This window comes from Drosophila biarmipes, chromosome 2L, assembly GCF_025231255.1.
Source record: "Drosophila biarmipes strain raj3 chromosome 2L, RU_DBia_V1.1, whole genome shotgun sequence".
NCBI classification, from domain to species: Eukaryota; Metazoa; Arthropoda; class Insecta; order Diptera; family Drosophilidae; genus Drosophila; species Drosophila biarmipes.
The window spans coordinates 3013359-3563739 of record NC_066612.1 but is presented as its reverse complement, the minus strand read 5'-3'; the positions used below and the strand labels follow the sequence as shown (position 1 = coordinate 3563739).

Below are 550381 nucleotides of genomic sequence, written 5' to 3'. Positions count from 1 at the left end.
AAAGAGTTATTTCAAGCACTGTTAAATATTTTGAATGAATATATACCCTTTTAAACGAATATTTTCCATTTAGAATTGATGACCTTCTCTTCCTTAAAATGATCTTCTCGTAAATAAATCCTCCACAAATGTAAAATAAACATTTGTGGCATACTGCGATTTACCATCGAATATCCAGTCTATCAGAAGTAAATACCCTCCAGTTGGAAAACTCACAGGAAACTCAATGCGGTAAAAATCGCTAACCACTTGTAAGCCCTGCAAGTGCACTACATTAAGACGGTCTATCGGGTTTCGAAAGGCCATACTACCACATAAGGACAGGTGTGGTTCACCGTCGAAACATTCCTGATCAAGTTCCAAATCATCTTGGCAAAGGGCTGGTTTCGTCTCCTCATAAACTCGCAGGCATCGAAAGTATAATCAAATAAGAACGGCTTGTAACCATTGGCCTTCTTCATCATCTTTGAATGAATGAATATATTATTGGCTGGCTCTAGGAACGTGGCATTGATATGCAGGCTGGTCTTGTTCCGGGAATAGGCCTTCAGGCGGCAATAATGGATATCAACCCACGATTTGTTGTAGGTCTTGCAAACGGCATTTGTCATTTTAACAGATGCAGCCTCCTGAGAGAAGAAATACCTAATTAGTATGCATTTAAATTCTCCTTTCTCCTCTTACACTACAGACTAGAAAAGCAACTAGCAACGATCCCACAAAAATGGTAGTTCTATGATCCATGGCTGAGTGCCATTATTAAACTGTCCACAAACATACTTTTCGGTTGACTTTACGTATAAATAAAATCTCTAAGCTTCGATTAAGCTGCCATCAATCATAATAAGCAAAAATGCTTAAATGTTTTTATACAAAAAGCAGTCAAACGGAAAATTATATAATTTTGGCTACGCTGGCAGCTTCAAGAATATTTCCCATAATAATACAACAAAAAAGCATGATATAGACGGCTCCGACTATTGGATACCCATTATTACGGTAAAGTGCGAGGGAGATAATTCATACCCATTTTATTCCGATAAAGCACACTATCTATTTTTAGAATTCGTACATTTTCAGTGTACAATTGTGGGTATTCGATTGGTTACCCACCTTTTCACCACGGGCCACAATCGTCACAAACTTCGCCTGGCGGGGATTACTGTCCTCGGTGGCCTTATCATGGCACCACACACCCAGGCCAGCAGACACACAGAAAGGGGTCAGGATGGCCAAAACCAAACTGGTGGCCATTAATTGCCGCCTTTCGATTATCCTTGCGACAAATATCCATTTGGCAGGCGGCCAGACAGGAATGCTGTTGGCCCAAAGCTCTGTTTACTGATATTTTATGCGCCATCCTGCACTGCAATTGCACTAATTGCAATTTTAGGCACGTTCCCCGGCCATTTGCATAACACGAATTCGCCATTTAATTGTTCAAAAAATGGATTCAAAATTTCCCCATGCACATGTCGTCGAACGTGGTGTCAAAAACCAGGAGAGATGTGAGGATGAACGAAAAAATAGAATTGAATTATAAATCTGTTGGCTGGCTGGCGATTTAATTGCGCCATGTAGGTTACAAATCGAAAATCCGGTCCAATGGATTTTTGTTGTTCGGCCAAAGTGCAATTTGTTGTCAAGTTTTGAATGAATTCCTTAAGAGAGCATAAATTCTACAGGCACATGGTATGAGAGGCGGGTGAGGGAGTGGCCTTGGGAATATGGGGTGTCAAGTTTATTGCGAACTGGGGGTGGGGACTCCCAGAGCCACTTGACTTGGCCCAGGCTAAAGGTTCCAAATGGCAGCGCAGCTAAAAATTTGTGCAAATTTTTCAATTTCCAGGACCCGGATCCTGGCGAGTGTCGGTAAATCCTGGCGACTGTGCGTTTGTCAAGCTGGCAGCAACAACAATTGCAGTTCACATACCAGGAGGCGAAGTCAGTCGAAAACCAAAGCCAAAGTTCAAACACAATATCTCAAATATGCACAGGCATGTGCAGGGGCTGTGTGTGTGGTGGTAGGAAGGCTTAGAAATACACTAGAAAGTGTTTAAAAAAATAACAAATTGGGGGAAAAACAGAAATTAAATCCAAAAATCTGCTTGGCTCTACATTTAAGAATACAATTTGAGGATCTTATCAAAAACCTTAGAAAATTAGACTTATAAGAATTATTTTCTCTTTGACACGGTTTGCTTAGAATTTTAACTAATTCAAATCAAGGTTTCAACATTTTGTTTTCTCAAAATAGGAAATGTAATGTTATGTAATATCCATAAAAATACATTATAATTTAGATACAATTTACAATTATAGTTCAACATTTTAATCTTAATAATCAGTTACAATTAAAACTTCCTTATTAATAGTTTAAGCCGTCATATGAAAAATCTCTGCTAAGCCTCTGCCGGCACTCGCACAGCGTACAACAGCAGTCGTTAAGCCTTTGTTTTTTTTTATAAAACAAATTTTTGTAATACAGTAGCTCTTAGAATACTTCTCAATCGGTCTCATAAACATTTTTAACTTGAATAGGTTTTTATATTTTTGTGTAATGCACAGACGATCTATTCTATATTTTTGCCTAGTGTAAGAATGCTCTTCGCAGTACACGCGTTCCCCATGCGTTGCTCAGAAGCCGCCTTGCACCTCTGGAATTGAATGGTCGAGTGCCACGCCCCTGCGAGCCGTAAAAGAAGATAAATGACAGAAGTGAGCCATATCAGACACAGTCAGCAGTTGGCAGCATGGAACCAAAGAGCCAGCAGCCTGCGGCTCTAACTGCTTTGCATTTGGTCCTGCAGGTCGGCACAATTTGCCATCTTGAGGCTGCAGACGTCGGCCATCATCAAAAGGGTGGCCCTGTGACGCCGTGTTCCTGTGTCCCCGAACCCTGGTCAACTTTGCATTTGATTAAAAGCGGATAGCCGCCTCTGATGAATTGCACATGTGGCAGCTCCTTTCGTTGCTCGCCTTTGTGCCCCTATGCCATTATCAGGCGGAGTCAAGGCCCACTCTACGTATACGTGATGCGTATTACGTATACGTACCTCCCATTGCCATTTCCCCAGCTCACCTTCACCTTTCGCCGCTGGCCTAGAGCACACTCGCAATCTCAATGGCCGGGTGGGGGAAAAATTTAATTTAATATTCATATGACTGTAAAACGCTACAAAAGTCGCAAAAAATGAAACGGACAGAAAATGCTCGTTAAATAAAGCAGAAAAAAATTCCAGAAAATAACTGCGAATGTCTGTATGATATAAAAAGGAAAGTAAAATGGAATAAGGGCGTTTGTCACCAAAGCGAAACATAAATACTCTTCGTTTTTATCTAGTTAAAAATTTTATTGTGTTATTTTATGTTATCAATAAATTATGAGCATTTTAAAGGTCTCTCTTGCATTTAAATAAACAACAAAATATTATATTTAAGGGTTCCAATATGATATTGTTTGACCATTATCATAAGGCATATAGAGGCCCTGAAAGCACTGTTTATTTCCTGCCCAAGAGCAATATACCACCGCTATCCAGTCAAAATTCGCTCGGTAAGATCTGTCGTCCAGAAATATGACACTGAGCTGCCGAGTGGGCGGTTCTTCGTGGGGTATTGCCGCCCCCCGAACGTCACACAAAGTAAACACGCTCCGCACTCGGCAATGACAGTGGGCATGGAAATTTATGGCTCTCGCCCCCGAAATGCCAGACTCTAGACTCCCTGGCCAGACTGCCAGGCGTTGGAGTTCCGAATCGGATCCCTGCATCCCCGTATCCGAATCCGAGTCCGAGTCCGCGGCGCATTAAATTTCGGCGGCAGGAGGATGTCTGCCATGCAACATGGCAAACTATGGCACTGACAAAAGTTGCAAAGTTGGAAATGTTGGCCATGGCCGAGCTCGACATGCGGGTAAAAAGAATTACGGACGCAAATGGAAATACGCGGGAAATAAATTCCAGCACAAGGAAATGCTGTGAAGGACCTCCTCATATAGCAAGACTTTGGTGGCTCGAAATGTACATTTTTTAATATGCATAAATTGCTCACCTATTTTATTTGATTTTATTTTCGGGCAACCAACCGGAAGTCAAAATGACTTATGTCGAATACACTTTACAGATACATTTCAGCTTTTATTAAAAACTTAATTCAAAAAACATTTTTTGAGAGCTCCTTCATTAAAATAAATATGTATTCAGCTTCGAGCTAAATATTTGAAAAAGCTTTTTATACTTAAAACCATTATCCAATTTTTCTTTTGCTTTGTTTCCATTAATGAATAATATTAAACAGTTTATTTTTTATGCAATGCATCGAAACGGATTAAAAATAAAAAACCATTAATCGCAAGCATGCGTGTACACTTCATATTAAAATAACGAGTATATGTAGCTATACGTATTTGTGATTTTTTCGCAACAGTTGATAATGAAAAAAGGCGAAAAAAGTTAAGAAGTAAAGCGGCTTGGGCCTTCAGTGCTGACAGCGAATTTCACAGTGGCCCACAGTAATTGCACTTCCTGTTTGTGTGTGTGTGTGTTTGATGGCTGTCAGTTTGCCCGTCCTCTTGACAACGAGTGTGTTTGTGTGTGTGCCTGGGTGCGAAGTGCGAGAGTGTGTGTTTGCCTGAGACAGGTCCTGCCGCGAAGCCGTTGACAGTTGTCAATGTTATTAGGGATATTAGGGAAGCACCGGAAGTTGGACGAGCATGTGACAAGTATCTCACGCACGCTGGCAAAAAGCGGATTTAAATTATAAACACAACGGACATCTTATCTATAAACATCAATATTTATTTTGGCCAATTAGATTTTAATATTCCCAGTATCTGCATTTACCGTGAAAGTTAAAACTTTGGGATTCAAATTAAAGAACATTTTTGCTATCAATAGCGATTAGGGGTCTAAAAACTTTATTGAGGAAAGTCTTTGGCCTCAATTAAATAAAAATATTATTAGTTCTTGTACTCTTTAGTTCCAAATTTTAAACTTGGAAAAAAACTGTAGGTATATAAATTGAATTATTAAGCTTGTAGACACTCATAACACTTTACTTTTATATAGATTGAAGTTCCGAAGCTATTTCAGTCATATGACCAAAGCAATAACATCATGCACCAATCCCTATCAGCTGCCTTTGGGCAGCATATCAACTTTACAAGTTATAGGTAAGAAAAAAAGCAAACATAAGGTAACTTTTAATCCAGGCAACCTCCTCTATTTCCACTCTAATTGAGTTCTAACCCCTGACCAGTTACAAGCTTACTCTTCGGCTCCATGTTTCATTCGTATCTAATATCTTGTGGCTGATTCTCTTAAAGTCAAACAGCATTTTCGTTATCTACGCCTTTCCAAGGACTTCATCCACGCTCCCTAAGCTGGATATATCCCACACCACTCACTGCACACGTATTATTTGCGGATTGCGAAACAAATATTGACAAGGCCGTAGATCCTTGGCCTTTTTCTCAGTTCTCTCTAGCAACCATTGTTGGCCAGTTAGCCACTTTAAAGGTACGAATTTAGTTGAAATTGTAATATTAAAGGAAAGAAAATATCTTAAAAATACATGCATAAAAAATGTACTTTTTAAAATTCAAATACAACAATTAAAGTGTATAGAACTACAAAAGAAAGAAGAAAAGATCGTGACATTTTTTCAAAAATAAGTTGGCAAGGGTTTCTTTTACACACAGTCGATATCGTTTATCTCATAAACCCGCATTCTCTTTAACAATTATTATCATGGCTTATTTTATTGATTTGGTCACCCTAATTTTCACCTTGTTGTGCAGAGATACTCTAAGCATTTAAAATTAAAACAAAATTCTGCCTAAATAAGTTTATTCTTTTTTTAAGCTTTCTGTGTTTAAGTTGTTATACACTTTTATATTTTACTTTTTGCCACATATTTTCCCGTCTGGCCTGGGCACCACTGGTCGAAGCCCAAAGAGACGATTCTCTTATTTTTTCGGTCTGCCATATCATGTTCCATGTTGACGCACTAGCACAAAAGCTGAAATTATATTTAAAACTTCTCTTTCTCGCTTCCTGTCTTCCTCTGTGGCTATTTCATTTCTCTTTACTTTTTTTTACTTCTTTCTCGGCTTGTGGATGGCATGTTATTTACTTTTGTGGTCATTGTGGGCCATCCTCGGGGGCCCCCAAAAGCCCCAAAGTTATAATTCTTTAAGTTTTTATCTGCCGCACACATACTTGGCTGCTTAAGTGGGCGTATTCGCAATATCTGGGCTATATGTATTTAAGAGGGGACGCCACTCCAGCCATAATTTTAGCATATTAATGATTTATGACTTGTGAGGGGAGGCAGAAAAGCGCACGAATTAACAGCAACAAGGGCAGCAACAACGGCCCTAAAGTTCCTGTCTATTTTCATTTAGAATTCGCTTAATTTTCATTCGCCGCCCCTAATGAAAATGTCGGACAACAGCCTGCTACGCGGAAAAGTGAAAATTCTCTCCCTGACTCGTTGGGCCACTTTCAATTTTAATTAAGAGTTGAACCTTTGACTCGGCTCATTTAAGGCTCTTCCATTCGGGTTGGTTCTGGGCGCTTTACTTTCAGGCGATTTATGGGCATACAGCAAATTTGTTAAGCTAATGATGCCATTTTTCTGCCCAAATTACCTGGCCAGGCCCACGGGGCGGTTGATCCAAGCCATCTCATCCCATCTCGCCCAGAAACGCACAAATAAAATCAGGCCAAAAATGGGAGAAGGTCGAATGCCCAGAGTCATGTGTGGTTCTTATTCCGTATAAATTGCTCGGAGATGCTGTGAGCTGCTTTTGGAGCTAGTTCGCTTGGGAAGGAAATAAATTGAAAAACATTGGAGAGAAATGAATACTTATGGTCGACATTAAAAGAATATCATTCGAAAGGCTTACAAATTATTTAATCTTGCTTACAAAAGCCTAGCTTTAATTTTCGAATCAACATAGATAAAAAGCCTGGGTAAATCTAAGGTCTTAATTAATCGATGGTTGATCTTTTGACCAATTTTCGCAAATCAGATCAGAGCAAAATATTATCATACCAATATTCTTATTTATTTTCCCCAAATCTCAAATTTTCTAGCTAGTTTCCGCTTCGTCAACTTGATTTTCCATCTCCGCCTTGCATATCAACTATTGGAACTACAGCGCATCGTTTGTCCAGCAAGTTGTGCCAACTCAGCAGAAATATTTGCTGTGGCTTACCGACAAATAAGTACCTGCCATAAAGGCGGAAGATACTTAACCTGAGCCGTTCCTTATCCACCATTTCCGGGAAAATGGCAAACAAGCAGTGGGCAAGACGGATAGTAAAGCTGCTCGTTGATGGCCCAAGAGAACTCGGTCGAATTTCCATTTAATTAGCGGCCACGTTTGTCCAGGCAAAATCACGGCAAATCAGGGCGATTCAGGGCGGCAAGACCAACGGCAGAAATGCAATGAAAGCAAACCAAAGTCTATTAAGCAGGCAAGGCCAAAATGGCAACATAGCGATCCGATTTAATGCCAATAAACCGCGTGAGGCATCGGCATCCGAGCCAGACAACCGGGTTCCTGTAACCGAGTTAACCAGCCAGAACCCAGGCGAAACCCCAGACCAAATAGGGGATCCAAACAATGCTCCGTCGGGGGAAAACTGGGGAAAGGTGGGGAAAGGTGGGGAAAAGTGGAAAGCGGGGAGACAAAGGGCCGGAGGAAAAGAGTAATCTACCAACTGAATGTGCAACATGCCAATGCACATGATGTGTTTAATGGTTAAATTGTTGCTAATTCCATTAGCCGTTTGCTGACCTGCATTAAGCCCACTTGTACGTGTGGTGCACTGGGAAAAATGTCCTAAGGATCTTTCAGTTGGACTAAATCACAAAAATCTGTATATTTTAAAAATCACCTTAATTGCAAATTTGTATCTAAGTGAAGAAAACAAAAACAATATGTTTTAGTAACATTTGCTTATTCTTAAACTGTCATAAGATCCAGCTAAGTTTTATTCTAAATAAGAATTAAACCTTGTGTTAAATACACATAGGCTTAATACAATTCCTATTCTTTATATTAAGAAAAGTATTTATTACGTAAAAAAGCGTAAGTACGCGAATTCTTTAGAAATCTGAAATATTGAACTAATTTAATTTATAAAAAAGAGCTCTTGAATTTTCCTCAGTGTCCCGTTCCCGTGTCCCGTGTGAAAGGATCTACTTGTGGTGGTGTGGGTGTCCGTGTTGGTGTGTTTGTTGTTGCTTCTGTGGCCAAAGTGTTGCAATGCCCCCAACTCCACCGAGGCAAGCAGAAGACCCGGCCAGAACCGAAAGGCGACCCGCTGGCAAATGGAACGTGCACAAATTAATGTTACGTTGACGCAATGTTGGCAAGGCTCGAGTACCGTGACCCCTCGGCCTGCTCCTGCCCCTCCTCGGCCAGCCCACTCCCACCTCGCCCACTTAGCCGCCCACTAAGCCAACCCGCCCGCCTCAAATTTGGCACATTGTTTGCCAGGGTGTGCAGATTTGTCAAACGTGCTTCGGGGTGACGGAGGCGGAGATGTTTGAGCACCGGAGCTGATTGGAAATGCCATACATTTTGGGGCACTCGCAAACGGCCAAGGGCAGCACTCCGGTGGGGATCCTCCGAATTTACAGCCGGAAGAAATTAGCCTGCTGAAATTTTCATTGATTCCAAGGGGTCCTGCATAAGGTTGTTAACTACGGTAATGTGGGCGAAGATTTATGCCACTTTAAAAGCTGTAATCCGACTTGAAGTGTTCTTAATATAATTTATTATAAGTAAAGAATTCTCTGAAAGTATGTAATAGTTATACCTCTTAATCTGATCTTTTATATTAGCTCTCTCCAAATTATTAACAAAATTTCGAAAAAATTTAGATAATAATATGTCATTTAAAGTGGATATCCTTGTTTAAATCTGATCACCATTATTTGTATTCATAAATACCTTATACCTATATAGTTCATATCAAGAAATTAAAAAAAATATACAAATAGAAAGCACTTTATTATCACAAATATGTAATAATTCTGATTAATTCGTTAAAAATTTAAAAATTGTCATACACTTTCAATTGAATTTCCCTGTCTTAATCCCATCTCCATTACTTAACTCCAAAAGCCTGGCCCAAAAGCCAACCCTTTTATCCCTATACGGCCCCTTTCAAGGATTTAAATTTCTGCATCAAAGGTTTTTAGCACCTGAGCCCCCGAAATTAAAAGCCACCCGGCCAAATGATTTAGCCCACAAAAAACCCTAAAACCTGGGGGCGCATTAAATTTGTTTAGTATGTGCACTAAAGTAAACGCGACAGGGCATCAAGCCGCACAAATGGTTATGGGAATGGGAGCCCGGGTTGGGGGCAGGGATCCCCCGTCCCCTGCACCCTGCCGATCCCCCTTTTCGCTACGCTCCGCCAGCTTCATTCAGTTAACGCGTCGCAGTGGCGTAGTTGGCACTTTTCTATTTATTTGCCCATTAACGCTCATTTGCGGTTATCAGGTAAATTGGATAAAAGCCAACGTAGCATGAAGCCTGAGCTGTGTGCCTGTGCCTGTGCCAGGGCCTCCTCCTGCGCCGCCTCCTGTGCCAAATCCCGTCGAAAGTCCTGTTTTCCCAGGCCACCTCCCGTTTCGACCTCTCTGGCACTGCTTATCTTCGAGTGTTGTTGCATCACGAAATGAAGGCTTCGGCTTTGGCTCTGCCCCCGCCACACTGGGCATAAAAAATAGTAATGAGCTTATGAAATTCAGATGAAAAACTGATGAAATAAGCTTATAGATTAATCCAATTAGAGAGGAAAACTGTGGGACCCATTAAAAATGGGCATCATTAAGGGGAAGGTTTCAAATGGGCAGCCATTAATATTAATTATAGGTAAAAATATAAAAAAAAATAAAAATATTTAGCTACAAAGATAAAAATATTTGTATTTATTTAATTAGGATTAAAAATGTGTAAATAAAATACTAAACAATACAATACTAAATTAATTTGTTGTACCATTTTTTTCTCTGTGTGAAAAGGAAATGAAATCTTCCTCCAAGTGCCCTCTGAATTCCTCGCCAAAACGTATTTATTTCGCTTTCGCGTTAACTGCGCGAGTCATTAACTTTTTACGACTGTTTGATCCCGGTCTATCAATCCGCACGCAAATACATATCAAAATTCAAATTGAATCCAAATATTTGCGGTGACAGAGAGCAAACCTTAATTTTGGCAGCAATCCGCAATTCGTTCTGGCCTAATAGAACGACTTAGGGGGGCCACATAGATTTCATATTCCCTTTGTGGCAAATATTTTGGTCCTTCGACGGGCGGGAGAAGAGGCGAAATTTAAATGCGCCATATTGCAAGCTCAAATGAAATTTTGTGGCTTGTTGCGAAACAAAAAGCAGCAAAAAATGTGTGTACATAACACAGAAAGAAAAAAAACGGGCTGCATCACAATGCTCAGGCACACGCGGTGGCATTGTGGCCGGGGATCGGTGCTGTCCTTTGTCCTTCGACGCCGTCCACTGCATGCGGTCGCTCAATATGGAAGTGCATAGAGTGAAGGCTCAGCCAGGCACTCGAAAAAAATGCCAGGTGAGTCCAGGGAAATATATTTCCTTTATATTTACATTTTCAAATTTTAGAAGTGGTTTGGTTGTATAAAAATAAAAGGCGTTTTTATTATATATTTTTAAACTTGATATAAAATTATAAATTACATATTTTTGTAACCCAAATAAAATAATAATTTATATATCTGTATAAATACTACATTTTCTAGAAGGTTTGAATGTGTTTTATTGATATTCAGTGGCTTGTTAGTTTTACAATAAAAAGAATTTAGGGTATTATTTTTTGAAATCCTTTAAAAAATTAAATAAAGTTTAGGGTTCAAAATAATAAAAAAAAAGTTTCATATAGATATAAAAAAGTATAAAATTGTTATATATATAAAATTAAGCATTATGGCTTTCGGCAAAATTAAAAAAAATAATAAAACTGTTTTCAAAATATTTTTCATTTGTGGATTGTATTTTTCTGAATGAGCTGGAACCCAAGCTGCATAGAAGAAAGGCGGTTCGGGTGAAGGGGGCGTGTCAGTGGGTCTGCGGTCGGTTTGCGCTAAATTAAATTTCGCCGCGGTTGCCCCCAAAAGTCCAACACTCTTGCACACCCCTCTACAAATTACTATTGCGCCAAAATATAAAAAGCAAAAACCCAGCAGCAATCCTCATACAAAGCAATATCTGCCCGCTGCACTTATGCAATATAAAACTAGAAAAGAATTAAACAAAAGGTCCCTGCATTTAATTTTGCAATTTTGTATATTTCAGTTCGACATCGCCGTTGAGGAAGATCCCCAGGCCGGTGTCCGCGCCCATGGGCACCTTTTTGGTCTGCTCCACGAGATAATTGGACAGGATGTGCACGATGGCGGTCTTGACGCTCAGCTGGCCCACTCGCATACCTGGGATTCAAGGATCAAAGAAGCGAAAAGGTTATAAATAATATTTCAGGATTTTTAAAAGGTATATTATAGTTATAGTTCTAGGAAAAAGAAAATAAACTTGTTTATTTAGTGTTTCTCTTAACTTGGCTGGTTAAGTTGGGAGACTTACCCAAGCAAATACGAGGACCATCACCGAAGGGCAGGAAACACCCACGTTTGTTGAAGACACTCGCTGCTCCATTCTCAAACCGATCCGGCCTAAATTCACTGGCCTCCGGATAGATGTCATCGTCGTGATGGTACTGAAAGGCAGGGACCATCACTGTAATGCCTGGTTCCAAGTCCACGGTTTTCTCATTGCCCAGATCAAGCTGCACGGGCTTTGTGCATATCCGCATGAAGAAACCAATGGGAGTAGTCAGACGGAGAGATTCTGGAATTATGGTATATTCTATATTAGCATATACGTATCATAGAAATTCCTTTTCTAAATACTATATGAAATATAAGAAAAACCATAAATGGTTTTTTATTTTTCTGATGCACCACCACCTACCATTCAAGCATTGATCCAGATAGGGCAGGGCGTTGAGCTTTTCGAAGCTGATATTCCCATCGGAGGCCAAGGCATCTAGTATTTCCGATCGCAACTTTTCCTGCTCTTCTCGGTGCTCGCTCAGCTGATAAGATATAGAGTTATTTATTAAGAATTGATAGGCAAATATATATAAAAGTTGTGAAATTGCCTTACCGAATAGAGCATGTGGTAGAGGACAGCGCCAGAGGTTTCGTATCCTTCCAAGTGAACGGTGAGGGCATGACCCACGGTGTCGTGAATGGAGTTTCCCCGCTCCTGCAGCTGGATGAGATGGGTTAGATAGTCCGCGCGACCCTCGGTACTTCCACCTTGGCGGAGTTTCAATGCATCCTGGGTCAACTGCAGGAAGAACTCCTCCGATGCCTTGGTGAAAAACCGCATGCCGAACAGCTTGCGCACAAAGGTGGCCACCAGACTCTTGTTGTATCGGATCATCGAGCTAAAGGCGTAGACGGTCCAATCCGTGGAGGTCTTTTGGAAGGCCCCCACCTCTCCTACCTTGCCGCTAAGTGCACCCACATCAATGCCCCATATGAAGTCCGCCATCGTGTCGGCCGTAAAGCGATAGGATAGCTGCGAAATAGAATATGCTTCAATGTCAGGCTAAGATTCTTGTTTGTTATCTGTCGGATGGAGTTATCATGAATTTATACTGTTCGGAAGAACTTTGGGTCAGGTAAATACTACGTATATTGAGAAAGCTTATTAACATGACATTGAGAAATCGGTCGCTTCTGAATGTATCTTCCGGTTTGAGTACTCACATCCCTGGTTTCGATGACATCGCCCTTTTCCCGCCGCGCCCGCTCAATGTATGCCACCAGCTTCCGGCCACTCTGCTCCCAAATGGTGAAGGCCTGTTTCAGGCGATTGGGCGTCAGACCGCCCGCATTCTCGGTGCGCCTTCGCTTCCACTCCTCGCCTGCGCTGAAAAAGGGCGACCTCTCCACGTACTTCTCATCCGGATTGTGGCCCACAAAACTGCTGGTAATGGTGTCCCGAAAATGGCTGAACTTGTCCACCAAAACCTCGTGGGCCAGTTTGGGGTCCAGAATGAGCAGTTGCGGCTGTCGGGTGATGAAAGTTCCAACGGCCCTGCACTTATTCTTGTATTTGCTGGTGTAAATAATGTTATTTAATGCTAGAAACAATTCCCTCACATAGATTTTAGCACTTACTCATAGACATCCTGAACATCGAGTATGAAACTGCGGCTCTTGTTGACCAGAATACCCGGATAGGTTCCCAAAATGGTCAGTGGTTCGGCGGTGACCACTCCCCGCTTTTCCCAGTACTTGTGGTACCAGGTGAGGTAGAAGTATATCCCAGCGAAGGACACATGCACGAAGGTCAGAAACAAAGCCACTAGGGTCAACATGATCACCGCCCAACAAACCGACCTGATTACCACCAAGTTCACTTGAAAACTGCCTGTTGGTCTGGCTCGTTAAGGCGTTTAATAGGAATGGAAACATACTATATACGTAGAGCACTTTGCTGACAAGACCCTATCAAATTTTAATCAGTACTTAACAATCACCTCTCACCATTTCATAAGTATGTGCTTGGCACACATTTTGATAACAATATGGCATCTGGTAGATACGATTTTGTTGGATAGGTAAGTTAGGTTTTTTGAAAAACCACAACAAAGCCATAAGTTGATTACCAAAGTGTGGCAATCCAATTAGGGCATCGCAAAAAAATTATTCTTTAATTTCACAAGGTTTTGAAACGTATAAACAACAAGAATAGCAATGAGTGCCTAATCACCATGATTTGTCTTAAAATTGTTTGGTTGAAGGAAAAGTAAACAAAACTAATCACTTTAATGATAGCACATGCATGTACTAAATAAACTGGCTATAATACAAATCTATCTCTCAAATCGACGGTACTCAAGATGCACATCTCCGTGCAGAACGACTCCAAATCCCGAGTCTCCCTTGGGTGTGAGGCGCTCCTTACCACGCACCACCTGAAAATCGCTGAGAATGTGAACTATAGCTGATTTCAGGGTCAGTAAAGCCAGGGGAATGCCTGCCAGAAACATTTTAAATTAACATAGATCCTTGATTCACAATTTTTAGGACTTACCCATGCAAATACGCGGACCGTCGCTGAACGGAATAAATATCCCCTTTCGCATTAGTTCCTGATATGCGCCATTATCAAAGCGTTCTGGTTTGAAAGCCTCGGGTTCGGGGAAATATTGCTTATCGTGATGGAACTGATAATTCGGTATCATAATGGTCATTCCGTCCTCAACATCCAGCCGTTTAAATTCATTCAGCTGAATAATCGTGGGAAAAGTACACACTTTGGTATACTGCGGTATCAAGCTGCTGAGGCGAAGGGATTCTGTTGGGTTTCGACTTGGGACTTATAGCAACGATAAATATAGAAGATTTATAACTAACCATAAACACACTGCTCCAAATAGGGCAGTGAACTCAGCCTGTCAAAGTCAAGACACTTTTCGAACTCCACGCTGTTGAGGATTTCCATTCGCAGCTTCTGCTGAACCGTAGGATTCTCAGCCAACTTAAAATAATACATAAGATCAGAAAGAACTTTTGGCACTACCTAGTAACACCCACATAGTACAGAGCATGGAGGAGGGCCGTGCCCGTGGTATCGTAACCATCCAACATCACGGTGAGCGCATGGCCCACTAGGTCATCGTGGGTGGCCTGTTTTTGATCACGAAGCTGGAGCAGATGCGAGAGATAATCCGTTCTAGTGGAATCACCACCGCCTTTCAACCGCAACTCAATGGACTCCTTCGTAAGGTTAGAGAAAAACTCATCGGTTTCCTTGGGATAGAAGCGGAATCGCAGCAACAGACGACTGCAGGGTGCCACAATGGAGGCCATGAAGATGGATATCATGTAGAAGCAGTAACTGGTCCACTTGCTGGCCATCTCCTGCACCTTGTTGGGCTGCTCCAGGGGTCGGGTCAAGGTCCCAGCATCGATGCCCCAGATGAAATCCGCCATCACATGGGCCGTATAACGGAAACAGAGCTATAATAATGAGTTGTAGAGGGTAATATATTTTTTAAATGCATTATAGGTAGTATAACTTACATCCCTGGTCTCCAGGATATTGTTCTTCTCCGTCACCTGCTGGGTCATGTAGTTCGTTAACATTTTGCCACCCTGCTCCCAGATGATGTAGGCCTGCTTGAGGCGATTGCCCGTGATGCCTGCTTGTGCGTCCGAGCGGAGATGCCTCCAGGACCGCCCGGATGCCCAGAACGGATTGAGCTTGGCGTACTTGTCCCACTTGGCATGCCTGATGTAGGAGCTGGTCAGCGAGTCCTTGTAGCAGCGGAAGTTACCCACCAGCACTTCGTGGGCCAGTTCCGGGTCGAGAACCAGGATCTGCGGCTGACGGGTCACAAAAACGCCCACAGCTCGATGTTTTCCCTTGTATTTGCTGTGGAAACGCAGGAAATATTAATTATACAGCTGTCTATAGGGGATTTTCCCATACTTACTCGTAGATCTTCTGCACATCCTCCACCAGATTGCTCTTCCTGGTGAGCAAGCCCGGGTATGTGCCCAGCAGGGTCAAAGGCCGCGCTGTGATCAGACCGCGCTTGCGCCAGTACTTGTGGTGCCAGGTGAGGTACAGGTAGATGGGCAGCACCAGCAGGTGCAGGAGGATCAGGGCCAACGATACCAGGATGTACATATTGCCGCGCTCCCTGTTTCTGCAGCTTCTACCGCCTCCCGACCAATACTGATCGAACTGGCGAAAGCCGAAGCTGCGATTCTCTGGCAGCATTACAATCCGATTCGGATGGAGCGTCTGTAGATAAGGAGCCCAGTGGTGTAACACTGATAACAGGAACTCATGTACCTACGCATCTATGAATTTAAACAATTATTTATAGCTGACTTATCGGCTAGACTACTGTATGACTGACTGTTATGAACACATGACACCTGCTTAAAATTAATTTACTAATTTAATTGATTTGTCCAAGTCTCAGCAACCAAGGGAAAAATTAATAACCAGCTTAAATAATTTTTTTACTTACACCCCATATGTATTATATAATATCAACTTTTTTAAAGTTGTAAAGCAGTAAAGGAGTAATTGCAAATTTAAATAAGTGTCATATGACCGTAATGATTATAAAAGTATTAAAAGCTTTTTGAAGAATTAACACGTGCTGAGAATCGGCTGATTAGGGATCGTCAAGGGTTCGATGGCCTCTGTTTTGTTTACTAATATTTAAATTTGTACTATACTTATGTTTATTAAAGGATAATGATTTCAGTTTGTTTAAAAACTTTTGCGTTGCTATGGTTTTTAGTTTAAAGTAACGCACAAAAACAATACCATAAATTTTTAACGATTTTTTAGTGGATGGTTATCGTTGACAGTTATATATACCACTAGAGATTAAACAATATTTATGTTTATAATCAGTTTAAATTAAAACCACGACAGCGTCCATAAAAAAAACTGGAAAAATACCGAAAAACGAGAGTTCTTTTTATTTCAATTTTTATTTTTAAATCAACTGTAATTCTTTTTTGTGTCATATTTTATACAAACATTTTTGTTTACAATCATTTTTTCAATAAAGATGATAAGAACTCATAATTTTGCAAACATCAAATTGTTTTATGTATTTATTTATTAATATGTATATACTTGTACTGATAACAAAAAAAATTTTCAATGAACATTATAAGAACTCATGAATTTGCAAACACAAAACTGTTGTGTGTATTTATTTATTGAAATATATCAGTAGTGATAACAATAATAACAAATAAAATTATTATTTTTTTCAAAAAAGAGACTTTACACTTGGAAAGAAATCATTCTTATTGTTGATTTAATTGAACATTTCGTTACATTAGTTAAGGCATCAATTTGTTAGATTTCTGTATCTTTCTGGCAAATAAATGTATATTTGTTAGAGCAGGGCGCCACCATAAGGCCTTCGTCATCGGGGTTGAAATTTAGAATCGAAACGCAGTTCTGGTCATGGTAAACGTAGTCGGGTTCGCCCTTGCTCCACTTTAAAAAGGCAGGCTTGCCAGAAGCCAAGGACACAAAGCTTCTCCTTTTTTCGTGATCGTTGATGCCCATGTAGTAGTACTTAAATGGAGTGAGTCTAGCGATGATGGCCTTCGCCTCCTCTTCGTCCTTCATCGCGGCCAGATATCCGCCCAGTTGACGACAGGTACTGGCAGCAGTGGTCCAATTTTGCTTGATATTTTGTTCGATATGGAAGTACCTGGAGCCGATCAGCTGAAAATTTGGCTGCGGGGTTGCCATTCTTAAGGGTATTCTTCCCAGTAAGTCTGTTAAGTTGTCCCAAGGATTCTGGAACTCTCCATTTTCGGATTCTGCCAGAGAACCATAATGACCAGCAGCCAATAAAACGAGGATCGGCACGGCTCCGTACTTAACCATCTTTACTTCAACAACTGCTAACGCGTGTAGGATAAGTTTGGCGAGGAAACTGCAGTACTAAAGCCCACTCGGTCTGTTTATATACCTGACTGAGGACTATATTATTTTACTTTTCACCCTAGATAACCTTTAAATTTGGAGCTCATATTGCCGAGAAGCTTGCATTTAGAAAGTATTTTTGCATCACATCTATACCCTTCCAAGATGTATGCACAAAACTTAAATACATTCCTTCTGTTTAAAGGATTTAACAATACATTAAAACTATACTTTGTCAACTACCTGTTGATATAATCAGGCTTAATCTGTGTGAAGTAAGGGAATAATAAAGAACTGAACAAAGATCTCCTCCTGGCCCTCGCCCTGCATCACCAGGTGCAGCTCCAGCAGGCCAATGGAGTTCGTTTTGATGGCCACCTTGGTGGCCGACTGCATCGCCTTGTTGGTCATCCGGATCTGCTGGCTCTTGTAGCGAGCGACTACCGTCTGCTTACAGTTGAACATCATCATCATGGGACTGGTCTTGGCCACCTCGACGCTGAACACCGCCTGCATGATGCCCACGGTGGTGATCTTGAAGTGCGGTCGATCTGGTGATGTTACGAACTCGAATTCCTCCGCCGATTTTTCAAGTTCATTGAAAACTTTCGATAGATTCGGTCCACGAACGAATATCACATTAACATCCGCATCCTTCAGGTTCTTATCGTAGTCAATGGGCTCCTCACAGTCCATAGTTTTGATGGCGCACTCGGTGCTCACGTCCTCGTCCTCGTAGGGGTACAGGGTGATCCTCAGTGGGTCGCCCTGATCCCTGAACATCATCCTCAGGCTGCAGTCGGCGGATCCGAAGAGATTTAGGCATTCGGACAGCACATTCATCTTCAGGCCGAAGCTCTGGAAGTCATGCACAAAGAACTCCTTGAAGGCGCCCGGCGGCATGAAGAGCGTGGCCTGGATGGACTTGCCCTGCTCCACGGTGATGCGCAGTCCATCTTCGGAAACCTGCAGCATACCGTACTGTGGATTAAACAAATAATATTATTTAAAAGGAGACCTTGAAAGATATAGCACCTAGACCTTACATCATTGAAGCAAATAGACTTTATGGCCTGGTTAAAGGTCTTAATGTGATCCAAACGAGCGACGAACTTGTATTCGCCGTAGGGCGACTGTGTCTCTTCGGCCATCCTAGTCCCGGTAGATTTGCCTCTGCAGTTCCTTGAGCTCGTCCTTTTTGAGGATCTGTTCGGATGTCTTCCTGCCTGTGAGCTTTAGCAATTGGTGGAGTCGCAATGCGAGGACGTGCGGGCAGGTGTAGGACACCCTGCTCTCCTCGCTCCAATCCTCCAGAATACCCACTAGTCCGCGGGGAAGGTCGTGGTAGAGCAGTCCCTTGGGCAGCTGTAGCACGTGGCACTTGAAGAACTCGCACTTGCAGTAGTTTACCTTCGGAAGCAGCCGGAAATACTCAGATCCTTTGGAAAGCTCCACCACGCAAATATTGCGGTTGAGTTTGGAGTAGAAGAAGACGAAGCTATACTCATCCAAGAGGTGGAGGGATCGTAAGACCAGCTCCTCGCCCAATAAAGTGGATAAATCGTAAAACAACTGCCCGCGTTGTTCTAAAATTAAACAAAATAGTAATTTACGATAGAAATTTTAAACTTCCTCTAAACTCACCTTTTGTTAGGCTGTTGGTCGCCGCTTGATTTCGATATATCTCAAAGATCTGATCGACCAATTGTGGTAGAAAGCAATTTGTAATGTTTTCAATTTTGAGCGCCATTCAGGACATGTTTATTTCAAGTTTAATTGGTAAAACAAATTTTATTTGTAAACATGACCGCCAAAAAGCCGGCTGAGCGTCGTCAGCTGTTCAGACAAAAGTCCGGCAACTCTGTACGCCATCCGCATATTTTTTGGTCACCCTACATGTTATCGATTAATTTTAAATTAGTTAATTTTGGCGCCAAATTTGATATTTAAATATTGCTATTTTAATATTTAAACTTATAATTAAGAATTGCATTTGCTTGTAGAGCCAAACTAAGAAGTCTCAAGAAGAATTTCAATTTTCAAATTGGACTTTAGGGAATAAAATAATTTTCTGGTTCACAAAACATGGTTAAATGTCAAGGAATCCCAACCCAAAAATCATAAATAAAACAAAAATATTTCTTGGTCGGATTGGTAAAATCATCTTCGAGATCTTCAAAAATATTCTACACGTAAGTTCAATGTAGACTCTATGTCTATGGGCTGTGTTTTTATAATCTGTGAGAGTTTGAGCGGTATAAACCGCCTGATTTTTGGTGCTAGTCTACAATATTTAGCTCTAATAATACTATTACTTGGACCTAGATAATGTTCTCCTTCTCCCGCTTGATGCCACTGCTGCGCCGCTTGACGTTCTGGATCTTCATCATCTTGTTCTCATCGGCGCACTTGGTGGTGATGGCATTGCGCACCTCCTTTTCGCTGGCATTGCACTTGTGCGTCACCGCAAAGATGATGTCCTGGATCTTCTGCGGGTCGAGCATACGCTTCAGTGGCTTGTCCTGGTCCTTGAAGGCAGGCGATGGCTTCCCCGTCATCGAATGGGTGGCCAGGGTTTCCCTGTCGAAGATGGACACCAATAGTTTCCGGGTGGCCAACGAGGAAACCGACCAGTTGATGTTCTCAAAGACACTGGCTGGCACACAGGTGTTATTGGGGCCAATGGACACCATCACGTTGTCCATGGTTTGTTGCTGATTCTTGCTGAGATCGCTGAGACTGCCGTTGCGGATTTTGACTTGGGATTTGGCCGGAAGTTTGATGTTCTGCCGCTGGACATCTTCGGTTAACTGAATCTCCTGCAATTTGCGGCGTTTGATGAAGTGAACGGGAGTGCCGGAGGATTCTTCATCCTCCATTTTAATGCCACCGCTGATTCTGTACTGCTGATGATGATTCTGCTGCGGCTGCTGATTCTCATCGCCCAGGCAAATCTCCAGGCGATCCGAGTCCGCCGAGGTACTCAGGCTGTTTAGACTCTCCGCCGCCAGTCGAATCTCAATGGCATCCGCATCATCGGGTGCCGAGATGATCTTATAATCCACAATCTGGGTATTCTGAACGGGAGCACATATCACCGAACTGGGAGGAGTCAGGATCTGATGGCTCTGGACGGTAGGCGGGGTGGGTGGTCCTCTGTCCGCCAGCAAGGACGATGCCTGCTGCATCCTGGCGGAAGTGGCATGAATCTGGGAGAGCAAGTCGGTGTGCTGCTGCAGCTTGGCCTCCAAGTAGCGAACCTTGTCTCGCAGCGCCCGGTTCTCAGCCTCCACCTGGGGATCCGGCGTAGAGATGCTGCGGAGCAGCTCGAAGTCCTCGCTAGAAGTCTGTGACCAGGCATTAAGCACCAAAGGCCTGCTCCTCTGGAACTGGGAATCCTCGCAAGGATTGGCGTTGACTATGCGCTGATATTGCTGGAATTTCAAGGGGCAAACGCATAAGCTACATGTTGATGGTCGGCTCCTTGGCGCTACTCACGTTGTCCATGTTGAATCCTCAAAGGATCTGCGTCAACTGAAAATTGGCGGCACAATGCGAAAAGCGGTTGCATTCCAGGGGTGGTTTTTCGTTTTCTACCGATTGCTTTGCCTTTCCTTTCCAATTCCCCGCGAGGCAAAACAATGGTTTCCAATCACACGGACGCTACCTGCACGCACACATGGACGCCAAAACTGCATGCATGTGCAGGGAAGAGAGCGCCTGTGTGAGTGCGCTGATCTGTCACTCTCTCTTTGTTTCTCACAGGCTTTCCAGGTAGGCAATATCCTGTTCGCTTCCAGGTTCCTTGTTCCAGGAGAGAGCACCACTCTATTTCCCAACTAGTCCAGCTGTCCTTCTTTCTTTCCCACTTTTCGCATGGGTTTTGCGCGGGAAGCAAAGTTGTTGTTGTGGGCATGCCGTGACAGGGTTGTCGAGCAGCACTTAAAACTTCAACACTTAAACTATCGACTGGGCTCACGAAGTTTTTTAATAACCTTACCAGCTTTTTAATAAAACACGGCAGCATTTAAATTAATCCGGCTTTTGCTAAGTGGTTTAGCTTTCGAGGTATACTGCCGAACATGATAGCAAATACCGCATTGATTGATAAATGTGCGTTTTTCCAAAAATGTAAAAATTTACCCACTATCCAATGCATATATTTAAAGTTTACCAAAAATCTCTGATATGGCAGTCCTTAATTCAATCTAATTAGTTAGAGAGTTACATTTTGTATTAGATTTAAAATGTTTAAATATAAGCAGTTATGTTAAAAAAATACAATTAAAAAAGCCTGACTAATGGCTAAATTCCTTTCAGATTTTGCAATGCATTTTGTATTTTAGTGAAGATCTGGTAATAAGAGAACAAGACTATAGGTAATAGAACAATATAAGAATTCTTTCTTTAATTCCCAGAACCCAAGAAGACAATAGTCGGGTTTGTAAGTAACCGGTTTTCAGGACTCGGACTGCATGTAATCCATTGGAATTTAAATGTATTGGGAACTCCTCGTACACGCACGATCCTTTTGGAATGGAACTCCTCACTCATATACCTCTGATCGGAAAACACACCCCTAGATTCCGATTTGGTAAGGGTACCTTTTCAAGGGTAGTCTACTGGAATTCCGTCAGGTAGGTCGTCCATTGTAATGCATTTTGAATGTGCAGAAAATATGTTCTTGTAGCGTACGTGTTCTTCAATAATTTCTTATTTTTTAAAAGGGTTTTTCAAACGCAATTTAGGGTCCGATCGATGATAATTCTCCAATATGATGAAAGAATGAAACTATTCATGGATATCAAACGAAAGTCTAGAATTCTTTTGACTCGGAGTCAGGAATTTATCAAAGATCACTGAAAGATTCGGTATTCGTAAAAGCCAGACAACTTTATAAGTATAAATATGAACCTTCTTTTTGATATCACTGGACTGGTGTTTTGTATCAAGAATTAAAACAAATCATAACCTTTTTTTAAAACCATTTTTTGGGACAAAACAGCCTTCTTTAGAACTTAAACTTCTTAAACTCACTTCCAAAAATATGGTAATGATCTCGATTTGGTGACCTTGGCAGCCCTGCACCATCAGTACCTTCAGGTAGGACTGCCATCTGGCGCAAGGAATAATAACCGTTAATCCGGCCATAAAAACACGATTCCGAAAGAGATTTACCCAAGGAACTATTCGCAAAACTAACTAAGGAACCCCCTCACAGCTGCACTTTTTGCAACAGAATTTAACCTTTTTCCGCTACCTGTTGCCGAGGTCCGCGTGAAACAATGGCCGCCGGATTTCGCCCGTACGACCCGGACTGCTCCTCTAACCTTACAAATAGCGAGGCTCCGGGAATTAGCATGTCAGTCGTTCAGAGAACGGAGCCGCTGTACTTTCATCCGCAGACTGCGATCCTGCCCACCGTCCAGTACTCCCATCCGTATCACCACTATCTGAGTCAATTTGCCCCGACCTTTGTGCCCTACTACTACCGCCTGCTCTCGCGGCCCATAATGAAGCAGGAGGAGATGGACATCGAGAACTACATCAACTACGAGGTGGCCTCCCAACAGAACATGATGCGCCAGAGGACCATGAAGCCCCTGGGTCAGCTGCAGATCCAAATGCCGCCGCCCATAAAGGTTAACCACCTGGTGAAGCCAGTTCCAGTGAAGCCAGTCCCTGTCCGCCGCAGCTCGCCACCCAAACGTCGCATCATCAATGCTCAGCTGGTGGCCATAGCCACCCCATCCGGGGGCATCAAGAACATAGAACCCAAGGCGGAGCCCCTGCCTCCAGTGGAGGAGTCCTTCAAGCAACAGGTGGCCAAAATCCAGAGAAGTCAGCACCACTATGACCAGCTCTTTGGCCGCCTCACCTCCATGCTGAAGACGCTGAATCAACGGTACGACAACGATGCCGAAGATGTGCCCGCCCCGCCGTCTAAGAGACCGCGCCACATGTCCACCAGCTCCTCGGAGTCGCATCTCCAGGACACCGCCTCCGAAAAGGACGAGAAGGACACCCTGGTCCAGTATCCGCAGCGTGTGCAAAAGGATGATGGTAGCGCCGTCTACGTGCTGGGTCCCAACGGCACTCAGATCACGGCCCATCAGTACGGCGAGGTCTTCTGGACGAACGCGCCGGTGGCCACGAGGTGCCTCCTCTGCGTGGTCTTCAGCAGCGATGAGTTGGCCACCCACACGCTGACCGGCAAGCCCTCTCCCGCTTTCTACGGCCGGGAAAGACCGCCAAAGCTTCAGCTGGACCAGCGCAAGGTGGACGACATTGTGGTGTGCGTTAGGAACCGGACGGGAGGCAAGGAGCGGGTGATCCGGGCCACCATAACCACCAAGTGCGCCGATACGGCGAAGAAGTACAAGCGACGGGCCAAGAAAGCCCAGAAGGTGACCATTAAGGAGGAATATTAGTGGCTAGATATAATCCAGCTATGATAGAACCTTAAAACTTTTAAACGACGCGCCAAAAAGGCGCAGAAAGGCATTGTAAATACTCATAATATATAGGTCCTGCTAAAAGTAGCTGTGTCGATTGTCATATGATCTAGCTGTGATTCAATAAACAAACAAAAGGAGTTAAGTACTTATGATTCCTTTAAGCGGAATAATAGGAAAAGGGCGTTGGAATATATTTAGGTACATTCTATCCAATTTCGAGAGGACTAAGATGGTTTACCTGAAAGCTTTTTCGAGTGCCAAGTTAACGAAATTGAATTTATTAACACCTTTGAGTGCTCTCTTCAATCGCATCCATTTGCACTTGCATTTTAAAAGTAACTATAAGCTATGCCACACTCTATTGCTTCTTCGCCTTGGGATCCCAGGCCTCCACTTTGTTGGGTGTTGTGGTGTAGGGGTAGTAGGCCTCTGTAAAAGAAGGTTTAACTTAAATAAGGGGTTCAGAGACTGCTTTAATATACGATTACCCTTGGTGCCGGACAGGTTCTCGCTGTGGTCCGCGATCCACTTGTGCTTGGGACGGCAGCCATCGCGAATGGGAGGCAGATCGGTCTAAAGGAAAAGAAAAGATTGGGGATATTATAAAATAATCCAGTAAGCGATTTGGTAAATCTCAATAAGTATGTATTTATAGTGGGTTCTTATAATTATCCTCTGAAGAGAAGAAATATCTTGACCAGGGCTATGTTTTGAGTTTTGATAGTCCCTCGTAAGGAACCCTAATGTTGTTCCTAACTAGATTTCTATATCCATTTTACCCACCTTGTAGTGCATCCAGCCGTACCACTCGGCGGGGATCATGGATCCATCGTAGTCCATGTTGACATGGGGGGCGAACTCGATCCAGCGGTTGCGGCCGTAGAAGTAGTAGGGGTTCTCGAAGTACTTGTTGCCGTACTTGTCGATGCCCACCAGAGTTCCGATCTTCAGATCATCGTTCCTGGAAAATAGTAAATAGTTATTTGGGGATTGGAGCAATCTTATATAAGACCGGGGCTCACCTATAGAGCTTTAGGTAGGCGTTCTTCAGGCCCCCGGCTTCCCGGACGATCTGGAACAGCTTGGTCAGCCGGTTGATGCCCAGAAACTTTGCCATGCTGCCGGTGAAACCCAAATTGTTATTAAACGTAAATAATTTCGATTTTCTTGCACTCACTTGAAACAAAAACAAAGTCAATGTGCAGTGTGACCATGGGTGTCTAAAAAACCCACATTAAAGCACTAACGCCACATTAAATACTTAAAGTCAATTAATGACGAATTCGAAAGAATGGGGCTGAACACCCCATATACATATGTTAAAATTATATTTCATTTGAAATTTTTAAACAATTTTATAATTTAAATGTAATTTCAAAAGACTGTGCATTACGTTATACGTAAAAGTAAATACAACGAATCAACATTTGGTGAGCTCCACTAGCCTAGCTGAACCAGCCCTTTTTGTTGAGCGAGTTCCACTTGGCTATGTTCACCAGAATGGAGGCCACACACTGGTCCTTGTCCCGATTCTGGCCGTAGTAGTCCACAAACTCGCCATCCGGATTGACCAGGTACATGATGATGGTGTGATCCACGATATAATCGTTGTCCTCATCCCGCGGTCCGGCGCTGAAGTACACCCGGAAGGCCTTGCACACTTTGCGGATCTGTTCGACGGTTCCGGTGAGTCCCAGGAGCTTGGGCGAGAACTCCTTCACGTATTTGGCCACCACCTCTTTGGAGTCACGTTCGGGGTCCACGGTAATGAAGATGGGCTGCACCGCCGGCGTCTGGGGGGACTTTTCTGTGCGGAATTAGGAGACATGTGTTAAGCCAGAACGAAAGGGCACTGCCGGCTTTACTTACCCACTTCATCCACCACGGCAGCCATCTTCTCCAGCTCATCGGGACAAATGTCCGGACAGTGGGTGAAGCCGAAGTAGATGAGCAGCCACTTGCCCAGGAAGTCCTCCGATTTGCGAACCGCTCCCTCGGAGTCCACCAGTTCCCACCGGCCGCCGATGGCCGCCTTTCCCAGTTGCCGCTGTCGCTCCTTTAGCCTCGCCTCGTCCTTCTCGCTCTTCACGTACAGCATGAAGCCCAGGCCGCCGGCTCCAAGGGCTCCAATGACGGCCAGACTTCTCCAGGAGATCGGGCCCTTGCCTTTGGTGGCATCTGCGGGGGCGGCAAAGTGACGCACGGCGGGCTGTTGTGCCCAGCGACGGCAGCTGCCCATCAAGCGTTGCAGGGAGCGGGACATCTTATGTCCTGGTTTCAGGAATTTTCAAGTTTTACGTAAATCTTCTGGAGAAATAAAAATCTCGCCGGTGCCCCTGCTGCTTCTTCTTCGTTTGCCAGTCACAGGGGATGATTTGCCAAAATGCTGGTATTTATAACGCGGTATATTTAAAAGGTTTGGTATATTTTGGTATTCCCAGAACGGTCTTTTTAGTTCCAACACGTGCTGATAGTTTTAGTTAAAATTATTAACTAAAAACACCGGAAAATGGCAACCTCGAAGCGCCAGCAGCCGCTGCTGTACATGGAGGAGTACCGGGTCAAACAGGATCCACAGGACTACGGACTGGCGGACGATGTGTTTTCCATTGATTCGTTCAAGGAGAATCTGCAAATAAGCATCGTAAAGTGGGTTTTGTTTTCTTAAAAATAATGATTTCTGGAGAGGATTAACGGGGCTGCTCTTGCAGGAACGATGAGGAGGGCCTGGAGTTCGATCTGATTGGTGTTTATCCGGCCATTGCCAATGCCTTCCGCCGACTGATGCTCAGCGATGTGCCCAGCATGGCCATCGAAAAGGTGTACATATACAACAACACTTCTATCATTCAGGACGAGGTGCTGGCCCATCGGATGGGCCTGCTGCCGCTGCGAGCTGATCCCCGGCTTTTTGCCTATCGCACGGAGGAGAGCACCGAGGCTGGCACCGAGCAGGATACCCTGGAATACGAGCTGAAGGTGAAGTGCACGCGGCGTCGCGATGCTGGCAAGGATCAGTCGAACTTCGATGACATCTACAAGAACCACAAGGTCTACTCGGGTCATCTGAAGTGGCTGCCGAAGGGAAAGCAGGCGCAGATCTACAGCGAGAGCGCGGTGAACTGCATCCACGACGACATACTGATTGCCCAACTCCGGCCGGGTCACGAGCTGGATCTGCGCCTCGTGGCGGTCAAGGGTCTCGGCCGGGATCACGCCAAGTTCTCGCCTGTGGCCACGGCAACTTATCGACTGCTGCCGCAAATCACGCTGAATCGCGAGGTTACCGGCAAGGATGCGTACCTCCTGCAGAGCTGCTTCTCGCCGGGAGTCATTGGCATCGATGAGAACGAGACCGCCTATGTGAAGGATGCTCGCTACGACACCTGCAGCCGGAACGTCTATCGCTATCCCCAGCTGAACGGTGCGGTGACCTTGGCCCGCGTCCGAGATCACTACATCTTCTCGATCGAGTCGGTGGGGGCACTGAAGCCCGATGTCATCTTCCTGGAGGCTGTCAAGGTGCTGAAGAAGAAGTGCCGGGCGCTTATAGACGAAATAGAGTCGGAATAGTAATTTATTTAGTTGTTAAAAAGATTATTCTATGTACATAAGACAACGTAAATTGATATAAAATCTAAGCCTAATGATTGCGTTTGAACTCCTTCTTGCGCTTGATCAGCTTCAGGCGGAACTCGGTGAGCACCACCTGCAGCCGCTCTTGGCACAGGAGCGCGTCCTCCAGTTCCATGTTGTTCAGCTGCAGGGCCAGGCTCTTGCCGAACAGGTCAAATTCGCTCAGCACGCCCTCCTCGGACAAGCCGTCATCTTGAAAGGAGTCGTGTATCTCCGGGTCGGTGTCCTTAAGGCCAATAAGCTCCTCCTCGTAGACCACCTCGTGTACTTCGTCATCCTCGCGCGGTTGCTCATCGACGAGCTCGTTTTCAACCACAAACTCCTGTTCCTCCTCCTGGTAGTGTCCCTGGTCGGTCCTCAGCAGATCATCCAGGATTGAGTCGTTGGAGCCAATTTCCTCATCCTCCTCCTCCGTCTCCATTTTCTCCATCTTTGGCTCGGCTTTGACCTTTGTGAGACCCTTCTTCCTAAACTTGGGAATGGGCTTGGGCTTCGGTTTGACTAGTGGTTTGTTTTTTTGATCGGGTGGAACAATAGAAGCCTCCAGATCCGGATCGTGCTCCCTCTTGCAGAGCTCACCCTTTACCATGTTCTGTGGGTTGAGAAGGGGAATAATTTAGTGGATTTGGAGTTATGGATATGCAGTTGTGGTATTGATATTGGATAAATTCCATTCAGTTTGGCGGAAAATTATGTGTATAAAAAAAGCATTCCCGATGTCATATACCAGGGTTTCCCAGAAATTGTATAGGGTTTGACATAGTTATAAGAAAACCTACCAAAAAATGTATCTGAAGAGTTAAGTTCAACGGTTTTTAAAGACTTTTCCGAAAGTGAAAATGTTACTATAAATATATACATATATGTATGTACTATGGTTAAGAAACCTTGAGGAGATAACTGTAGTTTTCGCGAAAAACAAACGATAAGATTTTCATTTCTGTGAAAATCCTGTTCGATCTTTTTGAAAAGTAGTGTTCGAAGTACGAAATACTAGATTATAGGGCGGACATCCCTATTGCTCAAGGATAATCCCGGCTGGTTCAAACTGCCGTGGCACTCGGAACTCACCTGGTGCTTGCGCGTGACCAGATGCTGCTTGATGGAGGCCAACCTGGCCAGGACATTGGTGTCGCAGATCCTGCAGTGCGCCGAGTAGCCGTCGTTGCTGGAGCCAAGCCAGCTGGAGAACGCCGGGTACTTTTCCCATTCGGTGCGATATCGTTGGTGGTACAGTCGCTTCACCTTCTTGTCCTCCTCTTGCTTAATGACCTTCATCATGGAGCCCTGCTTTCGGCGCTGCAGTTTGTCGGAGTTGCTCAAAAATACTTCTTTGAAACAAGAGCGCCAAAAAAACAGTCTTTAATAACTGCTCGCGGTAATTATTTTGGTATATTCTAAATATTTTGTCAAAAAATCTGAAAGTCAACGCAGTGTGACTGTAATTCGATAGGTTAGAATACCAAGAATTAGTGCAAGGGCTGCAGCCTGTGCAGTGGACAAGGCAAAACGGTCACATTAAGTGCTAAACGGCTCTGTTTGTATTAACAAACTAGTTTTACTAGTTGTCAAATCAAATGGTTTCCTTAATTTATCTTTTATTAATATACTGCATTATTATTTTGTACTTCTGTTAGAAAAACATCAAAAACATAATTTTTAATTTGAAAATGTGGGACCCGACTGGTTTGTGTCTCCAATCATAGAAAGACAACCCAAAATACGGTCATACTGAAATACGATGACTAAATAAATAGGCACGAAAAACTGAAAAAGCAGTAAATAATAAGTTTTCTCGAAATTTGAGACAACTTTGTCTTACCCCGGCATCATGGTCATTCCCAAGGAGATCCTGAGCGACTACAAGGAGCTGTACGAGAAGGCCAACCGCCTGGTGGAGGAGGAGAGTCGCAGTGATCCGGAAACGGATCCCTTTCGCTCCCACTACAAAGCCCGCGATGTGCTGATCGACTTAAAGGCCCAGCTGGAGGACCAGCTGGTCTCCGTCCAGGCCAGCGAGGACGATGGCGGCCAGGACGACAACTGCTACCGATCGCTGCTGGCCTTCGTCTGCCGGGATCTGGGCAGGATCTATATCTACACCGAGGAGCCGGCGGAGGGCGAGAAGCTACTCAATCGCTGCCTGGAACTAGTCACGCCGCTCAAGCAGCTGCCCGAGGGCATCATTCCCTACATTGGGGCCATCAACGAGCTGAGCATTGTGCTGGCCACCAAGGAGGAGTACAAAAAGGGCCTGGACATTCTCATCCAGGCGGAAACCAGTTACGAGGAGTTCAAGGCCAGTGGTTTGCAGCCCCTGGCCATTCAGGATATCTTTAATCCCCCCGAGGAGGGACAGGAATCAGCAGCGGAGGCGGCGGGACCCAAAGAGCTGGAATCTCTCTACACCCTCGTCTCTTTTTACATGGCCCAGATGTACGGCCATCTTGGGGAGCCGGAGAAGTCGGCGAAGTGCTGTCACCGCACCCTCCACCGCCAGTTGGAGTCCAAGACGTATGATGCCATCGATTTCGCCCTCAACACCGCCACCTTGTCGCAGTTCTACATCGGAGAAGAGCGCTTCCAGGAGGCGCGCCACCACCTGGCCGCCGCCACACTTATCATGGCCGAGTACGAGGTGCACATGCTGGAGCCCGAGATGAGCGAGAAGCAGCGCCAGGATGTGGCAGAGACCTTCAAGCATCGCTACGCCGATGTGGCTCGCTGTTGGGCCAAGTACGGATTGTATTTGATGCACACGTCCAAGCTGCGTCTGATGAGAGACGAGGATGACGAGGCCAAGAACCTGGAGAAGGTGATGCGCAACCTACGGATGGCCGACGCTCAGCAGTCCCGCTTTCCGGGTCTCGATCTCACCGCCTGCGAAAATCGAATCAGCTGCGAGTATTGCCTGACTTTCGACGATGCCAAGTTGGTGTTCCATTTCGTTAACGAGTGGCTGGACATAGCCAAGGACTATTACAAGGCCGAGAACGAGGCCACGGAGTACTCCAAAATCGTGCAGGACTACGCCGAGGCGTACGAGCACATTGCCTTCTTCGAGGAGAACCCCGAAAACCAGGCCAAGATGCAAAAGCGTCGTGCCAAGTATCTGGAGGATCTGCTGGATCTGCTCGACCCTATATTTTATATGAAAATCTGCCGGGAATGCTGGTATGGTGCCGGCACAGCCCATGCTGCAGTGCTGGATGTGCGCCTGGATATCATTCGGGCCACGAGCACTCCGTCACCGGAGGAAATCAAGAAGGTCAACCAGAGTTGCATGAAGGCCATCAAGCACTTCGAGAGCTATGTCAAATCCTATATGTCCAAGCCGCCCAGCGAGGATTGGCGTCCCAACATGGACGTGGAGGAGCAGCGCCACATGCTCTATGCCCACTTCCACATCGGCCGCCTCTACTACAAGCTGATCAGCGCCCATCCGCTCCAGCAGCTGGAGCATCTGGCCAATTGTCACGCCTATTACAAGAAGTTTGATGCCGGCTGTCAGCTGTACAAGGAGGCTGCGGAGCCGCTGCAGGGAGAGATTGGGGTGGTACGCGAAATGCTCCAGCTGCTGCCCCTCAAGATAAACACTGTCAAGGCGAGATTGGGTTAGAACATACCAGCCTCTATCTGACTTAACAATTTCCAAAAACAAAAGAGTTGCATTTGCCGAAAGCTTTATATTTATTCAAAATAAAACGCTAACGTTAAAAGAATATTTACTGTATTAAACGAGATTTGACTTTTCGTAGGCCCAAATGTTGTATGCTAAGTAACAAAATAGTGATTTTGATATGTAGTAGTCAAATAAAAAGTGGAAATGTCAATTTGACTTTATAAATTTAAAATTCCTTTCTGTGTGTTAAGGGGGAATTTTAAATTTCCATGTGGCTATTTTATTTAGCCTTTTTTATTTTCCAAGCTAAACTTACTAAACGTCGGCTTGCCATTCACATGCGAACAGCTGTTTTTTCCAAACAGGAAGAGGAAGAGCGCCGAGAGAACTTGTTGGCCTGGCCAAAATCAGGGAAAATATAGTTTAATTGCCGAATTCTAGACTGCCACCATAGTTTTTAGTCAATAACAAAGATACACTACTAGTTGGTTCCTCGAAAAATGGCCCACGCCACACCGCAGGTGAGTAAATGAAAAGAAAATACAAAAGCAACTGACAGCGCGCCGCGTTTCTGTGACGCAATAGCTGCGTTAACTTTCGTAAAGCCCATGGAATAACAAATCGTTTTGGTGCTCCGACAGGGCGTCAAGCTACTCAACGGATGGAAGCGTCCGGGTCGCTTTGACAAGGGTCTGGGCGCCCAGCTGCCCGAGGCGTACCGCAAGTTTTGGCGCGAGTGGAAGCTGACGACCCCAGCGGCTGTCCACTACATCCCCAAGGAGCGCGAATGGGAACGCGACGAGGTGACCCATGCCATCAAGCCGGTGCAGAACATCCCACTGCCGCTGATCGACACCCCCGAATCCCACCAGGGCATCTGGGGCGGAGAGGCGGTGATCAAGGGTTTCCAGAAGCGCCAGCAGACCAAGCGTCGCGTCCCCCACTTCTGGGTGCCCAATCTGCGACGTTCGGTGGTGCACAGCCATGTGCTGGACTCCTACATGTCCGTCGTGGTGACGGAGCGCACGCTGGAGCAGATCCACGAATGCCATGGCTTCGATCACTACCTCCTCAAGAATCGTGCCTGCGATCTGCGCTCCGCTCTGGCCCTGAAACTCAAGCGTGAGGTGCTGCAGGCCCTGCAGAAAGGCGTTCCCGCCCTGGCCGACGAGCCCGAGCGCCAGCAAGAGGTACTCAAGGAGTACAGCCGCTATTTGGCGCCCTATACGCCCGAGGAAATCGACTGGTACGGCCATACCTACCTGGAGGCCATACGCAAGCTGCAGAAGCAACTGCTCGAGGCGGAAAAGGTGCTGCCGCACAAGCTGGAGTTCCGCAGCAAGCTGATCGAACAGCTGCGCCAGGCTGGGATCAGCGAGGCGGGAAAGCTTGAGAAGCCGGAAGCACTGGCGGGATCTTCAGCCGAGCACAAGGATTCGGACATCGAGGCGCTGACAAAGCTGTAAGACATTTTTTCCTTTGTATACATGCATTTTCTAATCACTGATTTCTTGCAGGGAATCCTCGCCCTCCTCCAGTTGGCTGTCTAAGATCAATCCTTTCGGCAAGAAAGAAACCTAGACCAGTTATCCTCGTTTGTTTTTGATTTATGTGTTTAGCCTCGAAAGAATAAACATAGTTTCGGAAACAATTCGTTATAATTCGATCGATTCAAAGCTTGTGGTTTAAACGTATTTATTGCAAATATTCGTTAGATTTGGTAAAGTGTATAAAAACATTTAGAATCACACACAGAACGTGAACGTACGCGACAAGTAGAAAAAGGAATGATTGCAAATCCCCAAGAGAATACAGAAATACATGCACAGCGGTGACAAATCAAATACAGTGATCACTATTCGCGCTTAGGACTATGGTTAGTGGATTGCTCCGCGAGCGGGCAGAGAGCTTTGTGCCGTATCAACTCCCAATGCGGGCATCCAGGCCCTAGGCAATGGGGTTCTTCCTCATCAACTCGATGTCGGCCTTCATCATGTCGCTGACCAGCTCCACGAAGCTGACTTTGGGCGTCCAGTTGAGCTCCCGCTTGGCCTTGGAGGCGTCGCCCTGCAGCAGGTCCACCTCCGTGGGCCGGAAGTACTTCTTATTGATGCGGACGCGCACTATGCCCGTGCCGCTCTCCACGCCCACCTCGTTCACACCCTCGCCCTGCCACGTTATCTCGCGATCGATGTGCTTGAACGCGGCTTCCACGAACTCGCGCACACTGTGCGTTTCTCCCGTGGCAATGACGTAGTCGGAGGGAGAGTCGCGCTGCAGCATCATCCACATGGCCTCCACGTAATCGCTGGCGTGTCCCCAGTCGCGTTTCGAGTCCAGATTGCCCAGCTCGAAGTACTCCATTTGCTTGTGATAGATCTTGGCCACGCTGCGGGTGATTTTCCTGGTCACAAAGTTCTCGCCACGTCGTGGGCTCTCGTGGTTGAACAGGATGCCATTGCAAGCGTACATGTTGTAGGCCTCGCGGTAGTTGATGACGATCCAGAAGCCGTACATCTTGGCGCAGGCTGAAGGAGAATGATAACATTAAGTTTTATAACCAAAGGGATTTAGATAGCTGCCTTACCATATGGCGACCTGGGATAGAAGGGTGTCTGTTCGTTCTGTGGCGTCTCCACCACTTTCCCATACAGCTCCGAAGTGGAGGCTTGGTAGAACTTCACCGTCTTTTCCATGCCACAAGTGCGAATGGCGTCCAGGATGCGCAACGTACCCACGGCATCCACCTCGGCCGTGTATTCGCTAAGGTCGAAGGAGACCTTGACATGGGATTGCGCCGCCAGATTGTAGATCTCCGTGGGCTTGACCATATTGATGATCTTCACCAGGCTGCTGCTGTCCGTCATGTCGCCGTAGTGCAGCTTCATTCGGCCGCCCTTGTGCGCCTTGGGATCGGCATAAAGATGCTCGATGCGTGTGGTATTGAAGGTGCTGGCCCGCCGGATGATGCCGTGCACCGCGTAGTCCTTCTTCAGCAGGAACTCGGCCAAATAGGAGCCATCCTAGGGGAGAGGCGATGAGTAATAGTACACGTCAGCGTATCAGCGCATGGGCTTGGAGGGATGCCCCTGAAACCGCAGTGACTAATCCATCATTTACACACCTGCCCTGTTATGCCTGTTATCAGTGCCACTTTATCACGGGAATCGCCTCCGGCGCCGGTCGCCGTTCCATTTTGGTCCTTGCTGCCGTTGCTGCTGCTCTCGGGACGTGGCTTTTTGCTATCCGGAGCCCCATCGGAGGACGACATGGTTGGGTATGCGGTTTTTTAATAAATACTTATTCTAGTTCCTATTTTCACGTCGCCGCAGACCGGAGAGTAAACAACTTTTATTTTCAGCGCACAGGTAGAGGTGGAGGAATAATCGATTTGTCATCGAGACATCGATATCTTTGTAAATGTAAGCGACAGTGGGGCAAATTGTGTAAACAAATTTTAACAGGTTAAATAGTTTATGTTTTAATAAAATATAGTTTTTTATGGAATTAATGTAATATATAATATAAATAATAATATAAATGTTTAAAGTTGTAAGGAAATTATTAAAAATTTTAATCCAACAAAACAAGCCTAGGAAAACTATTCAAAGTTTCCTATTGGTCTCCAACACTTTCAGCTAACGCCTCACTGTGCGGCAGTGTTGCACAACGTGAAAACCCACGTACCGATTTTTACCGCATACCTTGTAGCGAAAGTCGGACGAAAATAAACGTTGGCACAACCACAACCACCTATCTTATCATTCCACCTCCACTCCCAAGACGATCTCGGTCCCATTCGCCACCGGGCAGCAATATCTTCTTCGGACTCCGAATCCGCGTTACGTGTGCGCAACCGTCGGCTTTCCATTTCATTCTTGGATCGACCGGCCAGCTTGATAACACCGGTGCATAGCGAATCGGATCCAGAGGGCACTTACTAATTAAGTACGACATCCACCAAGTGATAAAAGAGCCAACTAATAGCTGCACAAAAATGACGGATCTTATCAGGCAGGGAGCTCTTTTCCTGATGAGCGAAAAGTGCTATGATAACTACTTCCTGGAGCTGAACTTCCTGGACAGTGAGTGCTGGTAATCCGCATGGATTTCGTACCAATTAACTAGCAATTACGTTTCCCCCAGTTCCCTGCTTCAAGGCCTTGTTGAGCAAGTGCCTGGGACTGGCCATTATCGCCGGATCCGTGCTGGTCAAGGTGCCCCAGGTGCTGAAGATCCTCAACAGCAAGTCCGGCGAGGGCATCAACATAGTGGGCGTGGTGCTGGACCTGCTGGCCATCTCCTTCCACCTGTCCTACAACTTTATGAATGGCTATCCGTTCAGCGCCTGGGGCGACAGTACCTTCCTGGCCGTCCAGACCGTGGCCATCGCCGTCCTGGTTCTGTTCTTCAACGGGCGCAAGGCTCAGTCGGGACTCTTCCTCCTGGGCTATATCCTCTTGATGTACGTCCTTAACTCTGGTCTGACCCCTATGTCGGCCCTGTTCACCATCCAGAGCTGCAACATTCCCATCCTGCTGGTGGGCAAGTTGTCGCAGGCGTACACCAACTACCAGGCTGGATCCACTGGTCAGTTGTCTGCCGCCACGGTGATCATGATGTTCGCCGGCTCCGTGGCGCGCATCTTCACCTCCATCCAGGAGACGGGCGATGCCATGATCATCCTGACCTTCATTGCCTCGACCTTTGCCAACTCGGTCATCCTGGGCCAGTTGATCTACTACTGGAACAAGCCTGCTGGCGCCGTCAAGGATGCCAAGGCCAAGAAGCCCAAGAGCAAGAAGGATGATTAGGCAGTAGTTAAAGGCAGATTTGAACTCGAAACATAGGTTGCAACAACTTCTCGATATTGTAGAACAAATATGCAAGGTTTAAATAAATCAATTATTAGTTTATTTGCTTGTCCAGCTTTTCAAAGTGTTGCTGGAGCAGCGCCAAGGCGCGATAGCGATGGGAAATGGTGTTCTTTTCCGATTTGGGCAGTTCGGCGTATGTCTTATCGTAGCCCTTCGGCTGGAATACCGGATCCCTGCGATAAAAGAATACGATTTAATTAGCGAAAACCATTCTATCGGGCTGGTTGCGCAAGTTACTCACCATCCAAAGTCCCGCGGACCGCGAGGTTCTACGATTACGCCGTCTGTGATGCCCTTGAAGATTAAGGGCTCTGCATCCACGCCATCGCAGTAGCCAAAGGTGCAGATAGCCTGGGCGGACTTGTCCTCCCAGCCAGCCAGAAGGCGGTGCAATCCCTCCGGCTGCAGCTTCTCCAAGAACCACTTGATGTACGGACCGGGCAGTCCTTCGAGAGCATTGAAGCATAGGCTGGTGTCCTCCACCAGGACGGGACCATTCACCTGCCTGGCTGCCTCCTTGCACTTCTTGACTGCAATCTCATCGATGTCACCTGGGGATTGCTAGTTTTATAAGTACTTAGGTACTAAACCATAAAGTAGTATCCTACTCACCCTGCAACTCAGGAAGATCTATCTTCTTGGACACTATTGTGCGCGGAAAACTGGGGCCCAGGATGGCAACCAGTTCCTCCAGCTTCTTGGCGTTGCCGGTGACAAAGGTAATTGGTTTCGACATGGAGAACCAGACTCAATTGTCCTCCAATTTAAAAAATTAGTGACTATTTTTAAAGTGGTTCTAGACTGAAGCTGAAGCATGCGGGCGAAGTCAGCTGTTTTCTGTTTAGCTTGGGCGCCAAAACAAAAGCAGGGTGGTTATCACTCAAAAGTTGGTTTGAATTTGCCACAGAAGCGGGCAATAAAATAGTTATAATTTAGGATAGTGCACATCAAAATAAACAAGGAACCATACATTTTAATTAAGAGCCTTGACAGTAGCTAGTGGATTTTATTCAATACGTTTTAACTTAATTTAAAGACAATTTCAATTCATATGGAGTTTTATCTTTCTTTTTTGGAACGACAATGGGTTGCTTGGGATGACAAACTTGTGAATAAATAAAACATACACATGAAAACTTTTTCAGCTGGACAACATTCGACCCTGCGGCCTAGTCGTCCAGTGTGAGATGCAGATTGGCCGACGGATGCAGGCCGAGTTCCTTCAGGGAGCTGTCATTGTGCTCCGCCTCGAGGGACTTGCGCGGGAAGGCGCATATCAGCTTGTAGCCCTCCTGGGGGATGTGCTTGTGCGTTTGCCTGATGTACATCCTCAAGGTCTGCAGCTTGGTGTCCGATGGCCAGCGCAGCTGGACCATCTCTTCCTTGCCGGCCACATTAAACAGGCGCAGCCTTAGGGCAGTCAGTTCACTCTTGGCCTCGCCCAGGTGATTCTCGTAGGAAGCGGCCGCCACGCCCTTGAGCTCCTCGTCGTCGAACTCCTCAAGGCTTTCGTTATCGCTGGCTTCCTCGGGATTATCATCTTTTTTCGTGCCCCCACCGCCGGCTCCTCCGCCGTTCTCGTTTATGGAATTCTTGATTGCCAACTCTAGCTGCTCCTCCTCGGTAAGCTCCAGGACCTTGGCCCGCTTTTTGGGGGTGCCTTTGGAGCTGGCTGTCGAGGAGCAGGAGGCCTCCGGATCCGCATCCTCGTCATCATCGATGTATGTGGCCGAGCGCTTTGAGGTGCTGGGTGCATCCTCCTGGATAAAATCGCGGTGCTCCTTTAAAAACTTCCTCAAATCGGGTAGAATGTTCTCCAGCTTGGGCTCCACACTGCGCCACACTTCCTCGCCTGTACGCGGATCGATCACGCACAGGTAGGGCAGAGTGGCGCAGTGGTAGAAGGCCACGAAGCGGCGTCCCTCCGAGGTGTCGTTGTCCACCTGCCAGAAGGTGAACTGGCGACGAATGAGTTTCTTCAGCTCCTTATCTGACCAGACATCGCGATTTAAGGTCTGCGACTGGAAATTGTCGTCCTGCACGTTGACCAGCAGCCAGCGCTGCCGCTTGGTGGCGAACTCCCTGGCGGCAGTCAGTGATCCGGAGTAGAGTATGTCTGTGGGCGGGCGGAACAGGTCTCCGAGGCGGGATGTGCTGGTGGCCGTGCCTGTGGTGGACCGGCTGTTAAGTGCCATAGCCTGGCCGGCCACCACCATCTGGGCGGCTCGTCCGCGACGCAAACGATGGGCATTGGGATCGGCATAGACGCCGGTGGCCTGCAGCTGCTCCTCCATCAGGGCACCCTCGCGGGCAAAGTCCCGCAGAGGATAGACCTTGACGCGCTGCGAAACGCGCGATAACCGGCTGCTGCTCCCGGACGCAAAGAAGTTGTCGTCCTCGGGCAGGATCAGTTGCTCCCGCACCGGAGCAATGGGCGCCCTCACCTCGTCCTCGTCGTCCAGAATGGGCAGCGATCCGGAGGCAGCTCCGGAGCCCGCCGCCGACGAGGATGTGGATGCGGCCTGCTCGAAGAACAGGGCCACGGCAGCGGACACATCGTTTTCACAGGCTCCCAGATAGTGCCTGGCCTCCTCCGCCGTGCAGGCGGTCACCTCGACGACCTGCTCCACCAGCGCTTCCGGCGCCTCGCTACTGGACATGACTCTGCTCTGGAGGATTGCTGCTTGGAGCGCTTTTAAGATGCGAGGTCAGAAAAATGCGAGTAAACGGGCAAACAGAGCGATTTTCCAGGGACAGATAAATGCGTCCGCACAGCTGAGAAAATGAATGTAATCGATTACAGTCGATAACTCAATTTGGCGATAAATGTTTTAGGCAGTTTAAGCTGTGTTTTTGTTTTATATTTATTTATAATACCTTTAGCATATGTAATATAAGGAATAAGTTCACGATACAATGATATGTTAAGAAACAAATAATTTGGAAAACTTACAAAATCTTAGCTTACTTCGATGGAATATAAAACAGCTAGAATAAAGAAGATAATTAAGAGGTAAGAACACTTCCCATTGTTATTAATAATAATTAATAATAATTATTTTAATTATTTATATTTTGGTTGCCTTCTTAAATTGTTAATTGTGACGTCACTTGGGTCACCCTACTCACAGAAAGCTGCTCTCCAATTGCGGCTGGCCATCACTGCCTCCGCCAGTCGTTGTGCAACACTGGTCTGGTCAGCAAAGCAAAAAGGCAAAGGCAGAAGCAGAAAGAGTTTGCGTCTCTTACGCGAAAATCAAGATAAGATTCGGACTCGAAGGGGTTCCAAAATATGACTAATCCGCGCCCGCTTGATCGGAAGTCATCAGCCCACCCACCCGCGACTATGTGAGCGCCGTGAACCGGAGCAAAGCCAGCAGCCAGCAGTTTCCAATCAGAATCGCGTCGAGTGCGATACAAGTGCAACAGAGAGAAAAATCGAGGGTGAATTTCGAGTTGCGGAAGACCCAGTGCCATTTGCGTGCAATAAATGTGTATCAATGATTTCTGAAGGAGCTATGTGGCGCGGCACCAGCTGAACTACTCAACCCGGCAGATACTCCCAGTGGCTGCTCACTTGTTTCCCTTTCTGTTTGTTGTTTATTGTTGCTGCCCGCTGCCCGCTGCTGACGTCGCAAGATGGTCTCGCTGATAAAGAACCAACTACTCAAGCACCTGTCCATGTAAGTTCGCCACCAAGCCACTAAGTCCACTCGGCGCCCAGCCAATCGAGTTACGAAACTTGATTAAAACAGCTTGCACGGTGCAGAGCTTGGACTCGGAATTGATTTTTCCCACTTTTCCGCATTCTGAGTGATTTCCTCCGTGCGCCGTGTGTGTGAGTGCTGCTCGCAGCCTCCCACCCACCCCAGGGCACCGTTAGTCGCTATTCCACCTGTGCACTGCCCGCTTTTATGCCCTTTTTATCGTCTACCGTTCCCGTGACCCCCCATGCTAATTCGCCCCACGCCCAGACCGCCCAGCCCGCCCCCTTCCTTTTTAAAGTAACAAGTGGATTGGCCTGGCCAATTCCAACCCACCCTTGCTGTTTCTTTTCCCTCCTCATCTGTTGTTTTTCTTTCGTTCTGGCGCCGCATCGTCGTCTGCGAAATCGAATTGCCATTCCCCTGAACTCGTTTTCCAGCATTTGCATGCAGAATTCAATTTTCCGCCTTGTCCTCGCCGCAATATGGTTTACTTATGACGGTTACCCGATATGACCCTGATGTAACCCGGAAAATAGGGGGTCTTTCGGGGCGGAGCAGCGAAGTCCCATGCTTACTTGCTTACCTGGGGCTCTAAACAAAGGTCTTCAAAAGGGGGATCCCCAATTGCCTACTATTCGGTTATTCGATTTGCATACAGAATAAAAAATTACTTCAACCAGGGAAGTTTATGATAATGATCAAAAATCCAGTCTTTTTTTATAACTCTCCATTAATTATTTTTAGATAACAAAAGCTTTAAACGCAAAATGTATTTATTTATTTATAAGCTTAGTGTTATAAGTACTAGATATATTTTATTTTTTGATTAGGACAAAATTGTATAGTTTTCCTTCTAATTCGCCATCTAATTGATATTATTTTCAATTAAAAGGAGTGTTTTTGGGAATATCAATCAATGTTGGATTTTCATATAAATAATTCTAAAGCTATTAACATTTTTAGCAAAGTAATACCAAGTAAACAGATAACCCAATAAAGATAAGCTCTATAGGGTTTATAACCATAGCAATAAGGTAATTAATTTCCTGCGAAATCTGCATAATAAAAGGGGAAAACATAATAAAATACACACATAAGCATGTATTTATAACTTCTAAATACTGAAAAGGTCAACTTGCTATAAGCACGGTTAATAAGCTTTGAAGTGCCCTTCCCAGGAAAGTAATAATAACGTTTTCATGGTAGGTTCCGAGCATTTATTTCTATATATTCGCCGCCCCCGCAAGAATTTAATATGTCAAGTCCTGCCACCTGCTTAAACAAAGGCACATTTACGCGTAAACACATTGCCATTGTCTTGGCCCCTCGGCGGATATATCTTTTGTGCCCCATTCGGCACTTTCCCTTCGCTTCTCGAGTTCCCTTCCACGCAATTAGGCTGCAAACAAGCCGAGTTTATAACATAACGCGGCCCAAATGTGTAAATGCAAAGCAAACTTGTTGCCCAAGTCCGGGGGTGAAAAGTTGGGGATAAAAGAAAGCTTTTTATAACCCCATAGAGGGGTTGCCTTTCCTTCAAGTTGAAAAGGTATGATCAGCATTTACAATCGCCAAGGGTTGGGGACGAAGTTGCTTTAGTGCTTGGGAAAAAGTTCTTAAGTAGCAAGTTGGGGAATTCCGCTCCCGTGGACTCTCGCCACTTTGACCCAATCAATGTCTTCATTTCGATTTCAATTATGCCCGGCCATTAGCGGGAAATGGGTCAATTGGGTGGCGAGCGTCTGGCGTCGACAGTTCCGAACGCCTTCTTGTGTATGTGCTTCCCAACCCCTTTCCACACTTGTAGCTCCTGACCCCCCATCATTTTCCAGAGTAAGAAATGCAATGTGACGTGTGCGATGAAGCTGATATAATTGCCGGGACAGCCTGGCGACCCAAGTTGTTTCTGCCTCAACTCTATTATCCCCACTCTAATTATAGCTACACGAAGAACCTCTCCTCGGACAAAATCAACCTGAGCACCTTCCGCGGCGAGGGCGAGCTCTCGAACCTGGAGCTGGACGAGCGGGTGCTCACCGAGCTGCTGGAGCTGCCCAGCTGGCTGCGCCTCACCTCCGCCTGGTGCAACCATGTCTCCTTCCGGATTAGCTGGACCAAGCTCAAGAGCGTGCCCATCACGCTGGTGAGTAATCCCGGGGATTGGGGTCAATTATTGAGGGAAATATATCATAATCCCCCGTACAGACCCTGGATGAGGTGCGCATCACCATCGAGACCTGCAATCCAACGACTCGGGATGCAGGCGGGGGATCGGGAGCAGGCTCTCCCACCGCTGCTGCCGCAGCCCTGCCGCAAGTGCCACAGGGGAAATACAGCTTCATTCACAAGGTGGTCGACGGCATCACCATTGTGGTCAACACGGTGAACGTGAACTTCGTGAGCGCCGCCTTCACCGCCTCTGTTCAGATGTCGCGCATCCGTGTGGAGTCCAAGACGCCGAAATGGGCGAACGCCGATCTCCGGCTGACGCGGCTCAAGGACGCCCAGAAGGGCATCATACTGATCTTCAAGGAGCTCTCCTGGCAGACGGTGCGCATCGAGGCGAGCTCCACGCAGGACAAGTCGCTGACCCCACTGCGCCTGCTGACCAACCACGCCAGGTGCCGCATCACCATCCGGAAACGGCTCTCCGACTGTTCGCTGCTCGCTTCCCGCCTGGTCCTCATCCTGGACGACCTGCTGTGGGTGCTTACGGACTCGCAGCTAAAGGCGGCTCTGCATTTTGTGGACTCCCTGTCCGGATTGATCAAGGCGGCCACTCATGCAACCCAGAAGACGAAGGCGGCTCGCAAAATGCAGGTCAGTAAATGGTTTTAAGATCACCTTGGAATGCTTATTGAAGTGTAATCCCCTCCAGACTCTGCCCGAGTACAAGGCCCAGGTGGAGCAGCAGCAGAATCGTCTCTCCGAATCCGCCCACACGACGAATGCGCAACGCATGTTCAACGCCTTCGATGTGCGGGAGACCTCGTATCATTTCTTTAGCCAGCGGATTGATCTCCATCTGTGCGACGACGAGGGAGACGGCCGCTCCAGCTACCCGGATCTGGACAAGGGCGGTGCCCTTCAGGTCTCGGTGACCGCCTTCCAGGTGGACTACTATCCCTATCACCTGGCCAAATCGGATCGCTCGCACTGGGCCAAGTACAAGGAGGCGTCGGTGGCACCCGCTCTGTGGCTCAAGGAATCCCTGAATGCCTTTCGCGAGGCCGTGCTTAATCTGAGTCAGCCCAATCGACCGGCCACCCATGCGCCGCTGGAACGGAGCACTCCCGCCTCGCCGATTATGCTCAGTGCCAGCATGCTGGGCTCACAGCATGGAACCGGTAGCTTCTCCAATGGCAGCAGTACGCCCACGGCAGCCGGATTGGCTGGCGGATCGGGAGGAGGATCCGTTGGTTCCGGCACTGCCTCCGTGAACAGTCAACTCTCCCAGGCAGCGCAGCAAAGGAGCACGCTGGAGAACCTGGCCAAGCTGATGAGCTCATGTGTGATCCTGCGTATCGAGGACTTCACCCTGTACAGGGTGACCACGTCGGGGAAAAAGGCCATGCCTAAGGAGTTTGTTTCGGGTATGGATTCAGCTTGAAATGGATTAGAATTCACAAACAAGCCACGCCCACATAACAGCCCACAAACACTAATTGTTATCAATAGGCCTTACTTTTATGAACTGATTTTGAGGAGAGTACCTTCCTTGTGGAAAACTGCTTCGTCAAAAACTTGTTAATCTTTAATGAAAATGTCTTATCTCACCTGATAACTCAGTTCGTAAAAGCGGGTCTTGAGCAACTCCAACTAATGTAACATTTTGGCCTCTCTTTCTCTCGTTGCTTTTAACTAACTCAACCATTCCATCACTCCATGAATCATCTAAAACGCTTTTGTTGTTGTACTGTTGTTATCGTTGCAATTGTAGCGCAACATAAAAGGAAGAGCAAATCCTCAGGTGAATATCACAAAGATTCCAACTCTGCTGATGTCATGTTGCATTTGAACTTAACTCTAGTTAACCGAAGTTATATATGGGAGTATTATTAAATATCCAAACCCTTTGCAGGTGACAAGGACCGGTATTCCTTTCCTGCCGAGATGCCCATCATACATGCGGAGTATACCTACTTCTACTATCCCGGGGACTTTGTCTTTCCATGTGAGTTTATTCTCTCTAAACCCTTATGTTATGATACTTATCTAAGTTTTGAACCCCTCAAACAGTGCCTCCTTCAAAAATCTTTGTGCATGTGAATCCCATTCAGGTTCACTTTGATCTCAGCTCAATCCTGTGGCTCAACTCCTTCGGCCTCAATCTGCACGAGAGCCTGCTCCGCACCAGCGTGGGATCCCAGAGCGCACTGCCGCGCGGCTCGATTGCCTCCAATGGCTCCAATGGCACACAGAAGGCAGCCGCCGTCAATGTTGACCAGGAGCCGAATCTGATGTACATGGATGTCAAGGTGGAAGCGATTATGCCGCGTGTCGTCATGGAGGCGGCGGTGGATGCGCCGAGTCAAAAGGATCGGCCCAAGACCATGCAGATTCAGGTGTCGCGCTTTGCGTTGACCAACATCCGGGAGATGGGCAGCTCAAGGGCGGATCTAGCCCAGGCGCTGCACTCCCTGCAGGAGGGCTCCCTGGTCTTTGGCTCTGGCTTTCCCTCCGTAGAGGGTGACATGTGCATCGTTACGGATCGCATTCTGTCGCACGTGGCCGCCTCGGATGTTAGCATGATGTCGCCCGGAACGCCGACGACGACGGCGGGTCAGCAACTGCCCCGATCCGCATCCACGCAGTACCTATCCCGTTATGTCATGTGGTTGGAGCCGCGGGATGTGTGGTGCATTAAGCTGGACCCGGTTTGGGTGGATTTCCTGGGCGCCCGCTCGCTGGGTCCCAACAAATCCATTCCGTTCGTGGACGCGGTCCCGATCACACTGTGGCTGCACTCCGGCTCCGGCCAGGCACAACTGGATGTGGGAAAGAGCGGCGGGAAGGCGGCCAGCATGGAGAGCATGGGCCTAGCCCCCCTGCCCACGCTGCCGCCGCTCCAGCCGTGCAATCCCTTCCTAAGCGATGAGGATGTGCGTCTAGCTGGCGTTACCACGGGAATCTCTCCGCCAGCTCCTGCTCCGGATCGCACGGCGGATATTCATGCCATTGCACACATCTCCAACCTAGTCAGCCTGCAGATCGATCACTATCAGCTGCTCTTCCTGCTGCGCCTCGCCGAGGAATTGAATGAGATGTCCACCTTCCTAAACCTGGACGCCGAGCGCATATTGCAAAAGGTAGAAGGATTGATTGGAGTAACGATTGTGATCATATTTAATCCAAAACCCCCTTTGTAATTCCCAGCAAAACGAACAAAAGTCTATCATTTTTGGGTGCGTTGTGCCGCAGATCGAGGTGACGCTCGTGATGCCATCGCCAACACCTGGTAAGGAATCAAGTGGTGGTGATGCTGAAAGTGTCGTACCCGATTCAGCTAGTTTGGGTGATGATTTACACATGAATAGTAAGAATTTATTTATCTTTTGTTGTCTCTTCTTCAACTCTCTTTAGTTTTATGGTTAAGTGACTCCTCACAAAACTAACCAAACTGCGATCTAACACACAATCTAGTTAATGTCTAACCCACACGTAGTTGTCACCGATATCGTGTTGTTCTTAGTCCTAACCCAGATACTACAAATCAATCCTCCCATCACTCAGATCACCAGACTAACTAGAATCCTGCTAGGAGCCAGTTTACTCATTCCGCTGTAATTGTCGCTTACGAATCGTACCTCAACTTTTACAATTGTTATGCGTTTAGGCTGGGCACCTAGGACCTTAGACACTCCATCTAGGTGATGTTCCTCCGAAGCCAATTGTAAATGGCTTTAATTTAAACATGAGTAAATACCCTTACTAAAGTCATGTTGCTTCCACTTGGCTTCGGATAAACACTCCTTATAAATATCTCGCATGTCTTTTTGTACTAAATTACTAAACCAATCAGCAATTCTAGTGCATATATAATATTGTAAACTGATCGTAAACCTCGAATTGTAATCAAAATCTTTAAATAAAACTGACAAATCCCAACCAGGCGGTAACATCACCTGGCCCACACCACCGCCATTGGACCAGCTGAAGAGCAATACCTTCGGCAGCGTAGAGACACCTTCCCCGGTGACCAATGACCCGCCTTTCGATAGTGGCATCCACATATCCAATCCCAATACGCATGGGTGAGTATATTTCCAGTGTAATGAAAGGTTTTTAGCTAACTGCCTTTCCTGTTGCAGCTACAACGTTCAGATACAAAGTACGCCCACGTTGGCCTCGTCCACGCCCAGCCAGGGATCTCGTCCGGACACAGGCATCTCCACGCAACCGCAGTCCCAAACGCAATCGATCTCGTCCGCCTCGAAGAGTGGCCGGAGTGCAGCTAATCGAACTGGTGGAGGCGACACCGTGCCCAGTCTTACCAAAGAGATCAACTCGGGACTGCTGTCCATGAAGAAGGGCTTCTCGAGCTTCATGACCTCCATTGACTCGGCCATTAAGTCGGGCACACCGAACGACGATGCCAGTGATACCTTCTCCATACAGAGCGACATAAGCTCCGATTCGGAGAACTTTGCCATTGTGATGGGCGATGACAAGACCATGGACTGCATGGATGTCATGTTCCGGCTGAATCCTTTTACCAACGACAACAACATGAAGGCCTCGCCGGTGGAGGTGGCCAGTGAGGTGTACGAGGAGCAGCCGAGCAGCTATAAAACCAACATGTCCTCGCCCTCGGAACCCTCGGAGGGCAGCACCTGGCGGCGACGCGATCTGGTGTCCATGGCCACCTTTAGGTTGCTTTAGTGATCGATGCTCTTGGAAAGTTTGTTATAAACTTGCATATCTATTCAAGGTTGACCACCGTGGAGCTGATTCGTCAGCAGGAGGGTCCTAAATCCTCGGTTCGCCTGCAGGTGGCTGCCGTTTCCTGTGACGAGTGTGGCGCCATTCCCTGGGATGAGTTGCAGGTACACTTTTCCTACGGTTTCCATTTGCTTTTGCTGGAATCTCTTTAGTTCCTTGTCCCTCAGTTGTTTTCTGTTTGATTTGTAAATATGAAAACAAACTTAATTCAATTGTTATTCTTTAGTTCCTCTAAAGACTTTGCTCAATTCAATGTTTTGCGCTTAACTTTCTGCATGTTTCGATATCTCTTATCTGAACATTTTCTTATATACGAATCACTGTTAAAGTTTCTATATTTTCCAATCTGTTGGGGAATCCCCCGAAGCGTTTATTCAAAGCAAATTTCTGTAAGATAACTTATCATATAATCATTTTCTCATTATATTTTCTCTCTTCTCTCTTAAAACAAATATTAAATATACTCCAAATCAATCTCAATGTGTGCTAATCGAAACCAAAAACAAATTCAAAACCAATTATTGTGCTCAACTCTCTATAATCAACATGAAACGAACACTTGTAAATTGATAAATGACAATCCCTACATGACACAACTCTCAACAACTACAACCAACAATCACCAACTACATCAACAACAACCGAACAACACTCCAACAAAAAATAGATCGCGCATCAAGCAAACAAGGTATAAAATGTACAAAATTGAAATTTTTTACTTAATTGCTTAAGATTATTACTATTATTTAACGCTTTGTATATACTATCGAAGTTATGATTTATTAACCTAATTTAATGGTTTTTGGTGCGACCTTTTTCCTTTCATTGTAGTGGACTTTTGGCTTGTTCGCAAACGCATTTTGGCGTTCTTGGCCTCTAGTTGAGTAGTTAATATATAGCTTGTCGAGGGTCGTTCATAGCTGGTAGCCACTGTGAACACCCCCCGGAATTACTTTGATCAAGCATTCTGCCTTTGTAGCAAGAGAGAGGCTCTTGCGGAACTCGTTTGGAAATGGTTACTCGTTCGAATGTTATTTTTGAGCATGTCGTGCCGGTTAGACGAAGCTATCTCCAAATACTTGCTAGATCCTCCCACACAATAAGTACATGTCTAGATCCCCCACCGGAATTCCATTTTGGTTTATAATTTCCTTGGTATTTGCTTTGTTGATGACTTATGATTTGCAACGAATTGGTTACTCCAGACATAGAAGTTTTTTTTTCAAAAAGCCCACACACTGCATAGGTAAATGCGGCCGAAAGAAGTACAGTAGAACCATAAGTACAGCACCACTGACCTAGAACATTGGCGTCGAATACCACCGACTAACTACTGTACTGGTTAAACTAACAAGATAACTAAAAACACCCGCTTCTTTAACAAAAAGGAACATTTCCCCATCTTTCCCATAACACCCATAACATCATAACACTGTCAAAATCACTCAAACCACATTGCACGGTGTGTTGCCTTAGCTTAGCATGTTGTTCTCTAGCTGTTTTCAAAAGTAGCTAATCATGATCACGGAATTATTTAAATTAAATTTAAAATGTATCATGATCTCTACCCCTTGACTCAGACCAAGTTTGGAGCGCGTTGCAAAGCCTGGAATCTGGCGCCATATAATCCAGAGGCTCCGCCTTGCATCCGTATGCGCTTGGACGAAACTTTGAATATGCCGAAGGAAATTGAGGGCATCATTGATCGCAAACGCATTCAGAGGTAAGCCTGTTTAATCTGTTTAATCAAAAGTTTAAAGAATCGATAAGAGTACTCTTTATCGTTTGATGATGGACCAACAAAGTTTAGATTCAATTCAAAAAGTTCACCATCCTTTTTGCCCACATTAAGTATACATTTTGATCAATATTTCTCTTTACATTTCAGCTGGATCACTCACCATGCCGAGATTCGTGTGAAAGACATCAACATGGACCTGTCCATGAGCACCGTGATTGGCCTGGGTGATCTCGCCGAGGATGAGGTCATCTCCCCGCCCATGCCTGTAACAGTAAGATATACTCTACAAATATGTCTCAATTACAGCTACTTAAGACCTGCTAATTTCTTAGGTAAACCTGGAGAATGTACGCATCAATTTGCTCGAGGACCGTCCACCCGTAAACATTACCTCACCGGGTCCAGTGCCCATAAATCTGTGCATAGGTCGCATGCGCCTGGAGCGTGATCAGAGTGGCCTGTTAACCATACAGCCCATAGGTGGGTTGTGGCTATAAACCAAATTTACGATCTGTATTTATATATCTTTTATATGGCAGATACCAACATGAGTGCCACGCAGCACCAGGCGCTGGGCTGTGCCTTGTTTGGAGCACCTCGTGAGCGGGATCGGGAGCTGCTGTCCATGCAGCTGGTGATGCAGCAGATGAAGCTGGACAACGACCAGCTGCGCAGGCAACTTGTGGACTCGAAGGTCAACACGGATAGCTATAGGTATAGGCTTAAATGTAAATTATTAAGGGAGTTACTAATCCTACTGGGTAATACTCAACAGGCAAAAGACCAAGCAGGAGTCGGATGTGCTGCGCTCCTATTTGAAGGCCGCCCAGGATGATATCAGCATACTGCTGGAGGAGAAGAAGGCCTTGCTGGACACCATACGTTCCTTGCAGGTAATTCTAATAGTGAAGAGCTCGTATTTGAAAGACCTTCTCACCGTTACACTATCTCTAACTCTGTTGATCGTAATGTTCACCCAAACTTTCTTGCTGTTGTTGTTGTGCGTAAAGTTGAAACACGTTAAGCTTAAGAACACCACAAATAATAATGCAAGGATTGAAGGTCAGTTAAAGCCCAGCACGCTTGAGCCTTGCCTGCACGCCCCCAACTTTGCACACGCGCTAATGCTTTTGTTTCCAATTTATCTCTCCATCTATGAGAAAACTAAGAGTATGCTCCCATTTCTTACAGGTTCAACTGACCTCATCGAATATGAGCCGCAAGAGTGATGGCAACAGGTAGCACAACTGCATGGACTGCATACAATGCTGCGGCGAGAACAACAATGCCTAGCACTAAGCTGCTCCCCAGCCAGTATGCCGTGTGGTCGGAAGACAGCCCAATAGCCCATGACGTCCTCAACATCATCGCCGTTCGATTTTGAGTTTAGCAGAAGACTGAGCCGTGCCCGAGAGCGGGCCCTTTTCACGTTGCCGTTCGTCATTCTACTTATACACCGGAGTATCTATATAACTCTAACTATACTTACCCATTGTTTTTATCGGTTTTAAGCTGCCACAAGCTTTTGCTATCGTTCCAAAGAATGCTTTATTTTTATTCGTACTTTTTGGAAGGACTTTGTGTTGACCTATTGCGTAGCCTTTTAGAAGCAGACTTTTAACTAACCACCATTGTTAATTATTTTACAAGAAGATAATCAAAGCGGAAGCTCGAACTATGTACAGTCGTGTCATTGATATTGCGCCTACTCAACACTTTGTATATTATACTAAATCCACGAGGATTGGATAGGACATATATAGTTGTGATTCATGATCATATCAAAAACCGAACTCTAGTAACTGTATGCATTGCTGTTGTAACCGTGCGCTAGCAAAACATTTGGCCAAATTTATTATATCGAACTTTATAGTATTCTCTCGGGTGGGATAGACCCGGCCCGAGGGCTATTGAAATTTGTATTCACGTTCTTATTGCATTCCAATCGACTCGATCATCATGTTTGCCACAACTACTAATCAAGCTAAATATACAATGCATTACAATAATCAAAAGTGTTATGGACATCCTACACGTACGCCTACTAGTAAACAAACTTAAATCAAATGTACCATGTTGAACGAATCAAAACTAAAACTCAAGTCGGTAGCGCAACGCGTATACAAATTTTAAATTACAATTTTTAACATTTCGAATTGTAAATGAACAAATGTTTGTATTTGTATTATAAAGATTAATATTAAACCAAAACGATTATCGATTGTTATACATTATACGAAAGTTTTCATCTGTAGCTAGGCGAAATAAACATAAAAAATTGAAGTCATTAAATATTACAAATATATTCAAATGTAAATGTTGGTGAAGTGTTTTATTTTGGTTTTCAGAACGATACATAAAAATATTCATAAAATTTTCCATGTTTTGAGATTTTTCAGGCCCTCAGTCTTATCAACAAATTCCAATGGTCCCAATTTATGTTGAATTTTCAGGGTCGTGATGATGATTCATAATTTGTTGAACTGGGATATTAGATATTTTTTGTTACTTCCCTAATCACATTAAAACAAGGGGTTTACTTTTATAAGAGTTTATTTTTATTGAAACTTTACGATCATAGCCAACTGCAGTTGCTGTTGTGCCTCATTCATAGAATTAATTACTTCTTAGAGCGCTTCTCGCCGCCTCGACCTCGGTCTCTATTCGTAGCAAACCCACTGCACATTCGTGGTACTTCTCCTGCTCTTTTCTTGCGATTACATATGTAAAGTTGCACTAAACTAAAAGATAAACCCTCGAAAAGTTGCACTTAAAAATTTCGATCTCTCCAGGCGATGTCTTGTTTATCTCACTTACAAGTTGTATACATATATATATTTCGAGTGTATTAATTTGCAAAAATATCTATTGGTATATAGTCTGGTTTAGAAGAACGCCTAAAATGCAGTTGGGATACACTGCACATGCACATGTGTATGTTAGTACGTCTTGAGAGTGGGGACTCCATCGAAATAGGCAATTCAAACGCAAAGTTTCTCAACAATCAAGCAACAAAGTGTTAATAGTAATGAACATTTAGGCTACAATTGTGATGACACTCGCCTCAAACAAATTTGCGTTAAATATTTGATTTAATTTCATGTAAAATGCTTACAAATTAATTGTACAATGTGAAACAAGGCCATTTATGTGTGTAAATGAAGCGGTAAAGCTGCTCGAAATTCTCGTTTTCTTTCGTTATGATCTACGATTAATGTTTTGCATTCTCCTCCGGCAACAGGCGCGTGCTTAATGACTTACGGATCAGCTTACTTATAGTATATATATATTTGTTGTTCTTTATTAAAAATGCTAGAAAACACAAAAATCGTTAGTTGTGGATTTTTACTTCATTTTTTATTTGATTTTTTCTTGTTTGTTTTTAGAGTAATCTTAGTTCTTCTTGTTGTTTTATACAAAAAATCAACAAAATAGTAAAACTAAAACTAAAGCAAAGAATTAATTTAAAAAGGTTTACACGAAATCTAAGAAAGTTGCGTAATCGAAATGATGATATTGATTTGAATCGAAAATAGCTGGAAAACTCATAAAAACTTGTAATTGCATTGCTGCGTCTAGATAATCGTTTACTTCTTAATCTCCCTCACTTTGATGTTTTTGTTTGTTTGTTTGTTGCTTCGTTCGTTAAAAACTTAAAGACACTTGGACAATGTTGGAAACTGCTACGAGTTGTTGGTTGATAAGTTCTCTTTGTTTGTTTTGGGTTTCTTTAAATTTGATTTACAATTATCGATTGATGTAGATTGCAATTATACAATTAATATGTAAACATTGCTAGATTTGTTATTTATTTAATGCCTGGATGAATATTGAACCATTCAAAATAATGCTTAGTAAATAAATAAACATGTTTTTGTTGTGGTTGTGGTTGTTTCTGTAGCTAGTGCGGGTTCTTTACTTGTCCTTGTCAGACTCGGCAGCGGCCACGGGCTTCTTGTTGCCAATGGGGATGGCCACTCGGATCCTGAAGGAAAAGTGGGATTAGTACGACATCCTTGAGGATTTTAGAGGGAGAGCTGGGCTTACTTGTCGGTGATCTCTGTCAATTTGCTGCGCACCAGGTCCAAGTAGGTGTCGATCGATTGCTTGTTGTTCTCGTAGACCTTGGGCAAGGTAAACAGCGAGACGAAGGCTAGACAAGCAGAGAGATATGAGTTATGGGTCCGCGGGGATTAGGTTATCTTCCACTCACCCAGGATGACCAGAGTCATGCCGTTGAACCAGGCACCCACGTAGGTGAAGACCCACAGGATGACGCCGAACTTGATCGAATCGATGATGTCCTCAACCAGGAACAGGCGCCTCAGCTCCGAGACGAAGCCGTTGATATGTGCCACAGCCACGCCGGCAATGTTCTGCACCTTGTCCTGCGACAGCGTCAGGTCCAGCTCCAGGTATTCCCTGATTTAAAACAGGTTTATTAGTTAAATGGCTTTTAAGATCTCTAATTAGTTATCAGCTCACTTGAAGGGGTGTCCCTCGTTTGTCTTTTGCACGGCCTGTGTGACCGATTTGTAGATTCTGAAGGCCACGGTGCCGAAGAGGGCCAGCAGCGACAAGTAGGCGAACACACTGATCACCGAGAAGCTGGAGATGGCCACCAGTGTGATCAGGCCGGCGCCGAAGACAATGCCGGACTTCTTCACATCGCGCCAGTAGATCAGGGATTCCACTGGAACGAAGAGCAAATGGTTCATTTAGTACCCGATTTTCAGGCATCAAGTTATATCTTTCGTTCCCCATTTATACCCCTCATAAACTGCGAAAAGAGATGCGATAGAGCGGACTGAAAATACGAAAATATACACACGCCAAGTCGCTGGCACGCACTTACATATACATCTTTTTGGGATGGCGGCACTTATGCAACCTATGAGATAAATAGATGAAATGGACTCGAGCAGCGCGGGCGCATCTGCTGGGCTGGCAATTACCACAGGCATTTGTTCAGAGCAGCATGCAGCTAATCTTTGCATTTTATTGAAGGCCCTAGCACCCCCTCCTCGTGGGTTTTCCTCCCCATTCACCACTCACACAATTCGCTCGACATTTCGGGTTTTTCCTGCGGATCGCTCGCCGTGCTACGTACGCCTTTCGTTGCCAAGTTCTAGACACTAGAGAAATATTATTTAGCGTCTGCTGGCCGGGGGCAGGCAGCACATATGAGAACACGGCTAGAGGAAGAGTTCAGATTTTCCGGACCCAGCCGGAAAACCAAAGAGAGCCAGTACTCTTCGTGCATGCTGAATGGGAAGAGAAGTGTGCTCGAGGGGCGAACGGAAATGGAAATGTTGGCAATCGATTGTCCAGCTCGTGCCGGAATGTATCTCTTGGATTCGGCCGGTGACGTAAACACCTCCGGCCTATCCGGCCAATCTCCTCGGCTTCTCACTCGCTTTCAGTGGACTCGAACGATAAGAAGTCACTGCCCCTCGCCGGCTGGGTTAACCCAATTAAGATACTAAACCAAACAGTAGTTCTATAAATAAATCTCGGGGCTTGAGTCCATTGGATTTGCTGGCTAATTGAGGGGTCATTAATGCGAACTGATTTATAGGTGTTCTCAGGTGGGAAACTGTTAGGACAAGTTCAGTAAGGTGCTGCTGTTGAGGAATGATATATGGGCCATACTGATAAGGGGTAATTATTTTATGGTACCTCGGGATTGGGCTATATAAACCAGGGCTATAAATAGTTATCCTATTAAAGGGTAGGTTGTTGCTTAAAGATTTTCAGATCTAAAATGCGTAAATTAACTTTGAATTGTTACATAAATTAGTCATAAGACTAGCATATAGTCAACAATGCCATCGGTACCACTCTCCAGAAGACACCTAAACAAACAAGAGATAGATTAGAGCAAAGCCCGCTGGGTAAACTAGTTTTGGAATGGTACACGGATTCACATTTGTCCCAAGTTGCCAGGCCAGGCACGATCCGAAGGGGTATTATGTAAATATGGGGAAATAAATTAGAAAGGAGACAATGGAGATGGGATGGCGGCGTCTGGCACCCTAAACTGGGTTAAAAACTCTCTCGCGGGAGAAAGTTTCCGCGGTATCAATTGAATCGAAGAGCTCGTCACAATTGCAGCTCGAATCCCGCCCAAGAGATTCGGCGGAGGAGGAGGAGGAACTGGTTTGGTTTGGTTCGCCTTGAAACCCGTTTTGGTCGAAAGTGAAGTGCATCGCCACCGGGACAGAGGAATACGAAGGCGTAGTAGTGGCAAATCGTTGCAGAAAGAAAATCAGAAACAGATAAGACCGACTGGGGCTGATAACACCCTTGGTACCTGCTAGGTCTACACTTGTCCAATCAAATTTGAAACTGCCAATGCAAGCGGGAATTATGATGATGAGCGAAATCGTTGTTTTTGCTGGTTGCCAGGGCCCACAGCTCACCACAACGTGGCAGAAAATGAATATACACCCGAAACTAGCACGCTCCAGAAAGGTGGAGCGAAAAAATTGGATGGTAAGACTGGACACGCTGGGGTTTCTTTTTGGCCACACGAATTTCGGCTAGATATTTCGGCCACGTTGATGATATTCTGCTGCTGACGTTGGCAGCAATCACTGCCGCTCGCCGTATGCTCCATAAATAAATCTTATTCCACGACCCCGCGAAGATAAGAAGCCCGTCAGCTCTGTTCGCGGGTCCAAGACCCCAAAGTGGACAACGTGGACCAGGTGATAAGGCCCCTGAGTTCTGCTCCCTCCTGGAGGGCACCTATAGCACTGGGTATTACCTGGTCCGCGCTCGGGAAGCGGCTGGAAGTTGCCGTTGGAATTGTTGCGTGAGTAGCGCTTGCTGCCGCCTGCCATTTTTGAAGTGTGTGTTTTATATTCGATTTAATGCCGTTAGCTTGGCGCCAAAATGTATGCAAGGCGGGTGGTGGTTTCGCGTGTCTGGGCTTAATTACTGCTCTAAAGTTAGTCAGTTGGCTGGTGGCTACACAAGCACGCACGACGATTCGGCCGACCGTCTGACTCGAGCGCAGCAAAAGAACTGGAAGAAGTTTGAGCACAAATTAAACCAACAAGCCTCCAATTTGCCCTCGCATATGGGGAACTCGATGGAACGACTGCTTGCTGGGGGAGAGCGAGCGGGACGGCGAGTGGCGGAATGGGGGTGCTGGCGGGTGCGAAGGAGAAGGAAGAGGGCGCGAGAGTGGCGGCAAACAAGTTTTATGGATTGAAAAGCAGTGGGAGCCACGCCAAGCAGTGCACAGTGGGCGAGCTATCAATCGAATCAATTAATCATCAAAGCCTTGTTTTAATGAATCTAATCACCACCATTGATGTGAGCCACTTCCCGTTTACAAGCCAGAACCCTAAATGTATAGGAAATTGTTGAAAAAATAAGAACCAGAATTTATTTTAATAAGTAAATAGATTTATAGTTAAGAAATACAGTTAATCAAATAAAACCGTATGATTCCTTTATAAAAGTAATCTATTGCAATAACTTCTTTGGGGTTATCCGACTATACTTACATTGTAAGCAATTAAAAACTTGAAAAATTCCTACCTTAAGTAGTCATTGCTTATCTCACCAACACAGCCCACTGTGCGGCGGGAGAGCTCCATTGGAGAGTGGAGAGAGCAGTGCGTCGCGTCGACGATCCGCATTGAAAGTAAAAGATAACGCGCAATAACAACAACAAATGCGGCACAGTGGGGAGGGGGCGTTGGACACTACGTACAGATGTCAGCAAACGTGTCAGCCCCAACCACGAACCTGGATTCGCGACTCGGCCCTCAGAGCCGAAGATTGGAGATTGGTGACGTAGTGGGTGGGGTTTTGCGGTTGAATCATGGACCCGAAGCGTGACCAACAATGGCGAAATGCGGGAGGTGCTAGCAGACACCAAGGGTTTTGCTGCTGCTTAAATCAATAAATTAAATCTGCACTCGAACCGCTGGAGATTGGCACTGCTTGTCCAGGCTAGGTTCAAGGGACTGCTTGCGGCAGTTTGACAGTCACTGCCATTTTCCAGGCCCCGCTTAGTTGAAAACGCAATAAGCCGGAAAACTGCGTTTTGGCGAAATGCGAGAAAGCGTTTATAGCGTGACATCATCGGCAAACACTCCAATCCAACCCCAATCCCCTGTCACGCTTTTGCGTTGCTTTTCCTTTTTGGCGCGTTCGAATGAGTAAGCTCCGCTTCAAGTGATATCATGGCGATGTTCGCCGCTGACATAATTCCCAAATGTTCGCCGAGCAGCAAATAATTGTGTGCACCTGACATTGTCAGAAATGCAGAACCCTGAATTGCATAAGGCCACCGTGTTATTAAACAATTAAATGCAATGCTGCCAGAAAAGAGAGAAAAGAATAAAACATTCCCGCACAACATTCGTGGCATCTCGGTTTTTAGTATAAATATCTGCTACATTTCGTTTTCGAGAATTCCTGTCATCACATATAGTTTCACCGTGACTCGGGCAAAAATCCACTCACGCACCCACACCCCATTGAGACGCCAAGAAAGTTCCACGAGTGACAAATCACTCGAGACTCTGGCTTATCAGCAAGAATTTCCAGGGGGAAGTGCCGATAGGAGTGCGAAATTGGTACCCCTTCCAGATTAGAAATAGTTTAAAGGCAACAAAATCAATCACAACTCGCGTTTTTTATTTGGTGACAAAGCTTTTTATAGCGAGTATCTGAAATGAAGCGGCAAGAATGGGTTATCCCTATCTAATCAATGTACTCAAGAAGGAGACTTATCGGCCTGCCAGGCCCTACAACTTTTTCCACTTTTCCTCTAGTTCTCAACACCAAAAAGAATATTTATAAATAAATTACAGCTGCAATTAGAAGGAACTCGCAGAGAGTGAGACGAAGAGAGTGGCAGAAAGAGCGCGGGGAAATAAAAGAAATTTCCCCAAGGGAAATTCTTGCTTTCAGCTGGCCATGCGGTCGGCCCTCATAGTTCGTACTCCCCGAATTGCCCATAAGTACCACCTGATTCTACTTACGCGACTCGCGGTTCAGGGGCAGGTCTTTCAGCTCGCCCAGCGCCTGCAGCAGGCCCTGCAGTGTCTCCAGACCAGCAGCCATCGTGGGGCGTGTGTTTGGGCTGACTAAGTGCGCGCGGTTCTATGCTATCTCTAAAGCTTTCGCTGCAAGAGAGGACCAAGAGGAAAGTTGGCGAAAGTTCTTTCGGCTGCTGTTCGCGGTTCGCGGTTCACGGATCGAGGAAATGCGAGTAATGCAACCGCGGGCATTAACACTAACCGCTGGCGTAGAACTGAGCGATCGCGAGCCAGCCCGACGGCAGCCGACCTAGACGACAAGATATAGAATAGAACACGACCGAGTTCCTCGCACTCGGGGCGGCTGGCGGCACTGATATGGAAAGTGCCAGCCGACGGGCCAGATAATGGGATAGGATTAAAATTATTAAATTATTTCATTCACTGCTGGTTTATTGGCTTTAGAACGATAGCCGCAGGGCTAGGTGCACGTCTTGATATTGAGTATGGTACAGGGATCGCTGGCTAGGGGAAATTACTTCACTTTACTACAAATCTCTCAGGTGATTTCAAATCTCTTTTGAAAACTCCTAAAAGTAGGCAATGATTTTTGAGATTTTGCTTATGGAATGTTTATAGAATATCATATCGCCTGGAATTTCTCACTTTCTAGCGACCACTGTATCCACATTTACACACACCGCCAGCGCTAGGGCACCTATCCAAGTTATATAATTAGAAAAGTATCCGCACAGAAAAACACGAGAAATTCCGCGATTTCTGGGGTCGGGGGAATCGGAATGCCGCGACGACAATGACAGAGTCGCGGATCCGTGTTTTCTGTCAGCTGCAAGAGCAGGTCATCCGCGCGGTTCAACAGCTGACTCAACCCGTATCTGTGGCGCCCGCGAGGAGGAGGCGGAGGCACTGCAGCGAGTGCCACTTAGCACCACACGGACACGCCAGGTGCGGAGGGAAGGGAAGGAACCTTTACCAATCTCGTTTTCGTGGTCGCGTTCTCGTTTCTCGATCTCGATCTCGATCCCGTCTCTGGGGCAATGTGACGTTGTCAAAGTCCGTACACCAACTAAACTACAATTAATTTCAGATGCGCTCAGCTCGTCGCAGGGCGAAGCGAGCACACTCGCACACACTATACAAACACACACGCGTTCTGAAACACTCGTACACACGCAGGTACCCAACTCAGGAACACAGTGGCGGACAACGAAATAGGCCTTCGTTTCATTACATGCGATTTAAAAAAATTGTTTTACAAAATTGGTTTTACAAAAATTGATGATCATCAATATTCTGCAAAATTCTTGCTGTTTGTATAATCTTAACACATAAAATGTATATTTTATTATTTAAAATTTATTTTTTTCCAATCTTGGTATTTGTTTTTTAGTCCTAAGATATTGGTCATGAAAATTCTGCAAATTTCTTATACTTTTGGTAACTCTTTTTAATCCAACTTTTGGTGGAATTTCTGTTTAGCTTGAGATTAAAATTCCTGCCCCACATATTTATTAGAAAACAAATTGTTATTGGTAAACAGTAAAACAGTAAGGACCTTCGAGTACGATATATGGACTATAGATATGAACTAAAACAAACGCCTTTAGGTATGCAACGTATATATACCTCTCTTAGGCATGCTAGTTGATCAAGGAAACACTTTATCTTGGAAATTTATTCCCAAATTTGGGGGTCACTATTGTCAGGACCCTTGCTGTTCGCAAAAAAGGGAAAACGAAAGGGCCCCTCCACCTCTCATGGCCAATTTCCTATAGAATACCCCGAGAGAATCATTCGGAGAAAGAGAGTCTGCCCGTAAAGAGAGGGGGTGGTTCAATGTTCAAGCAGCACGCATTTGTAGCCGTTAATGTAGTTGTCGCCTGCCAACAAACACACATGTGGGAAAATGCAAAAAAAAGTAGGTACCCCAATGCTCTTCTCCCGAACACGTCTTTGCACGCAGCGGAGCGGGAACAGGTAAAAGAGTCGCAGAGAGCGAGGGTCCAGGCGTGAAAAGTGAGAGCAAGCAAGGAAGCTGATCCGAAACGGTACAACCGATCAGGTACACGAAAAAGGGCACCTAAGGTCCTGAGCAAACTGGTTTGGGTTTTAAGGGTACAGCAAAGAGGTCTAAACTGCGAAGCAGATTTAAGAGACTTATTCAGAGCCCAAAGGTGATAAAATGTTTTATACAGGTTTACACAATAAAATGGAAATTTTAGAGATACATAACGACTAAGAAGATCAAACAGTTTTTACAAATCATAAAGAGAATCTAGTCTATGAAAAGAAAACCATCATTTTCTTTTAATTAATTTTTCGAAATGGTTTTAGCATTTCGAGTCTCCACTGTTGTAGTATGTTGTCGCTCCTTAGATCAACTGCTTGACCGCCCAGTGCAGCCTGTGTACGACCGAATCTTTAAATGTTAAGACCGCGCGACAACAACAGCAACCAGAAGATAGTGCCAGCCGCAACAACAATGTCAGCGCATGGCTGAGATACTTAGCTAAAAGGCTAAAATTAGCAGGCAACTGCGAATTTCAGAGCCAACGCCGGCCGGGCAGACAGCAGCTGGGGACAGAGGGTCAGAACGAGAGATGGCGAGAGCAGTAATGAATGGGATGGAGAAGCCTTTCGTTTGGAGAGCTCATAAACAATGACAATTGCGGGGGCTCTTTCTCCTCTCGAGGCGGCTCTCAAGTTCGCTCTCACGCGGCAGATTCAAGGTTAACGGTTTCTCACCTTGGGGGCTAGAGAATCGCCACTGCTTGGCCAAACCCGCAAAGCAGTTAACTGCTTCAATGGAAAGCGCTCGAAATTTAAAAACCCAATTTCTAATCTATTTTATTTTTGGCGTTCTGACGTCAAACGTAGATAAAAACTAAGGCTCTGGGTTCTCATGACTTGCCAACTGCCTTATCTTGGACTCCCATTGCCGGCAAGTTATCGCTAGCCAGGGAATTAACTCATTTCTACCGGCTTATCATTGCTGTTCTGTGCGTCTTTCTATTTCAGCTTTTTGCACTTGAATGCAAATTTTTCGCATATATGAATGAATAATATTTTCTTTGGCGCAGAACTAGCAGAGACCAGAAAAATGCCGTCGATGATCTAATCGATTCCGGCTGGAGATATAGAAACGTATATATAGACAGCTTGTGGAGCAGAGCACGTAGGGCTTCTCTTCTGACCGCTAGGAAGACCCAAAGACTGTGGATTTAGATAGTTTATCTTTAAATATAATATCAATGTGGTCACTGCTAAACATTGAAGTGATTCCATTCTGATATTAGCTCCAAATATACAGGCTATTATGAGCATTTAAACGTTAAGTATTGAGTAGAAATCCAAACTGGCACAATGGGTGATTAATCATCGTTCTCAACGCTAGACTGGCTGCGAACTCATAAATCTCTAATTAACAGTTTTACATTCACCGTACGAACGCCGCTTGGTTGGCTTTTCACTGGGGCCCGGTGCGGCGGCAGGAGAATGCTAATGTGGGCTGGCTTCCCGACTGACTGACTCGATGGCCCAGGTACTCGAGTGCCGCAGTGGGCAGTCCACGGCGAGCAGCACTCGGGCTCTTGGCCACGTCCGAATTGGGCGCCGCACTCAGTGGAAGCCCGGAGAAAGCCATCAGAGCCACAGGTATTGTATTTTGGCCAACGGAGGAGAATACTGTGGGAAGGAAGGCGGGGAAAGCATATTTTCGCCAACTTGGGAGTGGCAGAGCAGTGAAAAATTGATTTTTGGAGTTGGTACTTTTAGGTTTACAAGCGGAATTAACAAAATCTAATTCCAGGGGTACATATCCATTAAAAATGTTTCGTCTTTGGGTTGTTAAATATGGTTATTGAATGGTCATAGATATTGAACCTTATAGACTCAAGCTATAAATATTTTATGACATTTAGTTATAAAACAGATAGTACAGTCCCCCACAATATACAATTATACGATTTTATGGATTGTGATCAGTAATTCTAGGCATCGCAGTGAAACAAAAAGCGATTTCGAAGCCAAAGTCCGACGTTTAGTATAACTAAATAAGTGCATGATTAGCGAGTGCCTTAGCAATAAATGCAAACCTTAAGCGGAGGCTAAATTTAATGCGAGTTAGTCATAGCAAAAGCAAACAATTTTTACAGTCAGAAGCTGATTAAATACGGGGTACTAAGTGGGTATACCCACACAGGTTCGTACAGACATACGAGCACCTATGGAAAGTGCACGGAGCGTCGCTTAGACTGAGCTCAGATTGCATGCGAGGCCTTTGGCCCCTCTTCCCGGGAAAACGGGGAAAACGGGGGAAATGGCAGACGCCCGTATCAGTTTGCAATTTGCAGTTGTAAAACGCTTTTCGTGAGTATACATAAACAGTGGAGCCTCCCAAAACTAAAATATTCAAATTTATAAATAGATTTTAACATTTTTTTATATTTTCTTGTCTAACATTAAATGATCTAAAGTAAATATGGTAAATAAAAGTTCTTTAAAGTCAACATTTATTTTTGAAAATATAATATCTTTGGTTTTGAATATATTTATGTGACAGTTTCAAATCACCTGTTTAGACCTAATTATTTTGTTGTTCAAGTGGCAGTTAGCTAGGTAATACTGTACTGGTGGCGTTTGGCGGCTAAAGTTTGGTTGGCTTAGCATGCGATCCGATTACGGTCACCGCTCGCCGCTTCAGTGCGAATCGTATGCCTGGCGGGTAACTGAACTATATGAAAACGGCGGCTAATTGCATAGCGACTGGACGTGCCACTAAACTTAAGAGGGGTAGCAAGGGGGCGTGGCAGCCAGCCCGCGAGCATTGTAAAAATGCAAATTATTTTTAAGGCACCCCCAGGAGAAAGCAGTGCTCGAGTTCTAGCCTCAAATATGCTCAATAGAAACAAGAAGTGCGCAAAAGTCTCCAATAGGTGGAAGCTACTACATTACAGTTACTTATAGATTAAGGGAATTGGAAAAATCTTGGAATAATTCATTAAACTAAAAAAAATCAAATCAATGGTTCTCCCTTCTTTAAATAAGCAAACGAAAGAGTTTTGAATCATCTCAATACAACATACTTATCAAACTCCCCCCGACATGTATAACACTGCCCTAAAAAGTCGGGCAGATAAGCGCACACAGAGACAATGCAGAACGAGCCCTCGAAAGGATATGCGGAATAATGTGGCATACTTTCTGGGGCACTGCTTGCAGAATGGACAACGACAACAGCAACAGCAACACAAAGCTTGTGCTCGCAGGCTCTCAACCAAAACAAAAAGGACAGCGGGGGTGGCGCGATGACATCACCGCCATCGCCATAACGCGTATTGACAATCGTTCGGTGCCACTTGTACAGTTGCTGTTTAAAGGCCTAATGGCACACCGCGGTCAAGCAGCGCACCGCGGGCACAGTTTCGGCAGCACTGGACTTACCTTGCGGGTGCAAACGTTCGGGCTTGAACCAGGCATCTGTAAATAGGCGATTGATATATTGATTTTCGTTAGTTAGCGGTTAGTCGAGGTGCGAAGAGATAATGGACACAGGAAGGGAAGAATGGAAGGAAGATGGGCGTGCAGAGGCGGTTAGTCGAAAAGTAAGAGCGTCGCAAGCAGGTTCAGAGCAAAGCGGTTTAGGGCACTTTTAAAAGCAGGAATCCCCTAAAAACCACTTGTACAACATGCACACTACACTACATGCTACATAGACAATTATACAATCCTTAAGTGTACAACTACCACCCAGCCCATCATTGTCAGAGGTTAGTTTTGTTGTTTTCCATCTTATTTCCCGATTTCGGGGTGAGTTTCGTTGCGGGGTTCTTTTTCTGGGTATTTTCAAGCGTGAGTGCCACTTACTGGGATCCAGGATGGAGCAAATCAGGGGGCGATGCTTGCACACGCCGTTCTGACCGGTTTCGCCCAATGCAGACATTGTTCGATTGTTCGGGTTTCGATTGAGGCTTGCTTCCTATTTAGCACACTTTTGGTTAGCACTACGAGTTATCCTTTCCTCTGGATAGTAACTTTTCGGTTTTCCGTTTGTTCGATTGTTTTCGTTGACAAAAGCACGGCGCAGCAGAGAGAGCGGAGAGAACGGGCAAAGCGGCGTTAAGGTATTTCGCTACAAGAATTTTCCACTTCCGTGTGGCGGCCTCACGACGCGTATAGAGACTGAAACGTGTCGGGAAAAGCTCCGGCCCGAAAGGCAGGCCGGGCAGAGTCGCTGCCCCCCGGAAAAGGACAACCCAAGCCCAGAGCGGCGGCGCCGAGAGAGAAAGAGATTCAGCAACTGCAGAAGAGGCTAATGGGAGATGCCCCCTACTGTGCCCATTCACGCCTACAGTGGAGCTCCCCTAACTCAAGTGACAGAGTGTCCTTGAAACCGATTATTTCATACTGGAGATTTCAAATCTTTAATGAATGCGCCTGAAAGCATGCAGTACAAATGGTACTTCACCTAAAAGTATGCAATGAAAAGGGTAACAACCTTTGGAAATATATGTTTGTTTGAAATTTAACTGGTTTCTAAAAAATAATGTTTTTGAGGATGTATTATGATGTATTATGAAACATCATCTTCTATAGAAGTGTGGAATCCCAGTTCGAGTGTTCCTCCTAGCGATGCTTCACTGTGAGTGCACCGCAGGGCTGAACGCGATGAAGGCGAAATCGATGAGAGGGCAACCGCACGTCTCGCCAAGTTGAGCAACCGCGCTTAGCCCTGAACTCGGCTGCCTCGGCGCTTGCCGCCAAGTTTGGGAAAAGCTCTCCGGCTCGGGGCCATCGATTTCACCGTTTGCAGCTGACCCGCCTGGAGACCGGAGAGTTTTTCCGCGAGTGGAGAGTTTTTCCGATTTTCCCCACCAGGCGCATGCGTTGCCCCTGCAGGAGTCTTGCTTTTATATTCCGTCCACTGAGGGGGCCGGAAATTACCAGGCGATGGCAACTTTTGGGTGCGGTGGGTGCAACCGAGCTGCAGATGCTGTTGCTATTGGTAATGCCATCCGGCCACTCCGCCATCCATCCCCATGCCCCTTGACCCCGCCCAGCAATTGCGTGCGGCGTGAAAATTAGATGGGAAATCAATCAACTGACACTCGGACCTATTTCCCATTTTTCTGCCCGGTTCTTTGTCTTTAAAGTCATTGATCCACTTTGCGAAACGGATGCTTTTGGCCATCGACCAAGTTATGACACAAATTCCTGAGGCATTCCACCATGTGCGATGCCAAAACTTCGGGTTAGCACATTTTCGCACAGATGAAATCGATTTTTAGCGGGAGGATTTTCTTAAGGCATGTTTTCCGCTTGGGTTTCAAATGGAAAATCATAACGAAGAGCTTGTGAAATATTATTTGGGGTAGGGATAAAGTTGACCTATTTAAGTGCTCTAGTTAATATTGAAAAATGATACAACTAAAATAAGAACATTTTATAAAAAGGTTTTTAGAAAAGACAATAATAAAAGGAGCATACTTTTAGGCTGTTTTTAATGCGAGTTCAAGAAGATAGAAGTAAAGAAAATTAAAAGAATCACAAGAACCTTAAATATGTTAAAAAAAAATAATATACGGGTGAGATATACGCTATATTTTTTCTCAGGGTAATAAAAAATCAAATATCCAAAAATATTCCTCATTATAAAAGTTTAACACATTGTTTTGGGGTTAGCTTGACCCTCACGCAATAAAACTTTCTTTATATAGAGCCACTCGCCGGGTTTCCCACTCAGTGCCATGTGTTCGCCTGTTCAGAGGCCCAAGGCGATTTCCCCCACCTAATCGATCTGCGCGGCGTGGGAGATGCAATTGACCGAAAATAATCTCAGGAAAAGGTTGTTTACTCGGTGCCAATTCTCTCCTTCTCCTCTTCGCCACCGCACAGCACAGTAAAAAATAAAACTAATGTTTTCCTCGGTCTGGAGGTTATTATTTTGGTCGAAATACACGAGTGTGTAAGGTTAAAACGCGACTGGTTGATATCGGGCGCTGTCAGCGAACTGCAGTTGGGCAGAAGCAGAGTGCGCCGGAGGGCGATAATGGGGGCGCGATAAGGTGGATGCTAAAGCGGGAGGAGATGCAATGGAAAAACCCAAAGCGGATCGCATCGAAATCAATGGCAAATCGGGGGACAAAAGCGCAGCGAAGACAAAAGAACTCAGCTGGTAGAAGTGTAAAAATAGCCGCATAATCGCACAAAGGCGTCGATGAAAATCACTAATTGGAAAGTGCTTTTCCGCCTGGCGAGGGGCCATCCCCCAGCGGCGAAAATTAGCCCCCCGAGGGGCTGTCGAAAGGTAAATACCACTGACTGCCGCCGGAAAATGGTAAAAAACGTGAGCTGGCCAAACAGCAGCAGACCCTACTACGCAACAATAAATTACTCTGCCGCAAATTGCTTTAATGGAAGCGAAAAGTAACAAAAAGTAAAACAGAAAGAGAATCGTAATGAAATAATGCGAAATATGAACGGACATGTGTGCGTCAATAGAGGCAGTGGGCACGAAAAGTGCCCGTACATTATATGCCCCATATAAGGGAGAGCTTTCGGAACGGGGAGGGGTTGCAGTGCGGAGCAGCTGATTCACGCCGGCAAAGTATCTCGGCAGTGGTGAAACCAGCCTCGAGAACGTGGTGATGAGTTGCCCGGCCCGGATTAGTTATGCACTTTACCTTCTTACTGCCTCTGCCTGCTCCTCCCAGGTCTACTTATTTCCTCTTTCTTGGCAACTCATTGGGTAACGTGCTCTAAGATTTGGCCCCCACCCGTTTAATTGCCTTTGTTTGCTTTGGTAAAAAACAGTTGGCATAAAGGTCATCAAACACTTGAGCGGATTGTATATAACTCACAATTTAAGTTCTTTTCGTTCTTGAATGATATGGTAAAATATTTGGAATAAAGGCTGACATTTACCTATGAATTTCCTTTTCCTTGATAACTCATTCTGTACTTTATTTCCCCACCTATCAGACATTTAAGAGGATAATACACAACCCATTTATATAAGACAGGCCACATTTTAAGTTATTTTTGTTCTTGATGAGAATTTACTAAGCCGTATTAGTGGTTAAGTTATTGTTTTTAATATTTCTAGATCTCAAAAATACGTTCTAATAATTTTAAAAATACTATTTACTAAAACCTTTTATCAGTCAAGATTCTAGTCAAGTTTCCTAACTTATGGATTTATATTTTCTTAGGTTTTTCATGAGGTTCTAAAGTATAATGACTATATTTTGTATATATTTATATTTACTTTAACTATGTATTAGAAAAGTTAACAATAAGGTTAAATATAATCTGAAACCCCTCTTAAAAGACGTGGTTCTTATAACCAAATTTACCTAACAGCTGGACGTTGCTCATAGCGAATGAGCCCTGTGTTCACCGGCCATATTTCTGTTCGCGGCATTCAAATGAGTGTGAATCACGCGGTGACGATCGATTTGCGAAAAGTCTATGGAAGCTATGAGAGCGCCGGCCCAACGGCTGCTGTCCAGCAGGCGGAGAATGATTAATTGGGCCAGGGAAGGAGAAGCGGTGTCGGCACAAGAGAGTTCCGGAATCTTCTCCAGAGCCATGCGAATTTCTCCGCCCTGCGATACGAAACGTATTTATTAAGAGAACCCCGCCAAAGCCGATGACATCATGAGAAGAGTTGGGTTGGAGGAAAAAACCGCAGAGAAGAGAGAGGCGAGTGACTAACGCACAAATAAAACATAACAGGGGGCGGCAGGCTGGGGAAAGGGCGTGGGATGCAAGGTGCGCCGCAAGGACACTACAAACAAACATCACAATAATACTCGAGTGACGACAGTGCAATGCGATACTCTAATGACGACGGGGCACAACAAATTAATTAGAAACGCAATGATAACGATTCGAAAGTGAACATGAAACTTACCCAGTCCGTATTTGTAGAAGATCTCCTCGACGGACACGATCTTGGGCTGCGGCGGTGATGACGATTCCACGGCCACGGGGACCGGAACCGCCTTTGGCTTCGCTGGCTCCTCCTTGGGCTTGGGCGGCTCCGGTTTCGGCTCGGGTGCAGGTGCCGGGGCCTTGGGCGCCTCTTGGACACTGGGCTTGAACACCACCTCGTCGTCATCCAGGTCGGTTACCAGAGCGGTTGTCACTGGGACAGCCACTGGAACCGGCTGGGGTTTGGCAACTGGGGCAACTGGCGCCACTGCAGCAGGAGCAGGAGCAGTGGCAGCGGGAGCGGGAGCTGGCGCTGAGCGTGGCTCCTCCTTAAAGTCACTGACCAGATCCTCCGACGAGATGAACTTCTCGTTGTCCTGGTCCTTGAGGGCGTCCACAATGGGTTTCTTGGCCGGCGATGGAGTGTACGAGACGGACGGCGATTCGGTGTCCGAATCCTGGTTGGCTTTGGTCAGTGCAGCGGCTGGGACAGCTGGGGCGGCGTTGATTGGCTTGCCCAGGAAGTCCTCCTCCTCATCATCCTCGTCATCATAGAAATTGGCCTTGGACGGTGCCGTGGGCTGGAAGGCCTGAAGTGGAGCCGATGGCTGGTCACTGAAGCTGCCCAGGAGGTCCTCCTCCACGGGAGCTGGGACAGAAGGGACAGAAGGGGCTGGAGCAGCAGGAGCTGGAACAGAAGGAGCAGCAGCTGGAACAACAGGAGCTGGAGCTGCCACAGCAGGAGGAGCAGCTGGCACCGCCGGAGCAGCAGTCTCTGAGAAGGGAGCCAGGGGCGCGGAGAAGCCCCGCTCGGCGTTCATGAAGTCGGTGGTCAGCCCACTGATGCCCTGCTTCACCTCCTTGCCAGCGCTGCGCAGAAAGTCGTCGAAGTCGTCCGTTTTCTGGGCAATCTTGGCGTCCAGGTCCAGGGCCGCCTCCTTGGCGCCGTCGGACAGGCGCTGCACGAACTTCTGCGGGTCGCCGAAGTCCAGGTTCTTCTGCTCGTTGGCGAAGTAGTGCTCCGTATGGGCATTGTCGTCCTGGGCGCCACCGCTCACGTTGCCAGCATCGCCGCCCAGGCCCGAGTCCTCGTAGGCCTTCTGTGCCCGCTGGAAGATGTCCTCGTTGGTGGCGGCCGCCTCCTTTTTCAGTTCGGCAAAGTTTAGATCCATTTTCTCTACTTCCAGTGCGATTTGCTCAGTTCGAATTTTTCACACAGATGTTTTTTGGATATCCTGGCTTTCTGATTGGAATTACACACACACTGACGAGACGTCTCTCCCGCTCACACGCACACGACGCACCCACACACACACTCGGGGGCGGAGGGCTACAGCTGATTTCGCCGGTTGGGTTTAATTATTTCTGGTTGTATTCTTTTAGCGAAGAGGCCGCTTTTCGCAGTGCTTTGTGCTCGGGAACGTTTGGTTTTCGATGCAGTCGTTTTGATTTGAAAATTGTTACTGGACCTGCGCTGGGGAACTGAGAAAACCGCCCCTGAGACGCGCGAAAAAGACAGACCAGGGTGTTGGTATTTTCTGCATTTCTCAGCGTTTGGCGGATGGTCACACTGTCAGCTGATTTCGAACTTTAACATTGTTTACATCGATAAATGCGGTAATCGATAAAAACTTTTTAAGCAAAATTAAATTAATAATATTTAAGGATACATTTACCGCACAAGGTTTAGAAACTGAGAACTTGTAATTATTAAATGTTTACTGGTCAGAATAATCTTACCAACCTCGCAATGGCCCTTACAGAAATTCAAATTTCAATATTGTTAAGTTAAATAATTATAGTTGAAAGTTAAAAATAAATGGTTGCGGTGAAACAGAGAATAGTTAATACATAAAGCACAAGCACACAGTATTTGTAACCTAAAATAAAACATAAGTGCTTCTAGAAAATTCATATATTTCGGTTACTTCAAGGCGTTGATTTACAACCATGTTCAGGCGGTCCACTTGAGGCATCGCGTGTCCTGGTGCGTCTGGAGGCACCTGACGCGGCAGTACCGCGTTCCGCAGGCGGTGCACGAGTACAGCGAGAAGTTGCCGCAGACGGCGCAGAAGTGCCGGACGGGCTTCTGGGGAGGCGGGGCCGAGGCGCTCTCGTAGTTGGGCCGCTTGTCCTTGTCCTCCTCGAGGAGCTGCTGGAAGTTCTTGCGGTACTTGGCCCGGAAGTACTCGGCGCCCTTGCGCTTGCCCTTCTTATCCTTGACGGTCTTCAGGTTGTCCTGGAATTTGGGCAGCTTCTTCGACATGACCAGGTCGGCGTGCGGGTCGTCGTGGAAGTTGTCCTGCTCCAGGGCCTCCAGAGCCTTGCGGGCACGCCTCTGCCGTGCGGTGGCATCCAGAACACGCTTCTTCTCGGCGTCCTTGATGCGATTCGATTCGCGACCCGTCATGGCTGCCTATTGTTTATGGTTTTGTGGGGGGTTTTGAAGAGGTGATTGCTTTAAGCGTCCTTGTCGTGCAGCGGGAAGCTTATCCGATCCATCAAATCATCCACTCGCGCTTGCAGCACTTCCACAATGTCCGTGGAGATGAACAAATGGTTCTCGTCCAGATCCTGGATGATGAATTTGCGACCCAGAGCCAGCTTTTCGTCCAAGTGCAGCAGGAATTGTTTCATAGCAGGATCACTGTGTGATGCAGTTTTTTAGAAACTCACTAAGTTAGAAGCCACCACTTACCACTCCACCAGCACGCCTTTCATAACATTTACCATGTTGCAAGCATTTGTTCGCCGAAATTAATAAACAACTTGGCAAATTTCAGACCTGCACTTCTACAATCACCGCGAAACGCAGACAAGGAGATGGGAGAAATGAGGAGGTGTTGGTATCGATTATATCGGTGATGCACAAGCTATCGATGAGTATTTATATTTCAACCACATTGAATTCTTTATGATTTCTTGATAACATTAATATATACAAGGTGAGTTCCAAAGTAAACAGGACTTTTTTAATCTAGCGCCCTCTAGTGGCTCCATCTAAATGTCAACTGGTGCGTTAGAATCTTTCGACGTTTAAGTAACGTTTATCGACGTCCAGTAAAAATACCCTGACATTTCATCTATTGGATGTGAGGTTATTGCGTTTTTGTCATCGGTGCGAAAATGAGCTTCGAACAAAGAGCCAACATTAAATTTTTTTTTTTTAAATTGGTAAAACTTTTACCAAAACGTTTAAATTGATGAAACAAGTTTATGGCAAGGATTGGCTTTGGAACTCACCTTGTACAAAAATTGTAAATCATTTAAAAAAAATTCCGAAAAATTAAAGTACTGAATCCACAAAAGAACTTGGCGTTTTGCCAGCCCTATCAGTGTCATTCACAACGAGACGTAGACAGGGCTTAGGGGCAGGGGTGTTGCCATTCACACCGACGCACACTGTAGCAAAAGTGTGAGCAAATATTGAATTCCAAATTCGAGCTAGGAAAATCGGGCCAAACAACGTGATGGAAGCTCTGAACGGAAGGAATGTGGCCCTGCTGGTGCTCTGCCTGTGTGCCGCCTACGCCCTGGTGGTCGCCGAGGGCGAGAAGGAGATACCGGCCACGAAACTCGGCCAGAACATAGCGCCGACAATGACTTTTCTTTACTGGTGAGTAAATATGCGGGGCAATTAACATAATTGATAAGGGAATGACGTCGAATCTACCTTCTCCCGCGGTACAGCTACTCCTGCGGCTACCGCAAGGCCTTCGAGGACTATGTGGGCCTGCTGGGCGACAAGTATCCGCAGATCCAGGTCAACGGCGGCAACTACGATCCGCCGGGTCTCAACTATTACCTCTCGAAGATAATATTCGCCCTCAAGATCATCATCATTGTGTCGGTGGTCAGTGCGGTCAGTCCGTTCGGCTTCCTCGGCCTGGAGACGCCCAGCTGGTGGAGCCACCTGCAGGCGAACAAGATCTACGCCTGCATGATGATCTTCTTCCTGGGCAACATGCTCGAGGGCCAGCTCATCTCGTCGGGCGCCTTCGAGATCACCCTCAACGATGTGCCCGTCTGGTCGAAACTGCAAACGGGCCGCTTTCCCTCGCCGGAGGTGCTCTTCCAGATCATCGACAATCATCTGCAGTTCACCGAAAAGGTCCAGGAGAACCCGGACTTTGTTAAATAATAGCAGCGGCGGGATCGGAAGGCGAGGCGGGAACAGCAGCCGGATAACACCAAAACAGCCGCGGGCAAGGATTCCCATTCCCGGCTCTGAACCTATCTTAAACTTAAGCTCTTGTCCTGATATTACCTACTTAGCTGTATCTCTGTTTCCACCCCAACTTTAGCCTACTGTACGCCACCACCTGTTTCCTTGTATTCCTCGTACTCAAATGCTTAGTGATCTGTATGTGTTCCCTGTTCTCAGTGACAGGATGAAGAAATCGGACAAAGAAGCCGGGGTACATCTCGAGATTAGAAGCAAACACACACTCTAGTAGAAGCCTGCCTCCATAAAGATGTACCTTGTCCATAGCCTTTACGGGATTGTGTATGTGTATCATTACTTGTTAGTGGGGGAGCAACTAATTATATGCGGATATGTGAAACCTTTTTCAAATTGTAATAAAGATAAATTCGCTCGACGTTTCAAAACCGAAACCGGACCGCAAGCTTGCTTTCTTTGGTCAGAAGGGGTTCAAGGTTTCGGGGTGTCACTAATAGGTGATTTAGGTTCCAATTCAATTAAATATGCTAAGGAGAATAGAGAAGCGAATAGATTGCATAGATATCATATATCCCAAATCGTAATAAAACAAAATATCGTGTGCATTGGTTTTATGTGTTGTAGATTTTATTTATCAAAAAACTGGGTTTTGTTTTTGGTTTTGTTACGTTTACAATAATCCCAACAGAGGCAAAAGATTACTTTCTTTGCGGCGGAGGCAGTGGTTACTCTTCTCGTCCCCTTTCTCTCGTTTGTAATTTTTGGCATGTGCTATAGGCTCTAGGTGTCCACGTAGTCCGATTCGTCTTCGATCTCCACGGAAAATGGCACTGTTCAGTGGGCTTTGGAGTTTGCTTGCTTCTTCGGTTGATGGATTTGGGTTGGGTTTTAGTTTTGGTTTTGTTCTGGATCGTTATCGTTTCCGTGATAGGATAGCAATAGACTTAAGACAAAATTTAACTGCTACTTAGTGCGAATTCTGCATTCTATGGGGCGGTGGTGTCCTCGCGCGGGCGTCGGTTGTACTGCCGGGTATCGCCCCCATAGCGACCGTAATCGTTGTAGGTCTGCAGGTTGCTCGGGCGCGGTCGCTGCTGGTACCTTCCGTTCAAGTAGTTGGATGGGGCCGGCGAGTACGGCTGACGTTGTGCGGTCGAGGAGGGGTTCCGCGACGCGGCGGTATTGCGGGGATATGTGCTCCAGCTGGAGCCGGAAGACCAGCCGCCGTCGGAGTCCGAGCCCGGATTTGATCCTGAGGACCAGCTAGATCCAGGATTGGAGCGTCCAGTGGAGCCGGAGGACCAGCTTGAGCTAGCTCCCGGAGAGGAGCCGGAGGACCAGCCCGAGTTAGAACCCGGATTCGATACACCAGGGGAGCCGGAAGACCAGCTAGATCCAGGACTGGCGCGTCCAGCGGAGCCCGAAGACCAGCTAGAGCCAGATCCCGGATAGGAAGCGCCCGGGGAACCGGAAGACCAGCTAGATCCAGGACTGGCACGTCCAGGGGAGCCCGAGGACCAGCTAGAGCTGGATCCCGGATTGGAACCTCCAGCAGAAGAGCCGGAAGACCAGCTAGATCCCGATGGCGAACCTGCACTGCTGCCAGATGACCAGCCAGATCTACCTGATGATGATCCAGTTCCGGACTGCGAGCTGGGTCTTGCAGCACTCTCAGAGGACCAGGCTGCCCTGTAGTCATAGGAGCCAGTACTGCGGGGAACAAGGGTCTCACCACGACGACGGCAAACAGTGCACCTGGAAAACAATACAAGACACATGGTATAGGGGTAGGGCTTTAACTAACTCATCTGGGGACCCACCTGCTGATCTTGCTGGTCTGATCGGCCTTGAGCGTCCTCTGGACGGGCTGCACGAACTGATCCTGCTCCTCGATGACGGTCAACCAGAAGGAGGCGATAGCATCGTAGTAGTTGCAGCGTCCGTGGCCGTGGCACTCGATCACCGGCTGGGCGCGGAACTCCTCTAGACAGGAGCCCGGGGAGACGAGGTTCTGTCCAACGCCTCCAACGTTGTCCAAGGTGGTCTGCAAATGGAATTATGGCGGGATTAGGGAAAAGGTTTCAGGTTTCAGGTATCTCAAAAAAGAGTTTACTATAGGAAATGACTTTACTAAACTACTTTAAAACTAAGTAAGACTACACCAAATTTTGGTGACCCCGATTTTCACTAAATTATTAAAATGTTTTCTAAAAAACCTTATTCTAAAAGTAATAGCTGTGTTATGTTTCTCAGTATGTCTCCTTGTATTCTTTACTTTAAAAGATGTCACAGTATTACAGATAAAAACTCTAAAGCTTAGGTGACCCCAACGTTATATTTCTTTGCTACGTTTTTCTAACCGACATGGAAAAACTTAAAGTTGTTGTTAAAGTAGTTTTCTTAGCCGACAACCACAATATTGTATCTTTGTAATTTAGGAAATACGAATTTCAAAAGTGTTTTAAAAATTTTCTGATCATGAAAGACCTTGGTGACCCCGACCTTCCTTCTCCTTAAGCGTTTCTAACTAAGAAAACACGCAAAGATTTTTTAAAAATCGATGGTTGAAAGATGAAACCCAAAAAACGTACCATGAAGTAACTGAATCCGTTCCACATCTCCTCCCAGCCGCCGGGGCAGTCCGGAATGGACATGGATTGCGAGTGCAGGGCAATGACCCTGGTGGTGGTCTCGCACACCGCGCAACTGAAAAGGAGAGAGGATAATAGTCAGGACTGGGAGCCCAAGTCGGAGTAAACTCCCAGATGTTCCTTACCGCGAGATGTACTTCTCGACGTCCCTGCCCTCGATGGGAGTCATGGTCATCGGCATGGGCTCGGCGGTGGAGAGCCACAGACTGTCGTCGTTGTTCTGGGCATAGTGGCACACGTTCAGCAGATCGCACATCATGTAGGGCATGGTGGTGAACCTCTGCATGCAGGAGCCTGACTGACCCAGGTCCTGACCCACAGCCCGGGCGGAGCCAATGTTGCCGGACAGGGAGTAGCCCTCCCACAGCAGATTCGTGTTGGCCGGGCACTGGGGCACCTGGACGGACTGCGAGTGGCGGGCGAAGATGAAGCCGCGGCTCTTGGGCGCCGGCGGAGCGGGCGCCGCATCACCCTGGGGTCCGGGAAGACCCTGCAGACCAGGAAGTCCGGTCAAACCGATGTAACCCTTGTCACCGCGCGGTCCCTTCTGTCCATCGGCTCCAGTGTAGCCCACTTCGCCCTGGTCACCACGATATCCGGTCACTCCGCGCAGTCCCACCAATCCCTGGTATCCTGGCTCTCCCATATCGCCGGGTTCGCCACGGAAACCAGGCAGTCCAGGCTCACCGCGATCTCCCGGACGAACGGAGGAGTAGGGGTATGTCACACCCGGCTGGCCCTTGGGGCCGATGAGACCGTCCATACCATCGATACCGCTCCAACCAGCCTCGCCAGTGGGTCCCCGTGGTCCAGGCGGACCCACCCTTCCGTTTTGTCCCGGACGTCCGGGGAGGCCTTGCTCGCCCTTGGCTCCAGTCCAACCTGTCTCACCCTGGAAGCCGATATCTCCGATGTCTCCCTGCCTGCCCACAATGGCATATCCAGACTCTCCACGCTCTCCCTGGCGACCAATGTCTCCCTGCTCTCCCTTGGCTCCAACCAATCCGTGTCGTCCACTGTGTCCAGGTGCTCCGGGGTAGCCAACATCACCATGAGGTCCAGGTGGGCCCACGATCTCGGGTCCACGGTGTCCAATCAAGCCGTGCGCACCATTCTGTCCCGGCGGTCCGGGTGCTCCCTTCTGGCCCTGTCGTCCTGGACGACCCACGCGTCCATCGAGTCCAGCATCGCCTTCGTCTCCCTTCTCGGCCAGTCCGGTGTAGCCCGTTGGTCCACGGGGTCCCTGGTCGCCCTGGAAGCCCTTGACTCCAGCAGCTCCATCGAAGCCAGCCAATCCTGGGTAGCCAATGTCGCCCTGTTCGCCCTTGGCTCCCACAGCTCCGATGAAACCAATTTGGCCTCGTTCACCCTTGGCACCGCGTTCACCCTGGAATCCTCGATCACCGGGGAGACCACGATAGAGTTGACGATCCTCCACATTCAGAATGCGACCTGGGAATCCAACTTCTCCTTCGTCGCCCTGCAGACCCTGTTCTCCTTGCAGTCCAACAGCTCCACGGGGTCCCTGGTCACCGATCTCACCAGGTCGTCCATCGAAGCCAACTACGCCCGCTTCACCCTGGACACCCTTGGGTCCATCGGGTCCCACTTCGCCAGTGGCGCCCTTCAGGCCATGAGCTCCATTGCGTCCGCGATAGCCGGCAGCTCCCTGGGCTCCAGTCTCACCTTGCAGACCCTTTTGGCCAGCCAGACCGCGATCACCGCGCTGGCCCTTCAGTCCGTAGCGACCGTTGAGTCCATCGAGTCCAGGGCTGCCTGGCTCTCCCTTGCGGCCAGGTGCTCCGTCGAAGGCCACGGGCGAATCGCCAGTGGGTCCACGCTGACCCTTCTGTCCAGGGGCTCCACGGTAACCAATGGGTCCTGTCAGTCCGGGCTCTCCGTATTCGCCCTTGATGCCGCTGTAGGCGGCCACGCCCTTGGGTCCCACACGACCGGGTAAACCCGGAGATCCCGGCTCGCCCTTGCGTCCCGGGAAGCCGTGAGCTCCGGGATAGCCATCGGGTCCATCATCACCGGAGAGACCTGAAATCAAGTGCAACCGTAGTGGTTAAATCAATCAGAGGTCAAGGGAACTGGAATATAACTATGGGTTGAAATGCTCTAACCGACAGACATTGAAGAAGACGGGTACAACTTTGCTAGTACCAGTTGGGAATTGTAAGCGCAGAAGTTAAAATACCCATATTTTTGATTTATATTGTTCGTGCTAAGATGATAGTCAGTAATATTAATTTGATATTGCATAATATCAACTACATCTCACTACGCATCTGCTAAAAAATCAATTAGTTTTGATTCAGATCTTATTTTTTGTTGTCTATTGTCTCTTCTTTACTTAATCACTTCCTAAAGGAAGGGCTGTTAGGAGGAAGGATGTTAGGTAACCTCACCTTTAGGTCCGAACTCGCCGTTGGGTCCGCGAGGACCGATGTCTCCCTGCCGTCCGTCGAAGCCGATGTCTCCTTGGTCTCCGATTTCGCCGGTCATGCCGGGCAGTCCGCTGATGCCAGGGCTGCCAGGGTAACCCTGGAGACCCGCGCTGCCGAGGAGACCGCGACGACCCGAGAAGCCGATGTTGCCCTTGACGCCGTTATGGCCATCCTGTCCCTGCTGGCCCACCTCACCCTTCTGGCCCTTGATGCCGTGGGGAGCCAGGCGTCCATTGCGTCCGGGCTCACCCTTGGGTCCGATAGGTCCAACTCGGTAGTCACCGCGCTGACCCTTGTTGCCAGGCAGGCCGGATTGACCTGGTGCGCCGTAGGGTCCCTGTTCGCCCTTCACTCCCTTAGGTCCTGGACGACCGGAGGGTCCATAAGGTCCTGGTCCGCCGACATCACCGGGGAGACCCTTGATGCCCGGGAGACCGGGCTGACCAATCTCTCCCGGGATCACCGCTTGACCGGGCACACCACGCAGACCCTTGGGTCCCTTCCTGCCATCCAAACCGGGCTCACCATCCAAGCCGGGCAAGCCGGCAGCTCCCTGTGGTCCATAATCGCCGGTGGGGCCGGGATAACCCTTGGCACCAACGGGGCCGGCAAAGGACTGGCCAATTGGTCCACGGTCACCCACATCTCCCTTGCGTCCATCATCGCCGCGCTCGCCCTTTGCTCCCTGGTCACCGGGCAGGCCGGGGTAGCCATCCTCGCCCACGTCTCCGCGGTTGTCGTAGATCTCGCCGGGATGCGGCTCACCCTTGACGCCCTTGAAGCCAGTGTCTCCATCGTCACCGCGCTCTCCCTTGCGTCCATTGAAGCCCGGCTCACCGGTCAAGTAGATCTTGGGCTTGGAGGCGTTGATACCAGCAACGCCGTTCTTTCCATCGCGTCCGGCTAGGCCATCGCGACCCGGGAATCCAGTATCACCGTAGTCGCCGCGCTGTCCAGGCTCTCCACGTTCACCCTGATCGCCAACACGACCATCTAGTCCCTTGTCACCCTCCAATCCCTGTTCTCCACGACGTCCGGTATCACCATCGTCACCTCTCTCCCCCTTGACGAGTGTGCCCACGGTGAGCACTTGTCCCGGGGCACCGGGTGCTCCAATCTTACCCGGCTCACCGGGAATACCTGCCGTACCGGGGAGACCGCGGTGGCCAGCCCTTCCGGGGTTTCCAGGCAATCCCTTCACGCCTCGAGGTCCCAGGAGGCCGCGCTCGCCGCGGCTGCCATGTCGTCCAGGATAGCCGGTGTCACCCTCCTGACCACGCGGGCCTCGGGGTCCAGCATTGCAGATGGGGCAGTCGTCTCCGCGCAGACCCTTGTCACCGGGCAGGCCCCTCAAGCCGTTGCGACCATCGTCACCGGGACGTCCGCGGGATCCGGGTGGTCCCTGGGAGCCAGGGGGACCAACGATGTTGTAGCCCTCGCCGGGCAGACCCTTGTCACCGGGCAGACCGACCTCGCCGCGCTCACCGCGATAGCCATCCTTGCCGGGCAAGCCGTTGAGACCAGCCTCGCCCTTGGCGCCCACAAGATTCAGGCCGGGTTCTCCGTGTAGTCCATATCGCCCGGGGAGGCCTACCTCGCCCGTGGGTCCCTGGAGACCCAGTGGTCCCATTCGGCCGTAGTCGCCGATGTCACCGCGCTGACTGCTTCCGGGTCGACCATGATTGCCGGGCAAGCCGGGATCTCCTGACTGACCGGCCAGACCGATGGGTCCGCGACGTCCTGGTTTGCCCGGCAGACCGGGTGGTCCTTGATCTCCTGGCGGACCAATGTCTCCCTGGGGTCCAATGGGTCCCGGCAGCGATTCGCTCAGACTGGGATCGTAGATACCGGGCGGTCCAGCGTTTCCCTGCACACCGGGCATGCCATCGAAGCCATCTTCTCCGCGCTCTCCCTTGCTGCCATCCAATCCATCCCGGCCACTCCAGCCGGGTGCTCCTTTCACGCCCTTCTCGCCATCCGGACCGGCCACGCCGTCCTTGCCGGGCTTACCGCGCTCTCCGGGTGATCCCTGCTCGCCAAAGGTACCGGGCAGTCCGTTGCGTCCCACGGGGCCCTGCTCGCCGGTGGGTCCATCTGGTCCCGGATCGCCGGTGGGTCCAGCGTATCCCTTGTAGCCCTTCATGCCCTCATCGGTGGCCTTCAGGGCCGGCGTCAAGCTGTCTCCGGGCTCACCCTTCTGTCCAGGCGGACCCTCCAGGATGTAGGGCAGGGTGTTAATGTTGCCAGTGTCTCCCTTGGGTCCCTGGAATCCCGGGTCTCCCTTCTCGCCCGTCTGGCCGGCGAAGCCGGTGTCACCCTTGCTGCCGCGATCGCCATCGAATCCGGGCGGTCCCCTGGAGCCGGGTGCTCCGGGCTCACCCCGATTGCCCTTGGTGCCCTTGGAGTTGATGCCGCCCTCGCCAGCCTCTCCGGGAGGACCCTGTTGGCCGGGCTTTCCGTTGTCACCACGCTTTCCGTTCGGACCAGGCGCTCCGATTGAGCCCTGCTCGCCAGGCCTTCCGTCGCAGCCATCGATTCCGCGGGGTCCTGGGGTGCCCGGCTCGCCGCTCGGACCCTGGATGGTGGGGATAATATTTTATAATAATAGTAGCTTACAGATAAATATTATACTACATAATTTTCAATTCTTTAAGCATGGTTGGGAGAATGCCAAAATAACCCCTTTTTCCGCCATATTTACAAAAGCAGTTTTCAAATATTTTAATAATAATGTCTAAAAATTAGATATTTTCAACTCACCATCACGCCAGGGAAGCCCATTTCACCTTTGATTCCAATGTCGCCCTGCAAGAGTATTGGGAGTCAATAAGAGATCCTTAGGGATTATTAAGAACATGGATGTCTTACGCGATGTCCCTTCTCGCCTTGCTCGCCGTACTCGCCGACATCTCCCTTCTCGCCGATGGGGCCGGGGGGTCCGAAGGGTCCGTCATCTCCGGCAGGACCTTCCAGGCCGGCCCTGCCTATGGGTCCCGGGGCACCTTGGCGTCCCTTGATGCCCTTGCAGTCGCACACCGTCGTGTTGCAGATCTGCAAAGTAGAATGTGCCATTTCCCGTCAGTTCGAGGAACTAATAAAATGTGCCAAGGAGTGTGCGAGTCTTGATTGCCCCTGATTGGAACCCGTTTGGGCAATCGAAGATGTCAGAACCAATTCGTTTTATGATCGTTGTGCCAATCGTTTCTATGTACTCTTCTTCAAACGCACTAGGAACAATTAGTTTCTAAATTTTAGGTTTGTATGATAGTTAGGGGGGAGTTCTCGCCCCTCAAGGTGTTGTATACCAATAATTATAGGTTTTAAGGTAATTTAAAAACATTTTTGGAAGCTTTCTTCTAATATTCCTCTCTAATTAATAAACATCGGTAAAATATGATAAATATATATAAATATATCATGTACAGATCTTTAATGACATAAAAATCACAAAGAAGAAATCTATAAGACCAACATTACTATACTTTAGGTACTAGGTAAAGCTAATAATACAATTTCCATAATATTTTTATTAACTTATTAACCTAAAATTTAGTAATGTTGGCTTTGTGATTACTGTATTTTAGGCACTAGGTAAAGCTAATAATACAATTTCCATAATATTTTTATTAACTTATTAACCTAAAGTATAGTAATGTTGGCTTTGTGATTACTGTATTTTAGGCACTAGGTAAAGCTAATAATATAATTTCCATAATATTTTAGTAATGTTGGCTTTGTGATTACTATGTTTTAGCTACTAGGTAAGGCTAATAACATAATTTTCCTAATATTTCGTATTATCTCTTTACCGAACGACACGATCTTCCTTCCTACGCAATGACCTTCGCCTCAGGAGCTCCACGCTCGATGGTCTTTGAGCAATTCCCTGCGAAAACATAGGGCCTCCGAGGTCCCGGCCCGGCGGGATTAGCCAGAAAATCAACAATAACAAGTAGAGCTGCAACATTTCTCAGCCGCTGCCCGCAGCCCGCAGCTTTAATTGCCCAGCTTCCGCTTGCAATGAGATAATCCTCTATATGGGCTCGTTTGCTTCTGCCCAGGCAATTGGGCGAGTGCATAGAGCACGCTCACTGAAGTTGAAACGCGAGCAATCCGAGGGATACGTGCGAAATTCTAGAGCATCGCTAACCCATTTAGTGCACTTATTTATAAACAACAAGTGCAGTGCGGTAAAAAGCGATTATCTGGAATGTTTCAAGTTGGGAAATCGCTTTGAAATCGCCTTGGGCTAGACTGAAGCTGGAGCGGCACACCTATTTATTGGCGCACTCCCGCGGCTGGCCCATTGATGTCAGCAGATAAACATCCTTAGTTGCGCCCCGTATTTATAGAATTGACATAATTTCAGGCTGGTTAAACGGAATTTCACTGCTCCGGCAGTTCCTCCAAAAAACCAAATTTAAAAATAAAATAAAAGGAAAACTGCACACATGTGGCACGCATGTTCCGAGATCTCTAGTTTTTTGCATATGAAATTCGGTGCGTTTTATTGTTTGCCGCCCGGAGGAATTAGTGTCAAATGTTTGGCAAATTCTGGCTCGGATTTACAGGCATCTATGGACGCGGTGGACGCTGACTAATGGAGGAGGTGCAGCGACATCGGGCGGAGTTCAAAGCCCCGGCACATCCTCGGCAGATGAGTTCCCAGAAGTGGGAGATCAAACCATCTGCTAACCAAATATTCACATCACCGAATCTCGAAAGGTAAACAAGAAGAAGGCCAACGAAAAACTGGGGAAATTAAAATAAGACTACTGAATTGCGGTGAACCGAAAGATGCTGTGCTGCTGGCTCTTTTTGTAGTTTTTCCATCTTCCCCGCCGCCAGCGAACAAATGGAAAATCCGAGAAAATGCAGATACCAAAATAAAGTCGAGCAGTCGGGGGCGCAGGTGCGCGGCAGCAATTGCACTCGATTTCTGGAAGCGAGCAGCAATCTGTGAGAAGCCTTCGAACATCCCACCCAGTTCAATGGGAACTCTCGATCGGTTCTCGGATCCATTCAAGTCTTTCGTTTCACACCGCGCATTCCTTCAATCGAAAAGGCTGCAAAAGAAACCCAAAGAAACCCAGAAGGGGGGAAAGGTGCATGTCCAGGGGACACCATCGAATTTCATTCAATCAATTGCCAAATCTGAAACTTAAGGAATCCTCCTCGGATAACAGAAGACCTGTGTGCTCGCCAAACTGTGCAAATCGGTGCGGTAACACGTTCAAAAGTGACAGCACTGCAATTTCCTTGAACTTGACACTGCCGCTGCCCATATGCTGTGTGTGTGCCGTGCACCCCGTCCATATATGGGCCACTTTGGCTCGGTCCTCTTTTTGTTTCTCGGACGGCACGGCACCCAGACGGACGGCCCCCAAACGCACCACTAAGTGGCGTCGTCGAGGGGGAGCCTCTCGAAGTGGGCCCTCGACGGCTGTTGCACTGCGCCTCTTTCGCATACGAGTGGTATAACGAAATCACTCGATTCCGCGATGTCAGCAAAGGAGGGACGGGGCTGGGCTGGGAATATTCGCGAAATTAATAATAAAATTCCTGAATGGGTACGCGTGTCTGGGGAAAACAGTTCGCAGGTGTTGGGTATCCCCATCGCTATGTCTATCCCCCTTGTGGAACCAACTGTTATGAGCAACCGTTATAAAACCCCCTTAGAACTAAGATAGTTCTAATAGGAATAATATTCGAAACCTCAGATAATTTAAGGTCATTTCATATAAAGTTCGTAGAATTTTGGATATTATCAGATCCATTGTACCCAAATACTATCTATAAAATGTAACAACCAAAAAACTTCAAAAATATTATCAGATCATTTCTAAGTCCTTGAGTTCTACCAAAAATAGGTAAGACCTATAAGACCTATTCCACAATTTAGAATAAAATCTTTTATATTTTAGAAAGTACCAGATTCATTCTTTACATTTAAAACTTCCTTAAAACTTCGAAAGCTCTGTAATCCCTAGTTTATTCTCTGCATTAAGCTATAAGACCCTAAAAATACCAGGTACAATTAAAAACAAAGTGTTGGAAATATTTTAAAGTAATATCAGAGCCATTCCTAACCTAGAGCATTAAAACTTTAAAGCAAATTTATTATCGTGGAAGGACTTTAAACAAAATCTATAAAATGTCAGAAAATACCAGATTCATTCCTAATATCTTATGTACTATAAAGGAAAGTACTAGGAAAAGATGAGTTCTTTAAAAAATCAAAACATTTTAGGTTCTTAAAGGTCATGTGTAATCCCAAGTAAATTCCTAATATAAAGTTATAAAACCTTTAAAATACCACATAAAAATAAGAACAAAGTATTGAACATACTTCAAAAAGGTACTCTTCGGCCTTGACCCCCTAGGAACTCGACCCGCTGCGCCACTGCAAATGCAACTTGGCGAAAGTCTGACCGAATCGGTGGACTATATACACATGTGTGCAAGTGCAGATAGTGTGTCAGTGGCGCGCACTTAAGCGCATTTACACATGTTAGAGCCAATTGTCCCAGTTGCCCATATTCCGTCCCGCTCGCCTGGTTTAAGGTCAGCGCGAGGCCTCCGCCGCGGGTCCAGAGCCGGGCCAGAGCCGGGCCAGAGCCGGGCCAGAGCTGCGAGATCTCTGCGACAATTGGGCACACCCACCCACGCTAATCGCCGCCGGGCGGAAAGCTGTGCCACTGATGAGCGGGCACTCGGCGCCCGAGTGCTGTGCCTCTGGGAAAGCAAGTTTATTGGCCCGACACGTTCTGGATATCTGGATGCCTTGGCTCTGGGGTCCCCAGTGTCTGGTGACGGTCCTCGGGTGCCAACTTTTCGTCTTTCCGCCGAACTGTAAGCGATACTGCCCAACACCCTGGACGACCCGCAGGACGGACTGCAGTTATTCAGGGAATGCAAAGCGCAGCGAAATGTCTTCGAAAGAGACGGCACCACTCGGCGGAAAGAGATGGCCTCACTAGCAGAGAGAGAGAGAGAGAGCGCGGGATCGTCTGGTAATCTGGGTCTCAAGTTGGTGGCCTGGTGCGCCCGGATGTGGCATACAAAAAAATAATTTTAATTATCAGAATGTCGCATATAAATCACGCTGATAAGACGGCTCTCGAGTCGAGAGAGCGGCATCAATTAATACACTTAAATTTGGCATTAAATTGTATGTCACAGATGCGAATGCTTTACAATAATCAAATGCCACTTTTTCGTATGCCTTCTTGAAGTCCAGGCAGTGGACAAAGGGGTTATCTGTTGCAGACACCAAGCCATCAAAGTGAGTTCTTTGTTGCCAGGCGACAGGGGAATGTGCAGAGATTGGCACTCTGAAACAAGGAGTTCTTTTAACTAATCCAGGGGGTTTTCTGTTGGGCCGAAATATATTATTGAAGTAGATTTGTATTAGAAATTGTATAGGTTCTTTGAGCTATTCGGCATAAGTATCTACTGGTTTATCAACAGTCTTTATACACTAAGATCCTAAGGAAACTAAAATAAATATCAGTTTTTTCATCGTCTTTATAAGCGAAGATACTTCTTTTATAATCCAGCTGATAGATCATATGGAACTTATACAACTTTTATACTTTCTTTTGTATTTAACAAGAAGTGAGCCTCATTCTTTTCTTTAGTAACTATAAACAATACTTAAATGTAATCTACAAAGCTTTGAAAATAAGAAAAATTAATGTTACTTTCAAGACGAATCTAGAAAACATTTTTCAAGCCTGAGCTAACTTGCAGATACAATCATCGAGGATCCTTTAGTGCGTCACAAGTGACCCAATTCGCCATGTCGGGCAACACGCGCCATCAATCAGCCGCATTTTCATTTTCATATTTATGTGCCCCACGAAATGGAGTGGGAATTTTGCACCAGCAGCAGCCACAACTACAATCCGTTGTAAAATGTGCATCATAAACGTTTAGGAAACTACAGGCAACAATGAAAGGTTGGCATACAAGCATGGGTATGGACCCGGACTTACTGAGTATTATCGTGGCACCAACAAAAAGCAAATTAACAAAAATCAAAAAATGTATTAGCATTGTTAAATCAATATAGATCAATTATTTCCTGTATCTTAAGCATTCCCAAAGTTCAATCTTTGTTATTTGCACTAAGAACATCACTGGAAACTAATGTTCCTCCACAGTAATAGTCCCCTTTATGGACAGCCAATCACTTCAGACCATAAAAGCCTTTGATTGCCCAGACAACCTAGTTGGGATCACAAAGTGGCATATTCATGGCAACACATGTGTCGGAGCAGCCCCCCGTCCGGGGCACGACTACAGGGTAGCAGTATAAAATCATATATGGGCCAACATATGAGCAGCGTGTGATTGACACGAAAAGCACAGCACAAACCCACTCACACTCGCTCGGAGCATGGTATAATGGATGCACATCTGGACGGGCGCACTTGCAGCATGACATCATTTGGCTCCGGCTTGACATCACAACATGTAGCAAAAGTATGAGCAGGAGGAGATGCAGGGAATCTGCACTGCCACTGCCACATGGAGAACACCCACGCACTCGGCTGGCCAGTGGGCAAGAAAGCTGAAAAAGTAATGAGGAGCGCAGTTGGGCCGGGTTAAGTGCCCGGTTACGGCATCGTCGCACATGAGTGTTTGGACACAAGCCTGACAGATGATAACTAATTGCCGTGCACTCGAATTAACATTGAAATTGATGGACAGCGGGCTGTCACTCGCAGCGATCGCCAATGGGGCGGCGATAAGGAAGCGCCAAGTGAGTGCGTTCCCCCAGCACCTGTCCTGGCGCACTGACTTCTCAATTAATCAATGAAGGGTACTGATTTATGGGGGCATTTATATGCATTTCATGGTGATCTTGTATCAAGGGGGATCGGCTATCATCTAATTCTTGTATATGTACACATATTTCATAAAGGTTTTTATATAAGTATGATCTTTTTGTATATCTAAGCCTACTCAACATACCTTTAAATACAGTTTTAATGGGTCCCAGATTTAATAGTGATCTAGTGTCTAAGGATCATAGCTCTGGCACGTAATTCATAAGATACTTATATTATTTTGAATATGATACAGTTCTAGGTAGCCCTTGTCCAGGTACTGACAACATACTCATACTTGTATATACCAGTCCAGATACATATCCCTCCTTAGGCATAAAATACCTCTGCTTATAAATCACTTCCCCTTACAAATACCCATCCTTTACAGCTTATTTCCCCCTTTGAGGCAGCAGCCAATCAAAGTTAACCAGTTATAAATCGTTTTAAAATCAGCAACCTATTGTTTAACCCTCCAAATGGGCCGCAAATAATTCAGACAATCAAAACTTTCGAAAGTTAACCAAGCAAATTAAGGCGAATTTATTTTTAACCATGACGCTAGATGGTTGCCGCCCGAAATGGAATCTCGGAGGCGGACATCTATAGCGTACATGCTGTCTAAATATATGTATAGAATTCGAGATGCTCTGATGAATATCAATTTCACAAGCCGGTCCGAGCTGATAAGGTCCGAAAAAGAGAACAACGAGCTGCAGTTATGAGACAGATGACTGATAACCCAATTTCACGAGCTCCTGCCACACAGTCGCTCATAAGTAATCGCTTCAATTTACGAAATTCATTACACAGAGGCGGCTACTAAGTGGCCCCTGCCCATGGGCACATATCGCGCATACGACATGCTGTCCATATCGCAGGCTGTCGCACTCACACCAAGACTCCGCATAATTTCCGCATTCAGTTGCAGATAAATAAATAATTGAGTCAAATTGAAATGCAACTCGCCAAACAATTCCACTCAAGCACGCAAATAAACTTCCCCAAGGAGCCCAACAATGAGATGATGATCATTGTTGGCCGACTGGTTGCTTTTCCTGGGCGGTCTTCGCCAGTCGGATCCCCGGATCCCCATCTCCATCCCCGTCCGCACTGCGATACCCAGTTCATTTCCATCTCCAGTTGGCCCCGCTCTGTCTGGCCGGCGGTGGTCAGTGATTTATGGCAGCAGCGGGTCAGCTCGGACCAGGATCGGGGCGTAAACAAAAACCCCAGGGAATGGAAGCACTTCAAAAAATACAACCCTCTTTTGGAAATTAAAAAAAAGTGGATGTGCTCAACAAGTAAATGAACCTTTCAAGATGAATTCATTTTTGGAATGAATTTCATTGAATTCATTCATCGTATTCAAAAACTAAATGAATTCACAGATATATTTCACTTTAAGACTGTAATGTAATATGATTATAATTTATAATCTTGAAATTGAATTCATTTTTGAAATGAATTAATTCATTCATCATATTCAAAAATTAAATGAATTCACAGATATACATATTTCACTTTAAGACTATAATGTAAAATGATTATACTTTATAATCTTGAAATTTGGTTTGTGTTCATTTTTAAAGTAGTTCTAAAAGTAAAAAAATACAAAATTTGTAACAAATTTTACAACAAAATTTATGTTCTTAAAGTGCTAAAATCATTTTGATTTTTTTTTCAAATTGAAATAGTTTTTCCCAAGTGTACAATTGGAGTTTCTAAGACTTTATGCAGCAGAAGCAGCCGCCTCAGAAGCAACAACAAACAGCAAGAACTTTCAATTCCAATTTGAAATGGTGCAGAACGTCAAAAGATCGCCGCCTGCCTCTATAGGCCCCCCTCAGGCCCCCTCGTAACCCCCTGGAATCCCATCATTCCAGTGATTCTCTAAGAGAACCCTTCACCGATCACTTGAGCTGCTAATTGTCGGAATCGAACACACACACATATGTGTATTTATAGCAAAGCAAGTGCAGGGGAAAAGAGAAAGGGGCAAGAGCGCGCCAGGGCGGGGGAGTGGGGCAGCTACTGATAAAGACCATTTATCAAAATTCATTCATGGAAAGCCGCGGCTGCATTCGATGAGTTCATCTCTCATCCCGCTGGGGCTCTCTCTTCAGTGGAAGCTGCTCTTAAGTGATCGACTCGACTCGACCCGACTCTCTTGCGGCTAACGGAAAAGGAAATCATTTGCACGGTTAGTTTAACGTAGCGCCAAACTGGTTGCAAAACCCATTGGCTGAACAGTTTGAGGGGCACTGCTTGAATGCAGTTAACTGCTTAGAAAGGTTTCAAAACCTTAGGTACTAGAATGAACACCCTTTAAAATAGTGATAACGTATCTAAAGAAAATTAGGGAAAAATAAAGAAAACCTGAATTTTTAAAGCAACTAAAAATTGTAATATATAAGGCATGCTATTGCATGTTTTAAATCTAATTCTATGAGCAAGAGGAAGTACGAATAAGTCACTACTAATCACAAGCGCACTCTGCCTTGCAGGAACTCTAGTGATTTCATTCAAATATTGAAGGAAAGAAAACTTTGTTGACAACGCAGTTTGATAATTTGCTTACATAGTACGTTTAAAATGCAATGATAACACACAATGTATGATTTGACTCATTTCCCTATCGCCAGGCCAATTTTCGCGAGAAAAGTAATTCCCCCTTTATTTCGGATCAACTATATACGATTTGGGCTTTTGAATCTTTAGGAAAAGGGGAACTTCCCTCTCGGTGAGGGTAACTCGAACAACGGTAGCAAAACGAAGTCAAGTCTTTCAGCGCTTTGCGGTCTGCGGATCTTCCAGATCTGCAGGCCACAAGACCTGGCAGCTCTCACTCGGAGTCGGGGAGTTGGGTCGGGTCCCAAGCCCATGGCATTGACCACGTAACCGAGTGCGAAAAGCGCTGGGAGTCGAATTACCAAAGTCGTCAAACGAGCTGCACACTTATGATGCCAAACACGTGAGCGACGAGGGACAGATCCCAGCGAATCGAGTGCAAAATCCGACGAGTGCGGCACAGAAATTGTGCTCGAATATAGCTACGAAGTCAGGCCAAGCCGATAGCCTCTGAGCCTGCTGGCGACACTGGCTTCGGCTCTATTTTTCTAAATTCTAAATTCGAGTCTAGGAATCCATGTCGCAATCAGCGAAACATGCTATCAATGGCGTCAATGCCGCCAACATAGCAATAGGTCTAATTAAATCCAGTCGCAGGCTGATAAGCCCCGAGTGCCATCAAAAACCAGATGCCGGCGCAATGTGCTCCACTTTCAGCCACCCTTTCGAAATGTTTTCGAACCAAAATCAAGGAAAACCCTTTGAATATAATTAAAGCAATGCCTTTAGCTGGGAAATTCGGTGTTTCAAAAAGTGGTGCATAGTTTTTGGGGCATTCAGAAGCAGCGTTTAGTGCAGTCAAAATAATATTGTTGATTAAAGCGCACATGATACTACCTACTTTCAAATGTAACATATTCCATTATAAGAATCACTATAAGAATTTCATTTGCCAAGTCCTATAAAACTGCCACAAACGCTCTCTTAATATTCCTAATCAAAGTTACTATCTATAAAAAATGCAAAGTGTCATTGTCTTATTTTAGGAATTGGTTTCAAAGCGTCTCAGCAGTTGGATTTTACGACTAATCTCAAGCTAATTAAGTGAAATTGTAATTGCCAGCCGGAAACGTTCAGGGGCGAGTCCTAATGGGTATGCCAAAAGAGCCGTGTCCTCCAAATTAGAAGATTGGGAGGTTATCAATCGGCCCCATCGATAACCTCTTCACCTCCTGCCAAAATAATTCTATGACATAATGCGGCGCTGCTGGCTTCTGGGTTCCATTGAACCCCGAGAACCAGGGACTGGCTCGGACCCATAGGATTATCGCTCGGAGCCAAAGAGTTGCAACTGCGCCGGAAGCGTGGATGAATCAAAAAGAGTGCAACACTGCAGAATAACAATAACAATAGCTGCGGTGATTAAGAGCTGACCTAGTTTCCAGTGTTTATGGTTGATACCAAGTGCAGGCAAAGTCGGTGAAGACAGTTTGAAAAGCATTGGCGGGGCTGGCGTCTTTATTTTATAATTGATTAACAAAATAGTACCTAAGGATGTGTTGTTAAAAAAACAGATTTACGAAAATTAGCTTATACAGTTTGGGAATCACTGTGAATGTGAAACCACAATTTACAGTTTGATATCCACTTTTTATAACCTAAGCTTTGCTTAATTTTGAAAGCATATTTCAGCTACATATGAATTACTTTTAGTAATTTTAAAAGCATCTCCCTTTAGTTCTATGGCCAACAGTTCATTTCCAACTTTATATCAAAATATGAAAACATTAACCCTAATTCGTATGATGCTAACTCTTTAAAGGATTTTGGGTGCAACCCCTTGGCTTCCACTTACCTTTCCATCCGCTGCGGTCAGGGACACAAGGCTGCCCACGAGGAACACGGCGCACAGCAGACCCGAGAGATGCCGTAGATCTCTGGGTAACATCTTCGACGGGTCCTTTGGTCCTATCCGCAAACCGTTTAAGTCTCACTGGGCGATCTGCCTATCGACTCGTCCCTCTCTCCCACTCTCTCTCTCTCGGTCAAAACACACACGAAACTGCCAACGAAATAAACATAAAGTTAGGACCTTGCCAGCAAAGTTCGATTTCAGAGAACCGACATCGACGGACTAAGTGCTAGAGGATTGATCTACGAACTCATGTGGGAAACTAACAGAAAACGCTGGTTCGCTGCGATCGTCGGGCGCAGCACTCTCCCCACATGTGGCGATCGTCAAGCGTTCGAAGTATTACTAAACACGAGCCCCGCCAAGAACTCGAATTCTTCGCCCGCTCGCTCGGCACGAGCGTCGCCGCTCGGCGCAGCTCGGCGGAGCTCGGCTACCCACACCACGGCAAGTGGGGCCTGCCATGGTATGGGTGCAGTGCTCGCCGCAGCAGTCGCAGGCACAGGCCAGGGACAGCGGGCCCGGATGGACGTGGGTTCGGGTGTGGATGTGCCCGCGGCTGTGGCTCTGCCTCCATGGAGTGGCTCTGAATTTAGCACTTTGACGCCTTGAAACGAGGAAATGAGGAGCAGAGCCCCTAGCCGAATCAAAGCCGCCTGCTTTAGAGCATAAGAATCTATTTCCCATGTTGGTTCCCTGTCTCCGAAAGGGGTATACTGTCTCTGCTTCCCATAATAACTCATTATAATGTTTACACTGTTATCGACCCTCACTTTCGTATAAACCTTTAAGTACCCTGTGTTTTATGATGACTTATATGTTGTGATAACCTCCCCAATAAACCCCCAATCTAACCCGCAATCTAACCCATTTTCTCAACTTCCACACCCCTTGTAAAAGATCTACACATCTACTGGGTATGCTATAGTCGCAACACCCAACTCCATCCGTGCTAGTGGCTCGAATACCATTCGATGCTCGCTTGTTTGTCGCGCTTTGATTAGGTTAAGGCTTTTTCACTTAGTATATAGCATATGTGTAACTGATAAGACGGATATGGCTGATGATTTCCTGTTAGAACTACTGAACAAGAGTCCAAGCTCGTCGTGCCTAGCGTTCTATTAGTTCCAACGCAGAAACACCACAGCATAACCTTTCGAAATTCGTGCTTCGTTCTGGGTTTTGAGGCCAGGGCATTTTGAAATGCGTGTTGATAGGACCACTATCAAGGCCTCGCTCTAGTTGGGAAAGTGGTCTATTGTCCCAGGGTGCGCGCAAGTCGGATATGACCCAATGGCCGCAATATATCCCTTTTAGGAAGCTGCAGAGATTAAAGGGGTTCGGCTTTGTAGGCTCTAACTAACTAATCGGAAGTGCTCAACTTCCTCGAACTCAAAGATTTGGTCACAGAAACATTAAAAAACAAACTTAAATTTCAAAAGTTTCAAAAATGCATCTTTTGTAGTTTTGAAAATGGTAACCTTATTATTATAATAAATGTTGGAACTAATAATCCTTTTAAATAGCATACAAGTTTATACCCCTTTCTTTAAAATGAGGTAATGTTCAAGTTTATTTTTTCTTCTGACCTGATTACTTAAAAGAGTGTTCAAAAATAGAACAAATAGGTTATAGACCATAAAGTACCGAGTTCTTAGTCAATAGAAAGTGTTGCATACTTTTAGAAAAAAACGAGTTGCTTTTATTATTATAAGATCAATTTAAACATACTGTTTAAATGCTTTTCTTTAAGTTTATGATGCAGTTTGAACTTAAAAACTTAAGGGAGAATACTAAAATTTAAAAAATAATAATAATATATATAATAATAGGATAAAACCACTCTCCCATTCTTCCGAGTTATCTTTTTCCTTAATGTTAATAAGTTTTAATAATGTCAATATACTATAAAAAGCTTTGTGCTGATTTTAGATTGCTTCAATTAGTAATCTTTTAATTATAAAACGTATATAGATGAACCTATAAATCAATGTCATGATGTCAGCATCCAAGAAAGAAGCGGATTAGATTGACTAGGGCACGGTTACATTTTTTGAAAGTCACTACCTAATGTTAGGAAATTAAAGAAGATTTTATTAGTGTATTTCAAAGCAAAGGAATTGTGAACTTATGCATGAAATGTTAACCCTTAAATGTTAGACTCTGTTATAAACAAGGCTATATTTCCTGAAAAAACGTGATTAGAATACTTGGTGTGAAAACAAATCACATTTTGGTGCGGCTATAATTATAACATGGACCAAAAAAACAGGGCTTGATAATGAAGCCTTGGAATTTCCCAGTCTGGGAGCCGAAATATTAGTGCCCCAAAGGCAGGAGCCGCGGCCAAACGGAAGCCATGTGCCCGATCTCGGGACGGGGGCTATCAGCTAAGAGCTGAGGCTGGGAGCCGGGAGCCGCGGCTTGAGGAAGGTGCTCCCGGGGAGGTGATCCGGCGGAGCGAAGCGACTTGTGGCATATCAGCAGCGGCGACTTAGTTTCGGACTTATCACCAACTTTTCATTCATTCCGCGGCGACAATGTTAGCCGCTGGGATTAGTGTTGCTATTGCTACATACGACCCGTCGCCCATCCGTTCCATATGCCGTATGCGACGGGGCCTCCCACTCCCGCCCCCAGTCCCACCCATCCACCCATCGCCATCACCCCCATCGCCACCGCCATCCCAACCCATCCGATCACACGGACAGTGTACGTGAGCCCAAGAGCCGAGCCGAGATCGTGCCCGGCCGAGCGATCGACGAGCTGAGATCGGGGCGTCGGGTCCGGAATCGGCGCTGGCGTTTGGCTTTTGGATCGCTCGAACTTATACTATAATTAGTCGTGTTCCGTCTCCCTGAGTAAGTAGTAGACTGGGCTCGGTCCGGAGCTGATCTGGCCAGTTGCCTCTGGTCTTTCCTTAGTCTGTTCTGTGGCGCAGACTGGTGTGCTGTGCGTTCGCATCGCGTTGCTCGGTTGTTGTTGTGTGTTCCTGGTAGGCTCTCATGTCCCGACGATGCCAAGTCCCACAAGGGACTTGACTTTGAGCAATTAAGCAACACAAAAATATATATTTTACAAAAATACTTAAAGTAAAACGGGGAAAAAGGCACCCGCATCGCTTGTCAAACACTTGTGCGAGTTTAGTGCCAGCTCCAGTGCTTCCCAAACTGTAGCGCGAAAAGCTGTTCCTTTTCGCTCGAACCTTAGGAATTGAGAAAATGTAAAAAACACTTAGGCGTTTCCCACAAATATTTAATGTCGCAAGAACACCGGTCAAGTTCTGTAGTTTTAAAATGTATTTTGCCAATGCTGCGAAATTAAAGTGCCCAATTTTCTGGCTCATCTTTCCAGGCCCAACGACGGCAACATATAAATTAATATTCGACGAGAACCGAGAAAATTATTGTGCAGGCTTAAGCGCATAGGGCATCATGTTGCCCTTCTGGAAGCGGTAAGTAATTTTGTAATACTATTAGATGTAAAGGGGGTGAAATGAAAAATATTTAAAATAAGAAATAGTAAAAAAAAGTTTACACTGAATGAATAAATTTAAAATTATATTTTTTTATGGGAATATATAATTATTTTTAAGAAAATATGTAAATTAACTATAATATTTTAATGAGTAGTAATTCCTAACTTTCTACAAAAGTAATGCTAATTTACGATTTGAGTTCCATATTGGAGTCTATCAAGAACAAGTCTTCTCCTAATTGCTGCGAGTAAAAATATACCAAAATATTAATATAAAAAATAATTTCCTTACTATTATAATACTAAAAACATAAAATGCACTTTGAAATATCTCCCCAAATCCCGGACCCATAGATCCCTTCTGTAGGCCCATTTGCCAAGTCAATATTGACTTCTCTTGAAAGCACCTAAGAGAGGGCTCTCTCTCTCTTAGCTATTTCTCTTCCACCAACAGCCTAAGAGAGCGAGATGCCAGCTTAAGAGAGCCGAGAGCTCCGAGAACCAGAAAGTAGACTGATAAGACAGATCCCCTATGCGGAGCACAGTTCCTAACCCCGCTGATCCCCGGTTTCCGATTTCCGATTTCTTTGCAGGCTGCTGTACGCCGCTGTCATCGCGGGAGCGTTAGTCGGTGCCGACGCTGTAAGATAACCCCACCTCGGACACCTCGTCCTAGCCATTCGGGTAGTTACCATCCTAACGCTTATGTTTTCCTCTCCCCCAGCAATTTTGGAAGCAGTCTGGTACGTCCGGTTCGATCCAGGATGCCGCTAGAACCCAAACCCGATACCCCATCGATCAAAGAAACCCCATTGACCCCAGCTACGAGATCGTGCCCTCCGCCGGACAGCAGCGCGGCGAGCCGTTGCCCAAGAACTGCACGGCCGGATATGCGGGCTGTGTGCCCAAGTGCATTGCGGAGAAGGGCAACCGGGGTCTGCCGGGCCCCCTGGGACCCACTGGACTGAAGGGCGAGACGGGTTACCCCGGCTTGGAGGGACCGCTGGGCGACAAGGGCCAGAAGGGTGACCCCGGTCCGTATGGCGTGCGTGGCGACAAGGGCGAGCGCGGATCGCCGGGACTTCACGGACAGGCTGGTGTACCCGGTGTCCAGGGCCCTGCTGGCAACCCCGGCGCCCCCGGTCTGAATGGCAAGGACGGATGCGACGGCGAAAGGGGTTTGGCCGGTGTGGATGGTCTCTCAGGAATGCCGGGACTCCGTGGCTTCCCCGGAGTGCCGGGCGGCAAGGGCGAGAAGGGTGAGCCGGCCAAGGAGAACGGTGACTATGCCAAGGGCGAGAAGGGTGAGCCCGGTTGGAGGGGCACACCTGGTCTGGCCGGAGAGCAGGGATTCCCGGGCGAGAAGGGCGAACGCGGTGACAGCGGACCCTATGGAGCCAAAGGACCTCGAGGTGAACACGGCATTAAGGGAGAGAAGGGTGCCTCGTGCTACGGACCCATGAAGCCCGGCAACCCGGGTGAGAAGGGCGCCAAGGGAGAGCCCGCCACATCGGCGCCAAGCAACACGGAGGTCACCGTCCAGGGACCACGTGGCGACCAGGGACAGAAGGGAGAGCCAGGACCAGTGGGCCGCAAGGGAGAAGCCGGACCGGAGGGTGAGACTGGACTCGATGGACAGAAGGGAGAGAAGGGTCTGCTCGGTCACCCAGGAGACCGCGTGAGTACACATGTCACGGGGACTAACTAGCATCCGGAATCCTTACATCACCTCATCGTTTCTTCCCCACAGGGTCGTCCCGGTAACTTTGGACCCCCAGGACCTCCCGGACAAAAGGGAGATCGCGGAGAGCCCGGACTGAACGGTCTGCCCGGAAATGTGGGACAAAAGGGAGAGGCAGGACGACCAGGACAGACTGGTAAACAGGGACTTCTGGGACCTCCTGGACCACCGGGCGGTGGACGTGGAACCCCAGGACCTTCCGGTCCGAAAGGACCTCGCGGTTATGTTGGCGCACCCGGACCTCAGGGATTGAACGGAGTCGATGGACAACCAGGTCCGCAAGGATACACGGGACAGAAGGGAGGCACCGGTCTGCCCGGACGACCAGGCAATGAGGGACCAGCTGGCAGGAAGGGCGAAAAGGGAAACGCAGGATTCGATGGACCACCGGGACCGATTGGCCCCATTGGACACCAAGGACCACCAGGACCCGAGGGAGAGAAGGGTGAAGCCGGTTTGCCCGGCATTGGCATTCCTGGAGCCAAGGGAGACGAAGGAGTTCCTGGGTAAGTACCCCTGGGTTGTTAGCCAAGTCTTAGGAAGGGGTTTCCAAAGCATGCTAAAAATATTTTGGGTATTTCAACTTGAATTTATTTTATCGCACGCACACCGAAAGTGTTCGTGTCTAAAAGTATGCAACAATATATTTGAAGTCCGTAAGAACGATCAGTTCATTCAGAAGGACGACTATCATTTTTTGCTGCCTACTTTTAGACACCTAAAATTATTTTATTATTTATTTATTATTGTTTTATTATTTATTTATTTATTATTAATTTATTTATTTATTTATCATATTTAAAACTCAATATCTTTGGTTTAGAATAGTAACAAAACGAAGCAGATTTCTATTATGGTTTTTTTTTCGAATTCCTTCAATTCCTTATTCGATGTGCGATGTATACTTTAATAGCAATAGATTATCAGATTGGCATTTAACCTACTAGTTCTGCATTGAGATCTTCGTTTCAATAACGTGCCCCTGTTACCCCCAGATATCCCGGACAGAAGGGCAGCAAGGGAGAGCGCGGCTTCAAGGGCAACGTGGGTGTTCCCGGTGATTCCAAGCTTGGCCGTCCTGGTGCCCCTGGTTTGGTCGGTGCTCCTGGGCCAAAGGGTGATGCAGGACGTCCCGGTACTCCCGGCCAGAAGGGAGACATGGGCATCAAGGGAGACGTCGGCGGCAAGTGCTCCTCGTGCAGGGCAGGAGCCAAGGGAGACAAGGGTGCGATCGGTCTGCCCGGCATTCCCGGCAAGGATGGCGCACGCGGTCTACCCGGCGAGCGAGGATATCCCGGAGAGCGTGGACACGATGGTATCAACGGCCAAACTGGATTGCCCGGTGAGAAGGGAGAGGACGGTCAGACGGGAGTTCCCGGTGCCGATGGAGCACCCGGTCTTCCGGCCATTGCGGACCTGAGCCTTATCGAACCCATCAAGGGCGAAAAGGGTAATCCTGGCTGGAATGGAGCCCCCGGAGTGAAGGGAGAGCGTGGACCTGACGGTTTGCAAGGAGCTCCTGGACGCAAGGGAGAGTTTGGTTTGAAGGGAGAGAAGGGTCTTTCCGGTGCTCCCGGTATTGATGGAAGACCCGGACGCGCTGGACGAGACGGCTACCCTGGAATCCCCGGTGTGTCCATCAAGGGAGAGCCTGGATTCCATGGCCTCAACGGACCCAAGGGTGACAAGGGTACTTTGGGCAGGTCCGGAGAGAAGGGAGAACCTGGCAGCTGTGCCGCCGATGCACTGATTGTGCCCGCCAAGGGCAACAAGGGTGAGCCCGGCCAGACGGGCATGCCAGGACCTGTGGGATTGACCGGCGAGAAGGGAGACACCGGCTACGATGGCCCCAAGGGCGACACTGGACCCCAGGGTCCGGCTGGCTTGGAAGGACCTCGCGGCTTGACTGGACCACGCGGCGAGAAGGGCAACCAGGGAGCGGTTGGTGCCCCTGGTAATCCCGGCAAGGATGGCTTCCGCGGCGTTCCCGGACGCAATGGTGAAGCCGGCCCGAGGGGAGAGCCTGGCATCTCAGTGGCCGGACCTACCGGACCACCTGGTCTGAGTGGTCTGCAGGGCGAGAAGGGTGAACGTGGTCTAACTGGAGTCCAAGGCTTCCCCGGACCCGATGGCAGCGTGGGATATCCTGGCGACCGAGGCGACGCCGGTTTGCCCGGAGTGGCTGGACGTCCCGGAGCTGTTGGAGAGAAGGGAGACGTGGGTCCCTTGGGTCCTCAAGGTGCCCCCGGACCTCCGGGTATTCCTGGTATCGACGGCGTGCGTGGTCGTGATGGCGCCAAGGGTGAGCCCGGCAATCCTGGACTCGTCGGCATGCCCGGCAACAAGGGAGATCGTGGTGAGCCTGGCAACGATGGACCCAAGGGCTTCGCTGGCGTCACTGGTGCCCCCGGAAAGCGCGGACCCGCTGGTATTCCCGGTCTTCCTGGTAAGTTCTTCTGGGCTTTAGCCTTTAACAAGTTGATTTAACTCAGAACATACCTTTTTCGATGATCTCATTACTTCTTTACTTAAAGTTATACATCTCAATATATTATTCCAGTTCCAAGCTCTGGAAAACGCACTTCATTTGATATCTTTCCTTCTATCTTTCCACTCCCAGGTGCCAAGGGTGACAAGGGAGCTGCTGGCTTGACTGGAAACGATGGACCTGTGGGCGGACGCGGTCCCCAAGGTGCTCCTGGCCTAATGGGCGTGAAGGGTGACCAGGGCGTGGCCGGTGCCCCCGGACAGCCTGGCCTGGACGGCTTGCCTGGCGAGAAGGGTGTCCAAGGATTCCCAGGTCTGGATGGAGCTCCTGGTCTGCCTGGCGATGCCTCCGAGAAGGGACAGAAGGGTGAGCCCGGCCTTTCCGGACTTCGTGGTGATACAGGTCCAGCTGGAGAGCCCGGTTGGCCCGGTGACAAGGGTCTGCCCGGTCTGCCCGTGCATGGACGTCCTGGTCCTCAGGGCGAGAAGGGTGATGCTGGACGCAATGGCCTCGATGGACTCGACGGAAAGAATGGCGAGAAAGGTGACCAAGGTCTGCAGGGGGTTTGGGGCCAGACTGGAGAGAAGGGATCGGTGGGAGCTCCCGGTGCTCCCGGTCTCCCTGGCATCGATGGTCTGCCCGGTGCAGCTGGTGCTCCTGGCCCTGCTGGCTATCCCGGCGTTCGCGGCGACAAGGGAGAGCCTGGTCTAACTGGTCTGGATGGACTCAAGGGTGCCACTGGACCCGCTGGTCTTCAAGGTTTCACCGGAGCTCCTGGCCCCAAGGGTGAGCGCGGTCTCCGTGGTCAACCGGGTGCCCCGGCCTCCGTTCTGGTGGAGCGCGGCGAGAAGGGAGCTCAGGGCGAGCAAGGATACGCTGGCGAGAAGGGCGAACGTGGTGACCAAGGAGAAACCGGTCTAACTGGACGCGAAGGAGCGAAGGGTGATCGCGGCTTGACGGGACCACCTGGTGCCAATGGCTTGAACGGTTTCCCTGGTGCCAAGGGTGACATCGGGCCTCAAGGAGAGGCTGGCTATCCTGGAGTCACCATCAAGGGAGAGAAGGGTTTGCCCGGTCGCCCCGGCAGGAATGGACGTCAAGGTATGTTTATAAACCTTAGAGATCTGTAACATCTCACGATCCTAATCACTTTCCTTTCTTCAGGTATCATTGGAGCCCCGGGTTTGATTGGCGAACGTGGTTTGCCCGGTTTGGATGGAGAGCCAGGACTTGTGGGTCTGCCTGGACCCATTGGACCGGCTGGCATCAAGGGAGAGCGCGGCTTGGCCGGCACCCCCGGACAACCTGGACAGGATGGCTTCCCCGGCGCCCCCGGACAGAAGGGAGATGCTGGACCGCAGGGCTTCAAGGGTGAACGTGGTCTGAACGGCTTCGAAGGACAGAAGGGAGACAAGGGTGAGCAGGGACTCCAGGGACCACCTGGTCTGGTCGGTTTGACCGGAGCCAAGGGTGACATTGGCTACCCGGGATTGGATGGCAACGATGGACCTCCTGGCCCTGTTGGGGAACGCGGCTTCACCGGACCCAAGGGACTCGATGGACGTGACGGACTACCTGGCCAGCCTGGACAGAAGGGTGAACCCGGAATGGTGCCCCCACCGGGACCCAAGGGTGAGCCTGGTCAGCCCGGACGCAATGGACAAAAGGGCGAGGTGGGACCACCAGGACCAGTTGGCCTCAGCGGCATCCAGGGCGAGCGCGGTGAGAAGGGTGAGCGTGGATTGATCGGTGTGACCGGAAACGTGGGTCGTCCGGGAGCCAAGGGAGATCGCGGTGAGCAGGGCGAACGCGGTTTCGACGGTGCTGTTGGTCTGATCGGTGTGAAGGGCGAACCCGGAGCACCGTGCTCCGCTGCCCTGGACTACCTCACCGGCATCCTGGTCACCCGTCACAGTCAGTCGGAAACGGTGCCCCGGTGCGCTGCCGGACACACGGAACTCTGGACGGGCTACTCGCTGCTGTACGTCGATGGCAATGACTACGCCCACAACCAGGACCTCGGTTCCCCCGGCTCCTGTGTGCCCAGGTTCTCCACCCTGCCAGTGCTCTCCTGCGGTCAGAACAACGTCTGCAACTACGCCTCGCGCAACGACAGGACCTTCTGGCTGACCACCAACGCCGCCATGCCGATGATGCCCGTGGAGAACGAGGCCATCCGGCAGTACATCTCGCGTTGCGTCGTCTGTGAGGCGCCGGCCAATGTGATCGCCGTGCACAGCCAGACGATAGAGGTGCCCGACTGTCCGAACGGCTGGGAGGGTCTCTGGATCGGCTACAGCTTCGTCATGGTGAGTACACCCGCCCGAAAGCATCTTAGGCTGTCTTAAAATAATTGATTTAATACATAGAGATATTTTGATTGCATAATCAAATTTCTCAAGTGTAGTAATTAAGTATGATTTGAAAATATTTTTTCGAAAATTTCCGACAGGTGGCGTACGTGCAACATCCATCCAACGAGTTGCATAAGCACCACCTACTGGAAAATTTGAGAAAATATAATACAGTATTTATGCCCAAGAACTTCTTTAATATTTGTTCGATTTTCATAATTCTTGAAACCTTAACCTAATCGAACCCCCTAACACCTAACACCCATCTCTTTCCTCAGCACACGGCCGTGGGCAACGGAGGCGGTGGACAGGCGCTGCAATCGCCTGGCTCCTGCTTGGAGGACTTCCGCTCCACGCCCTTCATCGAGTGCAACGGCGCCAAGGGCTGGTGCCACTTCTACGAGTCGATGACCAGCTTCTGGATGTTCAACCTGGACACCACACAGCCGTTCGCCAAGCCCGAGCAGCAGACGATCAAGGCCGGCGATCGGCAGTCGCGTGTCTCCAGGTGCCAGGTGTGCATGAAGAACTCGTCGTAGGACCTCCACGCAGTAGCCCCCACAGACACCCACACAGCACACACAGCATAAGTTTAATCTAAATGTAAAGCCTTAAATTTACCAACGAGCCGTGTGTGTGCCCCGCCCACACACGCACAACACCAACAAGAAACAAAAACCAACAAACACACACCGACGAACCAACACTGCTACAAATTCCTTAAACTAACCAAAAATGAAAGAACGGATCCCCGGTCGAAGTGCTATTTACTGACCCGGACCACAATGCCATTTTTTATCTGCCAATTAATGTTCTAAACAAATGTAAACTGCTTCTAAGTTACGCTACGTAAGTTAAGTAAATCAAACAAATAAATAAACTAGCCTCGGTCGTATGTCGAAAAATATTAAAGCCACCACGTGTGCGTGCGATCATGTTCCGGTTTTATTCTCCAACCCGATCAAATGCGAATGATGCGCCATGTACAACGATGATACGACGAGTATCGAACGAATCCTTCGACATTGATCACCGCCTCAACTGCTGTACACAACTTTGTCGCCCGTTGTTTACGTTTACGAAACAAACAAAAAATGGTAAAATAAAGAAAATTTATAAATACATTTTACATTTCATAGATTTAGCATTATTAAGGGAACTAAGCTGTGGTTATAGCCTAACGATAGGGATTTCTTTGTTTTTATTATAGTTGTGAGGGATGATATTTGTAAATGTATATCCTTCTTATGAAAGCATTTCTGCTTCCTTTATCTATCAGTTTCCATTAAAAGGGTTGCATCATTTTTCAGGTTGGGGTGTGCTTTCGTAATAGATACTTCGAGGAGAGGAACCTATAAGTTTATAAAGATCTTGAAAGTCTAGAGTTCTCAGATGATTAGCTCAATGGCCCAGGCAAAGATCAGACATCTTTTATGCTAACCCTTTAGGGCTAACGTCTATAGATGATATGATCTTAAGACAGAAGACGTGGAGAAAATCCTTAAAAATTACTATTATTTTCCAGGACGGGGTATTCTTTTTTAAAAGATACTTTTAAGAAAGGAATCTGTAAGACCATAAAGTCCTTAGAAATCTGTAGTTTCGAGAAATTTGACTGATATTCCAGACAACGATTAAAAATCCTTTGTCCTTACGATAAGATCTTCTTCGAGGGTTCGGCGGGGTTGACGAGGTGGAAAACCCTCTGAGGAGTGGAGAGCCCTCAAAGTGAGGTGAGAAGAACTCACCACGTGCACTTGTGCGCATGCCTCTCTCCATCCGGGTTCCGCGTGGGGGTTGGGTTCTCGAGGGGGTGGCGATTGGGGTCGCAGGGTGGCGCGGAGAGCGGGCTAACTGGGCCAGGGGGTTGGCAGGCGAGACCATATGATAATGATGTGCGGACACACAGGCGCACACACATAGTCCAATTGGTGGTTGGAAGCAGCTCGGCGCGATTCCAGCTGAGCAAAATAAGGGTAGGCCTGTGTGGCTTCAGGTTGGGAAAGTGAGTTGGAAAAAAAGTGCCAGAAGCCAGTGAGACTTGGACGCAAGCGGTGGCGCTCGTCGGCGGGAGTTGAACCTTCAGGCAGATAAGCGGAGCAGCCTTTGGGAGCCCAAAAGAGGTGGAGGAGCTGAAAAAATGTGTGTACCCCGAAAAAAAGAGTGAAAATTACGTGGTCGCCTGTCGAGACGTGGAGAACTCAATTTAGTATAACTAAGGAACCGCAAAGCTAACCGGAAGTGCAGCCACAAAGGCCGATCCCCTCAAGGCACAGCAGAAGAAGCAGCAGCAGCGGTAGCAGCCACCCCCCAAAGGCCAGGACTCAACTCCAACCCCTATTTATGATTATCGTCCTGCTGCTGCTGTTCCACTCGCTGTGCGTCTACTGCCAACGCATCGTGCTCTACATCCACGACCGATGCTTCCCCAGGAACGTGCGCCTGCTCCAGGAGGTGGCCGAGACGGTGGGCGATCGTAAGGCCCCGCAGCGCCTGGCGGAGCAGCAGTTGGAGCAACAGAAGCGCAGCCAGAAGCGTCGCATCCTCGAGCCCATCCTGCCGCTGGTCGGTGGCGCCAACTCCGAGGCCTGCCGCTTTTGTGCCCACAGCCCGCAGGGCTATTGTCGCCATCACTTCCATCTGCAGGAGCTGCAGCTGCACAAGCAGAGGGGTTCCGGTGGCGAGCAGGGCTTCCGGCAGATCAGACGGATCAAGCGGGAGCTGAAGAGGACCATTGGTCAGCAGCAGCAGCACCTGCAGCCGGTGAGGAGCTATCGACCTGCCAGACTCAGTGCCAGCTGGAGCAGCAGCTCCCTGAGCAGTGGCTACGCTTCGTTGACCAGCCTGGGATCACAGGAGGAGGAGTTGGGCTCATTGGATCAGGAGATTCTAGAGGATATACCACAGGAGGAGGCGGAGGATCCACAGCAGTTGCAAGCAGAGATTGAGCAGCAGCTTTTGACAGAGGAGGGAATTCTAGAACCCCTGCTAACCACCCACTTGTGAACCAACTGCTTTGGGCCTTACCTCCCACAGAAGGGTTAACCTTCAGTTAACCAGTGGTTAAGACACAAAGTCAGTGGGGTCATCTACTAGAGCAAAATAACCCTTATAGCAGTCCTAGTCACTTAAGGAACCTTGAAGGTGGATTTGAAAGAAAGAGGAGGCGTCTAGTTAACCACTTGGTAAACCGCAGAACGAGCTATCCCTGAGTTCTTTGCAAAAGAGGACCTCACGAGGTAAAGACGCCACCCCTGAAGCCGCTCCTTAATCAATTTCAAACAACTTGAGAGCTCTGGCGAACGACAACAACCCCCAGCAGGCTCAACCTTTTGACACTCCCATCCCCAAATCATTTTGAAGTGCGCCCTTTGTCTAAATTCTTTGAGTTCGTCAAGCAAAAATTTCTAGTCACACAATGTCTGATGTGGAAGTGGATCCACAGCCGTCCCTGCCCGTGGTGGCCATAGCCCCGAGGAGGCGTCGCCACAGCGGTCGCCGCGGAGGAGGTGGCTGCCAGGCCCTGCAGGAGGCCGGGTCCTCGTCCTCAGCCTCGTTGCCCCCAACGCGCTTTTGTCCCCTGCCCGAGGGCGTCGAGGACAACTGGACGTGGAGCAAGCGGCACCGCTCCAAGGAGGTGGTGCTCAGCGGTCCCAATTCCCGAACCGTGCACTTTCATCCCAACTGGAGCAAGGGCACCGCCGGCGTCCAGGGCAAGCGTTCCCTGAACAATGGTCGCTACTACTGGGAGCTGCATGTGTCGCAGCGCGTCTTTGGCACCTCGATTATGTTCGGGATCGGGACCAAGTCCGCCCGGCTCCATGCCAACGCCTTCCGGAACATGCTGGGCGAGAACGAGCACGGCTGGGGACTGTCCCACAAGGGCGTGCTCTGGCACAAGGGAGTGGCCCTGCTGTACACGAAGCGGTTCCGCGAGAACCATCCCACCCAGATCGGCGTGCTCTTCGACGGCATCGAGGGCACACTCACGTATTACAAGGATGGCAAGTGCCTGGGCGTTGCCTTCAGAGGATTGGATCAGGTGAGTCGCAGGGATGAGTCAGAATTGGGGCAATGCAGATAGTACAAATGTATTGTTATTGTTATTTTTAAAATTGCTCTGACATGGAGTACTTATATTCACACTAAAATCTTCCTTAATCCCTTCCAGATCGATGAGCCCCTGTACCCCATTGTGTGTTCCACGGCCGCCAAGACGGAGATGACCCTGAAGTGCACGCGGCGGGAGTTCGTCAACCTGCAGGATCGCTGCCGGGCGGTAATAATGCGGCGGGTGCGCAGCGCCTCGCAGCTGGAGAAGCTGAAGCTGCCGCTGCCCATAAGCGATTATCTGGGGGAGGTGATTGACGAGATGGAGCCCCTGCGCCAGGTAGACAACTACGATATACTGTGTGATTTGTAGGGCTCCGCAGCATCCTCGGTCCCAGTTAGCTTAAGTTTAAGGAGTACGTCCTCGCCCCCAGGTCAATGAGCTGGAGATGTGCATCATGAATTATGATTTGTAAGCGGCGGCCCGTGAATCTGTTTTGTGCCATCACAATGGAGTGCACTCCGCATCCGCGACGATGCAGTGCCTCTGGGACATGTAAATTTCTCGTAGTAGTTGTATAGAGTGATTGGTGTACCGTATTTGTTAAGCAATGGCATTATCAAAATGTGGATAATCCGATTTTCGGTTTTGTTTTTAGCTTTTTGTTGAAAATGTTCTAGCAAAAATGTGGGGAAATAGGCCAATTCGGTGCAATATTTGTGATATAAGGAAAAGAGAGTAAATTAAATCGTATTTTGGGGCTTCAAGAGCTTGCTAGAGAACCGCAAAATATTTTAGAGCTAAGCATATTTTCCAGTACAGACGAGTGTGAAATCTAGTCAAAAAGAACACGCTGCTAACTAATTTTGTATAATCGCAGTCAGCAATTAAAGCTTAAGTATTGTAATTTAACAAAACGACAACGTTTCTAGTCATATATTGCGAGTAAAGCAAATTAAAAATGTAAAGAATGTAAGCACATGTAAAAGTACAGCACGTAAATTATTTAGTAAAAATTATTTATTATGCTTTTTGTAGATTCTTTTCTTGTGTCTATATAAATTACTACTCATAATGTAATTGGTACATGACAAACCAGACATAAGACATGAAAATTTAAATGAAATTCGTGGGAAGCGCTCAAACAATTTAGCGATATTGATTTGGATTTACATAAATAAAACATAAATTTACTAACTATATAAATGAAATACAATACTAAGCACAGGTTCACTATAGCACGATGGAGTTTTGGCTGGGATCTACAGCTCGTCGGAGAGGTGGTTGATGTTCTGCAGGTGGTCACCGTAATCGGTGGCCTCGCTGCCCACAAAGGTGTCGTAGTTGTTGAGTATTTCCAGGTAGGACAGCCTGTCGTCGTGATCCTCATCGGTGGAGACAAACAGGTGGTCCACCTCGTCGTTGGCAATCGCCGTGTTGCTTGGCACAATCCAGGACAGCACCTCATCGCCCGTGAGCACGCCATCGCCGTTGGTGTCGTGATCCTTGTCGAATCGCTCCTTCTCCGTGATCAGCCACTCCTTGTCGTGCTGCGAGGCTGAGTCGCCGACGAACTCCTGGAAGTTGATCTTGCCGTCGTGATCCAGGTCCTTCTCCTGCATCGTGTGCTCCAGCAGTATGGGCAACATCTGTGGATGCTCTTCGGGATTTTGGAAGTAAATAAACTCCTCCAGCGTCAGGACTCCATCCTTGTTCGCGTCGGCCGCATTGAACATCTCCTTGTCCTGCTTGATCATCTTCTGCTCATCCTCGTAGCTGTCATAGTCGATGGTCTCCTTTTTGAAGTCCTCATCCTCCATGGCATAGGTGTCCAGCAAATACTCCCTCCACGTTATCTTCTCGTCCGCATCCTGATCTATTTCCTCGAACCTGTCGGCGGCTTCCTCCTCAGACAGTTTTCTACAAGGTTATTGTTTATTTTAGTAGGGTCTTAACACGGTTTTCTTTTAGTTGAGCAAGAGCAAAGCATTAAGTTGCCGAGGATATTATTGGCTTGGCTAACATCGATGCAGTATTAATCAACAGACAACACTCACTTAAAGGACCTTAGTATCCAGGCTTTCAACTCATGCCGGTCGATGAATTCGTCCTTATTCAGATCCATCATTTTGACCAGTATCAGCAGGCGTCTCTTTGATTCCTCCGGCGACAGTGTGTCGAATTCCTGGGCCTCTTTCGTATTGCCTAATGTTATTTATTAATTAATAAAAATTAATAATAGAACACAAGCGTGAACAGTTGAATGGAACATAAAGCAGGAGCAATGCCCATTGACGTGTTGCTTTTGGAAAACAATTTTAATGGATTTGCGATGGAAGCACTGCGCGGAAAACTCGGTAAAAGCGGGAAAAGTTTTGTGTTTGAAGTAAATATATAAGAAATATGACTTTATTAAATACGAGTTTTTTGTTTTCGAAAATACGGACTACATAAATACGCCTATTTGTGGACATTCCAATATATACATATGACTGAACCACATTCTCTTCTTGTTAGAATGATTCTTTCCATGTGCAGACCCACAAAAATAAACCGAAGGAAAGTAAACAAACACATCGCCAAAGCGTACACTTTAACAAATTTAACAACTTTTATGCTTGCAGTATAATATGAAAATCACCATTAAAAATGATAACATTGGTAAAGTAGGAAAGAATAATATGATATTTTAGAAATTAAAATAGATAAGGATAAAAAGTATATTTTGTTTGTATACCCACAAATCGTTAGAATTTGTACTGACATATGTATGGTTCAAGACCCACAAAAGATCTTTTGGAGAACCAGCATCTATGAATTTAAAAATGTGTTTTTATTCAACACAATTGAAGTTCCCATTCCTTTCTTTAAATGGTCATGTAAAGTATCCTTAAAATATTTTTATGTGTGAATAATAGTAACTAAAAAGAATGTATAAAATCTAGTCTTTTTTCACAGTGCACCCCCTTTTTGGTTTTATGAGTTCACCAAATAAATGAATGATTTAGGCTGAAGATGATCTGTTTTCCCGGCGATGACTCACCGATGATGGCCTCGTGGTCGAACTCCACGTTGTGCTCCCCATCCTCGCCGTGGTGGTGGGCGTCCCGGGGGGCGTAGATGCCGTCCTTGACCCGCTCCTTGCTGAGGTGCTTCTCGTGCTTGTGGCTGTTGGCCACCGCCCCGTAGGCGGGCATGGGACCCACGGCGGCCAGGAAGGCGATGGCGCACAGGGCCAACGGGAAAAGCGGCAGATTCCTAGGCATTTTAATTGATTATGCCGCGCGGCGTGTTTCTCTTCTTTTTGATTATTTTTTTGGCAGCCTCCCGAACACTTGAGTGGATGTTGATCCCTAAGAGGAGGGGGAGTGTGAGGGGGAGAAAGAACGGATGGACGCACACGTAATGCCCAACAACACAATGAACTCAGTTCACCTTTCGCCAGCTTCTGAAATATGCAAATGTCAGTTCAGCCCAAAAAAATCTGTCTTTCGAATTTAAATACCCACCAAGCAGACCGACAGCTGTTGCCTTTGAAATTCACTCTAATATTTGTTTAACCACCAACATTCAACATTGGACCTTTGCTCTCAGCTGCGGGGCTTCTGTATTTGCATTTAGTTTAATTTACGATTCTGTAGCTATGTCTCATTTTAAACAAATATTAGTTTATTTATCTCCGCCGAAAAAAACGAAGAGGCAAAAAGTGTAATCCTCAGCGATAGACAGGTGTTTACTATCGCTTATCGATTTATCGTTGTAGCCCTGGCTTTCTGCCTGCTTACCAACACTGCACAGCTGGCTTATTCTTAGTAGAGGTGAGAAAAAATAAATATTAATATTTTCGTACCTAAATTTGCCAGTATGGTTGTTAAATTAAAAAAATAAAACATGAATTAAAAATTAAAACTTAATCAGAGATTAAAGTAATGTCATAATGGTGATTCCTTTACTTGATCTGTAGACTCAAAAACTATCGAAACTAAAACGTCGATATATCGATATAATTGGGAGCTTAGCCCATCGCTACTTTGCGAGTTGCGAATTTGTTGGAATTTTGTTTTTCTCTCCACAATTAACAAAACATTAAGCAATTACAAACTAAGCTACAGCTCAGACAAGGAATCTCCAGGCTAGTTACAGGTCTACCCCAAGAAGAGGACCAGGTAAGCCATCACATCGAAAAGCGTGAGGAAAGTATTGCTGCTCAGGGTAAAAAACATCCAGAAAAGAAAGGCAACGCAGATGATTAAATTCAAATGACATCATTTTGCGACAGCTGTGTGGCATAAAGCTCGTTTGGAGCCGCGCGTTTATTTATTTCGAAATTTGATCATAATTCCCGTTCATTTTGTGAGCCCCAAACACGCAAAGGACACTCGAGCGCAATAGGTGTGCGTGTGTTTTCGCAGGACTTCAGGTTCGGTTGTGTGTGTGGCAGTCCCTTTGCTGGTGTGCACATGTGTTTGTGTAGGAGTTGTTGACCGGCTCGGGCGGCCTTTTATTTTGGTTTTATCATTATTTTCACCTGGCGCCGAGCGACAGAAATACTTACTCATTAGTCGACCGGTCAGCTCCGTAATTATAGTCCCTGACTAAAGCTTGGCATGCAACTGGTCGCGGGGAACGACTTTGCGAGGGAGAAAGATAAGCGCTCAGGGGTGTCGTCAGTCGAATTCCAGGGGGGTTTGCAGGAACGGTATTTGGAGAATATTCATGATTTTTTTTCTGTTGGAGAGTTGGACTTTCCATTAGAGATTACGAATATGTAAATTTTTTTATTTTATGAATTTAGAGTCATGCTACTATCAATTGTGGCTTACAAATTTATGTTTGTATAATTGAAAAACCGATTACTAATGTGATTCACTGTATATGTTTAATTTTTTAGTTGTTTAAAAAGCAAGATGATTATAAAATACAAACATGTATACAAATTTTAAGAAACAATTTGAGATTTACAACCTTTATACTTTTTGTATTTTAAAAATGTTGGCGTAAAAATGTAGCATAGCTGCTTTTCGATTTTTAAGCTCAAAATTGTATAAGAAAGTTACCCCTTATTAAAATTGATAAAACATTTAATTTTTTTTTTTTTTTACTGTAAAAAGGCAATTTAAAAATCCATTAGACTAACATCTGGAGTTTCTATTAAGTTAAAAAAAATTAGGGAATATTTTGATTAGCTCCAAACCCTAAGCTACAAACAACGCCCCTTCATATCCCTTCGCCCACACCGCTGGCTAGACCATATCGTATATCACGCGGATGATTATCCTGGCCGAATGCGTCACTTTGTCATTTGGGTATCTGCCACCTTACACCGTAGGCTAATCCAATAAAAAGCTGCTAACCATTTCAGAGAGCCACGCTGCGCGACGCCTATATAAAAAAGAAACCACAACAGTTGAGCTAACGCTGGGAAAACCTCTTGGTCGAAACGTGGAACCCGATTTCGGTTTCAGTCGAGAGTCAACCTTCAGCGGCGCAACAGCGAGCTTTTTCCTTGCCCCCCAGATTCGTTTTTGCCCGCATAACTCATTTGTTTTTCACTTACGTTTTACGGTTTTCGTTGGCACGCCCGCGCTAATTAATCCGAAGATAACCAGCAGCAATCAGGCCAAATGCCGTACATTATCATACGGGGGAACTTAGCCTCCTACAGCCACAAATATCCATGGCGAGTGCTCGTCTCCGGATTGAAAGGTAACGACCGTTCAGTCCCGTAGATACAATATCTCATTTTCGTTTCGCTTTTACTTTGTCGTCTGTTTACCATTGCGACACAATTAATTTCGAGAGCTTGGCAAACAGATACGAACACACAGAAACACCTCCCCACGCATACGAGCACATCACGCTAGCTTTTTGAGCGTTAGTTTCGGTTTTTCCACTTGGCAATACGAAATAAACACTTTTTGAATGGCTTGGTAACACAGTGACGGCAAAGTTAGCTTGCCGGTAATTGTAATTTTCTCAAATTTTCTTCAGTTTATTCTGTTAAGTTTTAGCTGCGTTTTTGTTGCATGCCCTTTGCTGAAGCTCAGGAACACTCTTCCTTTTTTACGGCCTTTACTGTTTGACACTACCAAAAATGTTTGAATGGACGCACAATGTTGGTCAAAATATTATGCATGTTTGTCGAACTCTTAGGATTAGAAAAAATATTTTTTACAATTACACGATAGTCCCACAAATACATTCATTTATTATTATTATCGTCCGGTAACCCAAAAATATACGTGGATTTAAAATTAAATATAAAAAAAAAAAAATTGTTTGACTCTTAATATAAGCAAGACCCTGTTCATAAGATGGAAGAGTAATAATATTTAATATCTGATCTTTTCGGTTAGCATATAACCATTGTGCAATATTTTTGTACCGTACCGCAATATATTTTTCCATAAAATCCACAGCTGCCCTATAATTGCACGCCATTCGGCCCCAAAAGCCCGCCTCCCCGCACCTTGCCGCTTTTTACGACCGGCACTGTGCGAAGTTTTGCTCCCTCATACGAGCTCTTCGTCAGTTTGGGTTTGTTTTTCGCTGCGTGCAGTTCGCTTGGCAGACCGGGTCTGCAGTTTATATATACAGAGACCCGTACGTACACCCCTATATCGACTTAATTCCGGTGCATATTTATGGAACATTTATCAGTGCCGGGCAGAAGTCAATGCACCGGGGTCTAGACACAAAGAATACACGAGAAACTCCCATTTTTCTTTATTATGAAACAGCAGTCAATAATTGTTTGCCATTTCGCTTAATTAGCACACTCCTCACACAGAAAGACAATGGCCCTGGGCTGACGTCATTGTCGACCGACCCCAGCCGTGTTATCTATCTTTTGTTTGCCCTGTTTAAACATTTTAGCCACACCATAAACGAAAGGGAAAGCCATTTCCCAAGAAACAGCACCCGTGATAACCATTGCCCATTCCAACGTAAATTCTTTCAGCTGACGACATCGAGCAGTTGAACAAGTTCTCTTGCGGCGGCTACAGTGACGAGTCCACCATTGTCTACCTAGTGCACCCTTGTCGGATTCTATCGGCGCTGGAAGTGAGTAGTCCTAGCAAGTGCATAAGGTTGTCCTACCTATGAGTAGTTGTGAATATCTAGGGATACTTTAAATATAGGTCTTCCGATCGAAGTGTTTCTTTTAGTATTCCTTGTATCCAATAGTTAACTATTACTATTAACTATGCTTCACATAAGAAACTAGTCTAAAAATCCTTTGCAGGTCAAAGGTTAAACTAATTATATACACCTCTTATTAAAATCAGTTTTTGAGTTAGGTATAGTAGTATTCCGATGTATAACGTTTATTTAATTAAAAGATAAATGAGGAATGTTCCTTAGATTATAGAGCACTATCTACTAAAATGAACTTTATCAATTCGACATGTTTTTGCCAGATAGAAAATACCATTAGCTCAGTAAAAGCACAAGTAGTTCCAGCCCTGAACAAGAAGTACCTTCAACCTTACCAATAACTAAGGGTCCTTCCCTGTAATTACCTCCAATGACTCAATGACTCATGGTTTTCCGCATTTCCCTTTCAGATCCTGGGATTTCGCGTGGTGGCCAGCTCTTCGACGGCCGTGAAGCAGGACTACAACGAGTATATGTGGACGATGCGCAAGGAGTTCGACGAGCCGGAACCCCTGGAAGCTGAGTCCGTGGTGCGAGAGAACCTATCGAATATTGGCCGCGAGGCAGCCAGTTTAGGCAACTATCACAAGGTGGACTCGCCCGAATAGGCGGAGTCAGGCCGAAAAAAGCCAGCAAAGCAACCAAGAACTCTACTCTAATTGTATAATTTTGTGTGTGTATGAATTGTGTGCGCGGCGTGTGCGTGTTTCAGTGTGAAAAACTATATAGTAACCTAGGGAATACTGTTCCAAAACATATACTCTGAGCGAAGGAGGCGACCGACCGAGTCCCAGAAGACGAACGAACTATGAGTGAGGGCGTGGCCGGGCTGAAGGAAACTCAGAATCTCATCAGCAGCGAGCTACCTGCGGCGGTGGTGACCGCGGCTTCGGCTGTATCCCTGAACGCCCCCGCCGTTCCGGCCAATGTGGTGACCATTCCGGTGCCCATTCTGCAGTCGGAGGGCAATTTTGCATACATCACCGTCAAGGGATCCCTCCACGATTACACTTGCACCATCTTTGGCCTGAACCAGGCGGAAGTTCAAGCCCTGTCCAAGCGCTTCGAGAGCGGAGTGAAGGCCTGCGTCAATGGTATTATGGTGGCAGTGCCGCCCATGGTTATGCTAAACACTCTGGCCCAGCTAAGCTACAAGGTTGTCTGCAGTTGCGGCGAGGCCGAGATCTGTTGGACCATGCAGCGTGAGGTCTAATTTAGTCGACCGGAATCACACTGTCACATCGTCAAGCGTCAGACAACTGGAAACGAAGCACAAGGAAAGGCAAGGAATTCGGAATTGTAACGAAACTCTCGAAATTATCAGAAGGCTAAGATGGATCCCCACAGCGCGGACAACTGCAAGTGCCACAAGCAGACGCAGCCGGCCCAGCAGACACTTAGCGACATGGACTTCGATCGCGGCATCTGGAATGCTGGTAAGGATTGGCTTCAAAAGTCATTTGGATTAACTTACAGCTTTCCCTTTATTAAAGCTATCTACAACGAAGTGGAGCGCGTCAGGGAGTTCATTAAGAAGGGCCAGTCCATGGCTCGGGATGACTGCGACTATACGGCTCTGCACTATGCAGCCCGCAATGGCAATGAGCCCATCTGCAAGCTGCTCCTCGAAGAGGGCAAGGCAGATGTGAATGCTGTGACCAAGGCAGGAGCCACCTCCCTGCATCGCGCCGCCATGATGGGTTAGTCCACACCCTTCTAGATTTCCTCTTTATTAATTACTAATGGAAGTTTTTAAAAATGCCAGGCCACTTGGAGATCGTCAAGCTGCTGGCCGAGCACAAGGCGAATCTTCTGCTGCAGGACGAGTGCGGGCAGACTGCTTTGCACCGGGCAGCAATGCGGGGCCACCTCGAGGTGTGCCGCTTTCTGCTGCAGAAGGAACCGACACTCAAGCTGGTCCAGGATAAAAAGGAAAAAATTGCATTTGAGTACATCACGGAGAACGCCAATGACGACTTTAAGCTACTGCTGAAGCCCTGAAAGGGCTTGTGCTCGTCGTACCCCTATCGTTCGGCATAAATGTATTCTTCATAGTTTAAGCACTAAAATGTTTTCTTTTAAAACTTTATTTTGTTTATTAAGTCTGTTAACACGTTTTCTATAAAATTGCACCCGATATCGTTGTAAAATCCTACTTTAAAAACTACATACTTTTCAGTTTTCATTGTGTGAGAGATCGATTGTATATGGAAAAGTAATCTTAACGTTGGCTTAGTCAAATAACCTAGTGGATACATCATCTAAATAGACTAGAAAACATGCCTAGTAAACATGAAATGTGCAAGTAAATTAGGCAAGGGATAAAGAAGGATGTACACACAGAAAGGGCTTTTAAAAGTTCGAACTTCGTGTGGAAATTCTATTAAAATTTGAAGTACATGCTAAACAAAATTAATATCACAGAGTCGTGTGACGAAGGTGTTGCAGAATTAGGGAAAATAATCTAAAGTCCTAACATATTTTACACAACCCTCCTACACACTCGACGCCAATATACAAAAACTATATGCTACGTACCATATAACCATAAATATAAAACATATATAATCTGAATAAATTCCTAAAGCGCAATCAATCCCAAGACTCTGTGCATCTGGTAACAGGTAACTGGGCCGCTTCTCTGCTCCTTACGAGGGGAAGCTCGGCAAAGTCGCTGAGGTAGAGCTTCAGTGTGGCGGGTATATCGAACTCATCTACGATCCTACCCAGCGATGACCGCTCCTGGGTAGGAAGATACTTTTGCTGCAACTCTGGCCGCGTTCGGAGGGTTTTCAGCATAGTCTCGCGAATCTCCAGGCGAGCGAGGGATTGCTGGGAGCGTGGTTGGCTGCCGTACAAAGACATTTCCTGCTCGAATTCCTGGCGGGCTGGTGGCCAATCCTTGGGCAGAGCTCGGTGCTTGTGCGGGAACTGGAAGCCAGAGTTGCCTGAAAATCAAGTAGAAATAAATGTTCATTATAAAACAGATTTAAAATCTTAATTCATTCCTAACTCACATAGTAATCTCGCAAAGGCCAGACTGCTAGGTGAGCAGTTGGATCTCAGCTCATTGACCACATGTTCCCGGCAAATCTGCGCCAGATTGCAGCCCTCGTGGATTAGGAGCTCGGCTAGTTCCAGGCGATGCAGGTTAATGGCCCTCGACAATGGAGTTTGGCAGTAGATCAAACCGCAAACAATGGTTGGAGCACAAGAGCCATACAGATCCTTGCGAGCGCTTGCTAGTTTAGCGAGCAATACACGCAGGATGCGGCTGAACTCCTTAAAACTATCGATCTGCTGCACGGCGAATAAAACCAGGCCCTCGTCCTGGACATCCGAGTAGAGACCCAGCTTTCGTTGCTCCTCGGCTGCGCTTAGAAGGTACTCGAGCATTTCGGGGCGCTGCAGATGGATGGCCAGCATGATGGGAGTGAAGTTATCGCTGTCCCGCACCGACAAACTCTCCCCATACTGCAGCAGGAGTTGCACAATCTCCAGATCGTTGTACTCCACGGCGAGGTGCAGAAGATGTTGGGAAGCCAATCGGCGGGCTCCGCGCTCCAGCAGCAGCTTGACCATCTGGACATGGCGACCCCTCACCGCATACTGCAAAGCCGTGTGGTTCTCCTTGTCCTGGAGGTTGATACGCGCTCCTCGTTCCACCAGTTCCTGAGCCAAATCCACCAGACTGCAGGCAATGGCCGTCATCAATGGGGTCTCGCCCTCATCGTCCGTGTCATTGATATTGATATTCGTTTGGAGCAACAGGCGGGCGGATTCCGGGGACTTGCTCTCGATGGCCACATGAAGAGCTGTCTTGCCGTCACTCAAGGTCTTGGCGTTCACCAATGCTCCGTGCTTGATCAGTAGCTTGGTGACCCCGGCGAAACCGGCTCCCACATGAAGCGGCGCATAGCCCTCGCTGTTGACCACGTTGATGGGAGCACTGTGTTCCAGCAGGATTCGCACACACTCCTCGTGCCCCCAGCAGGCGGCGTAGTGCAAGGGGGTGGCCAGGTCCGCATCGTAAAGGTGGGGATCCTGCTCCCGGCAGGAGACACAGCACTGGGATATGAACTCTCCGGTATTCTCGAAGGTTTTCGCGTAATACTGATACAATTGGCTCTCTTCTCCGCCGCTTCCTCCTCCATTTTCGGAGCAACTTTCGAACTCATCCACCCACTCCAGTTTCTCCATGCCTTCGGGGGTCCGCTCGATCTCCAGGCTATCCGTGTGAGCTGGAATTTCAAATAAATTTGTATTAAATTTGAAAAGAAATGATTTGTTTCTTAGATTTTGTTGAATTGGTTACTTTATCCGGAAAGTTATCGATCTTCGTTCATGCCACATAGAACTCACAAGGTCTACTGCAGTTGGAACTAAACTCTCATCGTCAAGTTCCCCGTGTTATCAGCTGGAGAACAGACACCGACAACCGGTTTCCGCTCTCGGTTTGCTCAACTGGCTTTTGCTCTGAGCTTGCATCAAGTTGGACAGCCGAAAAGAGGCGAGTTCGGGTCAATCTAGGTCAATGACTACACTAAACAAAATTATAATAATTTGTTGCATAAAATAAAAAGTCTTAAAATATAAAATATTTGCTAGGTAAAATAATAAACAAAAATTGGTTGGTGATTTACACTAAACTTGAAAATATATGTGTTAAACTAATACATTTTTTTAAACTTGTACGCCGGAGACGAGTCTCTTTCTCATCGATTTTCTGCCAGCCAGCTGTTGTTCACCTGATGAAAAGCTTTCTTTGATATATGAAAAAACATATTTTTTAACTTTAAATAACATTCTAGTTAATGACCTAAATGTGTGTACACATTTCATTATCATAACATTTGCACTTAATTTTGGAAAATCTGTTCTCCGGAAGCGGAACTCATTTAATTTATTTTCGCAGATGTGTCACTAATGAGCCAGCGGGAAACTCACACTGATGAAAGACGTCCAGCTCGGGCTCCTCGCAGGACTGCACCAAGAGCTCCAGCAGCTCGGCGTCGCCCAGGATGGCCGCCGTGCCCACCGCTGTGCGGCCGCATGTGGGCGATACATACGAGGCCTGGGCACCTTGCATGATGCATCCCAGCGCCTGCTCGAAGTCCCCACTCTGCACCGCTGTCAGCAGGCGTTCGTTGAGGTCGTAGGACAGCATTTTGCCATTGGGTTAGTATGTTGCTAACTAATTGAAGCGGGTTAGCAAATCGCGAAGCAAAAAAGAACAAACCAAGGTAAAAGCAGCTGCCCGACGTGCGTGAAAAGTGCGTTGATGTCGTCAGCGGCTGCAACACTCCCCCGGAAAATGTGGCGGAGAACTAAACCCAAACAAGCGGTGTGCGCAAATGCAAGGCTGCCGCTACAATGGGGGGTGGTTTTTCTTTTTGGGGGCGCCTTATATAGAAACACTGCTTTCAGCCCACGGAGAGACCAATAAAGAGAACAGTCAGCTGGTCTTTCGCTTCCAAACACACTCAATGCTGTTTCGGTTTATTTTCGCCATCAGTGTGCGCAGATGCTATGGTTGTGAAGTTTGTATGTTGTTGCCTCAGATTAAAAAACGTTTAACATTAGCTAGTCTACTTGATTTCCTTGGCTTCCTTGGCTTTCTGCAACGATTCGGTGATGAAGAGCTTGGCCAGCGACTGGGAGCAGAATTGGGCGATGTGCTGGGCGTGGGTGTTGATCTGGCCGGACGTGATGGTGGCCGTCAGGCGGGCGGGCACGGGCATGGGGCGGAACTGCTTGATCACCTCCTCCTCGGGCACTGTGGGCTCGCCCTTCGAGGTGCGAACGGCGTTCTCGGCGGCCAACTTGGCCAGAGCTCGGTGCTTCTCCTGGAAAACAGAAGAAAGAAATAAGGGATATTAATATGATGATGCCTAAAATAAACCATTTCCTAATAACATGAATTTATATTTAGATTAGACCTGAGTTGCCTATGATGCCGGCAACCGTAGCTTTAGAAAGAGAATCTATTTTAAATAATAAACATTGTTGAATGTGTACCTTTGCTTATATTAAACCCAATTGAATACAATCTATTTTTGACAAATACACCACATAAGACTCCATTACTTTAATTGCTCCCTTAACTCAGATATCTCCTATATAAACTCTACCTAGGTCCTTACAAAATAAGTACGAAAGTAATCCTTATGTGTTCAGTCTATAAGTGGCCAGTTAGGTATTGAAACAAATACTATGGAATCTATAAGATTTACTATTTTGGTCCTATTTCTTCTACAATTATTTTCAAATAACGAATCTTTCTTAGAACCCTTCCAGTCAACCCTAAATTCGAACATTTGATCTTTAATAATAGTATGGAAATAAGTTTTCTTACCGTATCCTGCTTGAAGACCACCTGCTGGTACTTGTTGTAGCGCACGGCCTCCTGGTACAGCTCGTCCACGCGCTCGATCAGGCTGCGCATTTGGTTCTCCAGCACGGAGGCAGTGCCCAGATCCAGGAAGTTGTGTCCCTTGTCCTCGGGCAGCAGCTCGTTCAGCTCGCTCATCATGATGTTGGTCAGGGGCGAGTTCTTGATCACGATGGGGATCTCGGCGAAGAGGCTCTCATAGCCCACCTTCAGAGTGCGGAATGCCTCGGGCGTAAAGTCGCCATCCTTGTACATCTGGATGGCCTGGGGAGTCAGGCGGTAGGCCTTCAGGCAGAGGAATCCGCGAGAGGACTTCTGGGTATCGTAAACCACCACGACGGACTCCTCAATGCTGGTCTGGTAGTGGTACTGCGATTCCAGCAGGGCCAGCGACAGGCTGTTGCCCACATCGGAGCTCTGGTACCAGCCCACATGGAGATGATCGACGTTGACGCGGCGCAGACGACGCATCACGGTCAGCTGGTACATCTCCTCGTCCATGGTCTCATCGCCGCTCTTGGGGAACGGGAAGCAGTTGGTGATCTCCAGGCACTTGTCCACCACCAGACCGAGCAGGGCACCCTGGGCGAGGTCCATGTTGCTGGACTCCTCGTGGCAGTGCTTCACCATTTTCATGACGGCCTGCAAGAGAAAATGTTATTACTTTATGCAAAGTGATTAAGGTTGAACTGCCTTTGTCATGCGATGGTACAGGGACGTGAGAAAACTTTTCATTGGGGAAAGTTTCTGGTACATTCAAAATAAAATTCGAATTTTTATTATCTGTTACCATATTTTATATATATATTTTTTAATATCCCCCCTAATTTAGCAAGCCGGTAAGCCGAACCCCCTTCGTCCACGCCCATGCCCCTCACACACACACAAGCGAAGCAGGCAAATTTTTGAGCCAGCGCGTGGCATCATCTTCGGCCGCCTCCGTACCGGCTTCTACAGGCACATCCCGGCCAGCTCCTTTGCCCAGGGGCAGTACTCACCAGTCCGTCGCACTGCACATAGTTTATGGTGTTGTCCGACTCCTCGGTGCGGGCAGCATGACGATTAGCGCGATTGGCCATGTTGACGAATTTTTAGCGAAAAGGGGCTGCCCTGGCGACGTGAAGTGGGCTGCGGTAGAGTGCGGCGCTTCCCAACACTGGGTCTGGCAACACTGCTCTGCGTCAGCTGTTCGGGCGAGCGATAAAAAAGGGCCCAAAATACACTTTTGTTTATCTGATAAAAGCGACTGAAAGAAATTCCATTTCCTGGTAAACCGAAAAGCGGGTCTCTTGTCACGAACAAGCGGAACGGAACTGATAGCCGTTGCCAAGGGGCTAGAGCTCCGTTTGAAGTGGGCGAAGTTGGTCTTGCTTCTGTGTTTCTCATTCGCAACGCAACGCTGGCAAATCGAAGACCGCTGAAATGTCGACTAATTGGCGTGAATTGTTCCCCACCAAGCTCACATTCGTGATCTTTCTGCTGTACATGTCCCTGTTTATAGGGCAGGGTATGTAGTGCCCGCCTTGGAGCCCCCAACTAGGTCAGAGCCGCACCCTAATCTCGGTCTTTTGCAGGCATCTTTGTCACAGCTTCCCAGGAATCCAACAACTCGTATGGTTACAACACCGTCACGGTGGTGCTGCTCACCGAGGTCTTTAAGCTGATAGTTTCCACCTGCCTGTACTGCCGGGAGTTAGTAGAAATATTGAAGTGTATCCCTTTGTTGACCACTAATCCTTTGCTCATCCCTGCAGCCACAGTCTACGCTCCTTGGTGCGAGATGTCCACAAGGACCGCAACGTCCTGGCTCTGTACATGGTGCCCGCCTTTCTGTACTGCCTGTACAACAACCTGGCCTTCGTCAACTTGGCCACATTCGACCCCACCACCTACTATCTGCTACTACAGCTACGTGTCGTTGTCACCGGCATACTGTTCCAAATTATCTTCAAGAAGTACCTGTCGCAGAGGCAATGGATCTCCCTGATACTGCTCACCCTGGGGTGTATGATGAAGCAGATCGATTTCGGCAGTTTCTACAGCGACGCCAATGATGATAGCGAGTCGGCAGCCATCCAGCAACAGCATTCACTCAACCGAACCGCCATTAACAAGGCGGAGGTTCATGGAAAGAACATGTCCGGCTTCGATTTCAGCCTGAGCGCCGTCTTCATTCTGGCCCAGACGATTTGTTCTTGCCTGGCGGGCGTTTACAACGAGTATCTGCTCAAGGACAAGGGCGCCGACGTTAATATCTTTGTGCAGAATGTCTTCATGTACCTGGACTCTATTGTCTGCAATGCTGCCATCCTCCTGCTGCGCGGCGAGCTGCTGGATGCCTTCAGCCCACAGAATCTGGGCAGCATCATGCGTTTCAGCGTGCTGATCATCATTGTGAACAATGCCGCCATTGGCATTGTCACCAGTTTCTTCCTGAAGTACATGAACTCCATACTGAAGACCTTTGCCAGCGCCTTGGAGCTGCTCTTCACGGCGGTGCTGTGCTATTTCCTCTTCTCCATACCCATCTACATGAACACCGCGCTGGCCATCGCGGTGGTCTCCTACGCCATCTATCTCTACACCCAGAGTCCGGTGGTTAATCTCGGCAAGGTGCGTCCGCTGGCCAATTTGAGCGATGCCAGCGCCAAGTCCACGGACAAGCGAAAACTGCTCGACGAGGAGGCGGCCGAATCGGACCTCGATATGGTGTAATGCTGTAGCTAGTCGTAGACCTATTCTTAGTCTGTACATATGTAGTTGTGGAAAAGTGCCTGCAAATGTTTTAAACGCCAGACGAAAGTATTTGACCCCAGGCTTTGTGCAATGCGATAGCATCAGGCTTGTAAATACCAAAACTTTTGCTTTTCTAATTTAAGATTCTCAACGTAAATGTATTTTAATCGTAACATGATTGCAATCAAACGAAAATATGGTTTACACATGGTGTAAGGGGCTTCTTCAAGAAGCTTCTCGTGGGGTCATATGCATGGCATACGAACTGGGTGTCTGGATATTCCTAATCTAGAGTGGAGTGCTGACATCATGACCATCTTCCTGCATGGGCGGAATGCGGGTGGTGAGGGCTATCTGCACGTTCTGGTTGTTGACGTAGCGTCGGTAGTAGGCACACTCCTTGAGGTGCTCCTCCATGTCGAGAACGCGGTGGGTGGCGTTGTACTTGCAGATCTTCAGCGGCGGGCCGCGGTAGTTCTTCTCGCACTTGACGATGTGCTTGGGCATCCGGAACAGCATGATGCGGTGGTCAGCGTTGTACGGGCAAATTCCAAACTCGTAGTCGGACATCGTAGGATCAAGGTGTTTTCTGTCGAAATTCGAGCTTTAACAAGATATTTTTTGTCAGTATGGAAAGTCCCGCTATGTTTTGAACTTTCGTCTAGAGGTGGGCGAGGCCCGCGTTTTTGATTGTATTATCGGTAATTTGGGACAATCGAATGTTATTATACCTAAACAAAACCGATAGCTACTATAACAAAAATAAACTTAAAAAGTAATTAAGACAAAAAAGTGACTATTAATCACTGTTTTTTGTAAATATTTTGAGCCGATTCCTGTTATTTTTTTGCAATCTACCGAATAACAAAAAGGTATTGCATAACTTAAGATTCAAGAAGTGAAAGCAAATGAAAAGCAGAAAGACTTGACAACATTTATTGTACCCACTGCTGTACAATAATAACTCTTTGATTAAGATCACTTGTCACTTCGTGCGCTGAAAATCTTTGAAACGTTTTGATTTATTCGATACTTTCTGGGCTGTTCTTGAACTCTCTCCCAGCTGGCAAACAGTTGACCCAAAGAACACCCCTCACGCATTTCCAGAGTACGGTCACACCAGCAAGCCCCGCGCTTGCCCGTCCCTCCCTTTCACCCATCATTCGACGTGAAAATTTCGTACAGTTCGGTCAACTGTCAATTCTATTGTAAACCAGCCCAACTACTTGGAGAACGTGTAAGCGAGTGAACTATGGCCCGTACCAAGCAAACTGCCCGTAAGTCGACCGGAGGCAAGGCGCCTCGCAAGCAGCTGGCCACCAAGGCGGCCCGCAAGTCGGCGCCCTCCACCGGAGGCGTCAAGAAGCCCCATCGCTATCGCCCTGGAACCGTGGCCCTGCGCGAGATCCGTCGCTACCAGAAGTCCACCGAGCTGCTCATCCGCAAGCTGCCCTTCCAGCGCCTGGTGCGTGAGATCGCCCAGGACTTCAAGACCGATCTGCGCTTCCAGTCGGCGGCCATCGGAGCCCTGCAGGTAATGTGTTGGTTCGCCGAAGGGGGGGTGCTCCTCCCCGTCCGCATTTCACATGGTCATGTAATAATCGGTCTCGTTTCTAATGCGCAATTCGCAGGAGGCCAGCGAGGCGTACCTGGTCGGCCTCTTCGAGGACACCAATCTGTGCGCCATCCACGCCAAGCGCGTCACCATCATGCCCAAGGACATCCAGCTGGCCAGACGCATCCGAGGCGAGCGCGCCTAAGTGCCCAGGTCCGCCATCTTGGATTGGGAAAGCAGTGGCGGCAAAAACACCAACCCACAGCTGTCGCTCGGAGGAGGGGGAATCGAAATGGAATCGGAGGTGGGGAGGCGGATTCCCTCAGCAGCAGCAGCAGCCGCCGCTTAGTTCTAAGCTCTATCTATACCTACCGATAAGTAACAAATAAACAATGTTCTAATAAATCGAATCATTTCTGTTTTGTAAGCGTTCTCTATCAAGAAAAGGCCTTTCATTTGTTATCAAGGGAAACTCGGTTGAGGTTTTGTCAAAGGAAATGTATTGATTTATGGTCATTGCAACAGTCTGCATTGAAATATCCTCACAGTATATCCTTTTATTAAAAGGAAGTCGAGTTTTATATATTAGTACATTGATTTTATCAATATATCCTGCAGTATCACTTTTGCATGAGGTAGAGACGAAATGTATGTATCAACTTTTGCTTATCTCCACGTTTAATTTTTCTGGGTGAGTAACTCTCCCTTATCCGGGCAGTTAAAGGTCTGAACAAAAGCGGGCAGCATGGTCACAGAGTTGATGGGTGGACCGCCCTTAACGAAATCGCTTCGGGAGTACAAATGCTTGCCGAAGGTGCTCTGGCCAAACCTGAAGAAGAACAACTCCCTGAGGGACATTGTGGTGAAGTTGGGTTGCCTCTGACTGAACTTGGAGCCCTCTGCGAAGTAGGCTTCGTGGGCCAAATTGAGGACCAGGAGGTACTCTTCGCGCAAGTTCTGCTCCCATTTCTTATCCCACAAGTTAGCACATATGTGTTTGCCGGTAATAATCTGGTTATCATCGAACAGGTTGAGTAGATTGACGTCTTGCCGCTCGCATTTTTCTTGCATATTTAAACCTCCCAACATGCTCCTTCCAAAGAGCAAGCTCAGGGGAATCATCTTGAATATGTCATGGGCGTCTGGATCGAAGGAAGAATCCGCTAGAATGTCGTAGGACAGGTAGAGAGTGTTGCCATCTTCCTCAATGGCAGATTCAAAAAAATTATTTGATATGGGATAGGAGTGGATCACGTATCGCCTGTCTTGGGCTACAGGGTGGTCCAGCAGGCTTAACTCAATGCTCGTTCGAAACTCCAAAATCTTGAGTTGGGCAGTCTCGAGATCCTCGTCGCCTTCAAACTCCAGATCCTTGTAGTAGTCAGCCACAAATCGCCGGTGTCCGCCCTTCCCTGGCAGGTTCCCTACGCTCAGGGACAAGCTCTTCAAGCGATTCCGCATGGAGTTTATCTCGGGCAGCGTCAGGTTCAGGGAGTTTCTCTCCAGCCTGACGAGCAGCTGGTTGCGCATGGCTTTAAACACCTTTCCCGCCTGGTTCATGTGGCTCCGGAACTTTCTGCGTCCCAAAATCCGCTCCTCGTACAGCAAATTGCTGGCGAACTCCAGGCAGAAGCGCATGACGTTCACACAGGAGTCAGTGTCACCATGCTTTGACTTTGCTAGAGTAAACATCGAATAGAAGAGGAAGCGTGCCGAGAGTTAATGGGCCACCACCTGGCTATCGACGGCGGGCATTAGTTCCTGGAGCCTCATCATGTAGAACTTATTCTCCATCTGCACTTCAAAGTCCTGCGAAAAGGTGCGCCCAAAGACGATCTCGAGATATTCGCTTAGGAACACTCCATGCAGCTCCAGTTCCCCTAGACTGATCCGCCGTCTTGGGGAGTTTCTTCCCTCGTGTTCCCACTGCTTATCCGATGTATACATATCCCGAAGGGCATGATCCAGTGGCGCTATTTCCTTAACCATTTCTTGGGGCAGGCCAAGGCGGAGTAGGGATTCGAGGAAACGGAATTGGAAATTGTACTTTCTTACAATAACCACTATGGGCTGGCCCCTGTCCGGATCTAGTCTTACATTCATTCCAAACATGACGTCATTTAGGCCATACCGCCGAAGTCGTGCCAATGTCTCCATCCACTTGAACTTTTCCCGGGGCCACACACTTCCCTTGGGTGTAAGATGAGGCCAGGGCAGGTTCTCGCCCGGCGGCACCAGCTTAAAGTACTTTATAGGACCTGGGGCCTTTGACGATGCCTGACATATTTGGTAGAAGCGTCGCACTTTCTCCTCCAAGCTGTGCTCCTTGAAGGATTGGTTCTTCAGTCCCTCGAATAGGTCTTCAAACTGGGCATTCACCGTCGGAGATTCGGCCCATTCAAGATTCTTTTGGGAGGAATTGTAGAAGTTCTGGCAAGGCTGGGCTCTCTCATCCATGTCACTGAGCATGCGGTTGAAGATCTCGAGATTTGGGTTTATAGAGGCTGATACAGTGCCCATTAACAGGAGGCAGATAAAAGCAAAGGCTCTTCTTCCTGTCATCTTTCTCACGCAACTGATAAGACCCTCAAGACAGCTGTGGTTGTTTAATGAAATTCGCACTAAAAACGCCGGTCAGCTTACATTAAAGAATTAAATTAAATTATTTTTTTTGGTTTGTTTTTTAGGAATTGGCAGTGTGACCATTTCATTGACCCAACATTCTTCATCATAGGATTTTGTCGAGTCACGACTCGGGCACGCTTTCATGGTTCAAAAAAGAGTTTTCAAAACGAATTCGATTTACAATCCACTACAATACAACATTCCTTTGTGTAAAACGTTGCTCTAAACAAAAGCTGTTTTTATCTTTTAATTCGATTAGCTTAGGGGTTTTGTGGGACGAGGGGAAGTTGTTTGAGGACAGCAAATGCAAAACTTTACTTAAAGACTATGGTGTCCAGCATGGCGCCCAGGCACTGCACAATGTTGTTCTGCATAACCTTGTCCACCTTCTCCTCCAAATGCCGCTTGGGGTCCTGTTTGCCCACGTTCTTGATCGCCAGCTGCTCGGGCGTCATTTTCTCCTCGTCCTCCAGAGACTGCAAGGAAAGAAGGGTAAGTTCTTTGAATAGGATACAAAATACCAATATTTCTTCAGGGAATATTAGAGATTGATGTCGTTATGCTCTGGACAGGCCGAATATGCCCGTTTTGATACAAAATCATATCATCATCATGAATCATCATCCGCCTGTCTGACACCCACCTTGTTGTAGTTCTTGGCCAGGTCGAGCATCTCGGCCACGGTGTCCTCGTTGATGGAACAGTGCTCGTTGTAGTCGGACAACGTGAGGCCGTCCTTCCACGACTTTTTGTGCAGATTGAGGAGCATCTTCTGCTCCAGCTCGTTCTTGCGGTAGTTGATGCTGATCGAGTAGTAGTGGCGATTCAAGCCGTGGATCAGGGCCTGCACGGAGGGCTTCTGCAGGTGACCCAGGTTGGAGGTGGTCTGCCGCGGCTCCTGGCCCAGCACCAGCATGTTGGGGTTGATCAGGCGGAAGGCATCGATGACCACCTTGCCCTTGACGGACTGAATGGGGTCCACAACGACGGCAACGGCTCGCTCCGACAGGGCCTCGAAGGACTGCTGCGTATTGATGTCCACACCGGACAGCCAGCAGCCGAAACCAGGATGCGAGTGGTACCAGCCGACGACCATCTCGGGCCGCCCCGTCTGCTTCAGCATGTCCAACATCTTGGCCTGGAAGACGGGGTCCACGGCCTCCACGGAGACTCCCGTGCCCGTCTGGGGCATGGCGAACACGTCGATGACCTGCACCGTGTAGTCGTCCACGAACTCGCCCAGCATCAGGCCCATCACCTCCATGGGCACGCCGGCCCGGCCGTGCTTCAGCATCTTCAGCAGGGCCAAGGACGAGATGTACACCTGCTCGGCGGTGTCCACGACGGGCGCATCTGTGGGCGGGGCGGCCTGTGGCATGGCGCCTCCAAGACGTAGCAGACGATCCATTCTAAGCGGCTACCCAGGGCAAGATTGGTGTGTTGGAATTAGAAGCAACAGAAAAGCGCCGAATAACTGCTCACCTCTGGGGTTCTTCACTCTGTGTTCGACTATCACCTATTTCCTACGGTTTCACGTGTAATTTCAGTTCCTCGCCGAAATCCGAAAGCAGCACAAAAAACACAAAGCCGTCTGGTTGATTTCTTTTCTTTTTTTTGATTTGCAGAATTGCAAGTAATGGACTAGGGTTGTCGCCAGGGCTGTCGCCAGGGCTATCGCAAACGTAAGCAAACGTAATGGAACGTAGGGAAACGTAAGTGCCGACTGGTTTCCCGCCAAATCTAGCTTTTTTAATCTTTCAATGTTTCTTAACTTTTGAATTCAATGCTCTTTTTCAGTTATTTTGTTATAAATTTAATACAAACCATGATTTGGAATTTGAGTCCCCTATTATTCTGCTAAATACCTTATTCTAGCTTAGAATGCCTTGTGGTTAGTAGCTGTGAAATCTACATATTAAGCTATTTGTTTTATAACTTGCACAAATAAGTTAAATTTGGTTTTTAAAAGCAATAATATAATAATGTAATAATAAAGTTATAGTTTATTTCTTATATAGCTATTAATTTGTATGTTCCTAATTGGATTTATGGTTTACAAATAGCTTGTTGTCAACTCTATCGATACATTAAAATATCGATATCAATAGATGGCGCGAAATTCAAGTCCTATGAAATCTGTGCTGTTGGTAAACTAATTCAAAGGATGCAGAAATGCCAGCAAAAGTGCATTCCACTGGCTTATTGTTTTGTTGCAAAAAAAACTACCGACTGCGGCTGCCAGTTGGGTGAGTCGAGGAAGACTTGGGCTTTCCGCAAGACCGAACACCGCAAAATTTATAATGCACCATCCGCCCGTCAAATGCCATGGAAATGGGGTCTTCGCCGGCAAGGCGAAACGATTTGGGCAAGTACAATGCATATAGCCGCCTTTTTATAGTGCCAATTAATTGCACAAGAAACCTTTTGCCTTTGGATGCGGTCGCTCTTTTTGCCTTTCACCTCGCTCTTGGCGCCGCAGACTCAGACTCACAGCTTCCCAGGCGCCCCGAAATTCGTTTAAAATGCCATCAAAAGGTGGAACGACGACACACCGGCTAGAAAGACCAAAAAATGCAGACGATTGCCACACTCGGACTTCGGCTACTCCATTTTCCGACCCGCTTTGTTAATTGAACAATAGTTTTTCCATCTGCCGGCAGACTTTTCCATTCGCCGCTCGGCTTTTCAGCTTTTCAGCGTTTCAGCTTCAGTTGCATTTTGTCGCTCGCCTCCAGCACGCGCACCACAATTGTTGTTAAGCTAAATATTTTTATACTTTTCGCGCTTGGCTTAGCACTTCGCCGCTCGGAGTTCTGCAATAGGTCTAAGACTCTGCAATTATTTGCATACTAATTGCCCGTAAATAGTGCACTCGCCGCAAGCGTAGCTAACTCAGGTATTTAAACAGAATTGTTAGTATTTCCAGCTGAAGAGGTGGCGAATTTCAGCCGAGACCGACATATTTGTGTCGATTTGTGCCCTCTTATCACGAAAACCAGCCACAAAATTGTTTTTGTTGATAAGTGGGAGAGGGGAATGGTTCGAGAGCTTTTTACAGGGGGAGTGTTCTATGGGTACACCCTAAAAAATACAAGTAAAAAATGAAAACTGTTCGCTGGGAAAATAAATATTCGAATATTGTGTTATATAAAAAAATGAACATTTAAATTTGTGCTTAAAATTAACATTTATTTCATTGAGTTCTCATAATTACACATATTCTTTCGATAGGCTCGTGAACTCCCTAAGTATTGTGCTCCGTGTACCTTACAAAACCGTCACATTTAATTACTTAAACAGCTGCTTGGTATTTACTGGGGCCGAAAACAAAAGAGCGTGCTCATTTAGCCATTGACCAAATATTTTCACATATGTATCTGGTATCTGAGTATCTTAAGCGCTATCATTGACCTTGTCAGCGCTTAAATCAATCCCGTTCGAAGAAAATGCCGCGAATGCACTCAATCTGGTTACAAAAAACGTGGCAAAAATGTAAAGACGCTTTTAAAGTGGCAGCAACAGGGAGAGAAAAACACGTTTGTTCAGCTGTGAAATTGACCTTTTATGGCCCAAAGTCAGCCCAAAACCAAACCGCCCAAAGCTGAGCACTTCGTTGGAGCTGTTTGAGTTTAAAAGAAATGAGCGGAAATACTTTACAGTGATAGTTGCTCTAATTGCCACCAAAAGCGGCGGGGAATCCGAGGCAGAGCAGGGAAGATAATAGGGGTCAGACGAGTGAAACAATTATTTTGGTTTCAGTCATTTGTTATTCTGGCATAGGGGAAATGTTTTCGGGGGCTCTTGGCAAAGAGCCAAGAAAGTTAACAGAAACTAAAGGTATAAAATGGGATTTAACTTGGAAACACAATAGGTGTTTTAGTATCTCTAAAAGAAAATCAAAGCGGAGTACAAAACTTTAACTATAATTTTCTTGTATTTAAATAATTCATATATGTTTTGCTCCTAAGCTTAATTTGCCTCTACATTTTAGAAAATAATCTAAATATTTTTCATATATAATACAAAGTTAGAATATAAATATTCTGCACTTTTTAATATTCTGAATTTATTATAATAATAAATATATATAAATAATATTTATAATAGATAACAAATTAAACTTAACAAGTTAATTCCCATCGACACCTTATCAAAGATGCCGCTGCTGATATCATATTTAATTGCTGATATCGGCGTAATATTTTAAACAGAAATTGCCCTTAGCCCCTCAAAGTGTCAAATAAATGGTCGCCGGTGCTCCAGCTCACCTAACCCGAAGACCTTTAAGATCGCGTTGGCTTTGGTAACAAGAACAGCCAGATCCAACGACACCGCGGCCAAAACCGCAAACGAAAAAGATCTCAAAAACAAATTTCGTAATTATCGCAGGGAAAAAGAGGAGAAAAAGATAAAAAACTGCGCGTTGCATGTCTGGGAAACTGCTTTAATTTCACTTTTCATTTTGGATTTGCCCAGCAAATCAGTGCAGCTATTGGCGAGCGGGAAGGAGTGCACAATCATAATTACTAATTGCGGGCTGAAGAAAGTTTTAATTACCCCGCGGGCGTTTAAGATAATGAAGTCGTTTATCTGAGGCATTCAATTATAAAATTGCTCACATTTTGAAAGTGCAACCAGTGATTAGAAATTGATTTCAGCTCAATTTGCATTCAGCTCATTTTCTTGGGCATAATTTAGCATTTCACTTTCCTACCGAGCACACTGAAGAAAACGTAAATTAGTAATTAAGGAATTATTGAATGAATGAGTGAATTTTTACCTGTGTAGCAACTTAAGGAAGTATTTTCATTTTTAACAACATTTTGGAGGAAGTAGATTGATAAAAAGTGTATTCATGTGTATATTTTAATTAAATATTTGCAGAGAAATATAAATAAAATATGTATGAATAAAAGATTATTTTGTATACAAAAAGCATCACCAAGAAAAATTTACAAAAAGAATTTTTTTCTAAAATGAAAAAAAATTGTCATAAACCTTACATTTATAAAATTCAGGGCGAATAATTTTCGGAGTGTATCTAAGAAATTTACATTTATTTAGGATAAAATAAATTATAAATAATGTGCAATAGTCTCACCCTTTTATTTTTCTCTGTGCAGAGATGATGACGTCGCTGCAGCTGGAGACGTCACTGCCGGCGGTGGAGGAGCAAGGGCGGCAGAGGGAAAAGGACACTGAGCCCGCGGAGGACACGGACACCCACACGGCGTCCACGACGCCCACTCGCATTCCACATCCTTCGGTGGCCCACTTCCGGCGTTCCGCCTCCCTGCGCCTGCGCGGGAACCCGCCTCCGGAGCTGGGTCTACGGCCTGAGCACTGCCCAGCCGGCGGAGGCGGATTCAGTTCGCGCGCCAAGCTCTCGGCGATCCCATCCAGCCTCAAGTCGCGCTCGCACCCGGTCCACTTGAGGCGTAATCGCAGCTGGAGCAATTTAGGCCACAAGACGGAGCAGGAACCGGAAGTGAGGGCTTCCACGGAGGCGGCACCGCAGTCCGAGTCCCCGGGCCATGCACTGTGCAACGCCACCCAGAGCCTGTCCCTGGCCGAGGACAGGCAGTTGGATGCCCCGAAAGTGACGCACTGCAACATGGCCAACGGAAAACCGCGAAATCTGGTAAGTTGTGGGAGGTGTGGGTGCGGGTGTATAGTATCGCGTATTGATTTTCACTTGCCGCTGCTGACCCATGTAACTCGTAGTCGAGTCGTAGGCAACCGCCCTCGCCAAGAGGGCGAAAGGTTGCGAGGGGGCACGCACTCGTAGTTTAAAGTACGAGGCGTATTACGAAACTATCTGGGGAGCGCTGGAGGCGTTCTCCCGGAATTCAGGAGCGGTCTTTAGGAGTCAAATGTGTGCTTACCTCATAGGATTAAGTTTGAGGGAAGGTAGTCCATTATAGAAGTGTTTATATCTCTATTATAGCTAGTTTTGATGATCCTAAATAACTAGTTATATCTCTTAGCACTATGATAGTAAGAAAGACACTACCTAATTTCACTGTTATCAAAGACCCCAAGGTTTGTAGTTTATTCATTTCTAAACTATTTATTATCAAAAGGAGTGTCTCTTCCGGAAATCTAATCTATGGTTCTTTTGCCTAGGTACTATTGGTTCTTGTATTTTTATAACATATGAATTTAACAAAATGATTGTTTACAGCCTATAGACCTGGACTTACGTCTTTTGTCATGTAAGGAATTTAAAACTTTAGTTTAATAATTTTCCCGATATATTATCATTTAAATTTTAATGCAAATTACAATATTTATTTTTAAGTGTTTGATGAATTGGTATCTTGGTATCTGTAAGGAATTTAAAATTTTAGTTTTACAATTTTCCGCATGTATTAAATTTTAATGAAAAATTATTAAATTTCATAATCTTTTTAAATTTTTGGAGTGTATGATGAATTGGTATCTTGGTAATATGTATTCCTAAAAATTGTAAAGGAATTTTATTACATTTCATAATATCTTTATATTTTTTCTTCGCCTTCGCCTTTTTTTCACTCCTAAAAAAGTATTGCATGGCCAATATGGACTTCAGTTTCCTGGAAAGTTGTAATTGATTTAGCTGGGTAATGCCATTTTGTCACTTGCACTTTTGCCTTGTCCATGTCGTGATGACACGCAGCTTACGGTTCGTACACTTCCCACCGACGGCGATCATTAAACCAGATGTACCATACGGGGTGTACCGTACAAAGGGAACAAAAAATAAGCCCGAGCTGAGTTTGCATAATACTCGGCGAAAGAGAGGGAGAGGGAGAAAAGAAAGAAGAAAGGTGAGAGGCAAGACAAACACGGCTTACACACGCTCCACCTTCTGAACCCACGCCCCCTAACCCCCCCCCCCCCCCCCCATTCCCCCTATTTCTTACCAGCTGTTTCGTTCCCACTTCCGCTTGTTCCGCTTGCCAAATTGTACCTGGGAAACAGCTGATTTTGGGTTTGTTTGGGTTTTCTGCGCCTCGCGGGGGTTGAGAGAACAGGAAATGCAAGTGCGCAGCTTTGGCAGCCCCCTGCCCCTGTCTGCTCTCCGCCCCTGCCTTTAACCACCTTTTCGGTGTCTTCTCCGTCTCTCGCACTCTCTTCGCTTCTTGGCCAAGTGATTTGCCTGTCAGTCGATTTCTTCTACTCAGCGCGTTCAGCAGACTCGCGGCTCGGCTCTCTGATATTGTTTAAAACCCAAACCTTCTGGCCCAAGCAATTGAAGCGTGCATTTTGCTTTTCGTTCGCTTTTTAAGACAGGTACAATACAAGTACCTAGACTAAGTACGGTGCGAGCGAGTTTAATTGAAGACCGCAACTGGGGGCCATGGCTCATAGATGGTAATTACGCGCCTTGGACCCACCACTTACTTGGGCTTTTAAGCCTTCAATAAAGGCGAAGTTCGTTGGCCCTTTGGCATTATTTATTCATAATTGGTATTGATTTTCAACGCCCTACGTTCTAATTATGTCGGAAATGCTCAGTGAAAATTTGTGGTTTTTGGGGGTAGAAAGGAAGTGGCACGTGTGAGTACGTAATTTATGTACATCGAATAGAAGAAATGTGGGAAGAAAGCCTTTAAAGTATGTGAAATATATTCATTTTTCAAAAACAAAACAGCTTTAAATCATTTAAAAAGTCAGTTTGATTTTGTTTCTCTTATTTTATAAAAGTATTTCGGCGTTTGAGACTCATTTCTTGTCGTGAAATTACAGCATTTAGGGATGATTTATGGACACTCTTATGACGAAGTACAGACGAGTTTATATAAAGACAACAAGATTTTGATACACAAAGATATTTAAGGTACATAAAAGTGGTCGATATAGAAAGTATTTAAACGAATAAAGTGTGAACCCATTTTCTATTATCTAAAGCGAGCTTTAAATTCCGAAAAATAACTATTTGTTTAAATTAAAAATTCTTCCAAAGTGACTACATTATTATTTTGCTGGGCCTTGGCTTAGTTTATTGCCCTATTGTTTTTAACAGTCACTATATTATATAAAAATCTATAATCCATTACCATCCATCCATTCTGTTGCCCTCCCTCCCCATCGACCCTGAAAAGTATGCAAAATATCTGGTGTCCTTTGTCATTTTGGGCCAGCAACTCGGCAAAACAAACATTCCCACAACGGCGAAAAGTGATTGCCAACACGTGACCAGAGCAGTGCGACTTGGCTCTTGGCCAAGTGGGCTGAGTCGGCCATTACGTGAGTTTCGGTCTGCCGTTTTCACCTGCATTGTGTCTGCTGCCCATCTCTTCCGCTCGGAATCAAAGTCATTGATTTTTCTCAGTCAGCAGCTTAATTGATGGCACCTGAGCGCCGTACAAGCCAAGTTAGATGCTCGGAACGTGACTCTTCGACGGCCCTGAGACGGGCTCAAGTGCGTAATGCAAGCGCTTTCCTCTGCGGCGGTTGGCTATTACGTGGCAAGTGTGTTGGCCCTGTTTACAAGCCCTCGCTCCTAGCCCCTTGCCCCTGTGCCTTGTTTATTACTACCTTTGCAAGTCGGGTTTTAGCCATTGTTTAGCCGTGCGTAAACAGTTTCTTTGGGCCCGCCATTCCAGAAATGTTCCCCAGAACCTGGGCAATTAAATAGAGCAAGAAACTCATTACTGATTATGAAATAAACGGGTATACAATACTTACTCTGTGCACAGAGAATGGGGGAATGCAAAGGCAGTTAAACAGATTTGTGTACACACCATGTCCCACTTGGGTTGCCATTCAAACAAATCACTCGCCGCGGATCGTTTTCAGCCAACCAACTGATGACTTGGTCGCCGGGTTGGTCAGTGTGGCAGAAAAGGGGTCACAAGTGGGCCAGTGGTTCCTAAATCACTTCACATCGGGGACAACCGAAGACTCAAAGCAGTGCCAGTCAATGAACTTTGGCTGGGGCTGCCTTTCTGCTGTAAGGGTTAGTTTAACTAGCAGGTTAATACAGATTTAATGGATGATAGATTTGTACTGTGAATATCTGCATAATTATAAAATATATTAATTAAAAAACATTCAATCCAAGGAAGAAAATCAATAATTCAATAATCTTTTAATTTAATAAAATTAGGTTCATATTCAGCTCATAATTTAAAGCCCATAAACTGAATATAAATGCTTATTTCAATAACTTCTTTAATGGATTTACTACATTTTCTAACAGTGTACTTCAATCAGGATTTATTTGCATTTCCTCTCAGATGCTAAACCCTTTTTCAGTTATTTCTAGTTTATAGGTCTACAATGTGTTCTAGTGGCGTCATGGCAAGTGTATTTTTAAGAATTCTGAGACTTTATACCAGGTGTTGGCGTTATAACCATGACGATTTGACCAATCAGGACTACCTCTCTTCCCAAACAGCTGAGTACAACATCTTCCTGCTAGATGTATCAATTAGTAAGATAAGCCTATTAGCTTTCGTAGAAAGAGTTGAAAAAGATGATGCTCTAGTTTTAGAAATTCTTTGTTAATTTTCCCCCAGAAAATTAGAGAAATTTATGCATAATTTGCGGAATCTAATGGTTTAATCGACGCAGCCGCGATTTAAGTCAGTCGGCTAGCCTGCTTTTGCTAAACGCTAGACGCTGATACTAAATGCCCCCTTGGAGCCCAGACTAATGGCCAGCTAATTGACCACAAAAATGCTGCCCAAGGGAGGGGATCTTAGCGAGAGATCGCCGCAATGAAAGTAACCCTGGCGAATGCGAATACAAACCGAAAATGTTTTGTTAAATGTACGGCAACAAATTGCTTTTAGGGGCGTTGCAAATGCGAATTGGTTTACCCTGCATTTCACGCGGCTTCGTCTTGTGTATCTTTTTTCCCCCTTTTTTGCAAATATCTCACGAATAAACCATGCACGACTGAGCAGCGACCACGCAACAAAATTAGAAAATAGCTAAAGAGTGAAACAAGAGTGTAAAAAAGAAATGATTAAGTGATCGAGGGGCAGCCACCACAACGACGATAGAGACTGTTACTAATCCCAGTCTCCGGCCTTTCGTCTTCCATCTCCCATCTTGCAGTCTCTCAAGTTGAACGGCGGCAGTGACATCAGCAGCAGTGGCACCTCCTGCACCAAGGAGTCCTCGCCCAGGACCAGGCCGACCCAAACGCCTCAGACGCCCCAAGCGCCGGCAACCGGAGCAGGAGGACTAGGAGTGGCAGCCACGGAGGAGACGCCGCCAGCACCGCACAGCTGCATCCGCCAGGGCAACTGCGTCAAGGCTGCGAAGGGGAAACTGTCCACCCTCCACGAGTCCAAGATTTCGCCCAGAACGCCGCCAGTCACCCCGGATTCACCCAGTACCTATCTGGACGATGATCTAGACTCGATGTACTCGTTCGCCACCACCACCTCGGGCCGCTCCACCATGTCCTGCGAGCATCCCTATGTGGCCAGGTAATGTACTCCCCAACTGAGAGCCAGGGATTCAATTAACTTCCGAGTTTCCTTCATTTTCAAGCAGTGGGTGGTCCATTCGTTACTCTATAAAAAGGGGCTTTTATTAAAATATACATGGGACAATAATGTGCAAATTTCCTAAATTAATCTAGAAATAGAAGGTTTACCCTGGTAGCTAAATATTTTTCTAAGTAAAAAATGAATTCAGTTTGTATCTTTGCTTAGGTGATATATTAAAGCACACAAAAGCAAGGAACTTTATAATTTCGTACCTAGATAATATAACCTTTTAAACCTAGTTAATTCTTAAAATTACAATGAGAAACCTACTTTATAGGGTTTTATTACAATTATTTCAATTCATGCTCTCATTTCAAGAGAAACTTAAAAACTATAAGTCAGTAAATAAACGTTTGGTAATTTTGTTAACTTTATTTATTAATATTAAGATTAGAAACTAAGATTTAAGTATTTAGTTAATTTAATAAATTATTTCCCATTTCCAGAAACGGCACCACCTTCAGTGGTCGCAAGATGAAGTACGTGGTGCACTGCTCCAACTACGCGGGCCAGGTGGGTCCCGACTATCTCACGCCCACGCAGCGGGCGCAGCGCCAGATCCGGCGGCTCAAGGAGCTGCTCTGCATCGCCCGGCAGGATCTGGAGCAGAAGGACACGGAGCTACTGCGTCTAACGCGCGAGGTGGTGGAGCTGCGCCTGTTCAAGGCATCGCTCAGTTCGCCGGAGGAGCGATCCGCCTCCTCGGATGCGGTCACGGTGCGCGAGGCGGAGCTGAAGACCTCGCAGGATGTGTCGCCCATCGTGGACATGGTGGACGAGGGCGACTCGAAGGGCAGTCCCAGGCACCTCAGCCGGCAGCCGAATCCCTCCCTGCAGCATCAGCAGTTGCAGGCCATGCAGATGTCGGCGGAGATGCAGAGCTCGTACGCGGACTCCGGCCACTTCGAGGATCTGACCATGTCATCGGTGCACTCGAAGGACTCGCAGACGCAGAGCGAGGCATGTGGCACCGCCACCCCGGATGGCGAGCAGGAGGGACTGGCTTGCGGTGGCGGGGATGTGGCCAGCAATCTGGAGAACTACGAGCTGCAGCGTCAGGAGCTGATCCGCATGTACGAGCACCGCATCGAGGAGCTCATCCGGAGTCAGGACAGCGCCACCAGCGATCTGAAGAGGTCGCACAACGACAAGGTGGAGGCACTGCTGCAGAAGCTCGCCGAATGCAACACCCGCTACTCGGACATGGTGCCGGACTACGAGCAGGCCAAGCAGCGCATCCGGGAGCTGGAGAAGCAGCTGGAGGACCTGCAGCGGAAGCTGGTCGAGCACGAGGAGAAGCAGAACAAGATGTACCTGCACATGTACCAGCAGGGTCAGGAGGCGGAGCGCATTTCTAGAGCGGATCAGGTGGGGACTTTTGTATATCAAGACTACTTTCATCTCTAATTCAAACCCGCTTTATCTTATAATGCTGAATTCGAGAGCACTTTCGTCTTGCTTTCAAGAATGCCTTTTCTCGTATAAGGAAAAGAACATTTTTAACTCCAAAAACAAAATAGATCCTATTTTCATATCCATTCTGAAATCGCCTCCTCTCAAAAAACAAATATTGAGTGCACTTTCGTTATGATTTCAAGAACATTATTTTCTTAAATAAGTAAGAAAAAGTAGAAATTACAAATTCAGAATATTTGATGGTGTCTCTTTATTTTTTATTTGTATTATTATACATTCATCCTTTTTTAAAAAAAATTCAATAACCCTTTTTTTTAGGCCCTGGACTTGGCCCAGCGTCAGCCGGAGAGCAAGGTGTCCATCAATGAGCTGCTCCACCAGCTGCAGAGCACCCAGGACGAACTGGAGAACATACGCGTAAGATTCTTCAATATATTCCTCATCCTATTTTCGGTTTTGTTTTGTGTGTTGCATTTTGTTGCATCGTGAGGCATCTCAGCATCTCGACACCTTCACAAGAACAACAAGAACACAACGCGACAAGAACAAGAACAAGAACAAGAAGAACACGCATTCGCTTCGCCTACATTTATTCAACCATTGTGCTTGTGGGCGTGGCACTTCAATTGGGCTGACTTTGCCTGGCTGGAAAAGCGGCACCTAATTGAAATGCCCGCCAATCAGTTGATGACAGTGATCGACACAAGCGACATTTTCTGTTTTATTCCGTTTCTAGCTGTTAAGATCATTTTGCATATAATTATTTTCTAGCAAGATACAACACATTTAAACTTAAACATTAAATGCAACATCGTTTACTTTCAATGCGTTTAATTTGTTTCATTTCCATTCCGTTGCGAGTTCGAGTAGCCAATCAGTACAGTCACGTAGTGCGGAGTGTGGCGCGCAAGCAAGTGCATGCAAGTAACCAAGTACAGTTGACTCACTTTCGTTCATATTTCAATTCCGAAACGTTCCAATTGCATGCTGGTCTTTAACTTTAGATCTCGTTCTCTGTATTTACTTTCGGTTAAATTGTATACTTTTTAGTTTTTTTAGTTCACTTTACGTTACCAAGAAAAGCAAAACAACTCTTTCTAAATTTTAAATATTTCTGTCGTAAAACAACCAAAAACCAACTATTTTTGTAGGCATCAGAGTGCAGAATGAGAGAGTGCGGCAGTAATCATGCTCTCCTTACTGCAAAAGAGGCGATTTCTTTGTGGGTACTTGGCGCGCGTAAGGTTTGTAACATCCCTAACAAAACTTCCCAAAAAATATCTACCCAACTAACTAACTCTTGAGTTTTTACGGCAAAATTACTAAAAAAGAAACGAAAAACGTATCCTTAGTTGCATTTTATGATTTGATCATGCACATTGGCTGTATCGAACATTGGGTCTTAGTCCTACCATCCAGAAATCCCACACCTCACCTCACCCTCGAGACTAACCAGCATTTCATCCGCATTCAGGGTAAGGTTATTGGGTTCCTTAACGAAGCTACAACTTCGATCTAATAATTTCCATTTCAACATATCGTATTTATTCTGTTTTGTAAGTACTTGTTGTTTCGCAACAATACTGTTTGGTAGAGGTAACAACTAGAGGTATGTTCGACATCAACATCACACATGACACACTTCCGGCTAGATGAGCTCCCGGTTCGGGGGCCCCAGACACACACTAAAGCTAATCCCTATCTAAGATCCATTTAGCATGTGGTTCATCTCAAGTTAACTTCCGATTAAAGCCCAAGAAAAACCGTAACCATAACCGTTCCCGACAATATTCGGTGTTGCATACATAACATTATAACCTAAATGTTCATATGGCATAGCACTATACCAACGATTAAAGCGAACCTTGTGTAAATACATTTGATTTCGACGACTAACCACACTTTCGATAGTGCGTCTTCGAGTATTTGACTAATCTTCTCCACTTCTTCTTGCACTTTTTCTCCTTTCCCACCGTACTAACCCGATTAAAATGTAAAAATGTACGCAAATTAACAACCGCCATTTAGACCATATACCGTCGCCTGCTCGAGGCCCAGAAGAATCGCACCCATGTGGATCCCGAGGTGACGCTGCAGTTCCTGAAGAGCGCTATCTTCTACTTCCTGACGGACAAGGAGAACTCCCAGGGCCACCTGCAGGCCATCGAGAGCATCCTCGAGTTCACGGACGCCGAGAAGCAGAAGATCAGCGCCGCCACCCGAACGCCAAAGTGAGGTCCCCGATCAGCGTTAGCCACTGCGTATACTTATTATTAACACCTAGATTGAAAGCGAAAGTCAGCAGAACGATGTCTCAGATTTTGGTTCGCGCCAAAGTCCATTGTTCTCACTACTGGTCTAGCCGGCGGTTTTAATTGCAATTTTATTTTTGTCCCGGAATAATTTTGTTAAATTACGGAGGCGCCCTGTTCTCTTTCTTTGGCAACGAAATGTATAAATTTTCCTATAAGTTAACTTCGATTTACGTATTCTTTCGGTCTAAGGCTTAAGGCATAATGGTACGTCCTTTATAATAATACGAAAACCATAAGAGAAATACAATTTTACAAAGTCTACGTAGTTTTTGTAGATCTAGCTAATCAAGTGAGAACAACACCAGCAAGTTTGGGTCGTTTCTGTGGAGTTTTAATGGCAAATAAATAAAAAGGAAAACAAATTGTGTCTTTTGCGTTTTTGGGAGGGTAGTTTTTTATTGAAGCAATTTTTGGCAAAATTAAGGAAAACATTATATATATGTCAGCCTCGAAATTGAACATTGTATTTCAATCTTTATTCGAAATGCATTTTTAATAATGAAAGAAATAGGATTTCTTAAATGAACTGAAAGTGAATTCAGTTTTCGTCAAAGCTAAATGATCAGCAAAGTTTCCCCCTATAAAATATTCAAAAATGTAAGTAATCGAGATTTAGAAAATCGATCCCAAATCTCGATAAGTTTGGGTAGGAGTACTGGCTAAAGGTGCATCCAAGCTCCCCACCTTGCCGCGTCTGTGTTTTGCTGTATTACTGCACTGCACGGTCACACTTTCCCTCTTTTCGATTTTTCGTTTCCGGCGAGTAAGTGTACAAAATTTCTGCTCCACGTTTTTTATAATAATTTATCTTTAATTCCCTTGCACGTGCACAGATTACTGCTGGCGAATCTTTCCCGTGTCTAACACACCGTCTAAAACAGCAAAATGGTACGAGGCCCGTGAAACGCCGACCCAACTAAGAACTAACCACATTCGTAACCCTCTATTATTGACAGGCCAAGCGCACCAAGAAGGTTGGAATCGTCGGTAAATATGGTACCCGCTATGGTGCCTCCCTGCGTAAGATGGTCAAGAAGATGGAAATCACCCAGCACAGCAAGTACACTTGCTCCTTCTGCGGAAAGGTGAGTAGGAGTGGTCCGGTGCGACGGCGATGTGGATGTGGATTAGGGTGGCCCAACGAAGGGAAGTCCAAAAGTGGATAAGGATTGTTGGTTTACAATTGCAAAATAGAGCCAAGAATGTCCATGTTCCGGAAAAATATGTTGTATCAGGAAGTTAAGATCTATAAAGTTCACCATTTTAATTCCCCTAAAATATGGAAGCTTTTGCTATAAACGATGAATAGCCAATCAGATTTTAATATTTTTAGTTTTTAGTGCCAAACATCTATATCTAAAGAAATTTAAGAACTATATAAGGCTCTATCTAAGTTCCTCCAAAAAGACGACAGATTAAAATATTTTTAATAAGAATTTAGCTCTGAACTTGCATTTCTTTTAAATAGATCCACCATTCTATTTATTTAACTATGTTAAAGTAGTTAGACACTACGTCGTGATCATTGGCATTATTGCTCGGAATTGTCCATTCTTTTCCCTCCGATTTTTTGGGGTTTAAGTTGGTCCACTCTAATGTCCCACATAGCTCTCCTCCATGAAGAGCAGTCTTCTAGCTGACTTATCATTTTTAACTAATATCAATCCATCTTATTCACAGGACTCCATGAAGCGCGCCGTCGTTGGCATCTGGTCCTGCAAGCGATGCAAGAGGACCGTCGCCGGTGGCGCCTGGGTGTACTCCACCACCGCCGCCGCCTCCGTGCGCTCCGCCGTCCGTCGTCTGCGCGAAACCAAGGAACAGTAAACATCAACGGATCGCCAATGGACACATCTAATCCAATGCTCCGCTATGTTAGTTCCCGTAGTTTTAATCTGACAACGCGATTTTCCTGTGGTTTGCGCCGTGCCGGTCATGTGAAAATAAAAAATGCTTTTTACTTTTATCAGTATGCGAAAGTGATGTTTATTGACGTTGAGCCATGGAAATACTCTTAGAAAGTTCCTTATGAATGAGTAAACTGCAAGGCGCCTTCAGTGCGGTTATGATTGCTGGACGTCTAACATTTTGACATTTATGTCGAATGTAAGTGCGTATTTGGCTGATTGTCAACTGTGCAACTGGTGTGATGTTCTTATAAGATGATTAGTTCAGTTTCCACAAGAAATGCGAAATATTTAAAAAGCAAGCAGGCTTCAGGTGATTGAAGAGCAACAAGTGCATCAGGATTGTGCTACCAACTCAACCGTATCTTCAGTTTCTCCATTTGTATTAACTTCATTTGATCGAAACATCTTCCCGTAAGATGGATCCAATCTCACAATAAAACACCTCGAAGGTCTTCTCTTAATTTGTCATTCTTTTATTTATAAAATTTAAAAAGTCTCTAAACAAACAAGAATAATATTCAAACGAAAAATTCATAGAAAAGGTTGGCTTACATTCAGTTTTGCGTTATCATTCAGTTATTCCTTCGCTTTGTGTTGTGAGAGATTTTACAATTGAGAAATGGGAAACCTATACTTAGCTAAACATATAAATCAACAATTTAAAACATATAGGCAGCTATTGTGTTGTGGTAGGCCAGGTGAACCGGTTGCACAACACACATAAACTCTAATCATATAGGATTGTTGCCGGGATAGGGTCTTGACCTGCCTGTGTTTGTAGCTTGATTGGATTCGTTCTCCTGTTTGTTATGTTAAAGGGTAATTAAAAATTGCACCGTCACCAGTTAAAATAGTTGCTATTTTGCCATATGTATATATCGTTTCTCTATAACTATGGGTTCTCCACATAATCGTTTTTAAAAATAAATTTAGCTAAAAAGTTTTACTTGGCCTGTGTCTCGTCGGTATGCTGTCGTCGCGGGTCTGTGGAACTTCCGTCTGCACTCAGGTTATGCTTCATTCTTTTGATTGGAATACTTTCGAAATATTTACACAATAGCTGAGAGAGTAAGGTTCTTCGATTTTGAGCAATATTTAGTCAATAGCTATTGTTGATGTTATGCCGAAGTTGGACTAAATCTACATTTAATTTAGAACTTAAGGTTAAACCTAAAACTAAATGCAATTTATAGTACAGTTTTGCTTGCTTCGCATATGTGTATATCGTATAGGTACTACATAAATATTTTATTTAAATGTATATTTTTAATAGCTACTTTAATCGTATTTACATTGTTTTCGTTTACTTCTCTTGCGAATGCAGTTTATAAATATTTTTACACTGTATTTATGATATGCGTGCAATTTTTAGAGATTTTACTTTTCCATTGTATAATGATTATGGTTTAGAAGCATTTTCGTGTAATTTCCATTTGTGATATGAGGAGCGCGTTATTTTGGTACAAAGCAACAGATTCTCTGTCAATTTTAAAGCCCAAAACGGGGGAGGTGCACGGAAAGAACAACCCATAAAGTGACATAGTCTAAATACAAAAAACAAGAGTAACCCTAGATTTTCTCCAGTACATTGCTAGCTAGGAATGTCGTGTGTGCTTGGATTTTCGGTGAGGAGGGATTAGAACCTTCTTCATCATCGTATATATAGGTTATTTATGTTCTGCTATGACACACTTGTGGCAATTGCTTGGCCTGCACTTGCTTGGGTTCAATTTATGTACTTTTCAAATCATATTCTGTGAAGCACAAACGTCGGTTAAATGCCAATTTATTGGTACTTGGTCGAAGCTAATGTAAATTACTTTACAATTACGTATACCTAGATAAATCGTAAATCGTAGAACTGCCTGCCTATATAAACACATATACATGCATATCATGTAAACGGATAATCTAAATTGTAGTACTGACTCTCACGCAGTCACACACGCGCATCTAGTTACTTTTTGGGAAGACATCCTGCCGCCAGAAGAATTCTTCGTCGGCAAACACATTCACGCACACAGAGAGAGATATTTGCATAGAGAGAACTTAGGATCTGAACAAACTTAGGCTACGGGGTAACGTCAAAAACAAGGGCCAGCGCGGGGATTAAACGTAGGTTGGAAGTTTTCAGTATAGTTAGTAGGATCCGTTGAGTTTAGTTGTAGTCTGGTGGTGGTGGTGGTGGACCGGTGCGCCAGCCAGCTAGTGGGCCTGCCACTTGAACTTGGACTCCATCAGCCACTGCTGGCCCTTGCCGTAGCTGCAGGGCCGCAGCAGCGGCGTGTTGGCATCGTCCCGAGTGGCGCGCTGCAAGCACTGCCCAGTGTTCGTGTGGCGGATCCACTTCTCCTGCAAAATATAAAGGGATTTAGCAAGTTTCACCTATAAAAAGTAAGTAGAGTGGGCACCCACCTCCGCATCGTAGACCCACTCCTGGTTGCCGCCCATGTTGTGGCATCGCACCATGTTGACGGGTCCGTTGGAGCTGGATGCGTCCAGGCAGAGATCGTCGGACATGATCTGCTGCCGCTTGGTGTAGGCGAACACCTGGTTGCCACCCAGGCCATGGCAATAGCTAATGCCCACCTTCTCGTTGTACTTCCTGCCCATCGTGTCCAGGCAGGTCTCCGTTTCCGCATTGCGGATCTGAGGATGGAATAATTATTAGTAAAATATATATTAATATCTTAAATCTAAGACTCTCACCTCTCCAAGATAGTAGTAATCCAGAGGCATTAAGCTCTCGGGGTAGACATTCTCCAAGTACCAGCGGAAACTCTTGCACTTGAGGCGATCGCGCAGAGCCTTACGATCGCTAACATCGCCAGCCGAAGCTTTGCGAGCTCCTAGGGTTAAGGAATAGTAAATAAAATACATAGGTTAATCGGGATGTTAGGATATTATAAAATAAAACACATATGCTGGCGAGTGTCTCGTGTATTAAGAACTAGGTGTATGTGTTGTTAGAAAGGCAAGTTAAAATGCTTTTGTGATCGGGTATAACTACAAAAGAGTTTGTGCGGGTATGGAAGATAAGTGCTATATATGATACCACAAAAATCATGCTAATACCAGAAAATTTATGCCTTTAAAAGTACCAATTATGTTATTTACAAGCGTTTGCTACATAAAACATATATTATAATATACGCAGTTTATACTTTTAGTAAACAAACAAAAGCTAAAACAAAAATCCATTACCAATATAAAAGTACATTTAGCTTGATTAGTTGTAGTTATCTATAAGGAATACAGTAAATGGGTTCCGAGGAAGGGGACCTTTATAAATAAGTCTCTAATAACCACTCCCACTAAATTTGAATGTTTTTAAACCCATTTTGTGAATATTTATCCCCAAAAATATAAATTATTTGGGGTAGAGAATGGGGACGCTTGGGGACAAAGACAAAAGACAGCAGGTGAGTGTGCTTTTTGGTGGGTGGAGGAAACGAGACCAGAACGTAACTAAAATGGCACAAAAACACAGGGAAAACGAATGGGCATCGGGGGAACCAGTAAAACAAAAACTTTTTGCAAATCAAAGATAAAAAGGTGAGGAGAGAAGATATTTCGTGGTTGGATTCAGTTGATTGATCGGTGGGTTGCTATTTTTTGCGGTTGGATTTCGGTCACGGCCATGCCATAAATCATAAATATTGATATGCATATTCATTGTGTGTGTGGATATAGACATTGCATAATGCAGGGCGTGCCGCTTGCTCGGGATAAGTATTGTAGTTTATGAATGCAGAGATATATTTAAGGAACAAAACACTATTTAGGGGGACAGACAATAGAAATTAGAGAGTGGCGAAAAGAACGTGAGCATGAGAGAAAGTGGAGGAGCATTCTGTTGTGGGTTTGTTTGGTAGGTTTTGAATATATTTGCTTTTTGGTTTGTTTTTGGTTTTTGGTTTTTGTTTTTTGTAGTTTGTTAACCTGGGTAAAAGCTGTAGTAGAACTCTTTCCAGTCGTCCAGCCACACCTCGACCAGACGGGCATTATTGTGATTGACTATCTCCGTGGTGCCGCCGGGGAAGGTGTACGGCGTAGACTTGCGGAACACGTGACCCACTCGGGAGCAGGGGGCGATCTCTAGGACGCCGCCGCACATCCACACCTGGTTTCGGGTTGGTTTGGCATGTGTGGTATCGGGTTTTCATTGGGGATTTGAATGTGTGTGGTGGTTGGTTGTTATTTTGACAATCGAGCAGTACAATCGAGCAGTTTGGTGGTCAAAGAGTGGACGAGAAAGATATACACAAAGATATATAATATGTAGAGAGTAGTTGGTAAAGAGCGGTTTCAGCCAAGCCTAGCTTTCTGTACTCCCAGTCCTAATACCTTTATGCGATTTCAAGGAAAATGGCTTTTGAATTGAGCTTTATCCAGGGGAAACAAGAAAGAGCGGCCCCTAAAAGTTGGTACTATGTTTTTTAAGGGATTATAAGCACTTTGCACTAAGGAAGGGCAAAAAATATTTAAATATTTAAATTTAGAGGCAGAACTTTATAAATATCCAGATTACTAGTTATTATGGTCTACGAATCATCTTCAAAGTGCTTATCAAACCACACCCCACCCTCAGGGCAACCAGAACACAAAAGATCTCAACTAAGGATTAAATATTAGTCACAACTTAGGGTAATAAACGAGGCATTAAATTAATTACCAATTCTTCGGATACTTAAAGCATAATTAATAAGCAACAAGTTAGGTGTATGTAGGTTACGTTTAGCTTAGGGTTTTAACTCGTTATTACTGGATACGTTAATACCTAGGCCTATGAAGTATTCAACATTAGTGTTAAGTGTCGGGAGCATGATACTATGCTTAGTTAGCTGATCTTGATGAGCGAGAGCATGAGCATGAGCTTAGGAAGAACTGAGAAACTGAGGGGAATTGAAAGAACATCGAGAAGAATTTGACTTATATGTGGAAATCATAAGAGAACATACTAAATAGATTATGCCAGTGCGGTTATAGGAAGGAAAGTTGATGTGTTCGGCCATCGATTCGGGAGCTCTCTGAGTAACATGGCATATTTAGGGATAGCTAACTATAAGTATAATTCTTTTTTGGGTATGGTATGTTTATATAGTAGGTGGTTACACGAAATCATTAGCTATAGATTAGTTTTATGCTCAAAAACATATCAGCTTGATCGAAAGTTACTGTGTGTTAGTGTTTTAGTGGGGGACCTTTTCGAAATGTGTTTTGTCTGTCTGTTAGCGTTTCGAAGCCAATTACAAATAGATAACGAGTAATTCTTAAGGCTAGGAGTTAGATGCACGCAATTTAAAATCGACTTGTGGTTGTAGGAATGTTATTTGACTGTTTAATTTGTTGATTGGTTGTTGTAGTTGTTGGTTGGTTGTTGTTTTGCGAACCTGTGCTCATCGAATAATAGAAATCACGCCACTCGTCCAGCCAAACTTCGGCCACTCGGGCCGCATTGTGGAGCACTATTTTGGCCACGCCGCCGGGGAAGGTGTACGGCGATTTGTCACGGAACACGTGGCCCACGTGGGAGCAGGGTATTATTTCTAAAATGCCTCCGCACTGCCAAATCTGCGGGTTATCATCGATGATTGGTTGTAATGGTTTGTGTTCGTGAGTAGAAATAGATTTGTTTCGTTGTTTTAGGTCGAATTTAAAGTCTTAAATTATCAAATAATGTTATAATAGAATAATAGAACAAACAAAAAAAAACGGAATCTTAATTTAAAGCAAGGCCTGAATTTGTTTCGCGGCTTGGCTTGGCAGCTAAGAAAAAAAGTTGAAACAAAACAAAAGAGAAAACGCGAAGAGCTATCTGCAAAATGCTTTGATATTGCCTTACACGGAACGACATCTCCAGATTCTCGCCGCCCCAGATGTCCATGCCCTCGTCGTAGGAGCCAATCTCGTAGAAGTAATCCTTATCGATGGAGAACAGACCGCCGGCCATCGTCGGCGTGCGCAGTGGGGCAGTCCTGTCGTTATTCCGGCGGGCCATTTCCCGCGATGGCACTCGGTACCTAGGAAAGGCGGATTAAAGAGGTGTTTCTAAAGGATTACGCCGCCCCACTCACCATCTGAAGTTGAGCTTCCAGTTGAATCCACCCCACGTGGAATCCGAGGCCGTGATGTACTCGAACGTCTCGTCGGAAATCACATCAATGATGGGGCACACAACCGTTCGACGGTTCTGCACAATCCGCGCCAGCAGCGGCTCCAGCCATCCCTCCGTGCACTCGCAATGGGCATCCAGGAAGGTGATTACCTCACCGCTTACATGCTCGGCTCCCAGAAGGCGGGCCCGAATCAATCCGGAACGCTTCTCTGTGCGCAGGACGAACGTCTTTACGGGCAGCTTGGCCACATACTCCTCCAACTGCTTGCCCAGGAAGTCTATGGGTTCAGATTGAATGGGATTAGTAAGTACGAATGAGAGAGGAAAGTACCATCATGTAATGGCTCCCTTGATGAAAACCACTTAGCAGTCATCCCCGTTAATCCCCCAACTCACCCCTTTCACTGGCATCGTCCACCAGAATGATTTCCTTGAGCAGGGCACGCGGCGACCTATTGATAACACTCCATACGGTGCGCAGCAGGGTTGTCCAGGCCTCATTATGGAAAACTATCACAATGGAAGTGGTGGGCAGCTTAGAGGCATAGTGTTTGCGACGGCAACTGAAAGGGGATGGCACATTAAAACCAGTTCGAAACCTGTTCAAGGACCAGAGTCTCACCCCTCGTGCCGCACATCAGTCAGCGAGCGATTCAACGAGATCATGTCACTGGCCAACAGATTGAACTGGTTCTCCTTGAACTTCTCCTTCATGAGATCCTTCATGTCAGCGGGTATTTTCACCGGCTTGCCCATCTCGCCCGGCTTGCCCTTGGCCTCCTGGACGGTGGGCGCGAGGAACCACTTCTTTAGCACCACGCTGGGATAGGTCATGGAAATGCCGCCCGGCGCAAAGCCCTGGCCCATGATGAGAGCTCCGCCCGCCTCGCCGTCTAGGGATTTCTCCGTGTTGATCTCATTATCGTCCACCAGCTGGTTATCATCCACCAGGCGTTCAGCGTTGGGTAACTAAGGGGAAAAGAACAAAAAAAAGATAATTAATTTTTTGACCAAATGGTACTACTGTGGAAATAGAATTTGAAATGCTACACCCACCTCCACGTCGTACTCCCCGGATCTCTTGCAGCGCCATCCGTCCTTGCCAATGCAATCCGAGTAGCGGGCAATGAGCACAAAGTCGAAGATCACCCAGACGAGCGAGGTGAGCAGGACGATACGGCAGGTGTTGGAGCGCATGCGCCCGCGCATCTTGCGTGTGAAGGTCGAGAAGGTCATGATTGTTTCTAATCTCTGTTAACTACCGTTGCTGCCTGGGCTGTAGTCCTGGGTTAACTGCGGATTTTTGGCGATTTGGGATTCTATTTTGACGATCTGATACTAATGTCTTGTTTTAGTAGGGGGCGATCATGTTAGTACCCTGTTTCAGCTTTTAGTTGAAGATATGTTGATGTGGGGATTGGGTTATCCTATGTTTATAACGTGTACGTTGCTGTTGTTGTGGTTTATCAATCGTTGTCAGACTTTTATCGCTCCCTCAAGCGTGAAATGTTGTTAGCTTTCTTGCAGTTGGTTCGGTTGTTGGCACATATGGGAGCTCCTCTCGTCTCGTCTCCCTCGCTCTGGCTGTCTGTCTATGTGGCTCCCTGGCACTCTCGCTCATGCTAGCCCGCGGTTTGACCTTTGACCTCGGTTTCCAGAGTCTCTATTGCCGCATCCTCTTAGGAAAGATCCCCAGTCCGGGGCGATTGTGAGTACCAGGTCCAGTTTCGCCTCGGAAAACACATTCCCGGACCACTTTCAGATATTTTCCTATAACAGTTTCCTCTGGTTTTTGAAAAACAGCGACCTTCGTTATTATTATTGAGCTGCAAAAGAGAGGAAAAGAAAACAATTAACATCATGATAAATCACTTTGCCGTAATGAATAGCGGTAGAGAAAAATGAAAGTTATGATTTCATATCGCTGGCGTGATTTATTTTCATACGCAAATAACCAAATAAACGCTTTTTGTTACCAAATAGATATTCAGATAATGAGGTCAATTTATTTTCGAGCTGTGTATTCGTTTCGTCTGATATTTGTTGAGCTATTTATTACCAATTTAATCAGGCGCATGCTATGTTTGCAATTAGGTTTGAAATAAATAATCACATCTATATGACATCATATTTATAAGAGTAATCTCGGGGTTGAAGCTGAGTGAATATTTCTTTTGGTAACTCTGAGATAAGTCTGAGTGATGGGCGGCTACCTGGGAAAAAGCTAACAATAAAAGATACATATAATATTTATTCCCTTGTCTAAGAAGGGGAAATCAAAGGTTTCTCTTAGAAATTGAAATATTTTTTTGAGCCAAACAAGAAATGGAATAATAAGTGAAGCAAGCAGCTTTGTAAATTTGATTTCTATTGATATTTTTGTTTGGGTCCCCTGTTTGATTCCACATGAGACTAAAAGGCAAACATTTTCCATGCAAATGGCGAAGCCTCCGCACCGATAAATCGCATCAAAGCTTAACATTCAATACCTCTTTTCCGGCTTGAATCTCGGCTTTTCTGCGAGTCCCGCCGCGGAATCTCTGGCGCTTGGCACACCAAATGCCAAAGGCAAGTTTATAAGCGGGAAAAAGAGAAAAAGCGGTTTTTTCATCTGTCCAAATGCCGTTTGGCCAAAAATTCCATTGACAAAGGTCATAGTCGCAGAGAAAAACAACGGCAAGACAAGCAGCATCGGTTCCACCAACAACTCACGCCGAGCGAGCTGTCGGAGGGAGTGAGACGGGGAGCTGGGGTGACAGAGACGGGGACAGGCAGCGGCAGAGCTGGCCAAAAGCGCAACAACTTTTAACGGTATTCGGCCAGGGCTTTTCTGGCTTAGATCGCACTCTTTCGGGGGGTATTGCCAACTTTTGGGGTCCCATTGAGCACATAAAAAGTTATCAATACTTAAGATTTTAAAATATCTTTTAAAAAAAGGTTATAATTTCTTAGTTATTCGAGGTCTATGTACTACTATTGCTAATATTGTTGATCTTAGTAAACTTATCTTCAGATCACTAGGATAGGTAATTCCAAAGATTATAATAAATGTCTTATTTTATAGAAACACTTTTAAAAAGTCCGTATAGTTTCAAGATTCCAAAAAATTGCATAAATCTTCCATAAGTCTTATCTATAAATCAATGGGATAGTTAGTATCGAACATGAAATTCTAATAAAAAGTATTTTTATCACGTATAACTTTGTAATAGCGTTTAAATTTAATAATAATATATACTGTATTGTACTTTTGCCACTTTCATCCTTTAGTTGTACTTTTCTGGTGATATTATATACCATACAAAGTAAGGGGTTTTCATAATATTCACAAACAATTACTATAATTTGTTTGAGTGAGGTTACTAAACTTTGCCGATTTGTTTTTTATGAACTTCAACACCAAGTTAGGGATTCCCCTTAGTAGGGTAGGGTGTATCAAACTTCGATTCCCTTTTCACACGACTTTTTGCATCTTCCATTTTTTGCACACATAACGTGCCTTTGAATCATTCATAAGGCATGCGACGTCAACCTCGTTGAGCGGCAAACTAGACAAGACTACGGGTCTGGGAGCTCGCAGTCGGAAAAACCAGTTTCCCACCATCCGTCCGACATCGCGTTACGGGCGCACACACACACGCTCGGCAAGGCTGCCCGGGGGCAGATGGTGCTGCAGATGCAGATGCAGGAGAGGGTGGGTCCGGGGCTGGATTTCGAGTGGGTGTGGGGGCTGGGGCCGGGGCCGGGGCAGCACTCTGCTTAAATATGCAATTGCATGTGCAAGACCCCAAAAGAGGCAAACTTCAGTGGCGCTCGCTGGAGAGCCCTTTCAGCCCTGTCAGGCCATCAATAATAAATTTGATAACAAGAAATGTGAAATATAAATTCCACTTTTTATAATTATCCAGGCAGTTTCTTGACAGGCCACGGCTAAAAGGTTAAATTAAAACCGCGCTCTGAAAAAATGCCCAAATAATTAATAATTCAGGACAGATTTCCACAGGAAAAAATATTGAAATGTCATCTCATGAAGCTTTCAATGCCCCCTGACAACTTTGTGATTTCCATACATATTTGATAAATGGAACCGGGAAAAAATGAAAACTTCTCCCATTAATTACGTGTCTCCAAAGCTGACCTAAAAAAGTTTAGAACAACAAACTACCGCGATGGCAGCGTATTGAAAAGGCATCTTTAGCCACCTGTCAAGGGGACTTTCGCCCCGATTCGCTCTGTTTTTGTCGCATTAAAATTAATCAAATTGAAACAGCTCCGTTTCACGGTTGTTTGTGCTGCCGCCATTCATTTGCATGAATATTCCACTGCAGACAATTCAATTACAATTATGTCAAATGAATACATTTTACAGTTTCGGAGTTCTGCTCGAAAAGAGCATAATTGGTTTGGTAAAATGTTGAAATTCAATTACGCCCATGGTGGGGGGTCCATGGTACCTACCCATATGTATAAAGAGGGGTTCGGCTGTCGAAGTCACGCTTTGTGAACTGCTAATTGACAGGTAATCAGTTTAACTGCTGAAAACAGCAGCGAAGGCAAACAATTATTTTTCATAAATTGCGCAGGGTGGCAAAAAACCAGAGTGAATTCCAATGGGAATTAATCACAGATAATGGGCACTCGCTGCCCAAGAATTAATTGAATTACCATCCTATAAGCATATTTATTAAATCCGCATTATAACTTAATAACACTGATAGTCAAAGAGCAATTGAGCCTTCAAGAGGCAGACAAATAGTGGGGAAAATAGACAAGGGCTGGGCGGCAAAATAAAATCACAGCATTTTCCCACTTTGTGGGACATGCAATAGATTAATTAACCCCTGACACATTGTGGGCTTTAAATTTTCCAAAAATAGTTGTGTCCTTAATTAAGAAGTCTGATTGGAATTTGGTATTTTAGACATGACAGGGTTAATTAAGCTTTGGTTATTGGGCTGGTTGTTTTAGTTATTAGGTAGATACATTTGTTTTATTGGTTTGAAATGTTGCTACACAGAAAACAATAATGCAACAATAAAGTAAACAATAAGAAAAATAAATAAATAAAATAAAATAGTTGTATATGCATTTGTTCTTGCTCTGCTTTCCATTTAAAGAAATCAGTGTATTTTTTATTGGTATAGTTAGTATAGTATTTATTGCAAATAACTATAGTTGCCCTAATGTAAAATCTTACTATACTTTATGGAATGAATAATTATAAAAAATAATCATTTACCTATACTTCAAGCACATTTCCTTAAATTGAGAATTTTTTGATAAATTCAAGTTCCTCTTCTTAAAATAAGTTCTAATGTTCTCAATATATAAACTCATATTGAGAACATTTGTACCAAAATTCAGTGCATCCTCTAATTGAGAACACAAATACTCAATTTGAGAACGTCATCATTTTCTCTGCATACTCTTTTTTGTAGTATATATAAATTGGTAAATTTTACCAGCAATTTTTTTTAGTGTAGTTATCCTTATTAAAAACTTTAGGAAGACGCTTTCCACCGCCCGCTCTCAAAATCAATAAACAGCAATTATTGCTTATTGAATTCCACAGTTCTCGGCAGTAGTTTGCTGAAACTCTCGACTCAATAGTGTTCAGTCGCAGTGCCGACAGCAATTGATGATTTATGTACGACCGTCGACTTCAATTGTTGCCGACTTCTGTGAACTTGGGCGCTGATTTCTGTCTCCTGCTCGGATTTCCGCGACGTGGGTGGGCACTTTGATGACAGGAACTCAAGTTTTGCCTTTCACCCTATGCTGCAGCACTGCGCCAGCTCTGTAATTTTTTTGTCGTTATTTAATTTTCCGGGATTTTAATTAAAATAGAGCGCGACGCGAGCTCAGCAGTGCGCAAAAATTCACAGCACGTAACATTGAAAAAGTGTCAAACTGCCATAAATTGAAATATTCCAGTGTCAGTGAAAGAGAAGCCCCTGCACCCCCTTTCTCCGCTTTCTTCTTGGCCCCTTTGGACTCCATCTTGGCCGGGTCCACAAAGCGGAAGCTAACATTTTTTACCAGGGCCCAAAGAGTGGGCGGTGGCGAGGGGAGGCGCCCGCTGAAAGCTTTTCAAGCTGCGCTGTGTTTATTGCCACTGATAAGGCGGTCGTGGGCGGGCCAGCGAGGGGCGTGGCAGGCCCCTCCTATGTACAGTAGATGCTCGGAAATTTGCACAACTTTTGGCCTTCTGAGGCGTTGTCAGTTTGCACTTTATGATAGTGAGTTCGTATAACTCAGTTATAACTATGCTTCCAAAAAAGGAATATATATGGTCTACATTTTTAATAATATCAGTCATATTGAAGAGGAATTTCAAAATGTATCTTTAATATAATTAAATAAAATATATACATTTTTTTCCCCAGAACCCTTAGTGATTAAATATAAACATAATCTCATATAAAACGCGTTTTTTAAGCAAATAACTTAAACATTTAAACTGCTGTTTTTTATGAGGTTACCTTTACCTTTTCGAGCAAAAATAAATTGAACACCATGATTTCAGAGCGCTATAAAAGAAGTTCATCTCCTTAAACTTAGTCAAATATTATATTATATTTTATAGGTAATTCCTCGAAACTGGTTAATGTTTGTACCCTTTCTTGGCAGCCACTGTAGATGAGCTTGTGAGCGCGTTTCAACTGCACTTGTGCCCCAGAACACTTAGCACGCTTGTTGAGTGTGTGGCGCGCACTCAAAAAAGCGCACAGCAATTAATTTGATGAAAATCTGTGTCAGCCCCGACAAGAAGTTCTCAAACACGAGGCGGAAGCGATGTGAGGCGGAGATAGCCGCATAATGTTAACAGATCGAAACTGTGACGTGTCCAGGAAGACACAATGATGAAAAACCACCAGTCGAATGCAACAATTTGTTTATTAGCTATGGCCGTATGACACGGGCTTCCACTTCAGGCTAAAAGAAATCATTACAATACCATCGGATATAAATTCATCAAATGTTATTAAGCTATAGTACTTTTTCCCCTACATTTCACTGACTTTTCAAATAATCCACATAGCTATTTTAAATGTAAGCTAGTGTCAAAGGGCCACCAGTGGTGGGGATACAATCTGTGCATGTTGTCAATCAGTTCGAAGTAATTTATTGATGAATAGGCGTCTGTGTTGACAAAGGTCGCGTCCCGGCGGTGACAAAAATAAAGACCACAATCGGAAAGAGCAGCAAAGCCAATAAACGAGGCCAGCCACTATTGTGACAACGCTTACAAAATGAAATTGTGACACAAAATGCAATTAAGAGTGCAAAAAACGGCAGGCAAACCAGTAACAGGAAAATAAAAACAAAGGAGCACCAGAGCACAGTGAAAACAATTTGGAAAACGTAGGCAATTAAATGCAATTAATGAAATTGTACAATTAAGAGAGTAGTTTGCTGACCCGCCGATGACCATTAGGCGACGGACTGGTTTAAGTGGGCTCCCATCTGGCCGCGATTTTCGTACATTTGCAAGCAGTCCAGATACAACTTGGGACCAACTTGTGATTTCTTCACACATAAAAGAAAATATGGTGTAGGAAGTCTGAATGAAATATCTGGTAAGGGTTTCACTCTTAACTTATGAAAATTGATCATTTTTCGATCGTTTTCTCGACCGAAGGTTAAACTAACTGTTACTTTACACTAACAAACATCTTCAATGTCAAGAACTTATGTTTAATTTAACACGCGGAAGAGAAGATGGTTAATATATAGTAATTTCAGATCAAGATGGACTATAAAATAATAAAAATAAAGAGATTTCAAGAAAATTTGCCTAAATTAACATGCTAATAATATGCTGACAATTGATCAGACATTAAAATGTAACCGCTACCACTTGACTTCCAAATACAACATAGTACCAATTTTCGATTTGTTCAGACGTACTATACCATATAATGTAGGAGATCTTGAATCGTTTTCATTTTTCACTTATGAAAACCATTTTTATGACCGTTTTCTCGACTGCATGTTAGACTAACCGTAGGTTTATAGGTAATAATAAACGATTTCCATGTTCTAAGTTACGCGGAAGACAATATTATCCCTAACATATTAGTTTTCCATTGAGACGGAGTAGAAAATATAAAAATCTCTTGAAATTATTTACATTCCTGAGAAATCTACCTAATTTAACCTGCACAACATGTTGACAAATAGACAGACATTAAATAAAACCGCTACCACTTGACTTCCAGACATTACTTTGCATACCCCAAAACAGCACAGGTTCCACACATAAATTCATCATCTGAATGCCCCAGCATGCGCCCCGCGTATAAATCATCCTACTTGGTCGGGCCCTGAAAATATTTGGTACAATTAAGAGCACTCGTCTGGCGGCCCACACTTCAACAACAAGTCGCGCCGAACTGAAATAAAAAAGTTCTCATAAATATCAAGACTGTTCCCTGTTTTCCCCCTGGTTTCTCTGGGGATAATGCTTGTTGTAGGTGTCCGGGGCCCTGCACTCGGACCGGGGCACTTTCATGATCTGTGGCCAACTGCCAGAAATGTCGGGGGCTTCGCGTTCGGGAGTTCGGGAGTTCTGGAACTCCGCCGACTGCCTGATGTGAAAGGCGCGTAATTTATATTGCACACAAATAAAATTTATTTCGGTTTCATGTCGGCATGCAGAGCAGCCGGTAAGCCCGGGAATGAAATGATACAAATTAGCGCTATAAATACGCCCCACACAGCAGCGAACGGGTTCCACAATCCACACAGGGCTGGCTTTTGGAGTCATAAAAACAAATGCGAGCCAAGTCCGTCCGGCAGGTTAATGAACTAAGACGTCGTCGTCAGCGACGATGACAACGCCTCGCAATTTCAGCTAATAAAATGCTAATTTCCCCCCCTCACCAGACCCTGCTCTCAGCGCAGTCGTACTTTCCTATGACGATATATCAGCCAGTTCTGGGAATCATCAGAACCATGAGTTATGAGGGAGCTTATGATGATAACATGAGAGTTCCTTATAGTTATCAGTTCCTTTCTTTCCTCTAATGGCAAATATTAGCACTTAGGTTATAAAGAAGACCCTCGTATTAATGATATATCAATATACTTTATAACATACCAGTTTTGTATCTTTAAGTGTTGGTATCAAAGCCAATTCTTGGAATTCTTAGAACTATTATTATCATAATATATATTTCCAAGTAAGATTATCATTATAAGGAATACTGCTATCTTTAATATATTTTACATTAATATACTTAATTAAACTCCCTTAAGACACCAAGTTACTAAGTGGTCTTACTTAAAGAAGCTCTACTGTTCCCACCGATAAAATCCAGTCGTGTTCAGAGATATGGGAATAGCAATTAACAGAGTCCCCCAGAGGGGCGCGACAAAGGGTAACGTCTGGGGAACGCTCCTAACTAAGTGAAACACAACAGGTTCTTAACATTCGGCACACATATTTCAATTTAAATAACGCCGTGTGCTTAACCAAAGAAACTCCTCTTATGCAGCTGCTTAAATACATTATTTGCTTACAGTTGTTGCCAGTAATGTGAGCTTTATATAATTTAAATTTAACCCAGTTAATAAACCAAATAAACGCAAGCCGAGCTAAGTAAATAAACACATTTTAAAAAACCACAAAAGTAATTCATTTGATTGCGCTGTGGTTGGGCATCAATCAACATAAATGGACAAAGCCATAAAAATTGCTTTGAAGATGAGATTTTTCCGCCGAACATGGAGAAAATAAATGACAACGAATTAAATAGGAATTTTCGAGAGGAAAAACGAGAAAATAGGAGGGGAAAACCTGTCACCAAACCAAGAAAAATGTGTCGAAATACGAAAATTGACAACTGAATAATGTATATGGATATGGGGACATATTATCATCATCATTATCATTTGCAATCAACTGTTCCAGGCTCATAAAGCGGATTTTGCGCTAATTTTTGTCTTTTCTTCTTGTGGAATCTTTTGGCAGAAGAAAGAAAAAATTTCATGACTCGCATTTTAATTAAAAGTAAATAGAAAGAGAGACGAAATGGGCAACTGAGGAGGACAGAGAATCGGAGCTTAATGTTCGGCATGTGTACACAGGGAGAAATTTCTATTGTAAACATATATATTAAATGGTATTAAGTGTGAGCATGCTGGTATATTATGCAATGCATTCTAGTGTGTACTTTCTATAATTGAATTTTGAGCATCGATATACAATAGATATCGATGACACGAAAATTTCGGTTGTTGAAGCGCAGCCAACTTCACTTCACTTCAAAAAAGATAAGGAAAGAAGCTGAATAAATGATTGTTTAAAAAAATTATACAAATGTTCTCAGAACATAGTTCTGTGTATCGAGGGGAAAGGAAAGTAATATGGGGGAGAAGAAAAGATTCCGCTGTGTTAAATGTAGCAGAAGAGGATAAGTAAGAGGCGGGGGCGTTTAGAAAGCAGAAATATGCTAAGCGACCCAGCGTTTGCATAGCAATTGCTCATTTACAGTACTCGAGTTCTTTTTCTGCGGCGTTTTTTATTTAAAACAAACTTTGTTTTTTTTTTTGCTATACCACTTTCCTGCAATTTGTAAAACTTTGCACGAAAACGAGGCGGGCAAAATAAAAAAAGAATGAAAAAGGAACCCTGCGCGTAAAGGGCAGACAAATAAGTGGAACAAACGAAAAGTTTTTCGAGGTTTGACATTTGGCACAATGGTTATTCTATTTGGACCATCATTGGGTGGGCCTGAACCCGGACCCTCGGAAGCCCCCTCCTGGCCCTCTACCCGCATCATTAACTTGCCTTTGTTTCGCTTTGTTCTGCCTCTAATTATGCCCGGCAGCTTCGTTTATGCGATTAAGCCAATTATGCATTGAGAAAGGTTGACTTAATTAAATGGGATTATAATTACTGTTTTGGAAAATTTGAAAATTCGGGTGCTTTGCTGGTACGCGATGGTTACCAGATGCAATGTGAACTAAATTTAGGGAAATAATTGGCTTTTAAAAGGCATTTGTTTTGTCTTTATGATGTTGGAAGTTTATTACTTTATTTAAATGTTTTCTACAATTTTAAGCTTTGAACAGTATAAAAATGAGTTTTCTGAATAGCACGCTTCTCATTCGTTTGTATTTTATCTTACAAACTCAATTCAATCAGCTAAACTAGTTTTACCAAATCGAATCAAACCAGGTCAGTGGGTTTTCGAATAAAATACCCAGTCCCCACTCTTATCACAAAAACCAATCACGCATGAACGAACTCGGAAGTAACACAGATGCCATGGGCGGCGGATGAAAAGGGGGCGTGGACGTGATTCGACTGTTTTTGCGGTTTTTCAATCCGCCGGCACACCCTACCCTCCCCTCTCTCTTTTCGGCGGACTTCTTCCTTCCCCTTCTGGCAAGCACACACACACAGCATCTCCTCTTTGTCCCATTAAAATGTTATTTCCTTATTATTGCCTTGACTTAATCGCCTTCCTTGCCAGCAGGCTGTGGCCCCCATCTCCCCCGCCGACTTCTTATTTTTTCCCCACTGTCCTACTTTTATTGCACTCTCCTCTCAGTTTTCAGACTCATGTAGGGGACAATTGTCTCCCCACAGCCGCCCATATCCACATTTGGGGCCATAATAATAGCTACCCACTTTTGGTGTCTTCATTTTCAGTTACTCTTTAATAATATTTGCTTAGGGTAATTTTGTTTATTATTTTACACCCATCATATTGTGGATATTTGACTAATAAAGCACCACAAACATTTAACTGTAGGTGTAACAGGTAAATTACTAGATAAGATTGGGAGATTTCTTTGAATTGCTCACAATTATTTTTTTTCCAGGTTTAAGAATGTACTATATGAGTGATTGCTAGACCTTATCAACGAGGCTCCGGTTTTCACTTTCAATTTTTTTTTTTTTCGTTTTACTTCTTAAAATATGTTGGTATATTTTAACTACTTTCTGACCCTAAATATATTTCCAAGCAACAAAACAAAACAAATTGGCAAATAATTTTTTTCCATTTCTCATATCCTCACTTCAGAGCTATAATCTTACCCTCGGCTGTAGGAACATATGAGTGACTGCCGGACTTATTCCCCCATTTCCATTTGGCTCCTCGTTTTCATGTGATGCGTGTCCATGACAATGGAATACAAATTTCTATGGCACACATTTGCTTATTTCTGCTCCCTTGGATTTTTTATTATTTTTTCGTTTGCTGTTTGGAAAGGCAGGCTTACACAACCTCATAATCTTCGGCCGGGCGCCGCCACAACAAACTAACGCAAAGTGCCAGACCCCGACACTATGCCAAAGAATTTCTGAGTCATCGTTGCGCATTGTGATTATAATGGGACATCATCTGCAGATTTAAATTTCAATTTACACAAGGGATTTTAAATTGTAGCTGTAGAGAGAACATCCAACAATGTGCAGGTTGTATGTGTGAATGCAAGAGGAGAATCGAGACTTGTTAGCCATAGAACATTTCGACATCTATCACTATCAATTGTGTCAAAGATACTTGGAATTCATCAAGCTCTGGCCCAAACTTATTTGCGAAGGGGGGGCAAAGGAGGAGAAAACTCTTTGCCAACAGTCTAGGAAAGTTTCTGAGCAAATGTAAGCAAATAATAAAGTTATTTGGCAAGCATTTACCCACAAATACATTTTTTGGGTCGGGGAAAACAGACAAAGCAGCTTATAAGTGCAAACGATATTTTAAAAGTATATATATAACCTGAAGCCAGGAGATTAAGCATTAAAAGTATTTACATTTTCGGCAGATGATTCTATTTACTGTTCGTTCGAGACTCCCAATACAAATGGTTTTTGGAACCATTGAGTGATTAATTTCCCGGATGGGTTTAACGAGAGGCTGCATTGTTCCGCCTCTGTTCATCATTGGATGTTACCATTGTCAGCTTATCGGCTATGCAAATGGCATTGGGCTGCCTTCCCGACACACAAATTGATTGGCAACACGCGGCAGGGGAAAGGCAAGTGCCATTGAACTAATTAAAGTACCTTGCGTAACGTTCGACGCTGCTTAACCGTAGTAATTAGCTGGAAGAGGTGACTCTCTGCCCGGGGGCAACACGTGAATCGGAAAACCTCGACTGTGAGAGTGCCAAATTATGTTAGGTAAATGTTATTTCAATGTTCCCCTATCGCTTTTCTGCCAGTGCCTCAGATAGCAGAACATTCTTTCCGGCTTCTTTTCATGCACTAATAGCTGATCAGAATTTATGGGGCCACCAAGCCGCCAGCCCAGTGCAAGCCCACCCGTCCACCCACTGCTTTGCATTGCAGCCAGCGGAGCTGCGTTGCCAGCCTTGGTAAATATGCTGTGCTGGCTGCTGCACTGGACCTTTGTGGCTAATGCAGCCATTGTTGCCGGCGCGTTTGGTGGCTCAGCGCTGTCAACTTGGCTGCTTTCCGGGCCCATCTGGTTATTCCCGGAGGTTGGAACCCAGCATACTTGGCGGGCAACCACAAATCAGGTAAGTGTACTTGGCAAAGTGCTTGGTTTTCAATTATTTGAATTATTTTCCCGTTTTTACATCGATAACTTTCATAAAGTAAGGTAAATATTTAACAATTTTAAATGCTTTGCTAATTATTAAAGAAATTCTTTTTTGTTTTGAGATTTGTACTCTTAAAATAAACTTCTGAGTGTTAATTAATAATAATTAAATGCCTTTTTTATAATAAAAACTGAAATAATGACTACAATTTTTTTTCTTCTATTTATTATTTTTTTATTTCAGAATAGAGGCGCTACTCACTTAGTAAGATTGCTATTTAATGACAATAAAGGCCTTTCAATTCAGAAAAATAGATACAACACATCAGTAAGGTTCCTGGATGGTTGAGTTTCAATTAACTCGTATTACTTCAAGCCTCATCACTGGATAATAAACCAATTACGTGGTGAAAATAGAAACTGGACAGATTTCACAGCCCGTTGTTTTAATTTGGCATTACTGGCGGTGCTGCTTGGCTGGCTGGTTCGCTCCAGTACGACTCGGCTGGGCCTTCAGCGGACCGGGCTTGCGTTTGAGATGGGGTCTGGGCTCGGGTCCCGCTTTCGGACGGGCTTTGTCAAGCTCGACCCTGGGGGCATGGCTCATAAATTTCCGCTGCCATTGCAATATGAAATATATGCAACATAATTGAATTGCGCCCGTGTGGGTGCAGTGGGCGGCGCACTGTTAATTTTTAATTTACGCTCATAAATAATCAAGGCATTTTCATTAGACTACAGTTTAGGGCGAACGAAAGGAGAAAAATCCGAGGGGAAAAACTGCCAACTCATGGGAGAACCAACGAAAACCAAACATAGGTTGTAGGGAAATGGGAAAAACAAGGGAGGGAGGTAGCAAGTATTGCACTCAATGGCACCCACAAGCAGTTCTTACTTTACAGAAAATATGTTTTAAAGGAAAAGTGAAATACAAAGGATTCCTGTTCAAATAACCCCGATTTCTCCTCCACATCCTTATCCTGGACAAAAAATGTAATTTATACCTTTTCAGAAGCGTCTCGAGCTGGGAAAATAGCAGGGAAATGCAGCTTATAAACACCTTTTAGCCCGCTTAAGTGCCAAGAATAGAACTAAAAGTGCTACATTTGCGGAATAGATTCCGCTTCTGGTGCTAAATGCCGCGTAATCACTTTCGGAAGCCCGTAAAAGCGCAACCAAGAGACCCGAAATTCCGGAGACTGGGGGTACGACAAAAAAGCGAGGCAGTCAGGTGGGGGAGTGCGAAAGCTGTGCAAATATACCAAGTCAGCTACGTCAGCTGGGGCTCTTTTCTTTTTCAACGTGTACCTTGTGACACTCGAAACAGCAGCTCCGAAAACGGGTATGAAAAAACAAAAGAAATAAGGCCAATGATGCTTGTAATTGTAGCTCCAGTTGGCTCCGACTCTGTTGGTTTTGCAACTGCTGTGCCGTCGCCGTATTTTCTACCCATTTTCGCTGCCCCCACCCCCGCTCCGACTGCTTTTGGCCATGACGGCCAATTGCAGTTTCAAGGCTGCGACTCCAGCGCTCCAGCGCTCGAGCACTCCATCTTCTTCACTATCACCGTCGGCACAGCCATCGCCATCGCCATCGCCATCGCCGTCGCCATCATCGCATCGCGTCGCATTGCATCGCCCACATGGCAAACAAGTCTTAAAAACTCATTAACGTTTAATAATGTGAAAAGCGAGATGCCGCCGGCGGAGCACTTGGCCACTGAGTGTCACCAGTTGGCGGTGCAGAGGAAGACATTGGAGCACTTTCCGACATTTCAGGGGAGTTGGTATATGATTCACCACCGAATTAGCAAGATGGACTGGTTGAAAATGTGAAGTTTTATAAAAAAACCTCCCCTATTCGGTTTTATTATTTCAGTTTCAAGATGATCTAAGTTTATTTCTTATCTAAACCCTTGAATATGGCTTAAATATTTCATATTTCCATTAATTATTTGAGATTCCAAGATGATCTTAGTTTTATCCTCATCAGGAACCCTGAATAATTCTTATATATTCCATAACTCCATTTATCATTTGGGATCTTAACATATATCATATGTTTCATATATTTCTTGATTCCATTTGATATTTCTGATTCTAAAAAAATCGTATTATTTTTTTCATTGACAAGTTATCTAAACCTTTTATGTATAAAGATGAATCAACTAAGTGATATATGACTTGCTCTATACTTCACATTTCCTACTCATAATACCAGTTTCTAGACAGTCTTACTATTAGCCTCATCAAAAATATATGAAAACTTTGAAAAAGGATTATATATTTTAGTATATCACTTCAAAAAGGTGATTGTTTTAAAACCATATTCATCTAAATGATATAAAATTACACATATTTCCTCTTTATGAAACCAGTTGCTAATTTTTCCCTGTGCAGCTACCCAGCACGCCTTGTTTACTGCCCCCGATGGACACTTGCTGCACTCAATCAAGCTCGGAAAAGCAAAGAGGGTTGATATGAGAGGTTGGCGTACGGCAGGGGGCTAAAACCCGGGATGAGTTTTCTTCATTTGGCCACGAGTGGCAGCAGGCAACTGCAACACGACCATAAAAGATGACACAGCCAGCGTGTTTTTTCAACGAGAAAGTGACCACAGAAAAGAAGAAGCTCAACATTACCTAATAGACCTCTGTATAACCCCTTAGTAAAGTTAGGAAATCTACAAAACAATTCAGAAGAATTATAAAGCATCTTTTTAAAGACAAAGTAGTTGTATTTTCTAAACCAATAGCAAGAACCTGCTTCAGAAAAAGATAAGTCAGACATTCTCCCCTCCAAAAATAAGAGTTCCAATTAACAGCTTCGTCAACGCAGACAGTTCTCTAACCCAGATATCTCGCCTATTTATAGAGCCGCATGCCTTGCCATCACAAACTCGATCATGAGCAGGAAACTGTGTTTAAGCCACGGCATTTTGTCGTCTCACCTGGGCCAGCTTTATCACTTCTTGCCGTCCGTCTGCGGACCAAAGAAAACCCAACAAAACCGCATGACAGTGCTATAAAACCCCAGCTCCATCCTAGACAATTACGACGCAGCAAAACCCGCTTTGCTGCGGGGAAATCTCTCCTGGCCCAGCATCTATCTATCCATCTGCAGCCTCTTCTTTGCACGCTGCCAGCCATAACTGTAGTTGCAGGTGTGTGGGTATGTACTCGCACTCGTTGTTATTGTAGTTTCGGTGTTTGCTCGGGGGAATTTACGGAGCGTTGATGGCTTTCTCCTCCAAGAGTTGGATTTGTAGAGGAGAGCGGGAGTCGGAGGCAGGGGCACGGATAACACGGTGCTCCAAACTGGGCAGCCTGGGTGGAGGAGCAGGTGGAGGTGATCTCTAGGCCATTAAGAGTGGCCAGTGGCCAGTGGCCAGCAAAAAGTTTTCGTTTATTGGCGGCATGGGCCAGTTTTATAGCTTCATTTGCACACAACAACGGCTGCAGAGGCCGAGGTCAGGTGGCCGTGTCATAGGGGGCGGCTGGGCGCGCAGTGGGCGTGGCTAATTAGCAAAGTGCAAGGTGGATCGCAGGGCTCAAGCGGAACGGTAGCCAGAAGACCTCAGGGTCTTCCGGCTAATCGAAAGCTTAAGCTGGACCTATAACATGAGAAGCAGCTTATTTTGGTTAGTATTTAAGAAATCTTATCATTTATATTAGGTATATTAAAGTATGGCAAGAGCTGGTCTAATTTTGGTCTATGCGCCAAATTTAAATATATTTTGAGATAAGGTTAGCTAACTAAACAATTCCACCGAAAAGCCAACCCAGTAACTTGCCTAAACATATTTATGGCGATAAGACTTTCCGGAAAATGATAGGGGTACCTTTCTCCTTCAACTATGAAACATCAAAATATGCTCTTAATTATATGTATATAACTAAATGCAAAAATAATCACGGCTCATTTGCTTATCTGAACACCAAAACGTTCAGTTTTAACATTTTAAAAGCAATGTGGCCCAGCCGAATGAGTAATACCTCCGAAAATTCAACCGAAAAAGCACCCAATAGCACTTTGAGCAATCAGTCGGAAATGTTCCCGCGAAATCTTTCCCACAATCAGGGTTTCTTCTCTGTGTGTCGCCCTGCCATTGGCTCCATAGCCAGCCACCCGGCGAAAAGTCACGACCCAAGTGAGGCATTATATTCCGCCGATCCGGCGGTCACTATCATCATTACAGTGCGGCCGATAAGTACGTGGCCCATTGTCATTAGCTCTGGGCATTAATTGCAGGTGGAAAGCGGCGACCTTAATGCACTCGGTTCCACGGTGGGCTGATAAAAGAAATGCATTGGCAATGCCACGAGATAGGAGCAGGAAAAGGGGGGAAACTAGTACCTCGACTAGGAGATATCCACTGATTAGTATTCTGTTTCATAAAATATTATTTTCGGATGTGGAGAATGTAATGAACGAACAACGAAAGAGGTTTCTTAAAAAGTTCAATGTAGATATTTTGTACATTTTTCAGAAATGTATTCCAAATTTGCGATCTTAAAAATTATGAAAAACGTATTGCTCAGCCTCTGCCGGAACACGTACAGCATAGAACAGCTGCTGTCTCACACAAGGTATAGTACCTCGACTTAGAGATATCCATTATTTACTATACTGTAAATAAAGATTATAAAAACCAAAATATTTTTTTTAATAAAATTATAGGTATATATTTTATAACAAATGAATGAAAAAAAATTTTAAGTCTTCAGTCTCTGTACTTCTATAAGAACGCAACTCTTGATCGCTATGAAGAATGTATGTATTTATAAGATCAGAACCGGCAAGTACTATATAGAATATATCCCTCTTAACAGAAAATGTTACGGATACTATCTTCGAGGTCTTAAGAACCTTAGGTCCATGGACTAAACTGTTGATCCCGATAAGGAATATATTTGTAAGATCAGAACTGGCCAGTACTATGTAGTACCAACTCAAGAAAGCAATGAATATTAACCAGGAAAACTGCATTTAGTCAGTGAATCGGAAAGGCATCTTCGGGATCTTAATCATCTCAGGTCCATTGAATCAACTGTTGATCCCGATAATCTATCTACCTGTAAGATCAGAACTGGCAAGTACCAAGCAGAATGCACCCCTGCAACTAAAAAAGTAGCGGGTACTAAGCGGGAAAACTGCATTTAGCCAGAAAAACGAGAATAGGCATCTTCAGCTCGGCGGATTGTATTTACACGAACCGGTTTAATTGGCTCGACCTCCAATCGAAATCAAGTTCACGAACGCACTGTGATTAAGAGTCCAATAGGTGCACGAGTGCACGGGGAAAACACATGAAGAGTCTCGTTGGAAATCGCTTACCCGAAGGGAAAATCTCTGGAAGCCGCAGGCTGTAAGGATGAAGGCGGAGAACAACAAAAACGCTGCAGGATTAAGGCGATTTTTTATTTTTTTTCGAGAGTGTGTGTATGTGGCGAATTAAAGTGACCAACAAAAACAGACACACACACACACACACGCAGGCCGCTCACTAACTAACACACACAGCCGCACGCACGGCGAGAGAGAGGTGGAGATGGAGTGGGAGAGCGAGCGAGGGGAGATTCGGGACTTGAACACGTTTGCCGCGATTGCGAGTCCGGCGGAGGGCGTAGCACCGCCCCTAGATGGTGGGCGACCCGGTTTATTTACACGTCCGTATGCCCGAATTACCGATATGTACGTGTGTACGTATATCGCGTGGACCGCGCCTGCTGCACTTTCCACTTCCACTACCACAGCCACAACTCTCTGTTGCGTACGCCCGTGTGCGTGTGTGCCGCGAGTGCGTATCAAGTGCACACGTATGCGTCCGCTGCTGATTTCCCCGACTTCAGGCGACTTTATCCCGGAGTACCAGCACTCACACTGCACTGCACTGTCAGATCCCTTGATTAGCAATTAACTCGCGCGACGCGACATAGCCCACTCGAAGCAAAAAAATTTCGACTGCCAACAAACACGCCGCCAACACTGCATTTATACGGCAACACAGAAATCGACTTGCCCGAACACGACGACGGTTTTCGTTCAGTTGAGCGCCGATTCACCAACACTGCGAACGAGTGCGAGTGCGAAGAGAGTTGGCGAGTGCTCTCGGGGTGGCCGGACGCAAGGGAATCGCTCTCCCGCTCTCCGACGTATCACTGCAAGCAATGGCACGAGAGAACTATCGTGGGGCTGTATATTCTCACCAACTTAAGAAAGACTGATACAAATACTGATAGATAGAGCAAATTTAAGAAACAAAAATTCTTCCATCTTCTGAGAAATGTAGTAAGGTTTCCCAACTGTCCAATTGGAACAACGCAATTGGGGCACCGGCAAACGTAAGGTTCAGGGAACGTAAGCAAACGTAAGCCACCGTAAGGGTCGGTAAAACGCATTTCGGTGAGAGAGAGCGGACAGCAGATGTTTCGGGTGACCAGCTCGGGGTCATCGGTATCGATGTGGCGCAACACAGAGGTTCTCTGCTTGAGCGTACAGGAGAGCTATCGATAGTTGAATAGTGGTGCCGATGGTCAACCATTGTAATCGATAGGTAGAATAGGTTTTATAAGGAAAATCTAGTATTTGTTAAGTTATACGATCCCGATGGATTTCTGGGCACTTGGAGTGTGGGAGGAAATGTATGAGGCTGATTTGAATTGTAACCCCCTCTTCGGACCTACGCGTGTGGGGTAGTCGTTAAAGGCAGCTCCATATGATGCAAGACAAGTGGTTTGTCTTACCCAAAAGTTTGATTCTTATCATGCCGCTGTTAGATTTCGATGCATCTTAACAGACCTGTTAAAATCTAACAGTGACACTTACGTTCGCCTACGTTCGCTTACGACTTCCGTCTACGTTACAAGTTAATTTTAAAATGGTCACACCTGGCCTTTTTTTAACTCGGCGACTAATTAAAAAACAAAACACTGACAAACTAAAAGCCACTCGCTTCGCGTCTTCCCGCGTCCCCATCGCCATGCACAGCCGCAGTTTGCTGCCGGACCCGGCTGTCTACCAGCCGGACACCCTGGACCTCAACTCGGACGCCAAGGCGGCCGACTACTGGTTCCAGTGCTTCAGGGATCTGGTCGCCAAGCTCGCCAAGGTGGCGGCAAGCTCCCAGGAGGAGGACCCCACGGCCGCCCAGCGGGCGGAGCAGTTCCGCGCGGCCTACCTGCAGCAGCTGGAGGAGCACCAGCGCAATGTGCCGCTCAACAGGGCCAAGGTGGTCCTGGGCACCAGTGAGCTACTCCAGCTCAACGAGACCATGTTGCGGCGCTTCGGCTTCGCCGACCCCTGGCTGAGGCAGAAGAGGCTGGAGAACGCCTCGGCGGTGGCGCGACTGAAGCAGCGCCTGCAGGAGCTCGATGCCCTGGCGGACGAGGACGCCCGGTGGACGGAGCTGGTGCGCGGAGTGCTCGCCGGCAATATGTTCGACTGGGGCGCCCAGGCCATATCCAACATCCTGGAGCAGGACAGCAACTTCGGCCTTCATTCGGCCTTGGAGCGCATCGAGCGGCGGCCCTGGCTGCTGGACAACCTGGACAGCTGGCTGAGCAGGCTCAAGGGCGAGCCCCACAAGTGCGCCGTGGTCTTTGTGGACAACAGCGGCGTGGACGTGGTCCTGGGCGTGCTGCCCTTCGTGCGCGGACTCCTGAAACGCGGCACCAAGGTGCTGCTCTGCGCGAACAGTGAACCCGCTCTGAATGACGTGACCAGCGAGGAGCTGAAGTCCCTCCTAGACGAATGCTCGCGGGAATGTGAGGTGCTGGCGAGGGCCTGGTCGCAGGGACAGCTGCTGGTCTACGCCAATGGACAGAGTGGGCCCTGCCTGGATATGCGCACCTTGCCGCAGGAACTGTGCGAGGCCATCGCCGCCAATGAGACTGATCTGCTCGTTATCGAGGGCATGGGACGGGCGGTGCACACCAATCTGAATGCCCGCTTCGCCTGCGAGACCCTCAAGCTGGCCGTGATCAAGAACACCTGGCTGGCCAAGTACCTGGGCGGCGAGGCCATGTTCGCCGTCATCTGCAAGTTCGAATCGGCCGCGCCCAGCTAGTCCAGGAGCCACTGCGTCGTCGTCGTCGTCGCTGTCGTCGTCCGTTGTTATCCCCTGTCCAAGAGTGTGCGCACCGGCCAGGAGAGGTCCTTGTTGAGTTCGAAATTATTGTTATGGTCCACTGCACCCACACCCACGCCCGCAACCCAATCCCATGCCTCGATCTACGATATGAGATTCATAATTGTATAGACCTAATCTTAATGCAAGTGCTTTTGTGGTCACCACCTCATCCATATAACCGCTAAACTTTTAATAATTAAAAACAAGAATATATGATAACAAAGCCCTTGTTTATCGCGACGGCGGTGTGCTATCGGTCATGGTTATATGGACTGCAATTGCGATAAGCGCGGATGGGCCTGAGGTCTCGTGGTCGCTGCCCACTGACATTTCATCAGACATTTCCCACCATAAACTCCGGTGTCTGTTTGTATTTACATACGGTCTCATCTGGTGTGTGTTTATTGTGCCTGCGTGCCAATTCTCGGCGCTGGCTATCCCACTTATCTGCGATTCGCGGTCGAAATAAACCAGCCACAAAGCAGGCAGTCACCACAATAACTGGTTGATAAGCGGCCCACTAGATAATGTTCGGTGTGCGAAGCCAAGAGCAGGAAGTGCATGGCCCAAGCCGAATTTAAAATCGAGTTCGACTCGCAGCACTAGGCATGACAAGGCAGAAGGGGTGCTGAAAAACATGCCATTAAAGTCTGAAAATAACAATAAACAACGTTTCGCGGACTGCAAACTGTGGCCTTTAGCATGAGGGGGACATGGAGTAGTGTGTCAGTTTATTGATACGACACAACGAAAAAGGGTTGAGCTAATCAGTTAAACTTAAATGGAGACCTTAGATTAATTCTAATAATATAAGTGGAATAAGGTTTAGACCATCAATGAAGAATGGCTATACTTAGAGCCTCCAACCTCTATTGATTCACTAAGATACTGACAGAAAGTATGCAAAACATTCTCATCACGTACATAAAATGCTAAATATAATAATTGGTATAACCAAGAGAACTTTGAGGTTTTTCAAATTATAAGTTCTTTGAATTCACATTAACATGTCGATATCTTACTTTTCCGAATATTAAATCAAGTAAGTTTGTTTACACTCAAGTAATACATTACTATTTGGTCTTATTTATGAAGTAACTGAAGAATTTAAAAAAATAACTTAGTTTGTTAAATTAACAATGTAAAATATGCAAATCATTTGCCTTTTTGGTCAGATTAAAAACTATTATATTATTTATTATTATATATACTAATATTTTGTTCTATTTATGAAATAACTAACATTTAAAGTGAAGAATTTAAAATAATAACCTAATTTGTTTAATTAAAAAGTTAAAAAATGTAAGGATTTTGCCCTTTTGGTCAGACTAAAATAAATAAATTTAAATACCAAGTGTTCAGGGCTACAAACAAGAACACAAAAAGTTCAAAACCATAGAAAAACACCACTTCGTTTTATAAATCAATTTGTAATTGATAAATAACTTGGAAAATTTAATCAGAAAATCTAAATTATTTGAATTACATGGTGTAACGGTCTGCCCCATCAAACAGGGTGCCCCGCCGTAACAGCGAGCTAACAGCGATAGCATTAACAGCGGCCACCCACCGCCGCCGAGGCTCGTGTCACGACTTCACCCCTGTCAGTTGTCAGCTGTTTATCAGTCGTGTGAAAATCTTTTCCTTTAAAAATTTAAAAAGTGCCAAACCCGGGACAAACAATTACAATTAATTGGAGAGCGGAAAAGGGCAGGCCAGCAAACAAACTCGCGTCGTTTTGGTTCTTTTAGTTTTCCTTCCACCACTCTGCTTTGCGCTCCGTCAGGCACCTCAGCTGCGTTTTCCACTCGTGGCCCCAGCGACTATCAGCAGGCGATTATGGATATTCTGAGGAAAATGTTCAAGACCGAGGCGGAAAAGGAGCCGGAGTGAGTACTGGATGGTGGGCACTGCGGCACCAGGGGCATTATGCAAGTTTTGGGGGGCCGCCCGCGAGGGCAGCGGCCGCCAAAGTCTATAAATATTGGGGGGCAGCGGCGTTTTGCAGGCGACAATGGATCGATAACCAGGCACCTGCCGTGATAGATACATTTTCACCAGGATATACACACGCACGCGGAAAAGCGCCTGCCCCCCGCCCTCTCTCGCGGCGAGCGAAGCGGAGGCTGCGTACTGCAGCACCCGGGGGTTGCAAGTCCGCATTCCTGCTCAGCCATCCCCCAGCCTAAGCTCTGCAACTCTCTTTCTGGCTCTCCCCGACAGCTCCTCGGTTTCCGCATCCAACAAGGACGAGTTCCGCAAGCCCCAGTGGTTCGAGGAGGCCGAGACCGACGACGAGCTCTTCGACGACGATCGCAAGTTCGCCTTCCAGGTCTTCACCAGCCCGCTGGAGATGCAGAAGCACTTCGAGAGCCAGCTGCAGCGGCTCCTGGAGTCCCTGAACGATAGCGAAGGTATGTGGTGTGGTCCCGGGGCTTATTACCCCTTACTTGTTGAAATACAAGCCCTTAGAATCAGGAGAACACTCTAAAATCATGTTTCTCAGTAGCTCTTCCTCAGGATCTTGTGTCTGTTTAGGCATTTTGATCCATTTTAAGATGTTTTTTTAGGATGTAAGGATGTACCTCCTCGTTGTAAGGAGCTTAGTTATTCAGTCCAAGGAAATCGATGTGCACCAAAGTAATTGGTCGTTTGATAGGTCATTATCCAGGTGACACATAATCCATAGGCTAATAGGTGGTACTATTATAGCAAAAGGAAACAGTACCCAAGGATAACTTCTTGCCTCCCACTTTATTATTAATATTATCGATTTACTTCTCCCAAATCCAGATGGCTTCGAGCGGGACTTGAAGGAGGACTTCCTGAAGCCGGGCTTCGAGAGCAAGATTCTGAAGAAGTTTGAGCAGCAGAAGGACCTCTCCCTGGATACCGATCTGGATGGCGAGTGAGTAGTCCTAAAGTCTCCCAGCCAGAGCAGATTTAACCCTTTATTCTTCCCAGGATCTATGCCGATCAGCTGCACTCGCTCATCCAGCGGCTGAATCCCGAGGAGAAGTTCGAGCTGGGCGACCAGGAGATAGGCAACATCTTACCATCCAATCAGCATGGCTACCGCAAGGGCTTGCAGCGAGCCAAGCTCTCGGACGAGGAGATCATCATGGGGCGCATCCATGGCACCATAGCCGATGGCGAGAGCCAGTCCAGTGCTCCTCCGCCACGTCCGCCGATGAACAACAAGCCGGACATCATGACGCCCATGACCCCGATGCTGCCGCGCAGCGGAATGTCTCCCTTCGGCGGGGTATTCGATGGCAACTATCAGGTGGGGAAGAGTTAACGAACTCGCCCATGGCAAAACCTATAATTTGGTGTGTTCCTCGACAGGGTCCCAAGCTGTTCAGCCAGAGCGTGATGACCAAGACGGTGCGCAAGCCGGACGGCAGCTATGAGACCACCAAGGTGACCCAGGACTCGTCCGGTCACAAGACCACCACCATAACCAGGATGATAGACGGTCGCAAGGAGACCACCGTCACCCACGAAGGCGGGGACCCCTCCCCCGGACTGGGTGGCAGGCAGCAGCTGAAGCAGCCGCAGCCGCAGCTGCAGCAGAAGGAGAAGGAGTCGGCGGTGGCCCGCAGCGAACGCAACATATTCGTGACAAAAGAAGGCTACGCCATGCCACGGAACCTCTGGTGACCAGTGGTGAACAACTATTGCCCCAATCAAGACAAGCGATCTCTGCTGCAGCAACAGAAACACCAGCAACAGTATGATGATAGGCTAAAGCGATTCGTCGGCAACATAGTCCCGCATCCACACAACATCCAAATTAGAACCTACTACATTTTAGTTTACATTCTCCTTAGTGTTTGGTGTTTTAGATGAAACGCACTTGAGACAACAGATGACGACGACGATTATTGACCATGATTTTATTGACCAGCGATCGCGCGAGATCCGCTGGGCATATATATTATGTGAGACAGGCGCACCACCCGGCGGCGCCGCACTCTTTCAGTTCCCAGATCCAGGGCTCCTCTCTGCAGGCCAAGGCCGGACTCCTCCGTTTCGCCGGAGATGGACACGGCGCTGTGGCTGCCGGAGATGATGGCTCGTGTTGAGCGGTGCGAACGTGGGATTTTCAGTTTTGCGAGCAGCAAGGAGCAGGCCAGCCGGAGGGGATCGCAGTCCCCCAGAGCGCTGGCATCCAAAACGAACGGAACAACCGACCGAGAAACGATCGCCGAAACGGCGGCAGTTATTGTATTATTGTATTGATTCTTCGTGTTACTATCTGTGTCTCAATGCTGCGATCGTCAGCATCTAAAGTGCCCGTAGTGATTTAACAGCGCGAAAAGAAAAAGCAAGCCACTATACAATACATTACCGCTTACCAGGCAACAAATCAAGTTTACACACTGTCTATCTTAGTTACACTCTACGTTTTATACGCTACACACACCCGCGTGGTGAATTGATCTGGCTTCTGCCCGAGCAGTCGAGTTCAACTCACAGTATTTTCAATTACAATTCGGTTTTTTGTTTGATAGTTTTACTAATCTTTAACGCCTAAGTTGATTTTGATCAGAACTAACTTTAAAGAGGACACAATGCATACACGCATTAGTTACCATTCAAGAAACTTGCAAATAAAGTGTTGTGCAATAAAAGGCTTGGCTTTGATGTTGGGGAAAGGGATCAGGAAACAAGATTTCTTGTTCTTTTTTTTTTTAATGACTAACTATTATCATTATAGGTTGATTTTTAGTGATAAAACCAGAAAGCTTTAAATCTCGATTATAGTAAGGATCGCTAAAAAGGGTTTTATTATACCAACTTTCACTTAATTTCGGGAAGACTTTGGTAAGTTTAGAAAGAAGTAAACTGAGTTCTGGGAACCTATTTTTAAACTTTCTGTAAATTTTTAGTAGAGTTTACTGGTTATAATGAAGACATACTCCCCTACTGACTGCCTTGTCCACGTGCGCTGACCATTTGTTTGACAGTTTTATTCAGTTTAGTTGGGTTTAAACTAGAGCAACAGGATAGACAGGTTTTCAAGATGCTTAGCAAGCTATTGGCTGTGGGCCATCATGGATTCCGAATCCTCAATGATGGTGGTCGTCTTTCTTGACGAAGCGCAGGCCGCAGTAGCCGCAGATGTGGTTGCCGGGCTTGTCCTGCATGTGAGCCAAGATACAATGAGTGATATGGATAGGCTAGTCAACGGCAGATCTCACCAGGTTGATGTACACCTTGGGATGGCCCAGGGGACCGTCGCCGCCGTCGCAGAAGACGACGCGCTCGGTGCACTCCTTGGGCGGCACCTCCTCGATGAGCTTGATGCCCCAGTTCTCGTTCACGTACCGCTTGGCGTTCACGAAGCGCGCGTTGCGGTAGTCGTCCTTGTCGAACACCTGAAATCCACATCGGTTTACCACATATCTTTCTATATATTCCGCAGAATGTTTGCGTAATCGCAGGATGGCTGGGCTTGGGTTCGGGAAATCTCCCATATGCCTACCTGTCCGGTGTGCGTGACCTTCTCGATGTCGCTGCGGGTGCTGGACTGGCGGGCGCCGGCCAGTGGGGACACCCAGTTCTGGCGGGGACGGCCCAGTTTGGCCAAATTGTTTACCAATTGCTTGCTGGCCATTTTTTACCACAAATTTGTTCGCACAATGTATTGTGACGGGAATCACCCTGTGGCCGTCAGCTGGCCTAACAGCGGGCTAACAGCACATATGTTAGTTGACATTCGGTGTGTTACTCAACACTGCCATTTTCAAATTTTGAAACTTTCCCATCCCTGACGTTTTCTACTGTCATAAAATGAACTCACTTCCATTTTTAGTTTGTTATAAATTAATTGAGGTTTTACAGAAATCTTTTCCGGCGAAATTTGAGGGAACTTGTATTGACGTTCCCGCAGGTTTGCTGTCAATCTCCCCCGCAACCTTTAAATTTAACCAAAATGGTTTAAAACTTGTTCCTAATTTAAGTTTAAAAAAATTCAGAAAAGAATTGCCTTACATGGAGAAATCTTTAAAGATATAAATTTAAATATTAAATTTCTAAAACACTTTTACATCATTTAAATGGTAATTACAAGAGACATTTTGAATTAAAAGCTTACATTCACCTTGACAAATATTTTAAATATGATTTCGTTATTTTTTTATGCCATCCAAGTTCTCTAAGATTCATATGATTCAAGGGTGCATATTCTGTATAGCATGCCAAAGTTTTTCGCTCGTTCTCTGCTCCCCGAAATATTGTTTAGAACCAGGGGATGTAAACAAAGACCGAAGAAAGAGCACTACTTTCCGCTGTGGAAAGCGCCACAAAAAGAAAAGCCGGCAGGCAATGCCGAGAGCGGATTCTTCGTGCGTATTTCCCGAGCGCTCACCTCTTTCTGCGATTCGAAAATTTTCGAAATCTTCCCCCAAAGATCGGCGTGCCGCCTCCTGGCGCCGGGGGAGCCCATTCAGTTAGTGTTTCGTGCTCGTCGAGTGTTGTTCTCGGTTCTTCCTCTGCAACATCTAAAGTTCTTCATCGAAAAGTCTTCTTTCCTGCCATCCACGCATATATACACGCCTCTATATATACGCATATATAGAAGTTGAAATTGGAATTGTTCGCGCAAAGAATTCTGGTGTAAAATCAAAGCGAATTTACGGTGTGTAATGCTACAAATTAATTGGCGCTGACCATGTGTGCTATTAAGATCCCATTGCAAGAGCCCAAAGAAATGCCCAATTTTCCAAGGATTACATAATCGGCAGTGAAGTGCTTTTTGGAAGAGGGAAAAACGTGTTTTTCCACGTTTTCCGGTGCGAGAAAAATGAACGCAAAGAGTTTGGAATAGTGCTCCATGGTCGATGGCCTGGATATCAAAGAGGGATACATCCCGTAAAGCGGATGGCAATTAAAAGTGGTCCCATACCAGACCCCAGAACAAGTGAAGCACGCGGGGCTGCATCTCTGCCCGCGGCGTGGTCTCCTCCGACCACACCGAACAGCCGAAAGTTTAACGAACTGAGTTCATTTCTATTTTTGAATAATTCGAAAGCAACCAACAACCGACGGCCGCCGCCGCAAAGTGAAAAGTCTGAAAAGTCTGCATGAGTTTTCCCCGTCGCGGTGGTGCGATCGGGATTGGGGGACGTGTGCTTTTAAGTGGTGCCGATGGTGGACTGATCCACCGATATACACAACTACACCACCCAACCGCCTACACTGTGCAGTTTTCGGGTTGTTTTTTTGGAGAATCCATAAAGGAACTGAAATATTGAAAGCAGATGACGAACATTTCTTGGCTACAGAGCTGTGCGAAATTCGGGAAGAATTTAAGATGAATTCTAGAAGATATGAGAACAGTGGTGGCGGGATATGAGTAACCAGCTGCATTTGCTTTGAAAAACATTCTTCAATTTCTAAAAATATTAATAATTAATAATTAAAAAAAAGTAATTTATTTATCAATTATAAATTCAGTTTATAAATATTAAATCAAAGAGGGATATATTCTTTTTAGAATCAGTTTAATAATTATAAGGTATTTAAAATAATTTAAAAAATTATGCAAAATTATTTTAAATACTAGAAAATATTTCGCATGATGATATTATTTTCAAAATTAATCTAAATATGTTAGTTTTTTCTGGCAATGGTTTAAAATCCAATGCGGTTTAAAACTTTTAATTTTTGATTTAGAAATCTCTACGATTATTTGTCGTACAAAATCTGTGTTAAATTAAATTCTCTATTTTTCTAACACAGCTTTGAATTATTTATTTAAAACACATTTATTCTGCCATCTCAATGCCTGTTTATTTTGTCAGTTTCAATTTATTTACCAAACGAACGAAACTATTTGCTCAACACAATTCACTTGGAAAACAATTATTTAAATTTCCTTTCGGTACAGAATGTTTTCGAAATTCAGCTAATTTCACTTTCACGCAGCATCCAATTCGAAATCAATGATTTCTGAGACGTTTCCAAGGCCTCCGCACACACTCTGCGCGGCATATATCATAGACTTTGAGGCCTTCAAACAATTTTGACAGCACTAATCCCCAACTGCCCACTTTCCTCCTGGCCGCCCCTCTCGATCGGCAGCATAATGGTGGTATGAACCCATGAATTGTAGTTTATCATATATATATTTCCACTAATATGTGTGACAACCAGCTGAAATAGATGTTTGTGCGCCGAAAAGCGCTCTTCGGAGACGTGGCACTCACGTCAGCCCCATTTATAAAGATGGTCCAAATGCCCCGACACTTCCGTCGGAACCTATATCTGGCCACCGCATCTATATCTCACTGTGTGCGTAGTCTGGTGAAATAGTCGGCTACCCGTTTTCGAGAATAGGTCATGACTTATTTGTGTCTATTATTATTTTTATTCTTCTGGCCACTTGACATAATTGGGTTGGCTGTTCAGGTGATTGTTTTGGCTAATGAAGAAGGATGATTTATGATTCTGGGGGAGAGTATGCCAAGAAATGTTACGTTCAAATGTTTATATATGCCTTGAGTGTGTAAAATAGTTCATGGTTTTGTATATTAAATTTTAAAGTATTTAAATATGGCCTGCTTTTGAAAGTTACTTATGGATTTAGTTCCTTGAAATCAAACCAAGCTAATAACTTAAGAACTAAGTTCCTTAAAATCAAACCAAATTCTGTATAGCCGACAAAAATATAAAAAAACCTAAAACTCATTATCTTATAACCTTAAATAAGTCATAAAAAGAAGTGTTAATATTTTCAAATTCCTCCTCCGCCAGTGTAATATGTTAAATTAAGCCCCACAACCCCGTCCAAAAGTCTTTGTGAAACAGTAGCCACCCCGCTCGTAGATTCGAAGTAACCAAGCCCCAAGATCTCGACCGTCTGACCCCAGTGCCGCGAAGATGTCCGGGCAGCAACCGCCGCCGTACGGGAATGGACCGCGAGGCTGGAATCCGCGCGCCCACAACCCCGCCTCGCCGTCGCCCTCGTCCTTCCTGTACCGTCCGCCCTCGCCGTGGACGACGGCGCCCAGTCCGCCGCCCATAATCTCGGGACCGCGTCCCTACGGCCACGCCATGTCGCCGGCGCCACTCAACCAGGTGCGCGGCCAGCGCGGGAGCAACAATATACCCCATCCGCGGCCCCAGTGGCCAGGTGGCAACCAATCACCGGCGCCCTACCAGCCGGCACCTGCTCCTGGGGGCTACTACGGCGCTGGGGGCGGACCCTCGCCGGCTCCACGCCCCTTCCGACCGGCTCCCCTGCAGCACCAGAACTCGTACGGGGCCCAGCCGACCAGCTCCTTCCAGCTGTCGCCCACGCCCTCGCCCATCGTCTGCCAGACGCCGAGCTCGGACTTCAACTACAGCAACCGGCAGACGCCGCTGTCGCACCACCAGTACCAGCCGCTGGGCGCCACGCCGCCGCAGTTCTACCACCAGCAGCAGCAGGGGGCGCCGGTGATCCCACCACAACCGAGACAACACGGCGCAGGACACGGACTGGCCCAGGATCAGATCGACTTCGTGGGCGTGCCGCTGGAGCCTCCGCAGCCTAAGTCCTACGTGATTTACGATGACGAGGAGGAGTTCGGTCCCTCGACAGCCGAGATCATTGCGAACCAGTCGCAGGACTACGTCGACGAGAAGCTTGCCGAGTATCAGATGACGATATTGCAGTTGCAAGGTGAGTGGGGGACGACATCCTTTATAAGGTGCTGATTTGGGGAAAAAATTAACCGGTACAATTACTAGTTGTTCCACTTTTCTGGGTATTTTTAATATAATTTATTGTTAAAAAAGTTATTTTTTTAATCTAAGAAATAAAGTTTGACAAGAAACTATTGGGCGAAAATAATAGTTTTCCCAATTTTATAAGTACTGAATATTTTATTTGGTTTTGTTATCTTATAAATCTTAAATATGGTTCACAAACTAGAATTATAAAATGTAATTTGAGTTAACATAAAGAATAGACCAAGAACATTGGATTTTTTACCATTTAATCATTTTTAAACTTCATTTTTTTCATTATTAATATAGTAGCTTTCACTTTTATTAGGAAAACTTTGATTATTGCTCCTTTAGCTAAATTAAAAAAATAAAATTTTAGTATATTTAGGATGTTGCACTACGATATCTCCCAGTGCAGCTGAGTCAGCGGGATGCTAGAATTTTTTAAGGTGACAACTTGGACGCCCCTTCAACACACACATAACGTGTAAAATATTTGATTTTCTCTTGGCAAAGCATTGAACTTTGTTGAATCAGAGTGTTTTCTTTGTGTTTTCCGAGTGCCACTGGGGAAAGCGAATGTAAATGTCAACCGAACTTGACCCAGACAGCCGCGTCCCACGTTCCCCATCGTCCGTATCACCCAGGCGATCCGCATCGCACTCCTGACATCATCGCTCGAAAGTAGACTATGGCCCAGATTCCTTGGCCATTTTTCACCTTTCGCCGGTTCGAAGTGCCTTTCGAGCATTATTTGCGCTATTTTGGTGCCTTTACCAAAGGTAATGACATAATGTAGTCGCCAAAATGGAAGCGGAAAATACAATTTTTGGCAATCGTGCAAATTGCAATCGCCAATAGGGAGCAAACACGCCGAATGCCAAATGAATCGATGAATTGTTGTGCACACACACAGATTGTACTTGTACTTATGTGTGCCTTCTAACGATTCACAAGTGCTGAGCATGAGATAATCTGTTATTTAATATTTTGCACTTTTGAGGGTTGGACCCACCAAAATGTTTGCCAAGTCAATTTAATTCTTTACTTTGGTAATTTGTATAGCCTAACACTTTCGGTATCACTAGAGGTTTGCTTTGGTAGGTAAGAGTGGTTTCCAAAATGTTTTAGGTCCCATAAAAATTTATAAATTTAACAGATTTAATAGGGGTTCACAAATTATTTTATTGTTTATTTACTGGAAAATAATTGTATGTGAAAGGTAAAAGGAATTTGTGTTTTAAAATATATTATAACATTTATTAATATAAAATGATAAGCGGGCTTTTATTCTCCTAGTTTTATTTGATTTAAAAATAACATAATATCTTTTTTAATCTTTTTTTTAACAATTATTATTATAATTATATCTGACAAAATAAAACCTTTCCTGATATAACTGTGATATTTTAAATGCTTGTAATGCTTTAATAAAGGAACCAGTTTTATATGATTTTAATATTATATTTAAATATATTTGGCTCTTTTAAGGTAGCATATTAGTGTTCGTATTTTTGTAGATCTTTTGCTGTAGCATTTTTCTAATTAAAGGGGATGGATGATAATTTTGTACCAAAAATTGATACTCTTTTCGTTAGGTTCCGAACCTTGTCGGCCTTAAAGTACATATCTAAATTGAATATCTGGCCATACACCCAAGGAAAATCGGATTTCCTTTTGGCCACAATGGCCGGCACAAGTCGAGTGTAATTAATTGACTGGCGTGCGATCACACTTTGTGTGGAGCTGATAGGCGAGGTTTTCCGATTCCGAGCCTTTTGTTAGGCGTACTTAGCTGATGAGTGGAACGGCCAATGAGATCACTTTTTGTAGACTATAGACCCGACTATGAGGTTATTCGGAAAAGTTGTTCATAGACTGAAGCACAACGCAGTGCTTTGAATGCGAATGCGAATGCGATTGCCTTTTCATGTTCCAATGGTGGCGATGATGCCAGCTCCGTGCTGATGTCACAGAGGAAATGGCTTCGCTGTTTTACTTTATTTATATCTGCACTGCATTGGGCCCGTCTGATTGTATTCCCATTGTCTTGTTGGGCCCACAGTTGTCCCCCACCCGAAAGGAAACGAAAACTTGGCTGCATCTTGGTTCAGTTTTGGGCTAAGCTATTTTTGGGCGCTTGTTTGGCATGAAATAGGTATCTCAAGGGACGGTCTGTGCTATTTTCGTCCAATTTTCTCGCCCTGCTTTCTGGTTTATTTTCAAATTTAGCAGCGTTTTTCTTGTTAGTTATTTCCTTTCCTATTTTTTTTTGCTCGCTCTACTCGAACTTGTCTTGTCACGGCGAGAAATGCGTTTAAAAATAGAGTTTTTAGAGTTTTCTGGGATTTTCAGCTGTTGCGTTTGGCTTCGTTTTTCTGGGATTGCATTTGTATATTTTCAAAATACACGAAAAGTTTACAAGAAAACGAATTATGGGCATTGTGGTTTTAATTATGAGGAAATATTTGTATTTCGTAAATGTTTGGGAAAACTTTCGGATCCGGCTAAACAAAATGGTCATTATTTATTTAAGTTAAACTGAAAAACGTGTATTGATGTTCTCCCACAATAAAAATGATTAATTACCTCCAATAAATCTTTGCAACTATACGCAAGGCATGTTTTAAGGTTACTTTAACTTGATTTCATTGAGTAGCAGAATATATCTGCAATAAAAATATAATCATAAACTGTGAAGTAAAACTTGTAATCCCCTGTCATGTTTTAATGCTATTATCTGTGATCTATTTGACAGCCTTAATTTACCTATATTATATAATAAAACAAATCTCTAGACAATAAAATCCGAAGAAAAGGAATATCGAAATGCTGATCAGAGTGTCTGTTAATTTATTCTTCTCTGTTGCAAATATATATTTTACAATAAACGTTTCGGCGGACTCCCACGCGCCTTCGCAAAATGGGAAACATATGAGAAGTTTACATATATCTGGTTCTGTACGCAGATGTATAATAGCTATAAATACGGCATTCTCGAAACTAATTTTATCATTTTTCGCACGTAGAAATCGGGCATGGATGATGATATCTAGACATATGCAAATGCCTCAATTCAAACAAATCAAAATTGTTGACAGTTGCCGAGTTCTCTTTTATTTTTTTTGGTTTTTAATTGCTTTTTGCCTTTTGCGAGCCTCGTCATTTCTTAAAAGTATGTGCACTCAAATATTTATGGCTAATAGTTTATATCGTTTACGTAGCTTAATTTTTGAGCAAATAAACTTTCTTGGCTGATCCTGAAAGGCATTCATAGTCTCTTAATTGCCCCTCGAAATGACTAATGTCCCGAAGCTAAAAAATATCTATTTAGCTTCTTCTCATAGATGAATTTCTGTTTAGAGAATCGATTGGGCTGCCTTGAAGTCTTGAAGTCAATATTTGAAGACCAAGAAGCTCTGTGCGTTTGCCTTGCCATTAAGCAGGGCAACTTTATGGCTAGGTGTGAAATAAATGAGGAAACATCAAATATAAATGGGGAAAAGAGAAATAGCACTGAAAGTGCCGAAAGTCGAGTCTTCCGAGAGCGGAAACCAATGTTTATGCGAAATAATGTTTGCCCGAAAGTCCAATTGGCTGCTGGAGATCTATATAAATATAGAAGGTCTAAAATTAGGAACTGCTGTTCATATAGATACATGCGCAACTGGATCAGGAGACTATATTCAAGGCAATCAAAACGAGAATGATTTGTGTATATACTCGGAAATCTTCAACAAATGATGCTTAGTTCGTTATTAAATCTTAACGAATTATGTGATGATTAAAGTAGACTTACACCATCATCTGTTGCAAGTCAAAGCCACTTCCTCCCTTTGTAATTTCTTGTTTCTTTAATGGGAATCCATGTCTTCACATATCCAAGTTACAACCGAGTTACTCATGGCCTTTCGAGTGGCCGCCACTCAACAATTTTACAGCCCGCACAGTGGCTCACAGCCAGGGAAGCTCGTAAACAAAATTATGCTATGAAGTAAAATTGAACATGTGGATTCTCTCGAGAAGGCGCCACTTTGTTGCCTTTTCGGAGACCAGTGTTTACTTGGGGTTTATGGATGTGCCTCACATATTCCAATCTTACATGATATTTCAAGTGGTGGTCTAGTGTGTGGATCATTACCATGAGATTCGGGCTAAGAATAAAGAGATGGTAAGGGGGCTTATTAGGAACAGATCATTTTAAGGGGTATTACCATTTATAAAAAGAAAGAAAGATATATATATACCTTTTTATTTTTGAAAAAGGAATTCGAATTTAGCTTACTCACCTTTTACCTTCAGTTGATAGATACATATTGGGGTTTTAATTGATATCTCAAGTAGTGGTATAGTGGTTCTTTACTTTTGATCAGTACATGGTATGGTATGGTATGGTATGGTGACTTCTTATCAACAGAACATTTTAAGGAGTAATACCATTTATAAATCTTAAAAAGTTTTTTTTATTCAAGAAACAATATGAAGTTGGGGAATTCATTAATCATTACTTTTGGTATATATGTACATAGATGGTTCCTAGCTTTTCCAATATAACATGATATTTCATGTGACATTCCATAGGATCTGCAGTTTCTTATTAATCTTTTTTAGTTATTCATGAAGTCTTAGAACAAAATGAAATTTTAAAGGGTAGTACAACTTAAAAAACTGAAGAAAACAATTCTAAAAAGAAATTGTGGAATTCGAAGTATCTTAAAGATGCAAAAATATTTATAGCAGATCTAATGGGATCTATGAAAATATCATTCCATTGGACCCCTTTCGATTTAATTAAAATCCGCCGACCTTTGTCCAGTTCGGCATTAGAATTTGTCTATGCATAACAAATTGAATTGCGTTGCCAGCAAATTGCTTTAGGCCATTTGAAGTGCAACTTTATATCTCAGGGCCAACTTCTCGGCGTGACAACAATAAAACATAGAGAAATATCAGATGCAATGCAATCACCGCACCGTGACGTCATTAGGCTAGTCTGGTTTTGAAAAACAAACCTCGGCAAACTTGTTTCTTTCTTTGTTGTGATTATGTAAGCTATGAGATACATTTGTTTGGGCTTGAATTTATGAATGGCTTTCACTAGGCCGCTGCAAGTTGAGCTTTGCCCTGCGCTGACCCATATTTTGGGTCTCTCTCGATTCCAGATTTTCAGTAGTAAGTGTTTGTAAAACGATCCAGTGCCCCAGGGTGGCTGTTTACAATAATCCGTACTTAGAGGCATAAACAACCACCGGCCAAGGGCTGTGTAATTGATATTTTCTCACGCTCCATGAGGTCAGGCCGTAGTAAAGGTGTAAGGTAAGGGGTTTACGATTACAGGCCAAGTGCTTAAGTGCCACCCATTCATGCGGAGAAGGGCGAATCTCCGGAGAGAGCTTGGGAGAAATGCGGAGAACTGGGTTTCTCAGAGAGACCGCGAGGGACTCTCAATAGAGGTACGCTTATCACTCTAAATTTTACCACCCCAAGGGGTTGAGCTTTTTGCGTCGTTAAAAAATGCAATTTGTATTTAATTTTTATGGGTTAATTATAAAGGAAATACTTAGAAATACAAGATAAAAAGATGTTCCTTTATAATATGGAAAATAATGTTAGTTAACTTTGAAATATGTTAAATACTTAGGACCTACCATCTACATATGGATGTACAATGTGCTTATGACAAAGCATGCTTTTGATCTACTGTCTTTTTGTATGAAAACCAATTGGTACATATAAAACTTATATGATATAAGATCCAAAATAAAAAAATAATAAGATATAGGAGTATTTAAGCCCTAAGAAGTAGTTAAGTAAAGTTAAGCTAGCCCACCTTCTAGAATTGCATTGTACTACTTGGAACCCCAAACTGTTCATCCAAGACACACTCACCCCCCTTGGAAAAAGCCGGCTACTGCGCCACTGACCCCAAATAATAACAACCAGTCGGTTCAAACTCGGTGAGTACGTGCCGGAGTGGTAAACAACATCCATCAAAAGCAAGTACGAAAGCACTGCGTGCGCCCGCTCTTCGGCTCCGGTTCTCTCGGGGATTTCGGTATGGGTCTGCGAGGCACACTCTCCATTTGAAAAATACCAGCACACATCGAGTCGGCGAGCACAGACTCTGGAAACATGAGCTTTACTACGATTACCATGTGCGAAGAGCCGAGCCACCTCTGCTCTCGCGTTTTTTGGACTGGACAAGGTGTAGCGCATTGAACGCCTTTGGGTCTGGGCTCAGTATCGAACCGGCTTTCTACGACAGCGGATTGGAATCGCGGAGCGACACAGTCGCCGGGCAAGTGATGTGATACAGCCGGCTGCCCACCAGGCCGAGCAGAAACCAAGTTAAGAAACCCCGAAACCGAAAGACACACACAATTCTCGAATCTTTGTTCGCGGGCAGTGAGAAGAATTGCGAGGAGTACCAATTTTCTGGCCCAACCGCGTGAGATTATCTCAGGCTGGGCATTGTGTCTCCTCGTGAAATCCCAAAACCCGAAAGCTTCGAGTGTTAAATACACCTCATAAAAAGAAGAAGCGTGTGTATTTGCTTTTAGGCAAATTAAAGTTGAATTACGTGGGCCGAAAATCAAAAGACTGAAGGCCATTCAAGGGTTGTTCGAAGGAAAATCCGGTGAAAAGTCACCGAGTGTGTGTGTGTGTGAGTGCGTTGCGTGAGAAAAATCAATTCTGCATTTGGTGGAAAATCCAAGGAAGGGAGAGGAGTGGAAGGGGAGCAGAAGGGACAAACCTACAGGCTGGTTTTTGGGCTGCGAAAAACTCGTAACCGATGACAATTTGGCTTGACGAGGGTCTATTAGCGAAATCAAAGCCATTATGGCTGATAGTGGAGGACCAGGATCCATAGATGCCGGCGGGGGAGGAGGTGGAGCAGGAGCAGGAGCAGGCGATGACGTGCCTCCAGTTCCAGCTGTTCGCCGGCGCCGTGCGCATGAGCAGAAGTCCTCGAGAGAGCGAGTGCAGGAGGAGGAGAGCCAACAGCTGGAGACGTCGACGGTGACGAGGACGTACATGAAGACCATCACCACCTCCCTGACCACCTCGAGTAGCTCCAATGTGGAGGAGTTTGTCCTGCAGGAGCCTGCTTCGGAGGCAGCTGCTCCTTCGCCCAATCACCAGAGGTTGCGCCAGAAGGTGGCCCAGTACGAAAAGGTTTGGTCGGATGGCTCCAATCCCGGGAAGCGGCCCGCCGAGCAGAGCTCCGATGAGCTGCGCTTGGGCGACGACCAGGACGAGTACGATGCCGAGAATCCCTTCGAGATAGATGTCCACGAGATCGAGCGGCGACTGCGCCAGGAGCGACAACGCGGCCTGGCCGAGGCGGAGGCAGCCAAGCTGGCCTTCCAGCAGGTGCAGCTGAGGCACACGACTCCGCCGCGGCGAGTGGAGGTCACCAGTGACCAGGTGCCGAGTCCCTTCAACGTCACCCTTCGCACCACCAGTCGCATGAGTCCAGGAGCCGAGCAGGGCAATGTGGAGGAGCACCTGGCGCCGTTCAATGTGACCCTTCGCACCACCCGAAGGACCAAGAAGAAGGAGCTCAGGGAGCTGGAGAGCTTCCTCGAGGGGGAGCGAACCGTGCGAGAGGTGCCCTCTGCGGATGGCGTGAGGACCATCATCACCTCCTCGATGACCAGCGATGGCGGCTATGCCGAGGAGAAGATCTACCGCCATGGCGAGGGCTATGTTTCGCCAAGGGACTCCCCGTCCTGGTCGCGTTCCAGCTACTCCAGCGAGCGGTCCAGTGTGACGCCGCCGAGGAGCGTGGACCTGACCGCCGGCGGACGAAGGATACTGATCAAACTGGAGCAGGAAAGTGAACTAACCGAGGCGGACCTCGCCCGGCAGAGGGACGAGACCGACTCGTTTGGCAGGGAGGCAGCCATGGCAGCCATGGCAACCGGCAACATTGACATTACCGTCGGCGGTAGCAACCCCCGCCGGCGTTTGTACCAGCAAACAACTGTCCAGGTGGGCGGTGGCAACCACACACCTGCCACCCCCGAGGAGCTGACACCCCAAAGGCCCAGGCCGAGGGACTTAGACCTGGCCAGGAGCACCACCACGAAGACAATGCTAACATCCACGCCAATTGGCACGAAGGAGCAACCGCAAGCGGGTCCGAAAACTCAAGTTAGTCCAGCTGCAACGTGCCAATTGCGCGGTTCTTCGACGGAAGAGCCCCGGAAAATTGTAAGCCACAAAACGATAACCAGCACAACGACCAAGTCCACCTCGTCCTCGCACTCCTCGTCCACGTCGCGTAAACTGATTGAAACGTCGCCGGTTCTCGCCGGGAATAGGGATATCTCGTCGCAAATTCGTGCCGGGAACAACGATTTAGATATCGACAACGATTCGGACACCGAGGGCCGACCGGCCAGCAGCATAGTGATTGTGTCCACGCCCACGCGACCCACCACCCCGGCATCCCAATCCGTATCTGTGACCCCATCCGCATCCACATCCGCATCCGCTGCCCACGCCCTCAGCGGCGTCGGCACTTTCAGCAAGAGTCTGCGCCAGGATAATCAGACTCTGGCGACGCAAAGTGGCCGCAGCAACGAATCACCCAGCGACCAGGAGTACCACGAGTTCCAGTCCACCATGGCGTCCATCAACTACGCCAGGAGCAACTCCCAGTACGACAGCCATATCAAGGAGAAACGAGGTAAAAGTCGGGATGAGATTTAGTGTATATTATATATATATATAGAAAATACCTATGCAGTACTCAGGATTAGATAAGTTTAGGAATACCTAGGAATGGATAGGTTTAGGGATAGGATAACAGCTGATTAGGTTTTGTTTAAGAAAAGTGAAAGAAAATGCTAAAAGGTCGTCAGATTTTCCAATATTTTTGTATTTTTAGGAGATAAAAATTTCGGAATCTTCATAATTTTGAAAATCAGCTTATACATTTTTTTTAAATTTGTTCTTATTATAAGAAAAGGTTATTTTCTATAACACTGTGTGTGATATTATATAGAATATGCTGGAAAACCTTCTTAAAAAGTCTGTGTTTAAACAGCAATGTATTTAATTCTTAAATAAAAAATATGTTTGGGACTCCTGGTCTTTAAATAAAATTTAAAATACCTGAAATTCTAAACTTCGAACTCGTATTATTTTTCACTTGCAATTGAAAAGCCCCTTATTCCAGGTCTTAATTATTAAGACCGCATTCCTTGTGCCCTTATCTTCCCCAATTAAACCAAGGTAATCCCCCATTTTACCCACTTTGAGGTAGATCTTATCTGGAACAAGTTTATACTCCCTGAGACCTGAGGTAACCAGATAACGGAAATAGAAAAGCCTAGTAATTTCCCGTTGAGAAAACGATACCCTATATATAAGGGGCAAAGGTATTCTTAGAAGATTCTCTGGGTTCCCAAGGTCAGTCGGCGGCACTTTGTGGTTACACCTGGTGCCGAGAGACATTTGTATGCTTAATTAATTATTACACAAAAGCAATCGATAAAAAACGGCCAAAATGACATCATCCGACGGTTTGAGACGCAGAAATTCGAACTTTAACTTGTTTCGCTGGCAGGCTTTCCTATGGGTGTCGCTATAAGTCAGTCGGTCGGTTGGTCGCACCCCGAACTCCCCGACTATCTGGCGATTTGTATTATTTATATACTGGCGCACAGTGCGTTTGTTATGTATTCGCCCCGTCGGCTGTTGGCAAGCAGTTTGTTACCTCTTTCCTTGGGCCGGGTCGAAACGGGAATTTATTGGCAGCCAAAAGCACTCGAACTACCCCCCGAGCAGGTCGAGGATGACGGTGACGGGGGGCTGGTGCTATTATGTGACCTCCTCGGCTGTTATTATGTTAAGCACAACAACCAATTAAGTGTCTGGCGGGCTGTCTGTCTCCTGCCTCCTCGCAAATGTTGATCTGAGTGGATCGAACAGCTTGTCCCCCGAATGACTGGCGCAATTTTCGGCTTGCACTTGACGGTACACAGTGTAAATAGGCATGGGCAAATATTTTCAGGTTGGGCGTACTATTAATATGTGAGCATTTTGCGTGCATTATCTTTAATATATGTACGATGATTAGCGGGGGAAAGTCCTATTCGCATGAAGAATATTTTATGGAAATTGATTTTTCATGTTAGCTGAGAGGTTTCTGTGGGTTGTTTTATTTATGGGTGATTAATAGGTTTCTATAGGATAGGACGGTTGGAATATGTTGAAGGATCATTAGTAGATATGATGGCTTATGTAATATTAAATCGCTTTCTATTGTATTTGTATTAGTCTTAGTCACCAACTTTCGAAGGGTATCTCCGAGATACTATCTCAAAAAAACCGTAAATAGTTGGATGTCTTCATCTGACAATTAGTGAGCATAGATACAGTTTGCGTGAGCTGAAGTATTATTTCTCCTCTTCTCGGATCATCGTCAGTGTCAGCATAACGGCTCGCTGTCAAATATTTTGATGTTGCGTGTTTCCTGCAAGCTTTTCGACTGCCTCGATAAGTTTGTTTGACAAAGCAGCTAAAATGCGCCCCAAATGTGTGCCATATAACTATATTGGCGGCCCATCCACACACTCTATGTACATCACATCATATCATATCATACATACCGACACGGGGACAGCACTTTATAAATTTATAAACCAGCTAAAAGTACGTCAAGCGTTCACTAATTGATGACAGTCACATGGATACATAGTATAGGGCAAACTATTGATTGCTGGCTTTTGACTTGGTTTCAATACGTGTCCTCACTTTCACGGCAATTATCATTAATGATATTTTAAAGGGTGAGCAAAAAGCAAAACCTGCAACTCTTTCAATATTCATGATGTAGCTTGCGGTATACCAGCCATTGAGCCTCATCAAGCCGCATTTCAAAGACGAATTTGGCTTTTAATATGATTTATGGGAGATATTTGATCAATGGAATTGGAAATGTTTTCGAAACAAAGTGCTATCCCATCAGTCCGTCATTGTATCCGAACAGCAGCCGTACAACTGAGATCATCGCTGGGTTATTTACTGATTCTACCGTTGTCACTGACTGTCAGTTGTAATACTTATAGGGCATGTAGTTGAGCGGCTTTTAATTGATGCCCGAAATGCGGTCCAGAGAGTTGGCGCCTCCCAATGAAACTCGAGCTGTGGCTTGTAAATTGAGAAGCGAATCAAGTTTACAATACGAAGACGAACTTGAAGTATGCTCTGAACCCACAAAGTAGACACATTTTGGCATTTCTTCTCATGTGGGAGGGGATTTCTCTACAGATGTGGCTCATGTGGCCAAAGAAATTAAAAATTCTTAATTTCGTGGCTGCCTTCTCCTCAGTTTTCAGCTCTGCTCGTGGGCAGTTCTTTTGAAGATCTCTTCTATAGCTTCTTTGGGAGAAACGAACTATCTTTTTTGGCTTTCAAGTTTTCTCTGCGTTTTTAGGTGCTCAATCATTGAGATTTGGCTATCGCTATCTGCTGGTTTACTAAACGCTTTTAATGACAAAAATAAACAATCACACATTATGGTAAACATACAGAGTACATACACTTAGTTATGACGCAATCCAACCACTTGACTCTGAATATGTATGAGTACTCGTATCGTATTTGCATCTAATATTTTCGAGTAGCTGTGAAATGCCCAATGGGTTGGGGGTGGCTGCTTGGGATGGCTTGGGCTGGCAGCCCGTCAGATTCAATGGAGCGTAAAGTTAGGTAATGCCATTTAAGACTCTTCCACATGTTGACTACAGGCAATTTATGCGGGCCTCCTCCGACACATTCGCTGCTCACTTGTCGCCGCAGGTGACACCGACAAGTGCAGCTCGACACACCTCACTGGCTTCCCCGGGCTGCGTGCTGAAATCTAAATTTAAATTAATCGAAATCCAAACAGTTGATACAATAATCATAAAGTCTATGCTGGAGGGATCATCACATGGTCGATTGCCCGCGGGGAAGGTCAGCTGTATGAGTAGTTTGCTTTATTATAATATCAAAAACCTTATCGAGTGGCACGAACTTTTTAGTATAATCGAGGTAGAGTGAGTCAAGATACTGATTTGGGGGTTTTGGAAGGAATGTGCGATTGAAATGGCTCTTGGGATGAGATAACAGTTCTTCAGAGGGTTTATAATAGGTTTTTCCTAGTTCTAACGCTCCCAATTGGAATTTTCTGTTTTCCATATTAACCAAGAGGTCGTGCCCCAAATAATTAGGCCAATAAACATCGGTTTTTACATTACGGAAATCCCCTGCCGTACCACCCAGAACATTTGATTCCACGCACTTCCGTTGAAAAGCCCAACATATGCTCTATATCGTCGGGACTGAAACACACTCCCCTCCAACGATTCGATTGCCTTTTGTTTATGCAAATGTATAGCTACATTTATCGTATTTGGTGAGGTTCTTCTTTTGTTTTTCTGGTAGGGAAACCCAAACAACCAGCTATGCGTGAAAGTACATAAAGTGTTTTTACCAAACACTTCTTCTTGTGCTACTTGTGTTCTGTAACTGGGCCAAATCAGACGAACGGCCGACTGAATACTGACTGACCTTTAGTACTTTTGGTAATTGGTGATCATTCTTAACGGGGAGAAAAGCTCATAGGTTTCATTCAAAGCCGCAAAAGTATTTTCTGAGAAATACGCTTAAGACGCGCTCATTAACCCGCAAAGCTAGCGAAATACACATAAATAACCATCACCCGACTTATCACTATAATCACCATCATTAACTCACTGACTGACTGAACCATTCATAAGAAAAAGTAAAAAAGAACCGTCAGCCGAAACTGGAAAAGAAGAGGAGAAACAATTTACCGCTGTTGAACCTCTCTGTTTTCGATTCTGAAGATTCTATAATGTCCACTGCCTCGGGGATCTGGCCATCATTTCATGCATCATTATTGAAATGGAAATTGAAATTAACGAACCTGAGAAGTCATTCAACTTGAACGCTACTCCCTGGCCCGATTTTACCCCTGGTAATTGTTTTACGCATAATGCGGTGTAAAATCAAACTCGTTTCGCTATGCTTTTACTTTTGATATTGCTGTTCGATTTCGTCAACGGGTAAAGCACTTAGAGTATGGGAATTATAATTGCCCTCCGTTTAATTGGGGCCTATGAGTTTAGTTTTGGAAAGGTTTTTAAATAGGTTACTCTATAATCATACCAAAAATAAAACAATTTCTTTTTTTAAGTGATAAAAAACTTAAAAAAACACAATACTTTAAAAATATTAGTAGTAAAGTTGTCGAGCAATCTTCCGAAATAAAAATATTATTTTAACATCATTTGATGTTTTCTAATTATTATTTTAAAAATATACAAATAAATTAATAGTTATAAAATTTGCTGAATAATAATTTTGTTGCTATTATTATTTTGAAATTTAAATTGCGTAGTCTCCCTGGTTCAGAAAGTGTTCTACAAAGTTTGATTAGCTTGACCCGTATTATACACACCACATTGTTGAACAGGCCTTATCAGATCCCACAACTTCAAGTGCACTTTTTCCTTATCTTTGCAGTTATTGGCAAATGTTTTTGCTATCAGCAATCAATTTAACAAACATTCACAAGATTTATAGCAGTCTAAAATTTTAAGTAATCAACATTTATTTTTGGTCAGTCCAAGACCAACAAACTAGTTTTATAAAGAAAATTTATTCAGTTTGCCAAGTGCGGTAGTTGAGTTAATATATTCGCAAAAATTTAGAGATTCGTTACCAAAAATATCAGGTTTATTTTAAACGAGTCTTTGAAGAGGCGTCTTACGTTTTCGGCCAAAACAACTTTATTATTTTGGGATAACAACAATAGATTATATATCTAAAGGAAACTATAGTGAAATTACAATTTTAACTTTGCTTATGTGTTGTTCAAAATTAAAATTTTTAAATCATGATAAAATTAATTTAAACGAGTTATTTTTAAATTAAGAACAGCTTGATTTTAGTAGTTATATACGATCCTAACAGGTTATGTAAATTATTAACTAATACTGGGCAATTTCTAATTATTTATTATTTAATTTAAATGTAATCACCCTACTTGCTGTTTATTTTCCCAAAGCATTTACAAAATTTCCTTGCCAACGAGTGATTTAAAGGTGCCACATTTGTGTTAATTTATTGTGGGACCCTGCAACATCGAATCTTTACAAGCCATTAGAGCATTTTAAAAGTGTCTGAAGGAACCATAAAAATGGCCATTAGGTTGGAATCGGTATTTTACCTTGCCTCAAGTTCAGCCAATTGCACAAATTCGTGGGTTCTGCCTTTGCCGAGTGTTGGCTAAATTATTTATTTCGCTTTAGAAAGATTATCATATATTATGTACACACGACTTTCGGTTGCTTTGCAAATTGCGCAACCTTGAACTAATTTCTATTTAAATAATCTTTTGTCAACATTTCAAAAATTGCGTCACTCGGCCCGCGCAATAAATGAATGAAAACTCAATTCTAGAAAATATAGGAGAAAGGCATTGAGGGGACCATTTGAAATTAATTATTGCAATTTGGTGGTGTGTTCTTACTTTGTAAATGGCCTGATAATTGGCTGGCGTTTGACGGCCTCATGGCTCCGTCAATCTACTTTATGTAATAATTCTTATTCCAAGCATTCCTCGTGTCCAACTGTAGAAGTTTTCCATTTTCGAGAAATGAGTATTTCTTATTTATTGCGGGAAATCTATTTTAGCCTCATGTTGCTGGCATGCCTTTGGCCCAGAGCCAGAAGGCGGATAGACCACGCACTGGGCCAAGTATTCTGGGAGCTCAGCTCCCGAGGGGCTGGATTTTCGGGCTGGTGGGGAGCGGTGTGGGGATTTTCCCCAGACAGCTGCTGGCCACCATTTTCCATTTTCCGTTTCCATTTCGACTGCACTTTTCCATAATGACTCTGCTTAATGCGTTCCTCGTTCGCTCTCTTGTGTATATTTTGATAATTGTTTACAAATTGATGTTTCTAACGCTTTGTTTATTATTTCGATTTGTCGGCTAAAGAATGAAATTGAGGTAATTAAGGCACACAAAAAACGGACCGAATATTTGGCTTGGCCGATCCGAGAATTTGTGTTTACAATTTGAGGTCTACCTTTTGACGCAAGGAAAGGGTCAATGAAATTGCAGGATTTTGCGGTGTTTTGTTTATGAGCTTTGGATTTTAAACTTTATTATTAAAGTGATTCATCAGAGAGAATTCTTAGAAAATGAATATACAAATGAAAAATTAATTATATTTTCGGGTAGCTAAAAAATGAAATGGAAGTCATATGGACTTTATAGAGCCCATTTAATTTTTTACTCCATTTGGTTTCTTCAAAGAAAAGTCCCATAAACTTTTTGCGATATTATCGCGAAAACAAACATGATGTCATCGCGTTCATTTCGGCTTATACACCAGCTTAACTGATAATTCAATTAAGGCAAACAACAGTTTTAAAGGCAGTCGCAACCGAAATGAAAACGAAAAACTGGTATAAAAGTTTGACTATACACCCTGCGCATACCAAGAAATGTATCTTATCGGTTGCTTTCGGTATCTTTGGTAGTATCGTCATGTATCTCTTTCGCCTTCTATGTCTCTGTCGTCTCGGCTGCCGACACTTGTCCAGCAATTAATTGCAAATGAACGAAATGTCTTCCCCATTTACTGACTTTTACCTGTTTTTCTCTTTTTTCAATTTCAGAGGAGCAAGAACGTGTGCAGAAGAAGACATTCACTAATTGGATTAATTCATACCTACTGAAGGTGAGTCTATCTTGTGTCTAAGCCCCTGAACGTCTTAATCGATTGGCCATTCGTCTTGGGAGCGCGGTGCCAATGAATTTTGTCTACACCGAGTGGCATTGGAATTTGCATATAGATTTGCATGCGATAACCCAAGCGTGAGAGGTTTTTGGGCTGCCAAAAACTAGACAAAAAGTACCCGAAAACCTAAATGGGTTAGGGGGCGTGACATGTCCATCACTCTGCATACAAAATCGGAAATTAAGCGTGATAAGCGTATTTAAGCTTTTATTTGTCGAGTAGTTATGATGGAATAATAAGCGAAAAGCGTTTGCTCAGAGATATTGTGATATAACAGATTTGAAATGCGTGAAATTTGAAGGTTGTTTTGGGTTGGGTCGTTGTCAAGTGAGGCAGTGAATACAGTTTAAAACCTGATCTATGACGGTTGCAGTTTGAATGTTATACTTTTTTTTGTTAAATATTTTAATTACACATTTTTGTGTTAAATATAATAAGGAATGAACTGATTTTCTAGGGAGTCGTAACTTTCTTAAATCACTTGTGTTGTGGTTGTGTGATCTTTTAAATACAATAAAAAATTGTTATAACACATTGTACTGATGTGGTAAAGATCCCTAACCTTCGGAATTCATTAACTTTTCCTCTGGTTTTCTGCTCTTCTATGACCACCTTATGGCCTCGCCAGAATGTTAAAAGCCCACAACTTCTGTCATTAGCATAAATGTGCGTAAATATGTGCCTTCAGGTTCTGCACAAACATTTGTCATGTCTGAGCATATTCCTCGCTGGATAGCTTCCAAGAATATCTTATAAGCTGCCCATGCTGGAAATTCCTCCAGCTTTCTAGCCTTTTAACAATGCAAAAAGATCGCAAAGAAAAGTGGTTGGTGGAAGTCCAAAGAGAGCCAGAAGTTAACGGCTGTCTAACCAAACAGCCCGAGAAGAGAGTTGCATTAATAGCAGTTCCGTTTCTGTTTCTGGCGGGGATCGGCTGTGGCTTCAATTGCATTGCCATTAGCCCGCAAGAAGCCCACGCGACGCCTACTGACTTACTTTCTTGTCCCGAACGGAGGTGATTTAATGCACTTTTCTGACTTTTCAGACTTCTCAGACCCCGGTCCGCCGGCCAAAGTCGCGGGTTGGGTGAGCCATGCTTCGCTTGGTGTCTCAAATGCGTTATCTTTTAATACCAACGGCAATCTGCAGACATGAGCCGGCAATTTTTTACGTCCCACACTACTGTGGGAAAAATATTAGTAGTAATTGGAAATTTGAAAAAAAGATAATCATTTTCGAGCCATAAAACATATGAAAAGGTTGTTAGAGGGTTTATCTAAGAAATGGTTTAAAATAATTTATAAATTAGCTGTTCCATTTTAATAGTATTATTGAGGGTTACAAGGTCTTGTAAAGGATTTAACTAACCCCTAAATATATGAAAAAAAAGTTTAACGTTTCAGATATTACAACTGAAAACATATCTTTGTCTTTTATAAATAAAAAAATATATATATATCGATTTTAAATACAAAGAGAAAATCTAGCAAGTTTTTGAAGAAAACTCTTCTAAATATCTCTTAGTTAAGAATTATAACCAAGATTTTATATGATTTATGATGTCAGGTATAATATAATAATTTCTCCTAAAGATATATTTTATTTAGCAAGTTTGCTTCAACCTAGTAAATAGATAAATATTAAAATGTTACAACTTCGTTAGTTTTATTTTTAGTTCCTCCGGATTGTTTCTTGCTTATTAACCTTACTTATATCATAAGTTTTGTATTTTATTTATTTCTATTTTATTTTATTTTAATATTGGAAGGCTATAACTTTTTTTCCATACTGTGCATGGAGTGCCGAGAAGTAAGAAATACTGTTGCCGGCCGGCCGGCAATTATTCCATACAATCCAATCCGGGCAGCCATTGAAAACCAGTTCCCCGACTCGGAGAGTGCAGCTCGATAAGGCTGCCGGTTGAAGTCGTGTGGCACACAAAAGGAGCAGCAGACATGCAAGGGACTCCGAGTCCGTCTCCGTCTGCGAGGCCGAATTGATTTTGAAGAATGCGTGGGCTCGGCTCTCCTGATGGAAGTCACATTTCAGCCGTCCCAGGAGCCGGCGGAGGAGATGCGACATCTACATCGCGGTTATGCAACATGCAAATGAGTCACTTAATGTGCATAATGACGGGGCAAACTTGCTGGCGCTGCCATTGCAATTGCACAACGATTGGCTTGACACGTCTCACTGTGGTCATAAATACTCACAGCTGCCTTTGCTAATAAAAAGTGATTTATTTAATTTGTTTTTACCTATTGAAGCTTCGTTAGACCCGTCAATTAGCAGGCATCTTCCATTTCCCCACACTGTATCCAGCAGATACATACCCGCAGTGAGAAAAGGCATTAGATGGGGGCAGCCCAAAATTGTTGGATTGGTATTCGTTTTGTTTTTCAAGCTCAGTTCAAGGTGAACGAGGTTTTTATATTTGAATCGCTGGTTGCGCTGGCGACCCAAAAACCTGCTCTGGACGCTCGCTTTTCATAGAATTTGATTAAAATTTATGAATTAATTTAAGCGCTTCGCAACCAGCGCGGTGGGTCTCCACTGACATACATCTCGTTGGATGTTCAATTTTTGAATGGCCCCACATGCCCCATCCACAGCCCGAGTTCGCTTTCATTTCTTTATGACATAATTGATGGCAACGCCCCGGCACGAGTCGTGCCCTCCAGTTCGTAACTCCCCCACGGAACACTATGTCTTGGGGACCATGAAACCAGAGTGAAAGGATCAAGCTATTAGAGGTTATTAAATTAGAAAGGATTTCGTGGCGGGAAAGTGGGCTGCGATAGCTGTGGCTGGAAGCATTTGTCAGGTGCTCGTCTAATTGTGTTGGACAGGCGACAAGTGAGAAGATTGGCGAAGATTTACAATCCTCCCAGTCACTGAATCACGGAGAGTAACGGATTATGGTTATGACCGACTTATATAGTTTGTGGAGAAATTACCTGCCATAAATAAATTTAATTTTAAAACTAGTTGTTGGCTTTTTTATGGAAGAATATTTCCTATTCTGCCGAATAAAATAAATACCAAAGAGAAAGATTGTTCCTCATAAATATAATTGATATAGAAAGCAGGCACAATCGTAGAATCATATAACTTATAAACTTATTTATTTAACTGTAGGTTATTTTGCCAAAAACAATTTATGTCGAGCAACAGGATCTTAGAACTTAAACCAGTTAAATATGTAAGACTACGTCACCTTTTACACTGGTTGGAAAGTTGGTTTTAGGGCTCTTAAATATGGTTCCAACTTATCTTTTTATCAACTTAAGTAAGGGTTATTATAATAGTTTTCATAAATATTTAAGTCTTTGTCACCTGTAAGACTTGTTAGGACATTTTAGGCACTTAAGTATGGTTGCAACCCACTTTTATATCAACCTAACTGGGGGTTAGTATAATACTCAGCGGTCTGATCAAGGCAAGTTACCCCTTTGACGATTAGCCGGCAAGACCCAGTTTTTTTGATGTCATGTTCGGGGAGAATTAAGTTCCTAAGGGACGCCCAGGCAACGGCTGTAATGACATATGTCAGCCCGAAATAAACAGCGGAAAGACAGAAACTTTTTTTGTATAAAGCACTATGACACCATAAAGTCCGGAACTTAATGGAAAAAGAAGATAGGCGTATCCAGTGGAACAGGAAACGGAAGCACTGAAATTGATTTCGCTATGTCTGTTCTGAAGGAGAATTCACACAAAAATGAAAAGTTTTTGCTGTGAAAAGTTTGCCGAGCATTGTCATTGTCTTTGCATGTTGGCAACAGTTGAATAAAGTTGTGCAGAAACCACAAGAAAGCTCAATTAAATGCTACACTCAATTACAATGAATTTTCGCCGCTCTGTTGGTTTGCCTACCTGTTTGTTTGTTTGTTTGCCTGGTGCCACTTCCGTTGCCGCGGCCCTAATGGCATTACCTTAAAATTGTAATCTTTTGCGGTGGCTTCAAGCTAAATGCCTGCTCGTGCCATTTGTCAATTTGTCTTGGCTCGCACTGGAGTATCGGCGCAAATTATCGCAATAGCAAACAGCAATTTAAACTATTTTAATTGATTTAATGCGCCTTAATTTTGAGCGATTCCGTGAGTTGCATTTAATTGATTGCCCAAAAATAAACTTATGCAAAACCTGAGTGAGCATTCAAAGGCGAAACATTAAATCTGCTCGCTGCAGCCCATTAAGTTTGTATATTTTCTTAGCCATGAGTGTAAAATGCTGGCATAATATGCTCATAAAAATGCTGCTAAAAGTCCACCAAATAGCACTTAGGGCAAGTCTGGGTTACTTTGACCTCTTTAAGAGAGAGAACTGATACCGAGTTAAAACAATTAAGGGAAATAAGTGGAGAAACTTTGGTTAGTGATAATACTTGAATTGGGTATTTTGATGGTGCTTTTTGGGTTAGCATAGAAAGCGTTATAAAAAAACCTCTAAAATAAAATACCCTTTCCTTTTACACTCAAGATAAGGTGGTGCTTTTGTGGGTTAAGATTAAAACCATAATATATTTTCACCTCCATTTTATAACTTTGGAGAACCTGGTATCGAAATACCACTTCCATCTACTTTAAAAAGGTATGATATTATACCTATTTGTTGAATATTTTGTAGAAAATATATTAACGTATCTATTATCCATTACAACCCATTCTAATCCATACATCTACTCATCCCTTCCAGCGTGTTCCACCGCTTCGTATTGATGACTTAATCAACGACTTACGCGATGGTACTAAACTAATCGCATTGCTGGAGGTCCTGTCTGGAGAACGCCTGCCCGTGGAGAAGGGCCGCGTTCTGAGACGTCCCCATTTCCTCAGCAATGCCAACACCGCCCTGCAATTCTTGGCCAGCAAACGGATCAAGTTGGTTAATATTAATCCCGCAGATCTGGTGGACGGGAGACCACCAGTTGTGCTGGGCTTGATATGGACAATCATCTTGTACTTCCAGGTAAGGAGGCTTATCTACTTAAATTCTAGAATAACACACACCGAGTGCACCAGTTCACGAATTGAGAGCACCACCAAGAATTGGTCGCTAGTTGTACACCTTCTCACGAGGCTACCACCAGTAGAGATGTACACTCCAAGTCCAAAATGCCACAAACTCTGTTGAAACTTTGAACCTAATTAACCCCATGAACCTTCTTTTCTATATACTTCTTATTGATATCATAATCTTAAAACGTACACAAGCTTCGTAAAAAGAGGCGGAAAAACTTAGTAGTAGTTATAAATTATGCGCCACAGGTGGGTCCAAGTCGAACGTAATTGTTGTTTTGTCGTGTGTACCTCATACATATATCTTTTTATGGGTAGAAAATCGTTTTTAGTTGGTAGCCAAAACCTTTTAAGGCACTTCCATATCTTAAGTTTAACCATTAAACATTGCATTGCATGCGGGAAGTCTTGGATTTCTTATTAATACGATTGTGTATTCGCCATAGATCGAGGAGAACAGCCGCAACCTAGAGTATTTGGGTCATGGTATTGGCGGTTCGGTGAGTTCCCTCGACAGTGTTGGCAACCAGAAGCACGGCGATCTAAAGGCTGAGAAATGGAAGCAGGGTGCCAGGAAGACCCTGCTCAACTGGGTGACCAACGCCTTGCCAAAGTGAGTACAAAAAGCTATAAATATTTAACTATAATAATGTACATCCCTCTGTTTCATAGGGAGAGTGGTGTGGAGGTGAAGGATTTCGGCGCCAGCTGGAGAGATGGCGTCGCCTTCCTGGCCCTCATCGATGCCATCAAGGCGAACCTGGTCAACTTGGCTGAGCTGAAGAAGACCAGCAACCGTCAGCGCTTGGAGACTGCTTTCGATGTGGCCGAAAGCAAACTGGGCATTGCCAAGCTCCTGGACGCTGAGGATGTGGACGTACCCAAGCCGGACGAGAAGAGTATCATGACATATGTGGCGCAATTCTTGCACAAGTATCCTGAACCTAAGGTATATATTTTATTATTATTTATAGATCTTTTAGTTAAAAAATACTATTATTTTTCCAGGGTGCTTCCCGCGACCAATCGCATGTGCAGCAGGAGGCGGACGAGCTGCGTCGCTTCCTGGTGGAGAAGACCACCGAGTACGAGCCCATGGTCATGACGAGCTCGTTCCCACGCGATTTCAGTGAATACCTACTGGCACGTTCTGAAGTCGACGCCCATTTGGCGGCCTACAACCGCCTGAAACAGCTCATCGAGAGCCAGAGCGGATTCCTGCAGGTCTCCCGCCAGTCTTGGGAGGAGATCAACGAGCTGTGGCAGCGCCTCCAGTACCAGATGATGTACTGGCTCTGGCTGCTGGACTCCGAGCTGCCCGGCGACTTCGGCACCATTGGCAAATGGTTGGCCGAAGCAGAGAAACTTTTGATGGACAACGACATACCCAATGCCATGAACGAGGAGACGGCCGCTGTGATAAGCAGGAAGCTGGAGGAGCACAAGCTCTTCTTCGCCGATCTGCCTCGCATATTGGCCATGTTCGACAATGCCAAGCGGTCACCATTGGCCCAGCAGATTCCCCTGGAGCAGCTGCGCAACATGGAGCGCCGCCTTCAGGAGGTCGGACCCAAGGCGGCGGAGCGCAGGATTCGACTGAAGTTCCTGGAGCACAAGTGCTGCCTGATTGCCTTCCTCAATCTGGTGGAGAACAAGATGCGCGGCTGGACTGGAAAGTATGGGCAGGAGGAGAAGGTGGCCCAGCAGCTGGAGCAGTACAAGAACTTTGTGTCGCGCAACAAGATCTTCCAGGAGTTCCAGAAGGCCTTTGTCGACATGCAACAGGTGGTGGAGGAGTACAAGCGCGACGGTAATGTGCCGCGCAAGGAGATCAACGACATCGATCGCTTTATGTACGAAACCGAGGAGCGTTGGAAGCGCGTCTCCATGGAGCTCAAGTGCTGTCAGAACTCCCTGGAGGAAGTGGTCAACTGCTGGCGCAGCTGGAACCAATTGGCCCCCAGCTGCGAGGAGTGGCTCCTGCTGGCCGAGCAGAAGGTGAACCAGAGCGAGGACGAGCGTCTAGACTTCTTCCAGGACATACCCGTGTGGAAGGACAAGTTCGATGCCCTGGCCAACTCTGCCAACTATTTGATTGCCTCCTGCGAGGAGCCCATTGCCCAGCAGTTGCGCCAGCGGCATGGAGCTCTCTCTGAGCGCTTCGAGCGCTTGTTCGCCAACACCAAGCAGTATATGCATGCTGGAGACATTATCCGATCCCGCCAGGAGTACAAATCGGGCATAGAACAGCTCTCCAGGTGGCTGCGAGGAGCCGAAAGCGTTCTGGACCAGAGGCAGGTGCTCGGAAACAGTGAGCAGATCAAGCAATATGGCCAGCAGCTGCAGCAGCTGGCCAGCGAAATCGATGACAACGAGGAGCTGTTCAAGACCATCAGCAGGAACTTCCAATCGCTGATCCAAGACCTGTCCCGCGACGAGGTGGACAAGATGATGAAGCTGCTGAAGCAGGAGAAGGAATCCCTGGTGCGCATACGCGCCCAGTTGCCTGCCAAGCTGCATCTCTTCCACCAACTGCAGATTCAACAAGAATCCCTGGAGGCGGGTCAAAAGGAGATCCATCAGTGGTTGAGCGAGGCCGAACAGCTTCTGGGAACCCACAATCTTACCGGAGGACGTGAGGCCATCAATGAGCAACTGCAAAAGCACAAGACCTACTTCTCGCGCACCGTCTACTATCGTTCCATGCTGGAGAGCAAGAACAAGGTGTTCCAGAACCTGCTGAAAGCCGTGTCCGCGGATGACAAGATCGACACTGCTCCAGCTTCGCAGCAAATGCAGCAGCTGAACGAGCGCTTCAACTATGTGATCCAGAATGCCCAGCAGTGGGAACAGCGCTTGGACGCGGCATCCGGTGGATGGAGCAACTTCAAGGACAACGAACGTGTGGTCAGCGAATGGCTCACCCAGGCCGAATCCATGCTGGTGGAGAAGCACATCGAGTCTAAGACCACAATCGAGACCCAGAAGTACTTCTTTGAGCAGGTCAACGATCGCTGGATGAACGACCTGGTCCAGTCGGCTCAGCAACTTCTGACCACTCTGCCCGCCCAGGAGCAACCTGCTGTGGTGCAAAGTGTGGAGCAATTGCAATCCCGCTGGAAGAACGTGCTTTCCCAGGCTCCGTTGCATCTATTGAAACTGGAATTCAGACTGGATGAGAATGCCTTCTATCAGTCCCTGAAGGATGTGGAGAAGGAGTTGCAGCTGGAGCAGCAGGCCCTCAACCGCAACGAGGACGTGGACTCCATTTTGCAGCGCAACCAGCAGTTCCTCCTGCAACAGGATGTGGTTCCTCGCCTAGAGCGTTGCCTTCAGAACATGCAACGTCTGGCCCAGGCCCACAGGCAACAACAGCCCGGTGACATTAGCCTGGATCAGGCCTACGACAATGCCAAGTCGCAGTGGCAACTGCTGTCCAATAAACTGGGCGACATGCGCCAGACCCTCCAGCAAATCCCTGCCCAATGGGAGGGCTACCATTTGAAATTCAACGATATGGTCAACTGGATGAACGGCGTGGACCAGAGCCTTAAAAATATCGTCAATGAAGTCAATACCATGGAGGAATTCGAGAAGGAGAAGGTCGTCTTCCAGGTGAGATTTATAGAATAGCTTTGCTTAAGCTGCCCATCTGAATCATTCCTAAATAATCTTCTCATTACCCCATCATGCATGCCTAAAGCTAAGGGAGCTAGTGGTAACTAATCTGCTTTTATTATTTAATATCACGATGATGCCCTTGCCTTTCTTTAAAAGTTCACTAAATACCTATTAAGAGAGAGCACATAGGCATCTGGCATCACATAACTATTCGGTAACCCCTTACTTATAAAATTTATTTTATTTATAACAGAAAATCTGCCAGGATGCTGACAACAAGCGCGAGGATATGAAATGGCTGGTCAAGACATTGGACTCTCTTCTCAGCTACGCTACCGAAGATGAGGCCAATCTGGAGCAGAAGAAACTGGAGGACCTGATCGCTCGCTACAAGAACCTCATCCCCACGATTGAGATCACCATGGTCAAGACGGAAGTGTTCTCCAAGTGCTATACCTACCGCCGCGAAGTTCACGAGGTTGTGTGTCTGCTGAGCAAGGTCAAGGATCAGACGGCCAACATACCAGCTCCCGACAGTCTGGAGCGTGTGAATCGCCTGATTGAAGAGCAGCAGTATGCCATCAATCAGCTGGATCACCAGCGTCCTCACATCATGTCCATGCTACAGAGAGGACGTGATCTTATCAAGGACGTGCATGCCCCAGCGTTTGTTAATGCCGAGGTCAAGAACCTGGAGACTGGATGGAACCAGGCCTACACCGAAACCTCTGACAAACTGCAGGCCCTCAAGGGCACCCAGGCCGTGTGGAGCGACTTCGTGGACCAGAAGAATGACATCTTCTCCATGTTGCAAACTGCCGAGACTGAGCTCCGTTCCCTGACTCCATTGCAAACCGATCCGAAGAATGTCAGCCAGGATCTGAAGTCCAAGAGGGATCTCAATGTGCAACTGCAGCAGGCTTCCCATCAACTTTTGCCCAAGTTGCATGCTCTCAAATCAGAACTGGCTCCTCTGGCTGCTCCCGACAAGCGCCCCATCCTGGAGAAGGAAGTGACCGAGGTGGAGAAGATGTTCTTCAACACCATGGAGCATGTGAAGGATCGCGTCGGCTATCTGGAGGACTACAGTGCCAAGTGGAACAACTACAAGACACGTCTCGCCGAACTGCAGGAATGGGCCAACAAGGTTGCGCCCAAGAACATCGAGGCCCTTCAGTCCGAGGATCTCACACCGGAGGAGCGTGTGGTCAAGGTGCAGGCCTTCAAGCGTATCCTTGGGGATCGCATGAAGCAACTGGATCTTCTGGCCGCCGATGCCTCCGAGTTGGCCCCCAAGGAGGGCAACATTGCCGAGGCCAAGCGACTCAAGGGCGAGATCACCAAGCTGCAGGAGGTTCTCAGCGCCATCAACCGCAACGTGGACCACCAGGCACAGGCTGTGCAGGAGGATCTGGTCAACTGGCAGCAGTTCCAGGCCGGTCTGCAGCAAATCAAGCCAGCCGTGGAGCAAAGCGAAGTCAAGGTAAATAATGTAGTTTCTAAGCCCATCTCCCTCGAAGAAGCCGTTGCCATGCAACAGAATGCCCAACAATTCGAGACACAGTGCCAGGAGCAATTGGACAAGCTCCATGGCATTTCAAACATCAGTCATAAAATGTTATGTAAGACCAATGCCCCCGACGAACTGGACGCCATGCATTCGCGTTGGACGGCTGTCCATGAGAACGCGAAGCAGGCGAGCGCCAAGCTGGAGAAGTTGGTGGCCAATTGGAAGTCGTTTGACGCCGATGCCGCCAAGCTCGAGGATTGGGTTGACCAGGGTGAGCAGCTGATGTCTCGCCGTCCAGCCGTTCTCAACACCCCACACATTGACAAGCTCGAAAAAGAGCTGGTCAAACTGAAGTCCTTCAACAACGAGATCTCGCAGCAGCAGGCCAAGCTCGTGACCTTGGGTCAGAATGCCGACCAGATTAGTTTGCACTTGGCTCCTGAGGGGGCAGCAGCTTTGAAGGATCGCGTGAACCAAATGAAGGGCAAGTTGCAGAAACTTTCGGAAGCCACTCGCGGACACATCAACGAAGTTTCCGATGCCATTATCTCGCGGCAGGACTTCAATGCCAAACTGGTTAACTTCTCCAACTGGATGGAGCAGCTTCGCAACCAGGTCACCCAAGTGGAGGAAATCAACCCAGAGCGTGTTGAGACCAGTCTGCATGTCATCCATGCCTTACTGCAGGAACATGCCGATAAGAAGCCAAGCTTTAATGCCATTTACGATGAGGTTAAGCAATTGGCCTTGGGAGCCACTCCCGAAGAGTCGAATGCCCTGAACGATGCCTACACCGCTTTGGTGGTGAACTACCAAAATCTGGAGACTAACATGCTGCAGAAGAAGGCGGCTCTGGAGAAGTGGACTGAGCTGCTGGGCTGGAAGAACGACACGGAATCGCATTTGAACTACCTGAAACACCAGCTTGACAAGCCCGAAGGACCCGCTGCCGAGGAGCTGTCCAAGGTAATCGATGAGATCGACAATTTAGGTCAGGGTATTTCCTACTGGAAGGGTCAGGCCAAGGAGATCGATGAAAACCCAGCCATCCAGTTGAGGGATGCTTTGTCCCGCCGCCCACTGATTGCCACTCAAATTGTAAACGATGTTGAGAATAAACTGGAGAACTTGAAGCTCCGCTCGCAGAACCAACAGCAGCAACTCCAACAGATGACCGTACGCAAGGACAAGTTCCATGCCCTGGAGCACAACTTTGGACAGGCTCTGCAAGAGAATCGCGCCAAGCTCGACGAGATTCTCAGACAGCATCCCACCTTGAACAACATCGATCAGATCATCGCCGATCTGGTTGCTCTGAATGAGGCTTTGAAATACCAGGCGGATCTGAAGAATCGCATTCATGACGAAGGTTCTCTGCTGATGCGTGAGGATATTGCCAGCATGCCTGCCATTCAGGAGAGCCTTCTTGTCATGGATAAGAACTACGATTCTCTGCAGAACGAGATTGCCGATCGCATTCAGAAGTACAACCTTATCAGCCAGGCCTTGAGGGAATATGCTGACTCCAAGGACAAGTTCTCCAAGGAGCTAAAGAAGGCAGAAGATTTGTTTAACGCCATACCTCAACAGCCACGAGATGAAACCGAACTGCATCAGGCTTCCGAGAAGACTAGGAAGACCATGGAGCAGTTGCGCAAATCCAAGCTTAGTTTGGATGAACTGGAGCGTCGTGGCAATAATGTGGGCAAACTTTTCAGTGCCATCGGAGAGCCAATTCCCCAGGAAGTGCCGCAGGAGGTAACAGCTGCTAAACAACACTGGCAGGATCTGCATGACAAGACAGCCAAGAACGCCCATGTCTACGAGACAGAAGCGGTTATTTGGTCACAGATCGAGGATGCCAAGAAGGACCTTCTCCCCTGGTTGTCCGAAACGAACCAGGGACTCTGCGATGCTGCGGATAACTCAATCGAAATTGAGTTTGGACCCATGCGTCTGAGCAAGTATCGCACGGAGTTGCCTTCCTACCAGGCCCTGAAGGATTCGATTGTGGAGAAAACAAATGATTTGGTGAAGATCAACAAGGGCGCAGAGATCCCCGCTCTGTCTGCACTCAATCAACTCTTGACCGAGCAGTTTGCTGAGGTGAGCAACAATGCTGATCGCTTGAGTGCCGTTACCACTTCGTTTAACGATCAGGAACAAGAGTTGCGCAAACGCTCCAAGGAAGCCGGCGAGAAGGTGAGCAAACTCCGTGAGCAATTGATCAAGTGCGACGACATGTCCGGGGATAACAACAAGATCATGGAACGTCTTCTGCAATGCCGTGCTCTGCGTGGCGAACTCGACAACAGTGGAAACGAAATTGACAATATCAAGCAAAAGGTCGATGAGTTGCGCAACCTGTATCCCACTTTCAGTGAGTCCATCATACCCAAGGAGCTGAACAACGTGCAGAAACGCTATGAGAACGTGGATCTGTATGCTAAAAAGATCGAGAGTTCCCTGCTGCAGTTCCTCAAGAAATTCCACGCAGACAAAGTGGGCATGCTGAAGCGCATCATTGCTACTCAGCGCGAAAAGGTGGCCTGGTGTCAGCCGGAGTCTTCCAGTGACAAATACAACCTTGACGTGAAAAAGTCTTCGTTGCAGGAGGTCAGCAAGAGCATTGATGATTGCAAGGCGCGACATGCCGAGACACTGAAGTCACTGGAGATGTTGAAGGCTGTGGAGTCGCCACAAAACCTGGCCGAGCTTACCAAGGATGCTGAGCTTCTACGTAAGGACATGCAGGCTCTGCAAGATAGCTTTGACAAAATCAAGGGCATCCTCGATGAGAACGTCGATTTGTGGTCGCAGTACGAGCAATCCAATGAACAGATTTCCAACTGGTTGCGTGACGTCGAAGGACGCGTTAAGGCAGAGACTAGCAGTCAAGTCAATCTCCCCGAGGTACCGCAAAAGCTTCAGGAATTGTCTATCCTCCAACAGGATGTCTTGGCCCATGAGCCCATAATCAACAACCTTGAGCAGACATCCCAACAGCTTATTGAGAAGAACCCAGAGGCGAGAATCGGACAGTTTGTCACTCATCTGGTGCAGCGTTATCAGGCTGTGTATAAGGCACTGACTGGCTACATCGATAAGATCCGTAGTGCCCAGTTGTCGAACGCCAACTTCGCTAAGGCAGCCAAGGATTTCAATGAGTGGTTCGGGGACGCTAAGATCGAGTTCCAGGAGCTGGCCCGCATGGGATCTCCTGGATCTTCTTCTGCCACAGCTCAACAGCTTCAGACCGTCAAGAACTACATCAAGACCTTTGATAATGGACAGGTTCTGCTGAATAATGCCGTTGATATTGGTGAGGCCCTGTATCCGGTGGTTTCCCCTGATAATCGCGAACGTATACGCTCTGACCTTCGCCAAATGCGTGAGAAGTTCGACTATCTGCGAGATGAGGCCAATGCATTCATGCAGCAAGTTGAGGGTGTTTTGATTCAAAAGACTTCCATCGAGGAAAGCTACACTCAGGTTTCGCACTACCTTAACGAATCGAAGGCTAAGGTTCCCGCCGGTGACGAATTGTACCCAACCTTGGCCACCAAAAAGGCTGCTCTTCAAAACTACAAAACCCAGCTGCAGGAGATTACCCTTCACAAGAATGCCCTGAAGCAATTGCACGACAAGGCTGTGACCCTTTGCGACGATGAATCGGAGAGAAAGACCGACGAGTCCATTCAAGAGTACAACACACTCTCCAAGAAGATTTCCGATAGGATTACAACCGTGGGTAATCATGTGGTAAAGCATGAGGCTTACGATCAGGTTTTAGAAAAAGCACAAGATTGGCTTAATACCATTAAATCCGAAGCCATTGACATCCTCAACGAGACCACCTTTGAAAAGGAGGGCGCCGAGGAGAAGCTTCTTGTAGTGGAAAACCTATTGCAGCACAAGCCGGAGGGTGATTCCATTTTCGATACCTGTCACAAGCTATTGGAAACGGTGCTCACACAGACCCATCCCAGTGGTCATCCAGCTCTGCTCAAGGGCTTTGAGGAACCTAAGCAGTCTTGGGAAGATTTCATGACTCTGTGCCAGGACTCCTTGGTAAAACTGAAGCAGCTGTGCTCTAAATGGGATGAGTTTGACACGATCATTGAAGAGCTTGACAACTGGATGAAGAATGTGGAGGCGGTGGTTAAGAACCAGAACCTTAAGAGTACTGCGGAAGCCAAGAATGCGCATTTGAAGCAGCTCCAGGAGATTGCAAAGGACATTGAACGCCGTGGTGCGGCTATCAATGAGCTAATGGACCAAGGTCGTGAAATTGAGGGCGAAACCGATTTGAACCTTAAGTTGTCCCGCCTGAACACTCGCTATCAGACTCTGAAAAATCTGTGCAAGGAATCGATAGCCAAGTATGTGAACTATGTGAAGGACCACGAAAGCTTCGACAACGATTTCGATGCATTCAAGCAGAGCCTTCAGGCTTCGGTCGACGATTTAGCTAAGGCCACTGACATCGTCGGTGATCAGAGCGTGCTGCAGGAACAGCAGAACAAGCTCCGTGAGATGTCCGACAAGCGCTTATCCGACTCCACTCTCTTCGAGGGTCTCATCGATCGCGGAGAGAAGCTCTATGGTCACACCAGTCCGGAAGGCCGTGAAATCATCCGTCAGCAGTTGCGTTCGCTGCGCACCCTGTGGGACAACTACACCGATGACTTGAACTCGGCCACACAAAAGATAGATCAGTGTCTGCTGCAGTTCAACGAGTTTAGCATTGCCCAGGATCAGCTCACCAAGTGGCTGAAGGATGTGGACAAGGCCATGCAGAGCCACACCGAACCGAAGACGACTCTGCAGGAGAAACGTGCCCAACTGCAGAATCACAAGCTGCTCCATCAGGAAATAACCACGCACAATGTTCTTGTCGATAATGTCTGTGATAAGGCTCAGATCCTAGTGGATCAGATCAAGGATAACTCGTTGAATGTGTACCTGGCCTCGATCAAGCAGCTGTTCCAGAACATTGTCCAAAAGTCCGATGAGATATTGCACAACCTGGAGGATTGTGTCCAGAAGCATAATGAATTGAACAATGCCTTATCCTCGGCCAAGACCTGGATCTCGAATGAGAAGGCTAAGTTGCTGGAGTGCGATGATGCCTATGGCGAGAAGGCTGACATTAAGCGCAAGATTGAAACCTTGGGACAGTTGGCTCAGAACAAACCACAGGCCTTGAAGTTGATCAGCGATATACGTGATCTCTTTGAGAAGGTAAAGGCCACGACCTCCGAGAAGGGCAACGAAGTGCTGGACAAGGAGATCGAGGAGCTGGAGACCACCATGAAGAGTCACTTTGATGACATCGAGGGCATTGAGGGCAAGCAGAAGGATGTTCTTGCCCAGTGGGACAAATTTGAGAAGGCATTGGAAGAACTTACCAAGTGGTGCCGCAATGCAGAGGCTGTTTTCCGTGAGCAGCAGTTGAAATCAACGCTCCACGAGAAAGTGGAACAGCTGGAGAAGTATAAGATCCAAAGGGAACTGATTCTTCAAAAGGAGAAAGAGATCGATGCCTTTGGAGATGCTGCCCATGCTCTGCTGAACAACTGTGGAGCCGATCGTCTGAAGACACTAACCACCCAGATCACCAATCGCTATCAGCTGCTTCAGGTTCTTAGCAAGGAAGTGGTCAACCGCTGGTCCAACCTGGTCGATGATCACCAGTTCTACCAAGACAAGTACAACGAGGTGGACTTGTGGTTGCAACCCATTGAAGCGCAGATGGAGAAGGTCCTTTTGGATGAGCCTACCCAGAGTTCGAACATTCTTCAAATCCTGCTCTCTGAAAAAGAGCAAGCTGAGAGCTTGTTCGCTGCTTTGAATGCAGCTGGAGAGAAGGCTCTGCCGGAGACTTCAACTCAGGGCAGGGAGAAGATTCGCAAGGACCTGCGTGATATCCGTGATCGTTGGGACAAACTGGACGAGGGCATCCGTAACCTAGAGAAACGTCAGGAGGCCCAGGGTGTTCAGCTCTCCAGCTATCAGGATATTCTCAATCAAACAGTCAACTGGTTGGATCAAGTGGAGAAACTTCTTCACAATGAAAGCCCAGCTACCTGGACCAGCGCCCAGGAAATCCGCTCGAAGTTGTACAAGTACAAGGCCACCAATCAGGATATCAACTCCCATAAACGCATCGTTGAGGCAGTGAACGAAAAGGCAGCAGCCCTTCTGGGAAGTGCAGCTCCTGCTAATGCAGATGAAATCTCCAAGGCGGTTGCCGAGGTGAACAAGCGCTATGAGCAAGTGGGTCAAGACTGTGCCAAATTAGTTGCCGATCTAGACGGAGCTTTCGATGTCTACCAGCAGTTCAGTGAGCTGCAGAAGGCCCAACAGGACTACCAGAAGAATCTTTGGGATCGTCTCACCGGTTACTCTGACTACTCAGGTAACAAAGCAGCCCTGCAAGCCCGTCTTCAAAAGATCAACGAAATTCAGGATGCCTTGCCGGAAGGAGTTGCCAAACTTAAATCCCTCGAGGATCACATTGAGCAACAGGCTAGTAATATTCCCGCCCGGTCCAAGGAGGCTATGGCCCGTGATCTGGCCAACTTGCATGCTGACTTTGAGAAATTCGGTGCTTCTTTGAGCGACGTTAAGAGTGGACTGGAGAATCGCCTTCAACAATGGAATGATTACGAGGTCAACTTGGATCGCCTGATCAATTGGTTGGGTGAGGCGGAGAATGCTCTGAAGAACTACAATCTGAAATCTTCGTTTGAGGAGAAGGAAGAGCAGCTGAATCGCTTCCAGTCGTTGGCTCAGAATTTGCGTCAAAACGAAGCTGACTTTGACAAGATGAAGGACGATACCTCGGAACTGGTGCAAAGTTCTGGTGAAACCAGGATTGCTGTAAATGTGCAACAGGTCTCCTCCCGATTCCAATCGATACAGGCCACCGCCAAGGAGATCCTTAAGAAGTGCGAGCAGGCTGTCCAAGATCATGCCCACTTCAATGACAAGTACAAGCAGTGTGCCGATTGGTTGGCTAATGCCCAGGCACGCTACGATGATTGCTGCGATTTGTCCACAGTAGCATCTCGTGACGATCTTCTGAAGAAACAACTGGTTATCCAGGAGCTTCTGGCTCAGCAGCCCACTGCTACTCAGCTTCTGAATAGCACCGTTGAACTGGGTGAAAAGTGCTACGGATCCACCGCAACGGAAGGCCGTGAGGCCATTCGCAGTCAACTGGATGATCTGACATTCGACCAGTTGTTTGACAACATTGCCATCACAGCGAGAAAGATTCAGGACAAAATCGCCAAATGGTCTGGCTTTGATGAGATCGCTGACACCCTCAAGAGCTGGTTGGAAGAAACAGAGAATGCTCTTCCTGCTGATATTGAGCTGAAAACAACGTTGGATGAGAAACGCACTAAACTGCAGACCTATCGTGACATCCTCAATGACATCAACAACCACCAGGTGGAGTTGGGTAATCTTCAAGAGATTGCCGCCAATCTGCCAGAGAAGACGGACCTTGTAGATCAAATACTTAAGGACATTTCTGATCGATTTGGAAAACTTCAGAAGCGAGCACAGAACTACGTGGAACGCTATGAAGGAATTGTGAGTGCCCATCAGCAGTACTCCAAGGCTGTGATGGATGCTCAAGAGTTCATCGATGCCACCCTCAATACGGTTCACTATTGGGGAGATCTGGATCTGGAACAGATCTCACTGCACACTAATCTTGATCGTCTAAAGAATCTGAAGGCCAGCTTGGCCGATGAATTCCCTCGAGTCGATCAAGTTAGGGCTTTGGGCGAGAAGGTCATTCCGGGAACAGTGGATGTGGGACAGGTAAACATCAAGTCACAGATCGATACCACCCAGCAGGAATGGGAGAGTCTACTGACCGCCATCAGCTCGACCATCGAGGCCATTGAAGCGCGCCTACAGCACTGGTCAGAGTACGAGCAATTGCGCGACCAATGTTTGGCTTGGATTCGTGATACGGACAACAACCTTCACGCCATCGATCTCAAGGAGGATCTGCCAAAGAAGCGTGCTCAGTTGGATGCACTGAAGGCACTTCAAGGAGACGTACGTGCCAAGGAATTGGAGGTGGACAATGTCACAGAAAAGGCTCAGACCCTGCTGAAGGGACCAACCAGCAATCGCGCTTCGGGTCCCGAGCTGGTTACCAAGTACCAACAAATCTTCCACAAGGTCAAGGAGCTGAACAACCGTTGGCAGCAGTATGTTGCTTCTCATGAAGATTTCGACAACGCCATCTCCGATTGCTCCTCTTGGATCAATGATATCAAAGAGAAATTGGACTACTGCTCTGACATGTCATCCATGAGTCCCAAGGAACTCGACAAGAAACTAGCCACTATTCAAGACGTTATCTTGCTAAAGGACGAAGGTTCGGCTCGTGTCTTGAAGATCCTCGAGCAGGCTCAGCACGTGTTGGCCAACACAGCTCCCGGAGGACATGAAGCCATAAATAAGGAACTCACAGATCTCCAGGATCTCTGGTCAGGAATTGCTTTGCGTATCATGGATGTGAAATCAAACCTGGATGACTCTATTACTCAATGGTCTGGTTTCCTGGATCAAGTGCAAAATGTGCGCAAGTTCAATGAGTGGCTAGATGGTCTGGTCAAGGAGTTGAGTGAGCATCAGACAACCATGACAGAGAAGAGAGCTCAGTTGGATCGTGTTAAATCTACGGAGGAGAAGGTTCGCGTAGAGAAGATCGATGTGGATGCCCTTAAGGTCCAGGCCAAGGAGATGATTGCCAGCGGTCAACAAAGTCAGGCTGCCTTCCAAGCTCAAAAGGTGCTAGATACCTTCGATGAACTCTTCGCCAAGACCCAGAAACTGCTGTCAGATCGTCAGGATCAGTATAGGGATCATCGTTTGTTCAAGGAGGCCTACGACGATTTGGTTAGCTGGATTGGTCGTGCCCGCGAGAAGTTCCCTTCGTTGAAACAGAGCAGCTTAAGTGATAAATTGGCCATCGAAAATGCTGTCCAAGCTACGGAAGCTCTTCTTAACAAACAAGCTCAGGGTGAACTTCTGGTCGAACACTTGGTCCACACCGGAGAAGTGGTGCTAGCCAGTACCTCTTCTCAAGGGCAAGAGATCATCAGGAATGATATCCGTGCCCTGCGCGACAGCTTCGAGGGTTTGTTCCGTGAAATCAACCAACAGAAGGAGAACCTCGAGGTCACCATGGTGCAGTGGCGGGCCTATAAGGAGGAGTATGAACGGCTGATAGAATGGTTGCAGCAGATCGATATTCTTGTGAAGAATCACAAGCTGAACCTGTGCCCCAATCTTCCAGATAAGGAGAAGCAGGTGGCTGATATGAAGGAAGTGATGTCACGTCTTGAGAAAGGCAAGGATGATATCGATAAGTTCAATGCTTCGGCTGCCAGTTTGCTTAAGTCCCACCTGGATACCTATGTGAACAATCAACTGAGGCACTTGGGTTCCGTCTATCAAGTTCAGGTCAACCTGGCCAAGGATGTCCTTAAGAAAGTAGAAACCAACCGCGATCAGCATCGTGAATACGATGCTAATATGAAGTCTGCCAAGGATTGGATAGCCAATGCGAAGTCCGTGATTCAGTCGGCAGGCGAGGGAGCTGGTTCCAAGGAGGCTCTGCAGCGTCGCCTGGAGCAAATCCAGGATTTGATTCGCAACCGTGAGGTCGGCCAAAATTTGGTTCACACCGCAATCAATAATGGTGAGAAGATAATCCGAAACACTCGCTCCGATGGTCGTGATGCCATTAATAGCGAGATGAAGGAACTCCAGACGGAATGGGATCGCCTGGTAAAGAAAATGTCCACAGCCAAGGTGCAGCTGGAGACGAACCTGCTGCAATGGGCTGACTACAGTTCCAGCTACTCACAGTTACAGCAATGGATCACCGATAGGGAGGCCAAGTTGCAGCAGGCCTGCGAACAGAAGATCGTTAAATCCAAGAGGGGTCAACCTGGTCTCAGCAGTGGCTTGAGCGAACGCAAGGCCAATCTCCGCCAGACGAACAACATTGTCCAGGACATCGTGTCCTTCGAACCCATGATTCAATCGGTTACCTCCAAGGCTTCGGTTCTGCAGCAAGGCGCTCCGGGCACTGAGATCTCCGATAAGTACGAGAATCTCACCAAGCAGGCCAAGGATCTGTATGAAAAGCAGAAGAACACCATCGAAAGCTATCAGTCTTTGATTGATGCGGGCAATGAGTTTGCCACGTGGCTGAGGAATGCCAAGGAACGTTTGAGCAAGTGCTCTGAGCCCACGGGAGATAAACAAGCTCTGGCCGAGAAGACACACCAACTGAAGATTCTGCAGGGTGAGCTGCCCGAAGGTGCCCAGAAACTGAAGAATGCTCTGGAGCAGGGTGAAATCGCTTGTCGCAGTGCAGAGCCTGAGGATTGTGAAATCATCGAACAGGAGGTGGCCCTGCTTCAGGAGGAATTCGATGCTTACAGGGAAGCCCTTAATAAGGCCAAGGATTATCTGGAGGTGGGCATTGTCAAGTGGTCAGACTACCAGGATCAGTACACCGAAGCTCTGGAGTGGTTAAGCAAGACCGAAGCTCTGGTGCAATCCTACAACAAGCTGCAGGATAGCTTGATCCAGAAGAAGGTGGTCCTTGAGCAATTCCAGGGACATCTGCAGACCCTGTTCGACTGGCAGAAGACTCTGGACGATCTGAACATGAAGGCTCAGGTTCTGCTGGAGACTTGCTCCGACACAAGGATCAGTAATGCCATCATGCAGTTGACCACCAAATACAATGCTCTACTGACCCTGGCCAAGGAAGTGATGCGTCGTCTGGAGATGCACTACCAAGAGCATCAGCAGCATCACAGTCTGTACGAGGAGTGTCAATCTTGGATTGAGAAGACCCGCGAGAAGCTTTCCGAGTGCGAGCAAATTCCCGGAACTCTTAACGAAGTTCAAATCAAATTGAACACCGTGAAGAATCTCCGTCAAGGCTTTGAAACCGGTCAGAACAAGCTGCGTTACCTTTTGGAGTTGAAGGAAAAGGTCATAATGAACACAGAACAGAATGGAGCAGCCAAGATCCAGGAGGACACCGAATCCCTCAAACAGGACTTCGACAAACTTTTGGTGGACCTCAACGATGTGCGCCAGAAATTGGCCAACCGCCTGGCCCAGCTGGAGGAGATCTTCAAGCTTTACAAGATCTTGGTCGAATGGCTGGAGGATGTGGAGCCTAGTGTCAAGGCCAGTGATGAGTTCCTCAATGATTTGAGTGAGAAGCGCGCTGCGCTGGAGAAATTCCGCGTCATTCAGCGTGACATAAATGGCCACAATGATATTGTGGAGAAGATCAATCAGCGTCTCAAGGAGGACAACAGCTTGGATGTGAATGACTTCCAACCGGGTCTGGGCAAATTCGATGAGCTGCAGACGCAGGTCAACAAGATCATTGAGTCGCTGGAGAACCAAGTGAATAGCCATGAGAAATACAAGCAGGCTTACAATGAGCTGCAGGATTGGCTGCGTCGCACTCGCATCGAGGTGGAGCAGTGTGCCGACTGCCATGGCGAGAAGGATCAAGTGGAGAGCCGTCTCAATAGACTGGGAGACCTGCAGTCCGCCTCCTTGGAGGGCAAGTCTCTGCTGGAAGCCTGCGAAGAACTAAGTCAGGCGGTGATTGCCACCAGCGGAAGCGAAGGCCAGGACAATGTGGCCCAGGAGATCAAGCATCTCACCTCGGAGTGGGAAACGCTCCAGGCTCTGTCCCGCGATGCTCGCAGCAGCCTGGAATCTTGCCTGGCCGCCTGGCAGACCTTCCTGCAGAAGTTTAACAAGATCAACCTTTGGATCGAAACGATGGGCAAGCGCGTTACCAAATCCCAGGAAGGCGAAAACAAGACTCCCGAAGATTTGGTTAATGCCAAGGTAAGAAATCTTCGTCAAGTCGAGCTCTCGCAACTGTCGCACGCACCTCTAACCAAAAAATAAAAAATACTAAAAATGTAATCGAATATATTATATATGTATAGCCAAAGCGCGCACGTAAAGTATAACTCACCGACCAACAAAATTTGTATCTAAATACCTCCGTACCGTGAGAAATTAAATCATTAACTTAACCCACACTAATCACTACTGCTAACTTTTCAGTTAATCACTTTGTAATCTCAATTGCAGCTAATCATTTACACAGACACTTGTCTAATGCCTAATTGCTTTATGTGCTTTCAATAATTAGTGTTGGATGTCGAAACTAAAGTATTTCATTTCCCACAGAAACTGCTTGAGGAAGTGCTGGCCGAAAAGGACAATGTGGAGGACCTGAACGATAACTGCGAGTTGCTCATGGAACAGAGTGCCTGCACTCGCATTCGGGATCAGACCATCGAAACTCAGGCCAACTATACCAAGCTGTTGACTTCCGCTCAGGGATTGGTGGCCAAGATCGAGAAGAACCTATCCGATCACACTGAGTTCCTCAACTACAAGAAGGAAATGGATGCCTGGATAGAGAAGGCTCAACAGGTCCTTGATGATTGCTCCACGGATGGTGATGCTGCTATCATTGCCCAGAAACTGGATACCGTCAATGTGAGTTATCTTTTTATTTAACAATATATTATATAATTTTTCAGTGATCCTAAGTTAATAAACAAACAAATGGTAATATAAATTCCGTATATTCTCCAGTCCTTGGCTTCTCGTCTGCCCGAGGGTCAGCATCTGTTGGCCTTGGTGCAGGACGCCTACTCCAAGGCTTCAAACATCACTCCTGAGGATAAGCAGGAGAAGCTGCGGGAACTGATGACCAAGGTCCGTGAGGACTGGGATGCCCTGGGTCTGGCGGTCAAGCAGAAGTTGACCGATCTGAAGCAGGCTCAAAATCGTTGGAACGACTTTGCTGCCAACAAGGATAAGCTGGAGAAGTGGCTGAATGAAACGGAGAAGACTCTAAAGGTGGCTCCGGAAACCAAGGGCGAACTGAGCGAGATGAAGACCCTGCTAGAGCGCTACAAGACCCTTTCGAATGAACTGAAACAGAAGGGCAACGACCTGGAGCAGCTGCAGTCAGAGGCTCGTGATTTGGGCACCGAAGTGGATGCAGTGAATCGCCTGCAGTCCCGTTGCGACAAGCTCAAGAACGATTGCTCCGCTCACATTGCCTCGCTGGAACAGGAGATGTTCGACTACAATGCCTACCACCAGAGTCTCCAGGATGTGGAGAAGTGGCTGCTGCAGATCTCCTTCCAGCTGATGGCCCACAATTCGTTGTTCATCTCGAACCGCGAGCAAACGCAGGAGCAGATCAAGCAGCACGAGGCCTTGTTGGGTGAAATTCAGAAGTATCAGACCAACTTGGATGACTTGAATGCCAAGGGTCAGGCGCAGATTAAGCGCTACGAGACCTCCACTCCGGCCATTCGTCCCACAGTCGAATCCCAGCTGAAGAATATCCAGGACAGCTACAACTCCCTGCTGCAGACCTCTGTGCAGATCAAGAACCGCCTGCTCGAATCGCTGGCCAAGTTCCAGGAGTACGAGGACACTTTGGACAGCATTATGCGTAACCTGGAGACATACGAGCCCATTATCCAGACCGAACTTGATGCCCCGGCTACAAGTCTGGAGTTGGCCCAAAACCAACTGAGATGTGCCCAGGAAATGCAGAACAAGTTGAACAATGAGAAGTCCCGACTGGCAGCCGCCGTTCAGGCTTGTGAGGCAGCCACTGCCTCCATAAGTCGTCCCAGTTCTCCACTGGAGACTGCCATGCAGGCCATTCCCGAAAGGGAGCTCATTGTGCGCGCCAAGTTGGAGGATCTGCTGGATCAGGTAGGACCCGTTTAATCCTTATTGCGATGCATTTGTAGTATCCCCTTTAATACTCAAAATTTATGTACTTATCGATTTTCAAAACGAATGGAAATATTTCGTAGCAGTAGCTTGAAAACATAGTAATGCTAGTCTTCCACTCTATTTTATTTTATTGTTTCCTTATTTTCTAACCAACGTCTTGTTTTTTTTATTAATCCCTTAACCAACACAAAACCCAACACTGCCCTAACTTTTGTTGATTTGCCACACTCCCCGTAAAATGTTGTAAAACGCACTACCCACCAAAACCATTCGCTATGCCTTGCGCTATGCTGCTATAAAGAAACCGCCTCCAAAGACTCGGAGCTCAACCGAAGGTGTCAACACAGATGATGATGAAGACGAGGATGATGTTGAGATTCAGGTTGAGCTCAGCGATGTGAATGAGGCGCTTTTGGATCCGATTGCCCACGAGCGTGTCAGCAACTATCGTAAGATAGTTCGCCTGAATAGCGCCCATGTGGGCAAGCTGAATGAACTAGTTGCTAAGGTAAGATGATCCTTACCATACCTAGTTTGGATCGAACAGGTGGCGGACTGCATGGCTATAATATTATCAATGACTTGTTCTTATTGGTTAAAAAATACTACTAAATACTACTAGCTAACTCTTTGGTTTTGATTCCTCTGATTCAGGTGCAATCCCACTTGGGTGGCTTGACTGCGTCCGTTAGCGAACTGGAGCAACAGCAGAAGCAGCGCGCCGAGCTGCAGGATTGGGTGAAGAAGCAGCAGAGCTCTGTCTCGGACTGGATGATGCGTCCTTGCAAACTGCGTCCCGAGGCAGCCCAGCAGGAGCTGGTGTCCATGAACGACTTGTTGAACTCCATCGGTGACAAGCGATCTCAGCTGATGCTGGAAATGACAGGATCATGTAAGTGTTAGCCATAGGATTGTGACTCATTTTCAGGTGCCATAAAAACCTTCATCCCTGGAGACTCCCTAACTTTCCCTAACTATATATCTTCCCTAACATCAGTGGGCGACGAAGACACCGATCTGGATGACAACATTGACAAACTGGAGTCGGAACTCATGGACGCCATTGCCAAGAAGCAGGCTGGCCAGAATGTCATCGATGGCTATCGCCAGGGAATGGCTGATGTCCAGAACTGGTTCGATACCCTCATCAAACGCATGGACGTTCTGGATCGCGGCTCTGGCCTGAACTGTGCCCAGAAGACGGCGGCCATTAATGAGATCAAGAACGAGTACGAGCTGCAGGGTCACCCCAAGATTCAAGAGCTCAAGGGCAAGGCCTCGCAGGTGGCGGAGGTCATCAGCAATCTGGATGGCCAGCAGGTGGAGGAGCAAATGAAGTCTCTGGATCGTCGTTTTGCCGATCTGGGCAAGCGCATCGATCGCAAGGCCCAACTCCTGGATGTGACCAACAAGGGAGTGGAGGGAGCCAAGGGCGAGATTGACCAGCTCCAGAATTGGGTGAAGCAGCAGATCGAGGAGCTGCAGGCCCCCACTCCCTTGGGCTACACGCCCAAGGATGCCGAGGCGCGCCAACAGAAGATCAAGAGCCTGATGAAGGACGCCGAGGCCAAGCAATCCCTGGCCGATGTCCTGGAGAAGCGCGTGGCCAACATGCAGCAGGAGTTGGAGCCCGTTGAGTACTCCCAGCTGGAGTCCGCATTGCGTAATCTCAACTCTGAGAACCGCAATCTATCGGGAGTCCTCAAGGCGGAGCTGGAACGTGCTCTGGAGGCCAGCAAGGCTCGCAAATCCCTGGAGAACGATCTGGACAAGGCCCGCCAGTGGCTGAAGACCAAGATCTCCGAGGTGCGCAAGCTGCCGGTGTATCACCCACTCACCTCCACTGAGATCGAGAAGAAGATCCAGGAGAACCGGAAGTACGATGACGACGCCAAACAGTTCAACGACAGTGTTTTGACCGATGTTCAGCGTCAAGCAGCCAACATAATGAAGGATTGCGATGATGCCGATAAGGCTGCACTGCAGCAGATCCTGGATGAGATCGCCGCCGATTACCAGACCCTGAAGGATGAGAGCAGCAAGCGAGGCAAGTCCCTGGATGATCTCCTGCAGGGTCGCAAGGCTTTCGAGGATTCGATGAAGAACATGGGCGATTGGTTGAACGAAATGGAAACCGCCACCGAGGGTGAGCTGCGTACCACCAGTCTTCCTGTTCTGGAGGAGCAGTTGGCCCACTACAAGAAGCTCCTGAATGATGCCGAGAACAAGGGCGGACTCATCAACGACGTGTCCGAGCAAGGAAAGAGCATCCTGCCCACTTTGAGCAATGCGGATAAGCTGAAGCTCAACGATGACATCAAGAACATGAAGGATCGTTATGGCAGGATCAAGAACACCATCGATGATCGTGTGAATGCCCTGGGCGATCACATCAAGAAGTACAAGGATGCCAAGAGCAGGTTGGCCGATTGCAGCCAGTTCTTGGGCACCATTCAGCAGAAGCTCAGGGAACTGAATCGCCCCATTGGCTCGAGGATTGAAGATGTCCAGGATCTGTTGGGCGCCTACGAGGGCATACTCAAGGAGCTCAAGGACAGCAAGAGCAAGATGGGCGACATGCAAATGGACGACTTGCCAGAGCTGCAGAGCATTTTGGCCCAGCAGGATGACATGATTAAGCTGATTGAAGACCAGTTGGCCCATCTGCGCCAGCTCCTCCTGCTCCGCGAGCAGTTTATTGCCTTGATCAACGAGATCATTGCCTTTATCATGAAGTACACCGATGTTATCATTGACATTGAGAACTCGCCCGACAGTCTGGAGGATAAGATCAACAAGTACGACGATGTCATTGTGAAGATTCAGGAGTGCGAGGGTGTCCTGGCCTCGGCCAATGACAAGGGCCAGAAGATCGCCTCCGAGGGCAATGCTGCCGACAAGAACAGCATTACCGAGCAACTGCAGTCCCTAAAGAATCAGCTGCAGAATCTCCGCAAGGCGGTGGAATCGCAGCGCCAGAAGCATCAGCTGCAGCTGGAATCCCACAAGAAGATGGCCGCCGAGCTGAGCGAGATCCTCGATTGGCTGCACAGCCATGAGGGAGCTGCCAAGTCGCGTCCTCTGCTGGATCGGGATCCCGAATCCGTGGAGCGGGAGCTGCAAAAGCACCAGGCTCTCAGCCAGGACATTGAAGCGTACCTCAACAAGTTCAACAAGATCAATGATGGCGTCAAGACCGAAGTTGGCATGCCCAGTTCCCTGTTGGAAATGCTCTCCGAGGGCAGATCCCTGGTTGCCTCCCTGCCCCACGAGCTCGAGGAGCGCGAGAAGTACCTGAAGAACAACCGCGACTCGCGTTTGGAGTACATGCAGCTGGTGGCCAAGTTCAATGACTGGGTCCACGAGGCGGAGTTGCGCCTGCAGAACAGCCAGCACGGCATCGACTACGAGCACCTGGTCCAGGATCTCGACGAGCACAAGATCTTCTTCGGCAACGAGGCGCCCATCCGTAACCTGGTGCACAAGCAGATCCAAGAGGCCGCCGACAAGATCTGGTCCTCGCTGAACAACTACGAGCAGTCGGAGCTCTCGGCGGAGCTGGCTCAGTTCCAGACCAAGTTGACCAACACCCTGGCCAATGCCAAGACCCAGCAGAGCGAGCTGGAGAAGGAGGCGGAGCGCTGGCGGGAGTACCAGCAGTCCATCGATCGCGTCAAGGCCACCATCGAACGCACCCAGTTCAGCGATGAGCCTGTCCAGAACCTGGCCGGTCTGCACTTCAACATCCAGAAGCTGTCTCATGCTATTGGCAATGTGCAGGTGAGTTTTGGGAATGTTACATTCTTGAGTTACTTTTTTAGAGAATTTTTTAAAACGGTGTTTATATATTTGGTATACCAAATTTATCAATTCGTTATCTTCTAATTTTTGGGTTACAGCTGAATTTAAGTGATTTTATAAGCAGAAAAATAGTTTCTTATAATAAAAGTTTACACATAAAGATATTTGCGCTAGACTAGAAAGTGTATAGAATTTAAGAGATTCTTAATAATGATAGGAGAGTTAAACATTTTTTTAGATAATTATTAAGTCCAATATAAATATTTTTCAAAATAAAAATCAACCTTACGGATACGGTGGATACTTTTGTTTAGTTATTCAGGCCGTGTTTAAACTTAAATTTTAAAGTAGCCATGAATATTCAGCTGTTCGCCCGCATGCCTTGCTCTTATAAGTGTGTGGCCGAAAGACCTGTTTTCCAAAAAATGACACATTGCACAAGGATGTGGCATAAACATACATATGCGGCGTATCCACTCGAGAGCGACTTATGGAGAACCAAAGTGCATTCGTTGGCGTTTTTGCATTTGGTAGTCATGGTTTTGCCGGCCGGCAAAGGCAGAGAGCGCTCTCTCACCGCACTCACTTTCGATTGCACTTGAGTGCCGCTTCTCTTCGGGAGCTCTCCGCTCTTACTGCCCCTGGGGTAATCCCTCTTTGTATCTTTTTATTTTGCGGTGCTAGTTTATTGTTGTTTATTGAACACGTTGAGTGCCATTTGTTTACTTTCGTAAGCTTTTACCTTGGGCACTCATTAAACTTTTAACCCACTGGTTCGCCGCTTGTCGGTGTGTCGGCCCCATCGGGCTTATCGTTCAGTCGTCCGCTGTCAGACTTCCAGTTCGATTATAATTCAAGGCACTGGCTCGACTTTTATGCTCAGCGACTGGAAAAAACAGCTGTTGTTGTTGCTGCCTCTGCCGCCGCGAAATAAATTAAGCCCATGACATCACCAGCAGCAGCAACACTGTGTCAGGCAACCAGTTTTGAGCCAGGGATGTAGCACGCCGCAGTTTGGGGGGATCTTTGGAGCTAAGATGCACATTAAAGATATCGGAAATTATATATCAATCTTTCTTGCAGTTTCCCTAAATAGAACCTGGAATAAAAATAGTTACAACTACAATTCGATTTTAAGAGTATTCTGTTCCGAATAATGATTTGACTTTTAGGATTTTCAAATAATATTTGATTTTAGGAGTATATTTCTTTTAAACATAAGGGTTATTAACAAAAAAGGATGTTTATTAAGTTTTCAAAAGGCTTTTTTTACAAATGGAACCTTTTAAAAAAGTATTTAACTTCTTGTTTTTAAAAGAATGAAATGAAAATGAAATGAAAAGTAACAAAAGTAAAAAATGGTTTTGTAACTCTGGTTTAGAAAGAGTAAACCAATTTTGCAATACTTAATGGTCTTACCATCATTCCAGAAGTAATAAAATTGAAATATGTAATAATATAAACATCCTTAAAACGAATTACTTTTAAAATACAAAAGTTTACATTCACATTTCAAAACAAAATGGTTTCGTAACTCTCGCTTAGAAAGAATAATTTAATTTTATTTAAAGTATCTCAAGGTCTTAAAAACTTTGTTTTTGTTTTAGCCCTGGTTTCTCTTTCGAATATTGAGCTGCAACAACAATACGAGCACATGTTAAGTGACTTTTGTTGGTGTTCGTAGAGCGCGCTTTAAGAGCACCGGCCCTTTGGGGCTTCCTCTCCCCTCTCCGTATGCTCTTAGGCACACAGCTGTTTGGTTGTTGTTATTGGTTTATAGGGCATGCCGGCCGTTGTTGTTGTGAGAGAGAGTGACGTGTGCACGGTGGCGTATGCGTGATGTACATAGCGTATGCGTGATATACATATGCGAAGCCCAACTTTTGCCGCCCACGCCCACCCAAAAATCGGTTATACAGCGACATACATAGAGTAGGAAAAACGTGTTTGCCCGGCTTTTTGCCCGCTCTTTCGCCACGCTCTTCCGCGAGCTAAGAGCGCTGCGATTCTAACTCGTGCTTATTTGCTTTTTGGGCCTGATGGGTTTTTTTCGAGTATCGCCGAGTTCACTTCAAGTTGAGACGTTTATCTGTGCGGTTGGCAGCGTGTTTTTGTTTTGTATTCGCGATTCGTACTATATATATGTGTATAGGCAGAGAGAGCAGCAGCAGCAGCAAAGAGGAGAATCGCCGCATTTGTTAAATTTGAATTACCCGTTTCGTTATAAAACAAAAAACAAAGGAAACTAAATGCCATGTGCTTGCGGCCAGGCGCAAATTGAACAGAAATAAAACGCAACAAAGTGCCAGCCAGATAGACATCAATACCGCAAAGCTAACGTCATCGGGCGTTTGAAATCCATAAAAGACCCATAAGAAATCAAACAAAATAAGGCCCACGAAAAGAGGCCACACTCGAGGTGTGTTTGCTTGTGTTTTCCAGTGCGTTTGTGTCTGTGTGTAAAAAATCCATAAAATGTTATAAGAATTAAGCAGCGTTTGCCTTTCAACTCCCTGGGTCAGACATATGTCAAAGTTGAGCCCGGGGGCACACTCAGTGGAAGCGACCTACACATCTGCTCTTATAGCGAAACTACCAGACCAATAGGGATACTCCCAATCTATATATTTTTGTACAGACCGCGATTCCGGACTTCGCGGCGCGTTACGTCAGAAAGACCTGTAATAATTCACACACCGCTCTTGTTCTTGTCCCCCGCACATTCCAGAGCCAGAACAGCGATCTGACGCTAGTCAACCAGCAGGCCCAGTCCCTCATCCGCCAGGCCGACGCCCGGAACCGCCAGCTGATCGAGCAGGACAACGCCGCCTTGAACCGAGCGTGGCAGGACCTGGTGCGCAGCTTGGAGCAGCGACGCGACAACCTGCAACAGTTGGCCGAGCATTGGGACGGCTTCGAGAACAGCCTGCACGCCTGGGAGAAGGCTCTTGGTCGACTGGAGGACAAGTTCCGCAATGTCGATCCGACTGTAAGATCCCGACGTCACTTGGAAGATACGAAGAATGCCATTCAGGTGAGTTAGCACGTCTGCTGATTAAGGTCAACCAAGATACATTTACATGCTGGCCACATTTCGGGTTTACACTGAGAAATAGTTAGCTATTCTTGTTACATCAATAATGTTGTATTCTTAGATTCACATACCATATTTCATTTAGTTATATGTCGAATATTTTAAAGCCAGAGCTTACTGTGGTACAAAAAGATACATTCTTAAGTCTTTCAAGCCGGATATATGACTGAATTTTTTATTTTTAAAGATTTAATAAAGTTCTCAGAGGGGTTTCCATTATATAGATACCCTTAAATGTAGATTCTTAAAGTTTTTTGTAGCATGTCAAATATTTTCAAGAAAGACCTTACTAAGATACATTTCATTCGACGGCACTCTTTAATTTGAGGATTTAAAGTTCTCAGCTTACTCTAAGTAATAGTCTGATATTTTCCTAAGATTCTCTTACCATTTAAATATTTATTTTTAAAGATATGACATGTTCTGAGTCAAATATTTCTAGGCATGAGCTTACTTTGTACCAAAAGATACATTTTTATTAAGAGGTATATGACCGGATTACTTTATTTTGAAAGTTGTAACACCATAATATCTTAATCGACACAAGTTCTTGAAGTTCCCAGAAATGTAATTTAACATATCACTTCTTCCACCATTTTTAAAGCCCTCCGATAAACCGAATTTTGTATTTTTAACTCGCTTTCGTATCTCAGTGTGTATACATTGTGCGGCCCCATTCATTCATTTAGTTTCGTTGTGGCAATCCGCCCTCCCTTGGGGGCTTTTATGTTTGTCAAATATTTTTACCAATATCCATGCATTAACACAAACCGTGTCGGATATATATAGGTATATGTGTAGATACAGATACATCCGTGAACACCATGCCGACATCAAGTTCATGGTCACGTTGTGGACCGGAGCTTGCGCTCTCGTAGCTTCCGCCGCTCTTCGAGCGCTCCTCTCCTCTCTTGAGCTTGGCGAAAGCTACGCCACACAGCAGCTGCTTCTCTGAGGCGGGTCCAAAATTAATCTAATGATGTGTCTAGAATGTTTTGAATGGCTAACACGGAAAGCCAGTAAATCACAGTAGTCTACTGTGGCTACCAAAACAACTCTAACTTTCGGTTTCTTTAAACGCTTGATTTGAGTTCGCCCAGAGAGCGTGAGCCAGCTAATGATGGATGGCCCATAAGCAACACATAGCTTTTGTTTATATTTGCATATTAATTGCGTTTATTTATTGTTAATTTATGTGCCCAAGGTAGTAGCACTCGCCACATGTTTAACTAAGTAAAGTAATAATTGCTTGTTGTACTTATCAGCGATGATTTGAATGATTTGTTGTCGAGTGAGATCATTGTTTTGGTGCGATAGCAGCTCTGGCTGTTTGTTTTCAGTTTGACAACTAAAAATAGTGCTGGAACAGCCAGTCCCACCTCAACTTCAATGGCAGGCTTTCGAGTCACATTTCAATTGAAGCAATTTTCAGCCATAAAAGCTAGCCCCCCCCCCCCCCCCCCCCCCCATATCGAACTAACGATGCTGTCATACATGGGCCTTATAGAGCTGAATTCGGCGATAACGCAGTAGAAACAAAAACCTCAAACTTAGCGATGATAAACAAACGCAAACACACAGTTGAGGTTTCAATGTTGTCTCTCCAAATGGGACGATAAATTTTATTTATTTGTTGTAGCTCGCAGCTTAGATCACACTTCTTCTCCATCGAATAACCTCAAGTTTTTCTTTGACTCAATGGTGACCTTCCAAAATTAAAAACTGGAAATGGGGGAGATACCAGTTCTAGAAAAAATAGAGCTGTTGCACCGTTGGCCATTAATGATATTTACTCATCCATTACACGAACGCGCCAAATTAAACTTAATTGAACTAACCATGTAATTAATAAACCCTGCACTCTTCTAGGAACTGCGTGAAGAATCAAATCAACTTAAATCATCACATAAAGAAATCGAGGCGCTCTCTAAATCCATCCTCACATTCCTTGGGGAAGTACACCAACCCTCGGCGGAGGCCATACAGGCCAAAGTGGATAAGTTAGTCGACCTGCAGGCCAAGTGAGTACTGAAACTGAAGCCCCAATTACCAGTCCTATCAGTGCCTTATACAATGTGTTTAACAACGCGTGACTGGGGGCCCGAAAAGAAAAGCAAACCCAAACAAAACACAAACAAAGGTTCCGATCGAAGCGTTTAATTCCGGAAATTGAATCGGCTTGCATACATTATATCGAGCTGCCAAACTTGTTGCCCAATGAAAACGAATGGCAACTTATGGAAGCCAACTGGTTACAGATGAGTATCTCAGAGGTTTTCGTGTCCATATCATAGTCACAGATGATGAAATGAAACCTTTTATGACTTAACTTCGTAGTTGTGTTTTTAATTGTGGCTATAAAGAGAAATTTTGTTCTCGTCTTTTAGACCTTTGCTAAGTCGCTTGACTTGTTCGGCCCTCGAAATGCCATCTTGTTGTTATAGTGAGTCAAAAACTGACGTCAGACCAACTGTTACGCTTCGTGGTCGGCGTTTCGATGTGTGCGCCTTACGTAAGACGGGGCTTATAGAGTGCTTCCGCCCCTCTTAACCCTTCATTTCCCCAAAAACATTAAGTTTAATTGCAATTTCTGGGAAACTCTTGCCGGGCACTAGCTTTATTTTCTTTTTTCCGGGGCTATCCCGTTCTTCGAAGAACTGTGCCAAAGCTTCGGTCTTATCAAACGCGATAGGGGCCTCAGTCGGAGCAAACATATATACTATTTATACGCTCTTTTGATAAGACGAATTCTTTTGCCGTGCCTTTACGGAAATGTGTGACATATGTGTGTGATTCTGCTGCTGCCTGGCGCTAGAAACACTCAGAAACCGTGCCAATATGCCAATTCATTTTGCTCTTCTCGTTGTTAATTGTTTCGGTTGAATTTGTTCGTATTTTCATTTGCTAATTTATCTATCACGTGCCATGGTCTGGCAACATGTTGCCAGCAACATTTGGCCATGTTGCCAGACCTCGAAACTCACCACACCCGCAGATCACGTAAACACTTTCGAATTTTCCGACTTTTTCGTTGACAGCGGCCCACTTTTCTCCCTTTTGGCCTTTCACACTGACACAATTTCTGGGGCATCCCCCGCCGCCCCTTCTTTGCCCCCGCCCGCTTATTTTGTTTTATTTTTACACACAATTTGTTGGTTTTCCGACAGCAGTCTGCTTGAAAAACGAGAGCAGCAGCTGTGGCCATAATTTGCCTCCAATTTTCCCCACCTTTCCCCCAAAAACCAGCCGCAATGTGCGTAAGTTTTCGAGAGGCTTAGAGCGAGTGAAATGACAAATGTTTTGACTGCTGCCAGGCGACGACAGCATCGATATTTCAAACGCAAATTCTATGGAGGATCACGTTTGCCTGTTGATCGAGTAAATAACAACCAGCGAAACGTGCTATTATCAGTATTAATATTTAAAATACAAGTAAAGCAAGGAATATAGAGCTAAGCAATCCAAATTAACATTTCTTTTATCTACCAATTTACCAATGACAAATTGGCTCTATTAATAGTAAAATCTATTTCATTACTCAGTGAATTTGCCAAAGATACACACTAAATAGCGAAATGAACCATGAAATATTCCGCATTCTTCCCAGAATAATCTCTCCAGTTAATTCCCCAAGGCATTTGCCGAAACATTTATTCCTTTAATTGTTTTCAATCCCGAACGCGGCTGTCCCAAGCAGAACAAACAAACTATGCCATCACCACGCCGAAAAGAATGATATAATATACCTCCAAGCGGGATGTCATCGATAATTATACAGTCACAACCGAGATATGTGTATTGTATATCCCGAAATGCGACGCAAAATTCTAATGCATTTACACACTTGAGATATTAATAACACTGTTTCGACATGCAAAAATCTAATCAGCGAAAAGGCATTAAACATTGCGTAAGCCCCCTGCACTTTGGGGGATTCTATAATTTATTTTTAACAAGTTCAGTGGCGTACGTGTTTATCTAGCAGGCGACAATTAGCGCCATTAGCAGGTAAATTTGATTTTGCGCAAATCTTGTATAGAGGTTCGCTGCCCAAGTGAGTTTGTATGCCATTGATGAAGCGCCGGTGAGGGAATACGTGATAAAGCGCTGTGAGCGAAATGTAAACAAAGTGCCGAAGAAATCATAAAAAATTGAGTAAATAATAGAGCACAAGTGAAATTATACATTTCGCTTGAGTTGGGTGACTTCATCACCGCGGAACACGAGAAACCATGTGTGCCATTTATTCAAAGTGAAATGCTTGTTGAAATACTGCTGAATCACACGAGTATGTCGTAGATTTGACAATCTTATCAGGCTTATAGCAATTCATTAGGCAGCCAAACAAAAGCAAACTTAATCTGCGACTTGCATATGCATTTGCATTAGCAATTTGTCATTGGGGTAGCGCAAAAAGGAAGGGAAAATCGGAAACCGACAACAACAGAAGCGAGTAATAATAAAAACCTTGCCCAAATGAGGTAATCGGGTAATAATAAGTTTGCTTTGCCACTGTTAGCGGTTAACAGGGCGATGTTACCGTTGTGCTGTGCACTCTCTCTTTTCAACTCTCTCCGGTGGTGGGTTTACTGCCGGCTTTCTTATCTAAACCGGCAAACTTTCAACCGGCTTTATCAATCAGCCCTGCACTCGAGGTACTCTTTTACCATAGAGAGATGGTGTTACTACGCGAAATCCCCTCTATTTAGCCGGTTTCTTCAATGGCAAACTCTTTGCTTGCCCCAATATCTGGTATTCCCAACAGTAATGCCCCCCCCTGCTCATAAATTTTGGTGTGGTGAGTTTCTGGGGATGAGTTGCCAGCTTTCGTTCTTTTATTTCCGTGGCGCCTTCGGGCGCTGCGCACGATCGCCTGCCGACGGGAGCCGAAGCACGGTTTTTGGCAATTTTGCGTGCGCCGCGAGCGCCGAGATTCTTTTCGGGCTAGTTTTTATTTAGAGTTAGTTGCAAGCGGACGTGTTTCTCAAACTGGATGGCTGGAAACTAAATGAAAGAGCAAACGAACGAAGCGACCGCAATACATATACGCATATTTTTAAATCAAATTAATTAACTAAGAAGTAGTAAAACCAGAGAAGCAGCAAAGCACAAGAAATACCGGCGCCCCTTGCGAGAAGAAAAAAAGAAATGTATGACAATGGCTTTTCTTCTGGGCCAATGGCTCCTAATCGGAATATTTCTTTCTGTTTCCCCGCCCGATTTCCTCCATTTTCATGTTGAAGTTCCGAACGCCGCTTTGTGGATTACCAGGCGTATACGCAACGAGCACGAAGGAACAGCAGATTCTCCCCCTTGAGCAGCGTCTGCTTGGTTTTCACCGAAATTCCGTGGCCGGAATTGAGGCTCTGGAAGTCAAGCAGAGAGCTCGGAAGTTGCCAAACGCTGAGCACACTTCTGCCTCCCCGCCGACGAGGAGGTCCGAAAGTTGTCGCCAAATCGCAGACCGAAGACTGAGCAGCAATTAAAAACTGTAGCTAATTGCCGGCCACTTACGCACTTGTAGTCAGAGTCGTGAAAAGCAAAAGGTGATTGTTTGGGCACAGCAAAGAAGCACGAAAGAAGTGCTTAAACGAGACTTCAAGACTTGATTAAGTCATCGCAGAGTAAACCCCTCGAAAAGCACACCGTGTATGCAAAGCAACACCGGGTTCTGGCACTCGTACATTCGTTTATTCGCATACCTGCCAGGGTCGTCAGGTGTGAGTGTTTTGTTATTCGCAGGGCGAGAGAATGAATATGATTCGCACGCGTTTCTACTTTAAACGATGACGTAGCCGGGCGACAGAAATAGCCAGTCCCAATGGCTTATCGACGTCGAGGGCCTGATTACATTCCTCCTGCCGCCATAATTGATCAAACTATGTTGCCACAAACGTTTCGCCGCATTTATTTATTTTTTTATTATTTTTTTGTCTTGTCTTGGGGCAACACACGCCGCCATTTAGCTGCCTTTCACTTTCACTCGTGCCCGCCACGGCATTTCTGGCATATTTTGCCATTTAAATTAGAGCCATGCACTAAATTTAAATCGTTAATTTGTACAAAATGGCAGCCGCAGTGAAAATAGCTGTGAGGAAAAATCATTTTTCTTCTTTTGTCGGCCATTCACAGCCAAACAACACTGAGAACTCACTGGTTCGATATTTGTTGGCTGCGAAAAATGACGCCGAAATGATTCTGGCTAGTTTATAATAGAGTATCGTCTGTTTCCGCAGCCCAAGAAAATCCGTTCTTTTCGGCGGCGCGCATTTAACAATTAAATTTGAAAATGTTTTCGCCCAACTTGTCGGCCAATTGGCCGCGGGCCAAATGTGTGTTGACTTGGCCTCATCTTGGGCCGCATTTCGCCTCGCTGCTCGGCGGCTGTAAAGGGCAATAAACGTTCCATTAACAAATCGCTCATTCCATGCCAAGTGCAATCGCAGATCACGAACACTTGTCGGCGCACAGAACATCGTTTTTCCAATACACTTCAATCGCTTTTGCCTGGGGCCACCGGGGCGTATGAGCAATATGCGTCATGTGCTGGAAATACGGAGCGGAAATAAATGCGGATTTTAAGTACGATCGGTGGTTCTCATTGATTCATCTGGTGTACTGCAACGCCCCAATGACGTCAGCTTGTCTACGGCCGAAAAATGCAAAATACCTCAATTCAGAAAAGAAAAAAGAAAAAATAAAACATAAATAAATGGGCAGTATATAAATTTAAACATGCGCCGCTTTTAAAAATACACACAAGCTAAAACTACAGAAAGAACAAGAAATCCTAAAAGTGGTGCGTGTCCAAGTAGCAGTAGAGAATATTTTGTATTTCTTTTATCCGCGGCTTTTAAGTGAAAAGTTTTCGCTCTTGCCGCTCAATGGGATCAAGGCAATTTCGAATTATGAGCAATGTAGGAAAATGGTTTTCGAAAGTTTTCGAAAAATTGCTCAGGCCCGAGCAAATGTGCGCCGGGCATTTCATTTAGAAAACTCTCTTGTAGCCACACGGCAGCATTCATTTTTCACGGAAATCTTCGCAGCCTCGAGGCCAGAGCCCAGTGGATCTTACATATATATAGCCACATATATATACACAAGCAGCCAAAGAACATTGAAAACTTCAGAATTTTTCAGCCTTTTGCGCCGCCAGAGGAATAACTTTTCGCCCCCCCCCATATATCTTTAAAGAGCTAGCGTATAGAAATCTATCTATACCAGCGGGAACCGCGTGGTCTTCACACTGTCTTCACAAATACACACACTGCCATTGGATAACGTGCCCCTGAAAAACACTAACCCCGTCCCTTCTTTCAGATTGAACGACACTCTGCGCGATAAGGAGCAGCAGGTTAGCAAGGATCTCGAGGAGATCGAGCAAGTCTTCCGTCGCATCTCGCAGCTGCAGGATAAGCTGAACGCCCTCCACGACCAACTGCAATCGGTCCACGTGTACGACGAGCACATCTCGCAAACGGAACAGCTCCTGATCACCTTGAACAGCCAGGTGCAGCAGGCCGCCGAGGAGAGCAGGTCACTGGTGGCCCAGACGACGGCCTACTACCAGGCCAAGCAGAACCAGCTGCCCAGCGACATTGCCCAGGAGTTCACGGCCCTCGAGCTGCTGGCCGAGCGCGTCCAGGTGACGATGGAGACCAAAGAGAAGGATTTCAAGCGGGCCAAGACCGTGCGCACCGAGTATGTGGCCGGCGTGGACGAGATCCAGCGCTGGCTGCTGCAGGCCGAGGTGCAGGTGCAGGAGCGCAGCCTCACGCCCACACAGATGAAGGAGCTGCTGCAGCGCATCAACCACGAGATCACCGCCATCTACGAGCGCTTCACCCTGGTCAAGACCAACGGCCAGCTGATCATCGAGAACTGTCGCAACAGCGAGGAGAAGACGCTGGTGCAGACGACCATCGATCAGCTGGCCGCCTCGCTGGCCCAGGTGCGCGGCTGGCTGGACGAGAAGAAGCAGGCGGTGGGCGACAGCCTGGACGCGTGGACGAGGTTCATGAACCTCTACCAGATCGTGATGTCGTGGGCTGCCGAGAAGCGCACCTTCATCGACCAGACCATCGAGCTGCGCACCCTGCCCGAGGCGAGGAACAAACTGAACGACTATGTGACGGCTGTGAAGAGTATTAAACCGATTGTGAAGCATCTGAGCGAAATGGACAAGGAGCTGGAGCACATTGGCCAGGTGACCACGGTGGGCGATCTCAAGGACAAACTGCAGGAGGCCGAGGATGCGAAGATATCCGTGGAAGCGGTGCTGCTAGAGAGGGTAAAGTGGTGGCTCTAACCACTGGGATCCGCTAATATAACTTTCTTTTCTCCCCCATCTTCTATCCCCGATCCCCCAGAACTCCCTGCTGCAAGAGGCCTGCGAGGAATGGGACCAATGCGAACGCAAGATCAAGGATATACGCTCCTGGCACGAGAAGACGAAGCAGAGCCTGGACTCCTCGCAGCAGCAGAAGAAGCCGCTGCGCGACCAGCTCGGCTTCTGCGAGAAGACCCTGGCCGACATTAATGTGCAGAAAACGAAGCTGAGGCTGTCCATCGAGAAACTGGAGGTGAGTACCTGGCCCCCCCGCCATGCTAATACCTGCTTACCAACTCATCCGCAGGTGCACTTCCGCAACGGCATGGGCGGAGATCCCCGGCTGAGCGAGAATGTCGATGAGCTGGTGCGCGTGCTCGACGGCCTGGGCGAGCTGGTCAAGACCAAGTCGCAGAGCCTCGAGCAGACGCTGGCCCAGATCGACGTGTACCAGCAGCAGATGCAGACCCTGCGCCAGCGCATCATCCAGGAGGAGCAGCAGCTCCGCCTGGTGATGGCGCCCACGTACTTGCCGCACGATCGCGAGCGCGCATTAGCCGAGCAACAGGTACGTACCGCCCGGTCTTTCGAAGCATTTAGTAGACCCGTTTAGCGAAAACCAGCTAGCAGTTCAGTTCAGACATAGCAGACATTGCCAGGAGATCTCTCTAGTAAACGTGAAGTCGGTTATCCCATTTGAAGACCCCCTTTCTATAAATATCTATATATCATTTCGTCATCGCTGTGAACGATCCTTCATCGCTATGAAAACAGTTGACAGAACAACCCAACCAAAGTTATTAACCCCTTACCCGAATATATAATACTATATATTATACTGATTAATATTTTGAAATCGTTTTTGTCCCTACGCTTAAGTGTGTGCGGGAAGGTCTGAAGAAAAACAGTTGCACGGTGGCTGCGTATTTAATTTATTCTATTTAGTTTGTCAAAGGAAAGAAAACAACGCGCTTTTTATTTCTTCATGTTTTTATTTTACTCTTTTTTGTTCCGCAAAATCCTATTACGTTTTTATTTTCGAATTGGTTTTATGTCATTATCTCGCACACAAGTCCACGTTTATCATACACATTTCATCTTTATGTTCCTTACGTTTAGACATTTCTCATCTCATCTACCAACCGTGCAGCTCTCATCCTCAAAACTCAATGCTATCGAACCGCTCTCATCGGTAAAATACCCACAAAATTATACCCCTCATCATTACCATGTGTCACGTGCTGCGGCCCGAAAGTATTTTTGATGCCCAGAAGCAAAAAGTTCTTGTTGTCAGGGTTAGGCCACCCAGAAATAAAGGCGAATTCCTCCTCCAGATAATCACTTGGACTATTTTTAGAGGCAAAACGTTTTCATTGCTGGCCATAAACAAAGTGATTATTTTTAGAAGCAGGTGGCCTAGCAATAGGTTTAAATCAAGACATTCCCAGTATTTTAAATAGCCTTTAATATTACTACTAAATTTTAACTTTACATTGCGAACTGCAATGTTGGCGGTAAGTGGCAGAATTCAAATCGATTTCGAACAGTAGCTAAATTTGTTAATACTCAATGGGGACAGCTCTTGCTATGAGAACTTTTGACTCCCCTCACCTGGCCTCACACACTCGAAAAAAAAGTACAGTCATCACATCGCATTAAATCGTCACATTTAACGGCACAATTACACATTAAGCTTTGGCCTAGACACTTTTAAAGGTTTTTATTTTGTTTAATTTTTATTTGATTCAGTTATTTAGTCAGCTTAGCCAAGCAATCATTTCCGTCACCAAGCAGCTCTCTTTCTCTTCCCTACAAACCTTTTCTATATCTTTCTGGTATTGTATTAGCGAGAGTCGGTTATCTATTAATTATGGTTACGGTTTATAATTTGATTTGGTATTTTATTTTGACAATTGTATTTCTCTTTATCTTTTCTCTACATAACTTTGGTTGAATATAATCAAAAATCCTGGTGTCGTTGCGCTGAAAACAATCGAAAAACAACATGCAAATTATTAAACACACTCCATAAACATTGTTCTCTACTAATAATATATTTTAAACCGATTAAACTTGTCTTTGGGCTTTGCTCGCTTGCCTGTTGCGCTACTTACAAACCTGTGACTAATCCGCTACACATCCGATGGAACACCTGCTAACCCCTCGAATAAACCACCCTGATCTCACCCATAAACAAACGCTCATGGGTACTGCTTACTTCTTCTAAATCGAAATATCGAACATGGTTAATGGTCGCTTTTCCTGTATCTATCCCATGGCGCGTACTGTGCTCGCTGTCTTTAAACCATAAACGAATCCAAAATACGCTGACATCTTTTGTATTTCTTCTCTATATATATAAATCTGCTCTCACACCAACCATTCGAACTCTTTCAAAAACATGCACCATATATACCCTATATACGAACAATAGGCATGTCGGGAACGTGTCAAGAATCTGCATTCGAAAATAACCGCACGTAATGAACGCATCAAGTTGTTAATACATCGCGGCACGCCGGACGATGCCAAGCTAGAGATTTAGGATGCCGTACCCCTAGCCATAGGTTAAAGCCAATCTAGGACTAGATCAAGCCAAAGCAGCCACCCGGCGTCTTCCGTTTGCCCCTGCCACCGCTCCCCATCTCCCAGGGTCGGTGGCCCCGGCCAAACCGTCAACTGCCGTCACTACCCCAATCAGCAGAACATGACCCGTGTTTAAGAACCTACAATTATACATATATGCTATATTTAAAAGAGAAATAAATTAAATTATCGAATATATTTTTAAAACGCAAGCCCCTGTCGAGTGTAATTGTTGAGGGATGTTAGGTAGCTCAGCCTTGTGTCCCCCCCTTGAAACCCCTGCAATCATATCAAAGCTAACGTTTTTGGCAAATCTTCCCCCTATCTCTCCCACTCTCTCTCTCTCTATCACTCTGAAACGTGAACCATGACGATCGTTTAGGCAATGCGGGAATCTATCGATGGCATGCAGCAAGTCTACGATGCGACCGCTCGAAAGTCCTATGTGCTGGACCCCCATTCAGTAGTGAGCACTTCGTCGACTGTCTCGTTGCTTATGAAGCCAACGGCGGCAGTGGGTCTGACCTATGCTGAAGTGCTGTCAGGACATGCGAGTCCGGTAAGCGGCGCCAATGAACCGGTAACGAATCCCCGACCAGAAAGAGACCCCTCCACAACGACGACGACCTCATCGACGACCCGGCAGCAACAAACGAACGATACTCAGAACCGGACCACTGTCACAACTGTTACGACAACCACAACCAAGACTTCGAGACGTACGCACGGGGATGGGGCCCAGAGCCAGGAGCGATACGAGCTCAATGGCGGCGGCAGCACCATTTCCACGGCGGTCTATGAGCGCCACCAACAGGTTACACCACCCAGCAGCGACAACACCCCAACCTCAGTTCCTAGCACAACGACAACGACCACGACAACCAGCAACCCCAACACTCAGTTCATCGAAAGCGAGCAGAAGCACCAGCCTCAGGCGAAACCGGGTAAGAAACTCCAACCTCCGCGGCCGGAGCGAAGAGGTCGCTCGCCCAGACGACGACCTCAGACCCATCCCGAGCCCCAAGCGCCACCACAACCCGCCATCGAGATTCAATTGGAGCAGCAACCCCAGCAACGGGAACAACTCTTCTTGTCCATCGACGACCGGACTAGATCTCGTAGCCCCATGTGGGTGCCCGGCTCCACTTCCTATGCCGAAGTCCTGCGCGGCCTGGAACTGGAGCGCCTCAAGGCCGAACAGCTGGCCGCCCAGGCAGTTCAGGGCCGCACGGATCTTACCATTCAGGATGTGGTGGATGCCAGCGCAGCCGTGGCTTCAGGCGGTATATACGTACCCGAGCCCGAACCGGAGCCCATCAAGGAAGTGCAGCAGCAACCACAACTGGAACAGTACATCAGCGAAACCAACACACAACTTGATTACTCCTCCCCGCAGCAACAGCAGTTGCAGCAACAGCAACAGCAACCACTAATTCAACAGCCACCCAAGACCCTCAGTAACTACGAAGTGCCCATGACAGCGGAAGAGATTGCAGCCACCTACTTGCAGCCCGATCCGCAGTTGTACCAGACCATGTACGAGAACGTGGCCGACAGCGGTCAATGGGGCTATGTGACAGGATCTGCCACAGAACCGCAGCAGCAGCAGCAGCAGTCGCAACAGAACTACTACGAGCAGATCATGCAGATGCAGTATCCCATACAGTACCAGCAGGTGGCTGTGCCGCCAGCGACAACGCAGTATCAGCTCCTGACCGGTTACTATCAGCCGGTGGCTCAGAACGAAGCCTACTCCACGGTTTACCCCGCTGATCCAAATCAGGTTTACTATACCCAGCAAACGACCGAGTACACGCAGGAATACCCCCAGCAACAGCAGCAACCCGAACCTTTGCAGGACTACCCGCAGGAAACGGTAGAGCAGACCTATCTGCTTGACCCCTACTCGACCACGGGCAACAGCGTGCTGGATCGCGTTGTTACCACGCTGGCCTCTATGGTTCAGCAGAGTGCCACAGAGCCCCTGACCACCAGCAGCCAGCAAATCCAACCGGAGGTAGTCCCCAGCGAGCCGTACTACATTGAAGAGCATGTTCACATGCTGCGACCTGTGGAACCGCAGGAGTTTGAGCTGGACGAGCCGCGACCGGATATTACCTTTGGTCAGTTCGATGTCGATGCCATCGAAACCATACCGTTGGATGAGCCACAAGCTACTCAGTCCCTGGTCGAGCCCCGGCCTCAAGTTCAATCTCAGCCTGATATTACGACAACCAGCTATGTAACAGAGACGACAGTTGTCTCCGAACAGATACAGCCCACTGTGATATTGCAACAGACTCAGGAAGTCGTCGCAGTCCCCGAAGCCCCGCAAATTCCGGAAGTTCCCACAACGGTGACGGTCCACCCCCAGCCTCAGAGGCGAAGCCACAAGCAGGTCCGGCCCCAGGACATCAGTACAGGCAGCACTTACGCCGAAGTCCTTTTCGGTCTCCAGCACGCAGAGCATCCAGTTTTCCAGCCATCCAGTCAGCAACCGACCCCAGTGCGCCTTACGTCCTCGCCGCCCTTGCAGCGCAAGCCAGAGCAGGCTACAATCAGTACTGCTACCTTTACCAACAGAACCAATCAGCAACCTAGACATGCCGAGAAATCGCCAACATGGGAACGCAAGATTGAAAATGCTGAGTCGCGCACATCGCGCACCAAGAGAGTCAGACACGAACCTCAGCCAGAACCATTGCCTATTAGACAGAGTACTAGGAAAGATGGTAGGGGTAAGAAGTCCCAGTCGCCCGATAGAAATGGTGTGGCTCCGGTAGAGAGCAAACCAGTTGTTGATGCACCCATTCCCACTCCGGTGGTTGAAGAGGCTTCCAAGCCAGAGCCAAAGCCAAGGAAATCAAAGAAGCCGAAGAAGTCAACCGATAGTGAGGTCATCCCGATTGCTCAGCCAAAGGAGGAACCGGCTACCACTATTTCAGTGCCATCTAAGAAGGATAAGAAGCAACCCCAGCCTTTTTTGGAGAAGAAGGAAACGGTGGTGGAGACAATTGTGATAAAGGAAGTAATTGAACCTGCTGTTGAGATCAGTCAGCCAACAGAAACAGCTCCAGTTCCCTCAAAGAGAGATAAGAAACAGAAACCGGTCAAGGAAAAGGAAGTTCCGGTTGTTGAAGTGGCACCAGTGGCCCCAACCAGAAAGGAGAAAAAGCAAGCTAAGCCGATTATTCAGGAGCTTGAAAACACCAAGTCCAATGAGCCTATCGTTGAAGCAGTAGTTTCGAAGCCAGCTGTGATTGAACAAAGCTCAGTTGACGTAAAGCAGGAAAAGAAGCAAACGAAAACTGTTGTTGAGAAGGTTGTGGAAAAGGAGATTGTCCAGCCTGCTGACAAGAAACCTCTGACTCCAGCTGGACCTGTAAGGAAGGACAAGAAAAAGTCCAAGCCAGTTGTGGAGCAAGAAGTCAGCAAGAAGCCTGTTGAGCCTGTTGAGCCTGTTGCTGAGAAGGAAATTCCTCAACCAGCTGTTATTGAGATAAAGGAAGTTACTCAGACTAAGGAACCTCAAGTTACTACCACTACATCCGAAAAGGAAAACAAACAGTCAAATACAGTTGTGGAAACCTCTGTTACCATCACAGAAAACGTAGAGCCAGTTGTTCAACCAGATGTTACTCCTGCAGTGCCCACCAAGAAGGACAAAAAGCGTTCTAGGAAAGAAACTAAACAAGACAATGTTCAACAGCCTTCAGAGCCAGTGGAATCTACTTCTACGAAGACAACGAAAACAACAGAAACCATTATTGTTGAGCAACCAGTAGTAACTGAGCCGCTAATTTCTGTACAGGATTCAGTTGAAATTGCCGAGCCGTCAAAACCAATTTCTGAACAAACACCAGAACCTAAAAAGCACGTAATTCAATCTGAAAATGTTTCCTCAGATTTCGTAATAACTGCTACGGAAACTGTTGAGATAACGCCAAAGGACAGTGTAGCTCCTATTGAGTTTGCCCCAGAAGATGTTATTGAGACCATTATCGAAGGCGAGCCCACGGTAACTACATCAACTAACACAATCTCAACGGAAAGTGGAACCACAACCATCACAACGCGAACAATAACTAAACACATTACCAAGCGCATAGTAAAGCGTATCGTAGATGGCAAGGAGGAGATTGTCGAGGAAGATGTCATTGATGATTTGCCTGAAGAGAACATCTCAGTTGAGCAATACAACTTACCAACGATCGAAACTACCACTAATGCGGTGCCCATTGATGTGACTGGATTCTCCACAACACAGGACACAATCGTGCAGCAGGGATCGATAACCAAGACTGTTATCACCAAAACAAAGCGAATCCTAAAACGCATTACCGAAGACGGTGAGGAAATAGTTGAGGAGGTCTTCGAAGATGAACCTGAGGTGGAACAAGATGTAACAGTTCTACCTACCACAGTGGTGACATCGTTGGAAGTTATAAAGGACGCTGCCCAAAATGTGGTGGAGGAAGTCATCAAACAAGCAGAGGAAATAACGCAACCCGAATCGCAGGAATTGATCCAGGAGAAAACAGTTGAGGTGGAAGGAGTTTCTGTACCTAAAGGAAACAAGCAGGAAGTGACTGTGATTGAAACTGAGAAGGAGCCCAACAAACCGCAAAAGCCTTCGAGAAAGGAGAAAAAGAAGCAAAAGAAACTGGAGAGCCAGCCGGAAACTTCCATTGAGGAAAAGGTAGTCGAAATTGTCGACCCACAACTAGAAACCACAGAGCCCCTGAACATAACAAGTGCAACTACAACAGATAATGATGAAAAGCTTTCGTCTGAGCAGACTATTGTCAGCGATGACAGCGGTCTAATTAAAACCACGGTTATCCGTACCACCAAAATCGTTAAGAAAATCTGCAACAGTCAGCAGGAGAGCCAGGAGATGTCCTCTTCGACATATTCCGATGCACCCTCATCTCTGGGTTCTTACGATTTGGCAGAAGAAGCTATCGAACCACCCAAGATTGAAAAATCGGAGACGAATAGCCGCGAAATAAGCGATGAGGGCGTGGTTAGAACAACTAAAACTACAACTACCAAAACCATAAAATCTCCGAAGGTAGAAGAGGCCCCAGTGGAACCATCGTTGAACGATGAAGCCCCAGTAGTTGCTGATGAGCCTGAGGAGGGTGGTGTGATAAAAACAACTATTGTGCGTACTACCAAAATCGTTAAGAAAATTTCACAAGAAAGCGAAAATATCAGCGAGACAAGCAGTGAAGCCGAGATTTCTCTGCCCATTGTCGACACAGTTATGCAAGACGCTCCGATAGTGGCCGAATCTGTTACAACCGAGTCAAACAGCGAGGGCATAACTAAGACCACAACTACTCGAACAACCAAAGCTGTGACCAAGATTGTGAGCGAAACAGAAGATGAAACTCCAAATCTACCGGATGTTCCCGTGGCCCCGATTCTGAAGGAAACCGTCGAACTCCCAGAAGTTCCTAACGTCCCAATTGGCGTGGAAGATAAGCTTATAATCACAGCTACATCTATTGAAGTTCCGAAGGCTAGTAATGTGAGGTCTACAGTTGTAGACTTTATTACTGCCGAACAGAATGCAGCTGAAAAATATACAAAGCCACATAATATTGTTGCTGAGATTCCGGTTATCGAGGAGCCTTCTAATTCGGTTCCAACTGAAGAAATTACGGTCCCTGAGTCGGAAACTTCAGAGGTTGGGGATGTTGTCAAAACTACAATTGTTCGAACAACGAAAATTGTCAAGAAGGTGTCACAAAACTCGGAGCAAAGTGTTAGCACTAACCTCCCCGATGCGGACGTCGATAAAACAGAACCGGTAGAGCCTGTTGAGGAGACAGCCAGTGGTGGTGTAACCAAGACAACTACCGTGCGTACTACTAAGATTGTGAAAAAACTAAATGAAGATGGTGACACGACCACGGAGGAGACCAGCACCGCCAGTGAACCAGTGACAGTACGTGAGGCTTCGCCAACAATTTCCGAGATCCCGAGCGAAACTTCAACTACATCCAGCCAAATCGACGGTGCAATTATCAAAACGACGACTATTCGAACGATGCGAATCACAAAGAGGATATCCAATGACGGACGCATACTTTTAACAGAGAGCGAGACACCGGGAGATGTGATCGTGACCTCAAGCATTGAGATGCCTGATCAGAGACCATTTAGCCCGGCACTTTCCTCGCGCTCAACCTCCCCTGCTTTAACGCCTAGTACCGAACTTAAGCAAGATAGCCTGGGTTCAAACATACAGTTAGGATTGAAGGACAGTCCGACTGGGGTCAAGGTTATTGGCATCGAAACAAGCACTGTCGAGCTGCCGAGGCTTGGTGAGCGGCAATACGCTGCAAACAAGGCTAACGGGGCCGTTAACGAGACGGATAGTATTACCACTACTACGACGACTACCAAGAACACGATACTCACGACTACACAACGACGAAGCTTCGAAACCGAAGATGGCACAAATGTTCTTTTCGTGGGAGAAGGCATTGACGGTGCATATCCACCGGGCACAGTTCAAAAAATATCCCTGATTACCCATGAAGAGAAACTGAAGACACCTATTGTGAAAATGCATCTTGATTTTCCGGAGGTTAGTCTTCGTGTGACCGAGACTGTGACTGAAAATGTGGAATCCCTGCAAAGAACTGCCGAAACTAGGGAGAATACTGTGACTGAAGTTGTCGAGTTGTCTAAATCTGAAGTCCCAGAAGCAGTAGAAACCAAACCAGATCCTATTCCGCATACACCCGTAACATCTACCCAATCAGATGAACTAGTCAAGATCCCAGAAGCGACCCAATCAGATATCCCTGAGAGGAGCTCTGCAGAATTGAGCCCCGAAGAGCAAAAGCTTTTCGAGGACATTCAGAAAAAACTGTCCAAAAAAGACAAAAAGAAACGTCCCGCTATTCCAGAAGAGTTTATAAAACAAGAAACAGTTCAGGTTATCGTAGAGCAAAGTAAAGGTAACGATCTTATTTATGTACCCTCTGTAGTTGAAGAAATAACCAATGCAGCTGAACCCTTAGTTAAGCAGAACGCAATTGCAAAATCAACTGAACGTAATAAGGCAGACGTTATTTATCAAGAGTCCGTAGTAGAAGTTGCGCCAGTTTCCGAAACTCCTTTTGTTCCAACCAAAGAAGAAATACAGGGTGATATTCAGCCAAGTCCTACTCCAGAACCTGAGAAATTGCTTTGCAATATTTCTCAAGACTCGTCTCTAATTTCCACTATCAAGACAATCGAGCAAACCAAGTCAGACATTCTTTATCATGAGTCTATAATTGAAGTTGTCCCTGTTCCTCCCCAAGAAGAAGTGCCAGTAGAAATTCCATGCGAAATTCAGTCAACTCCTGCTCCTACTAATATTGCTAATCCAATTGTTCCTGCCCAACCAAGCGCATTACTTGCTGAAGCATTTGTGGCTAACACGGTAAGCACTTTAAGTACAATCACTAATATTGAGAAACTTGCTCCCATCGAAAAAGTATTTGAAATTCCTAAATTTGATGTATCTACATTTAATATTGCTGAGGGTAATTATCACATACTCAATTCTAAAGTTAAAGAAATTGAACCATTAAATCCTATCGAATGTGAAACAAAATCTTCACCAAAGACGGTAAGCTTTGGCGATGAAACGGAAACTAACAAGGAAACTGTTGCCACCGACATGGGTTCAACAACAACACTGGTTTCTGTAGCAGCTCAACAGACAGAAAATATCCCTGCTGTATATAACTTTGAGGTTCCCAAATTTGACTTACTTTCCCTTAATAAAGCTGAAACCATACAGAAAATACTTGAAGCCACACAGGTTCAAGGAGAAGAATCCAAGCCTGAATCACTTGCTGATGAATCAGAGCCCGTTGTGGAAACTTCGGTTGTGGATGAAACCAGGACGATTACAATAGTCACCACCACAACAGTCACTACTGAGTCCACCACTGAAACTGCTTTTCCCGAGGAGACCAAGCCAAATGTTGAACCAGAAAAGGTACCTGAGCAGCCAAAGAAACCAGCTTATGCCGGTCTGCCCGTTGATGACTCTTCCAGTTCGTGGATGGATGTTTTGGACGAACCCATGAACTTCTCTGATGATGAGGAAGAACCAGTTCCTGAGACACAAAAGGAAACTACGATCACCGAAGAAGTTTCTGAGCGTGAGCCAATTGTTGAACAAGCTCCTGAGCTACCAGAGATAGTTACACTTGTCGAAGAAATTGCCAAGCCTGAGCCCGTTGTGGAAACTTCGGTTGTGGATGAAACCAAGACGATTACGACAGTCACCACTACAGCAGTCACTACTGAGTCCACCACTGAAACTGATTTTGCCGAGGAGACCAAGCCAACTGTTGAACCAGAAAAGGTACCTGAGCAGCCAAAAAAACCAGCTTATGCCGGTCTGCCCGTGGATGACTCTTCCAGCTCGTGGATGGATGTTTTGGACGAACCCATGAACTTCTCAGATGATGAGGAAGAACCAGTTCCTGAGACACAAAAGGAAACTACGATCACCGAAGAAGTTTCTGAGCGTGAGCCAATTGTTGAACAAGCTCCTGAGCTACCAGAGATAGTTACACTTGTCGAAGAAATTGCCAACCCTGAGCCCGTTGTGGAAACTTCGGTTGTGGATGAAACCAAGACGATTACGACAGTCACCACTACAGCAGTCACTACTGAGTCCACCACTGAAACTGATTTTGCCGAGGAGACCAAGCCAACTGTTGAACCAGAAAAGGTACCTGAGCAGCCAAAAAAACCAGCTTATGCCGGTCTGCCCGTGGATGACTCTTCCAGCTCGTGGATGGATGTTTTGGACGAACCCATGAACTTCTCAGATGATGAGGAAGAACCAGTTCCTAAGACACAAAAGGAAACTACGATCACCGATTCTAAGCCTGAGCCAATTGTTGAACAAGCTCTTGAGCTACCAGAGATAGTTACACTTGTCGAAGAAATTGCCAAGCCTGAGCCCGTTGTGGAAACTTCGGTTGTGGATGAAACCAAGACGATTACAACAGTCACCACCACAACAGTCACTACTGAGTCCACCACTGAATCTGATTTTGCCGAGGAGACCAAGCCAACTGTTGAACCAGAAAAGGTACCTGAGCAGCCAAAGAAACCAGCTTATGCCGGTCTGCCCGTGGATGACTCTTCCAGCTCGTGGATGGATGTTTTGGACGAACCCATGAACTTCTCAGATGATGAGGAAGAACCAGTTCCTGAGCCACAAAAGGAAACTACGATCACCGACGAAGTTTCTAAGCCTGAGCCAATTGTTGAACAAGCTCCTGAGCTACCAGCTATAGTTACACTTGTCGAAGAAATTGCCAAGCCTGAGCCCGTTGTGGAAACTTCGGTTGTGGATGAAACCAGGACGATTACAACAGTCACCACCACAACAGTCACTACTGAGTCCACCACTGAAACTGCTTTTACCGAGGAGACCAAGCCAACTGTTGAACCAGAAAAGGTACCTGAGCAGCCAAAGAAACCAGCTTATGCCGGTCTGCCCGTGGATGACTCTTCCAGCTCGTGGATGAATGTTTTGGACGAACCCATGAACTTCTCTGATGATGAGGAAGAACCAGTTCCTGAGACACAAAAGGAAACTACGATCACCGAAGAAGTTTCTGAGCGTGAGGCAATTGTTGAACAAGCTCCTGAGCTACCAGAGATAGTTACACTTGTCGAAGAAATTGCCAAGCCTGAGCCCGTTGTGGAAACTTCGGTTGTGGATGAAACCAAGACCATCACAACAATCACCACAACAGTGACTTCTGAGTCTACGACCCTCAACACTCTTCCCGAGGATTCCATTCCTGTCACGGAAGATTCTAGGCCAGCGGAAACTTTGGCAATAAACACTCTGGTAGGTGACGTTAGTCAACCGGAGAAACCTCTTGAGGGTCCCATTGATACTTGGTCCAGCGTTTTGGAGGACACAATTCCTAACACTGGAAACATCGGCTTCACTTCAACTCTATCAGCGGATGCTCCGGAGTTTACTCCATCTTATTTGAGACACACTTACTCCGATCAAACGCATACCTTCCTAGCAAATGAAAGAGTTTACAACGAATTTATTCCAAGGAATAGGCAAGAGCAAACGGCTGTGTCCCAATCAAAGGCGAAAAAGGCGAAGCCATCAAAGCGGCAGAACAAAAAGGTGGAAGTACAGGAAGAAATCTCCATTGTACAGCCTGCCCCGGAAGCATACGTTCCAGAACCGATACAAATAGTCGAAGAGGTGGAGAATGTATGGACCAAGAACAGAGATGGGAAATCATATGCTGACGTGTTACTTAACTCTGGCGTTACTGACGATGTTGTTACGACAACTGAACAACAGCCTCAGAAGGAAGTGCCGTCCATACCAGATACCAAAACCCAGGAGCGCAAGAAAAAGACGAAGCCCGAAAAACGCCAGGCAATTGAAAAGAGTATTGAACTGTCTGCACCAAGCACTGAAAGTGACAAGTCTAAGCCAACTAGCGATAGCGAGCATACTAAGCCTACTGCAGAAAGCGAACTGTCTAAGCCAACAACAGAAAGTTCTAAGGAACCATCCTCCGACGAAAAGGATGTCCCAAGCACGTCCGAACTGACGTGGTCAGCTCTTGTAAGACGGCCTGGCGAATGGTCAGACACAACAATTACTAAGAAAGAAGTTACTCGCACGGCTGTCCTTGTTGAGGAAAAACATCGTAAGAAAGACAAGGAGGAATCCAAGAAGGCCACAAAAGCAAAGAAAACTAAGAAATCAAAGAAACCTATTGTTGAACCAGTCTCGACCACATCTGAAGACGAGCAACCAGAAACTGTGCCCGTACCGATTGCGGCCGTACCACAAACAGTTGAGACGAAACTTGAACAAGAAAGAATTGAGAAGGTAGAGGGCAGTAGCGCATTTTCCTGGGCTTCTCTTGTCAAGAGGCCAGGCGAATGGATAGACAACACTGTTACGCAAATCAAGACTGCTGTCACAACTCCAACTGACTTAAAAGAGCCAACCAAAAAAGACAATGATAAACCACAAAAGCCGAAAAAGCAGAAGCCCAAGAAGAAACCTACGCCAGTCCTACAACCAGAGTCTGAAATTAGCAGTGAGCCAACGGAAGAAATGGTTGTTCACCGCGAAATAGAGGTGAAGAAGGCAAAGCCTACTGAAAACACAGGAAACGCCTTCTCATGGGCATCATTGGTAAAGAAGCCGGGCGAGTGGGTTGATGACATAGCGGCCCGTAAGAAGCCAGTTGAAGCTCTTAAAGAGGAGCGCAAGGAGGAAGCGCAACGACGAAAAGAACGGAAATTTGCGAAACCTGAGGGCAAGCCTCAGAATGATAAGGTCATCACAAGTAAAATTAAAGAGGAAACTCCTGAATCTAAAATCGTTCAGTCGACATCAGACGACAGTGATGTGGTTGAGGTATCACAAACTCAAGATGAGAATACAATTACTTGGGCAAAAATCGCTCGCCAAATTGATCACATGAGCGATTTGTCACCAATGACTACCAAGGAGGTGAAGCCGAACCAAAAAGATACATTAAAACAAAAGGTAAAATCCGATCGACATGAAAAGCAGGCCAAGACAAGAGTTGGTGCTGTATCTCTCGGTGTCATGGAAGGTCAGAAAGAAAGTATTCATTCCTGGTCTTCAGTGGTTAGTCATCAAGTCACTGATTTTATTGAAAGTGAAAGTGTTAGGCCAGCTCCGAAAATAATTACGGAGAAGAAAAAGCCGATGTCTGAAACTCTAACAATAAGCCCGAAATTGGAGGAGCCTTTGCGAGACCTAGAATTCCAACCAGTTTCCGAATTCCAGGAAAATAAGCCGCAAAGATCATGGGCTGAAATGATGGACGACGGGTCAGAAGACATCGTGGTTGGACGGAAATCTTGGAAGGAACTCATAGAAGACGAAGTGGAGATTCCACTTCTTCCTGAGAATGGAGAAGAGGCAAATATAAACAAGATTATTGAAACCATCCAGGAAATGAAATCAGCCAACGACGAAACCAAGACAGTGACAGCTTTTAAGCCTCAAAAGGACAGCTTGCCTGTCGAAAATGTTAACGTATCTGTGCCAATTGTCCAATCTTCAACTGTTGATAAAACGAAGACAGTAACAACCGTTACCACCACAACTGTCACTACTGAGTCTACCAGTAAAACTGATTTTGCCGAGGAGACCAAGCCAACTGTTGAACCAGAAAAGGTACCTGAGCAGCCAAAGAAACCAGCTTATGCCGGTCTGCCCGTGGATGACTCTTCCAGCTCGTGGATGGATGTTTTGGACGAACCCATGAACTTCTCTGATGATGAGGAAGAATCAGTTCCTGAGACACAAAAGGAAACTACGATCACCGAAGAAGTTTCTGAGTGTGAGCCTATTGTTGAACAAGCTCCTGAGCTACCAGAGATAGTTACACTTGTCGAAGAAATTGCCAAGCCTGAGCCCGTTGTGGAAACTTCGGTTGTGGATGAAACCAAGACCATTACAACAGTCACCACCACAACAGTCACTACTGAGTCCACCACCGAAACTGCTCCTGCCGAGAAGCCCAAGCAAACTTTTAAACCAGAAAAGGTACCTGAGCAGCCTAAGAAACCAGCTTATGCCGGTCTGCCCGTGGATGAGTCTTCTAGCTCGTGGATGGATGTTTTGGACGAACCTATGAACTTCTCAGATGATGAGGAAGAACCAGTTCCTGAGACACAAAAGGAAACTACGATCACCGAAGAAGTTTCTGAGCCTAAGCCAATTGTCCAACAAGAGCTACCAGAGATAGTTACACTCGTGGAAGAAGTAGCCAAGCCTGAGTCTATTTTGGAAACTTCGGTTGTGGATGAAACCAAGACCATTACAACAGTCACCACCACGACAGTTACTGCTGAGTCCACCACCGAAACTGCTCTTGCCGAGAAGCCCAAGCCAACTGTTGAACCAGAAAAGGTACCTGAGCAGCCAAAGAAACCAGCTTATGCCGGTCTGCCCGTGGATGACTCTTCCAGTTCGTGGATGGATGTTTTGGACGAACCCATGAACTTCTCTGATGATGAGGAAGAACCAGTTCCTGAGACACAAAAGGAAACTACGATCACCGAAGAAGTTTCTGAGCCTAAGCCAATTGTCCAACAAGAGCTACCAGAGATAGTTACACTTGTCGAAGAAATTGCCAAGCCTGAGCCCGTTGTGGAAACTTCGGTTGTGGATGAAACCAGGACGATTACAACAGTCACCACCACAACAGTCACTACTGAGTCCACCACTGAAACTGCTTTTACCGAGGAGACCAAGCCAACTGTTGAACCAGAAAAGGTACCTGAGCAGCCAAAGAAACCAGCTTATGCCGGTCTGCCCGTGGATGACTCTTCCAGCTCGTGGATGGATGTTTTGGACGAACCCATGAACTTCTCTGATGATGAGGAAGAACCAGTTCCTGAGACACAAAAGGAAACTACGATCACCGAAGAAGTTTCTGAGCCTAAGCCAATTGTCCAACTAGAGCTACCAGAGATAGTTACACTCGTGGAAGAAGTAGCCAAGCCTGAGCCTATTTTGGAAACTTCGGTTGTGGATGAAACCAAGACGATTACAACAGTCACCACCACAACAGTCACTACTGAGTCCACCACTGAAACTGCTCCTGCCGAGAAGCCCAAGCAAACTGTTGATCCAGAAAAGGTACCTGAGCAGCCTAAGAAACCAGCTTATGCCGGTCTGCCCGTGGATGACTCTTCCAGTTCGTGGATGGATGTTTTGGACGAACCCATGAACTTCTCTGATGATGAGGAAGAACCAGTTCCTGAGCCACAAAAGGAAACTACGATCACCGAAGAAGTTTCTGAGCCTAAGCCAATTGTCCAACAAGAGCTACCAGAGATAGTTACACTCGTGGAAGAAGTAGCCAAGCCTGAGCCTATTTTGGAAACTTCGGTTGTGGATGAAAGCAAGGCCATTACAACAGTCACCACCACGACAGTTACTGCTGAGTCCACCACCGAAACTGCTCTTGCCGAGAAGCCCAAGCCAACTGTTGAACCAGAAAAGGTACCTGAGCAGCCTAAGAAACCAGCTTATGCCGGTCTGCCCGTGGATGACTCCTCCAGCTCGTGGATGGATGTTTTGGATGAACCTATGAACTTTTCTGACGATGAAGAAGTTGAGCAAAAGACACCTTTGGCTCCATTCAAGAACGTAGTAGATGATGGGGATGAACCAATTTCTGAGCCGCAAAAGGATGTAGTGGAGTCTGAGCCAATTTTGGCCGCTCCGATTGTAGATGAAACCAAAACAGTTACATCAGTTACAACCACAATTGTCACCACCGAAACCACCAGCGAAACTACTCTTCCTGAGAAACCAAAGGAAACGGATAAGCCAGAGAAGAAATCCGAGGAGCCAAAGAAACCAGCTTATGCCGGTCTGCCTGTGGACGACTCATCAAGCTCCTGGATGGATGTTTTGGATGAACCCATGAACTTCTCAGACGATGAAGAAGTTGAACAAAAGACACCTTTGGCTCCATTCAAGAACGAAGTTGAGGATGGGCAAGAATCAGTTTCTGAGCCGCAGAAGGATGTTGCGGAGTCTGACTCAATTGTGGCCACTCCGATTATGGATAAAACTAAGACCATTACAACAATTACTACCACAACAGTCACTACTGAGTCTTCTAATGAAACTGCTTTCCCTGGGGACCTCAAGAAAACTTTTGAGCGGGAAAAAGTACCTGAGCAGCCAAAGAAACCAGCTTATGCCGGTCTGCCCGTGGATGACTCTTCCAGTTCGTGGATGGATGTTTTGGATGAACCCATGAACTTTTCTGATGATGAAGCAGAATCAGTTACCGAACCACAAAAGAATGTCACCTTCGTCGAAAAAGTTGTGGAGACTAAGCCAATTGTTGAAGATAAAACCAATAGCATTGAAACAGTTACCGCCACAGTTGTTACTACGAAGTCTACTATAGAAACTGTTCCTTCTGAGGAGCCCAGGCAAATGGATTTCAAGCCCTCGGAAGTAAATGATGCTAAAAACCGAAAACCTGCCAATATGTGGGAATTGCATTCTTCATATGCCGATGTTTTGAGGCACACTGTTGATTTCATAAATTTGGAACAGAAAAATGTAGAAATCCCAACTGAGCCAAAAGCAGTAAAAGGTCAACCAGCAAAAGAACCAGTCAAAACTCCAGAAGTTTCGAAGCAGATAAAACCCAAGAAAGAAAAGCCGCCGAAAAAGCCTGCAGACATAACGAATTTGACTTCTAAAGATGAATTAGAGGCAATTAAAGCGGAATCGCCAAAGGATGAAACTCCAACCTCTTGGTCAGCAATGGTCGATGAAGATTTGAGTGACAACGTTGAAGCAAATCGACCTTTTATCGGCAGCACTTCATGGTCTTCGATTGTCCGGCAAGGTGTTCAGGAACCTATAACAAAAATAACTCTCTCTGATGACCACGAGCAACCGCAATCGCGAGACAAACAAGAGTGTATTTCTCACGAAAAATCTTCCATAGTGATTGAAAAGATAAAAAAACAAAAATCAAAGAAGGAAAAGAAATCCACTAAACCGGAATCAGATATTGTAGTGGTTACAAATGAACTGCAGCCGGTTCCTAAGACAATTGGTATTGGAAAAGATCTTAAGGCAGAGCAAAAACCAGAATTGCAGCATGATGCTGAAAATTTGGCATTTACTCCCTTGTCATGGTCATCCATCGTGTCCCATACAGTAGAGAAAACTTCAATAACCGGAGTGTTTGGTAAACCAGATGAGTCAGTTAAGTCTACCATAGTGCAAGACTTTATCAGTCAAGAACAATCTTTTTCAAATGCTGTAAATGGCAAACTTGGCAAACACGTAACCGAAACTCACATCGCCGACGAACCTAAATATAAGAAGCCCATAGAAGAAAAATCTAAAAAACAAAAGACTAAGAAGGAAAAGAAACCGAAGGAGGTTTCAGAGCCCGTCGCTGAGTCGGTCATCCCGGAACCTGCTGTCGAAGAACCTGTGGCTGAGGTGACTACTGTAGTGAAAGAAGTATCTACTAAGCTGCAGCCAGAAACTGCTGATCCCGTACCACTAAAACAGTTGTCCTGGTCATCGATCGTTTCTCAAACAACGGAAGTCAGTACATGCTCAAGTGAGACTCACATCGCCGACGAACCTAAGGATCAGAAACCTAATGAAGAAAAACCTAAAAAGCAAAAGGCTAAGAAGGAAAAGAAGCCTAAGGTAGATCCTGTTCAAGAACCCGTTGCTGAGGCATTAATTGCGGAACCTGTTGTTGAACCCATTGTTGAAGAACCTGTGGCTGAGGTGACCTCTATTGTAAAAGAAGTCATTCCTGAGCTACAGGCGGAACCAGCTGAAGTAAACCCATCACAACCTTTGTCCTGGTCGTCGATCGTTTCTCAAACAACGGAAGTCACTACAAACGTAACCGAAATCCGCGTCGGCGATGAGCCTAAGGATCAGAAACCTGACGAAGAAAAACCTAAAAAGCAAAAGGTTAAGAAGGAAAAGAAGCCTAAGGTAGATCCTGTTCCAGAACCCGTCGTTGGAGCATTCATTCCGGAACCTGTAGTTGAACCCATTGAAGAAGTGACCATTGTTGAAGAACCTGTGGTTGAGATGACCACTATCGTAAAAGAAGTCATCTCCCAGCCACAACCGGAACAAACTGAAATCGCCCCATCAGAACCTTTGTCATGGTCGTCGATCGTTTCTCAAACAACTGAAGTCATTGTAAACGTAACCGAAACCCACGTCGGGGACCAACCTGAGGATCAGAAACCTGAAGAACAAAAATCTAAAAAGCAAAAGGCTAAGAAGGAAAAGAAGCCTTTGGTGGATCCTGTTCAGGAACCCGTCGCTGAGGCATTACTTGCGGAACCTGTTGTTGAACCCATTGTTGAATTGACCCTTGTTGAAGAACCTGTGGTCCTTCCTGAGCCACAGCCTGAACCAGCTGAAGTCGCCCCATCAGAACCTTTGTCATGGTCGTCGATCGTTTCTCAAACAACGGAAGTCACTACAAACGTGACCGAAACCCGCGTCGGCGACGAACCTAAGGATCAGAAACCTGACGAAGAAAAACCTAAAAAGCAAAAGGCTAAGAAGGAAAAGAAACCGAAGGTGGATCCTGTTCCAGAACCCATCGTTAAGTCATTCATCCCGGAACCTGTAGTTGAACCCATTGTTGAAGTGCCCACTGTTGCAGAACCTGTGGTTGAGATGACTACTATTGTAAAAGAAGTCATTCCTGAGCCACGGCTGGAACCAGCTGAAGTCACCCCATCAGAACCTATGTCATGGTCGTCGATCGTTTCTCAAACAACGGAAGTCACTACAAACGTAACCGAAACCCGCGTCGGCGACGAACCTAAGGATCAGAAACCTGAAGAAGAAAGACCTAAAAAGCAAAAGGCTAAGAAGGAAAAGAAACCCAAGGAGGATCCTATTCCAGAACCCATCGTTGAGTCATTCATCCCGGAACCTGTAGTTGAACCCATTGTTGAAGTGCCCATTGTTGAAGAGCCTGTGGTGGAGGTGACCACTATTGTAAAAGAAGTCATTCCTGAGCCACAGCCGGAACCAAATGAAGTCGCCCCATCAAAACCTCTGTCATGGTCGTCGATCGTTTCTCAAACAACGGAAGTCACTACAAACGTGACCGAAACCCGCGTCGGCGACGAACCTAAGGATCAGAAACCTGACGAAGAAAAACCTAAAAAGCAAAAGGCTAAGAAGGAAAAGAAACCGAAGGTGGATCCTGTTCCAGAACCCATCGTTAAGTCATTCATCCCGGAACCTGTAGTTGAACCCATTGTTGAAGTGCCCACTGTTGCAGAACCTGTGGTTGAGATGACTACTATTGTAAAAGAAGTCATTCCTGAGCCACGGCTGGAACCAGCTGAAGTCACCCCATCAGAACCTCTGTCATGGTCGTCGATCGTTTCTCAAACAACGGAAGTCACTACAAACGTAACCGAAACCCGCGTCGGCGACGAACCTAAGGATCAGAAACCTGAAGAAGAAAGACCTAAAAAGCAAAAGGCTAAGAAGGAAAAGAAACCCAAGGAGGATCCTATTCCAGAACCCATCGTTGAGTCATTCATCCCGGAACCTGTAGTTGAACCCATTGTTGAAGTGCCCATTGTTGAAGAGCCTGTAGTGGAGGTGACCACTATTGTAAAAGAAGTCATTCCTGAGCCACAGCCGGAACCAACTGAAGTCGCCCCATCAAAACCTCTGTCATGGTCGTCGATCGTTTCTCAAACAACGGAAGTCACTACAAACGTAACCGAAACCCGCGTCGGCGACGAACCTAAGGATCAGAAACCTGAAGAAGAAAAACCTAAAAAGCAAAAGGCTAAGAAGGAAAAGAAACCCAAGGAGGATCCTGTTCCAGAACCCATCGCTGAGGCATTCCTTCCGGAACCTCTTGTAGAACCCATTGTTGAAGTGACCATTGTTGAAGAGCCTGTGGTGGAGGTGACCACTATTGTAAAAGAAGTCATTCCTGAGCCACGGCTGGAACCAGCTGAAGTCACCCCATCAAAACCTTTGTCATGGTCGTCGATCGTTTCTCAAACAACGGAAGTCACTACAAACGTGACCGAAACCCGCGTCAGCGACGAACCTAAGGATCAGAAACCTGACGAAGAAAAACCTAAAAAGCAAAAGGCTAAGAAGGAAAAGAAACCGAAGGTGGATCCTGTTCCAGAACCCATCGTTAAGTCATTCATCCCGGAACCTGTAGTTGAACCCATTGTTGAAGTGCCCACTGTTGCAGAACCTGTGGTTGAGATGACTACTATTGTAAAAGAAGTCATTCCTGAGCCACGGCTGGAACCAGCTGAAGTCACCCCATCAGAACCTCTGTCATGGTCGTCGATCGTTTCTCAAACAACGGAAGTCACTACAAACGTAACCGAAACCCGCGTCGGCGACGAACCTAAGGATCAGAAACCTGAAGAAGAAAGACCTAAAAAGCAAAAGGCTAAGAAGGAAAAGAAACCCAAGGAGGATCCTGTTCCAGAACCCATCGTTGAGTCATTCATCCCGGAACCTGTAGTTGAACCCATTGTTGAAGTGCCCATTGTTGAAGAGCCTGTAGTGGAGGTGACTACTATTGTAAAAGAAGTCATTCCTGACCCACAGCCGGAACCAACTGAAGTCGCCCCATCAAAACCTCTGTCATGGTCGTCGATCGTTTCTCAAACAACGGAAGTCACTACAAACGTAACCGAAACCCGCGTCGGCGACGAACCTAAGGATCAGAAACCTGAAGAAGAAAAACCTAAAAAGCAAAAGGCTAAGAAGGAAAAGAAGCCTAAGGTGGATCCTGTTCAGGAACCCGTCGCTGAGGCATTACTTGCGGAACCTGTTGTTGAACCCATTGTTGAATTGACCCTTGTTGAAGAACCTGTGGTCCTTCCTGAGCCACAGCCTGAACCAGCTGAAGTCGCCCCATCAGAACCTTTGTCATGGTCGTCGATCGTTTCTCAAACAACGGAAGTCACTACAACCGTAACCGAAACCCGCGTCGGCGACGAACCTAAGGATCAGAAACCTGAAGAAGAAAAACCTAAAAAGCAAAAGGCTAAGAAGGAAAAGAAACCCAAGGAGGATCCTATTCCAGAACCCATCGCTGAGGCATTCATTCCGGAACCTCTTGTAGAACCCATTGTTGAAGTGACCATTGTTGAAGAGCCTGTGGTGGAGGTGACCACTTTTGTAAAAGAAGTCATTCCTGAGCCACAGCCGGAACCAACTGAAGTCGCCCCATCAAAACCTCTGTCATGGTCGTTGATCGTTTCTCAAACAACGGAAGTCACTACAAATGTAACCGAAACCCGGGTCGGTGACGATCCTGAGGATCAGATACATGAAAAAGAAAAACCTAAAAAGCAAAAGGCTAAGAAGGAAAAGAAGCCTAAGGTAGATCCTGTTCAGGAACCCGTCGCTGAGGCATTACTTGCGGAACCTGTTGTAGAACCCATTGTTGAAGTGACCATTGTTGAAGAACCTGTGGTGGAGGTGACCACCATCGTGAAAGAAGTCCTTCCTGAGCCACAGCCGGAACTAGCTGAAGTCGCCCCATCAGAACCTTTGTCATGGTCTTCGATCGTTTCTCAAACAACGGAAGTCTCTACAAACGTAACCGAAACCCATGTCGGGGACCAACCTGAGGATCAGAAACCTGAAGAAGAAAAACCTAAAAAGCAAAAGGCTAAGAAGGAAAAGAAGCCTAAGGTGTATCCTGTTCAGGAACCAGTCGCTGTGCCACTCATATCGGAACCTGCTGTTAAGCCCATAGTTGAAGCGACCATTGTTGAAGATCCTGTAGTTGAGGTTACCACTATTGTCAAAGAAGTCATTACTGAGCCACAGCCGAAACCAGCTGAAGTCACCCCATCACAACCTTTGTCCTGGTCGTCCATCGTATCTCAAACAACGGAAGTCACTTCACGCGTAAGTGAGTCTCACATCGCCGATGAACCTAAGGATCAGAAACCTGATGAAGAATACCCTAAAAAACAAAAGGCTAAGAAGGAAAAGAAGCCTAAGGTGGATCCTGTTTTGGAACCCATCGCTGGGGCATTTATTCCGGAACCTGTTGTAGAACCCATTGAAGAAGTGACCATTGTAGAAGAACCTGTGGTTGAGGTGACCACTATCGTAAAAGAAGTCCTTCCTGAGCCACAGCCGGAACCAGCTGAAGTCGCCCCCTCACAACCTTTGTCCTGGTCGTCCATCGTTTCGCAATCAACGGATGTCATTACACACATGTCCGAGACTGACATTGCCGACGAAAATAAGGTTCACAATCTTTCAACAGAAAAACCTAAAAAGCAAAAGACAAAGATTGAAAAGAAACCTAAGGTGATTCCTGTTCAAGAGCCCCCCACTGTGGTAGTAGATAATACTTTGGAAATTCTACCCGAAAAAGTAGCTCAAAATCCATTAAACGATCCAGTTTCATCCGAAATCCTATCTTGGTCATCAATTGTCTCCAAAGAAATTAACGAAGCACTAACGTCAACTGAAACGTCACAGAAAACTCAAAAAACTCAGGATATTCATGACTTCATCGCTCAGGAGCAAATTTTCTCAAAGGCTGTAAATGATAAAACTAAAAAACATAAGCCTAAGAAGGAGAAGATATTAGTGCAACCTATCCAACAGCCAGTAGTAGAAACAGTTTCTCTGACAAAAGAAAAAGATGCTAAATCAGTTTCTGAGCCGTTGCCAACGCAAACTCTGTCATGGTCGTCAATAGTTTCTCATAATATCGATTTGACTCCAACGTTTACCGAAAGCCGTGTTACTGAATCTGTCGATGTGATTTCGAGACCTCAAGATGTTCAGGACTTCACATCTCAAGAGCGGGAGCTGCCTGTTCACGTTGCTGAAAAGAAACAAAAGCCAAAGAAGGAGAAGAAATCACCTCAAACTAAAGATCCTGCTGAAAAACAAATTATAGAAACTGCCATTGCTAACGAAGCGGTTTCTCAAACTGAGGTTACTTCTGGGTCTTCAACGCCCGAGTTTAACATCCAATTGCCGGCACCGTTAATACCATCTGTATGGTCATCATCAGAGACCTATGCCGAAGTTGTTAAGAAGTCTGGTTACTCCAACAACACAAACATAAAGTATCAGAATGAAGCGAGCGAACAAAACGTACGTGGTCAAAGTCAGCTGGGCCCAGAAGTGCAGCCACAGAAAGTTCTTTTGGAGTTCCCCGATCCCATCATTCCCCCGATTGAAGAACCGAGAACAGACAACTATCTTGGGAAACCCACCCAGTTGTCTTGGAAAGACCTAATGGATGAGGATGAAGACGATTCAGCACAGACTTGGTATCAGGAAGAAACAATTGCCGTACAAACGAAGCCACAGGAACCAATACAAGAGAGACCATCACGAATCGATAAACCAACAATAAAAATCACTGAGACAATTACTGAAACTCAACTGCAGACAGATACTGATAAAGGATTCTTGGAAATTACTTCAAAAAAGAGAAATCGTTCACGTTCTCGCTCGCAAATGTCGCAGATTTCCAATGTTGACGAAAAACCACAAAAGAAGAAATCGAAAAAACCAAAGGATAAGTCACATGCAACACCGATTCATAAGCCAGCGGAACCACTTCAGGATATTGAGCCTGCCAAGGAAACCGAGCTATTTGTAGAAGAAAGAAATGCTACAGTACCGGTTAGGGAACTGTCTCCGTCCCCATCTCCTGCTCCATCACCCTACACCTCTGGAATGTCATGGGCTGCTATAGCCGCACACAACGTACCAGAACCAGCTCAACAAATTCGACCCCTCCAAGTTGAATCCAAGGCCCCTGTAATTGAAAATCCGAGAAAGTTGACAACAGAGCACACAGTAAGCATTCCAATCAATTTGGGAACAACGGAACCGAGGACTAAAAAATCAAAGCAAAAGTCGAAGCGTAAATCACCGACTGATGTTGTTGATTTCATAAACGCTGAAAAGTCTAATCATCAAGTGATTGCTCCCCTGCCTGTTCAAAAGGAGGAAAAACAAGAGACTCACGAAGTGGAAAGTGAGAAGCAGACTCCTTTGGCTCCAAAAACTAGTTCAATTGCAGCTGAAGAAGTTGCCGTTTCTCAAACTTCAGCTGAAGTTAAGACCCCTCTTGCTCCATTTGAAGCTGTTGAAGAATCTGAAACTTTTGAAGAGCCAGTTGAAGAATCGAAAATTTCTAAAGCCCCAACAGTAATAGAATCACTTATCGTTTCTGAGCCGCAAAAGGAAATAACTATTGCCGAAGTAGTAACCAAAACTGAACCAATTGAGAAAGCTAATGTTGTAGATGAAACTAAGTCGATCAGGACTCTTATAACTACAACAATTTCCACTGAGAGTACCAGCGAAACTTCCACTCTAAAGGAGTCCAAGAAACTTGAAGAGCCAAAGAAGCCAGCATACGCTGGTCTGCCCGTTGATGACTCTTCCAGCTCGTGGATGGATGTTTTGGACGAACCTATGAACTTATCTGATGATGAAGATGAATCAGCTCCCGAGCCGCAAAAGAAAGTAACGTTCGTCGAAAAAGTTGTGGAGTCTGAGCCAATTGTTGAAAATGAGACTAAGACCACTACAACAATTACCACCACAGTTGTTACTACTGAGTCTACCAGCGAAACTTCTCTTCCCGAGGAACCCAAGAAAACTGATGAACCTGCGACGAAGCCCGAAGAGCCGAAGAAACCAGCATATGCAGGACTACCCGTAGATGACTCTTCCAGTTCGTGGATGGATGTTTTGGACGAACCCATGAACTTCTCAGATGATGAGGAAGAACCAGTTCCTGAGCCACAAATAGAAACTAAGATCACCGAAGAAGTTTCTAAGCCTGAGCCAATTGTTGAGCAAGTTCCTGAGCTGACAGAATCAGTTACACTTGTCGAAGAAGTTGCCAAACCTGAGCCTATTGTGGAAACTTCGGTTGTGGATGAAACCAAGGCCATTACAACAGTCGCCACCACGACAGTCACTGCTGAGTCCACCACCGAAACTGCTCTTGCCGAGAAGCCGAAGCCAACTGTTGAACCAGAAAAGGTACTTGAGCAGCCTAAGAAACCAGCTTATGCCGGTCTGCCCGTGGATGACTCTTCCAGTTCGTGGATGGATGTTTTGGATGAACCTATGAACTTCTCTGACGATGAAGAAATTGAGCAAGAGACACCTTTGGTTCCATTCAAGAACATAGTAGTTGATGAGGAAGAACCAAGTTCTGAGCCGCAAAAAGAAGTTGTGGAGCCTGAGCCAATTGTGGCCGCTCCATTTGTGGATGAAACCAAAACAATTACATCAGTTACAGCTACAATCGTCACTACTGAGACCACCAGCGAGACTACTCTTCCTGGAACACCCAACAAAACAGATGAACCGGTGAAGATACCTGAGGAGCCCAAGAAACCAGCATATGCCGGTCTGCCCGTGGACGACTCATCGAACTCCTGGATGGATGTTTTGGATGAACCTATGAACTTCTCTGAAGACGAAGAAATTGAGCAAAAGACACCTTTAGCTCCATTCGAGAACGTAGTAGATATTGAAGAGGTTCTGGAGCCACTCAAAACTATTCGTGTAGTAACTGAAACTGTGAATACTACAACAGGAAATACTCCTTTAGCTCCATTCCAAATTCTACCGGACTCTCCAGCAACTTCGGGTGCGGATGATGCGTTCATATGTGAAACGTCATACTGGTCAGCGACACTCAAACCGGGTCAGAAGCCCACAACAACAACAATTGAGACAACCGAAACGGAACAAGAAGAAAGTCAACCCATTAAAATAACTATTCCCATCGATGAAGGTATTGAGGAAGTCGCCGTAAAGTCACCAACTGATCAGCCTACAACATGGTCAGCAATTGTTCAAACCGAGACAACTGTCTTCCCAGCAACAGAAGAAAAGGAGGTAACTGAAAAGACGCCTGGTTGGTCTACTCTTGTTGTGAGCAAAACTACCGACTTCCAGGAGCCAAAGGCCCTGGATAATGTGGTAGAATCGGAGAACATAACAACGACGACCACGACTTATGTGACAACAACAGTGACCACACATAAGGATGCTCCCATTGTGGAGGATAACTCCCAAGCCACATCCTATGTGTCCACTGTGGTAACCAGCCATAAAAATGAATTGGCTTTGGCTACAGAACCGATCGCACCAACTGAATCAATCAAACCTGAAAACCTGTTTGAGAATCTATATCGCGAAGGATTCAAATTACATCCGCAATACGATTTGTTGCAGGGACAATACCAACAATTACAGGAAGTCAACTTAACGGAGGAACCTGCGGCAGTAGAACCGATAGACGAAGTTCCTTCCATAGAAGATTATGTGATAATAGAACCCGAAGCGATACCCCAAATTAGATCCGAAATCCTTGCTTTCAATCTTTATCTTGATCAGACCAAGACTCGTATAGATGTTGACACAATTAGCCATTTGCTCACACTTGAAAAACCAGCTGAGGTTATTGTAGAAAAATACCCTGTAGAGGATGAAGTCGAGGTAGTAGAAATTCTTGTTGAAAAACCACTTGTAGAATCTTCTTTTGAACCCCTTGCTGAAGAACCGATTGCCCCTGAACAAACTCAACCCCCGACCCAGCCCAGTGAACTGCTCTGGCACCTCAGCCAGGACGATTTCGTCAAACTTATCAATCACTACAGACAAACGGCAGGCGATGCTTATGCATTGCTGCCCAGGACAACCACGGACAAGACGAAAGCTCAGGAAACCCAAGACGATAAGCAAAAGACTGACAGCATTACAGAAACTGTAGTGACAACCACGATTACGGATCGCGTTGTAGAAAAGACTGAACCAGAAGCATCGTCAGTACCAATCATTCCTACCGCCCAACCACTTGCGGCACCAGCATCTGGCAATCTCGACCAGTTGCGTCTGAATCTGCACCTGGACGACTGGCAGACAGCCAGTGTCGATGCAGATTTGACCGACGACTTGTTCGACAGACTGAAACGTGCTGATGCTACCAGTAGCGAAGCGGAACTCGACAAAGACAAGAAGCAGGATCAACCCGATGGTGATGTCAAGAAACCAGAAGGGGCTCCTCAGCTATCAGACAAAGGCGACCATGACAGTGACGATGATGATGACGACGACGACGACGATGACGACGATGACGACGAGGGGGGAAAACCGACTGTGCCAGAAATTCGCAAGCCGAACGACGACGATGATAAACCGAACGACAAGGATCCTGGTAGCGGTAGTAGTGGTAATGTGACCCCCACACCCGAGCGCGATGCCCAGTATGGTCAGAACCGTAGCTGCTCGTCGGAGTACAGGTCCACCGATCTGCCGGGTGGTGTGGGTCATTGGCGTGACGAGAGTACTTATCTGGCTCTAGAAGCCGAACAGCCTCAGGTTAAAGTAGGAAGTGAATCACCACCGGGTGTTGTTGAATCTGTACTAACCGAAACTAAAACCACAAGTCCAGCCCCCGTCCCCGAACCCGTCTCTGCCCCTGAAACCAGTCCCAGTACAAGTACTAGTCCCCTTAACGTTGCCAACGCACTAATCCAATTGGCAAGCGCCACAACTCACACGCTGTCCGCCAAGGCGAACGCAGCAGCAACAGCAACACATGCAGCAGCGCTGGCAGCAACCAGTGCTCTATTGCCGGTTGCATCGGCCGTAGTAGATAAGCTAACGACGACAACACCAGCGGAGACAACATCAGATCTTGCTGCCGCCGAGCCTGTGGTTGCACATGCAACACCGGCAGCAACAGCAGAGGCAGCAACACCACCAGCAGCAGCAGCAACACCACCAGCAGCAACACTCACCGAAACGACAACAAGCAGCAGCAGGGCGGAAAATGTGGGTGCTATTAGGCGCACCACGACAACAACCACAACCGTAACGACAACAACCACAGTTGAAACGCCAGAGACAACTAGCACCACAACGACAACAGCAACCACAAGCAGCAACGATCTGCAACAACAACGCCAGAAGGTGAACATCACATTGAGCCTTCGTTTACTCATAATTCTAATTTTTGCAGCTTTTCTGTGTGGTTTCGGTATTTGTTCATGGCTTGTATACGGCAATCGTTCGTGTTGTTGCTGTTGTGGTCAGGTTCCGGCCAACACATGCTGCTGCAGCAATGTGTTGCAAGGTGCTGCAGCAGCAACAGACCCGGGAAATTGCCTGCCCTAAGTTGGTCTGGGCCTCGTCCACAATGGCGATCCAATTACTAACGTAACTTTAATTTTCGAAAACATGTATGATTTTTTATGTTCTAAAGTTTCTCATTTTTATTATTTCTGTATTGTATGTGTTGTTTTGCTAAACGCATCCAGTAGGCTTATGTTTTGAGTTTGTATAACTAAGAAAGCAAGTTACCATATACCTTTATAAAAGCAACTAACTTAGACGTAAAGAAACATGTAGATTTGATGTACCCTAGTTCCTTCTACTAATTGATATTAACCTTTGTAAAAGCCCAGTAATCAGAGACTACTAATGGTAGTGCCTAATAATAATAAAATCTATATTAACCAACTTGCACGTTTTAATATTGAGCTGATTTATATCCATATCCCCCAGCGTATGCGTAGTTTTCCTCGCAGATTTTTCGCACACCAGAGCACAAGACACAAGCACACACGATCACGCATATCGAGCACTTTTCCTGCCCCACACACAGTGCCGCACAAAAGTGTGTGTGCACGCAATTACCGAGTTCCCAAATGCAGAAAAACTGTCCATTATGTGTACCGCACGTATATATACGAGTTCATTGCCTTGCCTACCGCCCTGCTATCAAGAATTCGCGCGCAGAGCATATTCCTCCCTGCCATTGCTATAAATACCCAACCCAACGGATCCGATACGATCCAATCCATGCGGTGCAGGCCGTCTACTTGCTCGAAAATAGTCTCCCGTTTATTTTACAATTCTTAGTCTGCAATGTGCAATGTTCGCGTTGGGTTTGACTGCGAATCCCGAAGAAGTATTTCAAGTATCTAAGTGTTTGCTAGTGCCGATGTGTGTGTAGTTCAATAGGAATAGATAAAAAAAAAACAAAGTATTATCAAGGATTTTTAATATCTGTAAATATAATATCGAAAAAAAAGTAAGTTTGATGATCACCCAAGCATTGCCTTTAATTTTCCTACCCTATACCTAAAGACAGACATTAAGAATCGCGGCTTTGGTACTTTTGTCTATCCGCTAAACGCCTACCTCATGAAAGCCCCCATTTAAAATAAGATTACCTTTTATGCCAAATGCATGTATTACGTTACGTTAAAAGAAGTTATACCTAAGAGGTAGCGTTATTTTTAAAAGCATTTATTAGCATTCCCTAAAAAAAAAAACAAAGAGATTCCATCTGTTGTATGGCTGTGCATTGCATCCATTTGAGTTTTACAAATATCCATATATATAATTATGCTACGCCATGTACATATGTTGTATGTGTATAGAAGCCGGCCACAAATATATACATCAACTTCGTTCCTTAGCAATAATCTCTCAAAATTTGCAATCTTTATTAATATTAACCCACTTTTTACACCATCTCCCCCACAACAAAAATCAATTTAAAAACTACAGGAACTAATTACGCAAGAACTCGACGAACTGCTACAATCGCTTTCGAGCGTCGAGGATGGCATCGCCAATATGAACCAGAGCAGCCTGGAGGGCATGCTACAGGGATTGAAGGTAATGATAGCCTAAGGCCCGAATAACAACCACCTTTTTGGATGCTTGACTCGGCATGTACTCAACGTAGCTAGATTAATATTGAATTAAAATGTACTCACACCTTGTATATAACTTTTGTAAACGATTATTGGATGCTGGCGTGTTACAGAGAATTTTAATAACTCCATCGCATCACTCCATACAGAATCGTAAATTTTTTGTCAGGCTATTTTTTGGTGGAACAGAATACCTACCTTTTATTTGTTGTTAGTGCTGTCCAGTTAGTAGTCGTACCTCTTGCTGTCTAAGTATTAAATATTTGTAGGGCCTAGAACCCAAGACAATGATTACAATTTGTACTTGCATTTGCTACAAACACATTTCTGAAACCTATACTTTACCCGCCCGATGTGCAGCTAATCCAAAGCAATCTCGAAGTACATGAAAGGGACGCCATCGCGCTGAAGGCCCAGGCGAAGAAGTTACCCACGGACCCGGCCACCGAGCGTTTGCTCAACGAGACCGTGGATCGCATCGATTTGCTACTCCGCCGCACACAGCAAGGCATCACCATGATAGCGGTGAGTGGCTAAGATCTACATATATCTATAACTTCCAGTTCTTATTTCTCTGCATCCCATCTAGAATGCTATGCATGGTCAGAAGAAGCGTCAGCAGGAGATTGACGAGTACCAGCAGCATCTGCTGGAACTGGAGCGATGGATCATCGAGGTTTCCGCGGAGCTGGCTTCCTTCGAAACCACCTCGGACAGCAGCACGGATGAGCAGGTGCTCAAGTCGCAGGTGGAGAGGAGCCAGCAGCTGCTGCGCACTCTCAAGGATCGCCAGCAGTCCATGGAGGATCTGGTGGATCAGACGCGGCACCTGCAATCCCAGCCCGATGTGGCTCCCTTGGCCGACACCCTGATGGAGCAGCTGCAGAGCATCATTACGATACTGCGGGAACAGGTCACAGTGGCCACCAAGCGCATCTTCACTATCGAGAAGCGCATCGTGGACTTGCGAAAGGCCAAGAGCGAGGAGGTGCAAAGGCAGCGTGTGCTGGCCGATTCCCTCATCAAGCCACCAACGGAAGTTCCAGCGGCGAGCCCAGAGCCACATGAATCCATCGAGTCCAACGAGAACACCATCGACTCCAGTTCCATGCCCGAGGAGGAGATCAAGCCAAGTGGTGTGTATGTGGAGACACAGACATCGCTTAGCCTGCAGCAGCCCCCGGTTCAGGTGGTTAGCACCACCACTGTGGAGGCGCAGACCAGCTTCAAGGAGCCCGCTGTGGAAACCGCTGAGGTAGCTCTGCAAACCCAAAAAGAGCGCCCGCCCACCGAAAACATCATGGTTACCCAGACAGTGCAGCAAGGCCAGGAGACCATCCAGATCGACACCACTCGCAATAAGGATGTGCCTGAAGTACCTGAAGATGTCCAGATTGAGGCTCGCTATCATCAGCGACCCCAGGGCGATGTGGACCGCGCCACCGAGCTGATCCTCAAGAACGTGCCTCAGGCGTTCGAAACCACTTTTGTGGAGCCAGATGAGACTACGACTGAAGTAATTGTGGGACCCGATGGCACCAAGCACATTGTGCTGAAGAAAGTCACCAGAACCCGCCAACAAATTGTGCAGCAGCAGCAGATCAGCTCAATTGAAACGATCAGCGATTCGGATGGCAACATTGAGGTGCACTCGACGGGACAGATCAACCTGGAGAATGTGCACACCACGGACACCAATGCCGATCCCGAGGAGGGCAGTGTCCACACCGTAATCACGCAGCAAATGCGTGGAGCAGTTGTGGATTCATCCCAACCCGAAGGTGTAATCCTGCAGGAATTCGAAACAGAACCCACCATTGAGACTTACGAGGAAGTGATTGCCCCAGGATCCCAGGCGCAAGTGATACCCATGCAGCCGTGCGATGTGCAGACCCAAGGAACCATCCGAGCCGTTGTGCAGCAGGTGACCCGCAAGGTGATCCGTAAGACGCGCAAGATCATAAAGCGCGTTGTAATCATTGACGGAAAGGAGCACATCACCGAGGAGGTGGTCGAGGAGCCAGAGGAGATCGAGATCACCGAGGAGGAGACAGCCCCGCATATCAACGTGAATATTCTGCGAACTGTTGACGGCAAAGTCGTAAGCGAGGAGGAGTTCCAGCGATTGATGCAGGAACCCGGCGTTGTCATCGAAGAAGTTGCCACGGATCTGTGCAAGCCAACAGCAGAACCGCAGCAACAGGTATTTGATATTGAGTCTAACCAAGTCACCACCACCACAAGAACAACCATAGCAACCACACAAGAACTACAGCAAGAACAAGAACAGCCAGAACAACAGACACCACAACCAACAACAACAGAAACGACTAAAGAAGCACCTGTAGAGTTGCCAGCACCTCAAGTAGATGTTGAACAACCCGTAGATGTTGCCACTACCAGTCCCGTTCATGTTCCAACAGCGGATGTAGCTGAACCCAAAGACTCCTCAGATCCAGTCAACCAAGCAATCGTAGACGTCGAACCAGTGGTTGAAGACATCAACGAGATTTGGCCACTGGAACATCACCTCAAACCTACCAACATAGCCTTCTCCCAGCACATCGAAGAATTGGCAGCACCCGCAACCACAACAGAGACTGAAGCCTCCATGCCAGTAGAGGAGATTTGGCCGACCAGTCCAGAAACCGGCAACTCATTGACCCTGGAGCACTACGAGTTCGAGCCACAATCCCCCCGTGAAGAGAGCACAAAATCTGATGAGGTAAAGCCCCAAGAGACTGAACCCGAATCTGCTGCTGAGATTAAGCCAGAGCCCATTACCACTGGAAGTATTACCATTACCAAGACTACAACCACCATTACAAGCTCTACGGAACTGCCAAAGGAAGGTATTACTCAGGATTTGACTGGGGAGGAACCACAACCTACTGAATCCAAGACCAAGAGTAACGTTCAGAGTTTCCTGGAAGCAGAAAAGACTCTGTCCGCAGCTCTTAAGGAGCAATCTTCAACACCGACTGAAACTTCAATTGTTGAAGTTGTTCAAACTCAACCCGAGGAAATTCTGGTTGAAGAAAGGACTGTAGAAGTTTCCACCATCAAGACTGAGGAACAACAACCAGAGCCTGTTCCATTGGAGGAGGTCGAGCCAATGCCTGTAGCATCTGCATCAGTAAAGCCCCAACAAAAACAAGAGGCAGTGACAGTAATGGACACTATTGAGAAGACTGAACAAAAGCCAGCAGAACCCTTCCTGGAAGAGCAACCAGCTCCTGGTCAAATCGATCTGCGTGCCGCTACTCAACTCTTCATCTCTGGAGAGGCAGCGGCTTCGACGGCTCCACAGAAGACTTTCCAAATCACCGCACCCTCCCTGGAGGACAATGGTGCCGGTGTGCTGAAGGTTGTCCTGGGCAAGGAAAGCACCACTGAGGAGGATACCACAGCTCCGACCACCGGCAAGGTTAGCATGACCATCATTGAGACTTCGGCTGCTCCCGTCGCTGACGCCAAGCGGCGTCGAAAGAGAAAGAAGAGAAGAGATACAAAGCACGAGGAGGAGCTAGAGCAAGAACCAGAACAAGAGACTGAGCCGGAGCCAGTGGAAGTGGCCGTTAAGGAGCCTGAGGGTGACTCAGAAGTGCCCTTATCTCCGAAGGACTCACCACGTGACACCGTGCGCCATGAGTCCATTGTTGAGATCAGTCCCGATAGCGATTTCTCCAGCATTGAGATTGATTCGAAGGTCAAGGTGGTGGAAGATGCAGTCGTGTCCTCGCCCTCAGAATCGCCAAGGGCTCCTCTGGTTGAACTGGTTATTCCCACTGAGGTTGTGGAGTTGGCATTGGTGGAGGATGAGGAGCAGCAGACAACACCGCGTGTTCCCTCGCCCACTGAAAAATCCGAAGTCGAGCAGGATATTAAGTCCGTGCAGACTTCTCCACAGCATCAACCAACACTAGATGAGACTGCAGTGCAGACGAGTCTGGAGGTCCAACCAGATAACCAGGAGAACGAATCGCAAACCCTGATTGTAGAGATTACGGAGACAGAGGCACAAACCACTCCCCGAAACGAGGACAAGCCAGAGGCAGTGGAGATAACCACCACCGAGATTCAAACCGATGTGAGTGGCCAGCCAGCGGAAACCGTAGAGATTTCCAGCCAAACCACCGTGACCACCACCATTGAGAAGGAACTCCAGACCACGCCGAAGGATTCGCCTCGTGCACCTGAGCCAGGCAGCAACGATGTGGTGGAATCTCTGGTCCAGGATTTGGTTAAGGACATGACTACCGATTTGCCTGTCCGAACCAGTGAACAATCCACCGTAACTGAAGTCACCACCACCACTGAGACCCATGTGCAGACAACCACTCCGGAGCCAACGGAGCACGTTGAATTTGTCAAACCGGAAACAGCTCATGAGGAGACCTCAACGGTGGAACTGGTGCAAGTTGCCGATGGTGAGATGCAAACATCGCCTCGTGGAGAACAGCAACCCATCTCCCTGGATGAAAACTCCTTGACCGCCACTTCGATATCCGTTTCGGAACCCTACGAACTGGAGGTCAAGACCACAGTGGCCATTCCCGCTGACTCCGACACATCTGTGGCTGAACCCACGGTCTATGAATACACACAGACCATGCAGCTGCCCAAGCAGGACAAGAAATCCAAGAAGGACAAGAAAAAGAAGCAGAAGAATGAGCCTAAAGTGGAGCAGCAGCTGCCAGAGGAGCCGCAGATCAGCGTGACGGTGGAGATTGCACCCGAGTTGCTCGCGGAATCAGGTATTGTGGTGTCCACCAACCAGCAAATTGAAGACGTGCCTCATGTGACACCTGTGGTGGAAACTCCCATTGAACCCGAAGAAGAGGGAACTCCCAAGGCCCAACGCGTGCAACTTCAAATCACTAAGACCACGGTCTATGACGAGTATCCGGATCTGCCAGTGCACATCACCGAGCAGAACAAGGTTCTCATTGCCTCTCAGCAGAGTAAGCGTTCTGGAGCAGGACCCACATCCTCGGCGGTGACCATCGAAGAGGTTGCCTCACCCACAGAGGAGCTAGTGGTGCCCATCACCCCGGGACCGGACAACCTCAGTGGCGAGCCCAAGAACATTTGGTTCAGTGCTACCACCAGCGTGGACAAGACACCCATTGAGCTCTCCCAGGCCTTGATTATGAGCGAGAGTTTGCAACACTATCCTGGAAAGGAGCAACTGAACCAGCAGCAGCAGCCCGTCCTGATCTCCACCAAGGAAGCCATTGGCGACCGCATCAAGCAGCTCAAGCAGGCATCGCCCCAACAAGCCACTCCCCTGAGCAATGTGCTCCATTTGGCCACTCTATCCGAACAGATTAAGGAACTGCCCACGGAGCAGCGCATCCTTGAGGTCAATGAGGGTCTCCAGGATCTGGACGCTGCCATCAAGAATGGTGACAAGACGGTGATACAAACCACTGTGATCACGGTGATCGAGAAGGTGTCCACTTGGCTGGAAACCATCGAGTACCGTGTGTACCTCATCCGGCAGAACTCCAATGAAGGTCCATCCGAGGAGAAGCTTGACAACTACAACCAACTCAACGAAGAGCTCAGCACCATCAAGAAGAATGTTGGCAAACTAGAGCGACAGCTGTCCAAGGCTGAGCCCGAGTTGTTGCAGTGCGTGGACAGCCTCAAGGAGCATGTGGAGGCCGTGGAGCAGGTCACGCAACAGAATCAGGTGCAGGACAGCAACGACCTGGACAAGTGGCACAGCTTTGAGGTGCTACTTTACAACGTGTCCTCCGTTCTGGCCCAACTCCAGCAGAGCTACGATCTTCTAATCAACCACGAATATCCGCTGTCCGCCAAGCTCGCCCAGCTGGATGAGCTGGAGCAGGAACATGAGGCGGCCCAGCAGCAGCTGGCGCAGCTTTGCCAAAATGCCCGCGCTTTTCAGCGTGATTTCCCCGGCAAAAAGATGCCGCAGGATGTGCACAATGCCTTCGAGACCAGCAAGAATATTGGCAACAACATCCAGGCAGAGCGGGAACGGGTTCTCCAACTGCAGTCCCTGGCGGAGGAGTACGAGCAGACCCTCAAGGAGTTCACCAAGATCACAGTGCTGGCCGACAAGTTGGTTGAGAGTCCCATAGTTTCCAGTTCCCTCGAGCAGCTGAACAACGAGGTGCAGAAGCAGAGAAAGTTCTTCGTGAACCTCAGCCACTGCCGCGCCATGTTGGAGTCCCTGGAGGAGAACATCGATAGTGAGACCCGCGAGAAGCACTCCGAGCTGCACAAGGAGCTCTATAACAGGGCCACCAGTCTGCTGGACAAGGCCTCCGAGAGGTCTTCCAAACTGGTGCAGGCTGCCTCCCGCTGGACTGTGCTGGAGAAGGGCATGCGAGATGAGCTCCAGTGGCTGCAGGTGGCTCAACAGAGAGTCCCCGATCTGTCAGCCGTTACATCCGCCGACTATGATCAGTACACCACACTCTATCAATCCCTGAGCAATGACATTTCGCATCACTATGTGAAGATGACGCAGCTGTCGGGAATAGCCAACAAGTTGCAGCTGCTGGTGCAGGCCCCCAATCTCGTGGAGGAAACCAATGAGGCTCTGATAGTGCTACTCAAGCTCCGTGAGGAGGTGGCCTTGTACCTGCATCGCCTGCTGGTCTTCAAGGAGATCTGGGTGCAGTACGAACAGCAAACGGATAAGCTGGAGGCCTTTGTGCGCGAAGCAGAGCAGGAACTGCGCCACATCCAGATTCCATCGCAGCCTACCCAGCAGCCCATCGAGCATATGCGTCAGTTCTGGGAGATCAAGGCCCGCTTCGAGCTGCACAACAACGTGCGAACCGATACTGGGCTGAGCTTCGAGAAATCCCTGCAGGTCATCCCACTGGCCGACGAGATGCTCCAGCGGCAGTTCCATGCCCAGCTGGAGGATCGCTGGCAGGCCGTGGCCCAGGCCATCGAGCTCATCCAGCACAACATTGTGGAGAGCCTGTCGTCGGAGGATGTGCCCGCGGATGAGAAACTTCAGATGGTGGAGCGCGAGCTGCAGGAGATCTACCTGACCATGACCAGCATGAAGGGAGTGATCAAGAACGAGGAGGAGCTCTGTCTGTACATCGAACGAGTCCAAGTGCTGCGCACCCGCGTGGGCTTCATTGGCAACGAACTGGGAAGGATTGGGCTGCAAGAGCCCGCCATTGAGCCGGAAAAAGTGGGTGAACTGTTCGCCCTCTCGCACAAGATCAGCACCCAGATAGCCGAGGAGCTGGAGGGTGCCTCTGTGCTGCGCGACCAACTGCAGGCCATCCAAGAGGGCATCAGCAACCAGCGCAAACACCAGGCCAAGATCTCGGTTATTCTGGATGAGTGTGAGGCTGCCGAGCGCCAGGGGGCCGATGTCCTCGAAAAAGCCGTGGCCGATTGCCAGGGCGCCGGCGAGGAGCTGGTGACCAGCTGGCAGGAGATCATGCGCATCCGCCAGATGCTTCATACTCTACCCATGCGCCTCAAGATGTCCGTTTCGCCTGTGAAGCTGGAGCGAGATATCTCCCAGCTGCAGGACGACCACGCCTTCCTCGAGAGCAAGTGCACCAACATCATGGGCATCCTGCGGAATCGCCTGGCCGTCTGGCTGCGCTACGAACGCCAACTGGAGCTGGTGCACGGATCCGTCCAGGAGACCGACTTCATGATGGAGCTCATCCGGGTGCACGGCCAAGTGGACTACGAGCGCCTGCGCAAGGCCACGGAGCGCTTGGAGGTAAGTTTTCAGGCCCCTATTTTATGGCTTTGTTTACGCGCGCGGCTAGGGTTCGGTTTGTATCTTAAAGGTTCATAATCTTGCTGCCCCTTTTATATCTCGCTACCTGCTGAGCGGAATTTTCGCGAGCTGCTTATCAGCATTGCTTTCCCTGCGGAAAATTGTCTACATAAACAGCAACATTTTCTTGAGAGCCCTTAGTCGTATTCAGAGATCTGAACCATTGACATCTTACGAAAATACAACAAAGAAATATATTAAAATTTAATTAATTAAAAATTAAACTAAAAAAAATTGAGTTTTCCAAAAAGCAATATAACGAACTTTAAGACCATTTATATTTTGTAACATTATTTTTGGAACCTCTTAAATCTACGAACTTTTATTAATTTCGTGAAATTTTCCAAAAACCCGTTTGAAAATTACATTTTTTTTAAAAGTTAAAATCTTTTATAGCCAGAAAATAGATTTAATATTTTTTCCTATGAATAATAATTAAAGACCGAACATTATTGACCAAGTAGAACGCTCTTCATGTATAATTCACCCGAGTTTTGTTAGCAGTGAGTGTGGAATAAAAAGCTATATCGCCATCGAACTTTCCCCAAGCTTTTTCGTAAGCTCCCGCCGTGTGTGGGGCTCTTTACGTAGCCAGTTCATCGTGCCCGCAGTTGACGTTAACTTCGAACCGAGCGCGTATCTCTCGTCGCGGTCGGAAAACCATATACCATATACTCTCGACTAATCCATCTTAATCCGGAAACTAACCCATCTCAGGGAGTCGCCGGCGACCTGCACAACCGCGAGCAACTGATCGACGAGCTAAAGGGTGCCGCCAAACCCCTGATCGAGAGCTGCGATGTCCAGATTGTGGAGCAGATCGAGTCCGCGGTCCAGGAGGCGGTAGTCGCGTGGAACGACACCAGCGACAATCTGCAGCAACTGCGAACCCGCTACCAAAGAGCCGTCGAGCTGTGGGACAAGTACCGCAACGCCTCAGCGGCCATCAAGAACTCCATTGACCAGCAAATGGACACGGTCAAGTCCCTGGAGCAGCCCCTGGATGCCCTGCAACATGCCAAGGTGAGTGCCTCCGGGTGCCTCCGAGTGCTTCCGTGACCCATCCGGCGAACGGGTCGTATGAGTGATGTTTATCGCGTGGGCGCGTCAGTGATGCCAACGACCTGTTCGCCAGGATGGGTTGAATATCGAGCAGGAAATGACAATAATTGAACAAACAGAGGGGACAGAAATGGGTCACTACTAGTTTCTTTTAAGTGCAAAGGAAACAAACGATTAATTTGATTTTTAAATGGTCTAGAACCTTTCAATCTTAAAGTCCTTCCCTAGGAACGGTAAATATTTAAAAACATAATTATTTTATGTATATTTTATTATAAACGTACATTTCCGGTGAGGTTTTTTAAATATTTGTAAAAAATATTCAATTTTCGAGTTAGGAATATCAGTTTCAGGAACTTAATGTCCCTTTGTGTCACTGATATCAAAAACATTTCAAGTAGAATTGTGTCATTATTAAAGTATGTACATTTCCGGTCAGGGTTTGAAATATTTCTAAAACAAATTCCATTTCCAAGATAAGGATATCAGAGGAAAGCTAATATTTTAGGAATTTTAATTTTTTTTTTCGAAATCCGTTTTTTTTAACTCTATGCCATATCATCACTGGTGGGCCACATTGGGTGGTCTTCTTTTATTTTGGCGGCAAACTAGGACAGAAATGCGACGCTTTAATTGCCCACTGGAGACGCGGGTGGGCAAGCCAGTAATTACATTGATTTTCTCCGTAGTACGCGCCCTATCAATTTTTTCGGGCGCGTCAATGTAATCGGCTCGTAATAGTTCCGCCGTACAAACACACCGTATATGAGCCAACCCGGCCCGTTGTGTTTGTGTCATAAATTATGCTTGGGTAAATAAAACAGACATCGTCGTACGATTTCTTTTCCTTTTGTCAGCATTTACTTAAAAAATTAACGCATACTCGGTTGGTCGGTTTGTGTTTATTGATCATTAGGGTCATTATATTGTCGGCCTATCCACGGTGGTGTAATTATATTTTCGGCCAGGCAGGCCAACTGTCATTTCACACAGGAGGCGAGTTTATCAACCCGATGTTGTGTTATGGTATTTTTGTATACATAGCAGCTCTATCAGCAGCAGCAGCACAGCAAAAAATCAGCGGGAACAGGTCCGCAAATGCCTTGAGCTCCGAGAGAAGATAAATGTTGGAACTCGAAACCATTTCTTAATACCCTATGCATGTTAAGATCTTCAATGCCACTGCTCTAAGCGCTTGTTTGCTATGTTTCGGCGTGATAAGCATGAAGCATCGGCAAATACTCGCCAGATGATATCATAGGGCGGCGGGCATGACGAAGCGCCGGCATTAGTGCTCAAAATTTGAGAATTTATTCGGCGGCAAGTAGAGTGACCTGTTTTCCCTCCCGAATTGAAATCGAAAGTGCGCCGGGCACTCGCACAGCCCTAATTACCATTTGCCGAGCAGGGAAATGCACTCGACAAGCGCAGCACGACAATTGATAAGGGTCTGAGGAGCGAAATGGAACGCAGCCCGGCCGGCTTGAGCTAAATACTTTCCGTCGTCGAGTTAAAAATATAAGCAAGTGACATTTTGCCAGCCATCCGAAATAATTGTGTTGTGGCCATCGGCTATCGGGGCTTTCTTCATTCAGAAAGAACTCTTAGATGGCAGGGAAACATTAGACATAATCATGCAAATGGAATTTTAAATGAAAATAATTGATATATCGCTTTTAGTGGAAGGGGTTCTAAGGTAATCTATGAAAGAATGCATAGAATCTAGCTTAAAAATACATTATAACATCATTTGCATGGGTTTTCATCAGAGAAGGAGGGAAAACTTTAGAAATAATCATGCAAATGTAATTTAAATGAATGCAATTGCTGCTATTGGAAGGGTAATCTATAAAAGAATGCTTACGAACTTTATTGGGGTTTTTTAGGAATAATTATACATAAAACAATTTTGTTACGAAATGCATTGTAGAAATTAGTAAAGGCACAAAATGACCTCATGGGCTAGTCTTAAAACGGAATGACATTGGCAATAAAATTAAAGTCTTCAAGAATGAATAAAAGCCCACGTATTTGGCGTTAGAATATTTTCGGCATATTCTATAATTATTATAGTCAAACTGGTAACTTGTTTTGGCAAGAAGTTTCTGCCTAGGGAGGGCTACCTGCCTCTCTGTTAATTGAGTGGCTGTGATCATCTAGACCCTGGGCCTCATTAGCTAACTCGCTCTCCGTCTCCACATTCCCATTCACACAGGTATGCCAAGACAACCTGACGACCCAGAATGACAGAATCTCGGAACTGCGCGACATTGTGGCCAAGATCGCCGCCGATGTGGGCCTGGATGCCTCGGCCCTGATGCAGGGCGAACTGGACGCACTGGGTCAGAGATTGGCGGAGTGCAAGGATGCCATCACCACGCTGGCCAACGTGGCCGAAACGCAGGACAAGGAGCGCAAGGAACTGGACAAGGAGGTGACCCTGGCCAAGGAGTACTTCAACAATGTGCAGCAGGTGAGCCAAACAATTAATAAAATTATGGAGCCACCCTGGGCACAGCCCGGGGGAACCACCCATCCTAACCAGCTATCGATTATAGCTTCGTTTAGATGGTTATTTTGCATATGCTAGCTCGCCTTTGGCGTGTGGATATTCCCACACTAACGAGCAGCCGGCAAGTGCTATTGTTGTCGTTGTTGGTGCTTTTGTTAATCCAATACGAAGGACATGCTATTTTAAGTGGGTTAAAAGTTGAAAAAGTTTTTGTGTGCCCCGGGCCCTGGGTCCTGGTGGCGGCCCACTCACCGTGGTGTGGTCCTCGTCATTATTGATTGATAAGAGGCGTCAATGTGCTTTTTGGCATTACAGGGGTTGACTGGCTGTCCAGCGAAATACTTATAAAATCGTAATTGACACTTGTCCTGCAGGAAGGGTGCTGAATATTTTATGGCCATAAGGATGTATAATTGAGGGACTGCATGTCCTTTGTTTCTAAACTTATTGGCGTTTTGTTAGGAAATATATGAGGAAGTAATCATTTTAAAGTAGCTTGGGGGTACCTAAACTTGGGATATGGTAACCTGTTATCAAGGAACATAAAAGATATACTTCTTTGATGACTAAACTATTCTTGGACAAGTTGCTTAAACTATGAAAAGTTTATATATAGCTGGCCATTAAAATCAAAGCCGCCATAAAAGCAACGGAAGTTTGTTTGATTTACGATCATAAAACTGTTCGGGGTGTTTACGATCGACTTCATTGATAAGACCCATACAAATGCCGCCAATAACTTACCTTACCAAATTGGGCATTTATTGGTGGGGTTTTCCAGCCACCTTGCCCCACTGTGGACTCATTTGCATGGCACATGCCAACCAGTTTGGACTGCCCTCCTCCCCCACTCCCACTCCCGATCCCAAACCAAGCCCAACTCCAACCACTTCCCCTGCCCCTCATCGACACCTCAGACAATTGAAGTTGGCCACTGGGAGCGCGTGTCGTTGGCATGAGGTCATTGCCAGTTGGCGGAAAGAGTTGCAATCCGCCACACGCCGCTTGCCATTGTTGTGGAAGCCATGGAGTGGACAGACAGACAGACGACGACGACGACGAATCGTAACCGGAGACAGCCGAGCAGCCATATTAGGGTCAGGCCAATTAGCGATGCCAAAAGAATACACAACAAACTGACCAGTGGAAAACATTTATTAACTGTGATTTCTTCTCCTCGCAGGACCTTTCCCGAGAGGCGCCACAGAATCCCAAAGAAAGCGAGGAGCAGCTGGCCGCCCTGCGAGCCCACCTCCAAACGCTGGCCAGAACGGAAGAGCAACTGCGTCAGCTGAAGGAGCGCCATCAGAACAACGAGGTGGCACCTTCCGCAGCCGGAGCCGTCGATGATGATGGCGTCCTGGAGGTGCTGGCCCTGTGGCAGAAGATATTCCAGGACACCTTCCAGGAATACCACCGCCTGTCCACGCGACTCGCCCGCAGCCAGAACAGCTCCGAGGCCCTGCGACTGTGGAGGCAGTACCTCCAGCACGTCCAGTCCTTCCTCTCCTGCGCCATTCCCGAAGACTACAGCAGCCTGAGGGAGCAGCAGCAGTTGTGCGCCATCCATCAGAACCTGCTCATCTCGCAGCAGAGCGTGCTCTCGGAAACGCCACTGGAGTCGGAGCTGTCGGAGCAGTACAAGGCCCTGACCAACCTGCACAATGAGACTCTCTCGAGGATCATGCAGCGAAACGGCGAGCTGGAGCGGCGGGTGAGTGGCTGGAATGCCTATCGCCAGAAGCTGGCTGCCCTCTTGGACTGGCTGCGCCAGCGGGAGGCGGAGCGCAATGCCCTCCAGTTGCGATACATTCACCTGAAGCGAGTGCCGCATCTGAAGCACCGACTGGATGCCATGATCCAGCAGCTCGACCAGGGAGAACAGCAGAGCAAGGCCTTGCAGGAGCAGCAGCAGGAGCTGGCCCGGCACTGTGATGACGCCCTGGCCACCGCCATGCGCATGGAGCAGGCCAGCATTGGCCAGCGGATCAACAACCTGCGTGCCGCCCTCAAGACCTGGCAAGGATTCCTGCAGCGCGTCACCCAGTTATCGGAGACCTACGAACAGCGAGTGCACCAGTTGCAGCAGGAGTTCGAAGCAGCTCAGAAGCTGCTGGATGCCAATCCAAATGAATCCCTGCCCACTCAGCCCGCTGCTATTGAACAACTCTTGGGAGCCCTGCGCTCGCAGAGGGTGCAGCTGGGTGCCCAAGTGCCCGCCCTGGAGAGCCTCACGGTGACGCAGGAGGAGCTCAAGGAGTGCATCAGTCCGCACGACATGAAGACCATTCGCCAACGGAACTGGCTGCTCTGGCAGCAGCACGCCGATCTGGACTACCAGCTGGCCAACCTGATCAACTCGATCGAGGAGCGCCTCTCCCTGCTGTCCAACTACCAGATCCGCTACGACCGCATCTCCCAGTGGCTACAGCGCTTGGAGCAGCGTGTGGAAAAGGATGCGGACGTCTCTGCCATGGCCAATCCCGAACAGGCGGCAAAGCAGCTGGAGCAGCAAATCAACTCCGAGCTGCAGCTGAGGGACAAGGAACGGGAGTGGCTACTGTCCACCAGCAGAGAACTGCTCACCCTCTACTCCGAGCCAGAAGTAAGATCGCAGGTGCAGCAGCAGAGCGACGCCCTCATCGATCGCTGGCAGCGTCTCAAGTACCTGTGCAAGCAGAAGGCCACTAAGATTGGTGAGCTCAAGATGACCCTCCTCCGCCTGGAGGAGCGAATCGCCCTGATCCGCGCCTGGCTCTTCGAGGTGGAGTCCCAACTGGACAAGCCGCTGAACTTCGAGAGCTACACCCCGAACGTGATCGAGGCCAAGCTGAAGGAGCACGAGCAGATCCAGCGCTCCATCGAGCACCACAGCAGCAATGTGGGTGAGGTTCTCAATCTGGTGGAGATGCTGCTCAACGACGCCGACAGCTGGCGCACGCAGGTGAACACCTCCGGCCTGGCTGCCTCGGCCCAGAATCTGGAGCAGCGCTGGAAGAATGTGTGCAGTCAGTCAGCGGAGCGCAAGGCCCGCATCCTGACCATTTGGAATCTGCTCCAGCAGCTCATCAAACTCACTGCGGAGCACAAGAACTGGCTGGGCAAGCAGGAAAGCCAAATCGCAGGCTATGAAAGGGATCAAAAGAGCCACAGCAAGCATAAACTGGAGGAAAGGCAGAAGGAGCTCCGTGCCAAGCTGGACGAGCTGGAAAGCCAGTCGGTGAACCTGCGCCAGCTGGAGCAGATCTACGCCAAGCTGACCATGAGTGCCGGCGTCGAGCCGGAGAACATCCAGAAGCTGACGTTGCCCACCAAGGTGATGGTCAGCATGTGGCGCCAGCTGACGCCACGCTGCCATGCCCTGCTGGACGCCATCGACAAGGATGCCAAGCTCATGCGGGAGTTCAACAATGCCCAACTGGAGGCCACAAACTCCCTGAATGCCATTCAAAAGGCCCTGGAACAACTGCCCAGTGTGGAGGATCAGCAGACCTCCAAGGCGGAGCCAAAGGCGGTGCTCCAGCGACTGGAGAGCCTGGAGAAGAAGCTGCAGGACGCCCAGCAACATGTCCAGCAGGCGGATAACCTGGCCCAGGAGGCCAAGACCAGGACCAAGCAGCAGCCACAGCTGAAACAGCTGCTGGAACTGGTGTCCGCCTATACCACCCTCTGGCAAACGGTGCAGACCCGCATAGTGACCCTCAAGACCAGTTGGCTGACCCGGGCAGCCCAGGCAGCCGCCGCCGCTGTCCCAGTTACCGAAGCAGCCAACGCCGCCGTCCAGGTCAACACCCTGTCCCAGCGAAAACTCCGCCAGGCCCAGCAGATGCAGCGGGAAACCTCCATCACCGCCAAGGATGCCTACATCATGGAGCTGCAGACGGCCATCGCCGAGTGCCAGAACAATCTGGACGAGCTGCAGCGCACGGTGGTGGACAAGACCCGCAAGCCGGGTCCCCAGAAGATCGCCAAGCTGCTGGGCAACGCCCAGTCCTCCACGGAGCTGGTCAAGCATCTCAGCCAGCTGCTGCTCACCGAGTGCCAGGCGGACAACCAGGCCGCCCAGGTGGACACCGTGGCAGAGCTCACGTTGCGCTTCGATACCCTGCAGTCGCAGTGGAAGGCGCGACAGCAGCACGATCAAAATGCAAGGTAGGTTGGGCTATTTACATAGTATTTATATCTGCTTTGGGATATTTTTAATGAACACCTTGCTGAACCAAGAAAACACCTTCGGTCATTTTAAAACATTTTTTATATTTAATAGTTTGGTTTATGTATTTTATATTATTTAAAAACTAAACCTTTAATATCACCCCAAAATTCAATATTTTTCTGATCGACTTATGGAGTCAAAGTGGCATATAATAGAATTTCCCTTCCAACTTGTGTCTCAAAAGCTCGTATATCAATTACCAAAAGACGAACGGCATCCTATATAATGGACCATATTATAATAGATGGCTTGTGTTCGTATACACCTAATTAAAATACAATCTTATGATAGATGATGGTTGATTCTTACACCTTTTGGTTTGGCAAGCTCTGTGGTATGTTCGGTTCACCGAACAGAATTTTCCCTTGGTGTTTGGGTCTGTTTATTGACTAACAAATTGTTTTATTGCTTTCCATCTCGCTGTTGCCTACTTCTCTCTATGTCAAAATACGCACACGCATAATCACACCCAATCAAACCAAAAACTCACCCATGCTTAACTCGAACCTGCGCATTCACGACGACAAACTCACCAGGTGCCACCTACCTGCATCCTACAAGTACAACTGCATACAGTAAGTGTATCTACCTGTTGGTGGGCCGTATCCCAGCCTCCTGCTGTCCCAACCGATCCTGTGTTCTGTGTGGGGTTTTCCACTAGACAAAAGCTGGCAGCGAACCGCAAATGGCAGCCAGGCTCCAGGGTGGAGGACAGCAAGGGGCTGGGAACTATGTGCCTAAAGGCCAAGAATGCCCAAAGTCCGACCAATGAACTTTGGGCGAGGCAAGCTTAAGCTAACAAAAAAATAATAATCATAAACATATCTTATATATTTTTAATTTATCCTAATTGGTTACTAATTTGTTACCTTATTCTCCACCCATTCTAGCGAGGTCGGCCGGCTAACGTGTCCGCTCTGCACACAGCGAAACTGGCAGCAGATCGACAACGATCTGTGGCGCCTGGAGCAGTGGCTGCAGTTCGCCGAGAGCACCCAGAAGGCCCAGTCTGCTCCGCCCTCGAACATCGAGCTGCTGGAGGACGTCACCCAGGATCATCGCGAGTTCCTCCTGGATCTGGAGAGTCACAAGTCGATCATTTCCTCCCTCAACGTGGTCGGTGACCACTTGGCCACCCACACCCTGGACACCGAGAAGGCCAGGCAACTGCGCTCACGCCTGGAGGCGGACAACGAGCGCTGGAACAATGTGTGCATCAATGCCACCAAATGGCAGGGTCTCCTCCAGACCGCCCTGATGGGCAACAGTGAGTTCCACCAGACCATCGACGAGCTGGTCAACTGGCTGCAGAGCACGGAGCAGAACATCAAGGCTTCCGAGCCCGTCGATCTCACCGAGGAGCGCTCCGTGCTGGAGGCCAAGTTCAAGAAGTTCAAGGATCTGCGAGCCGAACTGGAAAGATGCGAGCCCCGGGTGGTGAGCCTGCAGGATGCCGCCGATCAGCTTCTCCGCTCCGTCGAGGGCTCCGAGGAGCAGTCCCAGCACACCTACGAGAGGTAAGGTGTCCAGGTGGCCAGTTCCGAGGGCGGAACGAAACGATTCGTGGGTGCCGCTTCAGCGTAGAGCAGAAACAGGGATTCTACAAGGGGAAGGATTAAAGTTAGTTGGGCGGAAAATCAACTATGCATTCTATCTAGTTTTAGTTACCTTATTGATCTTAGTTTTGAAAATCTTTAGTTGGAGCCCGTAGTTACTTTTAATATATCCCAAATTTTGTAGACACCTTTTAGTACTACTTTTCAACCATTCACCTAAGTGCTATTCCTTCATAAAAATTTTAAATTATTATGGCTTTTATTGCTTGCCTTCCTTAACATTTGAAATATCCCCCACATTTTGCACTTTCCCCCACAATACTTTCGGAAACTTTCCCCCAAAGATTATATTCCCCACCCCTTCGAAATTATACTAAACCTATCCTTAAAGATAGCTGAGCCTTTTGGAACTTCCCCGAAACTAAACTTTCTTGGGTTTTATCTAGTAGATCGTATCTCAGCTTTACCTACTCAACTATACCAAATCGATCACTTGTTTTTGCCTCTACACATATTTTGTGTTGCCGTTTTCGTTGCGTATATTATTTTGTGTTGTATTTTTTGGTACTCAAAATTCTTTCGTCCGCCCATTCTAACCCTTCATCCAATCTTGAAGACCAAGGGCCTATGCAAATGTTTTAAATGCTCCAGAACCCTTTCCAGATTGACCGATCTCCGCCTGCGTCTCCAATCCCTGCGTCGCCTATCCGGCATCTACATCGTCAAGCTGGGCGCCGTCCTGGGTTACGAATGCGATAATCTTGGCGTGCCACTGCACATGTTGTCGAGTGAGGTGAGTCCAAGACCTTCTAATAATCCCATACCCTGGTTTCCAGTTAAAAAATGGATTTGTCCTGAAAAATATGATTTTATTTGTTGATTTGTGAGCGCACCAGAAGTAAGTGAAACCAATTGGCAGTCGAACGAGAAAATATTAAAAATAAACCTGAAACCTTTTTATTTCTTTTATTTATAATTTATTTATTTTCTTTCTTTTTCTTTGTGGCAATCTAGCTTTTGGATAATACTACATTATCAACCTCTTCTATGCAGGCCGCCGCACCAAACACAGAAAACGCAAAGTAAATATCTATAGAAATTGATTTTAAGTTTTGTTACACCCATGCAACGTAGTTAGTTTGCCTTTGTTTTAAGCAACTTAAGCACTTTATAGTGGTAAAACAAGGAGCACGTGTAGTGTATCCCCCAGTAGATGCATGATTTGTGTAGATACTGAAGTGCTATTTGATATATGAACTAATGGATTTCTTTTCCAACCCATAGCCACACCGATGGCGATGCTGTCGATGGCGATGTCATCAATACCACGGTGCTGGCGCGCGGTGCTCGGTTCCTAGGCCGCGTTGCACGTGCCTCCCTGCCCATTCAGGCGCTCATGCTGCTGCTTTTAGGTGTGGCCACTCTGGTGCCCCACGGTGAGGACTACACCTGCATGTTCTCCAACACCTTTGCGCGCAGCCTGGAGCCCATGCTGTCCTATCCCCACGGACCGCCGCCCACGTAAGGCTGTCGAGTTGCCTTGGATTAGTGCAATGGAGCAATGAACAAGAACACAAAACCAAAAACCCCCAAACCCTAACCATAAAACTGTTGAAATCAGTCCCCAAGAGATACGAAACGATGCCTTTTGTAAGCTAAATTCCTGTAAGAAAATTCAAAAAAAAGTTTGCCTTGTGTAATGAAGTGGAAGAGTTGCAAATTTGCGTAGTTTATCACATTTTGTAATTGTATGTAATTTTGTAGAGATTCCATAGCTAGAGGCATTAATAAAACAACCAATTTGTACATAACCTGCTGAACAGACTCGACAAGCCGAACACTTGAAACACGTGAAAGAAAGAGAATGAACTAACTATTCAAGCTAACGAAAAGTAACGAAAAAGAAAAATTTTGTAAAACGATATATACATTATACATATATATTTGCACAGCAAACAATTTATATATTCATATAATCCCGAGACATATGATCCCAGAAATCTATAGAGAACCCAAAACATTTTGTATATAAAAAAACTAAGCTAAAACGAAAATCAAAATACGCACACGAAAATTTTACTCATCAACGCACGGTTTCCCACAAGAGAGATCCATGACAGCCAGGAGTTGCGATTGCGATCCTGCAGATTTCGTGGAACATTTCTGCAGAATGGAAGCACAAGTCCTGGCTGCCATGGATGGGCTAGAGGAGGCGACGAATCCCAAGACAAATCATGACCCACATAGACCAATCGCCTGGAGAACTACTGGGTGGCCAGTGCATCTTGTTCCCTGCTCGTCCTTCTCCCAAATTCAGGGCGATGCAGTGCATCAGATGCATTGGCCACCTCTTAGACTCTGGCCCCCAAAGTCCCCTTGCCAAAGGATAACCCCGCCCAAGGCCAAGTTCTCTCCCACGGCCGAGGGTTGGAAGGGAGATCCTGCAGTGCGCCAGCCACAGGACACTGTGTTCTCCCCCGATCCTTGAACTCCAGCCCGGCAATGGGGGCTAGACATTTCAAAGCATTCCTGAAACTCATTTCCAAATTACCCATAGACATTGACCATCCCGGCCTGCTCTCACCCGAGAAATGGGAGTGGGGAACGTGCGTGCCACGAGCATTGAACAAAACGAAGCAAGTGTCCTATGCCGGTGCTAAACCAACCAACAAATTTTCTATGTAAAGAAAAATGTAAAATGCGTATACAAAAATGAAATTGAATTCATAAAACAAAAGATTAACTCTTTGAAAAAAAATCGTAAAATTGCAATTTGCAAATAGACAAGCGACGCAAGTCCATCCAGTAATAAATTACCTATTTTGTTGTTAATATTTTTTGATATACCTAATTCTACTCGCCTTATACTTACCCAACTTGTTTATTACAACTATTTTTTATTATTTAAAGCTTGAGCAATTATTGAGAAAATACATACATTTATTTATTAGTCCTATGCGATCTATTACGTATTAAATTAAGTTTGATTTAAATGTTAAATTTGTGTACTTTGCTGCTTCTATCTGGTTATAAAATATGAGCCGTTATCGAGTTAATATAATTTATGTAGCATTTTAAGATTTCCTTTCTTGTGAACAACTGTACCTTTATATGCATTATGATTATTAAAGAAAAAAACAATAAAAACAAGGTGTCTTTTAGGGGAAGGAGGTGGTTTGAAGGAGGTACAGGGCCATCGAATAAAAAGTGGCCAAAATCAGATAACGACTATGACTATAAATGATTTATGATACCGATTTAATGTGAGAAAGCTTTATGGAAAAGAATTGAAGATACAAACTTGTGTTTGAATCGTCTTCGAACATGGTTCGATGGCAACATGTTGCTAGTGCACAACATTTCAGTTTCTTGAACTTTCAACTATTTCAGCCTTTATTATAAATACTTCCATTACAGCCAAAATTAAAGGATTTAATTTCCATTACATTTTCTATACAATTTTTAATTACATTTAGTTTGCGGCCATTTCAAGCTGTTAAAATAGTTCATACTGGGCATACTACTACTACTTATCAATTTATTTCAATTCACGTTCAATTAACGCCGAAAGTCGGTTCAGTTCAGTTGCCTTCCGTCTGCCCCATAGATCGGTTGTGCCATGTGCCCGATCTGCTGTGCGTTGCTCTTTATAACAGGCTTTCTGGCCCTGGTCTACGTGTTCCTCACCTGGAATTTCAACTATTGGAGGAAGCGAGGCATCCAGACAGCCCCCTCCTGGCCCTTCGTGGGCAGTTTTCCCAGCATTTTCACTAAGAATCGGAACGTCGCCTACGATATCGACGACATCTATCAGTACGTGGGATAAAATAAAGTGTTTGCGGTTATACATTTTGTTTACCTCGCAGGCAGTATAAAGATACGGAAAAAGTAGTGGGTGTGTTCACCACACGGCGTCCCCAGCTGCTGGTTATGTGCCCGGATTATATAAGCAAGATCTACGCCGGCGATTTCCGTAGCTTCCATGACAATGAAAGGGGGAATTCCGTAAGTGGAAACAGATTGGCGCAGAACTTTAATGAATTAAAGTTCCACAATAGGTGGACAAAAGTGTGGACAAGATTCTGGGCAACAATCCATTCGTGCTGAAAGGCGAGGAATGGAAGGAGAGGAGGGCGGAGATCACGCCGGGACTAACACCCAATCGAGTGAGATTGCATAATTCTTTGGTTCCAAAAAAAACCTGATTAAATTACCCCTATGCAAAGATAAAGGCCGTCTACCCAGTGTCGCAGAGTGTGTGCAAAAGCTTTGTGGACTACATCAGGCGGCAGCAAAGGATGGCCTCCTCTCAGGGATTGGATGCAATGGAACTGTCCCTTTGCTTCACCACCGAAGTGGTTTCTGACAGTGTCCTGGGAATCTCTGCGCAGAGTTTCACCGACCACCCAACACCGCTGGTGGGGATGATCCAGCGGGTGTTCAACTCATCCTTCAGCTTCATCCTCTACAGCGTGTTGGTCAACATCTGGCCACCGATCCGCAGGTTCTACAGCGTGCCCTTCTTCACCAAGGAGGCAGAGGACTTCTTCTTCGATATCATGAGGCGGTGCATCAAGTTGAGGCAGGAGAAGCCGGAACAGCAGCGAGACGACTTCCTCAACTACATGCTACAGTTGCAGGAGAAGAAGGGTCTGGATGCGGCCGAACTCACTGCCCATACGATGACCTTCCTCACAGATGGATTCGAGACCACGGCCCTGGTCCTATCGCACACCCTACTGATGCTGGGACGCCATCCCGAGGAGCAGCAAAAGGTGCGTGAGGAGATTGGCACTGGGGATCTGACCTTCGAGCAGCTGACCGAACTGCCCTACCTAGAAGCCTGCATTCATGGTTAGATACTCCCGGTGAAAATTATGTCTTATGGATAACCACATATTATATGTTTGCAGAAACTTTGCGCTTGTTTTCACCACAAGTGGCTGCTCGAAAGCTGGTGACCGAACCCTACGACTTTGAGAACAAGAATGGAGTTACTCTGCGACTGAATCCGGGGGATGTGGTCATCATCCCGGTGAAAGCAGTGCACCACGATCACCAGTACTATGAGAATGCACAGGCATTCAAGCCAGAGCGATTCCTTGAGATTAACGGGGGTGTGAAGAGGTACCGGGATCAGGGGGTCTACCTTCCCTTTGGCAATGGACCGCGCATCTGCCCAGGTTGGTCACGCTGTACCCATATGAAAAGAGAACTAATAACGTCTTTATAAAATCCATCTCTCCTTCTCAGGCATTCGGTTTGCCTTGACCCAACTCAAGGCCGTTTTGGTGGAAATAGTACGAAACTTCGAAATCAAAGTTAATCCAAAGACCCGTTCGGATGATCGGCTACATGATACCTTTTTTATGGCCACTTTGAAAGGTGGAATTTATCTGGACTTTAAGGACCGATAATAATTCGTTTTAAGTTCTGTAATTGTTCTAACTAACATTGCTGATTGCTGACAAAAAATTTCCATTAAGCACCTTGTTGTTAAAGTGCACTATAAAATAAAATTACTATCATTTTTCAGGGTACTTTAGAAGCTTAAGTTATTGCCGAGGCATGGTCAATTTTTGATAGGTGGTTGATAGTGTTATGGAGCCCGTGAAGTATCGCAACATTTCCTGAAATAGCAGTATATGCTGGTAGTTTTTCAAAATGATATCAGTGCATTTTATAAGCTGATAAGTTTGTATATACTTTTTATTTTCAGGATACGCATGGTTATCACATGTCACAGACCGTTTATCTCCATAATTACATACTTTCCAAACAATCTTATATAACCATTTACTCTACAAGTAATGAGTACTCGTTATCAACGCAACTATATGGTTTCAATTGCACTCTTATCGCGATTAATTTGTACTTAGCGACCTAGAAATTTACATTTGTTGGCCCTTGATTTTAATAATTCATGTAATTAGCATGTTGGTGAAGTGACTTTCTTGTAGTGTCACAATGTTTCATGAAATTATATCATCTTTTCATAGCTTTAAATTATTTTCCTATCACAACTAAAGCTGATAAGTTAGAAATAAACTCATCCCGCAACATAATAAATATATCTCTATATTGATATAAACATTATAAAAAGAAATGTATGTAAATGAATAATTAAAAGCGAGTCTATAATCACTAAAAACCTCTTTATCTTCTTTAATCTGTACCTGGTGACCTAGAAATACACATTTGATGTTCCTTGATCTTGATAACGCAATCAGTTCTTATCGCAGTGTCAGAACCATAGCTATTTATGGGAATCAAAAGTCTGGTGGTGTCGCCAATTTAATGTTTGCTGGGTCCATCTGGCTCCCATTGGGCACCCACTTGACTGATATCAAGTTCAATTTAAACGACTGAGGTTGCCCAATTGAGCTCAGTCTGATTTCATCCGCTTTCGCGAGCGGTTGTGCCATGTGTCCCATTTCTACGGCTCTGTTCGTGATCGCGGCCCTTCTGGCCTTGATCTATGTCTTCCTGACCTGGAACTTTAACTACTGGAAGAAGCGCGGCATCCCCTCCGCCAAGTCATGGCCCTTTGTGGGCAGCTTTCCCAGCGTTTTCACCCAGAAGCGGAACATGGTCTACGACATAGACGAGATCTACGAGTGAGTTTATACTAGATAGTACACCAACTTTTTACTGATTGCTCTTCGGTCAGGCAGTACAAAAACACCGATAGCATCGTGGGGGTGTTTCAGACGAGGATACCACAACTCTTGGTTACAAGTCCGGAGTATGTGCACAAGATTCTAGTTACTGACTTTCGAAGCTTTCATGACAATGAGATGGCTAAGTATGTAAGTGGTTATGGAAAGTGTAGTATCTTAAGAGCGTACTCTATATGATATTCCCATTAGACAAACAAAAAGGTGGACAAGATACTGGCCAACAATCCTTTCGTTTTGACGGGTGAGTCCTGGAAGGAAAGACGTACTGAGGTCACACCCGGACTTTCGGCCAATCGAGTAAGTCTAGCCTTATTTCCTATAAGTACAACCACTTATTGGTCCGTTTTAACCTAAGGTCAAAGCTGCCTACGCAGTCACCCAGCGCGTTTGCAAAAAGTTTGTGGAATACCTGAAGAAGCAACAAAAGATGGCCTCCTCGGATGGTCTGAATACCAAGGAAATGTGTTTGCACTACACCACCGAAGTGGTTTCCGACTGTGTGCTGGGTGTTTCCGCCCAGAGTTTCACAGATAATCCCCTTCCTCTGGTGGGAATGATCAAGAGGGTCTTTGAGCAGTCCTTTGGCTTCATTTTCTACACTGTGGTGGCCAATCTATGGCCGCCAATCCGGAACTTCTACAGCGTTGGCCTATTCGCCAAGGATGTGGAGGAGTTCTTCTACGACATCATGAGGAAGTGCATCCAAGTGAGGCGGGAGAATCCGGGACAGCAGCGCGACGACTTCCTCAACTACATGCTGCAGTTGCAGGAGAAGAAGGGTCTGGACGCTGTGGAGTTGACTTCGCATACCATGACTTTCCTTACGGACGGATTTGAGACCACTGCTCAGGTTCTCACCCATGCACTTCTCCTGCTGGGACGTAATCCTGAGGAGCAGAGGAAGTTGAGGGAGGAAGTCGGCACTGCCGAGCTGACCTTTGAACAGCTGAGCGAACTGCCCTACATCGAGGCCTGCATTCATGGTGAGTTGGGAGCTCAGGAGCTCATAATCCATAAACTTACTAAGGAGGCTATTTGAAATTCCAGAAACCCTACGACTTTTCTCTCCTCTGCTGGCTGCCCGCAAGGTGGTCACTGAGCCCTATGAGTTTTTAAACAAAAATGGAGTTAGCGTCAAGGTTTATCCCGGCGATGTGGTCATCATTCCGGCCAATGCCCTGCACTACGATTCCCAGTACTACGAAGATCCCCAGTCCTTCAAGCCCCAGCGGTTCCTGGATGTCAATGGTGGTTCTAAGAAGTACAGGGATCAGGGTGTATACCTCGGTTTTGGTGATGGACCTCGTATTTGTCCAGGTGGGTTAGGATGACCTAGACAAAGATATAGTATCAATCCAAAAACAATTCTTTATTTCAGGCATGCGTTTTGCCCAAACCCAAATAAAGGCCGCTCTGGTGGAAATTTTGCGGAACTTTGACATCAAGGTTAATCCCAAAACCCGCAAGGATAATCAGTTTGATGACACCTACTTTATGGCTGCTTTGAAAGGAGGCGTTTGGCTGGAATTTGTGGAGCGCAAATAAATACATATGTATCTCCTTTTATCTTTATACAAACCCTAAACATTTTTATGAAATATTTATTTTACAATTCCAATAACTTTATTTTTTCAACACTTGTAATACATAAATTTTGTAACTAGCTGAGGAGTGAGGACCACACTTTCAGTCCCGACTAAGGGCCAGTTGGACTAGGGGCAGCACCTTGATGGAGGACAGATCCGCCAGGATGGCTTCGATGCTGTCCAAGGAGGCCACCTGCATGATGCTCTCCTTTCTGAAACTCAGGATGATGATGGCGAAAAGGGGAAGAATCTCCAAGCTATCAAAGCCAAGAATCTGCAAAGGGAAGACAGGGATAGATAGGGCTTAGATAACAAAGGTTTACCCACCAGATCCCAGAGAACCAAAAGTTGGTCGGGAGGTAAGTGTCCAGAGAAGGCGCGCATGAGCCATTTGAAGACGACTCTTAGCCTGTGAAGATATATTAGATATATGAGGTTGGATATCCAGAAGATGCCCCAATCCCAACTCACGGCTGAATCTGCAGCTCCCGGAAATGAGACCACAACTGCGGCTCGTAGGTCTGCAGCAGCTTCTCGAACAGCAGGCACAGACTGACAATGCCCTGGGGATGCGTATTGATCGTGGTCAGGCGATGGCAGTAGCGGATGTAGAAGGCTCGAAAGGTGTAGTACAGGTTCACCGGCGAGTCGTACAGGTAGCAGAAGGGGGCGGCGAACATGCAGATGCCGTGGAAGGGCACCACGCCCGAGGGCGGGCCCTCGTACGTCTTGCCCTTCACCGGGAACGCCTCGTACTCCACGCAGCCGCCGATGTCCGTGTCCCTGGAGAAGCAAAGCAGCACCTGGTAGAGCACGTCCTCGAACACAAAGTACTGGTCGTCGTTGGAGGCCGTCAGCTGGATGTCCTTGAAGACCAGCTTGTCCACGATGTGGTCGGTGGTCCAGACAGCGTTGCGCAGCTTCTGCCAGTAGTCAATGTCCTAAGTGAAAAAATACCTCTATAGGTCTGTCAGTCAGAAGGATAGGTGATTCTATTACATAGTCGTGCAACTTGCTGTCCAGCACGGAGGCCCATAGAGCCCCTCTATAGGGAGCCGGGGTGCAGCCCTTCTTCAGGAACTGCTGGCACATGGGTGCGTGCCTCCCCTCCAGAATCCTCTGACACTGAACCGTGAGATCGGGCACTCCCAAATAGCTATCACTTCGCAGGAGATCCGCATAATGGGCTCGCAGTTCAAACAAATTCTTCACGGGCAAAGCTATATGAGAGAACTCCCACTGGGGGATTTGGCTGTTGGGGAAAGTAATGTATTTTAATATTGCAAAGGGTCTTAAACAATGCTCACTCTGTATTTTCGGTGGTTTTGGCGGGTCCTTTTAGCGAAAGAAGCACCTCTAGAAGATCCTTTGGTGCATAAACTGGTCTATAATTGGCCAGATCTGTAAATTTTAAGATAGTGAATTGCTGGATTTTAAATAACAAAAGTAGCCCACCCATATTGTAGTTGCTCAGTTCATTCCACTTGGCCATGAAGTCCTCCCGATCGGCACTGATCCTGGGCTGCCCATGCAGTGGAACCTTCAGCTCTGTGCACATGGCATTCAAACTCTTTCTAACCCTTCGATCCCAAAGAACTCCGGCCCTCTTCAAATAGCCCAGGGGATCACTAACGGTGGGTTTCTGTGAGATGGATAGGGGCAGCATAATTGAAGTACAACATAAAGGTTAAATTTCATTACTAAAGTCCAAAAAGTTAAGGAGCTTGTTGAATGCTCCATGGTTTTGCCACTCTGGGATGACTCGGATTGAACTAACATAATATTTCTCTTATATATTATAAACTTAAGACCTTAAAAACAAAACTTAATTTTTTTCTAGAAGTAAGACTGATGAAATGATAGAAATAGAAAAGACTAAGGTTTTCTTGGTTGAAAGATGATAAAGTTCATTTTAGATAATTGCGTTGGTTCTCTTTTTTTTAAATATAAATTGGTTTTAACATTTCGAGATTAAAATCTGATTACAAATGAAGAAGAAAAAGGTCCTTAGGTAAAAGGGAAATATTTTTCGAAAATTATAACTCGGTGACCTTAAGAATTTAGAATGATAGAAATAGAAAAGAGAAGTTGCAAAAGGTATTTTCAAAATGTAATGATTTTTAAGATGAGTAATTTATAATAAACCACCTCGTTTGCTAGCGAAACCTCTTTCGAAAACAATCCCTAATTTATTAAATCTAAAGTGGTACCCACCGCCTGTTTGTTGGCGAGGGACTTGTCGTCGGGCCTGGCCAACCGACTCCTGACCAAGTTGTAGACAATGTTCCGGATCTCCGTCTCCAGGCCGGCGCTCTTGATGGCGTCCTCCAGGGTGTTGCGCATGTCGTGGGTGTCCACGCTGGGGTTGCAGACCAGCTTCTGCAGCTCCTTGTAGATGGGCTCGTAGCTCTTGGTGTTCTTGATGGCCGCGATGACCTTGGCGGTCATGTGGTGGATGCTGGCGTCCTGCAGCTCCTCCATGGCGATCCTCCTGCGACCGTCCTGCGTAGCTCTGCACTGCTAACCAACCAACAACTTACTGTTTACACCGTTCTGATTCTGATTAGCCCCGAGTTGGGCGCTCCCAGCACAGTCGTTTGACTTTTTATCGATCAAACTCCGTCGCCTGTTTTGATTTGGAGTCTGTCGTCGCTTCTTGGCGACGGAATGCAAACACTTGTTTGCCTGCTAGTTTCACGTTAGTTTCGTTTCGTTTAGTTTGGTTTCGTTTTCGTTTCATTTACCGCCGCCCCTCGCAACCGACGAAATTCCATTATGTTTCGTTTCAAATGAAAAGGCAAAGGCGCGTGAAAATGCTTTCCCTGTACTTTTATTTTCAGGCACACCCCGCACACACTACATTTTCTTTTTCTTGGCATCTGTCACCTGGCCAAACGAGTTGTTGACATGGCTGCCGGTGGTGCTCCTCCTGTTGATTGCAAAGGTGGGCCGCACTCACCCCAGCCTGAGTGTGTGTGTCAAAGGTATTTGGCCTGCATTTTAAGGTTGGGCGCAAGAATAAGTTTTTGGAATAGTTTACGGGCTGAAATAGAAAGAACGGGGTCAAAACCTAAAGTGCCAATCATTGTTGGACTCATAAAATGTATTTTTGTAGTATTCGAAATCATATTTTTCAATTTATTTTTATATTTTCGTACCATTTATTACTATTTATTTCGTTTAGCTATTTTTAAACATTTTGAAAAATATTTACCTAATGTTGTTATAAAATTTATCTCTTTTAACTCAAAAAACTACCCCTTGAATATTCTTCCCAAACAAATTACTTTATTACCTCAAGCTTCATCATTTGTTTCAAGAAATTTATCTATCATATCATCGTTTATGAAAGTGCGACCTTTCAGTTGGCGATTGAGATTTTTTAAGTTATAGCCCATGGCATAAGGCGGCATACTATTGGTGTCCAAAAAGTACCTGCCCCTGGCCCTAAAATGAAATAAAAGATATCTCAAAAGCCTTTGGGAAACTAAAATACAACTTACTCTGGATGGACCTCGAAGCCCATCACCTCGAAATCCTTTGAGGGAACGCAGACCCCTGTTGCGAAGCTCTTGAAGTCTGGACAGTAAAAGCCATAGAATCCTGAAGGATTTGAAATGGATTCGGCATAATAATCCGCGGCTCGGTTGTGATAACAGAAATGGGTCTCCACTGAAAGGTGAAAAAGAAGCATGATATGATATAATATTGTATATTAATATGTACTAATTACTCAGATTAATGGGTCCACAGTTGGGCTGCGAGACACCCATGTTCAAGTAAAAGTCCACATGGCCAACAGCCTCCAGAAGACCCAGCATCATAACATCCGTGTGCACCACATCCACGAATTTAGCATCCGTGGGATCGAGTTTTTGGGCCCTATCCTTGACCAGGAAAAGTGGTTTGGCCGGATCCAAGGCAGTGATGTGCTCCAGCTTGTGCTGGGAAATAAAATTACCAACGAACCCTGCCACATGGGCACCAATACCAAAACCGATCAGATGAAGGTCCTTGTTCTTGACCAATTTGTTTTTCAGCAGAGTTTCCAGAAATTGGGCAATACAGCGACCTACGAATTTGGCATTGTTGACTGCCTCCGAGTAGCAGGGTTCATAGGCCAGCTTATGATAGTCCAGAGATATGACATTAATATCTAGGTTATTGAAGAGAGGTCTTAGCTGGATGTTGGGAGTATAATTGCGGTGCCCCTTAAAGCCATGTATTATCACCTTGAGTGGCTTGAGCGGTAGAAATTCATCTTTGGGAAGGTTAAATTGTGAGAGTTCTATTCCCTCTGGCTTTGCTTTTCTGTGGGCTTAAGTTTATAAAACATATAAACTTATAAGGTACCCTTTTCTCCACTTACGTGTAGAGCCAGAAGGTAATGTTGGCATTGGGACATATTTCATCACGCAGGGCGAAGCAATTCGATTCCTCATCCTCAAAGCCAGACACAAGCAGAGGACTAGAAAAACCTTAGAAAAGCCTTACATTGTTTTAAAGTACTAGGACTGCAATGCACATACCTATCAAAAAGAGCAAACACCATAGCTTTTTCATCACTCTCCGATTTCTATAAAGCCTCTACTTAATTTACTTTTTTAGTTTTACTTTAAACGGTCTTTGGCCGCAAGCTATTTAAATCAATTTCGTTTCGTTCAGCCGGAAAAGAAACCGGAAAGCTTTTATAATTGCAAAAATGGTGCATCTCAGCGCCCAATGTGGGGCGTTTGAATACATAAGGAATATTATAAAAATAAATAAATATCTAGATTTCGTAATTTTTACAAATTCGTAGTCCCAATTTTCGACCTAAGTATCTCGTTTTTTGTTTGCTACTAAAAAAGTAAAAGTCTGAATGTTGAATGTCATAGCTCGTTGAGCTCGTAGTTTAATTTCCTATAAACTGGCATTCAAAACTAAAAAGTGTTCATTTTTAAGATATTTCTCAAAAGAACATGGTGTACCCCCCGACAAAAAATGTGAAATTTGCTTAAAAAATCTATTTCCTTTAAAGTGATGGGGATCGTTACCATATTTAGCAAGCTGCTCAAAACAGTCAGTCTTTTAGCTGTACGTCTTGATTTAGCCAAGTTACGATTAAAAAACCGGACAAAAAAATAGTATTTTCGAAAAAAAACTGTATTTTGTAATATTGTCAAAAATCTCAAACCCATTTTTTGACATAAATGTTCAGTTTTTTGGCTGATATAATTGATGAGTTCGACAGTTTCAACTATAATTTAAAATTTAATAAATTGAAAAGATTCTTTAATAAACTAATAGATCCTAATTAAGGGGTCTGCCCAGTCGCACTGAATTCGCTCCTGGCCAGTGCAATTTGCAGTGGTAATTACGTCGTAAATCTAGCCTTAAATTTCATGCCACCAGACTGTCAGCATCGGAATTAGAACTTTTGCCACGAGTGTGGCCAACACTCAAGCTATTTATACAGGGGAAGCGCACACATTTTGGGCAAAGAGAATTATGCAAAAACAATCGTCGCCCCAGAAATCCCTCCCCCTCCCAACTATGTGCCATTATGCAGGGGACATTCCAAAAGTGTTTCACGTTTTGTCAGAAATAATAAAACTCAAATGACCATCAAAGCAGCTACTGCCGGCCTTTGCCAAAAAGTGCCGCAGGAAGGTTGCCCACTCGCACAGAACCATCCGAATTCGAATCGGAATCGGAAAAGCGAGAGCCGAACCCATGCCCAGGAACCCATCCCCACCGCCGCCTAAAAGTGGCCTGTCCATCTTGCCTGATGTCCATTTGCCAGCCCCTGAATGCCTGTTTGTTTGTTCTGAGGCAAAAATATAAAACCAAATCAACATTTTCTGGGCGGAGAGTGCAGGAGGATGGGCTGCCTAGCCGCAGCTACTGGGTAGCCGTAGTCAGCAGGCCGCAAAGAGCCTGTGGAATCGGCTGTGGAGCGGCGGCCAGGCCACCACGCTCATATGATCATATGGACAAAAATTGCTATAAAGTACTAAAAATACAATTACCGTGAGAAAATCGAGCTGATTTTGTGACTGATTGTGAAGACGTTTATAGTCGATTTTTAGTGACTGACTGAGTGACCGACGGGCCAGGCCACAAATACATTCCGCAAAAGATATGGATGCGAGGGTGTACCTATAACTGTGCGAGTACAGTGTATCTGTATCTGTGCGGTGTATCTGTATCTGCTGCTCTTTGCATAATTATGGCGTGCGCTGTGCGCTCGTTTTTCCGGCTGCCAGAGCCAAAAGATGATGGAGATGACGTCGCCGTTCTGCCGCCGACCTTAAGGTATCCCATCCCATCCCATCCCCCACCCAATAGCCCATCAGCCAGCAGGCAGTGCACCTGTAACACTTTGATCTGATTTAGATCAGCGTCTGGCCAGAATCAGTCTCCGCATCCGCCTCCGTCTCCACCTCCGCCAGTTCACATTCCAATGGCTGTTAATAAAGTGCCTTGCCGAAAAGCCAAACCAACAATAACCCATGGATGGGATGCTCTGCCACCCTGCCACCGTGCTCCTCTGCCGCCGTGGTGTACACCGCTGCGTATGAGTGACGCTTCCACTAAGCGAAATTTGTTGTTTATAAATAATGATCTTGGCCAGGCGATCGGTTTAGTGCGCGCCCGCAGGCCAACGCAGTTGGAACGCATTGGAGATTGGAATATACTAGTACTCGCTCGCCCGCAAATTGTCGTCGCTTGGCCAACAGATACAAAATGGTATCTATCATAGGGGCAGAGATTGTGCAATAGTTTGTGATGTGAGGTTCGCTAAATTTTTGGTAACCCCCGCAGGAGGACGATGAGAAAATGGACATCATGCGCAAGGCATTCCAAATGTTCGACACACAAAAGACGGGCTTCATCGAGACCCTGCGGCTGAAGACCATTCTCAACAGCATGGGCCAGATGTTCGAGGAGAGCGAACTGCAGGCTCTGATCGACGACAACGATCCGGAGGACACCGGCAAGGTGAACTTCGATGGCTTCTGCAACATCGCCGCCCATTTCCTGGAGGAGGAGGACGCCGAGGCCATCCAGAAGGAGCTGAAGGAGGCCTTCCGTCTGTACGATCGCGAGGGCAATGGTTACATCACCACCTCCACGCTCAAGGAAATTCTCGCCGCCCTCGACGACAAGCTCTCCTCCAGCGATCTCGATGGGATCATCGCTGAGATCGATACCGATGGCTCCGGCACCGTGGACTTTGATGGTTAGTTATCCCAGTTACTTTCAGAAGAATGTACTAATTCCAAATTTCCATCCCCCCCACAGAATTCATGGAGATGATGGCGGGCGAGTAGAGAGTGTGTGTGCTGAGAAAATCCAACAGAAAATCAAGCTTTTGTGTTTAATAATAATTTTTTATTTTTTATTTAAATAAATTAACTAAACGCTTTAATACAAACTGTAGTTCTTGTGGTCTGCGCGCAGTAATAATGAAACAAAAAAACTAAAGAAAGATACATGTCCATCTAGTTTATATGTATAGTTTACTCGTTGCTCTTACTGGCTAGTCTGCCTAACTCTAGCTTAAAGGTTACTCGATAAGAACGATAAGAGATAAGTTAAGCGGTTACAGATAAAGATACATATATAGTATTTACAGCATCGCTTATAACGATAATATATAATATATATACTATATATCTGTATGGTTAGCGGCCTATAAACATCTTTGCTATTTACACAAAACAAAAGAGCCGACACAAGTGCACTTCTCGAGATACGCATCTGCCAGTCCAATCTATCTCTGGATATAGATAAATATGTGCTACTTTAGAGGGGATGAGGAAGGGAGTCGGGCTCCTGTCTTTACGCTCTGTCTTAAGGCAACTAATTCCGTGGATTTTACAAAAGGCAGCATTTACTTGCACGAAGTCTGCGAAGTTTTCACCTAAACACTAGATACAAACATAACACATAAATACATATATGCTGTGTGCTGAGGCTAAGGCCTCGGGGGTCGATGAAAAGGGGTAGATCTTAGATTTAAAGTTAAAGCATACAAAAGCTGGCACAAAAATTAAAGTATGTTACATGTAAATTTCGATTCTGATTGATTTTTGTTCTCATACTTATGTACATCAACATGAATATGTGTCATCCCTATATTTCTCAAATAGTTAAAGCATTTTTCTAACCAAAGATTTTGCAAGGGGCCTTAGCAACTAGCTCCTGTTAACCTAAGTAGTAGCGCTAAATCTAACCTCTAGCCTACAATCAGTGCGGCGGTTCAAGTAACCGCATAAAAGGCACCTCCGAAGGATCCTCTGCTTTGCTCCGCTCAAGTACAGGCAACTTACGATTAGAAACTAACTAGGCGGCAGCCAGCAAAGTGCTGGAAACCTATTCAACAGCATGGGTTGAACGAAAACAGAAAACTAAATGCAACTTAGGTTAAACCTAAAACGATACTATGAACAGCTGCCGCCTATACAATCTTGATGGGCACATCGATCAGGCAGTCTGTTTCCAGCCGCCCTAACGTCTTCTTGACGCGCAGGGCCGTCAGCCGGACGGTGGGATTCGGGTGCCAGCACTCCAGCATGATCTTGGAGACGGTGGCCAGTACATCATCCTCCTGCCAGCGCGTTGGTATCGGCGGCCGGAAGCCCTTCACGCACACCACAGCGTGCATGTCCTCGAAGGTGGGATCAGAGGGCACCACATCGTGATAGGGCAGGGCGTAATCCTCGCAGGTGGTCGTCTTGGTGCCCGATATGGGTGTGTAACAGCGACGGGCCATCTCCCACAGGACCAGGCCCACTGAGTACATATCCGCGCGCTTGAACTCCTCGAATTGCTTGGGATCCAGCTGCTGGCTCAAGACCTCCGGAGCCATGTAGCGCCGTGTGCCGACACGTGGGTTCTGGGCAATGTGAATGACATCCAGTTCCGAGTTGTACTTAACCGCCAGTCCGAAGTCAGCTATGGCGCACTGACCATTCCTCTTAACCAGTATGTTCTTGCTCTTGATATCGCGATGGGCAATAGCCGGTTTGCCGGGTGTTCCGAAGATCTCGTCGTGCAGGTGGGCCAGTCCGGAGGCCAGAGAGAAGGCCAGCAGCTGCAGCTTCTGGGGATTGATCACCGACATGGAGAGGTAGTCGTGCAGGCTGCCCATCTCGTGGTAGTCGGTGATCAGCAGCATCTGTGTCCAGCTGCCGTTGCCCTTGATGTCGGCGGCAATGAAGCCCAGGATGTTGTCGTGGCGCATCAGCACCGTCTGGTAGATCTCCGTCTCCCGGAACCAGGAAGCCTCTTCGGTGGTGAAGAAGGTCTTGACGGCCACCCGCTCATCACGCCACTTGGCCAGCCAGACCTCTCCGTACCGGCCCTTGCCCACCAGTCGCACCATCTGGATCTGCTTAGCAATGGTTCTCTGCACGAGGAGTGGGAGTCCCGATCCCGAGCCCGAACTCTGTTCCACCAGTTGCGATAGAGGCGACAGCTGGGAGTTGCACATGGAGTTGATGAGACGTGGTTGCTTGCGCAGCTTTTCGCGTCGCTTGTAGGTGAGGCACAGGCTGGCCAGGATCAGCATGAACACGGACAGGGAGACGATGATGGAGGCGAAGACGGCCAGCGTGTGCACGGACTCGCTGCTCACGGGCAGATCCGGCGCCGGGGTGGTCAGCTTGGGCGTGTAGGTGGGGTACAGGTCGCGGTTGCAGAAGTCCTCCTTGTCGCAGCACACGATGTTCTTGCCATGCAGGTGGGGTACGGCGGCCACTTTGCACTGTAAGAGGGGATTTTTCTTAGTAATAGATTCTTGGTATGATTTTAGGCAGGGAAACTCACCATGAGGAAGCCGCCGTTGTCTTCGGGGGGCATGCATCCGAAAGTGCGCTCCTCCTCGTACATCCCAGTCGTCTCATCGTACAGCTGCTGCACAGCGCTGAAGCAACTGCCTCCTGGTCTGGTCTCGCAGGTTCCATTGCTCACATTGTCTGGGCAGCTGCCATCGCAGTAGCAGGTCAGGGAACGGGCTGCAATGATAGAAATATTCAAGATTTTATTAGTTTTGTCTTCGGATTATCATTATAAAGTGTAGAGTTCCGTATAAAGTTTCTTATTTTTTCAATACCATAAAAATCTTAAAATTGTTTTATTATTATCGCCAAAATTTACGATTCTTTCAATGTGGTTTTGCCTGATTATGTTGTTAGCCATCAGATCTCAAAAATCTTAGTTGCAAAACATGTTGTATACCATAAATGCTTTTTAAGACCTCTAAAGTATGTCCAAAACTCCTACAATTATATTCAATTAAAGCTTTTGCTATTAACTTGTCATAGATATAATGGCCTGCAATTCGCATAAAATTTATGAGGGGCTGGTCCAATCCTTTCTCAGATGCAATCAATGCTAATCATTCTTTAGGATTCAAAAGGCTAGAAAAGTGATAACCTTTTTTATAAAACTAGCATACAAGATTAGAAAGTATTTGCATTATAAGGAAATAATTAAAAGCTACCTTAACAATAATCTTAATTTAAGGTTGCAGAATTCTGAACTGCTTTCTGGATTAACCTCTAGCTATACTTGGTCATTCCTCAATTAAAAATAAATATTCAACCCTTTTATAATGCTTACCAACTTATAAAGCAGGTACTCCTAGGCATCTTTCCCTCTTCTATCTATCTAAAACCCCATCTCTAAAAATTAATAAATTTTAAAATTCATATTTTATGCTACAATGTGAGAAACTCCTCCAAATCAATCATACGAATGGGTTATCCTGACTCTGCGATTATAAACGCCGGCAAAAAGCGAACCGCAAGCGGCAACTGTAGCATGAAATGCGTTTGAGCATGAAGAGTGGGCTGCGGCTGTCAGTGGCAAGTAGCAAGTTGCAAGTAGCAAGTAGCTGGTAACGGTAACTCGGGCAATTGATTCAGGTCGCTGGCAAATCTGCAACTAATTACAAGCTCGTTGCAAGTGGCTGCTGTTTCTGCTCGGCAGTTTGGTGGCTCGCTACCCCGGTAGCTGCCTTAGCCACTTGACCAGGCTGCCAGCGCGGCACATGGAGTGCATGGAGCACACGAGCACACACCGCTCCGCCGTTGTGGAGTGGGCGTCGTGGCCGTTGGGCGCTAGTTTTACGGCCATTTGCCGCCTGCGACAGCCATCGAGAAAAGCATTAAGTGCGTTTTTCCGCGGGAGACAGCCGTTAGATGAATGAGTTACGCTCGAGTGGGTGGCTTTCCCATGGATCGCTGGATGGCTGGGTCGTCGGATTGCTGGAGTACCCCGACCTGCTCAATACTGTTTCGCATTTAATTGCATTCAGCCGCCTGCAGTTCGGATCATTCATAAAAACTCCTCGAATGCCATATTTTTTATTGCTCCTCGTGGCTGTGGCAAAAGGTGATTTGTTTGCCCCGCCAACTGCGCGAGGTATTTAGCATATTTTTAGACATTTTTATCGACCATTTATAAGTCGTAAAGCTGGGAACACAGAACGGATGTGTGTCACTCTGGATCTGCTGGATTGCCTTGCACTCGCACTCTACTCTGCACTTTTGCTGCCTAGCTTTCGGCGGGATTGTTTTCCGATTCTCATTATTGTTTATTGGCTCTCGCAGTTCTGGGAAAACAAAACTCTCGGATTCCATTCGCTTATTTACGCTCAAACGAGCTCGTTACAAGACCCCAACCATCCATCAAAGCCACAACATTCACACGAAACGAGATCGCAGTTAAGAGCTATTAATGGTAATGCCTTAAAATGCTCTAAAAGATACAATTCGGTTGATTAACGATGCGAATTCCTAGATCGTTTTTGTTTTGTTTTAGGGGGAGCTACATATCTGAGCAGGTCGCGTGTTGTCAAGGCTGTGGAAGTGGAAAAAAAGATACAAGTGACACATGCCCAATGGAAACCGCATGCCATTCACAGTTTGCAGTTGCAATAGTTGCAGATACAAATACTACAGAGATACGAAAAAAAGCGAAAACGAAACGGATGTTGCCTGCATTTGGCTGGCCACGCCCCTTGCCGCGGCGAGATAATAATTTAATTACAATTTAATAGCCAGCGACAGCTGCTGCTTTGCGCGCTGTCGCCACGCGTTTCACGGGCGGTTTTTATCGCGCCAATTGTATCTGCTGTCGCTTGGCATGCAAAACGTGCTAAGATGTATGCCCAATTGTTTCGGATTTCGATGAAAAGCGCTGTTTTTAGCTAGCCGAAACTGCTCTCATACAGCTGCCAAGTTTTATTCGCAAATACCTGTTGCTTCTTGTATTTTTTTCGGGAGGGAAAATCGCAGAGAAGGCAGAGAACGATGACCACGTAGCACGGTAGCCTGTTGCGGTGCAGACAAATTATGAATTTCTTACCAGACCAGACCGAAAAAAAAGAAGGAACCCCAAACCAAATTATGAAACGAACCGCGGACAACCAAGTGGCATCCGCCGGGTGAGAGGAAGGCGGCTTCTTGGCGGAGGAAGAAGACGTCGCGCTTCGAAATCAAATTGTTGCCTCTTTCGGTTAGCTGTTGCCACAGCTCGAGGGGCAAGAAGTAATGTGGCGGCTCCAAGTTGGCGCCAAGTGCACGCGCTTGCCACTCAGCAAAAGCCGAAAAGTGAGTAGGGGCATGGAAAAAAAGAATCTGGGGAAACCAAACTGAATCCGGCTGGCAGGCCCAGAACAAAGCAATCTCCAGGTCGGCCTTGTGTGTGTGCGAGTGTGTTTGTTGGCTGCTTGCAATAAACAACCAATTTTATGTGAAACTCTTCAAACACGAAGGCGAAGTCCCAGGAACAGCAGACCCTATATGGCCGGCATTCGAACGCACAAAGATGCAGCATCGTAAAATAATATTTCCAATCATAAACGATTGGCAAACCAAAAAATGGGAACTGATTCCAATCATAATTGACATTATTCCAAGCATGCCACGGCAGATATTTCTTGGTTTACTTTATGCGATAGCCTATTTGGGGAGAGGTATCACAAAACAAGCATTTACTTTTGATATATCATGATTAAATAATGTAGTATTATAATCTAAGATAAGTCAAGGTATTTATGAGTTTTCTTTAGTTAGAATCCGTAGGGAATCTTAAATTATTTAAATATTAATGAAACCCTTGTGATGTTTTCAATTTAAGTAGCTTTATGTCCAAGTACTTCTGTAATTTGCTTTTAAAGCATGCCAAAAATTCCTTATCGACGAGGAAGGGATGGTATCTCAAGCTGAATTCTGTGGCTTTTCCATCGGCTCTTGTGGGTGGAGCAAGCCCATCGAATATGCAGCGGAGCTATATATTTTTAGCCCGGCCAGCCAGTTGATGCGATGTTTGCGGCACGATCTCGACAGGGAGGCGGCAGGCGGCCCACGCCCACAGCCTCCAGCCCACAGCTCACGGCTCTCGGAGATTGGAGATCGGATCATCATGGTGGTGGCTATGGGACTATGGGACTATGATGATGATAAACGAACGCTTGGGAGGTGGTGGGGCATCAACAACACCGGGGAAAACTGCACCCATGTGATAGAGAGCGTTGGCAGCGGAAATCGTTAGCTGAATCATGCCATAAAATATTCCCCACATGCCGTCCACAGTGCGTTGCAAAACTATAAAGCCATCTCAGTCGACAGACCTTTGAACAGCCAACGGAGATGATTGTTCTCTTTTTGCCCGTGTCATTACTTTTCCAGCCCACTGTTTATGGCTCTGTGGCAGCTGTGCAAAGTCGAGAGTCTAATTAAAATTGCAATCCATATAAAGTAATTACGGGTCAATGTTAATCTCTTTGGGGATTCGCTTCCAAGTTGGGCCTTCCGCACAGAAAAGGAAATTGAATCGAATCTGAGCGGGTTCGATTGTTTTCAATTAGTCTTAAGAGAGCAAAGTATCTGATAAATAATCTAAAAAAGTAAGTAACTAACTTATCAAATAAGGTCGGCTGAAGTAAATTAAGTACGTTATCGAATTGGGTTAGTTGTAGATAAAGCTAATCTGGTGATCACCTTCAATTAGTGATAGAACACGTTCTGTTGTAGAACTGAGCAAGTTTCTTACTTAGCACAATTAGCGAGATGAATATGCTAAATTTTTGGATAAGAAAATCGTATCACTGGGGTTAACAAGTGAGAAACAATGGGATCTAATGAATTTGAATGTTGAGAATAGTCCTATAGTTCACTTTAAAGATGTTTAACTGTGGGAAGAAAAACCGAAAGTGCTTACGCAGTCATGTGATCGGAAAAGATACACAAATCTATCTACTACTCGTAGTACTCAAAGTTCAAAACACACACCTGATGGCGGCGCTGGAGTGAGCTCATCAATGGAATAGAATGAATTGGCTCATGCATCATCAGCTCCCTAATTCTAATTCAAACAAAGGCAGCAGTTATTGCAAAAGCAACAAAGACAGAAAGCCTGTGACGTCTGAAGAGATACTTAGTCGGGACACGAACCTACTTCGGAGGATTACGAAAATACTAAATATAAATACTCTTTCCAAAAAATGTTTTATGCGCGATTCCATTGCCACTTTTGGTATTTTTTTCAAAAGAAAGTAATAGAAAATATTTCAGAATATCTTTGTTTTAAATATGTATTGCCCATAAAGGAACATATAATATTTGGAGAATAAACTTTTCAGTTTATTAAAAGGAAGAACTGGTGTAAATATAACTTAGTTAAACATTTATTTTCTAAAAGATTTCTATATTTTATATTTATAATTTAATGGATCGAATTTTCCCATCCGTTTTTCCTTATTGAGAGGGCATTTCCGAGTCACCTCTCTAATACCAAATTCCACTGTGGCATTTGTGCTTTTCTGCACGTTTTCCGCCGCTTCCAACTGTGGGCGTCTGTTTTTATTTTCATGCCTTGTTTTCCAAGCTATACATTTTATATAATAATGTTAAGTTTTATTGTTCAACGTAGGCCGCGGCGGCATGTTGTACTCCCCGGTATTTATTATAAATTTCGACAAAAGTGGGCGGCATTTTCCATGATAATTTGTGTCGGTCCTAATGAATTGGCCGGTTGGCATTTGATTCTCCTATCTCCTGCCAAAATCGGATTTATTTATATTGGCGGATTTGTACGCCCGGTCCCCTGAGTCCATACTATACTATACTATACTATGCTCTTGTGACTTGCTGACGTCGTTGGCTTTTTATACCAACAACCATCTGAGGTTTGTTTGTTTGTCTCGTCTTTGGGATCTGCTTCGGTTTACTTGGGGCTGGCTATAATTCTTTCGGGGCAATTTAAATTTAGTTGCCGCAATTGTATGTGAGCTTGCCAAATTTTATCAGGGCATTTGCGCATTTAAGCGTAAATGCGGTGCGGAACTTTCCTTTTCAGCCGACTGAATGAATTGGCATTAGATTAGACGACATTCCCCAGCAGATATCCAGCTAGATAAAGCATTTCTGTGTAATTAACACTCGGGAACTGGTTCTGTGGGGTCGGATTAGAGGTCTACAGTGAAGCCTGGCCATCATACGCCCACTGTCAACGCACTGTTGCATCACTGTGGCGTTGAGCTCGCCATTGTTTCGAGCAGAGTGCGTTTCGCTTTGCATAAATGCATTTTACAAGCGTTTAATTGACTTTCAAAACGTGTCACAGCCCATACAAACATGTTTTAGCTGTTAGCCAGCTGTAAGCTGTGAGCTGGAGCTGGAGCTGTAAGTTGTAGTAAGCGGCATGAATGGCCAGCCAACTGCCTCCCGATAAATCAGCGAACCAACCAGTTATTTCCCAGGCCAAGATTGCCCAGATCTCCATGGAGATCGTGGGCGTTGTGGCGAACCTGCCAAGTGCCTCGGGCGGCTGGGCTCTTAATCAAAAGGCTGTCAAAATTCTTAATAAAACGCGCTGCAGTCTCTCTAAATATTTGCAAGTGTCTCTTGCGTCGCATGCGTTTTAATTAAGTGTCGCATATTTTTAATTAAATCACAAACGCCCAGGCCAGGCGACTTCTAGGCAGTAAAAAGTGGAAAAAACTAAGCCGCGTGGGCTTCGGAGGGAATATCCAAAAGGGAGGCGAGCAAATGGGACAGTTGGCACAACAAAACGCTAAACAAAATGTCTGTCTAGTTTTTGGACTGGCCTTTTCTTATTTCTTAACATGCGTGGGTAGCCGGATGCTGTGGCTGTGGATGCTGCCCGAGCTTCTGTGGAAGGGGAAGGGGAAGTACCACTTCGACTTCGTAGAGCCACCTACACTACCCGAGTAGCTCAATGGACCGACTTGGACCGCCCTTTTGCATAATCTGCATAAATTGTATCTCAATCGACATTAGCCTCAAATTGAATGGGCATTAGAGAGGCGCTCATCCGGGTGGTTCTTGTATAGTGGGTATACTCTGTCTTATATACACAAGCCATATATACCATGTATACCAGTTTGGTGGACATGTGATCGAGAGATCGGAGGAAACTGCTTGGAATGCAAAGCATAGAGTGCTGCATAAATTAGCCGGGGTTTCGAGTGAGAAGATAACAACGACAGCGGTTAGGAAAACAAAAGCTTAGGTTCACTTACATACACAAAATTTAAGCTCTAGAATCTATCGATGGTTTCGATATTTTTCAAGCATCTATAATTATCGGAAGCATCAATGTTTAGCGAGTGCACAGAGTGCTATTATCACTATTATTACCAGTATCTTAAATTTATCAGATCGCTCAAGTAGCTGGTTATTCATAACTTTAATCTACTGAAAAAACGAAATCATTTGGTATGACTAAGCTTTAGCTCTTGAATTTAGAGCACAACAATATCGATATCAGTATCGATATTAAAGACATTTTCGATATTGTTAGAAATCTCCATGTATTTTGAGGTAAAGAGTATAATTAGCTTGCCAGTATCTTGAATCTAACATATTGCCGAAACTAGCTGGTAAACCATTGGCAATTACTCTAATCCACACAGCATCAGCATTATTACCAACTGTTTCCCCACCGCGGAATCAATAACCAACAGTAGCCCACATGGATTTCAAATTTTAAATTCGTAGCCTGCGGGGTTTGGCTTCCTTTTCAATGGCTACTGCGATTACCGCTGATGATGTTGCAGTATTGGCAATGAAGTCATCTTTATCTATATATTGGCCTGGGGTCTTCTATTGTGGCGATCATGTGGGCAATAAATAAATATTCGAGTACACAAAGAAAATGATTGCCCGCCTGCTTTTTGGTCAAACGATTGCTAAATAAATCAAGCATACGCCCCTTAAATCAATAGCAATTAATTGTTTTCTTCCCATTTCGTTTTGCATACGCCCTCCAATGAACAAAGACTTATAGATTGCCAATGCCCCATGCCCACATAGCTGTTTTGTATGGATATTAGCATACAATCAGTTGCAAAAATCTTCAAGATACCCACTTATTCGAAGAAAGTTTAAGAGCCTTAATTGGGCTTTTATTGTTGGCAAGAGAAAATTAATTTTCAAATATAACTATTTTATTTTTAAGCATTATACAGTTCAAGTGTGGTAGTATAAACCTAAATTCCCAATCCAATCAACCAAATTAACTTGTTTTTGCGGATTTGTCATGCGGAATGTGATTCAAGCTTTGAGCTTTGGCCCATTCCAAGAAATCAAATTACTATCATTCAAATCAGTTTCTTTAGAAATAGGAATTTATGCCAAGGTGTGAGCAGCTTGGTCAGCAATTTATGTTCTCTAAATCCTTGTGGGAACCGGGACTCCAAGCCAAAGATCTCTAAACAATCCCAAAAATGGGATACACAGCCAGAAAAAATGAATTAATCATCGGCTAGAAAGAAAGAGGCTGTGGCCCGAAGTTGAAGTCAAAACAAAATCGTTTGTTTTCCTAATAAAAAAGAATGATGGCGAAGGTAAACGGGTTTCTGCGGCGGCGGGTTTGTTGCCAAGCCTTTGTGCTCGTTGCTGTTTGCACACTCCACGCTTGGGCATGACAACTTTTAAAACGATTTTTCCTTATAAACGGCTATAATTAATGCTCGGCGTTGCCTATTTATATTTATTTTTTGGTGTGTGTTTCTATTTGGTATTTGTCTTTCGGAGTCGCGTGGAAATTGTGAATGAAACGCTAACAGAAAAGTTAAACAAATCGGGAAAAGCGAAAAAACCAATCCCAATGAGCAGATGGTCGGAGTTAATGGTCAGATTTACGTCTGACACAATTTGGCTTATGCACTGGACTCTCTTCCAATCCGACCTCTCTTTCACTCGGCAATTAAAAACAATTGCAGCATTCATCTGTACGTACGTCTGCGATCGTGCATAATTTTCCTATATTTTTTCCGCCATTTTCCCTCTGCATACGGCTGCCGAATCAGCACAATCAGCTTTAATTAGAGAGCCCGGCGGGCAGACCGCGCTGATTTGGCTTAATGATTTTTAATTGCAGGCGCAAATCATTAAAAAATAAAAATTCAGAAAAATACTGTCAAAAAAGTACATGTGCACACAAAAATGTGAAAAATTACAGCAGCTGGCAAATGGCAACTGGGGGACCACCCAGGCAGAGGCGTTTAAAAACGCGCGAGAAACGCCAGCGACTTGCGCGGAAATATCGAAGGTGAGTAAATCATTGAATGGGATTTTCATAAAAATAACTGGAAGCGGTTTAAATGCTTTTTTTTAAATTTTCTTAGTATATATTTTTAGATTTTTTACATTACCAATAGACTCTTCATCTTTACCCATCATGTACTAATTCATAACTCTTCCCTTACTGTTGATTTTGAACTTACCTGAAAGGAAAAGAAGCGGAAAAACAAATTAGCAATTGAATAAAATCAGTGAATTGCTTAAATTAAAATCACAAATAAAACCATCATCTGTCCCCATAAAAATATCTTGTCGGCCAGCGACTTTAATGGCGGACATTGCATTACCAATCGAAAGGAAAAAAATATACATACGACTCAATTTGCATAATTCAACGGCAGCAGGCAGCAGCAGCTGATACAATTTTTATTGCGATTTTATCAAGAAATCGAAATGAGCAAACAGAATCGGGGGATCAATGACATTAATATTGATATTGAGGCGATGATTGGCAATCATCATTCGCAGATCGCCGAAAGATCGAAATTGGAATTGGATTCGAATGCTAATCGCGAGGAGGAGGCGTTAGCCAAAAGTCACTCAAGCTGAGAACCGATCAGATGATCACTTGATCAGTGGATTCGCTCCACAGTAGCGAATTGGAGGAGCTCGTTGCCATGGCTGGGTCAAAATTAAAATAAAAACAACAGAGCGACTAATTAGTCGTCGTCGTGGTCTTGGTTGTTTCGCTCTTTTTGTTTCTAAATCGAAATTTATGCGCCTGCCAGACGAAATACCAAATGCTATTTGGCTAGAAATAAACATGTACGCAGACATTGTGTATATATAGTATAGGTATATAGTGGCTATAGCTTGGCGGCATGAAAATAAAGTCAAGCTGTCTGCGCATTTGTCGTCTGCGATTTGTTGGCAACATTTTGCGCAGGACTCCTTCTCAGAAGAGATTTATAATTGCCAAGGAAACTGAGGCCACAGTAATAGTTTGAGTCACACCACTGGCATCCGAACAGGGAAACTTTTTTAAGGACTTAAGAAAAAGATAGACTGTGAATTGTTTCTTTTTAAAAAAATATTTACAATTGGCCAGAGGGCTAAGAAAGTCCCGATGGATGTCCAGTACCCATGATGCATCATTAAATAATTGGCGCCCAAGCAGGGACGCTTTTTTAAACTTGACCAATTGTGGGAGTAGGCCTCAAATTCTCTTTAAAAAGGAGATTTACAACTACTTAAAGGCCAAGGAAGCCACCGCGGATGTCCAGCAGCGATCCCTGATGAATCACCGAATGGCGCCCAAACAGGGACTTTACATACGCGATTTATACGCATGTGGGTGGGCCAGCAAGCAACAACCAATGCAAGTCGCGTCAAAATGTCAATTCGATTTATGGCCACGGCCCGCTTCGCATACGAAAGCGACCAGCAATTCCAAATCGATTCGCCAGCAACATGTTGCTGCTGCAGTAGCAATTGCTGAGGTAGTGGCAGCAGCAACATGTTGCTCCTCGACGCCTCCTCCGCTGTTGGCCCAGACTTTTTGACTGCTGGCCATTATTGTTACGCTTTTTTGGTCACTGATGATGAATCAAGCATTGGCGATCGGCCACTTGCTGCCTTTTAAGGCTGCCCGGCGACAGCATGACGTGTGCAGGCTTTTAATAGACAGGAAAGCATATATAAGTCTCAGCCAGCAGACTAACAGACACCGAAAATATGCTAATTTTTTGTATAGACAAAAAAGAAAACACGAATATATATAGCAATAATATTATTTCATATGATATGCACATACGGCCAAATGAGCAATACGTGCCAATGTGCGTTGTCATTGGCTCTCGATCCGCGATTCGCCGTTCTCATTGTGCGACTAACAACAGTTGTTGCCGTTGTGTTTGCAGTCTAATAACCATGCCGCCGCGCTGTCTGTGCGACACATTTACCTACCAACAAAATAACTTGGTGGGGCGGTCCAATAAAAGTTATGAAATTTGGTCAAAACAGCATACAAAAATATCTCCAGCAATTAGCAGCCCCCAATGGTAGACAAACTTAGCAGGAAACTGTTAATTCCTTCGGGATTGGAGAGAAGTTTTAAAGAAGAATGTGGCACAATGACCTTGCGAGGCAGCTGGAATCGTAAATTTAAGAGGCTGGGAAAGACAGATATCATGATGTTAATCCTGCATAAGTCAAACAGCTACAGCAAACTCATAAAAATAACGGGCACCCAGCTTGATGTACTGCCTACAGCAGAGGCTAAGCAAACAGTTCTTAAATAAATCCTCGAAAAGTAGAGAACATTTTGTCTAGCATTATCTTTACTTAATTTAAAATGTTGCTTACAGAACTTATCTTCAGTTAAAGAAAAACCCAACTGGCATGATAATTTTGACCGCCACTGTGGTTCTGTGCGCACATGTAAATCATCATAAAGCTGGGCCCCCTTTCGCAGACTCGAGATAATCGTTTCAAGCATTTAACGCATTTGTATGGAGCTCAGAAACAAATACCCAACCCGAGAACGAAATAAAATCCACTCAAATTTCACTTCATTTATCACGAAATCCATCATCAGCCGACGGCCAGCAGCAGTTAGCCAAGGAGTATGAAAAGTATGGACGGAGTTACTTGCATTTATTTGATTTTGATTAATCGTCAACGAAATTAAGCGGAATTCGAGGATGAGGCTGCTGTAGTTGCTTGCTAATGGAGTTCGCTTTTTGGGCCGGCAGGAAACTGCATTTACATACAGCACACGAAGGCAGATACACATATGTATCTCGCAGATACATATCATTTCACTTGCCCAGGGCCCCACAGCGAAAATTCCATGCCAATGTTTTGACAAACAGCAGCAGCTGCCGCCTACTCAGCATTCAGCATATCCGCATCTTCCCGCTGCAGAATGCAAAAGAGGAGCGGAGTGTATCCATCGGATGGATGGATGGCTGGCTGGGATGGGATGGTTGGGTTGGGGAACCCAGAGACCTGAGGACGGACGACTGCCTCGCCTCGGTCGTCATTTTCACGCGCCCTGTGAGAGGCTCACACATGTGTGCTCCACACGCTGGCGACAGATCGCATCGGCTGATCCGCCCTGAATGGCAGAACAGGATATGCGGACGCTGCACTCGAACGCAGCAGAGCAGCTAAACAAACATCTCCCGGGTGAATGGTGGTATTTGATTAAGACTTAATGTATTAATCTGACAGTGTTCTCACTCTTTAAATAGCCTAGAATATTACGAAGATTCAATTTTAACTATTTCTTTATCATAAACATTTATTTACTTTCAAACAGTGTACGTAACACCTCTAACTAGAATTAGAACTTGTATCTATAGCTTGAAACCAGAGTGTAAATTAAAAAATAAACCCCTAAGATTCAATTCAAATTGGTTTCAATAACATAAATCTTGTTCAAGTGGCTTATCAAAATTCCTTAGACTAAAGTTCTTGAGAAAATATCTCTCTCTCGAATAATAAAAAATACCGTACTGATATCAGCGGGAACTATGACAACTTTGTATTATGAAAATGAATCTTTCCATCTAAACTATTTACGTAATTGTATATTATTAAAGCTCCTGAGATATCTCTTGTTTTCAAGGCATTATGCAACTTTCTCAGAACGAATCCGAAATGCTTCACCCTTGCCAGGTAATTCCCTCCATAAAGGAAGTACAGCCGCCATATCATGTGCCATTGTACCCTAACGTCTAGCTGGGCCCGAGAAATCAGGTTTTAAATGCGATTCCGAGAATAATTCGTTAATCTCCCATCTGATAAGCGCATCTCAATGAGCTGTATTGCAATTATTGTATTCAAATTGAAGATCATGATTCGCTGGCCGTGCAAGTCAATGCCAGAGCAATCGCCGGTTCGAAGCGAGTCCACGTAGATGAGGTACTGCGGGCAGTGTGTCGCCTTGTTCCGTCTGAAGACGCGACTGGTGTCTAGTCGGGGTTTTCTGCTGATCGCTCAGAACGCATCGCTCGGAAGGCCCGACAAATCAATGACCCCCTTCTTCTTTGCGTGTGCACGCGGCCGAGGAAAATCGACAGGTTGGCATTTAAACCTAAGTTAAAAATACAATTTCGCTGAGGAAATGCGCGAGTGAGAAGTGCTAGCCGCAGCAGAAAATATAAATTAAGTGTATGTTCGACACGGGGCTACAGTTATGCTTTTGTTTCTAGCATATATTTCTTTGAAAACCTTTTGGTAATGCGCTGAGGCGGCTAAAAACGCTAGAAAAACGCATTCGAAGTGCAGCCACACGCTCGTCGTAAAGTGAAACGTGCGCTTATGTATTCGACGGCTATACTATTTATTTCGTTTTTGTGTACTATTATTATTATAACTATTTTTGTTTGTTTACGCGAACGGGCGGCAGACGACAAAATTGATAAGATAGCCAGCAGCTCGGGAACTACCAAACCTAGACGACCCTAAACAGCGGCCTGTCGAACGCTCGGGCGGCGGTCATATACCTGGGAATTAGTATTTACTGCCCCCCAAAACGCACACTTCCACGGTCCACGGTCTTATCAGCCTACGTCGTCGTCGCCCGCTATCAGTGGAAAAGCACAATTTGTTGGCTGGTGATTCCACGAAACATTTCGAGTACATCAAGTACATCGAGTACTTCGATTCCATCGCAATACCATCGGAGTATGGAGTCATGACAGGTCTGCACTTGGCACACGATGATGGAAGTGGAACTGGGTCTCCGCTGTCCATCGAAGCTTAGCATTTCAATCAAACGCCGACTTGCCGTGAAAGGTTTTTTCGGGGAAAACTACTCGATTGCGAGATTTTCATTTCTGGGCCGTGGGTGTGCCCCTTGGGCTCTTTGTCTTTGCCTTTCGGGCGACAACAATGCCCACATCAAAAGGTGTTATTCGTATTTGCTGCGCTTTCGAGGGTTTTTATCTGGTTGTGTCTGTTGTTTTTCATTTGTTGCGATTTGTCATGGGCGCAACCGAGTGGCTGAGGGGACGGTAGCCACCCGTGGCGAATTTATTATTAAGAGACCCAGACTGAGAATGCCAGTGCACAAAGCAAATCAAATACATGAGCAGAGGGATCTGCACCTGGACGGATGCCCAGACGATTGGCAGGCGTTTGTAAGCCCAGCGAAATTAGAAACAAACAAACTACAGTGGTCCCTGGCTGAGAAATATTTAATATACTATATTCTTATGCAGTAGTAAGAATAGAAATCAAAATAGAACAGAGATTCCAATTTTTAAAATGTATTTTTGATGATAAGAATAATTCGATAAACTAATTATTAAAAAGATTTAAAAAGTTGGAAAGTGATTTTAATAGCTCTTCAGACTTGATATTTATTTTTATGTCATTGCAGTATGCAGTTTCAGAATAACGATAAGCTTATAAATTTAAAGCACTCAAATAAATATAAAACATTCATGGTCATCTAAAAGTAATAAGCACAGCTTGATTGCGTTGAATAGTATTTCATAATTGCAGTGGTAATCTGGACTAACAAGTTTTGAAAAGTCATATAGTTAAATAAGTGCATTTTCATTTAAAATGTGATAACTTAAAGATACTTTATTACGCCGCTTTAGTTTTTATAGCCTGTCTGATATCTGGCAAATCTAAACTGTAGAATCCTATGCTAGAATCCCGAAACCCACTGTATTTGAATATTATCAGAGTTAATAAAAGATCAAACAACGTGTTGTTCTAAGAGGATGAAAGGGGATTATATCAGTGTGTATCTACCACGAGCGGTCGTAAAATTCGTTTGGCTGTCTAAGCCCAAATCAAATGCTCAGATGCATATCAAAATAATCTAGGCAAATGAAATGAAATGAAATGACAGCAAAGTTGGGCACGGAAAAAGGCATAAAATATGTGCGTACAACACCCCAGAAAGGCGGCGGAGAAAGGGGAACCCATAAAATTGACAGCTGATCTTTTTCTCTCCCTTTTTTCCCCGATTTTGGGTATCCACTCTTCGAACAAGGGGTGCCCGGATTGTGGTTCTCTATATGCTCTTCGTATTATTTGTTCGTTTTCCAATCTTTTTGGCTCTGTTCTACCTGCTCAGGGTCATAAAAAATTAAGAAAAACATGCACAACTCCGGAGAGAAGCGGAGGAACGTCGCATATTTCAAGCCGATGGAATCTCCTTGGGCTGGTCAGGAGACCCCAGACCCCAGATCCCGATCCCAGACACACTTGGCATAGAACCAGAGTCCCAAACAACGAAACGCAATTAGAAAACGAATTTCAATTGAAATCGGGCCCGGGGTTGGGCCGAGCGGAGGGTAACCAACAGGATATGCCCGGAGATTTGTAATATGAGCGCTGCATACTTATGAGACCATGATCATGCCGATGATAATGGCACTGCCATGATGATGGCCATGTCCGCCGATCCGCTGGCCGATAAGCGACAAGTCTGGGCTGCAGTGAAAGCTTCGGGAAATCTCCCAGAGAATCGCAACTAAAACTATAAATGGCCCAAAGCCAATTCCCCAGATAAATGGCAATAAAGGAAACCAATCGAATGGCAAATACTCCTCCTTTACGAGGCAATAATTAAATAAATACTATTTTTATTGAGTTGAACTGGTAAGCTCAGTTGGTTTTACGGCCCAGAGGATCGGGAGAGGGCAACAACCTGGTTTGCATTTAATAGTAGCAGCTTAAAGCCCTTTTCATATGGCTTTTTATGGCTTCCTCTACAAAATTAAAAATCCAATTGAACACACGCAAGTTACAAATTAAATTAAACTTTGAAACCATTATTTATGGTGTTTTCGCCACAATTACCATATCTATAAATACTCTTTAGGCACAAACAAACTAACACGTTCCATTCTTATCAGCTCGGTGTTTTTAACTTTATCAAAAAGCCTCTTATCTTTGTCGTACTAACATGATGTGATAATAAATATTTGAAAATTGAGCAGTCGCTATCAACAATTAGATTGTTTTGGACTCTTTCCTGTACGGGAGATAATGTTCTTAAGGAAATGGACTGTCATTGGCGTATTTTTAGTAGAGTTCGCAAGCATGATGTAGTCCTTTGTTTGGCAATCTATTTAACAAAGTTACTTAAAAAATCCCTAATGGTCTTTAGTGATATGATCATCTTTATTTATAGGAGAATTCCCAAATAGAGCATTCCTATATAAGAGGTATAGAGAGACACCAATTGCATTTCCCCCCAACCAATATACCCCAATAGAAGCCCGGACAATTGTTTTCCCCCGGTTTCAAGGTGCACGAGAGAAAAAAGCAAAGAAATGTTATATTAATATTTACCATGAGCCTTCTTCTTTCTGGATTTCGGCGCCATGTCTGATGGCTACAACAACGGCAACAACAACGACGTGAGCCAGAGGCTGATGATTTTTATACGGCGGCGGCTGCAATGCAACTTAGTCGTTCTTGGGTTGTTTTCGTTGGCCTTCCTCTCCACAGAGAGACGGGGATCGGTATCGGGAGCCCGGGTGTTTTGGGGCCAGTTTCCCCGTCGAGTCCCCCTCGTATCCCCTCTTTTCCGGGGCCGTGCAGCAAAACAATAAACGCGAGGCAGGCAACAAAAGCAAAACAAAAGCACCAGGAGAACTGGATTCGTTGTATCTCGCGCTGTCTTTGGCTGGGTTTTCTGGAGTCAGTGTCTCGGGTCTTCGGAGACTCGGGTTTGTTTATAGGCAGGCAGGCGGCGGTCAAGCCGGCGACACCATGGAGCCCGCGAAGAAGAAGCAGAGAGCGAAATTATGGGTTTCGCCAAAAACGAAAAAGGCAAAGAAAAACTCGATCCTGCTCCTTGTGCCTGGTCTTCTCTTTTCCGACTCGCCTTGGCTTGGTGTGAGCGCGTGATCACGTTGATTATAATTATATACGAAAGGTGGCAATACAAATCAGGTGAAACTCAATCCCCAGTTAAGGCATATCCTGTGTTTTAGTCGCTTTTATTTATGTTTACACTGTTTGAATTGTGGGCACTGTCACTGGTTAAATTCATGGATATCATACGGCTTTTATTTATTCGAATCTTTAATATTTTTAAAGCCTTTTGAGCACTTCTCTATTTGGTTTTTAGTTGACAAAATATCTGTCTGGCCGCAGGGTATTTTACTTTTCGTAAAAACACAAAAATATTTGTTGAGACACGAAACCAAATTCGACGAATTCTGGGATTGTATCTCAAAGTGTGCTTTACTTAAACAATCCGGTGGATACGTCACGACTCGCGGAGAACGTATCGACGAATGTGCAACAGTTGAAAACGCCGCTGCTAGTAGACCCGAAAAAGAGAGCGGAGAGAGTGGGCTGCTCTCGCGGAGAGAGTGTAAGAGCGTAAAAACGCGTGAGTGCGCTGCCATGAGGCGTTTAAAAACGCGTAGTTCCCCCTTTGCAGGCGTTTAAAAACGCGCGAGAGCCAAAGATACTTTTCCTATGCTCCCGCTCTCTCCTTCCCTTTGCATTTGTTCTTGTTTTGTTCTCACTTGAATTTCAAGTTTTTTTCGCCTAAAGGTGTGTGCGTGTGTATCTCGATCTTTGAGTTAGCATCGTTGTTGTTGTTCGTGCTCGTATTTCCTTAGCTGCTTATTATAACTGACATATCTAGATGGGGAGTACATATAGGGGGAAATATCGGGCGAATCGGAATCGCCTGCATAATTGCAGGGCCCTTTTGCATGCATGCATACATATGCGCTCGGGCATAATAACAGTTTTGGTCGAATTTGTTAGCGGCCAAACGTGTGATTAACAGCAACACCATTGCCAACTAATAGCACACCGCCTCCTGCTCTCCCAAGCGCATCCATAAGATACCCATGGTATCCCCCGAGATACAAAGATACCAATTGCATCCGCGCAATATCAGTTTTCCAGCCTCTGCGGACTCATTAGCCACACAGTAGTCCGCGGCTAATTATGGCCTAGACGCTGAGGTTTCTATTCTTCTACCTGTGGAAATCAGCAGCGCTTAGCACTTCGGCTTTCTTCAGGTAACTCCTGGCATTAAAAACCCATTTGAACCACCGGCGACCTCTGTGATCCGTGCGTAGCTTGCTCATTTAGGAACCGCGATAACACCCGGACGAATCTAGGCCCCCGAACTTTAACAACCTCCCCTGTCAAAATTTTTGATTAAAACTTGTCACTTAAAAAAGAACAGAGACATATTTTTGACCTATTTATTAGTTTAATTTTATTTCTTACTCCCTTTCATAACATTTGGTCAATGATTATGATGATCTACACATTTTGTGCGGCGTATTTTCCCCAATATTAAAGATCTGATTATCTTTTCCTGTATACTACAATTTCTCTTTGTGCACTTCCACTCGAATCCCAGTGGTGATCTTTCGTTTATTATCACGCCCACGGCCATAATTCATTTCGATCTGGTTCGGGGTCTGCTCTGCTTTTGTCTAGTCAAAATCTCTGGATGATGCCCCAGCTCCAGCTCCATCCACAGCTCCCCAAATGCCCGGATTGCGGATGGGGCTGGGCTGCTGCCGTTGCCTCCGAGGTGTGATTTCTCAAGTGTAGGAGTCATGCGGTGCACAGCCAGACGCTGGGAGGCTGCTCCAGAGACAGAGAGGGCAGATGGGGCTCACATAAGGCGGAAGAGAGAAGGAGGCTTCCAAAGGGACTGGTCTGGATCCCAACGGCCAAAGGGCAACTGTTCGTGTACCCCTTTCGAGAGGAGCCAAGAAATCAAGTTGGATCTGGGGATGCCATCAATTGAGTTTAATGGGTAACAGCATACCATTTATATTTAATTCGTTAGTGGAATTAACAGAGTTTAATATATCTTTTTAAAGACTTATATTTGGAGTAAACTGTGTATGAAGATATTTGTTGTCTAATATTCTGCTTTAATAAAATTTTGGGAACCAGTAAACAGCTAATGGATTCTGCTAATATGATTCTCAAGGAGGCAGGTAGCTTTGAATTAAAAAATAATCTCTTGATAACCTTCTGGGAAATGCCATTTTTGTGAAAAAAAACGTAGTAAATAGAAATAAATGATAATAATTCTCTAAATGTTATTCCAATATTCAAGCTTACAGTACAAGTTGCTGATTCTTAAATTCCACAAAGCTACGCCTACTTTAAAAGCATTATCTTTTCACTGCTCCGCCACGCTTGAGGAATTGACAGTTTGAAGTAAAGTGGAATGTGCAGGGTCCATGACTTTTGCGGATCGCAATTGATTAGAGTCAGAATTCCGAAAGTTTCTCTAGCGCGAAATTTCTGAGCGATCCGCGTTAATTTGCGCAATAGGCAACGCGAGGATTTGCTGCATCGACCAATTAGCACCTGTGCTAAAAAGCCTTTGGCCGAGACTTGGATTTGTACGTTCCATTAGCACTGCACTGTAGCCTTTAATTTGTTTGCCCTAACGTTTGAGTGGGAAATGCGGGGGCCAAAGGTTGATTCTAGCCCGTGCATACGTATTTATTTTGGACTCTATACAATGGAAAAGCCATGTTGGATTTTCGAGTATTTCGTGTGAAAAAGTGGATGTGGGCGGGGAAACACTATGCGATCTATACAATAAACACAAAACGGGGCCCGACACTCCCAGGGAAAAGGCCAGACAAGCTGGCGGGCAGAATGTATCTGTATCTGTAACGAATCTGACTGTATCTTTGGGATTATTGTTAGAACTGAGCATTAGAGACACAAAGATGGAGAGTGGAAACCCTCGGGTCACTGCAACATGGCCAACAGATGTGCGCAACAGGCTCCCAATCAACGAAATCACCAGAAATCAGACGGAACACAAAGGTCTCGGGAAAGGTCCAAGATGTCACTTGGAGTGTGGCTGGGCCCTAAATCACAGTCAGGCCAGGCTACCCGATTGTTCTCAGTCCCTTTCTTGTTTCTTTCTTTTGGCCGGTAGCACTGCCCAGGCATCGCATGGATACACCAGTCTGTGTTGTATCTGTATCTCAGCAGCATGGAAATTTTCGTATTGTACCAGAAATTTGTGTCAACGTGGGCGACACTTTATTGTGTGTGCCCGTGTTGTTGGGTGTGTGTAAAAATAAACCAAAGACATTTCATGTTGTCAGCAACATGTGGAAAAATGCTCGGAATTCGTTCCATTCTTGCACACTTTTGCAATGAATTAAAATCTGATAGATACACACTCACGAAAAGCCGAAAAGCAGATCAGCCTGCCGGGCTGGCAGCCTTCATTAACACCACCACATAATCTCCTCTTCATCAAAAACTAAAGTGCAATTAACCAGACACCAACTCATTTTCGATTCTATCTCAGGTTCGCTGCGGTTCTTTTTTCTTTACTCCTCTCTGCTGCACTTCACGGTTCCAAGGTGAGGTGTTAAAGTTTTATGGAATTTCCACAGCGATAAATTATAATTACACGCAGTGCGGGGCATAAATCTACCCACTCACACACTGGCACCGGGTTATGAAGCACACAGATAGCCCTCTGCCACGTCAAGCATAATTTGTAAACGCATTTAGTATTCTTATTAACACCTTTAGAGGGTGACTGCAGCCCGTCGGCTCTATAAATACGTTTTGAAACAAAACTTTATTGAAAACGGAGGAGTAAAGGGAAGGTCTTCCGCAGCCAGAACCAAACAGAATCAAACTGGAATCTAACGAAAATCGTATGCGGCATTTGGCGAGCGTCGCTCACCGTCCTCGATAGTATAGTGGTTAGTATCCCCGCCTGTCACGCGGGAGACCGGGGTTCAATTCCCCGTCGGGGAGATGTTGAATAACATTCTTTTTTTTTTCTTTAAATAATTTTGTTTAATAACAACTTTAACTTTTTTTGTTTTTGTCACTTTCAGCTTACAGAATTGATTGTAGTTATTGAAGGCGCAACCATGTCGTTGCTGGCGATTCAAAAATAAATTCCAATGTGCTATAACAATAAAATAAGCTGCAAAACACTAGACATTTCATAGAAGTTTTATGTTTAGTTAACACACTAAAGTTACTTTTTTTTTGTAAAGAAACAAAACTTAATAAGATCTAAAAAAAAGAATGATTTCACATCTCTCCCCGACGGGGAATTGAACCCCGGTCTCCCGCGTGACAGGCGGGGATACTAACCACTATACTATCGAGGATGTTGACCCAAGCTCGGCAAATTCAAAATATCATTTTGCTGGCGATCTTTATAAAAGTGTTCTTATATTATTTTTGTTCTTCCCTAAAATTTTTTGAGATTAGAATGTGAAACCTAAGGAAAAACTAGATTATACCCATAATATACTTAAATAAAGTGTGCTGTGAAAATGTAAAAGCATATATTGTTATTTATCCATGCTGATCTTGTATATTTTTCTGCACATTTTCGATGAAACTGACAAGTACAATTTAAGAGCTTTGGAAAATTAATAGTATCTACTTTTTGTTTATTATTTAAAAATAAGTTTCAGAGAATAACTGATTGGTTCCAAACTAACCCTCAGTCAAACTGTTTGAAAATCTAAGCGCATTCCTAACTTACAAGTTGTGATGCCTATGCTAAGTTTTTACGTTAACCTTACCCCTTTTATAAAACATTTGAAAAAGAAAGTAAATGCAAAAGAAGTGTTTACACATCACTCCCCGACGGGGAATTGAACCCCGGTCTCCCGCGTGACAGGCGGGGATACTAACCACTATACTATCGAGGATGTTGAACTACGCTCGCCAAACACAAAATATGGCTTTGCTGGTCAACTTTATAACAGTGTTCTGTGATCTTTCGTTACTTTTGGAATACCTAATCTTGAAAGTATATGATATGATATGAGAGCTGATTAGGGAATTATATGATGGATTTTCCTATATAAAACATGAATTGTTCTATGTTTTTCTCAGAGAAACATAATATAACGTAATAAAAGACCAATTCTAGAAAAGTTTGGACTTTTCCCACACTTACCATTTTCCATGGCTTTGCTTTTCTCGTTGTCGGCGTCCTCAAATCCCTCCAATCCTGGTCCGGATCCCATTTCCATGCCACTCAAAGCCGCGGCGGCTATGGCCTCGACATCTGGGTGAACATTCGCACTGAATTCACCTACAAGGCAAAGGGAAAACAGGCAACACAAAATATAAGTAAATTGAAAAACTGTGTAACTAATTTGTAAACAAAAAAGGGAGGGCGGGTGTCAGTCTTGGCACTTCAGTTGCTCTTCTGTGGCGCCAGGCAAATGTCAATTATTAATTTAACAACAACAATTGCGCGTTTGTCGGGCGCCTGAAATACGAGATCTTAATTGAAAATAGAAATACAGAGAAGCAGAGGCAGGGGCAGCTGGCCCGAACGAGTAAATAAAAAATAAAGGGCGTAATGGTCAACTCCCTTCCTGCCCGCAAAGCGGATGAGCGTGGGCCAAGAGGATGGCTAAACGTGTGTCATAAACTTGGTCAAAAGGCCGCAGTCGGCGATCAGAACCAGTTGCCAAGTAGTCAGAGGAGAGGCATCTTTAAGATACTGTTTGACAGCTCGCCGAGATTACGTCTAGTTCTGTCGTCCGCACGCCACAGTCTTCGGAGGATGACGTTCTTGCGAAGCCCACGCGAAAGCCTGCCTCAAAGCCCCGAGTGAGATCCCCTGGCTACAAGAAGAGGTGCTAAAACCCCACTGGGCAACTTTCAGAGCAGATCAGCGGAAGTGCCTCAGACGCTGCCTCAGCGGAAGGGGCTTTGCCTCGTCTCCCCTCTCGTAGTGCCAAAATTAATGAGCAAACTGCATACGTAATTTGATAAACAGAAAAGTGGTTCCCCTCGTTGGAGACTTATCAAAACATTAGTTATTATTTATGATGCGTCTCATTTGGAGAGCAGCGAAAATATATGTGTGCCACTCGACGGCCAATTGAAATCGCACGCTCGTGTTGGGTGGGCGAGGAAAGTCGCGATGGCGATTTCAATCCGAATCTGTCAAAACGCGATACGATGAATTATGCGAGTGCAGGTCCGATAAAAAGCTGGGGAGTCATCGGGAAATGCCGAAAGCGAGCGAGTATTATCTTAATTACAACCATAGAGAAGCCGTAAATTAATGGAACTCAGTAAAAAATTTAGGAAACCATGAAAAGAGTCGAAAATTATGGTACTTTCTAACACTATTATACATAAATTCTATTTAAAACAGGAATGCTTGAAGATACTTTAAATATTCCCCATAAGCACCTCCGTTTTTATATTATTAACAACCAATATAACTAATTCTTCAGCTGAAAACTACTCTTTAATGATTAATACGAGTATGGTAATGTATCTAGGGTAACACCATTAAAACTCATATTGGTTTTCGAATAGTTTCCAGTGCAACCACGAAACATTGATAAAACCCAAACACGACCCAAGCGGCTTGACTATCGCTAATTGATTGAGTGCCTTGCACTTGTCGACTCCGTTCCGCAGACCAAACTACGTAATTCCCCCGACGCGTCTAATACTTTCGCCACTTTAGTGTTGCGCCTTACACTGTTTGGCAGTTACATAAGCCATCTATCAAAGATTGCAAATTGCTGGGTGGAAAACTCGCGGCTCTTGTGTTCGACACATTTCCAAGAACCCCAACCCCCGACAACCAAAACGAAAAACAAAACACAAACGTGACAATCCAAGTGGGTGCAGCCAAAGAACCCACTGGGACAGGGGCGGAGGTAAGGTGCTGGCACTGATTTCGTATGGGCAGAACATGGCGACAATAACCAAACCCCGGCCACAAATTGGAGCACGTGCAAATTGGCTATCAATCAATATGCATACGGGTAGGACGATGTATAGTGTGTACTATGATGATACAGTTCGCATCGCTTCAAAAGATTCGCAATTACGTAGAAATAAAAGCAAATGCCGACTGCATTGCAAATGAATTGAATGACTGCCAGCCAATCGGTGGATCTGTTAAGCCCCTATGACACTGGGCCGAAAAAAGGTTGGAAATTAGCAAAAACAGTAAGAAACAAAGTAAAATATCTATAGTATATAAATTCTATAAATTCTTTATAAGATACGTATTTACATATTTCTAAATGCAGTTTTCCTAAAATTTATATTTTCAATCTGTCTCTGTAATAAGTATGAAGGAACTATAATTAGTGTGACCTTATATGGCATTTTATTTGGAAAAATATAGAATAAAACTTAAGTTGGGTTTCTTAGACTTATACAAACTAAATATATTCAGTGAAAAATATTACGCGCTAATACTTGTACTGGCAACATTTTCTTTTAAACAAGTACATTTTTAAAAGTATTTACATTTAAATAATTTTAATCCGGTGTCATGTACGCTTTTTTTAGATGGTCAGTGAGAGAAAATCAGTTGGGTGTGGTCTGGGTCTGGGTAACTGGGCTTTCAGGGGTTCGGTCGCTCAATGAACTTTGCTTAGCCGTTTGCTATTTCTCTATAAACATTTCAAGTGGTGCATTTGCCGCAAAAACGGCCGCAAAATCGCCCCTCGAGCTGCAGTTATGGTAGCCCAAACAAAAACTTGGCCAACATTGTTGCCTTAGATAAGAAAACTTGGCTGGCGAGAGGAAAAACACACAATGAATAATGAATGGCAGGCAGGCGAATGTTCGCCAGATAAACCTGCAATGAGTGTGTGGGTTCGGGTTCATATTTTCATATTCATATTAAGTGACTGATTGATTGATGGCCCCGGCAAGTTGGAGGTTTACTTTCAGTTTGTCGCTGGCTAAGTCACACGTTTTAGTTTTTTTCCTTCCAAATCGCTCATGGTTGGGATGTCAACTGTGAGATTGATGGCAGAACTGGGAAGAAACCCCAAAGCTATCATAGTGGTGACATCAAGAGTGTGTGATAGAGGAGTTTCGATTGCCGACTTGGGTAATTAGCAAAGTGGGGGTGATTGGGCAAAGATTATTCATGCGCCCTAAATGCAGGACTTTATGTTCGGTGCCTTATAAATAGCTTGTATGACACACATTAATTAGCGTAAAACTGTAAATTGTGAAACATAAAAAATGTGTCTCAAAATTGGTGATCTCCCCTCTCCGTCGCTATAAAAAATCCCCCAGCCGATCAGAGAATTTGGCCAGCAAAGACTCTCGAAAGTGGGTCGTCGCCGCCGAGTGCGCCCGCACTCTAGTAGCAATTAAAAGTCTAAAATATGCTTTCTGCTGAACAGAATTTAGCAAAGTTGCAGTGGCCACTCAAAAATAGATCAAAGTGAAATTTATGTTACAGATTTTAGTTTTTTCGGGGGAAGCCAGGCAGCAGGCAGGCAGGCAGGGGAGCTGCGGACGCGAGAGTGGGGCGACAGGGCCAAAAATACATTCCCGATGCAGCCATTTGGAGTTGGATTCTGTCCATCAACGCGCCGAGTCCATGCTAAATGAGCTGCACCCCCCGCCAGTCCGGTGCAGCGGCGTGTGAACATTAGTCAAAAATGCGTAAATGAAATCAATTAAAATTACGCATAGCACACGAGACGCATTCGGAATGGAAATCGCTGTGTGTTTACACATTCTGCCTACGCGCTCTGCATGGCCTAATGAAGGCACGTCCCCGTACCACACCATCCCCAATCCCCGGCCATCCCATACAATCCGATCCCGATCCCGATCCCAGGGGAATGGGCGTGGAGTGGGCAAGGGTAGAGTTGAACCCGAGTGCAATCGGTAATGGCCAAGGCAAGAGGAAGAGCGCAGAGCCAGGGGAGCACTGAGTGCCACTTCAATTTGTTTACAACAAGTTGGCCCGCTGATTGCAGCTGGGCCTCATCTTTTCCACACTCCGAAAAATCAAATTTTGAGCATATGGCTAAGAGATTTTAGATTAAAATTAAAATATAAAATCTTTATAGCCAAAACAATCCTTTAAACACTAAGTTGTAGATCCAGTATCTTTAATCTTAAATCCAAAAACCTATTCATAATCAAAATGGGTTATTAAAAAAAGTACTTTTTAAACGGAAGATTTTAAATCACATTTCTAATTCCTTGACTTCCCTTAAGGTTTTTCCCAGTGCATTATTTTCTGCTTAATCATATCGTTTCGCTTTGCTTTGCTCCTCAAACGCGCATCACACAATGCAGCTTTAATTTTCTTTGGGGCCATATCAGATCAGGCGGACCAGACCAGAACCGATGCGATCCAAGATCCAAGATGCCGGATCCCAGGTCCGAGATGAGAAATGAAAACTCATCGTATAATAGCACTGTCAATGGGCCCGCTTTGTGGCCCCCAGGTGTTGGCTGAAAGTGGAGATCCTCACTTCAATTTGGGCATAAATGCAGCATAATGATCTCGCCGGCAAAGAATAGCCACAAATTGCTGGAATCACATCAATTTGTCTGCAGCACCTCAGGAATCCCCACGAAAGTTTTTGTTTTCAGAAACAACTCAAATCATTTCAGGTTTCTAGGATATGCCCTAATGAAGCTGGCAAGTGATTGGTTGATGGATAACCATATTTGTATTATTTCTCCCAAATGATCTTGATGAGTGGAGAAGAGCTATGGATACAGACCAAATTCAGAAATGCAATTAACCCAGTTTCCATATTTATAATATTACTGCTTTCAAGCCACTTAAATTGATTTTAAATTATGAAAACCGTTTGCTAAAAATATTTACTTGGCCAACATTTCGATCGTATATCACAGAATATCGACGCTGCAGTTAACTGGCCTCTTTTGTTATTATTTATGGCTTCATGCCCCGATGTTTGTTTGCTGTTTCGGCCAAATGTGCAACTCGCCGGCCCCACGCAGTTCCTAGAGGGATCTATAGATGCAGTCGTGCATTTATGATGATTATTTATATAATCAAATGTGCACGCATGTATTTTCCAAATATTTTTCTTACTGGCTGAAGCCACAAACGCAGCGCACGGTCTTCAACTTTTGACTGACGTTTGATTTGTAATTGGAAAAGGCAGCCGCATAATTTCTGGCTCTTTATGTTTTCAGCTTTTCCGAATGACAGCATTTTGGGTGGTCCCACATAAATATATATATTTTTCCTCTCGGCCTATGACGTTCGCAGAGTTTTGCGCAGATCTCGATTTCAAAGGCCTAGAGTCGGCAAGCTATGCCGCAGACCAGCGAAAAAAAATTCTCCACTCGCAATTGAAGATTTCCTGCTTCGGCTGGGGGCAACCTCATGATCATGACGCTCATTATGAGAGATTCTATAGAAAGCACTTAAATTGAATAATGTCACCCGAAAGCGCTGAAATTGATGCAGCCGCGCTGAGACGGCAATTTCGCTGGATGACTTAGGAATGGGATGGGTACTCTTCTGGGGATGGGGATGGGGATGGGTACTCTTACGGGGATGAGGTTGACGAGACGGATTGGATGGATGGGAAGACGGATGCTCCCTCGGCCGCTCACTTGATAATGATGATGATGATGATATGTCAGCAGCCACGTTGGCATGTAATTCAATACGGGCCGTCGGGACGGACTGATAAATGCCAAAGTGTGAAGAGGCGCATTTCGGAAATATGTATTGTCTACAATTCCAGCAGCGACTAAGAAACCGCAGAGCCAGGAACCCAAAACAGAAGGTATGTGCGATAAGGTATGCCCCCAGTGATGAGCGTGCGTCGTGATAACTGACAGGAAATGGGGTTTCTCATAACAAAACCCCTAGTATTCTAGTTTAGAAGAAATTAATCAAAATATAACTTTTAATAGAAACAATATTTGTTGTAGAAAAAGTTTATCGACATAAAGATCAAACAACTATCCAATGATATAATTATTATTTATAGTAATAGAAAAGTTTACAACATTTGGAAATACTAAATCCTCAAACTTAAGATCTTACTAGGTATAATTCGCATGAAAGAATCATGGACTCTAGGACCATAAAAGAAGGATGATCTCTATGATCTTATATCACGCTCCCATCTCCAGCATAATCACAGAGAGCCAGCGACAAACCCAGAAGTACAACCGACATTGGAGCTGCAGATAGAGATGCCGATGCCCAGTGATAAAGAAAGACAGCGACGATCTCAATCTCGAAGAGTCGACGGATCTCTGGCGACCAGTGAAAAGGGTCTTCACATATGAAGTGCTCCTCTGGCGTAGCACCGAAATAAAAGCAGGGAACTCCGCAAGGGGTCGGGCCGTTTATGCTTTTTAGTATTCTTTAGTTCCCTCAAGTATCTGTATCTACATACATTTGTGCTGTTCGTATTTGGGGAACCTTCGGAGCGAGTGTCCAAAATGAGTGGAAAGAGTGGTTGTGGCGGTTGAGGACGAGACGACAGCCGCATTTGGAAACAGACAACGCAAATCAAATTGTAAAAGTGTTAAAGGCTGACACATTCAAGTGTTTGACACGTCCCCATAGAAGTTTCAGCTTGTATTGGTGGGTATCTGTGTGTACCTGCCGGTGTGTGTGTAGTATCACTTTCAAAGAACGTCTGCCAGTCAAGGGCCAAAAAAAGTAGAGGCAAACATTCGCCGACAGCTGCACGAGAGCTTTTTTAAGATCTACAGATCTTCTGGGTTCCGAAATAATCCGCATGTGAGTAAACCTAAGTCTTATGTAAACCGAAAAGCCAAATGATCAGCCAGGCATTAAAAATAGTTTATAGGGGAAATGCTTAATCTCTTCCGATCCCAGAAATAAGCAAATACATTTGCTTAGCTTGGCATTACCTGATGTTTTAATTTCCTTGCTACTATAATTAATATGCATTTCAACCAGCCTGTCTGGTATTATTTATGCCTTGAATATTGCATAAATTTCATAAATAAAATCGAATTCCTCTGGGTGAATTAAAAAACATGCATCTAAAGTGGCAGACACTGGTTAAATTAGATATTGTCAGCTCCAAAAAGCATCTACATAAATTACCAGAAGCTCTGCCGACCAGACCAATTCGAGAATAGTGATCGTTAAGAGGCCGGACAATAAATAATTTGTGAACAAATGTTGTGTGAATGTCATGCCACACCGGACTCCTCCTACGCCAACGCTTAAAATTCGCATCGAATGCTAATTCAGTGGACTGACATATTCTTAATTAGCCCACAAATTTGTTAATAGCAAAGCTAAATCAATAAACACATCTACTTAACTCGCCACCCACACGACCTTTCGAGCCGAAAATGTTAATTGTTGGGGCCCACAGAACAATGGGCATGACTTTTACCATCGCAGCCAATGGCCTCGAGGAATGCGCCGAAACCACCGAAAAAACCCAAAGAAATCGAGGAAAATAAAGCACAAAAGGTTGGACCCCAAAAGTAGAACAAGATCGATCGCCGACTCTCGATTCGATTCGATTTCGTTTGATTAGACAACGAAGTGCTTTTTTCTGGCTGGCTTACTATTGTTCGAAACCACAACCTCACCCAAATTCAAAATTTGAACTCGCTTGTTGTGATCAAAATGTTTTATGACTGCCACACGTTGTTTTTCGATGCGGAAACTGGAAAACTGCTGGTCATTATCTAAGCTGAACCAAAATTATGGGAACCCTTGATATGATGGTAGAAATTTTGAAGGGAGAACACGAATATAGCTTTTAAAGTCACCAGAAGGGGTAGCAAGTTTAAATGAATAGCTTGCGACTGACTTCTACTGATAATTCCAATATACTGTGAGATCTATTATAATAAAAATTGCCAGAAATAAGGAAGGAAATAATAAATTCAATGATAATTAACATTTTTGAATCACCTTATCAATTTTAAATTGAACAAACATTAGGCTTTTCAAAAATACCCTCTTTTAACAAATAACATTCTCACTTTTGGTAAGGCTCAAAGAATAATTCTGAAATGTTCTCAGATTTAAAGACTTAAGACCACTGTTGAATTGGATCAACTGTACCATCGTGCTGTTCTTGGATCAGTTTGCAGCCCTTGCCACTATTTTTCCCCCAAACAGGAAATATTATGCAGATCTTCATTACATTTCATTTTGATAAACACGAATGTAGTTGGCCAGCAAGACCGGGGATATTGGCATTTGGATTCGGGTTTGGGTTTTTTAGAAGGAGCTCTTTGCCCGATGCCCGCCGCCTGATAAACGACCCGGGTTTTCCGAGGAAAACATGGTTATGGCAGCGGGGCCACGGAGGCCAGCTATGAGGTGGAAAGGTGCCACAAAGCAGTGGGAGTGGAGTGGGTTTGGGACTGGGGATTGGGAGTGCGACTGGTTGTGGGAGTCGTTGCCAGAATGTGGGCGTGCCCTGCCAACCGCTTAGATGTGGCAAACAGAACGGGCAGCAAAAACGCGTGGAGCGTGCCTCATAATTGGCAACGTGAAACGCGGCAAAAGACGAATCCGCCAGCAACACGACAATTATTTGGGCAATGTGGTAAACGGTTTTTCGTTCTTTTGGGCCTTCTCCCAGCCTGGCCGCCTCTCTCTCGAGATCTCAGGAGGAGAGTATGCGGCCTCCGCATAACTTGGCTAACAAGCAAAAAACTGTTGACCAAAAATTAAGGCTCGCAATGCGCGTGCAAAGAGTCACAGAAGCAGCAAAGGCACACAGCGAAATGACACATCAGATAAGGCAATATCACCTACCCAGGCCAACTGGGAAACCGAGGAGACACAACCTGGTCAGGGTGCACTGGAAGAAAGGCTATTACACTATTTATTTCCTAAATTTAAATTTTGATATTTAATTAAATTAATTTAAAAACGAAAGAATTGTAAGTTTTCTGACCTTTTGAGCTTTATTGTTAAGTCCATATGGTTATGTTGGTTACTTTAAATTTAAACAGATTTAAAATAATAACTGCTATAATATTTGTGATTTAAAAAAATAATGTCTCAAATAAAGATTATTTAAGACTTAAAAGACTAATATTTTTTAAATTTTGAATGCCTACCATTATCCTATTCGGTTTTATTCTGTGTAGATCAATTGTCACGTATAGGTGACATTTAGATATTTAAAGTTTTTTTCGTTTTTGGCTGTGTAGTAAACGAGGCGACGACGCCGTTTGTCTGCCTCGTTGCCACAGTCACAGCCACAGCAGCCGCAAAGCGAGAGCAAGATGCAACAATTGATTGCCGGAGAAGGAACCCCAGCCCGAACCCGAACCCAAACCCAGGTCCAAGTCCAGTCGGGAGCCGAACAATGCGAGGCTGCTGCTGCTTTTGCTGCTGCTGCTGCGATTCCAACTCCATTTGGATTCGGAGGCGGCTCCTCAGGGTCGTTGCACAGCAGCTACGTCGTCTGCAACGTCGTTCCCCATTTGTACTTTGCAATGCAAAAGACGCGACGTCCTCCGCCCAGATTCTCCACCTCCATCGCCCATCTCCCCGAATCCCCCACTCCATTCGCCCATGTCGAGTACACGAAGTACAACACAAATTGTGGTGTCGAACATCATGTTCTCTGTGCCCCGAAAAAAAAACACACAATCACAATGGACTTGAGACTTAAGGACAGGCCAAGAGCAAGTTGGGCCAACAAGTCGGGCGGTTTTCGGGCGGATTTTTGAGGAAAACTCTAATTGATGAGTGGCATGTCGCAAGGCTAGACACATGCAGCATGCAGCATGCGGCAGCCGCAGCTCATTACCGCGATGCCTGGTCCTCTGGTCTCCTATGGCCTCCTCTGATCTCGGCCAGACACACAATGGACGCATAAACCAAGGAATCCCAGAGGCCCCAGAGACGCAACTTTGACGCATGAATAAGTAAGCAATGCCAATTTTCCATTTCCAATGGCAATGCCAAAAGCTTCAGCTCGGAGTGACAGTGAGCTGGGAGTGAGGAAAATTCATACCCACATAAAGATTGGTTCTTAAAATAACAATTTGGAGCTCTACCAGGCACCTCATTAACATATTTTTTAAAAGTCAACGCTTCATACGAGGCTTTAACCTTTATTGCTTTGAAAATAAAATTGAATGTCAAAGGGGTGTTGAAAAAATTGGTATTTCCGTTGATAAAAATTATCATAATCCTCAAACAAAGTGCCATTGAGAAACAACTAATTGTGTGACTATTGTTTAGAAACAAAATGCATTTTTGATCTGATAGCTACAGAATAATTTCATAATTAAAAAAAATCACCAAAACCTTGTACTACAAATTTTAATGTCAAGAACTTTTACTTTCAGAATAATTTTGTAGCTCTAAATGCATATCCTACTTTCTACATTTAAAGCCCTAAAACTAATTAACCCTCTGACATTTCTGTTGGCCATTAACCCACTATGCACGCTGGTGTGAAAGCTGCCAAAACAGCAGTCATAACAACAGCGACACCAACATTGGCAACAAAAAGCCTACGTGACGTTGCACAAAAATTGACGAATATTTTTTGCTGTTAAATATTTCTTGCGCTTTCTGAGCTCGGCCACAGGAAGAAATAAATTGTTACTCTTTTGAGTGGAGGGGTTTTTCCCCTTTTTTGCAATAACCATTGTTGTTGCTCTTTAACACTTTACGTGCGAAATAAGACAGCGCGAATAAGCAGTAAAACAGGGAGGGACTAAGGGGTTAAGACGGGAAAACGAGACGGAGGAAGCGCTAACTTTAAATTAGCTTTGACAAGATAAATGATCGAGCATCGGGCTAAAAACGAAATGAGAAATGGATACTACGGGCGACCTCTTCCCTTCATTTAAGGTTGCCATGACTTAAGCGATGTACGCGGTAAGTGTACAGTGCGACTCGTAAAAGTAAGGAAAGTTTTAAAAAGAGGGTTTAACATTTTTTGTAAAAAAATAATTTCTTTTAAGTTGATAAAAAACCAAACACCATACTATAATAATAGGATTTTTTTGAGTTGTAGTACTTATTTTTTAACGTTTTGATACTGTAGGTTAAATTATCTGCAGGTTAAACTTACAGTAGGTTTTAGTATTTTTTGTAGTATTAACTTATAAAAAACAAGAAATATAGAACTTATTTTTCAAGTTTACGACCTAGAAGACGTATGAAGTTTGGAGTTTAAAGTCTACTTTTAGTTTAATCCATAGTCTTGATAAAATTAACCTTAATCATTTGAAACACACTGTAGGGAGGTCTATCGAGTGCCTTATAGCAAAGCCCTCGTCCGGACCTCCGGTGACCCCGACAGTTGGGCTGTACGTACTCGCGCCTGGTGCATCCTTATCCCCATTATGCTCGTCTCCGTTTGCGTCATTGGGTCTGCTATTTCAATTGGACCGGAAAGGCCGCAGCACTAAGTATATATAATTTGAGCCGCTCCCCGGCTTCCTTCCTTCGCTTCGGTTCGCCCTTCCTTGGGGCTGGTTCCGTGCAATTTACAATTGGCATTGGCAGCGAGGCGTCAAAAGGCTTATTAAAAGAAATTTGCAATTGCAACGGACAGCGGACACTGGAAACTGGACACTGGACACCGGACACCGGAGCAGGAACCGAAGGGCACGAAAAAGTGGGGCCCAAACGGAGCCCATTTCAAATTGCATCCCAAGATGCACAGCTCGAGATTTACCATAGCAGTCCGCCGCCGAGCCATTTATGATATTTCTGCTGCGGGTCTCCGTCTGCGTCCCCGTCTCCATCCTCTCCTGCTCCTGCTGCTGCTCTCTCTATAAGGCCAGATCGCACACAATCCCCCAATCACAATGGGGCAGGCACGAAACTCCACTTTTAGAAGGCACCTTATCTGTGCAACGGCATCATTATTTCACACCAGCCCAGCTGAAGGCACAAAGCAGCCATGGAGCTGCGCAGATGGAAATGGCAGTGCAGATCGAGGAGCAGGGCCAGGAGCAGGAAAGGATCGGGGGGCGATCAGGAGCAAGGGGAACGCGTCGTCTGTGGCAGCGGCAAAGGGCACACAAAAACGACATAAATATTATGGCCAAGCTGCGAACGAGCTGCAGGAGCCGAACGCAAAAACAGGGCCTAGAGATGGTCAGCATAAAGCATTGTAAGTAACAATAATAATAAATATATTTTTTACTAATTGAAATTAAAAACTTTTTCAACTTTCCCACTTTTATAAAAAGTATATGCCTTTGTTTAAATACAAAGCTGCTTTGAAAGGTATATTCAAAAAATACTTTAGTAAAGTAACCCAAGGTTAAATTCTTAACGCGTACCTATGGTCTAACCTCTTAAAAAAGCATTTCATATGGATAAAAATATTTGTAAAATTCCAATACTATTAGTATAAATATATACCATCATTTAAAGCTAACATTTTAATAAAAAATTTAACCACAAGTTAACCTTCGGTTAAGTACCTTAAAATTCGTGTCACGCACCCATCGGCTCCCCCTTTGGAAAGAGATCTCATATCGAGAACCGTACGTGGCCGGCAGTGCCATGAAATGCTTAAACATAAATTCAACGAGACGAGGAAGTGCAGGACGGGATGGGCTGAGGTATGGGGTATGCTGCATGGGATGGTCAGTGGGGAGGAGCAGGGAGGCTAAAGCCGGTCCTGGCACATCGCGATGTGCTCCGGCAGATTAGTCTGAGCCATAGAGCAGCTTCGTGTCTTCGTTTCTCTTTCTGTGGCAGATGTGGATCTTGGCCAGCAGAACAGAACCCAGGCTCGCATTTTCCCTGGGTTTTAGGTTCTAGTCTTAGACTCTGGCTTACAGCTCTAGCTTTCTCCTGGCGCTGGTCAAGAGCTACACTGATGCCATTGCCGATGCCTGGACCGCATTGTTCCCCGGCCAGCAATAAATTATCGATTAGAGTGGGCTGCCGGCTGGATATGGGATATGGGCAATGCAAGGCAATGCAATGCAGCGCAATGCAACCGCGGGTTCAACGACCCACCCAGGTAACCGACTTATTGCGGCCCAAAGCGAAGGGTATTCGTTACGTTCCTTAATGGGTCTGCTTGTGGCCCATTCGGGTTCCTAAAAGGTTCACGCCTACACTGCGCTTTTTGCCGGCCTGCAACTGTACGCCGAGGTGTGAAATTTCCAGCCTGGCCATATTCCCCAAAGGCCCCCTAAAAAGACGGTGCCATCCGTGCTACTCTTTTCCTGTTGCGTCCCAAAGCCTTTAATTTAATGCCAAGGCAATTCGCCTGGCCGGCAGACGTGGCTGGAATTTTAAATGTATTTCTGCAGCCGCAAGAATCCGCAAAACGGCGGGCACAAAGTGTGATTAACGCGTACCTGCAGCTCAGACGGGAATCGAGGACGCTGGGCCCAGCCTTTTTGACACAAAGCCCTCTGATGGTCTGGGGCTTTTCCTTTTTGGTCTTTCGACTCTCGACGGCCCCGGCGACGTTGACAAAACCCCGCGGGACCCGTGCGTCCTCATAAATGCGCGCAGAAGCTGCACAAAAACCCGCCGAGAATCCCGGCCACCTCGTCCTCATCCACCATTCCCAGTCCCATTCTGCAGCTCCATCTCGATGTGCCGCCGTCTACCTGCATGGCAGTTTGTAACTTTTGTGTGGCTCGGGGCTTAAATGCCCCAACTCGTTATGCTTACCACGGCAGCAGCAGCCGCCGCAGATAAGCAAGCCATGCACTGGGAAAAAATGCACCCCAAAATGTTCAGTTAAAACCGAGTAAAATAAATGTAAAATCATTGGATTTTGAAAGAATCAAGGTTCGTTTATATTTTATTATTTAAGAGCATTTTTTATGACTTATTTTATTGCCTGCCTTTAGGCGAATTTTAAAAAGAAATGACAGAAATTTAGTTTGTATAAAAAAATAGGATTAGATAAAGAATATGTATGGTATAATTTTGGTTTTTAATTAGAATCTTGTATTTATTTAATGAATTCAGTATGTAAAATCTTAAGATATTGAAAAATTTATATAATAATATAATTTGATTTGATGAATTTGATTAGCCTGCTCCTAATTTTTTCAGCTGAGAAAGCCGCATCTCATTTCTCTCGGTGTACAGAATCTTCTGCAGCTTGCTTTGCATGCCAGGCGGCTCGTCCTACCCCCACTCAGATCCCTTCTGCCCCGCCGCAGGCTCTGCCGTTTAATGAGTGTTGTCTGGGTCGGTCAGATGGGCTTGGATTCGGATTCTGGTTTCGGGTCGGACCGGGTCCAGTGCCGTGTCGGTGACTGCATCATTTTAATAATATTGTTTACGTGACATTTGATTTATTATGAACTTTTTCTTTTGACAGATTATGTGGCGGCTCGACTCCAAGCCAGTTGGCTACTGTTTCGCCTTGGCACGCACACACCGGGGCCCTGGGATCGCTTCGGGTCCGAGGACTTAATGGACCCGCGAACCCGACTGACTGGATGGGGAAATGAGGATCTGCAAACGACAGCTGAGGATGCTGGCGAATCAATTAGCCTGCCGCATAACAGTAAGGCCCCACAATTACCCCAAATTACACGAAACAGTACCATATTAAGGTTATTCAATTAGCGTTGCGAACGAGGACGGGTGTGCAGAAAAGGTATTTGCACTCGATTGTAAATATATTTACAAGTGTACGAACTTTTCCATATATCTATTATACAATAAAAGTAAGTTAGTAAAAGTGCAAAAGCCCCGACAGCACTTTGAAAAAATAAAAACGGCTTTAACATAATTAACAACCCCTACTTTGGAGACCGCTATCACATGAGCACCTGTCTAAAGTCCGTGTGCTATCACATCCTTATCGGAGCACTACCAAATCGTTTACGATCTGTTTGAACTGCCACCGAAATAGTGCCATTTCCTTTAGTTTCCAGCGATCAGCGTCAGAATCGATTCCCATTAAGCCCTTCCCTTTTACGGCCCCTCGATCCATCTTCCTGCCCGGTCTTTGCCTTTTAACGCCTTTTTTACGACCCGCACAGACCGAAAGAGGAGAAAATTAATAGTTCTTGTCATTTGAAGCGACCAAAAATATAATTAAAAACCGTCTCAAGTGCCAGGGCTCTCGATAAATCAGTTCGAGGCGACAACGCCAGAATCGGCGAAACGCACGGGATCAAAAAACGACTTGAGAACTTGAAAGAGAACTGAACCAAAACGGGCCAGCAGAAGGAGAAATGTTGGCCCAAAGCCAGGCAGTCCTCCATTCCCCCAGCAAACAGCACCTTCCTCTCCAGAACTCAGCTCGTTTGAATGCCGAATGCCAGAAAAATGTTTTCAAATTATAAAAAGAACCTTTGCGCGCTGCAGTTTCTGGTTGGGGCTTTTTTTTGGGTCCATTCTGGTTCTCTGGGTCGATTTCTGTTCCCTGTTCTGATCGGTTTTTCCCTTCTTGCTCTTCGTTTTTATGTTGTCGTCTGATTCGTTACGATTATTTACAGAGAACTCGACAATGTCGTTTTAATTAAGAACCAGTTTTTTTAGGTTTTATTTTGGTTGGTTTATTCTTTTCGCCCTTGCCCAGCGACATTTACAAATTAAAAGGTGATAAGCTAAGGTTTTCGTGTGGTGGGTGCCCTCTCATGCCACCAAAAATTTAATTATGCGGCATGCAAGGAGTGCAACAGCCACAAGTGTGCTGCACTGCAAAATATATTGCATATATATATATATAATAATAAAAGTTAAGTATTTTAAGAAACTTTAAGGATAACAAGTTTCTATAAGATATATAGGTGATATTGGTATCTATAAACTTAAGATTGGAGAGATGAAAAGTTCTAGCTCTATAGTTTTACGGTTTCCTTGTTAGGATCTTAAATTCAAGAACCCATTTTCGACAGTGTTCCTGCGGTTATCGCTGAGACTTTAATCTTTATGGGTTATGAATGCACTCGAGTGGTTAGGCTCAATTTAAACAGCCCTCGAGCCCGAGACCAGATCGCAGCGTTATTTACGATAGCTGTCAATAATAATAGTCATAATAAACACAATCGCCGGTCCCTTGCCATGGAGGAAGGTGTTGCACCCATGCGACGAGGCGAGGGTGCGAGTTCGTTTTAATATTGACCGATTCCGATAATGTCATAAATGTGACAGCGATAAAAATCAACTCAATTCAGATGGGTTCTGAGAGGGGGCCTGTTCCTCGCCCGCAGGTTGTTTTGGAACAACCCCGATGGACAGTGGGAGACAATTCAACTTCAGAACTTGTTTACACTTTACAGCGCTGGCAAATGTTTGATCGAATGTCTCAGCGCACATATTGACACTGCGATTAGGGTTCGACGGAAACATTCTTTCAGGCAGGAAGCTTGCACAGCTCCGCGGAAAATGTCCAGAAATGACGGACAGAGGACGGCACACATTGCCGGCTCCTCAGACACTTCCATTTGCACTTCCATTTCCCATTTGAGCTGCAGTCGGCCAGCGTTTTATGCTAAATCGAACACGACTTTGCACTAAAACGCAGTGAGCTCCTGGCCAGGGTGGCCAAAGGAGGAAGGCTGTTTAAAATTCTGTACTTCATTAGCGATCTGAAAAGGCCCTTAAGGTGGGAATCGAAAAAGCTGGGAGATGGACAGGTGCACTTAGGACATTGAGGATCTGTTAAATTATTTGTATAGATTTTATCTCTTATTTACGATCCTACATTAGAATATTTGAGACTTTTATTTTTCTGTTAATATATGCCACCAAACCAATTAGATATAATCCTTCTTTTAATTAATGGAATACTACTAAAACACTTTCCTTTATTACAAAAATGTATACTAGTATATTTCCCTTAAAAATGTTTATAAATTAAAAAATTGTTCCAAATTGAAGTACTATATTTTTTCATTTTCAACATAGGCCAAAACGAAACCATTCAAAAACCAGCCCATTCACTTTAAGCACGAGCCATTTAGCAATGTCGAAAGGCACTTCCTTTGGCAGTTCTTCTCCGAAAAGAATACTGTCAATGCACATGCAGATATATGAACATTGTCAGTCATCTTGCAGTTTTCCAAGCCAGCCGGCTCTTTCAGACCGACCAGCTCGGGTGAGATTTCTGCGCATAGATTGGCAACGAGCGGGGAAATAAATTGCTTTTGGCTTATGCAAAAGCCGGGCTCCTTTCCCTGGAGGAAAAAGATGCCCAATCCGGCCAGCATCCCAAGAGGCCAGCCAAAGCGCGAAATTTCTCGTACGTGTGCGATGGTCCGGTCCGCAAAAAAAGGGGAAAAAGTCAGGGAAGTCAAGAAGAACTGTGGAGAATCGCGAAATATTCCCCAGCGTTGTTATCGCCGCCTCTGGATCGCTGAGGTTGGGGCTCCGGCAGCGGAATGCGACGCACAATTAATCATATCTGAATATATTGCGCCCTTTGGTGGCATAAATCTCGCCGGACTTTAAGCCGCTCTCCCGGGAACCAAAGAACCTAAAAAGGCAGAAAAAGGAGGAAAACTGCGCATTTTAGCGCTTCACGCGCATGCGCAACCAATCGCTTGATTAGTTCCCAAACTCCAGGCCCGCGATGAGCTGGTAAAAAGAAAAGTAAAACTCAAAAGCCCGGAGTGAACAGGAAACAAGCTCGGCTAATGGAATCCGAATGCTTCGGATCAACATTCCATCGGCCTGCCCCGGCTTATTACAGGCCGTAATGAGAGTTCCCAGCTGCAGTGCTGCAGTGCTGCAGCCCATTTGCCAATTAAATGAAATTAAAGTCATATCTGGCAATTGCCGACTTTAGTTCCTCGACTGATGAGGTGTCGCCAGCGGGACGCGCAATTAACCCCATGGATGCCCCATCCCCATTTCTATGCCGCCGCAGACTCTTCTAATTAAATTGTGCTGGCCACTTTTTAATTAAGGCAGTGCTGAGTGCTCACTGGCAAGCATCCAACATTTATTAAAAATGCAGCGGAGGATCGGATGGTTGATATAGGGCCTGGCGAAAGGGAAAACTAGTTAATTGAAGCAGCATTGGAAGTATTTGTGATAAGCAAACTGCTGCAGTCTTCATTATATTTGATTAATATTTCATATTTTATAATCAACTTGAATGAGCCACTACAAATGAGATTTAGTTTTCCTTAGAGGTTGCCCCATTGTGAGTTCGCTGCTCGGGGGCCATTCCAAGTTGATGCAGTGCATCATAAGCAGGCGGACATTGTTATTGGGTTGGTGGAACCGGGCTTAGTGACCGAAACCCAAAGGAGACCGCAATTAAGTGCATATAAATTTCGAATTTTTACGATCTACGCTCTTATAAAAAGCTCACTCTATGGGCACAGCTGCCAAAGGAGCGCCCAAAAGACCCATTCAGCAGGGCTAAAAATGCATAAAATGGGAGGATTTATGCGCGAGTGTTCGAACTGGCGGAAAATATGGGCGAAATTCGTTCGAGAAGGCAACGAGGACACCCGCTGGTTTTCTATTGGTAATTAGCCATGACATTGCTTAGCTCGGGGCCACGAACTGTTGGCTTACTTTACAGAGAAAAAAACTCTTTGGCGTGCTTAAATCAGTGCGAAACAATAAACAACATTCTAGTTTTTGTTTACCATATACTCATATAGTAGTGTACGCTTATGCCAGCAACTGATTTTGCCCTAAGTAACCACAAACTTATTAAAAAATTTGTGGGGAAAAAAAAAGAAAATAAACAAAAGAAAAAATAAGGAAAAAGAAAAACAAAAATAGAAATAAAATAAAATTAAAACATTTTAAAAGAAAAAATAATACTTTTTTCAGTGCTGACTATAAGAATCTTATTTAAGATTGTTTAATAATAATAATTCAAAAGGCTCTCTAACCAAAATGTTTTAATAAATCCCTAATTTATCGGTCTGAATACGAAGTATACATGACTTATATATCCTTTAAAAAAGCTCTCGTGAAATAATATTGTGCCCAAATTCCTGATCAGTATCTACCATTTCCTTTTCCCTTGTGCAGAACCGGATCGAAAACCCTTCTCGAAGGCCTCCTCGCAGGGGCTTATCTTAATTTTTGCATTTAATAACCGCATTGCGGCTGAAACGAGCCAGCAAACTGCCACCGGTGGCCAGTTGGCCAGTTGGGCAGCGATCGCGACGGGCGGCCATTAAGCTTAATATGGCCAAGTAAATTCTTGGCCAACTATGCCGAGGTGTGAAGAAAAGTGTCGACTTGTTAAGCCGGGGCCACAGCGGGCCCAGACAGATAGCCACCACCTTGGGATGGGATCGCCTGAGCCGCGGACGTTTCTCGGAAACAACGCGCGCGATTCGTGGAAGCAATAAATAAGGAGGCGGAGGAGGAGGCAGCGGCATTGTCCTTCATGTGTTCGGTGGCGTAATAAATTTTATACATTTTTTTTCTCCTTTTGTACTGCACAAGGATATGGCGAAAGGGCCAAGATGCCAGACCAGGCCAACACCAACCGCCCTGTCGCACTCAATTAGCGAAACGCGAGTCGCGCGCGTTTTTGGCGCGGCAAAATCTGTTTGATTTCCGCCGGTTAACTTTACGACCTGCGTGCGGTTTCCTCGTTGAAGCAAATTAACTAGACCTGGTCCAGAGATCATCTAGCTACTCTCACTTGGGCTGTCAACACCCGCCATTGTCTTTGCCGCCTAATACCCGGCCAAACAATGGGTGGAAAATAATATACAAGTTGCCTATAAAGTGCCTGCTTAAACTTTGATGAGCTTAGGTCCCATAAAAAACGTCATAATGGTAGCTGCTCTATAAAACAAAATACGAAGCCAAGCGGAATAAAGCGGGAATTGAGCCCCGAATCCGTGAAGGCAAATTCAATTTGGCGATTCAACCGAAGTCTGGGTACACTTTATGGGCAAGAGCCATTCGCAGCGGTTGTTAAAGGCGAAATTTGTTTTTTAATTAGTTCGGGCAGCTAAAAATTTCATTAAATTTAATGTGGAAGTAATACGCAAAGCGATGTGTGGCTCGTAAAATTAATGCAGCCTGATTTCGTTCTAGGGAAATTCGGAATGGAGTGATTATGGTTCTCATTTGGTTTTATATCTTTTAGGAAAGATATTTAAAGCCAATCTAAAGAATCCATTTTCTTTTTATTTGTATATTACAAAGTTAAAATTCTAAAGCATTAATAGAAATGTAAATGCAATATTTGAAACGGCAACAGAGCATTTATATGGCGTTCTTATCAGAGACTTAGGCTTTTATAGCCTTCCTGTTCTTGATGAGGCATCACCTATAAGTAATGAACAGATGGCAAAAAGCGCAAAATATCTAAGCCTTTTGAGTTGTATCAGTTGATCACGGCCATTTTTTTTAGACATTCATATTTAAATCGCTTTAAAATCGCATCAAAGCGAAATGGCCAATTGAAGTGCTGCGATTCGATTTGATTCCATTCCGCTTCCAATTCGGATCGTCGCAGATGGTCGCGCATAAACTCGGTTGTTTATGGGCCTAAGCGGCTTTGGTGCTCGGCTTTGACTTGGCTTTGTGGCTCTCCTGGCTCAGATACTCCGTTTGTGCCCCGCTTGGCAGTGCCTCCGCATCTCCATCGCCAGACCGGGTTGGCGTGACCAGGTCTTTTCAGCCATCGGCGGTGTCTAATCCATGGCAATTAATTACATCGTTACACGCGCTGCCGCCATACAACTTAATACAACATAAATAATTGTCAAAATGCTCGGCCACAGACGCGCGAATTAGTCTTCATTATGTCAATAAATCTTGGCCAATTGCCACACCGGATCATGCAACATCCAAACGGGAGTCGATATATCTTTATGCACCTGTCCCACGCCGCAATGGAAACTCTAGTTGGGCCAAGTCCAACTTTCTCATCAAGTAAAGTTTAATTTTGCGCGAAAGATTTATTGTATTATACAGAAGTGAGTTTGTTCTCAATTACTGCATGTAAATAAAGTTATAACAATCATACTGTAACCAACTTCCAAGAGAACTACCAGTAAAAGGCAATCCGTTTTTTTTTAATCTGACGGGAAATGCCAATTGCCTTATTGATGGATAGCAATTTTTTCAACAGAGACATACTATATAAGCAGTGGACGCCAAAGTTGGTCTATGGCCGTCGCAAAAGATGATTATGGTCATGACAACTTAATGACGAACGCAGCCTCGGTCTGGGAACCCGATCCAAGCCAATCCAATCCAATCCGCTGCGATCCCAAAAGTGAGCCCTCCTCGTCGTCTGGAAACCCCTCAAGTGGCCCGGTGGTGACCGAAAAACGAGACTGGCAAATTTGCATAAAAATCAGGGGTATATCCCCCATACCCCGCCTTTCCCCCAGGTGACATTAACAAGCCACAAAAAAGGAAGCACCAGCCACTGTGATACGGCCAAATTTTAATTAAAAGTTTAGTGGAGCGAGAGACACACGCCAACGACAACGACAGCAACACAGCAGCAACATCAACACCAACAGCAACCCGAGAGCAACACGGCACAATGGGTTAGAATAATCAATACATTGCTACAAATTGGGAAATCATTTTTTAAATATTTGCACTTATATTATTTAATATTTTACTTTATAATATATATATAACGATTTTAACCTTTAACCAACTTAGTGTAGATGTAAGATGATAAAAAAAGGAAATTAAATTTAATTAGGATACATATACATTTTTTATAGCTTTTGTAAATGTGTCAGTTACTTAATTATATTGCCAGTGTTGTAAAGCTTTAATTACAAGGACAAACTAGCTTTACCAACACATAAAAATGGTGTAAGATAACTTCAGTCTCCTTTTTATAAACCTAGTCTATTCAAAAACGTATAATTAAATTATAATATCTCAAAATTGGTGCCTAAAATGCGACTTTTTGCCCATGGTACCCCTGACAGCAAGAGCACCCAGGCGAACTGAGATCTTTGGGGCACTGCGACCGCAAAAGGTTGCTGGGGCAGAATGCCGTGCAACAAGTGTCAGGAGACGCAACATGGCTAACAAGCGTCGCCTGTTCGTCGCCGCCATCGTCTGCTGTCAGCAATACACGCAAAAAAGGAAATAGTACGCGGAAAACAAAAAAAGGAATAAAAACAAGAAGGTACCACACCGGCGACGAGGTGTTAAAGTAAATATGCAAGCGCTTACAACAAATTTTACATGCCGCGGCAATAATTGAAAAATCATGTTGCCGCACAGCGAATGTTGCAGCGGACGAGAGCAACATGTTGCTACATGACTTTGTGCTTAGCCAGCAATGCAACAGGTAAGGTCAGCTCTCAAAACATGGATTTTGTTGCAAAAAAGATGCAGGAAAATGATGGAAAATTGTTGTGTTATATTTTAAGGATTGCTGCAGAAAGGAGTGGTGATTATCTGCAAGAAGTAAAAGCAATAAGTTGGATGGACTTAGCTTTTTAAGGTTTTTAATAGAGATATCCTTTAGGAAGTGATCTTAAGTAAAATACCCCTCAAATATATTTTTAAGTTATCTTTTTTTCAGCTTTTTTAGTCATTCTGGTTCCTATTTCAATTTTAAGAGCCGCATTGTGTTTTTACCCCCATATCATGTTGTTGCCAGCCTAGTTTTATAGGACTTTTCCATTTTATTGAAATGAATGAAGGCTGCTTAAGGATCTGGGGTTCCCAAGCAACTCAGCTTTTATTATCTTAGCAATCCCCCCAGCGGATTGCGGATGTGCATCGGCGGATAGCTCTGCTTTGGCTCAGATTTTTGCCTCGGGAATCGCCCTAAAAGAATCGCAAGCCGCGCCGAGAATCACGTACATAAATAAATAATAAAAACGCAGGCGTATGCGCTGGCGTATGTTTGTGCATTCACGCCGCAGCGGAAGCTGCAACAGTAGCGGTTGCAAGAACAAACAAACAAACATGCGAGCCGCCACCGCAATGCTTGCTTTTGTTATTTCTTGTGGCCGATGCCGCTGCAATTGCCACTGATCGCGTCGATTCAATTAGTAATTCTAAAAAGGCGGCAAGCGACGTCTTTTGCATCCTAATGAGAGCTGCTGCCGCTGCGCCAGCAGCCGATGTTGCTCCTGCAGCAGCAACACATGCAGCATGTTGCCGCTGCAATAACATTTGTTCATAACAAACAAGAGGAAAACAGAGAGACAGGGCCGGTTTTTCCATTCCAATTGTGCCGGCACAGCACTTTTCATGCCCAAATGCAGTTTGTGATTGCTGCTGTGACTGTTGCTGTTGCAGTTGCAGTGGCCGATGTTGCTGCTGCTGCTGCTGCATTGACTATTTTTGTCATCCACGTTTACGCACTGGTCGTGCAGCATGTTTGCGCGTTCGCTCGCCGGCTCCTGGCATTTCCACAGAAAATGTAATTACTGTGATTTAATTTTTTTCCACATTTACTTCTATTGCCGCCACTGCTGCTCTTGGCCAGGTTGCAACTGGCATGGCCATTTCTGCGCGCGCACTCGGCCAACTTGGCTCAAATTAATTCTTCAAGCCCAAATGCGATCTGGCCCAAGCTGCAGCTAATCAAACTTTAATCAATGCGGCATTTTGATGCGACATTGCGCGTTTCCTTTTTCTTTCCTACTTTTTTTGTCTTCAGCAGCCCGTTGCCATAGTTGGCACGATGGGAAAATATGTGGCTGGGCCTGGGAGGAAATCTGTGTACGGCAATGCCGAGAAATTGTTATTAATCTGGAATGGTCATACGTGGAAATTAGCGATCGTAAAGCAGGTTCGAGTATTTCAAATGCTCAGCTAGCCACTTCGATATCTGATAAGTGCTGCAATCAATTATTATGCCTTTGGATACGAAGTATCTTGGTAATAAGTAAAAGCATTATTTTATAGTGGTTTGGAAATCTCCTTAAAAATTTCATTTTTTAAATTTTAGTCTGTTACCTTAATACCTTAAATATAAAACACGACAAACACTCGTTCCTCTATGAAACATATGTATATTCTATTCCTATAATATATATTTTGTATTTTAAATTATTTTGCCATCAATATCGTCAGCTGACAGATACTTTTATCCATTCTACCGTAACGTTTTAAATTTCATAGCGTGACGATATCATTTATATGAATTAGCATGCCATATTCGCCATTTCGAGAAATTTATGACAGTCTAAAAGGTTTCCTGTAATATATTTAAAGTGTTAAATAACAAATTTATTAATAATTTCCCGTCCTGTCTAATATTTTTAATCGACTGTAAAAGTTACTCTCCCAAACGTGTAAATATAAGCCATTATTTTACATACTCATCTGAGCCCAATTGACCTTTGACGCATTTATAATCGCGTGTAATACAGCAAGCGTGCAGATTAAGTAGACTTTAAAGATAGGAAAAATATGATAGACTATTTAATACCGACTACGAAACTATTGGATAGATGTGTTTAATCGTTGTGTTATTTTGATATTTGATATATTAAAATGTAATGCATAAAACAATACCCCCTGCAAACAGTAACACCTTACTAAACCGCAAAAAATGCTGATAAGAAAAGCTGTTTCTAGATTATTATTGTTTGGCATGGTGCTGTATAGTATAAACAAGTGATGATTATGATTATCGGCTTGGGGTTTAATGCAAAAGCTATGCCAAAGCTCAGTGGGCGGTGAAATCGCCCGTAGAACGGATCGAACGGAGGAAATAGCGAAAAAATGTGGATCGCTCTGCTAGGAACCCCCATTTTACTAGCAGCCCTTTGGCTCCTACTGAAAGAGCTGAATAAAACCTACTTTATTCTGTCGTTATCCAAGCGGGTGCGGACGGAGGATGGCAGTCCCTTGGAGAGCAAGGTGGCCGTAATGCCGGGAAAATCACGATTCGGCAACAACTTGGATATTCTCAACTTTACGCCGTGTAGGTAGCCCCATTTTATATTTTGATGGCTACTATATAAGGCTTTATGACAGCAAGTGTTTTTAACTTTGTGCGAGAGTCCACTGCCAAGGCCAAAGGTCGGAACTATCTGTGGTACTTTCTGTACGCACCCATGTACAATGTGGTTCGCGCCGAGGAGGCTGAGGAGATATTCCAGAGCTCCAAGCTGATAACCAAGAACGTGGTCTACGAACTGATTAGACCGTTTCTGGGAGACGGCCTGCTGATTAGCACGGGTTAGTCATCGAACTTGGTGTTCTACATTACTTTACTAATTAATCGATCATTTTTAGACCACAAATGGCACTCCAGAAGGAAGGCCTTGACGCCCGCCTTTCATTTCAATGTGCTGCAGTCGTTCCTGGCCATTTTCAAGTGGGTTTCTATTAAAATTATAATTATTATAATTAGTAAAAAACTTGTATTCAACTTCAGAGAAGAGTGCAAGAAGTTGCTCAAAGTCCTGGACCAAAACGAAGATGCAGAGCTGGATCTTAACCAGGTTATTCCACAGTTTACTTTAAATAACATATGTGGTGAGCCTCTGGAAAAATCCCTAACTAATTCATACTAAACTCCGTACATCCTGCAGAAACCGCTCTGGGTGTTAAGCTAGATGACATGTCGGAGGGCAACGAGTACAGAAAGGCCATCCACGCCATCGAAGAAGTCTTGATACAACGCGTGTGCAACCCGCTGATGTATTACAACTGGTACTTCTTCCTCTACGGAGATTACCGGAAGCATGCGGAGAAACTGCGGATAGTCCACGACTTCTCGAGCCGTATTATCCAACGAAAAAGGGAGCAGTTCCAGCAGAAGCAGCTTGGGGAAGTGGATGAGTTTGGCAAGAAGCAGCGCTATGCCATGCTGGATACCCTTTTGGCGGCCGAGGCAGAGGGACAGATAGATCACCAGGGCATCTGTGATGAGGTCAACACCTTCATGTTCGAGGGGTACGATACCACATCAACGTGTCTTATCTTCACCCTGCTCATGTTGGCCCTGCACGAGGATGTCCAGCAGCGATGCTACGAGGAGGTGGAAAACCTCCCCGAGGACAGCGATGATATCACCGTGTTCCAGTTCAACGAACTGGTCTACTTGGAGTGTGTGATCAAGGAGTCCCTCAGGATGTTCCCCTCGGTGCCTTTTATAGGGCGCCAATGCGTGGATGAGAGTGTTGTGAATGGAATGGTGATGCCCAAGGATACCCAGATCAGCATCCACATCTACGACATCATGAGGGATCCCCGTCACTTCCCGAAACCAGATCAGTTTCAACCGGAACGCTTTCGGCCAGAGAACACCTTGAACCGACATCCCTTCGCATTCGTGCCCTTCAGTGCTGGCCAAAGGAACTGCATAGGACAGAAGTTCGCCATCCTGGAGATGAAGGTACTCCTGGCAGCGGTCATCAGGAACTTCAAGCTGCTGCCCGCCACTCAGCTCGAGGATCTCACTTTTGAGAATGGCATTGTTCTGCGTACCCAACAAAATATTAAAGTGAAATTATCAAAAAGGGTTAAATAGAGACAAAAAATGTAAGAGAAATGTTTGCCAAAGATTTTTAAATTGCGAAATGTACAAAAACCAAACCAAATAAAGTCCAATAAGTTCAATTATTGCATTGATAAGGGTGATTGCAGGTCTTACTGTCTGCTGCTGATTATAAAAGCTTCAGTCTGAAACTCAGTGGGGCACAGTGGGAAAAATTTTTTATTTAATAATCATTTTATGATCGTTTAAATATTTTTTTTATATTTAGAATATACCTTAAAATTTGTATTTAAATGTTTAAAAAAAGGCAGTAAAAAGGATACATTTTTTTGTAAAATTCGGAACGTTTACTTTCCCCGTTCCGCACGATTTTTTCATTGTTCCCTTAAGTGAATAACATGTGTTTATTGTAATTGATGTAAATTAAGTTCTTTGATAAAAATTGAAAAAATTGCTGCATCGCGACCTTTACGTTATATCAATAAAATTTACATACTTCAAATGTACTTTAAACAATACCGACTACTTTATACTTATTTATAAGCAATATAACTATATAATAATAAACAGAGCTAATCTAACAACCGTTAAAAGCTGATCTAAAATGCATAAAATTCATAAATGTATAAAAATTTTAAGGTTAAACTTTAAACCAAACTAATATACCCAATCACTGCGTGCCGTGTGGGCACATGTTTTATACTAAACGTAGAAGTAATAGTATTGATTTGACCAAACGGACTGATGGTGATTACTGGGTTCTAATCGGCGGCTGTCATTCATAGATCTGAGCTTAATCTGAAAGGTATTGAGACCTCCGCCGGCATACTAGGATTAGCACAGAGATGATTTTGGAAGTCCTGATTCCTGTGCCCGTGCTGGTTTTTATTTTTTCCAAATTGTGGACGCACCTAAACCGCAATTACTTCATCCTAAGCCTTTGTAAGCGACTTCGCACCGAGGATGGCAGTCCTCTGGAAAAAAAGATCTACGTAACGCCGACCAAAACCCGATTTGGAAACAACTTTGATCTAGTGAACTTTACTTCTGGTGGGTATAGAAAATACATATCATAGGTTCATTTCCTTATATCACTAAATATTCTGTTAGAAAGCATCTTCAAGTTCATGAGAGATGCTTCTGCTGAAGCGAAAGGTCAGAATTATCTGTGGTATTTCTTCCGAGCGCCCATGTACAATGTCATCAGGGCCGAGGAAGCCGAGGAAATACTCCAAAGTCCGAAGCTAATCACCAAAAATGTGATCTATGATCTTTTAAAACCATTTTTGGGCGAAGGACTGCTGACCAGCACAGGTATTCTAAAGTGTTTTTTTAGTTAATCATGAAATCTTACGAATCTTAATCCATATATAGACCAGAAATGGCATGCTAGAAGAAAAGCCCTGACTCCCGCCTTCCATTTCAACGTTTTGCAGTCTTTTCTAAATATATTCAAGTAAGTTTTCGAAATTAGAAAGCTTTTAAGTTATAAAAGCCAGTTTTTTAAGGGAAGAGTGCAACAAACTGGTCAAAGTCCTATATCAAAGTGTGGATAAGGAGTTGGTCCTTAATGAGGTCATTCCTCAGTTTACTTTAAACAATGTTTGTGGTAAGTCTAGTAAAATCTTAAATAAAAATACAAATAACACAAGATCAGCATGACCAGCAAATATATAAATTATTTTTCCCTCAATTGGCATAAATGGAATATATTTGAAAGTATAATACTCATGTGATACCAATTGCTTAGTAGCCGGTTTATTAAAATACTTAAGTCATTTTTTTATTACTTAACTAATTTAATTACAGAAACCGCACTGGGCGTAAAGCTAGATGATATGTCGGAGGGCTTCCGATATCGCCAGTCGATTCACGCCATAGAAGAGGTCATGCAGCAGCGACTGTGCAATCCCTTCTTCTATAACCCAGTGTACTTCTATCTGTACGGAGACTATCGAAAGCAGGTGGATAACTTGAAAATTGCCCACGCCTTCTCCAGCAACCTCATAGAGACAAGGAGGAGTCTTTTCAAGAGTAAACAGCTTGAGAAAGTGGATGAGTTTGGCAAGAAACAGCGCTATGCCATGCTGGATACCCTTTTGGCGGCCGAGGCAGAGGGTCAGATCGATCACCAGGGCATCTGTGATGAGGTCAACACCTTCATGTTCGAGGGGTACGATACCACATCAACGTGTCTTATCTTCACCCTGCTCATGTTGGCCCTGCACGAGGATGTCCAGCAGCGGTGTTATGAGGAGGTGGAAAACCTCCCAGAGGCCAGCGATGATATCACCGTGTTCCAGTTCAACGAACTGGTCTACTTGGAGTCTGTGATCAAGGAGTCCCTCAGGATGTTTCCCTCGGTGCCCTTCATTGGTCGTAAATGCGTGGAGGAGACTGTGGTAAATGGTCTAATAATGCCCAAGGACACCCAACTCAACATACACATCTACGAAATCATGAGGGATCCCCGGCACTTTCCCGATCCCCTCAAATACCGACCAGATCGATTCCTTCCTGAGAACACTGTGAATCGGCATCCCTTCGCATTTGTGCCCTTTAGTGCAGGGCAACGGAACTGCATAGGTCAGAAGTTCGCCATCCTGGAGATCAAGGTTCTACTCGCAGCGGTTATCAGGAATTTCAGGATACTACCCATTACTTTTCTAGCTGACCTTACATTTGAGAACGGAATCGTGCTGCGCACTAAACAAAATGTAAAGGTTAAACTGGTGCGTAGGGAGAAGAAATGATAAGGCTTATCGGTTTCTGTAAAAACAAAACAATGCCTAATCACCCAAACTTCCAAACTTTATGGCAAACTTTTTACAATCCCAAACACAATTATTGGAAATAAAGAACCATAAAATATTCCGATAACCAAAAGCTGTTGTGGTACCCTTTTTCCAGGTAGGTTATGCAGAAGCTCAGTGGTATGTGAAATTCGCAGCTGAACGGTTGCAAATATTCTCAGAATGTGGATAGCTCTGCTGTGGTCTTCAGCTTTATTCATAGCCCTTTGGCACCTTCTAAAGGAAGTCAATAAAACCTATTTTATTCTTTCATTATCCAAACGAGTGCGAACGCAAGATGGCAGTCCGTTGGAGAGCAAAGTGTTCGTAGTTCCCGGAAAAACTCGGTTTGGCAACAATTTTGATCTACTTAACCTAAAGCCCGGTAGGTAATGGCACTTCTCTCCTAGAAAAGCTTCTATCCATTTATATTTTAGCAACAATTTTCAACTATATACGAGAATCCACCGCCAAAGCCAATGGCCAGAACTATCTGTGGTACTTTTTACTTGCACCCGAGTACAACGTTGTACGGGCCGAAGAAGTTGAGGAAATATTTCAGAGCACCAAGTTGTTAAACAAGAATATGGTTTATGAGTTGATAAGGCCTTTTCTGGGTGACGGACTCCTGATTAGCACAGGTGAATGAACTTTTTAAGAAATGTTCAATAAGATGACTAATAACTATCTGTTTTTCAGACCACAAATGGCACTCGAGACGAAAAATTCTCACTCCTGCTTTTCACTTGAATGTTCTGCAGTCCCTTCTCTCTACTTTTAAGTAAGTATTGCCAAATAAATTTAAATATTCATTTTGTATAACTGATTTTATTTCAGAGAAGAGTGCACTAAGTTGATGCATGTTTTAGACAAAAACGCAGGCGGTGAACTGGAACTTAACCAGATTATCCCACAGTTTACACTTAATAATATATGTGGTAAGTGGTATCGTCTGACTGTAATATTCATTTATTAAGGAACCACTATATTTGCAGAAACCGCTCTGGGCGTGAAGCTGGATGACATGTCGGAGGGAAACGAGTACAGAAAGGCCATCCATGACTTTGAGCTCATTTTTAATCAGCGTCTCTGCAACCCGCTTATGTATTACGACTGGTGCTTCTTCCTCTTTGGAGATTATCGAAATCAGGCCAGCAAACTACGGATAATCCACGGCTTTTCGAGTAGTATTATCCAACAGAAAAGGAAGCTATTTCAGCAAAAGCAGCTCGGAAAGGTGGATGAGTTTGGCAAGAAGCAGCGCTATGCCATGTTGGATACCCTTTTAGCAGCCGAAGCTGAAGGCCAGATAGATCATCAGGGCATCTGCGATGAGGTCAACACCTTCATGTTCGGGGGATACGATACAACCTCGACCTGTCTTATCTTTTCCCTGCTCATGTTGGCCCTGCACGAGGATGTCCAACAGCGGTGTTATGAAAAGGTGCAAAACCTTCCCGAGGACAGCGATGATATCAGTGTGTTCCAGTACAACGAACTGGTCTACTTGGAGTGTGTGATCAAGGAATCGCTGAGGATGTTTCCCCCGGCGCCGCAGATTGGACGTAAGTGTGTGGAGGAATGTGTGGTGAACGGTTTGGTCCTGCCCAAGGATACCCAGATCAGCATCCACCTCTACGACATCATGAGGGATCCCCGTCACTTCCCGAAACCAGATCAGTTCCTGCCGGAACGATTTCTGCCAGAGAACACCGTGAACAGACATCCCTTCGCATTCGTGCCCTTCAGTGCTGGCCAAAGGAACTGCATAGGTCAGAAGTTCGCCATCCTGGAGATGAAGGTACTCCTGGCAGCGGTCATCAGGAACTTCAAGCTGCTGCCCGCCACTCAGCTCGAGGATCTCACTTTTGAGAATGGCATTGTACTGCGTACTCAGCAGAACATTAAAGTGAAATTGGAGGCAAGGTTCAAGTAGTTATTTATTATTAAAAAAGCAATCGTTTTTAAAATGTTTAATTAAATATTCAAAAAAAAATAGTTAAGGCTATTATACAGGTGTTTAAACTTTAATACGTCCCTTTTTTACACTGTCATATACTTGGGATCTACTGAACCATATCAGCCAAAAAGTATGCTATACAATCCGAAGTTCATCTTGAAAGTGTATTTAGTGGTGCAGTAAAATAAATGTAAAATAATTTAAGATACCTGTTTTGTTTAGAAGTATTTTCCATATTTTATTTAAAAAATTATGAATATTAAATTTTATTAAATAGGAAGGTTTGGACTTACAAAATAAGAACTGTTAAAAGTAATGAACAAACGAATTTACAGAGCCGCTGTTAACAGACTGCAATACCAACTAGAGTTTCATTGCTGTTATCGAACATGTTGCTACCGTAAACAATGTAATTATCAATAATTATTTATAGAAGCAACACGAAATCGGATGCACTTGCAGAAATTGGTTCCCTGCCAATTAGATACAGGAAAATAGCTACGAATTTCCAATTGGAAATATTTATAAGGTCTGTGGCTGAATAAATAATGGAATTCCAAGGCTTACAAGCTTCTCAGAACTTTACATAAACAAACTATAAGTAAACAAAGCTGTGGCACGTGAATTGCTGCTATTTGAACAAACTTTAGAATTACGGTAAAGTGTGGTCTGCACAATTCAAGCGAAAGAATGCGTCCCTAGCATTTTCGGCCATATAAACACTGGCCTTGAAAAAACAATTAATGATTTTTCCAAAGCCGACTAGGGGATGTCTTCTGGGGTCTTTATTATATCATGGTTTCGCTGGCAAGTGCTTAATTTAATTAAATATTTCCATTTTGCGCATCGAATAACAAAACAAACCGCACGCACACACACACAAAGTCACATGCACTGGCAGTGCAGCAAACACACACACACAAGTGCGCGCATCGTGGAAAACTTGGCATCCTTCGGATATTCGGCCTTTCGGTTCAAGTTCGTTCATGTTCCTTCACTAAAACACCCACTCACCAGCTGATAAATGCACAAAAATCACATTTACACCGAAAACTAACAAAAAACAAAACATTTTATCCCGAGTCGCTTCGCGTTAACAAATAAACAGTGTGAACTATTCGTTATTCGAATATTTATAAGAATATTCCAAAGGGTCACTCTAAAAGAGCTAGAAACGGTCACGCCAAAAAGTCTATGTTAGGTAGCAGAGAGTTAACAGTGCTTAAGATTGGGCGCCTGTAAATGTTAATTATTTAAAAAAAAGAGTGAATAATAATTGGCACGTTTTAAATTAAATTGGTAGTTTTGTAAGATATTTTCAAAGGTTTTTAAAGCAAAAGTAAATGTTAAGCAAAAGTAAGAAATTGTTCACAATTTTTTATTTTATAAAAATGCATTAAATTCAGATTTAAAAATATTAACTTCTATGATATGGTTTCATAAATTCATGTATTCTAGTTAATACAAAAAAAATATATATACCATATAGCTATAAACTTTTAATAAATTTAATCATTGGTTGCTTAGTAGTTGTTTTCCATGTTTTCAGAGTTTATTTAAATGCAAATGGTTTAAATTTTTGTTTAAAAATTACGCAAATTTTAATTTTAGAATGGAATAAAATATATCCCATTTAATTCTAAAAATAAAAACACATTTCCAGTTTCGTTTTTTAAATAATTGTATATTTGGTTTTTTTGTTGTATTATTTTTTCATACTTTTAAAAAGTAAACTTCTATTTTGATCGAAAGTATTGATTGAAGCACTGATTACAACAGTCACGTGAATCGAGTGGCATTTAAACTAAGTCGAGGTTTTTACATTTAAATAGAGTGAGTTATTGGGACGAAAACGAGTTAACAAAAAGTCGCGTTCGCAAAAGCAATATTGAAGAGTATTGGCTAACTTAAATCGCAATTTAAATACATAGATTCGTGTGTATAATTACAGCTTTACAGGTCTTTTTGTCGTTACATATTATATCAATATCATAGATCATTTGTTTCGCGCTCATTTTCGCTTTCTCTACCAATAAAATTAACAACAATTCCGAATGCATTTGATTGGGCACGTGGTAAACATTGATAAACGTGCTCGCCTAGTCAGACGCATAACAAATTTAAAATACTGTTTCTTCTAATATAATTAGTATACGATAACTATTTCATTTGTCAATTAGTAAGTTCAACATTGCAGTGAGACATGAACGAACATATAACTATATGTGTGGCTACCCTTGCTCAATCGAGTATGATTTTAGTTTGTGTAAATAGTTGCTCCTTTCGTATAAGTTAGTCGATTACTAGATGTGGTACACTAGTGTGGATTGTTCCTCATTTGCGCGTGGGTGAGTTTGGGTTAAAGTCACTTTAGTTATTGCTGCGGTGCTCTCGTGCCGAACAACATGGATTTGGATGCACATTCATTCACAAAAACGCAACGTACGAATACGACGAGTATGCAAACTTAATCTACCGAGTGTGGTGTACATTCATTACGATATATAGGTGCATGTTCGATGTCTGCTGATGCTGAGCACCTTTCTCCTCAGGTTTTTTGTCTTTTGTTTCAACTACAATCTAATGTGCGTTTGCCAAACGTTGGCAAACTAAGGCATGCCGGGCAGTCCGCCGCCCACAAGTCGCTGCTGTTGCTGCTGCTGCTGCTGGTGGATCAGGTTCACCCTAGCCCGCTGCTGCTCCAGCCGCTGCACTGTGGCCGTCAGATGGGAGTTCTCCACATACAGGTCCTTCACCAGGATGTCGGCACTCTGCAGGCGCTGCGTCTGATCGGCCAGCATGACACCCTGCGTTTCGATCCGGCTGTGTAGGTCATTGAGCTCCACTTGATGCTGCCGCCAGGATTCTGGAGGGGATTTAGGTATACATGATTAGGTATCTATATCCCTTAGGGATTCTATTCTACTCACGCTGCATCAGGGACTCTGTGTACTGCTGCTGCTGCTTGATGACATTCTGCAGGTGGCGATTCCGCAGCTCCAATTGGTTCAGCCGCTGCTGAAGCGTTGGATGCGTGGTTCGCTGGGGAATAACATATCAAAATAAAATGTGTTCAATTATAGAGCAAGTCCACAGCTCACCGCATAGGCCTTTTCGAGCACCGGTCGCGCCTCCTGCAACTGCTGCAGTTCCATTACCAAACCGTCGCGTTGCAGGCTCAGGTCCTTGATCTGCTCCTTGAGGGACAGCTCGAAGAACTTGAGGCGCTTCAGCTCCTCCTTCAGTGCCGACGGACTGCTGCACTTTTCGTGGCTAAGGCAAGATGTTTTGCTGTTGGACTCGAAGCTCTTGTTGGACGCCGTCGACGAGGTCTCACAGTCGGCTATCTCCCCCTCAGACGGAACCTGCTGGGGGCTCTGGGCCCGCTTGGGTTTGCTGATGGGAGCTGGACCTGCGTTGGCGGCCGAGGCGTTGGTGTTGCCACTGCTCGTGGGCGAAGGACCCGAGGGAGAGCTCTCGAAGGGGGTGGTGCTGAAGATGGAGGTCTCCGAAGTGGTGAGGTTATTGCTGTTCGATAGAAGCAATTTTGGAATATAAGATATACGACTGTTTAAATAACTATAACAACTGATCGGTGCAATAAAGAACCAAAAAACATGGGTGGTAAATGAATATTTATTGAATTTAATAGGCTTGGCATTGTTTTTACCATAGTTTTAAGTAAGTATGTCTTTGAAACCATAAGAAACTCTTTTTTCAGACTCATTTCTTTTTAAAAGTTTAAGAAATTTTATTGAAAAGGTTTTATCTTCCATTAATATATAATAAAGTAAAGAAAAAAACAAAATCTGTCAGGCTAAAACTCAGAATCGAAACAGCCAATAGCTCTATAGATCTTTATTTTTATTTGATTAATGAATAATCCTATTTATCGCCGAAATATGGTTTTGTGAAGGCAATTTGTGTTGCAATTTTTTGTGAGCATAAATTATATTTATTAAACAAGCACATACATAAACTTAAGACTAAATTAGCTTAAACAAGACATGGTTAGATGTGTGGGACAAAACCAAAACATATATACAGGACAAGACAGTGCAAATTATGAAGTACAGTGATGCAAACACCAAGGACAGGACACACAGAGTGGCTTCGCATACTCACCGGCTGGCTGTCTTGTGCGATGGTGAGCCTCCCAGCAGTTCGATGGCACTGGCGGTGCCTTCATCCCTGGTGTCGGCAAGGGACTTCGCCGGCTCCTGGATGGTGCTCTGCAGCCAGAGGTAGCTGATGGGCGAGCTGGCCGGACTCTTGCCAGCCTCGGCGCTCAGCTGGGCCACCGATTCCGAGGTGAGTTCGCAGGCACCCGTGAGGATCTCCACGCTCTCACCCAATCTCTGTCGCAGATCCTCGATCTCCGATTGCAGGGAACTAATTTCCTGAGCCTTCTCCTCGAGCATTTGAACGGAACTCGAGCGCAGTTGGGCTGCCTCCGCCTCCAGCTCCACATACTGCTGCTCCAGCATGTCCCGCTCATCGATGGGCGACAGGCGGCCGTCCTTGCTGAACTGCTCCTCGTACTCGCGCACCTTCTCCATCAGCTCGGTGAACTTCTTGTCGCTCTCGTGCTGCTCATCCTCGTAGATCTGGCGCTCCTTCTCGAACATCTGCCGCTCGTCGCTGAGTTTCGATTGCCAGTAGTCCTCGCAATCCTCATAGGCGCGCTGCATTTGCTCGAGGCTGGCCTCCAGTTCCTTGGAGTGGCTTTCCGGAGTCAGAGATCTGCCCTCCTTGGCGGCCTTCAGTTCCTTTTCCAAATCAGCCACCCTTTGCCTGAGGCTGGTGAGTTCCTCGTCCTGGCTTTGACTTCTTTGCAGCTCGGAGTTCAGGGCCAACCATTCACCACTATTGCTGGCATCACTCTGCTCTCCCTCGGTGCACTTGCGCTGCTTTCCCAGGCGCGGACTCTCCTCTGTGAGATGTGCTTTGCTCGGCGAGTCGCCGCGCCGCTTGGTGGCCGTGGCAGCCGCCTCCTGCTCCTCCTGTTTCTCCTGCTTTTCCTGCTTCTTCCCCTTGCTTTTCGAGCGGGTCAGTTCCACATTTAAGCTCTCGATTTCGATGGTCAGTTCGTCAGTCTTGTCACGCAGCTGGGCGTTCTCCATTTGGAGGGCAGCCAGCTTCTCCATCAGCTGCAGCATCTCCTCCTCCTTGTCCTCGCTGTGCCTCCTTGGGCGCATTGGACTGTGCTCGGGAGTGCCACCGATGCTGCTCGGCCGCTGGGCCAGTTCCTGGTTGAGCTTTATGTTCTGTTCGAGCAGCTCGGTGAGTTGGACATGTGCCTTCTGCTGCTCCGACTCCAGCTCCGAGTTCTCAGTGCGCAGCAGTTCGAGCTCCGTTTTGAGACGGATCTCCTCTTGCTCCAGGGACTTGAGCTGCGCCTCCAGCTTTCCCGTCATGGTGGTCCAGTGGTCGCGATCATTGCTCATCCGCAGGGTGATTTCCCTCACCATGCTGGCGTGTCGCTGTTCCAGCTGCTGCACCTGCTGCTTGGAGCTGGCCTCCAGCGAGGCGTGCCGCTCATCCACCTCCACGGCCAGCAGGGCAACCCTTTGGTTCGCCGCCTTATTGTCGGCTCTCAGCTTGAGGTTCTCCTCGTGCTGCTGGCGGAAGGCCAGTCGGTAGTTACCCAACTCAGTGGCCTGCAGGGCAGCCAGGGCACGCAGCATATTCGACTGCTCCTGATCGCCCTCGAGGCCACGCAGCTCCTCCTCCAGCGCCTTGGTCAGCTGCAGCAGATTGACCTCCTCCTCCTCATCGAATCCGAGGATGTGGAGCAGGGTGCGACTGCTGGGAATGCTGGCCAGCTCCCAGGCTTCGATGATGCTGTGCACCGAGATCGTCTCCAGCTGCTGGGGCGTCACCGTGTCTGCAAATCATGGCAATTAGCAATTAGCGTGGGACGAACAAGATTAGCTGCGCTGTTTATATACACATTTATTATATATATTTAGCCCGAGATACCAGGTGGGTGTGGGATTGGGAGTGGGGTGGGTGTGGGTGTGATGACTGTGGTCTAAGCGAAAGCGCCGAAAGTTTGCTGTTTCTCTTTATCAAATTGATTTCCAAAACGGAAACAAAATAGTAATTGACCTCTTTCTCTTACTTTACTACAAAAAATAATAATAAATCAAAAATAAATCAATTTAACAACATAAAAATTAATATTTTTAATAGCTAGAAGATTCTTTGAAACAGCTTTACTAGGATAGGAAGGTTAGGATATGTGATTATACGAGCGTACAGAACGAGTCAAAGTGCGGCTACATAGGGTGCGATTAGATACCGAATGATTGGGTTGGGGTCTCGGTGGGTGTGGGGAGGTGTTGACAATTGCTGAGAGCGCACAAACCTTTGCAACATGACCAACGGCCGCCGTGGTAGCATCTTTGGTGCTCGGACGACGGTGCGGAGTTGGCGGCCAGGTGATGGCCTACGGTGTGTTTTGTTTTAATCATTGCTTCGAACGTAATTTTGGCATTTGGGCTAACAACAACAGAGGTGGCGGGGGCAAAGGGATTGGCTGGCGATCGGGGGGTAGTTGGGGGAGGTGGCTTACCCAGGGACTCCACGCTGCTGCTGTGCTGCGCCTGGATGGAGAGCTGCTTCAACTTGGCCGCCGCCGTCGGCGATGTGGTCGCTCCCGTGGCGGTGTTGTGCGTCTTGGACTGAAGGCTCCGGCGCGCCGGCAGCGAGGCGCATCTCTTCAGCTTGCTGCCGCTGGTGTGAACTGAACGCAGGCGCCGACTGCCAGGAAGATCGCTCTGGGACGAGGAACGCTGGACCTGTGGAAAGTGAGTAGGATATAGTTTTAATAGTGATTTATGAAATATATTTTCAATATTCAAGAAGGAATGTGCTTAAATTGGAGTCCTAACCAAAATCTCAATGGAATCACAACATATAATTCCATATTCAATGAATTAATCGAATCTTATTACATCTCTTAGTCACTATCTACTGTAGCAGCAATTATTTAGCTTCAGAAGAATCTGTTTACTAAGCATTGTGGCCTGCACAGCCACAAGTTGCATCGCCACTTCGTACGTGACTTCATGCTCGTGACACCCACCTGAACTCCCAGCTCGTCGCAGCCGTTGAGACTTCGCTGCTTCTGCTGCTGCAGCTGGTCCTCATCCGTGTTGTCCGAGTCCGTGACGGACAGCTCGTAGATGCCCTGGTGCGGCCTGGAGCGGCGTCCGTACTTCTTGGTGCCCACGATGAGCTTGGGCGACACTTCGCGGTCGGAAGACTCGGGCGGACTCTCGATGTATGTGCTGGTCAGGGGCTCATCCGTGATCACCAGCGAGCGCTCTGCAAGATTCAAGAGGTATAGGTTAGTAGCGAACTGGAAGAGTTGCACGGATCTCAGGTGACTACCAAAGCGAGCGGCTAACTTCTCAATGATTGGATCTGCGGTCTGGCCGCCAGACTGGCGGTAGTACAAGCGTGTTCCCATTTCGATTTGGACTGAAGTGCTGAACTGAAGGAGCTGCCTATTTATGCAGGATCCCAGCGACTACCTGATGGAGTGCATTGGGATCGGGACCAGGTAGGCGACAGCAGTGGGTGGGTCGTAAAAAATTAGCAATTGCATCTTGCTTTTACGACCGCCAGCTGCCGACCTGCTAATCCGCGAACTGATTATGCTACTCGTACCCTGCGGCGTGCTAACTTTGCCTGGATATTTCCAGAGCAGATAGGATATGATCCTGGCAAATTAGCCCCTAGATCTTCGCGCAGATTACCACGCTTTCTAGCTGCTATAGGAATATCAGTTCTATCAGAAGCAAGCTATTTAGAGGTTGTATAGAGTAAGATCTGTCTAAGGGGGTCTGATATGGGTATTATAAAATGAGTTTTATAAAAATATCTTCTAGATAAGATAGGAAATATAAAACAAAGTACACCCGGCAGATCCGAATTTATGTGTTCTATACTATTTATTTTAAATATTGATATAGCACCGGTTCCAACTCCCTGGCAAAGCAGAACTACTATCTCTAGTAAGTGGCTGGCAAACAGTCCGTAATTATCTGATGTTGCCTGAAGGGTAATTAAGGCGCAATTACAGATAGGCCGTACGAAGCTGCCATAGGTTAGCTATGCCACCTATATGGAGGGCATTCCCAGCTGGGGAGCCCGACTCGCCGTGTTATCTCACCCATGAAGCCCGATGACGTCGTCGTCCCGTCGAACTCCGAGCCCAGGAAGTTGAGCAGCGCCTCCTTGAACTGGCCGAAGGAGACGCCCAGCTGGTGGCCGCCGCCCAGGCTGGCGATCAGGGCGGATCCCTGGTCGCGCAGCTCCAGCAGGGAGCACAGTTTCAGCAGGGACTTCTCGTCCAGCAGGCCGTTGCCGCTCTTCTCGCAGCTCCGGAACATTTGGTAGAGCTTCTGCTCGTACGGATCGGCGGAGACCTCCATTATCCGTAGCCCGGGGGACTCAGTTTGCGGCCGGTCGACTCGATGCGGTGCCCAATTGCGTACTACGACTTCCTTTTCCTCTTTTTTGGGGCAAAATCCACAAACGCAGCCAGGGGTCGAAAACAAAAAGAAAATATGGTGTGCGTGGGAGGGGGGGGGCGATTACGCGTGTACTCTCAGTCGGCGGCGTGCTGCGGGGCTACTAAACTACTATCTATGATATGCACTTGGAGGCGGAAAACATAAACACTCGTGCGATTTCGGTTTTGGGATAGGGACAGCGTAATTTCTGGCGAGCTGAGTTGATAAAAAACAATAATGCAGTAACACCAAGCACGGTGGCGCCTCTGGTGGGCGGTTAGCGAACTTCTGGAGCGGGTGGCACTATCGGCCCGTTCGTGACTATCGGTTGGTGCATTATGCTTTTAAGGGATTTACAATTTTCCAAACCTAACTCAGATATAAAAAACAAAAGGTCTTATAAGCCTGAATCTAAATAAAAACATTCTTTAATTTGATAAAACCAAGTTTTTCTTATTTCTTTAGTAGTGTACAATACTACACTTGAACTGCTTGCTTCGACAGCCAAGCAGTGCATCGAAGTTCACTCAAGAAATTTAGTATTTTTTTGGTATTTTCCTAGCTCATTTGAGTTTTGTACCAACCAACAGCTTTACCCGCCTATTTGCCTTCTGCTTTCTCCTATAGCTGACGCCTGTTTTTCAACAATGTAAGTACTTTGCTGCAGCACAAACTAAATTATTTAGCACTTTAAAACCCCGCTACAACACGTTTACATCGCACTATCGATAACCGTCCGCGCCTGCCGTCGCTAACAACCCCAGCCGATAGTTCTATCGATTGTTTTGCAGCACTAATAAATTCCTTGCAAGCTAAAAAGAGGAAAAATATCAAAAAAAGAAAAATAAAGTAGCAGATCAGCCAGCGAGTGGAAAAGCCAAGCGAAAATCATGTGTCAGCGGTGCCAGCGGACGTCGACGCCGAGGGATTAAGCGAGTTGGTGCAGCCAAATCCAGTCCAATCGGCACGGGGCACTGCACTCCGAAATCCGAGACTTCCGAGTGGCCCAAAGCAAGCGCAGAGGTTCTCTCGCCTCCATTTGTGTGCACCACGGCGCGGCGGGATCAGGAGCGGGATTCCCGACCGGCTGACATGGCCATGCACTCGTACATGCGCCAGGGATCGGGATCAGGAGCGGTAGGAGGTGCTGGCGCAGGAGCAGGAGTCGTAGCAGCTGGAGCACCGCCGCTGGCCAGTCCGGACGAGATGCACGGCTTCCTGAAGGACAAGCAGGCGTGGGAGCACGCCATCTCCCTGTACCAGGGCCCCGATCCCCTCGATCACTGGTACAACTACATCTGCTGGTACGAGAACCATGCGCACAGCGATCCGGAGCTCAAGTTCCGCGAGACCCTGGAACGCTGCCTGACGGTGTACGAGCACAACGACTACTACCGCCAGGACGCACGCTTGGTGAGGCTGTGGCTCAAGTACATAGCCATGCAGACGGATCCGTTGCACTTCTTCCAGGTGCTCTTTCAGCGCGGAACGGGTCGCCAGGTGGCCGCCTTCTACATTGGCTGGGCCGCCTACTACGAGTCGCGCGAGGAGTTCAAGGACGCCGAGGCGGTCTTTAACTTGGCCTTCCAGGAGAAGGCGCAGAGCAACTCGGAGCTGCAACATGCCCACACCAAGTTCACCTACGCCAGGTCACTGTACCACCAGCGGCAACAGCAGCAGCAACAACAACAACAGCAGCAGCCACATCCTCCGCCGGACGCACTGCAGCAACTCACAAACTATGCACAGCAGACAATGCCGCAGAGCTATCCATCACCGCAACAACAGCAACACCGTCCCCAGCCATATCAGCAGAATGTCTATCAGCAATATCATCCGCAGGCGCAGCCGCAGCAACATCAGGCCGCGCAGCCTCATCAGCCGGCGCCCCAGCCACATCAGGCACCAGAACAACAGCAGCCCTATCAGGCACACTACCAGGAGCAGCCACGCTACCAGCCACATCCTGCAGCTCAACCCGCAGCGGCAGTACCAGCAGCCAATGTCCAGCAACAGCCGCAATACGCTCCAGTGGCAGAGGTGAGCATTCTAGCCCTATTTACAAAGCTATTTGATAAACTCCCTGTCGTTCCTTTTTAGCCCCACTATGCACCAAGCCAACAGCCACAGCTGCCGCAGACGCAACAACCGGCTGCAGCGCAGCAACAGACGCAGCAGCCCCAGCAGCAGCACAATGGCAATAGCAATCCAGTGCCCCAAACTAATCCTCCCGTGACAAGCGAAGTGGCTGGCCTGCGTTTGCCGCGCAATTTCCACGCATACGGGCGCAACAACCATGAGACCTGGAAGCCTGCTCTCACGCTCGAAGAGCCCGACGATCCCTCGCGAGTGTGCCACTATGCCAAGCAGTTGGTTTATCCACCGGGCGCTGGCATCGAGTACAGTCCCGAGGAGATACTAGCCCGCAAGTTTAAACAGCTGCTGGAACAGAAGGCCAAGCCAGCTGAGCCGGCAGAGGAGCAGCAGCAGCAAACTCTTTATGATTCCTACGAGTCGCAGACATCCTACTATATGACTGCCGTGGACGGAGCTCTTTACGGGCAAAACAACAGCAGTGGTCAGGAGAACACGGGTGATGAGGACGAGGAAAACGATGCGGAAGGTGAAGAGGAGGAGGAAGCAGGCGAAGCTAACGAGGAAGATGAATCTGATGAGGAGGAGGAAGACGAGGAGGAGGAGGAGGAGCCTAGCGAACCCTACACAAACGGCGTGCAGTTCAGTGCGCAAACCACTTTCGAGCAGGAGAACCGCTCAATCAAGATCAAGTTCAGGAAGGAGCCCAGCAGCACCTCCAGTGCCTATACCATAGAGAATGTTTACCAGCAGCAGCAACAACATCAACAGCAGCAGCCCTCGCAGCAGCCGCCTCAACATCAGATAATCCAGCAGCCGCCGCAGACAGTCAATCATCCTCCGCCGGAGCCTGCGCCAGCCTCCCCCATTCCTGTCCAGCGTCAGCGCAACGGTGGCCACCACCACTTCCATCCCTACTTCCTGGGCCAGACGTCGACGCCCAAGAGCGAGGCGAACGGCTATCGAAAGGCTCGCACCAAAGTCAAGCGCAGCAAGTTCCAGCCGGATCTCTGCAGCAACAGTAACTCGGCCTCCTCGGCGGCTGATGTGGCCACCGCCAGCTCGAGTAGTGTGGCTGCCGGAGCACCTGGCGCATTCAACGACAATGCAAACTTTTCATTCTCCAGCGCCACCGCCTTGGACAACTCAAACAGTTCGCTGGCCCTGGCCGTGGATAGACTCAACTTCCGCGACACATCGCAACAGCAGAGCCTCCATCCGGTCAACAAGACCCTACAAACGCACAACAACAACAACAACACCAGCACCAACAATAATGGCAATACTACGCTAGCCGATTTCTCCACGTTCCAGGAGAACTCGTACTTTGCCACCCAACACGATACGGAGGCTCAGGAGCGGCGGCTTTCGAAGGCGGTGGAAACGATTGCCCGCCACCTGGCCAAGGAGGCCATCGATCCTTTCAACAGCGAACTCTGCCGCGCCTTCCTCGCCAAGCTGGACTTTCCGGGCGACCACGATGCCCATGCCAGCTACAAGATTGTGCAAACGCCACTGCCAAAAATATCCAACACTCGCACGCTGAACGTCCTCGAAGGCGTGACCTTTAACATTGACAAGGAGGTGGGCCGCGGATCCTACGGCTCGGTCTACAAGGCCACAGACTCGCGCACCGGCAATGTGGTGGCGCTCAAGTATCAGAAGCCCCCAAACACCTGGGAGATTTATATATGTGATCAGGTGAGCAATCTGCCAATCCTTACTACTGTTTATTAAATATTTTGAATCACATTTGACTAATTAAACAAATATCTCTTATTTTAGGTGCTGAAACGCATCAAGGAGCCGGAGGTGTTGCCCGGCCTGATGGACATTTCCACGGCGATTATCGCCCCGAATGCTAGCCTCATAGCCACCGAGTTCTCGCCGTTCGGCTCGCTGCTGGACATCAACAACAAGATCCGGCAGGCCACCACCAAGGTGATGCACGAGTCGCTGGTGATGCACTTCTCGGCGCAGATCTGCAACATCGTGGACCACCTGCACCGGCAGCACATCATCCATGCGGACATCAAGCCGGACAACTTCCTGCTGATGCGTGTGCCCAATGTGGACAGCGCGCTGCCATCGCTGCGGCTGATCGACTTCGGGTGTGCCATCGACATGACCCTGTTTCCGGACGCGGAGCGCACCAAGTTCCGCAAGGTGGTGCAGACCGATGGCTTCACCTGCATCGAGATGCAGGAGGGACGCAGCTGGTCCTACGAGACTGATCTCTTTTGCATCGCGGCCACCGTGCATGTGATGCTCTTCGGTGACTACATGCAGCCGCAGAAGAAGGGCTCCAGCTGGGACATCCGGCAGAAGCTGCCGCGCTACCTCAAGAAGCATGTGTGGACGAAGTTCTTCGGCGAACTGCTCAACATGCAGGCGGACAAGCTGCCCGCGCTGCAGGAGATGCGGCTGATCTTCGAGGAAGAGGCCTATCGTATGGATTCCGAACTGCAGAAGCAGATACGCGCCCTGTCTAACATCCTGCATCGACGATAACCAACCTATTCCTATTGCTTTCTATTAAACTGTTTGTACAACCCTGTTGACCAAGTCACCCTATGCTTTGTTTAAATCTTTCAATCTATTATCATTTCCAACCTTGTAAGAAACAGAAAAACCAAATCAGGCCACAAAAATCGTTCTACCTTAGATTAGTTACCCTCTTTTCTAACCTAATCATTTAATCTTTCTAATTTTATTTATTGTTTCGATGCCAAAAAAGAAAAACAAGAGCACACAGTACGCTACGAAATTCAAAATCTTTGTAAATATCAGGCACAGACTCGATCGAAGCGAAAATTGGCGAAAAGAGTTTGTGAAAAAACAAAAAACAAATGTCCTGGATTTAAAATGTAATTTTTTTATGTACAGCAAAAGCATCCACAGTATATTGAAGGCAATGTAAAAAAGAAACGTACATAAATATGTTTAAGATTCATGCCTGCTGTACTATTGAGTAATATATAAAGAACCCTAAATGATAGTGAATAAATTGACGAAATGTTAACGCAAGAGCCACGGCTATTGGAGAGAGAAAAAGGAAAGCGGCGGTGGCCCAGTTTTGCAAATCAAATGCCAAAGTGGCAAACGTATAATGTGTGTGTGGCAGGCAATTGTCAATTGAGTGGGGGCATGCAACAAGTAACAGCGGCAACACAAGCTGCATCAACAACAATGGTGCGCTTGACCCACTTTTCCTTTTTGCCCGTCGACCGAACGGCAAACAATTTCCACCAGGCGACTGGAAAAAGTTGCAACTTTTCATGCAACACACACACACTGCTGAGCGGATGGAAAAGCTGCAACAGGCGCACAAAGTCAAAGTCGACGCCTGCGCTGCGGCTTTTTGTTGCTAGTTGCCGCTTGCTGCTTGCTGGCTGCTTGTTGCTGGTTGCTGGTTGCTCGTTGCTTGCTGCTTGCTGCTCGTTCGCCAAGTGAAAGTAAAGTGGGACAAATGCAATTATTATTGCATCTAGTAACCGACTTAGAAGTCGTGGCTCGCGCGCTGCAGCGTTGCAGTTGGAAAGTTGCTCTGCCGGCGTCGTCGCTTTTACACAATATTTTATTTAATCAAATTGCAAAGAGAAAATTGCACTCGCTCCGCCGGCGAAAAACTTTCTATTTTTTTGTGTGTCGGCTGCATTGGCAGCGGCAACGCCAGCTGCAGCATTAGATATTTTCGCGGATTGTTTTGCATGCGATAAATTAATGAATGTGACCCAGTTTTCGGGGCTCTGAGCACCGAGTGACAGCGTGGAGTTGCCGAGCGGAGCGAATGACAATGCGGCGTTTATTGGAGCACTGGGGCAGGCCGATCTCGATCTGAATCCGAATCTGAATCCCATTCCCGATCGCCCAGCCCACTGGCCAAAGAAGCCGGCTGACAAAAATAAATAGAAATGGTCGGAGAGAGGGAAATACGCTGATGGATCAGTTAAAGGTGCTGGGCTGCGACACTTAACTGGTTTCTAATTAGGGGCTAACGGTGCGCGGTCTCCGCCCCTGGGAAAGAGTCTTAGTCCCGGAAAGGTGGCCAGCTTTTCATTAAGTACCCGCCAGCAATTAAATCTGGCCAAGTCGGGCTGTCTATTTTCACCGGCCAGGCGACGACTTAAGCGGATTTGTCAGGATTTTACAACGAGATTTGGGATGATAGTTTCACCATGAAGCGGGGGTAAGCTCTTTCTAGAATGTATTTTCTAGCCTCTTTTAAAAAATATTTTTTTTATTATATAGATACATAAAAATATATTATAATATATGTGAATATATTAATTTAAAGTTTAGAATCTTTATTAAAACAATTTTTTTCATCATTTTTTTAAGTAAAGATATATAAGATATTAATTAAACTTTTTTTAACATTCTTTTTTTAAGTTTAAGAATTTAAAAAAAGTGCCATATTACTTTTATTTAAATGCTACATTTTTACAAGTATACAAAATGTATTTATTTTTGGAAGTATACAGCTTTTAAGAATCTTTAGATACTTCAGATAGATGCTATGCTGAATACATAATTTGTTCCTAATTTTTTAAGACATTTAAAAGGTTTTTTTTTTGCTGCCTTTATGTTTAAAAAAATATGTTTTTATAATCGTTTTATAAATCAAAAATGTCCGACCAGAAATCCTTAATTGGCGATTGGTTTAAAATATAACAATTTCCTTAATAATTAAATTAGGTAAAATATAATTACTTATATACATTAAAGCTTTAAATCTTGTGAAACCATTTTGTTTTATTTTATTTTATTTTTTCTTTTCAAAAAACCAAACTTATATTGCATTAGTTTTATCATTTAACTCTTTTTTTCCCACTGCACCAATACATGTAAATTAAATTTATGGGAATGTTCTGCAGGTTCGAAACCATGTCTTGTCTCTCCCCCATTGAAGATCACTCAGTAATAACCAATGGTTTGCCCAAAGGAACGCCAAGAAGAGTGGCTTGCGGTAAGGACCGAACTGACTCACCATGGGAATTTAGGGTGGAACGCCGACTGCCAGTCGGTTAGTCACTCCGGTGACTAAGTGGGACCCTAGCCCTCTGCCCACAGGTCGTGCAAATGGAGGACAGAGGACCTGGAACGAGAGGGCTACGAAGGGAGTAGCTCGGGGACCCTAGGCTCGCCTAAATGGCAGTTGCAGCAGGCGGAATGCATCAGTGGGCACACAGAAATTACTGGAAATGTGTCTCTGCAGCAAAACCAGCCAAAACCCCCACAGATACAAAGGCCCATACCGCAGATACAGATACTCTCCCCTCGAATGCCACGCAGCGCTGGCCATTTGATTGTCATGACCAACTTTTCACTGCCGCTAATATGCAACAACATGCAACAACTGTTCGCAAATTGCACGACCAAGCGAAAACTGGGAAAATAGTTAAGTAATTTGCAGTGGAAAGCAGTGGCAGTGTGGCAGAGAAATTCGATTTTCTTGCTTTCTGGCTGCGAGATGGGCTCTTGCCGCAGTGCATCATGGCACACATAATGCTGGCCGTGTTGCCGTGTTGCCGTGTTGCCGCGTTGCACTCGGAGTCGCCGCGATCCACATCCGTTTGCAGTCGCTGTTGCCGCATTAGAAAGTTGCAACTGCAACTGTCATGGGCCGCTGCTGCAGCTTTTCTTTTTCCCACTCGCCGAATTGGTGCCAGCGTGCATGTACTGTGCTCTTGTGCTTGTGTGCCGAGTGCACAGTGTACACTATGCAACAGGCTTGTAATGAGTTTTGACCTCATAAAGTCTGCAGCGAATTTTCCTCGCCATTTTCTCTTCTCGCGAAATACTAGGCTTGCATCCCCGCCGAGGGAAACTTTTGAGTAGGATGGAGAAACTTTTCGGCGGAAAATGTTAATGAGCAGGCAGCGACTGCGGCTGGCAAACGTGGAAAGGAAAATTCTGGAAAGAAAAGCGATTACTGATAACTGACCTACTAAAATTTGGTCATTTGATTCACAAGTTTGACTTTGAAAAACACCCATTTTTATATATTTATCGTATGAATTTCTGTTTTTTGGTGGGGCTATATAGGGTTTTGGTAACTGACCTATAGCAAAACGATAATTGATTTGATTAGTCATTCCTAGAAGCTAATCTTCTGCGATAATAGCATATATCTAGCCACTTTTACTCTTGATAACGTTTATATGAAAGTATATTATGAAGTCATAACTTCATTATATTGAGTCATGCTGGCATTGTAAAGGAGTTTACCCAAAACTCTGGGTTTCCCCTAGTTAAAGAGCTACGTTTTTAGTGATTTTATACTCGTATATATATTTTATTTATATCTTCTAATATACAGTTGTGTTTTCTTAGAATATTACAGAGCTCATTGGGAAATATTTTCATAACCAAATATATTTATTTATTTCATCATCCGTTTCTCAATTGACCTCAAAATACCTTTGACTTCCTGCAGCCTCGATTACTTTCCTCCGGCCAACTGCCCTTGAAAGCAAACGTCCTGCAGAGCCTCCTCCGAATTCTATTTCCATCCATCACATTAGTACTTAGGCATCCCCCAGATATTGTAATTTAGCTGCGATTATCGGCCCGGGGTCAAGTGGCCCTCTGACTTTGACCGAGAGCCCGTTTCGGCCGATGTCCTGTGACCTCGTGGAGTGCATTAAACTGAGGCCGCCATGTGCCGACGCCCGCAGGACGAGTCAACGGCCGAACTATGCCGAAAAGGCGAGAAATCCTGGCAAAAACTGAGCCTGTGACTGGGCCGAGAGGTCGTCGTGCCTCTGAGGAAGGAGGGAGAGCGGCCTGTCGTAATGCCCTCGACCGGGGGATTCCGAGGAACAAGGACCAAGGAACGACGTCGACCGCTGTCATTGCACTGCCCCGCCCACAGGCACCTGCTGCCGCCGACGCCGCCCACTTCCGTCGACAGTGAAAACCGACAGGCGAAAACAGAAAACAGCAAACAGAAAACCGAAAGGTTATTATAACAATAAGGAGCAGCCAGTGTCTGGGCCCCCACCACTTAAAATTCTGCACGGGCGAGTCTAATAACCTTTCCCTTTCACCGAGCAAAGCCAGCAGACGACGCCCACACAGCCCCACATATACCACATAGGCGGGTATGTATTTAAATGAACTTATATATAGGGACCTCCAACGACAGCAAAAGTCATCGCCATCGAGGTCGAGACGTCTTCTTCCTGCCGCTCCTGTTCGTGGCTTATGTAAGTCCCAGCCAGGCTAATGAAATCGCCAGACTCCCGCCCCTAGTTAAGGTATATATTTGGTAATGTGAAGGGTCCATGCTCTGAATATATCATGATCATCAGTTGGGTTTTATTAAATTGGAAGATATATTGTATTCTTAACTATTAAGAGTTGGTAATAAAAAAATCGAAGCCTTTTTAAAGGAAAAAGAATGGTTTTTTTACCACCTATGAGGATAGGTTCCCATCACTTAAATATAACTGTTGGTTTTTCACTTCCATAAGATTTAAGTGACCTTAAATACTACAAGAAAATACAGTTGCTTTGGTTTTAAATATTCTTTTAAAGAGATATCCTTTGGATTAAAACGTTTTATTTTTGATGATCTTTTTTAACATATTATAACTTTGTATCCTGACATAAAAGTAGAGTGCACAAGAGAGCGAAAGACTCCACCGCTGGAGCGTAGCGTGCACCTGAGAGAACGAGAACGTGAGCAATAACATCCAGACGGGCAGACAATTATCGGGGGGAGAGCTGGGTTAACAGATATTTAAAGGGTGTCATAGGCACAGTGGTCTTTAATAGTAATAATTTGATAATTAAAATAACTCTTTGGTTCGTGGTAAAATAAGTGTACTTTATTGAAAGATTCTAATCCATGATTAACCTAATCTTATTAATGTAGTTTATAGTTATGTCTCAAGGGGTGGTATACGTAATAATATTAAGTATACGACTAATAATACATTCTGGAATAATTATATAAATTAACGAGTGCATTATTTATGAGTTCTAATACGCAACCATCAGCTCTGACCCACTGTGCCAGGGTTGGTCGCGCAGGAATTGCGGCAGACGGCAGACGGTACGTGGTATATGGTATATGGTGGACGGCAGACGGATCCAGGAGGACAGAGGGTAGAATCCGGAGGAGGAAGAGTTCCCGGCAAGTGAACGAACTGCTCGTTGCGTCTGTGTGCGTGCGCGGCCGAGTGTGCGAGAGGGTGTTCGATGGCGATGATGTGGATGTTGCTTCTGGTCCCGGGTCCCTGGTCCCCTCTTCCTTTCCCATTCCCATTCCCATTCCCACTCCCGCTCCAGTCCCTATCCTCATCCCTGCCAAATGTCATTGCTCGCCGGCGACGCCAGTCAAAGACTTAACCTTGAAAAGTTTAACTTCGCCATAAAGGACGTGCGATAAGCGGCTGCGGAGGATGTCGAGGGGAAAAGCGATGTACTCTTGAGCCGGGGTCTAAGCATGTAGGCCTGTACAGTGGGCCCTCGGAGGAGGGTCCTTTGGTCTTGGGTTACAGATTGCTATCCTATCACGATTTTCTCTCTATTATCGTATTTATAACCCAACTTTTTAAACTCAGTACAAAGATTATAAAACAAATAACTCTAAGTTTAAGTTTATTTGAACAAGTGACAAATACGGTGACATTAAAGGGTGACATGATGGGTGACAAAAGACGTCTTTATTAAAATCTTAGTTTTATTTTAGTTCTACACTATAAACTATAATATATTACTCTGTAAAGGCGTACTATTTACAAGAGACTACAACTACTCAGTTAGGATTTCCTGGTTTTGAACCATCCCTGTTTCGAAGGACCACTGTATGCGCATTACTGAGCCCAATAAGCTTGGGTCGTTCTTAGCAACACTCGTTGACTCATGCGTCATCTTGGAACGGTGGTCTCTCGACCATAAAGCCGCATTCGATTTCGGGCCAAAAGCCATCCGAATGGGAGAAAGATCACGACGTATCGAGAACTTGGCAGGCGACCGCTGGGTGAAATGGGCACTGATCGCCGAGTGGAGAAGGGGCGGGCTGGGCGCCGGCTAAGCTCCCAAACATAGCGCAGCATATCAATTGACTTGGCCAAAATAAAAAGAGAAAGCGGGCCCCGTTAAAGAACACGAACACTGAGCAACGGAACATAGGCAGCATGAAAAGAAGCCAGGTCGAAAGAAAAAGAACGAAACTGGGCTGCAACATGTTCGAACATGTTGGCATTGAACTTGTTCGTTCGCCGTTGAGGCTTTGAAATACAAATGCAATTACGCCTGAACTTTTCATCACTCCACTTAGCTGCGTTTAAAGATTTGAATAACTGGTTTAGAGCGATTATTCCGGGCAATTGAATAAAGCTTTTCATGTTTCTACAACTATTTGTTTGCTATTTAGGACATTGATTATAAATAAATATTCAACCTAAAATATTGTTCTCTTCATTTTTCTTGTATTTTTTATAAAATTATATTTCTTTTTTTATTATACATTTATATTTACTTTAAGATTGGCAATTTCCAACGCATTCCTAAGACTGAGATACTTTTGCTCTTCTGTTTGATCTCCGCTCTCTTCGCTCTCAGAACACTTTACACTGCTCTGCCGGCGTCGACGCCAGCTGCGACTGCGACGCCGACTGAGCCGGCCAATTGCAGGCCAACAACAAATTCAGTTTCGATTCGCTTGGCTCTGTGGCAACAACAATAACAACAACAAATAGAACCTAGAAAAAACCCCACACCCACGTCAACAACCAAATCTACTCGAAGATTCTTTCATCGGCGAAAAGTGAAATTTGTGTTTGGCGGCCAAAAAGCAGATTAGCCCAAAGCAAAACAAAAACGCAAAAGATCGGGCATTTCATAACGACCAACAGCCGCGCCTTTCGTATTTTGGCCGTTTCTTTTGTAATTTGTGGCGCAATTAACGAAATTGAAATATGCAATTGCTCACATAAGGTCCCTATGTTTGGGTGCAAATTCAAGCGACGCAAATAACCAGCGCACATTATACGCCGAGGTACACGAAACAACCCAATAAACCACAACAGGCCGCCGGAACCAATACGAAAACACATTAAAACGACGCGATCAAAACAAAAGCCAAAATTTCGGCCAACAGAGATTGGTAAGTGTTCGGAGTACACTATACAATACCCTGCTATTGCATGTATCTTCGAGAACAAAGATACTTTTGGTATCAAAATCTTAAGAATAAAAAAACCCCCATTTGAACTACCATGTTCGAACAAGTAATTCATGATCAACACCTTAAAAAGAGATATCCTATTTAGATATATCAGATTTTTTACAAGTTTTAAAAGAACAATTGTTATATATATATTATTAAACTTATTATGAAGATATCCAACTGTTATACTGATACACCAAAACAATTCAGTGAATCTAGTCTTTTTGAAAATACTACTTTTTAATACCTCATTTCATATCATAAATACTTTTTAGCGAAGATAACTCTTGGTTTAGATACGAATACCAGGTCAAATAGCTCGGCTGAAACACCCCAAAAGCACAGGTAACACCAAGCCAGTCGGTGAATTTTGGGGCTCTCCCTCTTTCTCTGCGATTTTCACGATCAGGAGCGTGATCACGACATGTGACTCACGGCGAGGCCTTTTGATAGGCACTCGATTGTCTGTAGTTTGTGTTTCTTTCTCCGTCCGCGCTTCATTCATAAACCCTAAAGTTTACGCGGTGCTTCAGATAAAAGCGAATCCCCGAGCAAACAATGAAACTCAAAACTAAATACAGGTGCGTTCCGCCGGCAGAACGAGATAGAGCTTTATTAGAGCGCAATGCAGGGGGGTTTCGCTGCAAACTGCGCGCGATTTTAAACGCGGAAGTCATCGCACTCGGAATCGACAACAAAACTAATAGTATTAAATACAGAAACATGGGAAACAAGCCCAGTAATTGCAATTACAACTGCGAAGTTGCGTTGGCGGTCGCATCGCACATACGCAGCGCTACAGAAAAGTCGTTTCCTTTGTTTTACCGTAAACTTACACATGCAGATACAAACAAGAGTACATATATCTCCATAAAAAGTATCTATGTATGCACTTCGGAACAGTGTGCAATCATCACTTACACCCCGTGCCGCCAACCGAAGTGTCGAACACCCTTAAGATCTAATTTTAGAGATCTTAAAATACGTTTTTTTGTATTAAATGATATAGCTTGCAATTTATAAGAAAAATTGTGTATATTTTTTAATATATAGTTTTTGATATTTGTAAAATGCCTTTGCAAAGTGTAAAAACATAAACTTCAACGGATATTATAACGCAGGAACAGAGTGTAAATGAGGGTTAATATAGGGGGTGAAAAAGAGGACTGACTGACTGACAGGCAGCAAGTGCAAGTGCCCGCAGTGTACGGGTACATATCACATATCTTATATCAGTGTGGGGTATAAGAATAATTTTCCGCTTTTATTTAATCCCCTCTGTAAATATTTAAACCAGTACGATATGTGTATCTCTTCCTTACGTATTTAAGATCTCTTATTTGTTTTTTTTTAAGTACACATAATAATTAACTTGCTAACAAAGACTTAAGATCTACGTTCTCAAGTGAAAAATTGCATGCGTATTACACCTAAATCCGTGACAAATTTCCGGTTTTAAAATTCCTGATCTGTTGAGTCACTTTACTAGTGCATAGGAAAAATCATCTTACACTAGAACTGCAAATCTTTTGTTGTTCTGACTTGCAAATGAAGTAGTTGCTAATTAAGATATTTTCCGCAGAATTTTTGACCGTTACTGAACACATAAATTTCAATAATCCCCTTGAGGGTGAAGAAAGTTAAGGAGCCCAAATTAAAGGCAATGAAGTAAAACGTTGCTTCATTTACTTTATCCTTCCTGTATGTAAATTTAAAGTATTGTTCTTCACATGCTTTCATGAATCCATTTAATTGGATCAAGAGCATGTAAAAGAAAATACAGTCTGAAAACATTTGGTGACCTTTTTGTATAATGGCACTGACTTTTAAAAACCCATAGATTAAACGTCAAAATACACATTAGCTTAATAACTAAGTGACTTAATCTGTCAATACGAATTTAAAGCATTAAAATCCAATTAGGCATGAAGCTGACTTCGAAAGGTTATATAGTACACCAGGTTTTATTGTGATATATTACAGCTTCAAGCTGGAATTATTTCTAGATTAACAAGGAATTATGGACTTTATAACTCGTAGCTTTTCGAGCGTCAAATTTAAGGTGATGAATATTACTCGATGCGTGTGACTCACAGGCGATTATTCATAGATTACTCAATTAACGTCAATTAGAGGGAAATATGTAATCACGAGCAGAGCCAACATGATGCAATGTGTATTTGCTTTCCTCCCTTGACCATCCTTGAACCCGTACGAAACAAAATCTTACTTTTCCGCTTATCGGTCACTCTGCTCCGAAAGCCCATCCAGAAATGTATGTGTTTCCATTTGTATATTTGAGCAGAATGACTCGATAAATATTGAAACAAAGGCCACAGCTGACGGCTGCAATGAGCACCCCCATTTCAGGGTGTTTGCATACACACAAACGTATTTATGTACAAATTGGTGGCACTTATCGGTCGTGATAAGCGGAATGCACTCGTAATCGCCGTACGGCAACAGACCCGGAGTCGGAAGCCAGGAAACCGGGGAGGAAGGAGTCCCGGGGCGGAAACCACGACCAACTGGTGGCCACGGCGATAAGGCTGCACAAAACCAATCGCACCACGTCAAATATCAAAACGTAGAACCTTCTAAATAAAATAAAAGTCGCAGTTGAAGGCCAAAAAAGTGCTTAAAATTATCTATAAACAAAGATTCACTGTTGTAACTTTAAATATAATTATGGAAAAAAAAGAATATTAACTTCTTGATTTATCAAGAAAATTATTTGGAATTTTAGTGGGTTTATATATTCTTATTAGTATTTATTTTTTAAATTAATTTTTTTAATTTTAAATAATTTGAATAATTATATAAAATGTCAGATGTCATTGAGAATTTGTATTCTAGTATCTATCACTATTTTTATTATTATTTTTTTAGATTAAACTTTATAGTTATTACTTAAAAAAAGTATATTTATATATAAAAAATACTTTATAAGAATTGTTTTGTTCTTTATTGTGTATTCGTTTTATACTTCTATTTGCCATCATATTTATTTCTACGAATTTAACGGATTTCTGTATCTTAAAGATACCGCTTGGTACATGCAACGCCCTAATTTGGAACAAGGGGCTTGGCATGGGTGAAAAATAAACCAGAATTCGAAAATTTCAGTTACTTAAGAACGAGATATCTCAAAAGGTCCGATGGAAAACAGTTGTTCTGCAGGTTGTTCGGGGGGTTGGTGGGGCGGCTGGTGACTGTAACAGGCGTGCGAGGGGGACGGCGACAGAGCGCCAACGGCAAGAAACGATCTCAAGGACAGAATGGAGTGTGCGTGTGTGAGTGCAATGTTGTGTGGGGTCAGGCAAATACGCACACCGAGGCGCGAGTCCAATGCCAATGCGGCATATGTGAGTTTATAAATGTGAATGGCAGAACCAACAACTGAAAGAACAAAAACAAAGAACGCCGGGCGAGAAAAAACTGAATTGAAGTTGTTTCTATAACTCCCCAAGTGAGTGTGCACTGTGTGTGTGTGTGTGTGTGTGTGTATCTGGGTGTCTGCGTATCTGTGTATCTGTTTTGCAAACAAACTGCGATCGGTAGGTTCAAGGCCAGTGCCTCGAAGGTTCAAAACACTCGCTCGCCAGACAAAAGGAGTGCTCGCCGCCCGTCTGCGCTGGTATTTGTATTCAGAGTCACGCATATACCTATGGGTACATACCACGCCCACATGTGCATATGCGAAAGCGAAACTTATCGCCCGCCGCCGGTCGCTTATGTAACACAATCCTTCATGGGGGTGCCAGTTCCAGCCGGAGGAAGCAGACTCAGAAGCAACAAGAGGCAGCACATAAATACAGTCGCCATTCCTTAGGTCGGACAAATATCATCCTGGGAATGTTGAGTTAGGAACCCTTTAAGAACTTAGGTAGAGTTTTTATATCCTAAAAAATTCTTAGCTATGTAGGACATGAAATTTTGGTTGAAGAACCTCAAAGATCTGAAAAGATATTGAAAGATTGTCGTAAACTAAGCTTGGGATTACCTATTTAATCCAGTATTATTTATTATAACATAGTTTTACTTGGTAAAAAACAACTTGTAGTTTTTATAAAACAATATTAACATTAATTAATAACATTCTGATATATGATTTGCTTGGAGGGTATGCTTGAAATGGATATTTTAATAATAATAATAATACTGTTGCCTACTTTTCAGGGTTGATTTTTTAAAATTGGCGTTTTTAAAGAGATTTGCTTAAAGATTTTTGAAAATTATTCTTTGACTTCTGCAGTTGCTTTAGTTAGGAAAACATTTTTAGATAGAATGAATCAAGATAAATCCAACTTAGGCGGTTAAGACTGCAGGCGTATGACAACACATTATTCTAGATTACATAAAGAGCAAGATCGGAGATCCGAGGCGCGGAATGTGCAGCCCAGAACGCCGAACTCCCTTCACCACCCTCCCCCTGCACTCGCCATCCCTCGGTCACTGGCCACACACGTACACCACGCACACAAGCACTTGGTCACACATTGCGTATGCCATTTTGGCGCTGGGGCTGCGAGTGCGAGCGAGACGGGGCAAGCGTTCTGCGAGAGCGGGCAGAGCTGCGACCGCGACGCCGACGGCGCTGCCCACAGAGTTAATGCACTCGCAGAGAAGTTCAAGGCTGAACAAATCAGTCGTTGGCTTCTCTTTCTCTCGCTCGCTCTTTCGGCTGCAGCCCCTATATGCACAGCAGGGGTGGACAGCATAGGACTTCGGATGTAACTTATAGAAGTAATTTCAAGTATTAAACACCCTTTTAAGAAATACAATCTTAGGAAAAATTTCATAATAAGGAACTTTTTTGTTAAAATAGAAAACAAAATATTATTCAGCCATAAAACATGTTCGTAACCGTACGAATTTAAATATTTTAATGAAATTTCTTTGAATATTAGTTTCAAAAATGAATATAACAACCTTCTCAATGATAATGATAATAATAATAATTATTATAGTTCGACAAAATATTCATTACTTTGGGCACATACCTAGCTATAGCATTTCCTTGCCTAGTTGCTATCTTCTTACCCGCCACTGTCTAGCACGCCTGGGTGTGTGGGTATTCCAACAAGATCATTTTGGCGGCGGGGCAGAAAAGTAAAAACAAAAATTATACTCGCATTATTGTTGTATAAATTAGCACAGCACCCAGTCTGTGTGCATTATAAAAAATGCGCAGCTGGCATCGCTGGGCAGTCGCATTTTCAGCCTTTTCCCCGGCCTCTTCTTCTTGCCCCACTTGGACTATGTAAAGTATGCAGGGCAATGTAATGTGCCCCTGTGTTTGTAGGCCCATAAAGTACGGCGATAGTAATGCTGTTGAAATATTTATGCATACTTACAATTAAATTGATATGTACTGGCCCTCCATTGCCCCCATTTTGCATCTCTTTTTCTCGTATCTACCCTCTCTTTCTGATGGTTATTTATGGTAAAGAGGCTTAAGTAAGGAACCTGTACTTGTGATGTGACAACTATCCTTTCGGATTTGTAGTCATATAATATGTATCATTATTATTTCATGCTCTTAAATTAGTTCGCATCGAAATACATTCATCCAATATAAATAGGTTTAAAGTTTTAATTAGCAATCCAGCTGTACGCTGTTTCGAAAGTAAAAACATTTTATTTTAATACTGTATACATATTAACCTTGCTAATTAGCAAGCGTGACTTACGTCATACTAAGTTACGTAAACAGAATTCAGGTTTTTGAGCGAACATTCTAAATAATTATCGCACAATTACAATTGCATAATTAAACTTTAAATTCTTTATTAAATACGGGTGGTGATTAAGCTAACGGAAGTATATACCTATGGAAAATCATAAATGTTATAAAAGAAAATCTATGGGAACCCATTGCTTTATTTATACCAATTGGCCAACGAGACTCATGTGAACTCACCCAACGATTTGTAATCTTCGGCAATGAAGTCGCCATAAAGACGATTTCCGCTTTCCTCATTCCCGATTTCCCCATATCCCCACTTTTCCGGCACCTGGAAAAAAGATCTTTTTAGCGGAATGACATCACATGCATTTCCCATTAGTCAGCAAAAAATGGCCAATTAAGCGAATGAGTAAATATTCTCGGAAGAACTTTTGCATAACCGCTGAATTTTGAGCACCCCATGATGAAATGTAGGCGAAGAGACAAAGAGAAAACGATAAGATACTCTGGGGCGTTAGGATTGCGATAAAAGTTCAACCGCTGCTGCACTCAAAGTTCAAGTTTCTTTCGTCAGAGACTGGGTTTTTTATGTTCCTGTCTGCAACTGCGCAAATTGCTTAACTTGACTGTGAGAGGGCGCATGGAATATACCTACCGGGTCTGAAAAAATAAAGAAAATAATAAAGAACAGAAACAGAAAACCGAGAGATATGACCAATCAACCTACTTCGAGGGGGCTTGGGGGCTGCTGTTGGCGCTCTAAATTTAGCATTTCTTAAGAATTTCTTGCGCCGGGCTGTGCGCCGTTGGCATTTTCTGATTTTCTGCTATAAAAGGGATAATACGAACGATCTGCCTGCTGGATGTGTCGCTGCATCTGTATCTGTATCTGTGTCGGTGTATCTGCGACGATCCTCTCCGTAAGAATGTACACGTACAATGTCTCCCTCTCGGCCGCTGTCATTTCGTTTTCATTCTTATTCACTCTGGTTCTTCGTTTATTTCGTAATAATCGCAACATCCGCTGGCACGGCATCGGGATTGGGACTTGCGACGTCTTATATTGGGTTGGGTCTTCAACGTCGCCCCTGCATTCCCTTTCTTCCTTGTGGGCCCCTCGATTCTTGCGATCTTCTCTTTGTTGGCAGAACGCGCGCGCTCTTCTTTGTCCGTTCTGGCTGCTTCTTTGTGTGGGTTTTATCGCGGTGCATTATATAATTGTAATTTACAGTGGCGCTTTTTATATAACCCATGGGGCGTATGCTTTATTTACTTTGTCATAACACAGATTACGTATACGCAGGGGTGATTTGCTGTGTTTAATTGGCTTTATTAGTGAAGCTCTTTTGGGCTTCTCACAGGATCAAGACGTCTTCCGCAAGCTTTGTTCATGTATACCATACGGATTTCGCAAGATATCATAAAAGGTTATTTAAAAGATGTCATAAAGTGGTTTCCTTGAGAGATGCAAAGCCATGGCAGTATTTTTTAAGTGAAGCAAAAATCTGGTAAAGCACAAACAGTTTGGTAATACATTTCTTTGTTTAAATACCACTTTCTAGCCAAACCAAGCTGCACCCTTGCACACTTAAAATAAATTCTACGTACTGACATCATCACTTAAAAAATATCTATTAAGTCAGAGTTGTTTAAAAGGCGTTATTACCAATAAACATAGTTCTCAAACGGATTTCTGACAACGTAGTTTTCCGGCAATTTGCAACCAGGGCAGGCCGGGCATTTATCTTAATTGAAGATCGCGCGAAAGTCTAAGTGCAAATAAGCGGTTAGAGTTTTCTATTTGGCAACAACAGTGGCAGCAACAAAAAGCAAAAATACAGTGGTAACTGCGGCGGTACTAGCGACAACAACCACAACTACAGGCAAAGAGGGAAGCAATTTGGAAAGTTGTACTCGCCCGAATGCATAATTCATTGGGTTCGACACCGCTGCCGGTACAGTTGACACATTGGCCAAACTAGACAAAGCCGTCACAATTGCAAATGCTTTTGGCCAAAGAATGATCGCAGAGCGGCCAGAAAGTCTTCGTTTGCGAAAGCAGCAGCAGCAGAAGAAGTCGTCAAATGGCCAACAAATGAAGCGCATTGTGCGAAACTTTTACTCTGGCGATGGCCCCTCGTATTTGTTGTGGATTTTAGAAATACTCTGTGAGGGGTATGCGAAATAAACTAAAATTTTAACATGACCTATTCCATAGATTGCAATTTAACAAGGTATACATTTTAGATTAGAACCAAAGCTGAGATACAAAAAGTTACATTTTTAACACTAATTTTTATAATAATACATTAATAACAATGATTTTTCAATGTTAATTCATTTAAATTAAACCTCCCAAAGCTTAGATTGAACTAATATGAAGGTATTAGACCTTAATACAAGCTCTTATTTACCATAGTTATCTAAGCCGTTCTTATATACTGCTTAAACATTATTCAACTCTTTACTTTTCTACAAATTCTAATAGGACAAATTTATAAATGAAACTCGTACTTTCCAAAGGGTATATCTTTCTTCGCTTCGGATAGTGGGATTTTCCCCTGTCGATACTTTCCGCTGGCATTTGCCTTGGCCCATGGTCATTGACATTGCTCTGGACATGGACTTGAACATGAACATGGGCCCACAATGCGCGGTTGCTTCTTCTGGCAGAAGAAGAAGCTCGCCAGCTGGCAAGAAGAAGCGGCGGAAAGAAAATTAATTAAACAATCAATTGGCGTAACACTTTCTCTTCTTGAACAATAAAAATAAAATAGTAAAAGATTTTTATGTGGCTCGCTTGGCGCTGCGCTCGTTCGTGCGTCTTTAATGGGCCGCGGCGGCGGTTCGTGAGTGAACGTTCTAAACCGGTGTTCAGGCCGGGCTAAGAAGCAGCTAGCCAACGCGAGCTACACTTACCAAAATTTTAAAAAATAACTATTAACTTCGAAATGTATTATAATTTTATAGTACTTACCAGCCATGTCATTTACACGAATTTTAGTAATTTAATATATAAATAATGTTAAATTTTTTTATTAGATTATATTTATTAAAGATCTATATAAAAAAACGTTTGTACAATAATAAATAAATTAAAGGAAGCATCGTTTGGTTAAATTCTAAGTGAAATGTTTGATCCCAAAAACTCTTTAATCTTTTTTATGATAATATAAAATATTGGGTGCTTCCTTATATTAAATATTAGATAAATATTTTTCTTCTGAGTTTGTAAATTATAGCAACAAATAACGCATTATCGCTTTCCTTCCCAAAGAATCAAAATTAAATCTTTTCTGCTCAGATTCTTCTCTGAGTGCACCTCTGAAGTTTTCACCCATCTGTAGCTAAAGAAATGTAGAACGGTGCAGCATGTTCGAAGCGAACCTGGCCACTAGGTGAGCGGGGCAACTGAGAGACTGGAACGATCACCTGAGCGGATTTCCTTCCCCAACGGTGGCTTTCTCTCTCCCAAGAGAGATTCGTGTTGTAACCGGTTTGCGGTGCTCTCAATTTGAAATTCGGTTTGTGTGCTGCGAGTGAAGTTCGAGTGAGGAGGGGGCGGTGCTGGGAGGGGGAGTGTCAGGGGGAGGTAGAAGGGGCAGTGGAGTAAGCGATGACGCAGCTTGTTACGTTCTTGTGCCGTTCTTGCCCCAGCCCCGAAACAAAGAGAGTCGCAGCGAGAGAGCGACTAACAAATCCGTTATTTGACCCAATTCTAAACTGGAAGTGAACGAAAAATCACACGGTAAAAAATAACCATATATTTGGGTCTGTCACCGGATATTAAAGGAAGTTCCAAAGGCGAATACTAATAAGATCAGTTTAGAACCAGTTCTTAAGTGTTTAGTGGGAGATCTCTCAGTTTGGCATGAATTTATTAATAATTTTTTATTAAGTTTTGAGTTTTTTATAGCATTGTTTCTTTAATTTTAGATGTTTTACCAAACAAAAAATATCAATAATCACTTTTAGGAGTCCAGAAAGCAAATAATAATAGCTTTAGTAAACGAAAAAGATAAATAAATGGCAGGTATCTGACAATATCAATTCCCTGAAGAATCATAATTTCTTCCAGTGCAGCGGCCCCAAAAGAAGTTGCAGCGAGAACAGCACTTCTGTCTCCGTAGTGGTGGTGCGTGTGCCCCTGTCTTTGTGGGTCTGGCGTGAAAGTTTCATAATTACATGACAGTCTTGGTTCCCTTCTTTTCCATTCGGTTGGTTAATCGCGCTGCCGCGGCCGGCGTCGCTGCCCGCCGATGGCCCACTTCTTCGGAGAAAGTAAGAACTCCGCGCTCCGTGCTTTCTTCGTTATCGCTCCTCTTGTAATTGATTACATAAGACCATGGGGGCCAGAAAGAGAACAATCTTCCGAGTGCTGTTCGCTCTTACGGTTCTTCAGCAGATACGGGGTTCTTCGGTTCGCTTCTCGACTTTTTTGGTAGTTCTCAATCTGTTTTCTGTGGGCCTAACGGTACTGTGGCCTAATATTGTAACACACTCGTTTGTGCCTCTAATAATGTCGTTTACCCAATTCCGAAAACTTGTTTAGTTAGCGTTCTTTGGGGCATTCTTCTGGGCCCCCAGCTCCTCCTTGCTGCCTGCGCTCTGTCCTCCATTTTCACTGTCTTTTTCGGTTTCTTCGCAGCCTGGAAATTTTGGGTAGGTGGCATTACATAATTGCCAGTCCGCTGTTTTTGGGGCCCGCTGCTTTTTGGGTTAGCTTTTACGCTTGGTAAGAGGGCCTACTTAGGAACAGTTAGCAACTGTGGAGATACTAAGAGATAATGATCTCTGAATCTTAAAGAGTAGGTTTTAAAGTTCTTAGGAGTTCTATGTGTCATTCTATGGGTCATTCCTAGAACCATAGATTAAACAACTCTCAACATCAACTTTCTTTATTAAACCTTGAAGTTACCAAATCCCAAGATATAATCTGACGCAGTATAACACTACCCTAAAGATATTTTTCGACACACATTTGGCCAGTGATCATCAAAAGTCTTTGATCCCAAAATACCTCGCCTCCGGTGAAGCTTGACTTTCTCGCCCACGATTAACTTTCATGGCAGACCTGTGCCAGAAGATTCTCCGCATTTCTCCGTAATGCACTAATTGCTGGAGAAAAATAAAAACGGTTAAGTTTCTATAACCCGCATGGCGTTCGACAGGTTGACAAAGGCTAAGCTCGACGGGCTTTTTCCCCAATCAGAAAGACTCTGACGGGGCCCCCAACAACAAATGGCATTATGTGAAATTCTAATAATTTCATTACGAAAAAAAGAAAGCCACACAGTTGCTGTTGGCTCAGCTGCAGCGCTGCCGACTCCGTGCATTGACTTTCCATTCTTGGGCCCCGAAATTCGGTGTGTGTACGTGTGTTTGCTTTCATTATTCTAATTTCGTTGACCAAAACGAAGAAAATAATAAAAATAATACAGCCAGAAATTGTTTATCAACGGCACACTCAGAGTAAATGATGAAAACAAACTCATAAATGAAATCAAGTTGAATGCACACACACAATCGGCCGCACGAGTATAACAAAAATTATAAAATTTTATTATATGACGAATTTCTTTCGGATACTTAACAACAACGCAAAAGTTGCACTATAAAAAGAAAGCAGAAAGCGTCCGCGGACGTTTCTACATGTGACGCGTGAGTTCTGCAAAATACAGCGCAAAACAAGAGAGTGTCGCCCCATCTCCCTCTGCCCAGCCGATCTCCATGCCTCTCGCTCTAGCGCCGTCTCTTTTTGGGGGGCTCGGACTCACTCTCTCGCACTCACAAGTTGCTTTTTGGCTTTGCAATCGATCATTGAACTTTGGTTGTGAAAACTAGAGCAAGACCCAAATTTCTTCACAACTTTGTTGCCTCTGTGAGGTGCACACACACACGAACCGGATACAGAAGAGGTCACAAAAATGGTTTTATTTCGAAAAAGAGCTCAAGGGCCCGGGTTCGAAGCCCACCCAAGGACCAATATTTTTTCTATATAATAATATTAATTTTTCGTTTATTTATGTATGTTTCTTTTAATTCTAGGCTGACACAGAAATATCTACCTCTGTAATTTTTTTTACAGATAAATTAAACGAATATTTCAAAGCAATCCCGTGTTTATATAGTTTTAAGTAAAAAAATCAAATACAACTTATGTTTTTTTTTATTCTAGGGGAACAGAAAAAGTATATTTACCAAACTCAACCCTCAAATTCATTCCTCTGTAAACAAATACTTTTTTTGTGAAATGAATTCTTTTTGGTAGATTGTATTATGCCAGTGCTCATATTATTTTGACCGCATGTGTACCACACATACGCGCCTTATCAGCTTCTCTTTGGCTCCCACTCTGCGTTGGCTTTCTTTCTTTCCGACTTGTTGTTTGCTGGCTATTACCGCTTATGTTAAGTGATTTCTCAAGTGCGTTGTCTTGGGGCCAGCGATGAAAACACAAAGCCAAATGGATTTCTCGCCCGTTCTGATAAGAGTCATAAATGCGGCTAGGAACGTCCGCATGTATGTGTTCCTCAATGTGTCATTAGGTGAAACGCAATAGACCCTAAAATCAAACAAATTTGTTATATCAAATCATAAAGTAATCTGTGAATCATTCAAAATGGGCTAAACTAACTTGACTTCATAACAGAGTATTTGCTAATCGTTTATGATGTGAGCTGGCAGTCAGCTTGACCAGAGTTACACTCGGATTACTTTTTATTTTTTATAATTTCAAAGAAAGTTCATTGTTCTTACTTTTGGCCTTCAAAATATAAGACGCTATAGAAATTCACGGGAAAATTGTTTAATATAGAAAATTTCTCAACAACAAGAACATTGGGAAATACATTTGAAAGCATTAAAAGGTGAAGAAGACATATCTTGAAATATCTTTAATGTATTATTTATAAGTTCTTAAGATATCTAACCATTTTTATAGTTTTTAAATAATAAATTTTAAGGGATTCTTTGAGGTAAATCTACAGATAACCATTGCCTATACTTATAAGATATGCTTACAACTTTAGAACATGATGTTTTATTGAAAAAGAAACTATATTCGATATATAGCAATCGTTTAACTTGAAGAATTCTGCATTATACCAATAGTATCTTCAGGCTTAACAGTTTCTTTGGGGTTCCGAAAGAAAGCTCCGAATGGGGGTTCTGCATAATAAATGGGCTACCGTTATTGGGATACTTTTCGTGTGTACAAAATTTCGGTTTCGTTTGCCGCTTAGAACGGAGTGATATCAAAAGTTTTTTGATGGACTGGGGATTACCCAAGGTGGGATTGGGGGAGGAGGGCGGCCGAAAATCGGGGGACCTGGTCTCTGGGGCCTTTCTTTCGCTTGTGTGTGCGAGACGTTTCGATGTGGCGCGGTGTGAAAGTTTTAAGCTCCGCCAGACGAGGCCAACAACATACGCACACTGTTTGTGGCCAGTGTTTCTGTTGCCTCTGCCCCATTGTGGGGGCCTCTGTTGTTGTTGTTGCTGCTTCCGAGATTTTCGGCCAAAGAGGAAGAGCGCCTGAGTGCGAGCGAGCGGGCAATAGAGCTGCGTGTGCGTCTGCGGGCAGTTCATTCACATTTGCACTCATTACGCGGCCAGCGTCGCCGGCGATTCGATTTTGACGCAGCTACTGCCCCCGCAGTGAATCTAGAAATGAACGCTGCCCCAAAGTGCAGGCGCCATCTGGCGGCGGTTTATTTGGTAATGTCCAAAAAGGGGAGTTCATTTGCATTCACAAAGAAATATTTTGACATTTTTAATCTCCCAAATCAGTATAGTTTTCATTTATGTAAGCTGAATTGTCTAAAATCTAAGCGATGCTAGGGGTTTCAAGTTTGCATCAGAAATAGTGAAAAAATAAAAATAAGAATATCAAAATTATATTTGAATTTATTTATGAAACTAAATTTACTAATCTGGCAATTCCCATTTGTAGGGTTGATATGAGGCAAAATGTATTGAGAAGAATTTTAGAAACTGTTCTTTATGATAATCTCTATCTGTAAATTAATAAGAAGCCACATCGTTTATATAATATTCCTAAATTTCCTTAAATAACTTTGACTGTGCTACGTTTTTACATTAGTGAAATAAATACAAAAGCAAGATCTTGATCTTAAATGTGGTTCCTTTTCCCCCGATTTTTAATTTTTAATATGAACTACAATAGCTTCTGCATAAAACCGGCTAAACTGCTATTATAAGGAATATTCCAAGTGATTTTTAGCTGGGGGAAAAGCCGTTGATTATTTCCCGCTCAATTAAGCGTGGCTTGGCCCCAACCCGATCCCGAACCCTTGACCCTCGCCGCCCGCCACCCCGGCTAATGACATTTGGCGGGCACGGGCACGCTTTTCATCACGTTGCCGCTTACAGGTGTCCGATTGATTGCCACGGCTAAGTCCAAACAATTGTTGCTCCCCGTCGTCTGGCGTTTGTGTGTCATGTAATAGGCGCAGCGGTAATGTGACTTTCGAGTGCTCGAACACCGCCCACCACCACCCCCTCAGCCCACCCTTTTGCCCGAGGCAACGTGCCTGCTGCCGTGCAGTGTTTATCGTTCGAATGGTGTAAGCAGCAAACCCACCGCCCACCGCCCCGGCCAACCCAGGGCCCCCCGCCAGCCCCCCGAAGCGCTCAGTAGGCCAGCGAGAAATCGCTTCGAACCCGCTGTCACGTTTGCCGCTCACGTTTTCCCAGCAGCGCTGCTTCAAACAGGTTGCATGTTGCCAGCGTAACACTTGGGAAAATGGGGCTTACCTGGGTGGGTGAGTGTGCCAAAGGGGGGTACTCGACCTGATTGGCGGGCTCTCGCCCGGTGACGTCCACAACGTGGCTGTGGTAATCATCATGTGGCCTGTTTACTCACGTTGCACAGCCTTCGCAGCAGTAGCACACCGACGGAGCAGGCGAAAGAGGAGCCAACGGAGGCGCAAGCCCATCCACTGCGGGCGGGAAAAGCGGCGAGTGTCCGAGAAATCCGTTGACGCGCTTTTCGAGGTCAAGTTGGCCACGGCGTCATGGAAAATTTATCCCAAAGCTGGATGGGATTCTTGGCAGCACAAGCTCGAGAAGTTACCACCGTTGCGTAAAGGATCTGTAGGGTTTTCTATGATATAATAAGAAAATATATTGAGAACAGTTTAAAAATTGTATCTTTAGGGTTGATACGAGGCAAAATGTATTGAGAACAGTTTAATAATTGTATCTTTAGGCATGATATGAGGCAAAATGTATTGAGAACAGTTTAAAAATTGTATCTTTTGGATTGATATGAGGCAAAATGTATTGAGAAGAATTTTAGAAACTGTTCTTTATGATAATATCTATCTTAAACTTTAAAAGATTAAAAAAGAAACTCAATTTTATACAACTTTTTCTATGTGTTGTTCCCTAAAATACTGCTTGAATATATTTCTGTTAAAAGATATATTTAAAAAACTGTATTTGGGTTATTATTTTGGTAACAGTATATCCTTTACCATTTCATAATTCCTAAGTAACCTGTGGAAGCCAATTTTTGCATATAATCCCTAGCTAATCCACCTGAGAAAAGGCGCACAAATAAAAAAAATCTATTTGTGTTTCGTCTTGAAGCCTTTTGCTAAATATATTTATCAATTCGTACTTAGCAGGTCCCTGAAACCAAATTAACTTTTGCACTTCACAGGTACATATAAACGTACACTCTGTAATCAAACAGAAAGCATCGAGTGAGCAAGCGAAATCACATTGCAATGATTACATAATCAACGCGATTTGATACCAGAGCGGAACAAAGAACGAATCGGAATGTAAGTCAATATTCAGGAATAAATTAAAAACATATTATTTAAATGCAGATTTCATCATACACACATTCGTATTTATTATATAAGAATGTGAACCCATACCTTTGATTTACAGGGTATACTCGAACTACATGTACCTTATTTTAGCAGGCAAGTTTTCAAGAAGCGAGTTATATAACACGACTCAAATTATATAAGTATTAGGACTTAATTAAGTGCGAGTATTACTCGAAATGAGTAGTTGTAATGGCCATAGATAATTTATTGTACTGAATTGATTTAACAAGGTGGACTTTCATCGTCTGTTACAAGGCAGTTTATCTCCCAACTCAAGTGCTAGAAGTTCCTAGAAATTTATTTTCCTTAATGACCTATACCAAGATTACAAATAATAGTCAATAAAGGCAGTCGGACTTGCCAATACCCTTGCTTAGGTTTACTCTTAGAATATTATGTTTAATGTATTTTAAGGGCAAAAGAAACCTAAAATAAATTATTTAATCTCAAGCCACTTAATTCCGATTCCCCTATGTTAATAGGGTACCGACCAGTCCCACCCCCTTCCATTTAAAGGGTAACCTCAGCCGTAAGAATCGCTGTGACAATAACCACTACAATTACAGCAGCGGCACGGTTGCAGCGAGCACGTTGCCAAGTAACAACAAAAACCTTGGCGAATTGCAATCAATGCAATGTGCAAACGAAATACTTGCGAAGATTTGCATTTTTTTCTATCGGGATTACGTCTCCCCGCAGGCCGCTCATATGTTCTAGGGGGGGTGTTATGGAAAGAAAAAATATTGTTATTGCCACCAATCTCGATACAGTGCAGCATGGGTAGGGTGAACTGGACTAGCATTTAAAAGAGTCTTCAGATCAAACCCCTTTAGATTTTTTTATTTATGATTTATAAGGCATGAGTTATGCGCGTTACGTATACGTAATATTACGCATACGTAGTAATTTTTTATTTTTCAAAAACAAGTTAAAAAAAATCTTTTCGAACAACAAATTTCCTTGTTTTATATTGTGTAATACGGAGTAATTTTATTCGTAAATCATAATTTTGATATTACTCGTATTTTGCTTTTCCAAAAACAATTTTTTGAAAATTTATTGTGAGTAACAAATTAATGAAATCAATTTTGAACACATCACACAATATACGTAATATTACAAATTGTTCCTAACAATACGTCATTTAAATACAATTTTTTTTTATGTTATAAGTTTATATAATTTGTTTATTATTTTATGGCAGTTTTGATTTTCCAATTTTATATTTTAAATGTTGCCTTAATTTCTTACATAAAATATACAAATAGGTACTTTTCTAATGCAAAAATTATTTTTCTAATGTCGCTGATTATCGAGGGACCACTGTAGCCAGTGGGGAATGCTAGGGACAAACGCAATAAGTGGAGAACACGTTAATTTCCATTTGGCTTGCGTAGCCGACTCAAGTCGCCAACATGTGAGCCATTGCAGGCCGGCTGTTGGGGAGCGTTGCACTAGCCGCTGGTGCCTCACATTCCGCGACACGTGACCGCCCCGCCGACGGCGGTATTGCCGATTGGCGAACGCCGAACGGCGAACGGCGAGCGTCCAGCGACGAACGTCGAGTCAGCGCGCACGCCTCTGGCTATGAGAAATATAAATAGCGCTGCTATAACTTGACTGCTGATGCAGTAGGCAGGGGTGGGTGGGGCTTTTCCGGGGGTGCAAGTAGAGCCGGAGAATACGACGACGACGAGGAGAGTGTTTCGTAACCGTTTTTGGCTTTCCGCTGCAGTTTTCCACCCCTCCCCTCCGACCGACACCTTACGCCGGGTATGAGTGTGTCAAAACAAACCACACACGGATGAGTGTGACGATTCCGGGGGCAGGGCGTTAGAGCCGAGCCGCACCGCACACCACTACTGCGAGTCGTTTGATAAGGGCCCCCATTATATATTTGCATACTGATAGTGGATGCGCCGCAGATTATCGGGGTATCCCGGGCGGCTGGTCGGGGGTCTGGGGTCTGGGGCCCTTCGAGCGGCTGTGACTACGATTGGTCGGGACACGTGAATCGGGGGCTCACGTGGATATCGCGGAGTGATCGCGTAATTGGGATTTGCTCATGATCAACAGCAGTCAGGGAGCTGTAAGCTGCGAACTGGAAGCCGTTTGGAGCAGTTTCAGAGGGCTCAAGTGGCGACACTCATTAAGCTGTCACTATTTAGGTCAGTTACTAGCTAAATTACCTAAGTAATGATCTGCAAGACGTATAGTGGGAGCCTATTCGGTGTTTTTAAATATATATTCAGTAATGCTCATTAATGGTATTCTATGAAACATAAGTGAAACATCAATAAATTATATTAAAACATAATAAAATATTTTATTTTTTTATTTTAAATTGGTATTTAAAATTGGTATAAGTAACTAATAATTTTCCTAGTATTGAATTCTTTTTCTTGTTAAGTTACAAAAAACCCTTGCAATGATTATTTGACTGTAGTTATTTTCGCCTTATTTTAATTTATTACAATAATATTTATTTTCTTATCAAATTATAAAGCGAGCAAGAACTGTGTGTACCTACACACTATTAAGTGTTTTCCCTTATCTAGCAGTGTTTTCCCTTATCCCAGCACTTCAGCATAAAACTCCAGAGTTCAACACCATGAAGTGAAAGAGATTTTCCAGCTCTAATAATAGCACAGATAAAGCGCAGTTTATGTAATGCACTCTATCAGCGTTTATGTGGTTCTTCCAGTTTCCCTTATTCTCCGATTTTCTTGGGATGTAAGCGAATGATTTGATGGCATTTTGTAATCACTTTGGAGAACTGCTTAATGCGAATTCAATAGAACTCTTTCTTTGAATTGCATGCATTGTTTGTTCCCCATTTGTATGTTAGTGCCTAGTGACCAGGAACTTACATAATATCTCCCGACCTTACTTTTTACTACCAGTCGTTCCCTCGTTGCTTGCCATGTGAAGTGTCGGTGTTTGCTTAGCTGTTCTGCTGTTCATGTTTCTTTTTCCCTGTCTTGAACTGCAGCACAGTTGAAAGTCTTTGTGGATAGTCTCCCCTCCATTTTGATAACCGTATCGCAGCACCAAGTGCTTAATTATAATTTATAAAAGCTGTCAAGTGGTTTTGTAATGGTTCACCAGACTGTTTGGTGGCTGCAAAGATATATATTATATTCACCTCACAAAGCTATCCAAAGTTTGAGAGCCACGTGATCTATCGATCCGCCTCTGGGTTTCCCTAAGTTCAAACTCATTAACGAGATTGTTTGATTGCATGCTGGTTTGTATTAGTTCAATAGTGGTACTTAGGACGGCTACTATTTGTAGATCGATTAGGATGTTCTACGAGATTACCATGTTCTGTCGGGGGAAGTGAATTACAATAAAGTACAATCTGGAAATAGAATGTATAACTGATAGTTGTTATGTTTGGTTTTTTGTATGAAAGGATAAAAAAATGTATTTTATTTGTAATAATCTAATATCTATATAATATAATCCATAATAACATTATGATCTTAACTTTTTTAGTAAATGGCCTCATCTAGGCATGGTATTCCCCAAAAATGTCTTCAACATGGAGCTCAAAAGTATCTTGGCAATGTATCTTAGAGTTCCTAACTCCCCTCTCATGTGCTTGTGTGTGTGTGAATGCATTCTCGGTTATTAATAATGTGCTGGTTCTCTGAACATTTTGTGTAAGAGACGCTTGCGTCACCAAGCCAACTGGCACACACACACACGTTCTAAAATGGAAGAAAAAACGTCCAGTACGGAGAATCGGACTCAGAATGGGAATAAGAATCGGAATCGAAATCAGACTCACGCGGCCAAAGCACCTCAGTCACCCGAGGTGGGTGTGTGTGTGGGTATCTGAGTATCTGTGTGTTTGAGCGTCAAGAGCGACCCTCCACCCCCCGCCGCTCGCAACCGGCAATCACGTTCTAGTTTCCAGTATGCAGCTCAAAACGATTTTTTTCTGATTACTCAACGTGATCGCTTGCAACCCGAACGGTTCGAAGTTGCGATTGAGAAATTTCACTTTCCCGTCCCCCACTTTCCCCACCCCACTGCCGGCCGTCGAGCCGCGCGCAACACGTTCGACGCAACCAGCCGCCGAGCAGCTCGTCGGAGAAATGCTTTTACAAATTCAATTGCGATTCAGCCCTCTTTCGAAGCGGTTCAGGCGCTCGCGATAAGTCTCCATATAATACCTTATAATATACAGCCGTTCGACTCGCGATAAGCCAGAAAACAAATAAAGAACACCAAGTGAGAGCCGTCGAGCCGTTAAAAGCATTTCGGCCAAGTGCATCAACCGCAGAAACGTCGCGTTAGCCAGCTAAATCAGTTAACCAAAACCAAGAAAAGTGCTTGAAAAACTGTTTCGAAAATTCTAACATTTTCTGAAGCACAAACAACAAACAATGCCAAAGGCGTTTTGAAGAAACACAAAACATTATGTCGATTGTCTGCACGCTGGAACAGAAGGTGAACTTTTTCAAAGCGGCTGCAACGACCAAGAATCTGTTGATACTCAAGAACAACACGGATACGAACTACAGCAACGCCTATAAGCAGGATAGCCCCAGCAGCAACAAATGTAGGTGTAGGAGTGATGAAAAATAGAGGAACCCTAAGTGTTATAAAAGAAAGATATTAAAATATCGCGAAAGTGTAACAAAAATCGAGAACATTTTTTCTTAAACATAACAACACAAGCATATTGCAATACAATTTGTTTTAGAAAAATTAAGAACATTTTGTTCTTGAAACTATCTATTTTTTTTAAAAATTCGCAATATGAAATAGGATAAATTATTTAAAGAACTTTAAGTGTTATGAAAGAAACAACCAGACTTAAACGATCTTGAAAGTGATAAAAATGTAGAGCATTTTGTTCTTGAATATTACCATTGGTATCCGCAAAATCAAGAATATTTGCTTCTTGAATATTACATTTTGTACTTATTTAGCTTAGAAATGCGCAGTATGAAGGAAGATAAGTTGCCATACTTTTTTTGCTCTTGCTCGGGGAAACAAGCAAAGTTAATCAGTCTAGAATATTTACTAAATTTACTCGGCTAAAAACAATAACACACGACTGATTGAAACGCAGAACAAAAATTCCCGAACGAGTGGTGGGCGTGGGAGGGGGAGGTAGGGGGCGTGGAGTGACTGGCGGAGCTTAGTCATTTTGTTTTTGTGAATTTGTCAAGACGCCGACTGCAGCGCTGCTCTCTCGCGCCCTCTCTGTTGCTCTCCCGCTTAGGGGTTGCCGGCAGCTGCGCAGCCAGCGCCGCCGTCGACGCCGGCAGAGTCTGGCGCACCGAGTGCCCAAGTGTGTGTGTGTGCGAGCACATTGAACTGTAAATGCCAATTCGATGGTCATGGTGAGGGTGAGAAAGAGCGTGCTGGGAGAGGGGTGCGATGGCAGAGAGCGGGGAGCACCAACACACCGAAGAGCAGTGTGCGATTTCTTGTTTACATTCTAGTCCCGCCTGCTGGTGTTGGTTCATCGCCGCCTTTGTCGTCTAACTCTCGCCCTCTCTTTCGCTCGCCGATTCTTGCATCATTGGCCGCAATCATTGTGTAAATGAAATGCCTGTGCTAAAAACGAAAGCAAACGGTAAAGCCACGGCGACGGGCGAAAGCAAGGGCAAGGACCATCGGACAAAGAAAGTTCTAAGTGTGCGTGGGCGTGGGGGGGTCCGTTTGTATCTGTGTGTGGGCCAGACAAGATCGCATTAGACTTTTCGGGGACCCAGCGGATTTTGCATTGAGTGGCGCACCTCTTGTCATTCTGTCGGCTCTATCAGCCAGATTACAACTACTACATATACCACCGCCAGATAAGAATATTTTGAAGAATATGCCATAAATAGGTGATAAGTGAAATTGTTATTATGGTAGCAGGAAGGAGAGATATTCTGCGCAATCTTGGATTCCGATTGGGACCAAGGTCTTTCTTGTTTGTTTATTATTTTGGGGCGGGCAAAATGTGTTGCCTGCTTCTGGGCGCTCGGAATTGGTGGCCTAGAAATAAACGTTCTTTAAGATAAAATGCCTATAGGGGATTTAAATATGGATAGAATTTCGATAGACACATGAGAAAATGCAAATTAAAAAAATCTGTAGTTCTGGCGTTTTTATAACACATTTTATATGAACTTCATGAAGCAACAAAAAAAGTATCATATATTTATATAATTTTTATAACACTAACAAAAAGATTATTCAATTTAAGAGAGTGATGGCAGGACTTATAACAAAGATTTAAAATATCTTAATCATAATTTCCATCTACTCCATTGCAGTTCCCCGCACCCAGCCCCAGGGCAACCCCAGCCACCTGCAACAGCAGCAGCAACTGCAGCAGAAGCTAGCTCAGCTGCATCACTACAGCCAGCAGAAGCTGAGCGTCGGCGACTTTCCCTACGGGCCACGCCCCCCAACCGGAGGCAAGGAGGAGACGCTGCTCCTGTTAGCCCCGCCGACCAAACTCTACCCGGAGGCCACAGCAATGCCTGAGGTCCTCAGCGGAACACCCACCAACAGCCACAACAAAGCCAACATAGCCATGATGAGCAACGTCAGGCTGTCCAACATATCTCCGACCCTGTCGATGAACGGCAGCTCCAACGAAGCTTCTAATTGTAAGTACACACTTTATTTAATATCTAACTAAATCATATACTACTTCGAGAATTCCTTTTCAAATTCCAATAAGTAATCAAATAGACCATCACTTCGTAACATCATCATGTATTCTATACCTTCCCTTAAACTAACCTTTATCCTCCCCTTCTTGCAGTGCATCCTTTGTCCATGTACGGAGGATCCATCAGTCCGCAGTCGAATGACAGCGGCATGTCCGACAGTCTGGGCAAGTTTGTCCCGGGCAGTGCCTACGGCGATGGCATGATGGGTCAGTCCCCCTCCCAGGGCGGCAATGGACCCCAATCGGCGTTGACCGCCGCCCAAAAGGAGCTCTTCTCGCAGCGCAAGCAGCGGGAATTCACGCCGGACAACAAGAAGGACGAGAGCTACTGGGACCGCCGGAGACGGAACAACGAGGCGGCCAAGAGGAGCAGGGAGAAGAGGCGCTACAACGACATGGTTCTGGAGCAGCGCGTCATCGAGCTGACCAAGGAGAACCATGTGCTGAAGGCCCAGCTGGACGCCATCCGGGACAAGTTCAACATCTCCGGCGAGAACCTGGTGAGCGTGGAGAAGATCCTGGCCTCGCTGCCCACCAGTGAGCAGGTGCTGAGCAACACGAAGCGCGCCAAGATGAGCGGCGGCAGTGGAGGCTCCTCCTCGGGCTCCTCGCCCTCGGGCAGTGGATCGGGAGAGGGATCCCCGCCCGGTGGCCACAATGGCTACCCCGTGGGACCACCTCTCTCGCCCCTGATCTACGGACCCAATGGCAATGCCCGGCCAGAGGCCACGGTGAAGAGTGTCCACCACATACAGCACGCGGGAGTGCCTCCGCCGCCCACGCACCTGCAACAGTTGGTGGTGCCCCAGCCCCAGCCGCAGCATCTCTACCAGCCACAGCCACAGCCGCAGCAGCAGCACCAGCCGCATCCGCAGCAGCTTCCCCAGCCACCTCAGCAGCAGCAGCAACAGCAGCAGGAGTCCAGTCCCAGTGCCGGCTCCAGCTCGCCAGCCATCTCCGATCCGCACAACCGCCCGCCCAGCAGCAGCACCATTGCCAATCTCCAGGTGCAACTGCAGCAGGCCCTCAACCGCAATGTCCGACCCGAGGATCTGGACAGTCTGCGCAAGGCGGTGGCCGCCGGAGCTCTCTACAATGCAGCAGCAGTGGTGGGAGCTCAGCCACCGCCACCACCACCCGCTGGTCTCTACGTGGCCGCTCCCAGCGCCTACAAGGATCACCTGGAGGCGGCCGCCGCCTGGAGCCACAACGTCGAGGCAGCGGTGAGCAGCAGTGCCGTGGATGCGGTCAGCAGCTCATCGGTGGCCGCCAGCGCAGCCAGTGTGCTCAATCTGTCGCGGAGAGCAGCAGCCTGCTCGCCCAGCTACGAGCACATGCTCTCCTCCACCACCTCCTCCTCCACTCTGTCCTCGGCCTCTTCGTCAGGCGCCGTTTCCGGCGATGATGAGCAGGAGCACGAACAGGCGCACCTGGCGCCACTGCAGCTCCAGCGGAGCAGCTCCCAGCAGGGCAGCGACGCCAACAACTGTCTGCCCCTCAAGCTGCGCCACAAGTCCCATCTCGGCGACAAGGATGCGGCGGCCACGGCGCTGCTGTCGCTGCAGCACATCAAACAGGAGCCCAACTGCAATAGGTCATCGCCGCCTGCCTGGAACGATGGCGGTGACAACTCCAGCGACGAAAGGGACTCCGGCATCTCCATCGCCAGTGCCGAGTGGACGGCGCAGCTTCAAAGGAAGCTTCTGACCCCCAAGGAGGCCAGTGTGGTCTCCAGCGCTGAGCGGGATCAGATGCTCAAGTCGCAGCTGGAGCGCCTGGAGTCCGAGGTGGCCAGCATCAAGATGATCCTGGCGGAGTAATCAAGTCTCAGGAGTTGCAGAAGAGTAGGAGGATCAGGAGCAGGATCAGGATCAGGAGAGAGAGTGAAGAGACAGAGACTCTGGGGGGATCAGAGTGAGGGGAGCAGGGCAGAGAGTTCCATGGCGCCAGTAGTTGTCCTGGACAAGAAAGCAGTAATACTAGTAGAGATGTCCAAAACAAAGTGTTAACTATTAGATATCGATGCATGCTTGTCTCCATTTCTATGTATAACTCTAGGGCCGGGTTTCGGCCATAGGCCTTCTAGACCCTATGGTTGCAACCTGACCCTCGTATATGTGTGTACGTTTACCTATCCACTGTATTGAGTCTTGTAATCGTGAATGTTTAACTATATAGATCTCGTCAAACTCGGAGCTAAACAAATCCTTAGGGTCAGTCAGCCCAAAAGAATTTCTTATTTAACCTGTTTACACACACACGCGCTATTTGTTAACATGGCAATTCGGTGGTGACCTGTGGTAAGCATCGGGGTCACCATCGAAGCTGTTGTTCTCTTATGCATCCCAAGTTTCCTTATGCACAGCGAAAGCGGAGAAAGAAGATATATATTATATATTACATTTGTAGGCAAGCGTTACCAAGTATTTGCTGTTGTACATATTACACAATTAATTATATTTACTCTATGTCTCTACATATTCCTATCGTGTACATAATTTTAGTTGCAAGCTAGGCTTATTTTATTTTATTTTAATCTATTTTAGTAAAACAAACATATACATTACACCTAAGAGACGCGTAAAGCACATTCAAAGCGTGAGAGACGAAAGAAATCTGAAAAGAATTAATGAATATATTCTGCAATAAATAATTTTAAATATCGTACCCTAATGTTTGTCGTTCTCAATTTATTTATTGTTTGCTGCTTTGGTTGCCCGTGTGGGTCACAGCGCTTTAACTAAATGTTATCGAAGTTTAAGAAACTTGAAAAACAAAAACGGAATCACACAAAATACACATATTTGTAGACCATATACCATATGGCTGGTAGATCGATTCGAGACGTGTTGGTGTCGTAAATCGTAGTCCATGTGAGAGAGCGAGCATTCACTTTTAAAGTTGTATTAATTTTATGCCAATCACTGTATCCATATGCTAAAGCATTACACTTTACACTAAACGCAGTGAAGCACACAAGAAATATACATATGATTATTACTATAACTATGCGTACGCAGCCCCTATCTATATGAATATTTAAATAACTCGTTTGTGTTGATCAATGAAAATAAAACTATTTATAATGATGAAAGAAACTTACAAAGGTCTTTTACTTCCAATTGTTTTGGCAATTTTGAGAAACTTACATGTTGCCAGGCGCCCTTGGAAAGTTTGCTTTTTTAGCCAGTTGTTGGAGATGATTCATAATATTAGCGAAACAAATTGCAACTGTAAATGTGAGGTAACCTATTACAGAACTTCTAGAAAAGATTGCATCACCTTCTCACGAGTTGATCACACATTACTGCATGTCCGAGGGTAGTTGTAGAAGTGTGTAGTACGGAAATGCGGGTCTCAACAACTTACACTTTTAGCCTCAAACAGTTGCTGATATTAAATAAAACTTCATGTTCGAGTGGTAAAGAGATTATTTATTCTTAATGATATTGTTGTCTTGTATTTATACAACGAAAAAAGTTTTGAAAATTTAAATTTATTTAGAATAATATCGTGTGTATGTCACTAATTTCTTTTCGTTTTTCCTTTTTCCATTTATCATTATTCGAAATACAGTATAAGTATAATAATTAAATATTCTCTGTCTTTATAATAAATCCTTAAACATCACATGAAAAGTTTTTCTTGTTGTTGGGTTTTTCTCTTTTATAAGTTTTAAATACTTTCTTTCCGTTCTTTGGTATCATTTTCGCATTGAAAACATGAATATTTTTCGCTTGTTTCGTTAGCCTAGGAAAAACGTATCTAGTCCACAAAAGTTATAGACTTAGATCAAGACCTGTTTATAAATTTCGTTTATATATAGGTAAATATAATAACTTAATAATAGTAAGTACCATATGTTGTGGTTGTTGAGGGTTTGGTATTCGGGGATTCGGTTGTAAATATGTGTAAATACAGAATTTTCTTTGGTTTAAGACGATTTCTCACTTTCTGGTTGTATAAACTCTCCAGCCTTGCCTTGAAGAATAGCGTTCGCGATATTGGTATAGAGGTCTGTATATATCGTTTAACTATATAATATATCGTTTTTCGTTTTTTATGTGTGTGTTTGGTTGTGTTTCTTGTTTTTCGTTTGGTTTTGAGAGTGCAAACTGTAAATTGTAGGTACTTATAAACTAGCTACAACACAACACATGCCACGCCATGTAAAATTGTAGGGGGACTCGTGTCAGAATTTTGGTGGCTGAAAAAATCCATCAAAATGCTACATCTTCTAACTAACTAAGTTTCCTTTGGGTCGTCGTTCCATTCCATCCATTTTTCTTTCTTTGGCATTATCTAAGAGAGGTCAAGAGTGTATGTTTTGGTTTTGCGTTTTTGGAAAACGTTGATTTGGCCTTAAACTTTTCCTTGGTAGATTTGTTAGCTTCGGTTGGGCTCTGTTTTTCGTGTGGGAGTGTTTGTTTTTGTTTGTCTGTGGCTTGAGTTTTCGTGTAAAAAGGTACATGATAAGATTGTTTCACGACTCATCGATGCCGAACTGGTTGACTCTACGTCGCCTGACCCTGGGTGGAATGGCCACCCAGGCTTAGAGATGGTGTGGTACTGGTGGGTGCCACAGCTGGCACTCCGGATGCGGATGTGCTCTGCTCCATGCTCCACGGATGCACCATGTCGTAGTACCGGCGGTAGTCGTAGTCAAAGAGCTCGAAATCGATGCGATATATCTTGAGCAATTGGTCCAACGTTGAGCGGTCGAGATCGGCGAAGTATCGCTCGACCAGGACCTCCGATTTGACCCCACTTCGCGCCTGGTTGCCAATCTTGCGCTGCTTTCGCTGGGGCAGCTTTCCCAGACCCAGAAGCAGGGATTCCAGTCCCGCCTGCCGAATGATGAACTCTGAGTCCCTCTGGAACGTCTCCGTCTTGCCGATTATGGTGAAGTTCACACTGCAGGGAGTGCAGAAGCTGTAGACGGGAGCCCAGTGCTCATCGAATCTCTTGCCCGCCGCATGCTCGGCGATGAGGAAGCGCACAAACTCCTCGAAGGTGGGTCCGCATCTCGGCCAGGGTCCGCCCAGACTGCGCTTCCTGTAGCGGTGCACGATCTTGGTGCCCAGGGCCTTGTAGAAGGTGTTCTTGTTGCCCTCCAGCTTGTTCCGATAGGCACTCAGGATGCGCTCGAAGGGATCGCGCACAAAGAGGAAGGACAGCGCACTGGGCAGCAGCTCCATCAGCTCGCCCAGTTCCGGGCGGGGAAAGCGCTTCCTCGCCAGCTCCAGAGGTTGCGTCTCCGTCCTCTGGAGGTACTTCACATCGTAGCCAGCTGGAAAAAATTATATAAATATTATTTCAAGCTCAATGTATCTTTTAGAACTTGTTATTGTAAATTATTTATAATTTCAGGAAATAATGGTTACAAGCTAAGCTTAATGTTCCAATCATTAAAAAATAACGCAAAGCGTTTTACTAAGACGATCAATCAAAACGTTACGATCTCAGCTGTATAAAACTAAACTGTGTCTAATTCATTTAAATCCGGTATATTTTATAACATTAATAATGGCCAAGGTCAAAGTTAATTATGGTATTTCATCAAATTTCATTGCGTATTCCCTGAACCAAGGTGTAATATGTCCATTACCAAAGTAGTACAACTTCAAAACTTGGACTTCTAAAAGAATGGAAATATTTCCCCACTACATTTTTCTCTTACGAAATTATTGTTCAGCCTTTCAAATTTATTTTTCAAAAATATTATCGTAAACCAAGGTTTTTAAGTCCGTAACTCACCCAGTATATTAAAATAATACATCCATGTACTGCTGGCTGCCTTGAAGACGTTGCACCTAAAAGCATCCCAACATACGATCAGAAAATGTATATGATTTTAAGATATTAACCCACTAACCAGACGAGATTGTTGTGGCCAGGTGAGACGAAGAACTCCCAGGGATTCGGTGGGTACTTTTCCTGCAGCTTGTAGCGATCGCAGACGGCGGCCAGGTGCTCGCTCCTCCGCTGCAGCTCCCGCTCCGTTCGGCTGTGCAGCTCCTCGGAGTACTCGTAGACGGGATTCAGGGTGGTGGCCGGCGGCGGAGGAGCTGCAGCCAGCGGGGATGAGCTCCCGGCACTGGCATTGCCGCCCGTGGTGGCCTTTCCCTGCTCCTGCTGCTTGGCCAGGATGCGCTGGCGCTGCAACTGCTGGCGCTTCAGTTTGAGCTGCTGCTTCGAGGGCTCCGACTCCGCCTCCAGCTCCGCGGCCGTCACCCTCTCCCGGTGCTCGTAGGCATTCAGGGACTCGCGGAAGAGGAAGGCGAAGTAGCACAGGCCCACCAGGACACAGGCACCTATCTTCAGATAGGTCTGCAGACGTCTTCCATAGCGCAGGCGGATGATCATCGTGCGAATCTACCAGGGACTCCTGCAGCGAACCCGCTGCATGTTCCACGGGCCTTCGGCGGGTTTCTTGAAAAGATTAAATGTCGAGATATTATTATTGATGGACCTTTAAAATGTTTTTTAAAAGCTTTCGTGGATTATATTGATCGATGCTGTTCTATGTTTAACTGGGATTTTTCATTTTCCATTTCAGCATACATATATTTTTCCTTCTCAAAATTTAAATTATTAATTTAGGTAGCTTTTACCTTCTTAGTATAAAGATATAAAAAACATATTTTTATTGTACTAGCTATGCTTATAAAGTTCATATACAGATCAATATAACGTAGAGCCCTAGATTTAAGATCTTTCTCTCCCAAGACATCCTGTATATATGGACATTTAATATTTTATTTTTTAATATTCATCTTAATAATTTTTTTAATATAGTACACAATTAAAATAGATATATATTTAATTACCGTATAAAAACTATCTCATGAAAAAATATATCCTAGAGCTCTTGAACTTCCCTGTGAAAGTGGTATACCCCCTCCGAGGGTTCAAAGGCAAGTGAAAGCTTACGGATTCTGTTTTGGGTTCTGTTTTGGCCAAGTAAGTCCCATTAATTTTTCAGCCCCCACCTTTTTGGGCGCTCTTGGCCAGGCGACACTTGTTGGTGTGTACACACCAGGCGACACACACACCCCCACGAGCACACAAACAATCAGGCCAGCACACACACTCCGAGTTGGCAAACTACGTCATCGTGGCCCCAACACAGACACACTTGAGCGAAAATGAGGAAAAAAGCTGGCAACAGCAACACACACTCGAAAAGTAGGACGTCATCCTTAAGCGTCGACATGGCCAATGCAATTGCTGTTGCAATAGCGCCAGTTGCTGGCTAATGTTGCCAAGGGGTCTTTGGTGGCCTGGACTGGGAATTGGCCTGGCCGTAAAGTGTTCACGGCACCTCGGAGACCACTTGAGGGCAGCTGAAGCTGAACTATCTGGCAGTTAACACATCTGTTCGGGGGCTAACGCCTTCGCAATCCCTCCACGGGACATGGTAAAACTTACTTTGAAGCACGGCAGGCGTTAGAAAAGATATCCTTTTTATTTTGGGAGAGCTGCCTGTGTATACTGAAAGCCTATGGCTATCTCCAGCCCCCTCCTCCGCGCTGTTACGTGTTGCTTGTGGCTCCGGGGAATCCTGCTGCCTGCTCCGCTTCAGCCGTCCTGCTCACGGCGGCCACTCGCTCTCAACTGCCAGGCGGCGGACTGGTTCCTGCTCCCTGGTGCCTGCTGCTCCAAGCCAGCTCCGCTCTGCTCGGAAGCCGACAATCCTCGCCAGGCGCCGGCGCAGGGAGAGCGCTCTCGCGGACCGTGGGAATGCTGCTGCTGGGCACCGGGAAAAATCACAGGACCTTCCGGGGGCCGCTATGTGATCATCAGATGGGGTTTGCATAATACATTATGAGTTAGGAAAATAAAATATCGCTATAAGCAATAATAAAATAAATATAACTTAAGGATATGTTTTTAACGTTTCATATTGCTATCGACCATTTTATTAGGACCCTCAATTAAAAAGAAAAAAAATAATAGTAATATACTATTATAATATAATATAGTAATATACATAAACTATCAAGAAAATAATAAATGATTATAATCAACAATAAAATATGAATTGGAATAAAACTTCCTTATCTAATCCCCATATAAAAAATGTATAATATAATACAATTAAATTCTCCTGTCAGCTTTATGGAATAGTATCCCATCCCTTAATATATCCTACCTGTACTATAATAAAAAAGTTTTAATACGAAGTTAATAAACTAGAAAATAATCATGGAATATAGGTAGTTAGCTAGTAAAAATACATATATTGAAATCCATTTCCCTCACTGTTTCTGGTTTCTTTTCAGCACCCGCAATTCAAAAACCGTTTTTTTTATTTTTTGTGTATATTAAATCTTTGTATTTTTTCTTTTTCTATAAATATTTTACTTTAAAGTACAAACAAATTAATAATAAACTTCTAATACTACGTTTTAAGACACTTTCGTTTTTTGTTGTTGTTCATCTTGTGTGGTTTGTTTTAAATATTTAAATATATCTTCTATTTGTTTATGTGTGTGTTGTTTGTTGCCTGTTTTCCTTACGAAGCGGTATATAAATTATTTATACGTTTTATACAACATTGCCATTAACGTGTTTTGCTGTTTGCTGTGCTTATCGGGCTTATTGCAGTTGCTTGCTGGTTTCTCGGTCTCTCGGTTTGTTGTGGCTGTCCGAAGTGTTTAAACGATGTTCACTAAGTATGCTTCATTTTCTCCATTGCGTTCACAACGGGGCCGTGGCTGGTGTGGTATGCAGTTGTGGGTCCAAGTTCGGGTTCTATATACGTTTAGTTTAGCGGTTCTATATGAATATATGCAAGTTATGCTAGGGGTTGGGTTTACGTACGCTTATGCTCTGTTTTGTTTTGCCTTGCTTTAAAGTAAACATGTACAAAGTATCAAAAGAATTATTTTATGTAGCAATCATACAATATATATAAGGTAATAATAATATTGAACAATATATAATGTTGTTTTGTGTTTTGTCTAGCGCTTTACCTTTGCTTTCTTCAATTACTTTACTCTTTGTTTTCCCCTATTTGTTCAAATAACATTTAGCAAAAATAGAGCCTGCCTTATATACAATACAACTTTTTGTTTGTTTGTGTGGTTTCTTTTTCACGATATCCCTTTGTTTCCTATGTGTTCTGCATATGCAAAATATATAACATTATATAGTTCTTTCTCACGTTGCAAAACGACAAACACTAGGCGACTTCTCAATATTCTCCACTCATTTCCCATTATATTTTTGTATTTTTTTTTGTTTTTTGTAGGTTTTGTGTTGTTTTCATTTTTGTGGTGGTGCTTGGCCTTTTTACATTTTTGACTAACTTATTGCATAGGTTTCCATGTGCATATATTGTTGGTAAAGAATTCGCGTTAAGATTACTGTCCTTAGGCTAGAGCATTTAAAACTAAAAAACAAATTTTAGAAACAACGCAAGCTTACGGAAACTAATACGCTATATCTGTATGTACTGTACTGTATATTCATATGTTAAATGTTACAAAAAACTAGAAAACCTAAAGTAAACGTGCGGTCTGCTCTGATCTGTTCGATCCAACGGACCTGCTTCTTATAGACGACTTTCGACTGGGCGCAGCGCGTAAAAGTAAGACAACCTAAAGCTAGAAATGTGTGTTCATGTTGGATTGTGAAGAATCAAAATATATTTACAGAGCGGTCCATGGAAATAGGATTTTTTCAAACTAAACTATGCATGCGTGAGAAAGTGTGTTCGGAGATGTTTCGTTTTCCTTCAGTTTTCAGTTTCAGCCATCTATTCTACGTTAGTTTTATGGGAGCTTCTCAAATACGTTACTCAACTAATTTGTTCAAATTTTCATCTTCTGAGCTACACAATAAATTGCCTGTTTCACTTGACTAGCAAATCATTTCCAATGGGTGGATCTTCTTTCTCGGGGATAAACTCGGACTGGGGGCAGAAAACAAAGTGTAAATTGGCGCTTGCAACCGTCCGTCTGCGTGTTGTGTGTGTAAGAGTGTCTGGGTGTGATGTTGCTCGCTATGAGACGCAACATTATTGCAACTTGTGGCTACCACTAACTATACAAAATCCTCAACGGAAACTAGGACTATGAACTACAAACGAAAGCGTTCGGTATCAGTGCGTGTGATATATACAAGTAGCCGTCCGTGCTCCGACTGCACTACGCCAGCTGCGGCGAGCTGCTGCTGGCGGAGCGCTGCTCATCCGCCGTCGTCGCCTCGCTGGCGAACTCCTGGAAACTCAGGCCCAAGTCGTTGTTCAGCTGCACAATGTTGAGCACGTCGCCGGCATCCCGCCACGTCGCCTGGTGTTTAATTGCCATGCCTCCTCCGCCAACGCCACCACCTCCTGCACCGCTGCCACTGTCGTCCTCCTCGCTGAGAATGTTGTTCAGGCACAGGTTGAACTCATCGTAGTCGACAAAGTTGCCGCAGTCCAGAGCCGTGGCGTTGGCCAGTTCGGGCATCAGGACCTCGTCCACCTCGACGTCCGCGGCACTGCTGCTGCTGTGGTAGGACAGCAGATGATCGGCCTCCTCCATGTAGCCGCCGGCTGCTCGCGCCAGATTCTCGTATTCGGCCGTCTCATCACCGTCCTCGTCCTGCGCCTGGGCTAAAGGAAAGCTGCTGCTGCTGCTGCTGTTGTTCATCTCCAGCTGTTGCGGCTGCTGCTGCTGATGCGGCTGCTGATGTTGCTCAAAGTCCTCGAAGAGCTCCAGCAGATCGTCTTCGTGCGCATCGCTCGGATGGTTCAAGCCTTTAGCCAAGGCGCAAAACTCTGGTCACTTGTAGTCACGCGACGTTCTTCTCCGGCGTCCCTCGGTCAGCATGGACTCGCCAATGACTGTAAGGGAAATGCCATTAGAAGTTTGAACTATCTTGCAGAAAATAACATTTTTAAAGAAAATAGGTTAGCACCCATTTTAATTTAATATTTTGCTCACCTGCACTGCGGGTCTTTCGCCTGGCTTCCGCGACGGTCGCAACGGTCTCCACGCTGCCAGCGTTGCTGGCCACTGCTGCCACCGCCTTTGCAGGCGTTGCCTTCGGCTCTGCCGCGGCGGCGGCTGCTGCAGCAGCTGCCACTGCATTGCTGCGACCGTAGATGATTTTATTGGCCGCGGCACTGGCCCGCACGCTCCTCCGTGTGCCGATCTTCTCGTCCGTGGGCGAGCTGGCATTATTGGTGGCTGCTGCTGCAGTGGCTCCTCGGGTGGCATGTACTACGTTCGTGGCGCTGTTGGTTTGGCTGGTGGTGGTCACCACAGCTCCGCCTGGCACAGTAGTGGTTGTCGACACCGAGGTGGACACTGCACTGGGATTGTTGGAGGTGCTGCTGTTGTGATTGCTGTTCGCGGCAGTGGTGTTTCCAATTGGCGCTTGAGCTTTGCCCGTCCGCGGGGTTCCAAGTGGAGGAGTGGGCGCAGATGAATGATTGCCAGTTGTTTCTGTTGGGAGAGTAATTGAATTGATTAATAAAAAGTTATCTAAACGCTATTTGCAGTTTCCAACTAATCTCTTTAACTGCCCCCTTGAAATTGCCTTATGCTAAACCTTAGCCTAACCTGTTGCCAAGTCATGATAAAGGTTCAAAGTCCACTTACTGTTCTGCGGTGGCTGTAGCTGCTGTGCATTTCGCCGCGTCACGTGCTTTTCCACTGCCGCTGCTGCCGCATCGGCGGCCTCCACTTGGGCCTGCTTGGAGTTCCGCACCTTGCCGGCCACCTCGATCAGCGGCTCATCCGAGTCGGATGACTCGATCTCAATCTTCTTGGGCAATCCTGCGACGGCGTTGTGATCCCCTGACGCTTCTGCTGCGTTGTTGCTGGAAGCAGCCGTACCGCTTGCATTCCCGCTGCTCACCCGCGGACGTTTTATGCTGTTCTCGGCCGAATCGGCGCCATCGTTACTGCTGCCGCACTCGGATTCCTGCCGCCGCCGCTTGGTGTTGTTGTTGTGAATGGGCGTGGGCGTAACCACTCGAGGGCTGGCGGTGGAGGAGGCGCGGGATAGACTCTTGGCAGTGCTGGGCGTGTTGGTTGCCGTTGCCGTCGTCGTAGCTGCTCCAGTGACCGCCGTGGGATCGGGACTCGCTTTGGGCGCATCCAGGGGACTCTCCAGGCGACTGCTGGCCCGCGTCCTTATCCTGGGCGTTTCACCATCCGCATGGGCCGGTATCTCAATCGAAATGGGCTGCAGGGAGGCTGAATTGGCCTCGCTCTGAGGCTTCTCCTGCACCTTCTCCTCTGACTTGGGATCTACTTTCGGCTCAGCTTTTACCTCCACTTTCGCTTCCGCCTTAAGACCACTACCACCCCCCGGTGGCTTGATCGCAGGCTCCTTTTTGATGGTCAACAGCGGTGGCATCTCCTCCAGCTTCACCTTGACCGACGGTTGCTTGCTATCTGTGAGTTTCTTGATGAGATCATCGTGTTCGAGTATATGATGTTCGCCATTCAACTTGACGCTACTTGTGTTCGTAGCTGCTGTCGCCACAACAGTTGCCACTGTTGCCGCCGGCAGCGAGTTCTCCAGGCTGTTGAGAAAACCACCGCCTGCAGCACTGGCACATTCGCTGGTGTCCTTGTTCATCGAGGACACAATATCCCCGAGATCCTCGGCAAAATCGCCCTCCATCTTGGCCAGGGCCTTCTCGATCTCATCGTCCGCCTGCTGCTTTTGCTGCTGCTGCAGGGAACTGGTTTCGGTTAGAGATGGCGCCACAGCTGCTGGCGTTGAGTTGGGAGCAGCCACTGGTGGTGTGGTCACCGTCGTGGCTGCTGTGGTGGCTATGCTGCTCGTCTGCTGCTGCACCATCGTCACAGCAGCCTTGCTCACCTGGATGGGACTGCTGGAGGAGAGTTGATGCGGACTCTTCTCGGAGAGCGCGTCCATGGACTCAATGCCACTGTCCTCGCCACCGCCATTATTCCCATGACCTGGTGTCCCGCTGCCATTGCTGGCGGGCGAATTGCGCAATGTGCTGGGCAACGCGGCCGGCGATGAGGTAGAGGTTGAGGTGGTGATTATGGATACGGAGGAGGCTGTTGATACGGAGGATAGGGTCGACAGGGTTGTGGCGGAGGAGGAGTTCACGGTGGCCACCACCACATTGTTGACCATGGTCATGGGCTGCATGCTGGCCACTGGCAACTTTCTATCACAGATCAGCTGAGTTGTTTGCGTAGTGGGCGTCGACGATGTCGCTAGTGTTGCTGTGGTGGCTGCGGACGCTGCTACTGATGATGCTGCAACTGCTGCCACTGCTACTGGGGATGGGGTTATGCTGGGAGCCTGCTCTGCCGTGACCGGCGGTGTGACCTTTGTGATCTCCACTCGCTTCAGGGTCGTCGCACTGGGCAACATGGTTACGGCCGCCGCCAGTTGTCGCTGCTGTTGCTGCTGCTGTTGTTGCTGCTGCTGTTGCTGCTGTTGTTGCTGCTGCTGCTGTTGCTGCTTCTGCAGCTGCAGCTGTTGCACGGCTGTGATGTATGGCGGCGGCTTATGGTTTTTTGTCATCGGCTTGCCACCCACAATAGGTGTTATGGTGGCGGCAGTCTTTATCGGGTTCTTCATCGTCAACAGCCGATTGTTGTTATTCCCGCTGTTCACATTATTGTTATTATTGTTGCTGTTGATGGCACTCAGGGTAATGCTGCTGGGCAACGAGGTGGCTATCTTGCTAAGCTGCTGCTGCTGCAGCGTGGTGGGCGTGGGCGTTGTGCCCGTGTTGGTGGAGCCCACTATCGGCTGAGGGTCACCGAGGGCCAGCGCTTGAACCTGAGCCTTGTGCGCCTCCACAATGGCACTAATCGTCAGCCCGTTCTTGCCCGCCACAATGGTGGTGGTCTTGGTGGTGGTAGCTCCTGCGCCGGTTTGCAGTTGTTGTACCATTTGTGGCGGTGCCGCTGTCGCCGTCGTCTTTTGTATCAGTATGGGCAGCCCGTTGACGTGTTGCTGTGGCGTGAGCTTGGCCTGCTTGTTGTCCCCCGCGTCCATGAGCAGCTGCTGCGGAGGCTGATCGCTGTAGCTGCGCTTCAGCTGCCGCTCATTAATGCTAGCCTCCTGATTCTGGCCCTTCTTTCGATCCTTGCGCGTGTTCTTGACCACCACATGGTTGTTGCCGCGCAATCGGATCTGCAGGGGAGGAACACGGAGCTCGTTGGGACCCGGCACAGCCTGCTGCTGCGACTGTTGCTGCTGAAGGTTGCTGTAGACCGGATGATGTTGCTGTTGAAGAGGCTGTTGTTGTGGCTGCTGAATCTGTGAGGGTTGTTGCTGAAGCTGCGAGGGTTGTTGTTGTTGCTGATGCTGCTGCTGATGTTGCTGTTGTGCTAGCTGCATTTGAGGTTGCTGCAACTGTTGCTGCTGCTGTTGTTGTGCGGGCAACGTCACTAGCTGCGTCTGCATGGGCAACTGTTGCATGTGATTGTTGACCACAATGGTCTGCTGCTGCTGTTGCTGCTGGTTTATTATGATCTGCCCCTCGTAGCCTGCTCCCGCTGCAGGCGCAGTCTCCACCTTGTCCAGCTTCAGTCGCAACTTTATCTTCTCCTCAGCCGCCTTGGTCTTGGCATTGCCCTTCGCCCGCTCCCGCTTCGGCTTCGGCGTGGCCGTGGGATCCTTGGCCTTGCGCTCCTTGACACCCTGTTGTAGCTTGCCACGCAGCAGATTCGGCTTGGCCTTCTTGCTGGGCGCTCCACCTGCATTGGCTGTCATGGACTGCGGGGAGTTTAGGCCAATTAAAGGTGAACTAGTGCTAGATCGAGGCGAATTATCGCCGGCAACCAAATTGCTGTGATTCGCTTTCGGCACCGGAGTTTTCCTAGCCCGGCTCGATGCGGATTTGTTCGATGCTAGGGAATCGCGTGATCTTTCCTGATCACTGCTAATGCCCATGGGATGTTGCTGCGCGGAATTCGAGTCCTCCTCGGAGAAGAGATTGTTGGGCAGAAGCATGTCGTTGGCGGGATTGAAGTACAAGCTGTTCAACCCACTGGACATGTTGCTGTTGCGGAATTGCGGCTGGGCAGTTTCTTCTTCGGCCTCCGTCTCGCTATCGTCGCTGGCCATTGGTTCCATGTCGCCGGTGTGTGGATTAATGATAAATTGCTTCTGGGGCGGTCTCTGCTGCTGCTGCGCATGCTGCACTTGCAACTGGGGCTGCTGTTGCTGCAGATCGCGTTGCACCATCTGATTTAGTTGTTGCTGCTGCTGCTGTTGTTGTTGCAGTTGCATTTGTCGCTGCACATGTTGCTGCTGGCGCTGCTGCAACTGCGGCAGTTGTTGTTGCTGTCTCTGCTGTTGTTGCAACATCAATTGCTGTTGCAGCTGCTGCTGTTGCTGGGGTTGCTGGTAGGGCATTTGCAGAATTTGTGGCGCTTGCTGTTGTGGCTGCATCAACGCTGCCTCTGGTTGCGCCTCCAAAGTGTTGAGCGCATCCCTCACATCCATGTCAACGGCCGACAGATTCTCCTCGATCAAATCCAAATCCAGATCCTTGGCATCCTGCAGCAGCGATTCAAGCTCGTTTTTATCCTCCAGACTGAGCGTCGAGTCCAGATCACAGTTGAAAGTTGGCAGCAGGGCGTCCAAGTCGTTGGTGGTGAGCGCATCCAGCACGGACAGCGAAATCAGAGAGTCCACCTGGCCTTGTGCCTGATTGGGAGCAACCTGCGGCTGCTGACCCTGCTGGCTTTGCTGTTGCTGAGTCGGCAGCGCCGGCGGCGGCAACTGTTGCTGCTGTTGGGGCTGCTGCAACTGCTGCTGTTGCTGTTGTTGCTGTGGCGGCTGCCCCGGCAGGTTGACTTGCTGCTGCTGCTGCTGGAGGTTGTACTGCATCTGGTAGCGCGTGAACTCCTGGAAACTGCTCTTGGTGGCCGAGTCCATCGGCTTATTGATTCCGGCCAGTGGCCAACGGGAGTTGGCTGCCGCCTGATTGTAATCCGGTGGCGGAGCTGCAGGTACGTGGTGAGTGGCTGGCATATGCTGTCCCGCCAGTTCGCTGGGAGCGGAGGTTCCAGGTGTAGGCGCAGGCGACACCATTTGCGGCTGCTGCTGCTGCTGCTGTGCCTGGTGATTGTTCATCAGCGGGCTGTGCATCGAATGGTGGCTGGAGGCGGGCGAGAGTGCGGGTCCCAAGGGTGAGGCTCCGCTCATGAACTGCTGTTGGGGCGACGCTTGCGGCATGGACAGGCTCATGAGCCGCTGCTGTTGTTGCTGCTGCTGCTGCGGATGAGGCGGCGGAGGAGCCAGCGGCAGACCGCCAGGTCTCAATTGATGTCTTATCTGTTGCTGTTGCATGGGACTCATGCCCATGTTGTTGAAGCAATCTGTTTGGCGGAAGGGGGATACAGTTTAGTATATATTTCAAGTTGCTTTCAGAAAACTTAAGCCAAAGAACGTAATGGAATAGTGTTGCTTACCAGGCGCAGGCTGAAACTGCTGCTGTGGTTGCTGCTGCTGCTGCTGGCTCTGTAATTGCTGCTGCGGTTGCATGAACCGCATCTGCTGTTGTCGTTGAAGTTGTTGCTGTCGCAGAGCCACAGCCTGCGGCGACATTTGCTGGTGCTGAAAGCGATGTGGCGGTGGTCCTTGCTGCTGTTGTTGCTGTAGCTGCTGCTGCGGCGCCTGCTGTTGCTGCTGAGTATACAAATGATTGCCATTGCCGCTGGGACTTAGCATGGTCTGCTGCTGCTGCTGCTGTTGTTGTTGCTGCTGTTGTTGTTGCTGCTGCTGCTGTAGGCTCCGCATCACCACGGGCGGCGGGCAAGGAGGAGCCGCCGTCTGGGGCGTTGTGGGTGAGGAAGGCACCACCGGACTCAGCACATCGCCCATGAGGAAATCGCTGGGTGTCGCAGGGCCGGAGGATCGCATAGGGGAGTTCATCATCTGCGCTCCACTGGGACTCATGCCGATCAGCGGCGATTGCTGCTGCTGCTGCGGCGACTTCAGCTGGTTCGGATTGGACATGGCATTGCCGTCGTTCTGCAGCAGATTCACCAGCAGCGGCGACGATATGGCAATGTTGTTGCTGCCCGTTGACGTGGCCGTAGGCAGCGGCGGATGCCCAAGCGGATGGTTCAGCTGACCCTGTTGGCTGGGCGCCGTCGCGATGGCTGGCTTGGCACTGGCGCCCGCTATGGCAATGGGTGAACTGACGCTGCTGGCCGTGGCAGCTCCCAAACCCGGATATGGCGGCGGCGGTGGCTGGATGAACTGAGATTTGCTGCCGGGCGTTGTTGGAGTCGCTGATGTTGGCGTTGTTGTGGGTGTTAGCTCGCCGTTCTGAGGCGTCTGCTGTTGCGGTTGCGTCTTCAGCACCTTGAGGGTAACATTTGGCGGAGGAGGCGGTGGCGGCAGGGGCGGACCCAGACCGCCCGCCTCGCGACCTTGCAGCACTCTCGCCTGCCGCATGCTCTCGAAGGGGAAGTCCCGCGTAGTCGAGGGCGAGGGCACCAGCAGCGGCACCTTGCCCTCCATGGGGCACACGGTATTGGGGGATTTGAAGACGGCGGGAGTGACGGCCACCTGCTGCTGCTGTTGTTGCTGCTGCTGCTGCTGCGTCTGAAGGGGCATCTTCTGGAGTCCCAGACCCGCCGCTGCCGCTCTTCTTTGCTGAAGTGAGATTGCATCGTTCTGGGGCTGCTGCAGAATCCTCTGCTGCTGCTGCTGTAGTTGCTGCTGTTGCATGAAGGCGGAGGCCGCCTTGCTGGTACTGGGGCCATCGAGCCCCGTGGCCAGCAGACCACTCTTGTTGCCGGAAAGCGAGCCAGCCGCCTCATGTGTCTCGTTTACATTATCTGCGGGAGGGGTATGATACCTGGATTAGTATGCATTCTAACTCGATATGATCGAACTGTGGACTCACACTTGGTTATCTTAATATCTTCTCCGCCAGCTTTCAAAGTTATCACAGAATCGCCCTCGAATTGCACGGACTGAATGTTGAGGGCGCGCAGCTCGGGATTGCCATCGTTGGCCAGCTGGCGCAGCCGTTGCGCTGCATCCCAGGGTAGCGAGACCAATAGCCGCACCAGTGACGGTTCAAGCTGCTGCAAAGGGTCCAGAGTGTGAGACATTTTGCGGACTCGCAGCGTTTAATTAACATTTAAGGAGCCGTATTAGGAGGAGCAAGAAGAAGAGAGGTGGTGAAATTGCTAGCGATGGCACTGGTCGCTATCGATAACTATCGCGGGGAAGAGGAGCCCTGGTCACCACACACACACACATGCAGGGAACTCTTAATTTATGGGAAAACACATTTCCAAAGAATAATAAATTAACCGATCCAGCCTACTGTTTATTAATAAATTATAGATACAATTAATAACTTCAGTTGCATTCTCCCTGTTGTTGTTGCCCCTGCAGTTTCCACTGCCAGAGCGGGATGGCCATAGCACACTCGTTGGAAATTCCAACAACAAATTGTTTCGACAACAGGAATCGAGATAAAGGCGCTCGAATTAGGCAACCGAAGGGCTTTTCAGCTGACTGCATTTTCCACGCGCCGCGGCCAAGGGGGGCGGGGCTGCTGCCCACAGGTTGCATTTTCACATGCGTGCGTGCGTTTTCCTTTTCGCTCTCACTCTCCCTCTCGCTCGCCTCGCCTCTCCACACCGCTCTGCGGTGTGTGTTATCGATACCCCGACGTCGTCGCCATTTTTCTTCTTGGCCTCTTGGAAGGGTGCGCGTGTGTGTGTGTGTTGGGTGGGCAAGTGTGTGTGGCAGAGGGAAAAGGTAACCAAAATACTTGCTTGGAATTAAGGCGGGGGGCGAAAGGGGGCGGGCCGATTAATAAAATCAGAGGGAAAAAAGTAAGGGGGAAACCAGAAAAGCAGGGGGGGGGGGGCAGACACCTGAGCGCAAGAAATTAGTTCCCTGCGCCGTCGCCACCTATTGTTTTTGTTTTTACTCCCCGCCTCGGTGCGTGGGTGACGCAAGTGCACCGTGCAGGGGGGAAAACAAAAGTAAGAAGCCCCATTTGCAAGTGCAATAATCGCAAATCAGCTGTTCCGCTGCGCTGCAAGAGGCGAGGGCACGAGCACGATTAACTCACCTGTTTAAGTGGCATATCATCACACGACAATCGCACGCGTCGTAGGTTTAATTGGTAGAACGCTGCTCAATTCTCGCATCTAGCTTTCGACTGACCGCCGTGGCGTCCTTTGCTGGGGAATCGGAAGTGGAGCAGTGGCATTTTCTGGGCTTTTCTTTTCGGTTTATTGTCGTCTTTCGGTTCGGTTCGCAGTCGCTCTTAACCCACTAGTTTTTTTAACCTCTGCGACTCTTGTTTTTGGGCATTTTCCACTATTTTTTTCTCTCTCTCTTCTCGCTTTTTACTTTTTTTTTTTTTTAGTAGTAGCCTCACCAACACACACACACGCACACTCACTCACTCACACACACACGTGCGGGGCGCGGATAGGGATTTTCCTGCGTCACTTTTCAAGCGCTTTTCCTGCTGGAAATCTCGCCTGCCCGCCTGCAAACTATGGTTCAGGGCGAATTGATTGCGTCGCGGCCCCCACTGTTCTGCATTTCACATCCGGCAGCCGAGTAATAATGCCCCTTTTGCGGGTCTCCGAAATTTTCACGCATTCGGGCAGCCGATTTTCGGGGGCTTAGTTTCACACGGTTGGAGCGCGTGCGGGCACTCGACGGACGCTCGGATCGGTGGCGAAAGGTACGCGCTTGCTTTGGGGCCTTCTGTGGGCGCTGCAGCGAGGCGTTTATGCTGTTTATTTTGTACAAAAAACTTCGTAATTATTAAAATTCCACGAACAATAACAAGCACACAGTGGTAGCCATTTTTATTTTCCAGCCGGTGTTGCCAGACGTGCGCGCGGCGAAATCCCCTAAATTTGGCGGCATTTTTCGGACGGCCAGGGCTGCACAAAAGCCAGCACTGGAAGTGTGGCGTGAGCGAGGTTGTCAGATGTTCCGAGAACATAAATAAATTAGTGTAAGTAATTATAGATTACCATCAAAATGCCTCTTCAGGGGCTTACAATTATTTTTATTTTCTTTTTAAGTACTTGTAAGCTTATTTATGTGTATTACCTCTCAGTTTTTGGTGTTTGTTTTCCAATTATTTAAAATAATTAACAGTGTTAATCTGGCGGATTGGAATCGTTTTCCATTGGAAAACAAAATCAAATTGGATGGCGCACTTATCGATAGCGGCAGTGCTGCCACCTTTCAGAATATATCGATGGCAATATAAGGGAATAGATTTTTGTTCCATCTCTATATCTGTTCTGAAATTTGCAATGTGAGTACATAACAAGGTTTTTTCTTTTTAACACAATTTCCAAAGGGTTTTCCGACCTAAAGAAAGGCAATTAATCCTTGTAATAAGTGACATTAACTATTACACTAGTTGCTAGCAGGAGTTTATCCTTTTTAAGTGTTTTCTGGCAACTGCCTCTGCAGACCTTACGTAACTGCCCAGCAATATTTGTGATTTTTGTGATTCACTTTTCCTTACAGCGACATGGCCAACACTCCCGCCACCTCCAGCGCCGGACCCGTGCTCCGTGGCCTGCACAACGCCACCATCAAGAGGAACCTGGCCATTTCCCTGGGCCTGACTGCCCTGGTTACCGTCGCCTACAAGATTCTGGTCAACGATCCCAAGAAGGCCGCCTACGCCGACTTCTACTCGTAAATATTGGTTATATTCACCTTTTGCGATTCCCAGCTGATCTGATCATACCTTGACTTTGCAGGAAGTACGATGCCAACAAGTCCTTCGAGCGCATGAAGGCCGCCGGTCGTTTCCAGTCCTGCTAGGCTATGTAATCCCAATCACATGTAGTCTAAGTCAAAAGATGTTGTAGAGCAAGTGTTAAGCCTCTGTATTGAAAACAAATAGATTTCAGTCTACGTATGTGCGCGAAGGCGTTTTAATTTGGATCTGAGGTATATTGTTTGCAGGAGATAAAGTATATGAAGTATATAACTCTTCCTGATGAGCATCACATCGATTTAGCCATGGCCGTCTGTCCGTGTAAACGCTTTGATCTCTGAAACTAGAGCTAGAGAATTGAAAGATATGTTGAAAAAACTATATTTTCAAGTTTAAATCGTTTCGAATCTCAATTAGAGCTTAGGAAGCCCCGTGCAGGTGGTAAAGAAGCTTTAGCAAAGACTTCCAGAATCCTTGAGGGGGAACACCATCCACCGTAACATCACGAGATTCTTCCCCCTTATAACTGCTCAAAGGATCCTGGGGCCGTTGTTTTAAACCGGGTGACAATGTCAAGGAAAGAAACTAGGTCGGCGACATTTCTGTATCTAGTGTCTTCATCAACTGCGGAATATCCATACACCTGAAGTAAGCCATCGGCACCTTGGGCATTTACTCCTAAAAGAAGGCATCCTGAGAGGACCACCAAGCAACTAAAAAAAGGAAGGTCCTTTTAAGGTCCTTTTAGAGGGAATACTGATAGTTACCCAAGGAATATCGTAGGATTCATATTGTGGTTTAAGCCGTTGCTTTCGAAACTGATAAATTGGTTCAGTGATTGATCTCTATTTATACGGGATCTGAAATTGGTCGACTAAGGCCTTTTTATTTAAATCCAATAGTAAACGTTTGTAAAATGTAAATTAAGCAAATTAATATTGTTCAAAGAATTGTTTTGCATTTGAGTTAAATATGCAATGATTGCAGCTAGCTTGTGATAAGCCTTCTAATATACTGTTTCTCATTTTTCGAAGAAAATAATAATTCAATGGAATTCTAACCATATTTGTACGAGCTTTCTTGGTTTTTTCGAGCTCATGGTTCCATTTTAATAATTAAACCAATTCTGAACGATTATTTTTCCGTCAATCCATTGACTGTCAATCTATTGAACTTATAGAAACATAAATATTTGGGATTTACATTCCCTAGAAGCATATTTAAGAGCCCAAGTAAAGCAAGTCCCTAATAAAATTACTATTAAATTCTTTATTATTTAGCCGTATTTACAAACTTATCGAAGTAATGCACAAGACAAACACAGAAAACCATAAAGCCGCACACCAAATGTGGGGCGAAAACATCTAAAACCTAATGGCGAAGTCCTTGTAGTCCAGTCGGCTGAGGTTTCCCACGTTCCGCACCTCGCACCGATCGATTTGGCAGCCGGGGGAGCCTTCGCTGGACAGCCAGGTGATCCTGGGGGAGGGGAAAATATCATAAATATTACTATGGAGGGTGAAGTCTCCTAAGGATCACTCACATCTTGTCCACCTCTTCCTTGGGACCCTGCATCTTGCCCACGATGGTGCCCTGTTTGCTGTTCTTCACCCAGCCAGTGATTCCCGCCTTGGTGCAGCGATCGCGGGTGTCTTTCGTGAGATTCAGGCCTGCCGGTTGACAAGTCAGAGATACATATTCTATATTGTCTAGCGGGTGTGGAATGGTGCGTGAAACAAAGCCAAGGACAGGTGGGCGCCCCACAGTAACCAGCTACTGAGGGTTTATTTTTAGCCGTCCACCCGAAAGGGGCTTCTGGTTCCCAGACCTCTAGTCCTGAACCTCACCTTGCACATGGCCATAGACCTCGAAGTCCAGCGTCACCAACAGTCGGATATCCGGAATGCCCATTGCGATCGACTTCGAACTTTGCCCAATGCGAACTTTTGGTTATGTAAATTCAGCAGCCGAGAGCTCCGTGAAATAGATCGATTTTATCACCTTTTTCCGTACTTAAAAATGGGTAAATATTTTTTTGAAACTCTTTTAGAACTGGAATTCCTGTGCTGGCAATTTAGAATTTTATATATTTTATTCAGAGCGCTTTTTCCGCCGCAATCGCTGCTCAGATTTTCAGCAAACCGTCGCAAATTTAAAACTAAAATGCCAAGCAGCATATCAATTGCTTTCTATTTTGCGTTTTCGATCTGTATTTGCGTATTTATTTTAGCCGCCCGTTGCAATCTGCCTCTTGCTAAATGTTCTTGTTGTTATTTTACTTAGAAAAGAAAATACGAACGAGATAGGAATCTTTCGGGACGGTCACAGCCAGCTGGGTCTGGTGGTCAATATCTGGTTTTCGGGTGCGCTACAAGGGGCTTTTGCAGATATATCGTTTGGGGAGACCACTAAAAATAATAATAGATTATTAAATAAACTAAAAAATACAAAATGATATACTATATAAATATTTGTAGTGTCTATAACATCAGTTTCATAAAATTAAACCATAGAATGATGACAAAATAAGGAACGAAATCCCCTGCAAATGCCCATTATATCTGTAGATAGCATCAAAATCGTACGACTTTCTTGTTTATTGCTCAATTTAGCAACACAATTTTGAATTTTCCTCGCCTCAAGAACTGTATTGACCCAAAACAATGCAGAGATTTTCGTTTTCGGGACCACTTCGATTTCGCTTTCTATATAATGCACCTTTAAGAAATGCGGGGAATGACAAGTTCATAGCAGGCGCACTAGATGGGCCGTGAGACTTTTATAAGACCAGACGACAAGGGTATTTTAGTTGCATTTTCCTCGATGAAAGGGAAATTTCTACGCATGCAATATGAATAGGTGATATCTCCTTGACCAAGATAGACAAAGCGGAAACTGAGAACTCAAAAATAACAAAATAATATAGTCAATTGGAATCGGAATCTAAAATTACAAATTAAATCCCATCATTCATTTCCTGCGAAATCTGAGTAACATTAGTCTGATGATTAGAAGCGCTTATCACGGGCTAACTGCAAGCATTCCAAGATTATAGCGAATTCTAAAAAATTCAGGGAATGCTGAATTCACGTTTTAGGAACGTTTACTAATGCATTTTTAAAGCCTTTACTGACAAATTTCTGAAACCGTATAAATAGAGATCGTCTACAAAGCCAACAATCAGTTTCGAAATCAAGAGCTTAAACCACAGCATGAATCCTGCAATTTTCCTTGGGTAAGTCCTATTAATTCTTTTCTAAAAAATGACTTTAGTTTTACTATCTCTTCTTAGTTGCCTGGTGGTCCTCTCAGGATGTCTCCTTGGAGGAGTAAGGGCCCAAAGCGACGATGAGTTCACCACCGAAAAACAACGCCTAGTTCAGGTGTATGGTGATTCTTCGGTTGATGAGGCTACTAGATACAGAAATGTCGCCGATCTAGTTACTTTCCTTGACAAGTACTCGACTCGCCTGGCATTGTCCCCCGACTTGCAACAACGTTCCCAGGATCTCCTGAGGAGGTACAAGGAGGAAGAATCCCGGGCAGTTACTGTGGATGGTGTTCCCGCTCAGGGAGGATTCTGGGTGCCACTGCTGAAGCTGCTCATTGTGCAGCTGGGCGTCGAACTGGCCTCTGAAGGATTCAAGCGAGCCACAGCTTCCTAAGCCTTAATTGGTAAATGATGTAACACATCTGAAAATATATATTTCGTGCTTATATAACACAGATTGTTTATTTTATTTACCTAATATTACATGGTTTACATGCTTTGGGATTCTATCGATTTTGTAATTCTGTATAAAAATGAGTAAGCATATTTATTGTTATTTAATAAAGTCGACAGATAATCGTACTTTAAAAACCTCATGGAAGCTAATCATAGGCTTATGATTCATAAATACTTAAGGAAACTTTGAATTGCGGGAATAAACAGAAAGTCACAGATTAATTCACATAATAATAATCCGGTATAAATAAAGTTCAATCGCTGCATCAGTTTCAGTATCGACATTGGCAGCTTAAAGTAAACATGAATTTTGCGCTTTTAATAAGGTATGTGTTTCTGTTTTCCCCCCACAAAATGTAATTCATTTAATATTTTCAGTAGTTGCCTAGTAGTCATCTTAGTATGCCTTCATCAGACAGGCAGCGCTAAGCCAGAGCTGAGGGAAGACTATGGCTCTGAAGATTTATTTGCCCCTGATGAAGTGTCTTCCCATGAGAATACCTTTAATCCCAGGATACTCTCACCCACATTGGTTGGCTGGTAAACCACAACCAAGTAAAGTCAGAGTCTGGAAATGGTTCGCCCATTTTATTAATAAGTAATACAAATTATAATATATTTTGTTAAATAAGATTTACATTTTCAAACAAGCTGTTTTGTTTTTTATTTTCTCGTTTTGTGTGGTCGAGAAATTTAATAATTTTTTCTTATTCCTTAGCTGTAGACTTTACTCATAAAAGGTAAAAGGAAATTTTGCATTAACAGGGTTCCTTCAGGTCCTGATCGTGATCTCCGTCCTTTTGGTCTTCGTGTTAAAAATTACTCTCGACCTATATAAAAGAGAGGTAATAACTTTAGGTTGGGATATCTGAAACCTAAAACCCTTCCTCAATATCTACGCGGTTATCTCAGGTCATTATCCCACTGAAAACATTTTACCATTCCTCAAATACCATTAACTAGACCATATACTTTGAGTAATATTTTAATTATTCATTCATGAACTCAAGATCCCAAGAGTTCTGGAGAAAATGTTCTATTAAAAATTTGTAAATTGTATAAAACCGAGTTTTCTTTATACATGAAGACGAAAAAAATGTAATATTTGTTGTCGTCATAGTTATTTCGAAGCAGATATGATTTCGCGTGAAGTATTTTTATGTGGAAAATTGGAAAAGGGCTTATCATGAACTTGTTGCAATCATAGCAAAATTTATTCAATTGCAAAACAGTTCTTGGAATAGAAATAATAAGCTGAATTCGTATTTTACAAAAATAAATTCAATAATAATGCTTTATCAGACCAATTTTAGAACCCGTATAAAAAGAGATCGATCCCTGAACCAACAATCAGTTTGAAAAGCAACAGCTTGAGCCACAACATGAATCCTACAATTTTCTTTGGGTAAGTTTCGATAGTTCCTTTCAAAAAAGTACCTTACTTGTAATCCCTCTTCTTAGTTGCCTGGTCGTCCTGTCAGGATGCCTCCTTGGAGGAGTAAATGCCCAAAGCGATGATGAGTTCACCACCGAAAAACAACGCCTACTTCAGGTTTATGGTGATTCTTCGGTTGATGAGGCTACTAGATACAGAAATGTCGGTGATCTAGTTACTTTCCTTGACAAGTACTCCACTCGCCTATCGTTGTCACCCGGCCTACAACAACGTGCCCAGGATCTCCTAAGGAGGTATAAGGAGGAAGAGTCTCGTGATCTTACGGTGGACGGAGTTCCCGCTCAAGGAGGGTTTTGGAAGTCCTTGCTGAAGCTTCTGATCGTGCAGGTGGGCGTGGAAATCGCCTCAGAGGGGTTCAAACGTGCTACAAAATCCTAAATCTCTACTGAGATAGGGTTTAATTCTTCGTAAAATATCTATTGAAGTTCATTAAATAGCCAAAACTTTGAAAATAAAGACAATTGGATTACAATCAACCTATAAAATACTTTTTTTTTACCCTTAACTTCTCTATCAATTAGGGAAAGTAAATAAAATAAATATCTAAATTAAAAATGTAAAAAATGTAAATGTTCTATATTTTCTAGTTAGGTAACCATTAAAAATCAAAAACCTTTTTTCAATATTTTTCCCACCCATTATGCTGACAATATAAAATTATCTTTTTGAGTTTGGTTATATATAGTATTTACAAATTTATTTATTTCTTTATTGCGATGTATGAAAATACTAATGTACAATGCTCAGCTCGTAGTTGCAACCCCGCAGCACCAAAACATATTTTGTATCAACTTCCGATGGATTACTGGTGACTGGCACTGCGAGGAAGGTTAACACTTAGCTAATGTGAGAGGGTGAAGGTGCCTTCGTCACCAGGTTAAAAATGCAAGTATGCTTATGGTCTATAAAGGTCGATTCTTAAATTTCTGTACAGTTCGCAATTGGGGTTTGGATTGGGACTATATCTATGGGTTTGTGATAGACATCTGACTCTTAAGTAAGCTCGTAGGATTAAGCTTAGGCGATTAAAACTAGTTTAAACATCTAGACATAGAAACGGTGTTAACGATGGGCCGGGAATCCTTGGATACCTAGACGATCTGCACGGCGGAATGGGGTGTCTTCTCGATGAGACTGCTCTGGGCCTCCTTGTCCTTCTCGGCATTCCGACCTAGAGAAGCGTGCTCCGGCTTCAGATAGTAGTGCGGTGGCGGAGGCTGTGAGGGCTGCGTTGTGGCTGGGTGGCCACATTTCTTCCGGCGCTCGCGGAGGAAGTGCAGCCGCACATAGTTGATGGGTATATCCACGCTGTCGGCTCCCACGCCCTCGGCATCGATGAAAACCCCGCGCACCAGGATCGAATTGGAGCACTTGAGGGCAGCGAGGAGCAGGAATGGAACGAGATGCGTCAGCCAGAAGCTGAGCAACTTGTTATCTGGGGAAGAAAAGCATACATTTTAAATTGTATATAAGAAAAACAAATAAATATAGGAACCTTCCTACCATACATAGCACTAGGCTTTGAAAAACCCTTAGGTGCCTAAAAGTATGCAACAAATATTGGACACTCATTTTTCTAAATCGAACTTCTAGTGGTAGGTTTATTGTTGCATACTTTTGGACACCTTAAATTACAGTTTCTTTTTTAAAAGTGCTTTAAAAAACCTAGTGATTTGTGTGGCACTCCTGCCAGTTGATTTTCTCACCTGGATAAAGATACACATCCAGCAGATTCCAAATGCCACGCCAGGCATTCACAGCCCCAAAGAAAGTCATCAGATAGTAGATGTCGCATATGATCAGCTTCAGTAGTCCACTGATCCTACGACAGACGTACCGCATCAGTGGGTGGATGAGGAAGGTCACGAACACCGTCAGATAACCAATGAGCTATGGGAAAAGAAGGGATTTTAATACCCTATAAATGAAGGAGCTTATTGGAACACTCACTAGGGATCCCCAGGCTGACTTGGCCCTGTCTGCCGGAAACAGCAGCAGGTCAAAGATTCCCCAGACTCCGCGCCAGGCGATGACCACCAGAGTGCCAATCACAAAGACCGAGAAGAGGGTGTCCAGCACATACAGGCCAGGTTGATGAAAGCCCTGGGAAAATTAAATAAGTTTTAAGTGATGCCAGGAAAATGTAATACCTATCAATAACATTACATGGTAGATAAGCCATTCTTACATCAAACAAAATGTAATAAAATCTATACAATATAGCTTTAAAAATATATTATTTAAATATATAGACACCTTCCGAATGATTGAAGTTGAAAACTGAATTACCCTATTAGAAAAATATTAAAAAAAATTAATACTTAATAAAAAAATATATAAAAATGCTTTAAGAAAGTACAACTATAATTTTTTGAAAATCTATCATTTTTCTTTAATTTTTTATAGACCATTTATAATTTTTTTATAATAGGAAAATTAAAAAAAATGTACTACAATTTTTCAGTTTTCAACTGAATTACTTTAAAGTTGCAATACATTTACATAATGGGAAAAATCAGTGGCTAGACTTACGGGTATTTTGAACATGGTGTCCACCTCGAAGTAGTCGCTCTTGTGGTCCATGGTCACGGTGTAGGGGGCCGCTCCGAGGTTCCTCAGCGTCCTGGTGGCCGCCAGGAAGACGAGTGCGATGGCCGTGACCACGGAGACGATGATCAGGGAGTCCACGCTGGTCAGCCAGTCGCAGAGCAGCCAGGCGCCCCGCCACATGTTCACGCAGACGATGCCGAAGACGGCGGTGTAGAGCCTGGAGACGGCATAGTAGGTGAGTCGCCTCCGGTCCGGGTGGATGTGCTCCTTGAAGAAGTTCTGGGTGACGGTGAAGAAGAAGTGGCCCAGTCCGCCGATCAGGAAGCTGGCCATGGCCGACAGCGGCAGGCTGCCGGGGAACAGGTAGACGAACATCAGCTCCCAGGTGCCGCGCCAGTAGGCGATCACACAGGGCGCCACCACCAGGCAGGAGAGCAGCATGTCCAGCATCTCGAGCAGCAGTTCATGCAGGTCCCTCCGAGGGGTTTCCGCCTCCAGACGCTTCTCGCAGGCATGTGTGGCAGGCAGGTGGATGGTGGGGTGCGGATGCGGGTGTGGATGGAGGTGCTGCAGGAGCTGCTGGTCCGCTGCCGAGACCGATCCATGGCAATGAGATTTCTGCGGCCTGGGGCCCACACCTCCCGCACTGCCCTTGTCCGTGGGCAGCATCTCTGGGATGGCCTTTTCTCAGGGCTCTTTTCGCTTTGTGGTTTCAGGAATCTCCCCTGGTTAATTCCCGCCAATTATGGGCAATTATCACTCCGGATATTTCGGATGGGGACCTCTGCTCGTCGGCGGCTCGGATGTTTTTAAACTGGTCAGGTAGCCAAATGCATCTCCACAACCATCACCGCTGCATCGGCGCTGCGGTGATAATAATCTGGCGCTGATAATTAAGCCGTCTATCTGCGAACCCCTCTCGATCTCTCCAAAGTCTGGCCGCTGTTGCATAATCCGCTCTAGCACTCGCAGTCGCAGTCGCCTCCACTGTCACATCCACGCCGAGGTTGCCATTTGCCGTCTGAAATCGGGGGGAATATAATAGAGGGGAAAATAATTAATCCCGGCTCCTTATCACTTTTCCGCTGACTTCAATGCCGGTTATCAATCTCTGCTCGGCGCAAGACACATAAAGAGTCCTAATAAGTATTTTATAGTTTGCGCTATAAGAGCCAACAGCTGCCGTGATTGCGGGCTTATCAAAATCCAACTGTTTCCAGTATTCACCGACATTTTAAGGCGGGCCTAAGGCCCTGTACTAGTGTGGCAAGTGTTAATATTAAGGCAGGTTTACTGTAGGATTAACGTGATAACCCCCTGGTAGTAGGAAGTTTTGCGATTCATCTTTTTTCCTGATAATGGGATTGAGCTTGGGAAAATAAAGTGAATAAAAGCATCTCAATGGGTCACAAAGACTTATGTGTTATCCAAATATTAACCGTTTCTGTTAATGTTTGTCTTGCAAATAATATTTTATCTACATTTAAAGTTAAAAATAGTGAATTCTACATAGTAAGCATAAGAAATTTAAAAAACAAATTTTTTTTCTTTTACTTAGAAGATATTTCTTCAAAACGATAGCTTTAGACACTAAGTCACAACCTAACATGCAATAAACATATTAAAGTATATCATAATCGTAAGCTATATCATTATATGGTTGCCTAGACCTAAGAAAAGTTTCCCCTGTGACTCATTATAATACATTTTAGAACAGCACATTACGTTTAATCCTAGATAGCGATCAAGGGAATCCTTTATAGCCGCTCCACATGCCCTATATAGGGGGCATAAAGTGAGCCCCCACAACCACAAGATATGGAAAGCCAGCACACTTGTTTGTTTGCCCATGTCAGATGTGCCAGATTTTATGGAGATCACCTGAGAGAGCCGGGCTCTTTTACTGATATCTCAACGTCAACGTGACAATTGTGCGTTGAGTGGCCTCTCCACGCGGCACTTGAGGCGTCGTCGTCCCCCTCGGACTTATCTCAAGTGACTTAATAGATCCAATTTAGGGGCTTTGATTAATACCAAAATGCCAGCGAAACAAAAAGCGAAAGTGATGCGCTACACACGACAGGGCATCGAAAGTGCCACGGAAAGTCGTGAACTCGTGCCACTTGAACTTGTCACTTGAAAAGGCCAGGTCAGGGGCAATCAGAAAGGGATTCCTCATGTGATGCAATGTGTGGCTAGGTGGGCGTTGGGCTATTTACTTAGGGGCTTAGGATAGCACTTAAGTGAGTTCTACATATCCAAAGAAAGCTAAATTTACCCTTTAAAAGTACTTAAAAAAGCATATCTTTTGAATTCATCAATTGTTTTAAAGGTCGGTACTTTATAAACAATACCTTCTACCTAATGTATTAAAACTTATGACTTCTATTATCATAAGTATATTTTAATGATCTGTTGAAATACAAATCAATGTTATTTAAAAAAGCATTTTAAAGAAAATTTCACTAATATATTTACAAATTATTTATAATCAAATTTTTAAGGCAGCCTCCAGAAGTATACCCTCTACATATGCGACGTGAGTGTGGTGCTTCTCTGTGCTTTTTTCTAAAATTAAATGCTGTATAATGAATTCTGCGCCGATTCCATTTATAGTCTTTTACGTCTCCGACAATTAGTGACTAATTAGTGGAAGCCCGGCTCTGCGGCCCCTTGGAATTAGTGCAGGATGTTTGTGATTTTCTGCTTTTCTGTGCTCGTTGCGCCGTCTGCGGCGGCAACGCGGCGTATGCGCGATAATTAAACACACGACTTGCATTTGGGGCCCCTGGCGAAGGTCCCAGAGCGGGAATCCCATGGGTTCCCCTGAGGCTGCCACTGGATACACTGCTGTTTGGGTCAAGCGCATTCGCATTTAAATCTGCTGGCTAAATGGACGACCCACCGAGCGGCTCATTGCGCCCAGCAAGACTTCCTCGTTTCGGGGAATGGATTGAGGGACAGATGGTTCTAAATTGAGGTCGGGGCTGGGGGATCGGGAACCGGGGGCTTAGAGCATTGGGTTTTCAAGTTCAAACTCCCCAAGTGGGCCAAGTGACGTTCCAATGCGATGCAAATGCACATTGTACTCCAATTATGTCGGCTAATTGACAAAGAACGGGTGACAATTCAAATGCCAAATTGGACGCTGCGACTGGTTCTCAATTTTCGCAAGGCTCTTGATAAGACCCGGCCCCCGAGTTACGACCTGCCTGCCAGCTAATTAGGTTTGCCAACACAAACGAGCTGCAAATATTATCCGTACTATATCTGTTTATGTGCTGAGATAAGGCCCAGGCCCCGCCAAACACTAAAATCCTAACGCCTAGTTTTATTTGTATATTGTTAAATGTTTATGATTATAATTTGCCTTTGACTGATTCGCTTCGAGGTGCGTAATGGCCAGAGTACATCTCCATACAGCTCACCTTTGTTCAATATTTGCTCGCTTTATTATCAGATCCTAAGTGCTCTTTTTACTGGCATTCTCAGGTTGAATAATCGCAGCTGAGCGATCTAATTTATGGGTTTGAGGGGCACACAATCACCTGGAGGATGGGCAAACATTACCTCTATTGATCTTCTGGCACCTTTATCGCACTACTTTAAGTGCCAATAGGGGGATTTACTTCTACTTGAAATCTTGTATCTGTGAGATATTTTTGATCTTTAAGTGCTATTATTCATAAAACCTTTATATCTCACATTAAAAATATTATCTTTTCTTTTTATGGAAAATTATATCATGGCTTGATAAAGTTATCAATTAAAAAAGTTATAAAAATAAAACTACACTGCGTATGAGTAATGTTTTGATACGAATTGTCAGTTATTTTTTTTAAATGGTTTTACTAAGACATTTCGAGCAACACTCTTTACATTAATTTTTACTACAATTTATTAATAGAGCCACATAAACAAAGTAAATACATTTTACAAATCAGAATTATTAGAACTCAAATAAAGTTGTTTAATTGTAACCTTATCTGTTATCGATTTATAAATGCGGCAAACTAAACTAATAAACATCATTCATTTAAATGTCAGTTCTAAAACTGGTACACCTTTAGTTTAAGTTGTAACGCTTTGCTTTGAAATACCTGAATATTTCGAAATTGCTTCGATTAGATAGGAAAATCCAATCGAGCGGACTCACTTTGTAATCGTTATCCCTTATCAGTTATCGATTAACGAGTATTACAAAATTATACATTTCGAGGGAGCGGAAAATGCGTGCAGAGCGATAAACAAATAACAGACGCGACCACTCACACACGCACACGCTCGGAAAAAAGCACACTCACACACTGACAGCAACGATGGACTGTAATAAATTTATGCAAAAACAAAAACATGGGATTACCGTTTAAAATTAGCAGAGCTTGCTGTTGCTGATTTTATTTTATTTTACTCTTTTTTTGCTGCGGGGTGCGTGAGCCGCGAGTGCGACAGAGAGCGCTGCAGCAGGGGCTTTATTTTGTTTTACTGTTACAACAAAACACACGCATGCGACCGGAAATGATCGGGTTTTATCGACTTGCTTCGATTACTTTTGGATTGCGACTTCGATTCGTTTTCGATTTCGTTCGATTCACGGCGAAAGCGACCGTGTCGGACCGTTAGACGTGGGCCTTAGATGTTTGATGCTCGAATGCGCGTACGCGACTTCTGGCGCTACTATATATATGGGTAAACCCGTAGAAATTGGCTAAGCTCGCCTCACACACACCAGCGCCCAGAGAGACACCCACAAACACTGGCGCAGTTTGCAATCTAGTTTATTTGTACGGCTGTTTGAACTCGGCGGTCTGATCGTTCTGATCGCTCGTCAGTCGCCGGTGACCGCAGCTGCTGAACTGGACAACTGTGGTTTCGGGGGATCCAAAACTGCGTCTGATTTGGGTCTCCGTCGCGGACTGAGTGCCCCAAAAGCCCCGGCTGAAGAATCGCCGCAGCTTTGGATCTGCTCCCGGTTTAAATCCCCCCTTATCGAGTCGAAATCCGAGCTTGAGCACATCGACCGATTGCAAATTCGGTTTTTGGCACCCTTAGTTTTAAACTTTTTCCATGGAAATTTAAATCGATTTTGGAATTTTCCTATTAGTTGGAAAACTTTTACAAGATTTTCTTCTATTTATATTTGTGTTTGGAAATATTTTGAAAATGTCAACAGCGAGCTTTCTTTTCTCGATAAGCTTTCTTTACAGAATGTGGATTGTGATCAGATCTAGCAAATACAGTAGATCCCATATAATGATAGATAGTACAAAATAGATACAAATGTATCTGTTGGATACTTTGTTTTCATTCTCCTGTAACTCATATATAATTCGCATTTATGTTTTGTAATACTGGCTCGTGTTCGCTTAGTATCAGGTTTTTTTTGTTTAATTATGAATCAAATAAAGAATGATACGTGTATTAAAAAACTATTACAGAGCTATCAGCAGTCTTTGAATTGCAATTCATTACAGGTGCCGGTAATACGTCAGAAATTAGCATGGAATTAACTTAGATAATGAAGTGTGAGAATTGGTTTACATAGTTGAAATACTTGGTGAAAATAATTTGCGCATTAATATCGGAAATATCTCATGAAAATGCCCCAAAGGTAGGATTTTTATTGGTTTTGATAATTACCAGACGTCGCGCAACACAAATTTTGAAATAATTCGCAATTAATAAGCTCATAAAAAACGATGCAAGTGCATCGAGTGCAAATCTATAAATATGCAATTACGCCTGGGAACTGGAAAACTGATTAGCACAGTTATACCTACTTTCCCTTCGAATCGGATTGGTATAATTTATGCGTGAATAATTCTAGATAACAAAACTAAACATTGCGATTGAGGAATGGAATAAATTCAATTAAGCTACTGTTGTGACAGGTGAAGATTTATATTGCATTCGAATTGATATTCCCATAATTTCCGCGCATAAAGTAAAGTAATGCAACCCATGACTGGGATTTGTGATTAGATTACCGATTTAAAATCGTCATCTTTAAGAGTTCTTGCCTCATAAACCAGTGATAGCGGTCGTGATTTTCTTTGTCTCGATCTGAACACTCGTTATAAAAATTAAATGATAATGGGTAATTTAATGGCACTCGTGCTTTCCATTAGCCCATTGGCGAAAATCCTAGGGTTTATTTATGGGCTAGCCTTGATACCGGGAGTTTCGGTTTTTTTGCCCAAAAACTCAAGTACTCGTCTGGGTCCTATCTCTGGTCCTATGTTTTCGTCTTTATCAACCAAAAAGTTTGGAGGAAGCCATAAAACATATACTTCTGAAGGGCTTGGGAAATTTGGAATTATTATCACTCATTTAGCTTTCCTTCACGAAACAATAACTAATTTTCGGGTTGATATAGATTAGTTGAGATTATAGTTTTTAAGAATATTTTTACTGTTTAAAAAATTGTTTCTAATTGTTAGTTTTCCTAGCATTACACAATTGATTCATGTAGATCAATGCAACAAAAACTAACATTGTAAAAAATCAAGTTATTACTTAATTTCGGTTTAATCTTACCAATTTGCAGATAACCCCTATCAAATTTTCCAAAATATTGAGAAACTACTGGAGCTCGCTGATACGCTGAAAGCCGGTCAAAACATTACTAACCTAAGACAAAATAAACTAGATTTAATTAAAGATCCGATTCGCAGAAATATTTCAATGCCAAACTGCGCCGTGTTTTTCGGTCAGACCTATGCAAATCATACCGAAAATCACCGAGTCACCGATGCTACACAGTTTCTTTTTTGTTTCAGCTGGATTATTTATTAATTTTATTAATTAGCCCAGCTCTAGAAAATATTTACATACGTCTCCTCCGATGCGAGCGCTCGATGATCACAAACTGAAGCGTTGCCAAATATTTGGACCGTTCAAACGCCCAAATTGGAGGCGATTCGTTATCGCCACCGGAGTGATAAGAGAGGAAGGTATAAATACGAGTCCATTCCACTCCCTTAAGCTGCTTGACTGGCCTATTTCGCCTCGGTGGCGATTATAATTTAATGTAAATGTCGTCCCAACTGGATTGCGTGTATTTTTCCGCAATTCTCGGCGGGTATGCTACGATTCCCGTTCTGAGCCATAATGTCAGATGACTAAAGCCGCTGCTATCACAGCGCTGCGAAAACACAGACATAAAGGTCCAATCAGTTGCCGGGTCGTAAAGATCGAGCGGCGCTATCGGGGTTTCGATGCTGAAGACCCGAAGGGGTTCGTGTTCGCGCGGTTAAAATCGCTTGCAAAACGCTCGGTTTTTGCTTGTTCATGAACTCCGAAATGTATCCCATACGAAGTCAGTAGTATATTTCGAAATCAAGAACATTAGGTGTTAAATGTTAGCCTCTTTTATTTTTATAAAATTTATATAGTTACTATTTTTACAATGTGGAAAAGATAGGGTTCTACTCATGAATTTACCACAGAAAGTATATAACTGGGTAGGATTCGTTGAAACTATTTTTTTAGTTGCCATTAACTAATAAATATAACTTGTTGTAGACTTTTTATTTATATTATTATTTTGTATAAGTAAAAAAAAGTAAATTAATCATTCAAATGGTGTTAAAAGCCCCTGTATGCTGAAGATGATAAGGTACTTTTGTTCCCATTAAAGTCGAACAGTCTGATTAAAGGTTATTGTGCTTGAAAAATCTGTTGTTGCTCAAAAGTTCAACAAATATAGACAGAATAAATATTTGGGATCATTTCAATCATTCGTTAATATTAAGAGCAAATATGGTTACCCTGAAAATATAAATTACGGCTTTTAAAAATATTTTGTAAGTACTTACCTTAAAAAAATGTTAAAACTGTGCAATAAGATATAATTAAAATAATACCTCTCGAAAGAAAGTGAAAATATTTCGAAGATATTAGTAAATCATTTACAGTAGATTAATATTAATAAAATGTCTAAGAATATACCACAAATTTATTTGACCGACATAAGTGTGCTATACATTTTGTATATTTTTGGCAGCCATTTTATTTCACAAGCCTCAGAGTATGCAACAGAAAACCTTCACATTTGATATAGGAAATTCCGAATACCATCTAAAAATAACAAAACAAAAGTCTATGTATAAAAGCTAGATTTAATGTTATATTAAAAATATTACAATTATTACACAACTAAGCGCTAAAGGCCTTCAGTTCTGAGGGCTGCTTCTGCTTAAAAGCCTCCATCAGCTTGAATTTCTGGATCTTGCCGGAGGTGGTCTTGGGGAATGCGTCCACAGGGATCACATATTTGGGCACCTTAAAGTGGGCCAGCTTGCCCTTGCTGTACTCCTTCAAGGTCGCCGCGGTGAAGGAGGCGGGTTCAACGCCCTCCTCAAGGCGAACGAAGGCGCAGACCTCCTCGCCCAGTCGCTCATCGGGCACTCCAATTACCTATAGAGTAGTAATATATTATATTAAGTAAATATAAATATAAATTAAGTAAATATAAATAAAAACATTCTTTAACTTCCACTCACATGAGCTTCGATGACCTGGGGGTGGGCATTTAAGAAGTCTTCAATCTCTTTGGGGAAGATGTTCTCGCCGCCCCGAATGAGCATCTCCTTGAGGCGACCCACGATCCTTCCGTAGCCATTGGACTCCAGGATGAACTGGTCTCCGGTCCGCAGCCACCTGTCCTGACCGATGGTCTCCTTCGTTTTCTCCTCGTCACCGTGGTAGCCCAACATGGTGATGTACCCGCGGACACACAATTCCCCGGGCTGTCCAAAGGGCACACATCTGCCCTCCTCATCCACCACCTTGGCCTCCACGTGATCCGTGAGATGACCCACCGAATTTAGGACTACATCGCTGCTATCACCGGGCAAGGATTGGAAGATCACAGCTGTGCTCTCCGTCAAACCATAAACACTGTGCACCGTCTCCACCTTAAGGATCTCCCTTATATCCTTGATGAGCTGCGGCGACACAATGGCCCCGCCAGTAATGGCCTTCTTAACCCTGCCCAGCGGCACCTGCAGTTTCTTCTGGGTGTTGACCAGATCCACATACATGGTGGGCGTGCCATGGATCACCGAGCACTTCTCACTGGAGATAGCTTGCAGCGAGTCCTTGGGACTGAAGCCTGGAGAGGGCAGGACCATGGTGGCTCCTTTGGTCAGACCAGCCATGATGGTGATGACCACTCCGAAGGCATGGAACATGGGCACCTGCACACAGATCCTCTCACCCTCCAGTTGATTGCGATTGCCCACGTGGATGCCATTGTTCACGAAGTTGTGATGCGATAGCACAGCCGCCTTGGGATTGCCGGTGGTGCCAGAGGTGAACTGAATATTACAGGCGGACTCTGGCAGGATGTCCTTCTGGATTTTGGCCACCTCTTCGCGCTCCGACTTGTTGGCCAGGTCCAGGAAGTCATCGAAGCGCAGGGCACCCTTCAGACCGTCGTAGCTGTCGATGATCACGGACTGCAGATGGGGGAACTTATCACTCCGGATCTTGCCAGGCTCCGAATCTGCGATTTCCGGACAGATATCCCTGAGTATCTCGTAGTAATTCTGTCGCTTGAAGGACTCCGGTGCAATGATGGCCTTCACATTGACCTTGTTCAGGCAGTAGGCCACCTCGGGGCCCTGGAAGGCGGGATTGAGACCCACCGAGGTGAGGCCCGCTCTAGCTGCTCCCATCATGCTCAGGTACCAGTGCATGTAGTTCGGCGACCAGAGTCCAACTGCATCGCCCGGCTTCAGGCCCAACTTCCGGAATCCCGCCGCCAAGGCATCCGCTTCCTGGAGCAATCCCTTGAAGGTGTACCTCTTGCCCTCGTGACAGGAGACGATGGCCTCCACATCGCCATGATTCGCCGCCGTCAGCTCCAACTGCTGGCCAATGGTGCGGTAGACCAGGGGATCCTTGCCCACCTTGTGCTTGTGGCTAATCAGGATGGGCAGCGAGGTGGAGATGCTATAACAGATATAAGATATATAAGCAATAACTAAATTAATCAAATATCATCTATCTTATCTTATCGTATGGTAAATATATATAGGTATATGTTGTATTTTATTAAAAAATTTTAAAGGACTCCTAAGTTAGGATTCCTAACATATATATTTATTATTAAAAGTAATGATTAAGGTGCATCATGCATTACACTTTCTTGCATTCATTTATCATATATATCAATCTTAAATTTAAGAAACTACTTTGATAAATTGCCTTTAAAAAAGATTTAGGATTTAAATTTTAACTATATTTTTCCAGTTTTTAACAACAGTTGACATTTCAAAAATGCGATTTCACCATAAGCGGACTGCGCTTTTGCTGAGCGGGTTCAAAATTTTGGTAAGTGCTGAAGCTTTGTAGAGAGAAAAAGCTTTATAGTGTGTTTGCCCACACTTCTTAACTAAACATATATATTATCACTTGATAATACTGCTGCTTCCCCATTGTAAGCGGGATTAAATAGCTCCCCAAGTGTCAAAAGGGAGCCTGCCAAGGGGCATTGTAATCAGTGCGTAGAATTACTGGAAATGTATCTTAGCTCACCATTGTATCTTAGCTCACTTACAATATTACAAAGACTAGTTGTAATTGTAAACACTGTTTATCTGTTTTGACGCTTTTGTTGATAGATCTTATACCTCAGCACTTGACTTTTGTGGCCGCAATAAATTATCAACCCAGTGGAAATTTCTGTTCGCGATTTGCTTATCTTTCGAAATTCATCTAAATTAACACTCAATAATTAAAACATACCGGTGGCCATCTATATTTGGACAGCACTTCGCAGGCACGCCCACTTTAGGATTCAGGAATCAGTTAAGCAGATACTTAGGGTAATTAAAGGTTGATTGGGGTAACTCTTAATGGCAACTGTACCACTTTACCGGAATCAAAAATATTACGCAACGTGGCACGACCCTCTTCTGAAGATTAAGGGAGATTACCATAGCAGACCCTAACCACATATATGGTGGAATATCCCATACCCTTATTTTTTTAGTAGTAGATATAACCACAAGTAACCTTGATCACTCCATAAGGGGGATAAGGAAGAATACTATGGCACATGGCGTTGAAAACTGCGCAATTAAGTGGTGGAAAGCTACCAGACTGGTTCTTCTCTGTTGGTAATAGATAAAACCACAAATGACCTTGAGCCTCTCTATAAGGATTACTATCCTGGAGGGTCCTACCCACCTGCGCATCGAGCTAAGCACACATCGCTGCCTCAGTATATATCTGGAGATGGTCTGCAGTTTCCTGTTCATCTTGTCGATTATCACAGTGTTTTGCTTTAAAGATTAGATGTTTAAGTATTATAGTTTCATAATATGCACAGGTTCACTTTTTATCTTTGATGATTATTTGTTTTTCTTAGGTTATCATGGGAATATTAGACACGTCCGCAGGCCGTCAGGTTCTAAAACAAACTGAGTGTAGGTTCTCACATCGCATAGGTTCTGCCAGTTCCGCTGCCTCTGCCGGCGCTTTCTGGGTTTTTCTAAACTTTATTATATTTGTTTTCTTTATAGAGAATGCCAATGCCGGCGTTTGTTTTGCTTTCTGTGTTAACGCTTTTATTTTGCTTGGTGTTTTTATTTGCTCTTGGCAGCACGTGCAATATAGCTATCAGTGTGTTTGTAGTTATTTATATTGGTTTTGCTTAACCAGTAGCTTTTAATGTACAGAGTCGTGGAAAAGAGGAATGAAATATATTTTTTAAAAGATTTTTATCTAATATTTTACTTCATATGCATGGAAAAATATTTTAAGATATATTTTTTTATATTCTTGATTCTTACAATATATTACTTAAAATTTATATTTCTCCTAAAATATTTTATAAAATTTAAAATATATTTCCTTTCCTATTTAAAAGCTTTTTTTAATTGTTTACATTACCCCCTGAAATCTAAATATCTACGTCTTTGACGTAATGTTCGTTTTATTGTGGCGTGACCCACAGCTTTTTGATCTGTTTAAAATGTTCTCTCTTTAAACTATTTGCTCATTTCTTGATGTTTGAACTTGAAATTCAGGTACGAGCGGAAATAAAAATATTTACTCTTAATATTCTCTTAATATCTCTTTCCATATTATTTGGTCTGAAGGTTAAAAATAAATTTTTGCTGGCATGACTTTTAATTTTTTATCAGATTGTAAACAAGAATACAGGCAGCTGTAGAGCCCCACAAATTTAAACTTTATTGATAAGAAATTAAAAACTATTAGATTAGATAGGCTTAAATGGTTGGTTTTAAAAGCATGAACCAAGGCATCCCTGATAAGTAAGCAGACATAATAATAGTTTGGGCTTTATGTTTTCACTTGTCCTTATCGCTATAAGTATTTGTATTCTAATCACACCCCCAAAATCGCACATGAGTATTATTAAGTTGGCCTCGCTGTCTAATCAGCAAACATATTTCCTATTTGCCTTTTGAACTATAAAAAAGTAATAGAAATTATTTATAAAATATGTTTCATTTTATTTTTTCAGGACGAGAAATACGTAATTTGTATCATTGTTATAGGCGGTAGCAGCTATTTTATTTTCTTCTAGCTTTCACTGTATGAGCCTTAGAATGCACTCAAGGTCCTCAAGGTCAAATCTTAAAAATATGATTGACTTGACTTTTTTTACATTCTATACTCTAAAAAATAAAATTCTAAGTAAAAACTCGAAAACCGAGCAACAATTGCAAAAATAATTGCTTTCCTAACCACTTGGGATTTCCATGGCCAGTCAGCCAGGATGTTCCAATCTCAATGGCCGCTGTTGGCCATTAGGCTTTCCCAGCGACGTTTAACGACGGTGGAAATCCCAACGAAACCCGAGATTTTGGCGCCAAAAAAGGCGGTTCTACCGGGGATTCAACAATTGTAAACAAACGCTTGCGCGGATGTTCCTCGGTTCTTGTTTTTCGAAGGAGCGTCTTGCGTCCTTCGAGTTTGGAGCTTCGTCAGGTTGCCAGAGCTACCGACACCGAGTGGAGGGCCGAGTTTTCCGCTCGAGCGCCTTGGGAAAACTCTCGACTGGCAAATCAGAAACTCGCAGACGCTCGTGGCAAACGGTTGATTTCTCTCGTGGCTCCAGGGGATTGAAACCCACAATTCGGTGCTGAAGTTGGGGACTTTTTGGCCAACAAAAATACAAAGAAGCCACGGAAAAAGGGGGCACTGCCGTTAACGCACACGCAACCGAAGCCATAAAGGGGCTAAACATATAAATTTGTGTAGTAAAAGTGAAGAAAGCGAAAGAATCAAAGTGGAATAATAGCGAGTGTTTCTCGGTCTGTGTGTTGCAGTGTGTGTGCTAGTGTGTCTGTTGCTGTTGCTGTGTTGCCAATGAAAATGCAAATTGTTGGTAACAAATATTGGTAAAATGCGGAGGAGGCCCCTGGAATTTGTGCAATGCGAGTGCGAAACCATGCAGCTAAAAACCCGCCGTACCCCCCTATCGAATCAATAATAATACAATAACCGAAAGGTATTACACGGATAATGGCGGCATAAACCAGTTAACATCCCTCAGTGCTTCCGTTCAACCAACGAAATCCCAGCCCCATCCCAAAAGTCCCGATGATCAGCGACTGATTGGGGGGCACTAACGACCAAGAGAGAGAGAGATTCCAGGAGCAGGATGTCGCAGCCGCGCGGAGGGCGTGGCGGTGGGCGAGGCGGCGGTGCTGGGGGCGCCGGCGTGGGCCGTAAGACCCCCTCTTCGCTGACCGGTCCGCCGGACGACTCGGCCACGCCCAGCGAGCGGGCCACGCCCGCCAGCAAGGCCGACTCCGATCCCAAGGACGACAGCTCGAGCAACGGCGACAAGAAGGACATGGATCTCTTTCCCGCCCCCAAGCCCCCGAGCGCCGGCGCCTCCATCCGGGACACGGCGAACAAGGTGCTCGGCCTGGCCATGAAAAGCGAGTGGACGCCCATCGAGGCGGAGCTCAAGAAGCTGGAGAAGTACGTGGCCAATGTGGGCGAGGACGGCAACCACATCCCCCTGGCCGGAGTCCACGACATGGTGAGTAGCCTGGCGCTGCGGCGGGGTTTCCGGCCCATTTGCCTGCATTTGTAAAATCAATTGCGAGCCAGAGCGGGAACAGGAAGCGAAATAAGTACAGGAACAGGTCGTGCACTGAAAAGAAATTGTTGTGTTATATTCCCTAAAAAAAGGCATACAAATAAATATTGGTTTTAAGACTTTTTCTTCGATTTTGATTTCTAAAATTGATTGAGAAATAATAAGGCTTTTTGATTATTTATTAAAGCTCAGTTAGTTATTAAATAGGATTTATTTTTCTCGAGAGATAAATACATTTGTCAAGTTATTGAATTTTCTTATCTATTTTGTTTTTTCGGTTTCGAAACTATTTTAGAAATTTTTAAAGAAGAGTTAGGAGTATCCCCGTATGAAATCGAATATTTACCCCAGTGTACTGGCTTCCCAAACGTCGCCCTTATCAACGTCGGCGGCATTTTCCCATTTCTGGTTGTTTACCAGCCAAAATAACGACACACAGCGGCCCGGAGGAACTGGAGGCCAGAGAAGCAGAGGCTAGAAAGCAAAATGCCAGAAAGCGGAGAACAGCGAGTGTTATTTGATAGCGCGGCCCAAATGTTTCGGCTGCCAAGGCGATGGCTTTCGGCTCGGAGCTCCAAGTTCCGGGCGTCCTGCCACAAGTTGCGCTGGCTACCCGGCCAACCAGCCGAGCCGATAAACTCATAAAACATCGAAGAATTGAAGCGCTTCGATTTCAATTTACCATAAACGGTATGAAACGGAGAAGTCGTTGACATAAAATTAACGTTGCACCGCTAATGAAATGCGGGGAGGTGTGCGGCGAAAGGGTTGAAAGTTCCTGGGCATTTCTTTCCTTTCTCTTGGGTGGTACTAGATATGCCAGCTCCCCCGGCTGGGGTTGTCTGCCAGACTAGACTGAGGCCGAGACGATATTTGCATAAATATAGCCTGGAGTTGGGCTATTTTTGCCCTGATTATTTCCGTTTCTCCGGGCCTAGGGTCCTTATTCGGTTCTTGACTTGATGGGTTTGCTCTTGATTTCGTTTTAATTGCCAGAGAACGAGCTTACAATATGGAAAACAGCTTATCAGCCGAAGAGTTCTATTGCAATAATGAGGAATCGAGAAGATTGGGGTCAGGAAGTTATTCTTATAGTCAAATGTTTTCCTTGTATCTTTGTTGGTATCTTTTCATATTGTTATTTTTATTATTACTTACTTGGCCAATTTTATAAGTACAGTAAAAATAAAAATATTATTATTATAAGCTTCTAGTCAAAGTCAGTTTGGTTTTTATTTGATGTATGCTTGGAACTGATTTTTTGTTAGCCTAGAATAAATATTTATACCTTTTTAAAATACTATTAAATTATTTTAGTTCATCTAGTCATAAAACATAGAATTTCTTATCAGCCGATGCAAAACCCGAATTCATTGATGATTATTTAATTAATAAAAAAGGTGTTATCAATGCAAAATAAGGACAATTTAATCGGTCCACATGTCTAAGTACACATATATTCTTAAGGGTTACAAAACAGATTGCACAGGAGAAAGAAGTCGTTATCAGTTTTAAATAATGCCAATCAAATTGGTTCAGTAGTCTTAGTACGAAAGCTTGTACTATCAATTTGTGATTTAAACCAGTAATTTCAAGATTGAGTTAGCTTCATTATATTATACAAATGTTTATGGGATTTTTAGAAGCGTCATTATACTATAAATATTTTTCTTCAACCTCTTGTAATTAAAATCCTTTAAATTTGGATTTCAGAACACCGGCATGACGCCTTTGATGTACGCCACGAAGGACAATAAGACGGCCATAATGGATCGCATGATTGAGCTGGGCGCCGACGTGGGAGCCCGTAATAATGTGAGTCTTCGCAGGGACTGTGCTTGGAATAATTTAAAGTTCCTTAGCTCCCTGACTTCCTAACGCCCCATTGAGCTGGGTATAAATATAGAAGCAACCCAGCTGTTTAAGTGAACTGCGGTGGTAAAAGCCGCTAAAAATGTGTCAAATCAATAAAAACCGCATAATTAAATCTCGAGAAGCGGGGGCGTCGGTGGGTGAGCCGGGGCACCCACTTCTACGCACGATTCTCACACACCACTCACCCCCGTCAGTTCCTCAATTCGGTAATGCCGCCCTTCCTCAATGGGTCAACTCAACTGAGCTTGGCCAATGGTCGACTCATGGGGGACTGGAGTCGAGTTTCTCAGCACGAATGGGAATTTCCTTTAAGAACAACAAAAACATTTCCTTTATTTGGTTTTATAGCCGCTAACGACTGAAATTTAAAGATGTTTATTTGGTTATCAAAAAGGGAGAAGAACTTTATTATATACCATTTAAGTTGTCAATTTCATTTGGGTGCTATTAAGTTTATTCTTTATATGGTTATATATATATATTGGGAAGCTGAGATCTAAGAAGTGAAGTAGTGGAGACACCGCATAATGTTTTGGTATTTTTTTTGAAGATTATAAAATACCCTCATGTATAAAGTATGAGGTATCTTCAAGGCTTGATTTAACCAGCTTAAGTGGAGATGAAAGGTCATCGTTGATGTTTATCCCTGATTTCTTCAGTAATTTGCCATCGTGATTATAGCCAATTCTTGTTTTGATGTCAGCAAGTGAAGTGAGCAAAATTTGGCATCGCCCATTAGGCCAAGTTGCTAACCATTGTTCGAATTCGCTGACCAGCTCCTTTGCATGCCGCAATTACTTAGCGAAATTTCACTCGAAGTCGCTTTTTGGCTGCCCATTCACATGTCCTTACGTATACGCAACGTACTTTATTTCGGGGCTTGCGGCGATAAAAATCCTTGACCTAATTACAAAATAATTGTTGCCAAACCAGTGCAGACATGGCGAATTGAATTACCAAAACAAACACAGAAACTTCAGTTTTCCTACCCTCAGGAAAATTCCCCCCAAAGTGGACGATTGTGTGCCCGGGTTAAAGAGTGTGCTGGGAAATGTTAAAGGTACACGAGAGTAATAAAACATGAAGAAGGTGGAAAATACAAGCTAGCCATGAAAATAATGACCACGATAGGATTTTATTTAGATACTAGAATTTATATTAAATATTTGCATAGTATAATTTTCAAAGATATTCCTTTTTAAATACTTCTTTAAAAATGCACAACAATATATCAATTGGATCTAATTGTTCTTATTAATTATTTTATCTACATTATTTTTTCATATGTGAAAAATTCATTGGCTCTCTAACCAGATTAAAAATGACCATACAGTTTAATTATTCATCTTAGATTGTTCCAATTAGATGGTTGCTCCATGTATGATGGCATCACATTGTTTTTGGGCTAATTAAACATTATGATATCAGTTCCGTGACATTATAAAAAGCGCACCTTTTTAAAAACCACATCATTACCTCATCCGTATAATTACCTTTTTTTTAAACGCAAATGTCACTTCGTGACCAACTCGTACACCGCCTAAATGAATTAAAAACTGGGCTCGTGGCCGAGAGAAATGTTTATTGCATTTACAATTTGCAACTTATCTAACTGTCAGACCAGCCCAAAGTAATTCCCACTCAACACGACAGGCCCAGGACCATTATGGCCATTATAAAGGATACTTGTATGATGTAACGCCGACTAATTAACATTTTTAACTTTTCAACTCCAAGGCGGCGTCTCCTTTTTTGGAACCCGACTTAGAGGCGTGTTTGCAACACCTCTTTGCAACTTAAAAGCCAATTAATCAAGCACATGACTCCGATGTACGCCCAGTTGGCCAAAGCCGAAACCAAAGCCAGGAACTCCATGTGACCTTTAGAGAGTGGCCCAAACCGGAGACCTCGACGTCGGCCCCGACTTCCGCCACATTTTTATGGCCAGCGGCGTCATTAATATGCAATTTTAATTAAATTCATGCGGAGTGCTTCACGCAGTGACCTCTTCCATATGTGGGGCGATGACAGCGTGAAATGAAAATGGCGAATAAAAACGCCAATTCATTTGTCAACTTGCCTCAGTGCGTGAGCCAAGTAATCTCTGCCCCTCCCCCCCAAAAAGAAGGAAATTAATTAACTCCATTATGCAAGAGGGTAATCCAAATGAGCTCCGCAATAAGGACTTGCAATTACTTTAAGGAAGGTGTGTGACATTGCCACAAAATGACTTCATCCTGTAGTGTGCCCTAAGTATCTTTGGGTAGTAAAAACACCCACTAAACTGGGTCGACTTCAGGCCAACCTCCATTTGCCTGGGCAAAAATGTGCTGGAAAATTTGCGCTTCCGTTTTGGTTTTGTTTCCGGTTTTTCCTTTCGCCTGGCCCGAGCCAAACACAACCCAACAGCCCACGAGACTCGAAAACAAACTCGAACCGGGCTCAAAAGTATGCAAAACAGCGCGTGAAATATTATCTGTCTGCCTTGGAACCCCAATAGCTATGCCCAGCCGATGCCTTCGAGCGGCTGAAAGTTTACTTTGTTTTTTGTTTCGGTTCGGGCCAACGTCTTGGATTGGCTTTCTGGACATGTGTCAAAGCCGTCGACTCGAAGCCCGCGGCGCTGTATGCAAATTAGCAGGAGCTGCGGCCAGAAATAGTGGCAAATAAGCCGCAAGAAACTCGAATTTCACACGACACGAAGCCCACACACACTTACCGAGTGGGAAAGTCCCGGGGTTTAAAATTATCATACAAAAGTCCAAGAAGTTCCTGGAAATATGGAAATTGTTTAAACGAATAGGAGTTTTTGATAGGAGAATATTAAAAAAAATGTTATAGATGTTATCATAGCAGTTCCGAATCCATTATTTAAGATCATACAAAATTCAACAGATAATATTATCTTAAGATATCTTGTCTTTTTAAGGAACTCGGCATTTTGGAACATACTTTTTCATATAACATCATACCATTAGGAATTTGGAACCCCCTCAAGCCTAGTTTACTAGTTCCCATTTGCACTAACCAACCTGATGACAGGGCAGAAAGACCTCTCCACCTTATACGACCCCATATATACATTTATACGAAACCAGTTCACTTCCGTTCGGGCTGAGAACAATGGGGAGGCTTAGTTATAAATTAAGCCCAGGGCCCAGGGCCCAGGCCCACCGGGCACACAGGGCGTATGTGTAACACGTTGCGTTATGGCTTATTATATAAGGCAATAAATATCGCCCCATGCCCCAATTCACCACTGACTCACTTCACTTCTCTCGAAGCTCCCGGTAAACCAAGCACTCCATGCCCGGACGTTATCTTAAAGCACTTTTCGTTACGTTTCGGTGATTTGCTCAGGGTCATATTTTTTAACCCACATTGTTGGGTTTTTTTTGGGTTTTCCTGGTTGCCATTGATGCAGTTTTTGCATGTGGGGCCTGCGGCTGGGCTGTGGCCATTAAGAAATCCCCTGGTAAGTGAAAGTCCGCATGCAAGATTGTGGCTAAGTAATCAAGCAGGGGTCTCGAGCCAGAGCCACTCCTTAGCCAGCCAAAAGGCAGGCCACATGCAAAACCGACTGACTTTGACCCATTGAACTGACCCAGCTCGTCGGTGTGGGCGGGAGTTTCCTGCCAATGAATTGCAATTGATTTCAGCCACCCCCTCTTCTCCTTGCAGGATAATTATAATGTGCTACACATTGCGGCAATGTATTCGCGTGAGGATGTCGTCAAATTGTTGCTAACAAAACGCGGCGTCGATCCCTTCTCCACCGGTGGCGTGAGTATTCCAATAGCTCTATATACTATATCTTAAGAGTTGAGGTCGCGGCACGTCAGGCGACACACTCAGGTCCCCAGACTCGAGACTGGAGTTTCGAGTCTGTACTTGCGAGTCAATGAAATCGCTGCATACCTTGGGGCTGCTGTCAGCCCGGTTCGCAGGCAATTTGCGGCTATTAGACGCATACTTCACCTGGCTAAAAAAACAAAGGTCAGAGCCAGGCGAAGATGCAACTTTGAGGCTCGCATGTTGCATGTAAGTTTGGCGGGCCCGGCAATTAACTGGCGACAAGGTTAAGTTGGTAATGTCTAGGACTCGCTTAAGGAAACTTCAGGGGCTTTAAAGAACCACAAATATAGCTTGTATAAATGGAATATGACTAAGATATTTAAAAATTGTAAGTAAAAAATCCTAGAACAAATATTATTTTTGGTTGTTACCAACTAAACATATAATTTCCGTATATTAGAAACATATTTCACAGACAAGGTAGTTCCACAACAGAAGATATTACGATGTAGACAGTTTAGAGAACGATTTAAATGCTTTATAAGGCCGACAGCCTAATCATCATAATATCTGAAGTACAGTTGAGTATAAATATACAACTTGCAGAACAAATTTCACGAAGGCTAATGCATTTTAACCAGCACATTGTTCAAAATCAAAAAGCGTATCATCATCGCATCTTCGTAAAAACAAAGCTTTTAAATTTTCAAACATTAAAAATTCCTACGACCCACATTAGAATAATATATAAACTAATGATGATCACATCGTCAAGCATTGTGGCAATTATTTCTCCAAGTCTATTTCTCGTGTCGGCATTAATTTGCTTTTCTTTATTTTTTCTCGGCCGCAATGAGGGCTCGAGACTTGGTGATTTAGGGGGCGTGAGCTGTGCCGAAATTACTGATGGTTATCAGAAGAGGGCTCCGCACGGAGGTGCGAGCGAGAGAGGCGGAGCCGCAGAAGCGAGACAGACAGATGCAAACTTTTGTTTTAGCAACAGCCAAGTTTGAAGTGCTCCGTTGGCGTGTGTGCGTGGCAGAAGGACTCCACATTCACATCCACTACCAACACCTGGCCCATGTTTCCTTCACCTGCTGCTCGGCCTCCCATCCTCCCAACCCCACCCACATTAATACACCTCGCTCGCTCACTCCCACTGCGGCTGTCAGTGGGAGTTCTTTATTATGCTTTTTTTCGGGCTGTCAATCTGTGATATGAGCGGGAGAGGCCAAAAAGAAAAATGACACGAAATGTGCTTATAAACGCAAAAACGAGCCACTTGCCTATTCAGTAGCAAATGGGATTTTGAAGCGAATAGGAACCAGTTAGTTAGCCAGTTTTTAGGTGCGAACATTAACCGCAGAGCAGCATATTAATTGCAACTAAAAAAGTGTGACCCTTACAATAAGTGCGTGGGCAGTGTGTACACATTTAAATCAAAGCACTGATACATCTTTTTTTTCAGTCGCGTTCTCAAACTGCGGTGCATTTGGTGTCGAGCCGGCAAACCGGAACTGCAACCAATATCCTGCGCGCTCTTCTCGCGGCTGCTGGCAAGGATATCCGCTTGAAAGCGGACGGCGTAAGTGTTACCATGTGTGCTTGTGAATGTGAGCCAGTGTGGCTGTGTGGCTGTGTGAGTGATGGATGGAGCCACAAGTGTTGGTCGCTTTATCTCCTCTTGCTCTAGTATTTTACTCCCCCGAAATGTAAGCCTATGTGAAGTGAAGTACTCTCGACGGCCGTGCCAGGCAGTGCCAACGTAAACAAAGACTTAATAAAAATCACCAAAAAATATATACATTACAATAAGGGCAACAACAAAATCGAGAGAAGCTAGTAACATAAAGCAAACAAAATTTGTGGAAAAATCGATAAGCAAAACTGCTCCGGGTAAATGCATTTCGACTGGCTGGAAATCACAAAAGGCCCAAAAAAGTTAATGCGACTATTACACAGCAAGAAAAACAAAAAAAAAAAAACGTTTTAGAGGTTTCTGGCTTCTTAAAAAAGTGTAGATCCCTTTTTGGAGTACTGATTTTTTTTATTATATTACCTAAAATCAGTAATATTGTAAATTTTCCGTTGGTGTAAAATAGTTACCAATTATTTGATCCCTTAAATTATATTTTTTCCCTCTGTAACAATGAGGAGCTCTCACCAAAGTTGGTAAGCCCCAGTGAGCGTTGAATTACCATCAAAGTTGTCGTCTCCGTCTGATTAACTTGCAGGGGGTACACCCGAGCTCAAGACCCCTTTTCGGAGGCCCCCTAGGAAATCTCCAGTGAAATGCGGAACTATTTGTCGCATCACGTGCACGGGTGGAAATGCACGGGCGATATTTCCATTACGCACGCGAGGGGAGCGCATAAATATCCACCGAATTGCCATTCAAACGATTGGTCGGAATCAAAGGGGATTTTGGGGTCTGATTGGGGAGATCGGGTGCCGCCGATTGATTGTCTAGACAATATGCTTACCCACCTCGATGGCAAATGGCAAACAGCAACTTGATTTAAATCAATTAGAGAGAGGTGGAATGGCACTGTCAGGCGAAATTAGCCGGATGAAGTATTTAGCTTTCGATGCCGTTCAGTTCGATTTCTTCCGATTCGCTTTCCTTTTTTACACGCATTCTTCGGATACATGTATATATCTATGGGTGGGATTGTAGCTTTCCCCCCGCGAGGGCGCTCAACTCGTTGCCAACAACAAACAAATAACAAACCGAGGAGAATTCTACCGAAAAAAGGGGGTCAAGTCGCTGTACAACTTGATTTACTCGCCTTTCCTAGTAGATAGGGATAATGACTCCCCGGCACGCCCACTCTCTCACCCCTGCCCCCACCCAAAAGCTAGTTGGCTTCAAAGTTGGAGCGCCAAAGTTGCGAACTTGGCTAAAAATAGTAAAACATGTTGCCGTTAACACTTGAGGCTCGAATTGGCTAATTGGATATTTATGATTATACGTGTGTGAGACTGAATGTGTGCGGTGGTGTTGTGTCCTTATCTTAATTATTTTGTATACTATATAACATATCTTTCCTGTAGCGTGGCAAAATACCATTGCTCCTCGCCGTGGAGTCGGGAAACCAGTCCATGTGCAGGGAGCTCCTGGCGGCACAAACGGCGGACCAACTAAAGGTGAGTTATCTGGGTAATTTTAAACCTTCAACACCTAAAAATAAGATTATATACATCAAAGTTTTTAAAATGCAAGACATAAATTGAAGCCTATTAAAAGGTATATTTTAATTTTTGGTCCTTTAAGTCGCATTCCACTATCCTTAACTTCCTATACGACTAGCCTTTAAAGAAAACTTCATATCTAAAATCTTTTACCTCAATCAAAACGTCTTCCTTGGCTGTCAGAAAATGTCAACATTAAGAGCCTTAAAAACCAGAAATGTAAATTCCCTTCACTATCTACGCACTCAACGCAATTCACACAAAATTAGAACCCCAAAAGCGCAAGAACTTGAGGATTTTATAGTCCGCCGCCAAAGTGCCAATCAAAATGTCCAGCTGAGCTGTCAGAAAATGTCCACAAGGCTCCTTAAGCCTTGAACTGTCCAAAAGCCAGGCGTGTAAGTAAATCAAAAATGCAAATTAACCCACCTCAGTTACGCACAGGTGGAGAACGGTTGCATGAAAAGTGCAACAGTGCGCGACATTGGCAAAGTTTGTGCAATTTTCAATCAAAAGTTGAAGTGCAACACATGCCAAGAGCAGTGCGTGTTGATTAAATTAACCAAAGGGCTTCGGCTCGCTTTAGGCCAAGGGTTCAAGCCAAAGTTAAAGTTAAAGTTGCGCCTGACTTTGGCCGCTGGCTGAGCACGCAATCAGCCGGCAAAACAGCCACAAACTGGGTCACAAGTGAGGTGAAAACGCAGTTAAAAGGGAAGGGGAATCTGATTTGCATAGCCCAAAATAAAATGTGTTGAATTCAGTAAATAAAGTGCAGCCGTAAACACTCAGGAAAAGAGGATTTTTTATGAAAATAGGAAAGTCGGACACTAAGGATTTTGTTATTACTATTTAAAAACATTTAGTATATGAGTTGCATTTCTTCGTTCTTAGATTCTCTCATCACAAAAATAGTTTTTCAAAAGGAGTAACTATTTTCAACGTATTTTTCTTTGAGTGCATCTCCTCATGCTCGACTTTCGTTTCGTTTATTCACAGGCAACGACGGCCAATGGAGACACGGCCTTGCATTTGGCCGCCAGACGGCGGGACGTGGACATGGTCCGCATCCTGGTCGACTACGGAACGAATGTGGACACGCAGAATGGGGAGGGCCAGACGCCGCTGCATATCGCGGCAGCCGAAGGTGATGAGGCCCTACTCAAGTACTTCTATGGCGTGCGCGCCTCAGCGTCCATTGCGGACAATCAAGGTAAGTCTGGGGGAAATTGGAACAAGGATAATCTTAATCTCGGTACAAATCATGTTCACCTTGATACTACTAAATAACTTTAATCTTAAACCATGTTTAAACTTGAACAAGAAAACTGGCGCCCCCGGGTGGGCGGAGGTTTCACTAAAAGACATAAAGTGAAAAAAATTCAGTTTATTTTGGGAATGAGATATTATAAAATCTGGTATTAAATACTTAATCCTAATCCCCACCAGATCGCACTCCGATGCACTTGGCCGCCGAGAATGGGCACGCGCACGTCATCGAGATACTGGCCGACAAGTTCAAGGCGAGCATCTTCGAGCGCACCAAGGATGGCAGCACCCTGATGCACATTGCGTCACTCAACGGCCATGCTGAGTGCGCCACGATGCTCTTCAAGAAGGGCGTCTACCTCCACATGCCCAACAAGGATGGAGCCCGGAGTATCCACACCGCCGCCGCCTACGGCCACACGGGGATCATCAACACGCTGCTGCAGAAGGGCGAGAAAGTGGATGTGACCACCAACGTACGTATGATAAAATTCATAACTTATGAGATACTTTTTCACATACTACCTCTTATAGGACAACTATACGGCTCTTCATATAGCCGTGGAGTCTGCCAAGCCCGCCGTTGTGGAGACCCTGTTGGGATTCGGTGCAGATGTCCATGTCCGAGGAGGAAAACTACGTGAGACACCATTGCACATTGCAGCGCGAGTGAAGGATGGTGATCGGTGTGCTCTCATGCTGCTAAAATCTGGAGCCAGTCCCAATTTGACCACGGATGATTGTCTGACCCCGGTCCATGTGGCTGCGCGTCATGGCAATCTGGCGACCTTGATGCAGCTGCTCGAGGACGAAGGCGATCCGCTGTACAAGTCAAATGTGAGTGGGCGCAGTTGCATGAAAATGACAGATTCCCTGATGATATCTTCCTTTATAGACTGGTGAGACACCGCTACACATGGCCTGTCGGGCTTGCCATCCGGACATCGTACGACACCTGATCGAAACTGTGAAGGAAAAGCACGGTCCGGACAAGGCCACCACCTATATAAACTCGGTGAACGAGGACGGCGCCACGGCGTTGCATTACACCTGCCAAATCAGCAAGGAGGAGGTTAAGATACCCGAATCCGACAAGCAGATCGTTCGCATGCTCCTCGAGAACGGAGCAGATGTCACGTTGCAAACGAAGAATGCCCTGGAGACCGCCTTCCATTATTGCGCCGTGGCTGGTAATAACGATGTGCTGATGGAGATGATCTCGCACATGAATCCCACGGACATCCAGAAGGCCATGAACCGACAATCCTCGGTGGGTTGGACTCCCCTGCTGATCGCCTGCCATCGGGGGCACATGGAGCTGGTGAACAATCTCCTGGCGAACCACGCTCGAGTGGATGTCTTCGATACGGAAGGACGGTCCGCCCTGCATTTGGCCGCCGAACGAGGATACCTTCATGTCTGCGATGCCCTGCTGACCAACAAGGCTTTCATCAATTCCAAGTCACGCGTGGGACGCACCGCCCTCCATTTGGCGGCCATGAATGGGTTTACGCATCTGGTGAAGTTCCTCATCAAGGATCACAATGCGGTAATCGACATCCTGACTCTGAGAAAGCAAACGCCGCTCCATCTGGCGGCGGCCAGCGGGCAGATGGAGGTCTGCCAGCTGCTCCTCGAGCTGGGCGCCAATATCGATGCGACGGACGACCTGGGCCAGAAGCCCATCCACGTCGCCGCCCAGAACAACTACTCTGAAGTGGCCAAACTCTTCCTGCAGCAGCATCCCTCCCTGGTGAATGCCACCAGCAAGGATGGCAACACTTGTGCCCATATTGCCGCCATGCAGGGTTCCGTCAAGGTGATCGAGGAGCTGATGAAGTTCGATCGATCGGGTGTGATTTCGGCGCGGAACAAACTCACGGATGCCACGCCCCTTCAGCTGGCCGCCGAGGGCGGTCATGCGGACGTGGTCAAGGCTCTGGTGAGAGCCGGTGCCTCCTGCACTGAGGAAAACAAGGCGGGCTTCACCGCCGTCCACTTGGCGGCCCAAAATGGTCACGGTCAGGTCTTGGATGTGCTGAAGAGCACCAACTCCCTGAGGATCAATAGTAAAAAGCTGGGCCTGACGCCACTCCATGTGGCTGCCTACTACGGACAGGCGGATACCGTGCGGGAACTGCTGACCAGTGTTCCCGCCACCGTCAAATCGGAGACGCCAACGGGACAGAGCTTGTTCGGGGATCTTGGCACGGAATCGGGGATGACACCACTGCATTTGGCGGCCTTTTCTGGGAACGAGAACGTGGTGCGACTGCTCCTCAACTCGGCGGGTGTTCAAGTGGATGCGGCGACCATCGAAAACGTAAGATATAGATACATTTGAAATATGTAGACTAAGGATCCACCTGCCAAAATTATCTTTACAGGGCTACAATCCACTCCATTTGGCATGCTTCGGCGGACACATGTCAGTGGTCGGTTTGCTCCTGAGTCGGTCGGCGGAACTCCTCCAATCGCAGGATCGTAACGGCAGGACGGGCCTGCACATCGCCGCCATGCATGGCCACATCCAGATGGTGGAGATTCTGCTCGGCCAGGGCGCGGAGATCAACGCAACCGATCGGAACGGTTGGACGCCACTGCATTGTGCTGCCAAAGCTGGCCACTTGGAGGTGGTGAAGCTGCTGTGCGAGGCGGGTGCCTCTCCGAAGTCGGAGACCAACTACGGTTGTGCCGCCATTTGGTTCGCCGCCTCCGAGGGACACAACGAGGTGCTTCGCTACCTGATGAACAAGGAGCACGACACCTACGGCCTGATGGAGGACAAGCGCTTCGTCTACAACCTGATGGTGGTGTCCAAGAACCACAACAACAAGCCCATCCAGGAGTTCGTCCTGGTGTCCCCAGCGCCCGTGGATACGGCTGCCAAGCTGTCCAATATCTACATAGTACTCTCGACGAAGGTAATACACGACTTTAGAAGATGAATCTCGCTTCGGAAACTTTTAAGGTATCTTTTTTTTAGGAAAAAGAGCGTGCTAAGGATCTGGTGGCTGCTGGCAAGCAGTGCGAGGCCATGGCTACGGAGCTTTTGGCCCTGGCAGCTGGCTCCGATTCCGCGGGAAAGATCCTTCAGGCCACCGACAAAAGAAACGTGGAGTTTCTAGACGTCCTCATAGAAAACGAGCAGAAGGAAGTGATTGCCCACACGGTGGTCCAGCGTTACTTGCAAGTGTGTGATGTGAACTATAAGATAAAGCCACATTATTAAGTTCTTTAAAGATTTTAATTAAATGATTTATGATACTTTTCTTATTCTTGCACTAGCAATAGTTTTCCATTTATACTTTCTCTCTTGAAATCGCTCGAAATCAGTGATCGCCAGCAGAAGTAGACAATCTGTGTCAGCAACAAAGAACATTCGTATCCGATGGGTAGCTTCTTGACTACTTCTGCTGGTGACCACTGCACATAAACGATATACAAGTAAACAAGACTGTATTAATTATAATATATGAATATATTTTTAGGAACTGTGGCATGGCTCCCTGACGTGGGCCTCCTGGAAGATCCTCCTACTCCTCGTGGCCTTCATAGTCTGCCCACCGGTGTGGATCGGCTTCACCTTCCCGATGGGCCACAAGTTCAACAAGGTGCCCATCATCAAGTTCATGTCGTACCTAACCTCGCACATTTACCTCATGATCCACCTGAGCATCGTGGGCATAACGCCCATTTACCCGGTCCTCCGCTTGAGCCTGGTGCCCTACTGGTACGAGGTGGGCCTGCTCATCTGGCTGAGTGGCCTGCTGCTGTTCGAGCTGACGAATCCGTCGGATAAGTCGGGACTGGGATCGATAAAGGTGCTGGTACTGCTGCTGGGAATGGCCGGCGTGGGAGTCCACGTGTCGGCCTTCCTCTTCGTGTCCAAGGAGTATTGGCCCACTTTGGTCTACTGCCGGAACCAGTGCTTCGCCTTGGCCTTCCTGCTGGCCTGTGTGCAGATCCTGGACTTCTTGTCCTTCCACCACCTCTTCGGACCCTGGGCCATCATCATTGGGGATCTGCTGAAGGATCTGGCCCGGTTCCTGGCTGTCTTGGCCATCTTTGTGTTTGGCTTTTCCATGCACATCGTAGCCCTGAATCAGAGTTTTGCCAACTTTTCGCCGGAGGATCTGCGGAGCTTCGAGAAGAAGAATCGAAATCGAGGCTACTTCAGCGACGGTAAGTCGAAACGTTTGCTTTGCTTCCTCCCGTCTACCTTTGTATATTTTGATTTCCAACCTTATCATTTGGAATGTTTTGCAAACTTCCTCTTTTGAACGTTCAATGTGTCTTGATAAGTATCTGTGTCTGCCTTGAATGAAAAGCCATCTAATCTGTGTGTGCTCGATGTTTCACAAAAGTAAATAAAACCAAAAGAACCAACTACAACCACATAATACAACAATTGCATGCTCAACAAGTACAAAACAACAACCCGAACCTCCAACCTTGATGTCGTAATCCCCAAAGTCCCAGTCCCCACCTCAAAGACCTCCACTAATATTGTTCTCCCTCTGATCTTAACCCCCAAACTGAATATCTAACTGAATTATCCGAACTTGGAACAGATGACATGCCCACCCCTCGCCCTCCGCCCGTGGAGAATTATGTCGATAGTCGCTTCAGCGAATTCCGACGCAAGCACAAGGACGACCGTAAGTCTCCTCCCCCCCACTACTACCACCATTTGCATGGCCCCCTTTTCCGGGGCTGCTCCGCCCCAGCCCCTTCAAATCGAACCCGTTGCGTTGCCGCCTTCGATGTTGTGCGTAAAGTTTTATGTCGTTTGTTTTCCAGTTCCCTGGAGGAACGTCCACAAGTCCGCACTCGCTGCTCGAAATCCCCTCGCCTTGCTCGTTTCAGTTACTTTCGTTTTGAGGCATGTTCGCGGGAAGTTCCCTTTCCGCATCCTCGATGTCGTGGATCTGTGTTTTCTTAGGTATCCATGCGCTCAGCTTTATCCTTTAGTTCGGAGTATGATTTATTAGTTTGTTTTTGCGACTCTTTTGAATTAGTTAGATGTTTTGTGTTGCACTTTATCAAAAAGGATGAGGTAGACTAAAAAGTTTAGTGTTTTCAAGTACTTTCATATGATTTTTATTTAATTTTTTAATCTTAATTTTTATTATTTTATTTTGAAATATATTAAGGTACTCCAGATCTTTATTATTTTATTTAAACCTTCATTTTTTCTCATATTACTTATTTGGATTATTTATGTCGATGTGTAACCAAAACGATACCCATTAGAACTCTGTACAAACTCAAAATTCCAGTACTGCATGTTGATGTTTTAACCCAGTCAATCCAACCAAAATCAATCAATCAGCAATATCGTATTACCAATGCCCACCTGCCAGGGGCTTTCAGCTTGCGCCGCTTGCCCACCACCAAATTCTGCACAATCGAAACAATCGAAACCGATCGAATCGAATCGATAACGAAAAACGATAACGCTACTGATACCGATACCGATACCGATACTCGTATTCGTGAGTCATTCGAACCGCTCAGCTGCGAACTGCGAGATGCTGCTTTTGACGTGTTTAACCACTCACCCGCACTCTCTGAAACCCAAATAACTCCACCATAAATATTACTCGTTTATGTAAACTTCAAACTAACCAAGACAACTAATCGCACACACGCCTGTGCCAAGCCGTCAATACATATCCGATATAAAAGCTAGCTGCAGCAATCCGCGCTAACGAATGCTATAGTTGAGATATCTGATTGTGAGTAACGTTCCGTTCGGACCCATGTTAGGACCCATGACGCCCTTTCTGGCTTTCGAGCGACTCTTCTTCGCGGTCTTCGGACAGACGACCACCCTGGACATCAATCCCATGCGACACTTGCGTCCCGAGTGGACCGAGGTGCTCTTCAAATTTGTCTTTGGCATCTACTTGTTGGTGTCTGTGGTTGTACTCATTAACCTGCTAATTGCCATGATGTCGGATACTTATCAGCGCATTCAGGTTTGTATTGCCAAGGTCACTAATCTGTATTTTCTCTCTGCTTTTCCTCTCCCCCCATTTTTATTTTCGTTTCTCGGAATGCTATTTGTTTGTGCTTTAATTGTGTAACTACAACCCCAAACTGACCGCTCCAAATTGAACCACAATTGGGCCTAAACCAAAACTGGGGGTTGGTCGATCGGGCAAAATCAACAACAAATCACAAAAAAATCGTGCAATCGAATCAACCAACCCAATCTGGGCGTCCGTTATCTTTTTATTTTTCAAAACAATTTCCACGCCGGCCAATATATGCGTGCTGTCCGGGGGTGTCTATTTGTATCTGTATCTGTATCTGGAAATGTATCTATGGGGCTCCGACACAGTGCGCATGCATCCGATAAACTCGTTCGAGTTGTTGTTCTTCGCCGTGTTCGGACAAACGACGACCGAGCAAACGCAAGTTGACAAAATCAAAAATGTAGCCACGCCCACTCAACCGTATTGGGTTGAGTACCTGTTCAAAATTGTCTTTGGCATTTACATGTTGGTGTCGGTGGTTGTGCTCATTAACCTGCTGATTGCTATGATGTCAGACACCTATCAACGAATCCAGGTAGTATTGCTAAGGCGCTTTTACCAGCTCGACTCTTTTTACTAACTCTTACTCTAACCATAAGTTAAGTATCTGACTGCCCTATTGCCATGTGTATTAATCCTTTTCTCTTTCAGCAAAGCAGTTAAACGAGTAAATTGAAAAGTCTATGTTGTAGATTTTTAACCACTTATTTTAGCATGTTTTTTTTAACTACAGGTTAAATTCTGACAGTTAGCTTAATAAGAAAGTTAAAGACCAAACTAACAGCAAAGGATAGTTATATTCTTACCAGCATGTCATAGTCACCTAAAACAACTTAACCGAGCGTTGAGAAACCGGAGCCTCGGTCCACTAGAGAACTTGGCATGCTCTGTAAATCCATCAACTGCCCAGACTTGCATCTTCCAGGTTTTTTCAGGAACATTACGTTAGCAATCTGAGGGATACATTTTATGCGTGCTAGTAAAACTGTATCTCGAAGAGTGAAGCCTGCTGCTTCTAGTTTAGTAGAGTGCAGACTAGCTTTAGTGGACTAGAGCCTAGAAGTGTGATCTGCTTTTGTGACCAGTGTTGAGCAAGGCCAGAACGAAAAGTGTTGGTCGACGCATGCTTTTAAAACTATGTATAGAAATCGTTTGCTGCATGTCCATGTGTCTTCTGTGTTTGTCATTGTCTAGGATTTAAGTCTGAAGAGATACACCAATGTGGGGGCTAGGTTTTGTATGGTAAATTTTGGAATCCTATAAGAAATTGCCATCCAAAACAGGCCTCTGCACTTGTGCATTTCTGTTATAAACAACCTGATTTTTGCAGCTCTTAAGTTACGTATTAACCGAGTGAAAAAACTTGTAAATTCCGAGGCTTCAGCTCACGAAACTCATCCCGTGTATTCCTTTGTTCTTGTTCTCCCCTATATCATGTCTCTCATCCATCCAACATCGCGCACTCCGCTAACAAACTATCGAAAAAACCTATGAAATACTAGGCCCAATCCGACATCGAGTGGAAATTTGGCTTGTCCAAGCTTATACGCAATATGCATCGCACCACAACCGCGCCCTCGCCGCTTAATTTAGTTACCACCTGGTTTATGTGGATCGTCGAGAAGGTCAAGGTAAAATCTCAGGTGGCAAAGGCCGCCTCCCGGCCGCTGTCGCTGTCTCCCCCACTCTCTCTATCTATGAATATCCGTATCCTGTGTGCTCCCTATCTGTTGACTGTATCTTTGCAACTACCAGAACCGATCCTGAACGGGCGTAGTTCGCCGACCTTTTCCCCAACCCATTTAAAGCAATTTGGCAACAACCGCAATGAGTTCTAACACCGTGAATGCTTTAAGTGTGTTGCCCACCCAGTGAAACACCTGTCGCACCTGGCACTACGTCTGTGATTTCCGAATGCAGCAGGAGATAGAAATGTTTTGAAGATACTTCACAGCTCTTTCCATCCCCTGCTGCTGTGCACTTTGACCTCAGCACTTGGCACCCGACTGCTTTTGATGTGATTAACGATTGCTGACTGCGTTTATTGTTGTGTCTCTTGTCTTGTATGTGACCTATGTCCCGTGTCTAATGCGCCTTGATCTAACCCACAAACCTGCAATCCTGCAACCCTGCAAACCCACAAACACGCGCCTCAGGCACGCATGAAGAAAAAGAAGCGTCCAAGTCTGGTTCAGATGATGGGAATACGTCAGGCCAGTCCGCGCACCAAAGCCGGCGCCAAGTGGCTGTCGAAGATCAAGAAAGGTGAGACATGTATGTATCGCTGCAGGGCTACTGCTACTCCGACCAGAACCCGTACACCCCGGGAACATCGAACCCGTCCAAAGGGTTTTGTAGCTAACAGCGTGTCAGCCCAAGTGTTACTCTCTTCTCCATCAGCTCCTCTGTCTGTCTTGCTTTCCTTCCTCAACTTTCTTCTCTGAAAAACGATTGGCTCGCTCTAGCTCAAAATTCTTTCCTCTACTTTCGAATTTTCCTTTACACGGAGATGAAACCGCCTTAAGTCAAGAACCTTTTTTCGAACTTTTTATATATAACTATATTTAATGATAAAAAATACAAAAAAAAAATAATCGAATTTTTTAAATACTTTAAAATGTCTTTTAAATTAAAATTACAGAGTATAGGAATATTATTGTTAATCTTCTTGGCGCTTTTACCTCAGTGTATCTAATACTTCAGAATAAAACCCACCTGCTAACCATATCTCCCTGAATCCCCAGACTCGGTGGCCCTCTCCCAGGTCCACTTGTCACCCCTGGGGTCGCAGGCCAGCTTCTCGCAGGCCAATCAGAACCGCATCGAGAACGTGGCCGACTGGGAGGCGATTGCCAAGAAGTACCGGGCTCTGGTTGGCGACGAGGAGGGCGGCTCCATCAAGGACTCGGACGCCGAGAGCGGATCGCAGGAGGGCAGCGGAGGACCTCAGCCACCGGCACAGGTGGGCAGACGAGCCATCAAGGCCGCCCCGGCAAACACCACAAAATAAACACACAGAAACGACACAGCTACAGCAACAGAAACAGATACAGATACACCCCTTTGGATGGCTAATTAACTACGTTTTGCTTGCAGGTCTAAGCTTCAACCTATCTCTTCCAACTATCCTTCCTGACTATCTCTCTCTCCTCTCGACTATCCAAGCGTCTGTCCTTCTGTACTCCTAAGAGCTAACCCTAAGAAACTATCTATCCCTAAGTGGCACCTTGGCATGCTTTCCTCAGACTCCAGTTAACCTTAAACAACCAGCGGTTAACTGGAGTTTAAGAAAAGAATCTCCAAAACTCTTAAGTTAAGCCCTCACCTTCTAAACTAATTTTAGCTAGAATATTGAAATTGTTTTGGGTAACTTTTGAAGCGCAACAGATTGTTTATTTTGATATGATTTTGTGTCGGCGATGTCACCGACAGGCGAAACAACAAAACAAGTTTTCCATGTTCGAGGTTTTTGAATTAAGTAAGTTTACTCGTCCTTTTTGGACCGATCGAATACGTCCTCTTTGCCTTACATTTTTTGAAGCGAACTCCTAGCATTTTGTAATAAGCTAATGATTCCGACGATGACCGATCGACCTTAGCGTTAAATATGATTATTCTAGCTCGTAAGAACCTAACTCTAGCTTCGCTCGGGGCTGAAAGGCAACCGGTTTTATAATATTATCGCATAATCTCATTGTTTTCGGGTAATTGTCAAGTAACTACATCCACTTTATTTACTAAGCTTGATTCGATTTTTATAAGAAATGTATGTCCTAAAATTGTTAACTGTACTTGAATGTAAATAAATAAGTCATATTTTAAAAATGTCTTTTATATCAGAGGTTATTTGGCTTCAAACAAAGTCCCTGGCAGGATACATCTTTAAAAATATTTCCTTCAAATCTTTTATAGAGAATTATGTGACATTTGAACTTTGGCGCCAATTATCGATTGATATCGACTCGACATATTTATCGATGACAGAGGCCATATAATGCAATGTAAAATTTAAGACTTTTTACACATAATCTACACATGAAAATTACATTATGTTCGTTTAGAATTCAAAAGCTAGATGGCGCCACTGATGTAGTTCCTGAATGAACCCGCTCTATGGCGCATAATATAGATCTTCTTTTTAGGTTTTTGATTAATAATTTATTAAGGTAAAGCATTGAACTATTGTCAAATTATTAAGAAAATGTATTCTTAAAAGTTGCATTTTAGCAACTCACTGAAAATACTATTTCCCATAAGAATAGCAGTTGTTTTAACTGTGTAACTACCAAAGTAGTTATGATTATATTAAATATTATTATAATTTTTTATTATTGCCTTGATTGCTAGTTCAATATTTATTGTTAGTCAAACTTATAGTTTAATTTACTGTTTTTTATAAATATTCTCGATTAATACAAATTATTATCTTATATTTTGTTTTCTAAAAAGCTAAAAAATCACTCTCTGAAAACTGCTAAATGGGCTAAATTTCGCTGCTTTAAACCGTGTGATTATGGCCATAAAGCTAAGAACTGGCCATAAAGTTTCCCTAATTCGCCTGGCGGATTGACAGATTGCCAAGAGACACACAGCCGTCATTAGCCGTGTTGGCTGAGAGGCAGAAACCGCATCGGCAAATTGACCAAGGTGTTGAACTTCGAAATTGCATTTTAATTTGGCTTCGAGCTGCAGGTTGCTGTTGCTGTTGCTGTTGGTGTAGCCGTTGTTTTCGCCCCGATTGCAGGTGTCACAGCCTGTTCGCATGTGTTGAAAACCTCAAGTGGTCAATGGCTGGTGCTGGCTGCACTTGCACTCGTATTATTACACATAATTGCCCCTTGTTGTTGACATTCTTGCTCTGTGGCAGTTGCAATTGCAGTTGCAGTAGCTGCTGCTGCTGCTGCTGCTGTGCTTGATATTTGCCACAGATAAAATGTACGAAAGTGGAAACGAGTTTGTGGCCGCAGCCAAGGTTTATGGCCACAAGCGTGTCAATTTAAGCTGCAATTAGGCAGTTAATAAATCTACCGATTCGGCCAGTCAGATAGAAGAACCTGATTAATGCCACTTTCCCGGCGATTCGGTAGCGTAGAAACGCACTCCGAATGGATTCAAATCCGATTCGACGCGATGCTGGCGATGCTGTCCGTCATCCATCAAAGGTTTCTGCTCGACCAGGAAGCAGACTCGATCCGGGCAAAGTCTCAGTCTCAGTCGCAGCCTCGGCCAGCGTATCTCTGGGAACATGTGTGTGGTGTGTTGGCACAGCAGGTGACATTTCCAGGCCAGATCAGGAAAATGTTAATAAATGATCGGACAACGGACGACACCCATATGATCACCCGGCAGAAACACGACATGGAGCAAGTTGTACCTGGTTATGCTGCCCATGTTGCTTTGATATACAAAACACTTTTTCATATCGAAATTTGTGATAGGCCGTGATTAATGGCGAGCGACACAAACACTTAATTTGACGCCAGGCCCGTAGCTGGCGCCTTGGGGAAATGGAAATGGCAGGGATCCGAACGCAAACTCTTTGGTTGCACAGAAAGAAATTTTAAAATTAAAAACTGATCTAACAGGTGGTCGATTCTGGGAAGAAAATATATTCAATATATAAGAAAAAGTATTTTTAAAGTAAAATTCTAAAATAAATAATTATTTTGGTTATATGGAAGCCGCTTAAATGTCTTAATTTAATTAAAAAGTTAAAATGGTAGAATTTATCTAAATAAATGAAGTCAGTATGCCAATATTTAAGCAAGTGTTATATGGTCATAAATGTAAAAATACTTACGAAAAATAAGCTATTTAGATAGTTTCAAGACTAGCAAAAATAGTTAACCAAAAACACATTATTTTTAATTTTATTATAAGTACCTAAGTCATTTTACTAAAAGTCAAACAAAAAATTATGTTTTTCCCAATATTACATATATTTTCTAGACCTTATTTCAAAGAATTCCATTTTTCTTTGTGTAACTTTGGATTAGCTGCTGGTTCGCTGGCCTGTAGAAACAATAATCTCGGCCAAGATTAATTATTGTAATCACATCAACAGCAGAGCCATGCGAACGGATTCGGCTTCAGATTCGGATTGGGTTTTGGAATGGGAATGGGAGTCACAGAAAAACCAACACAACACGAAAATGATCAATGATCATCGCTGGGTTCTCTGTTGATTTTTATAGCGAACGCCCGATCGCGGGCCTGGGTTACACATTTCATTGGCTAATCAAGATGCTAATTTGAAGAAGATTAATTCGTGTGCGAGTTTCTGAGTGCCTGCCAGGCATACCCGAAGATCCGAAGATTATAATCTGCTAAGCAAGAGGAAACTGAAGGCTTATTATTAATACAGGCCAACACAGCCCCCAGAAATGTGTCTCGTATTTAATTAAATACGAGGGACACTGCGAAAAGAAATGGCTAAAGAATATATGGTACATTTTAAGTTTAAGGTAGTGGATGGATGGAAATAAAATTAATATATTGAAATATTCCATATAGAATATATGAAACTTTAGCAAAAAATTTAAAAACTTCTGAAAAGCTACAAGAAAAAATACTAAAAGTAATCTGAAATTTTTTAATATTTTGTTTTTCTTTGAGTGGAAATGCCATTTAGCAGGAAAGTGTTGGTTTGGCAGTGCAGTGACACGGAGATTAATTGAAATTTTATGAGTAGCGCAGACGTAAACAATCAGCGGGACCACCTTTGCCAGCCCCTGAGGTCATAGGAGCTCGCCGAGATCCCCGTCCCCGGATCGCGTATCTATATGTCCAGGCTGCAGCTCCGAATTCGACTCCACTAACTGGCCAAGTCGACAGTGCAACATCGGACAGCTGTTGCTCACCCCGTGGCCAAAAGAAACTTGCAACATTATGAAAAATGGACCACTACCATGCACAGTGGTTGACAGTAAAAGCCCTGGGTGAAGCTTCCAAACTTAACTATTGAAATTTGTATTTAAGTGTCAATCAATCACTTTAAAATTTTGGAAAGCACGTGGTAAAATTACCATCCATCAGTTGAGAATACATATTTGTATTTAAAAGTGAAATTTAAAGATAAAAACATGTAAATCAAGAACATATAGTTCCTAAAAATGTCAATCAAGAACACAAAGTTCTTGTTAATGGAAAATGTATTTAAATGTCTACCAATCACGTTTAACTTTCTTTTACCATATTTCATAAGGTTGATAATCCATATTTGCATTTAAATAAAAAATTTAAATAAAGAACACATCAAAATGTTAATCAAGAACAAAAAATACTTGAAAATGTTTTATATTAATATTCTGTTTTATTTATTGCTCTACAATCTGTATGACTTTTATTTCATTAAAGACAAACTATAACATCTTAAAAAAAAATCTCAAGGAATTATAATGTTTTATTGCTTGCAACCACTGTGCATTATGATCCTGCTGACGCGATCGCCACGCTAATTGATAGACTGTGAAATTATTTAACAACGGCTGGAGAGTGAGCCCAGCTCCGAAAGGAGCTTCCAAGCGTGGCCAGATGGGTCAGGAGGCTTTCGACCCGGTCATCAAGACCCGGGTCGGCACTTCCTTTGGTGGCTCTGGCCCCTGGCCACTCATCCATCTACGCGAGGAGCTGCGCTCATGGACTCGGGGCTAAGTGAAAAGTGTTAAAAACCGCGACTCACGGCGGGCAGTTGTGGCGGATTTGCAGACAAATGAGCAGCGGCTTTTGACATTTGCGAAATTTGAAATGTCAGCCGGGCACTGGTGAGGAGCTTCCCTTGACGAAGGTCCCGGATGGGAGGTCCCAGGCCCAGCTCCATGGCGGATCGCCACGCTTTTGCGGATAAGTCGCGGAGAATTTAAATTAAAACTCAGGTGAAAGGTTATTAATTTGCAAGTGGAACTGGGGCGTAGCTCTCGGCTCATTGTTAATACCCGAAATCTCCACTCATTTGGGTTAATGTTGATGGCACTTTGACAGGGATGATGATGATGAGGATAATGACGACAGCCAGCGGCGATGAGGCCGAATGAAATGGCAACGCCAGAGGGGAGTGCCATTTAATTAATAAGCATGTCTAGAGAAAGCTTTCTTTTGGGGAAAAGAAATAAGTTGCGCAATAAAGTTCTGAGAGCAGAAAATGTTAAGAGATAAAATATATCATATATAATAATTTTTTGATAAAGAAAAGTACGGCTTAAATGTAAAATATGTAAAACATTACACTAAAAAAGGCCTTAAATAAATTTTAAACATAGCTTAATATATATAGCGCCCCCACGAAGGAAACCATTTTTCGATCCCAAAGATATTATACAATGAACCCTTTGAAACCCCATCGATCTCCCCGCAAATCTTTGGCCTTACCATCCCACACAAGCGAATATCTCAATCTGTGTCGCTTTTTGCGTCTCAAGTTACTGCAGCTGAAGTGTGAAATTTGCTTAGCTAACCCAGGGATCGCAGGGTTCCAGCTCGCAGTTAGGGACAAGATGGGCCCCTGGGGCCTGGGCTTGGGCCTCGACTTGGGCTTAGACATGGGCCGAAGTTAATTCGAGGCCCAAAAGATAGGTAGCCGGCCGAAATGCCAACGAGCCGTGGCCATTTCCACTTGGTAACGGTAAGCGAGGGAAATTCAGCACGCACGACACTCAAAATGCCGCGCAGTGGGACCAGGGGCGGAAAATAGGCAACTGTGTGACCATAACTTATGCGCAAATGATTCGATTTGGAGGCGTAAAAAATGCAGATACCCCGTGCAGAGCTACCCAATAATGGTGGGTCTCTCTACCGAAGAAGCTGTGAAAGTTGCACTGCGACTCGCGGGAGAAAGAGTGGCAAATTTGTAGAAAATTGAATGCCACCTACCCATCGTCGGTAGCCGGAGATCCCAAAGAAAATACGTATATATCTGGATAACTGACCACGTAGGCGGCACACGGATGCCGATGTGTAATTTCTGTGAATTTATTTTATTTGGCAACCGCGAGCTCAATCCAGGCAGTGAGAAAAATCAAAGTCGCATTTAGGATTTAACCTAAAGTATGAGCTATTTTTTCGATAATTTTGTTTATGAAAATTAGTTTCAATGTTAAAATAATATGGCGAAGAAAATTTAAATTTATTTCCAAATCCCTTTCCATATATTAAACATTTATTTTGTATTTTTTTTAGTTTTCTAAATTAATGTTAGGGAATTTTAATCTGTATTTTTATTCCTTCTTTTAAATATAAAATATATTCTGGAGAGAGAATGGACTAATTCGTTTTTTGTCATATCTTTTCTTAAAGTGACTTTAAAAATCCGCAAAAAAGAAGCAGCAGACGTTGTGGAAAATCACAGAAAATAATTGGCAAGTTGTGGGAAAGATTTCTCCCTGGGCACTTCGTCTAATTGAAATTCCCATGCTCATCGCTCAGCGCCTCTAATGGCGACCCCAGCTGCCACACACACAATCTGAATCTGGCCGGGCCAATTTGAGCCAAATCGCCCAACAACACGCACTTTTGGCCAAATGCACGCACTCGTGGGCTAGAAAAGCCAAAGGAATCGGGGCTAAATGGGAGTACGGCAGGACGAAGGGTCGGGACTCTCGGAACAGGACTCTCTGATTGTCTCTGGTTGCATTCAACGGCCATTTTCGGTGCTTTTAATTGTCAGTGACATCCCATTCTACCTCCATGCCCCCGCCTTCAGCTGGCCTGCGATTGCGAAATGGTTCTCATGTGACCCGGCAATGTAATGCTGCTAACGAAATTTAATTGGCCTCTAAATGATTTTAATTGTGCCACTGATGTTGGCCATAAGTTACATCGCAAATGGCCGGCCATTCTAGATGCTGCCCCACAGATAAGTCCATCGATGTTGCACTTGAAATTGGTGGAGAAAAAATGTTAATGCAACTGGTGGCATGTTTTGGGGTTTTGGGGGAGTTTTGCTTTTGCTTAATCACTATTGCTAAAAGCCCACAAATAAGGATATTTTTTAATAGCTAATGATCTTATCTTAGAAGACTTTCTTCTATGAGCAATAATATTATAATGTGGAAATGATTTGGATAATTGTAGATTTTTAAAGAACTCTAAGCATATGGGTATATTAAATTATTATAAAAATGGATGGTTAATTTGGTAACATCTTTTCAATGAATGATCCCGGTGCCTTTCCTAACACAACCCCTTTAAAGAGCTCTCTGCTCTATTAGCAATAAATATGATAATGCTGAAATGCCTTGCCATCTAGGGTATAACAAACTGCAAAACAAAACAAAAAGCGATCAATGCCGGTGTCCAAGGCCTCATCTGCCGATCACTCCCCATCCGCAATAAATCCGCAGCACATCCGCACCGGCATCCGCGTCGGCGTTCTCGTCGCCGTCTTTCATTTCCTTTGATCTCGTAGCGCCGATCAAATCGATCAAATGTAATTTTCGCAGCACGAACGTGCGGCGTGGCCAAAAGAGACCAGCCGGGCCAACTACGAGCGCCAAGTGCCAGCCCTCTGATTCTGGTTCCCCCTTTTTGCCGGCTTGCTGTTTTGGCCAAGTACATTTACACCAATTGCACTGATCGATCTGGGTGTAAGTTATATGCCACAGCAGCAGCAGCACCGTGCCAAATTCTTAATAGTTGCGGTCCTGCTGCGAGAGCAAACTGAGTCCGAAGACGGGGCTTCAAGGAACTCAGCCAAGACTCGAAAGCCAGGAACCGAGAGCCCAGATCCGAGAGTAAACAGCCAGCGACAGGGCCAAGACCATCACGATGGCGTTTTGTGGTTAAACTTTGGCTGGGAGTTGGGTACAGGCGAAGAGTGTAGTCACACGCAGAAAAATAGAGTAAAATACAATTTAAATTGGAAAAATTTAGGGCATTAAAAAAGATACTTTTTTGAATTTAAATTAAAGCTACAATAAGAGTTCACTGAAACATTTTTAGGTAATGTAATACATTTCTAAACACACAATTTTTTAGAAACTAGAAACTTTTTCGAAAGTTCAAAGAAGCCTCCCAAGCGAGTGGTTCGGGTTCGATTCCCGGTCGACGCAATTTTTTTCGTTTTAAATTCAAAAACACCTACAATCATATTACATATATTATACAAAACTTTTACTAATATTATTACATCTTTTGTTGCATTGAATTAAAAGTAAAATATTCATGATCTAACTTTCTCATAGTGTAAGAATGATGCTTGGACGCTGGCGGTTTCGCTATAATTAAGGACTTTGGTGTAATTTGTACACCTATTTAGGATCGCGTTGATTACAGGCCGGCGTTTTATTGCTTTTGACACCTAAAGGGAAACCGGCTTTCCCCATCCTGGGCCGTCCTCCCCCTGATCCCGATGGCCTGCCCCCTTCGCCCCTCTTAACCCATTTGGAAGCTGTGCGAAAAGCGCAGAGCAGAACCCCCGAGAGTGAGATCCCCGATTGGCGCACTGAAGTGGATTTATTGGCTGACGTGAGTGTTTAGCGTTGACGGCATAGAACAAAAGGAATCGCCAGTTGACTCAGGCCGCGGGCATCCACGGGATCTGCGAGTCGGGATCCGCCTCCTCGGGCGAACTCCCACATCAAGGTCCTCGATGGAGATGTGCCCGTTCACCGGACATCCGCCATTATCATTGATTAACAGCATGCGTATGGACTGGCACTTTCTAAGGGGTAAAGAGCAATTAGAAAATCACTTAATAATTGAAAAAAGATTGGCAATTTATTTCAGTGTAGTTCTAGCATTTCCTCCCCTCCCAGGAAGCATCGATGGTTCAGTGGTAGAATGCTCGCCTCCCATGCGAGTGATCCGGGTTCGATTCCCGGTCGATGCAATGGATTTCTTTTTATTTTTTGAGTAACAAACTCTGACAATGCGTAAGTAAACAATATTTAAGTCGTTCGCCATTATTTCTCACAACTTTTATAGCCCATACTTATTAAATATATGAAATAACTCAATCCAATCCAATCCTTTCAAAGGTCACCACTAGTGAAGGCCATACGAAAAAGTCACTCAATCGTGGCCTGAAATAATTAAAAGCCAGACACCATAAGCATAATTCATTATCGCGCTCGCAGTGCCAGACTAAAAATGGTAATTTGTCTAGCCCAAAAATAGAAGCGGGCTACCAAAATCCGCATCATAAATAATTTGTCAGCAGTTTGGCAAAAAAGCGAGAGAATCTGGCGGCATTATCGCCGGCAATTAGTTGCCAATGGCCACTGCAAGCTCGAATCCAAACTCGAATGTGTGGGCGAGCAATGGCAAAGGCCGGCAATCAGATGGCGTCGATGGCTATCGGCGCGAAAAACAATCGCCCCTCGACTGAGCGACTATTGAAAGCATTTGTCGTCGCTAGTTTTCGGGGGCGTTTCGGTTTCTGGTGCCGGATTCTGCGAAATGCCGCCCACACAAATTCACGGCTGCCCGGACAAATTGCTTTGACACTTTTCCAGCGAACGGCGACTGGGGATACTGGGGCTTTGGGATTGCGGATCGGGCTCTTCGGATCGGACCCGGAGTTCCTTGCAGCTCGCAGCGGGTGGGCGCCGTTAAGAACGACTTCGACACTTGAACGCGGGCGCGGGCCGCTTGAAAAATTGCGGATATGTCACACGATTTTATGGCTATATAGAGGAGATCCCCGGCAGCAGCAACAACATGTGCAGGAGCAACTGCAGCAGTCGCTGCGCTGTCTCCGCGGGCGCATGCTAAATCATCATAAAAATGTTGCAAATCGCAACAGGACTTGCCTCGCCATCGCTCAAGCCCCTTGCTCCCAACTTTACCTCTTCTCGTACCTTACCTGTTTCTGATCTGTTCTGTTCTGGACAAAGCAGTCCAAGGCATTCCTGGTTACTTGGTGGGGCGGCCGCACAGTGGTTGGATGTGCTTTGTAAGGACTAACTCTTCCATAAATGAAGTAAAAAATACTATTAAGCTTGTGCTAAAATTTTTGAAATTCATAACATTAAACTATGTGTCATTTTCATAGTTAAAAAGTTCATGAAATCCCTAGATAGTGTTAAAAAAATTATATATTTTAGTAAAAAAGAAATCACCTTATTTAACAAGACGTTTTCTTTTTTTTCGACTTTAAAGTAACAATAAAAAAAAGGTTGCACCAGAAAGTGATTTAGTTAATTGTGCAACTGAGGATTACTAACTTAAGCCAATCTATTAATTTGCATATAAATTGGATTGCATGTGAAGCCAACTGGTTAAGCATATGTCGCTGCAAGGCGAGTTATTAAGATTACAGTATGAAGTAAATAAAAATAAATGTATATTAAATATATTGAAATATATTTTGAGTCTTTCTTTATACTACAATATTTTAAAAATCTATTTTTAAAGATTTCTAGCTAAGATCCCGCGCCACCATGCACCTGGTGGCCTTCCACTTAGCAGGCATTCCTGCTGCTCACTTACGGCAAATGACAAGACGGTTTCACACCTCGGGGAGTCCTCGCCCAGGGCCCAACCACTCCCGACTCCCCACTCCCCATGCGCCCCATAGTCCCCGTCCAGGTGCAATTGCAGAGCGGCGCATTGGTAACGACCGGCACTAGAACAGCACTTCGTGTGCCGCAAATCTGACAGCCTCCGAAGGGAGGGTCCACTGTAGATTACGAGTGCACGCCGTGGTGGTTGGCTTGATTCGCCTCTGGGCTGGCATTGCACAAAAGTTATGTATTAGCGCTTTTATTGGTGAAATGCACATGTTGCATGCCAACCGCTCGTTCGCATTCGGCCACATTCCATTATTGATGTGGGTAATTAAAGGCGGTCGATCTTGAAGGGGGTTCTCAACGCATGCCATCTGCAGAAATCACGGCGACTTGGCAGGCTATATCGCTTAGAAGCGAAAATAAATGCTGACTGTAGTGGGCCTAATGGATAGTCCTTATTTCGAGCCGCCAAGCTTCTATTTTCCAACCCGCCGGTGAGCAAAACAGAGTTATCAAAGAGGTTTACTTTTGAAAATTAGAACTCTAGTGTTACCCAAGCAACATATCTAACCGAAACGTATCTCTAACAAGCTAGAGCCATGACCGTGCGCGACTACATCCGCAAGTTTATACTGATAAACAAGAAGAACCACATGCTGCAGTTGGCCAATCCTTTGGAGCTCCTGGTCATAGTGCTACTGCCTCCACTGTTCATCTTTGTCTCAGTGCTGCTGCGGTTCATTGTGCCCGTGGATCCCCGATCCGACCGGGTGTTCAGTCCGATTGACTTCGACCGCAGCTGGATGGAAACGGTGGAGAGGCTGGAGAAGGCGCGAAAGGTGGCGGATGAGCATAACATTAAGGTCAACCCATTCACCCCGCATCTGGTCATCGGTTGGGCACCCAAGGGCTATGTTGTCTTCCAGTCGATCATGCGTATGATGCAGTCCCAAATCGATCCGATGACCTCGGTGAGCTTCGACAACTGCGAGATCCTGCGCAGCGAGATGATCGAGAACAGCCTGTTCGCGGGTCTCTGCTTCGACGGCAGTCCGTTTACGAAGGACCAGAAATTCGAGGAGGGCACCTTCAGGACCCAGGAGAAGGTCATTCCCATACTCAACTATACAATCATGCTGCCCAGCGAACTGAGGATGATGGACGGGGACTTCCACAAGTCCAACTGGCTGACGCTGAACAAGGAGGATCCTTTGAGCTTCCTGCTCGACCGACTCAATCAGCCGTATGAGGGCGGCTTCGTGGGCTATGTCCGCGAGGGTTTCATCCGGCTGCAGAAGTCCGTCACCGAAGCCTTCCTGGACCTGATCAGCCGCAAGACCTTGCCGGCCATCCACTTGAGGCGCTTCCCCCTTACCGCCCGCAAACAGGATCCCCTGATGTATGTCCTCGACTTCGGCATGCCCATTCTAATTATCATCGGCTTCCTCTTTCCCACCCAGATATTCATTTGGGTAAGCCCAGATCCTTGAGTGCCGGCCTCTGAAGCACGTCTTACCCTTCTTTAATTTCTCAGCAGGTGGTGAGTGAGAAGCAGTCGCAAGTTCGCCAGTTTCTGATCAACATGAACATAGGCAATCTCATCCACTTCCTCTCCTGGTATCTCAAGGGCTTGATTTACATGATGATAAGCTCAGTCATCATCGTGGTGCTCCTGAAGGTAAGTTCCATTAGATCTCGGGAAGCTTTCGGTGTCCGAAGGCGAATTTTGGTATGTGAGATTCAGTGGCAGAGAATTATTGTACTATATTGATATTTCTATATTATTCCCATTTCTATCCCAGATACGCTGGAACGATGATAACGGGGTGCTCACCCAAACGCCCTGGTACGTACTGATTGTAGTGCTATTCTGCTACAACTGTGCGTCACTTGCCTTCGCTCTGATGGTGGGCTCCTTTTTCCGGAATGCCCTCAATGCCGTGCGGGTGCTAACGATCCTATGGCTGGTCACGTACCTGCCCATCGTGGTGCTGTGGAACAATCCGGAAGGATACGTTCAGGCCGTGCGCTACATCTCCTATGTGCTGCCCAACGTGGTGATAACTCTGGTGTTCGAAAGTCTGATTCAACGCGAGTCGGTTGTGCATGTGTCGTGGGAGGATCACGACTATAAGATCAACTACTTCCAGGGCAGCATAACGGTGGCCTCGAGCAGCTGGGTCTTCATGGTGAACGCACTGGTCTACTTTGGCATTGGTCTCTATGTGGATGGGTGGCGCGCCAGTGACGGATCGGGAAAGAAGATGAAAAAGCCCGCCACAAATACCAGTGTGCAGGACGATCCGTATCGAGATCGGGCAGATAGTTTTGCGCAGCAGGGTCAGGCCATTGGGGTCAACTCCACAAAGATCTATGAGGTGGAACCCTCCCATCGCCGCTTCAAACTGAAGATCAAGAAGCTGTGCAAGCGATTTAGGGCCAACGATCGTCCGGCCCTGAATCTCTTCTCGTGGAATGTGTACGAGAACGAGGTCACCGTTTTGATGGGTCACAACGGCTGTGGCAAGACTACACTGCTAAAAATACTGGCCGGCCTGCTGGAGCCCACGCGGGGCACTGTGATGATATCCACCTATAACATACAGACCGAGAGGAAGGCGGCCTCCATGGAACTGGGCATCGCCTTTGGTAGTGAAATGCTCTTGGACGGCTTCTCGGTCATTGACTACTTGCGATTTATTTGCCGGGTTAAGGGATTGCACAACTCGATCGAAATCGATGGCCAGGCCAACTATTTTCTTAATATCCTGCAAATCGGAGATCTGAAGGCCAAGCGCATCCGCACTCTCTCCGACCGCGACTTGAGTTTGGTCAGCATTTGCAGCGCCTTCGTGGGGAACAGCCCCATAGTCCTCATCGACGATATACACTCGGACCTGGACAAGCGCACGCAGATGATGGTCTGGAACCTTATCAACGAGGAGAAGTCCAAGCGCACCATCATTCTGGTCTCCAATTCCCCACCGCTGGCTGAGAATATCGCCGATCGAATGGCCATCATGTCGAATGGGGAGCTCAAGTGTACAGGGACGAAACCGTTTTTGAAAAATATGTACGGACATGGCTATCGATTGGTGAGAAATTGGCTCTACTTTCTAAAGAAGTAGTTTTTAGAAAGGGTTTTTAGAAGGGGTTCTAGAAGGGGTTCTAGAAGGGTTATAAAAGGGATTCTAAAAGGGGTTCTAGAATAGATTCTAGAAGGGGTCCTAGAAGGAGTTCTAGAAGGGGTTTTATAATGGGTTTTATAATGGGTTTTATAAGGGGTTTTAAAGGGGCTTTTCATTTATCCTAAAATTTTTAATTTTGATTTTAACTCCAAGGAATTCGTGTTTATATATTGGGGGATCTACTAATATATTTATTTAATAAATCTTTTACGTACTTCAAGACCTGCGTGAAGGGCAACAACTGCAACATGGAGGAGCTGTACATCCTCATGAACAGCTACATACCCAACATGAGCGTCGAGAGGCACATTGGCTACAAGATCACATTCGTGCTGGAGAACAGGTACGAGGATCTGTTTCCGATCCTGATCGAAGATCTGGAGAATAATATGCAGCGACTGGGCGTGGTCAGTTTCCGGATCAGGGACACATCGATGGAGGAGATCTTTCTGCGGTTTGGTTGCGAGGAGAACGACCAGAGCGGCGGTTTCCAGTCGCCCGAGAATGCCCAAGTCCTCATGGAGGAGTACTATATGACCTTGGCGGAGGCCAATGAGAAGGTTGTAAGGACGGGCTGGAAGTTGTTTTTTTTGCAGGGCAGGTAAGCTCTATTTGTATTAATGATCTTTGTGAAGCCTTTTTAATACAAGCCATTTATGCCAGAGCCATTTTCTACAAGCGTTGGATGGCGGCATACAGACATTGGATCATTTTTATTTTCGAGGTGTTTACCCAAGTTTTCATAGTGGTGATCAGTTTTTGTACGCTTATCGTGTATGGAAAGAACTTCCAATTGGAGCCGCTGACCTTTAACCTCAGCCAGCTGACCACCGTCGACGCCTTCGTGGAGCTCTTCTCCGAGGAAGTGGATGTCAAGGAAATGCATGCCTATTACACTGAGCTGCTCTATTGGTACGATGCTCACCTGACGATGCTGACGAAGAACCACCGCAACGACTACGCCCTGCTGACCCAAAGCGACTTTACCAGTCGGGTCAACGGGGCCCAGATATTCGGGGCCACCTTTGACAAGGACATTGTCACCGCCTGGTTCAATAATGTGCCCCTGCACACGGCGCCCTATGCGCTAAATGTTGTCCACAATGCGGTGGCCAGGTGGGTTTTATTTCCTTATAACTGTAGGTTCTGGGTCACCATCTTTACAGAGATCTCACAAACTGAAAATAGTACTTGGTGACCTCAAAATGTATTTCTTTTAATACAAATAAATTACTGTCCGTAATAAAATTGGGTACACCCTGGGTACATTTTCAAAAATCTAAATGGTGACCCCGAATTTTTAGGTTTTGTACCATAACGTAATACACTGTGATACAATTTTTGAGAGTTTCAACTCTAGGCATTTCCTAATTACTTAATATTTTTCTGGAAAACAATAAATCACAGGAAGCTGATCGATGAAGAGGCCACCATCGATGTTACCCTGCAACCGCTTCCCTTCCAGACGAGCATCAACATGTTTCCTCCGTGCAACCACACTTTTGGGAACTTTTTGGCCTTCACCTCTTCCATGGTCCTGAGTTTTATTTGGCCGGCATTTGTGGTCTATCTGATCGGCGAGCGTGGGAGCTCGATGAGGAAGCAGCAGTTGTTGGCCGGAGCCAGAGCTTGCAGCTACTGGGTGTTCACGTTCCTATTCGATGTCTTCTTCCTGCTCGTCTACTCCGTGTGCACTGTGAGCACGGTCGCCATCTACATGAATCCCTACCACGATGGTGAACTTTACGGTAACTGTCTAATTGTCTCCTTAAATTCGTACTTAAATCTCATCCCTGTTATTTTATTTACAGTCATTTTACTGATCACTTTGATGCTTGGTGGAATTTGGGTGACCCTGCTCGTCTATCTAATATCGGGACTCTGCAAGAACCCGTTTTATGGATTTTTGTGGCTATGCGGAATAAACTATTTGGGCTTCATCTTCTTCTCGGTACAATTTAGAAGGGGTACCGATAATATAGGCCTTGAGCTGGGCTTTTTCACCATGTATATGGTGTGCGTGACCATTGTCAAGGCCTTCGCGATCTTCGAGAGGAAGGTGATTTGCAAGGATCCCATCGTTAATTTCACCTCCGTTGAGGTCTTCAAGTGCAAGAGCGACCCCAACTGCTGCAGTTAAGCATTACAAAAAACCGGAGAAAAATATTTTCGAAAATTTAGGCTTCTTTCTGAATCGGAAAATATTTTTCTTCGTCTCTACTCTCGTAAGAAACATATCTAACATCTCTGATAATTTATAGTTGAAGTGGACTACACCACTCCGGGCGGGGGCATAAGTGAAGAGGTTGCGATACTATTTGCACTGATCATTGCAGTCGCTATTTTAGTCTTTATTTCGGAGTACTATTACATCGTGGGATTTGGACGATGTCGCAAGGCTTCCAAGACGGCGGTGCAGAGGGACAGAAACAAGGATAGTGTGTTTCCCGGTCATATGTCCCAGGACTCGGCGGTCATTGCGGAAAAATGCCGGGCCAGTCATTTGACCGAGGAAGAGCGGAAGCATTATGCCGCTGTCGGAGTTGGGATTGTCACCATGAATCGACGAGTTCGGGTGCTCAACGACCTGGACTTCTCAGTGGCCAAGTGAGTATTCCAAAGAGTACGTCATGGTACACCTCTGGTATCAGATTGGCGACTTGTTCCGTTTAGATATAAACCATTGAGTATCCAATTCATAAAATAGAATTGAAAAAAATACTATCTTTTTAGATCGGAGTGCCTGAGCATCAGTGGAGCGAACAACTCGGGCAAGTCGACGCTGGTGAAGCTTGTGGCGAGCGAGGCGAAGCTGAAGAGTGGACAGATCTGGATCAAGGGCCACTCGATGCACCTGAACCGAGTGCAGTGCTACCGGAGGGTGGGCTACTGTCCGCAGCGGGACAACCTGCCGGCGGAGTACACGCCCCGCGACCTGCTCTACATCCACGCTCTGACCAGGGGACACCGCCACCGGATGGCCCGGGAGCTGTCCGAGTCCCTGCTACGGATGCTGGGCCTCACCCCCTGCTGGAACCGGTCCGTGCGCCTCTGCACCTCGGGTCAAATCCGCCGCCTGTACTTCGGCTATGCCATCCTGGGTTCCCCGGACTTCATCTGCGTGGATGGAGTGCCAGCCGGACTGGATCCCACGGGCAAGCAAATCGTCCTGATGATGACCGCCACCTTGCAGACCATGGGTTGCAGCTTTTTGTACACCACTCTCACGGGACTGGACTCCGAGCGCCTGTGCCAGCGGACGCCGCTCCTCTTGGAGGGCCAACTGTGGACCATGGACTCGGTGAATGCCCAGGACGAGAACTACAAGAGCGGCTATCAGCTGGAGGTGCGGTTCAAGCGCAAGGTCAACCCCAATGTCAGCTTGTCGCGCACCACCTGGAACCTCATCAATCACTTTCCCATGTCGCCGAACAAGAAGTTCAGCGCCTTCATGGAGATCAAGTTCCCCGAGGCCACACTCAAGTGGGTTTTTCATTCTGATTCTTTGCAGGGAGGACAACCAAACTCATGGGGAATATCATTGCACTTTTCAGGGTCGAAAGGGAGGACTCAATGGTGTTCCAAATCCCAGTGGGCACCACCACCTTCGCGGAGATATTCCTCACACTGCGCAAAGACGCCTTCGAGATGAACGTCGACGACTATTACATCACGCGCAACTTGCGCATGGGCTTCCAGATCTTCACCATCGATCAGTTTCACGATAATAGTCCATAGGTATCTCAGTCTTATACTTATCAGTTTAGTTTTGATCTTAACCATTATTCTATTAGTATGACGAACTCATACTGAAGTCTTCATAATTGTCTTATTTGTGCACAGTTTTTAGTGGTAAACTATGTTTATTAAATATTATTTGAGTTATTGTTGGTTATGAAATACAAAGCTATTGTTTTTAAATGTACTACATTGTATTAAATGCTTCATGTTTCCTGAGGATAATGAACATTACTTTATACCGAGAAAAACAAGTTGTAACGAACGCACCTTTGACATGCAAAACTTCTTAAAGAGTGCGCATTTTGTCTGATATAGAAATCATAAATAGTTCTAAAAAACACTTAATTGTAGTTGTTCTTAAGTATTTTAAATGAGAACATCATATCACAAATGTTTTATGTTAGAGGTTCTATCGTCACTACTCTTATAGCTTTTATTTTTGGGCTATAATAATTATTAAAAATATTATTATGTTTATTTAAAATGTTAGTGGATATAAAAGCTGTAATGAATATATATATGAAATATTTAAAAAAATAACGTATAACCTCTCAACAAGGTTTAGGAATTAATGAACTTACTTATAACTAATCAAATATGACTAAATTTAGCTCCGAAATTTTTCCCAGTGCAGTTGTGGTACCTTGGAGCTGCAGCTTCTCAGCTCCTCACTTCAATCAGTAATCACAAAATTTGCTGGCTGAAAGAGGCACAAAACCTGTACACGTTTGGCGGCAGCTCGGCGACTCGGCAAAGGCGAGGGCCAAATCAACTGGGCCTGCTCGCCAGCCTTCGATTCCACGGGGCCGGCATCCTTTGAGCCTTTTGCCAAATTACCGCGCATTTAATTTCCACTTTGATGTTGCATGCGGCAAGCGGTTGTGCCAGCCGATGTGTTGGGCATTTTTTCTTTCAGCGGCGCAGCCGGGGCACCTGAAAAACGCCACGAAATCCGATTTGCATGTAAATTTTCCAGCTCGTCTTGATTTCTTGGCCGCTGCTGTTCGCTCATAATTACGGGCACACAAATTGGAGTTTGATTTTCGGGGCCGGGCTCTGGGCTCTACCAAAAAGTTCAATTGTGTGTGGGCCAGAATTTATGGACACTCTTGATGGCAGCCAGACGACTCACAATGCCAGCGGCTAAAATTCGATGAGCTTTTCGATGCCGGTTGTGTTTTTCGGCTATTCGAAGCGAAGCTCCGAGCCGTTGACAACATGTTGTTGGCGCATTTCGAGAGCGGCATTATGATAATTTTATGGCAAATCATTTTGTTTACAATTTTACAGCCCCACGAACGCGGCACGCCCAGATTAAGAGCGCCGTGTGGGCGGTGCACAAAATGCTGCGAATGATTATCGATTTTACATGGCAAATTACAGGTTGTGAGTGTCAATTTGGTTAGACTTTTGAACTCACGGGGAAGCGAGTTAAAATGCTATAGATGCATCTAAAACGGTTTAGTTGGGGATTAGGTGGTCTGATCTTCCTAAGTTTCCCTAAGCTGAATTTATTAGGTTGAAGGGGGATTTTATTTGAACTTAAATGGGTAAATGGTAGCTTTTAAATGAGCCTCCCAAGTTGAATTTGAATTTTCAATCGTGTGTTTATAAAATGTACTCATATCTAGGTGAACTATGGTTAATTGTTAATAACTGCAATGAATAAATAATTTACCTTGCTATCTGCAAGTGAAAAATGTATTAAATTGACCGTAAAATGTTTTTTCTATATGAACAATTTATAAGGCTTTTTATGGCATAGTAAAACTGCTACCTTTTGTATAGCATTGTCAGTCTCCATATGGCAAGCCCAATTGGTTGGCTGACTCTGTGTGTTCGAAACCCGTCGGTGGATCATCGCCTGGCAAATTTCTGGTGGGTCTGCCTGACTCGACCCACTCAGTCCACCTCCACATCGATAACTACAAGCATAAGCACAGCCGACTCCAAACCGGCCTCGAAAGTGGGCAGAGCCATAAAGAGATCCACTCAAGAGGAGCCCCAAGTTGGGGCAGCCGAGCAACTACATGACAAGTACACACACCGATCTGGTTTTGCCCCGATCTCTGGGGGACGGGACGGTTTGTCTGGTGGTCTGGTCCAACACTTTGGTTTTGGGAACGAGCGCTAAAGAGCTGCTGATGCTGATTCCAAACGAGGCAGAGGAACCCGAAGACTGCAAACCAGTTTCCCCTCGACTCAGTCCCGAAACGAGTTGCCAGCGAAGATTACAATTTGTTGGCATTGCTCTTTTTCGGTGCTTTAGCTTTTGGCGAGCTGAACGAATCAGTGCCAATGAGGTTGGAATAAACGCAGAGATGGAGCTCAAGCTACGCCCACAGAGAGGGTCTTCGAAACGCTGGCCAGGAAAATGGCTGCTTGTTTTCTGCGGGCTTAAATGAGAGGTTTAACGCAATTACTGTTTGATACTCCAATCGATTTTTTGGGAAAGCACCTTCGATTAAATGGTTTTGGTATAGGAATATAAGTTTACAGATATAAAGATCAAAATTCTATAAAATATATGCAATTAGAAATATTAATAATCATTTTTTGATCAAAAATATATTATATTTTTTTTTCTAATAACCATTAGAATTGGTGTATCTTAAAAATGCACAAAAAATGTACTACTGAGTTTCCTTTACCCACACTTTTTCCCCTAATTCCCTTTTCAAGATACCAAAACAAGAGTTGGCATCGGTTTACTTGTTCTTTACGCCACTGAAGCGTGAAGTTGAAGAACATTCTCCACACCCGAAGATATGCAATTAATTTTACTAAAATTACCTAGCTCCATTTGCGATATCCCTGAAATGGGATTACCACAGGGTAGAACCCTGATGGATGGATGGCTCGATGGATCGAGTGTGTGTGGTTTTTCACACTTTTTTACTTCACGCCTTCCTGCACTTGCCCTCATCCCGAGGGGGCGTGGCCTGTGTCATTTCCCCGGCAATTTTGTCCGCTTCTCCGGGGCCTGAGATCATCGCATTTCCCGCTGGAACTTTCCTCGCAATTAAGCACGCTTTCTGCCCAATTTTTAACCACTGCACGCATCTCATGTAAGACGATGCCACATGTGTGCCATCGTCTCGCCTTGTGTGAATGTGAAACGTATCTTAAAGTATAAGTATCTGTGACTGCTCACGTTAAGCGGAAGATGGGTTTTAGCTCGCTTCTCACTCGGCATCTTCTTGTGGGTATCTTTGGGGTTTCTGGGTATCTGCTACCCACCCGCCTTTTGTTTTTTAACAAATATGAAATTATCCGAGCTGTCGAAAGTACATGGAAAAATATTCGTTTTGGTTTGCATGAAATTATTTTCGATTTTCCTCGGTTCTTAGGCTTTTGAATGTGAGAGGGGAAAGGTGAGGTTTTCAGATTGCTCTCATATTTTGTAAACTGTCGGATAAATCATACAAAAATCCTGTCCTGTTCTTCCTTAAATGGTTATAAATGGCAAAAATTCTTTACAATTTTATCCTTTTCCCTTACTCGATCATAATCTCGACTTTTCCCTTTCGTAGAAGAAGTCGCCTGCCCCTTTCCGCCGCCAATGTCAATTTGCATACCAATTGCACCGGCCGTATGTCAAAAAATGTGAAAGTTTAATATAGAAAATGCTCAAAGCCCCGGGTCCTGGCCCCAAAGTTCCCTGCCGGGCGGATGCCATCCATTGACTGACAAGGACAAGTCGTGTGCGACAGTTGACAGCTGCTGCCTGCTGGCTGCCACCGTTTGAATGCCTCCTCCCAGCCACCAATCCGCTCCACGCCACTCTACTCCCGATCCCAGATTCCGATCCTGGGTGGTCGCCGCCACGGGATGTCCACCGTACAGTAGTCACTGATGGGTGGCCGCTGATGGCTTGGGGCAGCTCCAGTCCCCCAATCCCCCAGTGGCGCCAGGCGGGGCTTGGACAAATGACAGTGGTCGACTGCAGCTGATGAATTTATGCGGAAGCCGCGATGAGAAATGCATTTTTCATAATAAATTGAAGGAGAGTGGGCCCGTTGGCAGCGAGGGGAATATCTGATTTTTCAATTAATATTTAAATATTAAAGTAGATAAAAGCCGAAGGGGAAGTGTGCATAAATTTAAATTGGACTTAAAAGCATGTAAAGTAAATAAAAGAAAAGAGGTTCGTTCTTGACTACGATTCCAAAGAGAGTATTTTAAAAGTGGTAAAATAAGACTTAAAAAAAAAACAAAAAAATATCAGAGTAATGTCATATAAAAAGGGTATTAAAATAATTATTTTTATGAACCTGTTTTTATTTTTAAAATCCAAAATAACAACTAGCAAGCCATTACTGCAAAATCTTCGAGTTATCCTACGTACTTCCAGTAGTGGGCAATGCATTTCCATCGGGAGAAAACAAACTGTCAGACATTTTTATCAGCAATTAATCGTGTTAATCAAATGCCTTGTCAGCATCATTTACCAAGAAACGAATTTACGTAATGCCCGGCGATCCATTACGGCTAACAAGAGTTGAGTGAAAAGCTCTTTCGAAACGCCACAGCCGATGGCCAATCAATCAATGACAGCGACCTCAGATCGGCGCGGCTCTCTCCGAATTCGGGTTCGATTTGAAGCCAAGTTAGAAACTCATTGCACTGCACAGCCGAATGCCAAGCAAATTGTTGAAATTAAGCGCACGAGTCACCAACATGATCACAATGGCGTGAAAACAAGTCAAAGTTGAGCTCGGTGCTGACTGCGTGACCGGAGATTGGATGTGGGGATGCACTGGAAAAAAAGGGGAGCGATTTGGAAAGGAAATATAAACAAAATGATGGAAGATAAGCTACAAATATGTACTATATACTAAGGATTTGTTCTACAAATTACCCACTATTTTGAAAGATCTCACCATAATAGATTGGTATTTCCACCTTTATAAGGTGAAAATAGTATTGGATTCTTAGATCTTTCGATACTTTTTTCTCTGTAAAGTTCAAATAAAAATAATGTTCAAGCAAGGCTTAGGCTTAAAAAGGTTTTCCATGCTCGTGCCATAGAAAGCTGTTGTCCTTATCGCGAGCCCCTCATCTCGAGTTGTCATGTCAACGCTTCTGATTCCGATTTCTGGCTGCATTCCACACATGTCACGGTGCCCGAGAGCGGGGACTCGACCGCAGATTGATGCCCCCGGCACAGTGGGATACTTGGATTGGGATGCCCTGCATCCAGCGAGACGCTGCAGACACTGGGGATGGGGTTACTTGGCTAACTGATGGCTGGTGCGGCTGGCAGCTCCTCAATGTCAGCATCAGTCGACCAATATCATCAACCACGTCGCAGTCGTCAGCGTGATTAATTTGCCGGTCTTGTAACTTGGAACTTGTAACTGCCAACTTGGCGGATCCCCATCCTTAACCCGCCATCCCCAGGCCTTTGCTCCTAACCCTTCGGTTACCTTCTCGCCGCCGCTGGCTGGCATTTATTAAATGCGGATTTAGTTAATGGGTTATTTTCGGTTGGATGTCGCTGTCTGGGCCATAAATCAGTGGCCCGAAGTGCGGGTATCGGTCAGGGCTTAGTCCGTTAATATGCAATGATTAAAAGTGTCATTTGTTAGGGCTTCGAAAATGGATTGAACAATGCCACGGATTACCAAATGAGTGGTGATTCAGCATTAAAGTTTCACAACCAAGAAGATATATTTATTTTCCATTAACTATTATTGAAATTTGGAATTTTGTTTTAACATCTTAACTGTACTTATATTAAGTTCCACCAAGAACGAGAGCGATCCCTGAAGAGATCGCCCACTGCCTCGCTAATCCGGTCTACTGGTTCCCCGAACTCATAGGCCCAGGCCAGGAGAAACACCAGGAATAGGCCTAGACTCACCCAACTGGACTTGGACATGCGGGTGGTAAACCGATCTAGGGCTTGTAGTATTCTCAATTTTTTAAAAACTTTGGTAGTAAAAGAGCAGATGCTTAAAGCAGCCCTGATAAATTTCGAACTCATCTGGCTTATAATCACATCTAGAGGTAGGTCCTTGGGTATTTGCTCCTGAGCTGGTATCTTGGTATCTTGTATCTCGCGAATTCCTTCCTTTATAGCCGCCAAGTTAGTATCTTCAAGTGCCTCCTCAAAGACTTCCAAAACGGGTCCTTGCTTTTGCGACTTTCTCGGTGATCTAACGAACAAAACCTGGGCTGGCTTTTTCCTATTGTGATCCGTGTGATATCGACCATCAGTGGATTGGGAGCGGTGACGATTCTGCTGACCAGATACTTTTTCCACAGATCCGTTATCGGATCTACACATTGAATGGGGGTTTTTAATGCAGTCATTAAAGGCATCGACTACGGCCGCACGGATCTGACGGTCCAGTTGATTTTTGGATATGTACTTCCTTGGGATGGAATGGGCACGATTGAGGGGAATCCGCGACTTGGTGCGGGGATTGATCCTCGATTCCGAGTCCGAAGAATCAGACAGCCTGGGATTGTTCCTCCTCCTTGTGCGGTAGGTACTCCTTATCGGCTCCATTTCCATGTCTCGGAGTGCTCTATTTTTCTCAACCTGCACTTTATGTAAAGGTATTCCCTTGCTGCAGGTAATGACGTACTCCATAGAAAATTAAAAAGTGCTAGACTCTTGCTTTTTCCCCCGAAAATATGGTTGGCTTTACCGGGGTAGAAAATGTATAGCTACTATTGCTTTGGAGTACTATCCCAACGCATACTTGTATTTTAAAATCTCTAGACAACTTTTAAAGATAGTTCTTATTAACATTTAAAATGGATGGATGTAAATATATTTCTCGACTTCTTTATATATTTTTCTGTAATGAGTGAGTTCACATAAATATTCCCAGACTTCTTTGTAATTTTTTCAATAATTAATAACCCAAAATGACGCAGCTAAAACGGAAACGATTTGTCGAAAGCCTCGCAAACAAAGCGATGCAAATTTCATTTATTATTAAGGGGTCAGATCTGCCAAAATAATATTTAAAATTAATGCGGGGACAGTTTTTGCAACGGCTGCACCCACATGCCGATCCCTTCACACCTGTTTCCTTCGGGCGTATTGTCAACATGTGGTCTCTGGACAGGAATCTGGAATCAGGAATCAAGAGTTGGAATCCCGCTGTGTGCAAAACAAAACGACGCCGCTTTGTCTCCTGTTTTGTGTCAGTTGACAGGACACAAGGCAAAACACAAACAGACGCAGGACACAGCCTAAGACAATGCCAAGCCAAAAATCAAGAACGCAGAATGGAGATTCGAAAAGCAAAGTGGCAATTTTTATGCCCAGATATGGGTGCATAAATATCGGCTAGCCATAAGTACGACTTGTTTATGGTGCCCTACGGTGTGCCAGTTACACAGATGCGGCCATTATTTTAGAGCAATTTAGTTTAGATTAACAAAAATATTGTTAAAGCTCCTCTGTAGATTTTTATTTAAAATAAACAGTTGTTACATTTAGATTGAAATTCTTTTTTAAGACTTTTATATTTTTGTAAAAATTTTGTAAGCCCTTTTATAGATTTTTTACCCGAATTACACTTTACTTCAAGCAATCGTCTAACATACTTGTAATTATATCTTTATTTTACACTTCCAAAATTATTTTCCATGGACATATAACTTATTACCATCTATTTAATAACAGACCTATAAATTTCCCCGCTGTTGTAGGAACTCGCCCACCCCCTCCCACAGACACGCATGGCACATCCTTAAAGGATATTTACTTATGCCTCCTTGCTTATTAATGACTTCGCTTAGGGCCTCATTGTCTGGATCCTGCGGATTCTCCTCGGCCCACTCGATTTTCGGCCTGCGAATGCATTGTGTGCGCTCTTTACCGCCCCCCCGATGACCGTTTGAGACCTGTTTGAACCTAGCCGCTAAATTACAGGAAATAACGGTTCGTCCTGGCCGTCCACTAACGGTACCCAATGGCTACTGTGCGCGCGCCGCTTTTAACTCGGAATCTTTATTATCCTCTGCGGTTCGGGAAAAACTCGGCCCGAGGCAGCCAAAGTCCCCAGGGGGAAATCTCTGTGAATGAAAACCAGTAGCAAGTGTGCGCAGGAGCTGGGACTTCAGGGAGGTGTGGGAAAAGTAATATAGGTAAAGATTTAAGACAATTTAATAGAACAATAATGGATTTTATTTAATAGATTTATTTAAGCCAAGTGTTAATATCATATAAAAATTTCTCTTCATGAGTACATTTTCACATTTCTTTCCTCACCTTGGGGCAATTATAAATTCAATATCGATGGTCCCATCTCTACAATTTATTTCGAAACCCTTTCCTGAATATCCCCCCAACAAAATTGTAATTTAATTTAATACCACTTGCCACTAATTCAAGTAATCTGCATTTATTAAGCAACACTTCATCACCCCTTGGCTTATTTATGTGGGTATTTCGACTGCCTGCCATTGGGCCAAAACAATACTTATATAATACGGCAGGAATATACAATTTTAGGTTTCTTAGTTGCCCCTTTATCGAGCTTATCATTCACAATTTATCGGACGGCGGAGACGTTTGGTGTCAAATTTGGGTGTTGACCACAGTCGCGTACATGGCAATCAACGCCAAATTATTTCTTTTGTGTGCCACCGCAGAACGCCCCACTTCGAAATGGAGTGGACTCCGGAGTGGTGGCATCCTTCCTTCCTTTTCCGTAGGCTGCCGCAGCTGCCCCGGCAATTATTTCAGGTAGCCATGAGGAATGCGGTGCGCTCTATCTATGGTATAATTTTCGGTTTGAAAGGAAATCGAACGGGATAGATACAGGGAAAAAATACGACAATAGTAACTTGTTGAAATAATCTTAAATGAGAGGTTTCAAATTAATCACTGATACTTTAATAAACCCTTAAAATGATGTATTTTAGGTAATATTTTAAGATGGTATATGAATAAAATTAATCTTGAATGTTAAATACCAATATTAACAATGATGTTTTAAGAAAGCAAGGTCCTTAGCTGTCTATAGTATTGCGGGCAATAGGTTATAGTGAAAATATAATACTATATATTTTAAGATCCTTGAAATATTATATTGTAAATATAATTCATGAATTGCTATGCTCTATTTAAGAACCCAAACACTTTTTCTCTCAGTGCCCGGCCAGGTCCCATATCGATGGCGACACCTTGCGCCATCATCGCTCGGGTAGATTACCACTGTAAATATTATTAAGCACGATTACCATCGCTCCGGCAGACGGAACCGTTCATTAAAATTATTATGCACACACACAGACCGTACCACCGAGCAGAATAAATACACTGCCCTATCAGATTCCGTGTTTGGGCCAACAGAGTTGCGCATGCGCAGTGGGCTCGCTGGGGATCGGCTGAGGCCGCTGGATCTCATCTGGGGTTGACAATGGCCGACTGGGGATGGGACATTTTACGCGTAATTGACAAGCTTTCTGGGCCCTGCTTTTATGCGGCACTTAAACCAACTAATTGCCGACCGAAATTTCCCTCGATGTGAAAAGTTCGTCGTCTTTTTGTGTCATGTTTAATTATATCCACATTTATGTAAATAGCTACGGTGTGTTTTTTCCCCCAGGTGCACAGTTATGCGCACAATTAGATAGCCGAAATTGTTGCGTGTGTTTAGGTGCGCGTGAAAACAGCCAAAGTGGCTTTTAGGAGCCATTCAGGGCTCGGTGGTTCGGGGTTCGAGTTCAGGGGCCAGCGGATCCGTAAATTATTCAACAAACTGTCACGCAATATTTGGAGCCCAAAATGTACATGGAAATCAAGGCAAAGTGCGGACCACACATTTAGCCAATTGATTTGGCCCCAAAGAACGCTAGATAAGTCCACACACGCACTGATTTAACCAACAATTTCTGACAATTAGCGGCGCTTTTCATGTTCATTTCGATTTTCGTATCGGCGTATCGAGGTATCGAGGTCTCCCCGTCATATTGACAATTTAAGCGCAAATTTGTTTCAACATTCAGCGACTCGTCTGCGATTGAAAGCTGATTTCTGTGTGTGCCGCCACGCAAATGTATTTCCATTGTTGGCGAATCGAATCGAGGCGGACACTTTTGACATTTAAATGACATTTGAATTGGGTTAGAAAGCCAATTGGCCGGGCCAACAAGCCGGCGGTCAGCGATTTCGGAGGCTATGCCCAAGTGCGATCATGTTGAAAGCCCAAATGGTGAGGTAAATTGGTTTCTGGTAAGATGAAAGTGTTATGAGAGGTTGGGGGAAGAGGTTGGAGCAAATAATATGGCTAAAAAATATTTCTGGTGAAATTGTAATATATTTTTGAATAGTTAATAAGATATTTCAGCACTACCAAAGGGTTATCAGTATAATATTGGCAAAAGTAAAAATTTATTTTAAATATCTATCTTGAAATACTTTTAGTATTCTTTTAGTATAAAATAATCATATTTGTCTTGTACTGCTTAGTCATTAAATAAATGTATCTACTAGTACCTACATTTGAAAGTTCCTCTGAATCCCAACCCATTGACGCATTTGAAATGAGTCAAACGTTGCGAAATGATCCGCTTTCCCTTTGCAATGCCGGAAAATAACAAAATCAGTCTGCCAACAAGTTGAGAGGAATTCATCGTAAAATCCTAAGTCGTAAAAATTTTACGCAAATTGTTGCCGTCGAAAAGCGGGCAACAAACAAAAGGCGCAAATCGCAGATGGGCATAATGAGTATTATCAATTTCTTTTGAAATTTACTGCCAAAATGCTTAAGCATGGCGTCGATTTGCTTAAAGAAATTCCATTGGGTCGAACAGAAACCAGAAGGGAGGATGGAGATCAAAGCCCGGGCCCCAAGATTTTCAATTTTCCACAATTACACCGATCGGACGGGAAGTGATCTTCCGAGGGCGGTGGCCGGGCAGCGGGGCTGTGGGCTGTGGAGGCTGCGTGTTTGGCACAAAGTGCAGATAAAATTAATTAAAATTTAATTCAATTCAATTCACTTGCGCCGGCGCAAAAACACAAAGAGATTTATCGCTGATAAACGCGCCTAGAATGGGAAACCTTTTGGGAGGGGGTGGCGCACAAGATCAATGGGGATTGGATTGGTGGACGTGGAGTGGCAAGTGGTGGACCCACCGGCGGCTCGGGGTGGCTGGACTGGCGCAATGGATCACGCCGTTGATTAATTCGCCGTTGTTGGCTAGGCCGGCCATTAAAATGCCATAAAATTATTAATTAACCAAGTGCACTAGGAAAAGCCACTTGCCAGATTTCAGATTTATGGTCCACAGGCAGCGGCGGCGATGAAGTGGAATGCAATACAGTACGTTCGCATCGAACCTCACTGAATCGATGCCAATCGAAGTTCGATTCGAATGCCTTGGAAAATGGAATTGAAAAACGAAAATCGTTCGCTTTTGAACCCCACCCTGCGCCGCAGTCGGTCGCGTTTTCCGAGTGCCGCCTCAAGCATTATGGATTTTTAACGAGTTTTCAATTTATTTGCGCGCCAGTCGCGGAAAAATCTTTCGAGTGCTTTTCATACAGACACTCGAGCATCATCAAGTGGCTTTTCTCTGGCCCGACTTTGGGGCATGGTCATGTGGCAATGCGTTGGCATGCTGTTTATTTCATTTCGCCAACTGTTCGGCAAGCTGTGGACTAGTCGAGAAAAGGAAACAGAAATTTGGAAACTGGGAAATAGGCATGAGTAACAGAATTTCAGAGGAAAATATAAAGGGTTTTGGTTGATTTTATAGTGATATTTTTGATTAAATAAATTAAATATTAAACTCGATCCTTAGTAAATTTACAGTCTTATAAAATACCCCCAAAAAAGGTAAAAATTCCGAACAATTGCATTGTTATCCCTCGACAATCGTTGCTAATTAGTGCCCAATGGGCGCTTTTAAGCCGGAATAAAATCCAAATTAAGGTAACCACTCCTCAAATCAACCGAATAAGTGCCCCCAAACAAATGAAGAGCCAAAGAAGCCAGTCAAATTTATATGGCATAACCCCGTGGGCCAGGTCCACAGTCGTGCTGGCAAATAAAAGCCGCCAAGGAAAATGCAGCTCAAGGAGAAAAGGCCGAAGACAATGACCAAAGACTCGAGGGGGAGTGGAAAAGCCGGCAACAATAGTCAATAAAACATGCGGCAAATCATGCTTATCGCATTGATTTATGCATTTTTAATGTGTTCGCTGTTGCTTATCGGCAATGCGCCTAAATCAACGGGGCCCCCAAAAACCGAGCCCACTTTCACTGCGACTCCAGGGACCCGGAGCCGCACTGTGGTGTAGTACCACATAGCGAACCAAGCCGCAGAGACCGCTGAGCTGCTCGCTTTGAGCCACGTTAATTTTTAAATCTCACCGCCTGATTAGTTTGCTTCGCGCCGAAGAGCTTCGCGCCGCTGCAATTGTGCGCCATCTTGATTAGACCGCCGGTCTGGAGCTCGGATGCAGCTGAATTTGGCATCCAACTGGAGCTGCACTGGGAGAAAATAAGTAATTAATTCGATATTTCACTGGATATTTAAACTAAAAAGCCTATTTACTGGGGGTAAAATTTCGGAATTATGAATATTTTCTAATGTTTTGCTAACTCTCTTTTGCCTTAAACATATTTGTAATTAATGGTTAATTTCTAGCATTAGAATAACTTAGTTAAGAATAAAGATTTTTTGCAAATGTTTTGAATATTTTTCAATATATTTTCTTAAAAATAATTTCAAATCCCAATATATTTAAGATTGAAGAAAATTATTGTGAAGGTTTATATTTTGGAAAACTTCATTATTTCTATGAAAAGCGAAAAATAATATTAGGAAAGCACTTCAAACCTTAGGATCATGATTTTTTTGAGTGCCCAGCTGTGGTCGTGTTCATCTTTTTTGGCCAGCAAAACATCCGACTGGGAGACGGGGCACCTTCAAAGAAGGCCGCCTTTGCCGCTGCCTTTTGTCTTATTAATAATTCACATTAACGCTTGCGAGTGCGGCCAGGTTGCCGCCCGTTTTGGCCAGAATCGCGAGGAGCAGGAGATGGGCCAAAACCCTGGGCCAGTGTGGCCAGCCCCCTGGAGAACTTATCGGGAATGCCGCATCTCGCATCTCGAGTCGCGGCCCGGGCTTTTGGCCCGCTTGACATAAATGCCGAAAGCGCACGAAATGCGAGCCGCGTTCGAATAAATGGTCAATAAATAAGGTGTGAAATAGCTAAGTGGGCCGAACCGGTACCGGCTGTATCGGTATCGGTTTCGGTATCGGTTCACAGGGCGGACCGCCATCCGATGAGGTATTTCAGATATTTAACACTGGCCTAATGTTATTTATTTTAATTGCCGGTTTGTTGTGGGGAAATTCTGAAGGAAGGATACGGTTGTAAATCAGGATAAAAATAATTTAAATTGTAAAACTAAATCGAAATAAAATTTAAAAGTGCATAGCAAACTAACTAAAATGTTCTGAAAGACATAGATTATGTTTCAAAAAAATATTTATTAATGGTTTTAAGCCATTCATAATTTTCGTTCATTTAAAAAATACTTTTAAATGATAGTTTAACACTTTATATAACATATTTTTTTAAAATAATTATAAAAAAGTATGTATTGATAGTTTCTAAAAAGTTAATTATATTTTATGAGGATTTTAAAATATCTTGCATTGTAAAACTCATTTAAGAGGCCTTTTTATTGTTAGCCTCAAATACTTTATTATACTTTTTTAATGGATAACATTTTCCTAACAAGCTAAGCTAAAGAGCAATCACATTTCAAGGTGATCGCCAGTTATGGCTGAAAGGTTGATCATTTATTTCCCTGACTCCCGACATTTAGCATAAATTACTCCCGTTCACACCCCTTTGCGATGATATTTCCATTTTGGCCTTCGATTCCAGCGAACTTCTGTCACATTTGCACGCCGTTTGGTTTGTTTGCCTCTGGTTTCATAATTGCAGCAGCTCGCAGGGATTACCAGTGTCAGGGCCCTAATTTGCATATCCCAACGGGGACCAGGACGAAAAACGGAAGTCGAAGGAGGATAAGTTATGACAGTCGGCGCATGTGTCAAAAAGTAAACAACTCGGCATTTGCATAAGCAAATTAAAAGGGCTTAGTGGTGCTTTATTGGCCGCAGTCGAAAGGTAAACAATTTCCCCAGGCATTAGCCGGCTCTTCCGAAGGATCCCTCCGATGTTTGGGAAGGAGCGGGAGTTTCTTTTTATTTAGGAACGTGCCCCAGCCTGTTCGAGGGGTTTTTGATTGGCGTTCGGGTTTATTACCGCAGAAACAGATACCGGGATGCGGATTGGCTTAATTGCCCCGGCCGTGAGTGTAATCAAGGTGAGAGCCACCCGGCCACGTGTGTCCTTTTGATTAACAAAGGGTTTGCCCCGCCACCTGCATTTTCCACGAGGCTCGCTCGTAAATCTCAACAGGCAGCCGCATCAGGGCAAATTAATAGAGCCGGAGCGCTTCAGGGAGCTCCATTCATTGCGGTCATGTAGCGTCTTAGCCGCATATCCCTTAAATGATGTACCAAGAAGTGGCCAGGGGTCAGGGGTCGAATGTGTGGTACTTCAAATGTCGCTTAATAGGCTTAAAATGGCATAGAATACTGTTTATCTTTGCAGTATCCTTTAAAATTTGTTTAAAAATCACTTAAAATATTTTGTGTACCCTCCATTAAACCGTTCAAGAAATAAACCATTCTTAATTTCAACAAAAAAGAGATCTCCGCTTCCGAAATTTATAAAATATTTAAATGGACACTAAAATATGCCAGGAAAATCACAGATGACACCGGAAAAACTACATAAGATAACTGATTTCAAAGAACATTTGTATCGTAAGAGAAATCTGACAATATAATTTTCTTAAAATAATAGTAATAATAGTAACTTTCTGTAAGTTTCATTATTATAAGCTATATTTCTAAATTACAAGGAATTTATTTGGAATTTATAATTTATATTTTAACTTAAGCAATAAAAATGTACCTTAAAATATTTATATTTATGCTGATCGCTTGGTTGCAGTAACCTAATATTCAAAGAGATCCTTAGAAACCCTCAACGACCCTTCCAAGTCCCATCATGCCCCTTCCACCCTCCACTCGAGGGGTATTAAATGTAGCTGGATGAAGAAACGGCAGCAGCGGAAAAAAGAAATGAAAATGGCAGCAAAATCGTAGAAAAAGGCCAAACGATGGCCATAAATGGATCAACTCGCCGGCGAGCGCACCTGAGGCCACGCAGGATGGCAGGATGGCAGGATAACGCAGCAGAGGCGAAGGAGCCCCTGGCCAACTTCCCACTGGCAATAATAGCCGGCGAGAGTGCCGCCGTTTTATGGCCCAAACATGCGTCCACATCCCTGTCAGGATGTCAGGGGTCCCCGCTTACTTTCCACTGCCACTGCCCCAACCACTTCCACCTCCAACTCCCTTCGGTTTCAGCTGCAACAAATCAGTGCAAGGATTTTTTTACGATTAACTGCGTAATTGAGTCGTTTGGCCAGGGAAGACGCAGCCACAGGACGAATTCCCGGCCAGGGTAAATTTAATTAAACTGTAATAAAGCAAATCCCGTTCCCGCCCCCTGTAATGAGGGCTAAGTCGGGCTTAAGCAACCGCTCACTAAGTAAGCAGAAAAAATTGACATAAAACTTGTCTTTCATGAAGTGAGGGGAGGGTTTTTCGGGGGGCTTAGGGCACGGCAAGGTAACCAGGGCCATAGGCCAGCCACCGCTGCCACGCCCCCTCGATGTGGCAAATTGAGGCAGATTTATCAAAGACAACAGTGGGTGCCATAAAAAAGTTTACGTCTTGCCAGGGAGGCGAGTTCGAAGCGGAAAGAAATTGCGGATAAGCACCAAAAGATGTGCCGCTCTGCAGAAAAAATCAGGAAAAACATCGTGAAAAGGGAGTGGGAAAATGCAAAGCATTCGTCGAACTTCTGGTGGGTGGAAAATGGCAGGAAAATGGTAGGAACACAGCAGTGGGTGGGGCAGGTGAGGAACTTGCCGTGGAACCGCAAAATGGCTGCTAAACTGACAAGCGAACTTTATTATTTGTATTTTTTCCGCTTTTCCTCTTCATTTGTGCACTGGTAAAAAGGGAAATCACTAAAAAACATTTGCAAAATATATTAAAAAGAAGATTGCTGAGAAATATTTACAAAAATAATATATCGAATTGGGATCATAATATATTTCTAAAAATACTTTTGTGTTGAGCATCTGGAGTTCTAACTGCTACTTTGGTTTGGAATTTTTTCTGAATGACTAATTTTTAAAGGCATATTTTTTATAAAGTTTCTGGAGTTTCCACCTCACTCCACTCGCGCGGAGGGATTTGTTTCGATAGCAATGTGGAACGTGGCGCTGGAGAGACGCAGCTGCTCCGGCTAAATTGCTTTGCATGCACCGCTTAAGTGGAAAGTGGGCGGTGGGTGGTGGGTAGAAGGTGGGCTTTTCCTGGCTAGGTGTTTTCCCTAAGATTTTCCCAGTTCAATTTGCTGCCAAAGAAATCGCAATGTGTTTATGCGTAAAGATGTGTGTGAAGAACGAGGAGGAGCGTAATCAGATAAACTAAGAAGTGTGCTAGTTTAAAAGTTAGTCGAGAATGGGATCTCTTAGTTTGAGGTTCTGGAAATTGGCTTTAAAATAATGTGGCTTTTGTATATATTTTATATTTAGAGGTGGGAAATAGGTATATCTTCATATTATATCATTCTATGTTTAACACAAGATTTTTCTGCAAGGTTATACTGGTCAAATACAGGCTTCACCTTTTTAAGATCACCTTAAAATTGTATCTTCCCTCAAAACATCTTTAAGAACCCTCTGAAAACCTGACACCTGAGTGCTTAGCTTACATTATCGAATATTTAATGCACTTTTTCATGCATAAACAGTGCAGGAAAAGTCGTAATAACTAGGTCAGTCCATGCCTAAGATCTCGAAGCGTTTTGCATACGCTTTATGACACCCCGCAATTAAGGCCGCTGCAGTGCAATTTGAGTTTTAATTGCTGGGCTTTCGAAGACGGCCGACTTGTGGCAACTTCCTCGAATTGTGCAGTTGGCGATACTGCACTGGCTGGCACTGTACAGGCAAATTGGTTTTATGGATCTCTCTTTCTGGCGGTGGGATCGGCAGATCTGCTGGTGTGTCATAATTTTGTACGCTAAGTTGGCAACACTTTGCGGCTGAAAATGCGTGTCTCGGCCTCTGTGTGTTTATTTTTTAATTGCCGCCGCTTTTCAATGGAAATGCAACTAATTACGTACACGCAGCAGGCTGGCAAAATTGTTAATAATTAACAGGTTTTCTCTCCGCCGAGGAAGTTTTCTATTTCTCCCAGCACTTGGCACCGCTCGAGTGTTGAAAAATGCATTTCACATTCGCAAACGCAATGGCAACTGCAATTGCATTCACACACGACTGGCGCAGCCTTGAAATGGATATTCCTGGGTAATTGTCGGTCCATAATGAAGAGCCAAAGTGCTGAAATTAAGCGGGAAGAGGAGGTTCTGTTAGAAACTAAATTATGTCATTATTTCGGTTTGAATTATGTGGGGAAAATTTTAAACATACATTTTTACCATAGTAAAAGGTTGTGCTAATAACTGATTTTCCCCCTCTATGTAAACGAATGCCAAATAAATTGGAAAACCCTTGCCATCCTATCAAAATTGATCATCTGACATCCACCGGAGCCAAGCACATGATTAAACGTCCATTTCAGTCCAATAAATAATCTCGGATTCCCTTGGCTTTGGAGGTCTACTCCACATACTTCCTCTGGCACATTTACACACCTATCAAAAACAGCTCTGTCTCCGCCGAGATCCGTGACCGAAATAAGCTGTCAAAATAGGAGAAACCACCAGATGTACAGCATGCTGGTCAGCGAGCACCAGCCACACATAAATTAAAAACTGAGAAATAACTTTAGGGAAAAAACAAGAAACAGAGTCAGAGAAACGTTTAGTGGCGCAAATTAATTGAGCAACATTAATTTCGGACCGACCGAAAATAACTCACACGAACACCCAACAAAGTCAAATTAATAACCGAAAATTGCTGCGACCAAGACCGGAGTTTAGAACACTTTCGGTGAGTGGTGGTGCACTGAGCTTTGAGCCGCCGAGAGTCATGCAACCACATTTTTTGACGCCTGCTGCCAGCGCGGCGACGCCAAAAACTTCATTTACAACTTAATTTGGCGCCATCAACGGCTGCCGTTCCCCCATTTCCCCTGCGACTGCCATAATTATAGCAAATTAAATGCAAAATGTGTTTAATCTTAAACAGCGAGCCACGAACACGGCGAAACGAACCACGAACGTCGAACGCTGCACAGGTTTCCTCTTAGTTTTTCTTATTTTGCACTTTGATTGCGCTGTAAATTTGTCTGCCGCTCGCCGCCAGGCAATTTTCCAGAGCTGATAGGATTCCGGGGAGTACATTCATTAGGTGAGCCTTTTAGGTGGCCAATACCCCAGAATAATGCAAAATAATAATATTAAAATATAATAAAATAATAATAAAACATGGATCGGACTTGTAAAATAATTTGTCGATGACTTTTACCATTCCCTCACAAAACCAAAATCTTAATTAGCAATTTTCACTTTCACTCTAACATTTTTCAATGGTCGGGTGTTTTTATACAATAATGATAATCTTGCATTTGAGATGAGGGAGAAAAATTCTGCTAAATTAAATAGTTTTTAAAATATAACTAAATTTAAAATATTTCGATTAAATAAGTTACAAGTTAGTGAAGTTAAAAAATATATATTTTTAGGCCCGAGATTGAGTGCTTTTCAAGGGTATTTCTGAGTCCTGTTAGGTCCATTCTACCACTAGTTGTCGCGAATCCCAGGGTCGTCCCGTCGTCGCAGTTGTTGTCGTCGGTAATTATAGCCAACCACACACTAATCAGCGTAATGTGCGAGCCATAACTATAGGCAAAAGTCAACGCACAAATGGGCGAGCGGCAGAGGGGGCGGACGTGAAAAAGCACTCGACTTTGATTACACGCGAATGGCCAAATCGCTTGACTGACTTATTGAAAAGCGGCAAAAAGGCGGGGGGAAAGGATGCGAAAATCGCCGGCGGTGTAAACTGAAAACCGAAACCATTGGCTGTGTCAAAACAGTAAAATACCCCACTAATTAAGGCTGAGATGAGGCCACAGCTGCCCTGACATGAGGATCTGTGAGGATAGGAATCCACAGTCGCCTTCACCCTGCTCCCATTCTCCGGGCATAATTTATGGGCAACTTCACAGGCCAAGCGAGAACATAAACAGCAATTCGGAGATCTCTAAAATCTGTCACTCCCCTTCTCTTCCCAAAAATAAAGGGATCGTCCCAGCGTCCTTGTGTGGTTGGCAACAATTGCAGTTGGCAGGCGCAAAACAATTGCAGGGTTTGTTTTGGGCCATTTTATTGCATTTGCTCATTAGTGCAAATAGAAGATCGTTCCTTTGGCAGCCCCTGAAATTCACGTGAAACTTGTTTGCCGCTTTTTGTTTGCCTGTTTACACAGCTTGCCAAAAGGCCTCGTAAAACTGGCAAAAGGTGTTAAACTGGCAAAAAGTCACTCGATCGAGCGAGGCTGCCCTGGTTTTGGGTTCGTTGAAAAGCTGGAAAATCTCCCATTGTGGCACATTGTGGTTTTCGGGCTCGGTACTTGAGTAAACAAAGTGTCCCGAGCCGATGAACAGCGTGCCACATTCATTTATCACTGGGGACAATGGTCAGTCGGTCTCCTTTTTTGGCACGATCTAGTGGTTAATGGTTTTCGGGAGGGCAAAGACTTTTGATTTCGAAGTGGGTGGCTGAAACGGTGCCATCTTAAATCACTGAATGGTAAACTGTAAGGAAAATCTATGTTAAATGGGTTCACTATCAAGTCTAGATAAAGTACAAAATTACACAATATCATGGTATAGCGTTCATATTTTAAAGAGAACTAACAATTGAATCGATATTTTTGGAATAAAATAAAAAATACACCCTGCTCTTAATACCCTTAATAACCTAGGAGCTGCACCTTTTGGAATTAAATTAAATTAAAAAGACCTTTGTATTCCCGTTTCCCCTTTACCTTCCCCCTTCAGTTCGCCCACAACTTCTTGGCTAAATGATCTTTATCGCATTGTCCTGGCCCGCTTTCGGCCGTTTGTTTTGACCGCGAGTTGCCAACAAATGAGCCTAATTTGTCAAAATGCCCGGTGGGCATTTCTCCGACTTTCATTCAGCCTGAATTCCTTTCTTTTCAATGCCCGATTCGAATTCCCCGCCTGCGAGCATGAAAATTCGTATTTGACAGGCCTGGCGGGCCTTGTTATTAATAAGTCCTGATCCTGTCAACTTAAGGCACATGTCGAAGAGGACCCGGCCAGACCAGATACCAACCATACCACACCGAAAGCAGCAGGAAGCAGCCGGGAATACCGTTTGCTGGACAGTGATTAAGCGAGAATTAAATGTCAGGCGGTACGGCCTGGCTCGGTTCGGCTCGGTAGCACCAGATGAGGGATCCAGATCGAGGGATCCCGGACTAAGCGTGAAAAGTGGAGAGGAGATCTTGACTAATACGCTACGCCCCGAGCCACGGTCCCCGATCGCCCAGCTCCGATCTCCGCCAACTGTTCCAGCAGAAAGCCAATCCCCACACAACACCAAATAAAATATGCAAATAAGGCGAAAAAAGCATTTTAAATGCGTGACGTCAATCAACACAGCGTCAGCTTCCAACTGCCAAACTGCCAACTGCTAACAAAGGCCGAAATTGAAATGATTAAAAAAAGATTATAAAGTTCGCCAGCAGCGCAGGTGCACTGGGGAAAAAATGCCCTCGAAAGTACACTTAAATATTGTTCACTAAATATTATATTTATAAGGTATATAAGGTATTATATCATAACTAATGGTTTTTGTTTGGTAGTATTATTGGTATAATGTGAAGATCAATTTATATATAATTTAGTACCTAGCATCGGGATCCTCAGATATAGATTAAAGTTCTTTCTCTCTGTAAGCAGTTGCCATTCCTAAAAGTATTCTTATATCGGTTTTACGGCTCCGTCGTTCACTCAACTCGAGGCTCATTAAGCAGCCATGACGAATGGAATTGAAACTGATATATGAATGTCCGAATGTTCGACTCCAGACTCCAGCGAAGACACTTACGACCGCTTTATGTGGCAGCTCGCAGGCCCGCGTTCACTGTACAGTGATCACTAATCACTGTGTCAATGGACTGGGTGGTCTCTTGCTGATTTTCAGGTGACTTGGCGTGAATTTGTTAACTTTTGCTCGAAGCCTGGAGCTGGTTTTCGGTGGAGGCTGAAAACAGGATCGATACGAGTGTTAAATGCATGAGTAGACAGTGCAAGATGTGTGTATCTGAAAAATATAAGATAGCTACAATAAAAGGAAATTAAATAAGACAGTAATATCGATAAAATCCTTTTCATTCAAATCTAAAACAATAATAAATGGATGGTGAAAACTATAATTATTATCCTTTTAATTAAGACCAAGACTTTTAATATTGTTATCGATTTATTTTAATGTTCCCTGCTAAAGCATTAGGCTCGGGTTCACTTAAGCCTTCCACTAACTCAAGCTGTTGCCAGCATAAATATTTCTGCGCCATTTTGCCAACAAATGATGTCCTCTAATGCGCCTAAGCTGGCCCCAAAAAGAATCCGAGCATCCAAAAGCAAATGTAATCAAATCAGGTAAATTTGTCATAAAATACCACACAACAACACGGTATCAACGGAATGGAAAGATGAAGGAAAAACTAATTTTGAAATGGATTTCGTACGCAGTTTTGAGCACAAATGGTCCAGGACTTTGGCCTCGGACTTGGGCTCCTGCCGCTGCTTGGGTGTCTTGCAAATTATGCGAAACCATTTCGGAATTGAACGCATGACAGGCGCTCCCCGCACACCCTCCCCAGGTACCATCCCAGCCGTATTACGACATTGGTCAGCAGAAAACTTGCAAGTCAGGCCGGAATGGGCAGTGTCCTTACTGCTCTAATAATAAAACAGCTCGGACAAAAGAAAAACTAATAAAACAAAAGTTTCCCCATTGCCCTCGACCATTTGTTGTTTACCTTTTTATGTTAAATCACCGCACGGCAATAACAAGAACAAGGATGCCCCGCCACATAGAGCATCGTATACCATGTGCGACCCGTGTCTGGACCAATAAGCGCTCGCAAAAAGAAGAATACTGTGCGTACGGTGGGGTTTCGCTATAAGGAATTTATTTTAACTTTGAAATAATTCCGAACAATCGTGGGATCCTAACGGGAATGCCTATATAACTCGGGTTTTAAAGGAACACCATAAAGAATTGTATTTAAACAAATGGTATTTTAAAGAAATAATTTTTATTCTATATATCTTTCTATCTTTTTATCTATCTATCTATCTATCTATCTATCTATCTATCTATCTATCTATCTATCTATCTATCTATCTATCTATCTATCTATATATCTATCTATATATCAATATATCTATCTATCTATCTATCTATATATATATTTAATCTATCTATCTATCTATCTTTCTATCTATCTATCTATCTATCTATCTACCTATCTATCTATCTATTTTTCTATCTATCTATCTATCTATCTATCTATCTATCTATCTATCTATCTATCTATCTATCTATCTATCTATCTATCTATCTATATATTCAATCTATCTATCTATCTATCTTTCTATCTATCTATCTATCTATCTATCTATCTATCTACCTATCTATCTATCTATCTATCTTTCTATCTATCTATCTATCTATCTATCTATCTATATATTCAATCTATCTATCTATCTATCTATCTATCTATCTATCTATCTATCTATCTATCTATCTATCTATCTATCTATCTATCAACCTATCTATCTATCTATCTATCTATCTATCTATCTAACTATCTATCTAACTTCTATCTATCTACCTATCTATCTTCCCATCTGTCTATGCAACTATCTTTGAATCTATCTATCAATATATTTCTATATTTCTTTATATTAACATGTATCTATGAATTTATGTCTCTATCTGTATCTATATCTATCTATCCATATAAAATCCGCAATACCATAAGAAATCAAAATTCCTTTTATCGAAGCCCTACTATATCCCACTCCTTGCACCTTTGGATCTTCCAACTTCAGTTGTTTGTGGCTCGGGTTCGTGATTTGCTAAACTTATGAAATTACTTTACGTGTATCCTGGCCATCTACCCCCGTTTTGGCCTAAAACCGCCCAAGTTTTTTGGCCCTGTCCGGGGCATTTGGTCAATTCCTGCGGCTGTCATTGTGCTATTCCAACGCCTTATCTCTTCAGGATTTACATAACAGCCAGGGAGAAGGGGTGCCAGGACTCCTTTTTCTTCTGCTGCCGCAAAAGTTTTACGCAAGTCCATATGCTGGATTAGACGACGTGTGTGTGGGAGTAGCAGTGGATGGCATGGTTATGGCTGGAAAAAATCCCATAAATAGAAAATCACATTAAGTTTTGAAAACTCTGCTGTCCGTTGTTTGCATATCCACAATTTCTCCGCAGATAAGCAATGCCAAAGTTTAGGTTTATTGCCGCCACGTTCGGACCAAAACTTTATTTCCTTTCATATTTTATACATTTTTTATTTCGATTAGTTTTTTCGGAACAACCATTTCGATGGTCAACCGAAGATTAGCAGTGGATATGTGCTTATTTGTGGCTAAGAAAATGTTAAGTGGAGCGGATATGTGTGTATTTTATTTCACAAAAATTATAATATATTAAATTTTTAATTTATTTCAAGAATTCCAAAAATTTTATAACCCGGATTGACCGTTTTCCTTCATCTTGTTTTCATTTTCCTGCCAAATGGACACGCTTTTTCTTATGCCTGGCACTGGGCAATTTACCAACTGACAATCTAATATTCGTACGCAATTTGCGCATAGAAAAACTGAATGAAAGCCCTGCAACTGGGTTAATAAAAGGCCAACGGAGCGTTAAGGAAAAGCAGTTAGTGGGTCCCAGACTTTGATGGAACCCCCCAAAAAAAGGGAGTAAAAAACAATCGAAGAGGAAGCTCTTAATTTAGGCAAATATTTCTGCCGGCGTGTAATATTGACTACAAATGCATGTGCAAATGTTGCCACGGTTTGAGGGGATTCCGAAAACCAAAGGATTACGGCTAACAGCGGCTGGGACACGCCCCTTGCTCCCACCGGCTTTTCGTGGAGCTTGGAAAAAATCAGGCAAAGCAATTTAAGCCAGAAAAGGGTGTCACATGTGCCAAATGACTTTTGCGTGTGGAAATGACAATGATTTCTGCTATGTAGACAATAACGAAATGCAAACAAAGGACAAACAACCGAATGGGGAAAAGGGGAGGGGCGGGACATCACGGCAGGACGAGTTCATAGAGCGACATTTGCATTTGCCTGCCATACTCGCAAATGAAATTGCGAGCCGGGACAGCCAGCAACTTCAAATTAGTTTTTGGCCAAAATAGTTGGCGCTGCCAAGGAAATGATTAAGCCACCGAAGTTAGCTCCCCACCTCCTTTAGTACACTGGGAAAAATCTATTTGGTTTTTATGTAGCATGTGAAATTGGCACTCTTTTTAAATTCGAAATTTAATTTTAAAGAATTCCTAACCAAATCCTTGCCAATTTAAATAAAAACACAGTTGTGTTTCACAAATTGTTACTGCTTTAATATTAGGATATTAAAAATATGTTTATGAATGAATCTGCAGTACAAGTAAAGCAGGAGGATGTAAATAAATAACTAAATTACAAATATAAATAAATAAAAAAAAAATCGTCTCAATAGTTAACTAAATACTAGGACGAAGTTGTTTTTGAGTCCTTGACAATCCTAAAAATAGTTAGTCCTACATGTTTCCCTCAGTGCCTTTTTGTCCCAATCCTTGTTCCTGGCAGGACGCGTCACATGTTGGCTCATAAAGCTGTCACAAAATGACTTTACAACTTAATACACGGACAGGGCCAAAAGCGGGGCTTGAGGAACTGGCCGGAGACATAGACATCAATCACATTGACTGCCGCAAATATAAACGTCAAGTCGAGTCGGGGGAGTCCCCCGGAAGAGCTCTAGCAATGGCGTGATCCTCCGCACCGCCCGGCAGATGGCGCCACCCGGTCGAGTGCCATTAGGTGGCAGCAAAGGCATTATTTTGACCGCAGAGTGCAAAGCTGTTGTTCTGGAGTGAAACCGCGAAATTGCATCTGGCAGCTGTCTAAATGTCCCGCGCACTTTTTGCGACACTTGTCGCGGCCCCAAAGTTCCCAATCCCTATTCGATTAGCAGCGAAAATCGGACAGGACATCAAGGACCCCGTGTCTATGCTAATTTGACGCCTTCGCAGGACACAAATCAAGTGCTTCAATCACTGGGAAGAGCAGTAAAGTTCTTACAAAAGAGAAAAATAGGAAAATAAAAATATATCTCATTTTTACAAGTTCAAAGAGGTTTTCCCACCCCAATGATGTTTCTTTACGGATTTTAATTTATAATTTTCTGGTTTAATTTCCCTTTGCCATATTAATGACATCAATTTTCCAGTTTTCATTATCCAATTGATTTTACAAAAGCCTGATTGCCATTTTGCAACAATGGACATACTCTTCAAATGGTTAGTTTCATGGCTAATCCACGTGCATTTTCGAATAGAGTCTGGCAATTAGACGGAGCAACAAAGCGGCAACCAGACGACGATAAAACGATAAAACCCAACGATGATTAGTAACCCTCAGAATGATTATTATTGTACAATTTTAGCCGTAATGGCCGCCCCATATCGCACATTTACACTCCTCCAATGGCGCTCGTTGCATGTCAACTTCAGATACAGTCCATAACTCTCTGAATAATCAAAGTCAGGGGTGTAGTTCGGATTTGGTATCTGGGGATTTTCTTTAAAAAAAAATGTATGAAAAATATTTCTTAAATAACTTATTAACCCTTTGATAATTATAATTATAATAAATGTTCTAAATGTTATTAATCAAATTTTAATAAAATGTCTTAGTCGGTAAAGTATGTAAAAATATTTTACGCATATATATGTTCATGTAGTTTAAAATAATTGTAGAATATGTCTTCCTTTTTTAATCCTTATAAAAAAATTAAATATATTTAAAAATGATTCTTAATAAATTCCAAGAAATATCTTCAGTGCTTTCTTTCGATTAAATGAAACATATTATTCATTCACTAGGAAAATCATATTTAATATTTCTCCAGAACCTTAAAAAACAAATTTCTGACTCCCCTGTCCAAAACTCAAACAATGAACCCAAAATTATCGAAATGCCGACCGTTTTCGCTCTAATTACACGGCCAGCCCGGCAGGAAAAACAAAGGCAGCCAGATAAAATTGTCACCTGATGGTGTAGTTATTATTTCTGTCTGGGTGTGTGGGCGGTACGTCGGCACGGCCATTGTTTCCTCCATGCACGTAATCCCGGCAAATATAATTGCCATAAAGCAGAGAATAAAGCCGAGTAAAACAAGCTGAAATGAAAAATGGCTTGCGTGAATTTGTTAAAGTTTAGAGCTTCATTTTGCATTTTGGCTGCAACCCACACAGCAAATACATAGAAAACTAAAAACCCAATGTCGCGCACGAACTTGGCCATAGTTAATTGCGGGCTGCACCTGCTCAGCGGTGGGCGTGGCCACGCCCCCTTCCCCTCGAGCGGAGCTATTTGAGCTCGCTTCGCCCCCCGATGAAATTCACCAGGTCCCAGGTCCCAGATCCCAGATCCCTGATTGCATCTTTTGTCGCATGGGCCAAACCCCAATGCGATCACTCGGACCAGCCCAGGCCATGTAATTTGCCATTGACAGGTTGAGGTTGGTTCTCGGGGCCCCGAGATTGGGCTTGTGGACTCGGGGACTGGGGTATCCAGGGATACATTATATAGACTTGTGCATACATTGCATGGCTTTCATATCCGCATCGCGTGCTGCATGTCAACGCGTGTGTTCCACGTAATTGTCGCCGACTTGGTGGCCATTCGCAAGATGGCCGCGTCCTCCACATCCACCTGGAGGACCTTGGGTGGGGATCCCAAAATCGTGGTCAAAATTATGCAGGAATATTATTTTTTAGGTTTGATAGCTGCATACCAAAATTCAGAATAAAATCAATGCCATATTGGGGATCCTACTCTATAAAGAGTGAGGAGAATCAATTGAATTATCGTTGATATACATTCTGAATAAAATCAAAATTATATTTGGGATCCTTCATTATAAAGAGTAAAAAAGTCAATTGAATTTCGAAAAGTTTGTTGGATTAATGGTATAATTTGGGAAAAAACATATGAAATTATATTCAACTTATACCAAAATTTAATTATAAAGCGTTTTAATGATTATTTTTGAGTCCCATGTTCGAGCACTTGACATCTTTTTTTACTTCTTGAAACTCCTCATTCTATAAAGGCATATTATCGATTTAACAGTGGTTCCTTAGATTGTGATTTGCCAAAAATATAATACAGATATTTTTTAAAATGTTCTACATTTTATTGGAAGTTCCCCGCTCCCGCCCACTGTGCAGTGACAGCAATTTGCGACGCCTGCATCCGAGAGCGTGCTCGGCGGCCATCAGGCGGAGCTTTTGCACCGCCCTGTGATTAATTGCAATAGGCGCTCGGCAATGATTGGTTCCTGGTAAACTTCGCACTGTCATGACATCGACATGGACACGAGAATGCAGATGGAGTGGAGATGGCGCGGACTTCTAGGAACCCGAGGGCCGGGAATGCCAGACAAATCAGCGTCAGATTCTTGGGAGACACAGCGACTCGACCGGCGATAAGATCACCTTGCTCATCCCACGCCCGGATACTTGGGAAAAAAGGGGGAAAACTCCTTTCTCGTTGATCTTTCACACCTTGTGCTGCAGTCAGCTTCCTACAAGTCAGGTTCCCCTCTGCCCCCGCCTCGGAAAATCATCCCATTGTTGTGCCGATTTTCATTGTTTTCCGGCATGGGCGTTTTCCTGGGATCCCTGGACGGCGATGTCCTTGCGATATAAATCGCATTAATCACACGATGGCAACAATGGGCCAGCAAGGTGTGATCACAGTTTTGACAGCGACAGCGACAATGACAAGAGAGTTTTATTTTATTGGCCAAGAACAACCTGTGCCTCCGCGCCCTTTCTCTAGCAGAATACCTGACTAGTCGAGCTGACATTGTGTCTGCCCGGTCCATTGTTCGGTTTTGGTTAAGATCTTTCTTTTCGATGGGACTCCCCCCTCGAGAAACCGAATAGCATCTCATTCGATGGCAATTTATTAATATTTAATAAGCCCCGCGTTCTGAGCTCTTCATCGCGTGGGTGGCTTTCGATGAGGGCACATTCTTCGCGTCCCATTGAAGACCGCCTCGCGGTGTGGGGTTCTTCCCACCTCGGAATCTCTGACTTGTTAGTTGCTAGTCGTTCTTCCCCACCCCAGAGAATACGGCAGCCAGCCGGGCTCTTCTTCCCTTTGATCTAACCGTTTTGTTTATGTTGCATAAGCAATTTGCAGGCTCGACACTGGAAGAAATAACGTTTAAGAGAAATATTGTTATTAAGTTAAAGTTGATGTATGAAACTCAAATTAAATAAGATCTACATTTCTAATATAATTTTTTTGTTCAGTCTAGAATTCATTTTATGCACTTTATAGAAAATATTAAACTATTTAAGAAATTTATTCCTAAATTTCAGATGTTTAGCTGCTTCTAAAAAAGTGTTTATCAAATAAAGATATCTAATGTTGCTCTTACTTAAATGAAATAATGGTTTTTGAACCGCAAAATAATGATTTCATTTCTTGAGAATATTTTAAAACACATAAACGAAGGTATGGTTTTAATTTAATTTAAGTCTGATTTTTATACCTTTTTTTTCAAAAACTCATAGAAGATTTGTACAGAAAGCACCCCCTAATTTCCCCCCGTGTACCAATTAACTGTCGCAGCTTTATTATCGACAGCAGCAACGGCAACAATTGCCGCTGCAAGTTGAGCTCATAAATTTCGACAGCAAACGGAACGCGTGTTAATAATAATTTCAATGGCTCCGCCAGCATTTGAAGTTCTCCGCCATTCGGGGGATGCCGCAGATACAGATGCAGATACGGATTCCGTTCCAGATTCCGAGTCCGTCAACCAGGATGTGGTTTACACCGAAGATCGTTAATCTTCGGGATCTCTATTGGATCGAGCATTGGGGTGATGGCGATGGTGATGGGGCTCCTCTAGCACATTTGATGTGGCAATTACCATGTGGCAGGAAACAGTCGTGCGGTGCGGCCAAAACAAATGTATCTGCATACGTATCTCAGCCATTTGTATCTTTGTATCTGCATCTCAGTCTGGGCATCGCCGCCTCTGAGCCCATCTGCATTTGCAGCTCGGACTCCGTGGCAACAGTGGGCGTGCATCATTGGCAATTTTACCATATTATCAACGCATCTGTGAGCCGACAAAGTGTTTTCAACGCTTTCGGTAGTTGCTGCTTGGGAATGTTGCTGTTGCAAGTTGCTAGTTGCCGCTGCCTGTTGCCAGTTGCTGGTTGCAAGTTGCTGCTGGCTGCAGCTGGTGGGCGTTGCCGGTGCTGCGAGCCCGCTTCGATCCCGATTCGATTAATTTTCGCATTAAGCTCGGCACAGCTCCGCCCTGGAGATGGCCAAAAGGATTTGCTTTGCCTACACTGGGGAAAAATATTTACAAAGCTTAATTGCACCAGTTTGCTTCATAAAAAGCTATCTAAGGAATTATTTTATTAAAACTACACACACATACTTAAAAGTGTGTGAAATAAAATGAAAAAGACATACAAAACTTATTTATTATCCTTTTAAAAATATATTATGTAAGAATTTTAATCTAAAAAACAGTTTGTATCACTTTTTGTAAAAGTGAAATCAGCTAATATATTTAAAAAAAATTCTTAGAGCTCTTTTTTAAGTATAGTTAGCTATTCAAAAAAGGATTAGAGATAATGTCAATATTTATTAAAATGTATTTTCTTTCACATTTTTTTATAGAATGTATTTCTTATTTGGGAAGTATTTATTAAGCCATTTTATTTACTTGAAAATTAGTGATGTAGTTCAAGTTTTTCCGGATATTTTATTAACCTACTTATGGCTTAAAAATGTATTTATTATTATTAATAGTTAATTCGAATTTTTTGTTTGAAGTGCATGATTTTTCGCAGTTGTGGGCGCGGTAATGAAATCAAATTAGGCTGAGATCTCGTTGCTGGCGGCGTAATCGATTCGCCGCGCTCGTCGGGGACTCTGGACCTATGGGATTTCGACTCCCTCGCCGGATCCGAGTCCGAATCCCACTCCGATTGCGATGCCAAGGATAATTGCCGGTGTCCTTGGCTTTGGGGTCGCACCTGCCTTCGGGTGACACGCTCCGCTCGCACTTCGCCCACTTAACTGGCAGATCTCTTGTGGCTCAAGGATGCATAACGGCCATAAAACACAATTGTTCGCAATTATTATTTTCTGTTTGCCTGGGCTGCAAAGGATTAAGGGAAACACCGAAAAACAAAACAATTCGCTACGCAATTTGTATGCAACAATAACGGGAGGAGTGCAAAAAAACGCAGAAGAGATCCCAACGAACACACATGTTGTTTCGATTTCGGGCGGCAATAAAATTGATATATCCTTTGGCACAATATGGCCGCCATGTGCATTTAGATGGCCCTGTCCTGACGGCTTAGTTTCCGCCTTTTTCCCATTTTCCCCGCTTTTCCGGCGCCACCCCGCTTATTGGCCATTTAGTGCACGTAGGCAAAAGGAGCAAACGCAAGGAAAATAGTGAAATTTCCCGAATAAAAACTAATAGCCACTGGGACGCAGAGTGCTCCGTTCTGCGGCTTTCCGTAAGCGACTTGCCGTAATCCCGTCAAAGCGTAAACAAAATAGGAATACATAGGTTATAGGAAATCGGTTGTGCGAAATGAGAGTCGGAATGGCTTCTGGAGATACGAAGTTGATTGGCTTTTCCGCTGCGTCCCAATATTTTCCTGCATTGCCTAGAATTTCCGATTTCCTTCCCCGGAATTAGTCATAGGTTTTTGCCGTGTTGTTCATAAATAACTCTGAAGTGCTTTGTTTTGATTTTCCGGCAGCCATGCGACATGCAGCGAAATTATGCAAATACCTCGAGGTACACTAAAGGCAAGATGGCTCAGGAAATTTTTTAAACTGTTTCCAAAAAATATTTATAAAATTGTAAACATAATACTCCAGCTTATATCGCATATATTGCTATCATAGTTGAAAAGCTAAAATTAATTAAACCTTAAACGCACCCCCAACATCCCCTTTTACCTTTGAGAAATGTCTTTATTTTTCAATTAACTGAAACGCATTTCCACACTCTACCGACTTAATTAACCCACCGATTTCCACGAAACCGCTGAAAACTATTTACAGAAACGACTATTAGGAGAACACGCCCTTTTAATTTCATTAAATCAAATTCAAATTGCCCGAGACCAACCCGCAACGAGAACAAAACAAAGCGATTGCAATTTTTCACTCCCCCAGAAAACACACAAAAAGGAAGCAGGAGCAGGAATAGAAAACCTGGGGAAAACCAAAAAATAACCTGGAAAGTTGAAAAAATATGGTGGCATATGCAAATGAGATCTCAGGGCAGGAAACAAATCATTGAAAAATTGTCACCGAGCCGCGACAAAGCAAACAAAGCGAGCTGAGGGCCCACCCTGTCTGAATCCAGATACTCCAGATACAGATACTCCGGCACTCCCTCCGCCGACCTGGCCACCATCAACATCGCCATTAGTGGCTCAATTGTGCGCCACATCGGCTGGCAACCACGAATCGCATGCAAATGAAACCGCAGCCACAAAAACAACGGCTACACTCGGAGAAAATAGAGTGGGATGCATAAAAAAAATTAAATTATTGAATACATCATAATTTGTCCCGAAAAATAAAGTCCCAAAAGTAACACCTTAGGCAAAAGCAAATTAATACTGAATTTATTTATTTGTTTTACACATTAATTATCGTTTAAATAAAAAAAATTACCATTAGGAAAATTATTTGTGAAGGATGTGATGATGATTAGTTTTGTTTTTGTCATTAAAAACAATTTATTTTAATTCGAAAGTTTTCTAATAATTTCCATATTTCCAAAGCTTACTTATAATAATAATTTCGTATTTATAAATGTTAGGAAATATAAGTGATAGATATTTCTCTCAGTGCCGGGAAAAAAGGACATCATCCTGGGAGGACGCAGGGCGCAGCTGACGAATTGTGAAAAAAGTCTGACGGAGGGAAACAAGATGGTGGCACCACCCGAGCCTTTCCCCCGCCCTCCTCTTCAAAAGACCGCTTTCCCTCCTCATTTCCCTCTTTTTTCCCGGGTCTATAATTTTCTGCTGCGTTCACACGCCATCGTCGCATTTTTTCCCGACCATCTTTTGTTGTTTCCTTTGAGCAAACATTTAAATTAAAAACATTTACATACGCTGGTGGGCGGAGAAAGGGGGAGGAGTGACAGGAACCCAGATATTCAATTATGATTTTTCGATTGGAGGACCCAGCACACGAGACACTTTCTCAGATAAGTCCTGTCGCAGGATGGGGAAATGGTTTTTCCTTCGGCGGCGTGGAAAATTACATGTTCCTGGTCAGAAGTGGTGAACTTAAAGGGGGTAAATAATAATAGTCCACAAAAATAAATCTATATGCAGTAAAAGAGCTGCCCAGTGATTATTCCTTAAAATTTAATGTACAAAAAAAAAATTTTAATTTCGGTGAATTTAATATCAATAATGTACCCCAAAAACAAAACCAAATGTGAATATTTTATCTAATTTTATTTGTTGCCAGGAAAACATTTAATAAATAAAATATTATACCTATGTATATATAAACGATAATTATTTTTCAAAATATACTTAATTAAAAATATAGATCAACAAAAATAACATTCATTATCTTAAATTCATTTGATTTTTTTCTACATTTACTAAAATGTTTTAAACAAATTATTTTATTATGGCTTTACCTGCACAGTAAAATTATTAAAAAGTGTTTATAAATTCAAATTGTCAACAAAATCTTAATGTTTAAGCTAGTCTTTTAAATTAATATCTTTTTGAACTACTCTTTTCACCTCAACAAAAAACTCAGCGGTAGCAACAGGAAAAACTCACTCACTCAATTGAGTGTGGTGAAGAGCCGCTAGCGAAACGCAGTGGAATCGGGCCGAGTTGAGAAGAATCGTAAATAGCCGACGAAAAGCGGTGAGCACACCGCCTCCCCTTCCAACACAAAAACCACTCACACACACTCGCACTCACCATGGCAACAACAACAAAGCGCCCAAAGAACTGTCAACAGCCAAAAACAAAATGACGAATTTATGAACTCCACCCCTGCCGGCAGAGCGAAAGAGATGGCAGCACAAGAAAAGCGCTCAAAATGGACCAACAGCTAGTTGTCTCGCTCCAGCACACGACCGGCACTGTTTTGAGTGAAAAATTGGAAAATGGAAATGAGTTATGCCCGCGACGCTGGCGTCGCTGCAAGCAGCATGGGAATGCGCTGCTCGTACGGCCATCTCGCTCGCACTAGCCTAATTGAAAACCTTTTTTTTTGCTCCATACGTTTTGCGGTTTCAATTGCGGCTTGGCCTACGTCACGTAACGAAAGTTTTGGGCCATGTTCTCTGGAAATGGGCTCGTTACGTTCCCTTACGCTGCGTTACGTGGTGTTGAAAACCTTTCGCCGTAAGACACATCAGCTGTTGTTGTTTCTGTTTTGGGGGTCAGTCGACGTCGCAGTCGGCGTCGCTGCCGGCGTCCTCGTATTTGTTGTTGATTTTTGCGTTGCGTTTTTTGTTGCTTTTATTGCTGTTGTTTTTGTTGCTGTTGCTGTTGTTTTTGGCTTTGGCTTTGGCGCTTTTGGCGTTTACATGGCGAAAAGCGAATTGGGATTCATTCAATGGTCAGCTGCGTGACTGTGCAGCAGCGACGGCGCTCCGGAATTTCCCGTTTCCACCTCGAGAGTACGCAAATTACGGAAAGCACGGAGAACCGGAGATCGCACAAACGGGCGTAAAGTCGTAAAGTCGTAAATTCGTAACGCTGAGATAGTGTTTCACAAAACCTTATAAAAAAAATACCAAACGTTGGCAAAATATATTACCCACAAACTTATGACTTTATTTGTTAATAAAAAAATAAAATTAAATTTTAAATTAAAAAAAATATTTTAAAAATAAACCTCAAAATTAAAAACCTTTTGAAAGTGCTTGTAAATCAGATCTTAAATTTCAAAAAATGTATCTTCAAGGGACTACTTAAATAATAATCCCTTTATTTTAAAACCATATTTGAACATTCTTAAAAAAGTGATACCTATGATACCATGAGAGAATGATGATTTGGAGAATATCCAAAAATCGACTAAGAAAGGAAAAATAGCGCTTGTTAATATATGTATTTAAGGCAAAAGTAACAAAATAAGGCAGCTGTTCTAAAGAAAACTTCAAAATGGGTAAAGAATTAAATTTATAAAACCACCCAAAGAGTAAATCCCACTTGAAAACAGGGATATAGGCCCCAAATTCTTGAAAAAATATACCAAAAAAAAAATTGGAAAAATCCCTGGAGTCGTAGCACCCATAAGTTGCAGCCCGAAAATGCTTTTGAGCAACCAGCCGGCGAACACGAAACCGCAGCAAACGCCTTCGCCGTCGCAAACGCAGAACTTCAAGTCGAAGTTGCAGCAGCAAATCGCCTCGGCAGCGGCCGTGGCAGCGGCGAACATCGCCAACGGCAGCGGTCTTCACCACCAGCACCACCATCACCATCCGCTGAGCAACCATCATAACCACAACCACAATCAGCACAACATTTCCTTCGCCACGGATTTCTCAATTGCGGCGATTATGGCGCGCGGCGGAAACGCCCCGAGCAGCCGGGAACCTTCGGAGCGGAGTCTGAGTGAGTAGAGTAAAGTAAGCAAGTCAAGACCCCACATCCCAAACCTAACACAGACCAATGTATCTTAATTGGCAATCCATTAAATCGCTCGATTTCAGGATGGATTCATCATTAGTTTCATATTCTATCATAAATCCATATATCACAAAATATATCTTCAGTATATGATAGAACTCATGGGTATAACCCCAAATCTTATAAAATACCTATACCGAATATGGTAAAATTAATCTATATGTAATGTAAATCCATTTCTCACAAAATATTGATTAAGTGCATATATGATTGATATCATGGTAGAGAATAATATATTTTGAGCTATGGCAAAGAATATTGTATTATCACAAAAAATTATTCAGTATATGGTGAATCTCATGGAAATAAATACTATAACATAAACCTATACCTTGAAAAATACCAACAAAAGAAAAGTACCGAATTTCCATTACCCTCTACCTGATAATAAATAAATAATATACCTTGAAAAAAAAGATAGAAGCACTTAAATCGTATCTTTCAAATGGTATTATTGTTATATTATATTATTGCAGTAAAAGATATTTCTAATTTCAGTAGAGACTCCGAAATATAAACTGTTTGCAATAAGTATTTCTCTTTTAATCTCATTAATCAATAAGATATTCAAGAATATCAAAATAAACACAGATGGATAAAATGGCTTTTAATATCAACGAATATCTTTGAGCCTCTAGATTCATTCATAAATTCCTCGTTTGATTTGAACCCTACCCTCACCTACAAACAAGTTTCACTTTATTATTCTTCTGATTGAGTGTAATAAATTGGCTGGCCAAAGGTTGAAAAGAATATAATTTAGCATATCAGACATGTTGAGGTTGATCCCAAGTTACGGGTTCTGTCTGGTGTCTACTTAACTATAAAGTTTTACGATCTAATCGGGCACGAGCAGCGTGTCGTTGATAAAGTCTTGAATTCGAGAAGGATTAAAATATGAAAGGTTGCTAAATGTTAGGAAATAAAGAAGGCGTGGAAAAGGGCACATAATCAACCTGATGTTTTATTTATAACAAAATCACACTGATATGAATTCATAGAAGGTACAGAAAATGGAATTAGAAAGTTTGCAAAGGAAACCAAAATGATCTTGAACTATAATTCTGTTTAAATGCAAAATAAAACCAAAGATATAGGAGCCGTTGCCAAGAAAATTTTATTTACAGTTGATAAGCTTCAAGTAGTCGAGAATTAATGAAAGACAAAACAAGAGAATTAGGTTAGTGGGCAAAGAAAACACAAAATGAATCAATATTTCCCTTGATATAATTTATTTTTCAGAGTCTGTAATGATTGGACGGTGCAATCGATTAGTAATATTCTGCCCCTACCATTTCTTATTCGCCCCTTTGAAAAAATGTGTCGCAGCTGCATTATATTTCTATATTTTCCGCCTTTTTTGCCGCCTTTTTTCTGCCACATAAATTATATATTGATGACAATGCAACGTTGATGACTCGATAATTGCAGCAAATGCGCGGCAATAAAATAATCAAAGCCTATTTGAATGCGCGGCGGTGGGGGAAACGGAAAACGTACATGACAAGCGCACACAGAGATATATAATCGAATAAATATGTGCAGTCTGAATGCAAAACTATTTAGATGCCATAATTGGGCAGAGACAGAAGCGCCAACAGATGCATTCACTAGTGTGAAAAGCCCCCTTTACAGGCCGCCCCTTTTGCAATTGGCAATTGACATTGGCAGTGCCAAGCGCACACAAGTGCGCGGGAAATTAACATATGGAATTGCATTTTGAGCAAATAATTGAATTTTTGGCGTTATCTGCGAAATGCATCTGGGGGCCAACTGGATTCGCGCTGCGACTCGTCATCGACAACGTGCAACATGTTGCAGCCCAGCAGCAACTCCCACATTAACGAGCCACTTTGATGTCTCTCTTTTCTAAATGCACTGCGGAAATAGAGGGATTTCAGTTAATATAAATACTTAATAAACTATATACTTAAATTTTTAAAAATACGGATTCATATATTATATCTGTAAAACCGAAAACAGTATGGTCCCCAAGAAATCAATTTAAAATTCAGGACGAATCCTTCTTTATTAAAAGTATATATACACCTTTCCAAGTTCAAGTTTTTCTTTATATCCACGGTTACTTATTTCCATCCCACATTCTTTTCTCAACGTGTAGGTCCCGCATCCGTGGAGCGCTATTCAGGCCAGGATGTGGACGATGATGTTGATGTTGACGTTGATGTGGTGGACTGCAGTGACTCGGAAATGCCGGCGGCAACTGCAGCAGCAAATGCAACAGCCACAGCGACAGCAGCGGCTGCAGCGGCAGCATTGCAGGCGCAACAACAGGCGCGTCAGGCATTGCGTGTTGCACAGCAACAGCAGCAACAACAAAGGCAGCAGACACATCACCACGCAACGGCAAACAAGCAACAACGCCAACATCACAATCAACACAGCAGCAACAGCAACGGCAACAACAGCAGCAGCAACAACTGCAACAGCAACATCAGCCACTCAGGCAACACCAGCAACACCAACAGCAACAGCAAGTCAAGCAGCCATCGAGGGCGTTCTGCTGCCGCAGTTGGAGCCGCTGCCACGCCCTCGCCACCACCGCCCCCGCCCTCGCAAAGTCCCGAGGAACTCGAACGCCTGTCGCCAGAGGAATCACCAGCCCAGGTAAGGATACACCGAGAAATGTGATCCTACTAACAGGAACAATCCAAAAGATACATGAATTTATTAGGCAAATCGAAGTTTTTCGCATAATAATTAAATTTATATGTTTTTTTTTGAAATATTTGTCAAGTTTTTATGTAAAATGAACTAAAATACCTGGTCAAAAGCAACATCTTTAAAACACTTTTTTTTAAATTTATAAAAATATTATTAAAGAGCTAACGTCAAATTAAGCAACTAATTATTGCAATTTATTTATAGGAAATAGTTTATAAAACTTTGTATTTAATATTCAATTTTTTTCAATTGGATATAAAAATAATAACATCGCAATGAGGTATTCACTTTATTTATTAGAATTTTCATATTAAACTTTGTTTATATAGATATTTATTTCTGTGTGTACCTCCGTAACAAAGTGTGCATTAAGAAAACGCATCTCCTCGAGCGTCCTATTAAAATCCCCTCTTAATTCGCCCCCTCCCTCTTTTCTTCCCCCTCCGATGGCCACGCCCCCAGCAGCCCACGCCCAAGATAGTGGGCTCGTGCAACTGCGACGATCTCACGCCCGTGCAGTGCCACCTGGAGACCAAGGAGCTGTGGGATAAGTTCCATGAATTGGGCACTGAAATGATCATTACCAAATCGGGCAGGTGAGTGCGATGGCGGCAACATGAATGCATAAATTAGGGGATTACGCCTAAGTGAGTGGGCCGGAAAAGGCCGTGAATGGTTTTGGGTAGAGATGAAAGCGGGGATACATCATAATAAGCTGTGTTCATAGGCTACATCAAATATTAACATAATATTACATACTCATAATCAAATAATCTAGTAAAAATAAAGAGTATTTTAGGATTTACAGCGAAATCACCCGATTATAACCCCCAAGTACTAAAACCCCTATAAGAAAACCATCCAAAATCCAATAATTTCTTCCTCACTGCCAGCCTTATATACCTAACGACTCTTTTAAAATCCCCCCTAAACTTCCAGCTACCAATAAAGTCCAACATTAGCCAGCAATTTGAAAACTTCACTTATCGACATATCCACTCATTGAAAGAAATTTCCCGATAATCAATCACATTTCGTTGGAGGCCCCCAACATGCATTTTATTTCATTAAACATTCGTTGGAATTCAATTTGCCGGCGGTGCAGGAGGGGCGTGAGCGGGGGGAGTGGCACGGGGCAGTCCGGGTCATAACCATAATGCCGCCCCCGGCAATCGGCCACCAATCAAGCCCACGAAAAGTCCTCCAACGAAACACAATCAATAAAAACTTTAATGCGCCTTTCACCCGTGGAAAGCCAAACTCGCAACTCCCAAGCCATAAGCCGTCGGCCACGCCCCTTGTACGCCCCTCCGTCTTAACTGGAAAATATCAACAACTTTTCGGTTATTTCCTCATTTACATCAACAATTTTGATTGACAAGGCATCGAAATAATTTGCGTCGATTTTCGATTAGCAGAAATAAGGAAAGTCTACCATTTCGTCAGCTGTTTTGGCTCGAAAAAGATGGGTTATAATACCTAAAGGACCCAAGCACGCAGACCCACACACAAAAATGCCGGGGTTAAACGACTTTTCATTCGCAACTCAACAAAAGTTGAAGGAATTATTGCTCGACGATTCGGTTCTCGAGCGAATGTTTTCGGGGGGTTCTACAGGGGGTTTTGAAATGCGCATAAAAACGAAACATGAAACATACGAGTTTTGGGGCAAAGAACTCTTGCTTTTCGTATTCCCATTTTTCGACCTCTCCGTTCTCTCTCCCAAAAACATGCGAAATGCGCATTAGTCGCTAGGTGGTAGTTAGGATCTCCCTTCCTTTGTTTGTGGATATTTTTTGGGTTTTGCTTTCGATAGTACTGGGATTGATGGAATTTTGAAATTCTATGAAAAATTCTTTAAGATACAAGCACAATAAAAAAAAGAACTACAAATTCAAATATTTGTGGGTAAAATTAAGAATAAAATTTTTAAATAATTTTAATACAAGAAAATAAGAGTAATTTGATACTTAATTTTGTCAAAATAATCTATTCCAAATTTAAAATATCATTTTCAAATCTGTGTGTTATAATTATTTTAAATAATACCTCTTATTATTAAGCAAAAAAATTATTTTAGTTCCTTGTATTAATGAGTTTTGAGTAGAATGAATAAAATTTAATAAGTATCTTATAGTCGACTATTAATATTTGTTATAGTTTTGCCACTATTTTTTTCCTTTCCGCTTGGCGCCTTTTGTTTCTTTGGCTTAGTGCTTGTAAATGTAATGAGTATCCTATAGTCGACTACCAAACCCCCATGGAGTGTTAATATTTTTCATATTCTTGCCACTGTGTCCTACCTTTTTGCTTGGCAACTTTTGTTTGTTTGGCTTTATGGTTGCTTAACCCTTTGGTGCCGTCAACAGGCGGCTCTGCGCCCCCTCCCCCTCGCATTTACGACACATTAACAAATTTTCTCCTTTAGTGGCCCCGCATTTTGGGACCCCCATCCCGAGATCCCCAGCAAGTATAAATTGCATTGTAATAGCTGCCGATTGTCGCGCTAACAACGCATTTGCATGTCCTTGGGCTTTCGGGACATTTGGTCCTGTGGCTTCGTGTTTTTGCGTTTCTGTTTATGTTTTTTGGTTTTTGCTTTCGGGCCCTGTAATTAGTCAAAGGATACCGATGAGCGGCCAACACTTATTTACATTTGTGCGGGTTTGACTGACGCATTCGCATGCAGCACAAGCGGAAGCCCAAACAGAAGCAGAATAATTCCCATTCCGAGCGATATCCATCTGTGTCAGCACATCGTTTGCCAGCTAAACATGTCCACGAAGGGGCGGGACAGGTGGGCCGGTGGGCGTGGCAGTGCGGGACTTTTTTATGTGAATGATACATTTTAAATTGCGAAATATACGACTGGGGCCTAGCTTTCGGAGGCGACGCGATGGCATGACTCGCTGCACTCTGTCATGGGGAATACGGTTTGGCAATGGGGAAAAACTGAAACAGGTACTTTCAAATACAGGGAATTAGAGATAAGAATAAATAATTGGAGAAATTATAGTTAGAGGCAAACAGCTTCTCTTTAAAATCAATATTTTCAAAGTGTTTAAAAACTTAAAAAAAATAAAAGATTTAGGAGTAGAATTTGAACTAACTTTCATTAATCAATTAAATTTTAATAGGGTTTTGAAACATATATTTCCCTTTTTTTTAATTCCCCAATACTAAAACATGTAATAAATAGGCAGTTTACAATTTATAACATTAGTTTTCATTCAATTTATAAGTGCTTTATGTAGGCGCATATAGTCTAGTCTAATATGTAATACTTTCTAACATGATTTAAATAACATTTAAATAAACTATGCAATTTTAAATTTTATTAAATTCTGTTCTCTAACTTCATTCAAAATAAATATAGAACACAACGTTTTTAAATCACTAAGCAGATACTTAGTTTTACTATTCGATTTATTTACCTGTTCAGATATATGTGTAGGTTTTATTTATACAAAAATAGTTTTAATATAATTTTAGAGCACTCAACATTCCGGATATATCTGGCTAATCGAAAAAGTATTCTTCCCATATTATCCAGCAATGTTTCCCCTTTCTACCCATTTAAAATGCCATTCTCCTCGGCAGCTGTGAAAATGTTGCCTCCACATGCAAATGCGCATGCGCGGCGCTCATCAGAAGGAAACCGTGAAAAGCGGCAAGAACGGCCACAAGCTGCCAACACATTGGAAACGGAGAAAAAACTGGGAGACTTTTCCGATGATTTACAGCCAGAAGGCAGAACAAAAGGAGTCAGAGTCAGAGTTAGATTTTTTACCTGTTACGTGGTCAGGTTGGGATGGCTTTCTTTGTGCTCATGCGGTTGTTGAAATAAAATATCACGTGGTTTGCGATTTTGTCACGCTGTCAGCGGTTTTGAGGTTGGCATTTTCCGAAAGACAAAGGCGGTGGGAAATGCAGGCAGTTCTCCAGGCGGGCTAATTGTTTGTTGACCCACCGAAAATACCCGGAGTTTGTCAATATTTTGCGACAAACTCTTCACGCATATTAGCCGAGTTCTCTGCGCCGCCGCAGGACGTTTGAGGACAGTAGCCTGGCCTCGGAGGATGCGTTGCAATTGCAATTTCCATGGTCTAACCCCTTGCAGGCCAAGATACACATTTTTCTCCCTGCCATTTATTTTATTTTTCCCGAACATTTTCCACAACTTCATTAATATTTCTGGGCAGCTGAAATGGTCGGCAGATATCGAGACAAGTTAATCCCTATTCATGGGAAAGGTGCAGGTTCTGAGTTATGAATTAATCAACTAATAAAAGATACTGGACTGGGGGAGTGTTGTCAGCCGGCGATAAGATCAGAGTTATGGCCTTCTTGTCATTTTCGAGGGTTGCTTTTTTAGTTTCGCTTTGTTCGCCTACTCGCTGCGCTAATTTGCATTTTATTAATTTAGACCTTGGAGCTTAATTTGCTGTAACAAAGGTGTTGATAATGAATTGCCATTGCTGCTTATACACCATATACGTACGAGTATATGCAGAGGAACGCTAATTGAAAGCCGAGCCACCCCATGGCAAATGGTGTGTAAACTTCATAATTGTAACCTTTGGCACCTAAGCCCGGGCCGCGCTCCGAAAAACTGAGTAAAAGCCATTTCCCTAATTTTCCCATAAACAAATACATAAAATCCACACTTAGAAGCTCGGCCAGCGGGCGAACTAGCTGGGGAGAACTGGGAGAACCCCCCACGAACCCACGAAATGTCCAGTTTGGCAGGGGAGTGGCTCTGGCTTTGCTCTAGCTGCCCTCGGGCGGCTCTTCAACTCGTAAAATGTATGTAAATGCTGGAATATGATTTACGACATTTCCGCCCAGCAGCAAAAACACCACAAAATAAAAAACATGGAAAGGCGGGGGCGGCATTGGATATGGACCATCAAAACTGGGCGTGGCGTTGCTCGGCTTTCACACATTTATGGTTCGCATTAGCAGGTCGGTCGAGCCATCAGAAAAGTGTTAACATTTCGTTCCATACTGGGAAAAATCAGACCTTAATATTAGAGCAATTTGCAGAAACTGATAACGATATGTTAGAAAAACTGATTTATTAAAAAAAAATTCATTAAAATTGTATACAATAGTAATTTAATAAAGTTGTTTAAATATTTATAAAATATTTCTCAAAAAAAATCTATTTACTACATCTACATCTGCCAAATATCTAGACTTGTTTAGTATGAAAAGTATATTACAGTTTTCATATTGAATACTTTTAACACTTTCTTAAAATAAATATCAGGAAAGAGTTTACTTCGATTTACTTCGATGGGAAAGCATTATAGAAAGAGAGCATTTTTGTAAATTAAGCTAAGTACAATATTTTTTTCACTGCATTATTTGTGGCATGAGCTTCTTATAGATATATAATTTCACTTCCTTTGGAGGGTTAAAAACAAAATGGGAGCTTCCGGTTAGGCGGCTTCCGTTCTTGAGTTTTGGCGGTCAGGCTCGAGTGAAGTCAGTCGGCTAGTGGGCAGTTGGTAGTTGGGTGGCTTTGAGGCTTTCGAGGGTCCGTGCAGATATGGAGATAAGCGGAACACGTTAAGTGCCGCTACAATGGTGCTAATTGTGGCATGCAACTGCGAGTGCAGCTGAAACCAACAGCTTACAGCACAAATCACAATTACAGGCTGTGATTTGGATTCGTTTTGGCCTGGTAACTGCGCTAAATGCGCGGCCACAACGGTTAGTCGGTGGCTAAAACACTCGTGGTGACACTGGACCCGCCCACCGCAGTAATGGGCTGTAAACACAGCTCGAACAAACAAGGGTTTTCAGTGGCAGAGTGGTGAAAATGCGGCTAGAAGGAAAATCTTCAATTAGACCTACTTAGACAGGTACAAATTGTACTTGCGTGCTCGACAGGGAAAGTCCTTTCTTCATTCGAAATGATCAAGTTAACACTTTATAATAAGTTGAAATACCAAGTGCTTTCATTACTGTTCATTAAATTCACTTGGTTGTATAGGAAAAGTACTCAAACTTCATATCTAAAATTAATCCTTTTATATGTTATTCAATAAACCCAAAAATACCCTTTGACAGTACCACTTTGCTTAACAAATGTTGCACAATTAGCCCACCAAAGCCACTGAAAGCAAATCAATTATAATTATCCAGCCCTGAATTTCTGGTTCACTAAAACACAACATAGTAGGCATTCACTCCGCAAGACAAATGACAAAAAACTGGGCTGGGTCATTAGCGTCATTTACACTTACCTGCGACCGCAAACACGGTTTTCCGGGGGTGGTGGGTGGCCAGCCAGTGGGTGGTGGCGGTACACACCCCTTTGCCGCCCACTCACTGGCCTGAGCGTCCTGCGTTCAGGACGACGAAATCGCTTGCGGAAATGTGTCAAAAACGTGCTAAAAGTCATAAAATTAAATATGCGTCTTATTTACATACCTTGCTGGCTCGCCACCTACTTTTCCTGTGTTTTTCCTTGTCGCAACACAATGGCGGGCAATAAAAAAAATAGTTCACAATTTTCTTGTGTTTTGTGTGCGTTTCCAGGAGTTCACTAACATTTTCCGATTAGCTTTATGCACTGGGAACAAAGTTGGGTTATTTGTATATTTTTCAAAAATATTTATTTTACTTTCAGTTGATTCTGTAATATATTTTCTTTTGATTTTTCCCCATTTCAGACGCATGTTTCCCACCGTTCGCGTGAGTTTCTCGGGTCCCTTGAGGCAAATCCAACCGGCGGACCGATACGCCGTGCTTTTGGATGTCGTACCGCTGGACTCGCGGCGATACCGATACGCCTACCACCGCAGCTCGTGGCTGGTGGCCGGAAAAGCCGACCCACCACCCCCCGCCCGAATTTACGCCCATCCGGACTGCCCCCTGAGTCCGGAGGCACTGCGAAAGCAGGTGGTCTCCTTCGAGAAGGTGAAGTTGACAAACAACGAGATGGACAAGAGCGGACAGGTGAGTCGAGGCGCTGGAATTTGAGATATTTTACAAAAAGGAAACAGGAAAAAGGAGAAATTAATAGGGATACAATTTAAACATCCTTTTTGAAATTATCTGGAAATATTTATAATTGTAACTAGCAACGAATTTTCATACCGAACTTCGGTTTATTTCTTAAGCCGCCACATCCTTTCAGCCTTTTATGGCCCGAACTTCAGTCATCCCATCACTCAGTTATGAATAATTTAGGCCCAGAGACAAACACATAAGCCGGCGGGCGTCTTGGCATTGTCTTCCGAATCGGCGGGGTCACAAGGGGTCAGCCAGGGCTGGCAACAACATATGCAAATGGCATTGCGCGCGCACAAAAATGAATGAGAATTGTTGGCAATTTGGTGGCAAGACCCTGTTCACATATGTATTTCCGGGATTTTCGAGCCTGCTACCGTTTTTATCACGGCCATAAAGGCTGGGGCGAAGTGTAAAAAGACGCTGCGAGGACAGTCAAAACAAACGCCGACTACTTTTTTACGGACGTACATTTTTTATAAGCAGCATTCGAGTGCACAGCAAACAATTCGCATTCAGGGAATTTTCCTTCTTTTCCGAACCCCCTCCACAGGTCGTGCTGAACTCAATGCACCGCTACCAGCCCAGGATCCACTTGGTGCGTCTGAGCCACGGCCAGAGCATCCCCGGCAACCCCAAGGAGCTGCAGGATATGGACCATAAAACCTTCGTTTTCCCGGAGACCGTGTTCACGGCCGTGACGGCCTATCAGAATCAATTGATTACGAAACTGAAAATCGATTCGAATCCGTTTGCGAAGGGATTTCGCGATTCGTCGCGTCTCAGCGACTTTGATAGGTGAGTTTCCCCCCGTTCCTCAGATACCTCTGGTAGTTGCCCCCGTTTCGCATTTTATGGGGTCGTGTCTGATTTATGGCCTAATTTACGATGGCCTGTTGGGCCGTAAAGCCGACACAGTAGCCCAACTTGCCGCTGATTAGCGAAAATGTGTGAAAGTGCCACTCGGCGAGGCGACTCCTGCAGGTTCTCCAATCCTCAATTAGCATGCAACGTGCAGCACCGGCGATCAATCGGATCGAACCTATATGATTATATGGCCCAGTCGGTGTGTGATTTGGATACACATAGTAGTTTACAATCTTAAAGGGAGAGCCAGTCAAGTCGGAGCTATATTTGCTTAAGGAATTCAGGGAATAAAATCTGCTCTAAGTGTGAAACATTTTAAAGGAATTTTATCAAGTCAAAAGATTAAAGATTTTATGTGGATGTAGATTTAGGTAGATATTTATTGGGTTTTTTTGGGATATTAAAGCACAAATACCATGAGAGTTTTATTTGCTTTTTAAGAAGTTAGTTTTTTGAAGACAATAAATCTTACAGATTATATTAGCACACATAAAATGTTAAGAAGTCTATCAAGACCCTTTTAAAGGTCAGTTCAAAATTAAATACGCGTTTTGGAATAATAATGGAATAATATTTCTGCAATGTTAAATTATTTGAAAATGTTTAACAAATAGAAAATATTATATATTAGTATCAATATATACAAAAAAATATAAATGTCAATATTGACATACCTTTTTGAGGTATTTAAAATATTAACCAACTGAGAGATACATGATTAGTGGAATTAAAAACGTATTTTTTCATCATTAGAATTTTAAAGAATCCAAAACTTGATTTTATTCAGTAAAACCGCTTGCAACATTTCCGCACAGCAGCAACATTCCGCCCTACTCCCGACAGGATCGGGCCAAAGTCAACATTTGGCCCAGCATTGGCGAGGCCTGCTGCCCTTTTTCCGACAGCGACTTCAAAGTGTTGCAAGGCGGCGACTATTAAGACGGCAAACGCTCCGCCGCCAGCAGCAACATGGGCACAGCAGCAGCAGCAACATCGCAGCAGCAGCACCAAGAGCAATGTTGCTGTTGTAGCCGGCACGGCGGCGGCTTAAGTGGCGTAAATTACAGATCGGCGCTTTTAACTTTGAAGCCGATTCGTACATGAAATGAAAACACGAAAATAATGAGTGAATGTGGCTCTTGTTGCTGTTGTGGCTGCGTGGCCGGTGTTGTTGTTCCTGTTGTTTAGTGTCGGCAATTGGCAGTTACTTTCGACGTAATTATGTTATTGCTCCGGCTGAAGTGGCGGCAGCAACAAGTTGCTCATCGGGTTCTGACAGTCCCAGCTCTCCTCTCCAAGTTCTCCAAGCTCGAACCTCCCCGAGTCGGAATGGGCATTCGAATTGGGATTGTCTGCAACTCGAACTTAATGGAGTGGCAATGGCTTTTGGAGACCCAGAGATGGTACTCTTTCGGCTGAAAGGCAGAACAAGATTACAACAATTTTTTAAAATACTAAATAAAATTAATTTAATTTATTTAGGAATTTCTGGTTTTAAGTAAATATTTTAAAATAAAATTTTAATAATGGAATGCAATATTTAATCAATAAGCTATGAAATATATTATTATATATATCTACTCAGGGCCTGCGATATAGTATTTTTTGGTTCACCCCATACGGAATTATCATCTTACCAACAAAACTATTTTATTTTTTAAATCACGGATAGATAGCTTTATATCTTTCTAAGAATAATATGTTCAACATCACTGTTTCTTATACTATTTTCCTGATATCATATTTTCTCATACCATATTTTCTTATACCAATATTTCCTATACCATTTTTCAGGGATCCCATGGACGCCTTCTTCTTCGACCAGCACATGCGCACGGCCCCTCTGCGGTTCTTCCCGGATCCGCTGATGTCCCAGCTGACTCCCCAGGAGGCGGACGCTGCCTCCCTGGCGCTGCTGGAGAAGGCCCGTCAGCACCTGCAGATGTTCGGGCGATCGCCGTACACGGAGATGTTGCTGCCGCACCTGTACCAGCGGTCGGCGGCACCGCCCCCGCCCCCACAGCCCCCCCACCTCAGCGCCTTTCAGCTGGGCATGTGGCAGCAGCAGTGGCCGCAGCTCACGGCCGGATTCCTGGCCAGTGCCAACCAGCAGGCGGCCTTGGCCTTGGCGGCGGCGGGCGCCAATCGCACGCCACCCCCTCCGATGGCGGCGGCGCCCCCCGCCCCGGCCACGCCCACCTCCTCGTGCGGATCGGCGTCTCCGGATCTGAGGGCACGGCCCCAGCTGAGCCACTATCCACAGCGGTTCAGTCCGTACCAGGTGCCGCAGCATCAGGCCTCGCCACCAGCCTCGAACAGGGCGGAAAGTCCTTAGGATACCACTGTTAACACAACCAACTAAAATATACTAAACTAAACCACCCAAAACACCACCCATTCCCCTCTTTGAACCACCCGAAAAATACTCTGATGTGGTCTTTAAATCTGAAAAAAAACAGAAAATCCTTTTAGAAGCATAATCAAAGAAAGAGTAAATTGTGCAATACATCAACATGTTACCAGCAAAAAATAATCAAGAATAAAAAGTTTTTAAAAAATGATTTTGAAAATATACTAAAAAGAAGTATATACTGCCGGGATAAAATATTATAAGTATTCTTCTTTGCGAGTTTTAAATGCAACTTATTTGTCAAGTGCATCTTAAATACATTTAAATAAATATATAGGAAATGTGCTGCAAACAATTGTAAATTCCAATTCATAATATTCTATAAGATTTAAAGACCACACCAGGGTATCAAAGAAATGTATGTGCAATGTTGTTGAACAAAAAAAGAATACCCTTTGTAAATAACCCCGAAATGTAGCTGCAACATCCAAAGAGGCATTCGGTGTTGCATGTGATGCTAAGCTAGAAGACCGTCTTAACCGGTTTCACTGTATTGTAATTGTCGTAGCATTATAACAGTATTAGTTAATTTAATTAGGCCTAGCAGTATGCAAACCCCACTTTCTGCTGTGTTTTTGTTGTCGTCCCCATGCGTTCCTAAAACTGCAATTATTGTGAGAATTCCACGCTGAATTAAATCCCCTAGACACTCCCCCAGCCCCAAAACTCAAATGCAAACCAATTACTATAAACACTTATTTAAATTATGTGCAAAACAGAGCGAGAAGGAGCGAAATTAATAAACAATTTATAACACAAGGCGCAAGGCTTTTATTTATATTTATTAAAGTCATATACTTGGTTTAGTGCCTCAGCGAACTGCAAACTGCCAGCATGCAATTGCAATGGCGGGACAATAAATGTTTTTGAAAATATGGCCAACGATTAATAACGTTAATTCCGCCGATGGGTGGGGTTGCAGGTTGCTAGTTGCAGGTTGCAGGTTGCTGCGGGGTAGCAACCTGCAACACGTGATGCGCAGTCGCGCATGGCCACTGACATTTGGGAACGGCAATGAAATATAATTTATAGAATTTTGTACTCTTTATGAAAGTCTAATTAATTACTAGTCCGTGTTTTAGAGCATGTTCGCTGCTCGGCTACGAGCTATAAAAGGGTTGCATGCCATCGACAATGGATGCAGTTGCACGCGACATGCGTCATCAATTTCTAATGATGTATGTCTGCCCCATGGACGTTTGTTATTAATTTGTGGGGGCTGCTCTTACACGGCCATTAACATTTCAAAGTGTTGTTTGTGGGAAAGGGTTCCACATCGCGACTTTATCTGCGGATAAATGGGTAGCGAACATTGTCGGAGTTGTTTACAAGGCGGACTTAAGTGGATTTTAATTTGCAAAGTGTCCCCAATGAAACTGGTTAAAAAATATACTATGGCTTGTCACGGTAGTGTAATGATATGAATTAAAATATTAAAGTATCAACTTACTAATATTTATTATTTTTATTTGCATTACCCAATGTTCTTCCTTAAACGACCCCCTTTTCATACTCAAATTTGACAACATACTTCCAAATCCCTCTGTCGCTCGTTTTTAATCACATGCCAAACACTCAATCATGTGAAACACATGGCTAAAGTATTTAATAACTTAATTTAGTGGCGCATAGGCCACGAGGCAAATATCCAAATGGGCCTCTAAAAAGAGGGTCAGAAAACCAGAGGCAGAGGTTGGCCGAGACGGGGCCGGGCCAACATTTAAATATGGCTTATATAAACTCAGAGCTAAGGCTTTTTACCTAACCGATAACTAACCAATAATTATACACTTGAAGCTTGCAATTAAAAAATCGTTTTTGACCAACGAACCAGCCAACTTTCCAAATGTCTTAATTTACTGAGAGTCGGTGGTTGAGTTCGGGAAAATTGTGAGAAAGTGTCATACTGTTATGAAAAATATATCAAGGTATTACCAACAATAATTATGAGGCTAACAAGGTTTGGCATTGCTTTTACATCCTGTAGTTTGGTTTCCCAAATATAAGGTATTTAAGATAATAATTAAAGTTGCACCCTTTGAATTTTTCATTTGCCACTCAGAACCCCCAACTTTTAGCCATTAAAATTGTGTTATCTGCTCTTACAAAGCGTTACAAAATTATATTTTCCCTCTGACCACAGAAAAGACAACCACTTTGAGGTACATCACCTCAGATACCTAGAGTTTTCTCACTCACTGCGACAAAGTCGTACACAAATTATCTCGCCACTAAAAATTTGCCTAATTTCCAACATAAATATGAGGCAGGCTATCTCGGGCGACCGATCTCGCAGGCGGCGCAACCTTAACATCATATCTCCCGACTAATTTTTCCGTGTTCCTGGGCACGGGACAGGAAAACAGGAGGCGGAAAAGAGAAGAAGTCACAAAACACCCCCAGAAGGATGGGTTCTGGGATCTTGACCTGGCAGGCGCTAACAAATTTATGTCTTCTTCGGGCTTAGAAAACATGAAAGGTGCCACTAACTGCGGGGGAGGGTATAAAAAACTCGGGAACAAAGTGCAGGTCGGGATGGAGGGTCCTGAAAAGGTGGTCTCCGCTTGGCTCATTACACACAATTTGCAGTTAGGTGCGAGCATATAAATTCCTGTGGCCGCCTTATCAAAATTATGTTGACCTTTATCTAAATTATTTCTCGGGCCCGAGGGTTGGTGCTCCTCCGCATAAATTGTATCTTCTGCTGCGGATTTATTTCTGCCTTCGAGGATAGGTATCCTTAGGCTCATAGACCTTTAAACGGCCGTTAGTTCATGGTTCCACATATCGTGATACACTTCAGCGTTTTGATGGAATAACCAGATATTTAATTACGAGGGCGGTTCGCGTTCACATTAGCCACGAACATGAGTTAATTATACCATCAAATTTATTCAATTTATCAAAGAAGCAACATGGGTGAAACAACAACAAAGCCACGCTACAAGCGTCAGCATGTCAAATGAAGATACGAGTACATTTAGCCAGCGGACGAATCGTTGGTCCCATGATTTGGCAACTTTCTGTGGCTTTTCATTTCTGAGTGGCCAACGAGTGTGTTGTGAGATGATAAATGATAGTTATGGACAAGTATCTTGAGGAGGGATGGCGGGAAGGGCAGTAGTAACACAAAAATGTCAGGGGATTGGAAAAGATATAAGGGTTTGTCTGAAAAAATGGTTTATATGCGGTTTTTAACATAATTACAATATCATAGTAAAAAATTGTTTCAAAAACATTAAGTAAAGCATTAAAACATTAGGCTAAATGGGTGATACTTTACCTACCTACTAACTTTCTTAAAAGTATTCTTTATATGACCATAGTATTTTGTTAATTATTAAAACCAGCTAAGTACCTACAAAGTTCCCGAAATGGACTTTGGAAAGCCGGAAACTAGACGGCATTACGAAGCCCCCGGCCAGTCCTGCTTAGTTATGGTGATTCGAGAGCACATACACACTTCATATACGAAATAAAGAGCTCTTTTTAACAAGAGCGGAGTGGAGAAATTAATTTCACGACACAGAAATGTGCCAAAGGCTCTTGGCCCGGCCAACAAGCGAGGCCTACATCACACTTCAACACAATCCGGCAATTTCATCGAAGGGGGCTCCGTTGAAAGGGGGTGCGGAGGGGGGCGGCAATGGCGATGGCCCCAATTGCATTTCACGTTCCGCCAGTGAAAATTTTCACCCATCACCCCCGGTCTATATAAGGCCCCAAGTCCACATCCACATCCACGTCGGCGATTCTGGGCAGGCTTGCATGTTGCGGCTGTGTCTGTTTTGTCTGCATATTGAAAATTTGCATGTTTAAGCATATCCTTGCCAACACTTTCCGAGCTGGACGCCAGCTACATGTGCTATATACTTTGTAAGCGATTTATACTTATGTGGGTATGCACATGTAGCCAAGGAGTCGGGCCCAAAGGGCCGGAAGTACGCGCAGTTTAAAGCTTATCGCTGCAGTTTAAGTTGGTCCTGCGAGGGGCGAGAAATTTCGATACCCGGGGAAATTTTACAAAGGTAGGTAGTCGAATTTCTAGAATATATTATAGAATAAAATAAACTAAATAAGAATCACTACCATAAGGAAGAAATAACTTCTATAAATAGTATTTGCAACTTATTTGACATTATAAAACATATATCATAGTAAGATACTTTTATTTGAAATAAAAATTCAACTTAACAAACTGAAATATATGTAATAGCAGAAACCAAGTCAACTTAATACGTATTTAATATATGTTACACTAAAAATGTTAAAATGGCCAAACAGGAAAGTAAACATACGATTAAAAATAATATCTTTAAGATACATTTAAAAAAACCCCTAGAAACACTGAGTTAGGAACAGCTCTACCAATTTATTATTCCCTCCCAAGATTTCAAAAGTATTGCCCCCAAGGGGTAGCACCTCACCCTCGGCTGGGAAATCCCTGCCCACTTAAACGAAAGTAATACCATTGCAAATTAGCTTCGCAATTTCGTGCACGCCGGCCGAATCGTTCAATGAACTTGCCGCAAAAGGAGGTTGTGCTTTGAAGGGTTCATTAGCAGCTGTCAACCGGCTAATGAAGTGCCCAGGCAGAGATCCTCCAGATAGTCGGGAAAGTATGTACATGTGGGCCAACTGTTGGCAGCAAATGAACTGCCTGCTGATTGATCTGCCGAGGTCTTCATCAATATCTTTAGCAGCATCTCGGCATCTCCCAGGGAAAACTTGACTATTAATAAATGACAAGTCTGCATTAACAAATGCAGCAAGAGGCCATGAAAAATGTACATTTCATTCGGGGGCCAGATGCAAAAACGGCAGCATCTCAGTTTCGGTGTTGACATTTGAGAAATTTGTAGCTCATCTTGTGCCGGCATATCTGGATGGCCTGAGACCGAGAGGCAAAAACTTGCCACTAATTAAGGCAGAGCAGCCACACAGACTCACAGCTCGAGTGGCACATTTGCACATGCGACCGGCCGGAGTGAAATGTATCCTACGGATACGGCTTCAAGTGCCAGGCATCTGCTGCAAAGTTTATTTGTTTGCGGAGGCGTCAGCTGCAGCCGACTTAATTGCCTTGCTTATTTCGTTATTGGCCGTAATAAGATGTCAACGCTGGGGAAAACGATTTTCCGCAATTCCAAAAAGTCACAAAGTGTCGGCGAAATACATATGTATCTATAAGATACGTTGCTCATGTGATGGATGGTAATACAAGTAAGAGGTCTTTAAATATATCTAATAATAATAACTAATGTAAGGAAAGTTTCTGTTTTTATTTTTTTAGAACACCTAACCTTTTTTTAAAGTTTTGATAACTGTTTTTAAATTTTATATTTATTAATAATATATAATAAGACTATAAGATACGTGTATTATTTCATTTTTATATCTATCTATCTGTGCCTAAATTTTCTTAACACCTGTAACTATATATTACAAATACCCTCCACCTATGTATACTTTTCTTATACCTTAAAGATATATTTTGATAATTAAAAACGCTTCTTCCAATAAATCTTTTCTTTATAGTTACCACGCTTTAATAGGTCCGCGAACTGATTTTAATGACCACCCAGTGAAAAGAACTACACTTTCCGTCATAAATTTCCTAGTTTTTTAGTGGCCTTCGCGTTTTTCGTCGCCTTTACACGTTTTTTACGGCCTGTGAATTTTGTGCGACGAGGCATGGCAAATAATAATCAAAGTAATCAGCGAGTCAGAGACCAAATAAAATTTAATTTTAATCAGGTGCGAAATATGCGCCTGATCAAAGGAAATACAGGGGGACATCTATAAGCACCTAACCTAAAAATAAATATAGATGGAAACCGGGCGACGAATTTCCGTGCGAGCGGCAGCTGCGGCGAATGCGAAATGAAAGCGAAGGAGCAAGAAGAGAGAGCAGGTTTTTGAGTGAGCGAAAACTTGCGGGCGGCCATTTTGGTGGCGGGGGGGTCAAGCCCGGATGCGTGAGCGAGCGAGACGGCGAAAGTCGGCCAGAGCGAGAGCGAGCACTTCCAGTGAGGGGAAACTGAGTGCGAACTTTGAGTGGCAACGGGGCGGATGATTGAGGGCGTTCCTCGCCAAAAATGGCAGCAGAACGTTGAAAGCTCTAACTACGGCGCACGCACTCAGGGGGAGCGAGAGAGAGGGAGACAGTCTCTGGCCAGGAGAGAGTGAGAGAGAGGGCTGTAGGGGGGGCGACAGAGAGGGCGGCAAAACAAGATGGTAGTGCAGCAGACAAGTTGCAACTTGTCCGTAGCTTGTTAACAATTGCAGCACTCAAATAAATGAGCCACAAGGAGTCCGGATTGAGTGCGACGGTGTGCGAGAGCGTGGGCCTGCACTCGAAAAAATAAGGCCTAACTGGAAGTAAGTGGAGTTCGTTAAGTCCCGAGTACACTTACTCTTACGAAGACTTTGTTATATTAAATGATAAAATTTGGATCCGTGCCAAACTTTAGGCGAATTTGTACCTCAGTTAAAAATGTTAAATATTAAAATAATATATAATAATTTATTTTAAGTTATTCCTATTAATTTAATTATTATTATTATTAATTTAAATATTTAAAAAATGTATATATTTTTTTTGGATTACAAATACTTTACATATTTAAATGAATGAGAAAGTGTTTTAAATATTTATCATTTAAAACATATGTTAGTTCTTCCACACGACTGACACATTCTTTTCTCGCAGTGCCTGGAGAAATTAGTTTTGGCCCAGGAAGAAGCAGCAGATGTTGCTGCTCTTGGTGTTGCTGTTGCCAGGCTGCAGGCAATATACTTAATTAAAAGTCGCACGAGACAAAGCCAAGTAAAAAGCGATTAAAAGGAGCCAGATTTTTGCACAACTGCCGCAGTTGCACCCCCCTCCTCCCCTGGCCAACTCGCCCTGGGGAAGCCCCTCGGTGCCCCGCCCGCCCGCCTTTCACTGGCCATTGTTCGTCACTCAACAAGGCTGTTTCGCTTTTCTTTTCCCTCTCAGTACTTTCAGTATTTTCAGTACTTTTCCAATTTCTTCGTTGCCTTTTTGGCCCGCTTTTTGCAGGCGACACTCTTTAGTTAGCACATCAAAGTGATTCCGCTGCCGCTGTTGTTGTCGCCGCCAATTCTGATTATTCACATCGATTGGAATTTGTGAAATTTTCACGAATTGACACTCTTGGCCACTTGGGTGGTTCTTGTTCTAAAATTACGCACCTTGCGCTGCTGCTTGTTGCTGCTGCCATCCCATCGACACATTGCTGGGGCAGTGACAAGCCAATTGATTCGCTCGGAATGCCAGCAATTTACTCACTGGTGCAGCTAATGTGTGGTCTTTGCAGGGCAAATTAGAGTGCAATTTAAACAAAATGAAAAAATAAAAAAATACCCCTTTCAGAATATTTTAGGAAATATGTTGTACAAAATATAAAACAAAAAATGTAGTTTTAAATCAAAGTATTTAAATTTTATTTATAGATACATTGAATATTTCTCTGACTTAAGTTAAATCCTTATATGCATTTAGACATTTTTTGTACAAATAACAATTAAATACAAATAAATCAAAAAATATACTTAAAGAAGGATAATATGGAAATTGGAAATGAACCAAAATAAATTAAAATGAACCTAAAATGAATCCAAATAAACTCAAAGATATTTCACCTGCCAAAAATGTAATGAAAATATTTTTAAAAATATTTTAAAAAATTAGTGTGCAATTTAAACAAAAGGAATAAATAAAAAATGCCTCTTTCAGAATATTTTAGGAAATATGTTGTACAAAATATAAAACAAAAAAATGTAGTTTTAAATCAAAGTATTTAAATTTTATTTATAGATACATTGAATATTTCTCTGACTTAAGTTAAATCCTTATATGCATTTAGACATTTTTTGTACAAATAACAATTAAATACAAATAAATCAAAAAATATACTTAAAGAAGGATAATATGGAAATTGGAAATGAACCAACATTAATTGAAATGAACCTAAAATGAACCCAAATAAACTCAAAGATATTTCCCCTGCCAAAAATTTAATGAAAATATTTTTAAAAATATTTTAAAAAATTAGTGTGCAATTTAAACAAGAGGAATAAATAAAAAATGCCTCTTTCAGAATATTTTAGGAAATATGTTGTACAAAATATACAACAAACAAAATGTAGCATATTTAAATTTTATTTATAGATACATTGAATATTTCTTTGACTTAAGATAAATCCTTATATGCATTTAGACATTTTTTGTGCAAATAACAATTAAATTCAAATAAATCAAAAAATATACCTAAAGAAGGATAATATGGAAATTGGAAATGAACCAAAATAAATTAAAATGAACCTAAAATGAACCCAAATAAGCTCAAAGATATTTCACATGCCAAAAATTTAATGAAAATATTTTAAAATATATTTTAAAAAATTAATTGGTTGCTTGAACATATGAAATTTACGCCTACTTAATTATACCTAATATCAAAAATACATTTTTAAAAATATTAAAAAAAAAGGCAAAAATAGTTTTACAAATACACCAAATAGTCTAAAGATAACACAGAAAATACATTAAAATGAATTCAATTAATTTTTCATTGCCAAAAATTCTTCGAATAAAGACCACTTAATATCTGGGCCCCCGAAAACAATCCATTAACCCTCCCTCCGATGACCTTTCAACTTTGCTGCTGCACTGCTCAGACGCTTGTGTTGGCCAGAGGCACCTGTCCACCGGCTTTTCTTTCGGGGGACCGCATGCGGCTTTTCCGGCTAAAACGGTTACAGATCGATTCAGGGTTCTATGGCGCGCGTGTTGTTTGGGGCTGGACAACGGTAGGCATTAAATTATTATAGTTTACATTCGGGCTTAATTAATTACAAATATTTGTTGCACTCCATCGCAGAAGACAAATTGATAAATGATCGCTGATGGGAATTTATGTGCATTTTCGGCGGGGAGAAATTCACCTGTTCCGAAAAAAAGAGCAGGAAAACACATGCCACTCGCCGCTGCTGATGATGAACTCCCCCCGACGGCTATAAATAGTGACCGACTCACACAAATCGCCCCTGATTAATGTCGCCCAGTTAGTGCAAAATTAGATGAGAAATTGTCAAATGAAACATTTATGGCCGCTGGCCCAATAAATTATTATTTGTGTCGCAGGCAATGTGAAAAGTGACAGCCAACACACATCCCACAGCCCCACAGCCCCGCACATGTGGCGATATCCGATTTCAAACACAGCCATTAAATTATTATGAAAATGCGCCCATTTCTTTCTGCCGTCGCTTGTTTTCGGGCGTCACTTTTGCGCACGAGTTCTGGAAAATGGAAAATATTAAATGTCCGATGGGCGGTCAGGGGGCGGGAATTGTCAGGGCCACACAAGTGGCAGCGAAACTGAGGCGGCCACTCGCTATTCACAGGGATCGAAAGGAACAAGGTTGATATAATGTAGAAAAATAATGAAGAAAAATATGTAAGTTTTAAGTACTTATTATAATTTATAAGTTTTTATAAAATATAAAATTTGTGGAATTTCAATTTTAAAAAAATCATTTAATACTTAAAATATTATTATTTTATTCCCAGGAAGCTGGATCCATTTCTAATTAATTCTAGTACTACTTATTTTTCCCAGAGACTGTAATATTTCCCATTTATGTAATATTTCGATTCATATCCATTGAACATTGCTTACTAATGGTAATTAATTTAACTCTTAAATTATTATTATTTTATGCCCAAGAAGCTGGATGCATTTTTGATTAATTCTAATACTACTCATGTTTCCCTGAAACTGAATTCATCTATGTAATATTTCGATTCATAACCATTGAAAAATGCTTACTTATGATATTACTCCTTTAAATATTAACTTTTATATATTATTTTGTTTTCAGACTGAATTCGTGTTCACCCACTTTATAAGGCTGCTTATCCTTCGCTGAGCGTATAAATACCACAACGCTAATGAGCGCGTCGAAATTTATGAGATTCGACAAGGAAAAGCGGCCCACTCCTATGTTCCTGTATGCGCCGTATAATTCTCACACTTCGACGGGGAAAAAAGCGAACAATCCCCAACAAACTCAAATTGAATGCCATGTCGCCCCCAAACCGAACCGAACCGAACTCCCCCGCCTGATCGCCAACACATTGGAAATGTCAAGTATAGCTGACAATTAATAAATTATGCGAACGGAGCGCTTAAGTGGCGCCAGTTCGGGGAGCAGGACGTCACATTTTCATATTGTCATTAATTTTAAATAATTACGAGAGGGACAGACGGCGAGAGAAATCAAAACAGTCCCTATGGGTGGGCCATGTGTGGGTGCGATGAGGAAACTCCGCGGCCCTCCTAATTAACTGAGTGCCAGCGAGATCCTGGCCACAAATTGTTCACACTTCAACGTTTTCCCTGGTTTTCGGGGAACTCTCTAGTTAGCCCACCTTGTGCGCCACGTGTTTGAATTTCACGGAATGAACGTCCCCCAAAAGTTTTATTTTCACTTTTTTGGGGCACCTAATTGACATGTTAGTGACACATGTTGCCGCAACATTTCCAGACCCAAAACGCGACTCCTGGGCGAGGACCTCACACGAAAGTGTCAGCGTAACTCGAGTCGATGATATATGCTTAGGGAGCCTCGGTTCGTTAGTTGGGAATTATTTATACGGAAATCTCCTGACATTGACAGAGAGCCGAGAACGCGCGGAGCTTTGGGTTTCGCATATCACGGGTGGCAATGAACTTGGAAGTCATTCGTGATAAGGGGGGATCCTAAAAATATAAACATAAAATATACAATAAAATACATATATAATACATAACATTCTATTAAAATTACTTGCACAATATATTAACTTTGTTAGAATGTGCTAACACTTAAAAGTTTTATTGATAAAATCTCATCGCCAGCTAATCCAATAATTCGTATAAGGAGGGCTCACCGTCCAGCACCGGATATCATTTCACTTACCCAGTGACACTGCACACTTCCTCGAATCCGACACTCGACTCGTGTTCCCCTCCGTCATTCAACCTGACCAACGCTCGCCCATCTGCGGTAATCCCAAAACAATCCCCGCTTTTCATAGGCCATTAAAGTTAACAATTATGTTGTTTCCGACGTATCTATCCGGGCGGTTTCCGAGCTAAGCCGCACTGTGCGCGCTGCCAAATCCGTTTCTAATTTTTAAAAACCGTCGGGGGGAAGTCGGTCTTCGGGCGATAATCGCCAATGGACCAGCGTCGGTCCAATGTTGGCTAACTAAGCCCCTGACACCCGCCCACTCACTTACACACGTGTCACGTCTATGTGTCCGCCTTTCTGGCCCACTGACAGCTACAAATTGTGCTACAAGTCGGAGTGTGCACTGGAAAAAATGAGTAAGAAAAAGTGAAGTATTTTAAATCATTTAATTTACTAAATAAATGTGACTAGAGTGTGTGATATAATACTAGGTTTTTTTTTAGAATTTTATTGGATTATACTTTTACCTTTTAATGAGGTTTATTATTATAAAAGGTCTAATTAGGTCCTAACTAACCCTAACTCCAGTACTTGTATAATTTTGATCTAATATTATTATTATTTTACTCCAAGTTTATGTAATTTTAAGCCCAGAAAGAAGAGAGATCAGTAACCCCATAACCTGGCATACGAATAGTTCTCTTTTCGCGCTTTGCCGCAACTCACACAGTATACATCATACTTTGATTTATATAAGGGTAATTATCATTATCTCAACCATTATTTTTCCCAGTGCAGATTGGCTTGGCGCGGTCTTAGGATTTCGGTGGGTGGGGTCGGGTTGGACATATCTCCCTGTTCGTTGCGTAGACATCTACTCCCGCCTCAGAGTGGGCCCTGAAAAGCGGGCAACCGTCAGCGCCGACGCCACGTTCGTGTAACTTTCAGCATAATGACCCGGACACGTGGCCGTCTAATGTGGCCAGGAGAGTGAGAATGTGGCCGGGAGATGAACCCTAGCAGGGGTACTTCCAGGGGGAGGTGTCGCCCCCGCCGCCCGCCATTGTTTTTCAACATTTTTATGGTAAAATGTTAAATGAGCAGGGCGCAACTTGTTAGCAGGGAGTTGGCTTTCGGGGGTTCTTATTGTCCGGGCCCAGGCGCCTCGTTCTTAATACATTTTATTGCAATTTGGGATTTCGGTGGTGCTGTCAGGGATTTGTGCTCCGGCTTCGGTGCAATTAAATGCGTGCCAAATCGCTGGGCTAATTGAAATTGCCCCTGATATCCAATTAGGCTAAGTGCATCCTCTTGATTTCTAGTGTTTGTCCGTTCGGGTTGGTGTGAAGTGTTCAATTCAATGAGGAGTAGGAGATTGGAAGTTTAACTCAGGTATTTTCTTAGGGAAACGTTGCATTTAGGAACTATATAATCGGGCAAAAGCGACTTCCTTATTTTATTAATAAAAACAAACAGTCGGCTTTGCCTTTGAATCCACAGCTATGACTCTATTAACTCGCTGCCCGCCCTTTCCTACCCAGATGAGTTGTCATTGATATGGACAATCCATCAATCATACATCGAGTTCGGGCGGTACCCTAGATTCTAATCTTCGTACTAGGGCCAAAAGTTAATTTACTTATAATTGCCGAGTCCAAGACCGAGTTCTCCGCTCAGTTCGGCGGGTAATGACTTGTAATTCCGCTAATGAGACCCGGCACCAGTCACCGGCCTTAGTATCCGTCGTAGTAGCATGTGTATGGCAATGGTAAGTGTGACGCTGGCGATGAGATATATGCTTAGATAGACCGGGGAGCGAGACCCAGAGTCGAGCATTTCAATTAGAGTGGAGTATGGCAGGATCGGGGCCAGGGCCAGAGACCGTCTCCGGGGGCAACTGGCTCACGCGGGCTGGGATCTCTTCCTGTCGATATTAACGCGCAATAAATTAGCACAACCATCGCGGCGGCGAGGTGAGAGAATGCCTCATCCCGGTCTGTTCCCCTAGCCCATCAGCGAATCTTCAGCCCGGCGGAGTCGCAAACGCGTCTAGCATGCTGAGGCAGCGTTAGCCAGCGATACGCTACCCCTTAGTGCACTTAAAAAAATATCCCTTGCCTCCTTATAATGTAGGGTTTTTGGGGATTTTAAATATACTCAATTTTGTATGTATCGTGTTTTAAATTAAATCTATTAAATGTAATGAAGGAATATCTCAAGATCTAAACATAAGTAATAAATCTTTTAGATATTATGGTCCATTTTGACGTTCTCAAGGATACCCAGTTATATAAGGTACTTTTTTTTAAGCAGCTCCATAGAGTCCCATAATTACTAAAATTGTGTATATTCAATTCTAGCTATTTAGTTGTTGATTGATTTTTATTATATATACCTTCTATAAGATACTTTTACCAGTGCACTGGGCCACTTGCTCAGTTCTCAATCTCGATGCGCTGCGCATAATCTTCCCGACTCTTTCGACGGTTAATTTCAGTTTGAGATAATTATAGAGCGGCTGCCACCAAAGGCAGGTCCCCCTCCCCTCCCCGCCCCTGCCCCTTTGGGCCAAGAGTGGTGGCAACTTCGGCGGTTGCAAGGTGCCGTGTGGTTGGAGGTCGGTGGTTGGTGGATGCGGTTGTGGCATTGGCATGCGCTTGCACGCGCTCGAATTTATTATTAGCCCTCTCCGGCAATCGCAGCGATTCCCGGCCTGATGTTGCCTCCGATTCCGATGCCCCGATTCCGATGCCTCAGATCGCATCGGGATCGGATCGGGGCGTTGAGTTTAGTAAGTGATAGTGGGCAGCAGCTTGAGGTCCAGGGAAGAACGACGGGCCAGTGGATTCAGCAGCCAAAGCGGTTGGCCAGTCCATAATTATCCTCGGGGATAGGTATGGGATCGGTCGAGGGCTTACTGAGTATATGCAAATGGCTGTAACAACTAGAATATGGCGTGATTACAGAACGTTTAGCAGGGGCTGGGATCAGCCATTGAAGGTGGAAGTATCTTTGCATAGGGGGTTAAAAGGAAAATCAAATAAAAATATCTGTAAGTCTTCAGTAACTAAAAAAATATTTATAAAATAGTTGGGATAAAAAATATATTATAGCCATATAAAACACATATTAAATATAAATATAATTTTAATTTTATAAATAATAGTTTTAGCCCAAAAACTTGAGTAATAATAGCAGTGAATACATGGTGCTATAATACGATTTGCTTCCAAAAATGCGTTCTAAATGTTCTTTTTTATATTCCCGCCACTAAATTATGTTCTTTAACTACAGTATTCCACTCTTCTATACACTTTTGTGAGCCCAAAATTCTTATAGCTATACATATTTGGACCCACATGTATTATTTTTCAGCGTATCGTTCGTGGCCAGTCCAAAGCGAAAATGCCGACAGAAATCAAAGTCATATGCGACCACGCCCACATCTGGCATGTTGATCTTCATCAAGATCGCCCGAAAACGGGACTGAATGAGTGTCCAGGGTAGCTGCTGCCTCCATAGAAGCTAATCAACAATTTTCTCACCTCTTTCCCGACCGATGGGATAAAAAGCGAGGAGGAAGGCTAAAAAAAAAAACGAAAATATACCAGAAAATAAACTCTGCGGTAGGCGTTTGCCCCGCTGAATGTTCTGTCTTCAGTGGACCCATCGGATCCCCGGTTCCCGATCCGAGATCTCCAGTGTCCGATCCCCGATTCCCGATCCCGACACTATCCCAGGCAATTTGCAGCCTTTGTTTTAAGCCGCGCTCTCTCGATAATAAGACCCAAATTGAGGGCCGAACCTGTTGCATGTCGGCAAATCGGGTTAATCGATTTTAAATCGCTTTTATGTTTTCATTTCGATTCATCTGCGGCCAGATTCATCTGCAGCCACTATTAGAAGTTCGTTAGACCCTGTCTATTTGGAGGATTAAAAACAAACATTAAATTCTAGACGAATTGGTGGGGAAATTGTCGTGTGAAATATGGAGCTCGCTCTGCGTTGCGGTCGCCTCGATTTAAATCAATTGGGTAATGCATGGGCTCGTTAATGGAAATTTATTCCTGCAGTCCGAGGACCACACATCGATGTCCGCATGCCACCAAATAAAACTTGCTGAATTTTTGCACAGCAAGTTGCAAATTGATGGACAGTCAGCGGACGGTAAGGTCTCCCCTTTTTCCCGTCTAACAGCAGGTAGGCTTTATGTGGTCGCCGATTTATAGCTGCCCGCACTGTGCTGATTTTTCAAATGCCCCAGCAATCGTACATACACAGAGAAAAACAAGATTTTCAAAAATTTAAACCCTGAACTTACAATTTTATTTGAATTAATAAATCATAATACATGCATTTCCAATATATCAGCTTAAATCGTTGATTGTTGGTATTAAATTATATTATATATCAAAATTATTATCTTCATTCATATTTTTTTGAGTGCATAACTTTTGCCCATTTGCTGAACCACTCATTTACAAAAAGCCAGCCACTAAGCCACTGGTCTCAGCTCTTGGCTACAGATTCAGAGCCGATCTCTGCTGCCTTCGCACATGTAAAGCTTTAAAAATTACTTTTTCTCAATAAGTTTTGATAAAAATCAACATCATTTGTGGCGGCTCAGTTGGGGGGAATTCCGATATGAGGTTGCTGCCTTGGCTGCCCCCAAAAAACAGCAGTCTTAATACCAAAAAAGGGTGCGACCAGGAGGGTTCATTAAATGAGCTAAACATATTTTAAAAAATTCTTAGGTTGATAAAATTATGCGAGAAGAAATATTTTTAGTTTAAACTTAAACTAAACAAAATAAAAAAAAATTATTTCAGACAATATTTTGAAGTAAGTCGCCTGAAAAACCCCTGTAGAGCCACCAACTCCTCGAACCTCATTAGCTTACGCATGGAACGCGAAATAAAACCAGTTGAAACGGCGGGCAGAGCCGCGGATGCTTTCTCCCGCTCCTCGGGATGTTGTTGTCAGCTTAAGTCGGTAACTGCTGAGCCAGCAGAGCCACAGTGAAGCTCCAGTGAGCCACAGTAAACCACCGGTGGACAGACAGCCAGACACAAGACCACATCTCGTGTCTTACGCTCGTCATTTGCGCGATTTTTAAGCTGATGATCAGCGACAAACGATCTTTCACTGGCAACATGATGGATTCGTACCACCAACAAATTTGCCACTGATGAATGGATTTCTGTCCGTCTCCGCCTCGGTCTCCCCCAAACGATCCACGGCGATCCGATCCCATCCCACCTTATCCAATCCGATCCGCAGGGGCCTACCCACCATGTGCAGCTCCTGGAATGCGTAGCAAGTCGGGGCCAGAGCCAAAGCAAATCAGACATCAGTCGGATGAGTGTAATGCATTGTAACAAATTGGACTGGCGTTTGTAGCGACAGCCAGACAGGATATTTCAGCCGGAGAACGAGGAGAACGGGGCCAACGCAGTCTGGAAGTCGTTGGCCCAGAGCAGCTAATCACCCAGCGAAAAGCGCTGTGAGATATTAATTTGAAAAGTGTTTGCCAATGACTAAGTGATAGATTTCATTTAGAGGTCGGTGTGCCGACTCGGCTTACAATTAATTGACATAGTGGCTCGAATATAACTAACTGTCTGCTGTACACTGTGCGTGTGGCGGTAGAGCGCTGGCATAGAAAGATAATAGAAGAAAAGTGCTGTAAAGTAATAATCTAAAAACGTTTTTTTCTAGCTAGGAAAACATTTTGTGTTATACTGTTCGTGTGGCGGTGGAGGCTAAGCATAAAAAACTCATAGTTCTTAAAAAAAATTTGAAAAAAATTATACTTATTTTCAATAATAAAGAAGTCAATTTGGTTAGTCAATTTTAATTGCTTGACCTAATTTCCATTGTATACTGTGCGTGTGGCTGTAGAACTCAGGCAGAACAAAAATCTTAACCTACAGAATGTGCTTGCTGCTCTCTTTTGTCGACTCAAATACATTAGCCGATAAAAATGACTAGCTATCCCAAACTCAATTAGCATATTAACACAAAATCTCTATATATTTTTGAATTTTACCTATATTTTTTCGCAGTGCACAATCAAGTTAGTGGCGTAACCAGTCGGAGGTGATTGATTTCCCTGGGCTGTGCTTGCTTCGCCTTACTCTAATTGGTGACCCCGATCGGAGTGGCGGAGACCACCCATCCAGCGCCTCTAATGACACTTTTCCCAAGTCCGTTCGCTTTGATATGGTAATAAGGAAAATCCCCTCAAAGACGCCGGCAATTGTCAATTGATAGACGAAGAGCTGTGCGCTGGCTGTCACAATGAGTGATATGGAAATGGAAATTACCGGGGCTCGAGGCCCTACACACATCCCATAATCGTCAATCAGTTTGTGGGGGCAGTTGCCCGAAATTGGCTCTCTCCCTCCCAGTTTCCTCAGCAGAAAACCACCGAAAACCACCGAGCGTTGACGTGTCAGAATTTTCATATGCATGTCAAGTGTCTCTGAAAATCACGCCCCTACGAAAAAAGCGCTGATTATTGCGGTTGTTCGTTGATTTCCCTGCGATTCGTTCGCCCTGCCACGTCAGTTTTGACAGTTTTCGTGGCCAGAACAAAGGGAAATGCTGGTTCTGCTTAGCTTCAATTAGATGAATTGGGGTTTCGTTCACACCAGCAGAGCATCGCAGCCTGCAGCCTCTGAGTCCGAGGCAGGATCGACCGTTACGGCATTATAATTGCCATTGGATTAGCTGTCAGTTTTTCTCATGTTTTTTTGTTTCGTCAAAGACCCGAGGCTCTTTTTGGTTGGCTGCTGCCATTCGATGTGACATTGATGTGTCAGCCCGTTAAATGAGCAAATATGACAGGACATCAGACTTGTTTGCGGTTGCCTTTTTCCGAATCGGAGTCGGAATCGAAATCCATCGCCTGGGGGTTGTTCCTTCGGGGATGATCACATCCAAACACCCTGATGACGATGATGAGTGCATTGTTTGCGGGCGACTTTCTCAGGATTTGTCACTGGCTTGATTTGGCTACGAGGAGAGCCTTGACATTGACTTTCTGGAGGCGAAAAGTTAATTGCAGTTCAGGGAATGTGAATAAGAAAATTAGACGGTGTTGCTGAACCATAAGGATCTTTGCTGGGCTAACAAAGTCCTGTAATTGCGGGTCTTGTTAAGTGTTTTTCTTTTTCATAGATGTCAAAAGTTATATGTATTAAGGTATGATTTTTGAGATTCCTGACCTTTCTTTAAGTGTAATAATGTAGAAGTATAACAAATAATAATTTGGGATAACATTTAAAATACCGGGAAGAAACATTTGGTCGCCAGCATACATTATTCTATACACATATTTATAAAGGTGAACTTAGTATTTCTTTAATAAATATTTAAATGATTAACTATTTTAATTTTTTACCAGCTGCTTTTTCCTACCCCAATGGGAGTTCCCTTTGCCAACTCCTTCACACAGCTAAGCCCAAACTCCGAGCTAAATCAATAATTCAGCCATTCGTTTAAGCCAATGCACCCGCAATCCCCTTCTCCGGAGCCCTTTTCCCCGTCCGTTTAAAAGCATATTAGATAACTTGTTCCGAGGCATGAAAAATAAAGCAGAAAATTTCGATTTCATGGCGATAATCATGAATCGTGATTTATTTAGCGGAACAATTTGTCAGTGCGGTGGCGTGGCCCGAGGGCCGAGAGTCCATTTCGGCCATTCCAGTGGGTCGCAAAAGGGGTGGAAGTGCCGGTTGCTGTTGACTTGTGAGTGCTTTGCACCCGGAATTCGGAAACCAGGACAGGAATACGGACACGGATACGGACACATTCAGGGCGAGGGTTCGAGGGAAATTCGCGCAACTATTTGTGAAACTCGGGTGGAACATAAAACTGCGTTATCTATGGTCTCATTATCATCAACAGACGGCGGGCGAAATGCCGGGCCTTCACCCTCAACAATCCCGATCCCAATCCCAATCCCAATCCCGTCAGGATGCAGTCAAGTTGAAAATTAATTTTGTCACAGTTGCGCGTCGGCGGGAAGTGTCATTATGATATCGCGATGTTCCCACTGCCACTCCGCCCACCGCGCTGATTTTCCGTCGGTGATGAGAGCCTGTCGCTCGTACTTCCGTACTTTTGGTGGAATATATGTGAGCGAGGGTCGCTCCTGGCGTTGCCAATTGCTGAGCACACGTCTGGAGTCCACCCCCTGGCTTTCCCAGCCGGCAAATTGAAAGAGTCGCGTGATTCAGTCGATTTTTTAAGCGATTCGATTTGCCGACAATTTGTTTGGCATTAGGCAGTTAAAAAGTTTTCACTTCTGTCTTTTGGGGTAGGACTCCTTGCGTCATTTGTTTTTGTTTTGCCTGCACGCTTACGTGGGAATTTGTAAATTAATTTAAATGAAAATTGCATTTTATTGGCTGTGACAATTGCGGCACGGTTAGTTAAATTAAGGTTAAAGGTATTTTAAGCGTGGGAAATATAAAAAGAGGTATCAACACAATACAGAAATTTAAAAATATAATTTTGTATTAAGTCAATACATAACATTTAAGTTCAAAACTATGGTTTAAAAATATTGTATTTTATTGTATAGAAGTATAACCTTTTTGACTTATTAAATTTGTGGCTTAAGTTCAATATTTCTCAGCATCACTGCCTATCTTCACTCCTACACCTTTGAAACCCATCCTAACACTCTCCAACCTGGTCAAAAATCAAGGGGTTTCCCAACTTCTTGGCTGGCCATCAACAAGTCGGCCGGAATCGAAAATCCGATGATGTCGGCTCGTGTGAGAGGGCTCAAAGAGCTGGCAACTACTTTTCACTTTGCCCTAATCGCATCTAATTTGACAGATTTACATAAGGATTAGACGCAGACAAAGACGAATGCCAAGACCTCGGAGGGCAGGGCAGGGATCTCGGGTGATGGAACTGATGGAGCGGCCTGGCGTAAGTACATATTGATGACTTGACACTGACTGACACTGTCAAATGTCAGTCAGCCGAAAAGAGAAGGATTAGACGGTGAGGCAGGGGTCGATAAGTCGGGGGAGGTGCTATACATCGACGACAGTGCGGCTGAAATAAGTAGAATCAAACCCACTCAAGTGGGCGTTTCGGCCAGACGTAATTCACACTTTTGTCACGGGCAGTTGACCCTGGCAACCTGCCGAGAACAGAACCCCAACCTTATGCGATCCTATCCCATCCGATACCAGCGGATATTGATGACACAATGCTGCACATTAAGTCATTCAATTCGAAATGTTGCGCAGCTGTGACGATTTTTAGCACCAGTCCACCGGACTGGAAGCGGCAAATCAACGACACATCAAGCGCGAAAAAAGGGGTTGGGTTGGGCTAGGTCCGGTGCAGAATTGTTATGGTCTAGGGTACTGAAAAAAAGTTATGAAAAAACTAAAATATTCAAAAACTTACTTGGTTAATCCATATTCTAATCCATTAGTTACAGCAGTTTTACTTTTCTAAAAATATTTGGTTAATTATAGAACCATTATATTTTATTTTATACCTTCTAGATTTTATAAACTATTTTTTCTAGTGTTCATCTGGCGTCAGGGACTTCCGAGACTGAGTCTGCATTTGGGGGCGCGGCGGCGACTTCATTACTCTGCGTCATTAGGCACTCAAATTGTTGCCATTGGGTTTAACTCTTCTACTGAATACAGGGTATAGTAAGGGCATATTAGAAGTAAGGAAAACCATAAGAAATGACGGAAGAACGAAGGTATACAGAAGGTATATAAGAGGTAAAGAAGGTAATGTGTCCTTTTTTAATACGATAAAATACAAAAATATGTTTTTTTTTTTTAATATGAATTATATTATCACAAATGGGTATTTTCTATCCCTCCCCTTACACCTTTTCTACTTGTTTAACTCTTTCGATGAAACTGAAACGGTTGCGCTTCAATGCCAAACGGAAGTCAGCGTCAACGTCTAAGGTGCGTCCGTCACCTCATCCTCCCCCTCCCGGGCCACTCCCCTGCTGACCCCTGACCCCTGAGCCTCCTCTGCGCCCCGGCTATGAAGTGACAAAAGGTCGCGCTTGGTCAGCGCCAGAGGTTCGGTGTCATTTAGTCATTCACTCAGTCAGCCAATCGATCGATCGGCATTATCGACCCGCTGCGAACTGTGCTAATATCGTCGAGTTAACTGCTGTGCAGTTGTTCGTAATTTGCTTTTAATTTTTACGACCGTTGCACCCTTTCCGCCTGTTGTGGAAATTGAACTGGTATTGCTGCACAGAGCAGAAAAATTAATAAAAACATTTTAATATACATAAGACCTCTTTTGGAGGTGCTTTTATAAGTGTGTTTATAAACATAATTACACTAAATAGCCTAACATTTTTAGTTGAAAAGTGAGTTAAGATTTTTTACATTTATCAAAAATGTATTAGATTATATAAGATCATAAACATTTGAAATATAATATTTTCCACTTTGTAATTCTTTATATTTGATTATATAATAATTTTATGATTAATATTTCTTTTTAATTTTTTTCCGTGTACTTAAACTGGAACTGTTGAAGCGTTGCCATCAACGCGTCGCACTCTTTGTCGCTGCAAATTAACAGCGCTAATGATCGATTTTATAGCGGGCAATCGATAGAAGCTATATCAATAAAAGTGCCAAGTACACATGCACTTTGTTGTCAAAGGGTTCGAGCTAAATTACCTTGGCTTTGGCGTTAATGAGCTGCCCATATGACATGTTGGGGGTTTGTTTCGGGTGACTATATGAAAATGCAGTTACATTTTCGGATGATAAAAGAGTTGTTGTTCCCTTGGGAGTAGAAAACAATATTTATTGCTTTTTTTTTGACGTTTTCAATGCTTTTAAAGGTATGGAAATACAGTAAATTATTAGATATAAGAAAAGATATATAAATAGTAGTTATAATCTAAGGATAAAGCAGGTTCTTTCTTTGAAGAGTATTTATTACTGAAAATATTAAAAATAGTTTTAGTGATAGTTAAAAAGATTAAAAACCTGACCCAGTTACTGCAGACTCTTTCGAATCAAGCTTTTCACTGCATGTCTAGAACAAATCATATTAATATTGATTTCCATGTGGCCCACTTCGAGCACCCCGAGTGCCTTGAATAGATGAACCCGAAACCCGTTTCATTAGCATTAACCGCTTCCGCCGAGCTTCTGGCTCGGAGCCGCCGAGTGTGGGGCAACCGGTTGGCTGGGCTGGGGATAGCGATTCGTGGATGCCACCACATCGATTAAACGGCATTGAAATTCTAGAAACTTTTCAGCAGGCCACGATAGTCCAATTTGCGGGACACGTACCAAAAATTAACAGCAGTCTGTGGCCGAAAAGGAGGATGGCCATGGCCATCATTTGCATTTTGCGCCACGGAGCAGCTGACAACTTTATTTCGTTGCCAGGCTCCGCAATGGCCTCAAATTACGGTGCTGGCATTCAAGACGTGAAGCCGGACTTCGGCAATAGATTCGGCCACTAGATTTTGTCAGAGAAGGAACTGCCTTCAGTCGGGGAGTTAGCGCCCAATTTATCATATTTCCCACTGGCTCCAGACCCAGCTTCAATGGCCGTGTCATGGGCTGGGGCTCTCCGGCCATCCATCTTGGTCTCTATGGTCTCTAGCAATACCTTAATCTTGGTTTAAAGTAATTTAAGGGGTTCTACGGATTTTTAAATAATAATATCAGATCTCTAAATAATATTTATATCACTTTAAAGTTCCCCTCTTTTAATCTTATATAATGTATTTTTGTTTTTTTAATAGAACTCATTTATTTTGTCTTTACTAATATTAAGGTGATTGTATCCTACAACCATTACTCAAACCATATAAATTACAATAAATAAAGTTCAGGGTACTTCTAAGTTCGTTTTATCACTGCTAGAGGCATCCTTCCCCATTGTGGCTAACTGGCGCCCAAATCCAGTTTGCGACGACGTCTCCTCGTTGAAATCATGTGCATTCGCTTGTCTGGCTCTTCTCAAAGAATTTGTCTGTGGGGCCATCGAGGGCAAAGCAGACGAAAAAGGAGATGGGGCTGGAGACGGAGATGGTGGAGGAGCAGGCAGGGTCCTGGTCCTGGTCCTGGTGCTGTCTGGAATCCAGCACACAATGGGTGGTGGAGCGCATTGTGAACGCCACTTAATTACACGGAAGTTTGCCCGAACTGAGCCGAGATGAGCTGCAGTTGCTGCCAAGTCGCGTCATGTGGCTCAGTGGAGAGCAGAGCCAGATTTAGGGCCTCGGTCTTGGCCAGTTCAAGGTTGGCCCAGAAGGTAAGACGATACGCTACGGTTACTCGCTGGGTGGTGATGCAAAAACTAATTGCAACAAGGTTGCACAGGCACTGAAAAAGATGTTGTAAGAAGGGGAAGAAAGAGTTGTGTATGACATGACAGTAATTTAAATACTTCTTTACTAAAATCAATAATTTGCAATTTGACTGTTTTTATTAAATTATTGTTCAGCAACTAGTTTACTAAAGACTTATTGAAATAAAAAAGATGCTATTTTCTGTACTAGTTCCTTTCTTTCCCTAAATATCCTCAAGATATTTCAAGTTATATAATTTGACATTTTTCTTTAAACTTTCACATTTAGATGATATTTTTTCCCAGTGATCTTCGATCCTGCCCCTCTCCAAAGAACACGCATATGGCGTGCCAAGTGCAACGAGCGAGTCGGCTGCCAATAAATCAGCAAATATTTCAGCAATAATTCAGAGCGAGAGGTGCTAGCTTGTTGACGATGGTATTCACGCCTTGCGCACGCGTCTCCTCGAAACGTCCACATTCACATCGAGTCCGGGATCTGGAGATCTGGAGATCCACTCGATCTGGAGCTGGATCGTAATTAATAAGAGCCAGCTAGGATCTGGCCCGTGGCGATTAATCAGCATATCCAGCTGCGCCTTTGACACTGGCTTAAAATGTAATGATTTAGTTGCATACTCATAATTAACATGCCGCATGACTCACTCACACTCGCATCCATACTCGTATTCGAAGTCACGATCGCACCTCGGGCCAAACTCAGTCGTCGTCTCATTAACTCGCCTTTGTTTTTGGTTTGTTGCCAAGTTTTTGCCTAATTGAAAGTCGGCTTCATTTGAAATGGGCCAAAACGCATCTTCCTGTTACTTTTAACTCATTTTCTTATATATCTTTTTGCTCTTGGGGTGGAGTCGGCGTCGTTGGAAGTTTGCCGAACTTGCCCGGCAGTGCACGAGGAGTAATTCCGGTGTTAATTTGTACGCAAGATGCCCATCAATCATGGGAGGGCCCACATATTTGTGGGCGTTGGCGGCTAAACTTTGAAGGAGCAGCCCCTGAAAAGACGCTGCGACGGTGACCCAATCGATCGGCGAACGTGAGAAAAATGATTGACTCCAAAAATGCGCATAATATTTTGAGGCACTGGGAAATTATGTAAGGCATCAAGTTGTTAACGGAAAAATAAGAATATTATTATATCGTTTTTTCAGTGTTTTATATAAAAGGAATATATTAGTTTAAAGAATGTCAAAGAGTATAAAAATATTATTTTAAATATAACTTATACTGTATCCATTTCATTTCGAAATCTTTCCAAATCTTCAGGAAAACATAAACTTGAATTCCAGGAATATCATTTTCCGGCAGAGCTTGAATGTGCTCACCTTTACAGATGTTGCAACATCCACTTACAGCAGCTGCGATCGTGTCAATGATGTGACACTGCCACCCAACGCACAGCATCGCGAGACATGAATGAATCGGCGGCTATATAAGGAGTCGGAGTCAGCAATCAAGCCAAAATAATTAAACGCTTGTCAGACAAAGCAGAACAAGCTGGAGTGGATATATACCTATGTATCTGGGGGAGTGGGGGTACGGGGCCTGTGCCTCCGTCTGATGTCAGGCCCACACACATGGCCAACCGAAAGCCGAAAACCAAAAACAGTTTGACACAATGCCGCGATAAATTTGCTCATCATTCACTCATTCAGACGGTAAGTCATTCACGATCGCGCCTAAAAATAAAGCGGGCCTCATCGGTCTTTCGGGTGAATACATTTTTACCCAGAGGAAAACTTGCGGCGAGGTGTCAATGAAAACTCCCCGAGGAAAAGAGCCGAGGAAAGCTGCTGGCCGGGCGACAATTCTCTGGCTTCCTCATGCCAATTTGTGGTGATCATTCATGTAAACGTAACAAGATCATTCCCCGAGGTCTGTGTGTGGTAAAGTGTCAACATTTACAATGTAAAAATGTCAAAGATGACAGCAGACAGAGTGCAAGTCAAGGGGCCTTGGATGGGGAAAATACCAGCAACTGTTGGTATTTTCTGGGACTGTACTTAAAAAAATGTCTATGGCTTGGGAAAGAATAGTTAAGTTTGGGACTAGTTGCAGAACATGTATATTCATACGAAAGTCTATAACCCTTTTCAAAATGTATTTTAAAAAATCAAAAATGTTTCTTTATGTTTAAAAATAAAATACCTAAAAAATACCAAGGTGGTTTTTCAGCATGCTACAGATCTGTGTAATATTTTCCATTGGTATTTTTATTTTATTAAATAAGTTTTTGTTTTTCCCAATACTCACCTTTTACTGCCAGTGCACTCTCGATGTAATAGTTACATCAAGTTAACCTTTTAATTACGGGCCATATGCTGCACCCACTTGCCTGGAGGTGTTTCGATCTCTCTCCTTGTTTTGCTTTTCGCATTTCCATAAAAAATTACAACTTGCTTGCTGCCTGGCGTCACTTAATTGTTTTCCCCTCTCGATTCGAAAGACTGACTGGGGCATGTCAAACAACTGTCAGTTGGTTCGTCATCATTACCGTCACCATTATCATCATCATCGTTCATCGACGGGGGAAATGGCAGAGGAAATGGGAAACAGCAGCAGACTTCTCCGATCGACGATCGGGATCTTGGCATGTGATTAATTTGCATTCGCTTTGTTCTCCCTCGTGCCTGGCTTTGTTTAAACAATATATTGATTCTTAAGTTTGTTGATTAATTCAATTCAATCAATAAATCAAAAATCTGTTCGACTCACCAGAAAAAGAGAAATTCCCAGTGCCCAAAACACGAAAATCGGAGACTGAGGGCTTCAACACCGCTGGCAGTGTTGAAATATTGGCACCACAGGTGATTTTATATGGAAGTCGAGGGGTTTGCTTAGTGTCAGGAACCTTTTTTTGGTCCATGTCTGACCTACACTCTGTACGGTTAATAATCTTATGGCAATTTGGCTGTATAAAATCTGGGAAAAAACAATAATAAATGATAAAGGGGCTGGACGGATACGGGAAGTTCCCCAATAAGTTGGGGTAAGTCACAGTTGGCTGTAATATAATTTCTTACAGAATGAAATACAGGTATTTAATCTTTAAAATATTCACAAGGAACCATTTAATTCGAGAACTGATTACTTTCGAAGTCCGTTTGAACCCGAAATTACCGACCATAAATTGATTCCCCGAACTGCAAAACTCTCCGAAGAAAGACCAGCTGCTCGGCCAATTTAAATCTCAGCCCCTCGCAACTGTCACCAATTTGCCCGGAATCGGCAATGAATTTTTAAACAATTTCCCGATCCAAGCTAATTTTCTCGCCATTTTGCAATGAAATTTTGAATAATTCAAGTGGCGCAAATTGTCCGTTGTCCACCTGGTGGCCTTTTTCCTCTCCCACCTTTCCCTTTATATAACGCACATGACAGTGTGACAAATTTCACATAAAACAATTGCAGCGGAGGCAACAACTGTCGCTAAATAACAAACGACAGGCAGTCAACGAAAAAATATTTAATTGAATTAAATTGTTTGGCATGTCGGCCGCGGCTGTTACCAATCGCAATTGGCCAATTTAGCAGGCGGATCGGGAGAAAAAACGCAAAGTAGAAATTGTTAGCCAAATGAAAGGCCGTGAGTCAAGTGGCCCCCGAAAAAGCGAAAGAAATTCGCCGATGGTTAGATTGTATGGATTGCTAGATGGAAGTGCTGGTGGATGTGGACGAGGAAGTGGCAGTGGAGGTGGAGGTGGAAGTGGAAAGTGACGGGCGGGTGTCGCTTTTATTGTTTACTTTCAATCACTTTTCGTCACGAATTCGTCGGATACAAAGAGTAGCAGCATAAATAAACAATGTCCAAATGGAGGGGTTTTATCAATCGAAATGGGAGGTGTTCCATTTGACTTCGGCTGAAAAGAGCTACGGGTGGTCATTTGCATATTTCCAGGGGTGTAATAAGGGGACTAAGCTAGAGTTCAAGTCATGGGAGAAAAAAGTTAGGAGAAGGTTTAAAAATAGTAAAATAAAAAGACAAAATACATCTATAAAATATTGCCTCTGAATTTAAATATTCTAATATATTATATTTATATATATTCAAAATTTTTATTTCACCTAATTGAAACCAGTTTTTTTGGAGTAAATAACTTATTTCTAATTTTATAAAAAAGTTGGCACTAAATACTAGTTTGCTGATTATAATCAGGTAAACGATTCAAAGCAAAAAAGTGGTAAGTATTGGAAAATTGTAATAAAAAGAAAGGCCTATTTCATAGGATCCCCCTTGGCAACACCCCTGGCTCGTAGGCAAATCACAGACACACGGCTGACTGAGTGCTTTGTGGACATTGTTGACAAATTGCACATAATGACATTAAATTGAAAATGATTGTGTGCAATTGTTTTTTCACCCCGCCTCCCACAATCTATGCCCATCTCTTTTATTTTCGGTATAGCCATCTCACTTTCGCCCACTGTCCAGCGGAAAAGTCAACAAGAGACGAAGGCGTTTTGCGTTTACGTTTGACGCACAAATTAAAATTAATGGCGGGCAGTGGTGCGTAAAACACGGCACAAACAAAAAATCCCAAGCCCAGCACGATACATCAAAAAGTCTCCAGCAACGACAACACACCCACTGTACACAAAAAAATTACAAAAAAAATAGAAATAATAAAAAACAACACACGTGCGCCCTATAAACAGAAGCTGCACTTGAGATTTTGAATTTGATTTCGGATTTTCCGGCTGGTCTGCCACTTACGTGGAAAATCGTTTCACTTTGCCTAATGTGCAATTAGAAAACGCA

At 44.6% G+C, this 550381-nt stretch overlaps 72 protein-coding genes, 2 long non-coding RNA genes and 4 other non-coding genes across 155 annotated transcripts; 37 read left to right on the top strand and 41 right to left on the bottom strand.

The window, feature by feature from the left end:
• Window positions 1-93: 93 nt before the first annotated feature.
• Window positions 94-744, bottom strand: LOC108028921 (uncharacterized). The gene is made up of 3 exons (XM_017100939.1): window positions 685-744; window positions 312-629; window positions 94-258 (listed from the first exon to the last, which is right to left on the bottom strand). Exons 1-3 carry the CDS (start codon window positions 742-744, stop codon window positions 94-96), a joined length of 543 nt encoding a protein of 180 aa, XP_016956428.1.
• A 10577-nt stretch (window positions 745-11321) lies between these two features.
• On the bottom strand, window positions 11322-13503 carry LOC108029242 (probable cytochrome P450 309a1). The gene is made up of 6 exons (XM_017101437.3): window positions 13242-13503; window positions 12828-13179; window positions 12217-12636; window positions 12022-12145; window positions 11635-11898; window positions 11322-11483 (listed from the first exon to the last, which is right to left on the bottom strand). The coding sequence occupies exons 1-6, from the start codon at window positions 13439-13441 to the stop codon at window positions 11323-11325; spliced, it is 1521 nt and encodes a 506-aa protein (XP_016956926.1). The 5' UTR covers window positions 13442-13503; the 3' UTR covers window position 11322.
• Window positions 13504-13873: 370 nt separating this feature from the next.
• LOC108029241 (probable cytochrome P450 309a2) lies at window positions 13874-15991 on the bottom strand. Its single transcript, XM_017101436.3, has 6 exons — window positions 15566-15991; window positions 15153-15504; window positions 14664-15089; window positions 14484-14607; window positions 14161-14424; window positions 13874-14103 (listed from the first exon to the last, which is right to left on the bottom strand). The coding sequence occupies exons 1-6, from the start codon at window positions 15853-15855 to the stop codon at window positions 13940-13942; spliced, it is 1620 nt and encodes a 539-aa protein (XP_016956925.1). The 5' UTR covers window positions 15856-15991; the 3' UTR covers window positions 13874-13939.
• A 971-nt stretch (window positions 15992-16962) lies between these two features.
• LOC108028922 (C-type lectin 37Db) lies at window positions 16963-17505 on the bottom strand. Its single transcript, XM_017100940.1, has one exon. The coding sequence runs from the start codon at window positions 17503-17505 to the stop codon at window positions 16963-16965; it is 543 nt and encodes a 180-aa protein (XP_016956429.1).
• A 265-nt stretch (window positions 17506-17770) lies between these two features.
• On the bottom strand, window positions 17771-18728 carry LOC108029302 (cell cycle checkpoint protein RAD1). The gene is made up of 2 exons (XM_017101505.3): window positions 18591-18728; window positions 17771-18525 (listed from the first exon to the last, which is right to left on the bottom strand). The coding sequence occupies exons 1-2, from the start codon at window positions 18693-18695 to the stop codon at window positions 17806-17808; spliced, it is 825 nt and encodes a 274-aa protein (XP_016956994.1). The 5' UTR covers window positions 18696-18728; the 3' UTR covers window positions 17771-17805.
• LOC108029303 (uncharacterized) lies at window positions 18697-19410 on the bottom strand. The gene is made up of 2 exons (XM_017101506.3): window positions 19189-19410; window positions 18697-19130 (listed from the first exon to the last, which is right to left on the bottom strand). Exons 1-2 carry the CDS (start codon window positions 19292-19294, stop codon window positions 18697-18699), a joined length of 540 nt encoding a protein of 179 aa, XP_016956995.1. The 5' UTR covers window positions 19295-19410.
• Window positions 19411-19682: 272 nt separating this feature from the next.
• Window positions 19683-21453, bottom strand: LOC108029179 (protein insensitive). Its single transcript, XM_017101342.3, has 2 exons — window positions 21043-21453; window positions 19683-20978 (listed from the first exon to the last, which is right to left on the bottom strand). Exons 1-2 carry the CDS (start codon window positions 21049-21051, stop codon window positions 19866-19868), a joined length of 1122 nt encoding a protein of 373 aa, XP_016956831.1. The 5' UTR covers window positions 21052-21453; the 3' UTR covers window positions 19683-19865.
• A 1134-nt stretch (window positions 21454-22587) lies between these two features.
• LOC108029178 (early boundary activity protein 2) lies at window positions 22588-24144 on the top strand. Its single transcript, XM_017101341.3, has one exon. It carries the CDS (start codon window positions 22830-22832, stop codon window positions 23973-23975), a length of 1146 nt encoding a protein of 381 aa, XP_016956830.1. The 5' UTR covers window positions 22588-22829; the 3' UTR covers window positions 23976-24144.
• Window positions 24145-24264: 120 nt separating this feature from the next.
• On the bottom strand, window positions 24265-25300 carry LOC108029181 (probable NADH dehydrogenase [ubiquinone] 1 alpha subcomplex subunit 12). The gene is made up of 5 exons (XM_017101344.3): window positions 25180-25300; window positions 25025-25120; window positions 24786-24963; window positions 24491-24575; window positions 24265-24431 (listed from the first exon to the last, which is right to left on the bottom strand). Exons 2-5 carry the CDS (start codon window positions 25117-25119, stop codon window positions 24361-24363), a joined length of 429 nt encoding a protein of 142 aa, XP_016956833.1. The 5' UTR covers window position 25120; window positions 25180-25300; the 3' UTR covers window positions 24265-24360.
• A 13-nt stretch (window positions 25301-25313) lies between these two features.
• Window positions 25314-26375, bottom strand: LOC108029180 (protein SCO1 homolog, mitochondrial). The gene is made up of 2 exons (XM_017101343.3): window positions 25872-26375; window positions 25314-25809 (listed from the first exon to the last, which is right to left on the bottom strand). The coding sequence occupies exons 1-2, from the start codon at window positions 26263-26265 to the stop codon at window positions 25448-25450; spliced, it is 756 nt and encodes a 251-aa protein (XP_016956832.1). The 5' UTR covers window positions 26266-26375; the 3' UTR covers window positions 25314-25447.
• A 54-nt stretch (window positions 26376-26429) lies between these two features.
• LOC108029114 (DNA-directed RNA polymerases I and III subunit RPAC1) lies at window positions 26430-27649 on the top strand. Its single transcript, XM_017101226.3, has 2 exons — window positions 26430-26651; window positions 26714-27649. Exons 1-2 carry the CDS (start codon window positions 26512-26514, stop codon window positions 27573-27575), a joined length of 1002 nt encoding a protein of 333 aa, XP_016956715.1. The 5' UTR covers window positions 26430-26511; the 3' UTR covers window positions 27576-27649.
• Window positions 27562-29102, bottom strand: LOC108029116 (uncharacterized). Its single transcript, XM_017101228.3, has 2 exons — window positions 28710-29102; window positions 27562-28230 (listed from the first exon to the last, which is right to left on the bottom strand). Exons 1-2 carry the CDS (start codon window positions 28917-28919, stop codon window positions 27646-27648), a joined length of 795 nt encoding a protein of 264 aa, XP_016956717.1. The 5' UTR covers window positions 28920-29102; the 3' UTR covers window positions 27562-27645.
• A 220-nt stretch (window positions 29103-29322) lies between these two features.
• LOC108029111 (KIF-binding protein) lies at window positions 29323-31360 on the top strand. The gene has a single exon (XM_017101224.3). It carries the CDS (start codon window positions 29470-29472, stop codon window positions 31255-31257), a length of 1788 nt encoding a protein of 595 aa, XP_016956713.1. The 5' UTR covers window positions 29323-29469; the 3' UTR covers window positions 31258-31360.
• Window positions 31361-31576: 216 nt separating this feature from the next.
• LOC108029115 (39S ribosomal protein L28, mitochondrial) lies at window positions 31577-32911 on the top strand. Its single transcript, XM_017101227.3, has 3 exons — window positions 31577-31781; window positions 31902-32722; window positions 32778-32911. Exons 1-3 carry the CDS (start codon window positions 31761-31763, stop codon window positions 32839-32841), a joined length of 906 nt encoding a protein of 301 aa, XP_016956716.1. The 5' UTR covers window positions 31577-31760; the 3' UTR covers window positions 32842-32911.
• A 27-nt stretch (window positions 32912-32938) lies between these two features.
• Window positions 32939-34648, bottom strand: LOC108029112 (GDP-mannose 4,6 dehydratase). Its single transcript, XM_017101225.3, has 3 exons — window positions 34385-34648; window positions 33848-34283; window positions 32939-33788 (listed from the first exon to the last, which is right to left on the bottom strand). The coding sequence occupies exons 1-3, from the start codon at window positions 34529-34531 to the stop codon at window positions 33208-33210; spliced, it is 1164 nt and encodes a 387-aa protein (XP_016956714.1). The 5' UTR covers window positions 34532-34648; the 3' UTR covers window positions 32939-33207.
• A 232-nt stretch (window positions 34649-34880) lies between these two features.
• On the top strand, window positions 34881-36176 carry LOC108029197 (mannose-P-dolichol utilization defect 1 protein homolog). The gene is made up of 2 exons (XM_017101374.3): window positions 34881-35345; window positions 35407-36176. The coding sequence occupies exons 1-2, from the start codon at window positions 35258-35260 to the stop codon at window positions 36072-36074; spliced, it is 756 nt and encodes a 251-aa protein (XP_016956863.1). The 5' UTR covers window positions 34881-35257; the 3' UTR covers window positions 36075-36176.
• Window positions 36152-36980, bottom strand: LOC108029198 (inosine triphosphate pyrophosphatase). Its single transcript, XM_017101375.3, has 3 exons — window positions 36750-36980; window positions 36379-36688; window positions 36152-36310 (listed from the first exon to the last, which is right to left on the bottom strand). Exons 1-3 carry the CDS (start codon window positions 36871-36873, stop codon window positions 36169-36171), a joined length of 576 nt encoding a protein of 191 aa, XP_016956864.1. The 5' UTR covers window positions 36874-36980; the 3' UTR covers window positions 36152-36168.
• A 124-nt stretch (window positions 36981-37104) lies between these two features.
• Window positions 37105-39125, bottom strand: LOC108029196 (UBX domain-containing protein 7). Its single transcript, XM_017101372.3, has 2 exons — window positions 39015-39125; window positions 37105-38912 (listed from the first exon to the last, which is right to left on the bottom strand). The coding sequence occupies exon 2, from the start codon at window positions 38795-38797 to the stop codon at window positions 37307-37309; it is 1491 nt and encodes a 496-aa protein (XP_016956861.1). The 5' UTR covers window positions 38798-38912; window positions 39015-39125; the 3' UTR covers window positions 37105-37306.
• A 196-nt stretch (window positions 39126-39321) lies between these two features.
• LOC108029044 (UHRF1-binding protein 1) lies at window positions 39322-50848 on the top strand. Of its 5 annotated transcripts, none has more exons than XM_017101099.3 (18): window positions 39322-39820; window positions 41786-41987; window positions 42050-42664; window positions 42723-43437; window positions 43785-43814; window positions 43926-44018; window positions 44084-45153; window positions 45221-45302; window positions 45957-46098; window positions 46156-46716; window positions 46776-46890; window positions 47454-47474; window positions 48367-48509; window positions 48675-48798; window positions 48860-49007; window positions 49067-49241; window positions 49303-49420; window positions 49719-50848. In XM_017101099.3, the coding sequence occupies exons 1-18, from the start codon at window positions 39777-39779 to the stop codon at window positions 49767-49769; spliced, it is 4449 nt and encodes a 1482-aa protein (XP_016956588.1). In that variant the 5' UTR covers window positions 39322-39776; the 3' UTR covers window positions 49770-50848. The 5 variants fall into 5 exon arrangements, with proteins under 5 accessions (XP_016956588.1, XP_016956586.1, XP_043949934.1 ...); XM_017101097.3 differs by having other exon boundaries at window positions 45221-45380; XM_044093999.2 differs by lacking the exon at window positions 43785-43814.
• A 1010-nt stretch (window positions 50849-51858) lies between these two features.
• On the bottom strand, window positions 51859-68962 carry LOC108029045 (reticulon-1-A). 8 transcript variants are annotated; one of them, XM_050885318.1, is made up of 7 exons: window positions 65403-65544; window positions 63416-63582; window positions 62993-63028; window positions 53013-53220; window positions 52741-52949; window positions 52575-52680; window positions 51859-52512 (listed from the first exon to the last, which is right to left on the bottom strand). In XM_050885318.1, the coding sequence occupies exons 2-7, from the start codon at window positions 63489-63491 to the stop codon at window positions 52443-52445; spliced, it is 705 nt and encodes a 234-aa protein (XP_050741275.1). In that variant the 5' UTR covers window positions 63492-63582; window positions 65403-65544; the 3' UTR covers window positions 51859-52442. The 8 variants fall into 8 exon arrangements, with proteins under 8 accessions (XP_050741275.1, XP_016956589.1, XP_050741276.1 ...); XM_017101100.3 differs by lacking the exons at window positions 63416-63582; window positions 65403-65544 and adding an exon at window positions 67464-68962; XM_050885319.1 differs by lacking the exon at window positions 62993-63028 and having other exon boundaries at window positions 65403-65543.
• Window positions 68963-69383: 421 nt separating this feature from the next.
• Window positions 69384-69893, bottom strand: LOC108029047 (zinc finger HIT domain-containing protein 1). The gene has a single exon (XM_017101110.2). The coding sequence runs from the start codon at window positions 69891-69893 to the stop codon at window positions 69438-69440; it is 456 nt and encodes a 151-aa protein (XP_016956599.1). The 3' UTR covers window positions 69384-69437.
• A 50-nt stretch (window positions 69894-69943) lies between these two features.
• Window positions 69944-70328, bottom strand: LOC108029048 (general transcription factor IIH subunit 5). Its single transcript, XM_017101111.3, has 2 exons — window positions 70182-70328; window positions 69944-70130 (listed from the first exon to the last, which is right to left on the bottom strand). The coding sequence occupies exons 1-2, from the start codon at window positions 70214-70216 to the stop codon at window positions 69944-69946; spliced, it is 222 nt and encodes a 73-aa protein (XP_016956600.1). The 5' UTR covers window positions 70217-70328.
• Window positions 70329-70833: 505 nt separating this feature from the next.
• LOC108029046 (thioredoxin reductase-like selenoprotein T homolog CG3887) lies at window positions 70834-72100 on the top strand. The gene is made up of 2 exons (XM_017101109.3): window positions 70834-71099; window positions 71174-72100. Exons 1-2 carry the CDS (start codon window positions 70954-70956, stop codon window positions 71622-71624), a joined length of 597 nt encoding a protein of 198 aa, XP_016956598.1. The 5' UTR covers window positions 70834-70953; the 3' UTR covers window positions 71625-72100.
• A 167-nt stretch (window positions 72101-72267) lies between these two features.
• Window positions 72268-90430, bottom strand: LOC108029043 (collagen alpha-1(IV) chain). 2 transcript variants are annotated; one of them, XM_017101094.3, is made up of 9 exons: window positions 90352-90430; window positions 90028-90234; window positions 79636-79818; window positions 79528-79572; window positions 76729-79342; window positions 74443-76360; window positions 74258-74372; window positions 73487-73710; window positions 72268-73421 (listed from the first exon to the last, which is right to left on the bottom strand). In XM_017101094.3, the coding sequence occupies exons 2-9, from the start codon at window positions 90118-90120 to the stop codon at window positions 72653-72655; spliced, it is 5961 nt and encodes a 1986-aa protein (XP_016956583.1). In that variant the 5' UTR covers window positions 90121-90234; window positions 90352-90430; the 3' UTR covers window positions 72268-72652. The 2 variants fall into 2 exon arrangements, with proteins under 2 accessions (XP_016956583.1, XP_016956585.1); XM_017101096.3 differs by having other exon boundaries at window positions 90298-90417.
• A 2494-nt stretch (window positions 90431-92924) lies between these two features.
• Window positions 92925-101268, top strand: LOC108029106 (collagen alpha-1(IV) chain). Of its 2 annotated transcripts, none has more exons than XM_017101210.3 (9): window positions 92925-92945; window positions 93439-93538; window positions 94155-94203; window positions 94286-95239; window positions 95312-95808; window positions 96298-97748; window positions 97923-98891; window positions 98955-100099; window positions 100423-101268. In XM_017101210.3, exons 2-9 carry the CDS (start codon window positions 93519-93521, stop codon window positions 100681-100683), a joined length of 5346 nt encoding a protein of 1781 aa, XP_016956699.1. In that variant the 5' UTR covers window positions 92925-92945; window positions 93439-93518; the 3' UTR covers window positions 100684-101268. The 2 variants fall into 2 exon arrangements, with proteins under 2 accessions (XP_016956699.1, XP_016956701.1); XM_017101212.3 differs by lacking the exon at window positions 92925-92945 and adding an exon at window positions 92953-93079.
• A 917-nt stretch (window positions 101269-102185) lies between these two features.
• Window positions 102186-103164, top strand: LOC108029162 (uncharacterized). Its single transcript, XM_017101302.3, has one exon. It carries the CDS (start codon window positions 102488-102490, stop codon window positions 103148-103150), a length of 663 nt encoding a protein of 220 aa, XP_016956791.1. The 5' UTR covers window positions 102186-102487; the 3' UTR covers window positions 103151-103164.
• Window positions 103165-103254: 90 nt separating this feature from the next.
• On the top strand, window positions 103255-104834 carry LOC108029161 (SPRY domain-containing SOCS box protein 3). Its single transcript, XM_017101301.3, has 3 exons — window positions 103255-104186; window positions 104316-104534; window positions 104629-104834. Exons 1-3 carry the CDS (start codon window positions 103563-103565, stop codon window positions 104668-104670), a joined length of 885 nt encoding a protein of 294 aa, XP_016956790.1. The 5' UTR covers window positions 103255-103562; the 3' UTR covers window positions 104671-104834.
• A 363-nt stretch (window positions 104835-105197) lies between these two features.
• LOC108029159 (reticulocalbin-2) lies at window positions 105198-107935 on the bottom strand. 2 transcript variants are annotated; one of them, XM_017101299.3, is made up of 4 exons: window positions 107705-107935; window positions 107239-107643; window positions 106253-106400; window positions 105198-106115 (listed from the first exon to the last, which is right to left on the bottom strand). In XM_017101299.3, exons 2-4 carry the CDS (start codon window positions 107459-107461, stop codon window positions 105458-105460), a joined length of 1029 nt encoding a protein of 342 aa, XP_016956788.1. In that variant the 5' UTR covers window positions 107462-107643; window positions 107705-107935; the 3' UTR covers window positions 105198-105457. The 2 variants fall into 2 exon arrangements, with proteins under 2 accessions (XP_016956788.1, XP_016956789.1); XM_017101300.3 differs by having other exon boundaries at window positions 107239-107640.
• Window positions 107936-108181: 246 nt separating this feature from the next.
• LOC108029091 (uncharacterized) lies at window positions 108182-111961 on the top strand. Of its 2 annotated transcripts, XM_017101179.3 has the most exons (4): window positions 108211-108361; window positions 109797-109901; window positions 111157-111260; window positions 111764-111961. In XM_017101179.3, the coding sequence occupies exons 2-4, from the start codon at window positions 109820-109822 to the stop codon at window positions 111959-111961; spliced, it is 384 nt and encodes a 127-aa protein (XP_016956668.1). In that variant the 5' UTR covers window positions 108211-108361; window positions 109797-109819. The 2 variants fall into 2 exon arrangements, 1 of the variants encoding a protein (XP_016956668.1); XR_006368342.2 differs by lacking the exons at window positions 109797-109901; window positions 111764-111961 and having other exon boundaries at window positions 108182-108361.
• A 193-nt stretch (window positions 111962-112154) lies between these two features.
• On the top strand, window positions 112155-112757 carry LOC108029090 (uncharacterized). The gene has a single exon (XM_017101178.3). It carries the CDS (start codon window positions 112162-112164, stop codon window positions 112564-112566), a length of 405 nt encoding a protein of 134 aa, XP_016956667.1. The 5' UTR covers window positions 112155-112161; the 3' UTR covers window positions 112567-112757.
• LOC108029089 (ankyrin repeat domain-containing protein 39) lies at window positions 112641-113945 on the top strand. The gene is made up of 3 exons (XM_017101177.3): window positions 112641-112789; window positions 112847-113053; window positions 113119-113945. Exons 1-3 carry the CDS (start codon window positions 112687-112689, stop codon window positions 113352-113354), a joined length of 546 nt encoding a protein of 181 aa, XP_016956666.1. The 5' UTR covers window positions 112641-112686; the 3' UTR covers window positions 113355-113945.
• LOC108029085 (ankyrin repeat and KH domain-containing protein mask) lies at window positions 113894-116679 on the bottom strand. Its single transcript, XM_017101172.2, has 3 exons — window positions 116301-116679; window positions 114371-115594; window positions 113894-114301 (listed from the first exon to the last, which is right to left on the bottom strand). Exons 1-3 carry the CDS (start codon window positions 116518-116520, stop codon window positions 113946-113948), a joined length of 1800 nt encoding a protein of 599 aa, XP_016956661.1. The 5' UTR covers window positions 116521-116679; the 3' UTR covers window positions 113894-113945.
• A 134-nt stretch (window positions 116680-116813) lies between these two features.
• On the bottom strand, window positions 116814-118909 carry LOC108029087 (eukaryotic translation initiation factor 3 subunit H). Its single transcript, XM_017101176.3, has 3 exons — window positions 118743-118909; window positions 117709-118386; window positions 116814-117199 (listed from the first exon to the last, which is right to left on the bottom strand). Exons 1-3 carry the CDS (start codon window positions 118821-118823, stop codon window positions 116942-116944), a joined length of 1017 nt encoding a protein of 338 aa, XP_016956665.1. The 5' UTR covers window positions 118824-118909; the 3' UTR covers window positions 116814-116941.
• Window positions 118910-118911: 2 nt separating this feature from the next.
• On the top strand, window positions 118912-120675 carry LOC108029086 (UDP-galactose transporter senju). Its single transcript, XM_017101175.3, has 3 exons — window positions 118912-119251; window positions 119319-119436; window positions 119499-120675. Exons 1-3 carry the CDS (start codon window positions 119167-119169, stop codon window positions 120457-120459), a joined length of 1164 nt encoding a protein of 387 aa, XP_016956664.1. The 5' UTR covers window positions 118912-119166; the 3' UTR covers window positions 120460-120675.
• On the bottom strand, window positions 120604-121144 carry LOC108029092 (gametocyte-specific factor 1). Its single transcript, XM_017101182.3, has one exon. The coding sequence runs from the start codon at window positions 121048-121050 to the stop codon at window positions 120769-120771; it is 282 nt and encodes a 93-aa protein (XP_016956671.1). The 5' UTR covers window positions 121051-121144; the 3' UTR covers window positions 120604-120768.
• A 458-nt stretch (window positions 121145-121602) lies between these two features.
• LOC108029143 (histone H3.3A) lies at window positions 121603-122462 on the top strand. Its single transcript, XM_017101268.3, has 2 exons — window positions 121603-122014; window positions 122112-122462. The coding sequence occupies exons 1-2, from the start codon at window positions 121733-121735 to the stop codon at window positions 122238-122240; spliced, it is 411 nt and encodes a 136-aa protein (XP_016956757.1). The 5' UTR covers window positions 121603-121732; the 3' UTR covers window positions 122241-122462.
• An 81-nt stretch (window positions 122463-122543) lies between these two features.
• LOC108029141 (uncharacterized) lies at window positions 122544-124725 on the bottom strand. The gene has a single exon (XM_017101265.3). It carries the CDS (start codon window positions 124595-124597, stop codon window positions 123755-123757), a length of 843 nt encoding a protein of 280 aa, XP_016956754.2. The 5' UTR covers window positions 124598-124725; the 3' UTR covers window positions 122544-123754.
• On the bottom strand, window positions 122714-123673 carry LOC122818811 (uncharacterized). Its single transcript, XM_044094055.1, has one exon. It carries the CDS (start codon window positions 123671-123673, stop codon window positions 122714-122716), a length of 960 nt encoding a protein of 319 aa, XP_043949990.1.
• Window positions 124726-124864: 139 nt separating the features above from the next.
• On the bottom strand, window positions 124865-126310 carry LOC108029142 (26S proteasome non-ATPase regulatory subunit 14). The gene is made up of 3 exons (XM_017101267.2): window positions 126143-126310; window positions 125304-126077; window positions 124865-125136 (listed from the first exon to the last, which is right to left on the bottom strand). Exons 2-3 carry the CDS (start codon window positions 126066-126068, stop codon window positions 124975-124977), a joined length of 927 nt encoding a protein of 308 aa, XP_016956756.1. The 5' UTR covers window positions 126069-126077; window positions 126143-126310; the 3' UTR covers window positions 124865-124974.
• Window positions 126311-127367: 1057 nt separating this feature from the next.
• Window positions 127368-139243, top strand: LOC108029176 (protein quick-to-court). 9 transcript variants are annotated; one of them, XM_017101330.3, is made up of 8 exons: window positions 127372-127556; window positions 129784-130301; window positions 134711-135087; window positions 135597-136518; window positions 136885-136983; window positions 137718-137810; window positions 138595-138797; window positions 138851-139243. In XM_017101330.3, the coding sequence occupies exons 2-8, from the start codon at window positions 129786-129788 to the stop codon at window positions 138939-138941; spliced, it is 2301 nt and encodes a 766-aa protein (XP_016956819.1). In that variant the 5' UTR covers window positions 127372-127556; window positions 129784-129785; the 3' UTR covers window positions 138942-139243. The 9 variants fall into 9 exon arrangements, with proteins under 9 accessions (XP_016956820.1, XP_016956822.1, XP_016956819.1 ...); XM_017101331.3 differs by having other exon boundaries at window positions 127368-127556; window positions 138595-139243; XM_017101332.3 differs by lacking the exon at window positions 137718-137810 and having other exon boundaries at window positions 127373-127556.
• Window positions 139244-139605: 362 nt separating this feature from the next.
• LOC108029108 (60S ribosomal protein L37a) lies at window positions 139606-140853 on the top strand. Its single transcript, XM_017101220.3, has 4 exons — window positions 139606-139644; window positions 139715-139769; window positions 139838-139966; window positions 140562-140853. The coding sequence occupies exons 2-4, from the start codon at window positions 139767-139769 to the stop codon at window positions 140706-140708; spliced, it is 279 nt and encodes a 92-aa protein (XP_016956709.1). The 5' UTR covers window positions 139606-139644; window positions 139715-139766; the 3' UTR covers window positions 140709-140853.
• A 390-nt stretch (window positions 140854-141243) lies between these two features.
• Window positions 141244-166465, bottom strand: LOC108029107 (polypeptide N-acetylgalactosaminyltransferase 5). 4 transcript variants are annotated; one of them, XM_050884807.1, is made up of 11 exons: window positions 166314-166465; window positions 165769-165797; window positions 147966-148735; window positions 147532-147878; window positions 147306-147472; window positions 146869-147187; window positions 146637-146814; window positions 146185-146365; window positions 143501-143640; window positions 143207-143440; window positions 141244-143143 (listed from the first exon to the last, which is right to left on the bottom strand). In XM_050884807.1, the coding sequence occupies exons 3-11, from the start codon at window positions 148143-148145 to the stop codon at window positions 142997-142999; spliced, it is 1893 nt and encodes a 630-aa protein (XP_050740764.1). In that variant the 5' UTR covers window positions 148146-148735; window positions 165769-165797; window positions 166314-166465; the 3' UTR covers window positions 141244-142996. The 4 variants fall into 4 exon arrangements, with proteins under 4 accessions (XP_050740764.1, XP_050740765.1, XP_016956707.1 ...); XM_050884808.1 differs by having other exon boundaries at window positions 165769-165830; window positions 166314-166438; XM_017101218.3 differs by lacking the exon at window positions 146185-146365 and adding an exon at window positions 144734-144914 and having other exon boundaries at window positions 165769-166447.
• Window positions 166466-167078: 613 nt separating this feature from the next.
• On the top strand, window positions 167079-169250 carry LOC108029272 (4'-phosphopantetheine phosphatase). Its single transcript, XM_017101471.3, has one exon. It carries the CDS (start codon window positions 167312-167314, stop codon window positions 168497-168499), a length of 1188 nt encoding a protein of 395 aa, XP_016956960.1. The 5' UTR covers window positions 167079-167311; the 3' UTR covers window positions 168500-169250.
• Window positions 169251-170012: 762 nt separating this feature from the next.
• On the top strand, window positions 170013-173199 carry LOC108029260 (uncharacterized). The gene is made up of 5 exons (XM_017101455.3): window positions 170013-170451; window positions 170786-170976; window positions 171356-171470; window positions 171527-171848; window positions 171911-173199. The coding sequence occupies exons 1-5, from the start codon at window positions 170402-170404 to the stop codon at window positions 172223-172225; spliced, it is 993 nt and encodes a 330-aa protein (XP_016956944.1). The 5' UTR covers window positions 170013-170401; the 3' UTR covers window positions 172226-173199.
• A 318-nt stretch (window positions 173200-173517) lies between these two features.
• On the bottom strand, window positions 173518-174293 carry LOC108028991 (NADH dehydrogenase [ubiquinone] iron-sulfur protein 6, mitochondrial). Its single transcript, XM_017101032.3, has 3 exons — window positions 174054-174293; window positions 173770-173946; window positions 173518-173709 (listed from the first exon to the last, which is right to left on the bottom strand). The coding sequence occupies exons 1-3, from the start codon at window positions 174183-174185 to the stop codon at window positions 173638-173640; spliced, it is 381 nt and encodes a 126-aa protein (XP_016956521.1). The 5' UTR covers window positions 174186-174293; the 3' UTR covers window positions 173518-173637.
• Window positions 174294-175038: 745 nt separating this feature from the next.
• On the top strand, window positions 175039-283241 carry LOC108028949 (muscle-specific protein 300 kDa). 26 transcript variants are annotated; one of them, XM_050885720.1, is made up of 33 exons: window positions 175039-175208; window positions 177326-178235; window positions 193992-194053; window positions 198812-199084; window positions 199330-199383; window positions 199581-199747; window positions 199807-200083; window positions 200143-202749; window positions 203009-216196; window positions 216548-216862; window positions 216962-218104; window positions 218430-218636; window positions 218783-219020; window positions 219126-221908; window positions 224658-224963; window positions 226893-227044; window positions 232344-233313; window positions 233393-233605; window positions 233660-233920; window positions 236321-254473; window positions 255104-255706; window positions 256022-262528; window positions 264134-264244; window positions 264643-264807; window positions 264872-272020; window positions 272798-273103; window positions 275358-275615; window positions 276838-279806; window positions 280407-280445; window positions 280761-281387; window positions 282078-282219; window positions 282441-282508; window positions 282711-283241. In XM_050885720.1, exons 2-33 carry the CDS (start codon window positions 177452-177454, stop codon window positions 282949-282951), a joined length of 61338 nt encoding a protein of 20445 aa, XP_050741677.1. In that variant the 5' UTR covers window positions 175039-175208; window positions 177326-177451; the 3' UTR covers window positions 282952-283241. The 26 variants fall into 26 exon arrangements, with proteins under 26 accessions (XP_050741677.1, XP_050741687.1, XP_050741692.1 ...); XM_050885715.1 differs by lacking the exons at window positions 175039-175208; window positions 177326-178235 and adding an exon at window positions 184526-186977 and having other exon boundaries at window positions 236321-242915; window positions 242979-254473; XM_050885721.1 differs by lacking the exons at window positions 175039-175208; window positions 177326-178235 and adding an exon at window positions 184526-186977 and having other exon boundaries at window positions 236321-252211; window positions 253745-254473.
• Window positions 252197-256043, bottom strand: LOC127010786 (uncharacterized). Of its 3 annotated transcripts, XR_007763582.1 has the most exons (5): window positions 255969-256043; window positions 255555-255653; window positions 254859-254951; window positions 253534-253598; window positions 252197-252300 (listed from the first exon to the last, which is right to left on the bottom strand). It is a non-coding gene; the product is annotated as an uncharacterized LOC127010786 (long non-coding RNA). The 3 variants fall into 3 exon arrangements; XR_007763584.1 differs by lacking the exons at window positions 252197-252300; window positions 253534-253598 and adding an exon at window positions 252308-252365; XR_007763583.1 differs by lacking the exons at window positions 252197-252300; window positions 253534-253598 and adding an exon at window positions 252887-252968.
• Window positions 283242-285010: 1769 nt separating the features above from the next.
• Window positions 285011-287577, top strand: LOC108028954 (probable cytochrome P450 28d2). Its single transcript, XM_017100992.3, has 6 exons — window positions 285011-285239; window positions 285293-285431; window positions 285485-285592; window positions 285653-286280; window positions 286340-286609; window positions 286680-287577. The coding sequence occupies exons 1-6, from the start codon at window positions 285046-285048 to the stop codon at window positions 286841-286843; spliced, it is 1503 nt and encodes a 500-aa protein (XP_016956481.1). The 5' UTR covers window positions 285011-285045; the 3' UTR covers window positions 286844-287577.
• A 235-nt stretch (window positions 287578-287812) lies between these two features.
• LOC108029064 (probable cytochrome P450 28d1) lies at window positions 287813-289727 on the top strand. The gene is made up of 6 exons (XM_017101134.3): window positions 287813-288043; window positions 288097-288235; window positions 288296-288403; window positions 288462-289089; window positions 289154-289423; window positions 289485-289727. Exons 1-6 carry the CDS (start codon window positions 287850-287852, stop codon window positions 289649-289651), a joined length of 1506 nt encoding a protein of 501 aa, XP_016956623.1. The 5' UTR covers window positions 287813-287849; the 3' UTR covers window positions 289652-289727.
• LOC108029063 (TBC1 domain family member 19) lies at window positions 289690-292323 on the bottom strand. Of its 2 annotated transcripts, none has more exons than XM_017101132.3 (7): window positions 291907-292323; window positions 291148-291334; window positions 291000-291093; window positions 290692-290944; window positions 290164-290633; window positions 290020-290101; window positions 289690-289966 (listed from the first exon to the last, which is right to left on the bottom strand). In XM_017101132.3, the coding sequence occupies exons 1-7, from the start codon at window positions 292171-292173 to the stop codon at window positions 289793-289795; spliced, it is 1527 nt and encodes a 508-aa protein (XP_016956621.1). In that variant the 5' UTR covers window positions 292174-292323; the 3' UTR covers window positions 289690-289792. The 2 variants fall into 2 exon arrangements, with proteins under 2 accessions (XP_016956621.1, XP_016956622.1); XM_017101133.3 differs by lacking the exon at window positions 291907-292323 and adding an exon at window positions 291394-291518.
• Window positions 292324-292432: 109 nt separating this feature from the next.
• LOC108028923 (inactive pancreatic lipase-related protein 1) lies at window positions 292433-294457 on the bottom strand. Of its 3 annotated transcripts, XM_050885452.1 has the most exons (6): window positions 294222-294456; window positions 294062-294170; window positions 293426-294003; window positions 293196-293364; window positions 292988-293139; window positions 292433-292735 (listed from the first exon to the last, which is right to left on the bottom strand). In XM_050885452.1, exons 1-5 carry the CDS (start codon window positions 294253-294255, stop codon window positions 292989-292991), a joined length of 1041 nt encoding a protein of 346 aa, XP_050741409.1. In that variant the 5' UTR covers window positions 294256-294456; the 3' UTR covers window positions 292433-292735; window position 292988. The 3 variants fall into 3 exon arrangements, with proteins under 3 accessions (XP_050741409.1, XP_050741408.1, XP_043949988.1); XM_050885451.1 differs by lacking the exon at window positions 292433-292735 and having other exon boundaries at window positions 292959-293139; window positions 294222-294457; XM_044094053.2 differs by lacking the exon at window positions 292433-292735 and having other exon boundaries at window positions 292959-293139; window positions 294062-294160; window positions 294222-294289.
• A 1840-nt stretch (window positions 294458-296297) lies between these two features.
• Window positions 296298-297112, top strand: LOC108029065 (troponin C). Its single transcript, XM_017101135.3, has 3 exons — window positions 296298-296424; window positions 296500-296917; window positions 296980-297112. Exons 1-3 carry the CDS (start codon window positions 296422-296424, stop codon window positions 297006-297008), a joined length of 450 nt encoding a protein of 149 aa, XP_016956624.1. The 5' UTR covers window positions 296298-296421; the 3' UTR covers window positions 297009-297112.
• On the bottom strand, window positions 297048-353193 carry LOC108029061 (bone morphogenetic protein receptor type-1B). 2 transcript variants are annotated; one of them, XM_017101129.3, is made up of 4 exons: window positions 353081-353193; window positions 321175-321312; window positions 299509-299696; window positions 297048-299446 (listed from the first exon to the last, which is right to left on the bottom strand). In XM_017101129.3, exons 1-4 carry the CDS (start codon window positions 353136-353138, stop codon window positions 298139-298141), a joined length of 1692 nt encoding a protein of 563 aa, XP_016956618.1. In that variant the 5' UTR covers window positions 353139-353193; the 3' UTR covers window positions 297048-298138. The 2 variants fall into 2 exon arrangements, with proteins under 2 accessions (XP_016956618.1, XP_016956619.1); XM_017101130.3 differs by lacking the exons at window positions 321175-321312; window positions 353081-353193 and adding an exon at window positions 315561-316504.
• On the top strand, window positions 319935-320006 carry Trnad-guc (transfer RNA aspartic acid (anticodon GUC)). The gene has a single exon. It is a non-coding gene; the product is annotated as a tRNA-Asp (tRNA).
• Trnad-guc (transfer RNA aspartic acid (anticodon GUC)) lies at window positions 320300-320371 on the bottom strand. Its single transcript has one exon. It is a non-coding gene; the product is annotated as a tRNA-Asp (tRNA).
• Window positions 320852-320923, bottom strand: Trnad-guc (transfer RNA aspartic acid (anticodon GUC)). The gene has a single exon. It is a non-coding gene; the product is annotated as a tRNA-Asp (tRNA).
• Window positions 332177-345585, top strand: LOC122818822 (uncharacterized). 5 transcript variants are annotated; one of them, XM_050885455.1, is made up of 4 exons: window positions 332177-333112; window positions 335032-335229; window positions 335303-335491; window positions 345445-345585. In XM_050885455.1, exons 1-4 carry the CDS (start codon window positions 332698-332700, stop codon window positions 345477-345479), a joined length of 837 nt encoding a protein of 278 aa, XP_050741412.1. In that variant the 5' UTR covers window positions 332177-332697; the 3' UTR covers window positions 345480-345585. The 5 variants fall into 5 exon arrangements, with proteins under 5 accessions (XP_050741412.1, XP_050741414.1, XP_050741410.1 ...); XM_050885457.1 differs by lacking the exon at window positions 345445-345585 and adding an exon at window positions 339934-340174 and having other exon boundaries at window positions 335032-335233; XM_050885453.1 differs by lacking the exon at window positions 345445-345585 and adding an exon at window positions 339934-340149.
• On the top strand, window positions 345568-347436 carry LOC108029066 (probable cytochrome P450 4ac1). The gene is made up of 5 exons (XM_017101136.3): window positions 345568-345793; window positions 345847-346050; window positions 346108-346189; window positions 346250-346350; window positions 346407-347436. The coding sequence occupies exons 1-5, from the start codon at window positions 345592-345594 to the stop codon at window positions 347345-347347; spliced, it is 1530 nt and encodes a 509-aa protein (XP_016956625.1). The 5' UTR covers window positions 345568-345591; the 3' UTR covers window positions 347348-347436.
• LOC108029067 (probable cytochrome P450 4ac2) lies at window positions 348030-350200 on the top strand. Of its 2 annotated transcripts, none has more exons than XM_050885450.1 (5): window positions 348030-348364; window positions 348425-348628; window positions 348689-348770; window positions 348814-348923; window positions 349124-350200. In XM_050885450.1, the coding sequence occupies exons 1-5, from the start codon at window positions 348160-348162 to the stop codon at window positions 350065-350067; spliced, it is 1545 nt and encodes a 514-aa protein (XP_050741407.1). In that variant the 5' UTR covers window positions 348030-348159; the 3' UTR covers window positions 350068-350200. The 2 variants fall into 2 exon arrangements, with proteins under 2 accessions (XP_050741407.1, XP_016956626.1); XM_017101137.3 differs by having other exon boundaries at window positions 348032-348364; window positions 348823-348923.
• On the top strand, window positions 350268-352240 carry LOC108029062 (probable cytochrome P450 4ac3). The gene is made up of 5 exons (XM_017101131.2): window positions 350268-350491; window positions 350544-350747; window positions 350806-350887; window positions 350944-351044; window positions 351102-352240. Exons 1-5 carry the CDS (start codon window positions 350290-350292, stop codon window positions 352040-352042), a joined length of 1530 nt encoding a protein of 509 aa, XP_016956620.1. The 5' UTR covers window positions 350268-350289; the 3' UTR covers window positions 352043-352240.
• A 536-nt stretch (window positions 353194-353729) lies between the features above and the next one.
• Window positions 353730-360957, bottom strand: LOC108029153 (blastoderm-specific protein 25D). Of its 4 annotated transcripts, none has more exons than XM_017101289.3 (8): window positions 360249-360957; window positions 359157-359398; window positions 358644-358869; window positions 358437-358517; window positions 356192-357953; window positions 355168-355594; window positions 354997-355108; window positions 353730-354932 (listed from the first exon to the last, which is right to left on the bottom strand). In XM_017101289.3, the coding sequence occupies exons 1-8, from the start codon at window positions 360508-360510 to the stop codon at window positions 354676-354678; spliced, it is 3369 nt and encodes a 1122-aa protein (XP_016956778.3). In that variant the 5' UTR covers window positions 360511-360957; the 3' UTR covers window positions 353730-354675. The 4 variants fall into 4 exon arrangements, with proteins under 4 accessions (XP_016956778.3, XP_043950162.2, XP_016956776.3 ...); XM_044094227.2 differs by lacking the exon at window positions 360249-360957 and adding an exon at window positions 359465-359607; XM_017101287.3 differs by lacking the exon at window positions 358437-358517 and having other exon boundaries at window positions 360249-360953.
• Window positions 360958-361361: 404 nt separating this feature from the next.
• On the top strand, window positions 361362-365712 carry LOC108029187 (protein kinase 4). The gene is made up of 3 exons (XM_017101359.3): window positions 361362-362631; window positions 362692-364386; window positions 364471-365712. The coding sequence occupies exons 1-3, from the start codon at window positions 361684-361686 to the stop codon at window positions 365194-365196; spliced, it is 3369 nt and encodes a 1122-aa protein (XP_016956848.1). The 5' UTR covers window positions 361362-361683; the 3' UTR covers window positions 365197-365712.
• A 12738-nt stretch (window positions 365713-378450) lies between these two features.
• LOC127010756 (uncharacterized) lies at window positions 378451-379578 on the bottom strand. 2 transcript variants are annotated; one of them, XR_007763526.1, is made up of 3 exons: window positions 379407-379578; window positions 378792-378885; window positions 378451-378699 (listed from the first exon to the last, which is right to left on the bottom strand). It is a non-coding gene; the product is annotated as an uncharacterized LOC127010756 (long non-coding RNA). The 2 variants fall into 2 exon arrangements; XR_007763525.1 differs by having other exon boundaries at window positions 378451-378885.
• Window positions 379579-392529: 12951 nt separating this feature from the next.
• On the top strand, window positions 392530-398206 carry LOC108029175 (mastermind-like domain-containing protein 1). The gene is made up of 3 exons (XM_017101328.3): window positions 392530-392990; window positions 394705-395043; window positions 395202-398206. Exons 1-3 carry the CDS (start codon window positions 392849-392851, stop codon window positions 396926-396928), a joined length of 2208 nt encoding a protein of 735 aa, XP_016956817.1. The 5' UTR covers window positions 392530-392848; the 3' UTR covers window positions 396929-398206.
• A 704-nt stretch (window positions 398207-398910) lies between these two features.
• LOC108029275 (carbohydrate sulfotransferase 11) lies at window positions 398911-402696 on the bottom strand. The gene is made up of 4 exons (XM_017101474.3): window positions 402540-402696; window positions 400984-401540; window positions 400866-400921; window positions 398911-400398 (listed from the first exon to the last, which is right to left on the bottom strand). The coding sequence occupies exons 2-4, from the start codon at window positions 401472-401474 to the stop codon at window positions 399623-399625; spliced, it is 1323 nt and encodes a 440-aa protein (XP_016956963.1). The 5' UTR covers window positions 401475-401540; window positions 402540-402696; the 3' UTR covers window positions 398911-399622.
• Window positions 402697-403984: 1288 nt separating this feature from the next.
• LOC127010755 (uncharacterized) lies at window positions 403985-405751 on the bottom strand. Its single transcript, XM_050885449.1, has one exon. The coding sequence runs from the start codon at window positions 405749-405751 to the stop codon at window positions 405263-405265; it is 489 nt and encodes a 162-aa protein (XP_050741406.1). The 3' UTR covers window positions 403985-405262.
• Window positions 405752-405802: 51 nt separating this feature from the next.
• On the bottom strand, window positions 405803-414918 carry LOC108029079 (nuclear receptor coactivator 6). Of its 2 annotated transcripts, none has more exons than XM_017101163.3 (6): window positions 414160-414918; window positions 412972-413155; window positions 411527-412903; window positions 406706-411433; window positions 406046-406549; window positions 405803-405945 (listed from the first exon to the last, which is right to left on the bottom strand). In XM_017101163.3, exons 1-6 carry the CDS (start codon window positions 414172-414174, stop codon window positions 405884-405886), a joined length of 6870 nt encoding a protein of 2289 aa, XP_016956652.1. In that variant the 5' UTR covers window positions 414175-414918; the 3' UTR covers window positions 405803-405883. The 2 variants fall into 2 exon arrangements, with proteins under 2 accessions (XP_016956652.1, XP_016956653.1); XM_017101164.3 differs by having other exon boundaries at window positions 412972-413152.
• A 343-nt stretch (window positions 414919-415261) lies between these two features.
• LOC108029080 (cytochrome c oxidase subunit 6C-1) lies at window positions 415262-415996 on the top strand. Its single transcript, XM_017101165.2, has 3 exons — window positions 415262-415374; window positions 415593-415766; window positions 415832-415996. Exons 1-3 carry the CDS (start codon window positions 415265-415267, stop codon window positions 415893-415895), a joined length of 348 nt encoding a protein of 115 aa, XP_016956654.1. The 5' UTR covers window positions 415262-415264; the 3' UTR covers window positions 415896-415996.
• Window positions 415997-416002: 6 nt separating this feature from the next.
• Window positions 416003-421459, top strand: LOC108029049 (protein Turandot M-like). Its single transcript, XM_017101112.3, has 3 exons — window positions 416003-416024; window positions 420821-420923; window positions 420980-421459. The coding sequence occupies exons 2-3, from the start codon at window positions 420901-420903 to the stop codon at window positions 421350-421352; spliced, it is 396 nt and encodes a 131-aa protein (XP_016956601.1). The 5' UTR covers window positions 416003-416024; window positions 420821-420900; the 3' UTR covers window positions 421353-421459.
• On the bottom strand, window positions 417041-417964 carry LOC108028988 (acylphosphatase-2). Its single transcript, XM_017101030.3, has 3 exons — window positions 417639-417964; window positions 417335-417461; window positions 417041-417270 (listed from the first exon to the last, which is right to left on the bottom strand). The coding sequence occupies exons 1-3, from the start codon at window positions 417700-417702 to the stop codon at window positions 417156-417158; spliced, it is 306 nt and encodes a 101-aa protein (XP_016956519.1). The 5' UTR covers window positions 417703-417964; the 3' UTR covers window positions 417041-417155.
• LOC108028987 (protein Turandot M) lies at window positions 418945-419517 on the top strand. The gene is made up of 2 exons (XM_017101028.3): window positions 418945-419026; window positions 419084-419517. Exons 1-2 carry the CDS (start codon window positions 419004-419006, stop codon window positions 419454-419456), a joined length of 396 nt encoding a protein of 131 aa, XP_016956517.1. The 5' UTR covers window positions 418945-419003; the 3' UTR covers window positions 419457-419517.
• Window positions 421460-421644: 185 nt separating the features above from the next.
• LOC108029219 (uncharacterized) lies at window positions 421645-430559 on the bottom strand. Of its 3 annotated transcripts, none has more exons than XM_017101411.3 (5): window positions 430359-430559; window positions 423507-424545; window positions 422925-423077; window positions 422681-422864; window positions 421645-422409 (listed from the first exon to the last, which is right to left on the bottom strand). In XM_017101411.3, the coding sequence occupies exons 2-5, from the start codon at window positions 424191-424193 to the stop codon at window positions 422066-422068; spliced, it is 1368 nt and encodes a 455-aa protein (XP_016956900.1). In that variant the 5' UTR covers window positions 424194-424545; window positions 430359-430559; the 3' UTR covers window positions 421645-422065. The 3 variants fall into 3 exon arrangements, with proteins under 3 accessions (XP_016956900.1, XP_016956898.1, XP_016956901.1); XM_017101409.3 differs by lacking the exon at window positions 430359-430559 and adding an exon at window positions 427888-428512; XM_017101412.3 differs by lacking the exon at window positions 430359-430559 and adding an exon at window positions 427681-427821.
• A 1065-nt stretch (window positions 430560-431624) lies between these two features.
• On the bottom strand, window positions 431625-434948 carry LOC108029237 (medium-chain acyl-CoA ligase ACSF2, mitochondrial). Its single transcript, XM_050885188.1, has 4 exons — window positions 434869-434948; window positions 434721-434815; window positions 432029-433481; window positions 431625-431942 (listed from the first exon to the last, which is right to left on the bottom strand). Exons 2-4 carry the CDS (start codon window positions 434789-434791, stop codon window positions 431682-431684), a joined length of 1785 nt encoding a protein of 594 aa, XP_050741145.1. The 5' UTR covers window positions 434792-434815; window positions 434869-434948; the 3' UTR covers window positions 431625-431681.
• A 1642-nt stretch (window positions 434949-436590) lies between these two features.
• LOC108029211 (serine/threonine-protein phosphatase 6 regulatory ankyrin repeat subunit A) lies at window positions 436591-456986 on the top strand. Of its 7 annotated transcripts, XM_044094187.1 has the most exons (18): window positions 436591-437553; window positions 439327-439428; window positions 443170-443271; window positions 444752-444868; window positions 446338-446430; window positions 447472-447685; window positions 447922-448217; window positions 448276-448578; window positions 448637-450064; window positions 450129-450665; window positions 450728-450934; window positions 451233-451926; window positions 452316-452402; window positions 453514-453725; window positions 455288-455416; window positions 455942-456059; window positions 456530-456747; window positions 456882-456986. In XM_044094187.1, the coding sequence occupies exons 1-18, from the start codon at window positions 437167-437169 to the stop codon at window positions 456885-456887; spliced, it is 5250 nt and encodes a 1749-aa protein (XP_043950122.1). In that variant the 5' UTR covers window positions 436591-437166; the 3' UTR covers window positions 456888-456986. The 7 variants fall into 7 exon arrangements, with proteins under 7 accessions (XP_043950122.1, XP_016956891.1, XP_016956888.1 ...); XM_017101402.3 differs by lacking the exons at window positions 453514-453725; window positions 456882-456986 and adding an exon at window positions 454091-454320 and having other exon boundaries at window positions 455942-456050; window positions 456530-456867; XM_017101399.3 differs by lacking the exon at window positions 456882-456986 and having other exon boundaries at window positions 455942-456050; window positions 456530-456867.
• Window positions 456987-465538: 8552 nt separating this feature from the next.
• On the top strand, window positions 465539-465609 carry Trnag-ccc (transfer RNA glycine (anticodon CCC)). The gene has a single exon. It is a non-coding gene; the product is annotated as a tRNA-Gly (tRNA).
• Window positions 465610-467790: 2181 nt separating this feature from the next.
• On the top strand, window positions 467791-474343 carry LOC108028965 (ATP-binding cassette sub-family A member 17). 2 transcript variants are annotated; one of them, XM_017101004.3, is made up of 10 exons: window positions 467791-468702; window positions 468768-468908; window positions 469033-470325; window positions 470640-471019; window positions 471082-471534; window positions 471826-472166; window positions 472230-472553; window positions 472680-473025; window positions 473152-473901; window positions 473973-474343. In XM_017101004.3, exons 1-10 carry the CDS (start codon window positions 467830-467832, stop codon window positions 474154-474156), a joined length of 5085 nt encoding a protein of 1694 aa, XP_016956493.1. In that variant the 5' UTR covers window positions 467791-467829; the 3' UTR covers window positions 474157-474343. The 2 variants fall into 2 exon arrangements, with proteins under 2 accessions (XP_016956493.1, XP_016956492.1); XM_017101003.3 differs by having other exon boundaries at window positions 468765-468908.
• Window positions 474344-479807: 5464 nt separating this feature from the next.
• On the bottom strand, window positions 479808-480871 carry LOC108029013 (uncharacterized). Its single transcript, XM_017101059.3, has one exon. It carries the CDS (start codon window positions 480758-480760, stop codon window positions 479894-479896), a length of 867 nt encoding a protein of 288 aa, XP_016956548.1. The 5' UTR covers window positions 480761-480871; the 3' UTR covers window positions 479808-479893.
• Window positions 480872-508209: 27338 nt separating this feature from the next.
• Window positions 508210-523038, top strand: LOC108029294 (T-box protein H15). 2 transcript variants are annotated; one of them, XM_050885096.1, is made up of 6 exons: window positions 508210-509225; window positions 511423-511928; window positions 512451-512581; window positions 518669-518954; window positions 519562-519806; window positions 521670-523038. In XM_050885096.1, exons 1-6 carry the CDS (start codon window positions 508922-508924, stop codon window positions 522208-522210), a joined length of 2013 nt encoding a protein of 670 aa, XP_050741053.1. In that variant the 5' UTR covers window positions 508210-508921; the 3' UTR covers window positions 522211-523038. The 2 variants fall into 2 exon arrangements, with proteins under 2 accessions (XP_050741053.1, XP_050741052.1); XM_050885095.1 differs by having other exon boundaries at window positions 512448-512581.
• Window positions 523039-550381: the final 27343 nt, after the last annotated feature.

Coding starts and splice junctions, on each gene's coding strand:
- LOC108028921 (XM_017100939.1), bottom strand. CDS start 744: ATGGATCATAGAACTACCATTTTTGTGGGATCGTTGCTAGTTGCTTTT. Junction 630..684: donor TTGCTTTTCTAGTCTGTAGT/GTAAGAGGAGAA, acceptor TTCTTCTCTCAG/GAGGCTGCATCTGTTAAAAT. Junction 259..311: donor ACCACACCTGTCCTTATGTG/GTAGTATGGCCT, acceptor GTGCACTTGCAG/GGCTTACAAGTGGTTAGCGA.
- LOC108029242 (XM_017101437.3), bottom strand. CDS start 13,441: ATGTTGACCCTAGTGGCTTTGTTTCTGACCTTCGTGCATGTGTCCTTC. Junction 13,180..13,241: donor GATGTTCAGGATGTCTATGA/GTAAGTGCTAAA, acceptor TATTTACACCAG/CAAATACAAGAATAAGTGCA. Junction 12,637..12,827: donor ATGTCATCGAAACCAGGGAT/GTGAGTACTCAA, acceptor TCTATTTCGCAG/CTATCCTATCGCTTTACGGC.
- LOC108029241 (XM_017101436.3), bottom strand. CDS start 15,855: ATGCTGCCAGAGAATCGCAGCTTCGGCTTTCGCCAGTTCGATCAGTAT. Junction 15,090..15,152: donor ATATCCTGGAGACCAGGGAT/GTAAGTTATACT, acceptor TCATTATTATAG/CTCTGTTTCCGTTATACGGC. Junction 14,425..14,483: donor TTTGGAGCAGTGTGTTTATG/GTTAGTTATAAA, acceptor GAAACCCAACAG/AATCCCTTCGCCTCAGCAGC.
- LOC108028922 (XM_017100940.1), bottom strand. CDS start 17,505: ATGGTTAAGTACGGAGCCGTGCCGATCCTCGTTTTATTGGCTGCTGGT.
- LOC108029302 (XM_017101505.3), bottom strand. CDS start 18,695: ATGGCCGAAGAGACACAGTCGCCCTACGGCGAATACAAGTTCGTCGCT. Junction 18,526..18,590: donor AGTCTATTTGCTTCAATGAT/GTAAGGTCTAGG, acceptor TTTAATCCACAG/TACGGTATGCTGCAGGTTTC.
- LOC108029303 (XM_017101506.3), bottom strand. CDS start 19,294: ATGGCGCTCAAAATTGAAAACATTACAAATTGCTTTCTACCACAATTG. Junction 19,131..19,188: donor GACCAACAGCCTAACAAAAG/GTGAGTTTAGAG, acceptor GTTTAATTTTAG/AACAACGCGGGCAGTTGTTT.
- LOC108029178 (XM_017101341.3), top strand. CDS start 22,830: ATGGCCGCCGGATTTCGCCCGTACGACCCGGACTGCTCCTCTAACCTT.
- LOC108029181 (XM_017101344.3), bottom strand. CDS start 25,119: ATGGCAAAGTTTCTGGGCATCAACCGGCTGACCAAGCTGTTCCAGATC. Junction 24,576..24,785: donor ACGGCTGGATGCACTACAAG/GTGGGTAAAATG, acceptor CTTTTCCTTTAG/ACCGATCTGCCTCCCATTCG. Junction 24,432..24,490: donor GAACCTGTCCGGCACCAAGG/GTAATCGTATAT, acceptor CTTCTTTTACAG/AGGCCTACTACCCCTACACC.
- LOC108029180 (XM_017101343.3), bottom strand. CDS start 26,265: ATGTCCCGCTCCCTGCAACGCTTGATGGGCAGCTGCCGTCGCTGGGCA. Junction 25,810..25,871: donor TGCCGTGGTGGATGAAGTGG/GTAAGTAAAGCC, acceptor AATTCCGCACAG/AAAAGTCCCCCCAGACGCCG.
- LOC108029114 (XM_017101226.3), top strand. CDS start 26,512: ATGGCAACCTCGAAGCGCCAGCAGCCGCTGCTGTACATGGAGGAGTAC. Junction 26,652..26,713: donor CTGCAAATAAGCATCGTAAA/GTGGGTTTTGTT, acceptor CTGCTCTTGCAG/GAACGATGAGGAGGGCCTGG.
- LOC108029116 (XM_017101228.3), bottom strand. CDS start 28,919: ATGATGAAGGTCATTAAGCAAGAGGAGGACAAGAAGGTGAAGCGACTG. Junction 28,231..28,709: donor TGGTCACGCGCAAGCACCAG/GTGAGTTCCGAG, acceptor CTCAACCCACAG/AACATGGTAAAGGGTGAGCT.
- LOC108029111 (XM_017101224.3), top strand. CDS start 29,470: ATGGTCATTCCCAAGGAGATCCTGAGCGACTACAAGGAGCTGTACGAG.
- LOC108029115 (XM_017101227.3), top strand. CDS start 31,761: ATGGCCCACGCCACACCGCAG. Junction 31,782..31,901: donor TGGCCCACGCCACACCGCAG/GTGAGTAAATGA, acceptor GTGCTCCGACAG/GGCGTCAAGCTACTCAACGG. Junction 32,723..32,777: donor ATCGAGGCGCTGACAAAGCT/GTAAGACATTTT, acceptor GATTTCTTGCAG/GGAATCCTCGCCCTCCTCCA.
- LOC108029112 (XM_017101225.3), bottom strand. CDS start 34,531: ATGTCGTCCTCCGATGGGGCTCCGGATAGCAAAAAGCCACGTCCCGAG. Junction 34,284..34,384: donor TAACAGGCATAACAGGGCAG/GTGTGTAAATGA, acceptor CCTCTCCCCTAG/GATGGCTCCTATTTGGCCGA. Junction 33,789..33,847: donor CTATCCCAGGTCGCCATATG/GTAAGGCAGCTA, acceptor ATTCTCCTTCAG/CCTGCGCCAAGATGTACGGC.
- LOC108029197 (XM_017101374.3), top strand. CDS start 35,258: ATGACGGATCTTATCAGGCAGGGAGCTCTTTTCCTGATGAGCGAAAAG. Junction 35,346..35,406: donor GGAGCTGAACTTCCTGGACA/GTGAGTGCTGGT, acceptor CGTTTCCCCCAG/TTCCCTGCTTCAAGGCCTTG.
- LOC108029198 (XM_017101375.3), bottom strand. CDS start 36,873: ATGTCGAAACCAATTACCTTTGTCACCGGCAACGCCAAGAAGCTGGAG. Junction 36,689..36,749: donor AGATCTTCCTGAGTTGCAGG/GTGAGTAGGATA, acceptor AGCAATCCCCAG/GTGACATCGATGAGATTGCA. Junction 36,311..36,378: donor GGTCCGCGGGACTTTGGATG/GTGAGTAACTTG, acceptor CTTTTATCGCAG/GGATCCGGTATTCCAGCCGA.
- LOC108029196 (XM_017101372.3), bottom strand. CDS start 38,797: ATGTCCAGTAGCGAGGCGCCGGAAGCGCTGGTGGAGCAGGTCGTCGAG.
- LOC108029044 (XM_017101097.3), top strand. CDS start 39,777: ATGGTCTCGCTGATAAAGAACCAACTACTCAAGCACCTGTCCAT. Junction 44,019..44,083: donor CGGGGACTTTGTCTTTCCAT/GTGAGTTTATTC, acceptor CCCCTCAAACAG/TGCCTCCTTCAAAAATCTTT. Junction 47,475..48,366: donor TCGCGCATCAAGCAAACAAG/GTATAAAATGTA, acceptor CCCTTGACTCAG/ACCAAGTTTGGAGCGCGTTG.
- LOC108029045 (XM_017101100.3), bottom strand. CDS start 68,655: ATGGATCTAAACTTTGCCGAACTGAAAAAGGAGGCGGCCGCCACCAAC. Junction 63,029..67,463: donor CTTCTACAAATACGGACTGG/GTAAGTTTCATG, acceptor GCCTATTTACAG/ATGCCTGGTTCAAGCCCGAA. Junction 52,681..52,740: donor CATGACTCTGGTCATCCTGG/GTGAGTGGAAGA, acceptor CTGCTTGTCTAG/CCTTCGTCTCGCTGTTTACC.
- LOC108029047 (XM_017101110.2), bottom strand. CDS start 69,893: ATGACGGGTCGCGAATCGAATCGCATCAAGGACGCCGAGAAGAAGCGT.
- LOC108029048 (XM_017101111.3), bottom strand. CDS start 70,216: ATGGTAAATGTTATGAAAGGCGTGCTGGTGGAGTG. Junction 70,131..70,181: donor AAAGGCGTGCTGGTGGAGTG/GTAAGTGGTGGC, acceptor TGCATCACACAG/TGATCCTGCTATGAAACAAT.
- LOC108029046 (XM_017101109.3), top strand. CDS start 70,954: ATGGAAGCTCTGAACGGAAGGAATGTGGCCCTGCTGGTGCTCTGCCTG. Junction 71,100..71,173: donor ACAATGACTTTTCTTTACTG/GTGAGTAAATAT, acceptor CCCGCGGTACAG/CTACTCCTGCGGCTACCGCA.
- LOC108029043 (XM_017101094.3), bottom strand. CDS start 90,120: ATGTTACCCAGAGATCTACGGCATCTCTCGGGTCTGCTGTGCGCCGTG. Junction 74,373..74,442: donor GTCGAGAAGTACATCTCGCG/GTAAGGAACATC, acceptor TCTCCTTTTCAG/TTGCGCGGTGTGCGAGACCA. Junction 73,711..74,257: donor ACGGATTCAGTTACTTCATG/GTACGTTTTTTG, acceptor TTCCATTTGCAG/ACCACCTTGGACAACGTTGG.
- LOC108029106 (XM_017101210.3), top strand. CDS start 93,519: ATGTTGCCCTTCTGGAAGCG. Junction 93,539..94,154: donor ATGTTGCCCTTCTGGAAGCG/GTAAGTAATTTT, acceptor ATTTCTTTGCAG/GCTGCTGTACGCCGCTGTCA. Junction 98,892..98,954: donor CGGCAGGAATGGACGTCAAG/GTATGTTTATAA, acceptor TCCTTTCTTCAG/GTATCATTGGAGCCCCGGGT.
- LOC108029162 (XM_017101302.3), top strand. CDS start 102,488: ATGATTATCGTCCTGCTGCTGCTGTTCCACTCGCTGTGCGTCTACTGC.
- LOC108029161 (XM_017101301.3), top strand. CDS start 103,563: ATGTCTGATGTGGAAGTGGATCCACAGCCGTCCCTGCCCGTGGTGGCC. Junction 104,187..104,315: donor CCTTCAGAGGATTGGATCAG/GTGAGTCGCAGG, acceptor AATCCCTTCCAG/ATCGATGAGCCCCTGTACCC. Junction 104,535..104,628: donor AGATGGAGCCCCTGCGCCAG/GTAGACAACTAC, acceptor CCTCGCCCCCAG/GTCAATGAGCTGGAGATGTG.
- LOC108029159 (XM_017101299.3), bottom strand. CDS start 107,461: ATGCCTAGGAATCTGCCGCTTTTCCCGTTGGCCCTGTGCGCCATCGCC. Junction 106,401..107,238: donor CGACCACGAGGCCATCATCG/GTGAGTCATCGC, acceptor AAATAACATTAG/GCAATACGAAAGAGGCCCAG. Junction 106,116..106,252: donor TGGATACTAAGGTCCTTTAA/GTGAGTGTTGTC, acceptor ATAACCTTGTAG/AAAACTGTCTGAGGAGGAAG.
- LOC108029091 (XM_017101179.3), top strand. CDS start 109,820: ATGCCGTACATTATCATACGGGGGAACTTAGCCTCCTACAGCCACAAA. Junction 109,902..111,156: donor GCTCGTCTCCGGATTGAAAG/GTAACGACCGTT, acceptor AAATTCTTTCAG/CTGACGACATCGAGCAGTTG. Junction 111,261..111,763: donor GGATTCTATCGGCGCTGGAA/GTGAGTAGTCCT, acceptor TTTCCCTTTCAG/ATCCTGGGATTTCGCGTGGT.
- LOC108029090 (XM_017101178.3), top strand. CDS start 112,162: ATGAGTGAGGGCGTGGCCGGGCTGAAGGAAACTCAGAATCTCATCAGC.
- LOC108029089 (XM_017101177.3), top strand. CDS start 112,687: ATGGATCCCCACAGCGCGGACAACTGCAAGTGCCACAAGCAGACGCAG. Junction 112,790..112,846: donor TCGCGGCATCTGGAATGCTG/GTAAGGATTGGC, acceptor CCTTTATTAAAG/CTATCTACAACGAAGTGGAG. Junction 113,054..113,118: donor GCATCGCGCCGCCATGATGG/GTTAGTCCACAC, acceptor TAAAAATGCCAG/GCCACTTGGAGATCGTCAAG.
- LOC108029085 (XM_017101172.2), bottom strand. CDS start 116,520: ATGCTGTCCTACGACCTCAACGAACGCCTGCTGACAGCGGTGCAGAGT. Junction 115,595..116,300: donor GCTGGACGTCTTTCATCAGT/GTGAGTTTCCCG, acceptor TTGAAATTCCAG/CTCACACGGATAGCCTGGAG. Junction 114,302..114,370: donor GGCCTTTGCGAGATTACTAT/GTGAGTTAGGAA, acceptor CTTGATTTTCAG/GCAACTCTGGCTTCCAGTTC.
- LOC108029087 (XM_017101176.3), bottom strand. CDS start 118,823: ATGGCCAATCGCGCTAATCGTCATGCTGCCCGCACCGAGGAGTCGGAC. Junction 118,387..118,742: donor ATGTGCAGTGCGACGGACTG/GTGAGTACTGCC, acceptor TTTCTCTTGCAG/GCCGTCATGAAAATGGTGAA. Junction 117,200..117,708: donor TGGTCTTCAAGCAGGATACG/GTAAGAAAACTT, acceptor TCTGTTTTCCAG/GAGAAGCACCGAGCTCTGGC.
- LOC108029086 (XM_017101175.3), top strand. CDS start 119,167: ATGTCGACTAATTGGCGTGAATTGTTCCCCACCAAGCTCACATTCGTG. Junction 119,252..119,318: donor GTCCCTGTTTATAGGGCAGG/GTATGTAGTGCC, acceptor GGTCTTTTGCAG/GCATCTTTGTCACAGCTTCC. Junction 119,437..119,498: donor ACCTGCCTGTACTGCCGGGA/GTTAGTAGAAAT, acceptor TCATCCCTGCAG/CCACAGTCTACGCTCCTTGG.
- LOC108029092 (XM_017101182.3), bottom strand. CDS start 121,050: ATGTCCGACTACGAGTTTGGAATTTGCCCGTACAACGCTGACCACCGC.
- LOC108029143 (XM_017101268.3), top strand. CDS start 121,733: ATGGCCCGTACCAAGCAAACTGCCCGTAAGTCGACCGGAGGCAAGGCG. Junction 122,015..122,111: donor CGGCCATCGGAGCCCTGCAG/GTAATGTGTTGG, acceptor CGCAATTCGCAG/GAGGCCAGCGAGGCGTACCT.
- LOC122818811 (XM_044094055.1), bottom strand. CDS start 123,673: ATGCGCTTCTGCCTGGAGTTCGCCAGCAATTTGCTGTACGAGGAGCGG.
- LOC108029141 (XM_017101265.3), bottom strand. CDS start 124,597: ATGACAGGAAGAAGAGCCTTTGCTTTTATCTGCCTCCTGTTAATGGGC.
- LOC108029142 (XM_017101267.2), bottom strand. CDS start 126,068: ATGGATCGTCTGCTACGTCTTGGAGGCGCCATGCCACAGGCCGCCCCG. Junction 125,137..125,303: donor TGGCCAAGAACTACAACAAG/GTGGGTGTCAGA, acceptor CTTTCCTTGCAG/TCTCTGGAGGACGAGGAGAA.
- LOC108029176 (XM_017101330.3), top strand. CDS start 129,786: ATGATGACGTCGCTGCAGCTGGAGACGTCACTGCCGGCGGTGGAGGAG. Junction 130,302..134,710: donor ACGGAAAACCGCGAAATCTG/GTAAGTTGTGGG, acceptor CCCATCTTGCAG/TCTCTCAAGTTGAACGGCGG. Junction 136,519..136,884: donor GCATTTCTAGAGCGGATCAG/GTGGGGACTTTT, acceptor CCTTTTTTTTAG/GCCCTGGACTTGGCCCAGCG.
- LOC108029108 (XM_017101220.3), top strand. Junction 139,967..140,561: donor CTTGCTCCTTCTGCGGAAAG/GTGAGTAGGAGT, acceptor TCTTATTCACAG/GACTCCATGAAGCGCGCCGT.
- LOC108029107 (XM_050884807.1), bottom strand. CDS start 148,145: ATGACCTTCTCGACCTTCACACGCAAGATGCGCGGGCGCATGCGCTCC. Junction 147,473..147,531: donor ACTGATGTGCGGCACGAGGG/GTGAGACTCTGG, acceptor ATCCCCTTTCAG/TTGCCGTCGCAAACACTATG. Junction 143,641..146,184: donor CTATTATTCGATGAGCACAG/GTTCGCAAAACA, acceptor CCTTAACCCTAG/GAGCTCGCAAAGCTTCGGCT.
- LOC108029272 (XM_017101471.3), top strand. CDS start 167,312: ATGGTCACACCTGGCCTTTTTTTAACTCGGCGACTAATTAAAAAACAA.
- LOC108029260 (XM_017101455.3), top strand. CDS start 170,402: ATGGATATTCTGAGGAAAATGTTCAAGACCGAGGCGGAAAAGGAGCCG. Junction 170,452..170,785: donor GAGGCGGAAAAGGAGCCGGA/GTGAGTACTGGA, acceptor TCTCCCCGACAG/CTCCTCGGTTTCCGCATCCA. Junction 171,471..171,526: donor GATACCGATCTGGATGGCGA/GTGAGTAGTCCT, acceptor TATTCTTCCCAG/GATCTATGCCGATCAGCTGC.
- LOC108028991 (XM_017101032.3), bottom strand. CDS start 174,185: ATGGCCAGCAAGCAATTGGTAAACAATTTGGCCAAACTGGGCCGTCCC. Junction 173,947..174,053: donor AGGTCACGCACACCGGACAG/GTAGGCATATGG, acceptor TGTGGATTTCAG/GTGTTCGACAAGGACGACTA. Junction 173,710..173,769: donor CCAAGGTGTACATCAACCTG/GTGAGATCTGCC, acceptor GCTCACATGCAG/GACAAGCCCGGCAACCACAT.
- LOC108028949 (XM_050885710.1), top strand. CDS start 185,123: ATGGCTGATAGTGGAGGACCAGGATCCATAGATGCCGGCGGGGGAGGA. Junction 199,748..199,806: donor GTGACCAACGCCTTGCCAAA/GTGAGTACAAAA, acceptor TCTGTTTCATAG/GGAGAGTGGTGTGGAGGTGA. Junction 233,921..236,320: donor GCGCATTAGCCGAGCAACAG/GTACGTACCGCC, acceptor ACGATCGTTTAG/GCAATGCGGGAATCTATCGA.
- LOC108028954 (XM_017100992.3), top strand. CDS start 285,046: ATGTGCCCGATCTGCTGTGCGTTGCTCTTTATAACAGGCTTTCTGGCC. Junction 285,240..285,292: donor GATATCGACGACATCTATCA/GTACGTGGGATA, acceptor TTTACCTCGCAG/GCAGTATAAAGATACGGAAA. Junction 286,281..286,339: donor CCTAGAAGCCTGCATTCATG/GTTAGATACTCC, acceptor ATATGTTTGCAG/AAACTTTGCGCTTGTTTTCA.
- LOC108029064 (XM_017101134.3), top strand. CDS start 287,850: ATGTGTCCCATTTCTACGGCTCTGTTCGTGATCGCGGCCCTTCTGGCC. Junction 288,044..288,096: donor GACATAGACGAGATCTACGA/GTGAGTTTATAC, acceptor CTCTTCGGTCAG/GCAGTACAAAAACACCGATA. Junction 289,090..289,153: donor CATCGAGGCCTGCATTCATG/GTGAGTTGGGAG, acceptor TTGAAATTCCAG/AAACCCTACGACTTTTCTCT.
- LOC108029063 (XM_017101132.3), bottom strand. CDS start 292,173: ATGGAGGAGCTGCAGGACGCCAGCATCCACCACATGACCGCCAAGGTC. Junction 291,335..291,906: donor CCCTCGCCAACAAACAGGCG/GTGGGTACCACT, acceptor TCCATCTCACAG/AAACCCACCGTTAGTGATCC. Junction 290,945..290,999: donor AAAACCACCGAAAATACAGA/GTGAGCATTGTT, acceptor TTTCCCCAACAG/CCAAATCCCCCAGTGGGAGT.
- LOC108028923 (XM_050885451.1), bottom strand. CDS start 294,255: ATGAAAAAGCTATGGTGTTTGCTCTTTTTGATAG. Junction 294,004..294,061: donor ATTACCTTCTGGCTCTACAC/GTAAGTGGAGAA, acceptor TTAAGCCCACAG/AAAAGCAAAGCCAGAGGGAA. Junction 293,365..293,425: donor CTGTGGACCCATTAATCTGA/GTAATTAGTACA, acceptor TTCACCTTTCAG/TGGAGACCCATTTCTGTTAT.
- LOC108029065 (XM_017101135.3), top strand. Junction 296,918..296,979: donor CGGCACCGTGGACTTTGATG/GTTAGTTATCCC, acceptor TCCCCCCCACAG/AATTCATGGAGATGATGGCG.
- LOC122818822 (XM_050885453.1), top strand. CDS start 332,698: ATGATATTTCTGCTGCGGGTCTCCGTCTGCGTCCCCGTCTCCATCCTC. Junction 335,230..335,302: donor CGGACCGGGTCCAGTGCCGT/GTCGGTGACTGC, acceptor TTCTTTTGACAG/ATTATGTGGCGGCTCGACTC. Junction 335,492..339,933: donor AATTAGCCTGCCGCATAACA/GTAAGGCCCCAC, acceptor TCCCTTGTGCAG/AACCGGATCGAAAACCCTTC.
- LOC108029066 (XM_017101136.3), top strand. CDS start 345,592: ATGTGGATCGCTCTGCTAGGAACCCCCATTTTACTAGCAGCCCTTTGG. Junction 346,051..346,107: donor CGGCCTGCTGATTAGCACGG/GTTAGTCATCGA, acceptor GATCATTTTTAG/ACCACAAATGGCACTCCAGA. Junction 346,190..346,249: donor TCGTTCCTGGCCATTTTCAA/GTGGGTTTCTAT, acceptor ATTCAACTTCAG/AGAAGAGTGCAAGAAGTTGC.
- LOC108029067 (XM_050885450.1), top strand. CDS start 348,160: ATGATTTTGGAAGTCCTGATTCCTGTGCCCGTGCTGGTTTTTATTTTT. Junction 348,629..348,688: donor AGGACTGCTGACCAGCACAG/GTATTCTAAAGT, acceptor ATCCATATATAG/ACCAGAAATGGCATGCTAGA. Junction 348,771..348,813: donor TCTTTTCTAAATATATTCAA/GTAAGTTTTCGA, acceptor TATAAAAGCCAG/TTTTTTAAGGGAAGAGTGCA.
- LOC108029062 (XM_017101131.2), top strand. CDS start 350,290: ATGTGGATAGCTCTGCTGTGGTCTTCAGCTTTATTCATAGCCCTTTGG. Junction 350,888..350,943: donor TCCCTTCTCTCTACTTTTAA/GTAAGTATTGCC, acceptor ATTTTATTTCAG/AGAAGAGTGCACTAAGTTGA. Junction 351,045..351,101: donor TACACTTAATAATATATGTG/GTAAGTGGTATC, acceptor CTATATTTGCAG/AAACCGCTCTGGGCGTGAAG.
- LOC108029061 (XM_017101129.3), bottom strand. CDS start 353,138: ATGTTTTGTTTTTTGTTAGTTTTCGGTGTAAATGTGATTTTTGTGCAT. Junction 321,313..353,080: donor TTTTGTGCATTTATCAGCTG/GTGAGTGGGTGT, acceptor TTTGCCTTGTAG/GTGAATTCAGTGCGAATGTT. Junction 299,447..299,508: donor ACAACGGCGGCTTCCTCATG/GTGAGTTTCCCT, acceptor CCCCTCTTACAG/TGCAAAGTGGCCGCCGTACC.
- LOC108029153 (XM_017101289.3), bottom strand. CDS start 360,510: ATGGAGGTCTCCGCCGATCCGTACGAGCAGAAGCTCTACCAAATGTTC. Junction 359,399..360,248: donor GACGTCATCGGGCTTCATGG/GTGAGATAACAC, acceptor TGAATCTTGCAG/AGCGCTCGCTGGTGATCACG. Junction 354,933..354,996: donor CACAGAGTCCCTGATGCAGC/GTGAGTAGAATA, acceptor AATCCCCTCCAG/AATCCTGGCGGCAGCATCAA.
- LOC108029187 (XM_017101359.3), top strand. CDS start 361,684: ATGGCCATGCACTCGTACATGCGCCAGGGATCGGGATCAGGAGCGGTA. Junction 362,632..362,691: donor AATACGCTCCAGTGGCAGAG/GTGAGCATTCTA, acceptor GTTCCTTTTTAG/CCCCACTATGCACCAAGCCA. Junction 364,387..364,470: donor AGATTTATATATGTGATCAG/GTGAGCAATCTG, acceptor CTCTTATTTTAG/GTGCTGAAACGCATCAAGGA.
- LOC108029175 (XM_017101328.3), top strand. CDS start 392,849: ATGTCGATTGTCTGCACGCTGGAACAGAAGGTGAACTTTTTCAAAGCG. Junction 392,991..394,704: donor TAGCCCCAGCAGCAACAAAT/GTAGGTGTAGGA, acceptor ACTCCATTGCAG/TTCCCCGCACCCAGCCCCAG. Junction 395,044..395,201: donor CTCCAACGAAGCTTCTAATT/GTAAGTACACAC, acceptor CCCTTCTTGCAG/TGCATCCTTTGTCCATGTAC.
- LOC108029275 (XM_017101474.3), bottom strand. CDS start 401,474: ATGATCATCCGCCTGCGCTATGGAAGACGTCTGCAGACCTATCTGAAG. Junction 400,922..400,983: donor GGCCACAACAATCTCGTCTG/GTTAGTGGGTTA, acceptor GGATGCTTTTAG/GTGCAACGTCTTCAAGGCAG. Junction 400,399..400,865: donor GTATTATTTTAATATACTGG/GTGAGTTACGGA, acceptor AATTTTTTCCAG/CTGGCTACGATGTGAAGTAC.
- LOC127010755 (XM_050885449.1), bottom strand. CDS start 405,751: ATGAACAACAGCAGCAGCAGCAGCAGCTTTCCTTTAGCCCAGGCGCAG.
- LOC108029079 (XM_017101163.3), bottom strand. Junction 412,904..412,971: donor AGATATTAAGATAACCAAGT/GTGAGTCCACAG, acceptor CCCCTCCCGCAG/ATAATGTAAACGAGACACAT. Junction 405,946..406,045: donor GCGAAAGACCCGCAGTGCAG/GTGAGCAAAATA, acceptor TTTCCCTTACAG/TCATTGGCGAGTCCATGCTG.
- LOC108029080 (XM_017101165.2), top strand. CDS start 415,265: ATGGCGCACTTATCGATAGCGGCAGTGCTGCCACCTTTCAGAATATAT. Junction 415,375..415,592: donor TCTGTTCTGAAATTTGCAAT/GTGAGTACATAA, acceptor TTTTCCTTACAG/CGACATGGCCAACACTCCCG. Junction 415,767..415,831: donor GCCTACGCCGACTTCTACTC/GTAAATATTGGT, acceptor TTGACTTTGCAG/GAAGTACGATGCCAACAAGT.
- LOC108028988 (XM_017101030.3), bottom strand. CDS start 417,702: ATGGGCATTCCGGATATCCGACTGTTGGTGACGCTGGACTTCGAGGTC. Junction 417,462..417,638: donor GGTCTATGGCCATGTGCAAG/GTGAGGTTCAGG, acceptor GTCAACCGGCAG/GCCTGAATCTCACGAAAGAC. Junction 417,271..417,334: donor AAGGAAGAGGTGGACAAGAT/GTGAGTGATCCT, acceptor CCCCTCCCCCAG/GATCACCTGGCTGTCCAGCG.
- LOC108028987 (XM_017101028.3), top strand. CDS start 419,004: ATGAATCCTGCAATTTTCCTTGG. Junction 419,027..419,083: donor AATCCTGCAATTTTCCTTGG/GTAAGTCCTATT, acceptor ATCTCTTCTTAG/TTGCCTGGTGGTCCTCTCAG.
- LOC108029049 (XM_017101112.3), top strand. CDS start 420,901: ATGAATCCTACAATTTTCTTTGG. Junction 420,924..420,979: donor AATCCTACAATTTTCTTTGG/GTAAGTTTCGAT, acceptor CCCTCTTCTTAG/TTGCCTGGTCGTCCTGTCAG.
- LOC108029219 (XM_017101411.3), bottom strand. CDS start 424,193: ATGCTGCCCACGGACAAGGGCAGTGCGGGAGGTGTGGGCCCCAGGCCG. Junction 423,078..423,506: donor ACACCATGTTCAAAATACCC/GTAAGTCTAGCC, acceptor TAATTTTCCCAG/GGCTTTCATCAACCTGGCCT. Junction 422,865..422,924: donor AGTCAGCCTGGGGATCCCTA/GTGAGTGTTCCA, acceptor CTTTTCCCATAG/CTCATTGGTTATCTGACGGT.
- LOC108029237 (XM_050885188.1), bottom strand. CDS start 434,791: ATGAACAGGAAACTGCAGACCATCTCCAGATATATACTGAGGCAGCGA. Junction 433,482..434,720: donor GTGCTTAGCTCGATGCGCAG/GTGGGTAGGACC, acceptor TATCTGTTATAG/CATCTCCACCTCGCTGCCCA. Junction 431,943..432,028: donor CCCAGGTCATCGAAGCTCAT/GTGAGTGGAAGT, acceptor ACTACTCTATAG/GTAATTGGAGTGCCCGATGA.
- LOC108029211 (XM_017101402.3), top strand. CDS start 437,167: ATGTCGCAGCCGCGCGGAGGGCGTGGCGGTGGGCGAGGCGGCGGTGCT. Junction 443,272..444,751: donor ATCCCTTCTCCACCGGTGGC/GTGAGTATTCCA, acceptor CTTTTTTTTCAG/TCGCGTTCTCAAACTGCGGT. Junction 448,579..448,636: donor ATCCGCTGTACAAGTCAAAT/GTGAGTGGGCGC, acceptor CTTCCTTTATAG/ACTGGTGAGACACCGCTACA.
- LOC108028965 (XM_017101003.3), top strand. CDS start 467,830: ATGACCGTGCGCGACTACATCCGCAAGTTTATACTGATAAACAAGAAG. Junction 472,167..472,229: donor CCACGATGGTGAACTTTACG/GTAACTGTCTAA, acceptor TTTTATTTACAG/TCATTTTACTGATCACTTTG. Junction 473,902..473,972: donor TTCCCCGAGGCCACACTCAA/GTGGGTTTTTCA, acceptor TGCACTTTTCAG/GGTCGAAAGGGAGGACTCAA.
- LOC108029013 (XM_017101059.3), bottom strand. CDS start 480,760: ATGGAGTACGTCATTACCTGCAGCAAGGGAATACCTTTACATAAAGTG.
- LOC108029294 (XM_050885095.1), top strand. CDS start 508,922: ATGCTTTTGAGCAACCAGCCGGCGAACACGAAACCGCAGCAAACGCCT. Junction 511,929..512,447: donor CAGAGGAATCACCAGCCCAG/GTAAGGATACAC, acceptor CCACGCCCCCAG/CAGCCCACGCCCAAGATAGT. Junction 512,582..518,668: donor ATCATTACCAAATCGGGCAG/GTGAGTGCGATG, acceptor TCCCCATTTCAG/ACGCATGTTTCCCACCGTTC.